Source organism: Passer domesticus, chromosome 3, assembly GCF_036417665.1.
Source record: "Passer domesticus isolate bPasDom1 chromosome 3, bPasDom1.hap1, whole genome shotgun sequence".
Classification (NCBI taxonomy): domain Eukaryota; kingdom Metazoa; phylum Chordata; class Aves; order Passeriformes; family Passeridae; genus Passer; species Passer domesticus.
The window spans coordinates 48,460,457-49,031,825 of NC_087476.1; the positions used below are offsets into that span (position 1 = coordinate 48,460,457).

Consider the following 571,369-nt stretch of genomic DNA (forward strand, 5'->3'; position numbering starts at 1 on the left):
GCCCTGATCTTTATCTTACCCTTTCTCTGCTCTAGAAATCTTAATTCATTGAGATCCATTTAAATGGATCTAAGAATTGATCTCATGCTTTCACAGCAACACAAGAGTGCAAGGTATTGTCATTAGTGACCTTTAACTTGAAATCTGCTGATAGTATTATTCACAAATATTAATCTCAAACAGAAGAACCTGGGTCCAGAGATATATCAGAAGTCTAGCTGAACCAGAAGAGACAAGACTCACAGTGAGCACAAATTTTATGTTATTGTAAGAGAAGAGCCCACAGAGTTACCAAAACACATTCCTTTCTTTGGGCTTACCTCAGCATTCATTACATTTGTTTAAATAGTTGGGTATTTACATGAGAAGAATTAGAGACATGCATAAATTAAGAACTCATCTTAATAATTCCAAAGCACATCAAAGAATATATTTTCTGATGAGTAATTAAATCAACAAAGATTTTCTTGCCAAGTAATACTTAGAATTGTATTTCTTATAATTTAAAATCCTCAGAGTAAGACCAGAAGAGTATCATAGCACTGTTCCAAGTTAAGACAATTATGCATTTGACCAAAGGCCCAAAGGTTTAATCTTTAGCTATGACTAACAGCGAATACTTAATGCATAAATCCCAGGAAGTATGCAGTGGCGTACATACCAGGGGCTTTGTTTTGCAGAGGAAATATCTTTAGGTCAATTTGTGTCTGAAAGTAAATGTAAGCATCTGTGGTTGTCTATAGTGATGAATTTCCAGTTTAACTAAATGTAGGTGTGTAAATTTAGTGTAGATGCATCCATATTGTTGGGGGTATTTGAACCTGATACCTGACACATAAGAACATTCATTATTTCCCTAGTTCTTGTTCACTTCCCCAATAGATTTTCTCATTTGATGACTCTATCTTGTATTCTCCACCTACTTTACCTGACTGAAGATCTTCAGTCTGGTCCACCTTCCTTCATGTGAATGTTCTTCAATACATGTAAACATCCTTATCTCACTCCTACACAAATGCAAAATCTTGGAATTGACTTTTTTTTTGATTGGTTTTCTTTACGATTAGAAAATATTCTGTTGCTAATGGATTCAGCCAATGCTAAATCAAGCTGAATAAAATTGGCGCTGAACATTCTAGTCATGGCAGCCAGAGATTTGAGACTTAGGTCAGGAAGCAGACTGAGAGTAGGAATGAGAGAACAAAGATGGATATTAATTTATGAGGGGACAGCCTGACATCTGTGTCTGGGCTATAATGGCAATGGAAATATCAGAAAGGAAAAAAAATATATTTTTAACCTGTATTTGACATTTATTTCGTAGATGAAGTCCAGAACAGGACAGAAAAATGAGGCAGATCCTAAATAGCCATAATACACTTTTTAAAGAAATGCCATTAAAAATAAATATACGAGCAGACTTGTAAGCAAACAAGCCCAACTCTAAATCTTAATTTTGAGTCCACGGAGTGAATTGAAAAAGTTTCCAATAGAATTGAGGTGGGAGAAATTAGGTTTCTTTTTGATTACATCTGGATACAAATTGGCTTTAAATTAGATTTGTGCTGCAAAACAAACCTTGCACAGGGAACTGATATATGTGTAGTTTTCAAGTTCACATTGAAGGTCCATTTTTTTGGCAGTTGAGTTAGTGATTTAGTACTTAATTACGTGCCAAATTATATGGGGTTTATCTCTATCTTGCTAAAGAAATGAAGCTCAAACCCGTCCAATGTATTTATATATCTAAAGTGAAGAAATTCAGTGGACTTTTTTAAAGTGGGCTGGAGATGAAGAATATGCATTTAAATTACCTGCAAGTAGTGTAGGATGACTAATTAAATATGACTGAAATGTGTATGCATTTTTCATAGTTTTAATAAGTGAAATTTTCTAGTGAAAGAGGATGAGAAATGAGAATATGGCAAGTAATTCTTTACAGTGCTTAGATAATGTAGTTGAGTTTCACTATTCCAACAAAAACAACTGTTTTTCATAATTTAATATTATTTAGAATTTTTTTTTAATGAGCAATGCACATTATCATTTTGATAATGAGAGTTTCATTATCAAAAAAGAAAGGAATTTTAATCTCTTGGTAGAAATTTTAGTTTAAGAATTTCAAAAATATGATGATTTATGAAAAGAAAATTGGCCTGTGTTATGCACTCCACTGGTGGCACATTATAGATGTATGATTACACGTAATATTCTCATATATATGATGGTAATCTCACGTACTTCTCTCTTTTAAAAATAATTTCAATTCTGTAGCTCTTGTAATATCCATATCTTGACCATATGAAGCTTCATTAGCATTAGTGTTAATAGGCTTCGGCACATTTTCTGTGAAATCTTTTCTACACCTCATAAACAGATTGTAGGTCGCTAATAACACTTACACAGTATTTCAAGGAACAAAAACAAAATATCTTTGAAATAAATAGGTCACCACTGCATCTCCATTACCAGTGAAAGTGAAGAAGAATCACACACAAAAGTACCCAGAGAGGAGATGCAAATATTGATTCTGGAGCTGTAGAATGTACCCAGTATTGTTTTACTTTATTTTGAATCAATAAACTCTTATAATTTTATATTACTTCTTTCATATTAAACAAAGAGTTAGTGAAAAAGAAAGGTATGAAGATGAAAAAAATTAATACCATTTCTATATACAGTCTCTTTTCAAAACTACTTTTGGCAAGCTTTTTTCATTAATTGGAATCAATAGTAAAAGTTAAAGATCAGTTAGCGTATATAAAATTTGTAATCATCCAAATATGTTAGCTTTGCATTTGGACAAGTGATATGTGTATCTAAAAACCCAAACAGCCTCCTTCTTCATGAAACTTTTAAAATTATAAATATTTTAGTAGAACCTTATGCATATACTTGTACATGCACACACTCATACACATACACATACATATGTTTTCAGGGTTTTGAGCAGCCTTGAATTCAGCTTTGTTGCTTCATAACATACAAGCAAAGTTCATTATCTTACATATTAGAAGTGTATAGAAAGGGAAAATCTTAACATTTTTCTCCTCTAGAAGAATTCATGAAAGTACTCACCTGTTCTAGTGAATTGGCTAAATGAACTTATTTCATATTCAGAACTATTTTCACAAGGAAAAAGAGGTTGAAATCAATTATAACTTTCTTGAAAATCAAATTAATTAGATTATACAATAATATCATTCATTCATCAATAATAACCAGTGCAATCAAATTTCTTTAAATTATCAATGATCTCAAAAACTTAAGAGAGTGGATTATAATTTTGTGATTATAATGAAAAATTAAAATGACCCTGAGTGTTTATGGAAATATATGCCATGCTCTGAATTCACAGAAGTTCTTTATTGAAGTAACTAAATGTTTTGCCGGATATTAAAAAGTGACTACAATCTGGTTTAAAATCTTTTTACATTTTCATGCATTCCCATTAGGTTCTGTTTTGTCGGGCCAGGGTTTTATGAGCCTTCAAAAGGGAACCTAATACACCCAAGGATAGCTTAGCTATTACCTTTGGAGGCAAAGAATGAGCAGGATGGTTTCTGCGGCAGTGTTTGAAACAAAAAGGTTTAATAAAAGGCAAAATAACAAACAGATAATCCGAGCCAAGAACAGAGGTCTGCTCTTGGTAGCAACACGTTCACAAAAGTCTCGTGGTCCTTTTGTTCTCTTCTTTTCTACATTATGGCCCAGGCGGGACTTTTTGGCTTCTATCCAATTAGGTGACCCCAAGCTTTTAGTGAAGTCTCTGGGGTCCTATAAGGTGGCTTTTCACCTGATCGTTGGGAGAAACTTCTGGGCTTCTTTCCTTTTTTGGGGGACAAAGGCTAGCTTTGCCACTCTGTCATTAGGGGGCATTCTCCTACAGTCCTACACATTCCCGCACAGTAAAGAAGTTGGTTTGATAGTTTTGGATATCAATAATTTGTTCATTACTTACAATACAAACTTTAAAAGACATCTTTAATTTCACTTACAGGCATTAAAAAAAAGCCAACAAAAACCCCAACACCCAAAACCAAACCAAACCAAACCAAACCAAAGAACCCCACCACAAACAAAAACAAAACAAACAAACAAAAAAAACCACAACAAACAAACAAAAAACCAAAAACAAAAACACAAAAAAAAAGCCCCCCTACATTTTGTTCTGTAAGCACATTTGATTTTGCCTATTATGGCTGTGGTTTCTGGCATATTCATGCAACCCAAGAATCCAGATGATAGATTTGTGGAATGTCAGGTTTCCTTGCAAAGTATTCAAAACTGCAACACTGACTGCAGGACAAATGTATGCTATTTAGCAGAAATACATCAGTCATGGAAATGATCATGCTGTAAGTCCTGTTCAATACCTTACAGCCTATTAAACAGAAGAAATTGAAGCAAGTTTGCTTAAGATATCATGACAGATTGTGAACATGAATAATAGTAATGCATTCCTGTAGTCTTAGACTGCCAATATTAACATGAAAAATTATCAATCATTAATCCATCAAAGAATGCTGAATTTCCACATCTCAGTTATTATTGAATTCCTCTATTTGAAGGAATAGGAAATATAATGAAACAGGATTAGTGATTGAGTTTAGTGGAGCATCTTACCAGGTTGCTATACCAAACGGCTTTCTTCATCATGAACAAACCTAAAGATTTAAAAGAGGTATTTCATACTAGATCACAAAGATAATGAAAGATACTAGAAGTCTCAATATAATTTACCTCCAGGAAACTGATTATGATAATGCAACCATAAGTTTTTTTCTTTATTTTTTCTGGTTCTGGAAAAAAATAAATCATCTTTGTCCATCTAAAGTTTTTGAGCTGAAGAACTATTTATTATGAAGTATCATAAATCATATATGGTAAATGAAATAAAGGAAACCACTATTAATTTAGGATCCTTGCTCTAAATCCACTGAAAACTCTCACTGGATTCTTCTCAACACTAACAGGATTTCCAGTCTGGGTCTAGCAAAAGAACTATGTATATATGTGTAATGATGAGCATAGCGAGAGTCCTACTGGCTGTCACCATGTCATACTTTTACTGGGAGAAGCGCTACCTGCCTTTAGCCCTCTTTATGCCTCTCTTTCCATTCATTTTTCAATAGTTCATGTGGTACATTGCATTTAAGAAGTTAAGGCTTTACAAAAACAAAGAAGCAAATAAAATCCCTCAAAGAGGTTTAATTATGAAAACAAAGAGGAAATTAAATTATAACTACAAAATTATTTGAATTAAAAAAGGTAAAAGGCCTGTGATAAAGAGGGTTTAAACACAGTATCTGATTCTCTTCTTTAACTAGATATTTCAAAATAGATCTAAAAATATTTTTCTACATTCTCCTCCTCCCAGGTTCATCTCTGGGAATTTCTTACCTGGAACCTTGCTAAATATTTTCAGCAGGATCCTATTGAAAACATACAAACTAATTTATTTCACAGTGAATATGAGAAAATATGGGGATTTTTTAAGTTTTAATTTGTATTTTCATATTAATGGTAATGTGATCTTCCAGCTTATATTTCTGCTTACTAGCATTCTTTTTTAACAGTAGCATTACAATTGAAGGTTTGATAGGAACAGTTCTTTGTTTGAATAAGAAAATAGTCGGAATTGTTTTCTGTTTCACCAAAACATGTCAAAGAAAACTGACATGTATTTCTTAAAATGCAACAATATAACAATGAAGTGACAAGCAATGTCTTTAAAATGTCTTCAAGGTTGAAAGCATATTAGAGTAATAGCCATTAGTATGTGCCTTGCTAGGAGTTCTGCAGCACAGTATTATATTTGATTACTCAACTAAAAACAGTCATCCATTAACCCCCAGAGAGTTACAGCTCCCTCAGCATGCCTGAGGCCACACCACCTAGTGTGTCCCCATTATTTTAAATGTTATAGGAGGAACACTAGGACGTGCAGAAACACCCTGAGGTCACTCTTTGTCATTCAATAAAAGTTATGGAAGGAAATGTATCCCCTTTCCAATGTTACCCAGTCAGCAGCACAGTAACATGAGGGAGGAGTTCGGTATGAATATTCAAGGACATTAATGGGTTATGCCTCAGTAGGACTAGAAGAAAAGCTACGAGAGGGGAAAAAAAATGTGCTTGTCAGAACAAGGCTAGTGTTTTCATTTCTCTGGAAGTATGAGGGGATTTCACTACTTCCTTCCACTAAAAAATGCAGAATTACAAAAGGAAACATTAATAGGCTGGTAAGAGTATACTCCAGCATAATGCTACACACAGCACAGTCAGAAGCAGGGTTCTGCTGTGGAAGCTACTTCAGAATCAAAAAGAAGGTCACAACCTCGGCTGCAAAATTATTTTTGTGGAGTAGAACAATCCTATCATGACCTATTTTTTAAAAACATATGTAACTCATGGAAATACATATGTGAAACTACCACCTAAAATTTCAATTCTTTCCTATATTTTAAATTTATTTAATTTATTTATCAATGTTCCATTTTTGACTCTCTTTAAATTTTCTGGAAGCGGATATAATTGTGGCCAAAATTCCTGAGTAGAATAAGATCTCCATCCATTGACATAAGTTACAACTGTGGTTCCATCACAACAGTGATGGAATTTGAGAGCTTAAAAATGCTGGATCCTCAGATATGTTGTGATGTTTGATAGAAATCAATGACTCACGGTGATAGATCACCATTTTGTCCAAACTGCATTATGTATTTGTTTTATTTATATTAACAAAACCAAACAAAAAAGGAAATTGCATAAACACACCTCTAGAGAAACTGAACCAGCCATCACAATGATGTTTAAATAGTTGTTGAAACCTATGAGTATAAATTTAATCTTTGTTACAGTTACACCACTTTGTCTATGTAACAGGAAGTACTGAAAGGCTTAATTAATTCTTGATTATAAAACATTTAAGGAGCCTTTGAAAAATTGGCATACAAGTTCAAAACATCATTTTTTTACTGTGGTGACTCACACAGATCTTAATAACCTACCTGATAAAAAAACTAGTCATTTCTCTGCTTAATATTTTTGAGACATTTTTCTTCCCCTGTATTAGGTTCAAATTCAAATAGTAAGCGTTCTTGGGCAAATCAGGGCAGCTGGACATAAAAGCCTGTATGCATGCTGTCTTTCCACTCAACCATGTAATGCAACACTTTGCTATCTCCATTAAAAGACTTACTTTGTACCATATCATGCATTTCATAATATTTCCATCTAAATGCAGATTTTTCTGTTCCATGTGTAGCATCTAGTCAGGTTTTCCATAAAAATACCAGCGGGACAGAACATTGAAATTCATTTTGCATATTAAAGAAATCTCTCCTAGACTCCTTTTATTTGTTTTATCAACTCAAGCAATAAACAAGAAAATTAAGAGTTTCAGCAATGATGGAGAAAACATTTCTGATTTTATCAGATGCGATTTCTTTTTTCCTTGCTTAGACAATTTCCAGACTCTTAGGAGCAGGTAATTTTGAAGTGTTGCACTGATGAATGGCATAAGACCATATATATCTTTTAACCCAAGCGCAGTACATTTGGCATACATTGCCCAATGAGAACTTCACTTTGAGTAGCGCACATATTGAATGCTTTTGTTACCAATATTTACAACACATTTAATATCTGTCCCATAAGAATTAGTTTTCTTTAAAAACATTATTGAAAATGTCATAATATTTTTTGATATCACTCTCTGGTTTGCACAGGTAGAAAAAAAGCACAAAAAAAAAGTGAACAACAGAAATAGAATAGATTAGATAGCAGAGCTGTCATTGCAATTACTATTTTCTAATCCTAAAAAGAGAACCCAGTCAAAACTTTCATTTTCAAGCTGCATAAATACAACTAGGCTAGATTTATGTTGTAATAAGTTGCTTATTAGAAAACTATATATTGCACATTAATCAAAAACTGAAAAATAATGCAATTTTTAAAAAAACAACACTTTAGAGGATGGTTACCATGACCTCCCATGTGAGTGTGCTTATATATAAATATTGCCACCATTTTCAAAAACAAAGAATATATTTGACTTTTACATATTGATTTTCTCTATTACGTAGTATCTTGTAAAAATAAAAATTGTGATTTAGAGTATTTTATTATGGTTTGTGTAAAAAATATGATAATGAATGTCTATGCTTGATTTCTTTATTTTTATTAAGTACTCCTCAACCACTCAACATTTCACCAGATCAACAACACATCACCATCTTTGTGCAGCTGTAGCTCAGACTTGAACAGATATGTATGATGGATTCAGGAAGCCTCCAAGATTTCCTTTTGTTATTTCAGTGCCACTGCTGGGATGCCCCAGAGTGAAGGAAGAAGCTGAACTTTGGTAGTTGCTGACCTCCTCCTTGTAAGACCTTTGTTTTGATTATATCTTAGAACAGAATGGGAAGTACTTTTCCACCATGAACCACCAAAGTACGGAGCACATGGGCAGGTAACCCAGAGTATTTTTAGCCCTGGAGATCTTGTTTATGGAAGGCTGGCTTGGCCCCCTGCTGTCAGCAGCCTTCTGCTTCCTGTCACCAACAAGCAGGACTCCAGAGACTCTTAGCTCACCTGCTGTATCTCACCTGCATCTGCTCCTTCCCCTTCATTTTCTGAATTCTTCCTGGCAAAATTCATAAGATTTTGTTCCTAGTAGGAGAGCTTCTTCTTCTCCAGTTTTTCAGACTGTGCAACCCAAGAGGTGGTATACAGCTAAATAAAAACTTTCAGCATAGACATGGCCAGACTGAATTCCCAGTCATGAAAAAAGCAGTGAAGTTGTTTGATGCTTTTATAGCATTTGGTGTCATTTCCAAGAATGGTATATTTATAAATAAAATTCCATAAATAAAAAATAAGCAGAAATAGCAGTTTTCTGAGATCTTACAGTATTTTGCCAAACTTAAGTGAATTAATCTCACAGTTCACTGGCTGTACAGTATTTATCTCTCTGTAACTGTACTGATATGTGTGGTGTTTTATCTTGGGGAGAATATTATTTACATGCCTTAATCTTCATCTTGGTTTGCTAAAATATTCTTATTCAAATTTGCCATGAATGCAAAGTAATATGCAATTATGTGTAATAGAGGGAAAGAGCAACTTCTGGATCAGAGCATATTTAGGTTGCAAAGCTATCATCTAAAATATCAAAATAAATATTAACTTCATTAACATTAGCAAATACTTCAAGGTTGCTCCAAAAATCATCAGAAAAAAATGAATACAATTAAGACTAGAATTACTGTGCTTTTATTCAAACACAGAAGAGAAAATATCCTCTCTCCATTTTACAAGAGACTTGTGTTGTTGAAATGTTATTGTGGCATCACGGTTGTTTGAAATTTAATTGGTGAGGATATGGAGCGCTGGTGCTGGTAGCAGGAATCCTTGGTGGTCAGAGAACACCATGGTTTCCGACACACAGACAAACTAGAGTTCAGTAAAGGGCCTCCAAACTGGTTGGGACTGGAGTACTTGCTCGCTCAAGAAATGGCTGAAAGATGGGCCTGGCTTAGCCTGGGGACTGATAACTTCAGGAGGTAATGCTGGCAATGACCCCCAGTACCAGAAAGAAGGTGGGCAGGTACCTGAAATGTTCTGGCTGGAATATTTCACAGCCTTCTTTGGTTTATGAACAAAGGTTACCCCTAAGGAGTTAATTCTGTCATGCCATTTCCTCAAACTATTTGTCTCTGAAATTAATGAAGGACTTTTCATCTGGAAAAATTTATTAACGAGGAAAGATGAAGAAAATTAATAAATTCAACACCTGACTGTAAAGGAGCTAATGTTTACATTTGACTCAGTTGCTACAGTTTCTCAGGACAACAGTCTGTCTGCATGACTACAGCTGTATCGAGTAACAGGAGGGCTCATTGACTGTGCTAGAAGTTGGACTATTCGTAGGATGTGCAGCTTCTCCTTTCCTTATTTCCATAGAAAAAGGATTCCACTTTTTTGCTAACAACACTTTCAGGGCAAATGACTTGTGCTGCTCCCCTAGGAAGACCTGCTCACAGTGCAGTGCACACTGCAGCCCTGAGAAGTGCATTGCACTGTGAGCAGGTCTTCTTGACTCCCTCAAGAATAAGACTTGCTCCCCCATACACAGCAGACATTTCAGTCAGACAGGAATTTTCCCAGAGGTGGGAAGGCAGATGATTCACTAAGAATGACCCTAGAGAAGCTAAAGATCTGTGACATAATATATCTCAGGGTATAATGGCTTTCCATTATTACTTTCAATTATTTTTGTTTTAATGGTCAATTATGTGCAATATAAAAATAAATACAGAAAAAGAACAAAGATTTTCTATTAATTCTTTGTCAAATTTCACAAATTAGAAATTAATTAACTTCTGCACACTCCTTGTTGTTTGGGTCTTCCTCATCTCCTTTGCCCCCCACTGTTTTCTCTTAAGAAAAAAAAACCCACAAAACAACAATGAAAAAAACCAGTTGTGATTTTGTTTACATATCATGAAGCTATTTTTCTATGTGTATTCATATACACAGTACATCACTGTCTGTAATGATCACCAATAACTTCTTTTTTTTGTTTCCTGTTTTAATGTCAAAGAAATTCTTTCCTGTACAGAAGACTACAGAATACTCTTCTCTACTGTATACAGTTTTGGCTTTCTTCACTCCTCTCAGAGTTATTTTAAATTTATTAGAGCATTATAACATATTATTTTCAGTTGTAATATCAATGCATACTCCAATTTTTTCTTCAAATAAATCTTTGGACTGTTCTTTAAACTGACAACTACAAAAATGATTGACAATCTTTACTATTCCACAGCCTTCTTTCTTACTTTGACATGAGTCTTAAGTGAGACTGCCACATGCATCAATATGTTCACCATATCATCTTATTCTGGTGCTATCACTTCCTTGTTTATTATTTACATTTTATCAAAGGTCTTGTCACATCTCTTCTGAATTCCCTTTAAAAATGGGGCATTTTGTTCTACTGACTATAGTGGCAATGTGGAATCAAAGTCAATTTACAAATTCAGCATTTACAGTGAGGACAGGATGTCGTTTAAAAAAACCTATCGAAGTAAGTGGAAATCCATTTGATAAAATATTCTGAAAATAATCTGTGATGAAAAGATGTACTCATGCTTACTAAGTAATAAAGTTACTGGTGTTGATTGGATAAAGACTGCATTGCTACTAATTGATTGCATTACTGGACAATGAGATTTTAAACAAATCCAGCATTCCTAAAATGTTTTTTCTTTGCAATCTGATTAATTTTGTCTTATCTTGCAAAAATTTTGTTCATAAGAGAAAGAAAACAAGCTCTGGATTATTTTCAAGCACTGATTCATCCTGTGACACAAAGATTTAGGCTAATTTATGTACTTATTATTAAAAATTATAAAAATCCGTGTTTTATTTATTAAGTAATATATATTTTGAACAAAAATAAGATCCAGGAATAAGCAATTAAAGGCATAGATGCTGTATCATTTTAATTGTTTCAGTACTGATGAAAGCTACCATGAAAGATACTGATATTTTCAGCTTTTTAACAACTGCAATTTTCCTTGTGCTTCTTTCACCCTGATCAGTTATTTTATCAATATTTTGGTAGCATCACTGATAAATAAAGTCATCAAACAGCTAATGACTGAATGACTAATCACCTTCATATGCCTTTCCCTTCCCTGACAATCTCAGGTTGATATTTTTATTTTCACACATACCACCTTTTTTTTAAAAAAAAAAAAAAGGAAAGTGTTCTTTTCCTTTGCTTAAAAGGAAATTTTTATTAACAATTTTATTACTATAGTTTGGGGCATTTGTGTTTTGGATCAAAGGCTTGCCATCTGTTGTTTGGAAGAGATGCATCTGCGTCTTTGTTTCTTCTGCTGAGCAAAGTGGGAAAGAAGAAAAGAAAGAAGAAAGGTCATTTTCAAGAAGAGTTGTTTAAATGGCCCTTGAACAAAATCTCTGACTTTTAAGAATTCCACTGTGTTGGGATCTGCCTTGTTCAAAAGTGCAATTGCTCACACGTATGTCCTGTCTCAGCTACCAAGTGATTTGCACCAGTTAAAGGTTGAACTGCCTGTTCCCAGGCTCTGAGTGAGGTGCTGATCCACAGACAGAGCTGTGGCCCACTTTCTCATTCAGTTCCTGCAGGCACTGAACTTCAATTGCAGCACATTGAGGGGATTTTCACACGAATGCAAGAAAAGTCGGAGCAAGGGCTCAATACAATGGTGACTTAACCATGCAGAGACATATTTTTGTTCTTTTCTCAGCACCAGACTGGACAAAAGCAACATGGCAATCAACATCCTTGCTTCAAAGAGAGAATTTAAGTGTTGCACTGGGGTAGCAAAGGGAATAACTGAGATGCTTAAGAAGGCAGCTGGAGTCTCTTGCATGCACTAAGAGGCTGTAGCAGGTTGGCTCAAGAAAATAGGGTTACTGAGAACAGAATGAGTAGGAAGAGACTGCAGAAGGAAACCCAGAGCATCTGATGTGAAAACAGTGTGACAATATACAGAAATTGAAGCTGGTGTAATTATCATACGTTCAATAATTTTAAAACTCCTTTTAAAAATATGTTGAATGTATTTGCATACAGAGATAAACATAACCATTTCTGGCCCTTGTGTAAATCAGGAAACTGGTGCTGTAACCTCATAATTAATCACAAAAGCCCTTAATATTCTAAGCCATGTAATAGTTCATGGAGATATTAGCAATTTTGTAAGTTTTGTTCATCCACCTTTGTCAAAAATCTAGAAAGTACAAAAATCTAATTCTCTCCCTTCTCCCTTTCTCTTCTCTCTAACATACTCAAGTTACAGTACATGAGGATTTTAAATACTAAAAACTAAGAATTTAAAATTTAGGATGAGTTAATCTGCACTGCTTCATCATGAAACAGGATCTTGTGTAAAATCTCAGACACAAACTGGCTATTTTTTCTTTTTAAAATCACCTTGATATTACTTTGCTCTACTGAACTCCATTCAAAAAAGATGTTTTCAGATATGAGGCTGTAAATTCCCCAAATTTGTTTTAATTTGTTTTTTGTTTTGGTTTCCCCCAGCATGATCTCTGCCTTGTGTGGGTTCACTTTTCTTCATTCAGGCACTATTAGTCTTCATCCAGTAGCGGTTCTTGGCCAATGTTTGACCCCATCTTGCTCTCTCTGGTGAATATACACACATGATGAGAGCTGTGTTGCTGCACTAAACTGACAATAATTCTACCATTTTTACGATCTATTTGTACACTGCATAGTTCCAAAAATAGAAATTATAGTTGTGAAATTATAGTTTGTTGGGAGACAAACTTGACATTTCCTGTCACCTTCTCAAAGCTGCATTTACCCAGAGACATTAGACCATTTTGATACATTCATTATGCAGCCTTGCCATTTCCTTCAGTAATCTCTCATGGTCACTGTCAACATCAAATGTTGCATAGAGGTCAACAAAAATGAGAAATTACGTTTATCCATCACTGTCATTAGTATCTGGAGATCTGGGTTCTGATTTGCATCCAGATTGTGTTGAGGCTTGGACACTTGTGACAGCCTGGTTGTTTCTTCCTCCAGTGATTGCTATAAGAACATCACAGAAAATATCAGTAATGTTGTGCCCCTTGTGCTGGGACTGCTGTTACCAAGACTCAAAGATCAATAGAAGTGACCATGGCTGGCTTCTGATTTCTTTCTATGCATTACCTTCAGCTTGAGAGGCACAGCAGAACTCTGCCCTATGCCTCTCAAAAGAGAGGAGGGACTTCAGTGAGAAGCAGAAATAGGAGCCTGCATCAGAAAATGGCCAGTCATAAAGCTCTACTTCATGACATCTCAGGGATGTAGTAAAATGAAAATCTGTCCACTGGGCAGCAGATCAATACACAAAAAATATGGCTTTGATTTGTGAGCTGTGCCATTAGCCGTAGATATAGCACCAGATAGAATCCAGCTCCTGTGTTATAATAAAAGCTCTATGACAAGAACATTTCTAACAAAGGTCTTCACTTCAGGATATCCTAGAAATTATGGCCAGTAAAAAGATTATGCCAAAATTTTGAATATAGCAACTAGTAGTATTAGGACTAAATGAGCTATTCTATTGCTAAAAAAAGCCTGAAGACACTTGGAAATCTTAAAGCTGAGTTTAAAAATCTTTCTGGAATTTGACTCAGGAAATTGTGCCATCAGTGCAAAGAAATAAGCTTTTCTTCTTCTTAAAAAAAAATAATGGGGATGGAAGAGAAGATACATAAATGTATCAGCTGAAAAATATGCTTAATAAAGCATATTAATATAAAATATAAGCAAAATCTTTAAGTTTTTAAAATGTAGCTGTTCATCAGATGTGTCAAGGAAAAGGCAGTTTAGGAAAATGCTCTGTAACTGTTGAAGTTCATTTGGTTACCTTGAAAAAACAGGAATGTAAAGTCATAACGCTCCCTTCTTGTTTGCATGGTTTATTAACTCTTGGTCAACATGGGGCCATGATGCCCACATGTTAAAGAAAAGCCTTCATAATCTTTCAAGAAAAACATCTTCTAGTTAAGAAATATTACAAAATATTGAAAGCATGTAGCTTCCAGCAGCACCATAGATATTTTTCCATCTAAGACTCAGGTACCTAGTAAGATAATGTATCACATACTTCAACATAATTTTAAGACACACAGCTTTTAGATAGAAATATAGAAATACATCTGGACATCCAAGTTCACTTTAAAGTCCAGAGGACCAGCCAGGTGTCAGGAAATATGATTCGCAGTTATGGCCATGTTGAGACAGACAGCAGAGAGTACAGAAGTTTTTGAGACAGTCAACAGAGCCACAGTGATCTCATGCAGAACACCTTTATAAAGATTGTTACTGTTCAGATACTTGAAGACTGCGGCTGACAAATATTTACTACAAAGAACATTTCAAAACATGCCATTTTCTCCCATGTGAAACTTTACCTTAATTTTACTCAGGTCTGACTCTGTCATGAAATTTAGTCAGGACTTCTTAGATGTTCTGAAAAGAAACCATGTGTTTTTGTCCACAAGACTCCTGAGAAACTAGGTTATTATTTAGATTATTTTAACCAATCTGAGACAAAATTCTGAGATGGCTGTTTTCCCCCCCCCCCTATAATTCTATTGATTTTTTTCAAGAGAAAGGGAGATATAGAAAATAAAGAGAGATTAGAAATATAATTCTTTTTCTTTAAAGAATTGTATTTCTCTAAAGCTGTGATCCAAACTGATAAAAGATGAGTGCCAAATCATCTCACAGATATAAAGGAAATTACTTTTTTGCCATAAGGTGCAATTAGCAGGCAAAGGTATGAATAGAAACAACTAAATTATGGATATTAATATAATCCATTGGAAAGTAAAGTGGACACTCAGAAATTTCCACTATGTGAACTGCTGAACATAACGTTTTTTTCACTATCTAGGGAATTATTTTTCCTACATTCACCTTCAAATGAAATGTTTTCAAGTATAAAAGGACAGAAGAAACACATGATTCCCAGGATTAAGGAATTTGAGACCCCTCTTCTACAATTTTACCCCACAAAATGATGATGACTAGTGAAATTGGCTCTAGACCCATATCATATGCAGATTTACATCACCTATACATCACGTAGAGATTAGCTTGTCATCATGAACCCCAATATTAAATTTCTTTATTGGTGAAAGAGATTTTGCCTCACACTTGGCATAGCTAGATGTACAAGTGTGAATATTCATGGCATCTCTCCTGGAGGTCAGGAACTTATGCTTTAGTTATGTTCAAGAGCATAGCCATGACTTCATTTAAAAATAAAAAAAATTATGCACAGCCATACTTTGCTTCAAACCACATGATTTCATCATTTAGCTCCAAATAGCAAATAGCAGAAAAGTGACTTTTCAAAGATCTTTTCAACTGGCAAAGTTCTCCAATACTCAGTTTTTAACTAATGCATGTTTCTGGTTTTCTGCTATATTTTTAATTTGCAGGATTTTATTTTCAGGGTAAAAAAAAAAATGGATGTTAAACTAAGGGTTAAGCATACTGATGTGAAAATTGAGGCTTAAAAGTACATCTAAACCTTTTTCTGTTTTTCCATTTTACTGGGAAACCTTATGAGAATGCATAATACAAAGTAGGGAAATTTCCATCTCAATGTATGGATTGAAGATATTTAAATAACAATACTACCATTTAGACATTGTCTGAGTGAAAAGAATTTTCAGGCCTTTGAGGTTCATCTTTCACTAGTCAAAATGTAGCTTCTGGCAGTTTGCATGCTGCGTTGCCAGATTAAATGATAATGTTCCTTCAGGTAAGCGCTACATAGGAGAGAAAAATTAAAGCCTTGGAAAGAGATTCTTGTTCCTCCTAGGGTCTTTTTATGGTAGGTTAATGACCAATGAAATGTGCTAGAAAAAAAAAAGTCTCCAAATCATGGAGATGCAGGAAATTAATCTTTTAAAGACATTTCCACAAACTCTTACTCAGCGGCTCTGGAGATAGGAGGATATACCAGGAGAGGGTCACAGCTTAACTCATGTCTCATTTGGGGTGGGCACCATATAGCTATTGCAGTGTGCTAGATTGCAGCAGCCAAGGGCATTAGCCTGTGTGTCTGCAAATTATCTCTTCTACTCAGATCTCTGCTTTTCATGGGTCTGGTCATGGAGGATAGCTGATTACAAAGGTGTCCGCTGCTAGGATTCAAGGAACAGATTCAGCCAGAATTTCTAAGCTTCAAAACCAGTCTTTTTAAAATGTCTTTCTTTTCAAGCTGAATCCGTGACTTTTGTCTTTTGCCATCCATTCAGCAGCAAGTATTCTAGTGAAGAGATGCAGATACAGCCTGGATACATGAACAGGACTCAGGTCTCTTAGAGCACACAACACATCTGTATCCTAATGGGTTCCAATACCCTGTAAGACCAAGTTCTTCTTGTCAGTTTCAAATATCCCACAAGAGCAGGCTGTTCCTGGCAAGTCTGGATACTGTCTGCAACCTATCCATGGTACAAGTAACTGTTTCTGGCACAAAACCCAGCCTGAAAACAGGGAAAAGTCTCCACTTCTCCTTTCTCCAACTCTTGCATCTTGGCATTGGTTATTTTCTTTTGCAGCAGAGGTACTAGGGACATGTATTCCAGGAGTGTAGGGAGCAGAGGGAAAAACCAGAGAAGAAAATTATGGAACAAGGCAAAACAGTTCCAAAACTTCACTGAAAGTGTGTGCCTAAATTCTCTTCATGCAAAATCTAAGAAATAATTGTTCATTACATAATGTGAGTTTTAACAGTGCTTCAGTCACTTTTCATCTCATGGCAGCTGTTCCTGGTGATAATATGGTTAGTGAAAAATATCACTCAGAATTCTAAAGATGTGACACCTTCCATCTATGAAAACTGCACCTAAAGTGTATGTAACAAATATAGGACATTCAATTGATTTGAACTAATACAAACTTCAGGATGAACTTTTGCAGGATGAAGTTCAAAAATAAGGAAACAACGATAAGGAAGCAAAGTGGCTACACTAAGCATGGAAAAGTCAAAACCTTCTTCATTCCCCTGTAACACTTTTTATCACATTTAAATGTTAGGACAAAGTCTATTTTCAGGAGTCACACTGAGATATGCCTATCTCAGCTTGCACAGAGATGAAAGGGAAATCAGAATTTTCCTTTCCTGAGAATGCCTGAGGGCATAAAAAGTTCTAAACTCTCTGCATTTGATCAATGGTATACTACTATCTTCATTTATGTAACAAATACCAAGTGGTGGGCTTGACAAGTTGTGCTTGCTCCAGCTAGTATAGATGGGTTGTATCTCATAACATATTTTAAATAATTAACTACAGAAAACCAGAGACATTATACAACAGTTTAAAAGTAAGAAAACAAAAAGATAAACACATCTTTATTTTGCATACATTTCTATAATAATGTTCAACACCTGCCAGTATGACAACTTCAGATGAATTTAAATGTACATGCATATTTCCTGGTTTAAACTATGTTGTATAAATATTCAAACCAGGCCAGACCAGAAGTAGGCTAAAATTAGTTATTTATCACTCTTTCAAGTCTAATCTGGTTAGACTATCATGCTTTGAAGCTTTATATGTCATGTACACTTGTTATAGGAGAAAGGACATTGAGAAGGAAGACAAAAAATGCTGTCACAATTTTACATATCAACTTTATTTAATGTTTGAAAGAAAGAAAAAGCCATTTCTTTTGTGGGTAATGGGACAGTACCAAGATTGGTTTTCCATTCAAATAAGAAACCGTGTTTTTCTAATGGGAAGCAAAGAAACTGCACACTGCAATGCATAAAATGAAAGTACCTATTAAGCCAAATTAAATTGCCTGCCTGAATGGGTTGATGCTGCTGTTTTTATACAGAAATGAAAGATATATTAGAAATCTCCCAGACAGCAAATACATGAGATTTGAATTTTTTCTTTTCAAAAGAGCAGATATTACCTTCTCCTGTAAATTCATTGCTAAGGCTTCGAATTTGTTCTCAAAGATAGGTGCACAAATGTGCTTGTGGTACTCCTACCAAAAAGTCTAGAAGTTAGATGCTTTATTACATACTATCCAGTGATTTAAAATAACATGATGATGTTCTACAAGACAATATATGGTGCATGATAGTCAGTTTGAAAAGTCTGGGGCTAGACACAAGCACCCATCTTTATGCTTGATGTGGGCAATGGAGTGTTTTTTTCTAATTGCCACTGTACTTATTGTTCTAATAAAAAGCTGATAGCCCTTGAGATGGTGAACATGAATTCAAATATTTCCTATTATTTTAATAATTTCTTACATAACTATGCACAGCAGAAAAGATTATGAGTTATTGCTTACAAAAATAGGTAAAACCAGTATAGAATTTGAGCTTATTTGGCTTCTCTGAGCAGATAGAAGCATTTCAATTTACATTCCTAGTCATTGACAATAATAACTTTGTTTTAGAACCTGTTTTTCTTATCTTGATATTCTCTGTAACTGCTTAAGTAGATCTTTTGAAGGTAGTATTTCTTGTTCTCATCACTATCACCACTTTTCTCTATTAGACTTTGGAAACCCTGCTCCTTTTATTCCCAATCAGATTTCCATACAGTTAATCATCTAAATAAATACATATTGCTATTCATTTTACATCAAAATGGATATTTTAAAATTCTACATCATGTACTGCTATGATCACTTATACTTAGCAGTAGCGTGCTTCTAAATGAAGCATGTCCCCTGTCCACTTAGTCTTTGGTTGACCTGCACTTTGCAGCAAAGATAATTTCTGCATTTCTTTTAAGGTCCTGTGTGGCCATAGCAGCTGAAATGAACAGTGCAATTTCCACAATAGATCTCCTTCACTCTAAGTGGCAGTCCAAAATGTCTAGATGCTGGAGATTGAACAATAAAATTTGTTGTTAATACATACTCCTTGCTGCCTGGAACTCAAAACATACAGTCATTTAAAGAGTTTCAGTATAATGGAAAGTGTCGGTGATTGATTTATGGTACATATCATAATGCATGAAATTTTTGTACTTGTGGTAGAAATGTTACACTTTAAATGCATTTTTTCTATAGAATTATCATTGTGTTTTATAACTCCATTGATAAGCATTAACTGCTCCGAGCTGTTTATATAGCAATTCTGAGATAGCTTTCCTGCTTGCCATACATTATTTTAGTATTTGCTTTTTTGCAGAACTGTTTGCAGATGGCAATTTCATAACAAATAAAACTGCTTTCACATCTAGTTGGGAATTTTTTGTTGAGCTAGTTTGGGTTTTGGGGTTTTGGGTTTTTTTTTTTTTTCTTTTGGGGTTATGTGGGTCCATTGTGCATTGTGTTTAATTTCTTCTTTAAAACTCTTTTCTGTTTGCTTTTTAAAAAATGGAAAGATGAGACAAAAATTCCCTTTATTTTGATTTGATAAAAAATAATGTTATTATTTTTCCCAAAATAAATTATGTTAAATATACTGTTTTCACAATAAACTACAGAATTTAATGGGCTTTTTTGGATTTAGCCTGCACCTGTATGGTTCTGAAATGTGTCAAAGTTTAATGGGCTGATAGTGTATACAGGAATTTGTGTGTGTGTGTGTGTGTGTGTGTGTGTGTGTGTGTGTGTGTGTGTGTGTGTTTACAGCTTGGAAGTTGATTTAATGAAGACCTCTTTTCTTTGTTAGAAACTGGATGTAACCAGTCACATCTCAGAGGTCTCATAATCTCAGAGGTCTTTTTCTATTCCCTTTTTCATTGGGAATAGACCCATTTATTCTGGGATTCTGGGATTCTATGAGTAAAAATGCCACCAAAATCTGCAATTTTTATAAACTAAAAGTGAATTCAATTATCAATAAATTAAACAACATCATTTCACTAAATTTTCTACTTGAAAGCAGTGCTAAGTACCTAAACGCCTTTTGAAAGTACTGCTTACGGAGTTATTTTCCTGGTAATAGCCTAAAAGTGCAAACCAATCACAACTGGTCATCTATGTCTGGTGCATGCATATATCATGTATATAAATTGCATATCTTGGCTATTAATATATATGCACATAAGTGAAGTTGTGTATTCTATATGTAGATACCCACAAGAACACACACTCAGTATAAGAATCATGTTTCTTACATTTGCAGATCAATGAGGTATATCTGAAGTTAAAAAGTAAGAAACATTTTCTATTGTCATAGATCTTCATTTGCCTTTACAGCAAGTGTTTTCTACCTTTCTCTGCATAAATATAGAGGAACTCCATTGGAACAACATAAACAAAGAGTTGAGCTTTGTGACATTTCTTTAGAAATAATCTGAAGTCAAGTTGAGGTATAACTATCATATTGCTCCTAATTTTTTTTGTACTTCTCATACTATATTTTTTATTCCTTCCAGGCAGATGCCACCAGCTTCTGCAGACACACTACTGCTTGGTCTGTTTAATGCAGTGCATCCACATTTACTATTAACTCTGTAGCATCAGTGGAGATATGATTACAGCATATCTAGAAATACCTTGGATAGCTCCAAGCGAAGTACTAGGAATAATAGCTGCAGCTCATCCCCAGAACGAAGACTGCAGTTGTTATTTTATGGAGTTGTTGCTCTGGATCAAAGGTACTGAACAGGATCTAGTGGTTATTGTCTACATCATGCACTGTAGATCACCCTGGCCCCTAAGCCAATGTATCTGTACTGTTTCCTGCTTCAGGTGGGGACCCCACGGTCCCCTACTCTGCATGACTAGACTTGGGTCACATGGGGCTAGAGTGGAGTAGGTATTTCCTTTCAAGATTATATGAAAGTGTATGTAAACTGTTGTTAGTTTGGTTTAGTTTCTTGGACTTCAAAAGGAGCTACAGGCATTACCTTGGCCAGAAATCTGTATCCCTTACTCCTGTTACCTTTAAGGACACACCTGGCTTTTAAAGAGAAGGGAGTCCCGCAATCTTTATCAGAACCAGAAAAATAAATCGCAAAGAAGACAGTGAGCCTCTAGTTCCACCAGCATTTAGCCAAAGTTCCCAGTCTTTAGTCTTTTGTTCCAGCTACTCATTCCTGGTTGTGACAGAAAATACAAAACTTGGCTGAAGGCTCTGAAAGATGTGTTCATCAGCTGTTTTTCACTTTAATGGACTGGTTACAGGAAGAGGTAAATTGACTGACCCAAACAAGCTTTGAATTTCAGATTTCAAGTAAATACTTCTTTCACTATCTTAACGCAGAACTTGCAAGTAGTGCATTAAGCAAAGTTCCACTCATTGGTAAAATCACAAGCTTTACAGCTACTCTTCATTTGACACAAGTGACCTTAAATTATCTCGCCATATTTTCCTTTTGAAAGCTGAGTATGAAAAATAGAAGGATTTATATGTGCATTCTGTTGCTACTTCTTTTTCTCATCATTAAAAAATGAAGTTGTAAATCAAATTGTGCATGGATTTCCCTTTTGCACATTTATCCCCTATGGGTCATTACAATGTGTGGGCACAAAGTGTGGTTGTACTTCAAAGCTATTGTTCCTGGTAGTGAAATTGCAATTTTGTGTCTGAATAGAGCCATATTTAATTAAACATTTATCATTTATCATTGTTTTTCCACCATAAGAATATAAATGAATTGAGAGTGAAAAAAGACTGTTCTTTTAAGTTAAGAATGATAAGGGTTCTTTTGGTATAGTTTCTCAAGAAAAACACACAATGTACCATGCACTAATATTAACATGGTGCTATTTTTATATAAGCCTTGGTTGTTTTGATCCATAAATTTCTCAAAATGAAAGAAATATCAGAAATAACCTTAAAAAGTTAAGAAACACAAACTCGCAACAGTTACTGTATGAAAACAGATCACTGAACCATATGGTTGCTTAAGAAAAAAAGACAAAATAATACGATATTTTCACAAAGTTAGAAATACCACTCACAGAGAAAGACAATGAAATTAACAAATTCCTGTTTTCTCTATAGTGGTTGTCTTATTCTCTGAAGCATGACATTCAATTGCCCTCCTCTTTACATGGATAACTATGAATGTTATTATTAATTATATAATTATCCAGCCATTCTGAAAAATTCATCTGTAGCATTTGCCTTTCCCATTTCATTGTGGCAATATGTATCAAAGGTTGAAGATACACCGGGCAAAGGAAGAAACCCTTGCTTCTGCATATTTTCCATGCCCATTTTCTCTGATGTTTCTCTGGTCTTAAGAAAAGCATGAGAAAAAGAGAGTCTTGCTGGGCAGGATTCAATCCATCTTCAGTAGATTTCTAGCACATATTCTTAATATATCCCCTCCTTGCCTCCTTACGTCACAAAACTATGCCCAGTCTGGATGCTTTGGATGATGCAGGGGATCTATAATTGCTCTGGCAAATGTGTGCTTAAACAATTGAATTCCACGTTTGGTTACCTGAAGAATGTAACATTCAAAAATTAAAAAATATTCTGTTTTTGTTTAGTTATCTAATTTCTATTGGCATAGTCCAAAATAGCGTGGTATACAAAGGAAATATGGATTTTTATCCAGTATATCCAGTATATATTCAGGAACTCACTTATTATGGAGAATTTGCACTAAATTATATGGTACCTATATACTTTATTTGTGTTATTATGAGCTTTCCCCCTCTCTTGTTATCGCACCAGGAAAAAAAATGATTAATAAGAAGCACTTGAAAGGTACTGTGAGAAGGTCATCTGCCCATGAAGGAACAGTGTCAGATAGAGGCATGCAGCAATGGCAGCAGCCTTGCCTCTGTCACAGTTTCACCAATCTCTAACAATATGAGTATCAATAACATTTCTACAAGAGAAAGGACAACAGTAAAACAGGTTGAAGAGGTTTGTCTTGATCATAGTAGCACGGATGAAAAAATAGTATTCCACTTACCTAAAGTGATGTAACTTGAGCTGAAGGTAATTGTCCCCAAGAACCACCTATCCTACTGCAGATACTCCTTTTATACTAAAAAAATTTCTGTATCTCCATACCTGTTCCTCTACCTATTATATGTAAACAAAAATATTAGTAGACTGAGGAGAAACATTTTGGTGTGTAAATTAAAAATGGTATAACACAGTACAGAATTTGATTTGCTACTCAATGTACAATATATAAATCTATACATTGGCCCTCTATTTTTCTTCTGGTGTTGGGAAATTCAGATCCCTGAAATATATGGTTTCTAACACATCCATTTTAATAGACCAATACTTTAAATGAATGTAAAATACCAGATGGGAAAGTCATAAAGGAGCTTGAGAGTGAAAATGTTGAAAGTATAGCCAACTTTTATTTTTGTTGAAATGCAAATGTCTGACAATGATGAAGTAAAAATATTTGCCAAAAAATTTCTATTAATGCTTCAGTTGTTCCTGGTAAGCAGCTGATACTTAATCTTCAGTTGCTTAAGATATCTTGTTTTGCCTTTGATGAGAATTACTTTTCTATATACTCAACAAGTAAGGAAGAAGCAAATTTCTGACAGCATATTAAAAACTGCTATTCAGAAGCTGTACAATATTTTGACCTGTTTTGAATCACAAAGCTAAGCTTTAAGAATGTACTTTTCCAACATCCAAAAAAAGATGAAAAATTCATCCTTACTTAACATAGCAGTAAAAAGAGTACTTACAGCTGAGTATTTTATTCAGTTCACTGAAATAAACAAAAATTACTTTCTAAAAATTCAGCAAATCCTCAAGCACTATGAACACTGATGGCTTTTCATTGTTTGATAAGTTTAATCAAGGAAAAGACATATGAAGCTCTGTGCTGTTTTAATGGAATACACTGCATATGTCAACGTGTAATGAAAAACAAATGACATGACAGAGCTTGCTAATGTGCCACTGCAGGAGGAGGCAGTGCAGTACAGCTGCATTCCAGCAGAGCACTGTTTGAGGCTGTGCAGGCAGCCCTTGCTCAGACACGCAGCTCCTTGACCAGATCACAACCAGTGTCCACCTGACCTTGTTTGTAGGTGGTTTAAACAGTTTGAAACAGCACCAATATGAGCAGCAAAAAGTAGCTTTAAAAGGTATGTTGTTCAGCAAGTGTTCTCCTTGTATTTCTCTCATGTTTTAGAAAAAATTCCTAGTCACAGATGCTCTTTGAGAATAGTTCATTAAACTGATGAAAGAGATGAACTACATTAGCTCATCATACTTCAATAGCTTAATTTAAGGCATTGTAATCACCAGAGAGAAAATAACACATGATATGTACTTGAATATGACCTGTATTCAACAATGCGTGTTTAACACAACCTTCAGAAAGCCTCAGAAACCTTCAGGAGAATCTTCCAGCTCAGCCTCTGCATTTGTATGTCACAAGTTTCTGCAGACAGTTCTGCTTTTTTTTTAGAGTGCAACCTCTTAGCACTCTTATGGGATGAATCTCTGACAGGTGGGTGTAATACATTCATTAGATTATGGATCCTAGTTCTCCCCGGGTACTTTCAAATTCACATGGTGTTCTTAATATTCTTTCATCCAGATGTGAACCCATGTTCAACTTCATTATACCAGCCAGCAGGTTCGTGGGTATTGTTTATTTCACCAGCATAAAAAATAATTTGCATTCTAAAAAATATGTTCCTCATTCACTCATTGGAGATCATGAGGTATGAGTAATAGTAATGTTTAGCAATTCTTCTTTATACAAATTTTACCACAGGAGAAGGAATCTGGCCCCAAGCAGAGACACAGATTTCCATGGAAACAGCAGCCTCAGCAAACACTCTCACTTTTGGACTCACAAGGGTTGAAGAGCACTTTAATCAACCAACTGCTCAAGACATACTTAACTGAAAGGACACAAATAATAGCACATATTTAGGAATAAGAGAGGCTAACTGATTCATTATCTAAAAATCTCAATATATTCAAGAAATTTGAGAAAAATATAAGGACTTTCAGGTTTCAAAGGGATAAAAAACATACAGTGTTTGAGGGAAAAACATTCTAAGAAATTTCTTCTTATTTTGACATCTTTAGTTTTTTTCCACAGACCTGATCTATTAATGACTGGAAATTAATGGAGGAGGAAAAAAATAATGTCCTCTTTATTTCTTAACATTGTTCTACATGTTAAAGGAAAAGTCAAAATTCTCAAAAAAGCAGGGTTAAAAAAAGTGATAAGGTCTGCAAGAGTGCATGTTTTCATCTTTACAAAAACGCTGAGATCTGCTAAATCTCAGATTGCACACAATGCTGGAGATGTTATCAGTAAAACTGCATTTAGCATTTGTTTTAGTCCAGAGGCAGAAGCAGAAATTAAAACATGTCATCAAGGACAGTTAAATTTGCATGAACTAACCATTAAAGCAAAGAATGCATTCAAAGGGATTTATTTTTATGTGCCTTTCAGAAGCATGCCAGTGCACAGCAGTTTTTTTTTTATTAAATTGCCAAAGCCATTCTGAGGATATTTTGCCACAGTTAAATGTATAAATTAAGACTTTAAGACTTAGTTAAGCTGTGCTAGGAAAAAAGACTCAGGAATTTTATATTAGAAAAGTATTTTTGCTTCAGAAATTGGATTGCATCAAAAACTCAATAAGTATCTGTGTTTGTATGACCAAATTTGCTGGCATCTATGGAAACCGCAAATGTGTAATCAAAAAGGTAGTAAAGTCACTTTGTAAGAAAAGTAATCTCTAAATGAGTTTTGAGGCTTTTTCCAGTAAATACTTTTAGAACTTTTTAGCTATGCTAGTACTGTTTGATCTGATAGCACAATCAGCAGGAAACCATGTGACAATATCTGTGAAAGAGATCATTTTCCATATTAATTTCTGAAGGAATTCCAAAGCCTTATTTTGTGTTAGCTAAACATTAAGATATCCATAATATTTTTTAAATATTTCTGGTTACAGAAAGTGATCAAAAAATGCATATTGCATGCAACTTTAGATCCAGCTTTCAATACTGAGCCTACGAAACATTTTGTTAGAATGTTTATATTTTTAGTTCCCAGAGACCTGCTCTCCCTAAACTGACTTCAGCAAACCAAAACTTATAGGCTTACTTATTGTTTATTTAAGCATAACACAGCAGAGTAACTGATTTTGAAAACTGTTCCAGAATTCTCAATGTCATTCACAAAAGCAGCACACTTTGTTCTCTCCTTTGGTACTAAAAAGTATTTGAACGAGGTAGATTTTATCAAGGTAGAAAGAGAATTTGTCAATGAGTTATTGAAGGCGTATTCTTATTTGAAATTACTACATTAAAATATTGGTAGTTACTATAAAAGTAGCTTGTATTACTTAACTGATGTCCAAGGTACTTTCCATCTGGTCTACTTTCCATCTGGTCTTTTCTTCCCCAGCAGATCAAAGTATGGCCAACCCTTCTGACATCTGAGCGGGAGCAGGAGGGCTGTCATCTCCAACTTCACTTCAAGAAGCATTGAAAGTGCCACAGTAGAGGTTGTTTGACAAAAACAACAGATGGATATGAACCTTTCCATACAGAAGGAAAAAGCAGGTAGAGCTAAATCCCTGGTTTTGATGTAAATTTTCCAACTTTGTTTCTCTCCTGACTTTCCCTCCATCTCAGAAAGTCTCAAGAGTTGATTCTGTTGACCCTGAAAATGTCATTTGACTCAGTGGTAAGAGAGGCTTATAAAATGTGATAATTTACTACAGTTTGCACAGCTTGTGCACCTGGCCTGACTCTGGCAAAGCTTGCTACGTTTATATATTCTCTGATTCGGTCTTCTATCATTGAGGTTTTCAGGAAAGCACAAAACTACAAAAGCTATTAATGGAATTTCCTGCAGTTATTTCTTTCTGATTTTGCTAAAATCAAATACATACCTGCAGACACACATGGAAAAATATCATTACCATTTCTCATGCTCTGCATTTATTGGGAACAGAATCTCCACTAATAATAAAAACACACATCAAAAGTGTGTCTGGTCAACAGTAGCATACAAGTTCTCTTGGACAGTGTCCTGTGAACCACAGTATGAACTTCTGCTATGAGATAGAATCAGTAGCACCTTTTAGTAACGGCACTATTTGATAATACTAATTGAACTTTTATTTATTAAATAAAATTAGTCAATGTTGGTGCTCAATAATTTATTAATGGATTAATGCATTTCAAAGGTGAAGAAAATGTCTTTATATTTTAAGAAATTTAATATTTAATTTAACTTTTACATCTAAAATATTAAAAATATTTTACTCTTAAAATATTTAATTTCTTCAAATTAAAACGTAAAATTGTATTATAAATTATTTTACAACATTTTTTATTTTATAAGAATTGGGTTTTCCTTTTCTATCAGTGGACTCTTGAAGGAGTCCAATGTTATTCATTGGTGGCATGGTGAAAGCATAACCAGGCATGTAACTTTATTAATGTAGGAAAGATGATGAAACGAGGGAGATTCTGCACTACATTTCTCTTTAACATATGATGAAACACTGAGTGCAGTTTTCATCACTTTCCAGGGACATCCTCAAAGAAGCTGTCAATGATTACACTACTGTTGATCAAATTAGGTTAACAGCTTTTGACAGCACTTGAAAAATAATAACATTTAATTTAAAAATTGCTTGAAACTTACCTGTGAAACGAGGCATTTTGAATTACATTCTGGGGTTTTTTATGTCTTCTCAAATTAATTTGGTAGAAATGAAAGGAAAAAAAATAGAAGAATGACATTTCAAAAGTTTACATGTGTGCATAAGATTTATGCACTCAGAAATGTATGGAAAATTGTTTCCGAAAAGACAAAAGAAGAAAAGATATATTGTGGACAGATTTTTGGTATTAATTATCTGAGCTATTTTCCTTCACACAGAGGTGAGTTACTCTCAAAGAAGAAAGTTATTTTTTGTTTTCACCCGGCTGGTCAATTATTAGGTAAGGAAGGAACTGGGATGGTAGTTCAGACAGGTATTAGCTGGAAACAGAAGTTTCCTGGAAAATGAAAGAGCAGTACAGAAAGAAAACAGTCAGAGAGACAAAGCAGTAAAGATATAACAGATTAAAAGAGGTATAAAAGGCCAGGCCTGAGAGACAAAAAGAGTGAGATTTTTGCTAGGAGCACATAAGTGATGGCCTGGGGTTTATTGCATCATGGAATTGCTGGAATGAGAACAACCTTGACAGACAAGAAACAGCAGTCAGGGAGAAGTAGAAGACAGTTGCTTCACTGTTTTTCTTTCATTCACTCTCTATTTTCTCAAAATGATTGACTATCTAGCTCCCTTCAGTCAAAACTTGCTTGAGCCTTTGATATGCATTAAAAAAAAAAAGACACAGCTGAAGGCTCTGGCAGTCCTGTGGCCTCAAGAATACATTAACAGTGTTCACAACTTTCATGCTAGAATCATCTAAATGTGCAGAACTGTGTGTGTCTCTGAACATAAATACACCCATATTCATGGAAGATGTAGCAATCAAATGGTGTGGAAGAATATACCTGTCTTCAAATGCAAAATATTTGCGGGTTTCATTATGTTTTGTTTGGTTGGTTGTTTTTTTGAAATTTGTATTTTTTTTTCATTATATCTTTTGAAAAGAGATTTTTTTAAAAATTAAACATATAGTCATAGTGTAATTCAAAATATATGTTTATGGATCCAAGAATAAATGGTCCATATCCAATTTGTACCTCACTCAGATATGACTGAGAAGTCCCATTATGTACTAATCCACTAATCTTTGAACATGTTTTAGAACTCTCATGGTTTTACCCCAAACAGCACCATCACCACATAGCTGCTTGCTTACTTCCTGTCCCAGCAAGGTTAGATGAAGAGAGTTCAAATGGTAGAAGTTATGAGTTTAAGAATTTAAATACAATAAAATAGTAATCATCAACAACAATAACAAATTACAGTGAAAAGAAAAATAAATATTGAAAGAAATACAAACCAAGAAAGACAAGCAATACAAATGAATATTTTCTCAGCAACTGATTCATATCCAGATAATCCCTGAGCAGTGGATTCACCTCCAACCCTCCCCCTCATTTTACAGCTAAGCATGACCTCCTATTGTGTGAAATATCTTGATGTTCAGATGGGGGCAGCTGTCCTGGCTGTGTCCCGTCTCATTTCTTGTTTACACCTAAACTACTCACTGGTGGAGTGGTGTGAGGAGTGAAAAGGCTCTATGTAAGCATTGCTCAGCAATGACAAAAGTATTCCCTTAACTATCAAAATTCTTTCCACCACAAACACAAAACATAGCCCCATGCTATCTATTATAAAGAAAATTTATTCTACCTCAGGCAAAACTAGCAAAATTGCTATTTTGTTTCCCTAAAACTGAGTGCAGACTCAGTTTACCCGGGCAGTGAGTGGCCCAGATTTTATTTTTTTTCTGCCTTTTTAAGAGCAGAAATCATCAAGAAGCTGGACAGAGCTATTTGACCATCCTGCTACCATCCTGCTATGACCATCCTGCTACCATCCTGCTATGACCAAAAAAACCTGAGAAACTTCTAGTTTCCTTTTTTTTTTAATTTTTATTTTAATGCAGCAGCAACATTTTGTGGTTTTGTTCCCTAAGGAAATAAAACTCCAGCAATCACACTATTGCCTTGCACTGCCTGTATACCCTGCTGCCTGCCTGCATCTGGTTTTAAACCTCTTGACAGATTTGACAGAGACATATCAACTGAAACATTGCCTTCTAAAGATTACTTGAGCACTGCTATCTGGGTAGAGCAGTGGATCTGCATCTTCCAGTGAGAGAGACTGCAGTGTGAGGGACCCAGACACCTGGAATGCAAGACCAGGAACGAGTGTTAAAGGTAGGGCTCTGTCCATGGTGCTGATTGAACTCAGTACACCTTGCTGTGAAGCCTGTGTTGAAAGAGAAAAACGAAACAGTAATGCAATCTGGCGTTTGGGCACAATAACATAAGCAGATTTAAAAGAAAATTTAATGACAGGCACTAGAGAGAAAGATAGTCAATTAACTAGAAGTATTTACAGGAGACATATTTTCTTCTTTATTGACATATTTCTCCATTTCCATCTGTGTACAAACAAAAGAAGAACCATGAGGGTTTTTTCCTTTATGTATGCTCACTTATTCTGAATGCATGAAATTCTTCCCAAGAAGAATTTAGAAGAGCATAAGCCACCTTTTTAAGACTGTTTCAAAACAGAATTAACTGCAATCAATTAAGAAATTGGATGGCCCAAAAGCAGACAAGCCCAAATTTTATTTGATCATAAGAAACACAGGAGGAGGGAAGCTGCAATATCTAGGGGCAAAGAAAAAAACAACACAACAAAACCACACAGCAATAAAGAAGAAAAAAAAAAAAAAAAACAAACAAACAAACAGAAAAGCATCACTACCAACAAAAACTTAAAGTATATTTTTTTAGACTCTTCCATATACTACACCATTTGAAGAGATCTTTTGGCTTCTCAGGGAATCTCAGAAAGGTTTTGAATTTCCTTAGACATAAAGAACTTGTCATAAATTTCATTGAAATGCTGTAGAGTCTTGAAAACAAGTATTCATGGTGAATTCATAAAAGTTCAGCCATTCTGTTATTTCTCAGATCTACTTTAAACTTGAAACTTAGAAACTGTACTGAAATATACAATCTTTATTTTTACATTTTTTTTTTACTTTACCTCCTTCCTTCCTTTCTTTCTTTCTTTTTTTTTTTCTTTCTTGGATTTAATTTTCTTTCCTTTTTTTTCCAAAGAAAGGGAAAAACTGACTTTTTGTATATTTTCAATATGAACAAACTATGCAAAGTGTGTCTTTAGAAAAAAGACTCTTTTGTTCAGACATATGTTAATAGATTTTCAAATTTGGTCAGATAATATGCAGTTAGAAATATACAATCTCATATTTTAGTAACTTTAATTAACTTAGAACCAATTCTACAAATGAAGACAAAATCAAAGTCATCTATTAATATCTGAAGATACTTTGACAAGCAATAAAGCAAACAACCACATAATTTTGAGGCTTAGAAAGATTGGTCAGTGAAGGAAAATGAATGATGGCTTTGTATCTGGTGAGGGGTTTTAGATTTTTTTTTTTTTTGAATGTTTTTGTTTTGGCTTTTTTTTTTTCTCCTGTATTGCTTTGTAGGTCAGTCCCCTGGGAGGTCCACTGAGTCGTGTGGAATTCCACATAGCCAAGTTCAGTGGCTTCAGTCTTTTTCATTTCTAGATTTCTAAATATTTTGTTGGTTCTCCATTGACATAAACATGAGCTTGCTGATATTGGACTCACTTCTCTGATTTAGTCACCTCTCATATAAACTTGGTGATACTCTGGAATGCCGCCTAGAGAAGGCTGAAGAGGTATTTAGGAAAAATGCATGTTTCTTTTCTGAGGAATGTCTGTCCTTATGCAGTAGTTATCTGCTACAGTGTCATTTCCTCTGACTCACTGCCACATTATTGATCACATTTTGACATGGGAAGTTTATGACTTGAAACACACACATTTACTCTTTAATTCCAGTTTGCATAACCAAATTTTATAGTAAAAGTGAACCTTTTACATGTGGAAGCTGAGTCTACACTAACAAAATGTGGAAAAGGGCAAATCAAAAAACAGGGTTATGTATAAGTGTGAATATAGTGTAATATATAAGTGTGAACCCTAGAGATAAATAATGGCATTAGTTAGGGGTGACATCCTTAACCAAGGGAGAAAAGGCAGAGTAATTTATCTCTGTCTGTTTTCTCTTTGTTACCACTCTTGTAGGGGCCATAGCTGTCTTTTATACTCTTGTTAAATCCTTTGTGTTTTCATGACATAAAGGAAGACTTTTATATGCTGAACAATTTTTCTTTTTATTCTTTCTTATGCTCTAAAGCCAACTCTAGCCTGTACACCAGGTTGCATTCCTTCAGTAACCAATAATGAGCCTTTTCTGATCTGTATTTATAACTCTAGTGTTAACATAGCCTTATTATGCCTGTTTTTTCAAGGTGTAGGTTGTCACAGTATAATACAAAGTGCATAATAAACAGCTAGGGTGTTTGGAAGGTGTGGGGTGTGAAGAGATACCCAGACCAGAGGTTTTCAACCATGTTTTCATTTCTGCTTTGGCTACTTTTGAACTCCATTTATTCTTACTTTCTTGGCTACAGCATGAACCCGAGAATAACTACAGCAATCTTCTTGATCTGCAAGGCAGGATTGAAGCTTCTTCAGGCTCTGAAGAGGCTAGGAAATACCTGTTCTCTCATATGGATAAGTTATTTTCAGACACATGAAATTTGGGCATTGCCTCTTCTCACAAAACTTTTGAGAAAAACAAATGCCATTGCTGTACTTTATATGATGCAGAAAGAAGACAACAAGGCACATTCCCAAAATGAGTAATACAAGCCCATTATAAATGCAATAGCTTTCAAAATACAGGAAAACAGTCTTCCATTAAGATCCTGAAAAATCTTCCCCTGAAATGTCAACCTAAGGAGACAGTAGAATTTTTTTTAAAGTTTATATAATTGGATGTGAAAATAATACCCTTTTATGTCACAGACTAAATTTTGAATGCTAAAATCATGTTTAGTGGGCTCTCTTTTTTTTTCCCCCTAGATGACAGCTATAAAGTGTGTTGTGGTCCTTTCTTATTTGGAGTTGGTTTATTCCATTACCCCTATCTGAAATAATGGTTCAGTCTGGAATTCCCCTCCTTCCCCTGGTCTGTCCCTCCCCAGCACAAGAGCCCTATCAATCTATTGTCTCCTCCCCTGTTTCCCTGGATACCCCCTGTCAATCCCTCCTCGAGTTCCTGTCCATCACCCACTGGCTCCTTCCTTCCTTCCAGAAAGTTCTTCCCTTGCCAGTGGGTGATTGGATCAGGAATAAGAGTCTCTCCTTCCTATCATCCCTATTTGCTCACCGATGTGTCTGTTATAAGTTTGTTCCCTCCTAGATTTCCCCTTATTGGTTGTTGTGTAATCCCCACCCGAGTGTTCCACCCCTTTTATAAACTGTTGTACCCATTCCTCATGGTCTTCTCTTGGCTGGCTCCCCTAGAGACAAATAAACTTCTGGACTGTGCCCCTGAGAAGAGTCCCTCTTTTCTTCTGTTCACTTCGCCTTCCTGCTGCCCACCGCTGCCTCCTGCCGTGGCGCTCCCCGGACGCCCCTGGCGCATCTGGGAAGTGCCCCCACGCTGTCAGCTGCTGTGCCACAGCTTGGCCGGTGCGCTCTCCTTCTCCTCCCCTGCCTGGGGGAGTAGAGAAGGATTGGACAGCAGTGCGGCAAAAGTGGAATAATGCATCAAACTTACAATTTTAAAATAGGGAATTTAATAACAAGGATGAACATCTACAGACAGGCTTCATTAGGCTTGCTACTAGCAGAAGATAATGACTCACCTGCATATTACACAATGATTCAGGTTCTGAAGCTCAAATTTAATATTTTAAACATTGGTTAATATTATCAGCCACAAGTCTTCTGGGACTTTTAATTGTCTGATTTAAATTAAATGCTTTTTTCCAGCTTTTGTTATCACCCAATTAATTTTCAAAACCAATTAAGATAAAAATCACCCATAACAGTATCATACTTATTATTAAATGTATAGTTTTGTCAATCTCATTTGCCATTTTTGACCTACCCTTAATGGCTCCTGATTAGATGGGGCAGAGACTACAGGAGTTGTGCCTGTGAGCTATTCATGCATTTGGAGAAGCATGTCCTCTTGAATTGGATATTGGTTTTACTAACTGAAGAGGTAAATGAGTAGTTTACAATGAATAATTCATTTGACATGTGTAACCCATTTTTAGGCCAACATGATATCTGCAAGTAGATCTGATTTTCCTGGCAATACTAATTGAATATGTACAAAAAAACTCCTTTTGTGTTCTCAGTTCTCTTGGAGGAAATGCACAGAGGTAAATGTAAAGATATTTACTCTTTGTTCAATTTTTTTTTCTCTTTATTGACTGAAAGATTGCACAAGGATATTTGGTGTATTGCAAATCCCAGTGTTGGAAAAGGTTTTTTGTGAGTGTATAATGCTCTCATGTCAAGTCCTAGTGAGACAGTGTAATTTATATTATTTTCTGGAAATCTGCTTTTTGTAAACTCTTGTAAGATTTCATAGAATTGTAAAATGCATTGGAAGGGACATCAAAGATCATCTAATTCCAACACCCCTGCCATAAGCAGCATATCATGCACTAGGTCAGGTTGCTCAGAACTCCATCCAACCTGCCCTTAAACACTTCCAGGACTGTCTATTCACAGCTTCTTTGTACAACCTGTTTCAATGCCTCACTACTCTCAAAGTACAGAATTTGTTCCTAATATCTAATCTACACCTATCCTCCTTCATTTTAAAGCCATCCCCCCTTGTCCTATCAAGCTCTTCTAAAAATTTCCTCTCCAGATTTCTTGCAGGTCCCTTTTAGATACTGAAGAGCATCTATAATGTCTCCTTTGAACTTTCTTTTCTCCAGGGTGAACTAATCTAACTCTCAGCTTCTCCTCATGGGAGAGGTGCTTCCAATCCTCTGATCATCTTTGTGACCCTCTGGACTCACTCCAGCAAGTCCACACCCTTCTTATTTTAGGGCTGGACACAGTACACTGAGTGGGGTCTCATGAGAGCAAAGTAAATGGGCAGAATGCCCTCCTTCACCCTGCTATCCACACTGCTTTTGATACATGCCTGGACACAGTTGACCTTCTGGGCTGCAAATGCACATGGCTGGGTCATGTCCAGCATGACATTCACTAACATTCCCAAATTCTTCAGCCCAGGACTGCTTTCAATGCATTCTCTGCCAAGCTGATGCTTGTGCTTGGGAGTGTCCTGACCCAGGTGCAGAACCTTGCTCTTAGCTTTGCTGAACTTAAGGTTTACACAGTCCCACCTCTCAAACCTGCCAAGATCCCTCTGGATGACATCCCTTCCCTCCAGCCTGTCAACTGCACCATGCAGCTTGATGTTGTGGACAAACTTGCTGAAAGTTCACTCAAGCCCACTGTCCATGTCACTGACAAAGATTGTAAACAGCGCTGATCCCAAAACTGAGCCCAGAGGAATGATGCTTATCACTGGTCTACAGCTGGCTATTGAGCCATTTACCTCAACCCTGTGAGTGAGACCATCCAGTCAATTCCTTACCAATCAAGTGGCCCCTCTATCAAACCAATGTCTCTGCAGTTTACAGAGAAAGGTGTCGTGTGGAATAGTATCAAATGCTTTGCACAAATCCATACAGATGACACCAGTTACTCTTCCATCATCCACCACTACTGTAAACCCATCACAAATATGTCAGTCACAGTTAGCCCTTAGTAAAGCCATGTTGGCTGTCACCCAATCACTTCCTCATTTTCAATGTATCTTAGCATAATTTCCAGGAGAATGTTCATGATCTTGCCAGGCACAAGGTGGGACTGATTGGCCTGTATTTACTCAGGTCTTTCTGGTTTTCCCTTTTTAAAAATCAGAGTTATATTTCCCTTTTCTAAGTCAGTTGGAACTTCACTGGACTTCCATGACTTCTCAAATATAATGGATAGTGGCTTAAACACTTCCTCCACCATTTCCCTCATGACCCACAAATGCATTTCATCAGTCCCATGGACTTGTACACCTTCAGGATCCTTAGACAGTCTCACACCTGGTCTTCTCCTACAGCAAGTGGGAGTCCCTGCTTTTGGTTCCTGTAATTTGGTCACTATGGCTGAAGCACTTGTTGGTGAAGACCAAAACAAGAAAGCAATAGAATTTTTCAGCCTTCTCCATATCCCAGGCAATCAGGTTTCCCATTTTCTTCCAAAGAAGGCCCACATTTTTCCTAGTCTACCTTTCATCATTAATGTACCTAGAGAAGATTTTCTTCTTGCCCTTGAAATCCCTGGCCAGATTTAATTCTACCAGGGATTTAGCCTTCCTAATGTCATCCCTGGGTGCTTAGAGAATCTCTCAGTGTTTGTCCTTTTGAATTCTTGTAACCAGTGAACCAAAGTGAGGCTGCACATATGGATAAAATGGAACAATTTAAAATGTGAACTAATACCATGTAGAAATAGTCCATATCCTTTCTCCAAGCCTAACTAACTCAATTGTTTTTGTGTATTCCAAGAGCTGTTTTCTGAATGATCAATCACTGCTTTCCTTTATTTATGTCACATTTGTGTATGATACAACATGACATTTAAAAAGAAAGTAAATAAGTCAGATGATCACTTGTTGTCTACATAGTTCATGTAAATACAGCTGAAAAGTTCTGCATTTCAGAAAATGAAACCTTTTCTTCTCAAAGGTCTGAAAGTCAGAATGTAGATAATTTATCATGTTTTTCCATAACTTTTTTTTCTGATAGCTGAGGACCAGATAATTTCTTTCCTCTCACTTACATGTCTTCTTTTTCAGTAGTCACTGGCTAGTTGTAGTTATTTACCTATACCTGAAAATAGAATGTACCTGAATATATGTATTTCAGAAAAGAATTTCTGTAAACCAACAATCAATCCTTAAGAGCAATCAGCAGCAAATCTGCATGTTCATTTTATTATATGTACCAATAATATAAATAAGTCCAAGAACGGAATGTATCCTTTATAAAGCTAGTAGTTTTTCAATAGTGAATCTAGAAACTATATAGAGAACCTTTCTTATTCTTGCTGCAAACATTTTCTATGATAAATGGATAGATTTTTCAAAAATGTTTGTTGTTGACCAAACCATTGACATTCAACAAGGATTTTTATTTGGATAAATGCAAAAAGAAAGCAAGTGGTAAAGCATGAATAAATATTAAACTTGAAGGATGTTGAAAGAAAATAGGAGACATAGAAACAACTGAACCATTGCAAGAACCATTTGACTGTTTATTTCATATTGTTTTCTCCCGTAGAATATTTATTTTTCCCCCTCTAAAATTACCCTCACTGAATCATAGGGTTTTCACCTTATGGCATCAGATGAAAAAAGTTAGCAACTTCCTAACTGGATGTATCTTGACTATGATCCATTTCTTCATTAAACTTAAAAATCTGCAGCCGAGGAGAATTAAGCCTTAAGAACTACAGAGGGCTCATCATTCAAGTAAATGAATGTTCTGCATGAGTGTTGGAAGGAGTAAGAGTGAAAAGAGTGAGCCATCTGTTTTAGAACTGACACAGGATTTAGAAGTCTATACCGCAGGTAGAGATCATAATTCAGACCTGGCACTTACATTTTTCTCTGAATATTATGGGACCTTTCTGAAATTAAACTGAGCCAAAAGCTATACAATCCATGCTGCCCAGAGATTAAATTAGACTAGTTAGGGAATGTGGTGAAATATCCTGGTTTATTTCCAGGAAAACTCCGTTAATTTATTACTCAAGAAAAATATAAATTAGTCATCAAGGCAAGTCCATATCCTCTATCACACCAGCTGTTTATATGCAGAGAGAGAGAGAGAGAGAAATTGATAAAATTCTTCTAGTCTGGAGAATGAGAAAGGAAATCTTACATATCATGATTCTGGAAAGAAGACCCAGAAATGTACATGATAGTAAGATTGTATGGACTTATCCTGAGACAACTTCAGCCAAAGTTTAGGGGCATTAAAAAAACAAATTCTCAATTTACTTGCTGGATGCCCAGTTGCCACTTCTTTTAGATGCTTTGTTCTGAATAAAATGAAATACTGGTATACTTCAGTGGCAAAAAAGAACATGATATTTTAAACCCTGTTGGTCCATATTGTATCTATGTCTCAACTTTCAGAAGAATTTGTACACTTAGACTCATTTATAGAAAGAAGGGGTACAGTAAGAGGTTGTACACAAAATGAAAGCAGTTTGTCCGAAGAAGCTCAATGACCAGACTAAGCTAATATCAATAGAAGTTGCTTTTTATTTCATAGAATTATGGATTCTAATTCAAATTATTAAATTCTAATATTAATCTTCTTTGCAAGGTTGCTAATACATCCTTCTTGACTTCTTACAACTTATTTACTTCCAGTGTAAACTGTAGGCACAAAATATTTCTAGCAGAGTATACAAAATTCCTTTCCACTTAAATGAGCTCAAAGACTGTAACTTTATCTTTTCCATAGATCATCTGTACCACAGGCCAGACCACTGGAAATTAAACTTAAAAGGCATTACACCAAAGTGTAAGAGGACTGTAGTGACACCTCTAAGGCACCCTCAGGAACTAAACTGCTCAGTAAAGACAGGTGAGAGTCATATGCACTTCATACCACTAACATTTATAGGAAATTAAAATTTATATGCAAAATATAATGCTGTGTGCTGAAAACTCAGCTGCCTGACAGAAAAAAAAATCTACTGTGTGGCAGGAAATCTTTATGCCTCATTGCCTCCAACTTCAGAGCAGAAAGTCTTCTATTCCTCTTCCCTTTGCCATCACGCCTACTTTCACTGTATGTGGTGCTTTTTCCACAATATTAAACTATCAAACTGGTCTCTCAGATTGTACTCCTAGTGTGTTTACTGCTATTAGAAAGTATTTTTTCCGCATGATAAGATAAAGATAGTTTACCTTCTCAGCTAATATGACCTTTTTCTGCGAGCTATTTCATCAAGTGCCAGAACAATATTCTGCCAAAATGCTGAAAGTTCAATCTGACTCACAATACTTCTTATTTCAGTCCCACAGCATATTACCTGGAGAATCAGCTGATGTAAATTAGGACCTCTGGCCATTTTTTATTTAATACATTAGCTTATTCCTTTTCAGAAAGACAAGCTACAGATTGGTGTGGGTGTCATCAGAATATTTTAGGACACTGTTTTGCATTTATATCTAAAAAAACATTGCATTTTCATTTGTGTATATGCAAACATTCAGTAAATTAGGGGAAGAAAAATCAAGAGATAACAAATGCATAAGTATTTGGTGAAAGAGCTGGTATTTAATTTACAAGTTCTTATTAAACAAGTAATAATTACTCTATATACATTCATTCATTGACTCCTTATTTTAAACATTATATGATTTTAAAAATCCCTACATGTTTTGCTATAGCTCATAACTCTTTATTTTTAAATTAATAGTTTTTTGCCATTTTTTAATAATAAAAAGATGGGCTATTTAACTTTTGTGTATAAAATTGGACTTGTTCCTAGTAGTTCTGTACTGATCCCTTCTATTCATAATGAAGTCAGTGAGTCTACATGAATAAAAAGGAGAAACATGCAAAAAGTTTGCAAAATTAGACCCTCTATTATTAAAGTAGTGAAATAAAATAGAAAATTCTTTACTGTTAGATTTCCACAGAGGTTACTGTGTCTGCAGTGTGTAAGAGGTTTCAATCTTTTCCATTGAAATTTTTGTCCCCTTTTCTCTGTGTGAAAGGCTGAAGCAAATTTTAAAAGATATTCAGCAGGGAAAACGGTATTCTTTTTTTTAAACAGTTGGATAGACTGAAAGAAATTAGTTTTCTAACAATGTAAACTGTACCCAAAAACAAAGTCATAGCTTGATATTAAGAAATGTAGACACTATGAGAAATTCAGGTACTATTCTTCAGATAAAGGTTATTGTAAATATAAAACTAATTGCCTAAATTACTGGACCAGAAAGTAGAAGCATAAGTCAGTCAAATGAAAGTAAGTTAAATAAATCAATCAAATGAAAAGCAGAACAGGAATTTTATAACATGAGTAACCAAATTTTGAATCACTGCCAATATTAATATCGACAGACTGGTATCAGACTGCTTCATCTCCTTTAACCTTTGTATGCAAACGTGCCTCCAGCAGACAGGGCATGAAATCCTAAAGTCACAAGCTGCAGAACCAACTATGTGTTTTTCTGCTTTATTGTATACTCTTACAGGATAAAAATTTAGTATGAAAGAGCAACAAGTGTAATCAGATATCTTTTACCTGGTAAACAGGTACAGTCTACATATGTTTTTGAATTATGAGATGGGATCTTAGTCATATTATCATACTTAAACAAAAGGGTTCCCTTGCTCTATATTTCTCTGTTCATTATTTGTGAATGTGTTTTTCAATGTCTACACAATTATGTGAGTGGACAGAAAAAAGCCAGAGTTATGAAAATTGTCTTAGCTTTATCTTTATTCCTTTTTTTTGTGTGATGTCTTTCATAGCCTACAAATCCAATACTCCTGAATGCTTTTTTTCTGTTATTTTTTCCATTCACATACAAAAATTAATCATGACTTTCTGGGTTCAGCCTGTCATGGATGAGTCTTTGAGAAAAACTAATGAAGACTTATTGGTGCAAACAGTCAGCAATGGTTTAAAACACTAGTTTTCAGATATTTTCACAGAAAATTATCAGAATTCATGATTCTTCTACGCTTGGGTGGCAAGGACTCTCTTCCAGCTACACTTTCTTATTAGTTATGTGCACTCACACCCTTCTGTTTCACCGTACCTTAATTACTACCATTCCCAAAGCACACTTTCAATAATAGTCAGGGCTTGTGTTAAGAAAAGTAGTGAACAGATTTTATGCCAGTTCCGTGTCCTGAGCTCTGAGCTGTTTTGTAAAAAGGACCCTCAAGATATAAGTCTTCTATTCTGGAAGGTCTTAAACTAGAAGTGAAAGTACATGAGCTGAAATTAAACATTACTGAGATCAGGTACTGACAGTTTTTTCTCCAGAAATACTAGAATGGGAGGTTTTCAGAAATTAGAGCAAAAGAAGCCATGACATTGTCAACTTTACACTATAAATGTAGAGCAATTACTTGGAGATATTACCAATAAAAGGCAAGTAATCCTTCTCAAGACCTTACCCAAACAAAAAAAATTGACCCAAACTCACCTCTGAACTCTGTTTCCTTGATAATAAAGCTCACCATACAATTTACACATACATGAATTATTTGAATCCTGGCAATATTTCTGGGAAGAGGGAAATTGATTTTGTTTAATGTAATAATGACCCCATGTTTACAAAGGGATTTCAAACCCTGCATATTTTACAAGCCGACAGTTTCAAGACATTAAGTCTTGAATTTGAATTCACTGACACCAGTATTTTCCCATTACCTTCTCATTGTGCTGCATATGGTGCATTTTGAGATGAATTACAAAATATCATAATAAGAAAGAGCACTGTGCGTGACTGTTTATAGGAGGAACACAAAAAAAAAACTAGCAACCCCCTCAGGTATTCTTATTAAAGTGGGGGAAGGGCATTGATATAGACAGAATGGAGCTCCATGAACTGGAATTTGACCAAGCTAAAAGGATTAGCAGTCTTGCTTGACCAGAAAGGTACCAAGGGAACTTTAACGAGGAGACACATCTGGCAAACAGGCAGCTTGGAGGCCAAATAATACCATCCTTCATCAGCTCTTAAAATTCCACAGACCTGAAGAGTGTGGCTAGAAGAGTTTCTAGGAGTGATATTTCACTGTGCAGCAATAGAATGACTGGAGTTATGAGGCCAGGGATAAATCACATTGATGGTCTTATTGAAACAGCCGTGCCTGGAAGGGAGGTGTAGTCTCTTCCCCAGACACAAAGAAAGCAAGCTGATGCAAGAAGCAAAAACACTTGTGCTCTGGGGACACTTAAACCTGCCTGTGAATGATTCTCTTTCTCATGAGGGGAACATGCTTTAATTAGGAAAAAAGGAGTTTCGGAGCAGTTGATAGGGAACAAATTTCCTTTAGTATTTGTATTTATCTGCATGGACATGTGTCTTCAGTCAAGAAAATCTGTGTTACATTTGGATTTATAAAAATGATCATAAATACAGTGAAACTATCATTTTAATAAATTTTCCCAATTCCAATAAAATCACAGTTTTTTTGCTCTAAATGTCAGTTATGAATTATGAATTTTGGTTTACTTTTACAAAAGAAAAAAAAGAGGGAACAAAAAAGAAAAATAAATAAAGGGTCAGGATTTAATAAACAAGAGAAAAGGAGCTTAAGCCTCATTTAAGCCTCATGTAAATTTTAGGTTTAAATTCACTATAGACTTATTTTTCTTTTTTTTTTTTGTTTAAATATATCTTAGATTTCTGTGAAAGGTTGCCATATGGAGATAAAAGAGCAGATTAAATAAAAAGAAAAGACAAAACAATAAAACTGTCATTGTTTTCTTGACCTTTCTCAAATGCATTCATCATCGGGTGTATGGTAAATTTAGTCGGAGCTTTGAAACTACTTCTTGTTCTGAGTGGAATGATCTCCAGCATCCACTTACCAATAGCCCTTTCTGGCAAGGTCAGGTAATAAGAGACCTCTCTCTGAACTGAAACTCTAGAGTAACCAGTGACTCAAGACAGGGTTTGTTTGTTCTTTATTTTTCACCTTCTGGCGGAGGTAACAGAGGCTAAGCCAATTTTTGTGCTATTGTGAGCTTTATGTGAAGTTCACGTGATAACATGTAAAAAGAAGCCATGTTGCATTTCTCAGCTGTGTGGCAGGAAAGTCAGAGGAAAAAGCAGAAAGCAAGAAAGAATCTTCCTTTCTGAACAAGTCACCTTTCCTTTAGCTTCATAAATATAGCAGAAGAGTACACAGTTTCTGTGTATTACAAGATGATCTATATAATTAAGCTAAACATGCGCCCATGCCTTTGTGGCGCTCCCTGCAGTTTCTAAACTGAAATATATGCCTCTCTGACTTTTAAGAAAGAACTACACCAGGAAGAATATGTTCTTTCCTGTTGTTTTCCCAGAGCTGACTAATCCCAGTAATCCTTCTTTGATCAAATATTAATTTTGTTCTCAGATATCTTCCAACATTGATTTTATTAGCATTTCTGTTTCATGTAGCTTGTCTTTCAAACAGAAAACATATTTACTTGCTATTGTAAGTATCTATAAGCTGTATCTTTTATTGTATAAAAACTAATGTTAGGGGTGAATTCAGAATAATTAACTGCTTGCTACATACAGAGGAGATTTTGAGGGCAATTAGGTGAAAGAGGTGTTATTTTATTTGCAGAGCTGCAAAACTATGTTTGAGACATCTGATAACAATATCCTTACTTGCAAATGAAGTAGCACAAAACCCATGTAGCCAACATATTTTTTATAATTTTCTGACAGGCTATAGCTACCTTCCAGCCTTTGTCTTTTAATGTTTTGAATAGCTCAATTTCGTGGTGTTTCCTTTTTTCCCATGGGAAAATTATTCTAAAATGTGAAAATTTCAAGGAGGTACATTTTGATATGCAGCTGCTACCTTTGATCTATGCTGAACATTTTTAAGGTTGGAAGTGTAAGCTGCAAATTTTCCCAGGGGTTGCAGGGAAAGGAAGGCTGTTGGTAAGAGCATTTTTGCACTCTGGAATTTTTTCCAAAATTCCGTTCTTAGTTAAACTCACAAAATTCTTCCTGTTGTGTTTCATTCATTGGCACCTTATGAGGTCACTAAAGCACTTTAAACTTATCACACATTGACAAGAACTCTTAAGAACATACCCATTAATTCAAATTACACTCACATACTGCATGCCTGTTGCAATATTTAGTAAGGTAGAAATTCCAAATTTTTCACTCATAATCCTTTTTGCTATTCATAGAGATTTTTCTTATTAGCACTGTCTTGCCTACTTTCTAACTGACCCTTCCAATAGCACTAAGCACTTCAGGGTCTGGCAGTTGCAGGAGATTATTGTCTGGCCTTAATTTATCATTAGCATAGACAATTACACTTAATAGAAGAGCTTCAGGAAATAAATTCCATAGCTCTGTCTGCTACTTGTTTTTAAAGCAGTGAAAAGGAGGTAGAAATACCCCAGAGACAGGGCACTGAACTTGGGATTTAGCACACATTCTGCCCTGCAACAGCACCAAGCTGGCTCACCTATCAGCAAGCTCTGCCTGCCCATGGGTCTGTGTGCTTCCCATGGCAAAGGGGAGCTGAAGATGGAGAGGTGCATTCTCACTGCATAGATAATTTGTAACAATAAAGTAATGGGGCCTGACCTTTCTGATTTTGGGATCAAAAGTGCCTCTTGGCTGGCAATCATTAGAAGAAGCCTTCAGTATGTTATATCCACCTCTCTCTGAATACAAATTCGTAGCTTCCCAAAAAAAATCAATGCAGATGCTTTGATTGTAACATTCTCCACATTTATTTTACCCTTTTATGGAGAGAAAAGAATCACTAGGGATAAATAGTGCTTAATAAATTAACTATGGATCAAAGTGTTCTGACAGATAATTAAATAAATCACAAGTTTATACTTTTGTATTTCAAAGAGTCTGTGATGAGATTTCAGCTAAGGAAACCCTACCTGCATCTTTCATTATTTCCTGTATTTCTAGTTGTCATTCTGGAAGATGAAGGATGGATTGTTCATTTAAGCAAGCTTCTCCCATAGCACTTCCCTACAAGTTATGAGAACTTTTTATAAATCTATCTGCTCCTGCTCTTACACAACTCTGTGATAAATTCCCCTTTGCCTTCAGTTGCACAAGGGAAGATTTTATACTTTTAGTATTTTCAGATTCTTTTTACTTCTTGTAGATGTCACAGAGGTCTGCACTGCAGAATCACTCTTCTTATCAATAAATAGGTTATTTAAAACAAACTTGTGTGCTTTGGAACAGGACTTGCCACAAAGTTATGACTTGAAACACATTTATTCTCTCTACTGCCACAAGTTACAGAATTCTAGAGTAATAAGCTATTTATCTAATTACGTTCAAATGTGAAAGAACACCTTTTCCAGGTAATGATTCACTGATTTTTCTGTGATTTCTTCATAAGGCTTAGAAATGGAGCATCAAATTGGTTCTGGAGTATCAAACTGTCCAAATGGTCTTGATGTAGATGAGCTACAAGTAACTACTCAGTACAAAAGCATCACACTTTTCGCTCTTTGGTTGTGTGATTAGTCCCCATTAATATTGGCAATAATTCATAATAGGAACATATAGAATCATATGACGGAAACAAAAGTCTCTGGAAAACTGGTTTTCCTCCAGTTTTTCTGGTCATTCTTTCCTCTAGTTTATTCTTTCTTAGCTATACCATGTTTATGAAATCAAATGTGGACTCATTTCAAAGATGAAATCTCTTCTATAGTTATTGTATGCTGTGCAGCAGCTGGTCATACTTCCTAATTTGGATATTTAGAATGGGAGGAAAAATTATCACATATTTCCCCCCCCCCATTCCCTACCCTGCCTGAGATGCAGTGTTTAACAACCTGGTTTATCTTGCTGTAAGAATTGAAAATGTCTCTTCAGACAGGATATGACTCACTGTAATGACCTTTGCATAAATACATAATGCAGTAGCTAAAACACAGCCTGCCATTTATTTGTTTTCTTACCTTATCTGACAACTGAATTTGTGACTTCCCAGTTCTTTACCTCCTGTATTTCCTTTTAAAAAACCCAGGGTCTTCTCTGCACTTCTGTCAATGACCAGTGCAAAGAATCAAAGCCTCCCCCGGAAAATAAACGGCCTCCACTGTGCTCTCTGCTGAAATTTTATTAGTACCACTTAATCCCTTAACTTTAGGAATTAAAGCTCATGTTTACAGGTCAGAGGATTTTATAACTAAGAGGACCTTCAGTATTCACTAGCAGGATATTATTGTCAAAAGGATAATGCTGAGGACATCATGTAAATGGCCAGTGCCAGTGAAAGACTGTGGTCAGTAATACTAGCAGAACTGAAATGTTTTTGTCACTGATACAAATAATGATATAATATAAAGAAGTGGGTTTATTATAGAAGTCATTTCATTCACATGTGTCAGGAGGCAAGATAAAGACTCTGTGATAAGGAGGCATATTCCTCTTATGTTGGCGTATGACTCAGTTGCTCTGAAGAATGAGGTTTCCATGACGTGTTCAGTGGTCAGGTACTTGACTGTAGGGTCTAATAGTCATAGTGGGACAATCATCGAATAACAAAGGTTGTGCTTGCAGAACAATGACCCTGGGATTATGTGCACATATTTATCTGATTTGCATTTGAATTGGCAAGAGAAAGCCATGTCAGTCTCTGCAGAGCTAGGGAGATAAAAAGGGACAAACATCTATTTCCATGGCAGCCTGAGTAGTTATACAATGAAATCAGATTCTGGATATATGAACTATCATGTCAGTCAGATCTATCAATAAAGAGCTTATAAGGGATTTAGCAACAAATAAATAAACTTCAAACTCTTGCAAGACTTATTATAACAGTATAGAGGAGGTACACAGAGGAAATCAGACTTTTACACAAAGGTTTCTGAGATCACTGTAGAAGAGGATATAGGTATTGTTTTTCAGGTTTAAAGTTCCTGCAGGAGTCATTTTCCTTAGGAGATTAAGTCTGTAAATTCAAAGAGGCAGAGTCAATGGCCAGTTATTGAAGAACCAGATCAAAATGATTAATAACAGTAAAGTTCTTGGCAATATGTGCAGAAAGCTAAAACACAGCAATACATGTGTTCTTCCTCACGTGCTTCAATTTTGACTAGCTTGACGGGTTTTATTTGATTGAGTTACCACAACACAGAGAGGAAGTTTTAGTAATTTGTTACCCACAGCCACATGGGTGCTGGCCCTATTTTTCATCAGTACATCTTTTAGTACTTAAGGGGTGTATTCTGCACATATAACAGAAAAACCTAATTGTCTGACATTTTGATGTAGTCTCAGAACTAGTATTTTCCAGAGCCCACATTTTGAGACATGATATCAAATCACACAATTTGCTATATCCCGTGGGTTGGAAGATGCAATATCTGGAAGCACCCAGAGGTAACAGATGTTTGCCAGCTGCCTCAATGCCACTGGCAAAATCCTAACAAAATCATTCTTTAATTGAAGAAATGGTGAGATTGAGCACCACCAAACTGTTACATGCAAAGAATGTTTATCTCCATCTGAATTCCCTCTTTGGGCTTTGAGACAGGAATCTCCCTCTATTCCCTTAAACCCTGAGTCAGGTCGCCCTGCAGTATCTCCAGTCAGGCTGCCAAACCTTACACTGCAGACATGGAAAGAGCGAGGTGGTGTGCCAGTGTCAGTAGATTATGAAACCTGATTTTATATGAAGTGTTTTGTCATTGCAATTTCCAGAATGCTGAAGGTTTCTTCCAAGTGTTAAGCACATAATTACTTTCCAGAAACTAATTCAAGCAATAATCTTGTGTTAAGAAGACACTGACTGGTATTTTGCTAATGGCTGTGAGTTGTTGCAAAAGACAAGAAAAGGTGATACCCCTACAACATTACTAAAATGTTTGGACTGGTTAACTTCAGGAAAGCATTGAATGTTAAATAAGGCTGCTGCTTTGTTTTTAGTTTAAAATCATTTAGCTAAGTCCCTGCACTTTAAATCTATGCCATATCCTCCAGAAGTCTCTCAGTCATATCATATAATAACTTGTCAAAATCCAAAAGAATTGCTGGGCTGTCAGCTTTTTTTCATCTTTTCTTAAATGCTTGTATTTTGAAAATTAGTTATTTGTAGTTGTGACAAAGTAGCAAGCCTTAGAGATCTTAAATAATAATAAGATAAATTATGTCATTAAACAACAGAAGTTATGCCTTTTTGCAGTGGTGAACAAAAACAGCTAATAAAAGCTGAATCTCACATTTATGTGAATAAAGCAAGCAGAGGCAAACAAGGAAGAATATCTTGGCTGGGAATCAACAGACCATCTGCAATATGATAATCCAGTTACAAATATTCACCCAAGCTGTTAAAACATATATTACCTTAGCACAGTGGAGAAGCCTTGATTTTTGGATGTCAGCAGTTAGTGAGGTGCTGAACATTGCTGCAGCCAACCTTAGCTTTGCTATCTTGAATTATATAGATTCAAACAGGCCACAGTCTGTCAGTCAGCTCTAATTGGGACCCTATTTCATTGATTTATACAGGCCATGAGTGTTTACTTACTTTGACAGCTTTGGCAAGGTGGATATTAAGAAAGTGAACTGTTGTATGAAATATCCTTTTTTTAGTTAGCTGTTACAAACATGGCAAATGTGGTATAGATATCTCTCCCTGAATAAATATCTAAGCTAAAAACCAGAAAAACTAAAAGAGAAGGAAACATGAAAAGAAGGTGAGCTGCTGAGGTATTAGTAATTATATATACATGGAAGCCTTGGAACACAGAACAATGTGTGTTGAAAGGGGCATTCAACAGATTTGAGTTCTGAGTTTGAGTTTTGAGTTTTGAATTCTTCCAAGGATGGAGATTCTAGAATCTTTCTTGGTATATTTTCCAGTGGTGGACTTCCCATATGTGATGAGTGTTAGCCTGGGGCTTTTCCCCCCTTGCATTGTGTCCTGGCTTGTAAAATAAGCATGTATTCTATTTTGCTATCTGTTAAGAGTTAAACAGTTTTTCTTATCTCTTTCAAGAACAATGACACTGCCAGGAAGACAATGTCCTGCTAATGAGCTATTGAATCACTCACTGTGGCTGGTAAGATTAGTTACATCATCCCATTGGGAGATGCTCCACCCAGAGGGAGGAGCCAAGCATCCCTGCCACCATAAAACAAGCACTTCTGAAACCACAGACAGCCTTCTTCGCTAGATTTCCGAGAAAAATCAAGAACCGAGGCCCAGCTGCTCCTTCGCCACATTTTCGGAAGGGATCTACACCCTTCTGCAGATCGCCGCTCCAAGAGGAGCAGCCACCATTTGGCTGGACTGCTATCAGCACCCTGACTTCTCAGGGTGCCAGGTTTTTCTCACTCTGCCAGTGGTTGTTTTGCTTGTGTTAAATTACATTGTTACTTAGTTTTTTTTTCTTCCAGTAAAAAACTGTTATTCCCGTTTCCCATATCTTTGCCTGAGAGCCTTTTTTTAATTCTAAAGTTGTAATAATTCAGAAGAAGGGGTGTTACCTTCTCCATTTCACAAGAGGCTTTTGCCTTCCTTCACAGACTCCTGTCTTTTCAACCCAAGACACATTGATATGTCTCTCATTGCAGCTTATGACTTTTGCCTCCTTTTCAACTGCTTCTGAGCATCTGGGTCCAACTTATTCACATCATAGGTGTATGAGGTAGCTGAGGAACAATAAGACCTTTCCTTAGCACATACTTTTTCAGGCTGAACAACCCTGATTCTCACCCTGCTATACCTGTCTAGTGCTCTAAACCCAAGTCACTTTTTTCGGCCTTCCACAAGATGTATTTCAGTATAGTATTTTGTGTATGTAAAAACAGGATTTTATGTGTAGCCTATGTAGAATTAAAGTAGTATTGAAACCTAATCACCCCAAGAAATATGTTCAAACTCATTCGGCTTATTTCCAAATAGACACAAATGCAAATACACATATACACATACACATACAGTTTTACAAACAATATAGGAAAGATATTTTTATACTGAAGCTCCCCTTCCCACTAAGTTGCAGTGCCAGGTGCAGCCACTGCTACCAGTCCACCACACTGTTCTCTTGGCAATCAAGAGTACTTTGTGTAAGGATCCATCCAAGGAGATATTTAGGTGAATATTTACTTGTCTTTCTATTTGCTTGCCTTTCTTATGCACAATAACAAAAACCTATTTTTAAAACAATTATTTTCAAGACTAGGTTGGTTTGTCACTGGTAAGAATCTATAGATGTTGGGCAGTGTGCAACTGGGAAACTCTACAAATCAAATTAGTATGCAATTTCTGACACATTTCTTCTGCTAGGTGAAGTTGGTGAAGTGCTTTACTGATGACTTAATAACTAATTTATGAAAAACTTGTCTTGTGTTCAGAATACACTCTGCAAATAGAGTTGGACAGGAAAGCAAAAGATTGCACACATTTATGGCAGTACTGTTGTATTTTCCAGTATGATTATTTATATTTTCCTAATTTCCAATATAACTCCCTTACAGTTTTTACTAAAAATGTTTCTAATGTCATCAATGCTACATTTCTCGTGAATGGTTGGACCAGATGATCTTTCAAAGTCCCTTCCAATCTGATCTGTTCTATGGTTCTATGATACATTCTCAGATATCTGCTTTAATAAAAAGACATGGCATTAGTTTTAACATTAGCTTCTTTAAAGCTTTCTCCGTTACCTCAGTAAAGTTTTTAACAGTAGAAACAGATATTTCTTAAATTGGGGGGAAATTTGTCGTTGTACAATTTAAATGTAGCCCATAGAGAGTCAGAAATTTGATGGGGGTTTGGTTTGTCAGGTTTAGGTTTAGGTTTGGGTTTGGTTTTTAAAATGTAAGGTGCAAAATCTGCATAAGTAAGGGTTTTTTTATTAAATTTAGGGTCTTCAGTGTCTTGAAAAACAAGAATTTGCACTTGCACTAGTTTTTTGTAAATCAAAATCCTTTCAGTTTCCAGTCTGTTTCAATTCAGTTGTTGCTTCCAAAATATCTGTGTTTGTAGCTGGAACTCAAGCTTTTCACTCCAGTCCTTTTTTAAAAGTAAGGTTTCATTGTTTATGTATTCCAGACTCAGTTTCATGGCAAGCAAAAGCAAAAACACATGTTGTCTTAGATTTAGAAACTAAAATATTTTTATTCAGAGATGCCAACATATTTCAGTTTTGGCAAATGTAAATAATATTCTCAAGTGGGTTATTTTTTATTCTGTAGAATGTAGATTCAACATTTGCCTAAAATAGATCAATGTAATATTACTTATTTAATATTTTAGCTTATTCAAACAAATTTTTTGAAAACAAATATTAAAATATTAAAGCAAAACATTTAAATATCTGGAACTGGAATAAGAAATAATAATCAGATGTTTTCATGCAAGCATAGAAATGCTATTTGGAAGGAGTCCCCTGATATTGTTTAGTCCAGATTCTCACTCAAAGCAATACTATCACCAACAACTGTCTGGCTCTTTTGTTTTTGTAGTCCAGGCCAAAAAACCTTCAAGAAAAGACAGGCAACCAGTTCCAGCACTGGAGCAGCCTTCCAGGTATGGTTGAGGCCATAAACAGTGCCTTGATAGGCCTTTTTGGAAATCTCTTTAATTTCTTCTCATCCAACTCATGGTCTGGGACATTCAGCCCTGGACATGGTGTTCCTTATGCAGATCAGCAGTGTAACTGAGTACACTCTACCAAAAACAGACTCCCAGGAGCCATCTGAAGGAGTGGCTCATGCTGCCCGTAGCAACAAGTCTTTTTCAGAAAGCCTGATAATTAAACTCTTGATATCCCAGTCTCTAATAGAAAAACCAACAACTTCTTTGGAAGGTAATGGTAAATTTTAAGGATTTTAAAGTTTCTGTCCACCTATAAATTTCAGTAAGTTATTTTACAGTGGGGGTTTTTGTTCCTTTGTTTGCAGTTTTCTTCATAGGATTTTTATGGTTGTTCTTTGGTTTTTTTTCTTTATGCCACTGAATACCTTATTGGTATAAGAAACCACAGAGAGTTTTCTCCCTTTCATTTTTTACATTTCACTGAAAGTCATATTTGAATAGCTTTTAACATGCTTAATCTAGCCATGGTGACTACTGTGAGTGAAACATATTTCAGTGGTCTGTGGCTGCCAGGAACTGACTTCTTACACCATCAGAAGTGAGAAAAGTCATAACACCTAAACTGAGCAGCACAGCTGAACAGAACAGATTTTCAATATCAAAATCATTTTCTCTGTTGCAGTCCTATGTAGTTGAGCCTTGATCTTTATCATTATTAGTTTTGTGACAGATAAGTTAGATGCTCACACATATCAGTCATAAATGGATCATGAGTGCTTGTGAATGAGAGATGCTTATTTACAGATATGGATAATGAATCCCAAATTTATCCCACCTTGTTAAAGATCTCACTAGTGAGGAACAGAAAAGTGAAATTCCAACTGCATTAATTTCCAGTTCTTGCTCATTGTTCTTATAATGATCACATACACTGGAGAAGCTGCCTATGAGATTTTTTTGTGAAGAATTAGTGCAAAGGTTATTTTACTGGGAATTTTCATGCAGCAAATTCCATTTTAACGTCTTTTGAATTAGTCCATTTTCTTCTTTTTTTCAACTTCTTAAAACTCAAGAATATATAAAATCATAAAGTGTGGAACCTATTATTTCTTAAAAATAAAAATAATTCCAATTAAAAAGCTATACCAATCTCTGTTTAGGTCCTGAATGGTGGCTTAAAAATACATCAAATGAAAGAAGATATACAGTAAAACATTGAATTTTCAGTTTGGGCAAGAAATGCATAATGGCATTGATCTCAGTAAAGGCCCTGAACGCACTTCAGGATTATCCCCAAAATTTAAGTGTCTAAATGAAAGTGCAAATGAGCACTGTGTGTGTAAGGTCCCTGCACAATCTACAGAGATCTAGTCAGAGCTGTCCATGGGGCTTGTTCATCTAATAACAATAAAGATACCTGGGCCAGATTTCAGTTACATAAGCACTGGTTTCTATTACTGTGTAATTTGCTTAAAATTTCTATTACTGCTATTCAGGGCTGTCAGTCATAGCACAGATCCTGTGGAAAATCCACACACTTTGGGAGAGGAAGCTGGAAACCAAGATGTCCCTATGGTGTCTAAGGCACAGGAAAGCTTAGATACTTGTTTTAACAACAGTATTGATCCTTACCAGTGTGTTCCTTCCAACTTGAGCCATTCCATGATGCAGTTGGTTGGTTAAATTCCACTGACTTCATTAACAATGGGTGTAAGTCAAGGTTCTCTGATGTTTAATGTTGCTTGAAATTATGAGTCCCCAGAAAGTTGCAGAAATGCTATAGTGCCTGCTCGTATCTGCCACCTGCATAGCCAAATGTCAATAACAGAAATGGTTAACTCTGTAGAGGAAATGTCCATTTCAAGATCTCTTTTGTTCTATAGAAACCTATAACTATGTGCATGCATTCATATTTCTTAATAAGGAGTTGAATCTCATCCTTGCGCTGTATTGTTGGGGTTTGTTATATTATACCTCTGCTTTAATCCATCATTCATCTTCAGGATGTGCATTAAACCAGTGGAGACAGAGTGGCTATGCAAACAGTACTTTATCTAGGTGAAGTGAATTGCTACATGAAGACATTAGTTAGCATGAAAAATTAGTGAAGAAATACAATTTAAATCATGCTAATACTTTTTTTTTAATTACCCACTTGCTCCTCCCAGTAGATATTACACTTTAAAAAACCCTTAAATTTATTTGCTAATTAAAATCACATATTTTAAGCAAGTCAAATTCTTAAAAGTTTAATGACTTCATTTTTCTCACATTACACATTGTGAGAATCAAGCAGAGGGAGATTTTAGGAGGGAGCCAACTTATGTGCAGCATTTCCAACAGAGGCATTGAGTTTTCTTCTGATACTACTTTTTATATTTTACTAATTGCTTTGGAATGGCTTTGTGTTCAAGGTAAACAACCAATGAGAACTTCTTGTAATCTAAAGCAGTTTCTTTCCTCCTGAAAATAAATTTAAATAGCGAAGTTGTAAAGGATGCAGGGTGGCAGGTTTTAATGATTTTGAGTACTGTCACTTCTTCACACAATAGCATGCCTACCAATTCTGTGCTTCATTCTTTAGTAATAAATGGGAAAGGGTGGGCCTTAGCAGTTCTGTGGTTGCAGATGAAATCTAAGAAAAATAGACAAAATGGAAATATGACAATTATGGAAGCCTATTACAATTTTAATGTGACAATGATCAAACAGAATTTCAATTATCTCTAACCAGCCACTTTTGGCTTACTAGAACACATGTAGAGGCAAAAAAATAATCTGAATATATTTACACTGGTGTAAAAGGAGGTAGAACTGAATGATTTGGGTTTTAGTTCTGCTATGAGATGAATATGTCAGCTGGAGGTCGACTATCAAAAATAAATACAGGTTAGTAATATGAGTATTCAATATTATTGGACAATACTTAAATTAGCTGAACTTTGCACCTAGATATTCTAGGCTTGTGTGGTAATAGAAGTGAAAAAAATCTGGACCTTGTATTTTAATATTGGTTCCAAGTCTACCATACAGACTCCAGCTTTGCAAGCTACAGCTAGCACAGACAGGTAATTTATTGTCATTCCAGCCACCTAGCTTGATTTTTCGTTAGAAGCATGGACCAATAACATTTTTGTCAGCTTTTTGTTTTCTAACATATTGTGCAAAACTGGAAGAGAGTTCACCATATACAGCACATATTAATGCAATTTAATATAAATAGATAAATAATATAAAATACTTTCTTTTCAAGAGATTAACATTCTAAAGACTATGCAAACAAAAGTGTTTATGCAGTTAAAGAACATCATAGCATGTGGTATATTATCTGCAATAACTTTTTCTGGTTTTTTGGGTTGGGAGGCTGGAACCTGAACTCTTGAACCTTTATTAAGGAGTTTTATATAGGGGAAAAAAAATTTGCATGACTAAGAAATCTCTCTTCTCTGGATATAATGACCATTTCCAACCTGCCCAGTGACTCTAAACCTGTCTATATATGCAGTAACAGTAATTTAGTGATTTTACACCTTTCTAAGTCACATAGTTAAAGATTCAGAACATCATGGTAAATAGGATAGAGGTCTTGATCTAAACCCCTCAAAGGGATAGATGCCACAGCATATTGCACCACGGTGACTGACTGGTGTGGCAAGCTTTTGGTACTGAAGGACTGCAGAGGTGGCTTCTGTGAGGAGAGGCTGAGCACTTCCCCATGGCACCCACCGCCAGTTCCACCCAGTTCTAATAATGAGAACATCAGTGATCCTGGAGGCCTCTCTGATATAACATACTTAAGAAAAGGTGTAAAATGCTGTGCAGAAGCCATTAGAGAGCGGAGTGATAAAAGCCTTGTAGATACCAAGGTCAACGAAGAAGGAGATAGAGGAGGCGCCTCAGGTACCAGAGCAGAGATTCCTCTGCAGCTTATGCTGAAGGCCATGGTGAAGTGGGTTGCTGTGCTGCAGCCCACAGAGTACCACAGTGCAGCAGATATCCTCCTGCAGTCCCTGGAGGCCTCCATGCCAGAGCAGGTGGACATGACCTCAAAGAAGCTGCAGCCCACTGACAGCCCTTGCAGGAGCAGACAAAGTATTCTTTTGATTTTCCTCCCTTGTTTTACACCTTGTAATAATACCCATGCTACCTCAAAGGCTATAAAAGCACCCGTAAAACACCTTTATCTTGTTTTTCAACTTCAGGTGTACTTTCCACTAACTTACTCTATTTTCTATTATTAAACTGGTCTTTCAGGAATTAAAGACCCTTCTTTCAAACACCTAAATTTTTCTTTCATCACCTTGGTGATGATGTTTTGCACATATAATCTTTCATCTCTTGTCCTTTATATCACACTACTGAAGCCATATAGTTAATCTGTGAGTCTCAATTTTTTACCAACTTCAGTAGGAGCTGAACATACTCCTCATATTCTACACAGAAATGCGCAATAAAGAATACAGAGAAAATAGTATTAGTAAATTTTTGAAATTTGATCACCACAAAATAAAAACTGAATTGTCAGACATTATTTGAAGAGTTATGCATTATCATGCTATTCTTTATATATCATTCAGACAGTGAGCAAAATGTCATGTAATTTCTAACAGCGAACAAAACCAGCATGCACAGGTAATGTCATTCTCAACATATCTTTGTTTTTTGCGCATTCAAGAGAATTTTGATAAGTAATAGAAAAGTAGTGAACATGTGTATCAATACCCTTATGTGTGTGTATATTAACAGGTGTATGGTATACATTTTTTTTAAATTTTTCATTTAAATAGGTAACAAGGGAGATGACATTTTATGTATGTTACATTAGCAAAACAATAATCAAGGTCAGATATTTTCTCTGGGCTCATTCTTAAAAGAACAATCACTACCTGTTAGTAACTTAAATCTGGCTAACCATGAGGTTTTCTACAGCTCCATCTTCTTACAATTTTTTGCAATGCTTAATGTTAAGATCAATGTTAGTGATAGTAGAACCTGTACTTATTTTTTTGTGCAAAAGCTGTACAAAGAGCACTATTTCCTATTCAGAAATATCACTGAGTTCTTCTAATAGTCTTTTCTACTTATGTTTTCATAATATGCACTTTCTTTCTTCATTTGAATTGTAGTAGCAAAGTGCCTTGTTCTTACTCCTTAGAAGCAAATACAGATATATGTCTAATTGTTACATGCTCTTACCTAAGTGAAGCAGGTTATTATGAAATTACCTGTGTTCCCACTGCGCTATAATATCATTTACAATCTTGCTGATTTCTCAAGACAGAGAGAGCTCATCCAGAAATGATGAAGGAGGCTTATGGTATGATTTCCCATTAGTAATCAAAATTATTTATGTTTACTGTATTATAGCATGACACATATAATAAATATAATCTGTCCAAGAAACATTTTTGGCATGAAAATATTACTTTATGAATGAATCTTTGTTTCAAATGCAAATGTTCAGATGCTAATCAGTATTTTTCTCCATAAAATATGTTAAACACTAATTTTTTCATAAAATGTAATTTTTAAAATATGCATATTTGAGAGCATAAAGCTCTTCTGTGTTTGAGTAATCCCACAGATGAAAAATGAGTTTCACAATGGCCCTTGTTATCAGAGCAATGATTTACAGAATAAGAGTAGCTCACTATATCCCCAAATACTTGATGGAGTTTATGTAGAAGGAATAAAAATGCTTCATATCCTGTCATATACTTACTGTTTTCAGCCTGAGTCACCCAAACGCTGTATTAAAATTACATGCTTTACTAAGAAAATGTCTGATTAAAACATTGCAAAGATTTGAAACAGCAATACTATAAGTTGTTTACATCCAGAAACACAGAATAATGTGATTTCCAATTGAACTCAGAAGACACTAAGAGACGAGATAAATAGCAGTCTATTATGATAATCTTGCATAGAGTAATTTCAAAATGTAATGATGTACAGGTAGTCAGGATCTTGCTTTTCCTTTTCATTTAAAGAAATAACATTAGAAAAACCTCTCAGACAGTCAAGTATTTCAGTGATTAAAAATTAAATTCTAAATGAGTGAATATAATTGCAAAATTTATTTCATTGCAAAAATGTTGGGGTTCCCATTGCAGTGCACAGCTGAAAGTGCTTCAGAGGTACTCAAAGGAATATGCACCTGACAAAATGTGCTCTTCTGAAGTGCTCCACAGGTTGTTCCAGGTTGTTCCACAGGTTGTTCCAGGGATGCTGTATTTCAACAGAACCATCTTAAAATGATGGAAGTGTGATAGGATCACACCCATGTCAACCACTAGGGCAAAACATCATCTGGTGGCAAGCACCATATTTCTTGAACTCTGTGTTTTCCTTGAATGACTTTACCTCAAACAATCATGAAATATTGCTCTTGGTCTATAGTAGCATAGCATATGAGGTCAAGGTGGTTTTCAAGCAAGGACTACATGCCCAAGAATGTAATGGATGCATTAACTTTCACCTTTCCAGTTGTTTTATTTGTTGATTCTGCACAGGTTGACTCTGATCTATCTCTGGGTGTGTTTGAGTTGTTTTAATCTGTTGACACTACTGTCCAGCACAATTAGAATTGGTGGGAGAGTCTATTCTGAAGCCACTTTTAAAAGTAATCAAGTAATTCATCAGATAAACATCTATCCATACATTTCTGCATCTATGACAGTGAACAGTAGTCTTTTAGAAAATTTTATAACATACACAGGTGTCACATGAGGACATGATAAACAAGGACACCAAAATTCCTCAGCTTTTTGTTGTATTTCTTAAGGAAATAATAACTTATGGTTGTGTTTGTTTTGGAGTTACAATTGCATTTGAAAATGTTTCATCCAACAAGAATTTATAAGGTATTAGAAATAGATATTCTTTATGATTTGTAAATGGTCATATTCAGAACAAATGGGTAAAATACTCAGATATTCACTAAGGCTTCCAGTGAAGTTGTGTTGCTCTGTTTCTTTTGTGATATCTACATTAAGTGGTCTATTTTCTAACTATTGGAGAGTTACTTTGCATCCTTTGAATGCTGAAAGTATCTGATGAAAAAGGACAGTAATACAATTTCCACTTTCATGTAAATTTAGCTCTTGTTTTTTCTCACCCTATTAAGTAATCCTTCAAGTGAATGGAATAAAAAACCTAGAAACCTGCAACACAACAAACAAACTGTTTTTTCTTCTCTGAAAGACTGTTCCTAGGAATGACAGACTATGGGAGAAATTATATCTATTGATTTATAGTTTGAGGACTCATCAAGTGACCTTAAAGGCCCCAATCTTGCAAGGGCATTCACACTGTTTAATAAATGTATATAACACCTTTTATGATAAATTTATCTATTATACACACTAGAGACAATTGCAAAGCTACAGAGACTTTAATGAAATATAAATAAATTTGTCTGTGAAAATTTCACACCTTTACATATCTTCATCTTCTTCCTTAACATTTTGAACTAAATATTTAAGTGCTTTGTTTTTCTGCATCTAGATGCCTCTAGCTGAATTTATATTTTGAGGTTCAGTGGAACATACAGAATATGATAGTCTAACATGGAGGAAGAGAAATTTTTTACAGAGTTTGCTTCAGTTGCAATAGTAGCATTTATGTAGGAATTTGTGCTGCAATCATGCTGAAAATATCCCACTATATCTATAATTATGATTTTCAGAACATTTTCTATAAAGCACCTTAGAAAATTTTCCCCCTCTAATCCTACCATGCTTTACCCCATGGACTTTTTTCCCATTCTTTTCTTCAGTAGTCCATAAAATTATGACAGTAGCTCTAATTTTTTTGCAATTAAATTCTTGTTTGCGTCCATTAAAGTTTAATATATTCTAGCAATAAAAAAATAAGGAAAAAACCCCTAATTTTTGTAAAATGTGAAGTGTCATAAAAAAGCCTTCTTCTGGTAGGGGTTCAGGAATGTGTTTTTTACTTCTGCAAACTTAATTCTTATGGTGTGATAGAAAACACTTTCCCACTTTACACATAAAAGGCAAGCAAAAGCACAGTCTTGGAAATGGCAAATCATTCCTTATTTCTAAGAACTACAGGAGTCTGCTTTTAGATATGCAGGCACTATGTGTATCTTGTAAAATCAGTGACTGTGCAAGTCACATATGCAAGTATGACATAGGTTTTTGAGTCAGGGTTTGGTTTCATTTTATGCCTTTTTATATACTGAGTAGACAAAAGGCAATTTATAGAGCAAGAAATTAAATATCAGCAATGCAGTAAGTTGTAGGTTAAAAAATCACTGAATGAGAACATTATCGCAGCACTACCAACAGAGCTGTGTCCAGCAGTCAGAGGATTGCAAATTGAAGTAAAAATGTAAATGCATGTAAAACACACAAGCTCATTTTAACTGAGGTCAGAAGTTGGTTCTGAATGGAGTTACAGAGAAAATGCACTTCAATAACATAATATCTGAAATAGAAATTAATTGTATTACAGAACCAAGAAAGGCAAACCTATTTAGCCTTACAGGCCTGACAATTCCCTTTTGATTTATTCAGAATTGCAGGGCAGTCTGCTTGTTGGTGATAAACACTCATTGCTCATGACAGAAGTACCCATCCAAGAGAATACTTTTGTGCACAACTCTTACACTGCCAAGATGGAAATGATGAATGAAAGTAAAACTTACTTCAAAGCACTGTTATTCTATAGTATTTTGCCTAAAGAAGTTTAGATGAATTCTAAAAGTGCCCATGTGTCATAAAATTAATGACTAGAAGGATAGAGGTGAGGAATTTTTATCTTCTTCAAATACCATTTTTTTAAAGTAATATGGAAAAAATTACAAAGACACACAGCACAAAAATACTAAGAAGTCCTACATATTCTGGATCAGATTCTCTTTGTCAGTAGTGTTGTATGGCAATCACAATTCTGTCTTACAGCTGCCAGGGCTTTGTAATTAAACCAAATGCTTTACAGAAGGAGAGGGCATTCATCTCAGGTTGACTGCATCCACAGCAAGGCTTAGAAAGGACTGGTGCAGCCTCCACGAATCACAGTTTTTATGGCCTGTAGAGACTTGTCATGAAGCCCTTGTAGTTCTTCCACCTTTCTGGCCAAGTTACAAAAGACACAGATGGTACATGTGGCTACTGCTGTCACCCCTTGGGTATTCAGACACTGGGAACACAGGATCTACAGGCTAACTTATGATATGTGGAGTACTGGGATCTAGATGGGGTTGGTTTTGGTTGGCTTTCAGGTTTGTTTGGTTGGTTGGTTGGTTTTTGTATTGTTATACAGGCAGTAATTTTGTCGTTTCCTTGATAGAGATTATATGTAATTTCAACACATTTTCAGTCAGACTGTTTTCTTCCGTTTGGTAGCTTTCAGGTAGCTTTTCTTCACACAAATTTTTTATGGATTCAATTTATAAAATCAAGACTATTCTGAACAGAACATTTCTGAGCAGAATGTTGCATTTCCTATCCTGTTCTAGATGTCTTCAAGCTTTTTCATCTTGTCACGAATTTAATTTCAGTCAAGTGACAGCCTGAAACAAAACTGTATGGTGAAGAAACACATGGTTCTTTGCAGCTCCTTTCTTCTCTTAGACGCTCGTTACACAGAGTCAAGGTGCAGGATTGTCAGCATACTTCTGGTTCTGGTGCTGATAGTTCCTGGAAATTCTCCTGGTTCTATCACTGAAAGCAGAGCCTTTGTCTAACAGTAACTTTAATTGACAAGGCAAAGTTGAAGACAAAATGCCAAAGAATATGGATAAGAAGTAAAAGATACTTCTGCCAGGGAATTTTTGTACGTTTGCTGCATTCTGACTGCAATTGCAATTGTCAGAATTTTCTTTAACATATTTTATGTACAGTCAGGCTGGAGAAAGGAGAAAACTGTGCAGTGTCTGACAGAAATTCTTTCATGAAGCACATGCACCAAGATGAACGCTATCTAATTATCAGCTCACACAAAACTGTTGTTTTCTGTCTCATGCAATTAATGAGGCAGTCTATTAAAAAAGGGGAAAAGCAATTTATGTAGTGCTCAAAATTTTCAAGACTCTGGACTACTATGTTTGAAAGCAAGGTCTGTAGAAGAGGCATACTGATTTCTTTCTGAACAGGTGAACAATAATATTTATAAATGTTGAGTGGTTTGTTTTGTACATTACATGTTTTCTCATTGTGCCAATTATTACTAGAAGAAGTTAAAGTAATATTCCTGAGTCATTTCTGTTCATAACCTTCTCAATGGCATCTTGGTTCAGTGTACTTTTACTCAGCTGATCTATGCACCTTAACACTGCCAGGATTGACCTCACCTTTGTTTAGTTTATAGTTAAACAACTAGTTTATAGGTTGTTAGGCATGTTCACGAGCTGAAACATACTTGCAATACAGGTGAATCTATGTTTTATAGATTCCTTGAATCAAATGCAGCAACTTTAGAAGAATGGATAACCCAATGCAGGAATGAAATCAGAGAGCGCACAAAGCCTCACTGACTTCACTTGTGGCAATAAAGAAGGATAAAGAGTAGTTATAAATTGCCAACCATGGTAAGAGCTTCAGATGTAGAACTCCAAGTGTAACATCTGCCAATTCTTCATTAGATTTGCAATGGGATTTTGTAATATTCAGGCATCTTTTGAAGGGAAAAACAGCAACCATGGACAGAAATGTACTTATGTATTTTCATTTTCCTCTAAGTAGAATTTTATGGGTTTTTTTCTGATTCCAAACATGTTAACATCCCAGATGCTGTTACTATTTTGGTATTTTTTATTTCTTCACCACACAGGCTATACCCTGGTTCTATTCATAAGTTTAAGAAAATTGATTATCTATCTGTTAGGAGATTAATGTTGAGGAAGGCATGGGACACCACTAAAGTTTGGGAACACATTCAAGAGTAGGGAGAAAACTGTTGTCATGAACTTTTGAAGATAAACTAGTGAACTCTTTGTGCACACTGTTCACAACTACGTAGAATCTAAATTGTTTTTTTTATTTTTCCAGCATAGTTAGTGTCACACACTCCAGATCAAAATATAATCTGAATGCCAAGTATTTGTAGGTTTTTTAGTTTATATTGACTATCCCATGCAAAGTGTCTTCAGAACAAGCATCATTCCCACTAACAAGAACTGGAGATTTTTCTTTTAGTATCTTGGAAGATTCAGGCACAGAAGCAACTATGCAAGCTCTAAGATTGAAAAGCTGGAGGTTTTATAGGTTTGAGCAAATAAGAGAGGACACGATAGGGAGAGAATTCATCCTTTACCTAAGACTTTAATCCAGTGGCCACTTGGCAACACTGAATGCTGACACACCTCAGAATGGTAAAATTGGTTATGTTTTTACAGAAACTCATACCTCTGGATAATATCAGTATCGGGACTTTTATAAGGAAGAAGCAGAGATTACAGATGTGTGTGGATAACCTACATATTTGTCATCGGGTGGTAAAGAACATTCAAGAAACCAAAGTTATGCTTAGTTATGTTTATGGTGGTAAGCTATCCATCACCAGCTCTGGAAAGAATAATCAAATAATTCTCTACAGATTTTTACTGTGCTTGAGTTCAACGCATGGGTGAGGTCCCACAGTCACTGGGTTCAGTGGCAAGAATTAACATTCAATGACTTCAGCAGCTGGGTTTTTAATTGGTGTATTAAATAAAATGGAATGGATTTAAATTCAACAAATCTCTTTCTACTCTTGTCTCTTGGGGCAGTACAGTCAGTCCTGCCTAAATTCAGGGAACCATTGATTAGATCAAATCAATGTACATGGGAAAAAGAAGAAAGAAAATGAGCACAAGTATAATCTGGGGAATTGAGAAGTTGATAGTATTTTTAAATCTTATTAAAAAAATTTAAGGCATATGTAAATTCGAGATAACACACCTCCCTTGTACCAATGCCTCAAAGGAATTCACTTCAGTAATTCATATCTAATTCCATAATTATTAAGCTGGATAATGTATTTTCAATATTTAATACCACAAATGCTTAGGTATTTTCAAAATAACCTTTAATTTTCACCATCAAAACTAAAGCCTTGATAAAAATCTCTTTATGTGTTTCCTATTCTGTTTAGTGATAACTGAATCAGGTTTTGTTTTTTCCTTTCAGTGTTTCAGTACTTTTGGACACCTGTCAGCCAACCAAAATTAAAAACAGAGGCTGATTAAATGGCTCTCTATGGTGCTGTTCAGGCAGCTTCATTAGTGTTTCAGCTTACGGCCACTGAGTGAGCCCCGCTGCTGTAACTTCTGACAGTTTGTGGAAGCCGATTTGAAGGCACAGGATGTGGGGTACGCAATTTTGCACAGTTGCAAAGTTTTGATTGCATGAATTATACATGAAGTCCATTGAAGTCGGTGCTCACTGGTGGTAACAGCACTCTGAAGGTGTAAAACAGCTTTTTCTTTAAAACAAGCAAAACCCAACCAACCAAGTACAAGCCACATAAAGGAGGAAAACACAGAACAAGAATAACAAAAAAAATCCCAAACATTCTTTATTTGTCTATCCAATCACTAGATTGTATGAAAAACAGTTGAGAGCTTTCCAGCTCATTTTGCTGGTGCTCAGGTATGTTGAGAACTAAGGTGTCAGGAAGGGGAAAGGGGATGGAGAAATAAACCTTCAAGGCTATGGCTGCAGATTATTGCACACATAAAGGATTTCTCCAGCATGAACACAGCAAGCATCTCTGAAAGCTCTTGATGTCATTTTGCCAAAGATATCTCCTCTTTTCACTAGTTGTCTGCTCTGTCAAATGTAATGCTTTATTAAAGCTTTGGGGCTTTTTTTTTTTTGCGTCCTTTTCCTTCGCTCTGTGTGCCTTTTCAGGAGACAGGAAAACAGTTTTTAAAAGCATAAAGATGAGAGACAGGGCAAAACTAGCTCTAATTTCTAGTATTCTCACTTTACTCAGTAAGAAAACTTACTACTTTCTTGTTATTTTTTCATTTTGTACTAAAAGGAAAATCTTAATTTTAGTGAAGATTTGGTGCTAGTTGTTACAAAAATGCTCTCTGGTGCAGTTCTATATAAATGCCTTTAATCCTTCCTCTCCCACCACTTAACAAATTAATTTATCTATGTCAGAGTGTTCAGCAGTATACCAAAACATGTGTACACCAACACTTACACAGATGCTCCCATTGACTGGAAAAATTTTACCCAGGCAAACTAAGGAAGCGTAGAACCTGTAAGTGTCAATGCAGAAAATAAGCCAAACTGATCAGGCAGTACAAGCTCTTTCAGCTTCACACAGACAGGATGTGTGTTTCCTCTTCCTCTAGCATTGGCCAGAATAAGTAAAGCTGCACATGTCATACCATGGATTGTACTTGCTTCCACTCTAAGTTAAGGCAGTTTCCTCCTTCAAGAATTCTTACTACTCATTCTACATGCCGAACATGCCCTTTCTGTCTGAGGCTAGATGTAGAGCACTGCTCATGACTATTCATTGCAATGTCTTGGCAAGATATTCACAGCCTTAATATGTCAAAAAACAAATGTTCATGGGGTAATACTTGTACCTTGAAGTACTTATGTTAAGAAAAAGACATTGGCAAATTAGTGTAAAAGGCAAACTGCCTAACCTCTCAAACCTTTTTTTCTGGATTCTTAAAAACACAGAGTATTGGCTTTCTCAGCATGTTCAAAATTTCTTTTTGGGTGCCATGTGAGACCAAGTTTCACACCATTTCAGTTAATGGTTCTTCTGTAGTGTAGTCCTTGTACATAATTTCAGTTATGAAACTTCTGAATTAATTCAGCTGTGGATTTTTATGGGGAAGGATATTCATCTCTGTTGCAGTTACTTTCTACAGGTGATTCTGAGAAGCCATGTACTTCTCAGTACATGATGCTGTGCTATTCCACAGTCATCTATACCAGACTTTTGCAGTCACATTATCAGACAGTACTAAACTGATTAATATCAGACACAGGCGCACAATCACATTGCTTAGACAGAATACATGATGTGGACTACCCCTCAGAGTATTTTGTCTCCCTGATTTTGTACATATGCTATATCAGACACACTTGTCAGAAAATCCACAAATATTCTTTGAAGAAAGCTGAAAAATAAATGTAAGCTTGTGTCACTCTGCAATAGAATGTCTCTGCAGCATTTCTGATCCCATGCTAAAAGACCTACATAAATATTTCCATTTACTGTATTATTGAACCATGGGCTGAGCAGACCCATAGGCAGCACCTTGTATACTAAAATGTGCAAAAGTTGTGCCAAGAAAAACTTTCTCCTTAAGAAGAAACAACCTTTCTGCATTTTTTCCCATTAGGAATGGAATTCCATCATTCTTACCCCTGATGTTTTCCCTATCTATTCAACAGTAAACCTATCAACATATTGTTATCCTCTTTTATATCAAAGTTCTGTAGGAAAATCGATGCAACTATAAACAAACTGGCTGTGTCTGAAACAACATTTTTTTTTCCTTAACTACAAGGTATAATTTTGTGCAGATTATGACAAAAACACCAAAGCCAAGCCCTGCTTCTGCAGTGAGTATGCATGTCTGGAGGATAACAGCATGGTTTATCTGATGACAGCCCACTTCACTATGCTTCTGTAAAGTAATTCTGCAATTGTCATTCATAATACTGTAGATTGCTCTATCATGAGTTACAACTAACCTGTTCAATATGACTGCATTTTATAAGCAAGCATATTCCTCCTGGAAATCTGACCAGAATCAGCTGTTCACTTCCTGGGATCATTGATATTGATCTCTCTTTGCTTTCCTTCTCTTTGCTTGCCTCTACTCTTTTACTCTTTATGTAGCCACATTCTACTTTAAACCTTTCAGGGCAAAAAATCTTTATCAAAACTTATCTCTGCTGCAAACACACAGGGAAGCAGAGTACATGATATCCCTCTGGCTCAGGTTTGCACAGCAAGCTTTTGTAGCAGAGGAGCTACGGGGCAGGGGTGCTTCTGTGAGGAGCTGATGAATCTTCCCCCATGTCCAACATAACTAATTCTAACCAGCTCCAAGATAGATCCACTGCAGGACAAGGCCAAGGTCATCAGTGACAGTGGTACTGCCTCTGGAATAAAATATTTAGGAAGTGTATAGGGGAGATGAATCTGGGCTACAGAATTTGCAGCCAGAGAGAAGAAAGGGTACTTACTGCAAGTTTGATTTCAAATATATTTGATATATGAGCATGAAATGTGCAATTCCTCAACCTCTCTGATAGTAAGGATCTGCCCTCCTCAGAAGACCAGGCTGACAAGAGATTTTGACAGCCAATGGCCTGGAGAACTGAGACATGAAGTTTCCTCTGTTTCTTAGAGATGCAAGGCATCCATACCTTTACCTGGATCATGATGACTTGGACCATGCTGACTTGGACCTTGCTGTGCCATCTAAGGCTGCATTGTGAACTTCTGGGTGTTTGGGTTCTTTTGCTATGTCTAGAAACACTCATAAGAATGAGATCACTGACCTAAGACTGCAGGCAGTTAATATTTTCAGTAAAAATGGGTGTAAATATAAAGGATGATGTAAGGATAAGAGAAGGAAGCCAGTAAAAGGGGATGATTCAGAGAATCAAACCAATGTGTTCAATCTATTAATCTTACCAAACAGAAAATCTGTAATTGTTTCATAGGTGACCTTAACTCAGGGAAATAGGAACATCTCTGGTGAGCACAAAGCAAAGACATGACCATTTCATGGAATTATGAAGAGGCAGACACATATTTTTCTGCATATTTTGTTTTGAAGTAGGGATTAAATTATTTTTATTTCAGGTGGGCTTAATGTCCATTTCTAGATGAGAACATTTCTTTTATCTTCTTTGCCTAAATATTTCTAATTATATACATTATATAAATGCAATATTAGAAACATTTCTTTTAGTTTTACTGTGAGGAAATCAATGCTACTTTTCCATTGTCGGGAGTCACAGTCTTAGCACTTGTTATGACTTCCATGGGACTCTATTTAATCATTGGCAGTTCACCAGGACTCCCAAGTCCTTGCCTCAGAGATATTTACCCAGTCAGTCAGTAAGAGTAATTTACCCACACTGTACTCTTTGGTCCATTCCTGGTGGAAGACTGATGAATTTAATAAGGTTCTTGTTAGACTTTGCCTTCAGTCTGTCTACATCTCTGAACAGCAGACCTGCCTTCGAAAATTCAGATTGGTCTTTCAACCTTGGTCTTCTAACTCGACAAAAGAGTGCACTTCTTTACCTCCTCCAGGTCCCTGGTAAAGATGTTAAACAAGACTAACAGGTCCCAGGAAAGAATTCTGATGAATTACACTTGTAACTTTCTGCCAAGGAGATTGCAAACTAGTAAATACTACCCACTGAATCACGCAATCCAGAACATTTTCCACTCATTTGGTAGTAAATTTATCTCTGCTATCATGTCCAAACCTATTGACAAGAACATTAGAGAACACTGTGTTGAAAACCTCACTAAAGTCACTTTTCCTCTGTGTGACTAAGGGAAAATCAACGCTCCCCTTCCTCTCTAGATCTAGTAGTTTTATCCCACAAAGTAACTGTAAGACTGTCAGTCCAGGTTAGTTTTTCAAGTCAGTTTCTTCATGCGTGCCAAAATTGCTTCCAAGAACAGTTGCTCTGTAATTTTCACCACTACTGAAGTGAGGCTGAAAAACTCGTAGTTATTTCAATTTTCCTCAGTCTGCTTGAAGATGGTTAAAGTATTTTTCTCCCACTGCTGTTCTTCCAGTACACTTATGTGCAACACACCTAAACCTATGAATTAGCGTGAATCAAACTCTCTTTAAAAAATCCATTGCTCTAACTTTCACATCAGTTGGTTGGTTCTCTCCTTCTGCAACCTTGCCTCCAAAAAGAGAGGCCCAGGAGACCTTGCTGGTGAAAATCAATGAAGGCATTGAGTACCTCATACTCATCTGGTATTCAATGTCATTATGTCGCTCACCTCCTTCAGCAGTGAGTAAACGTTTTCATTGCTGGTTTACTTATTGTCAGTGCTGTCACAAAAGCTCTTCTTTTTACCCTGGACATTGCTTGCCAATTTCAAGTCTACTCAAACTTTTACTTTTCCATCAGCTTTCCTGCACGACCAGGCAATGTTTCCATGTTCCTCCATTATACCCCATCCTTACTTCTACTTGCTGTACATTTTTTTTTTTTTTTTGCTTGGTTTGGGGATTTTTGTTTTGATTAATCATCAGGATGCCTGTTTATTCATGGTAAGTCCACTTGTTTTCCAGAACGCATCATTCCTGTGCTTGATGGAGGTGTGTTCTGAAAGATCTGACAGTACTCTTAACCTTTTCTGCCCTTCAGAATTGCATCTCACTGGATCTTTTCTACCACTTCTGAATAAGTAAAAGTCTGTTCTAGTCAAGTTCAGGGTCTGTACTCTTCTTGCCTTCCTCACTTCCCTCAGGATTTTGAACTTCCCTGTATCATATATATTATGTTGCCAGAAACAAAAAGAGGATGTCAGAGCAGAGCACTATATGCAGAACTTTCTGTAAAACACTCAGTTTTATTCTTATTTTGGAAAAATGTTCATCCAAGATTAATAGAGTAAAGTAGGTGAAGAATCGAAACCATTAACTTTGGTATAAGGAAATTTTTGTCACTGGGATTCTTTTGCCCAGAGTAGCTAAAGCAAGTATTCAAGGATCATTATATAAGACTAAAGTGTTGAAAAGATGACACAATTGTGAAATCACAGCATGTTCCCTTCTTCATAATGTTCTTTTAATCATTGCTCACATCTTAAATGTGCTTAAATGTCATCTTGTCTGTTAATCTAAAATTTATTAAGAATATTCAGGTCCTCCAATCATCTTTTCTTATGAAGATTATTGAACTTAACCTTAGAGGATGTTCCTCCCTGGGAAGCATGGATCACAGATACATAATAGCATCAACAAATTATATATGAAAGGTGCATATGAGATCATTGGGAATGTCAATATTGACTTTTCTCCAGGCTGTAATGGATGAGTCATACCTGATCTAATGATTTTTCATTGTAATTCTAACCACCACGTAAGTAAGAGTTGGAAAAATTAAAATGCTAGACAGATGTAACCTTTACTGATAAAATATATGTATTATTAACTTCATTACATGCAGTTTTCTGCAAAGGTCTTTAAAAGCTGCTAATAATGTTGAAAGAAGTGATGGATAACAACCCATAACATTTTCTCACTGAATTTTCTCAAAAGGATAGAAAAAAATCCCATAGGATTAATTCAAACTGCTAACTAGTATTATTTCTTTTCTGCCTCAACTGTTTTTCTTTTTCTACATGAGACATCTGTATCTTCTCAGCTGCATAATTTTTAATTTGTTGGATGCATTTTATTGATTAATGGCTATTAATTGGGAGGGGGGGGGTGGGGTGTCTGTATTTTTACAGAATGGTTTCTTTGGATTCTTTCTATCACTGTTACTTCTCCCTCACCAGAAAATCCCTTGAAATAACACATAACAGTCCTCTTTCTATCCATGACCCAGAAATTTGTCATTTTCATCTAGATTGTTTTGGCTACACAGAGCTCTATTAACTCGGATAGGGCTTTACAGAGACCCAGCAATCTAACCATACTCAGTTTCTGAAGTAAGGATTCTTTCAGTTTCTAACTAACCTTAATTCAGTTTTCTTTTGCTGAAAACCAGAATGAAATTATTTTTTCTCTGCCTTTTTCCACAGTTCTTATTGTAAAGTTAGACCACTAACTCAAAACATATATGTACTGTGTGTTTATACATGTACATTTTTTTTTTACCCAATAGCCTTTTATCTCACTTTATTAATTTACTTCAATATTTCATCTAGTTAGTTGCCCAAATTTATTGCTCTTTGGTACAGTCCAAGTTCCTAAGGAGGATAAATTTACGAAAGTTAAAATTATTGTAAGAGATAAAACCACAAGTATATGAGTGAAACAATGATATAGTACAGTCTTTCTGGAAAGCATTAATAAATAACTTCAATTAAATTTTAAATTTTTATTCTCACAAACAAGCAAAAAATTTCCAGCATCCAGGGTAGGCACCTGAATGTTTTCTCAATTTCTAGACTTCTGTTAAAGGCAATGAAACTCTAACATGAAAAGTCTGAAGGACTCTATAGGGCAATTCAGTTGTACCACAATAAATGCAGCCAGATTTGGATATGCTTCTGCCAATGGGAAGCAAATGTCTAACGGCAAACACTTAGAACATTTCCTGCTATTAATTTGACTTAACCTTGAACAATTGACGGGACAGTCTAGCTATTAAAATGGTAGAGATGCCATTACAGTAGACAATTTGTAGTTTAAAACACAGGACACTTAACTGGCATGAATACATGACAGTCTCTTCCAGGTGACCTCAGTGCCTAGAATTTGCCTAGGCAGGTTTAATTAACTAGTATGAGTAGAGCATTAGGGGCTTGTCAGAATACAATCTTTGAATGTATTGGCAAATCCTCTAGTGGTTATAATCCAACCTTAGATGTCTACTCCATGCACAGTTACTTCTAATTTATGTGTCTTTCACCTGAGGAGCTTCAGTTCTCCTTTATGCATAAGTCTGTATAACATTATATGATGTATGTGGACAAGGAATGCCAATTGACCCAGACTTTCTCTTTGAAATCTTATGAAAAATGTGATATGCAGGTACACTCCTCTTCACAGACAGTTATGATCAGATGGTAGGTTGCTTGATCAGGTAATTATGTACTTAAGAGTCCTACATGATTAAAAAGTGTATTCTTAGATCAGCCACATTATGATGATTTATTCTTGGAAACTTCAACAATGGACTGCTTTACTTCCAAACAACTATGAATTTTTTACTTCCCAGACATTTACATCCCAGCTGTTAAATGACAGAATTAGAAATTCATTACTGACCTGTTGTCTTTCATTAGTGAAGTATGGTACCCATATCCTAACAAACTAGTTAGAAAAATCTTGTTTATCTTTTGAATAAATGTCCAGCCTGTCTCTCTCTTCCCCTTTTGCTCTATTGAGAAAATATAAAAAAGTTACAGGTCCACAAGAACAAGCTTTGCTTTCCAATAAACACTGCAATAGAATTTTGATCAGCTCTTCAAACCTTTTGAAACTTAGCAAACAAAGCTTAGTTGCACCCATAAAGTTATTGGCTATGTTCAAGACTCCCAGACTGTAAAAGCTGCACATTATTAATCACCCTGAAATTCAGCAATAAGGAGGTGGTAAACCATTCTTATCATCAGTTATGACCAGTGTTTATGTGCTGTCTAAATATGAGACATAATAACATTACTATGTAAATCAAAAGTCCATAATACTAATGAAAAATCCCAAAACTTATGCATAATAATTAGAAATTCAATTAATAATAGCATGTACCTATTAATATTATTCACATTTATATGTGTAATAATTTAAAAGCTTTAGAGCTTATATATATATTGTAGCTGTAGTGAATGACAAACATTAGGCTAACAAACACAGACATTCAAAAAAGCTATATGGTCTCCAGAGAATTTTGCCATTTTATTTATTTTCTTTATTGTTTGTACTAAAACAAATTCGGAAATAAAATATTTATAAATTGATTTCAATTGCCTCAAGACCAAAGGAACTTTGATTGTTTAACATTTATTTTAACATGCAATAGAAAAAAAAAAACAAGAAGGCAAATACACAAGAATATGGATATCAGATTTTAGTTCTACACATCTACTTCAACTGAATTTAACATGAGAAAATCTTACTCTCAATTAAGCCTAAACACATTTATAATCAATTTTAATTAGTCTTGTTCTTCTAAATATCATCTGCAATTATAAAGTAAACCTACCCATAGAGATTTATTAATAAATTTTTGAACCTCAGTTTCAATGATCTTCATTTAAGTGGACTTCCACCATCTGACATAATTTTCTACCCTGTTCCTTGAGTTTACTTGACAACAAAACTCTGAAGGGAATATTTCGACCATTTCTCTATCTTTTCTCAACTTCTGTTAGAAACACACGTGAACTAGTTGCTCAATCTCTAAATTACATTAGAAGGAGATGGTAGAGGGAGCAAAGGATCGTACAGCCCTTCCATCTACCACTCTCCTTATGTAGAAAAGCTAATTTTTGCAAGTGATTTTTTTTTCCAGATAGTTGTGTCCAATGACATTTCTGGAGCAGCATCCAAGTGAAGGTGGAGGTGCACCTTTAGAGGTGCCATGGTTCAAGTTCTTGTGTAAATACACATTCTGGGCATCGCTGATAATCTTTCCTGCTCTCTTACTACATATCTGTGTTGACTTCCGTATGTCAGAAGGCAGCTGGAGCAGGCCTTGTGTACAAGGGAGGACAATCTGGTAACAAAGAGTGACTCTAGCTCAGTTTCTGTCCTCACCAGTTGGCATCATCTCACAGGGTCTGAACACAGATTGAGTTGCTGCTAAGAGGGTTTACTATCACCTTGCAACACAGTAATGACAGGGCCAAACACACGGCTTGAAACCAAGCTGCTAATTAGGTCTGAGGTCATTCTGGGAAAACAAGCTCAGAAAAAGGGATGAAGACAGGTACACCTAAAGCAAAGAGTACCAGTCCCACTGCTCATGAATGAAGATCAACATTAGTAACTAGAAAGTAGTTGTATTTTCTGCCCCTGTTTGCAACACTTTTAGCCCACCACCCCATCCCATTGTCTACCCATGTCACTGTTCTCTGATCTATATCTCATCACATGGCTACCAAGAAATTACAGATACTCTTTCAAAGGTCTTCCTAGACTCAATGTATAAAAATCCACTGATCTCTCCTGGTCCATAGAGAGATTATTCTAATTTAAAAAGGCAATTTGATTGGTAATGCCTTGGTAAAGGTATGCCAGTTCTTTCCAGATATCTTGTTATCCTCCTTATAAGGAGGATAACAAGATATATAGAATATAGAAGGAGGTCCTCAGTGTCATCAACTTGTGGAATGCAACGTACAACATTTCCTAAAAAAACCAAAAAAAACTCTGACTTCTCCTTATGAGGATATTTCACCTTCTTTCTGAGATAAAATGACAATACCTCACTCCACAAGATGTGACTTTTCCTAAGAGATCCTTGAGAGTTTTGTTCTGGTCACAGATTTGAAATGAGATAAAGAATATAAAGAGCAGGCATTAATGAAAGAGTTCTTAAAAAAAAATAGAACTCATTCATCAGATCTAAAAACAATAAGCTTTCCTCTCTGGGGCAATGAGTGTGGATGATATCATCCAGTAACTATGAACATCTAAAACTTCTTTTACTCTCATATACTTGTAAGTATTTTCTATATGCATTTTTGAGTATAGTTAGGGAAAGGAGGTGATCACTGCTGGACTGGTCTACAGTGCTCTTGTCCTAAACAGTCCCAGTACAGTTAAACACTGAGTGCCTGGCTATGTAGCAGGACAAAGAGATGAAGAGTCTTAATTTGGAGGGCCAAGGAAAGGGGGAGAATAATTAAAAAAAGAAAAAAAGAAAAAGAGGGGAAAGAAAGAAAAAAAGTGGTTCTCCTTCACAGAGTGACCTTGTTTTAATGTTCTCCACACCATTCACCCTCCATAGCTGATCAGCCAATTCAATTTATCATTATAATTAGGCAGCATCTTGCCAGTTCAATCAGGCTCAATTACTTAGGGCTCATTAGTGACTGACATACTATAACAAGTGCATCTTTGAATGAGCAAGGTCAGATAAAGAAAGTACAGTATGCAGCCAGCAAACACATTTATAGACCATGACAATACAGTGCTTTCGATGGTGAATAACTTTGCATTCTCCATTTTTAAGAAGGCATGAAGATAATGAAGCCAAAAGTAACCTTGCTTAGCTTGCATTATTGCAGCTCCTGCAAGTTCCTTTTAACTCCGCAGCTGAACAGTAGTGATAAGAGAAAAATCTTCCAATGGCTCTGGAAAAACTTTGGAGCTGTTCGCAAATTTAAGTTTCAGGTTCTGGAGCTTGTCTGATTCCTCAGAGCAGCATAAGAACTTAAAAAAATGTGCAGTGGAAGAAACTGGACATTGAGTCTCCAGTGCTACAAATCTTGCTGTATTGGTAACAGCAGCAATTGGTTCTGCTTTTAAATTATGGTGGAATTGACTGGCTTCTGCATAAATGAATATTCTAGATTTTAGAATAATGATTAAAGTGTGTTTGAAGATATTATTTCTCTTTATAAATATCTTGAGAAGTAACCTCCAGAGATTAAATATATCTTAAGTTAAATATATATTTTTTGACACACACACATATACACACGTATAAACATATAATATTAAAGGCATGACATTAAAGAGAAAAAGGCACATTCATTAACTACAAATTAGTTTCTTCACACAAGAAAGTGGTAGGCCTCAACTATTTCCCAGTATGAATGGTGGAGAAATACATCCACATTACTTAAAGATGATGTCTCAAATGTTTATAAAATTTTTCTGTCACTTGAATCTCATAGAACAGAGAACATAAATTATGAGTCTATTGGTGTGTCCCAGCTATACATGGTTTTAGGTATGACCAAAGCCCTTACTGCTAACAAAGGTGATTGAATCACACCTGTTGCTGTTCCATAATTCGGCACAAATGTAGATGTGGTTTTACATGGCAAGAGGTTTCTTTTTATCTAACTTGCTTCTTTGCAAAAGTCTATTGTTTGACCATTTGGTCATGCTCGTTCCTTAGTAGACAGTGATAATCCTACAATTTTTTTTCCAATCCAGAGCACATAAATAGAACCCATTTTATTATTGTTTTATCCACTGTCATGATGCTTGTAGATGCAATTCCTTTCCTTTTGCAGAGAAGATAGTAGGCTGAAACCAGATACAAATGATGATCACTATTGTGCCTGTGTTTATTTTTATTTTGAATTATTTTCTTAGAAATTTTTACCTTCACAGGATGATCACAAAAGTACCAAAAAGGATCCACCAGTTTTCTGAGATATCCTTTTACACTCTTTTAAATTCTGGTAAACTTTCTTTCAAATATCACCTATATCTTATGTTACTTTTTTCATATTTTGCAATAGTATATCTAGTTCTCCTCCATTTATAATATTTAAAAGGAATATGAAAAATGCCCCCAGTCTACACAAAAAATCTGTAATATAATATACATAAGAAAAATAAAGTAATGTCTCCAGTGAAGTAATGAGTATGCACCTAAAAGTACAGGATTTGATTATCAAACAGATATATTCTGAGTCATTATTATCTGGTTCTCTTTTATTCTTCTCCACATGTTTGAGTACCTTATACCCAGAGGTATTTAATTTCATAAATTGGTAGTGTGCTATGTGAAGTGTTTCTTTCATTTATTCTTATCTAATCTCTTAGTTATTTATTTATTTTCCTAGGCAACTATTAACTATAATAGCCAAATATTAAAAATAGAAATAACAACTTTCCACTCTTACTTTCCTCCCTACTGGAAGATGAATCAGCTGAATCATTTTGTATGTCTCTGAAAATGTCACTGAGTAAAACTGAATCAAAGATGAGAATTTTGTAAGGGAGTGAAAAGTGGTTCGGATTGTTGTTATTCTCATCTTCTGCAGCAGTGAAGTCTCCAGCCTTGGCTAGAATCTTAAACAATTTCTTTAGATATTCATGAGATAAAGAGACTCAAGGATGATCTCACTCCTCCAGACAGTGTTATTGCATTTGTCCTTTAACAGGTTTTGATCAAAGAAAAAATATGACATATGCATACACATATATGAGACATATACATATGTGCTCTTCTGCATAATATTCTGGACCAATAGGTTGTTTCTGCAATGAATGCTGGAGCAGGCATTACAAATCACGACAGTTTACATTCTCAACACAAAGTTTGCCACCTTCTTGAAAAGAAATGCTGCTATTTACATGAACAGTAGAGAAACCCAACCAAAATATTTAGGAAGTGAAGTATTCCACTACATTTTCTACCACTGGAGAGAGAATAAGAGAGAAATTTGCGGCAAGTGTTAAATGTGTTATTAAAGAAATTAATGGGAAATATTCAGTTCAATAGTACAGATAGAAGTGAACTCAATGGGGATATAAAAAATTATCTTAGAAAAGGGGAATTACAAAGTTTTGGTGGGTATGGAAGCACAGTAACTCTTGACAGCTTTCATGGATCCATGCAAACCATTTTTGTGTAAAACCAGTCATATCCTGAGTTGCACAGAAAAAAAGTGTGACCAGCAGCTCAAGGACGTGATTGTCCCCCTTTACTCCATTCTCATGAGACCCCACCTGGAGTGCTGTGTCCAGCTCTGGGGTACAGCACAAGAAAGACATGGACCTGCTGGACCAAAGGAAGCCCAAAGATGACCAGAGGGCTGTAGCACCTCTCTTACAAAGACAGGATGAGTGACCTGAATTTGTTCTGCCTGGAGAAGAGAGGACTCCTGGGAGAACTTATTTTGGTCTTTCAGTATGTAAAAGGAGTTTGGGGGGGGGGGGGGTGGAAATCAAAAAGAAAAGACTTTACCAAGGCCTGCAGTGACAGGACAAGGGACAATATTTTTAAACTGAAAGAGGATTGCTTTAAACACTGAAACAAGTTTTCAGAGGAGCCATGCATGTCCCATTCCAGGAAGACCAGGTTGGATGGGTATTTGAGGAACCTGATATAATCAAAGCTGTCCCAGCTCATGACAGAGGCATTGGACTAGATGATATGTAAAGCTCCCTTCCAACTCACACCTTTCTATGATTCTAAGATTCCTTGCTCACTGCAACCTCTTCCAAGCAAGGTGCATGAGTTTGGTGGTTATCTGCTGTTTCACTCTGTTACAAAGGGCTCTCTGTGCCATGTTCCATGAACTACTCACTAAAAAGTACTCAGAAACTTGGCAAGGGATGTATCACAGTAAATATTTTTCTCAGATATTCTTGAGTGTCTTTCATGGAAACAGGAAAAACATCACCTGTGGCTAGCAATAAAATTGATAGAATTTAAGGTAAAGTTCTTATAAACAGATATTGCAAATTTTTTACCAATCTATGAATATGTGAATGGAAAAGTGAGATTGCAATAACCCTGGAGCAGAACACAGCAGCATCCGAAAACAAATGAGCTCAATGTATGTTTCAAATTGTGAAAAAGTTGTTAGATTATATATAGAAAGACCAACATTTAAAGTGACAAATATGGCCCCCTTCTTGTCCTTTGCACATTATCACTTTAGGGAAGAAGTTAACTTGCTTTTTTCAAATGTGGTTTACTTGCAGGATTCACAGCTTTCTGAAACTGTGGCAGTGTGATTTACAGGGATTAACATATTCATGTCTCCAAAACCTTCCAAATAATTAAATTTTCCTAATCAAAGGAGGCATCAAGAATTTATGTTTGGAAAGTTTCTGTATGCCCTTTATTGTCTCTAATTGCTCAGGTAAAACAAAGGTCAAATTTATAGGCTCTGAACTGTTGCTATCAATGATTATATTCATCTGGTGTAAATGAGATAGGTATACCTGGAAACGGGGCATTTGATATACCCTGAATTTTATGAAAAGAAAAATAATAGGTGAAAACTGGTGAATTGCTTTATGAAAATAATTCACAATTCTTTAGAAAAAGGATGTTTTGTTCTTGCAACAGCAGTCCTGGTTTGCAAAGTAATAAATAGTTCAGGAAAGTTGTGGGAGGGATGAAATGTATCTGCCATTATTTGCATTGTGTTTTTCTTCCCTATCAAGGCTCACTCTCTGTTATATTTTACATAAGTTCTTACCACACCTGCCTGGGTCTCTTTATTTTATAATTGCTCACCAATGCTATTGATTTCCTTCCCCTGTACACTGCATGCTATGCACATACCAGATAAAATTTGAGATTCTAAATGAAGTGAATTTAGTAGTTTTAGCTCAATCCCTAGCCAACAGCAGAAAAAAACATATGCAACACTGCTCAGTTGACACAATTTCTTTCATCTGTGCTGAGGGAACGCACTGGAACACATCCAACACTGACAGTAAATTGATTTGCACCCTTGAGATGCTGGCTACTCCTGTCAGAATTGAGTTTGTTGACAGATGGCAGGCAGCGTGGAGAAACTTTCAGTGGAATTGCTTATATGTTACCCAGAAATGGCTAAAAAATCAAATAGGGGTATGGTGGTGGAAGAAAAGCTGAATAACTGGATTTATTACACCCTCAGATTTCTTCACTTTCTGATGAAGTTTCTGGTTGTCCAAATGGAATTATATTTCAACACTTTCTTGAGTTATTTATGGTTTTTCTCTTCTACAGTGTGGCTCTAGAACTTTTTCAATTAAGAAATTAAAAAACATGTCTGACATACAGATATTAGATTATGCATTTGTCTGAAAAAGAGCACTGTGTATACCTAAACAATTTAAATTTTTAAAAATTGGAAATATTACTGTAGGAATATTCTTATATCTAACATCTAAACAATAGACACTGAACTTTCTACTTCTGATTTTAAAATTAGGTCGCAGATTTTGTTCAAAATCTTTCAGAGTAACTATATATAATTTATCTTGCCTACTTTCTAATCAGTCTGAAGACCAATGTCCCAAATTTCTTTATTACTTATGACATAGCTACCACGTTTCATGCTCACACACAGAGTCCATATTCAAGAATTAGTCTTAAAGATGTCAAGGCCAAAATATGACAAAACAGTCTCTCCTACCTAATTTTTCCTTTTAAAAATATATAAAATTTATCAGACCATTTCCACATAGTTCTACTGACATCAAATTAAATTCTGAAATCTCTTATTAAGGTTGTTTTAGATTTCAACTAGAGAAACTGCATATTAAAAGCAAGGTGCTAAATGACAAGCAAATGTGAATATTGTGAAGGGCTATGAAATATTCTGCCAACACCTGGGAGAAATAGCATGAATTGTCAGTTGACTTTAATTTACTTATATTGATGGCTAATAGTGATATGAAAAGAAATATCCATACCTCACCTACTTGACCCCAAATAAATTTTGTGGTTTTAAAATGGTTGAACCGAGCTTGACACTTCAAGAGGGGAACAGCTAGCTACCTAAGAAAGTGTGTTGGCAGGAGACAAATAAGGGACAAAGAAATTTAAAAAAAAACAAACCAAGGATAAGAATGAAGGAGCAAAGGAGTAATGAGATATGGCAGCTGTGAGAGAGGCTTGTCCATCCTCTTAGCTGTAATAGTGTTGACAAAAATTCATATATTCAAATAATGGGCTTCTTAGGCAGTAAGTTCTAGGGACAGATGGAACAGAAGGTCAAGGCAGAAACCTTTGAATTAGAGATCATATAATGCATACATATGTATAACATATATATACACAAACATGCATATACACATATATATGCAAACATATTCTGATGAACTAGTGTCAACCCCCTATTTTTTTTGTACTGTAGATGGAAATCATACAGGGAAATAGGTTGGCGAGACCAGCCACTCTGCCTCCTGGGCAGTTCTCCTGACAGCTAGCTGCTTGAAGAGTAGGCTGCCAATCTTTCCAGGACATCTGATTTCCCAGCTGTTCACCTGGTGAGCTGCTGGCCACCCAGGCTCTCCAACTGGCTGCTCCACAAGCTCTCCAGCTGGGGTGTGGGTTACCTGATGTCACAGAAATCAAGCTCTCTTGCTGGAGTCTGCACTGGCTGGGGACTGGAAGAAGATTTGTTTTGGAAACTCTAAAATGTTCCCAGTGTTTTGGCAGCCTGGACAACATCTACATTTCACTGCTGTTAAAAGAGTATCTATCAAAATTTGCAGTGTCACAATGAGAGTGCTAGTTTTATTGTTTCTGCCATGCTGATTTTCCTTTAAAAATTGCTAAATTTTGTTCCAAATCAGGATGAAGAAAAAAAGAAAAGTAGCCTGGGTTTCTTGTCAGAAAGTAATATCATTTCCTTGCAATGTCAGTGGTAAAAAGATATCCTAACTTCAGAGAATGAAGAAAATCATAAGCATATTGAGAAAATGCTTCACTAAGACTGTTCAATTTTTATTCTGAATAGATTTAATTCCAGGGGACATTTTAAAAATTAAAAAAAAAAAAAAAAAAAAAAAAAAAAAAAGAATTTTTAGCAAAACATTAAATCATAGTCTCCTTATGTGAAATTAGCCCTAAAATCACATATCTATAAGAAAGACGTATAAAACTGCCCTTGCATCTTTTAGGCCTTTACTTGGGGATAGTATGAAAGATGTTTTTAAGATGTATCTCTTAGTGTTTCAGGTCATTTGCTGTTTTAGATCAGTGTCGGACTCTGCCTGGGAGTCAGACTGGGCATCTCTCCTGCTGCCAAAACAATTCAGAACCTACTTGGAGGGCATGAGATCACTAAATGCTGAATTAGGTCATACTTCCTCCAGAACTTTAACTTTTGCATAGACGTGTTCCTCAGAGTGATAGTTCATATTGATTTCTGACTGGAAAGGGCACCTGCATATGAAGAAAAACACTACTGAAATTTTTAAGGGTTACTCTACCAACATAAACACAAATTAATGTGCTATTTTCTTACACTTCTTAATTTCTCTTTTCTCGCTGTTCCAGTAGAAACTGAGGGGAAGAAATTTCCATTTCCAAATGATATCAATACCTGGTATTCCAAAACAACAAAAGTGGGTCGGGAACTACTCATGTAGGTCAGTTTGCATATTTAAACATATTCATTGGGACCATTTTTGTTTCATATCATTATCAATTATCTGGACAAAGGGATCAATTGTACTCTAAGTCAGCTTGGAGATGGCACCAAGTTGGTTGGGAGCATTGATCTGCTGAAGAGCAGAAAGGCTCTACAGAAGGATCTGGACAAGCTGGATGGGCTGAGGCTACAATGTTCAGCAAGGCAAAGTGCCAGGTCCCGCACTTGGGTTACAACAACCCCAAGCAGTCCTACAGACTGGGGGAAGAGTGGCTGGAAAACTGCCCAGAGGAAGAGGACCTGGGAGTGCTGGTCAACAGCTGGCTGGGTATATCTGCCCAGGTAGCCAAGAAGGACAATGGCATCCTGACCAGTATCAAAATTCCTGCTGACACTGGGGCCAGGGAATTGATTCTCTCCCAGCACTGGGCTCCACACCTCTAATACTCTGTGCAGTTCTGGGGCCCTCACTACAGGAAAGACACTGAGGTGCTGCAACAAGTCCAGAGAAGGGAAACAGAGCTGGTGAGGGCTTGAGGCACAAGTCTTATAAAGAATTATAGAGGGAGCTGGGGTGGTTTAGTCTGGAGGAAAGGAGGCTGAGGGGAGAACTTCTTGCTCTCTGCAACTACCTGGCAACTGTATGTATGTTCCCTCATCTTTCAGAAGGCACAGAAAGGCAGTCAAGGCTTCCTTGCAAAGAATAACAGATGCCTATCTATGGCTAGGAAACAGAATTCTGCTAAAATATTATTTATCAAAATTGTTATATAATAAATTTTCTTCTTTCTTGCTATTCTATCTGAATCCTTAAAACTGTATGTTTGGGCAGCTCAGATCACAAACATATTCTTGCAAAATCCACAAACATATTCTTGCAAAATTGTGCTTCCTCTTTTAAGACCATGGTATGATATGTTATGATCCTATGTGCCCGAAAATTTATCTACAGAAATTAAACTGAAAATTTCCATATGATATCACAAATCAATACGTATAAAAGTGATAATTAATGAGACATGAAGAAGGGATGGAAATCATCATAATAGCTACAATTGAATTTATCCTTCACTGTGGAAAGGACTTTTCCCACTTATGTTTTGACTTTTGTAGTTGTCTGCCCTCATAAACGAGAGAGGTTTCCCAAAAGAAGACTATGCACTCAGCTTAACTAGTACTGATATAAATGTATTCTGTTTGGGTTTTTTTTTAATTGATACAGTTTACACAAACACTAAGGTCCACAAGCAGGGCATTAAATTCTTGATATTAAAAAAAGACTGCATAGTCAGAAGTTGTGATATGTATTTACAGTTGGTACATTTCAGCAACATCAAGTAAGCATTGATCACAAAACAGGTGGGTCATCCACTCAGATTTTGGAACTCATTGAGAAAAGTGAGCCAAGCTCCAGCAGCTTTGAGATAGGAAACGCAGCTTGATGGGAAGCTTCAATCACCTCAGCACTAGTTTATTAATGGGCTAATAAGGGGAGTATCAGTTTGTACTGTGCTGCATGTTTCAGAATGATAGAAAAGGCACTTGCTTTCGTGGAAGGAAAAAGGCTGTCCTTGCAAATAAAGCACAGTGTTTTCATCCTTCACTACAATGCAGCTCCCTACAGAAAAGGCTGGAGTGCCTTGTGCAAGCACAAACAGATGTTCCATAGCAGCATAGTACAGGTGAGTGAATATCTGAGTGAATATCTATGACAGCTTTCTGTGAAACACAGTTCCCTTAAGGAACTGTATACATACACAGACGTACATGTACATATATATATATATATATATATATGAAAATATTTAAAATTGTTGACTTGATAGCTTGAAAAATGCTGTATACAACTCTTGACTGTGTCATTTTCCTGAATTAAATGTAGTTTGATATCTATAAGGGCAGAAAAGGGTTTGCACTTAGCCAACACAGACACCAATATGTAGAAATGGTGACTTTGGGAGGTGAGTTATTGAGGTAACTGTGAATGGGTAGTTTGGAAAGAGTTCTTCACAAGAAATTGTCTCGGACTTCTTTTCTGATTAAGAATAGCTTTTCTCATTTTCTTCATGAATATATATGCATGCTTCATTTTAATAACATGCCTCTGTGAGTACTGCTCTTTTTTATTTATTACAACTGAGTATTCCAGTCCTGAGTGAAAAAGTAACAGGCAAAGAAACAATTTACTCTGTAACAATTTGCATTTAAATTCATTTACAACAAATACCTTTTGTGTAAGCAAGAGGTTTCTATAACTGCTGACATTCTATTGTACAAAACCACACAGCAAGTAGCTACCTCATGATATCCAAGCTGAATTGTAGGTGGTGGCTATGAATATTCATTAATTCCTCTGCCTATTTGAAATACCATTTTATAGGGTATGCAGTAGCTGCAGTCACAGGAAGCTGATAAGAGCAAGCACTTTGCTGAACTGGGAAACATGATATCAATATTAAAATCAGTGCAATATATGGCACAATATTATATCCCTTTAATTGCACAGTGAGGAAAAAGATTTTTCATTAAAGACAATAAGTGTTTTGAATACTAAGAACACTAAACCAACTTCAGGTATTCCAGCTTAACTTTCCTTTTTTCTCTCACCAATTGCATATTATTTCCTAAATGTTTTTGAAAGTATTACAATTAAAATGGGGTTTTTTAGTATCCAATACTTTTACCAACAGGAGAATTTCCATTTCATTTACTTTTTCTATGGCTTCTCTTGCAACTGACTGTGTATGTGTTTGTATGTGTGTCTATTTTACCTCCTTCTAACAGTACATCGTTTTTAATCACAGAGCACAGAGAGGAAGGGGAAGCTTTGGAATTGATTTTGTGGGAGGAAGAAGTAAACCTGAAGGAACAACCAAGGAACAAATGAAAACATAATGAGACTACAGAAAACATGGCTGTGTTTGGAGGTTCTGGGGGAGAAAAGAGTGGGCTTATGTAGATTGATTCTGTGTGATGGACTGTGGAGGGTTCTGAGGAAAGTAAGAGTGTAAAGGAATGCTGGATGAAAGTCAGAAAGGAAGCATGGAACAGACAAGGACAGAAAACTGAAAGAAAATTTAAAAAAAAGGCTGGGTGAAAGCCAATACAACCTTGATGAATGGGAGGAATTGCATGGGTTTGGCTGTGGGGAGCATTACTCAGAGGTCAAGAATGACTTTGGAAGCAAGAGCTACATTAAAAAATTACCCAGCTTATAAACAAAGGATTTTCACAAAGATTTAAAGCAAGAAAATATACAGTATCTTACTTTGTTCATCTGGCAGTCATTGAACTTTGTCAGAATTAACTAATTAGAGCAAATCTCTGTTAATACAGAGACCTGTCAATCCATATGTTTTTTTCATCTTGTAGTAGGCAAATTCATCATCTTTCAAACTGGTTATATGACATTTTGAAGACACAGAGCACTGTATGAGCAGTGATAGGTTTATGGCAGTATATTCATTATGGTGCTGAAAGATGTCCATAAATGCTCTTAAAGGGTATCCTGTTTATGCCTCTGGTTTTCCTTGAAGGGAGAAAATTTGCAATCAGAGCCTCAGGGATAGAAGCAGGATATTTTCCACAGGCAGCACTCTTCATCTGTGCCTGAGCATGGTGCTAGTATGACAAGTGGGCAACTGTCCCTACTTCTAGGGAGATTCATAAGAGCTTTCTCTTATGGGCTTCACCTCCTTGAGGTCACTCAGCACAAAATCAAGACAGTCTGATCTGGGATCGTGGTAGAACCCTAATTCCTGAGTGACCACCCATCAGGACTTGAAGCCCAGATTAAAGACAAATGAAAGACATGGGTTTTGTTCATGAGGTGCCATGTGACTTTCTGAGTGCATGAGTACTCAGGTCTTTTATCTGGGCTGCATGTCCTAATGAGTGGTGACTCAGGAAATGGGGTTATACTGTGATCCCAGAGGAGAGAGGCTCAGGTGCTCAGAAGGTGGTTTGGGTGTGTGTCACACTATAAAGTCTGTCTAAGTTACCCATTACAGTGTAACCCAGAGGCACAGTTTTTTGAGAGCTGTTTGATCTTTTTACATAGACCAAGTTTTTATTCCCTCAAAAGCCTACACCACTGGGATGAGGCACTTAAGATACTAAGGGCCTGTCTGACAGAAAGCCACACCTGTGAAAATACACCTTAAAACATACATTAAATGATTTTTTTTTTTTTTTGTATTGAAAGATATGTGATCCACAGGTTACTAAGTGTAGTGGTTTTGGCTTGGGTTGGTTAATTTTCTTCACGGTAGTTAGTAGGGGGCTAGTGTAGGATTTGTGCTGAAAGCAGCATTGGTAATACAAGCATGGTTTTGCTATTGCTGATCAGTGTTTACACTGAGTCAAGTTCATTTCTGCTTCACATACCATTCCACCAGTAAGGAAGCTGGGGGTGCTTAAGAAGCTGAGAAAGAGATTCCATACCATACGGCATCATGCTCAGGATGTAAAGCTGGGGGAAGAAGGAAGAGGTGGACCTTTGAAGCCATGCCTTCCCAAGCAGCCATTAAGCTGGATGAAGCCCTGCTCTCCTGGGGATGGCTGAACACCTGCCTGCCCATACAAAGTGGTGAATTAATTTCTCATTTTCTTTTGCTTGCTGGTGTGGCTTTTGCTCTAAGTATTAAACTGTCTCAACCCATGAGTGTTGTCATTATTACTCTTCCAATTCTCTCCTCCATCCTACCCAGAGGTTGAGTGAGCCGTTGTGGGGGAGATTTTTTGTCATCTGGGGTTAGATCTGTCAGATCAAGAGATAAATAAAAATTATTGGGTGTTAGGCCCACATAATTTTATTTATATTGCAGTGTTATCAGAGGATACCAGGTAAGGAAAGAGGTTACACACCTTTTTCTAACTTAGATACTGCTTAACTTTAGCCTCTCCTCCTTTAAAGCAGCACAGCGCTGCCCAAACCGCTGTCTAGAAATAGTCATTACTACGTCAACATGCTCACACAGTCTGAGTGACAGCAGAACTAGTTATTACTGCTCTAGACATTGCTAGACAGAGTTCTTCAGGGGCCCAACTGGACCAGGCTCTTGTCACATATGGAAAAGTATTGAGTATTGAGAAGCTCAATACCTTAAAAACCAGTCACATTCTTTATGTGCCGCTCCAAGAAGAATATGTAAGATCAGTATAAAATCTGAACTATCGCATGTCAAGTGTTCTTCAAGAAACTCTAAATAAAGCTGTATGAGAAGAATGCACATTCGCAGATGCTGAAAAATACTATAGTTTACAGTCCATCTCCTCTTAACCTGCTTATGGTCTCCTAAGACAGGAAATACATATTTAGATGAAAGAAATGTGTTTGTTGCAGGTTTGTAGATGTAAACAGAAATTATACAGTTCTAGTCGCCGTAAGAAGCTATGGTCTCAGCTGATGCACCTGACCAGTGTGTTTCCACTGGGGAAGTTTCTATCAATATAAGGAAGGAATCTTCCAAGTTTGAGAGAGGAAGCATTTGAGACAGCACAAAGATGTTTATCTGAAAACATAACATGAAGGCAAAGGGTATCAGTGTCATTGACACACCAAAGAAATCAGTTTTGAAATTGATAAATAAGCCTACTTATAGATTAGGATTAAATTTTATGTATATTATATGATGTGTTAAGTAGTCCACAGAGGCAGTGAATATAATAAAAGTATTGGACTTTGTGGGTACAGAGAATTAACAAAAAAAGACAGGATAAAAGATACAGTTACATATTACAAAAGATACAATTACATACACACACAGTAACCAAGAATAGATACAATCACATTCACTGCAGAAAAACATCAGCACATTTTCATTTTCACTTTGGTATATTTTACATAGTTACACAGATTAAATACATATATATATACCTGTATGCATATAAAAATACAAAAACCCATAAAATATAATATGTAAGGCACAGCCAGATGTATGTAGAGACATCATTTTTTTCAAAAAATGAATGTCAGTCTTGTACTTGGTGACCTATAAACAGTTACCCTAGATTTTGGCAAAAGCCATGCATGCATATGAGGATAAAACTCAGATGCAATTTCCACAGCACCTCCCAAGCCCATATTTCCTAGAAATTTAATTCTTCTGAGCACTATCATACATTCTAAAAAGATTTTTTCCTTACCCTGTGCATAAAAATCTTCAAACGGTAGTTATTGCCTGAAATGCTTACATTTAATTGGCAATGTTTTTAATGCTACAGTTTTCACAAGGTCCCAATTATATATTCTCACTGCATTTCTATGCTGTTGGGCTGTTCTAATTCCTTACATGCACACTTCATACTACACTGAACACTAAACAGAATTGCACTAGAAAAATCATAGCTTTACATCCATTGATGTGGCTTGTTGGGATTCTTTCCTTGACAGTTTGATTCCTGTGCATTATTTGTTCATGAAAAAAAAAAAAAGTTCCTTACATATGACAGCTGGAGATGCCACTGCAAAATGTTTTTGGTTAGAGAATGGAATGTGAAATGAGCCTGGGGAAATTGCATGGAGAACCAAAACCCTAATTCTTGAAGTTTTGGCTATAAAGGATAAAATGGCCTACTGTACAGGAAATACAATTTTCTAGGACTGTATACCCAGTCGTTTAGGTTTGGTGACTTTTCTTTTTTTTTTAATTATTCACTCTATATTAAACAACATTATCTTAAACTTCTTTTGATGATGTACCCCAAGGAACAAATATTCCAAAGTGAGTATTAAAAATTACAGTCTGTATATGAAATTGTAGCAAGGCATTTTTGTCCTATTTTTACATGACAGCAAGCTACAGATTTTTATGTGAAAATCAGAAGTGAAGCAGGATTGCATGTAGGCATTGGGCCAAAACAGAACTGTGAAAATTTAAACTCTTGTGTAGGCTGCAAGATTACTTTCTTGTCTTGATGGTGTGATTTTCGGACTTGATATTTCTGCTCACTGTTACCACAATCTTTATTTCAAAAGGCAGTAAATTTATTAAGATAGTGTTTTCTCTAACATTCTTATCATTGTAAAAAATTTATTGTATTAATAGAATACCACAGAGAGATATTGATTTGCTGAAAGTTCAGATTTACTTTTGCCCTTTCATGATTTTGTCATGTTTTGTTTTAACATTCTCTTCCCTTCTGTTCTGGGAAATACTTTTTCAGGTCAACTGTCAGTCACATGTAGGTCATCACCAGAAAATAGAAACAAAAATTCAAACACAATGAGCACAATGATTTTGGCTAGAAACCTGAAAAGCTATAAGATTTTCATAGTATTACCTGGGAATAATTTCATCTTGCATTGTCAGATCTCTGCATAAAAATTAGTGTTATGGTGTCTATTTATTTACTTAATATCTAGAATTCCATTTAAGTTAATTATTAAGAAGGGATGTGAGTAAATGCAGTCTTACAATCCTTATTTATCCTCTCTATTACAATGACAAAGTCAGCACCTCTTAGTTCTATGTATAAACATCCTCATTTAACTGAATTTGTAGATAAAGCCCTAAGTCAAAAACTGAGTCACAGATCCAAAAATTAGTGTCTCTTTTGGAGATGCAGCTTAAACAAACAAAACTAGCACAAAACCATTAATTCAGTGCAGCACAAATTTACAATGAGCTCAGTAATTGCTAAAACATTTAATAGAAAAAAAATCACATTCAGTACTACATTATATAAACCAGTTGCATGATTTAGTGTGTGTGAAACAGAAGCAGAAACTGTTAGCAGAAATTCCAGCTAGTAAAGATAACGTGCAGAATTCATCACAGTCTCACATGGATTACCAGCAGGTAGTGCCTATGGCCATGTAGATTTACTTTCTTGTCTGACAGCAAGGAAACATAATCTGGCTTTGAGGTGATCTTTTGACTGCCTCTTACATCTCCAGATCTGAAATTTGACCTGTGCCCCAACCCCATCATCATCTTTTATGAGAGCCAGGATCTCCAGGTTTGCAGAAAAACCTCTTAAAAAAAAAAAAAAAAAGCCTTTTGGTGTTCTTGGACACAGCTGCATTAGGCAGAAAACTGTTTCTTTATTTTATTGCTGATATGTTTAACTGATGCACAGTGGGGCAGGACTCTGTGCAAAGTAAAGACAACATTGTTTCTGCAGCTCAGTAGTGCGTACAAAGGGTTTCAAGGCAAATAGCAGAAACCTGTATTCATTCATTCCTGCACAGCAGAATGTGAGTATTCATGGTAGGTGCTGACATTTTTTTAATATATGATTGAAAAGAGACCCCACAGGCAAAGAATATTCCTAGCTAGCTGAGTACAGAGATCTTAGAGTGATAGGTGTTACAAAAGGTGTTACGAGTGATAAACAGAACAAGCCAGGACTCTTACAGAGAAAATAATTACAAAATGTTCATGAGTAGGTATTTCCTACTATGGTGCCCAGTTGTAGTGTAGACACTTAAGGGTATTCATTGTTTATTGAATATCTTCAGAAAGCAGGAACCTTCACTGACTGGAAGGCTTTTTCTGATTGCCTGAGAGGGCTTATCCTCTTGGCTCTTGCAGTCAATCTGCTTAACTTAGACACTGTGCAATGACATGCCCATGCTTCCAAAAGCATATATTTATTTAGTAGCTATAACAAAAAACCTATGGGACAGTTTTTACCTTTTCTTCACCTTGAGAGGTTTAGATTGATAAACTGTCTAATATAGATAAACAGGCCTAATAGAACAATGCCTGAATGAAAATATAGGGGCTAATTAATAACAAAAGCAAAACATAAGGAGACAGAGACAATATCTTTCAATAAAGTCTTCAGAAAAAAAAAAAATCAGAAACCCTTTTCCTGCAAGAGAAATCAGCTATATCAGATACCTATTTCATGACAGAGTACTCAGAACCTCCCTGTGAAGTCATGAATGGAAGGCATCAACCAGTTAAACCAAGAAAAATAGAATCAATGCAGGCTATGATGATGAATACCTTTAGAAAACTTCACTGTGAAGTTCAATTCAACAAAGACATCCTGTCAAGAGCCTCTGTATTGACAAGGTCTGTTGTGGTGTAAGATTGAGTAAAAATATGTTCAGACATTTTAAAACTTCCCTTTTAAAACTTCCCACTTCTCCTAAAAGAGAATGTCAGTTTCCTTTAGATGCCCTGAGGATGTTGGCTTAGCTTTCATTACATCAAGGAACTTAGCTGAGCAGACCCACACCTACCCCCTTCTGTACCCACTCCGGTATACAAACACCCCACATGGTCACTGAAGATATAAACATTAGGGAAGAGATATGTGCCTCCACCTTAATCTGTAGATGTGGCAGGAGGAGGAGAAAGCAGTGTGCAAACAATTCAGCTGGAATGTGGTTGCTCTCCAGCTCCTGTGGCATGATCTTCAGTTTGCTGTGGGATGGATTTTTGTCAAAGATGGAATTTTTCAGTCATACCTGATGTGACTTATAAGTTATGCCATGGCTCCAGTCCTGCTATCTCTGCAGCTCAGGAGACTTCCCACTGCAATACTACAAAATCAGCAGCTGGTAGTTTTATCTGAGACACAGAGGCATGGTGCTTCTTGGGAACTGAAGTAGTTCACATGAAGTAATAGATGAGAAAATATTTCTTCCTAGAACTGGGAGAGTGAAAGCATTAAGAAACAAATTCAGGTCAATTTCAAAAGCCATTTTGTCTGCTTAGTAAGAAGCTTTACAACACCTAAGATAGTCCAATACTTTTTAGCTCAGAAAAAAAGAGAATTGACTTTGATAAGTATTGTGCTTATAAAACATTATTAGTTGTATGACTCTACAGATGTGATTGAATGACACCCTTGATTCCAAGAAGGCAAGCTCTAGCACACCCACAAAACAGTGTTTGACTCGTCTACAAAACATATCATTTTGCACCTAATCAACTGTAGTATTTCATGCTTACTCTGGTATGAAGCAGCTGGAAGACTTACACCTCAAAATTAAGGGAAAGAGATGAGAATACTCCAATATGAAACAAAACAAGATTATCAAGCTCTTTTTTACCTATGATTAGTGATTCACTGGAGTTTTCGTACTGTCATCCATGATGGATACAGTTAATTTTTGCTGTTTTGTATTTATATTGCAGGTTGTCATTTCTGTCATTAATCATAAACATAATTGTAATAGAGACAGAAATGTCTTTTCCCAGACATTTAATTCTGAAATACAATTATCCAGACTTCCTGCTGTTAATGGCATAGAATTCTAATTACTTCAAAATGAAGCCATTATTCATAAACTTCAGGCTTGTAACACACATGTTTACAGTAGATGGAAAATACTATGGAATTCATCATTGTGGAGCTCCTGTTTGCCACAGGCTTATTTAACTACTGCCTTTGTCCCATCCCATTAAGGAATGATAAAGTACTGAACTCCCTGTTTACTTAGAAAGCTATGAGCAGAAGTCCTTCTTCATAGACAATGGGCATTCAAATTTTCTGCTTTTATTCAAATAAAGTACAGTTGTGCTTTTCTGTTGTAGGAAGTCACTTGAAGTTGGAAATGGCAGTAATTTAATTATCAGTCACTATTTGAGAATCAGATAATTCCAACAGTTGTCAGTGTACAACTAAAAGGAAAAATATATTGGGCAATGCAAACTTAGAGTCATGAGGTTAAAAGAGAAAAATGTTGAATTGAGTAATTTTCCCAAATTTTCAAACATAAATTGTAAGAGAAGTGTGTTTGATACATGGTTTGTTTTCATAAAACAATGCTCAAATTTGGAGAGCATTACCATTACCATTACCATTACCAAATACCATTACTAGCATGTAAAGAGGTAAAGAAGATGAAGAAGGTACAAGAATAGACTGAAAACATGGAAGATGCCTCAAATATAAATTAATTTGTGCTATGAAGTTGGGCCTTAAATGGTTATTCAAGTGGAATGAAAACTTTAAAAAATATATAAAAAAGGAAAGACAGCCATCCTCAAACATATAAAACAATAGAAAACAGAGAAAATACTAAAGACTTCAGCTTTTATGTCACTGGGATAGACAGGTCACCAATGCCCTTGCGGAGGTTTGACAAGACCTGGTAAGAAGAGGGGAACAAAGTAAGACAGGTAGGTACTTCCAGGGAATGGCCGAACCCATTTTAATAAAGTTAACTAAGGCAGGGAGGGAAAAATCACCTTTTAAAAGTGTCTATATAAGTAAGTATTGAAGAAGTTCAGCTGAGTTGACTAGACACTTAGTTTGAGATGCCAAGATAACCCTTATATTCTTTGACAATGTGAACTACAAACCACCCATAGCTACCAATGTACCAGAGCATCTCAGTTAATGACAGACATGTGAGCTGGCTCCCAAAGACCCTAGCAGCTATGAATTATTTCTTCTACTATTCCACAGCAGAAGGCAGTGATCTCAGAAGCCATATTTAGTTCTTAAAATCTGAAAATAAAATGTTGATTTTTGTTAAGTGTACTATGTTTTCAAAATGTCTAATTTTATTTAATCATTGAGTTTGATCTTTTCTCTTGCTTTGTCTGAGTCACATCTGAGATACCATGAATGATAGGCTCATATTAACACTGATTTTACCTTATTTCTCCTTCTATCTTCACATTTTTATCTTGTTTATCATTCTGAAAGACCACTATTTCAACTGAATAGTAACATAAATTATTAAAAGATGTTGACTATTCACACACTGACATAAATGAGGAACAATGGCTAAATAACAAGCAAAAGGCAGTGAAGGTAGATATGATATCTTCATTTCGTACCTTATTTTTGTGCTTCCATTGTATATTCTGCAAAATTTGAAAGGCTGCTAATCAATAAATTGTGAAGGATTTATTGTTCCCCTCCATTTGTGTTTGTTTTTCATTTTCACATCTAACCAGGAGTTTCAGTGCTACACATAATGACAGGCATTCACACAACTTTGCAAAGGAAGCTATGAACTTTATTATATCGGCCCCCACCTTCCCTAAAATTCAGTGCAATTTAATTTGGGGGATTCAGATTTATTATGTTAATGTAAATTTTTATTTTGATTCCCATTACTGACAGCTTGAAAAAGAATGGATTAAGATTAAAATAGAGAAAAAATGTGTCAGCATAATATACTAATGTTGAACCTTACCAAAATAAATAATCCCACAGCTATGCCCTATTATAACAAGGAAGCACCATCTTTTTCCCAAAATTACTGTTATGGGAAAACCTAGCGTATTTAAAAGTAGAGGTTCAAAGCAATTCATAGAATTTGGAGAGCAAAACCTCCTTTTGAATGAGCTCTATCTACAACATTTTTCTGACATATTGCTACGGTAGATTACATGTCCTTTTAAAGCTTTGATTGTAAAATAGACTTCTAAAAACACAGCAACATTTAGAAAGATGACATGTCACTGAGATGTTTGCCCTAAGTGGTTTTATATTAAAGGTTTGAGTAGCTGTGCACAATGCATCAGCTTTAAGGAAGCTTATATAAATGGTACAGATAAAAAAATACAAAATTGAACAGAGAAGAAGTCACTTTAAAAGTTTATGTTTGCATTAAGCGCATATAGCTTGGCATACACTTGGGCTATGTTTGAACTTCAGGATATTTTATCTTAATTATCTATTGGGTTTGGCTGGGATGGAGTTAACTTTCCCATAACAGCCCTTATAGCACTGTGCCTTTTATTTGTAGCTAGAATGGTATTGATAACACACCTGGCAGCCACCCAAGGTCAACCCACCACAATGTAAAAAGCTATTTGGAAAGGTACTTAACTTTTTATTTCCTCACCTACATTTTTCAATAATTCTTTTGTTCACAGCTCAGAATTTAAAGCCAAGTTAGTAGCAGACAGAAACATCTATGGATTTTGGTTTGTTTTTTTTTTTTCTTTTTCTCTAAAGACTTGTATATTCAGAGCTCAGAAATGTAGAATAGTTTTCATTAAAAATATGAAGCAATCACAAGTTGATCATAAATGTATTTGAGTTAGCTTCTTACTTGAATATTTAAATATGTTTATAAGGAGAAAATGAAGCTCAGAGAGGAAACCTTCTCACTTGCTACAACTACCTGAAAGGAGTAGCCAGATGGGAATTGGTCACTTTTCCTAAGTAGCAAGATTGAGGGGAAAATGGCTGCAAGGTGTGCTAGGGAATGTTTAGATTCAATATTTAGAAAAATTTGTTCATGCAAAGAAGTGCCAAGAATTGGAACAGGCTTCCCAGGGAAGTGGTGGAGCCACCATTTCTGAAAATATTTCCAAGAAGCTTCAGTGGGGTATAGTTTAGTGGCAGACTTCACAGTGTTGGGTTAACAGTTGGACTTCAGGATCATAAAGGTCTTTTGCACCCTGAATGATTCCATAATGTTTCTATCATTTACAGCACCTGAAATAAGTAGCATGTCTCCATTGTCCCCATTGTAGGCACTATGTGTTAAAATGTCCACTCATGAAACACAATACCTTGGACATATTTAAAGATGAGTAAATAGTAAATGTGGTATTTAGGTACATAGTTTAGTGATAGACTTGGCAGTTCCAAGTTTATATTTGGATTTAATTATCTTAAAGATTTTTTTCCAACCTAAATGATTTTATGATTCTTCTCTAGTGACCAGCTCAAAAAAATCTCTTCCCTCAAAAGAAATTAATTTTAAAAACACTGTGTTCCATACTATCTCTGGAAGTGCACAGTCAAAGTATTTTTAATCTTTACCTATAGTTTTAGTTAGAAAACAGACTCAGTACTTCAGAGCTGTTTCATAATTGCCAAATAAAATTTCATCCTTTGTAAATGATTTATAGCTTCCACTTAAACCTTTAGGACAGATTTTTGGGTTTATGACAACATTTTGAACCTGATTTGTCATTCATCTGCACAAATTTTAGTAAATCCTAGTAAGATTCCTTCATCTCTGGCAACATTATTATTTAATCCAATGTTACAACACTCTCCAGCTCCAACATATAGAAGTTCTTGCCACAACTGTCAAACCCCCAAAAACAGGTTGCCACAAATTGCTTTCGGAATTATATTTATTACTGTTATAACCAAAATGATGATCTGGAAATGTGATTGATGAATTTCAATTTAAACTTATAATTGAAATAAAACATTTCATACCACCTCACATGGAATGATTTGATTTTCGATTCTTTAAATAATTTTCAAGTTAGTGAATAGCTAGACTAAGAAAAGGAGTGGTAATAATTAATAATAATAATAGTCAATCTATTGCACATTATCACCTAGTGTGGACATAACCAGGGTGTCCAAAAGTCATGCTTAGTTTTGACTGTATTTCAAACCCTTTTGGAGCTTACATGCATAGCACCTATTGTTTTATAAAGACATAGGTAGTCACAGGCATGGCACTGGAACTTGACCCTCTCACTGACTGTGTAAATGACATAACAGCTATGCTACAAATTCATTTCTCAGAGTCTGGCTTTCTATTTTATTGAATATTTCAGCAGCCTCTGCTGAGTGAACTGGAAAATCAGTGGAGATTGATAGCCTCAGAACAAAGCCTGGCACAAGCAAGAGCTGAAAGATGCGCTGGAAGTCTGCTGTGGGGTGAAAGGAAATTTCTTCTTTAGAGAATGTTTTTTCTGAGTGTTTCCCACACAAAATTAGTTCGTGAAATATTTCCTACATCATGAACAATTTTAGGGATACAGCAATTGCATTGCTGGATAAGAACATTTTTACCAAAGGGGTTTCAAAAGATGTTATTGCACTCCACACAGTTGTTTGCTTGACTCTAGATTTTTTTTTCATATGTAGCTTTCATTTAGAATAGTTTTGATACTGTGTGTCATTCTTTCTTGTATTATAAGTAATTGATACCCTTTACAGATATAATTGATTTTATTAGTCATTCTTATTTATTCATTTTCAGTAAACAAATAGCTGAATAGGAAGTTCCCAATGGTTGTGGTTTTGTCGGTTTGGGGTTGGGTTTTTCCTTCAATCTATCTGAAGGTACTTAAGAAGCATCTCAACAAAAATCTTTGGCAGCCTCATGATTAAGTGACTTGAAGAACTGAGCATAGCTTTAATTCTGCTTCTCTTAATATTTGTCAGATTTCTTAAATACAACATAAGAGGAAATTCTTACTAATGCGTTTTATATTCTTGAGCATGGATGTTTCATCTAATTTTCCACATTGCTCCTATCCTCAAATTTCATAGAAAACAACCTCCATTTTCATGAGTTTGTGTATTTTACTGCCTCTTTATAAAGCATTGCTTCTTGAAAAGGATGCAATCTCTGTCTCTATAAGGTCAAAATAATTTTCTCTACTCCATTAGAGTTTTGCCATTTCATCCCAGTTGGGGATCAGACCTCAGATTTGTAAGCTGAATTGAACATTACATTTGTGTTCCCACAAACTGTTTGATCTTTTCCACTCTAAGAAAAACACAAGTTCATTTAAAAGATCCAAACATATAGGATAAGAGACACAAGCAAGTGCCTCCACTTTATTTTTCTCAAGACAAAAATAATTTTGAACTTTTGCAAAAAATTTATGTATAAGCAATGTTATACATGTAGATAGGCACATACATACAGAAACATACATGAACAACTATATGGAAAGTAATTTCAGAAGTATTTATATTCTGCCTAGAATAAAAAGACTTCAGGGAACATTAATGCTCCTAACATGAATATGAAGTTTAGATATTAAAATTCATGAGGACCTGTCAACTGAACTGATGCAAGCTCTATTTGCCAGAAATACATGATGACATTGCAAGCTGGCAAAGATGAAGGCAGCTCAAGAAAGCTCTTCTTGGTGCTATTTCATCCCCCTGAATGTCAAACAAGCTGTCTTTCACCAATCTGGAGCTACATACAGAGTGCAATTCTATGCTGTTTGCTGAAGGTGTTCTCCTGAGCGCAGGGGATGTGGCTCTTTCCCTGTTTCCCAGACACCATACGGCCTAGGTTTTGGAATGACAGTAGACTGCCAACCAAATTCTGTATTTACTCAAACATACGTTGTCTTCTCCTCCAGATGACTTGTAGTGAAATTTAACAGGCATCATCCATATGTTCACATTCATATCCCACACAATGCTTGCACGGAATATCAGCAGGTCCCTTTCAGAAATCTCTAAATGGCTTCCCTAACAAGGGAGGCACTATGAAATACAAAAATTACCTGACAAAGCCATCACCATCCTGCTAACAGGACTTTGTTAGTCAATATAAGGATTCAATGCAAGGAGCTGCTCAAATATGCTCATCATGGCGAGCAATTTAAATTGTGGACAATTTAGAGTTAATAACTTACTGGTGAAGTTTAGGCAAAAGTAGTTTAAAGTCTACATCTTTGTTTCTAAGAAAGTTCTTACAAAAATCAATAAATTGTTGTTCTCTGCTACAGCAAATACTGAGGATAACATGATGCATTATGTGCAAACATCTGGAATATCTGAATTCACAGATGGTAAAGATGCTGGACTAGAAAACCTGGAGTACTTTTAATATAAGTTTCATTAAGTTAAAGTATTACTTCTCTCATCTAGAGACTTTACTGCTTTGTTTTCATGCAGTGAACCATACTGAAATTACTTTTTCAAAGTCCTCAAGTTATTTCAAAAATTTCTGGGTAACATTTTTCACTGAATACTAAGTAGATACTTGAGTGAACCATTCTCTGAACAAGTTATTCCGAGGCAAAATAAGAACCATATATTTTCCCTCTTTTTGTCTCTTCTAAGCATTCAGTTGCAATGATAATTTCAGATACCTCATCTAATTGCATCAGCAGCCTGGGGTAGTTGGTTTTCTTTTCCTTTATAGTCAGTGGTCACAGGTAAATTTTATGGCCAGTGGAATACAATTTTAGAGAACTTCACCAAGCTGAGAAATTCACTGAAACATTTAATACAACTTCATGCCCTCCCAATGCAGGAGAAAATTCTGAATATGAAAGACATATTTTTAAAGGGACATAGTAATGAAAAAACCAAGGAATGAATATCTGATAAGATGAATGGCTGAGGGGGGCTGAGGTCATGAGTCCCCTTTATTGTCATCTGGAAAAATAGTTAGTCATATTAGATAATTTTCAGTGTTTCCAGCTCCCTTTTGCCATGAATCTATATCTCAGAAACATAATGGTCACTGAACTCATCCACATTATATGTGAAAAGTCTAAAATTCCTTTTGAAACTAATTATTTCTGACCTATAAAAAGGAGCAGTGGAAAATGAGTTTTACTAGACAAAGTTAAGTCTCTTATTCCCCAGCATGTCAGTTGTCATTCACATTTATGAAATAAGAGAGGAGCCTGATGTTCTCAGACTATTCTTATTCTTACTGATTCAAACTTCAGCATCTATAACTCTGTTTTTGAAATGCATACATCTCAGTTCACAACCAAAAGAGCATAAGTAAGCAAAATTTTTTCGGAGCAAATCTTCACGTGGCAATGTCTGGCAATGTCAATGACTTTTCATAAGAGAATGGTATTTCAGGTTGTGCTTCAAATGAGGTAGACCGTATTTGTACACAAAAATAATTAACAGCTGAAAGGATCACTTTGGCATTATATAAAAATATATAAATAAATAAACAAATAAATAAGGTCAGTATTGCAAAAAATTGCTTTGGTTTATATTCCGTGGCATTTGCAGATGTAGGGAGGACTGAGATGCCTTGGACAAAGGTGCCATATAAAGACAGTAGTGACACTGAAGTATTTGCAGTTTGTATTGCAGACCACAAAAAAAGACCAGCAAAGACTGATGGAAAGAGCAAGCAGGGAAGACAAATGGGGTGGCACTTCACTACTGCTACTCACACACTGCTTTGTCAGCTCCAGATCATTTGGATAAACACAGATACACCAATGTGATACCACTCCCATGAGAACATTTCGTTTATCTGTTTCCAGTTCCTGTGTTCAAAGCTCTAGTTCTCTGCCATTAGCTATATTTTCTATCTACAAATGTCAAATACCACAAGAGCTGTCCAATTGTATCAGTGATTGTATCAGTGTTCCCCTGTGCATATGTTATGCAATGCAGGTACTCAGCAATTTCAAATATTTTCTTGTAAAATCTGCTGAAGTTAGAATATTTCTCTATTCAAATCTGTCTCATTGCTTACTGCGATAGTCATTTGGCTGTAAACTTCTATTGTCTCAACTACCACATACAGCTTTGTCTGAAAATCAAGCTCTCAACTACCTTTCTTTTTTCTTTTTTCTTTTTTCTTTTTTCTTTTTTCTTTTTTCTTTTTTCTTTTTTCTTTTTTCTTTTTTCTTTTTTTCTTTTTTCTTTTTTCTTTTTTCTTTTTTCTTTTTTCTTTTTTCTTTTTTCTTTTTTCTTTTTTCTTTTTTTTCTTTTTTTTTTCTTTTTTTTTCTTCTAACTCAAGAGAAAGCATAATAGTACAAAATCCAGTAATGTGGTTTTTTTTCTAGCCAAAAAGTGTAGTCTACTTATTATATTTCCCTACAAATAGAGGGGAGAAATAAACAAAGGCTGCTCTGTAGAGCAATTCAATGCAGAAAACGAAACTGAAAGTGGTGGCTCCCCCAACAGTTAGGTGTCTTAACTTACAATATGCAAATATCCATTTATTCCTAGAAAAAACCAATTTGGCTCTTATTCCAGTGCTCTGCATTGGAAAGCAATCAATTAACAAAAGGAGAGAGAAAGTGTGAGAAGTAAAACAGGAAGAGCATAGTCTGAATAATCACAGGTTACTATGCTGTTCTCATATATTTACACTAAAATTATAAAGGCCATATTTGTCTGTAAATTTAGTTATGTATACATACAGGTATATATTTACTTCAGTGATACAAGGTAATATATTCTGTGTTCTCAAAATAAATCCAGGAAAATTTTGGAACATGAGTATTTATCTACATGGCTCTTTCACACAATAGTACCTGAGAGCTACGTGTACATCCCTGGGACCTTGTGTCCAGCTTTTAACTATTTGAAAATTAGGTTTCATAGCTTCATTTAAAATTCTAACAGACAGGGAAACTTTGTCTGGAGCACCAAAACTCATTTTTAGTATTTTACAGATGAATAAAGAAACAGCAGAAGGTGTTCTCTTTCAGGTCAATTTCTTTCAAAGAAGTGTTTCTGCCCCAGTAGTTTTGGTTTTTTTTATAAAATCAACTGACATGGCATCTTGAAAACATGCTAGCTCTGCAAATTATTTAGCTGCTTGATGTTTCACTCTTTAGTGGGGTTTTCAAGCAGAGAACAATAATATCCAGGAGTTCCAAGCAATATGCTTCTCCATCTTCCTTGTGACCTATAAAGTCACCTGGACTTCCTTTCATGAAGGAGTAACCTTTCAATGACATGTTACTGAAACTCATCACTCTGCAGAGAAGTCTTGACTGTCACTTTATTCGTGTGCAACTATCATGGTTTAACCAGAGCTGCAAATAAGCCCCACACAGCTGGTCACTAACTCCCCTCACAGTGGGATGTGGAGAAAACCAGAAAAGTGAGAAAACATGTAGGTTGACAGTTTAACACATAAAGCAAAACCTCACACACAAGAAAAGCATCACAAGACTTTCATTCACCATTTCCCATGGACAGGCAGGTGCTCAACCATGCCCAGGAAAGCAAGGCTCCATCACACATAATGGTGACTCGAGAAAGCAAAAGCCATAATTCTGAACATCCCATTCTTTCTCTTTATTTCCCCAGCTGTACATGCCGAGCACGACACCCTACGGTATGGAAAATCCCTGTGGTCAGCTGGGATCAGCTGTTCTGGCTGTGTCCTCTCCCAGCTCCATGTGCACCCCCACCCCTCTGGCAGATGGAGTAAGGTTAAAGGCAGAAAAGGCCTTGACTCTAAGTACTGCTCAACAATAATGAAAAATCCCTGATGTTTCCAGCACAAATCCAAAACATAGCTCCATACCAGACAGTATGGACAGTATGAAAAAATTAGCTCTACTCCAACCGAAACTAGCACAGCAACTAAGTTTGCCAGCTCTTAGCTGCATTTTTCTATAAATTATGCAGTTTGGAAATGGGCTTCAGAGCATGTGTCCATGCAGTTATATGCAATCCATTACTCTGGCTTTCCAGGATCAGAGAAATGGGTTACTGTGTTCCTGTACTGCAGAAAAAAAAAAAAAAAAAAAAAAAAAAGTTACATCCTTCTGCAAGAGACACAGCTTTTACTCTTAAACAAAGCCAATATTATTACTATTAAATTTAATTTCATTAAGAACATGGCATTTCCCATGGATTTGGCCCAGTTTGGCTTCTGTTATACTAAATGTTGTAGAATTCAAATTATATGAAAATATGCATTCCCTTTGCAAAATTCACCTTGCCATGGGAACTGTGACTCAGAAAGCAAGTCTAGCTGCACATGCCATGACTTGGCTGGCTATGACCCACTTTCTGCTGGGTGACTGGTCTCTGATCCCCCACTACTGAATTCTCCAGTGACCAGGACATGCTAGGATCTTGGAGAGGGGAAGCTTGGCTCTGCAGTATTTGGTGGGTTAAGAACACAATTTCTCAAGATTGATTGCAATGTGGTGGCAGACAGCTCCCATTTATAGACATCTTGGCTTGAGAAACATGCGAACTGTGAGGCTTCCTTGTTGTAAAGCCAGTGTGAAGACACTTAAATAGCAGAGTTTTATACTTTGTGTTTGAATTACTTGGAGGGAAAGTATTTAGAATAATAATTTCTATTTAAATGATGGGAGCCTTAATTTCTCATTATTTTGAATAATTTTCAACTACCCATATGAAAGAGCTCATGTGCTAGATGATGCAGAACATCATAGGTCCTTCAATCCTAGTTGTCTAAATATTTTCTTCACCATGTAAGAAACCTGTGCCATCTGCTTTACATTGTAAAGAACTGATAAATTATATAGATAATAATTTACATGTGACTGTAGATTTCAACATTTGCCAACCCTGGTCTCTTAATTACCATTGTTTGCTTCAGGTTTGTAATAAATAGCTGTTGAATGAATTTTTGGCAAGCATGTTAACCATTTAAATAATTATTGTATCAAGTAATTATTTTTACTGCATCCCTAGAATTCACAGTGCTATTGCTTGTTATTAAAATGTCAATCCTTTCTCTTTTGTCATGAATAATGTCTCTCAGTTAAAATAGATCTATGATTTTCCTACAGAAATCTGATTATATAAAAACAATTATTTATCACATGCTGGTTTAGAAAAGAAAAAGAGAACCCCTGGAAAAGAAAGACATTTTTAAAAGGAAGAACAAAAGAGAAATCACAATTCAAAATTGCTTGAATTTTGGTAGAAATATTCTTCCTTATAAAGCAAAATCTAATGCTGTGTATTTGAATATGGAAGTTCACAGCTTTACTTGTCAGTCTCTTCAAATTACCCATGTTTTTTGTGTAATAACATTCAAGAAAAAATTCTCTCAATTCTCTCACTGTCATAGACACAATCTTAAACTAAATTAAACTGACTTGCTTTACTTTCATGGAAAGCTAATTCAGTACTGAGAGGAATTTTGTAAGTAATTGTGACTAATGTTGCTGTCCCTTTAAGACTCCTGAAAAAAAAAGTAGAAATTCATTATTAGTTTTAGCCAATTTTCACTTCTAACAAAATGTATGCTCAATTTAAATACATTCTCCAACAAATTCCTTACCATTATCTATTCTGAGCATGGATCTGGTAGTTACATTGTTTTCATACAGTAATGTATTGTTATAAAACATATCTGATGGCTAGATTATCCTTTTTGGTCATTAATCAAAAATTAATCCCAGAAGTTTAAACATAATCCTAGATTGAATTGAATTTTGCTAGGAGTAAACAGAATGAATGCTTTCCAAGCAAAAATATGGCCTTCAGAAAAAAAACATTTTTTATCTAATTAAACATTTGACAAAAATTCAGAAACTCCTAGATAATGCTTCTGTCAATAATTTCCCTCTTTGCCTGATTAGGAAATGCTAGAGTCAAGAAGAGGCATATGAAAAAGGAAAGTAAGAGATGGCATATCAAAGATACGAGTATTTGAAAATTCTGTACTGTCTTACAGCTCCCTTACAGTGAAATGGGAAATCACAATTATAGTAACTCTAATGTTCTTAGTAGATCTTAATATGCGTTAGGTGAATGTAGAAAAGAGTGAGGTGTTAGGATGGTACAAAAAGACAGCTCATTTCAGACACAATAAAACAGACACTGGGTGCAGGCAACAAGCAATCCGAAGGTAATATCAGCAGCAATTCACATTAAGGGGAGAGTGATTCCATGGCATTATGACCACAATGAAAGAAGTTGTGTAATTGTGTAAAGAATGGTTATCAACATATTGAGTTTAAGCACAGACAGGAAGCAGTAATGAGGCTAAGAGATGTGCAGAGGTGTTTGCCTCAGTTTATTCTTCTGAGCCTTTGCTTTTTTGTAATGCACCTCTTCATTAGTAATTAGAATCAAAAACTATCACAGAAATTGCAAATAACGGTTCATGTTTTCTTAGGTAAAGAAATATATAATAAAACTTCCAGCATGAAATCTTCAGAAAACTCTAATCCAGTCCAAGAAGGTGAAGGTGAAGAGGTACTGAGAGCTAAAATATCTACCCGTAGCAGAAGTCCTGTTTTCCAGAGCTTTACCATATAACAATAATAATAATAATAACTACAAAAAAGGAGGCCAGCAATGAGATTAGTTAAAAACAAGTTATTTTAAGCAGCAGTCAAATTTTCTAAAGGCCTTTATGAGGGCACCTAAACATAGTCAGAATTTTCTGATGTCCTCAGTAGCATAGATTTTGTGTTATTATCAAAATCCACATAGGATCTCCATTAAAAAAAAAAAGGCTTTTTTTTTGTTCTAGCTGTCTAGAAAGTGGCAAACCTAGTAAGAACTTGCAAATGCAACCTAAAGAGTATCTTTGTTGAATTTTGCAGTACATCAAATATTCTAATAGCAGACACTAGCAATGTCTTGACCTTGCATTATTAAAGTCAAGAATCATTTCACCACTGGATTCATAAGTGTTCACTGTGTTCACAGAGCAGTGAAATGTAGGAGAACTGGCAATTAAATGCAGAGAAACTAATTAAAAATAATCAAATGGGACAAAATTAGAAAGGAGTCAGGCGATACTAGAATAAAACGAGATGCCACACACAAATCCAGTCTGTCATTCTCTTCTGCAGGGAGAGCAAACATCCGGCTATTGCCTTATAATGTATAGTAGGACATAAGTATGCTCAAGGAAATAAAATAGTAAAAGGGAAGTTAGCCATCTGCTCGCTATTAAGCAGGAAAGAACTGGCTTTCAAACAGCATAGAATTATGGAACATCCTCTTGTTTTCTCCTCCTCTCCCTCCTATAAAATTCTTTTATATAAAAACATCACAATGTGAGATACTTTCCTACACAAGCAGCAAGCAAAAAGTGCACGTCACAATGGAAATTATGGATAAAATAAAGAGGAGAAATTTAAATATAAAATATAAAAAAACTTACTAAAATTCTTAGAGTGAGTTTTTGTCTCAGACTAGACACCATGTAAGAATAAGTTATGGCCTGGAGACATCCAGCCAGCACTAAGACAGTCTACGCAATAGTCATAATTGGAATATGGATATATAGAAAGATAGGAGAGAAATGTGAGGCTAATGTTTATTTTCAGAGACTTCAGAGCAAAATCCCCATCAGCATGTATGTCAAAATCTCCTTCAACAAAGAAAATCTCCAAATTGACAAAGTAAATAGTGATTGTTGCTCACACAATCAGTTTACTACAGACTGAGCTACAATCTGGATATTTCTGAAGTTTGGGAGTTCAAAAAATTTTGACTAGGAAAAAAAATTTCTTCTTCCTGGGAAGAAGAGAATAGCAGCTTGTATTTATGCCATAAACATATTCTTTGGAATAGGAAGTGTAAATTTTTTTACATTTTCAAGTATAAAAGATTAAATACAGCCTCCTCTCCTGGTGAACGTTGTTCTTCATTCTGTGTCTAGGAAGTTTTATTGTAAAACTGGGAACAAAATTGCAGGCTGGGAGAAGAGGGGAACTAAACCTGCCAATTGTACTGTTTCCATAGATGCTTTCTACTAATATCTGTAAATAAGACAGGGATCAATTATTTTGAACTTTTTATCATAGCACAAGCATGTACTGCTGGAGCACATTTGCACAGTTTGGGCTTTACCAACCAAAAGCATCAGGGAGGCCAGTGCAAGGACTCCAAAGCTACTTCTCTGAAACAATTTCTAGTGCCATCTTAGCAGGTCTTGTTAGTATATACATAAAGCCATGAACAAAATAAGGGGTTTTTTTTGAGAACTAACAATCAGAACAACAAAGATGCAATAGTCCCACTGTTACAGTCAGGAAAGAGCAGGTTTGTTTATCTTTTGTTTCTCGTTCTCTTTTGGCTTCTTTTTTAATAGTCACTATCCTGTGAGGTTGGGGAAGAGGAAAGAGCAAACACAGAGATGAGGAAGATGGTGGCAGATTAAGCTAAAGTGGCAGGGATGTCTGCGGAGGACTGTTATATGCTGCCAGGATTCATCATCTTTGTAAGATAATGGGATGGGAGCTTGAGGACATATTTCCGTGTACCAGGGGAGGTATGTGTTGTACATTAGGAAGAAGATCTTCACAGACAGGGTCATTGGGCATTGGAATGGGCTGCCCAGGGAGGTGGTTGAGTCACCATCCCTCGAGGTGTTTAGGAAAAGGCTGGAAGTGGCACATAGCGCCATGGTCTAGTCAACATGGTGGTGTTAGGTCACATTTTGGACTCCATGATCTCAAAAGTCTTTTCCAGCCTAATTGTTTCTGTGATTCTGTGCTTCACCGTGTACATTAGATTTCTGTATTCAGATTCACCACCCAGGAAAAGTTCTGCTGTTCTTACTAAAAAACTCTATAAGTAACACTAAATGAAAACTTGACTGCTCTGTAAGCTACACTGGAGACTCGGCTCTGTCTGTGATAATTTCACAATTGACAGAGTTTTAGCACAGACAATTTCCAAACATATTTAGGTATTAGGATATCTAGCACTGCATTTCTTTATTGCTAAATAAATCTGTACAGCTACCATTTTTTGTTAGTGGGAACCCCCACTGGTAAAATATATGGGCACCTCTCTCATGCATGCTAGTTTAAGTAGTTTCTGGGTGCACACTTTCTATATTTCTAATAATGACAGACAGAAACTTGAATTTCAGATCTCAATGGTATGTTCAGTAGAAGTAGCAATTAGGAAAAAGGGAACAGATCTCCTGTGAAATAACTGAGAGACTGTGAACACGGGATCCCTATGGTTTTCTTTTGGCTGTCACTTTTCCAATCTGCACTGCAGTTTAATGAGACCAGGTTTAATTTTCAGACATGAAATCTGAATCAGCTAACTGATAAAGGAGTCTATGTCATATATTTTCAGTGTCCCATTTGGGAAGCCAATCAATCAACTGCCGCTACATTACACACATTACAAAGATATTGAAATCATTCTTTATTCTTATAAACTTATTGCAGCAACATCTAGGGATGCCTCTTGTACTAAACAGCATTTTTTCTGATCTGGGTCTTGATCACATGTTTGTCTCAGGCTTATTTGAGAACTCCACATTTTTCATAAGCCTTCAAAATGAAAATCAATTAATGTGAACAGAAAAGAGAATTATATTCATATCTGTTATGTCATTTAAAACTTATGGTGAGTAAGATTTGCTAGCAAAACAGATGGGAAAATTATGATCTTTTTTATGATACATCTCTTGCTAAAATTTTCAAATTTTTTTTAGGCTGCAGTCAAAGCTCTTCTATTTAAGAAATAAAGTACCCTTCAGAAGTCCTTCTTAATATTTTGTATTGTAGCTGTTTTATGTGTAGCTAAATATGACACAAATGTGATCCTCATGATCTGCAAGAGTAAGAAGAGTTGAATGATTTTTGCTACTCAAAAGATTTTTAGAGTATGTGTCTTTCACAAAATCCTGTAAAGAAAAGGGTTCCATTCAAAACAAAACATTTTTGGTTTTTTTCAAAATGGAACAGAGTTATGTTCTCTGGATTTTTCTTTCTGTGAAATTCTGTGTGCACATGGGCAGGAATGTCCTTAAGATGATCTGCAGGGTGTGTGACGATAGCCTTGGTTGTAAACTGGAACTGCTCCTGTCTCACATCTGTGTGCTGTGATTGGTGTCTGCCAACAGTTCTCCACAAAGTCAATCTTGCAGCCTGTAGAAACTTCTGGGAGGGACCACAGTGGGGTTATCTGGTCCAGCCTCCTCGGAGATGATGATACTGACATGCTGAAACCATGATATGGGAACAGGTAAGGAGATGCATCTTCCTGATATTTTTTTTCCTTCCATTTAAATTCATATATATAATTTCAGAGAAAGTCAGCTTACAAGATGAACAACAGAGGCAGGTTTTTGAACTTCCACAAAGTTTCAGAACACAAATCACCCTTCTCCTGAGCCCTTTGTCTCAATATCTCAACAACTTTCATTATTAATTCTAGAAATTTGTAAGTATGTTTAATTTGCCCTCTAGCACCAAATGGTCTACATTTATAAGATCAGGCTTTCTAACCCTGCAGCATGTGGTGGTCACACACAAGCTGCTTGTGGATAATGGTCTCTGGCCTGCATCAATTCCCTACTGTTGTCCAGGAGAGGCTGCTGCAAGTGCTAATAGAACATGGCAAAAAAGTGCCATAGATCACTCTAATAATTTAACTGTATAAAAGATGATTTTCAGTGGCTAAAAGCATTCCCTGGCACTTTATTTCTTTTACTATTACAGACACAGCCTATGTCAAATATCAGGTTTGCCTGCAGACCATGCTGTTAAATCAATGAGAGCAATACTAAAATCTGACTTACTGAATGAACATTGTGTGCTACACGTATGTAGGCATTAAATACACTTTGGAGGCATTTGCATGCCAAAGGATTTGCTACTCTGTGACTCCTTGACCTGCTCACTTTTTCTTATATTTGGGTCTTGGCAATTATAGATCTAGGGCCTTTTTGCAAAGTCAGGGCTTTGCTGTTTCAATTTTTTCTTCAAACTCAAGAAATTGTATCTTATATGATTTCCCATATCACTCCTCACATTCTTCTAATGATAGCAAAGTTTTCTGCTCAATGTTAGCTTTGATCCATGGTTTAAACTATCACAGGCCAAACCTTTGTTTAGATGTACTTTTCTTTCCCTGCTAGGGAATGAGCTGCTATGAATTTTAGGACAAACACATACAAACATGAAGCCACCCAAGGACTCATTGGGAGTTCAATAGTCACATAGTAACTGTGCATGTTTCTATCACTATAAATTATTCAGGGATGCACATAAGAAGATTACCCTACGAATTATTAAGACTAATTAATTAATTAATTAATAATTTAAATTAAGAAAAAAAAGACATTTGTTTTTGCATAAGATACAAATGCCTTAAGATACTTTAAATAAAGCCAGCAAGGTAAGGGATCAGGTGTGATAGGGAAATGGCCATTAATAGTAATGTGTTTGCATTTCTAACTTCAAGGGAATGTCGCAGTGCTTTTACTTCCATACCAATACTTTTTTTGTTCTCCACAGAACAGGCATGCACAGCTAAAAAGGCAACACATTCAAAGTGAGCCTGAGCTCGAACACTGAACTATAATGCAAGAAATGAAGAAATCACTTACATGGTTCTCCATCACATTACACTGTAGAGGTTTTCACATTACTTTGTAATAGACTCGATTCACCAACAATGTGTTTTACTCTGAAGGAGAATGCCCACAGTTTTACAAACCTCTTCTATTTGAAAGAAAGGGGGTGAAAGATAGCTAACGTACAGCAGCTGCAGTGTCTGTACTAAGCCTTGGCATTTTCATTGCTGCTACCACTAAATCTAAGTCATTGACACTGAATGTAAAGACAACTTCTCCTCAAGAAGTAAGCCTGCAGAAAGCCTTTTGCAAAATTGTTCTCTTGTAGGGAAAATAAAATAAAGAGTAGTTGGAAGAATTACAAGATGTTTGTGCAAGATCCAAACTGATGGGCAAATCTCTAGGAAGCTTTGTAGTTTCTAACTATATAAATGTTAATAAGGAATGTATCTGAAAATCGTTGTTGACCCACTGTGCAGCAGCAAGTCAGCTGGAATGTAACAGAAAACAAACTGGAATCAGTTAGAAATTAGAAATATATTTCATTTTTGCTGTATATGCCCTTCCCCTGCCAAGTGAAAGCAATGGATTCACCCAACGAAAAAAATAGTTACCAGAAGTGTAAAAAGGAAACTTTTACAGATTTTAAGTAGGTGTGCACAGTGGAATTCAAATTGGAATGACAATACTTTGTGTGCTATGTGTGGCACACCAAGAATGAATGCCACAGAAGAGTGATTTTTCAGGCTGGGAGTTGTAATTAATCCTTAGAAGAAATTAAAAGTTCATTATCCCTTCCTCAAACAGCATATAATACAAAGGCATCAGCATTTCATTGTAGCTGGATCGGTTGATTTGGAAACCATAAAATTCTTTTGTATGGAAACACAAAGCAAAATGTTCCCTTTCAATGATTATTTCATAGGAGGTAATAACAAAGACAAACTAGTGCTTTCCCTTACAACACCCTGATTTTAGTCATTCATTACCTTGCCAAACTTCAATTGATTAGGTGTAATTTCCAAGCCATGTATCTTCCAATGTTCTTTTTGTGCTGTTTTTGTTTTTAGTTTTGTTTCGGATGATCTAATGTTGAGCATTTTTTACTGAAAGCAAAGAACTCATTTTGGTTTAAATTTATAATTTAAATGGGTTTACCATTTAAACAAATATTAAAGAAAGATAACCTTATTTTACTAGTATAATGTAGGGAATTTTTCTTTGTATAATCCATCATGATTGTACATTTGTGCACTATATTGTATTCACCCAGAATTTTTAGCCACTCCTGTGCAAAAAGTCCCCAAAGTCTGACATTTTAAGCTAGCTTATGTTTTTCAAAATATTTCATATTGCAATTTCTGAGTAAAATTTCTATCCTTCCTATTTTCTGATGGCAAGAGATAATTGTCACAAAATTTGCTCAACTTGATGTAATTCCTAAATGTTCTGGAGAGTTGTGACTCAGATGCTTCCAAAAGACAATACAAAATATGTGGGCACTTTGTCCTGTGCCACTTCTGCTTAGGCCCCTGCATAGAATCAATACTGATTGATCTTATTGTACTGTCATGAAAACACATTCTTTAATATCTAAGAAAGATCGAGATATTTTGTATTCTGATGAAAGCACAATAGACCATTCAGGTATAAATTAATAACTCTATAGTGGATCTACTTGAATCATTAATAACTTCATGCTACATAAATAAAAAAGTATTGATTTCACTCAATTGATTCAGGTTCTTATTAAAAAAAACAGCATCAGTGTAAAATGCTTTTGTAACATATGTGCACAAGAAAATGTATTAACATTTTGAAATATAAGTGTAAGTTTACCATATTCTAACTTTTGAGTGGTTAACTTTGCAGACTTAACAAACATCATGCTTACTTCTATCTAGACAATGATACACAAGAGTGATTCTCTAGATGTCAAACAGAACGGCCTGAGTAAAGATGAATGGAGCTATTAGTATTGAATTCAGTAGAACTGAGTGTAAAATAAGAACAAATTTATTGGATTCTTCTGCAACTACAAATAAAAAGGATCAGTGAGGCTTGGGAAGAAGACACCACACAGAGTGAGTGGAAATGTCTATTGTATTAGAGACAGATGACAAAAAAACCCTAAACAAATAAGCAAGCAAGTTATTTACTACTTCTGTATGCTGCAGATAAACTTATACCAAAGGTTTTTCCAGACTATACAGCAAGCCATCATTTCCACTTTTTTTATGGATCATCAAGAATTCATTTCTACCTTTAGAGATAAAGGAGAAAGAAAGTTTTCAGAGACAACAACCCTCAAAATAGAAGAAGAAGATCCACCTTTGCAGTCCAGCTCTGTATTTTGGGCTCTTTTAAATCTTTTCAGTGCAGTGGCCAATCTTTTTTGTTGCAGTCTAATAGGTTTTGACAGCTTTATGTATGGAAAACAGGAAATCTACATTGGCATATCTAAGCACTAGGTCTGCATTCTTAAATTTTCAATAGACTTTTTAAGCTTTAAGCTATGATTGATTAATATTCCTGCCTTTTGACATTCAGAGTTAGTCACTTAAAAAGAACGAAAAAAAAAAACACCAGAAGGGCACACACACAAACAAAACCATACAAGCAAACAAAGAAATCCCCTATCCCTTTCTTTTAACCCCTCCTTTTTCTTTCTACTTTTCCTGCAGATGCTATAGTCAACCTGAAATTTGTCAGCCTAAGTCAGTCCTGCAGAGTTGGCACAACCCCACCAGTACTCGGGAGGCTGCCAGATGCAGATTCCATGGGCAATTGCACCTGTAGTTCTTAATTGTCCTTAGAGTTGGTTATGCATCTATAATGTCTTTAAAGAGTTTGCAAGGTGAATTTAACAACTTTAGGTAAGCACCACAGACTTTGCAGTACAAAATTAGCAAAGATGGTGAAGCAGATCACTTTTCTTATTTGTGAGCTGTGACCTGTGGGATCACAAATTCCAAAATTTTTTCAATTCACAAGAAAGTGAAAATCAAATTTCAGATGCTGCTCACTGACAGACTCATGCAAAGAGTAATAATAAGCAGGGTACCTGCAAGTCACAGCTTCTACTCTGCCTGAGTTTCCAGCACATGATTTCACTAAACTGCAGTGATTTTGTTTCCCTTATGTGTAACTGAGTGATCTTTTGTTTGGATGTCACAGATAACTCCTGGAGAAGTTCCTTACTTACAGTTCTACCAGTTTACTCCATGGTGGAAGAATCTCATATATCAGAAGAAATAAAGTACAAACAATAAGTAGGAGCTTTTCTAAAAACAGTTTATGAAAGGGGAAAGAAATGCTGTAAAATGCTTTAAGCTTCCTCTTTTTCCAAAGCTTATTTGGCATCCTCAAGCAAGGGGAGAATATTTCCTTGGTCATTTATGTGACCCAAATTTACAACCATGTTGAAACAGTCATAACTGACAGGTTTTCTAGGGGCAGAGGTGTGGATATAGTATGTGTTGTTGACAGCTGAGTGTCATTGAAGATGAGAAACTGCAACAGCAGAGTAAAAAAAAATTTTTTTACATGTATGAACTGACATATGAATCTTACTTAAAATTTATCTTATATTTGGAGACATCTGATAAAATAAAATTATAGGAGAGGAGAGGAGAGGAGAGGAGAGGAGAGGAGAGGAGAGGAGAGGAGAGGAGAGGAGAGGAGAGGAGAGGAGAGGACAGGACAGGACAGGACAGGACAGGACAGGACAGGAAAAGGAAACTCTCCCAAGACAAGTTTAACCCTTTAGAAAGATGATATAAGTGCACACAGCTCGTGCCTGCTTCTATGCCTGTTTTTAAGTTTGCAATAGTAGTGCTTGAGTATATTTGCAATGTGTTTATACTCATACATTTGCACTTACACATGACAGACAATCAGTGGATCCTGTGTGACAATGTAACTGATTTCTTCTTCTGTTATCTCACTGCAGCACGTTTTGGAGGAAGACACTTAGCTATTAATTTCCCAAACAGTAAATGGACTACCAAATAGCTGCAAAACGTAATGAGTTTAGATATAGAACAACTAGACAATTTCTCAGCCAAACTGACCATAATCCATTCAGAATTTATAGCAAAAGGCTACCAATATTCTGAGTGTTTCCTACACCCTTCCATGGTCCTGTTTGTATTGTGGGAAAAAAGGTTCCTTGATGGACATGCTGTACACTTAACATGTAGCTCTTTTAAAACTTTTAAAAGGGGCCATAAAGTGAGTGGAAAACTCCTGATTTAGGCTTTTAGTTTTTAAGTGCAAATAGTATCACTTGAAATATGTAACAGACATTCTTTTAAAGAGCACCGGAAGAGCAAACCTAAATTAAAATATTGTTGACATAGTTAAGCACTGAGAAACAAGTAGGAAATATTATTATTCTACAAACAAAACAAGCTTTTAAACATCTAATGATCACAATAACCAGGCTAAGGCATAGATAAATTTTAATTCAGAAATACACTGGAATCTTTCTCTGGACTGGTGTCAAGATATTTTTAACTATACTGATTTAATTGGTTTGCTTTTCTTTATTTTTCTTGAAATCATCATGGACTTGTAATCTCTGTAGAATTAAACTACTCTTATGACAGAAAACTTTTTAAATGTTTGTAGAATTTACGGAGATTTTCTACTTAAAGGAAGTTTACTAAACAAGCAAGATTCCTCAGCTTATCAGATTTACACCTAATGAAAATCTTGAAGAAGAAACATCGTATCACCATGTAATTAAAGACAGTATGATAATACATTTGCACAAAGGAGAGTTTGGATGCAAATTAGGTTCAAACATTTTTAATCTTGATGTTATTTAATTATTGACTGCTTATCATCATAAGCTCAAAATGAGCTTTTATGTTTATATTTTTACTGTTGTGTACGGCATTTATGTGAGTGATTAGCACGGTAATGATTTGTGGATCACAGCCCTCAAACATGAAGTCCACTGAGGACTAACAGCACAGAGGGCGACAACTGACTTTATCCTCCATTTTTCCACTAGGACTTAAGATGTAATCACTCCAGAAGTGACAAATGCTACTGAGGCATTCTTTGCTATTATCAAGGTTAGCTGTCTGGCCAACCTTCCTTACTTTGTAAGGAGGATATCTCTCACTCTCTGAGAATTACCTTAAAGCCAACCAGGCACATTATAGGAAATTAGGGGGGTGATGTTTTGCATTACTTAGGGATACAAATGTGTAATAGTGTGTTGAACACTATGAGAAAGATGGTCAATATGACAGTAATTCATTTCTGATTTGGGTTGATGGATTTTTTTCCACATCACTACATTGATTTGGGCTAATAGGGTGATGCTGGTGGAAGCAAGCAGTGGAGTAACACAATTGTCTCCAAACAAACACTCATAGGTAATTACAGGGCAACTGAAGAAACCCACAATCAAAAAACATGTTAAGAGTGAGTTGAACCTGGGAAAGATTATAATCTAGAGTGAGGACCTTTTAAATTAGATATTCCCCGAGAATATAGAGAAAAGGGGGTTATAAACTAAGTGATGCTGAAGACTGAACAAAGATTAGTCTTTGTAGAAAAATTAAGAGATATTTGCTAAATAACTGGGTGGGGGTGGGGATGTATTTGTTTTTTAGCAAAATGTTTTACTTCTATTCTGGTTTGGAAGTAACAAGTTGAATGGTAATAGACATCTCTCTCTCTGCAGAAGTACAATGCCAAGTGGTGAATGCACAGACTCTCATGACCTACTTCAAGAGAATCACTTCATTCTGTGTAGATCCTGCTCATGGCATAAAGTTCAGATAACAATAACCAAAGTTGAGGAAGTTAGAAAATTACTTAGCTGACCCACCAACTTTGACACCAGCCTCAGAAAGATCTCTTTTAGCATGGGCTGGATTTGACCTAACAAGCTAGAGGTGAATGCTATACATCCCGTTACCAATCTCTAGAGATCCAGTACATCTTTTATATCTTTTATTGGAAGTTAATGGCCCTGTAGGACACTGCTAACAGATTTATAAAACCACCAGGAATTCTTTATTTGAGCTTCTAAAGTACTCTACCTTCAACTTCTGGCCTCCTAATTTTGGTTTTCTCACTTTGTGTGACTTTCAAAGGTGGGTCTTAATATGAAAAGGTTCAAGAACATTTCTAGATGAAGCTTTAACCCATTCCGTAGTTTCTGTAACAGTGAATTAAACCCTTCTTTGAAATACCTTTAAGCAGTGGAAAATTTCACAAAACTTCACTGCCACCCCATTTCAACTCCCCCTTTGAAATTCTTTCTCCCACTGTGATAAGTTAGTAATGAGCATTAAATTTTATTTCAGACCACAGGCTTTATATAAGCCTATGGTAAATTAGTCTTTCTCTTTTTACCTCCTTATGGTAACACCATAAGCTTCTGGAAAACAATCTGCATTGTCATGAAATACTACTGTTTACGAAGCTGAAAGGATAACTGATTCTTTTAGGTGAATACTTCTGAATATCTCTTCACTGGTCTGACTCAGACTCCAGTTTCTTTGGCCAATGCAGCAATCTATTGTCCCAGGAAGCCCTTGCAATCTATTGATACTCACCACAAAGTAGCAAACTTGCCTTTCATTTTAGTATAAAGTGTGTTGGGCTTTTATGATGATTTCCAAAATGCTTCTGGCTCCACTTGTGAAGATTATTTACTGTAATAGTGGGTGAAAAGGGAGAAAGTCACTGCATACTAGAGATGCAAGACAGAAAAGATGGGGGAGTATGGAATCAGGGTTTCCCTTTACCTGCCAACAGTTAATATAGATACTTTCTTCTAACCTTTTTGCACTGGCAAAATCCTTGAGCAAAATTATCTGCCCTCAATAAAGACTGAAAACAGAACTAGAATAGCTGAACAGTGAAAAGTGAAGTGGAAAAACCATTCTATTGCATACATCCCACTAAACTCCTCTGCCAATGCCTTCACCTTCCTCTTTGGGAAAAGAGTCCTTCTCTATCATGGCATTATCATTGAAAGAATTAGAAAAGGAAGATGACCTTTCTTTTCACTTCATAGCTTTCTTCGTGCCTGTTTTACAGAGAGGATAAAAGTCAGTGTAATGAATATTCATTCTTCAATGTAGGTGATCACGTTATGATTTGTTTGCTCAGTCACTGCTGTTAATCTACGATAAAGATGCTCATACAGCCCTCACTGCTCCTTTCCCTGATCTGAGAAAGGTACAGCTGCTCCTGCCAGGCAGAGAGCTCCTGTTCACTGAAATTTTCTGCCTTACTCTGTATTTCTAAGGGGTTGATTTTTCCATGGTCCTACTCCCTTCAAGGGAAAGTACTCTGGCAAAAAAAAAAACAAAAAAAAACAACATAATGAGTAGGTTTCATATTTTTTAGGCCCTGACCCTTTCAAAAACTGCCTTTTAGGACTTTCTGGGAGATTTATATACTTGTTTATTTTTCCACAGTGTTTGTAAGCTCTAGTTTTGCAAAATGTTATTATACAATTTTTCTAAGTAAAAGCTGACAGGCTCCTGTGACCTCACTCATGAAAAGGATCTAAATAAAGAAAAATACACTATAAACAGGAATCCAGCATATATATATATATATAATAAAAGAGTAAGGTACTGTTAAAATCCCCTTGGAAGTATTTCCTAGAATTATTTTGTTTTCTGGAACCTCCTAGGATATATCATCATCATCATTATCATCATCATCATCATTATTATTATCATCATCATCATCATTACCATCATCGCAAATCCTCTCATATTATACATTGACTTCACTGTAATATTATCAGTATTAATCCACAATAATAGCCCAGAATACAGCTCCAGACCTTCAAAATAAATAATATCCTAGTTTACACATGAAAACCTATTTCTTAAGATTAAAGTTTGGATAACAGTTTGTATTGCCAAATTTTCACTAAAAATCTACCTTATTATTCAAATAAATTCCAGATGCTCTTTCCAACACTGTTGCTACAACTGTGATACCAACACACCAAATTTTCCCAGTAACAGCTCTGCATGCCAGAATGATGCATTCATTTCTAGGCAAGTAAAATCTTATGGGTGCATATTTACATCAGAATTAAAAGTGTAATGGAGGAGGTAAAATTTAGGACTGCTTTTTCAAATTAGATCTCATTAAAACCAAGATAAATTTTCCCCAATAAAATGTGAATGTGAAGTAGAGATTATATTCCTAAAACGTTATAGAAGTAAAGCTTTTAAGAAAGAGAAAACATTCTATTTGTGTGCATAAGTTCAGGATGTCACTTGGAATTTTTTTCCCAGTGTGCCCCTGTTTTTCCTTACTATTGTGTTTGTAGACAATAAAAAGTGAACATGTGATATTGAGAAATTAGTGACAACTTTTAAAACCTCTTAGTCTGCTTTGGCTTACTCCTCTAAACTGGAGTATAAAACAGAATGACAGTGCCAATAATGACATTTAATGAAAGCAACACTTTTCTTCCTGATTGGTGCCTGAGAGATAATATATGGGTCAAATTGAACAGTAACAGGCGCAAGTTAAATTATTCACGGTATTCACTGAGGAGTGACTAACCTACTATTTATATTCTTTCTGAATATATCATTATGTCTCAGGCTCAATTTGCAAGGTTCTATTTGAAGTCAATGGACTCCAGAGTATACATTTTGTTAATCTAAAAAGTCCGATAAGTCAAATTATTGGGTTATTACGTAGATTGGGGAATAACTGAAGTAGATTTAACTACCACCAGAGTTAAATTGCAAGAAAATATATTTATATGACATATTTGTATTTAACAGATTTACGCAAAACATTTAGACATATCTGCATTCAACAAGTGGTGGAAGGTATGTTGCATTGATGAATTCTCTCCATTGAACATCTAGAAAATGGACAGTAAGGGACCAGATTTGAAAAATAATATATGCTTTACCCATTTCATTATTTTAAATACAATTCCTGGAGAGAAAACAAGCAAACAAAACATACATTTAACTGTTTCTATTTTTATGCCTTTGTAGCCATAGAAATAGGACACGAAGACTGCTGGCATAAAATATTTGGAAAGGTTTCCTCTTTGCAAGTGAACAAAATTAAATATTTAGCCAATCTTGCACTTATTTTTATTAAATAGAGAGTGTTTCCTGAGATAAAAAATGCTAATTTTACAATTTAAATATTTACTTTAAGTATTTTGATATTTGAAAATTATCTAGAAATAGAACATACTGCGATAATAGCTTTGACCTTGCTACCAATTACATTAATATTTAGTTTGGATGCAACAGGAATGTTTTTGTGTGTTGCTGAAGTACAATATGAAGTGTTTGCCACTTCAAAAATCATTCTGAAAATTTGGTATTCAAGATGAAATATACTTCCTAAGGATTCTGCTCTTTGCTTCTCAGTATTCCTCTTTCTGAATAATGTCTATCTAAAAGGAGAACAATATTTTTAATTAAATACACCAAAAGGGCTTAAACTAATTTTAGAACAAAATCTTAGAAGAGGGACATATAATACAGAGATTATTTAAAGATATTGGTTAACTCCTGATGTCTCTTTTACTTAATCTGGAGAAGGGATTAAAGGGATTTTATAAGGAAAATGCAGTATCACAGCCTCTCCTTTAAAATGTGCCTTAAGCTGAGAAAATTGCAAATCTTCAAGCATCCTAACCAGAGCTAAATCTGACACATAACATGAGGGGCATCTTTCCCCACCTCCTGGATCAGTCATTCCCATTTCTGCACTGCTCACTGTAGAGGATCAGACTTAAGCGTGCTTTGTCTCAAACATTCTGAGTATTGCTACAGGAACAGAGATTCAGAGGAAAGGGTCCCATGAATGTGGAGCAGTGCTGTTCTAGCCAACTTCCTGCACTGCCTTGAGACCTGTGCTCAAGACCATCCTGCCTCTCTCAACTCACTCCCTGGAGAAGAGTTGGATGTGCCTGCATGAACAAAACAGCATGAAAAATCTAGTTTGCATAAGAGATGTGCACCAGGTTAATGATAAAAGGAAGCAGACTGGGAGCCCTCTCTCTTTTCACTGGGTCTCTTTCTTCTCTCTTTCTTTTTCTTTGTGTCCCAATCCCAACTCCAGAGCGTCCATGTGGTAGGATCAATGCAGGATCTAAGGACTAGTCTTCCTTTTCTTTGCCTGTGCAAAACACAGCTATCATATTCTACCCCACAATTTTGTTGTGTGAAGATGTGTTGAGGCTTGTGAGCCAGCACCTTTTGAGGAGTTTGTTGTGGGAGCTGAGAACTCAATGAAATGTATTGTAGCATATTAAGGGCTTGGTAGACAACACCTTTTCAGCCTAAATAGTGGGCTGGATGCTGGAGTTATGTTTTGACTGTATCATAACAACACAAGTGTTCTGACACATAGTCAGTGTCCAGCCTGATGAGAATTTATAATGAACATAACAACCCCACTGACTAGTAGTGGCACTCATTACTGCAGCCCATGAGCTCTGGATGCTGAGGGTGAGGCCAAAAAGTGAGTCGAATTTCCAAAGGCACAGGCTAACATCCAGTAGCTCATCTTGTCTTTGGTCTTGTCTGATGTCTCAAAAAAAAAAAAGAATGTGTTGTTAAAACCAAAGTTCTTAGGCAGTGTCAGACAGCATGTTATTTCTAATCATACAACCAGAGAAATAGAGTACTTCATTCAGTGCCAATAATCTTCTAGGAAAATATAATCACATAGCATCAGTGTGGGCTGTGGCATTAGGAAAATACATTGGGGTGTCTTTTAGTGAGAAAGTCCCAAAAAACACATCCTCTTTTGTACAGTCATTTTTACATTTGCTTTATTTTTATCTTGAAAACAAGTTATGCTGCATATTAAGGTATTGGGAAAGACAACATTCTTTAAATAATGCAGTCAATGAACACGTCCTTCTTTGATCTGATTACATCTCTTCTAATCTTATTTAAATACATTAGCTGCTCAGTTATGATGAACTAGAAATGTTCCACCCTCTGGTACTTTTTTCATCTAAATATTAAATTTCTAAATTGTCCCATTCAAGATGCTAATGCATTTTGCATTAATTGTTCTTAAAATTACAGTTGACTTCCTAAATAACAGCTGGTTCTAATCTTGTTGCAAGTAAGAACTGGTTTGCAAGGGAGACGATATAGTCCTTAATCCTTCATTAGCACTGGTCAGTGCTCTCCATGCTGCAGGACAACCAAATGTAGCTGAGCCTTCCCAGGGGGTCCATCTCTCCCTAATTCATGGCCAAACCTTGACTACCTGTCAATAGTTTCTGTAGCTGACAACAGCCACCTCTTCCTTACAAATGTATGGATGATCCTATTTTTTAATTCATATTTAATTCCTGATTAAGATTTCCTGCTATTCCATTTAAACTGGTCACAGATTATCTGTTTCTTACAGTGTAATTCTAAATCTTGTACCATTGGAAATTGTACAATTGGAAATTTTGTCTGAAAACCTACCATAGATATAAACCTCAGCTGGAAGATAATTATCAAAATTGTCTTGACACACTCATCTGTTTTCAGCACAAAAATGGTATATATGAATCACAAGTTACTTACATATATTTTAAGGTCATGGAAGTGCAAAAAGATATTTTTTTCTCATTTTACAGCATATAGCACTATGTGTTCAGGTATTTGGGTAGACCTGCTTTATGTTATTATTATTGAGTGATGAATATTAATATTATCTAGGCATTACTTAAGCGTTCTAGCATTCTTTCAGAAGGCCCTGCATATTGCTTCAGAAGGCTATGCATGTCACATACACACTAAGGGAGAACAAAAGAGGAGGAGAGAGAAAAATAATGCAAGTCCTATTAGGAAAACAAAAATAATTATAATAAAAACATATTGTCTGGTAAAATTAAAAATTAGAAGCTAAAACACAGTAGTACCTGGTTTGAGTGTCTGGAAGATAGTTTTCAGCAGAAATGTTTCATTTCCTATTTCAGCTGCAGTATAGAGCTGTTCTCTTTAGCTCTGTTCTCTATTAAAGATTACAACTAAATTCCCATAAAGGAGGCAGCTCTTTAAAGCTGGACTATTCACTTATTTATACCTATTCTTTTTGCCATTTTTCCTTGTTTGTGCTTCATATTGAAAAAATAGACTCAGGCTAAAAAACACACAAACAGACCAAGAGAATTGGACAGAATGAAATAGTAGGCAGTTTTACTGTGAAGCAGAGAGCAGAAAGATATCATTTTTTCTGCCTCCTCTGTTCCTTTGAAATGGTTCTCCAAAATGGCTTTCCTGAAGTAATTTTTTTCTTTAGAGCTATAACTGTGGGTATTCTGTCAGCTTCCCTTTTCTTTTGTACAGGTTTATAGTTCTCTATAAGCAGAATGCTAAAAGCAAGTACAGTAAAATGTCAGGGCTGCAGTCATTTCATAGATACGGCAAGTTGCCAGGCTATTTACACATAACTCTGAGCATTTGCTAACACGGGAAAATTCATCCTTCCATAGCTTTAAAAACCTGAGTAGTTGAAATATATAGATACAAATGGATGAAAATAATATAATTCAGCAATTATGCTTTATCTAAATTAGATACACTAATGATTTTTTCAGATTATGCTTTTTGGAAGACTTTCTATATGCGTTCATAATATAGCATTAAAATATCATAATTCAGTTGTGCTTTCTCTTCCAGATAACAAATGAAAGATTATCCCTTCACATTAGAATATCCTAAAACAGGAAAACATTATCTGAATTGATGAAAAGGATGTCATGAACCTGCTCTTTACAGAGTATACCCACTGAAAACGTCACTTGTCTGAGACATTAGATAAACATCACATATCTTTCCCCAGCCAGTATGGGAGCACAAGTCTGTCTTGTTCAGAAATAGAGCCCTTCTTAGCCCAGGTGGGTGCCAGCAGTCACAAAGCTCTGACTCATTGTCATGTTTATGTGATAGCTCAACAGTGCTTAAAAATTGGTGATTCATATCATGTGGACAATAATTACTTATACAATAGTCTGCTCAGGTCAAAATGACTAAAGTCATAAGTCTAGATATATTGAGATCTAGATCAGCAAAATTGATTAACTGGAAACTTCATTCAGAAGAAAAATACAGTAGCTCTGTTTCAAGCAAATAACCAGTATTCCAAGCTCATCTGATACCATTATAATAAATGGTTAAAAGCTTAAGTAGTTAACAGTAGTAGTTAAATTTCTCTCCCTGTCTGAACAGGTAGAAAATTAATCCAAGACCCTCTCTCTGAAAATTTCTTGTTCCCTGTACATAAATTCAACGTGGCGATTGCAGGCACAAATATCTCATGAAGTAAAAGTATAGAATAAATGTCTTGAAAATTCTTGAATGAAATGAGAGGTTAAAAGCCATTATAAAAATGATGCTATTATAGTAATGTAATTGTACTTTTCTAATGTCATAGTCACATCATAAACTACAAGATAAGCTGATGTTTCATTATACAAACACTGCACAAAATAGTGTTGAGCCATGATTACCTCAGTTCTACCACAGCACAGACAGAGCTGTGTTTAAGCAATCTTTCTCTCAACACATTTTCTCCTATTTATACTCCCTAGTAATATCCACCTGAGAATGCAGTAATTACTTTAAAGTTTGAGGAATTTTTGAGGGAATATGGTGATATACCAGTGTATACCTGACAACCAGGCTGAAAATATATTCAAGCACTGGCCTGTGTAACTAGAAAGAAGAAAAAAGACAAATGGATTCCCAAATTGCTCCATTTGAGCCATCTTGCACCAGAGCTTGCACAGAAGTGCTATTGCTCTGGTGGGGAGAGGGTCACACAGACAGGCAGCTGGCAGGAGCTGTAGGTATCACAGCCCCAGGCAGAAGGTTTGGCTCCAAGTGCTAAGTGTGGTGCTTGCCCCTCCTCAGTTCACATGTTCAATCTTCCTCCTGCAGCTAAGACTCTCCAGTCAGAGCTTTCCAACCCTGAAGCTTAAATTTAGTTCCCAAGTCATCTTTAGGATTTATATGATTAACAAAAGTGCTGAAGTCTGAGAGTTGCTGCTATAATCAGGTCAATTCCTACTTCCTGATGCTGCTAAATCACAGCAAACATCCCTTTTGCCAAAACTTTTTTGCTGACAGCAAGTGATGTGAAGAAGGAATATGCTTATTTATATTCCACCTTCTCCTCTTACAGGTGCATAATGCACTTAACCATAAGCAGCACTCCATTATTTCTCTGTTAATCTTTCACTGGGAGCTACACAGGGCAGGCCTACAGGCAGCTAGATGCCTCTGAGATGGACAATATTGCCTTGTGCTTGGATGGCAATTTTTTATTCCTCTTGTGTTACATCACCTTTCATGACTGCAGCTAATGCATGTTGACAAAGCATAAGAGTCTGTGTCTATTGCTTGTCTTCATTATCCATTCATTGGCTCAACCTGTCCTCTCAGACAGGCATAACTGCAGGAATACGGCTGCACTGTAACACTGTAATCCTTTCTTGTAGAATTTGCTTCTTGATCAGTAAAGTATATCATTAAATCCATGTACACATTTTCCAGAATAGCTTTGACTTCCTTTTTCTTCAAAATATGTTCTATTTTCTTGTGCAAAATGTACAATAAAAAGTTCAATTATCATTAAACAAATAAAATCAGCAGCATATTACTTTAAGTAAATCAACTCTCTTTAGAAAAATAATCTTTAGAAAAGTTTGTCATTATGTTAAACAATTGTATGTGAGAGACTGTAATGAAAATATGAAAGCTCATCTATGTAAAAAGATTCCTACAATGTTTAAGTTTTCTCAAAACCTGTTAGGCAGTCAAATACATCTCTCAGCACTTGTCAAGAAAACAAATATTATATTTTGCAATTGTAATTTCTATAATAAGAGTGAAAATAAAAAGGAGAAAAGCATATTGACATCTTTGCAATGAATGAGATCCTGTTCTCTCTCTTTTTCCTGGCAATTTGAGAAATTACAATATTTAACTTAGAGACTTGGAAGAAAATTGCTTCTTGCAAGTTCAAAGACTTAACAAGATTCCAACTGTTGACATTTCAATGGTGTTTCCTTAGTTCTACACTTCTAAGAGAATAGAGCATCTAAGAGAAAGAAAAATTCCTGTTTTTCCTTTTACATATTAAATTTTCGGATCAAGGTATGAGCTTAGATACTTTCCAGTATAAGGGGGGGGGGGGGGAAAGATAAATAAAAATTTTAAAATATCATTTCACAACAACAAATATTACTAGCAATACTATTAATCACTCTTTATTTGATTTACTCATGTCTAATTCAAGCTGACGGGAATGGGATACATCTTAACGCCCCATTTGGGAACAGTGATGCTGTCAAGGTTGACACCACCAGAATGTTTTCTTTACCTAACGGAAATCAACATTTATTTTCTTTTTCAAATGGCATTTAGTGCTGACAAATGGAGCCTACACATCATTCTGGAGATGAAAGGTTTGATTTAAAGCCTGTGTGGGGTCTTTTTATCAGGCTTGGTGTGCTTTGCTTGGATCAGGCCCCTGGTCTTTCAGTTACCTCTGGTCAAAGAGAATATGACAGGGGGTTTTCCCTACCAACATTCCCCCTAGGGAGGGAAAGCTGTGTTCTGCCTTTGGCCTGACCTTGACAACTGGTATGCTCTTTTCAGGGACAAAGCAAAAAATGCACAGGACATTTAATATTCCTTAGAAGCCCCCAGTTCCAAGCTGAATAATACATCTCAGATGTGTACATTCAAAAAGAGTTGCCCATATCTCCCTTATTCTGAACAGAGGTTTTTCAGAACAAGGCAAAAAGTATTAGTTGGTTTGCTTGAGGTAGTCTTAAATAAGAACAGGAAAATTAAGTCTACCTTTATTTTTGACTTTTTTGTTGGTACATCTCTCATCTCCCAATGTATTCCATGACATTTCTCATTACCCACAACAAAAATATTTAATGTCAGGTTTTGTTACATTTGTTCTCACTATTGTCCAGTGGTACAAAAAAAAATCTTTTCTTCTTAGTATCTTTTGTATCTCCAAGAAAACTCATGTCAGATATTGAAAATTTCTGTATCTGTACCAAACAAATCATATAAACTTCTTTTGTCCCAAAACATCATAAAAGCTTTGTATCCACTGGATGAAAGCACAGTTAAGAAAATTGAATATAGTTTCATGCAACCAACAGAGAAATTTGCAACCTGGTCCATAGGGACTGATAGTCTCTAAATTGAAGATTTGCAACTAAGTTTCTAAATGGGTAAGATGTGGGGCAGGAAGGGGTCCAGGGTTTAGTTATTGACAAATCTGCTCCACTGTCCCAGAGACACTAACATCACAGAGTGGTTGATGCAGAAGGCACTTCATTGCTGGGAATGCAGTGCAGCACCATGGGGTCTTTTCCCACCTATTTGATGCAATGCAAGAGGGAGAAAAAGTACCTTGTAGTGACAGCATAGGGTGTTCTTTTAGCCTGAAATATCATTAAATACAGTGGCAGCTGGACATGCCACAGAAAAAGCATAATCTGAGCCAGAGCAGGTACAGCTAGAGCTATGTTAATCTCATTTCTTTTTCAGACTGATGAGCTTTCCACTATATATCAACCTTAAAAGATAAAATATTACTATTTAAAATAGAAGCAGTAATAGCATATGCTGTGCACAACAGAAATTTCAGGACTTGCACATGTATAGCCATGAATAAGAAAGAAAAATAGTATATCAGCTGGGATTTTCCATTATTGTATTTTACATCTAAAATAGCCTGAAAATATCATCTGCATGCAATAACACATGAATAAAATAAAATTTAAGATGTTAGCAGCTATATCCTCACCAAAACAAGTAAATCTTATTCTTTTTACATTGTTTGATTAGGACTTTGATCAACCTGGTCTGTTGGAAGGTGTCCCTGCCCACAGCAGGGGGGCCAGAACTAGGTGATTTTTGTGGTCCTTTTCAACAAAAAACAGTCTGTGTGAATCTATGATTCTATGATAATTTTACAGAGCACATTAGTTATGCTTCTTCTCCATTTACAAGAAAATGCTTCTTTTATGATTTATTTCCCTTTGCCTTTTCTTAAACCCTGGGCAATTTTTGACCAACACCAGTGATGATTAACAAATTTTTTTTTCTGACAAGGTAGATAATTCTGAACATCTCATCTGTTTTTCCTTATGTACAGCTAGTGTTGTCGCCCCATGGAGTATTTAGCTGCATGCTATGGCTCCTGTTTTTTGAGTCATTCCTGCTGTCCATGCCCACTACTGAGAAAAGAAATAAGAAGAGAGTAGAAAAACATAGCAATGAATATATGAATTCCTTCTTATGATAATTTCATGGTTTAGTTTTCATGGTCTTCGTTTTCCCATTTAAAAGAGTGGGAGTTACATTGGGGAAACCATTCCTGAATCACAAGTCCCTCCCCTGCCCTCTCTGATGAAAGACAAAAGGCAGAAGTCATAGGTTGAGATAAGAACAATTTACTGGAAAGAGCAACAAGATAAGAAAATGAACAGTAACAGCAAAAATGCCAATAACAAAAACATATAAAGATAGGATGATTTACATCGAAAATGTTCACCAAGCCCAGGACAATGGAAAAACAATGACAGACATGCTCTCAGTCCACTGCCTTTTCCAACTAGAAAATAATGTCTTTTCTTCCAGGAGGTGAGAGAGAGGGAGTCCCTTTCTCTCATCCCTGGCAATGAAGATTGGGGTCTTGGCCACATCAACATGGCTCCAGGCCCTGCCCCCCAACGGTTACTGAAAAAAATTAACCTTGTACTTGGCCAATATGTTTCTATGGACCTACCATACATCTGGACAGCCAATGACTGTCCAGATGTATAGTTCAACTAATTTTTCAGCTGTGGAGGAAAATGAAGGGAATGGAACAAGAGCTACATCAAACTGCTGGGGCATTCAGTGAAGTTTGACAAGCAGAGCCCACAAAAAAATCCCAGCCTTAGTTTATGAGATTATTGCTATTCACTCAACAGGGGCACTCGTTGCAGAGTCACAGCCCTGTGAACAATGTGGTACATTAGAGCTAAATTATGCACCAGCACTCTGATTTATGGCTGAGAACTGTACTAAATTAAGTAGAAATTCTAAATTAAGGAGAAAATCGGAAATTAAAAGGCAAGCCTAATTTATTAGAAAATCATTTGCTAACCACCAGTATTATGGAAATAGATCTAAAAATAAAGCCCCAATGGAAAAATATATAACTAATGTGCAAGATTTTGAAATGCAGGAACTCTTGCAAAGTTTAAGGGCTCCCTAGGGAGATGTGCTTCCCCACCCCCAGATACTGGATAATAACTTAAACTTTTACAACTATGATTTTGATAGAGCTGAATCTTAAGATCTTTGGAAACTAATGTAAAATCCTAATAAATCTTGGAATACTGTGGAAATTCCAGAGTAGTTGAAGTAAGCTAATTTTCTTCTAGTATTTTAAAAGGCTACACAGTGACTCAAGTAATTATAATCCTGTCATCATAGCATCATTTATAGGCAGAAGGATGGAACAATTGGTATGAAGTTTAATTAATTTAAAACTAAAGTAGGATAATAATTTAATTTATATCAATCAGATCTTGTCAAAATAACATAATATAGGGGTTTTTTTTTTAGATTTCTAAAGAGACTGATAAAAACACTAGTTTTAATTTAATATGCTGCAGTAGTAATGGAGCATAGATTAAATAGTAAATGAAATAAAATCAGGTCAGCACATCTGTAAAAATAAATGTAAAGGATAGAAAGTTTATAACTTTTATACAAACATTGATTCTCAGTTCTATTTTTTTTTCTTTTTTAACCATCTGAGAGAAACTATACAATTGTTTGTGGTCAAGTTGGCAAACAGTAATGTTTATGATTGTAAATAATAAAACCAGGCCACTGATATTGAACAACAGAGATTTTATAATAAATTTCTTATTAAGCATAGGGATCAAGAAAAAATGCAGGGTCATATAATTAGGAATAAGATTGTTAGCTCTACTTAAAGGTTTCTGAGAAATTTCAGTGTTTCTCATCAATAGACAAAATTTAAAGAGTAAAATATAAACTACAAATTTAGCACCTGAACACATAATCAGAATCATAAACCAGAGAAATTAAGTTATACAATTTCAATTTCTGACATCATGCCTTGTCTTTTGGTTACCTTCAGATTTGATGTTGATAACTAAAGATGTGTGTTCATAAACTGGAGTTTTAGAGAAAAATCATAGAAAAGCCAGGATACCTGGCAATGAGTAAAGATTATTTTATTTTTCAAATACTAATTTAGCAACTGGGGTTTTTTTTATTTTTTTATATATCTATGCACAGATGGAGGCCAGGAAATAACTTTCTACTTCTTTTCCTGCTTACCATACCTGTTATATAAACATCTCATGTCCACATTTGAAATAACAGAAATTCATATTGGTTACAAGAGATGTTTTTTCTAAAATAGTAAAAACTTTATGAGTGTTGGAAGCATGGCATGAAAAGATTAATATTTTCACAAATTATTTCTTTTTTAATCAGATTTTTTTAATAAAATATATGAAATATTTCAGAGATTAATTTAGGAAACTTCAGTGATCCTGGAGATATTGATGAAATCATGTTCAAGGAGCTTTATGTTTCACCATTAAAATCTATTAAATTGAATTAAATCATATAAAATCTGAGGAAGATGGCTTCGTATTGATCTTTCATTGTCTTGCACTTTCTGTACGGCTTGTGTGACTTAGTAAGCTTCTTGTGCATAAGAAACTTTAACCTATGAAAAAAACTTCACTAGACCTAAGATTCTTTCTTATAGTAAATAGCATTTTCTAAGACCAAGCCCATTTTTCTAGAGAGTAATGGGCAAATGATTTAACCATTTGGAAAAAGTACATTGGACTCATATGATCTACACAGCCTTTCTTCTGTTTTCTGTGGCAAATTCTCGGGTTATTTAACTCTAATTTTTGTAATGGGAATTCATAATAAACTTTCCATTTGCAAGGAGTAGTTATACTTTTCCAGTCCAGTTATTCTAATTTATCTCTCTTTTTTTTTCTTTTATTTCCTGAGACTTTCTCTTGTATTTAGAATTGTTCAAAACATAGTGAAGACAACAAGCTCTCAGAAATGGAAAGCTGCAGAAAACAAGATCACAGCTATTAGATTGTGACATCAATCATGTTTGCTAGTCGAGATAAAAGTAGCCAATAAGAGGCAAAACGCATGCTCCATAAGACAATTCATTTAAATTACAGCAAATTACATGACATAATCATGCATAACATAACCTATAAACAAAATCATGGTGCGGTTGTGTGCAACTCTGGAAATACTATCCAGCCAATCAACACATACAGGTGGCTGGATAGTCAGAGTAAAGATACTGACACTGAGTATGGTCATAGATTAGAGGATCTCTCTGCTTATTGCATGCCCTGATGTCTCCGTGTTTGTTCAGTTTCTTTAAAGGAAAACTCTAAGGGGATCTTTGGGATAGACATACAAGCCCAAAGACTTTTGCACACAGCAGGGATTCTGCTGCCTTCAGAAGGAAAGCTGTGGTGGAGCAGCAGATTGCATAACAGGACTCTTTCAGAAAGGAGTTAACATATAAAGGGCCTTTATACAAGTGGATAACAACATCTTTCTTCTACAGGCTGCATCTTAAATAAAAGGGAGTTTGGGTACTCTTCCAGGCCAAAACAACTGTAAGGGGTTGGGGCAGAAGAAGAGTGCTCATGGGACTGAGGAAAAATGAAGTGCATGAAAAACATACTGAGCAAATGTATGAGGTGAGCTATATACAGGTCACCTACAATAATCTGCAGAGAAGTCCTGAGTAATATAAGGGCAGATTTTCTAAACCAGAGGCATATTTGAACACATTTGTAGAGCTACTCACATTTTGTAGAGATAACAAGACCAGGCAGATCAAGGTGATGTGTAAACTGTGTGTGTTTTCTTTCATTTCCATTTTATCTGTACTTTCATTTGACTGGAGTAGCTCATTCCCCCAAAGTGAAAAATTAACCATACTGTAGTGTTTATGCTACCCACAAAGTCAGGTTAGACAAAAAGTGACCCCTTAGAAGATGGCCTTTCTTGGGCTAATATGTCAAAAAAGAAAATTGTATACACTAGGAATAGAATAACTAGGAACAGACTTGTCATTTTGATATATTTCTTAGAAATAAGAATCACAAAGTTCACTGGGAATTGATAAAAATTGCTAGCAGACCAGAAAATTATTTATTCATATGTATTTGTGTTGGAAACAGGAAAGTTGTTTCTCAGCCTGCTAAATATGATCTTTGCTATCACAGAGGGAAATACAACTTTAAGTTTTTGGGTCTGCAGTTTAACACGTTACAAGAGTAGAAATGAAGCTTAGGTTGGCAGCGCTGCAAATCAGAGTGAAAGTGATATGTTGGATGAGTTTTTATTTTCTGGGGAATAAATCCATATTGGTTCATAGATCTGCAAATACAAATCTGTTCTTCAAGAACAGATCTCTTCCTTTTTAAAGGACAGATCTACAAAAATACCCTAAGCATTAGCAAAGCACTTTAAACTCCAGCATCTAAGTCATCTAAGAAGTTATCAAAATGCCTTTAGCGTTTACTAGTAGTGGATGGGAAAGCTCATTTGAGCAGTGATTCAGCTTTGAACAAGGGGTCAAGCTCAGTCCCAAGATGTGAAATCAATTTGTAATAAATTTCCTAGAGAAATGGGCAATTTACTAAAGGGCACAAAACACCAACTTGTTAAGAAAAGCATTTTAAATATCCAGAGAAGGATCAATCCTGCCCATTCTGTGGGAGATGACATGTAGTACAAGGACGCTAGGAAAAAGAAGAAGAGCAGGGAGCCAATATTTTGAAGTAGTTTGGCTGTTCTGAGTGTAAGGGATGAGGATGTAAAGCTGGAAAAAATGGGCAAGATTATGCATTTGTCAAGGTGTCTGGCATGGTATGTCTTTTTCCTCTGTGAAGGCTGGCTGCCAGTCTGGTCTACAGGTGGTCAATTAAATTAGAGGACAGACTATTTAACAACTCTGTTACTGCTTACATGCTCCTTCCCCACATTTCCTGATGAAGGGATCACATAATCCATGACTTGCAGTAGTGGAATTGTTAATTGTCTAAATACATTACTGTGTAAGATGTCCCCCTCTGTGTCTTCATGAGAGGACCTTAAAACACAATACACTGTTACTGACTTTATAGTGTTTAATTTATGGTCACCAGTCACCTCCCTCTCCAAAATGCAAGGAAAAGGTTTTGAAGGGAGTATGAAGCAATGCTGCTACAGAAACAAAAGGATTGTGTAATATTTGTTTACAATCCTTTTAAAAGCTCCACATTAAACTGAACTTTTCAAAGGAATAAAGATAAGCCTTGACATAAAAATCCAATGTTTTCAGCTGGTCTATTTAACATTTTAGTTATTTGGATTAGGCAGTTTCTAATTTAAGTTTTTAATTTAAGACTACTGTATAGTCCGATGTGTATTTATTAGAAGCAAAATTGCCTCTCAAATAGACTTTATAAAATTTACAAAATTAACTATACAAACCAATATAAATGCACAATCATTCAAAGTCAATGTTCTACGTAGGAGTATTCTGTATTTCCTCTACTGGAAAATGGCCATGCTCTTACTGCATCATTCACTAAAGTTTTGGTTTATATCTTGATTACTATTACACTTAGTTTTCCTTTAAACGTGGGCTATATTTATTTACAGAATGAGAAGGTTTTAATTTTAAATTGTGTTTGCTGAATTCTGGGGCTGAAGGCAACAGACCATCCACTTGTACATCTCTCACCTTTCTTCCTACAAAATTCTATTTCAGAAAAAAGACATAGCAAATTACATCTCATTATTATTTGTTTCAAGAATTGTAATTCAGAATTCAGAAAAGTCTTTAATATTCCCCCTAATAATAATGAAGAGCATTACTCTTTAATCATTGCTTGATGGATTACAATCAGTATGTCTAGAAAAAGTTCATATTTATATCCTAGTAAACTATCAAGAAACAATTATTCAGCTTTTCCATTTTTAATAAATAAATATTTACTTATTTATTTAACAAGAAATGCTTTGAGAACTCAGAAGTTCACAAAAAACCATTCTCAGATGACAAACAGATCAATAGTGCTACACCCTAAATTCTTTGGAGGTATCAGGCAGATGAAAGAAATTAAGCAAAGAGGTAATTAATAGGAATTTTTACTGGTTTGATTGCATTTGATTATCTTATCCTGTGTAGAGAAAATTTAAAGAATTCCCTTCTACATACAGAGAATATAAATATTTTCATATTTCTTGTACTCGTGTATTGAATTTAGTATCACTGCTCCCCTTACGCCTTTTTGTAGAGGCACAGGGCAAGACCTAGCATAAATTCCAGTTATATTTTATTGATTCTTCTCCACACAACAGCTTTGCACAGAGAAATAGAATGAGTCCAATCTAATGTAATGTAATAGACAGTTTATTTCTAAAGTCAAATGGCTTCTTTTATCATTTATGACAAAGAATCAGAAATAAAACCTCTAGCAGTTACTCATATACTGAGATTTTACTAACTGTCTTATTTTGTAGATCTTGGATCATTTACTTCTTATTTAACTTCATTAATTTTACAGTGTTGAGAAAAAAAATCAAAAGACATTTATAGATGTCTATAGCTAAGACTTTGCACTTGATTTTTAAAGATTTTTTTTAACCTGTTGAAATTTTTTTAATTTTTCATTTCTTTTGTGGTATTTTTGGGGAATATGCAATAGATGAGTAGACAGAAATTCAAAAAATAGAGTCAAGAAGCAAGACTGTAATTTGAGTGTATGTCTGAAGTTTGGTCCAAGAGTACTTGACAAGATTCTGTCTCCTGAGACATGTCTTTCTACGTGTTTCAGAGATATTATAAAGAGAACACTGTGAGGAGCAGAAGAAGGTATGTCTTTGCTATAGCACTAGGACATACATAAAACTAATAGAATCATCAATTTGCTGAAAATCCCCTCTTCCTCATTCATTTAATTAATAAACTTCTCTATATCCATGCTCTGCTGTGTATTGTTTAACAGCTTGCATGTATTGACCCTACATTAATCTGTGTTTCGAAATATTGTGTGTGAACAGCTTGCATAAGTCACAGAATGATTGAGGTTTGAGGTTTTCTGGTCCAAGTCTCCCTATCCAGGGATGGTCGGCTTGGCAAGGTTGCACAGGAATATGTTCCATAAGTTTAAACTTAAGTTTTGAGTATCAATATAATTGGAAACTCCGTGGTGCCTCCGGAGAACCTGCTCCAGCACTTGATCGCACTCACAGTAAAGAAGTGGTTTCTTGTGTTCCGGTGACATTTCCTGTTTGGTTTTTGTTGCTGTTGTTATTTGTGACCAATGCCCCATCCTGTCAGCAGCAAGAAGCCACTGGCTTCTACCAAGAAGTGTCTGGCTCCCTCTTCATTCCCTTCCATAGGGATTTATCTACTTCCTCCCAAGCCTTTTCTTCTCCAGGCTGAATGGTCCCAACTGTCTCAGCCTCTCCTCACATGAAATAGGTTCCAGTTCTTTAAGAAGAGGTGAGGCAGAAAGATGACATCTCAATATCAGAGGTAGAAGAGCTGGATGCTGTATTTGTTTATTTGTTTTAAAGATTGATTGAAAAGTCTTTTTCTTTCCAGTGCTATGGATTGGAGAAGCCAAATGAAGCTCAAATTTGCTGTTTGTGCCTGCTGCTCTACTTTCTGTATTCTAACCAACATTTTTCCGCTGCCCATGTTTATGTTCCTAGTAAGTGATTAAATGTTTTCAACAAAATATAAAGAGTGTATTTGTGTGTGCATTTTTTTTAGTAGATCTCAACCACTTTAGCTGCATTTTGGCAAACTTCATTCACTTCATCTTCTTGGCATTTCATTATATTTTGTGTGATCACAAAATCAACTCTCCAGCAACAAAGCAAAACACGACTCTTTGAAATAAATGTTGTCATTAACAAGCCATGCCAGGCGCAGTGACAGATTTGCAGCTGTAATGAATAACATTTCCCGCAAAGTTCTCCTGTCTGACAGAAAAGCTGTGACATTACTGCAGGCAACAGTGCTGGAAACTAAAAGATTGATTGATGCAAGTAGATAATTGAAACCTCAGCACTGTCACATGAATGCCAACCTAACAACCAAGCTACCACTCCACAATAACATTTATCATACAACAGCCTCTCCATGAGTAACACACACACAGAAGAAAACATGGAATATTTCTTCATGACCATGACTTACTGCTAATTTATCCTAACTGACTCATTAATTAAGTCTTGATCTCTAAAACAAAAATCAGTTCATTTACTTCTGGTATCTCAAGTTCCCAAATTTGTCTCAGAGCTGTTGTCAAAAGCCAAGAACACTTGTAGGAATGAGGTGAGCAGCACTCTACCTTTGAGATGGTAAGGATAACATCATTGTCACATCTGAGTTCCCGAAGTTATATGCGATAATCCATATTTACTCTTGCCTAAATAAGTCAGTGACTGTCAGAGATTCTGCAATTTGAAAAGTTATGACTAACTAGTCCTTATGCAAAAATGTTTCATGCAAGGCATCTAAATGATTGGATTATAATTTTATTATTTGTTTGAATGGATTTCAAAACACCCTCAAATTTTGTACCATAACCATAGTTAATTTAGATTCCCAAATCATATTTGAACATTTCTGTAAGGATACTTAGGATAGTTTGCTATTTTTTTCATAATCCCATTTAAACTCACAATAGACATTTGCTTATTTAATATAATTTTTCCTCTTTCACAGCTACAATTAAAGAGTGTTTTTATTATATGGCTTTCTCTCAAGAAAACTTACAAACCAAGTAATATCTAACATATACCATCCTTGGAATAACAGGTGTACAATGGATCTATGTGAAGCCATTGGATCTAGTACAATCACATTGTTTTGCAAAATTAAACAGTAAATTGCAAGTTCAGCTACATTTAATAAGTAACTGATGAAAAATACAAGGGCATTTAGAAAAAGACCACTGAGTATGTGGCATTAGCAAATTATCACATAGTAACAGACCTGATGTGGCAAATGTCAGTGATAGAACTACCAGTTAAAGAGGACAGAAACTATACCTGTAAATCAGAAATAAATTTAAAAGAAACATCATTTCCTTTATATATATATATATTTTCACAGCAAATATTTTAATTAATACTAAGGAAAAAACTAAAATGTCAACCTGTTATTGTTTTATATCAGAAAAGATATGTAATCCCCCTAACAAAATGTGCCCTGAAATAATACTCCAGATAAGTAGTATAGCTTTTACCCTCCTACTGATGTTAAATGTAATATATTTTACCCTTTGCCATGATTCTATAATTTATTTACCACTATTCAACACACATGTCTGACAGGAACAGTCCATGAGATGGGTTAAATTGTCAGCTTCTGCTGAGAATCTGGCCTGTCTCTTTCTGTTTTTGTCTTTTACTGATTGTCTCTCTAGACATATCTTTCCTCATGTTCCCCTTGGGCTCCTTTCGATCTCCTTAAGATTTTTTTTTTCCTCTTCTCTCCATGAGCTTTGTTTCAAGTGTTCCAACAATCTGTTGACTGATTCCCAGAGTTCTTAAGCATTCATCACATTCTAAAAAGCAGCTTTGGTTGACTTCACCAAGGGCAGCACAATTTTGCCTGTGGTTATTCACTTTTCCTTACATTTCCGTTCCATTTCATTTCATTGACAGGAAATTTGATTCCATTTTTTGCTGCTCTGGCCTGGCTTCCTTCATTTCTACAACACTTTGCTGCTGTCTTTATCCATTGTTGTTTTTCTGTCTCTCTTCTCTCCTACTGACAGAGTAACAGAAGAGTACTGAAATAGGAAGCAGTGTTTTGTTTGGGTGGAACCTCTAAAAGAGTGAGATAAATACTGCCTGGGCTTAGGAAAGAGTGAAGAGTCATAGAGAAATTTCTTTCAATGAAATGTCTTACTTCCTAACTTTAAAAGTAGTTAAGACATTGAAATGCTCGATGAAATATCTTCAGTGTCCTTGTTTATTTTTAAGGACTTGCTAATTTTTATGCTTGTTTTGGCTTACTCTTTCATTACAAGCGGGGAGTTACATTGCTATTCTCTTTGACTTTGAATTTAATTTCATTCAGTCTATTTTACTTCATACTCAGCTAAAAACTCCTCTAAATTTTATAATCTGATCAAATTATCTGAAGTCCCTATAAGTCAGAAAACTGTCAGAAATTTGTTATATGAGCAATATATGTAAGTTAATTCAGATTGAACTTAATAAATGGATCAACATACAGTTGCAGGGCTCAGTCTCAGCTGGCTTTGATGCTTCCCTGGACACAGCTCCAGAGTCCCTGTCTGGTCCTGTTCTGCAGCTGCAAATCTGCAGGTGGAGGAGGAGCCACCCTCCTGGAGCCACCAGCTCCCAGTCTTGACCATCGTGGGAGAGTCCATTTTCCAACCTGATAAGCACAGACTATCTCCTTCACCGTGGTTGGGGGTTCAGACTCTGGATGCTGCAGGGTCTCAGAGAAGATTCATCCGCTCTTTCTCCTTGTCTCTGATGTTGCACAGTGTGCTGATGTCCTCCCAGTTTCTTTACCTGGTGGCATAGATCCCTCACCAGCAGTACTCAATCTCACAGATCTGTTGGGAAGGTAAATTAGAAAGCATCATCTGAGGGAAACCAGGAAATGCTACATCTTTTTCTCAGGAGAGGTTAAAAACCTTGCCTTGAACTCTCCTCTCCTCTATAAAGACTAATTAATTGGACTCACAGGATGTGCTGTGGAATATCCTGTCTCTGAGTGTACTTTAATTTCTCCATTTCTATGAAAAAAAGTCTACAAATGGCAACAATACATGAAACTAAGAGTGTGATTAGTAGTTCATATTTTTAAATAGGAGACTGCAAGTACAAGAATAGAATTCAACATGATTGCAATGAGATAATATGCATGCTGTATTTATAAATAACAAATTGAATATAGAGCGAAATAGTCATTAGAAAAGCACAATACATTATGTGTTCCTATAGAAGAGGCAAAGTATGAAAAGGTGACAGTAGGAATCTCTTCTCTTTGCCTTCCTGCGAAGAGGCTGCCTTGACATCAGTCTTTGTATTTTCCTTTCACTTCAAGTGACTACCCAAATCTTCCACCATCTGCTCACGGCCAGCCCTCAAACTGGCAAAAAGCAGACAGCTTTCCTAGAACTAAGCCATAAAATGCCCAATGCCATATGAGACATAAAACTCTGTTTAGAAAAAACATAAAGCTCCTATGTACTAAGCAAAGTAATACAATAAATAGATAGATAAATAGATAAATAAATAAATGAATAAACTACTCTGTGAGAAATTAACTCTTAATACCATTAAAGTAATGAGGCATAAGGTCACAGGAAAGGAAACGAGATTTTAAATTAGTATTTTCACTGTGGTGATGGAACCACTGCTGAGACCCCTAATCCGTTCATGCTGACAGACCCATTATCTGCAATTATTCTTTATTCAAGTGTAAACCACCATTATGCATGGAGCTGTTGCTACTGCAATACAAATTTTTAAAAGCCCTGTACTGTAAGTAGCAGCTGACTTCACCAAACTGCAGGGGCCTAATGTAAAAAAAATATCCTTCCATTTTCAATCATAACTTGTGTTTTATTTTGTCCTTTTGAGTAAATGAAAATAAAATACTTAAAGTCTCTGCTTGAATCTCAAACTTGCACCAAGGCTTAGGTTCAAAGTTTATCTACCTCTACCGTCGGTATCTCCATTCAGGTGTGTATTCATGTGTCTTCTGAAATGTGTGGCCTCATGTGAGGCTCATCGCTGAAAAGCAGGAAACAAAGGTGGGTGTTGTGTTCTGCAGTAGGCACAATGTTTTTGAGAGTTTTCTTTTGAGAAGAGGTGGTCCTGTCAGCTTCCATCGTCCTCAAACCATTATGGGTTGTTCCGCAGAATGAAAGTAGCACTTCTTCAAATTTTCAGTAGTCTTATTCCTTTCCAGTCCTGACCCTAAAAAGATTATCTAAAAATAGAGTGAAATCAAGAGGAATATTTTGCAAACCTAGGAGAGATTGAAGAAACTGGCTTTCAAAGAAATCATTGGCTCAACTATCTAAAGCTATTGCCAAGAACAAGAAAATATATTAAATTACAAATAAAAGGGAAAAAAAAGAGACATTCTTGTTATTTAAAAAAAATTAAATAAATACAAGCCTGCGCTATGGCATTGTTCCCATCAAGATGTCTTCCAACATCTGGTCAAACCATAAAACATGATTTAGCTAGACTGGAAAAACTAATAAGCTTATGTGAGCGTTCTCATTTCTGACTTCATTCCTGGGAAACAAATAAAAATAAGAAAATTAAGTATGTAGACAATATAGAAGTGTAGAATTGTTACCAGGGCTAAATATAGACAGAATTATTGAAAATTAATCAAAGTCATATTTGCTTGAAGGCGTAAAGTACACATAGAGAGAGAAATGTAAATTATGTCAGAAAAAATTCTCATACATAGCTGATACAGTTTTTGATCTCATGATGAGTATTCTGCCCTGTATTAAAATCTGTCACAGCATTACTATTGCATTTCTAAATCTGAGCCCAAATCCTCTAATAACATATTAGATATAGACTTCCTTCCTGATACCAGAGAGGTCCTGTCTGAGCAGAACTAGTTCATATCATGGCCATTGTGCAAAGACATATTGCATCAAAACTAATATATGGGAAGAAGGATTATAAGCAACTCTGGAAAAGTAATAAACTGAAGAAATAACACTCCCTTTTGAAAACTCTAGCTTTATTATATTAATTTCTTAACTATACAATCTGAAGATATAGCCTTTGTCTGATTTTTATTTCATTAAATCTTCTTCAACCCTAAGGATGCCCAAGAGTGAGACCATCTCCTAATCTTAATTTCTTTTGCCCAGTGGTAGAAAAGATCCACTCCAGTCACAGAAAGGCACCAAGGTCCCTCTGTAAGGAAGACAGCAGTCACATGTGCATACAGAGCTTGTCCCTTGGGTAGATTTGGTGGAAAAATTGTGTAGGCTTCATGTAAATGGTGTCTCTAAAGATCTTGACTTACACAGGTTGAGAAGTCTGGTCTGAACAGCTTAGTCATATGCAGGCACATTTTCACCTATGCAGCAGAAACCCCGTCCTAGTGTGCAAAACATTCAATTCTCTCAGTCACTAAGGATTTTCAATGAAATAAGTAAGAGTAATTTAACAAGCAAAGCAACATACTCATTTCTAATTATATACTTAAAAAAAAAAACCCTGGGTTTCTGTGGAACTGCTTCTAAAATTCTCTGTTATGAACTGAAGCTAATCATGGAAGATTTCAACCTTGATTTAAATCTAAGTTTAGCAGAGTTAAAGTAAAGTAAATATATGAGTTTGCTCTGTAAAGTATCATGCAGCCTGAACAGGCTGAATCTACATTTCTCCTGCCAAAAACAGACTGTCAAACTAAGAGAGCAGAAAGAAAAAACAAAAGTAATTGGGTATCTCCCTATTTTTATACTTCTCAGACCTTCTTTTCTTGAATATATGGCCCTGAGCATGACAGAGACATTTGGACTTTAATGTACATCTTAAAATTATTAATGTCACCTAGTTAAACTTCTCCATCACACAAGGGTAATGGACAGTGGAAATAGGCAGGCTGTTCTTATGGCATTCAGTAAGATGGCTTTAAAATATCTACAAACACCATGTTAAGCATGATTTCTGTTTAATTGTAGTAGGTCTGAATCTATCACACCCATCTCCCAAGCACCTTTGCTGCTGAGCACATTGCTTGCAGTCATCTCACTGAAAAAAAAGGAAAGCCATTGCTATAGTAGCCATACTGACACGAGATATCATTTTATAGGGAAATAGCCTATCCAGGAGATGCAGTTTGAATTCTCCAGTTTCATTTTTTCTTACTTTTTCAGGTAATAAAAGCATTTCTGAGTGTGTTAAATGTAAAGCATTCAATAAAGGAATATGAAATACAATTCCTTTGGGTATAATATGATATGATTTCACAATTCATTAAGCAATGCGTAAAAGGTCAAACAAGCATGAAAATTGTAAAGGTAAAATATCAGAAATAGGAACAATGGCCAAATGTAAAAACAGTAAAAAAGATAAAAGATAGGTAATTTATACAATTTATATGAAATCCATTAGATTTACTGAGTAATTTTTACATGCAGTTCTGTGAAAATCCAGAACAATCATTCCGTGAACTCAAAAAATTCCTAGGATTTCTGCATTCTGTGCCTTGCATCTTTCCCTTCCTATACTGAAATGGGCAATACAGAAATATACTTTTACACTGAGGAGGTATATTGTGGAAATACAATATAACATTTCAGAATATTAATTTCTTACAGGATTGTTTCTGGTAAAAGTGCTTTACTCTGGCCCCTGTGGGACCCATGGTTGAGGTTTGGACCCTACAAGGTGTGGCTTCACTCAAGAAGTGTTGGTGGTGATGGCTGAAAGACACTCCAGTGAGAGTGTGATGAAGTCATCAATGTAGTGTTTGTAAGACACAGAATGAAGGATAAACAGAACAAAACTAAAACAATGACAAGTTTGATGACAAATAATTATGTAGCTTTTATATTTATTTTTTTTAGAGTCTTCTCTCTCCCATCATCTCTTTCATTCACTGTCACCACTTGGCTAGTTCCCTATCAATCAAAACCTCTGTATTGGCTTTGCTTTAGTGGTTGTCTTTTTTTTTTCTTGTAGTTTGGTTTGATCTTTCATCCCAAGAAATAGTCATGTTAACCCATGCCATCTGCTGTTAGATTTGTCTCGAATATATTATAGGAAAGAAGAAAACAGAAACTCATATTTCAAGGACTTAATATTTTAGAGATTTTATTCCCACAGTGTAAACTGGGAATATTATGTTCTTAGGGAGCTGATTGCTCAGTATAGTAATTTATTACTTGCACACCTATGATTTATGGTGCCTTCTTATATCCACTGCACTTTTATTACCAGTCATTGTCAGACAACAGCTTTTCCAAAGTGCTTTAAAGAGGCAGGTTGTTTTCTGAAACACAGTCAACTGCAGAAGCTAGACAATCAAACCTGGTCAAGATATTTTCCAATATTACCAATACTGAAGTATATGCAGTTCCAAACCAAGGTAGAGGTGACTGCAGATGATACTTGGATTAAAAAGGGTGTGATTAGTCTGTGACAAGAGGTGAGTGAGCTGAGTGACGCCCTAGGTGATGTTTTGTGCAGAGTTAAAAAAATTTAGTATCTGGCCTTTCCTGTGCAAAGGTTTCATTGCCTTGAAGCACTTGGGCTCTGGATACCTTCAGGAACAGCTCTCCCAGCATCCACTGCTACACTCCCAAATTCTGCTGGGGCTGCCAAACTTCAGCTTTGCCTTCAGCTGTTTTTCACCTCATTCATGTGCCCTGCTGTAGCACAAAGCTCTGGAAGAGCACCAGCATGCTCTAAGCATCCTTCTAATCTCTTCTTGCTCAGCCTATCTACAAGGCTACTTGGAGTTTCAACAGCCTCTGCTGCTGTATCAGGGGAGTGGGCCTAGGGTGAACAATTCTCCCTCTTTCTTGGCAAAGGACGAAACAGCTGAAATTGAACTTTTTTCTACACCAATGGCCCAGGCTGTCTGACAGCAAGAGAAAAGGGGAAGCAACTGTCAGGCAGTAACCTAAAAGAGCTGTTCCTAAATAGCTGAAAAAAGTTCATTTTCCAAACAATGAAAAGCAACATGAAAAATGTTTATTTTTTAGACAGAAAGAGAAAACTATTGCACATCACTGTTATAACCCAGGGGATTCCTCTGATAATAACCTGTCTGATAACATTCATGCATTGTTTGCTCATCCAGCTTACCATAAATACACATTTAACTTATAGAGAGGTGACTAAAAGCTACAAATCTTGTAGAGCAAGAAAAAAAAAGAGTGCATGATTAAGTGAGCTAAATACTGCTTGGCAAGTATTTGACTGACTCATCCTGTAGCTGGGATCCGATAGTTTCTTTGAAGGAAACACAATCAATCAATTTGCTTGGCACCCTGCTCCATTCCTTTTCTCAACTTTTGTCTCAGTTTTTTCAGAAGTTGCAAGACAGTTGCTTAATGCCCAGAACAAAAATGGGAGAAAAGAAAATCTTTACTTTTTTTTTTCATTCTTTTTTTCCCCATAGGGAACAAGGAAGTCCTACAGGTAACCTTTTGAACCAATAGAAGCAGATACATAAAGTTAACTCACAGAGAGAAAATTACTCTCTCCTCTTAGAAAGTATGGAAGTCCTACTACATCTTCTTCAACAGCACACCCTGGAACATCCTCTCTTTTATGAGAGTACTATCTCACAAGCATTTACTTTCTGAAATTCTCCATTAACCTGTCTCTCTCTCCCTTGCTGCAGCTCATGCAGCAATTGCTATCTAATACTGAATAATTTTTCCAGTTACACATTTTCTCATTTGGAGTTATGTTCTGCTATAATCTGTGTTAGTTTCTGCAAGACACTGCTGTACTAAATTGCAGCTGTGACACAGTCCCTTTCTTGCTACATGAAGGTCAAGAACAGACTCATTTGTTTTTTTCTAAATTACTCTACTTAATTGCTCTTCCTTTCCTCATTGATTCTGTGTGGGGTTTCCAATTACATCCTCTTATTATGGATAAATGCAGTGGGTGACAGAGCCCAGCTTTGCAGGTATCCTCTGAATTAGTCGGTCCTCATCAGTCTACCTGGGACATGGTTTTCTGTGGTATCATTCAGATTCATTAGTCCATCTTAATATAAAGAGAAGTCATCCTTACAATTCAGTTTCTTATGTTCTCTAATTCCTTTTCACCTTTTTTTAAACTGTCCTTGGAACAGGAAGAATGGATCGCAGAAAGGCAAATGCGCTATTCCTTAGATGATCATTGAAAACCTAGCGAAACAAAGAGAGCAAAAACATGGATCAAGGTCTCATAAATTTTAAACAAATAGAAACAATTTTAGACAAAATACATTTCACACTTCATAATAGTATAGATTTTTCTAATAAATAGAAACAAATTTAATTTACAGCAAGATCAGGGCTTTTGAGACATTTTGAGTTTTTGAGGCATTTTTTTCAATCATCTCCCTGCAAATTCATTTACTTTTCTGATGAAACAAAACAGGAAGTTGACACTCAGGATTGCAGTTAATAATGGATACTCACTGTAGAGTCTGGGATTAGGAAAAAATCTGCAGTAAAGCTCTCAAGCCATGTGGATGTCAGATTCTCAGCAGCAGTGGTTTTCCCTTCAGATCCTCTTGTTTTGCACCATCTAGCTTACTAATTTAGTCACAGATTTTCTGTGCTGCAGTCTAATAACACAGTTAACCTTAACTGTTAAAAACAGAAGAGCTACATGAACAAAGCTCACTGTATTGTTTCCACCATGCTTTAAAATGTACATATCAGCATCTGATGAAAACTAGAACTAAAATTGTGGAGCTAGAAAGTAAGGAATTGCAGTGCAGTTACACCTTTATGGTCCAGGCAGTTGCTGCTCCTTGTGCAGAGATCTGTAAGAGTTTTATTCGTGAAATAAAATTAGATCTAAAATGTCTAATAGTCTGTGTGAATAGGAAAGTAATTTTATCTAAAGCTTTACAAGTAAAGGAGACCAGAGGACAAAATGGAGCATTTGAACACAGAACTGTGTTGTAAGGAAAGAGCAAATGCTAACAAGCACTTTATATCTTTCATGGACTATCCAGTCCAAAATCAAAACACTTTCAGTGCTTTAATTTTAAAATGCCATATTATTTTCTAGATTGGCATTGCTCATTTACATTTTGCAGAAACACAGGAAGGAAAAATTGAAAACACAGATATACAAGAAAGGTAGTTGGTGGTCTTTTTTCAGCTGAAAAGTGAGTTGAAGTTCCTACAACAATCAACTGTTCAATCATGTGAAACCTCTTTCATGTGGTAAAATCCTTATAAATGCAAATCCTAATCATAAAATCAGACAGTAGGAGCGACTGTCCTGCAGGGAGCTTTAAATACAGCTTTTAATAAATGCTATATCCAAATTGCTAAAACCGTAAGTCATTGTAGTGTCCCCACTGGTCTGACTTAAACAAATGGTCAACATCATGAATATTTCAACAGAGATTTATTTCTAAATCTTGCTCACTTTCTCTCTCCAGAGATTGACAAACAACACAACAAACAATTTTAGTGCAGAAATATTTTTGTGAATAAATAAAGGAGTAAAACTTAAGGATTCATAGCTGCTCTGTAGTAAAGGTGGAATTTCTTAAGGCTAAAGATTAATACAAAAGCCCCAAAGATGAAGTCATACAAGGATTTGAAAAGGAGAGGACTGCCATTTTTACTGCCTGGTACTGAAAGGAACTCTGTTCATGCCTGGTTCAATCTCTAGGTATTCTCTTTTGGTTATTCTGACAACTAACTTATGGACATGTTTTAAAGGCTGTGAAAACTATTTCAAAACTCTCTTACGGGTGAAGTCCCAAAGACTGTTTACATTTTGAAGGGATTCCCTTCATGCTATAAAGGAAATTTCTGTGATAGATTGGCTCAAATGCCTTGAAACAAGAAACTGTCACAAGGTAAACAGTCAAATTATGGAATTGTTATAATATAGAACTAGTATGTATCTTTTAAAAATTTGTTGCACTCATTTTAAAATAAATATATTTAAAGCTATTTCTTTCTCATATGTTTATTTTTCTTTAAACAGCAGTTAAGAAGTGCACCTTAAACTTCATGTTCAAATCTATGAAGTATGTAGACTTTATGGCCTGACGATCAATTGCCCTGATGCCAGCCCCTCTTCTCAGGTCAACAGGTCCCTGGCATTGCCTCTGTTAACCCTTGCCTACCAGGTTTGTGTCATTGTACATTTGTTGGAACTCAGGACACTCCTCTGGGTGCCCTGGGTGACACGGGGCTGGGGAGTCCTGGCAGGAAGCCAAAGACGCTTGGGATTTCGATCTTAATCCATGGAGCAAATTACCAACCTTGTATGAAGAATCACAAGTCACAGAAGTTTAAGTAGAGTAATAATGAATTAATCACTGGGTAAGAAATGGGGTTTTGGGGATTTTACTACAGGGGGTCTAGGAGGCAAGATGGAGGGATCTGGGTGTTGTCCTATTCTTCTTCCTTCTTCTTCCTAGCCTCCATCTTCTTGGTGATGGTGCCACATTCAAATTGGCCTAAAGTAGTAGACAGTCTAACATAGATGATAGGTATTGGAAAGTAATGATAAATAAAGTATATGTAACTCATAGCATAAAATGTAGACAGTAGCCCAGGGGCAGGCAGTGTGCCCTTGACAGACCTGCAGATCAGATCTCTGCAGGTCTGAGACAAAATATTTCAGATAATAGATAATAAACAACCTTGAGAACATGAGCCAAAGAATCCTGACTCTCTCTTTGGCTGGCGGGCTGGGAAAAAGGGACTCTGGGGGTCATCCCAACAGCAGAAAACCTGAGATACATTTTTTGTTTATTATTTGCCTCCTTACTTATTATTCCCTTTACAACTAATTGATTTTCTTTTACTAGAAAACCATAGAGAATCTGCTGAGCTCACCTTCCACATACCCTTACAGGAACCTCAGCAAGTCATCCCCAGGGTAACTTGTGAGTTCTCAGGTGGAGAGCAGCCCAACTGCAGAACCTCCTCCCCCAGGTCTCCTCTTTTCCTTTGGTTAGGCAGAGCTCTGATAAGGAGAAAAACGTCCTTAGATAGTTTTGATATTTGACCCTTGAGACCAGTAATAACCACTGCACCAAAAGACACAGGGCATGATGTCTTAGGCATGCTCACCAATTTTCCTATGTCCTCTTCCTGCTGCTCTCTGATTGCTCTGCCAGCAATTAAAAACTTGGATGTTTGAAGCCACATAAAATGGCTAAGCATATACCACTGAAAGCTCTCACAGTGGGGTCTGGATAGGGAAAGAATTTTCAGTTTATCAGCAAAGAAGACAATAGGATCACTAGTTAAGAACATAATTATTGTTATAATTAAAATATAACAATTTTTTACTTTTAATTTACATTTTTGAATAATTATACTCGATTTTAAAATTAGCTGTTTTGTAACTATGCCTAAGAAGATTAGTGTAGTTATCTAAAGAACCTTTCAGATCCTGTTTTGTTTCAGCTTTTCAACAAGGATAAATTTCAACTGCTTATAAGTGGTGGCACTTGCTCTTTTTGTGAAAGAAGAATTATTATTTCATTAATAAAGGCTAGTATTTTAGGTTCAGACTTATCAGAAATTCTGAAAACAAAGCTCAGTTCTATCACAGCCATTTTTGTTGCACTGGGCAACTCTCTGAGATGGCTTTTAATGAAATCTGTAGATGACACTACAGACTTTTAGGATTCTTCATAGCTGCCAATTTTCAAGGTTAAAGGAACTTCATTTTAACGTTAAGGGGGTTTTACAAAGGCTTAATTTTGACTCAGTGCTTCAATTTAAAACAGCAGTCCTCATTTATCACTAATTACAGATGATTCTGTTAATATTTTATGGCACTTAACAGAAGAATGATGCAGATACTGATTTTTTTTTTTAAGTGTAGTTATATTCATCTGTCACATTGTACTTCGATACTGATTTTGTGAGCAGCACTTTAAAAAATATAGCTTGGCCATTTTCTTTCTTTTCTCTCTTCTTTTGCACAATTGTTTTTGCTCTGTTTGTTTGCTTTTTCTGAAACTCAGCACATGTTTAAAGCTGTTGCCACAAAAGACAGAGGAATTGCAAACTATAATATACTTTGTTAGCACTGTACGTCAAAATAATTGTAACTGCTGTTGAGATTCTATTAAATCTTAAAATCGTTGCATACATTTTATATTATCTTGTCCTGTTTTGCTCTGTTTTATGGGGTTTTTTTCTGTTTGGTCACTTGGTTTGGTGTGGGTTTTTTGTATAAGTTCTTGCTTCTCAAGTTAAAGAATATTTGAGAGAGATCAGGAGCTTTGCAGATTGCCTTTACTTCTTGGGTCAATGTCACAAAGGCTTCAGTTACTGCAGATATCTGGGACTATAAATCTTTGCTGTCCTTGCAGAGTGTTTGTTAACTTTCAAAATAACCTTTCAAAGTCATGATAGGATTATGTTTTAAGCATCCTTCTAAATTCTCATCAAGGTGTTTTATAGTTTCATTAGGGAACCCCGTATTATGTCAATAAGCAGCGCATACATGTTATTAGGGTGTTAGCATTGCTAAGTCTAAAATCCACAAAACCTTTAAACAGTTCATCATTCTCCAGATTTTTTCAGTTAAGTTATAATAGAGAAAGCAACTATTCTCTTTCTTTCTGTTAAGCATTGCCAGAGCCAGTAGACTGACAGAGGTGAGGTTGCTACATCTCCATATCCCCAGGCCAAGACAGTATTGAGGCTGAACATGTATTCCCAAGAGGAACACATACAGAAATATACACAGGGGAAGTCAGCCTCACACAAAATTAAATATTCAGTGCTACCACAAACACAGATATCATCAATGGCTTCATTCCATTCCCCTTTTTGGCCAAAACCAGTGCAAAACAAGTAGTGGGAAGAACCTACTTTGTCTTATCCACGGACACACACATGCAAACAGGTTGTTCCAGCTTCTAGCCCAGATTCATGACCTTAACAGTAGCTGACCACCAGATCCCATGGTCTCTCCAGCATCCTGGACACTCCAGTAGCTATCACACAGACACTCTGCTTTCTACAGTATCTGGGCCAGATACAGAGCTGTTCCAGTATTTGGCTCCCAAACCTCTTACCTAACTCACAGGACAGCCTGTGTGATGCCTGCCAGTGGTCGCACGGTGTGTCTGACACCCATGGCTCCCTGAAGCTGAATCCACAGCATTTACATAAACACACACACACACACACACACACACACACACACACATTCCCTCATCCAGGCAAACTGGTAGAAATGGAGTTCAATGAGAAGCCAGGATGAAGCCAGGACCACTGCAGGCACCAGGCACAGGGCACAGCTGTGCACACAGAGAAGTATATAACTTTGTTGTCTATTTACACCAACAACCCTGTTACATCCTGTTCTCTCTACTTTCCCTATTTTTTTCCTTCTCAGTTAGCTCTGATCCCTCCATTCCTCGCCTTTGTAATCTGCCTAAAATGCCATAATTTTTGTACAATCCCCAAATGCTTTCCGCCAAAATGAGCCTGTATGACCAGTAGTGACACACCCACACACGTCTCTTGCCCACTCTGTTGGTAATCTCAGGACAGCCTGTCCTAGTGGCTCACAATGATGGGTGCCATTCCAGATTCATGGGGTTAATGTTGTCCTGGGATGCCCTGGAAGGCCAAGGCATGTGCATATGTCTCTGACTGGGTTATTAAGCTTGGCACTTTGCTGCTCCTTCCTGTCTGGAGAGACTGGATCAAGTGTCACTCATAGCTTCCAGAAAAGCAAGAAAACAATACATGAAACTGTAGGAAAAGAGCTTCATTTCAGTCCCTGGAAACATGATGGTGCAAATAACTCTGGAAACTACAATATATGAAGAATAAAGAAGTGATCAGGAGTAGCTGACATGGACGTATAAATGGGAAAATTTGCTTAGCATACTTGACAACCTTCTACAATGGTGGGAAGAACTTGGTGGATTAGAAGAGAGCAGTGGTGCTTCTATGTGTTTTAGTAAGACTTCCAAAACTATTTCCCATAACATCCTCACAAACTAATTAATCTAATGAAATCTAGATGGCAGAGTAGGCTAGACTAGACTCGTGTCTCAGTGGTGGACAGTGGGCCCAGCAGGTGGTCATCAGAGGCAAAAGTGGTGTACACAAGTCTGTGACTAATCCTTTGTAAACTCTTCATTAATGATTTGAATTGGACTCAATGACCTTGGAGGTCTTTTCCAACCTTAATGATTCTATGATTTGGATTAAGGGTCATCTCATAATGACAGCAAGCTTTCCTGTGTTACAAAACTAGGAGGTGTGACTGATATGCCACAGACTGCAAAATTGGGCAGACAGGAACCTCATTAAGTTCATGAAAGGAAAATACAAAGTGCCCACCTGAGAAGTAACAATTTTGTGCTCCAGTACATATTTAGAGCTGCCCAGATGGAAAGCAGCTCCACAGAAAAGCACCTTGGCATCCTGGAGGACACCAAGCCAAACATATACCAACAATAAAGTCTGATATCAAAGAAGGCCCAAATGATCATGGGCTGCGTTGGGAAAGTGTTACCAGCAGGTCAAGGGAAGGTGTTCCTTCATTTCTACTGAACACTGGTGGGACAGCACCTGAGGTGCTGAGTCTAGTTCTGGACTTCTCTGTATGAGAAAGACATGGACATGCTAAAGTGAGTCTAGCAAGAGCCACAAAGATGATTAAGGGGCTGGAATATCTCTTGTAGGAGAGGCTGAGAGAGCTGGGACTGATCAAGATGGAGATTCAGAGGGGATTTATCAATCTGTTGCTGGGAGGGAAGGAAGAAGAGGGTGGTCAAACCCTGGAACTGATTTCTCAGAGAGATTAAGGATTCTCTCTCCACCAAGACAGTCAAAACCCAGCTGGAAACAGTCATAGACAATCTAGTTAGCCCAACCAGAGCAGGATTGAACTATGTCTCAAGTTCCTTTCAACCTGAATGATTCTGTGATTATATGGGATGAGTCTTTATTCACAAAATCTAACACTTTTAAATTAAAATGTCCAAGTTGTTAATGAGAAAAGTGCTCCGCTTCTTAAAATTCTATTTTCATTATCCAGGGAGCACACTAGTAATTTTAAATATCATGATATATTCACAATGCAGGCACATTTACAGTACTACTGAGATGTACCAAATTGGTGTATTTTTGACTTTCAGTCACTACAGATTTTTCTTGGAATCTACATTATCTGTGTGGATTTGGAGTTGTATAGTTGTACAACTTTTAGGAAAAGAATATATGGTTGAATTGAAGCAAAAAATAAGAAAAGGTGGCAGAATACTTTGGAGAATTGTAAATTTACCTGACATCTGTCCAGAATCACCAAAGCAGGAAAGAAAAGGAAAGCAGGCACACAAAAGATTTAAAAAGAGAAAATCTTACTTAGCTGCCTCATGCTAGAAACAACCAAAAAATACTCCAAGTTGTTACTCTTGATTAAAAAATCTGAAAGTATTACAGCTTTCATTATATTATTAGCTAATTTCAACTAATTTATAAGGCAACTTTTTTCTTTTGTAATCAGTCTGATTCAGTGTGAACTCTGTGCCATATTCTGCTTGGTGAAGTCAAGATGAATGCATGACCACAATACATTAGTTGAAATGTTTCAGCCTAATGGATGTATAATCCATGAACCAAATATCTTTGAGATATCATGATCTTAGAAGAGTTAGATATTAATGGTACCAAGGGAGCTATTATGATCTAGTTTGCTAAAAAGAGCATTCAGATTAATCAGATTCAGGGCCATTGTACTGTAGAGAGTGACTTATACTTGTGCTAATATGACAGTTGAACTCCCTTCACATAAAGTTGACTTGAAATGCTGTGAGGTGTATTAAAGGAGACTTCAGATATATAAGCACAGTGAGGATGGTTGCATATTTTGCATTTTTTAGTTAAAATCACATTTGACTGGAGGATAAAATCTGAGTATGAGACATTACAATTCAATTACTATTTTATTCCTTTACTTACTGTTTTAAGCCATGGTTTGGCAAGTACTTAATTTTTTTTCAGTGAGGTTACATTTTATAGAAAACACTATAGATTAAAATACCATATAATGCATTTAATAACTGATTTGCAAACAAAGACATGCTTTTTATAAAACTCCTTACATTACATCAACAAGAGACTGATTTCTGCAAAAGGGCTATAAAACCCTGCAATTATAATCAGGTTAAGAATGATGTTCCCATTTAATTACAAATCTTCATTAGAGTCTTCTATGCTAAGTTCTCTTTAATATTAAGATTAAATAATGAGCTCCATAAAAGCTATCCAGTTTGCCTGACCTTTATATAACACTGGGTTAGATACCAGGATACTGTGAAAGTGCCTTTTATGAGTCTGTTAGTTCAATCTGTGTATCAACTGTATTTGAATTCCATTAATGCATCTGCTGCCAGAATGCAATCTAATAAAATAAAGGATGAGCAGAGAATGGTAAGAACCCGATTTTCTCAGTCTTTTGACCTAGAAAACTATCCTAGGGGAAGGCCACTAAGTAAATTAGGGAATTTTCAGACATATGCCTGTGTCTTGTCAGAGATGCTTGAATTTTACACGAAGTATGGAGTTAATGCAGAGAAGTATAATCTATCTATAACAATCCTCTTTAAAATTAAAGACTATTTTTAATCTTCTTAAACTCATTGGTTTAATTTTAAGATTCATAAATTTAAACATTTTATGAAACCAAAAATGTTAATACAGTAATTTGTCTGCTGGGAAAAAAAAAAAAAAAAAAGATAAGTGATTGTTTTATGAGCACTCATAAAATAAGGAGTAAAAAAACCCATTGAGAAAAGTCATGCTGGAGTTGTGGTAATTTTCACAATCATTTCAATGACAAAGATTAGCTTGCAAAAAAAATGTCAAGGTCATAGGCAGGTAAATTCTGGAAACAAAGTTTAAAACAAGTTCACATGAGATCTGCCTGAAAATTGGCAATGTTTCATAACATAGAGATGTAATTAGCATTGAATATCAAACACAATTACAATGTTTTTAAGTTCAAAATATAGTGCAATAACTTAACATAATCTCAAGTTTTTATTTTCAAATGCAACTAGCAGATACTCTGGGGATTAAGATTGTTCCTGGTCATTTTCTCATGATTCTTTGGTCTTGGCTTCTTTCTTCATCAAAAAGAAGCTGTGATTAAGAAGTACACTTAGTAATTCTGGCCAGCAAATAGGAAGTGCAACACAAGACACCGAGCTGCATTTCCCATTAAGTATCATTCAAGTATGCTCAAAACTGCAACAGTTCTGTTTTCCCTGTCCATTTTCAGCAGAATTTAAAATATTTAATTTAAATGTGTTCAGTGTTTTCAACAACAACAACAAGTATGCTTTTTCCCTGACAACTGAAATTATTTTTTTAAAAAAGCATATAAGCTCATTTGATTAACACAGATATTTTAGTCACAGCAGTATAAACTTGACATTAAAAGACTGGGATTCATGAAGTCCTATTGTAGAAAATTTTTTTCTTGTAATTCTTTTATTACAGAAGACTGAAAATGGCCCAAAACACAAGCTGCCAAATGAGGACTTGTAAAAAAGCAGATCTGGCATTAGAAAACATAAAACTATTTTTACCAGACATTTAATATTGGTTCAAAACCACCAAAATATGAATTTTATTTTTTTTTCATTATGACAACCTGTGCCAGACCCTTACCAAGGCACAGAATATTAACTATAACTAAACCTTTTCTTTCAAAGCATATTTGTGGTTGTAAAAGTTTGCAGTGCCTATTGCAATTTCAGCCTGCAGTTCTCATGATTTATGGTAAGATTTTATGTCTTAGTAGAAGAATGATCTGTAAATCTGATCCTGCTGTAAAATTCAGCGGGGAAAAAAAAAAAGATTGTGTAAATAGATCTCTTACTTGTCTGAATAGCAATGCTGTTAATGAGTTAACTTCTGACATCTTTACTTTACTTACCTTTGAGTCAGTCCTATTACAAACAATTAACTCCCATATTCCCTCACTAGCAATTTTTCTTCATTAAAAAATTTCAAATTTTTCTTGTATAATATTATACCTAAGCATGTATAATTTGACCTCTTCTGTTGACAATTGTGAGGTCCCTTTCAGGTCTTTTAATATGTTTATATCACTGAAACCTCTGGACTGATCAAACCAATAAAATACTACTGTGGAATGTATGTCAAGCTGAAAATTCTGAGGGAATTCTGGGACTGGGTGCCATTTTGAAGAATCAGCTGTTCTGAACATCATATTCAGCTTGAGACAAACCTGCCTCTGGAACTTGTTTTCATCTCCATAGATTGAAAAACCAGAGTAGGAACCTATCTTCTAAGCATCTATCATTAGCTGACATGACAACTTGTTCTAAATGATTATTCTCTCCAACACCTCTTCTCTTAAGCCAAGTGACATCTGCAGTCAAGGGGCTGACTCCAATGACTTTCATTTAGCTCTCCCTGAATCCTTCACACCTGTCTGGGTTCTGGTCAGGACAGGGTTAATTTTTGCAGCAACCAGAGAGAAGCATGGCCAGAACCTGGAGATTATGGTGTACCACCTGAGGTCATGTATGAACCTCTCCCCAAAAGGGAGAGGAAGCAGGGAGAGACACCCTCCATTCAGGTGACAGTCTTCAAGCTGCCTCCTTATGACAAGTGAAGATGACAATGAATAAGACCTCCCATGAATCACAATATTAGCATAACATCTTACTAGATGACTGAAAGCACAAAGAGATTCTTGAAACTCCAAAGGGGTCAGCATTCTCTGTGTTTGAATTGATGAAGTAGGTGCCTTGCCGTGACAAAAACATGGGGTGAGCTTTGAGCACAAGCTGAAGTAGATATCTAGATGATCTGGGAAAAGCTAAATGCTATGGTGTTGAAACTCTTTTATGTTTTCAAGATTGCAAATAAGATGCAACAGAGTTGTTATAATTAGTAATCACAGTGGCACCAGAATCAAGTACAAAATCTGAAGAATGACTATTTGTTTTAAAACAACCATGCTTAATCATCCTGTGATCGCTCAAAGAATGATGAGACCTTTTAGAAAATCATTAGCAGTGCTGTCTTGGCCAGCACCTTAATTAGACTTTTTATGAACTTGGGAATTTCAGTAAAGGTGACATTTGCATCAGAGAATTTTCCCTTTTGTTTTTCAATATATGATCATTTAAGAGAATACAGATCATTTATGCTGGCATTAAGAGCTTTTCATTCTTCTCCAGGTTCCAGGTATCATTCATGCAAATTAATTCATACAGCCATTAAAAAGCCTATTAATCTCTTTAATATCCAAGAGCCTACTGACTTAATCATTTTTACCTTTTGTTATGTTAGAAGAACTTGCCAGTTTTCTTGCTATTAACCTACAAATTTCATGATTTCATCAAGTTAAAGCCCATTCTTCCAGAGAGAAAGGCAAGGGTGACACAGGTAAGTTAAATTATTTCCTTCTTAAGCATTGATCTTTACTTTGAGGTCTCCTTAAGTTATGACATTCTTTTTTCCTTCTTGCTGTGAATGACATTTCTGTCACTGCAATTCTAATGTAGGATGGATCTTCATATCCAAAAGTCTTATATAAAAGGAGTTTATTTTTTTTTAAATGTCAGTTAATAGCATAGAATTGAAACAGAATTTCCTTATTCATATGTTTTGCTGAAAATAAAATATTTTTATGACAATGATCAGGATGAAAATATTAAAAAAATCTATTATGCATAGAAAACATCCAGAAAAAAAAAAAAACAGACACAGAAAATATCAAAAAGAAGAATTTCAAAGATCATTGTAATTATAGATTTTTTCTCTGCCTTGGCTTTGTCTACTGCTGCAATACATATGTGGACAGCACAGCTCCAATGAATAGGTTGTCAGGGTCTCTGTAAACAAGATCTGATTTGTTTAATGTTTAAATACAGATTCAGGGATGTTTCTTTAGGTATTGTGTTTTAAAAATATTGTTTCAAGTAAAACATTGCTCTGTCATGGTAGGTGACTGGTTACATCTTCTGAGATATTTTGGAGCCATTCTGATCATGAGTTCCTAATACTGATAAAGTTTTGTTTGGCACAGAGGAAAGCACTACCTGAAATACATGAATAAATGTATAATGGGTAGTACCTATATTAACAAGTGACATACTGCTTCAATATAATATAATATAAGCTTGATGTAACTACTTTTGTTGTCACAGGAAGACTCATTTAAAACACCATCCCCTGCCTTTTTGTAGGTTTTGACAAATGAAGATTGCTTCTCAAAAGTGTTTATATAAAAAGTATACAAAATAAATCTAATATGATGATAAAACCTCCTGCCAGTAGCCTATAATGCAGAATGCCTTTTTAGTCTTTAGGGCTGCTTAACAAGGCTATTCAACCCTTGTGGTTTCCAGCAAGAGGTTCATTCAGTATATCCAGACATACCAGTTTAACACAGAAATTATGAGTGATTCATATAAGTACAGGACATCCCACTCAATTCAAATTTCAGGAAGCATGGGGAGGATAAAGGCAAAGTTTTTAATGAGGTTCACTCTGAAGTCATGAAGTTATGGTATCTAAAACAGATTAAGAACTAATATTTGGGTTTTTATATTCCTTTCACAGTTATGATATTCCCATATGAGTGGAGTGATGGCATTTTTTTCAGTTACATGAGCACCACTAATGGTACAAGGCAGACAGCAGTGGAGCATCAGCCTGCAAAAATAACACCCCAGGTAATTTTGCATAGATTATCTTCTTCTTTTTTTTTTTTTTTTTTTTTTTTTTTTTTTTTTTTTTTTTTTTTTTTTTTTTTTTTTTATGGCTTTGTTTTGTTTGGGGTTTTGGGGGGGCCTTTTTGGAGGACAGGGGCATAAGAGTCTTTCATAACTCCATTATTGCTATTCTTAAAATCTTCCTCCTTGCCTGTATTCCTTACCTACCCTATCCCCTCCCAAGAGGTTTAAACACATCCTCAAACATCTGGCAGCTTGAAGAATGGAGATACAGAAGCATAGCAATTTGCCAAGGGTCAAATATAATACCTGTGGTGGAGCAAAGAATCATATCCAGGTCTCCTTGGAGCCAGATTAATGAGATAAACATTGAACTGGACACTCTCTCTATACATTATCCATTTTCCATAGAGAAGTCTCAAGCAACTTATTTTCAGTGCCAGAATAGTTCTAAAATATAAATATAAAATCATTCAGCACCAGCAGTCTCATTAGGATGCCTAATAATAATTTAAATAAGACAAAATGGATATATGCACATATTGATATGTCTATACATATATATATACACATATATGTATACACACAGAAGAAGAGAAAGAAGATATGTTTATTCAAAGCAAAAAAGTATTAAATAAAAAGAGGTAGCTACTGCTTTAGAGACATTAATGCAAATAACATTTAGCTTCATAATATGAGGCCAAGAAATATTAGGAAATTCCATGTATGTTGATTTAAATCTATATGTAACTTGAACAAGAATGCTTGGGAATTGCTTTGGTTTTTTGTTTTTTTTTGTTGACCAATGAATTCATTTATCCATGTGAGTGAAATACTATAGCATAAAAAAATTAATTTTAATTCTAAAATCAAGAGTATATCATGCTTTCAGCAGGCAATTGTTTTCTCACCTTCCAGCTGCCATCAAAACTTTTATGACATATATGATGTGAATGTGGCAAAGAAAAACATTTTGATTTACATTATTTCCAGTGCTGTTATCCTGTTCAGAATCATAAAAGGGATAGCTCAATGAAAAAAAAAGAAAATAAAAAAGAAAATAAAAAAAAAGCAATAAGTCAGAAAAGACAATAAAGAAATAGAGGTAAAATGGTGAAATTCCGTATGCGGTATAAGTCTTTCATGAAATGCTGACTAAGCCAGTGTTATGTCTGATTAAATAAATGGGTAATATTTTTTAAACTTTCTTGTTCCAAATGACCCTAACACTGTAGTTAGATCAGGACCTAACTGAGCCCTCTATGTTTCTTTAATCAAAGTCTAAAATCTGATTCTGAGTCCCTTGAAACCAATAAAAAGAAGATAGATTATTTCTTTGACCTGTAGATCTCTATCAGGATCTTAATAATAACAGTGATTTCAGCCCACTGTGTTTGATTGTTTACTATTGGTTATTTCTGCATATGTTGACACACACATTCTCATGTTTCATAACCCATTGAAATAGCTGTGCTGAAATACATATCCCTCTGAAAAAATTAGGGGTGAATGTGAACTTTTTGGTTGTCACCATGGCACTAACATTAAGGCCTTAAGACACACAGTGAAACAAAAGGAAAGTCGAACTTTCTCATCAGCTTTTTTCCCTGGAACAATTCAAGAGAGAAAAATGTCACCACAGTTAATAGTGTAAAGCCTCTGAGTGGCCTGAAGCAAAAGCACCTGTCAAAATCACAACCACAAAAAGAAAGGGTCACCAGAAGGACAAATGCTGTAAGTATGTAGTTGAACAGCATTTCTCTGAAAATCAAGTTTGAATATGCTTGATTTCCACTATTATACAAACAAATACAAGTTTCTTTTTTTTTAATAAGAAGCTAAATAATATCACAAAGGATATGAAGTCAGTGGGACTCGAAATGAAAATCACTACACAGTAGGCAAGTTATATTGCTGAATGCCAAGTTGCAGTATTGAATTTGTGACTAAACTTGACTTAAACCCAAGAAAATATGCAAGTGGAATTTTAAATTCTCGTGGAAAAGAATTAGATTGTTTTCCTACATTTAAGTGCCAGACTACCTAATGGATTTACTGTCTTCTATTGTGAAATTAGAAAAACCAAGGAGCATTGAGTGTTTTCAGCAATAAGAAAAAATATAGAACAAAAAGGCACCCCCTTTATAAAAATTACAAATTCTGCTTTGACTGGTGGTGAATAAAGCAATTTACTAAATGGAAAATGTTGGTTTATCATAGCCCTGGAAAAAAAAGACGCAATTTTTGTTTCCATCCCTCAGCCAGAGCTCAGCATTCACTTGAACTGCAAAATAGTCTCATGCAATCCTCCTCTCTTATTGATCAGGATTGGTATGATATATACATCTGTAACTAGAGAGAGATGAACAAGTGAAAAAGGAAGCAATTGTGTCAACTAAGTATTTTTGTTGCTTTTTTTTTCCTTCCAGGAAATTTTTTAAGATCAATTTGGTTGAAGTGGTGGGTCAATCAGAAGCCAGCTGCTATGACAATATCTTTGAAAAACCCACAGGACCTGACTGGGTAAGGACTGGTATGAAATTTCTTTGCATTTGGGTTTCATAGACATGAATTGGACAAATCTTCACAAACAATTACTCCAAACATTCATCTAGCTTTGAGGTATTGAAATATCACCTTCAGTTATTGCTCTTAACTAAATTTTATTTATGGTAAATACTATTTCATGTCAAAGAAATCAATAACTGGACTAGTTCAACACAAGAAGAAAAAATAAAATAAAATGTAAGAAAGTTGTGTGACATCAAGGGTTTACAAACTCTATAGAGAAAGTTTTCAGTAAAGACTAAATCTGCTTTGCAGTGTGAAGCCATTTAACTCAGGGCTCCAAATAACTGAAGAGCAGCTGCCCCTGGGGATCTGGCTACCACACCCACAGCCAGCTCTGCTGCTGTGTCAGTGTGAGGTGCAGCCACTGGAGTAGAGCTGGGCTGGGAGAAGTCTGGCAGCCAGGCTGCTGGGCTTTCCCCTCACTTAGGAGCTGGGATTCAGCCCCAGCCCTGCTGCTGCTCCTTGCCTGAGCTGCACCACAGGCCCCCTGGCACTTGGCCTTTGGATGATTTTCAGGACCCTGAGCCACCAATGCCACTTCCCCAGCCTGACCTGAGGGCACCCTGAACTGGACACCATGAATTGTCTCATGGTCCAGGGTCCTGGGTGGCCCTGGCCAGTGTCTGCCAACCTGCCCTGCTCTCCTGGCCTGATCCCCCAGCTGCGCCCACCACTGACTTGCTGACCTTGTGAGCCAAACCTTCCTGTGGCACTGAGCCTTGTGCCCATGATGCAAACCCAAAGGTTGTCTCAGAATTGGGTTTTTTTGTTCTTAGAGCTTCTGTGCAACCTTAATGATAAAAGGTTTTTTAATGTGATAATATCTGATTACCTTATATTCACAACCTGCAATTTATCTCTTTCATTATTTTTTTTACCTAGCTACTGTACTAAATTATTATTCTTCCCTATAATATTAGATAAAATAATTTCATTCTTGCATCCTAATAATTTCATTATTGCATCATGTAAACTCTGCATACTTTGTTTGAGATAGTCTTGCTACTAGAAATTCTTAAAAGCTTTCTTTTCATAATTAATCTTTTTCTTTCTTGTCAAACTTCCTTCTCGCATAGATGATGCATGGAGTAAATTTCTATGCCCAAATGTTGCCAAGCTGAAATAGCTGACTGTTCTCACAGTCCAGTGCTTTAATCTGAAATTCCATCTGAGAATATATTACTAGGTTATTCGGTAGAAGGCATAAGAAAGTATAAGGATTGATGTATAAGCTCAGTTTTGGTCATTGGAAGTCAACAGAACTGTTCTCAGTCTCCAAATTTAAAAATACACTGAAATTTTGTGTCAGAATCCAATTCATACATATGTATATTTAAATTTAAGCACACAGATGTGTCTTTTCATGATTATTTGGTTGGTGTCTAATACATAGCTGACATCAAACTGGAAGGGGAAGAGCAAGCTGTAAGAAATAAAAATTACTTCTGCCCAAACTTTTTCATCTATATATTTCAATCTTAATGTGGCAGGTTATTTGTATTACAAGCACTTTATGATATTAAAATTAATATATTTAGTTTCACAATTCATTTACCCTCCGTCATACCATGATAAACTTCACCACTACCCAGATTAACAAATCAGTGCTAATAAGAACAGAGATTTCCATCCAGCTCATTGGTCTCAAACTCAACATCTGCAGAAAGTTACCACATCTGATTTATGAGGAAAGTGCCTACCAAAAGGGTGGCAGACATGGGTTGCATGACACCATGTAGTGGTTTAGTGCTGGCTGGATGCCAGTCACCCACCAAAGCCTCTCTATCACTCCCCTCCACAGCTGGACAGGAAAGAACAAATGTAACCAAGTGTTCATGAGTTGAGATTAAGGAGATGTCACTCACCAAATACTTTCACAGGCAAAACAGGCTAGAGTTAGTGATATTGACTAAATTTATTTCTAACAAAATCAGAGCAGGATAATGAGAAGGAAAAAAACCACCTTCCCCCACCCCTCACTCTTTCCCAGCTCTACTTCCTTCCCCAGCAGGGCAGGGAGACAGGGAATGGGTGTTATAGTCAGTTCATCACTCATGGTTTCTTCTGCTGCTCAGGGAGAGGAGTCCTGCTCCAGCATGGGTCTCCTCCATGGGCTGCAGGGGCATCCCTGCATCCCTGTTGTCCTCCATGGGCTGCAGGGGAACAGCCTTCTTCACTATGGTCTGCACCACAGGCTGCAGGGGAATCTCAGATCTGGTGCCTGGAGCACCTTCGCCTCCGCCACTGACCTTGGTGTCTGCAGAGCTATTCCTCTCACTTGTCTCCCCACTCTTCTCCAGCCACAATTATAACTGCATAATAATCTTTTCTTTTCCCTTCTTAAATCTGTTATCCCAGAGTGGTTACCACCATTTCTGAGGGGCCCAGCCCTGGCTAGTGGTACACCCATCTTGGAGCCAGCTGACACTGGCTCTGCTGGATATGAAGAAAGCTTCCAGCAGCTTCTCACAGAAGCCAGTCCCGTAGCCCTCCTGCTACCAAAGCTTGGCCACACAAAATCAATACACATCACTCCTAAATACTCTGTAAATCATAGATGTGCTAATACTGGAAAAAAAGCAGTTGTGAAGATTTAGTGTCTTTAGAAACAATCTGACTAGGCAGCCCCTAGAGAAGAAATGTGAATAACCTAACAAAAAAATGCATTAATTGCAGTGAATGTAAGAGGGATCCTGAATATAAGAGGGATCATCAACCTCTTGTGACCAAATGTACCAGACACTTTTGGCCGTAGTTGTTACCTCCAGAGCCAGGAAGCCTGTGATCTAATAATGGCCAATTATTGCATTTTGTCACATTTGACAATCGCGTTGTTCAGTTACTGGTGCCAGTTCTGATTGTTTTGTCCGGTCTCTGGCTTCAAAACAAGATTATCTCTATTTTCTCTGTATTGCAGAGAAATTAAATACTTCAGTGTAAAGAAGAAAAAAAGAAATGAACACTCTATAGCAATCAGAAATCTCCTTGTTAAAGAAATATTTGTACATTTAAAAGTCTATATGCATCTGGAAGAATCTATGAATAACAGCAGATTCAAAAAAATAAATTAATACAGTTTATCAACACCAAATAGAAGGCTGATGGAAACAATGAGTTTTCTGTTCCAGGTGTAGATATAAAATCTGAAAGAACAGGGTCCAAAAATTAAATATATTGCATAAACTATCGCAGTCTAATAGTCCTCTATCGATATTTGAGATCAAAGTACGTGTCATACATATTTGCATCTGATACCAGGGGAAGTTCAGAAGGAAGACTCCTACCTCCACATAATGACACAATGATAAGTGCATCCAGTGCTATTTCCAGTCTATTCCCACTTCTCTCCTTCCAGTAGGGGTAGAGAAAATATGTTTTTAATTACAGCATATAGACAGTTCCCATGCTTAGAGTGTGCCAGACACGTTCTCCTGGAGTTATGGGTGCAAAAGGCAGTTCAGTTCCTTTCTGTCCAGAGGAGTGAGAGACCTGACCTTTAACACTTATTTTAAAGTTGAACATCACGGATGGATACACAAGGACTAGATCCTCAGGTGGCAGCTCCCTGGTGTCTGTAAATCCTACTGCAATTCTTAATCTAACTGACCCCTTTCCTCTCTTGCCACTATGATCATTGGTTGATTGACAGTGACCAAAAGCAACCCCTTCAGAGCAAAGTGCTTTGTAGCAATTTACCTAAGAGTGTGTACAATCCACAGAAAACCAGGAACAACATAGGCTATTTGTACATTTTCCTCCTCCTAACGCCCATTCTTGCCTTGCACATTCAGTAATTTCCATTCATCCTACTTATTACCAATTTTTGGACGAGACTACTCCTTCCACACATTCCCTTTCAGAGGCTCCCATTATTTCCTTAATTGTGCCATCTAGTCTATTGGGAACTTTCTGAAGTAAATGATGGTCTTCTCTGTATATCCAGCCTTGGCTAAGTGAATGTGTAACACTTCCCTGCACCTGGAAAATTACATTTTCCAAGTAAACTGTCTAGCTGTTATAGTCTGCCTCCAAATTTTGCACCTTGGTTTCTCATCTCATTATAATTTCATTTTCTGTTTGTTATCAACAAACAGAACACGAACATGAATTTGTAACAACAAATTTGTTATTAACAATTCCCTTCTGAATCCAATGCCACTAGGAAGGATAGTATTAAATATGCAAACTATTTTGCCATTAACACTAATTTAAAAGAAAATATCCTGGTATTAAAATTATTGTCTATATATTTGTATCCAGCTTGTTTCCCTTTTTGTGTAAGGCTGTTTTTCAATTATGGAAGTCTTCTTTAAGAAGATCATTTATTATGGAATGATGTTATAACCAACAATACAACAGCACTGATAAAACATATATGATTGCCCTTTTTCAGTTGTCAAGGACTGTTTTATGTCCAGCAGGTCACACTGTCAATGAGCTTGATCCCAATTAGGAACAAGATGTTCTTCAGAGGTTGAATCAGTCTTATCATATAGATTTTTCTTGAATTAATCTTTGTGTTATGGTTTCTAGTTTCTGTTTCAGAACTCAAGGGAACATTTTTTCTTGTAAGGTACTTTTTTTTCTACAACAGCCCGCTGGGTTATCAGCAAGGCACTCTTCTATCGATTCTGACTCCTCCATTCAACTGTTTTCATTACTGAATTTCATCTACTCTCTAATCTTCAGTACATGTTGAGCTACTGCATTTCTAACAGGAAAGAGGGCACATGCAGGGTAGTTCTTGACATGCTTAACCTGGAATGAAATACTCCACATTCCCACTTCTCCTGCCTCAAATCTGCCATTTTTCCCAAAAGAGAAGGCACCCCTGGCCATAAAACTCCCACTCATTTCACCCAGTGAACAGTCTCTCTTTTCACATCATGTCCCTAGATTCATTACCTCTCCAATGTATTAATAAGCCCCTTACCCATACCTTTCCATTAAAAGTACCCCAACGTTTATGACTCCCAATATTAAAATATGAGAGGGGAATTATATATTTTATTTTAAAATTATATTTTAGAAATATATATGTATGTTCCTAGTGTTACTTTGTTCAGGTTCAGCTCCCCAGTAACTCTCTCCTAACCTCCCACTTACTATATTCCCCAAGATCCTGGTGCTTGATGCCAAGGATTGGTGACAGCTGAAGCCAAGCCAAAAGTGTCACATGGCCCTTCTTGCAGAAAACAAGTGTTTCTGGCAGGAATATCAAGTAGACACTTCTTACAATGAATGCAAACAGCTAGGAATTCAGGAGCTGAATAATATAATGTGTCCAAAAAACCCACAAACTGATCTATAATAATTTTAAAATCCTAAAAATTTGAAATAGCCTAAAGGCCTCCAAATGCAATTGTACTTCATCTTGCATTAAAAACTCATATAATCGCGTACTTTAAAACATACTTCTTTGCAAACAATCTGTACTTTTTAGCAAAACTTTAGGTTTAGTTGTTGTTTCTTTGAGGTATTTTGTGTCAGCTCTAGAAGATGTGTATGAGCAATATTACTGGCTACATTTATGTCAGTGTACATTCCTCAGGGATCTTTGTCGATAACAGCTAACACAGTTAGCTCAGTAAATTTTTTCCACACCATAAAATAAGCCTATTCTTTTCTTCCTCTGGTATTTTTGATTAGAAATCTCCATTTCTGTTTAACAGACACTATTAAGTCAGGAAGATTAATTCTCACCCCCCCCCCAAAAAAAAAAAAAAAAAAGCCAACAGATATTTTGTTCAAATCTGTAGGCTTTATAAGTAATTATACCCAGAGTGGATTAGTGACTTGGAAATATAGTGACTCAGCTACCTTTCCTATTTCTTCACTACTCTGTATTGTTGTCACACTCCACTGTGACTGAGTCTCATCAGGCACATTGGGCTTAGCAAGTGATCTTGTCAAGTAAGCTTCGGTCATGCCTAAGGCTCAGAAGCTTGTTGCAGTCAGGCTGGGCTGCTCTGTCAGCACAAATTGGAAGTAAACCTCTCACTTAGGTTTTGAATCTTTTGACCTGACTACCTCGAAATCTTTTGACCTGACTACCTTTTTGGTCAAATGCTGCGCATTCAGAAAGTGTTAGTTTCCCTAGTTTGGCTTTTATCTTACACATATTGCTTTTCCTGTAACACCTCTCCTCAGAGGCACTTGAAAGAGAGAAAACTGTGACCAAGATACAGGTAATTCTTGAATTGTTGAAATAAGAAAACAAAAGGAATAGTACCTCTTTCATTGTGCTGAATTACTTGCAGATCAACTTGAAAACAGAGCTGGTTACTGCAGCATTGACTAGGTATTCCAATAGAGGGATTATGCATTTCTTTTGAAGTGAATGTACAGCTAGGAGCAATTTTGGCAGTAAATAAATGCAAGAACTGCTTGAATAGTTTGAAAAATATTTTTAATTAGGTAAACATACAGGATATTAATGAATCATATTCTCCAGTTGTACTTGTATCCTTTACATCACTCAGTAGTCAGGAGTACCTTCTGGACCACATCCTTCATTTCTGAAATGACAGAAGTTTCATTGCACATGCTGAGGTAAGGGAGGAGTACCAGAACAGAAAGGATTTATTTCTTTCATTTCTGCCTGTTCTCCAGTGGTTTATGCGCCTCAAAGCAAACAGCAAAGAAACCTGATCCTAAATAAAAATCGTTTCCTGAAAATTTCAATTGCATTTCTCTATGCAGAGCTATGACACTGAACAGATATCTCTTGACATTTACTCTTTTGTTTCTTGTGCTTTTATATAAAAAAATTAATTTGAATAAAAATTGGAACCTTCCTTATAATTTAATGCCCTCCTACTACATGTTCCTTGTTGAAATGTTCTTCAAATGTGACAAGTGTATGACAATATAAACAGAAGAACATCTTTTTGACAGATAAGTAAAGATCATTGATAGAAAAAAAAATACTTGGCAATAAGAGTTCTGTGCTGCAATTTTTCTGCTCTAATCCAAGTCTTCACCCCTGAAGACTGAATTAGCACCAAACTTCAAGAGGTAGCACTAACACAAGAAGAAATATAGTAGGCAGTTAAACTCTGAAATTCTTTTTAAAGCTTCCAAATAAAATCGTTGTAAGACAACCTTATTTCTGAATAACACAGAGTAGTTACATAAAGTAAATTATAAATTAATAATCACAAGTGTTCTCAGTGAAAACTCAATTCCCACTGAGTTTCCTGTGAACAGAAAGAACATGACCTACTTTGCTAGTCAAAACAATTTTTACTAGCAAATACTTCCATGGAAGTCATATGGATGCCACAAGTCCAAGTATCTTTCTTGTTAGAATTTGAAAAATTAATAATTTTTTGCCTTTCTTGAAAGTAAAAATACATACATGCTCACATACACATTCATATGTACTTGAATATGTGTGCATTTTAATATATATTATTATCTTAATTACAATTTAGTAACAGGAAAACCTAGACTTCGTCACTTGTGCTTCTCTGTTTTGTGAAAACTGATAGGAAATGGGCTGGCAGAGTATGGGTGAAGACATTCAAGTATAAGATCATTTAATTCACTCCTTACAGACTGTCCCCCTGTGCTTGGAGACTTTGGACTGACTCAGCTGAAACCATGGCAGGTGTCCAAATGATCTGGCATAAATTTTAGTCAACCCTCTCATACATCTGCCCATGCTGTCTCTTCTCCTTGGAAGCCAAAGTAATGATGGGTGTCTTTTCCCTTCACTATCTTCTCTGTTGACCTCAGCATCATGTAGCCCTTGAAGAACTTAGCAGGCAACTTTCTCCCATTCATTCTTTTCTCCATTGTTTAGGTTTGTATGAAGAAAGCCCTGCCCTCTTCCTCTCAGTGACCCCGATGTGTTTTCATGTGCCTGGGTTGTACCCTCAGACTGGGGGCTATAAAGGCATAGAAATTCTCTGAGGCACCAGAAATTAATTCAGGATTTCTGAAAAAGCAACCCCAAAAGGCTGGCAAATATTTTCATGAAAAATTGTCTTAGCTACATAGGAACACAAGCTTCTGTCAAACAGTTAAAATTATTTCACTAACATATAAGATTATATTAAGCTCTGGCAGTTACACTTTTGATTGTGTAAGGAAATATTTATGTTTTTTAAATAAGCAGTTAAGGTTTGTGCTTTTCCAGGAGGCGCGAGCACTTGAATTTGAACACACTGAAAAATCAATTAGTGATTACAAATGCTTTGTAGTCTAGGAAATGTTTATCATTATATTAATGACATTAATTTAATATTTCAATATTTCGGATTGCTTCCTCATGTATTTTTCAGTTTTTGGAATGATTAATATGTGGGAAAACAAGCACACAGGTGGTAACATATTTGCCTGTTACAATGACTGTTCTATCTATCCTATGTGCCAGTCTTTTCAATGTGCTCCCAGGCTCAACTCCAAACAAAGTTATTTATAGCTGTAACAAAAAGGTAACTGGTCTTTCATAACACTGTGCACAGAATCCATGTTAGATGTTGCAATATAGCTCAAATGAGGAAAAAATACAATATTTCATGTGTTTTTGAAATAGCACCAACATATGAATATAATGTAATTCACTGGTGTTTAAGCCTCATGCCTTAGAGATGACCAAGATAAATAGCCAGAACCATGTTAATCTTCAAAAATAACTTGTTCTTCATGTCATGAAAAATCCTTTCGTTCAAGTGATGGAGTTTACCTTGTAAATTAAATCTCTAAAGTAATGGAAGAAATAACCCATGACACTGGTGGGGGAAATTAAATTAGAGTCACTAATAGCAGGTCAGCACAGTACAACCAGAGGTAATAGAAGTGACCACATGAATGATAAGCAGGCATTCCCTAGGCTGTGACATTTGTGTCCCAGTGACTGTGACAAACATTCATCCATGTGGCAAGAAATTCACAAGTCAGGTACTAGCATGTTTACTGTGCAGTCTGACACTGGTGAAGCCAAAGCATGCCAGTCTTTCTCAACAGGATGCTCTGATTTCCTAATGAAGACCATTAAGGCAAGTGAAAATCTTTGACCCCAGTCTCACTGCTAAATCAATCTGCCAGTGCTCCAGATAATCTTTTTACTTTATTTATTTATTTATTCATAAGCACGGAAGATATTTTCTGAACTAATCCAATTCCCATTCCTCCCAACATTGCTAAGTTAATGTAATTCTACCCTGGAGCAGTAAAATAAAAGAAAAAAAAAAATATGGGAAAATATAAAGAACAGATTCTGGTTTGAATTGTAAAAATCCTGTGTATGCTTTCTCTTAAGATTTTACCATCACTGCAATAGCCATTGGCAAAATAGCAGGGTGAGATTTTAAGGTAAAATGGAGTTTTGAATGTCATACAAAGCACCTTTGAAGTTCATAGACTTATTTATTTACTAATACCTGGGCATGATCACTGATCCTCTGATGTAAACCTCACAGTGTAGTAAATAACATATGTCCAGAGAAAATACAGTTTTCTATAAAATACAGAGATAAAGGTTAAAATCATATTCTACCACCTCTTTTCTCTGCATTGAAAAAACTTGTTAATACACAACACTATTATTAGCAAATATGTTCATCAAGAAATAAGGATATAGACAGAAGGAGGGACAGTAATATGACAAATACCAAAGTACTTGGTAAAGTAAGCATGTAAGTAAATAAACTAACCTTATAGCCCATGAGCCTCTGTTCAGAAAACAAGAGGTTGAAATAAATGTTTGTTTACATTATCTACAAGATATATGTGATCTTAACCTCTTAGTCATTATGTTGAAACAAACAACATATTAAAATAGAAATTTCCCCAGAGTTAGTGATTCACAAAGTGAAATAATGAACTTCATATCTCTCGTTTACTCATACTACTTGTTTCCATTTAAGTGGTGATTATGCTTACTCAGACCAGGCTTACTGATGATCATTTGGCAATATTATTACGTGGCTTAAAAATCCAGAGGTACAACAAGGATGAAGTACTGCTAAAAATGCCAGACAGTGTTTTCTGGGGCTGCTGTAGAGTTGAGATTTCCAAACAACATCCTAGTACAAAAGCTCCTCTTGTTCCAAGGCTCAGGCAGTCTTCAGAGGTAGAGTACCAATCTCTCCAGCTCTGCAACACCCTTCCTTACTGCTGAAAACTTCCTCCTGTGGGCACACTGCACCCTCCTGTGTGCACTGACATCTGTCCATTATAAACTGGTGTAAGGTCAGAGACCACTGATGACAACAGGCGTCCTGAAGAAATGACCAGCTGAAGATTCATGAACAAAACAAAAATAAGGTATAGTATGAAGGTCAGACAATACCCCACAATAAATTCCACTAATTAAATCCCACTCAAAGCCCAACTTTTATATATATCATAGACTGGATTTCAGAGCTTACTAACACAGATTCTCTTAACTGATTTTTTTAAGAGTTTTAACAACCAGGTCTAGAATCCATAAACTTCACAAGTAATAATATTCTTTTTCTCAAATAAGTATTCTGACAAAAGTACTGGACTTCTCTTCCAAGAAGACTAAAGGAAAGGTCTACCACAGATCTCCTTAGAACTAGTTCTTCAGGATTAAATTAAAACAAAACTAAACTAAACTGCACATCTGTTTAAAAAAGAAATTTGGTAAGGCAACTTTTCAAACTTTTACTGACCTACTATTACAGATAAGGAAAATTTCTGGGATGACCAACTGCAGGGTAAGGAGACAAACAGTTTCTTCTGGAAAGTTCTGAATGTCAGAAGAGAAACAGCATCAGTAAAAGAGGAAAAGCTGAGGACCCCATGTTTTCTCAATTGTTTTAGGACTGAATTTTCTAAAAGCAATATTAACCCTTTCTGGGTTTTAACCATAAGAATTGTCCTTGTCAGACAGCCCTTTCGTAGGTCTGAGAATTGCTGCTCTGCTGCTTCCCAGCATTTCCAAATTTACTACACACTTCATCTCCTTCATCAGAGAAATTAAGACTGACTCCTTTGTGAGTTAAAAAGAGGAAAATGGACAACATCAGTCCTTCATCCTTTCCCCTGGGAAGCCTGTGCTAGAAAACAGAAGGAACTTTGAACACAGAGAGATTTCTTTACAAAAAAATGACAACAGAATTTTTTTTATTTTTTTTTTTTTTTTACTGGATGCAACATTCAACACTTGAAATTGTCCTGGAGCTGACTCATGTCAGAAGGCTTTGGGACTCTGGGAGCCCATCAAAAACAGGTGTGGTGGTGGCCATTAGCCAGAAAACAGGGACAAGTACCAGCTTGTTTAAACCTTTTGCCTGCCTCAACATGAATCATAGTTATCTGGGAGGACAGACTATGTACTCAGACTCCCACAAACATAGCTGGACAGAAACAATTAAAGGAGACAAATATTTAATCTCATTCATATTTACTTTCTAATGTTAGTTTGATAACAAGTAAAAGCAAGAAGATAAACAAAAGCTCTTCTGAGCTCATGGTTCATTTGGGGTACGGAGTCAAAGCAGACATGGTTCTAGTCCATAGTTAAGTGGAGATTTGCATGGAAGTCCTGTGGCTGAATAACGTATTCTGTAAGAAGAGTGTCCCTTTTTGCCTTCAGTGAGAGACGCTTGGCATACAGAAGTCAAATTACTCCAAAATACCAAGTCCTGTTCATTTTTGGAAAATAAAACTTTGATCCCAAACTGATCTATTTGGAGTTGGTAAAAAAAAAATACATTATAAATATTAAAACTAGTTGAAAATGTCTTTCTCATGTCTCCTTTTCCCTCTACATCCAAATTGAAACCTAAAAATTAAGCAATAATGGAAAAAAATCTGACAACATGTCTAGTTATTTGAGTATACTCTACACTGGCTTGAGATCATAGTAATTTTTAGGGAAACTTAGCTAATGATGTAATTTAAAAGCCAACCTAATTCAGTTCCCTATTCCTACAGTTGTGAGCAAGCAACATGTAAAAGGTGAGTTTTGAGGAAAGGAGCTGTATTTTAGTTCATTAAGGTTTAAATGATACACGGGGAAAAGGACAAAGTGAGTGGGCACTGGGATAACAAAGTCCTCGAAGAGAACTCCCACACTTAAGTAGTGTGGTGTATACAAAGATGATACCCATGGTTTGAACTTTAAGATTTTACAGACAGTTTTGGCTGATCTAACTGTGAGTTGGAGGGCAAAGAAATTATCTGCTTTATTTACCCATCCTCAGGCACAGCCTCCTTTTGGGCTGCCTCTGGATAGTGTGCCTTTGGGATGCTTCCAGGGAATTTAGTCTAATTTTAAAGGATTTTTTGGTGGTTGTTTGCAGACCAGTGATGAATCACATGATGACAAACAGTGTGAAGAGAAGACATGGGAGTGGAAGCACATGAGGTAGGATTCCCCTTTTCATATGGGAATAACCTCAGTTCAGTGTGTTCAGAACTTGAGACCTGGGTGGTGTGCTCTTTGCACAGGTCTGATGGATTTCTGGAATTTCCTCATAGATCCTCATCCCAGAGCAGAAGGTAACAGTGTTGGGGGCTTACACTAGCCTAGAACCAGGCCCATAGCCATATGCATGGCCTTATCAAGGTATGTGTGTATACATTTCTATAGATCTTCACAGTGTGATTCACAAGTTTGTCTGTGTATGTTTATAAATATGTGCCTATTCAAATACATACAGATCACATACAAGATATACACAGATATTAAACATTCTTAAAAGCCTGTTCTTCTGAACTAACAGCTGACTATTTCCAATATTACTTTAATTTGTAACACTTCTCTCACCTTCTGAAGACAATTAAGGAGGAAAAAGTTGCACATTAAGTAGCACCATTATGAATTAATTTCCTGCATTTTTTTCATAGCATAGAGAATTATGTATTAATTTTGTATTCAAGGAATGCTCATTTCAGCCTCCAGTAAGAGTTCCCTAACTAATGCATCATTAGTTAAATACACCATCACAATAAAAAACCAACAAAAAAGGCATTTATTTATGTTGCTTTAAATAATGGCCAAAAAAAATCCAAACTTTATGTTACTTTAAATAATGAGCCCTCAGAGAAGCTGAATTAGCACTATAAATTAAGAAACGTTGCATTATGGTAAGAATATATTCTTTAGGTAATGTCAGTTCACAACAGCAACAGCCAAGGTCAGTAGTTCCATTTCCCAGTTTAATTGCACAAAAAGTGAGAGAGAAAAGAGAAAATCCTTCTCTGGGGCCCACATATACTCCCCCATGTGCCCAGAGGGATAGAATGAAAATCATATATTCTAGCTTCAGTATTAAAAGAATAAATGCCAGCCACCTACCCATGTGTCATTATCAAATTTCATTAGTATACACCTACTTGTGTGCCAAAGCCTTTAATAGAAATATTACATAAGATTACATTGAAAGTCTATCCAGGAATGAGTTTCCTTCTCAGTACAACCAACTGGACAACTGTCCTTCAGCTTGTTTCCTAATGATCTGTGTACAAATTCACCAAGATTAACTTTACAACATAAACCTCCTCTAGTATATTAGAAAATCATCTACAGTTCTTATTGTTTGTGCCACTGGTATACATAAAATGCTGCAGAAATTCAGATATGTTTATCCTATATATTAGTGAGTCTCTAAAATATTATTAAGGATATTTTTACTATTCTTCTTGATACATCACTGTTTTACCTAAAATTTTTGTCATCAAGACTGAAATTTTTGCTCAAATTTCAGACTGCACCATTCTACAGATTGCATAGATAGGAACAGTGAACACTTGCCCTGATTTATAGGGATTTTGATAGATTTTTTTTAACAAAAAAATAATCCAGTTTAGCTAAGAGATTCAATGAGCCTATGAATATTTAATTTGATGCGCACCTGCTCACCCACGCACTGATGTAGACATACAACTCAATAACTAACACTGGCAGCACTAAGCACAGAACAGGACCAGGCTGTAAACGCAGGCTACATCTATGCTAGTGAATTAAAAACGCAAGTGAGTTCCATGCTGTAATTTTCCATACTGTTAAATGAATAGTCCAGTTTTGGACTGAGCCAACCACTAATATCCTTGGGTATGCCCAGGGTATTTCTAGAGTTGGTCAGGCTGGAAACTATCAGGCTAACAAATGTGTTCACTGCAGAAAGGAACAGCCATGTGAATTCAAACTCTGCCATGGCAGCCTCAGAGCCAGAGAACAATCTCTGATTTATTTGTTGTGTAAATGTAACTAGAGGTTTGTACCAATAGAATGAATAAACCTCCTAATAGAGTTGTTCAGGAATTTCCAGTGAAATTATTATGTCATGTTTTTCTCTTGAGAAGGTTCAGATTCATTAAAACTCAGACTTTTTGCAGGAATGATCATATCAATTTCAGCAAAGATAGAACAGCTGATCAAAATTAGAGACAAAAATGACATTAGCAAACAGAAAGGTCAACACTGATAGGATATTTACTTGGCATGTGAGGTAATGGAGTTCAAGTCCCTGTTTTGAATCAGCTAGAAAAAAGGCTTGTGCTTCTTACTCAACCTGCACAAATATTATGAACTAACAGCTAATCTGAAATTAAATATTCATTCATGAGATATTTTTTTCATTCCCTATTTTTAACCTGATGAAATTTAGGTTTCAGTCCATGGGAAAGAGATTTTTAAACCATTTTCCACAAAGTTCTAAGCATAAATTATATCGCCATCTTTACCTATTCTCTTTTTTGACATCCACCAAACTCCAATACAAAAATCTGTAAGTTTTTCTATACATAGCAGGGGCTAAGCTAATTTTGATCCCTGATTTGATTCTGCAATAGGATTTAAATATAGGTCATAATCAGAAGTGATTGACAAGAATGGCAGAATGGCACAAAAAAACCTTCCCCTAAAGGAAATGTAAGCTGTGCCTGGTTTCTTAGGGAGATCAGTCAATAACTTATGCACAAAAAAGGATAAGGTTCTGATCACAGGAGCTACTCAATAGGAGATCACTGGAAAAGTTTATAAGGCATGGATGTGGACACTTTCCTCCAAAAAGACACCATTTCTCTTGTCTTGGGAGTCAGGAAACAGGATGACTTCAACAGTTCAGGCGCAGCCAATACTATCACACTAAGCAGAAACAAAAATAGACAGAAAAATTGAAATTACACACATGATTCAGTGAGGTTGTACAATGATTTGTATTAAAATGTAGTTAAGTTTCCTAAGTTTATGGAAACTGTATAGCAAACTGTTCTGAAAATGTGAAACACACAAGAGTGGTTCTTTTGCAAAATGTTGTTAAAGTGATAGCTTGCTTATTCTGTTCTGTTAGGCTCTGTTTACTACCAGAATCTATAGTAATCTAATTTTTTTTATTAGATATAGGTATTTATATTTATGCTGGCTAAATTTAATTGCACGGTCAGCAGAGTTTGTGCTGTACCCTGGTCCCAAAAAGCTAATGTCTTCAAACTCATTCTGAACTGATGACATCTGTTGATAATCACATCTCTTAGTAATACATGTACAATTGCCTCATGCTGCTGAACAGGAGATTTAGGCAGCTTATTCAGAATAGGTCATAGGTTTACAACATCTCAACCACCTCCAGTTTTCCATCACAAAGATTCAGAAGGTTCCTGCTCCCCTTGCCTGTATATGAGGCCATGAGATGTGAATAAAAACAGTCTTTACGCCTTTGCATGTGCATATGTCTTTATTCTATGTGCAGTTTTTTCCTTTCTTATATTTTTTCTACTTTTTCCTTTTTTCTTTTTTTGGCACAAAAGAAGAAGAAGCTTATATCTGTTCCTTTTGTTCTCACAGTTTCATGCTCTCAAAAAAAAAAAAAAAGAGGACTGAGATTAATGCTTCTGTATTAGATTTAGCGTGCTTTTCAGCCTGTCACTAAACTGATGAAAGGCAGCACAACTACACACTTTTCCCCACTGAGCTCAGATAGGTTTGTTCACTAGAGTTCAAGTCTCCTGCCAACAACTCACTGCAGTTCCAGAGTATTCTCCTTACATATTCAATGTGTATGTGTGGATCAGCCCATGCCCCTTCTTCCAGGCCATAAATTTGGCACTTTTAAAGATTTAATAGCAAGGTTGCTGCAGTGACAGCTCTATTTGTGGTACACCTCCCTTCCCATAGTTGATAGAGGTCTGCTGATCAGTCATAAAGTTCAATTCTCCAACTCCTTATCAATCAGCTTCACTGTGTGACCCACTTCAGGAAAGATTTAAACGAGGTAGTGCAGATTCTTCACAGTGAGTATAATAATTGGAGGGAAGAATAAGTCTTACATTGTTCTAATACATCAATTCTTTCAATGGATTGTTTGGCTTTGATATTAATTCAAAGATGGTACAGAATTTGGAATCTGTGGAAAAGTGGAAAAGTGCAATAAAATTCTTAAATAAATTTTAACTCTTTTTTTTTTCTTTTTTTTTTTTTTTGGTGAATTCTAATGGCTGGCATGGTCTAGGAACAGTACTCCCCAGTTCAGTGCCCCTACCAAGACTCTTCATGTGCTGTTCACTCATTCCCCTGCTTTCCCCTCCTCCTTCCCCTGTAGGCAGGATGGAAAGGAAAATTGGAGGCACAAAAGATGAATGTCATGGGTTGAGATCAGAACAATTTTCTGGAAACAGCAATGAGATAAGAAAATGAGCAATAACAGCAGCAATATTCATGACAGAGGGTGCTAGAGAGGAATAGTCCACACAGAACCCCCCTGGCTCCTTCTGCCACAATCACTCTGGAAGGAACCTCTTCTCCCCCAAGAGTTCCTTTTCCCCACCTCCATCAATGATGTGATAGAACGATGTGATAGTATAGGAAAACCTCCTTGTCCCAGCCTTGCTCCCTCATGGCTTCTGCAAAAATAAACCTTGTCTTGAGCAAAACCAGGACATCTCCCAGCCTTAAATATCCTTTTCATGCCACGAAACAAGCAGCATCTTCTGTCCTTTTCATTTCAAGCCAGCCAATCATGGTTCCCACTTTGAAATTCAAAAATATTAAGTTTCTATCCCAGTCTTGGTTTGTGTCTGCTGTTGCAGAAAACATGAGTGGGAACAGATAGGGAGGTATTCCAGTCTTGTTGAGAAGTGGGTTTCTTTCTCAAGAACAAAAGAAGTTATCTGGTTTAACCAATACAGATTTCCTTTCTCCCTTTATTAGTCCAGGCAGGGCATGTTTAATTTAACTTGCTAGGTGGGGCTGCCTGGGATCTATTCTGAAATAACTTCCTGAATAAATGAATTTCCAGAGCCAGAGACTGGTAAAAAAAGAGAACATTCAGTCTCCTAAAAAGGAGGCAAGGGACAGTGCAAGCACAAGCTGCAAAACTCTCATCTCCTTCATCATAAAGATTGCATTGAACTGTTTGGAAAAGGAAGCAAAGTTGCCTTCCATAGTTTCTACTTTTAGACCTGCCAACCACTGAGCAGTTACAACTGTTAAGGAATACATGGCCATCTATCTTAACAAAGGATATGACAAAACTGTCAGTATTAGGAAAACAACACTCACAAACCAAGCTGTAGACAGAAGAAACACACAGAATTTCAATCAAAACCTACTGCTTTGCAGTTCTACCTTTATTTGCATCTTTCAAAATCCTTATTGTCAAAATCCTTTTAATCAAGAGTATGTCACTCCAGTTTTAAGGGTAGTAAAATTGTATATTTTGTAGTTAAAATTGCTGATAAGAAGAAATCAGAGAAGAAAACTAGAATATTAAGCAAACCAGAGAATAAACCAAAATATTCTTGCATGATGCACTGAATTCAGCTAATTAACCTCTGCATCTTGTCCATTTCACATTCTTGCTTAGCCTGCACTGTAACATTTGCAGCCTTTGGTCAAGCTCCTGTATGCTGTCATGCACTCTTCTCCAAAGCAGTCAAAAGGTTAAAACTTTTTTACAGTTTATTTAGTACCATTAATCAAACAACACAGTTTTAGAAAACTCTAGATTCCTGGGGTTTTTTAATAAATGTCCATTTTGGAAATACAAAGAGGAAGAAATTCAGATCCAGACTGCTTTCAAAGTATGAAACGTAAAATAACAAAAAAGTGGCAAAGGTTAAAACCAGTCCAGATACAAGAGAAAGGGTGTAATTTCAAAAGAAGAATCTAGAGAAAAATTTGAAATCGCATTTGAGGGCAGTTATGTTGTACACTGACCATTTGCTGAACTGCCACAATAATTTGAGTCAGATTCAGGCTCTGCCTCAAAACAGGTCACTCATTTCTCAAGTATTTGAACCAATCATTGTATTCCAGCAGTATGGTTTCTCCAGTGTCCAGGGAGAAATAGAGAACTGACCTTAAACAATGAAGTTTAGAATATGAAAGACTAAAGATCCCAAACACAGTGAGACACCAAGGAGAAATCCTTGCATATCTTTTTCACTAAGTAGGGCATGTTGATGAATCTCTCTTTCTGGGAATATCAGCCCAACAAATCTCATAAATTTAGACTCACCAGTGGTTATTTTAAGTGTATATTTTCAACAGTTCTTATGCAACAAAAGACAGATGACTTGTGTCTCTTGAACATATCGGTGTAAACATTCCCAGCACTGTGGGACTGTGGTACAGAAAGTTATATGACCCATTATTAATGTTAGTTGCATCTTCCTTGCTGACCTGTTCCTCAAAGAGAATTAACACTTCTCCATTCCACTCTTGTTATCTCAAGTCCAAGCCATGTATCAGAAACTTCAAATCTAATTCAAATATAATCTAAATTTGCTTTTTAACATGTGTGAGATAAAAATAAGCAATTTAATGTGAGAATGATGGAACAGCAATTTTTTTATAGGAAGAAACATTTTGTGAAATTTTACCTAATAGTTAGTGTCAATTCATTAATCACAGAATTGATCAGGTTGGACAAACCTCTGAGGCCATGGAGTCAAACCTGTGATTGAACACTACCAAGTCAACCGGACCATGGCATTCAGTGCCATGTCCAGTCTTTCCTTAAGGATCTCCAGGGACCATGACTCCACCATCACCATGGGAAGTCCATTCCAATATCTAATTATCCTTTCTGTGAAGAAATACTTCCTAATGTTCAGTCTCCTGTCCTACTGTTAATTGCCTGGGAGAAGAGGCTTTTTTGAATAGCAGTTCATTAGGAATGACCCATTAACCAATGTTCTCCTCACTGTCATGCATTTTTGTTAATGAACTGTTAAGTCCTACATCAGTTTAGAGATACTGATTGTATTAATAATCAATAGCTGAAAGTCCATCACCTGTGTAGTTCTCCTTGGATACACCCTGACACCAATCTTGTTTCCTACTTCCATGAATTATTTCTGGTAGCAGTCCTCAGATCTCAATCAAGTGACGTGGCTGCTTGAGATGACGAACAAAATTAAAAATAAATGCTTGGAAGAAATTGAGAGTGACCACACTGAAAGGTCTGAGGCTTATGAAAAGGAATGAAAAGTCAAAATAAAGCAGTTGTTCTAGCTACTTTCAAAACAGAAAAATTCTGCACAGGAGACTCAGTTCTTTCTCATAGGGTCACAGAAGAAAAACAAGTTTCTGGAAGAAAAAATACATTCCACAAAACTCAAAGCATCTTTCCATGAACCCAAGAGCAATAGTTTTTCCTAACTACTTACTTATATTTCTTTCACACAGTGGCCCTCATTTCTTTTATTGTCATACTTCACTCTGTTTTGAATCAATCATGTTGTATGTGTTGATGTTGTAAAAACCATTTTCATGTATTTCACCTCCCTTCAATTTCACTGTCTTTGTTATAGAAAAGAAACACACAAAACAAATCTCCCTTGAGCAGGAGTCTTTGACTTGATTTTCAGAGATGCTAAATACTCACAGTTCACATTTCTGAATATCATGTCATTTATTATATTTCATGTCCTTGCACAGTTCAGCAAGGTACTCATTTTCTATTTCTCTCCATCACTTCTATTCCTCTGGGTTTGTTTTATTTTCAGTATTTTTGTACTCTTTCAAAGAACTTTGTAGTATTCTTTTACATTTTCCAGAAAACTTCTGTGACTTTTTTATTACATATTCCATTTTGAACCTGGGAAACATTTCCAGGAGAATGTCTACAAATGGGTAAAATTGATGCAAAAATATGTGTCACTATTATTGGCATATTCTTTGAGCACTGGTTAAGTTCCCTGCTGTCAACCAAGAAGACAATTATTACATGCACCCCTTCACAAAGGCTATAAACTGTACTAGACAAAACAGCCTCAATGGAGAGAATTTTTATTTAGTTGAATTTATTCCAAATAAACACAAACAATGTATTCACTGATTCCAGTATTAATTTTTTAAAAAATCATTTTTTCGGCCACCCTTTACAGCCTGTCCCTCCAAATTGCTTCAATAAGGTGACAGGCAGCACAGAAGTTTGGGAAGGAGTGTATTGGTTTCTATCTGCTGCTTTTAATGTCCTAGTGGCTTTTCCCTGCTCCTTTGTGATCCTTACTGGGTTTCCTACACTCCTCTGTGCATTTTAGTATCAGTCAGTCCATATGCAACAGTCTTTTGGGGGAGTACTTGCCCCAGTTTGGGTCTACCTGAAGACCAAAGTCCCTTCAGACTGGAGTGCCTCCTACCAAGTGTGCACCCTGGGCTGCGTTTTTCCACAGGACTGCCCCATCTATCTCTCTGTGTACTTCTTTGCATTTCTCCCAGTGTAAGTCACCACTCACTTATCTCCTCATATGCTCCTCCCCTTGTGGCTGCTGCCCCTTCTTAGCAGGTTTGAACAGATGCCCCATGTGCTTTCCTGGTTTACTGAATTTACTGAATTTCTGGCACCTGATGGGTTTGGGCATATGGTTGATTTATTTTTAAAATAGATAATATCATTGCCACACTTTGCATTCCTTTTCTAAAATTTTCTGAGATTAAGAAATGCAGAAAGTCTCCAAAAATATTAAAATAATTCCATGGATTAAGCATCAGAGTTTGCTGAAAGGATTATTCTGACCATGCTCTTTTGTTTCCAAACTATACATCATAACATTAATTTGAGGGATGTCCTAGCACTCTTCCTGCCTATGAAGTCTACACTTAGGTCACTCCCATGTATCAAGCTTTTCTGTGATGAAAATATAATTTCTTGGCGTAAATATTTTTTCTTAGTTCTGTGCATGTTGAAGTTTTCACATTTTAAATTTATCACATACAAAAAAATTATAGCACCCCCCGCCCCATCCCGAGCCTCCTCAAATAAAAGTCCTAACTAAAATCAAATAAAATATGCATGGAAAAAAATCAGGCACAGTTGAAATTCCTGTTCCAAACTCTGTCTCTAACAGTCACTATCAGCTGTTTTCATAATGACTTCTCAGATTTAAGCCCAAATCACATCACATGGCACTGACTCTTAGAACAGCAGGTCAGCTATCCATCACTACAGCACCCAGAATCATAAACCCAGGAATGGGCATCAGCTTGTCAAATTCTCACAAAATATGTCCAGCATGTCTCATCAGTCACAAACAGTGAAGGACAAATGCAACAACAGCCACCTGGTCAAAGTGGTTGAGAAGAGGGAGCAATAAAATTAGTTCAGTTTCCTACTTTTCACCTTCTCAGCTAGAAGGTTTTCATGTTTGCAAGATAAGCTCTTTGTATATTGCACTGACTTTCAGAATTAAGGATCAAAGACATCTTCATCTTCAAATACCCTTTAGTATTTTGCTTATAATGTCTTAAAAAGAAAGGAGGGAGGAGGCAAATCAGTGCTTTCTCCTAATCTCTCTAACTGGGTGGAAATCCATACCAACAAAGTCTGTGGACAAATGTTATTTTACATAGTAAAAATACTATTAATCTGTCATCCTTTATCATACTTGGATGATCATTAGCCAAGCAAGCAATCTGTTAACGTTTACAATATTTGATATATCCAAAAAATATACGCAAACTAAGAGGAGGAAAACAACTCTAATCCTCCCCCACTGTCAATGGGGAATAATTTCATTCAAATAAATATGTTTATGAAAATAAAGAAAAAATCTTTCTGCAAACAGCTGGTTAAGTTTGACTTGTTTCTTTAATTCATCCAAATAAACCATTTACACTGGGTGCAGTAATTGTTCTTCTCCCCCTGCTGTTGCTTTGCTAATTGCTAATGTTGGTGTGTGTAAATACCAATTAAATTTGCTCTGTTTTACTCTTTTTAACTGGTGCTTAGATTTTAAGGGGAAAAATGGCTTTTTAAATTTATATAGACAGTGTGTGTCCTTCGTGATTTTCACAGCCTGTTCCAGTTAACAACAAATGAAGATAAATACGAAGCAAAATCTATTTGGTTCTTCTGTAGAACAAATAGCCCCATTTACAAGGTGTTACTGAATACCTGGCATGTTCTCATCCTTTACTTATTTATATTTTGATGATTAAATTCTAACCTTTTAGCCCATTTGGTCACTTGCTTGTGATTTCCTGTGTATCAACCACAGAAAAATGACAACACCAAGGTAAATGTTATCTCACCAATTTACCTCAGTGTTAATTGCCAGTGCTTTGTTGGTGAAGGGTGACAGTAATGACAAAGGAGGTGACAAAGAGAAATGAAATGCAAGTGGAGCTAAAGAAAGTATGAAAATGCCTCCTTGGGTTTTATGTGTTTTACTTGACCCAAGTAAGCATCATTCCTTTAAATCAACATTTCAGACTGCCTTCTCTTGACACTCAGAGGATAATTTAGCAAGCTGGTCTGGTAAGGATGATTGACTACAGATGTAATACTGGGTACACCAAACCAGAGGTGAAGTGAAAGGAATAAAGAGAAGGGGGAAAAACCCCAAACCCCAAACATTATTTCATTAAATTCACATGGATTCAAGAATAGATTACAAATAAAAACTATATGACACATTTTTACTTAGCTATGATTAAATGGTGAAAAACAGAAAGGAAGCTGAAAATTAAGTTTGCTCTGCAGCAATTGTTTCATTAGATTTAGAGTGGTGAAGATCCATCACAGAGTTTTTGTGTTCGACAGTCCCATCAGTGCACCTTATTCCTGATCTATGGGGTTCAGCCTAGAGCAAAGAGTGCCAGGAGCCACACAGAGATTGCAGATTCAGCCAGCTCTGAGATAACCTGCTGCTGAGGGCAACACTGGGAATTGATGGGCAGCAACAGAGTGGAGTAATGAAATTAAAGGAACTTTTTTCACACTGGATTCCTCACAGCTATCTGACCTTTTTTTTTGCTTTTGCTTTTGGGTCAGGGTTTGTTTTCAACCTCCAGTCATTCATTGGGGTTGTAACTCTGCAAACTGTGTCTGTGCAATAGAACAGCGCTCATTGCACTTGCTTAAACCAGAAGATAAGGTGGAGACAGCAAAAAAGATACATTGACTTCTGCTCACAGAAAGAGAAGCAGAACTCTGGTTTCTATCAGGGACTAAGATGAAAAAATCTCAAACATTCAACAACTCTATCGCTGGTTATATAGTTGTGACTAGTTTCTGATAAGCAGAGCATTTACTCTAACATTTACTAGCATTTACTCTACCATTTACTATAATTCACTCTAGTTTCAGTGCACTTCAAATGCAATCCTCTTGGTTCACTTCTTTCTAACATCATAAATCAAGATTTACACCACTAAAGTGTGTAAAACACTAAAGTGTTCATTTTCAAATTGACTACCCCTGCTAAATGTTTCTAGTGGAAATGGAGGTATTTGATAGCATTTTACAGGTACAGATAGTATGATTGTTTTTCTTTTATGTTCAATGAACGCTTTAGAAGGATTTAAAGGATACATTTTAAAGCAGAATCTGAGAGCTCTTCTTCACTGTTTGCATAAAATTTTAAAAAGTTGCTAATATCCAAACAAGGATATAATATCCAAACAAGGATATAATAAAATCTCTACAGCATCACAAGTTATGCAGTAATTTACAACCAAAATACATGCTGGTTTCTCTGGTGGGAATTTCCAAGGCTTTTCCTCAAGGGCTGGGCTATATTATGCTGCAGCTTTTCCTTGTATTTTGTGAACTCCTAGGTTAGCAGCACATAAGATCACAGAATCAGAGAATGGTCAACTTAATCACTGTCTACAACCACCTACATGGAGGTTGGAGATAGGGGCTGCTCAATCTTTTCTCCAATTTGACAAAGTGATTAGACACGAGGAAACAGCCTCAAGATGCACTAGGAGAGGCTTAAATTGATATTAGTAAAAATACTTCACCAAAACTATAGTGAAACATTGAGCCCAGGGAGGTGGTTGTCCCTGGAGAAATTTTAAAAATGTGTGGATGTGGCATTTGGGGACATGGTATAGTGGTAGACTTGGCAGATTAATGGTTGACTCAATGATCTTAAAGGTCTTTTCTAACCAGAAGTATTCTATGATTCTGTGAGTTGCTAACCAAACAATTTTCTTATGAAATTTAATCCCAGTTGGCAGAAAAGGTTCTATTTATTTCTCACTCATCCCTTTAAGCAAATGTGCAGTCCTTTTCTACTTCTTAATAACTTGTAGAAACCATATAAAACAATATATTAAGTAAGAGAAATCAACATCACATCATGTATCCCTGTTTTCCTCTTTCCATTTTCACCATCTTTTTCTCTCACTGATGAGGAAGGTTAGTACTAAACCTTCTGTTAATGGCTGTCAAATCAATCATGGTTTTCACTGCTAGAATTATTCTAGAAAGAAGCAACACACTTTAGAAGAAATCAGAGAAGGGTTGAATGAGATAATGTAAAATCACTTACACAGACACTCTGGAGATGGAACCCGGTTTAATATTTAATATAGTCATTAACCTGAGAGTGGAAGGAAGAGGGTAATGGATGGCCTATTGCTTTTACCTACAGGACAATTTTCTGAAGCAAACTGTCTCCCCTGGGGCAGGGATCACACATGCTGAAAATCTATAAAGAGGGTCACAGATGAAAGGAGACTGAGCAGATTCAAAATTCCCATGGGAGCACGGTGGAAACTGCAGACAGACCAGGTGGTGAAACTTGTCATACTACACACAGCCCTGGGCCATTGCCATCCAAATGCTCAATTAGTTTATTATGGCAACAGACACACCATGCTGGTCAAATAACCAGCGCATCTGCAGAAACTACAGAAAATAATCAATTATTGAAGAAAGCTATCCACAAGTAACATTACTCTTACCCTTTCTTGTTCTTCTGTTTCTTTCTTTTTTCTTCTGCCTAGATGTCCAGCTGTTAGAGATTACCCCAGAGAGCCAGAAATCTATGAACCATATTTAGATATGAGAAACATGGAGAGAAAGGGAGGAGAGGAGGAGCACTGATGAGGAAGAAGGCATTAAGTTTGGTTGATTGGCTGATTTGGTATGGATTTTTGGGGTTTTTTTAAAGAAAAACATTAAAAAAATACATTAAACAATTCCAGGTGACCTTCAAAATACTGTAGACATTTCCTATGTGGAAACAGCACAGCATACAGTATGTTGTTATGCAGTGTAGCATAATATATGTCAATATATATATGTAGGTCATAATAGACAATTTCTGACCTGGAGGAGAGTGAAATTTTTCAGCAACAGGAGTGTAAAATCTTTTTTAAAATGCACAAATAGTGGTTTGGGGTGCTAATATTTTATTTGCTTTTACCACAATATTTTATATTGTACTAAGTCTGTGTAATAGAGCTAGTTTCTTCCCTTAGGGACTTCCTGCTGTAGCAAACAAATGCACAAAAGTCAAGGTCATTCATTGTCTTGAATTCTTATTCATTATTTTTCAATGAATGGATTAGTTTGGTAAGCATTAAAAAAAATTCTCTACAAGAAAAAGTCTAGTTTTCTAAGAATTATCTCTTCTTAAAGAAGTTTATCTTCCACAGAATCAAAGACCAAGGTCCTGTATTTTAAAATCTCATTATTTAAGAAGTCTAATTTTTAAAAATGTATTTCCAGAAATGAGACGAATGTTAATGTAAGTTTTCAGAAGAAGCAGCAAAACAATTTCTGTCTGATATGCCTGAGAATCCAATAAAGGAAAATGCTAAGATGGGTCTATCTACCAGTGCTTTCACATCTGAAATCTACCCTGTAGGCAGCTCTGAGATGTTACTGACTTTGTTCGCAAAGATTCTGGTACAGCCATACATCTACAATTCACTGTTCTTTCAGCTTTTGTGGTTTCCAGACTTCACTGTTTACTGTTTTAGATAATAAGTGCAGCATGTTGAACCACAGCAATAGAAAAACTATAAATCATTAAATAACCTTAAGAAATTATTGTTGAATTCAGACATTTTTCTAATGGTTTAGTGAATCTAAAGTAGAAAATAGCTATATTTCTGTACCTGTAATTTCTGTCCACATATGAAAAATGTTAAAAGAGGCATAGGTCAGACCCAGAAGGAAAGTGGTCTTTACTATGAAAGAATTTTTTATAGTAATAATTAAAGCTGAATTTGATCACTAAAACACACTCTAAGGTCAACTGTGTTATCTAAAATTATGGTAAGCAACGGGGACATTAAGATGAAACTCTTAGTACATGGGGGAGGGATAGAGAGGTTATTTTAAAGCATGAAAATGAAAGTATACTGTTTATGTGTTCTTTTCTTGAAGTTCCACTTGAACATGATAACTGCTCTTAATCCTGATAAAGCAGCAGAATTTTATAGCTTACACTGCTCTCATCGTGTTTGTCAATTCATGGTCAGCTTTGGCATGTGTGAGCACAGGGCATAGTGCCAGGAAGCTGTTGTGGGTTTAGGCTAAAGACAAGAACATAGATGTTTCAAATTAAAAGGTAAAACAGCATGGTTAATATTATGTTTCATTTTAAAACTAAAAGGAGATGCTATACAGACAGACAGGTAGAAAATATTTGTAGGTTTTTTTAAGAATCGTGGATGGCCCAGATCCAGACCCATGAGTGCTGAGGCTGTCTTAAGTCACTGTGACACTACTTTTGATAATCTCTGATTGATCATGGCAATTGGGACAAATATCCATGCACCCCAAGTCTCAGTACTGGGTTTGGTACCATTCAGCATCTTTGTCCATGATCTGGATAGCAGGTCAGTTTGATGAGGATACAAAGCTGGGAGGAGCAGTGATGTGCCAGACAGTCATGCTGCCATCCAGAAGGAGCTCAACAGTCTGAAGAAATGGGTTGACAGAAACCTCAGGCACTTTAGCAAGGAGAAGGAGAAAGTCTTGTACCTGGGGATAAGCAGCCCCAGACATCAATATATGCTGGGGATAACCCTTCTGGAAAGCAACTTGTGGGAAAAGGACCTGAGGACCCTGGCTGAGCAGGCAGAGTGCTCTTGCTGCAAAAAGACACAGTGGGATCCTGGTTTGCATTAGACAAAGTGTTGCCAACAGGTCAAGGGAAGCAATCCTTCCCCTCTGTTCTGTGCTGGTGAGTGCACACCTGGAGTGCAGTGGCCAGTTCTGGGGTCCTTAGCCCAGGAGAGATACAGAGCTCCTGAAGAGAGTCCAGAGAAGGGCCATTAAGATGATGAAAGACCTTCACATAAGAGGAAAGGCTGAAAGAACTGGGACTGCTCAGCCTGGAGAAGAGGTGGCTCAGAGAGGACCTTATCAATACTGGGTGGAGCCAGGGTAATTTCAGTGGTGCCCAGGGACAGAACCAGAGCCAACGGGCACACACTGCAACAAAGGAGGCTCCATCTGAACATGAGGATACACTTTTTATTATGAGGGTGGCTGAGCATTGGCCCTGTCTTCCTATAGATGTTGTGGCCCTTCTTGGGTATATTTAAAAGCCTGGACACAGTCCTGGGCACAGTCCTGGGCAACCAGCAATAAGTGGCCATACTTGAACAGGGGAGTTGGACCAGACAGCCTCCTGAGGTCTCTCTCAACCTCAATCATTCTGCAGTTCTGAGAATAACCACTTTTGCTCAGAAACAGATGCAGGACTTCTGCTTTGATTTCTCTAAAGTCACACTTATGTCCTTCCAATGGTTAACATATTACCCAGTTAGGTAAAATATATGGTGGATTTGGTTCTTTATCAGGAATGCAAATTTTTTTTAAAAAGAGCTGTAGGAAGTGAACATTCTTATTTACCCCCAATATTATCAGCATGGAACAACATGCAGGCTGGCATTGTCCATATGTCAACAAAGGAGCCCAGTCACTTCAGGGAGAAGGACTAGATGCACAAATAATGAAAATCATGTGTGCAGTGAGTCATCTATATCAGTGGACATGACAGCAGTCATTGTTTCAGTGCTCAGTCATCAGCGGCTAGGCTAATAATGTGTTCTGTGAAATAGCCTTTATAATTTTTCCAGTCCAAGGACAATTCAGTATAGGTGTCTTTAAAAATCTTAACTATCATCAGTAGTTCATTTTCCAAGAAATTTATCTGGTTTTCTTACTATATTTTTCAAGGCTAGTAGTCATGGTGGTCAAAATCCAACACCACAAATATATTTCCTTTTCTCTTACAATAAAGTTCATTACATGATATCCATGAAGTTTTCATTATGGGCATTTATTTACGACACTTTCAGAGATGTTGGAATTGATGTCATGAATTGCAGCTCATACTGCATAACTCAAAGAAAAAAAAACAGAAGCAATTAAAAATATAAAGTAAGGATTGTGCTACTAGTAATTCTTTTATTTATAATTAGGACAATATAATCCAACCAATATTTTCCCAAGAGGAAAAATCAAATCATTTAATTAAAATCAACCCTTATTTTATCACAAAAAATTAATAACAATTGAGTATTTTTAATAACAGCACAAGTTCACTTGCATTATTTTTATCGACAGCAACATATATCATTTTCATTCTTACATGCTAGCAAAGAATTAATCTGGTGATCTTATGTTTATATATGAATATTAACAATTTAAATTGCTTGAGTTGCTACAACAATAGGTTTACCATGGATAATTCAAGTAAGTAACTACACACTCTTTTTCCCAAATAAAACTTGACATTTAGATAAAAAATATTTCATCCTTCTTTTGGCCAGTGCTGCTATTAATCTGAGATGTGATGCACTGAATATAGAAAATGAAAGCATTGGTAGAGAGGATGTTAAATTACCTGTAGGAGCAAAAATAACAATTATGAAAAGAGCAGATAAGTTTTCCACTATTACTTGATCTTTATTTTTCCAAGAGGCATTTTTATCTCTATACTGTAAATAAGTATGACATATATAAAAAACATGTCTAAACTAGAGTAAATACTTTTTTTTTTAATGAAGCACATCTAAACCGGTGGTCTAAATAAATTTTTAATAAGCACAAGAAAACCGTAATTAAACTATCCTCATTGGTGCTCAAAAAATAATCTTATGGTGCAATGAAAAGACACAAGGAAAAGGCTGAGCTAGGTAAATTGAATTCACATTTCTTATGTGGTAAGAAAGAGCTCAAGGTTCTGATTATACTTAGTGTTTAATCACCTGTCTAATTCCTTTGAAGCCAAAGGGAGTTGAACATGTGTTCCTGAAGAAAAACATGCATGAAGAATGCATGCACTCAGCTCAGAGCCTGTATGAACACATTCCTGTTCATCTTCTAGAGCACTGTTGGGACAACAGTGTGATGGAGACAGCCTGGAGCAGCTGTCTGCATTCACGAAGTAGACCTAGGATATTTCATGCTTGCCCACTCTATGGGATTTACATACACAGGTGAGGCATTTTAGTGATAATACTAGATCCCCAAGCCCAAGTATAGGCCAGACATGTAACATTTAAGTCCCTATAGTAATCACATTCATCTGAGTTCCTCTGTGTCATGCTGTAATTTGCAACTTCTTTCACTGTAATAACAAGTCCAGTGTACCCCCCTTGTCCATCCCTGATGCTGATGCACCAGCAGGCTCATCCTAGCAATATAAGCAACACAGGGGAAAGATAGAGTCGGAGAAAACAGCAAGATGCTAGCTCCCACACAACTACATCCTCTTGTGCAGATAACCTGGTAATTATCTTATTACCTCATCTCTTAAGTTTGAGCACCAGCCTTGCACCTCATCCCAGGCACACTAAACTGTATTCCCCCACAATGGCACCCTTGTGGGAAATCACATCTCGACCTTTTGTATCTCTACAACTCCAGACTCACAGCTGTAGGAAGCTACAAATGTCCAAGAACAAAAAGGCATTTTTGTCTGTGTTCTGAGACAAAGGGAGACTGATTGCATCAGTCCTACTTCTACATCTAAACTCAATCCTGAATGGAACAGGTATTAGCCTTTGGAAGACATCTATACCAGATATGCGCAGAACCTGCAGAACAACAATTGTATCAGGAAGTCTATTGCTGTGGAGTGTAAAAAACCATCTTCTTTGTGATCTACTTCTCTTGCTCATCTGTCGCCTCCTAAACATCAGCACATCCCTAAAGTAGGGAAGTCAATTGCACCAGAAGGCTGATAAGACACTCTGATCCAGTATTTGCTAGAGAGGTTTGAAAGCATTCTTTGATTCTATTCTGACTCTAAAAAAAAATCAATTACAAGTCTTTTATGCACAGTTAGACCAGTTTTAGAGGGCAAGGGCAAAGGCAAGACATCTGCATATTTCAGAGTTCAGATATATCTTTCCCCATGCTACTCTTGCAATATACTGCATGGATACTGATAAGGTGAGGAAGACTGCCTGCTTTGTTTTGTTGTCCAGAGGGAAAGCTTGCCTCACCTGGGAAGATAATTGCTTTCTCCTGGTATCCACACAGTAAACACTTGTAACCAAAACACACAGAGCACTCTAATGCATGCAAAGGAGTTCGGGATCCAAAAACTGTATCAAACAAAAAGCATTTTTTTTCTTTGCATTTCACCTTCACCTTTCTGCCTCACCCTGAGGGAAACTGATTCTGTTCATAAGGGGAAGGAGGAAAGACATTTCCAAGGTCTTACTAATACCTCTACCATCTGTTTGCCATTCTACTATTACATCATAGCATACAAAATTATTGGACCATGACCAATGTCTGCCTAGAGATTTTTCAGATACCACTTCCCTTCTTATGCCCCTGATGAGTCAAGTGTAGCTGCCCTAACATCCTTCTTCCATTCTTACATCTTTTGTCCATTCTCTTCCATTGTATGAACCTTACTACCTACTCCCACAAAAAGCTGCTGCTAGGTCCACCTTGGTGCTGCAGGGGGAATTTCATTTCTGCGGGTTTTCACAGGTATCGATTTAAGCTAACAGATACACATTATCCGCTGTAAAAGAGAATTACTGTTTTCATTACTAAGAAAACACTTTCCTGTTGTCAAAAGAAAGCAGAAATTATGTCCTTGCATTAAAAGGCTTTTAGGAAGAAAATAGGCATTGAAATAGGCATTGAACTCCTGCTTGCAGTCTATTTCTTATAAGACTTTTTGTTCTTTCAAGTGTGAAAAGGCCAAACTTCCTTCATGCCTACTGAGATTAAATGGAGCCTGTATCTGGAGAACATATTCACATAGGACAGCTTATTTCAACAGGGCAAACTCAATTTAGCCACAACGCTTTTAAAGGCATGGGATGGGCCTCCATTCCTGCAATCATTTAAAATCATACATATTCAGGCCTTCTTGTGGCCTCTTCGGAAAGGGAAGATAAGAAATATGAAAACACAGATTACTCTCACTTAGCCCTTAAAATAGAAAAGAGTTGTGATTACACCAACATAGTAAAGAAGAATCTGACACCTTGTTGTATTTTTTCCTTTATGTTGGAGGTGTTGGAAAACCAGTTCTTCATGTTCAAGGTAAGCAATAATATGTATGACTTGTCCCTAAAATATGTACTTACTTTCAAGTCCAAGGGAAGATAGAGAGGATATAAGGATGGCTTTAGGGATGAGACTTGACCCTAAGAGTGTGTCATATTTCTCCTGTGTCTTCTGTTTCCCCTTGTCTAGGTGCAGTGCTTAAGAGCTGCAATGCATTGTGAGCCCTTCCAAGCTTTCGTTCCGCTGTCTGCAGAATGGGACAGGCATGCTTCTTGGGAGGGAGTGAACAGACTCCAACAAGGATATGTGGTGTTTTCTTTCAGGTTGAGACATGGCAAATATTCCTTGGGTTCCCAACTTTTAGGAGATCTGCCTGTAAGTCAACACAGTCTACTTCAGAAAGGGTCTCAGTGGAAGCCTGCTGGCTTATGAGAGGGACAGGCAGCCTCCCTGGGGGGCCATCCTGAGGAAAGGAAGTCTGGCTGCTCTATGACATGGATGGGGATAGAGGCTTAGCTGTAGATGCACTTAGTGGTTGGTGGTCTGTGGTCTCTTTTCTGACCATCCTGTCTGGACTAGCAAACTGATTTATAACAGATGGAGTCTGGTGAGTGAAAAGCCTACTGATACTTTGAGGTTTCACTTTGCCATTTGCACACTTCCCAATTGGAAGTGTCTGCCATTGAGTAGCTGAGAGTATTCTTCAATGTTTTTCATTTTCTTTCAGTCTTCCTCCCAGATCTAAAGATGATTCTGCTGACCTGACAGTGCAGCCCTAGATAAGGTGTGCCTATGATAAGAAAACAAAAATAAAAACAAGTAAAGCACATAAACACTATCACCACCACAACCCCCCTTGTCCCCCAGCTCTATCCATAGCAATAATTTTGTGGAAGAAAATCTCTGTGTTCTCCCGTACCAGATAATTTTGCACAGCTGAAACACAGCTACAAGTTTGCTCTTAATCATTGTGCTATGAGAGGTGGAAAGAGTGACATCAGGTTAAGGCTATTTATCAGTATCATGACCCTCACATTTATCTCATTCAACTTAGGTGACTTTTATCTCATTGAACTTAGGTGACAAGCTAAACCTAAGTTAGCTGTCCAGGCTGCCTCAAAAATCAGCACTCAGAGAATAACTCCTTTCACTGGATGGTTAATCTCTGGCACCAAACTTGGTATAGACTCTAACCTGTACGTACTTGAAGATAAAGATGAAGAAAGCCCTCAATGTTCTATTCAAAATTTTCTAGCAAAATTCTTATTAGCTGAAAGAGAGTTCTGGAGAATTGTACTACTCTAATACTATACAGAACACTCTGGAGCATTGGATTGGTGTACCAAAACAAGAGTAAAACACACAGTCAAATAAAAGAGCAAGAGATCCTTTAAGCCCATCTCAATTTGAACTGAACTATTAACTTTCATTCCTTCTGGGGTCTGATCTGTATTGTCCCAGTTCTGCCATTTACACCAACATCTCCTGGGATTTTATTACTCATTGACCGTGCTGTATCTGCTGAGACATCGTTTAAGGCTACCAAGAAGTATGTAGCAATATTCCTTACACCCTTGCAGAGCAATGATGAGGTAGCAGTCTCCAAGAGCCAATTCCAATGTAAATATCCAGACAAATGCTCCTCAGCAGTGTAAAATACAGAACGCAGAACACATTCAGATGCATTACAGAAACCGAATGATAAAGTATATTAATAAAAACACTCTGGACTATAAAAATTCTGCCATTTCAACAATGTTTTGTCATTACACCAAAAGGGTTCAATCTGGTTATTAAGAGCTTGAAAAAATACATCCTGTTTAATATAATCTTTTGCTAAACAAGTTAATTAAGGTGAAGAAGTGCAATCTAGCAATTGTATTCTTCATAAACACTATAACAGAATAACTGCTGAACATCTGTAAATCATATTCTTTTCAGCAAATGCACCCACAAAGACTAAAGCTAAGCTTATTCTGACAAATTCCTCATCATGTTGAAGTTCAACAAAAATAAGTGGGAAGGAGATTACAAGCACTCCACTAATTCTATCCAGAATGGATATGAAGACCATTCTGTATAGCAAATCAATCTAAGATGTAAGAACAGAAGGATAATTAACTTCAAATTAATGGCTGGTAAAGAATTAGGTACACAATAATATGTACCTTGTCAGCTATGCAAATTGGCAAAAATGTAGAACCTGGTCTGCTCCATGCCTCATAAATCATTGCAATTATAGACAGTAAGACTAGAAAACAACATTCAAAGGTTGCTTCATTTACCCCCTGCCCAAAGGTGGGATCATTTGTACTGACGTCATTCTTCACAAAAGCTTGTCCTGTCTGTTTAAGAAACACCCAGGAATGTGAAGTTTATAACTTTTCAGCAGTCCGCTCCTATTCTTAACTGTGAGAATATTTCTTTCTCAATGTCTAATCAAAGTCTTACCTGCAATGAAACCATCCTTGTCCCACAAACATCAAGGGAGAGATTATTGCCTTCTGTATCACAGCCATATTTTACATACCTTTCTGTCTTTTTTTCTCTTTTTCTCAAAACCATCTGAGATATTCTTTCTGAATCAGCCATGGTTTACATATTATCTTTTTTCTACCCTCTGATCTTTCTCACTAAATTCTTAACCACAGAGAAGAATTTCTACAATTACTGAATACACTGAACCCACTGCATAGCTAAGTCTGCACTTTGTAAAGGTACAGGCCTTTGAATTGCTAGAAGGTTCTCACACATTTTGAACATAAATACATGGATAAATAAATCTGAGAATCTGGAGTTCAGCTTCTCCTGATAGCAAGTATCTGTGAATCTCATCCTTCTGTTTCTTAAGATTGAAATTCACCGAATAATGCCAACTCTTTCTATGAGAGTGAGCTTATACACAGAAATGTGTGTAAAAGGATATAACTATATTTTTTCCCCAAATAGGATAGAAACAATTTTTGTGCTCATATATTCTGATCTGCTCTGATACTCTTCTTTTCATGAAGGAGTTAGTTTCCTTACTAGAGACCTTAAAATTCTTTCAAGTAACACATCATTGCCTGCTGATTCTGATCAGGGTGAATTTAATCCTGGAAAAACAGACATTTGAATTCTGATACTTGCTATGTGATAGGAATGTATAATCCCTCATAATCTCAGTCTGTCATAGTGTAGTAGCGAGGAAATTAAAAGGAACTGTTAATTATACTTATTCAGTTGTGCAGTGTTAAACCATTGCCTTTGCAGAATAACCTCAACTACTACTTTCCCTCAAAAATGGAATTTATTAATTGATCATCTGAATTCTCTTATTGCTAGACATAACCAACTTTTCTTTATGGACTTTTTTTTTATTTTGTGTTAGATTTTGTTACATCTCTACTAATGAGGTATATCCTTCCTGCTTTAAACAAGTGGTCAAGATAACTACTTTGTTCATTTCATTGATCTCAGAAATACACATTGAGGGTAAAGTCATGCTTTCATTACCAGGCCGCTCTAGATTTTGTTGGGGGTGAGGCAAAGGAAGGTTGCAAGCCTCCCCTGAAATTATTTTTTCACAAACACCATTTTTTGGCAAAGTTTGCCAGGCCCACTCCTTTTGCTTTACCTAGGGGCTATTGTTCATTGTATGTATGTAACTTTTCACTCCAGTTATCACACCATTGTACACATGTTAGGATGCCTTTAATAATTCCTATCAATCTCCCTGTATGGACTTAAATAAACTGCATATATCATCCTAACATCCAGGAGTTAAAGCCAGGGCGAATGCTTTAAATGTAGCACATTTCTCCTGGTCCTTAAGTTAGGTCTGGCTATGTTGATCTTTTAAGAGCACAGCAACATTACCTCAGACCCTGAAAACAGTGAACATTTACTCAGATGTAGTGTTGTGCTTATTCAATTCACAGTTCAGGGTGGGCCTGTGCAATACTAGCTCTGTGTGGAGCATCATTCAGAGATGTAGGTATTCTCTGATATATTTCCCTTTAGCCAGAGGAGTATCCTCCATTCAGTTCCAGATTCTCTTAGTGTACCACTATGCATCTAAACTGTCTTTCTGCAGTTCTGAGGGAATAAGATACCATCACAATCCTTCCTATAGTCAAGCCCTGATTCCCTTGGGAAGTTGGAAGGGTTCCAACAGGGAAAGAAAAGTGCAAAGGTTAGAAGTCATGTATTACATCCCTCTAGGTTTCCCAGACTGAACAGTGAAATTCTGGGACTGCAGGAAAAATTCTCTCATAAGCATAATTTATTCCTGTGTTCTTTTGGGTAGTTGTCTTTTCCATATGATTCTTCATTAAGAATGTTTCTCGCTGAAAACACCTCAGCACTGTTTTTATACCCCAGTGCATTTCTTTGCTATCTTTGCTTGAAACATTCTTCTTATATTCATCTTACCAAGAATAGCCATTGCAGACACACACAAAAAAGAGAAAAACTCATTTTTCCTAAAATCCTGGGCTTCTGCATTTGCACCTTTTTTCTGCTTTTTTTTTTCTTTTCTTTTAATTTCCTTACTTTAGAGACAGAAGGAATCAAAGCAAAAGGCTTGTCTCACCCCAATATGGAGTTCCATGGGTTGGATATCCTTGCTATCTGACCAACAGCTTGACTTAAACTTCAATATTTAGTTCCAAATGTATGTTCTTAACTTGAAGATTACAAATAAGAGAGAGTCATTATCTTCCTAAATCATTCAAAATGGTTTTGAACCTTCCAATTCAGAATTTCAGATAACCCACTGGAGGACTGAAATCAATTTACTTTACTCTTAGAGTAGAATATGCCCCTGTGATAAAATTGGGCTGATAAGGTAACTAGTTCACTTTCTCTGAAGCATCTTGCATTCTGGGAGAAAAAAAAAAATTAAAAAAGGAAAAAAAAGGGTTTTTGTACTGTGGAATTTCCAAATTTCCTCTGAACATACCCAGAAAGACCTTGAAGACAAACAGGCATTTCAGCAGTCACTTTAAAGATGCACTGATATTTAATTTGTCCAATAAAGAGTCAAGTTAAAAATTGAAACCTCCTCAAAGGGATGATCCTCAAAGATAATAGATGAGAAAAGTATGTTAAGACAAGTTGTTATTATTTCTGCCAGCTCAGAATTATTCTCAGCACAGCACTGCTGGCTGTAGTGTCCAATGTACTTTCCAAATAAATTGATTGAATTTCCACCATTTAGTGGATTGGACATGAAGGAAAAAGGGAGAATTGAAGCTTTATTCTACAGCGCATCAAGGGACGTTTTTGTAAATATATTTCAAATCTTCTTTTGGTTGATTCATGGTAAATACAGAATCATATTCTGGGTTCACTGAAGCAAAAGCTCAAAAGAGAAAGTTATACCAAACTTTCTGAAAAGGTGAGAGAACTGACCCAGGCAAGAACAGAAGTGTTTAACCACTGGTACTGACTGTGTAAGCCCATGGCTTACCCATAAGCACTGTGTACCCCATAGCTTATAGGTATAAGCACGAGGGGAGTAGAGGCAAGGGTTAAAACATCTCTTTCAGTGGTTTGTTTCTGCCTCTGCCATTCATGTTGCTTTTATTATCTCACCAAGCCCAAGGGCCAAGAAGGAAAAGGAAAAGGCTCTTAGCTTCTCTAAGACTTTCTTACTACTACAGACTCAAAAACAATCCCAGCTTTTGTTTCCTCCCTTGACAAACCCAAGTTTACCCAGCATCATTATGTCCTGTTCAAATCTTATGAAGAAAGTACTTCAAAGCTTCAGAACAAGCACTAAGACAAGCCTATACTTTAAGGACATAGACTCTAATCCACATTTCTTGGGTCTTCTAAAGGTGGGAGAAAGGGAAGAACTGGTGAAGGGCTGGGATCTTGCAAGACAAGACCTTCTGGGCCAATATCTTAACAATTCAGCCACCTTCCCCAGAGTAGGTATTTTTGCCAAAGAAATGTCCTGAAACATTAGTCTCTGCCTGATACTCTTAAACTGTTTTTGTTTGCTGTGTGAGCTAGTGAAGATTCATGAATGGCACTGGTGACGAAGCATCTTGACACCTCCGTCTCTGGACACATTTCAGAGAAGCCAGCATACATAATCATGCTTTCGCTGCAGATCCTCTGCAGAAAGATTTGTGAACCCACTGGCTCCATCATGTGTTCTCCAGAGAACACTGCAAGGGAGAAAACACTCCTTGGATTGTTCATGTTTCCAAGCTTATAAACGAAAATATTCCAGTTTTGAAACAAACCCTTTGAGTTATGAAAGGATCTGCAATGCCTCTGATGACTACACCTGGCTGACTTTGAATGAATAGTCACACCTGTTCTTCATTATAAGAAAATCAACCAAAGTAAATAGACTATCCTTTGGTTTTGTGTTCTACTGTCAAAGCTGAATTAGAATTTTTTTAAACTTACCAGTATTTTAGAATAATGATGATTTTAGTTACCAGATTGAAACATGGCTGCTACAGTCAGGATCAAGCCTGACTCTGGTTCTTTTTAATTAGCTTGCTATGGTTTTGTGCAAGTCACATAATTTTTGGCTACGATTAATCTGCTTTTGGTACTTCGTCACAGGAGAATCAAGTGTGATAATATATGTGTGCAGGTCATGATAGAGATTTAGAAGATCTTGAAGGAAATCCAAATGTTACAATATGCCCCAATAAACAGACAGTATTATTAAAATGTAATGTACTCTATTAAACATTATTTAATTAATATTTTTTGTATATTTTTATACAAGAGAGATAGAATCACTGACTCTTTTTGTGAGTCAAGTGTTATGTACTTTGCTGAAAGAGAAGGTACAGAAGGTCATAATGGTACTTAGGACTACATTGCTCAGAATGTATACTAGCTGCCATTTCTGCTTGGTGTGACATGGTTAATGTAGCATCCTACAGGCAGCACATTTTTTAACTACTGTGTGAATGCAATTAATTAAACACAGGAGTCACCTGAATAAGTGCATGGTGTCAACAAATGTGTATGCATACATCTGAGTTAGGCCCCCTAGACTCTCTTGTAGTCACAGAAAAAAAAAAAAGCGTCTTTAGGAAGTGGTCCATCCTGATCTGAGACAACCAACCAAACCATACCACATAAAGTACAGTCTAAAACTTCCTTCCCATGTCTCTCCAATAACTTCAAAAGGAGCTGCAATGATTAGTCAAACTGCAAACATTGAGACTGTTGTTATCTAAAGGCAGGTGAAGTGAAATCTGCATCAAAAGTTGGGATATGTATACATAGGAACTCAATTCACAGTTCTACCAGAAAAGTATCAAGTGTTCTTTAATAATTTGCTCTATTTCTTCATTTAAATAAAGGTGATAATGAGATTTATTCATTAGGAAGACTCTTGCAGAACTCAGGTGAGGGAAAATGTTTCATCTCAAGCAATAATAACAAGAAAGGGCCGTTTTCACTTCTCTTCTGAAAATGTCTGTTTTGTTTTCAACTGCATGTCAAAGATTAAATACTCACTTCAGTCACTTCTTATCAGGTTAACTCTTCTCACTGAACATTTCCTGTTTAATCATATTAAATAAACTACCTCTGAAAATATTAAAAATTGTGATGCATATGATATCATCAAAATTACTTACCTTCTTTGAGCCAACCTGTAAATATTGCTTTTTCATAGCATGGGTCCTTTCAGCATAACACAGGCATTCATTACAAATAAAAGTCTGGATCTAAAGGCAATATATAAATGCTAATGGAGGTGTAACATCATTTTTTATCCCCTTCCAACAAAATTGCCCTAAATTTATATTAATTGAGTAACACAATGAAATACAGCATGAATGAGAGAAGGAAAACATACAATTTCTTACATGACATTGACTCAGGCCTACAGGTATCCTGTCATCTGAGTGTGAAAATCAGAGCATGAAGTTTAGAATGTGTACTAATTGGAACACTAACAGAAATGTTCTTCACTGTTCAAATTAAGTACAAGAGAATAAGCATGTGTAATAGAATTTTAATCCAGACACATTTTATACAACTCCCTTAAAAGCCAGTATGCCAGTAAAACATATTTCTGATTCTGATGGTTCCTCTGGCTGTCTCACAGTAAACAGCATTGCTCATTTCAGGTGGTATAAACTGCCACCCAAAATCTAGAACTGTCTGTATGTGATGTGTGTGAGACTTCAGAATCTTGTCAGTTTTGGCCGTGGGAGTGGCTCAGAAGACACATTATACAAGCATTGCATTAAAAAGCAACACTGTCATTCTTATAGCAATCACAAAGGTTTGATTGCTAGTAAACTACATAACCCAGAAATCACTCTGAACTTAAATAGAATACTGGCTACATTTTATCAAAGGGAAGTTGTAGTTACTTGAGGAGATGGATTAGTATATAAGGAAGAAAAGAAATCACGTTGAGCTGAGAGCTGATCCAGCTGGAACTTACACCAAGTAGAAAATTCCAAGCTGAGTGGTAACAAATCTCCAATCATGTGTGGGTTTTGTTTGCTTGAATTGTTTTGTCTTGGTTTTAGTTGGAAAATATCTACATTGGAAATAAAAGCACAATTTTTAACTTAGTTCTTTTTAGGACAGATTTTTGCATTAAGTAATTCTGGTCAAAAATAGAATGTAAGGAAGAAGAAAATTGACATCTGTTAGGCAGTCACCATGTAACTAAGGTACTTCTCTTAAATAAGGAAGACAAAAGTCTCCCATTGTACTCTTTTGGAAGATAACTGAATCTTCTTCAACTCAGATGAGCTGATTGCTTGAGTTTTGGTTACATTCTGGGCTGAGGTGAAGATAACTATGAAAAATAGAAAAATTCTCAGTAATCTGTAGGAAAAGCATTTCTGAGTCAGGTTTTCCAGGGCAACAATGATCCTATCAGGATAAAATAGCAGGATTAAGTTTTAACTGACTCTGCGGTGCACACAAATTTTCCTGGATAAGTCAAAAACCTCTCTCTTTCACATGTCAGGACTACCAGCACACTGGCTCATCTGGGCTAAAAGACCTTAATCCTGATAGATGCTGGGAAATGGGGGCATTGCATTGCAGTGGGGAATGTGTATGGGTGTCCCTTGCAAAATCAGATCATCCCATCAGTACTATTTTCTGTCATAAATTGTTAGTCTTACGGTAATTTCTAACCTTTCCCCAGAATAAGGAGGAGTTAAAGAACTGCAATCTTTTTGCATACTATGGGATCCACAATCTCACACATTTTCAACTATAATATGTGTTTACCACTTCCCTTTGCACCTAAAAAAATCTGGATGGACATTGAATAATTAAATTTTGTGCATTAAATTGAGATTAAGCCTTTTAATGAAGGTTGATTGTTTACAGATCTCACTGTGACTAATTCATTGCCTTTGGTAATTGAGTACAATTCTTCTTTTTGGCATAGAACTAAAAATATATGTTGAGAAACAAGTGAAAAAAATTAATAAGTGAAACAGATTAAAATCATCATTCCTTCTTTACATGTTGTAATAAGCAATTTTTGGGGGGATGTACCAATCTGACTTTATTAGACAGTGAGTCTGTCCCATTTTTTTTTCCACAATTACCTTTTAAAATTTGTTTTTAAAAGTGACTAGATAATAGGGAGACATGAAAATACGTGTGTTGTTATTATTATCATTATTATTATAATTACTGAATATATTTTATCTGTGCTTACACTAGGAATAAAATTAGAAATCCTCCACCAAGGGAAAAATAGGGAAGAATGAACCAGGAAAAGAGCTATATTTTATCCAGGCATACGGACAGTAAACCACCCTCCATTTTCACAATACTCTCCTCTGAGAGCCTGTTGTCATATTTGTGCTCACATGTGCTGGTTTCCATTAGATCTTTCTGGAGACATACAACACTTAAGATCCATACATAAAAGGCCACTAAAGCATAAAGAGCAATAAAGGGCTTACCAGGCAGTTTCAGAATACAAATATCACAACTTATGTATCAGAGAAATTAAAAGGTAAGCATGGTCTAACTACATACACTGGGAGTTCAGAATTTGGTTTTCTGCCTTTTATGAATTTTGTGACTTCTAAATAATAAGACCAGACCAAATGGTTTACCTGGTAATCAGAGTTGTGAAGCGGCTCTAGACAAATCTGCAAAAGTTCTCAGATCTTCCAAAAAGCAGCTCTGAGCCTCAGGGTAAAAGATGTATTAAGAGATAAGACAGTCCCCAAAGGTGTTGGAACCCAGGACGTTCCTCTGACTGCCCTGGAGGACTCGAGACCCTGGCAGGGGTCTCAGAGACCTTGGTACGGAGTCAAAAACACCTGTGCCTTTGATTTCAACCCATGGAAAAAATTACCAGCCTTGTTATGAAGATGTTATGAGAGTTTAAGTAGAAGAATAGTTAGTTTGTCACAGGGTGAAAAGGTAGAATTTGGGGGTTTTTAGAATGAAGGTTCAGGAGGCAAGATGGAGGGATTTGGGTGTGCCCTGTCCCTCCTCCTTCCCCTTCCTAGCCTCCATGTTCTATGTGATGGTGGCACTTTTAGACTGGTTTAGAGTAGAGACAGACTGTCTAACATAGGTGAGAGGTATTGGAAAACTATTGTAAATAAAGTACACATAGTTTTTGGTATAAAATGTTGACACCACCCCAAAGGCAGTCGGTGTGCCATGAACTGACCTGCCACACAGACCTCAGTGGGTCAGAAAATGCATGTTATAGATAAGGAAAAATAAATAACCTTGAAAAGAAGAACCGACACCTCTCGGCTTCTTCTTTGGTCGTGGGGCTGGGGAAAAAGACTCTTTAATACCTCGGGAGCCATTTCAGCAACACAAAACTGGACACAAAGGTGGTGATTACATTTTTCCTATATCTTTTAAGGCAATTTGGACAGATTTCAACATATATACAGTAGAAAGATTGCCCTCGACTTCAGCCTGGACAGGTTGATCCTTTGGAAAGGGAAAAGAACCAGGGAAGCCTCTTCATCTTTGACACCTTTACCACCTTCTTTTACATGCCTTGTCCTTGTCAGGAGACCTTGAACTGATGAAATGTGTTCCCTGTGTGTGCAGCCAGAATCAGACCCCCATGCTTTGGCCCGCTGTGTTGTGGTCCCAGGTAGGCTGGCAGCCCAGCTGGGAAAGCTGGATCAAGAGTCCAGCTGTGTTTTGGAGCTGACCTCAGAGTTCATGTCTGCTCTGGGGGCAGCTGACCGAATAGCAATAGCTATTCAGCTCCTTTATACTCATCCAAAAGGGACCAAGAGATGAGAGGGCCTAGGAAAGGTTTGAAAAAAGTAAGAAAGAAGTTATCTAACATTTAAATCCAGGGTTTTAAGCCCAGAGATGACATGCAATGTAAATGCAGCTGTAACATTTTGAATCCTAAGATTTTGGATTGTTTAGTGCTAGTCCAACTGCAGTAGATTTTGACGCCAATAGTGTTTACACATATGCAAATAGATATTTATTGATGGAGTAATTAGAATTACTACAGCTGTAGAAAAGTAGAGAAAGTACAAAAGCCTTTTTGCAAGCCATCAAAAGGTTACTAATTTTGTCTATCTGGCATAATAAAAAGCAATGTCTGCATCTACAGACTTTATCCAACTTTGCACACGCACTTTAATCTACATCTAATAGCAAAATCCTGAAATAAACTGTTGACAAACCTTTATATCCTTGTAAATGGATACATTAAAATGCCCCCAAGATACTTCAAACCCAAAGACTTAAAGAGGTACCAAATTCACTACTTTGAGTCCATTGTTGCCAAAATACTCACAGAGGGTGGAAAAAACCGTTTTCATTTCATGATGAATTGATAATGTGACTACAAACAACTCACAAACACTGAATTCTCCTTCCAAAATAGATGACTGCCTAAAAATGTGATTAAGTCTAAAGGAGATCTCAGTTTGTTCATAAATATGGTTAAAAAGTAAAGAGCAAAATATAAATACATGGTCAGCAACATATTTTCTAAATGTGTGCCCATTTCATTTGATTTTGTGCTGATTTATTCTTTTTAATGATAAACAAATCATGGTAGAAAGTCAGTAAATTTCACACTTTCTGACAAAAAAATCACGTCTTTCCCTTTTTATGTTGCATTTTACTTCATTCATCATCAATTTAGGAATTTTTCTGTTACAGTCTTTAAAAACTTGACAAAGGAGAGATATCTTGTTTAGGGAAAAGCGAAACACTACACTCAGTTTCTTTTTTGTTTTGTTTAAAATTTCAACAGGTTTCCACTGCATGGAATTTGTTATTTTTGTTAATTTTAATAACAAAAATATTATTAATTAATAGTTTGTTATTATTAATGTGTAATTTGTTATTTTTGCTGTATTTTCATGTGAAACTATTGAGATTTGTAGGCTGATTTCTAAATATTTAATAGTAGTTCTAATGGCATTACTTTCTACAAATGAGAAAAGAATTAAATTGGAATGCCATCTTAAATTACATAAAACCGTGGGTTTATTCATGCTTCTAAAGAAATATAAAATTTTATAGTTCAGATAAGTTCTAGATAATTCATTTGACCAAATTATCTAACAGTCTTGGGATTCCAATAACATAAAAATGTGATTTTTAGGTGTCTAAACATTCACTTGACTGTTTTAATTTCTTTAGGGGAGTTGGAAAATCTCTTAGAGATTATCTGTGCAAATCAAGTTGTTTAAAGGAAAATGGTATTCTATCTCTATAGAGATTCTAAGATTTTTCCAGTTGGCTTATTATTACAATGAAAAGCAGAAGTCCTCTCTTTGTTCAGAGCAAATTTCAAAACCATTAGCATAAAAAGAAGTGAAGATGTTTCTATTTCTAGTGAAATAAAACATTTTAACATCTGAAGTGAATTTAATATTTCGCAATAGTGTTAAAAATCATATTGACATTATAAGACAAAATAGTTTTATCTGGATACACATTTTTAAAAGTCCTCTAATCAGATTGATTAAAAATTTGGGAAAATAGAAGAATTGGTGGCGGTTTTTTATACTAATATATATATTTCAGATTTGTGTGTATGTGAAGAGGTTTTGAGTAGTTCTGTAGCCTTTCAGGAACAAACAGTATCTAAGGTCATCAGAGTCTCAGCCTGAGAAAACTACTAAACTCTTCATGTTTAACTACAACCTGCTCAGCAAACTTGTGCCTACCAGCAAAGAGAAAGTGTCATTTTCAAGGGCATCATGAAGGACAGAATACTGAAGAGCATGTAGAGGAATTCCAACAACTTTAAAGGGACAAGAAATGATCAATCCTTTCCCTTCACACACTTCTTCTCTGCATGCCAGGCACTTCCCTCTGAATGCAAAAGAGCTTAGAGGTGGAACTTCTGGATAGACACCAAGAGTTATAAACCTTGCAGCTAGAAGAGTTTTCAATTAAGCACTTCCTTTGTCTCCAAAACCTGGCCTTTCATTTTTTTTTTAAGAAAAATTCTGAGTTACAGCAAAGAGTTTTGGATTTATTTTTTAGGAGGATGTCTGTTTTCACAAAAAATAAATATTACAAAGAAAAACAGATATAAAAGAAGTAAAATGGCATGCGTTTTTCTGGCCTGAATGACCATAAACAACTACATATTTCAACCATATTCTAAATTATAGGTGAACAATTAAAAACATTAGGAAGTCAGGTGAAGGTTTGAAATTAAATATTGAGTTAAAATCAGAAATAATTGAAGATTTACAGAAAATCGAAAAATAAAAATTATTTTTCCACTGTTATGTAGTTGTCTATTGAACCCACTGAACACTAATCATCACACAAAGTGAAAATTCTTTAACACATAGAAAACATTGTGAAAAATGTCATTCTTTCTGCAATTTTCTTGTCAGTTAAAAAGTTTAAGAAGCCCTAAACTACACTAGACAAAAGTAACAAAACCCACCTTTGGCTAAAATAACCAAACCCCGGTATTAATACAACAGTTACCATAGTCTGGCCTCCCATCCCCAGTGCTTTGGATGTGTGGATTTTTTTCTCTGAATAGAGCTGAAAGACTTTTCTACCCCACAGCAGAAATTCTGCATATAGACCAGTTTCAATACATTTGAAGATTAAAGGTGCCATACTCTGCACAAGACTCCTTGATTTTCTTCTGTATTATTATTTGGAAACACTTTCTCTCCCCAGCATGTTTAGAAAGCCAAGAAATTGAAAGGTGTTTTTCAAGTTCTCTGAGACATGCACATTCACCCCAGACATCACACCTCAGCTGAGATTCTCCATAGGATGTCCCTTTTCATTGTACCACATTCCACAATTTACATCTACACTTTCTTTTCTCCTGGATTCTCTTGAGCTTGATGTTTTTCCTGGATCACCAAAATTGAAGCAAGTTATTAATATTATGCCTGCTTTACGTGTCCATTAATGAATATTGTTTAAAGTATTCCATGTTTAGGCAGCAGCACATCTCCATTTGCCTTACCCAATACTTTGCAATGACCTATCTGGCTCAGAACCCTATAGTAAGTCTCAGGCACTGGGCTTAAGGAGAGATGGGAGTCTGTAATTTAAGCCCTGGCAGCTGGCACCACCTTACATGCAAAATAAAGTACTTTACAGTGATGCATCAAGCAGATCCAAGGGCAGAATCTGGCCCTGTAAAAACAATAATTTTGAAAGCTAGAAGACAACATCTGCAATTGTTTCCTCATCTTAGTCACAGAGAGACATTCTGCTTTCCCAGCACTTTGCGTTTTTATGAAAGCCATAAGCATTAGATAAATCAAACTGCATTCCCCACAAGCACCCCTGGATAAGTTGCTTATTTCCACAGCTTCCAGTCTGATTTGCTGGAGAAGGTCTGCCAGCTCAGCCTGCTCCATAGCTATCCCCGTGAGTCATAACACAGCAGCTCCAGATGGAAGACAGGGCAAACATCTCCCTCCAGAGTTATCACCAACTCAGTTCCCATCAATCAACCAGCAGCTGGGACTGAAGAAACATTCCCTGCTTTGCCTGGATCACTCATGCCAAAGACTCAGCATGTTAGAGCTGTGCTTTCTCTCACATGCAGTCCTTGGGGGTGAAAAATCTTGAAGACTCTCATAGATTTCCTATGTGGCTACTCACCCTACTACCTTCAAGAATCACATCAAACTTAGTGAACAAAACAGATTTTGTCTTAGCACTTTGATTTGGTGTTTTTAATTCAGCGAATGAAGATTCCTGGCTTACAGGTGAGATCTTGTCAGTCTCACCTCCGTCCAAGAGGCAGAGGAGCATTACATGTACTATCCTAAAGGCACAGGAGCAAGTGATTGGCAAGCTAAAGGCACGTCTGGGTTAACATGTGGGAAGCCTGCACACTGAGTAAATGTGACTGCTCATGCCCATTCTGCAGCTGGTAGAAGTAGTAGGAGTTGGCTGGTGAACTGCAGTAATGGTGGGAATCCAGTTTTTGCTCTGCAGTAGCAGACATTGCAAGAGGTGGCTGTGCCTTGAGCCAAGACAAAAATGTAGAGTGAACAGTTGGAGCACTCCAGCAGCAGAGTTTTGGCACAAAACTTCACACAAATGCTGCCTCTTGCCAGGCTGACCCACTGCGCTGTGCTCTCAGCCATCACCTGCGGGCGGGGAGGGCTGCAGAAGCAAATACCTTGGGGGATAAAAAAGAAACAAAACTGTTCGGCAAACAAATTCTTGGGTGAACAGTATCCTCTGATCTGTTACAAGCACAAGCTGCAAACACCAGAGAGTATTTCTTTGATCAGAACTACCTGGGCTGGCCTAGATTTCCAGTGAGTTAATAGCCCCTCATTCCCAAACACGGATGTTTGCTTTTATAAGAGATGATGGGCCTGCCTAAGTGGGAACAGGGACCTGCTCTGCAGGTCTGTCTGCTGTTTTCAGAAAGGACACTCAGTGCCCCAAATTTGCGCCTTCATGCTGTAAGCAGGCCTAAAAGTCTGAAGTCTTCTTTTGTGGCATTAAAAAAAATAACCCAGTATTTTCTGGCCATGCATTCAATAACAAGAGGGAGCTAAAACAGATCTATACCATAAAATTTAGGGTCCATTTTAGGAGCATCTATTTCATAAAAATGTAATCAAAGAAATAGTTTTGAATCTTACCTTTGGCTAACTATGTGAAGATGTTATTTTCCTGTGCTGCCTGGACAAAGTGGGCTGGATAACTTTGCAATATTTTAAATGTATTCATCTATCAAAAATTTGATTCAAATAATATTGGCATTGTGTATCTGAGGCAAAAAGAAATAGTGAAAAAGATAAAAAGAAAATCATACGCTGCAGGACTGAGAAGAGAAAAAAAGTCAGCCCAAGAGGGACAAAAACAGTAAAGAAAGAAATTCAGCTGGGAAATGAAATCGTACTATACACAAATTATATATGGAAAGAGAGAGAGAAGGAAATCTACTTCTGTAGGCTGGCCTTTTGTGAGTATCACTTTTATGCCTAGCTTCTGTATAGGTAGCACACTTTGCTTTTGCAGAAAACCTGTTTTAGGAACAGAAAGCTTGAATCACCTATAGGGAAAAAGAGAAAGGCCATAGGGCTAAATCATGGGAGTCAAAGATTTGAAATATTGAGCTAAAGCTACAAAGCCAAAAAATACAGTGACAAATTCATGAATTTTACATAGTTGCTCCATTCAACATAAGGTATTGTTCACTGTCTCTAGTCCTGGGAGATATTTTATTCACCTGGAAAATTGCCTCCAGTCTGTCCAAAATAGTATTTTAGTTCTAAGATATAGGGATGTCATTAAATAGAGAGCATTTGACATTGCCTTAGGGCTTCCCAATTGAAAAAATGCTCTATCAAATAAGGGAATTTGGCACCATTGTATTTTTACTATCTACTGAAGCTAAATAAAAAATTACACCTTCTTTGCACCTCTTATACTTTTGAGTCTCCAGGGAAATCAGGCAGATCACAAACAAATTAAGTTTCCAAATTGTCAATCAGAAGAATAAGTTTTCAACATTTTAAGTTGGGCAAGTGGATTGCTCCCCAGTTTTAGCCAAAGGAGTGAAATAGCAAAGAAGCCCAGCTGGACTCTGACTCTTTTTTTTTTTTATTTCTCACAGTAGTACTGAACAGAGCCTTTTTAGCCTACTGAAAAGAATCTGTAAGATTTTAGTGCATCCTGTTCCACCCCCATCTCCCTTTTTCCCAAACTCATAATCACTGGAAAATTGTGTGCAACTCAGTGATAAAGCAGGCCTGCCTGTAGTTTAAAACAATGTATCTGTTTCCCTACAGCAGCGTTCTGCTCGCTCTTAAGCTTTCTTCTCTCAACCCACCTATCACAATTCAAAAATGTCATGTTGATGTTTTATAGGCAAACTCCTTCTGGATTCTTCTTAGAAACAGCAGCATCCTTGAATAATTTATACCAGTCTGTTTCTGCTCTACTTTTTTCCTGCATTTCAGTAAGCTTCCATGAAGGAGGGGGAGAAAGAATCAAGTAAGCAACTGCTGGCAAATGTCTGCCTCTACATCCAGTATGTGTCGTCTGTCATCCCCATCCCTCTACCACATCAGGAAAGACAGGAAAGGAAATTCTTCTCTCAGAAATGTTAAAGGTTGAATTCAAGTTCAAGACTAGCAAGGCCTTCCACAGCTACAAGGATCACAGCAGGTAAAGCCAAGCTGAGCAAATACCTGCATGTCAATAGTGTATGTGGCATCATAACTGAAAGATGATTTAGTAAAATTTGGAGTTAGGAGACAGTTTGACCATGCCAGGGTCTCCACACAGAGTTTTAAATTGCCTCACAAACTGTTCTATTACTTAAATTTTTTATACCTTTGATGGAGAAAATTTAAAAACAAAGCAAAATCAAGCCACACACATACAAAACATAATCACACACTCACCACCTCAAAAAAAAAAAAAAAAACCCAAACTAAATGTAACCTGCAAAGACTGCAGGACTGCTGGAGTGTTCCTTTTTAATCTGAAACACTGAGCAAGAGAAAAAGCAGAGGAGGCACCAGGGTGAGGGCCAGGCTGGAAAACCCCTGCTCTGAAGGAATGAGCTTCTTAGTCGCATTTTCTGCAAGCATGAAAACTAGAACTATACTGTTATTTTGTAGCTCCGTATTCATTACAGCAGAACCCAAGTGGATCATGTAAGCTGTCAGATGCTGTGAGGTGTGGGTCTGCCCCAGCTTTGCCCTGTGCCAAAGAGCCTGGAGACAGAAGTGACTGTTCTATAACTACACATATCATTGCTGCACTCACTACAGAGACTGTGCTGAAGGCTTGCTGCTGTTATGCACCACATAAACCTTGGGAAAGCCTTTAGTTAATTTTATTCCAGCACTACTACCTCCTTTACCAACACAAGGAAAGCCAGTCAAAATGCCAAAGGAATTTGTGCCTTTGATAAAATTTGATGGCTCTCTTTGAATTAATTTTTCCTAGCCAAAATAAACAAAGGACACACCTAAATCCTACTAGACTCAGAGGGTGTCACAAGGAGACCCAGCCATTTAGCCTCATTATATTGGAAACACCCAAAGGAGGACCCCAGGTATTTAGTGTCATGTTCTTGACTGCAGTGCTCGTCTGTAGGCAGGAACATTTTATCCCCATAGGCATTCTCACTCTTTGCTTTTCTTTCAGTCCTACCTTCACCCACTTAAGGCAGACAAATTATTTTCAGTAGCTTTCACTGTAAATCAAAAGTCTGTGTCTTGTACAGGCCAGTCCTCACCCATTAACTGCATGCAGTAGCAGCATCTGCAGTAACACAGGGTAAAAACAGCGTTTTGCTGAACACCTGCAGTGTGCTGAGCTCCATGTCACCTGTGATAGGTAAGAAACATTTTGAGCTATCTCTAAAAATGCCACTTAGGAGTCTCTTAAATTTTCCTCTTCCACTTTTGAAACCAAAGCACTGAGCATGAATGACCAGGTGATAAATTCTTCACCTAATCAGTTTCTTAATACAGAGAATATATATCTTAATTGCAGTTATTGAAACTTCTGCTAACCTACTTGATATAGCTTCACTAGCTAGTGCAGGCTAACAGGGAAGCCAAATCATCACAAAATTGCAGAGTCTAACTTGGTGATACATTTTTCTACCTTTCTCAGTAAGGCTGGTAATATGTTCTAATTTTGTGCAACTATTTGGTAATGGTACCAAGTTACTTTGTGATGTGAATCTTTCTCTATTATGTCCACAGAGAATGAAGTTGCCCCTTTGAGTGCAGCAGAGAAATACCATAGAGAAAAGTGTTATTTCCTAATTTCAAAAAGCCTCTTTGAAGTGTCAGAAGGTTTCTAAGCTGCTTTCATAGCCACAGAAATTAGTTCATGTAGATTTTTTAAATGTGTTCACTGTAAATTTTAATTTTAGAAGGACAGAAGTTTAATTCTGCTAATAAAATATAAAAGATAATAAAGTAAGGGGTCAGATGTTTGTAGCCTTAAGAAACAGCACCAGTATTATTTAGATATCAATCGTAAGTCAATGCCAGATCAATATTTGACACTTGCACTATATTTAAATTATATTGCTCTAAAGTACATTAAGAATTCACTGTTGAGAATACAATTATTCCACAGATCAGGCTAACGAAGAACCAATATAATAAACAACTTATAACTGTATGTTTCCTGCAATGATGTTCCAAAACCCATCCTAAATAAAGCTTTTGTAATTTATCATTACAACTCATTATTTAGTTACATGAAGAACTAAAGAAATAAAATATGGTTCTTCTCTAATTCTCTGGATGTTTAATCTCTACCCTTGAGAATCATTTCACATGATAACTGATGGCTGCAGCCACATTTCTTATATTAAGCGTGATTAAGAAAAACAAAATTATTTTAGAGTTTTGGGACCTATAAGAGGATGTGATAGGCACTTATCAGACCTCCAGAAGCCACAAGTATATGAAACCTCTTATCACTGTATGAGGCAGGGATTAGCAAATACCCTTCCTTTATTAGCATAACAACTGATTAGAGGAAATCACACCTACATGGCATAGTCCTGAAATGGAGAGGGTAAGTGTTTTCAGGAGACAGACATGCAGAGATAAATCATGTACCACTGCAGTGCCAGGATGGGGAGAGTTCTTGGATCACCCTGAAGCTGTTTCATCTTACCAGTGACCTTACCCAGGGATCTGTAACATTGCTGGGCTGTACAGGGCTAGAGCTACAAGCTGGATAGGAAATGAGCTTGGCATAGGAGTGCTTCCAACTTTTATCTAATTTGGTCAGTTTGACACTGTGAAACTTTGCCAAACTAAACTAAAATTAGATAGAAATTCTAGACAATAGTAATGGCTTTGGTTAGAAGTTGCTTTTCAGGGTTTGGGGGGAGTGGGAGCAGGGGCAGAAACCCAACAAACTTTAGAAACTTCCAAGTTTAAAGGGTAAAACAAAATATCCATAGAAACCTGAAGATTTAAATTGTTAAATTATTCAAAACCCAATTCATTTATTGCTCCAAATTCTCTGCTTCCTTTTTTATCTCTTATTTATTTTGTCTTGAGAAACTGCTAACTTAGGTCATTATCTACTTCTGCTGATGCAGCAAGTCAATGGCAGTAGGACTGGGTCTTCTGCTACTGCAACCTGAGGTCTCATAAAATCTTGCAGAGATCATGGAAAAGCAGCTGAGCAGGGTATAAGGACTTTCCAAAACAAAGCTTTTCCCTGCACAATTTCTGAGACAAGAACACGGTCTTGGTTGTGTGCGAGCTCCAACACAAACCACTATTATTTCAGAAATCAGATGTTTCATCCACATCAAAAGTCAGAATAATCCCAATCATGAACAGCTGTTTTCACATGCCATAGCCAGATGACAGCAGCTACTGAAGGCAGACAGCTGAAGCTAGTTGTGATATTCTTACACATATCCAGAGTGTGCAAACAAATACTCAAAGTTTTTCACCGGTGTTTGCCTTACAGGACTGTAAGGCAGAAGTTTTCTTAAAGCTTATTGACAGTAGTGAACTTTCCTCTCAGTTTTGGTCTCCAGTGTGTGTGTTTGCCTTTTGAGGCAAACAGCTTAGGAGCCAGACCCTCCTGTAGTCACCATACAGATAGAAAAAGATTTTGCCAGCCTTCTTGTCCACCAGCCATGTTTGCAGATTTATGCTTTACTAACACCTTAGATTAGAGTCACACCCTTTACCACTGCTTTTTCCTCCACCAAATTCTAGTCCATTTTCTAATTCTAGTTGCATAGGAAAATGCCAGATCAATATTAAGACCCTAGTGTCAGGAACCATCCCAATCTCTTGTGCCCCACCATCAATGAATTTCTCTTTCCATCACCCCTTTCCTAAAGAAACAGGCCTGTGTTTCTCTTTCAGGGAAGGCTGCTGTGAAGTTTGTAAAGTAGCAGCTCTCATACCTCATCTTTTCCAAATTTGAGTACATTATTAATCTGACTATAGTAACGTTATTCATTCATAGTTGAGGGTTCCCAAAGATTTGTCTTGAGTCATTGAGTCAGCTCCAAATGCAGTCTGTCAGCTGCAATAGGAATCTATGTTATTACTGTAATCTAATGTCCGTGTGCATGTCAGAAGGACAGTTAAATAAATCAGGGATGACTTCTAGATTTCTAACTTGCTACTGCATACTTGCTAACTTGCTACTGTCTCTCTTTCCATAACTGATCTGGTATCTGGCAGAGATGATAGCATGGATGAGAGCCAGCTTGCTAAGGAGACAATGCTGATGGCAGAAGAGGAGACAGTTATTATCAAAGTGTTGTGGCAAAAGTGCGGCTTCAAGTGACACTCCTGACTTTGGAGGACTCATGCCTATGTTTGGAAGATGAGGTAAAAGAAATGATGAAAGGTACATTTTTCCAACTTTTTATTTTTGGTGTAGATTAATCAAGAGTTAAGGAGTTCTAGAAGAACAAACAAACTCAGGTTCCATTCTTCTGGCTTCTGAGAGGGCTGTGCAACTAAGACGCTGGTGATGATACAGAGCAGACAGCTATTTCTTATAAGAAGCTGCCTCAGACGAAAACAACCCACCAAATCTTTGTGTTCTTTTTTGATATTTTTAAATCTTTGGCAGAGTAATAGAGCACTTTGGAATGTGAGTGGGTTTTGCTCTTTTCAAATGTAAATAAATAGATCATAGCATAAAAACATCCAAGCAAATGTTTTTAAATATCAAGGACAGAAAAAATTAGTGGGAGAAAAAATAATGTTGAAAACCATGAAAATCATCATGACCAACAAAAGAAACTTTAGAAATTTTTTTAAAAGGTAGTTTTAGGAACAATCTTTATAGCTCAACTTTTTCTTTTTCTTTTTTTTTTACTTTAGAAAAAGAACAGAAAAAACCTCTTTATCTCTCAGCGTAACTAAAGAGTCTTTTTACTCAGTGGCAATTCTAATCTTCCTGTAATGATATCAGTAAATAAATGGGGGAAGAAGAAATTAAGATGTTGTATCTGTCTTCTCCATATCTGCTTAATTTTGGAGAATTTATTTGGTTGGAAAGGTACGATTTCTATCACAGTTTTCAATTCTAGTGATGCTGAGATGCAGAAATTGGCTAAAATTAATTTCTGGGCTACTGAATGCTTCAAACATACCTTTTAATTTTCTCTATACCAAACTAAGGCCAGACTGACTCCTTCAGCCTAATATAGCTGTGAAGATGAAAATGCCAAAGTACTTTTCAGTGATTTCCCCAGCTTGCTCATACATGCCATTGATTTTTTTTTTCTTTCACATTAGTCTTTCCTGAAAAGCCTGAGACCAAAAAATAAATTACATGGACCTGCTAATAGTAAGCGTGGATAGAATTAAGTCTTTTTTCATAGACCTCATTTCAGTATTTTGTTCAAGCATAGACAGTTCTTCTGAGCAAACTTTTGCAGAAGTGGCTGAGGCACACACTAGCCCAGATCTTGTTGCAACAGAATGAAAGCCATGCAGTGTTCCATAAAAATATACCAGACACTTATACCCCTTCAAGTACAGTGGAGCAGCTCCTACATGCAGCATTTTTATTTGCTCCAAGATCTATACACTACAAGTAGCTGACCAGTCACAATGGCTGGGGGGCACTCAGTGGATGAGTTGCTACAGCAATTTTTAAAGACATGAAACAGAAGCATGTGGGAGAGAGAGCACAAGGAGCAATCACTTGAATAAGTCATGTGCTCTATTTCTCTGCGCTGATAATTTGTTGAGTCTGAACCACCACAAAATAATGCACTCGACTGGTTCAGTTCCTTGTTTGCTGTAAGTTACAAAAATACGCAAAGAAAATTTCTGCTCAGAGTCAAGTAATTTGGAGAGCAAGTATGGCATACAATGGACATTAAAAGAAAGCAGTATGAGAAACAGAAGGTTCCCTGTTACCCTATCATGTTTAATACCCCTGCGTATGTTGTTGAGTGCAGATTAAGTGAAATGAGTTCTCCAACAGAAGTAAAAAATAAACACCACAGACTCTCTAATACTTACTTCTCAGTTGCATTGTTCCATAACTTTCTGAGGAATGAAGAGTTTAAGAAAAATAGAGGTTCTTTCTTTATGGTTGGACATTTTTAAGTTATCATTTGTAAAACCACATAAAATGATTTAGTTGTCAAAGAATAACTGAATTACATAAATAAAACATTACATAAAAGACATCTCAGTACAATTTATGTGAAGTGAATTTCACAAGAACCAGTCTATTGTAGAAAATTCAACTTATCTCTTCCTGATCCTTTTATTCTATCTAAACATAGAAATTTATGTCAGTTCAAAAAAAATCTATTACTGTTTCTCATAACTGAATCCATTATTTTCCCTCCATGATCCATCAGGTAAAAACAAGTGCAATAGACAGTTCTAGCAGAGCCTTGAACATAAAAGGCCTCAAGAATAGAATGAGATCTGTTAAACCTATCTTGCTGTGCACTATAACTGGAAATGATAACCTTGAGGTTTAATTTAAAACAAGTCATAGAAAAGACTTCTAACTGTAATTGTTATCTGTCACATAAATAAAATTATTATAAAATGGAAATGGGCTTGAAAAGGTACAGTTTTTCTTGTTGCATTGCCTGTAAGCAAATTGAACTCTGTGAAGGTTTATCACTCTTTGCTGCCTTCTTCCTCCAGTCTTTCTTAATAATGGATCCATTCAACTGCAAAAATATTGAAAGAGCTGGAAAACAATTATTAATTTTCCCTATTACTTTTTATTTCTAGAGCTTTACTGATTCTGCTGCATTTATCCATTTTTGTCTCCTTTGTTCCCCTGCTAGCCCAAGAAAAAACAAAAAAATCCAAAACTAGCCCTCATATTAGAGTGGCAGTATCTCCCTTGTATGGCAGCACTTTCCAGACAGGCAAAATGAGGGAATGAGTGCAAGTGTATGGATTAAGCCAGAAAAAGAAACCAATGGATCTCAGACCAGCACCTGTGGTTCCCAAGCTTGGCCTCCACTGGATTGTTCACAGTGGCAAAGGAACTCTACCAGGCACCAGATTTAGTGTAATTAGAGCACGAGAAAAATGAACAGCCTACTTTCCTTCTTTTCTTTGCTTTTCAATTTTCTGTGAAAAGAGAGTGCACTGGTCTCAGGACACATAGCAGTGAGGTGGAAACAGAGCTCAAGCTTGGAAGACAAAGATTCACCACACCTTTTCACCTACAGTATATTTTGGGGAGGCCAGACATGCACAGGCTTCCTTAAAGATGAACACAAAAATTAATTTTCTTGTTGTAGTGCCTATAATGAGACACACCAAAACGAACCTACTTGCTGCTTTTCAGACAGCACTGCAGGTCTCCCACCCTGGGCCAGCACATAGGAGAGGCAGCTGGCAGGCCCAAACTCCATTAAGCAGCTGCAGCTGCGCAAGCACACAAAGAAAAAGTGGAGATAGAGTGGCAGGATGCAACAGGAGGGAAAGGTGCCTGCTAGCAGCAGCCCATTGTGCCAGGCTGCATCACCTGGAGGCCATCACATGCAGGTGCCTGCTCCTCACACAGCTCAGCAGGGTGCAGCTCACCTGCAATTTCTGCTCTTTCAGCCTAAGGTGGCTCCTGAGGCCTCACTTAACAGAAGGAGCTTGAAACAGCTGATTGCAGTTTGTAGCAGGTGGGTTATTACATATCCTCCCCAGCAAATTCCTTCACAGCAGTAACCACAGATAACCCTGCCAAGGGTGCTTCAGAGGAGAAATGAAGTTTTGGGGCACTGATTCATCATCTCAAGGAGCCTCTCTCTTCTTTGACTATAGGAGAAATTAAGGAGATGAAGAAGTCAATTTAGCTGGACAAACAGACTTTCTACTCCATAAATGTTGGTTTCGGAACATATTCAAGTGGGATTTCTTCAGAATTACTGATGTCACTTCAGTAGAGTTCTGCAATATCCTGTTGACTTCCACTCAAGGACAGAGGCCAGCACAGAACAACTTAGATCAAACTGGTGTAATTTGGAATTCTGAAAACTTTCCCAGGTGTCAATTTTTTTTTCCTGGTAACTTTTCTCCTGTAAAATACACACATCTGTGCTGATCTTTCATCAGCAGTTTTGGTTTTTTTGGAGGGGTTTTTTTTTGGTGGTTTGGTTTTTTGTGTTTTTGGGGGGTTTTTTTGTTTGTGTTTTTTTGGTTGTTTGTTTGTTTTTTGGAGGGTTTTTTGTGGTTTTTTTTTTGTTTTTTTTTGGGGGGGGGCTTTTGGTTTCTTTTATTGGGTAAACTCAGCTTTTATTTGTGACATTCTTAATGTCATAAATCTGAAAAATCAGGTTAGAAATACTGCTTGAACAGGAAGATCACAAGTTTAATGCAGAGATCTTTCCACATAACAGCATCCATATTATCAAAGAAACCCACTCTGTGGGGTTGGTTAACTTCATGCTGTAGCAGAGTTAAACACAGCTCCTAGCTAGACAAGAGATGCATGGATTAATGGAAGTTTGATAATCATAAATAACATCTTGTTGACGCCATGAGCCAGAAGCTAGCACAAGCCTCAAAACAAGCACAGACAGAGGACAGCAGGAGATTTTGCCTGGGAATCTCCCAGGTCCTTCCATGCCAACTCTTATCAGATGGGTTTGGCAAAGTCATTCAACCTCTTCTTCTTTCAGAGTGGATGATTACTTTCCAAAATCACATGGATGCTATGACAGCTAATTAATTATAGCTGTATTATGCTTTACAAATTTAATTAGTATAAAGAGGGTTTAGAGAGAGAAACACTGCACAGAAAATTAAGTTGAACACAGACACAGTGCTGGAAAGCCACTGTAGTGAGATAGAAAGAGAAGAAAAATTATAAATAAGGAAAGGGCTTTTGAATAATGAGTACTTAAGAGATGTGTATGAAAGAAATGAGCAGTGTGCTGCCATCCAAAGGCACAGGACGGGGAAAGGATATTAAAAATTAGAAGCAAAGCAAGCAAACAGGATGAATAGATTTGAAATATAAAGTGAAGATAATCATTTGGAAAAGATGTAATAAAAGCCACACAGATCCAGTAATGGATCTTTCTGATATTAGAGGAAAATGGTAGCACACTTGTGTTGACCTCATACAATGTTAACACAATACAGCTCTTAATTCCTGAACTATGTTGTTAAATAATTAACTGATGAATCATAAGTAAATAATTAAAACTTGGTTCTGTAAGCCTCACAGCTAAGAAAATAAAACTGTCACAGTGATACCAGATTTTAGCAGAACTATATTGTAGTTAGGGAAAGGACAAAAAATATTAACGTCTATAGCTAGATATACAGACTGCTAGAAGAAGCACCTGGACTGAATTTCTCCATGAAAGAAAATAAAATGGATCATCTATTACTCAAATCTCCTGTATTAAAGTTGAATCTGAAGAAGGTTACTCTGCAAAATACCTAGACCTGCCCTGTTGGAGAGGGTTTGTGATTTGGGGAAGCAGGATTGAAAAGGCTGTCACTCTAAAACACTGAGACAATCTTGAGTTCACGTTAAATATATTTTCCTCCAATATCCCTAAAATTAAGAACCATAAAATAAATACAGTTCGATGGACAATAATTCATAGATATTTAACAATCTTAGGAATAAACAGCTTCTAATAATAATTCAAAATAATAATTTTGTTTATTCTTGTAAAAGGAGTACAGTAGACAAAATATAAAAAGATCAGCCTGTGCATCTATAAAACCAAATAATTCCTTGTCTCCCATGAATATCTGTTTATTTTCAAAAGCACATGTACTTCAATTCTAAGCAAGGCAATTAATTTGGATTCTGCCAAATCAGAGCCATCACAGTCACAAGATTACTTTTATTATTTTTTACAATGAAAGGACTCTGGGAGCACAGATCCTGCTGTGTAGAGCTATCACATTCCTTCCCGAGAAATTATAGGAATGAAAAGTCTAACAGTAAATAATTATTTCAATAAAGAAATGACAAAAAGCTACAATAGTTACTTAGCTAGACTCATTTCAATTGTTTGTTCTTGCAACATGTCATTTTAAAATAAATAGAAGAGTATTTTTTAGAAACACCCACCCTCCAGCTTCCTGATGCTTTGTTTTGCAAAACACTTGCCAGCAGCAAAAAATTTAAGTCTTTGAAGATCGGGGAGGAGGTGAAGTGTACCAGGATTCTTCAGCACCCTCAAATAACCCCACACCTGGGGTTAGGCTGACTCCACAGCCTCCATTAGCCAAGTTGGCTAGGACATGTCCTTTAGGAGCATCCTGAGGGTTCATGTCCCTTGGCCTGGGCCTAGGCAAAGGAATAGAGCTCGTTGTTGAAGTAGTTCTCCAGCTGGTCGCTGAGGGCCTCAAAGGTGGGCCGCTCCTCGGCCTCCGCGCTCCAGCACTTCTCCATCAGCTTGTAGAGTGGCGCTGGGCACGTCTCTGGCTGAGGAAGTCTGTACCCATTTTCCAGCAGCTGGATCACTTGGTGTCCTGGCATACCTGCAAGCCAAAATGAGTTCATCAGGTTACTCAGGGTGCCATGTGTTCCTCTCTCTTCAGCACAGAATCACCACAGAATGCTTTGGGTTGAAAAGGACCTTAAAGATCACCCACCCTGTTAAAGACTCTGCCATGAACAGAGACACCTTCCACTAGACCAAGTTGCTCAAAGCCCTTCCAGCCTGGCCGTGAACGATTCAAGGGACAGGGCCTCATTTCTTAGTGTTTACCAGCAATTAAAAAATCACCTCCAACATTTCCTCACCACCTCACCCTGACTGTGCCAGCTGCAAGGCATTGCAAATAGGTTTGTCTGCATGTGAGGCTTTCCTTCTACCATTCGGATTTCTTAAAATTTCTCTGACATCTATTTAGCTTCAATAGTTCCTAAACACCTCTAGTCTCAGTGACTACAAAATCTCCTAAGAAAACCTGACCAGCTGCTGAATTTTCCTCACATTTAGAAACTTTTTCCTAAAGACAGCCCTCATTTCTCAAGGGCAGCTGGGCAATGGTCTCCCCCCTGCTCCATCATCGCCAGCTGTGGAGAAGAAACCATTCCCCTATTTTTGCTACACCTTTATATGCTAAGATTATTGTCCGGTTCTCTTCCAATTTTTTATTCTTTAAATTAAATCTTAAATTGTGTTAACTTGTTTTCCCTAGATCTCTGATGGTGTTTCCTCTGCACATTATCCACTGCCACCACAAATCAACATAAACTTCTGACTACTGAGAACAAACTCCTGAAAGTAATACCAAGTAAGCAAATAGTAAAATGACATTTTCTACTTTCAAGATACAGATAAACTATGCCTTTGCAAAGGGGTAATACTGAATGGGTTTTCAGACAATATCCAGAGCCACGGTGTTACATATTTTTTATACTAAAATGATGTATTTATGTGTGTGTGTGTCCATATGCACACAACTACAGTTTATATAAGACTTCAGGTTATTTTGCTTTGCTTTTTTTATTCCAGAACAATTTTGCAGGAGGTGAGGGTGGGAATCAAAAAGCAAAATCAATTTTTCCTTTTACAGAAAATATCAGTTTGGGACCCTGTGAAATGTATTTTATGGCAAACGCACCACCCCTCAGGCCTGTACAGACACAAAATAACTTCTTTTCTGCTTTAGTTCTTCCCTTGTGTTCTACTCACCAGCACAAAATGAGTCACAGTCAATCATCTCACTGATATCTTGTGTTATTAGAGCCACAGTTCCTTAAGCATTTCTCACAGTACTAGAAATAGTAGCTGCTCTCAGACTACTATATCTACTTTTGAAGTTGGTGACATTTTATTTTTTAATTATTTAATTATTGTGATTTATTCCTTTATGAAGACTTTTAACAATCACATATGATGGAGAGGGGTAAAAGCACCCTGATTTATTTTTCAGACACTTTCTTTCTGAAGTGCCTGTGCAGCACTTCACACATAATCTATTCTTCTATGAGATATATTAAAAAAAAATTCAAAAAGGGGAGGTTGGGAAACAAAAAATCCTTCTTTTATTTCTTTCCTTTTTCACATTCCAAGAATTGGCATCTTTGATCTGATGATGGAGGAAAATAGCCAGCTGGCTTAGGTGCCTGTGCAGTGCAGATTGACTCCATCAAGAGGAAGCTTGAATGTGTGCTAAGCACAGCCTTTTCAAAGCTGCCAGGAGGCCCAGGGAAGCCAAAAGGTCTGCCCCATTAAATGGACCTCATCTGACCAACCTTCTTCCTCTTTTTAAAATTTTAACCCTTTAACATGCCCATAGTACAGGCATTCAACCTTCTTTTTTGTATTATTCTGAAATCAAGAAAAAAAATTAGACAACATTCTTTAGATAAAAGTACTTACCATGATAAGGCATCTGCCCATAGGTAATTATTTCAAACAGAAGTATCCCAAAGGACCAGACATCTGATTTAATGCTGAATCTGCTGTAGCGGATTGCCTCTGGGGCTGTCCATTTCACTGGGAGTTTTGTTTCAGTCCTAGCTTCATATATTTTTTCATTTTCTACCTATCATGGGTAAAACAAAACAAGCCTGGTTTCAGATCTGCTTCAGCAAAGCACTTAAGCATCTGACTAAGCTCAGCATGTGCTTAAACTTATATTTTAACCAAACTCTTATTTTTCATGTAAGTACCCATTTTCTGAAGTCTACCATTGGATTCAGCTTTGCAGTTGAAAAGTGTGGAAGCTTCATCAGAGGCTTTTCTAAAGCATTTATGATTTCAAGCAAGCACACAGCATTGGAGTGGCTCCTGATTAATTATGACTTGCTGCTGTGAATTCTGGACCTGGCATGCAAGATTTCAAAAGTCTGTCAGGAGTGGCAGTGTAAGCATCCTGCTGACACTAGAGACCAAATGTCTCCACGTCTGGTCTACAGTAAAGAGAGAAGGCAAGAGCAAGAGCTAATGAATTTCAGAACCTTTCTTCTGTGATTTATTGTGATGTTGAAGGGTCATTGACTTTGATAACAGTGGCTTAAGCAGGTTTTTGGGGAAGAAATAATAAACTCTGACTGATGTGAGCTAATTAAGGTAAAGTGTAGATGAAAAACACAAAAAAAGTGTTGAGTTGCAAATTTGTGGAATCATGTCCTTAGTTTTATCGCACAGACATCTAAATTTTGTGAACATTTCTTCTCTCTTTAATCCCTACACGTAATTTAGTGTACACAAGTCGCACCTAAGCCTCAGTCAAGTTTTTCACACGCAGATCCAGACATACATGCACCAGATTTTGCTTTTTTGATTGTTTAAATACAGAATACAGTATATTTCCCAGCTGCAATGCTCAATAGTTTTGAAAAGACTGGTTGTTATTGATTTCGATCTCTATACTTATACAGTTGGCATCTTGACCATAACACTAATCTTTAGAAACAAGAAACATATCCATAATTCTTCATTAAAAAATAAATACTTTTTATGTTAAAGAACTTGTAATATTAACTTATGCATATTTACAACAATCAAAATTAAATTAAAAGCATTTTCAAAGTCCCTTGTTGCCTTTGTTATTATTCTATACTTCAGTATGTTACCCAATTCTGTTATGAACTTCAATTTCTGCTGTTTGAATGGAAAAACGAAATGAGAAGCAGAAGACTTTTTTCTGTTTTTCCTTCTCAGTGCAAGAACATAAATAAATAATAAAACCCAAAAAAACACAGATTCAGAAATCATGGATTTCACACTGAAATCCATAAAATATGACTAAATAAATCTTTCCAACACTGATCAAATCATTTTCAGAGGTAAGAAATCTCATTTCTAAACCAGACCTCTTCCATAGGGATACTCTGGCCAGTGATCCTTGGCATTCTCTGCCTTCAAGGACTAGAGAAAAAAACAAAACAGTGCAGTGGGAAAGAATTTGCAGCTGCATCAGGCTTAAAGCTCTGAGAGCTCACTTTATGAACTTTGCTGTTAGCTGTGGAGAGGAATAAGGTCCTTTTATGATTACCACCTGTGATCACAAGCACTCTAGAGGCAGAGGGGAAGTGAACAAGGCGAGAGTGTTTGTCCATACATTTTTATGTGCCTTCCCTTACAGGCCCAGGTGTACAATCTTTCCATCATTCCTCTCCATGCTGCAAACACTGTGGATAAAGCTGGTCCAGTGAAGGGTATTGCTTGCCAGGATCCTTCCTGGGTGGCTAGGTGGGAAGTAGACCCTAGGATTCTTCAGATTGGCACAAAGACACAGGACAACTTCTAACCTTGCATGTGATAATGCAGGTAGAAGATACAAGTGAACAGGTTATGGGTCCTTTTCTCCCTGGGCTTGCCTTTGTCTTAATCCATCAGTTCAGGGCTACAATTCATTCTTTACTTGGCCTCTTCCAACTTGTTCTCCAGAGTTAAGAGCAGGGATGATTAACCCTTTCACAACCTACCTTAAAAACTCTTGCAAGTCCGAAGTCTGCCACTTTGTAAACATTGTGCTCACCCACAAGAACATTCCTGGCTGCCAGGTCCCGATGGATATAGTTCTGAGATTCAAGGTATGCCATCCCAGAAGCCACCTGAGCAGCCATGTCTATTTGATGTGTCAGGGAGATTTGAGAGCCTCCATCTTCTGTTTAAAAAGGAGATGACAAGAACATAAGAACAAGAAAATTCTGATTTCAGACATAAATAACTGAAAACCTGCCTGGTTCAAAAAGCCAACACAAATAAACCAAACCATGCAATGTAATAAAGTAACAGCCCAGACAAATGACAGGGATTACTGAATGACATTACTTATTTCCCAATAACTGAGTAACAGTGTTTGTCCCATCTTCTCTAAAAGAGTAGATAATACACGCAGGTGTTAATCTAGGCCAGGAATGAGCTGCTGACACAGTCCAAAAAGAAAATATTTTATCTACTGATAGTAACACAGTATGCACCTTTCTGACATAAATGATTCATAAAACTGTTCCAAACTGTGAGTAAGAGTTAATGTCAGGACCCAGTGGTTGTAGCCAGAGCTTACTAAAGATGGAAAAGCACAGAATTACCCTTGTTCCCTGTTCTCCAATGATTCTGACTAGGAAAAATACCCTCTGCTGTCAAGTATAACTCATTTTCACTTTCCAGTCCACTTGACTGCTTCATGCTGTTATCTCTGTTGTTGCTACTCAAGAGTAGGACTCCTTGAGATGCTTTTCAAGCTGCCTCCTTCTCCAGTAGAACTTTTTGAAGCAATGTGCTTGTCATTCCCACCACACCAAGATAAGCAACTTTCAGAAATTGAGATTTGGAAATCAAAGATCATTGTTCAAACAATGCAGCAGATGAACTTTGAGCTGAGCAACTTTTCTCTACAAATGAAAGAAAGTCTCAGGCCATGAAAAACTGCAGCCAAAAATTGCAAGGCAGGTAATGAAATAATAAAAAATTAATTGGGGTATAACATATTAGAGTACAAATTCAGGGCTTTTGTGGCATTTTGGGGACAACTAACCAACTTTCTCAACACAAAGAATTTAAACCAGGAGGTAATTGATAGTAAACCAAATCAGTATTACATTCAAGGACCACTTCACCCAATCTCAAATGCTGCAGTGCTGAAGCATGGCTTTCTATCTCTGTAGCCTCTAACACCCAAAACCATTTCAACTTTGCTTCAGAACCTTAATATCAAAAAGCTGAATCCTTGCTGCTAGGCTTATTGGCAGTTCTTTGTCATCAGGCTGGTGACTTTTTACTTACTGCCTCTGTGTTAGAGAAATAAAACTTTTGTAGCTGGCAGTTTTCTCTCACTTACTTTTAATTGATTTGCAGTGATAGTGTGTCTTAGCATTGTTTTAAATAGCCTCTTAGCATTTTTTTAAATAGCCTCCTCCATTTCTGGCATTTTATTTGATGGAACTTTGTCATCCCACCTTATGAAGAATGTGAAATGCCATTGTTTACACTAATGTATTCTGCAATCCAGGCCTTGAATTTCCTGCTCATTTGGATGCTCTGATATAATTAGGAAAAAAAAATGCATTTGTCCTGTGTGTGTCATTTTTAAGGCTAAAAATTCCAACACTAAGATTATTTACTTTTATTGTTGACTCAGAATGTCTTTTCCTCTCCTACACATATGTTTCATACTGCTTGGACTTTTCAAAGAGAGGGGTACAAAAATTGAGCTGTGTGAAAATCCACTCAGTCCACAGAATAATACAACACTTTGAAGATTTTCTGTTCTGATAACTGGCAGACATCAACATTTATTATTCATCTTCTTAGACAAATATATAAATCCAAAAATTATGCTCATGGTGTATTTAATCAGAAAATAATTAAATGTTTTCAAGCACCTTGCATTAGTACTTGGGTTTTGGAAGTTAGCCTGTGTCAGTCAGCTTTAAATATTCCCCTTTACATGACTTCATCTGCATTTGTTGTGAACTACCTGCTGGTGAGACCAGACAAGGATGCCAACAAAGTTGAGCACAGGTTTGTCACTGGTCTGCTGATGCTCCAGGACAGCCAGACTTAAGCTTGCTCCAAGAGGCAAAATAAGGCAATGCCACAGGAGAAAGGGGTGACTCATCAGCCTCGAGTTTAATGAGATGCTTCAGTGCAGAATAGGAGTTAGAACTGCTAAACCCCCCTGTTTTATTCTCTACAGATACTCAGGTGTACCATGCTAAAGGACAAGGTTAAGATCCACCTCTAACACTGGAGTGGCACCTCAAAGACCATTTCTTTCATTAGGAATGAATGTTTAGACATTTAGACCAGACTGGGCTGACCTACTGTCTTTAGCCTGTGGGCTGAGGGAGGAGAAGAGGCCACTGTTGCCCTGGCTGCTGCAGTATTTTTTGGATGATCTCTCTGTAAGCTGGTTCTGCACTGCAGTTGTTCTGGAGTGAAAGGGAAAGCTTTAATGAAGAGCCTCAGTGACCAGGAGCTACAACTTGTGCACAAAGACAGAGGATGAAATCACAGGTCTCATTGGGATCTGAGGTGTAAATCATGTATGTCTGTCTCATAAAGATTTCTCCAGGCTGGGCCATTCAGAGCACACAAGTTCAAGCACAACTTCTCTGGACAAAGTATCCCAGTACCTCACCACCCTCACAGTGTAGTATTTCTAAGAATTACCTAATTTAAACCTACCATCTTTCAATTTAAAGCCATCCCCCCTTGTCCTATCACTGCCTGGCCTTTTTAAAAGTCCCTCTCCAGCTCTCCTATAGGCTCCCATTAGGTGCTGGAATGCTGCTCTAAGTTTATATCTAGCTAGCTAGCTATAGCTATAGATATGTCTACATAACTTCCACACTCAAAATCAGGCACTACTGCTGAATTTATAAATTTATAAATAATCCTATGGATTATTCTTTAACTGATCAAGAAAATGTGGTACCTCCATGTCCTTTTTTACTAATATTTTTTTTACATAACCCTCAACCTCATATGAAAAATTTATTAGAGAAAATATTAAAGAAGTCTTGGGGTCTGCACCCTGTTCTAAGCAATCTATCAAAATCGTTCATATAGAAAAGACAGGAAAATATTCTCATTGACAGATATCTGACAATAAAAAAAGAGAAAAATAAATAAGCAGCACTTTCTCCAGTGAGGGCATTGCCTCCACAATAATTCACTGAATTTCAAGACTACATACCTGCCAGAACAAGCCCCAGGCCCATCAGAATTGATAAAAGCACTCATACATTTATGACAATTTCATTCACTTCCAATAACAAAGAAAAGTTTTCAGGTGCATTTTTCTCATACTGGTGGCAGCTCAATAACTCTGCATAGCAGTGCTCATCAAGAACTCTCCCAAAGTACATTTACAGTGTGCACAGGGAATTCCCATGTCCATCATTATTAAGTAGCTGTCATTATGGGGAAATGTGATAGTAACTGTGAATAAAATATTAGGGACTTTTAAAGCTGGAAAAGCATACCATATAGTTCTAGGAGGGGAATAGGAACAAAGAATATCTCTGGACTTTTCTCCACTCTAGTTTGCTTTATTTACCCATCATCCACACAGAGACAGAAGCCTTCTGGAAATATTTTCCTGTTTCCTGCAGAGGTTGAATCTCAAGAAAACTTACCAGGAGCTGTGCACTCCAGTTGATATAGATCACTTCCAGTCACAGAGCTCTATACAAGTTTCAAATCTCCTTCCTTATTAGTCTCACTGACAGAAATTACTTTTCTCTGACCACAATATGTATCAAAACCCTTGGACCTCTGCCCCCACCTCTTAGTCCTGTGCACTTCCCTGTGCATCGGTCATCAGACAAGGAGGGATACCACTAGACTGGGTTTCAACTGGACATTTTTACGGATATCTTGATGGCTGTCTAGAAACCAGCTGACTTTCTACGGCTTCTGATGAAGAGCTGCAGGAGTGAGCACTTAGGCAAGGAGCAGGATGCTGTGCATATGCTGGCAACTGATTCATACACAGGCTGCAGCCCTGATATACTCTGGACATGTTTACTCTGTGCACACTAACAGACCAATTTTCACCTCTGCAATAGCTGTGACTCATCCTGGCTTTTTCAGGAGCTATTTCTCCAGTGCAATAAATGTTTCCATGCACAGCAATCATTCCCTGATGTTCCAGGCTCTTTCAATCATATAAGCTGCAATCTGCACACAAAGGCACCAAAGATGAGAATTTGAAGGAAATTTGTGCCTTGCTACCTCTGGCCAGCAAATGCCTACAAAACTGTGGATGATCTGGCCCAAGGTCATTGCAGATCCACTCTGGGCAGTTCCTGGTAGGGCTGTCTCTGTGTCAGAGATTTCTTTAGCTGTAATTGTGCATGGACAGACCCTCAATTAAAAATGGTTCTGCAGAAAAGATGGGGGAAGGCATGTGTCATGGTAAATGCTGTCTGTGGTATTACACAGGGCTTTGCTTTATGGGCTGTAAACAGAGAAGAAATTCAGCATGACAACCATGGCAAACATTTTGTCTTCAAGAAATCATTACAGCTTTAAAGACATTTAGCATCTCACAGACATCTGCTAAACTGAAAATGGGTAACAACACTAGAATCAAGCATTTCCCAATAACAAGAGTGAACTTAAAAGTGCAATCATTATGCTAGTCTGTTCCAGGCTGTACAATTTTATTTTTAATTATTATTTGCCTTCAAAAGAGCACTTTGAAGTGCTACTGAGATAAAAGCCCTGATGAGATAGGCAAGGGACAAATTTGTAGTGAAAAGCTATCCCTGACTAGTAATAGTTTTCAAAGCTGTTAAGAACATTTTGTGGAAGTGCTTCTATTTCATGTCAAATATGATGACTTATCCTTCTGGATACTTATATTTTTATTCCTTTGTGTGTGTTCCCATCTACTCCTAAAATGGATGAAAAATATGGGTCATTATAAGGCAAGAATCAGACTGTGGATGTGATCCTTTCCTACTTTTCAAATATTTCAGTTGTCAAAAATTCATAAACCTTTCTGCTTTTATCACCCCACACATGGCAAATAATGCAGCTTTTACATTAAACCAGGGTGTTGTACCTCTGTCTTTTATGTTAGTGTATTTACTAAACTGCAGCATCCTTAAAATGAGTTTAGAGTAATTTGCTTACTTTTAAGGTATTCTAGAAGACTTCCATATCTCATCAGCTCAGTAATAATATAAATTGGATCCTCCAAAGTGCAGACAGCATAAAGCTGTATAAGCTTGGGGTGTCTCAAGTTCTTCATTATTTGTGCTTCCCTCAGAAAGTCTTTTGGATCCATTGAACCTGAAACAACAGCATACAACAAAACTGAGGTTATTAAAGGGCTTTCTACCAGCAATCTTAAGGGAGAAACTGATATTGTTTTCTGTCTTTGAAAGTATATTAACATTTCAAATCTTAACAGTTCCCACAGAAAACAGACAGTGCAGCTGAAACAAACATTTAATGAGTGAAGCATGCCAGTTGTGTAGGGACAGAGAACATATGTGTACCAGCCACCAGAAATATAAAGGCTAAAATCAACCACCCCCAGGACTCCCCCAAACAGAAAAAAAAAAGTGAGGCTAGAATATTAAGGGATACATTTTAAACAAACAACTTGTTAATGAAAGGATCAGAAACTGAGGTGAGAGTGTCTAGGTAATGAACATAAAATTTCTGACAGAAAACTAGTTCTGCAATAAAAATTTGTTGCACTATATTTTCAGCTTCACCAATTAAAGCCTGAAAGCACTGAAATCAGTTTAGCATATGCAGAGATGATGTGTGCATTTTATGTATACAAAAACAAATAGCTATTTATAACGATCATGCAATAGCAACCCTATCACAAATACCAATGTATGTGCAGATGTAACATTAATTTTACAATCCCATAAATGCCAAAGTGTCTTAAGAGCAAATGATGCCAACTTTTCAAGCGTTACATAAGATCATAGCATCTCTAGTTCTATTCACATATATATATATAATGAACAAATGCAGAAACTATGTCAAAGAAGCAGTCAGAAATGGCACAGGAAGCTAAAGTCATGGCACATGTGGTTTGACAGGTCACGTGTCCTGAATAAGAGATTGATTGGGAAAACATGAACAAATAAAGAATCAAAGCTTTCTAGATGAATGATCCAGTAGTCATCAGATATTGTCAGATGTTTGAGGAAGTTGGTGAATAATGTCTCCCTCAAAATGCCTGTGCAAGCAAATTTGAAATTATTCACTTACTCAAATGTCTCACAAATCAAAATACTTTAATTAAGAAAATATTACGGTTCAGATTCAGGAGGAAAATGTCTAGTTATCCAAGTTATTCTGCTCTATGCCATGTTTAATAACAAACCCATCTTACTCAGTAAACAGACTAAGTAGTTTGAGAAGCCAAGGCTGCAAGAGTAGGAGTCTTCATGGGGTTTTTCTATATTAGGTAACGTATAAGGTTCATTTGGGAGTTTGATTCTGTTCCAAACATGGATGTTTAAATTAAGCTAAACTCTTGGAGGATATTAAATGGCTCAGCAATAAAATTCCAACAGAAATCTGTTCTACAAAAAAGGACTAGAAAATCAGCCTCTTCACCCAACACCTGCCTTGAATGCTACCTCCTGAAAAATGCTCCAGCCTCTTTCCTAAAACATAGGAATGATGTGTGATTTCTTATCCTCGTATCAATACAAGAGGAATGATTCAGAAATGCCCTTGACATTACTACTTGAGAGAGCAAAGATTACATTACAAGGAACAGGTACTTCTCACTTCTGTTTCCTCATACTTCCCTTGGCAATTCCATATTGCCCACTTTGGTGAGAATTTATAGGATGTCATTAGGAGGAGTGGTCAATGTATTTGGATTTCCATCAATAAATGGCAAGCAGCCAATAATACAGCTCCTCAACAGGTACAAGCTATACTAATTTTCTTTTCTCATTGTCAGAGGAAAGTGGGGGCCTGCACAAAGAGTAAATGACCACACCTGGTCTGGATAAAGCAGAGATTATGACAGGGAGAAAACCCAAAATATCTGTGATGCTTATTCTATATCCTTTTCTTGTTTAGAACAGCACAATCTTTAGCGATTTACTCAAACTTTCCACCAATTCTAGATTAAAGAAATAATTTTAAAGTCTAGGGTTGTCTTTATAGGGTTTGGACTCACTTTGATATTGATTTAAAATTTTGCCCCATTTGCTTACTTGTTTCAAGATACATGCATTATCATGAAAATCAACCTAAAATCTACAGAAAAGCTGCATGGTGTGAAGCATTCTGTCTCCAAAAGCAAATGCATCAGCATGACTAATGATTTAACATCAGTGCCAAAATTTGACAAGTTGATCCTAAAAAGGATGAACTACTTGCTCCCTTAGAGTCTACCAAATCATGGACCCTCTATGGGTCTCTATACAGGATTTCTTCACACCATAGAATTTGACAGTCTGATTTGTTCCTGCCATCAAAGTTTGCCTACAAGGAATTTCTCAGTTTAATCATGCTATAAACTTCTCCCAACAAACTGAAACCAAACAACATGTTTTTTCAGGTATGACAACTTTCAATAAATTAATCAAGAAGGAACTATTCCATTAGCTGAATAGCTGCAAATCTTTTTCTACACTGTAAAAGCAAATAACAGTGACAATAATGATAACAAACCAGAAAAAGATGAATAAGTATTTCCTGCATGTTTTACAGAGCACATGTAACCTTCAGTTTTATTTAGTTTATCTCTTTAAACTGTACAAGTAGCAGACAGCACCCCAATCCCCCACAGGCCTGTAGATCTTATATTGTACTTCATAAGATTGGATGCCAAATGAAAAGAAATTAAAAGTGTCTTTATGAGTGTTCTGCCTAAGATTATGTTTCAGCAACTGAATAAGCAAATTAAAAACTGCCTCTAAAAGCAACCAAACATGCTTGTTACAAATTAGTTGGATAAAGCCTGTCACAATAGTGGCAACATCCCTTTGGGGCAGGAAACACTTGCCAAATGGAGTTTCAAATAACTGAGGGCATTTTAGCTAGCAGTTGAATATGTTTTTCATGACATATACATTTTCACCTGTAAGTGGCAAACACAAGATAAAGAGCAGGTTACTGTAAGTAGAAATTACTTGGTCATAAAACAATTAATTAACATAAGCCTTTATTGAAACAAGTGGATGTTCCTTTTATCTAAGATACCAGTCTGGGAGTGAATTTATCATGACCTGAAGAAAATATGGTCTTGATAATATGTTTTTTGAATGAAAGATGTTCTTCTAAATGTCAAAGGCATTCTTCAGAACAAAATGTTGGAATCTATTTCTTTGACATGTTCTATATTGTGCTGCTTTGCCAGGAATCACTTCTGACTTATGCCTGTTTAAAACAGATATATCAGTTCTGACTAACTTCTCTTTGAAAATATTTTGTTCTAGATCGGAGGAAGCGTCACATTCTAAGATAAACACTGATATTCTGGAAATGAGTTAGAGAGGAAGGTCAATTATTTTCCAGATTCCACTGGCCTAAATGTAAATGGCCCTTAAGTATTTGATAAACCCATCACAAGACCCTTTGTTTGCAACTTTTCAATAAACCTTCCCAAATTGCTTCAAAGTACCTTGGTACTTCAGAGGGACCTAGTCTTCTAAGTAAAGTTTATAGAAAATTAATTTATGTGGAGACTGCATTAAGTATATAACTATGATCTTCTGAAGAAGTTTATGAGTAACAAAGAAATCACACTTAAAAACTAAGTATTTTGCAATACAAGAAACTAAAATAGCCTATTCATATTAACAGATGAATAATATATGTTTCTGAACATTCTGAAGAACCTTTGTCACCATGCGGAAGTAAACTTACAAGTCAGTACAAGGCCACATTCTGAATTAAATGGAATTTAAAAAATCTTTCTTTTTCAGGGAAACAGGGATACTTCCCTGAGTGCAAATCTTTTTGCACTGCATATGTATTAGAAAAATTAGAGAAATTAAAATGTTATGAAAAACTTCACTGACAGTACCAACCCAGACAATATTTTGGAAAAGCCTCATGAAAAAAAATCATGCTTGGACAGTTTCCATGCAGAGAGAAGCTTGGAGATGCTTTAGAATGTGATAATGACAAATGTATGCGTCAACTCCAACAAGCATAAGGAACTTTATCAGATACAATTAATTGGTGATGATAGATGTCTGCTTCACATGCTGACAGCTGGAGAAGCAAGCTAGCCCAGACAATAGGTTCTAGAAAATCCATCACACTCAACATAGGACAAAGTGCAAATCCCTGCTGCAATGATTTTCACTTAAATAGAAAAATCCAGTGTCTCAGTGAGGAAATAAATACAGAAATGTGAAATGACATGTTCAGGGACCTGCATCAAGACTGTGCTGTGCAGAGCCAAAACCAGAAATAGCAACTGCTGGTTTCTAGACTGTTTTCCTATCTACTGATCCCTGCACCTCTTTGAAAACCATGGGTCAGCAGCTCAAAAGTCAGAGATGTTCCTTAAGGCAAAGATGTTCTCATGTTTTGTTTTTTTCATTCACACATTCATGGCTATGGTTATGGCTGATAAAATGTCACAGATGTCTCCAAAACAGACAAGTGAACCAGTGAACAAATAAGAGAATTATCTGAATGAAAGCACCACATTACTACTGCTTTCTGTTTACAGTCACACTGATCAACAGATTGTAAACGGAATAAGGAGAGGTAATGGGCAAGACATTGCCAATTGTATTTGAGAGCAAAGAGTGGAATGATCTCAGGGAATTTCAGTTGTAATAGTGCTGGAGGGACAAGAGGTGGATTTTGTGCAAATTGTTGACTTTGGTTTTGTGATTATGGTGTTTTGCTTTTGATGTGGGGAATTCTTTTTCTGGACACAGGATTTGAGGTGTGGCCTCACCAGCACTGAGCACAGAGGGACAATCACTGCCCTCGTCCCCCTGGTCACACTATTGCTGATACAGGCCAGGATGCCATTGGCATCACTGGTTTTAAGCCTTTTAGTAGCAATACCTAGAGATTAGTTTAAGTCCAGAAAAAAATTGTTTGAGAAATGAGGACACTATATAACAAGAAACTGCATTTAGCCTTTCTAAAAACAACTGGAAATTGGTTTAACCCACCCTGTGTTTACCTCCAGAATGGAAAGAACAATTAATACATTCAAATAGGCTTTTATTTTATTACAAGAAGACATACCAAGGGTTAAAGAGAAGACATCAGGCAAATTCAAATGTGAAATTAGGTGCAGATTCTTACAGTGCCTTCATCTTAGGACTAGAGGACTTCTCATTATTGTGTAGTCAAGAACAAGCTGTGTTTTGATTAAATATAAATGCTAATCTCAGCAGAGGGATGATGTGTAATGGCATATAACAGCAAATTATTCTGACTATATGTGGTCTAGAACAGATGTACACTGCAAAATAATGCTCAACAGAAAAACCCAAAGTAATAGAAATCCTTTCTGGCCTAGAGGTCTATAAATCTATGACATTCTGATTGCATTATACTCTTCTCTATTGTTCACCATATGATTACCCTTGATCAACCTGCTCCTGCTTGGTAATAAGAGCATTGTTCCATTTCACAATTTCTCTGCTGGCAAAGCCTTTTTAGCAGAACCTTTTCCATTTCAGCCCCTTATATCTGCCAGATCACTTTGAGTTTAACACATTCCTCTGTTTTTCTGATGACTTGCTTGTCCAGAGAGTCTACAGTGTAAAACAGCTTAGTGAAAAGTCTGTAGTTTAAAATACACCCCTCCTGCCCCAGTGTAAAGACAAGAAATTTAGGTCTTTGAGCCAACAAACAGGAGAGGCGTATTTTACAGTGTGTTACACTTGAAGCCTGAAACATTGCTTATGTGAATATTGGAAGCTTCAGTGATCAACACAATGTGTTTCTTGATTACTCATTAACTATATTATATATTATATTTTCCATTCATTTATCAACTTTATGTTATGGTGAATGAAATTACCAACCCTACCCTTTGCTGAAATTGTATTAGTACCAAGGTAAACGTTTATTACTCAGATTAGGGTGAGGGTATTGTGGTTTGACTTCAATTAGTGAATTGTTATTCCTCATGAGTAACAATGAGAATAAGCTATGGAAAACCAATGTGCTGATTACTGTAAGGCACTCCAAATGCCTTTCACTATACAGCGAAAAACAATGTATAGAAGATGATAATTCCCTGAAGAAGTGATACTACAAGGTTAATTGCTTACATTTGTGACTGTTTGAACTGTTTTTGTAGAATGAGATAGTTCACAAAGTACAGTGATAAGACATTCAACATTAACTACATAATTTATCAAGATGCCTTTGGGAATCAAAGTCTTCATTCTGAGCAACACTCTGCGCGACTCACGGCTTCCTTATCGCAGTGTTAGGTCAAACTCTCTGCTATCCAAGCACTGCATCCAGGTGGGGCTTCTGTCTGCCCTAACTCAATACAACCCAGCATGCAATCAGTGAAACTACTGCTGTTGACCTTAGCAAGAGTCAGACTAGAGTGGGAAAAAATGAGATAGAAAAAATATTGATTAATCGACCCCTTTTCCCAGGTGAACTATGATACTACAAAAAGAATCACAGTTGAAGGAGTTTCTTCCATTATACTGTGGTAGTCCATACATGATAAGTTTGCAGTGAGTCTTATGTTTATTCCAGTGAAAAAGAGATTTCAAGCTGGTTTCTGTTTGCTGAGTCACTAGGGAGATGTTCACTGAAAAAAGTATTGTCCTTCGTATGAATTATAGAAGGTCTTTAGTCTGAACAGTTTTTATATTTTCAGTTAAGCAGAAAGAAAAAAAAAGGTGTTTATTTTATTTCAGTTTGCATGTCCCAAACTATGAAAGATATCCTGATACAAGAGAGCCTTAAAACATATGCTTAAATCCCTCCCTGTTCAGGAGACCATTCAAGCAGTGCTCAAGCATATTGATGTTTTATTGAATCAAAGGTCTGAATCTGTTCTACTTCCTGAATCAGGCTCATTAGTGCCCAACACAAGCTTTTTCAATTAACCACAGATCATGTTGTTATCTCTTTTTAAAAAACATATATCTCATCCAGGCTGCCTCTCTTATCTATGTGGTTCTTGCCATCTGCTGGCAGATATTTTATGTTGTCAATTGAAAATGCACAAATTACTTGAAGTTAATGAAACATAATTAAGAAAAATGCTAAAACCTGTATTAGTTACAATCTTATATTACATGTAGATAGTGGGTATAAAGGTTGTGTACCAAAAACTTTGAAAAATTTGATTCAGGCAATACTAAGATTAAAGCACTCCTTAAGTAAAAATTTAGCATAGTAAATATTCTATATTACCAAAGAAATCACTGCAGTATAGCACCTAATCACTAGAAAAACCCTACAGATAACAAACTGCTTCTAAATCAATTACTTCACCTACAGATTATTCAATCTACAGTTACTCATTTCCACACAAACAATACTGAAAAAAATAGGTACAACCCTTGTTATGGTTGTCTTTTTATGTGATACAGATGTTGAATTAATTCAGCTCATCTAGAAACAGAAAAATGTATAAAATTCTAATTCAAAATACCAAAGATTATCTAGACCTAGACCTTTACTAATCTTCATGTCTAGGCATATGGATTTTAAGAATGAATTCATATATACAGATAGGCTCTGTTTGCTGCAGCATTTAAAAAGTAAAGGAGCACTCTTGCTAATAGCTCATTAACATTTAAGAATAATTTACATACCTGGTTTTAATGTTTTGATTGCCACGGGGGTGGTATTATTCCACAGTCCTTCCCATACTTCACCAAACTGACCAGACCCTAATTTTTTCACAAATTTCAGAGATCGTCGGTCTATCTCCCACTGATCAACAGTTTTGTAAGACAAATCAAAAGTAGCAGGAGTTTGTGTCTCGTAAAAGAAAATAAATAATACACTTCAACAACATATACAAATAATTGTTAACTATTTCATGTAAAGCTGGAACAGATATAAATAATGTTTCCTTAGAGTATACACATGCAATACAGTGAGCCAAGAACATAAAATACAACCCTCATACTGGGTGCTCTTTGTTAGAAATAAGAAATATGCTAAAGAAAATATCCTCCCATTAAAAGCAAAAATTAGAAATTATCCCTCTAGCATGCTTTTTGAAAAATGACATACTGGTTGCCAGCACCTTGTGGTTTTGTCTTAGTAATTACATATGGACAGCTAGAGTTATGAAGTTGGAGATTTCATTTCCATATATATTTATAAAAAGGTATTAATAAATCATGATTGGGCATATTTCCCCCACCCCCAAACATTTGATGATTTTTTTTCAAGATGGCATGGTACTTTATTATTAATTTGTCAATCTCAAGAACAAAACTGTAACACTACCCAAAACTTTCTGAAAACATGCAGATCGTTAACACTCTGAAATGGTAGAAGCAGATATGGGGTCAACACTTTCTGACAGATATCTAATGAGCTGGCTCACAAAAAATACTTTGCACGGTGCAGCATCCACGCCTTACCTTTAGGCATGGCCGTCCAAGCAACACGCAGAGGCCATCACTGTTCTTGCTGTAATAGTCAACCAACTTATTCAAAGTTTGAAAAGTTTTCCTTCTGGTTAGGAAAAAGCTTCCATCCATCCTTTTGATCCTGTAGTGCTTCACAGATGTGCCATCAAAAACTAAAAATATTTAAATAGATTAATTAAACTGAAGTGGTGCTATATCATTTATACCAAAACCATCATAATGTTCCTAAATATATTTATATATTTATATTTAAAATAAATTATTTTAGTTCCAAATATGACAACTATAAAAAAGCCTTTTTCAAACCAAAACCCATTGTTCACAAGCTTAACATGTCTTGTTTATCAGTCTTCAGCTATTCAGATTTGGAGATTCTCTACCAAAAGAACTGACACAGAAGTATAAAAATATATCTTCTGTGAGGCAGCTCATGTTTCCCATGTTTGAAGACACCAAAGCCAGCCAAAAGCATCTAACTGACAGCAATCTTTGAGTCAGTTTTTAATATTTTCTTTATCCTCCTTTATTTTAGTGTTAACATTCCAAATAGCAGCTGCTGGGCTGACAGGCATTTTAGAGGAAACAGATACACCCTCCACATAACCATGGCTCTCTGAAAAGTACTCACGTCTTCCAAGGGTTTTTTTACATTTTTTGCATGTTTGGAATATGTAAAAATCAGGTGAATAATGCTGTGTTTCAGGTAGTTGATTAATTCCTTTTCAGTGGAATGTTTTTCATTCAAATCTGTTGTGTCTTAATCAACAAGACTATTCCTCACCTCCTGTAAGTTATCTGCTTATAATGACAGCCAAGTGTCCCTCCCTGTCACCATTGGAGCACTCTTTAGATGTGTCAGAAAAATGGGCCACTGCATGCTGGGGCTAGACATGGATCAGCACAAGATCAGAGACAAAAAATGTATATAAATCACACACACACAGAGACACACACAGAGAAACAAAAAGTTTGGAGACCACTAGTTTAGAGATCTTTACAAAGGAATATCAGTAGAAGCAATTGCAGGCTCACAATCATCAGAGAGGGCAGTTCAGAAGAGCTGAAAAGGTGTTTATGTGGGTGTAATTTCCTAGACCCTCTATTATTTAGACATCACTGTCCATGTTCAGTGGGCAGTAGAGAGTTTATACTACATACAGAAGGGTAACTGATTGAGGTCCAAACATGTCCACAGCTGTTAGCTCTAACATGAACAGTGTTCCACAATAAACACAGAAGGTAGATTCTTTATACTGTACCATTGCGTGCATCTTGGCAATAACTATGGTTATAATAACAGAAGAATACATGGTTGGATATTGTATGTAGAAAGAATATAGAATTAGTTGCATGAAGTAAGCAAAGCTGATAGGAAGAATAACTTCTCTCACCATCTAAGTGGTGAAATCAAAGAGGAAATCTCTCCTTCCTTAAGCACTATTGTGGGTGGTCAAATATTTTTGCACTGTACTGTGCGATTGTTATCCAAGACCACCAGAGAGCAGACAGGAGCTTTTCAAAATATTCCACCTCAGGTAGTATTTTTAGGAATCTGAGAATTTACAATTCTGCATGAGGACAGGAATGAGAATATTTGTAATCAAAATCCATATTACATTGCACTTTTCAAATTATATTTCTTTTTGAATTAACACCAATAATTACTACTTTTTAACTGTAAAATTTATGGATGTTTTTGTGATGTGTCATTTGGAAATGGTGCTGAAGCAAAATGAAGGAAAGAGTAATTCAGTAACAATAGACTGAAAATGTAATGACTTTTCCAAAGTTCACAGGAAAATTAATCCAGACAAATTAATTAGTCTTTATGATGCATTGAACAAAAGGCCAGCAGGATTACTGTGTTAATTCAATCTCAGTTATATATCACAAGTAATAGTAGTTTGACTACCTGATTTATTTATTAGCAGTATTATAACTATTATTTGTGAAGTAGCTAACATTAACAATGCAAAAGCTGGTTTGAAGGATGTGCTCTAATTTCTTAAATGAGCCTTTTACAAAGCCTTGTGATTGACAGTATGAAGGTCAGGTGGTGATTTGTATGGAGAAGGTGGAGAAAATTTCTGCACTGATCCTGTCTCTTCTTGTAATAAGTGTATTAAGCTGAGACTAGTGTAGTATTTGACTGGCGGTTGTTTACTTTTATTTTAGGGCTGAGTTTGGCTGTACAAATCCTGCAGCACAAACTTGGAGTTCTGCAGCATGGTGTGGTTCCTCTGCCAAAATTATACAGAGCACATATCACTCAGGAAAGAAATATCCTGAACCCCTTCCAGTCATCTCTACATCCATACAGACTACTACATAACCAGGACAGGATTGTAATTTCAGTCTCACACAGCTTGACAGTAACTTGGTTTGAAGACTGCAGAGGCTTTCTCCTCAACTTGCCCTTTCCAAAAGAATTATAGCTCCCCCTTGGATTTCTACATGGCTTCAGTCTAGCAGGATTATCCTCTCCCAGCTATCCATCTTCACATGATGGATTAAGCAGAAGTAGATTTTGCCACCTGAAGAATGTGAATAAAATAATTTACTGCTGTTTCCTCAAGGCACAAAAATTTATGGTGACATCAGCAGAGTCCACACCTTCACTAAATGAGTCATGGAGACACTAATGTTCCATTACTGCCAAAAACGATGTGTCCCAACACAGCTCCTAGGAATGCCCTCCCCCAGCACCTGCCATGCAGCACTGCCACCAGCACCACTGCTCTGCCTCCATGCCCAGAGTGGATGAGGGAGGAGGGTGACTCATGAGATCACTCTCACCAGCACAGAACGGGTGCAGAGGCAGATCCAAAATCATCCTCTTAGTATGGCCATGATTTCACCAGCTCTGAGTCTGCTGCCTTAAACAACTACCTGTTTTTCCTACGCTGGAACCCAAGAGGAAAACACACAACATTATTTTGGGAGCATGGAAAAAAAAATCCTGAAAAAAACACAAACCATTTACATTGTTATTTAATGCAATAAGTATTTTAGATACCATTATTCAGTAATGGGCTAAGTACAGAGCCCGCTGCCATCATTGGCAATGACACTCAATTAAGCTGAGCACATCTAAATTATGGTTTTTAATTAAAATGAGGCAACATCTAAGATGGCACCAACATGTTTAAAATTTAATGCATTTCACACCAGATGCCGGAGTCATCAACATAAAAATCTGTCGGCAACATGTGCATTTTTAAAATGGGAAAACCTATTTTGAAAATGTCAAACACCCTAAATTTATAGTAACACATGTCAGGGGCCTATCTGGCTTGATGAGCTTTCCATTTCACTATTCACAGATGATAAAAACCTTTCTGAACATGAATTTTTGTTTTTAATTTAAATAATTATTTATTATCCAAATCTTAAAAATTGAAAGTTTTCCCAACAAGACAAGTTGGAGGTAAAAGTAATTTTCATGAAAGATTGAATTTTTTAATTTTTATTTTTTTTACTAAGGAGATTACTTGTCTCCATTAACATTAAATCTCATATATATCATTGTCCATATGAGTATGAAATCAAGCACAAAAGTCATAAAATCAGTTTATGGGTTCTTGGGTAAAAGAAAAAAATTATTCCTCTTCAACTTCTTTTTTACCTAAATGGCATGCGGGATGGAGAATTAAAATATTTTCTTAAAGACCTTCATTCTGAAAGCCAGGTTTTCTCTTCAAGACATCTACTCTGCAATGAAACCAAAACAGCAATAAAAGTTGGACAAAACCAATCAGACCTACAGAAGATGGGACTTTTGAGGTCTAATGTTTCCGAACTGAAAAAACTGGAAACAAAAATTAGGTATTCCAAAATATCCGGTTGTGACCTCTCCCTTGTTAGTGTATCAGCTACCACGGAGATAAAAGTCATCCTTCTGCCTCATAATTCTCCTTCTGCCTTTAGTGTCTCATAATTCCTACTGATGGCACAGACAGGAAAGATTCACTAAAACTCTTTTCTCCACAGAACCTGGTGAACTGACCTACTTTCTTTCCTACTAATGCTACCCACAACACAAACCATTTCATTTTTTGCTTTAGAATGCACTAGCTTACCAAGAAGTAGACAGTAAGAAATGAGATTATGGACCTAAAATATCTAGACCATGCTGTATACTATTGGGTTGGAAGCAAAATACAAACAGATGCCATTCAGCTAAGCTGATTCAGTAAATAGCAAATAATATTTAGCTCTTTGGGATGAAGTAATACGTTAAGGATAAATTATCTTCAACTCTGGGAAGCTGCTAAAGAATACAGCAGCACTGGGAAAGGATGCCACCAATACTGTCTACAGATTGCTTCAGTTTATCCTATTTCTTTGCCTAAAAGAGCACAAACATTTAATAAATCTGAGATGATACATATATTCATGCATACATTTTCAGAGGATAACCCATGTTTGTGTATGAAGGAGAGCCGGCTCCTGCAGCTGGAGCCTTGCCTCTGTGTATATTACTTTATTCAGCGCTGCTCATATCTTCCTTAATCAAACAAACCACCATGAAACAAACCTATACTGTTGGTTTCATATCTTGCTCTTATCATTCATCATCAAATCTCCTCTTAGCAAATAAGCTTATAAATATGTAAAGAAATGTCTACCACAAGCTTTCATAATTGAATCAAAAATACTAGATCAGATGGAATAAATCTTCTATCCAAAACTCATAACAAAAAAACTAAACAGCAGCAGCAAAGAATGCTTTTATACCACTACGAAAGCTGGCCTAATATTTATTTTAATTGTCTTGGATTTTTTTCTAGTTTACCTAAGATACTTCTACTTTCCTGTTAGAGAAGAGGTCAGCATGCAGGATAAATAAATAATATTTTTAATCCTTCTTAAAAGATGAGAGAATAATAAAAAAAAAAATTGCATTTCCACCCCCAGGTGCACAAAAGAAAGATTTTTCATTGATGTTTAGCAGTATTTACATGCCATAATTAAGATAATACATGCTTGTCTTTCCCTCCCTGCATAATACCACCCTGTCACCAGTTTAGCCCAGTCTTTGGATGACATCAGTTCACTGATGAACTTGAAGGAAGCTGAAACATGTGACACAGCAATAAGTTGGCACATGTAGAGAAAGCATTTTGAAAGGTCTGTGGCTGTAATATAGTCCTTGGGTAAAAGTGGGCGCACACAAAGGGGCCAGTTCTGTCACAGCTCAGCAGCAGTCTGATTCCTTGTTAAAGGTAGTTTTCCTTTAAGAACTTCATGGCAAGGACCAACTTCCTTGAGGGCAAACTGAAAACTGTGGAATAACCTCTCCCAGTACTGTAAATATCACATTTATTTCAATAAACATCCCTGTATTTCACATTTCTTTGTCTTGGCAATAAAAAGCATTCCTCACATTACCACAAGACACTGCAGGTACATACACTTTAGTTATAATTGGGAAAGTGAAACCAAGAATATGTTTCTTCACAACCTTAAGCTGTGATTCTGTGTATGTTCAGAAGGTGAGTGACACATAATCATGCAGGCAAAAGAGGAGTCAATATGAAAGAATCTGGTTATGGACAAGGTGCCTCTTATTTCACTTACATAATTCTGTGTGTGAATACTCATGTTTTTTTCACAAACATCAAAAACATTTCCTGGCTCTGGAATTAGTATAGGTAGAATATATTAGGAAGTTTGGGTGTATAGCCCTGTTGTCTCAAGTACAACACTATACTCATGACTCGCAGTTGTGTGACAAGTTTGATGGGAAATATTCACAGAAAACAACCAATGAAAAATCACGTTTACTATCTAAAATGACAAATATGTCAGCATGAAAAAACATTATGTACTTAAATGTGAATAAAATTATTAATGAATAAGTGTCCTAATTTGATAATAATTCAGATTCAAATAAAGGACTTAAATAAATTTCAAAATTATCATCAATCTAATTTTTTGCTGAGGTTTACAGTGAAATTTTCAGTGAAATATCACTGATTCTAAAGTACAGCTTTAAACACCTTCCTACAATTTTATTCCTGAAAACAAATAAATACAGACCTAAGTGTGAGCTCTAACAGAAATCTCTTCTTTAATTGCAGATATCTGTCAACATGCTTTTATTTATTTTTTTTTTTGTGTAGTCAGAATTGTAGTGTACAATTTTAATGTAATTGTTTATGCTTTGGTCATGAAAATATATTAAGGCAGCTAGAACACTGGAAGTACTAAACATAAAAAAGTTACTTTCTGTTCTGAGTATATTGATAAACAAAGTTCATAAAATATAAACTCAAATTACTTTTGCCAAGTTTTCTTTATATACGTCCTGGGGAAAAAAATCCCCATATTATTATGAACTTAATTTCATTTTCATACCTGCCGTTTATTGAAGAGGAAAAAGCCCAGACCACCTGAAAAAATTTTAAAATATTGCTTCAGATGAAAAACTAGAGTATACCTGAGAGTGAGTATTCGCCTTTTAGACTTTCACTTTCTCGGATTAGGAAGGCTCCTTCTTTGTTTTCAGGGTACAACAGTTGTCTCTCGGCATCTGCTCGTTTGATTGGGCCAAAGAACCATCTGAACAAATAAAAACCATTAATTTTACCACTCAGTGAAACATACCAGGAAGACAGTTCAGCTTTTATAAACATGCTGCATATTTACTAAGAGATAATCTGTGCTATGTTAATTAAATGTCAATAGTATGGGGGGAAAAAAGCCAACAAGAACTACAGAACAAATTTATTGCTAGAAAACATCGCTTACACATTTGAGTGAAAGCTGGATTTTTATTGCTGATGAAAAGTCTTACTGCTTTCAAGGCACCAAACATTCAGAAGTGACAGACTGATCTTGTCCCAGAAAAAAAATCACCAAAAGAAAATTTGTCAAGGCTACAAGGGCAGAAATTGATGCCAAATCCATTGATGCCACTTGAACTAGGTAGAGGTGCAGGTATGTGCTAACAACCCAACATCTTAAAAGACGAAAATCTCTCAAACTACAGAAGAGTTCTCAGATTCCAAGGTGTAAATCACCCTGCTTCCCCATTCCACTGCCACGTCAATACCTCAAATGAGTTACCGGCAATTCTTCAGCTTTGCTGCTTTTTGACAAACAAAACCAGTGCATCCCTCAAGCCATTACAAAAATCTCAGTACCAGTGTTCTGTGAAAACCTACTCCAATCTATGGCTTTTAAAACATTTTTCCTCACTTAGCCCTGTAGTTTGCAAAGGCTTGTTCAAGCAATAATTTTAATTTGCTCCTCTGAAGAGAAGATTTAGCTCTATTGCTGCTTTGTGCTGAGTTTAAATTAAAGAGAAATAAGACAGAGATGAGTCAGCATTTTCAGCTGGGGTGGTGTTCATCTTCCTTGCAGAAAACATGCAAAGCTATTTCCAAGATTAGCTCCACCTCTTATTTGAAGCAAATGATGATAAATAGGTACCAGAAAGATGCCATAAGCTCATAGGAGAATTCCTTTTAAATTAATCATAGCTAAAACTATTATACAAACTTCAAGTATAAATCAATGCACCACAAGTAAGTCGCCTACTTGATTTGTAAATTACTAGTGAAAGTACAGATGGAGTCATCAACAAACTATTTTAGTATCTGCAAGGCTTGTAGTCATCAAGAGGAATGGAGGAAATAAATGAGAATACTGGGTGATGCCTTAGCTGATCAAGCACGAGGACTGATAAATGGGTTTGTATTAACAAAGAGGAAATAAAAAGAGGCAAATACAGACAGCACTAACCCACACTGAATATGCTTTATTACCAAAAGAAAATTAAAGACAGATTTTTCCAGACCATATTCCTGTTTGCTGAGCTGAAGATGATTTGGATGAAATAGGTCTTGATACATATTTGGCAAGCAAGTAATCTCACCAGAAAACTGTAATGTGTTAGAAGTAATTTTAATTAGTGAAATGTGTTCATTAATTCAACTAATTAATTAAATTAATTAATTCATTAGACTGCAGAAAACTAAGTAATCAATAAATGTTCAAATCCTTAACGAAGTTTCTTGTCAAAGGAAGGAGAGTACAAGTTCAACTGTATTCAAGTTGCAAAGAAAATCTGTCTGCCCTAAAATCTAAATTAGAATCTTTCTGAAATTTCTAAATATATCTGTTCTGAGAATAACACCTGAAATCTAACAAACTATACAAGCAAAAAAAAAAATTCATATTTTTCCCCTTGAAGTACTAGCTATCATTCAATCATGTTCAAAGTGACTAATCTTCATTAGAGTGTATCAGAAGAGTTGTTTAATTTTTTGTCTCCTTTCTTCTTGGGTAACAAGAAGTATAGTACCATTTCAAAAGAATTTAATTTTGTACCAAACCCAAAAGAGCTTCCAGTGCATTGTTAGCAAGACTGGATTTTATAGCCATAGTTACAATATAGTTTTTATGTGACTCAACTACACTGTTAGAAGCGCAAACTTCTAAAGCTGAATACTGGAGCAGTAATACAATCTATGCAACTAAAGGAAACTGTTGGCTTATTTTGAATATATTAATTAATATACTATTACTCTGTGTATGTAAAACCATGTCAACAATATAAACCATGATTTGGGAAAATAATATGCAAATAAGTGCATCACATTTAGCACAAGTATCTGCTTCTTTGATTTCAAAACATTTCAACTAATATGCTTATTTTTATTAGGCTGGAAAAACTTCACTTAAATCAATATGAAATTACCATTAAAGATTATATAGAGGATATATAATATGTAGGTTCTGACTCCACATAAGCCTAGCAGTTAAAAAGATCCTAACTTGCAAAATGATATCATTAGAGCAACAGTATTAGAGGAGGTAAGTGTGACTGAAGCAATTATTATGGAGGGTGAAAAGTGGATACATATTGTGTATTACCTCATGTGCCTGACTTCATATGATCTGATTAAAATGTTTCAGAAAAATACAGGGAAAATTACTTTTAATAGCACTTGAATATTTGATTCTTAGTTCAAAGCCATTCAGTTTGCAATAATAATTATACAGTACCAAAAGTAATACTGAATGTGAAAAAAACAATCTCTTAACTTCAAAGCAAATAATTTAATTTGTTTTTCCTTTTTTTTTTAACTAAAGCACATCTGAATTTAAAGTACTATTTTCTGTGTAATGGAGGTTTAAATTCCTGTTATAAAGCGTGAAGAGCTTATTTCGATTTCTAGCAATTGAACTTCTGCTTCAAAAGGCATAACATTTTACTTCATCCAAAAGTGTGTATCTTAGAGGGAAAAGTGCTCTAAAAAGTAATAATGAATCAAAGTAATTGCTCGCCACAAGGTATTGCTCTGCAGGATAGGAAGGTCAGACCAAAACAACATCCAATCCTCAGTAAATCTATTCATGTTTTACAGCTCAAAGACAGATGAAACTTTTAAAAGAGAGCACTTGGAAAACAAGAACTAAAAATGAAGCACTATCCACTGAGCTAGTAAAGTAACTTTGACTTCAGTGCAGTGTGTCTGTTGGCAGCAGACAGTCCAGGAGAAGTTTGAATTAGCAATTCTTACAGTCTCAGCCTGAACTTCAGCTCACAGCCAGGCCACTTTGGGTCATGACTATTGGTAGGTTGGATCAGTAGATTACCAGGTATGGCACAAATGAGTGCATTCAGAATTGGGCACAATTTTCCACTTCTAGCAGGAGCTGTCTGGCTAGCACAGCAATAGTGCTCTTCTGTCAGCAAGACCCAGGAACATGCTTTCTTGGCCAACACTGCATCCAACACCCCAACTGCTTTTTAAGTGTAGGATGCCAGATCTGGTTTTGGGGGATTGCTTCTAGCAGCTTCCTCTGAATTCCTTGCTTATACCATAATTCATTGCTATTGGGAATATGTTCATTAAAAATTCCAGGGTACTTCTAGGTCATTTAGACCTTTGGAGCCACAAAACATGACCTTTGCATAGGTCCACAACAAACACAGTCCTCACTTGTTGCAGATGATGTTCAATACTGGAATACCAGTGAGATTTGTTATGGTTATTGAAAGCGTAGTAATCACCTCTGTTTTGGCCATCAGTTCCACTAGCACTTTTATCATCACCATATCACATCATGGATCATAGCAGGTTTTGTCATGGCATGTTCCCTGACTGTGACAGTATCACTGCTGAGACCTCTAAAGACGTTCTTCCAGCAAAGAAAATCTTCATCTAGCTGAATGCTGGTGGTTATACCTGAAGACCAGTTTTTTTAAGAAACAGAGATCACATCACCTTACACTCATTCCTGCCTACCTATTCAGCCCAGTTTGAGTTAAGATGGAGTCATGAGCTCAAGGGAAGTTGGTAGTGCTACCTGGCTCCACCACTGCCTTTCCTGAGAAGCTGTCTGTCCTCCACAGTGCAATGCACTGCTGATGTCCATCCAAATGTCAAAGTCCCATTTACCTGGCTTTGCTTTCTGTCTCCCTGTGCTTTGCCACATAAAAATCTGCTAAAATAAAAGTAGTCACTCCTACTTCTACACTTCTTATAGCAGGAAGATATGGCCAGAAGAGAGGAAAAGTAATATGGTCCAAGAGTTAAAGCAAAGAAAAATGTGGAGGCAAAATTCTCCAATGCTATATCACTGGCAAGATTTCCAGTGCCTAGTAACATGCCTAAAAAAGGATAAAAGCCCCAGTGGAAAAAACAAAACCCACAAATATTCCCATAACAAAGAGTATGCAAATTAGTTTTCTTCCATCTCATTAATGCAAAATCCCCCTCTGATCAAATCTGTGCAATGCACTTCCTTATCTGAGATAGACTGAAGATTTTACAGAAGATCTCAACTAATCTGGGAACTATGGGCTTTTTCTGTCCTGTAATTGACTCTATCCAACACTCAGAACTAATCTCCTCCCAGAAAAACAATTCTCAGCCATGCTCCAGATGAAAATGCTCTCAGGGGAAATATTTTTTGGCAGCCTGCCATTCCTTGGACACCCCTTTCACAGGCCTCACACTTCCCTACATTCAACCTGTCTTCTTGGTCTCTTCTGAATCCCTAACATGCTAAATCCTGACTCTAACACAAGGTGTGTGCTGAGCCTTAGCCAAAGCACTCATGGGCCAGACAAAATATTTCTTTGGACATGTCACTCCTTGGACAGATCCTTCACAATTGTATTCCAACAGAAACTCTAAATTTATGATTAAGGACTCTGTGAGCATCCCCCTTTGGGATGTGGGTAAGATGGTCATGACCAAGCTAAACACTGAGACTGAAATAACAGCTGCAATCTTTAACTTTCTTGGAAATCCCAGCAGATCCCTCAATGCTCTTTTGTTATTCCCACTGAAAACCAGCAGAGAAAATGATGCAAAAGTTTTTCACCCATTTCCTTTAAGGCTCACCAGTTTCCCACTTTTATCCTCTACCATTATTTAGATTTAGTATGCACAGGAGAAAAGTCAGAATTAACTCTACAATGTCATATCTGAAGTCACTGAATTTCCTTAAGTAAGCAGTTGTAGCTGGGATATGGGGAGATTATTTCAGTTTTTCATTCAAGTTGCAGGACGCTGGAGGTAAGATAAGGCTAAAAGCAGAGGTCTGTGACATGCTCCTAATTTTCTTAATGTTCAGTTAAAAGCAAAAGCCCTGAGGGCTGAATCAACAGTAAGGTAAAACCACATATAGAAGCTGTGATCATTACAACAGGAATTAAGAGGGAGGAAAGGGCAAAAAATGCTGAAAAATAGTAAGGAGAAACAACAGAATGAATAACAGCAGATAAGTCACATAATATTCATTTTCAGAAATTACTGAAGATGTTAAAATGAACTACACAATCCTATCCTGGATCAGCACTTTGTGGCATAAGGGTATCTTGCTTCTCGCTTTTCATAAGTGCTTACAACTGGGACTTACTTTCTCATGTTGCAGTAAGTCTCTTGAGGCTGTTAAATGTCAACAGCTGAGAGGGTTTGTTGAGATTCCTGTAGTTCTCAACCAGAAGTCTCCATTAGGGAACAAATGGTGCTGACAAAAAGGTTATCTGGCCCTCCAGATTAACTCAAGTGTGTTAACTGTGTCTGTAGTACTAGGCTGAAGACAATAGGTTTCTTTGATTGAGAAAAGCAAAGAATTATTGCATTTAGAGCAAAATTCTTGGGTGAAGACAAAAAAAAAAAAAAAAAACAACCTAGATACTCTCTATACTGAAACCACATATATCCCAGTTTCTTCTACAATGAAGAAAGCTTGTGTAAGAGCTAAAACAAATACAAAAAAGCTCCAACAGCATATGAAGTTTGCATTTTAAATTCCTCAGAATCTACTGTCATAGAAAGCTCTAACTGCACACTGAAGTACTTCAAAGTTAGGAGATGATAATATTAATATTGCTTTCATGGCATCCACTCAGCCATTTTCAGAAGATCCACTGTGATACCATCTTTAATTACATGGTCATATCCAGTGCTCCCTACAGTGTTAATATGAATGCTCCTCACAGAATAGTTACCCTCTATTTTGTTTTGTCATTGCATAGATAGAGTTCATTTACTGTTTTAAACAATTTACATTGTTTAGCATCTGCTCTCCATGCCAGTTACAAAATTACATGAATGGCTTCTTTCCTAGCAGCCTCTGTTACAGTGTTCATTACTGTAATATCCAAATGCTCTACAAATATGCATTAAATTCTTTTTGTGGCTCTTTTCCTTGTAATATACTTTCTGCGGTGGTGAAACAGCCCAGAAAGGGACTAAGGCAATATGAAAATTTTGTGAGTATTTTCTACTAATTTTGGATGTCCAACTTGAAAAGTCCAGGGCCTGCCTTTCAGGACTTTAACATTTGCAGTATGTAGTGGTTTATTTGGACAGCAATAGGCACTAACTTCTGTGTCACAGAAGACAAGGAGACATCACGGAAAGCTGAAGAGAGATCCTCCAGGGTCTTATTCAACTACTTTCATCATATGACCACCCTGTGACCACTGCCCTTACTCAGCACATGGAAACCTGAACAGGCTTGTGTGCACCACTCTTCTCTGCTGTCATCCATGCAGGACAAAGAAGGCTGCTGAACCAGCTTTTAATCCATGCCATGTTTGCACTCTGCTGTGAGTAAAGAATAGTGCAGAAACAGGGGCAGAAGTTTACCAAGGGAGCCACCAGCAAGTCCTCTCTACGCTGACAGGAAGGCTCTAAGCACTTTTGGGTTTTCCCAAAATATCAAAAATAGAGAACGCAGCTGTCAAATTTTAATAATATGTTCAGTTACTACTATAAAATATAATTTTATTTTCAAAGCTGTGGTTATTTTGAAGCAAAGTTTTCTTAGATAACAAAAAAGCACATACTTTTAATGCACCAATCTTCCCTACTAAATATCAAGCCCTTTCTCCAACGTACACGAACAAAAAATTTCTTGTATTGTTCTGAGCCACATTTTTTGTTTCCAGACAGAGGAAGAGGCACCCTGTGCCTCATCAGTGCCTGGTATAAATCCTGGGATCAATCCTGGAAAATTCACACCCAATCAGGTAAAGCCAGGAAAAGTTAAAAGCAAATAAACAAGCTCTTCTGATAGAAAATATTAGGTTGTTTTAATTCTAAGACTAATGAAGTAATAGCATTGATTCAAGAGCTGATTTTTCTAAAAATTAGGAAATATCACTGCATAGATGAAAGCCTTCCAGACGTAACATACCTAAAAAAAAATGTGCTTTACAAATGATGAGGTGTATGAATGAAGGATAGAGTGGGAGATGAGCGCTGGCTGATTCAATTTTTCCCTGTATAGTCTACAATGAACCTGATGACAGTTTCCAGGGGAAAAAAACAACCAAACAAAACAAAACAAAAAATCAACAAAAAACTCACACAAAACAAAAACAACAGCAAAACAAAAAAAACCCTAAAACATATGAGATAGAACCAACCAAATCCAGAAAAATCTTTAGTCTGGTAAACCATAAAGATGAACACTTGCCAGCAAGATTCCTTTCAAGACCATTTTCAAAAACACAGACCTTTCCATAAATGGGCTAAGAATCTAAACAGCTGAAATTCAGGGATCTCTCTAGGGCTTGCAGACTTTAATTGGGCAGAATCCAGAAAACCTAAGATTGGTTTTCAGGCAGAGCTCTTCCTCATTACTTTTCTACAGACATGCCTGGGATAATTTTTAATTCTGTCATTTACTACCAGATACTGAAGGGTACATGGGAGGACAAAATTTAAGAGGAAGGAATCTAAAGCTAATGGTAAAGGAAGTCATAGGACATTAAGGGAGGAAGGAAGAAAACTGGACAGTAAAAACTCAAAGCTGAGAGGACCAAAGAATTAGCAAGTGGATGGATAGAGGGAAGAAAGTCAGAGTTAGCAGACAATAATGAGAAAAGAAAGACATAGCTGAGGACTGCATTCAGTGCCCAAGGGCTGTAGCCTGCTGCTGAGCTGCTGCACTGCTCAATAAATGCTGGTTTTCATCTTACCCTGTTCCCACAGGGAGCCTGGCCTTTGGCAGACATTTCAGTCCTACTTGGGAAAACAATTTTACAGAATATCCCTTAAACAATTTCACAGACTAACTCTCTACTGTGAGGATTGCTCTACACAGATTTTTTCTCTGTCACTTTCTTAGTTCATCACACCACTCATTTTTGTACTTGCCAAAATAATGATTTGACATTAGTTTTCATCAGATATTTATTGTCTAGGAGTCATTGCTTTAAACCTCATTCACCAAAGTACCATCAGCAAAAAGTGAGTCAGGAGAGGTTGTGCAAAAACATTTCTATAACAACACCCTTCTCTGTCTACATAAGTAAATCATCTGAGATCTTAACACATTGCAGAGAGTACCTGACTTAGAGTTGAATGAAAAAAAATTTAAACTGTTTATATACAGTGATACAGCACAATTCTGATTACTTATTTACCACAATAAGAATCTAATTCCCTCCAAGTGAAACCAGAAATTCAGGTTTTCAGGAACAGTTATGTCAGGCATCACATTTAGCCTTTGGCAACTACAATGAATTTGCTTCATATGGAAAGAACTGAGTCATGCATATTGCTCAGAACCCTGTTGCTGAATAACTTGTCACAAACTAAAATGAAGACTATCTTGTGTGCATTGTGTGTGGGACTTGGAGCTTCTGAGTCTTTTCACAGTGGATGGAATAAGTTTGTTTTCTTTCCACAGAGGAAAACACAGAACATGTGAATAGACATATATAAAATAGTTGTATAAAAAAAGGGCTCATTTCTGCACCATGTAAGCAGCAGAGATCTATCAAAGCAACTGAGCAACACTAGTTTATGTTTTTAAAAGTCTGTCTGTATGTTTGAAAGTGACTGTCTGTCGTAACACGCACTAAGTTTTGCTGTATTTTCCACACTTTGAGATCAACATTGCGATTTTTCTTTGAATAACCATTACAGTGTGAAATACAGTTTTGGAAAATAACAGATCCCATTTTGCTCTTGGCTTTTGGATAACATTTTCATAGTGTTCTTGTCAGCAGATATAGCTGACTGGTTGGTGTTTTTCCAGAAACACTAAATTTATGTTAGACTTGAGAGATTTTTATTGGTGACATGGCAGAATATAAGAGGCAATATGAGAAGAGGCATAGAAGCAAAAAGGAAAAGAGAATTAAATTATACTTCTCCATCTATTTTCTAAACAAAATATTATAGTTGAATTTGAGAAAGTACTCCATTTGAATATTTTTAAAATGTAAATTTTTTTTGTTCTATTTTCAAACAGAAGTTCCAACAAAATATAACAAATTTTTTTCCTTTTAATTCTGTTCAGAAGTGATTAGGTTATCTGAACACAAGACAAAACCAAGCAATATTCTTTACATTATTTCAGGGTATACTTTGATTTCATACAAAGCTAAAATGAAGGATTCTTGAGGAACCTCTCTGCTTCTTTCTTCCAGGAGAAAGGAGACATTTTTCCTTTCTCTCGTCCTATACTTATTTGATAATGAATATGTGCACTAGAACACAAGTGATATGTTCATCCACATAAAAGGGGACCTTTAGCTAAAACAAGGCAATTTAAACCTATGTTTCTAATATATTATAGTCACTATCTTGCTGGAATTTACAATGTGCATAGATGCTTAAATACTGTAATATGGAAGGCATAGGACTTTAATAAACAGAGGTAATATTTTGGGGACAGAATGTCTCTGAGCCTACCACCAAAATTAGGCATTACTTTTGCTATCATTTCTTTGTAGCAAGATGGGAATTTGCAGGTTATTGCCAGAAAAAAAGTCTTTATACTTCTAGACTGAAGGAGGAGATTCACCACATTTTCATTGTGTAGTGTATGGTTGTGTTCAAAGGGGTCCCAAGGTGAGGTGAGAGATGAGAATCTTGACTCCATGTTTCAGAAGGCTGACTTATTATATTATGATATTATATTATATTAAAATGTTACACTAAAACTATACTGAAAAGAATAGAGAGAAAGGATCCATCAGAAGGCTGTAAAGGAAAGGAATGATAATAAAATCTTGTGACTGTTCACAGCCTCGACACAGGTGGCTGTCATTGGTCATCAAGTAAAAACAATTTCACATGCTGGGTAAACAATTTCCAAATCACATTCCAAAGCAGCAAGACATGGAGAAGCTGAAGCTTTCCAGCTTCTCAGGAGAAAAGATCCTAGCAAATGGATTTTTCATAAAATATGTCCGTGACAGTAGTGTCTTTAAAAACAGATGGTTTCAATTTACTAATCACTGACAACTGGATTGTAATACTGAACACTAGCTTACTCCACACAATCCCAATGGCTGCAAACATAAAACTCTCACCTACCCTGCCAGACTGACCTTATGTGTATCTGAGACACAAAAGGAGCCCCAGGCTTCACTAACAAATCACTGGGGCAGAGATGAAGAAACAGCAGGAGATTACTTTCTCATGTGAAGAGGGCAACAGATATGTCAAAACGGACTCTGAGCCTCTAAAGTCTGTTTTGGTCCAAGAAATATCTTTGTTTTCTGTTACGCCACTGTTTTCAGCGTAACAAATAAAGAGCTGTGCCCCAAATAAAGGACTCTAAATAGAGCACCCTAAATAAAGGGCCTGTCAGGGCTTCACCGGCTTTTACAGTAAAGTAACTGTGTGGGATTGTTTAGAAGAGGGAAAATTCAATAGCAAGCAAATTGGTTTAAGCCCATCACAATGGCAGGCATTTCCTCTTCCAGTCTAAAGCAAATTTACTATCTTGCAAACATAAATACTAAGATTACTTGTGCATTAGTCTAAAAATCTGTGGCACATTTTGTGTAAACCTTTCCGACAAGGACATGGTGGGCCATGACCGTACTGTCACCTGTTGTAAGGGATTACAAATAATACTACACTCATTTTTCAGTAGCTGATAATGGCAGCTGATCACGCTGCAAACATGGAAATTGATTTGCTCTGAGTCTGCTGCAGGATGACAAACCATTGCACCTTTGGTCACTCTTGCACTCAGTAATGACTGGAAGTGACTGTTTCTCCTGCAGGAATAGTTTTATGAGGCCAAGGGCATGAGCTATGTAATTTAGCATAGCTCACCCAATACTGGGTTCACTGCACAACAGGAAACAAATCACAATCTGATAGCATTAATTTTTGGAAATATCCACAAATTCCTCTCATTTTGTGAGTCCCTGTTTAGATATTGTGTAATTACTTTTAACATTTGTACTCATTCTCCACTATATTAGTCATCTGCATGCTGTATTATTTAATCTGCTCTGAAGTTCTTCTATATGAGAAAACAAATAGTAGGTGAAAGTGATATCATATTGCTTTTTGTGATGTTTTAGTTACACAAGTCCCATTTCAGAGATTAAGTTCAATTGTACACGTTTATTCTCTGTTGTAGTTTTGCACCTGAATAAGAGTTCCATTGCACTTAAAGCTTGCTCTGAAACGACTTGCATTTGGAGTCAATGAAAGGCTACCACTGTCTTTAACACCCATTACTTTAGGATTTGGAGTGTGAAATACAGCCATATAATCACCTCTTTCAAAAAAAAATAAAGAAACCCAAACTTAAAATACATTCTTGAGATCCTATTTCTGTTGCATAGAGTCTTTCAAATTAAAAAGTAAAATCTAACATAAATGTTAGTAGTACTTGTACACATTTGTACTTTTACACTGATATAATATACTGTAAAAGTAGCAATAACTCTGCTGTTCATAACCAAGGAACAAAGTGGAAATCTTGAGGTAGCCTTAATGTTAACAGTACAGAGAACACAAATAATATGAATTGATTTAACACCATGGGAAACTCAAATAGACAAGAAAATTTTCAATCATACATGCACTTAAACCATTACAGCTTCCAAAAGCACTCAATTGATTTTCTTGAGAAAATCTTTCCAGAGAAATTATTTTCTTTTCTCACAGAGAAACTCAGTACAGAAATAATACAGAAACCCTGAGAAACAAATAGCCCGCATGCCTGCCCAAGACACTGGTGGCAGAGCAGATATCTTCATCTGTATTGTGTAGAGCTCTCTCTTGGACATTCAGTTGGGTTCACACTTCGGACTATTGCCAGAAGTCTGGTAGACTTGTGTCCTCAGCCAGGTCAGCTTTCAGGGGAGGACAGCCAAGACACTCTGTCCCCAGAGGGACTTATAAAGAAACTGTGCAGTCTGGCATCCTCAAGTGACTCTAAGTCAAAGGACAGGTTTTTTCATGGGGGGACAAATTACTTAAATAAAAGGTCTCCCACCTTTCAAACTATCCTTTTCAGGGTGACAGATGTGAAGGGTGACACAATACAGATACCTTTGACTTCCACAAGTAAAGCTGGAGCACATCGAACTCCATATCAGTGTGTGTATTATCAGACCAAGACCCTCACACAGATTTCTTTTGCAAGATATTGCCACACCATGTAAGAGTTATGTCAGCATCACAGGAAGTTTCTGGGTGATTTTTCAAGTACTTTAGCTCTGCAATAACAAGATCTCATTTTCTCTTTTCTTTCCTTGCACATATTCAGAAAACTAATCATTATCTTATTATAATCAAGTTATTATTCTGGAATAACATCCTGAACCCCCAGGTTTACATCCTTACCAGTTGCATAGTCCGAGTTTGCCTGTCATTTCCTGGTAGCTCATCAGCTGGTGTGACTGACTTTATGTCTGCTTATTGTCTTTGTTAACATTAACTTGCCAGTTTTGCTGTCTGTTTGTCTCCCTCCTCTTCCTTGTTGGCAAGGTCCTCAGATAATCCTAAAAAGAAATGTTCCCACACTCCACATACCCTTCTCTGTCAGTGCAACTGAGCAGCTCCTCTTCATCACCACCACCTCGTGTGCCTCTTAGGTTTGTCTGAATGTTCTTGTGTATGGCTCCCTTCACTACACACCCTTAGAGGAGCAAAGCTCCTTCCATGTTCCTTTACAGAGACTGAAAAGATCAGTAATTTCAAAAGGAAAACTGGGTTAGTGAGTTCTCAACATTTCTGAAATTCATGGTATATATTCATTCCCACATGTGAGTCTTAGATTTCTTTTTTTTCTCTTCTTTTGCAGTTTTTTTCTCTTCTTTTGCAGAGGTTTAAGAAGCTGTGCTGCAAAAGTTTTTATGGTATAAATACAGGGAAAAAATGTTAATTAAGCAAGGAATATATCTAATTTAGTGAGAAAAAGCTAAGGAAAAATTCTTACTGACATTACTGCAGATAAATTTATAAGGTTAATTATTACAGAGTACACTGTAATACAGAAGTAGTAGAATGTCAGTTACTGAAATCCTTTATGGAGCTATCACTTATCACTTAAATCACTGATTTGTTTCACCAGTTTTTATTGATCAACATTAGTGTACCAGCATGAAAAAAAAAGTATGTATTTCTATATGGTTTAAATGATAGAGAAAACTGCAAAGATGTAAATTTCCGTTCTAATTTCTTATAACACTCATGGCTTTCTTTACACAGATATGAGTTGAAAACCTGAATGTCAACATTTAAGAAAATTCTGATGAAGGACAAACTTCTTATGTAAAGAAGTTTAATTACTTATTTTTAAAGATTTAACACAAGAAGGGTTTTCAAATATATCCTATATAGTATTGTTTAAACATAACTGAAAATTTATTTTTCTTCTTACACAGAGTAGTAAATATGTAATAATATTTTGTCCTTTTTAAACAATATTATTCAATAAATTATATTCTTTCTCTACTATGCATACCTTCTTGAAAAAGAACAAAACATTTTACTACAGAAAAGCATCTGAGTCTGATGAATCATATTTTCTCCACTAATCTATTTTTAAATTAAAGTGCAGGTAAATTTTGTGTCATCTAAACTATGCTGCTGGAAGGTCACTCAGTATCAAGATCTTTGAAATGTCTGCTATAATCTCATGTTAAAACACAATGTCTTTAGGATAATAGCAGGACATATTCTGGGTTTGACACTGCATCTTTGGTAGGGAGCAAAATAATTAATGGATAAATCTGTGAGGCTAAAGTCATTGATGACTGCAGCACTGGGTTGACTTAGAGGCATTAGTGTGGATGGGGGAGATAGGTGAGATCTGTAAAGGACCAGTCCCTGAATGTCACAGGGACCTGTGCAGCGCTACCATTTCCTTTTGTGCCTATTTTCAGCATGCCTTTTTTTGTGTCACTCATGACTAAGCAATCAGCAATCTAGGAAAAAAAAAAAGCCAAACACTTGTTTAGAAATATAAAATGTTCCGCAGAGATGAGAGGGTTTTTTGTGAGGTTGTTTTTTGTCCTAATGGCTTGGTGGTTGCCCACCAACAGAAATACAGAGCTGTGCAGTGTCAACACCTATGGTTTTGCTAAGCAGACTTGACAATAGGTCTGTAATTAGATGTGGCAGTGATGTACCCTTGACTTTGCTTATACAACACTTCCAGCCTGCGGTGAAGTACAAAGGTAAGAGACCAAAGAAAGTAGATGGGCTTGTGCACTTTTCAGAAAATCCTTTCTGAAAGCAATGGGGCTAGAGAGAGCCATTGGTTTAACCTTGTAGGGTATCTCTTATGTTTTTATGTCTTAATCTCTCCAGTACAGATGGAATCTTACACAAAGAAAGTCTTCTATAACCAACAGTGCTTTTCACATGTGACAAAATAATTCTTCACAGAGATACCTGACCTAGTTTGTTTAAAATGAGCCCAGCTTTGGGATTTCTTAGCCTGGCTGAACTGTTGGTTGCCATTTCTCAGTTCTAAACCTGCTCAGAGATCACTCAGCTCTGCACAGCTCTGTTTTGTCCTGGGCAGAGAGCCATCAAAGACAGCTTTTGAAGAAACACTGTACAATACCTGGAAAATGTTTTTGCCAACAACATTACTCAAACACAACTAGTCTATGCTAGCATGCACAATGTTTATTCCTACTGAGTCAGAAAAAAATCCCCACCAAACAGGACTATCAAGTTGTTATGACCAGTATGTGGCCATTTTTTTTCCTTTTTTCTCTAAGATGCACTGTAAAGGCCACCAAACCTTAGGGAAAGCTAACTAGCTGTGTTTACAGGATGTGTTTTAGGGACATTTTTTTTGGTGTCCACATGATTCATTGTCATATTCTTCATAATAGGGTAATGAAAACTAGTAGCTAGTGATTATAGTATATAATACACTAATTTTGAATAAAGACAGGGTAGAATAAAACTTCCTAAGTTCTCAGAATTTGAATAGACACATATATTTAGGAAACCACATTGCCAGAAAACGGGTGACCTTAATTAGACAAGTTTTCATGAACTGAACTGCTCATGTACAATGCCATAACTCTTTCCACTTTTCTGAGCAGAGACACATTTTCTGAACATGGATATGCACATGGATGTATAAATAGTACTGGCACATGAAAAAAATGTGTCATTTTACAGTTTAGTAAACCGTTTACCTCTGTGTTCAATATAGTCTTTGAATATTTAAGAAATAAGCAGATTTTAAGTCAATGTTTGATATGTGCTTGAAGACAAGACTGGAATGCTTAACTACCATTAAAGAAGTTAAATTATTGATTTAATGGTCATTTTGCAGTACTCCATTCTTTAAATTCAAAAAAGGCACTCCCAGGTCAAAAAACATCAAAACCATGATCTAGCTTAGCAATACACACCTCATCTCACAGGGCTGTATTGCAAGATCTTAAAAACATCAGTCATATAAACTTTCTCTATATTGCATGTACACATGTATGCACACACACAAGAAACCCCCATGGATAAAGTACATCTATTGAAAGAAAAGATGGAATTTCACATATAGGCTTTTCAATGTTTCATACTAAAGGCATATTTTGGTGATAGACACCTTTTCAACAAAAAAAAAAAAAAATTAAGAATTAATTTTGTACTTGGCAGGTTCCAAGAATGTGCAAACAAACTACTAGAACTTTGTGCAGTCATTTAGGAATGAACAATTTTTACAAGTTCATTTCAGTACAAGGGTCAGTGGTAATTCTGGTGGTGTCCTCAGGAGTTTGTACTGTGACAGAATAAGGAACTGCAAGAGCAAGAGAGAGGGAGCACACAGAAGCTGCAGTGGATTACATTCAGTTTTCTGAGGTATTCAGTAGAATCCAAGGTTTCACTTTTAAAAAATTCTCTAGACATTTTGACTGTAAATACCACTTTGAAAAAATGACCCACATGAACCAACGAAACCCCAAAAGCCTGACTTCACAGGAAGTCTAAAAATGGTCAGCCCAGTGAAAGCTTTATTGTTCTCATACAGTAACTGAAATTCAGTCAATGTATGAAATAGTTAAAGCTGAGGCAGGTAACAGAAGGTGAAGCAACTATGGAGATTGACAAAAATAACCTACTAGACACTTCTGCTTTCAGACAGTTGTTTATAAAGCTCACTGTGGAATTGGCTGGTGAGGTTTAATTGATTAGGTCTGGGGCTCAGTTTCCACCAGCTGGGAAATACCTACATAACATATAAGAGATAAATATTTTTGAAACTGAAAAAAGTTAAAAGTAATTGCAATGATCTTTTTCGACCCAATCTACTAGGAATTTGCACAAATTTGCTTCTCTCAGCACAGCAGTCTTGTGTCAATAATGCTGGCATGAACACATGGAATGAATGATGGCCAATGGCACCCTGGCCTGTATCAGCAATGATGTGGCCAGCTGGACCAGCTCTGTACTCAGCACTGGTAAGTCCTGTGTTCAGTTTTGGACTGTCTCATTACAAGAAGGACACTGAGATCCTGAAGCATGTCCAGAGAAGGGTAGTGGAGCTGGGGAAGGGTCTGGAGCACTAGGAGGAGGAGCAGCTGAGGGAGCTGGGGTTGTTTAGTCTAAAGAAAAAAGGGCTCAGGAGTGATCTCATTGCTCTCTGTAACTACCTGGGAGGAGGTTGTTGTGAGGTGGGAGTCAGTCTCCTCCAGATAAATGACAAGAAGAGAGGAAAAGTTGTGCCAAGGAAAGGGATTGGTTATTTTAAAAAATTTCTTCATGAAAAGGATTGTCAAGCACGGGAACAAGCTTCCTGGAGAACTGGTGGAATCACTATCCCAGAAAGTGCTCAAAAGGCATGTGGATGTGGCTCTTGGGGCCAGTGGCAAACACAGTGGTGCTGGGTTAACGGTTGGACTCTTAGAGGTCTTTTTCAACCTCAGTGATTCTATGATTTTATGATTGTAAACTGTCTTTCAATAAACAGACAACAGGTCCATCATGATGGCAGGTGAGAGCCCCCTCCAAGAACAATCTGTCTTTCCTCTATCAAAACCAGAATTCATGTCACTCCAAAAGTGAGGTGTTTTCTTTTATTTTGGCTTTATTAACTGTAGAGCTGGGCTGTATTTCTCATCCAGAACAATTTGCACTATGTCACTTTCTTGTTTAGTTTAAACAACTGGCAGTAATAAAACACGAGCAGGTGAATATGTTACTATGGTTCCTGTTTGTAGTGCAGAATAACAGACACAGAACAAGAGCACTGAGACAGGAAGGTCACACTCTTTGCCAAGAAGATCTCTATTTTAATTCAGATTTTGGTATTTGTCAAGTTGTTCTTTCTGAACATCCTTTGTTGGATGTGCAAATTAAATTATGTGATTCTATCTCCAATAACATTTTCTGCTTTCCAAGTGTTATATGTCTAAACACAGAAAGAAGATAATTCCAAATTCATGGGATGCAGCAGATACAGCCTCATTCAAACTATCTTAGAAATGAAAAATCTGTCTGGCTCATGGTTTTGACTGCTACCTGTGACACAGAAAGAAGAAAAGCACCAAGTGCTCTCACAGTTTCTAATTTATCATTAGCATAGTTTGTGTCTGCTTTTGGTCAGACATAATATAAAAGAATGTTTTCATGGTACCAGATTTATCTCCTCATGAAGAGAAAGTTCACTATGTGACTATGGTTTGCCAGATTAATGCTTCCACTCCCCAGCTGCCTTGTAGCCCCTACCCCAGGTGAGGCCAGGAGAATACACCTGTCTCCAGAGACACTAAACACAATTCCTTCATGATCTCTTCACCTTACAGGTTGTTTTTGGTATAAGAAGTACAGCAGGTGCTAAAAGAGCTCAGCAATGAGAAGATGCTTTACTGGTAAATACAAAAATGAAAGGCCTTTTTTCCTCAGTCTGTCCAAAACAGACTTCATTGTAGCAGGTGTGCACTTCTTGGATGTATTTCATCTTGTACAGCACATGTTTGGACTGAAATGATGCAGCAGACAGAAGTCAAGCCATGGATTTACCTTTTTTTCCCCTATTCACACAGATTGTTACTAATTTCATCCAAGTCATCCGCCTAGAAAGAGATCACTTAAGCCAAAGGAAGGAAGAAAAATGACATTTTTTTCTTAGTAAGAAATCACGCACAAATAAGAAGTGTTTGACTTTTGATATAATTTAGTTCTATTATATAATATAAATATACTAGCAAAATATAAAAAATGTCCCCTTCAATTGTAGCATACAACTTCTACCAACAACCTTTGGTCAAAAGAGAACAACTGAGTAAAGAAATCTCATTCTTTCTTAGTTCTGATAGCCAAGGATACATGAAAATTGCCTTTGTTCTGAATAGTGTTTATTTTTTGTTTTTCCCAGATGAGATATTGCAAATCCTTTCTGCCCTTTCCCCCAGGCATTGATCCGCCTTATCAGCTCTACCTCAGCCATATCGGACAGTCAGAGACACCCGGGAAGAAAAAGGAAGTTATCTAAAGAAGTTTCTTACTTTCCTTCTTGCTTTACTTCATTCTCTTTCTTACCAAGGAAAAGTAAAAAAAAAAAAAAAAAAAAAACCAAAAAAAACCATGCCTTTCTCCCTGATAAAAATTCACACACAGCAAGCAGACAAACTGGTCTGCCGCAGCACTTGTTGAGAACAAGCAATGACCCAGCATTATTCTCTGCCAGAACTGACAACACAGTGCCAGATGGACTATCTGATCTCTAACTGTCTCTATAAGAAAGACCATGTCAATATGTTGATAAAAGAGGGCAAGATAGATTTGCTTGTTAATACCCTTGAAGGTCACAGACAAAACTGAAATGATAAGCAAAAGAAATTTGACTACTCTGCACGCAGCTCTCAAGCATTTATTGGCTAAACTTACTGAGTGGCCCTGTCATCTCTCACTGTAGAACCTTTCATGCCCCTCTATTCCTTTGTTTGAGTGACTTTACAGAGTAACCATGCATGCATATGAATGCAATTTTTAAAATATTTTCTACACAAGCATGTTGAAATCAGCTGCTAAAGAATGTGATCAGTCTGGTTTTCTTTCCAAGCTTCCTAGGAGTCATACCATGAATTAAGTCTGTTTCTCAGAACAGAATAGCCAGTGTTTCTTTATCTAATGAGATGGAGATGCAATTCGGAAATAAAATTCCTGTTGTCTCCGCAGATACACAGAAGCTGGCTGGTGCTACAAAATGTGATTCAATTAAAGAATGTTGATCAACTATGCCTGGCAAATATTGCAAGCATAAAACCACACTGCAAATATATGGTAAATGAGCATTTTGGCAGGTAAACACAAGATTGTGAGTCTTCCATTCTTTGTCAGTTCTGTGCTGGGACCATAAAGGACCCTGCCATACAGGATGCAATGATGCATTAGAGACTTTGCATATTTCCACAAATGTCTATAACATGGCCATGAAAAATTCGCCAATACCAAAGGGAATTAAAATCAAAATAGAGAGATGAGAGAAGATATACTCAGGTTGGGGTAGAGAGAATTATTTAATCTTTACATTTTAATAAAAGAGATACTAGAACAACCTTTTTTCTAATTGCAATCCTTAGGGAAAACAAAGGGTGGCTCTTTAAACCATCATTATTTTTGTTCTTACTGTTTCGCTAGGATAACTGAGGTGTAAACTACAGAGGGTGGGTGAAAGGGAATTCTTGGGAGACATTGTAGCAAGGGATCATCCAATTTGATAAAAAGCAATAAAAATCCTCATTTTGACAATGAATAGCTCTACTGGAAATGCCTAACAAAGCAAAGAAGTATAGCTTTATTTTGGCCATGTTTGAGTTGGGATGACTCTTCAAATGTCCTGCAGAGGTCCCTTCTAACCTCAGTTTGTCTATTGTTATATGTGTGTGGGCTGACAGGCTTGTACACATGTGAAGATCACTAAAGACAAGTGACTTAGAAAGAAATCTGAGAAAAGACAACATGTTTAAGCCACATTAATCTTGCTGTGAAATAAAAAGCCCATTTTGAAGAAATTACTTCATCTGAGAGCTGGAAAAACTCTCCATTGTTTCCTCTCCAGTGTTCTAACAATCTGTAGAGAAAAAATTTTTCTTGTAACTGAGTCTTTAGTATAAAGGGAGAAAGGTATATAAAGAAAAAGTAAAAAAATAATAAAATTGATTCAGTAACAAGTAAAAAAACAGAGGTACACAACAATGCACTTTGGCAAACTTAACTCTGTATTTGAAGCTCTAGATAGAGAAAAATAAGGACATTAGGAGCTGAGATGTTTTATAACTGAGAAAAATTACTTTCAAAGTATTAACAGCATGAAGAAATCTAGTGACTTCTAAGAAAACTAGCTCTTGAAAGAGAGCAAAGGCCAACCTGAGCTAAATTACAGCCTAACACCATTTATCTAGTGATTCAGAAAATGCCTTCCCTGCAGATTAATTTCTCCAGTTGGAAGAATTTTTTTGAACACGACCATTGAAAATGGTCTGCCTGAATACAGAAATAGAAACAGCTGGACAAACTCTGGAAATTAAGGTCTTCAGGTTAGAGATTAATCTTAGAGTTGCCCTAAAATGCCTCTAGCAAAAATCCTACAGCTGATAAAAGACTGGTATAATCATATCTGAGCCAATTTTCCTAGCCTGTGGCAGTACAGTGGGCAGATCAGGTTGAAGATGATGTTTCAGGTTCAAATGAGATTTAACAGAAAGGCTGCATCACCATCCCTCTAAAGTCAACATTCATTCTGAGACTAATAATGAATGTCGCTTATGGCATTTTTTTACAAAGTGATAATTTTTTTTCCAAAATATACCTCCGGAACTGCAGTCAGACCTATTTCAGCAAATGTTGACTCTGACTTCAACAGACAGAAGTAATTGTGTAGCCCAGTCTGATTCAGACCTTACTCATCATTACTAAGGAGAAAAGTAACTGATTCTGTGTGATTCTTGATCTATTTCAGAATATTTAATAAGATCTGGCACGCTTTGAAGGGGCAGAAGAAAATGGGATGGATAATTAAACTCTGTGAAAATTTAATAACTTCATGTCTACTCTGTTGTTACATCTGCTTTTGCCCTTTGCAGTACTCGCTGCAGTTAATTTTGTCCTGAGAGCAGAGATTTGCCTCCAGAGAAAATGCACATAGTCTAGAAGGAATCATTTGAAACTTATCTGCTAGGGACTCGCCCATCATTTGGAAGAAGATGAAAAGGTGTAAAGGTAGCTTGCTTTGACTGATTAACTGGTAACTTTGCAACTGGTTAAGCTGAACACTTACTCAGGGCAGGGGTCATGTACTTCTACTCTCTGGGTATCGTCTGATACACATTTACTCTTATACAAATAAAATTAATGAACCATCACAGCAGTAACCAACTTGATCTTCCCAGGTGATTTTTAAACAACTGATTAGTGTATATCACAGAAGGAAATTATTTAAAACAAAATAAAACCCCTCCACACTCTGCCATCAGTAATTTTATCTTCTTGTGCCTACGGTGTCTTTTCCTTGCCCATGCCAACTAGTGCTACCACCTCTAGGACCACCAGAGGTTGAGTGTGGGAGGGTAATACCCAGCAAGAGAAAAGGCCATGACCTCCTGTCTCAAACCCATTTAACATAACAGAGAAGAGTTTCATTTCACACAGGGTGGGTTACTCACGGCTCAGCTTCGATGCTCTGGTCAGCAGCTATGTAGTTGGCAGGGATGTAGCCCGTGAGCTTGCGGCCAGGACACACTGACCCCTCTGGCAGGAGAAGCTTGGCATACCACCATCCCTCATGGGATGCATTCAGCACTTCCAACTTATCCCCAGCTCGGAAGCTCAAGTCATCCTCAGTGCGAGCATCATAATCGAACAGTGCCACAAATTTGCAAATGTTTGCTAGCTCCTGGCCAGGCAGTGGAGGTAAAGGTTTCTCTTTTATCTTACTCTCTAAGTCCTTCTGTCCTGCTTGGAGATCAGGTTTTATCACAGCAAGGTTGGCAAAGACCTGGCCTCCTTTGTCTTCCTGCTCACCATTTCTCCCAAATAAGCAGGGAAGGTAAGGCTTCAAACAGGCACAGTGCTTCCGAAAGAAGTTTCCCATCTTGATACTTTGTTGCTTCCTCTGCTTCTGCTTTTCTTTTGCTTTTCCTGTTTGCAACACCCTTAGACCAATTTTTGCACCATCCACATATTAGCTCTTTGTAGACTTCTTCTCCCCCTTCTCCTTTGACATAAAATGAAACGACTCTTGGCACGGCTGAAAGCTCCTCTCTGGGTCCCACGGAGAGCTCATTACAGACGGCTCCCAGTTAGGGAGTGAAACCTAAGCACTCAAGTGCCAGCACACGTATGGAGGGAATTTTTCACTTCCTCTTCAGAAAAAGGAAAGCAACACAACAGCTGTGCTGGGCTGAGCTCTGAGAACACCGACAAAGTGTGAGCCTCTTCTGTTACAGCACAACAATAAAGCCAGAACATGTAAATAAGGGAGGCTTTTCAATTCCTTCTGCTCGGGATGGGTGTTTTCTTATCTCGGATGTGGTCTGGTCATATGATCAGTGGTGAATGTCTGTCTTGGCAATGATTAACCAAACTGACCTGCCTGCTTCCTCAGCAATCTGACGTGGACAGCTTGAATGAATATTTCTTTTTGCTTCCCGGTTTGCACTGGTTTCAGTTCGCAGTGGGAAGCCTTTGCTCGCCTGAGACAGGCAGACGCCCTCACCAGGAGTGCACCTGTGGCTCCTGCCCTCACTCACACCCAGGCGCATTCCCTGCCAAGTACCCGCCCCTCAAACAAACTCTATGGCTTTTTTTTCTTTTTTTCTTTTTTTTTTTTTAGCTGGGTTGGGCACTTTTTACAAGGAAAACCAAATAAATACGGCTTAGAGTAATAAAGCAGTATATTTCAAGGCATTCCTTATTCTGCATTTTAAGGAAACCAAGGCACAAGCCAAAAAGCATTTCTCTAGGTGACTGGTTGATTAAATCAACCCTATATAAAAATAATGGCTGTCAGCTTGTAAACAATGACACTGCATTAACCAGTATATTCCCATTTCTAAAGTATCTCTAATCCAGCATACAGACCAAGCCTGGGTGTCTGGATACCGTGTGGCTGTGGCAAAGCAGGCTGAAGGGTTGGCCGTCCTACCACAGTGGTGCAACCCAAGCTTTGTAACTCCTGGAAATCACCACAGCCAGGGGGACACAGAATGATTGGAACAGGAACAGGAAGCACTGAAAATACAGTGATAGCCTGTTTGCACACAGTGGTGGCATTTCAGTAAGAGACAAACTCTTACGGATCAGAGTCTATTTATTGAGATCAATCAAAACTCACACATGGACTTACAACTTCCTGGTGATTAAAAAACCAAAGTCCTATATTTTTCTTTTCTTTTCTTTCCTTTTTTTTTTGGTCAGGAAGCTGACTTCTGTGGTTTTTATTTTACTAGAAAGAAAACACCTAAATAATAGAAATCAAAGTCACTTGCTTTCATCATGTCTCTCATTCATTTGAGTGAAGAGACCAGTAGCAGAGGCAGTAGGCTACTGACAAACTAAAGACTGTGGGCCGACTAAAAGATATCTCCATTGAAAGTGATAATGTTAGTATCAGGTGCATGTCCACAGAAGAGGAATGGGGAACTGCTTAGACACACTTCTGTAATGCTGCAGAAGAAATTAAATAAAGGAGGAAATACCATACACATAAGTCACCACTAAACCTCATCATCTTTAGGGTCTGATAGAAAAAAGTTATGCTGATTTGGCAGATTATGATAATCTTATTTCATTTCTGAAGCACCACTGGAGATGATTTTTGTCAGCAATTATTAACTGCATAATAGTAAGAACACAGATATCCAAGAGATATTTGCTTTTCCTTGGTGTAAATAACACTATCTAAAGGAAAGAAAAGCCTATATTGATAGAGAAGCTATCCTTATTAATCTTGTTTAAAGAATTAATTACATTTACTGAAATCAAAGAATATTAGAAACTACTACTAAGTAATCTCACAATTTTCAGTATAGCATATTTGATTGACTTTTCCTGAAATGGTTTTGTTCTGGGAACTTGGGCATTAATTTGACAAAGCTTTGCAAACTAATTTACTGCCCAGAACGGTTTCATCATGACAACAAAGCCATTTGCATCATACAGAATCAAGCTGTACAATGCACAACCATTTTCAGGACCAAGTCCCACCTTTACACTCAGGAACCAATATCCAAACACATTAGAAATCACACTGCATTCACTGAGACCACTCAGATAAGTATTTATAACTGTAGCTACAGCAGGGCTTAAGCCTACAAATAGTTGTGTATATGACTACCTTATCTCAAAGAGCTCCAGACATTAAATTAATCTTCTCCCTCAATATGTGTCCCTGCTTGGCTTTAGCAAAACAGAAAGACTTTTTCTGGAAGTGATCAATAACCATAAATCAGATTCTTGTCATCCTGATCCTCAGGACCAGTTCTATATATTAACCAAGTAGACTTTAACAAATAGCCATTAAAATCATTAATCAGATTTAAAAGACTTCTCAAAAAGAGAGAAGATTGGAGTTGCTGAGAACCACTGAGCAGATTTCCCATCCCATGTGGGACGGGACAGTAAGTGAGCTGTGGTGGCCACACTGCAGCAACTTCTGAAAGGGTCTTTGTTCCCATCCTGGTGACTTTATTGAGGATTCACTGCCTTTTTGAAAACTAAGAAGTTCTCTTAATGGTTAAGAGACTATATAATTTTATCACAGGCAAGAAAAGAAAATTAGCATGTAATAAAAATGTTCTTGCTGGTTTTACAGAAAAAAAAATAAAATCTGATAAATCCTATAATCCTGATTTTCATATTCACAGTTTGGAACAAATGAGGGTAATCATATATATTCAGGGCTTTTCAATATAAACTGCTGTCCAAGTCCTCTGCATTTGTATTACATATAATTTAATAGAATAATCTTTGCATTACCTATTCCTTGGCTAAACTTATTTCTTTTGCCTTGCTTCCTACTATATTCTCCCTTTTTTTGCAAAATTAGTCCAAAGAGTTCTGCATTGCTCTTTGGCCTTCTGTATCTTTGTTTAATTTGTTTAGAAGTCTGAATACCAGAGCAGAAATTGTTCAAAAAAATAAGCCACTGGAGGTAGAGTGACTGTAAAAGACTTAATCAGAGATATTGAATGATTTTATTGGCAAAAGTGCTTTAAGAAGAATGCAAGGGTCTCACCTCCTTCATGCAGCCAGCACTAGCTAGCAAAAAAGATAAATTTATTATAACCAGAATGGCACATTTACAGCATGAATACTGAAATTTAGTATTTTGGTCCCTATATTACAAAAAACTGTCAAACTCTAATATTGTAAGTAATTTCTTAAAATATGCAACACCTTGAAACAAAGATTGATATTTTAAAAGCTGTGTCTGACAGGACTATACAAACTCAGACTTTAAAAAATAGAGCGAATCTATTCAATCAAGCAGTACTTCCCCCCGTCATGCTAGGTAATTTCCCACTGCTTTTAATGTATATTTCCTTGTTCCATAAAGAAAAGAGTGTACACTGATGCTATAGGTTTGAGGATGACAGATATCTGAAGTTACTTTTTATATTCCATATATTGCCTATAAAGTCCATTATAAGTAGGACTCTTGCAAGGAGCCTTGCATCTGCTTAAACAATTAATTTGAAGTTCTCTAAATCCATTAAATCAAATTCTAATTAACTTAGAGTCAATATCCCTTAGGCCTTATTCTACAAAACAATCCCGTTTAAATGCAGTGGTGAAACATATTTTTCTTAGTTGACTGAATGGACAGAAGAATAATGTGCTAACATTACATCCTTTAGTAAACTCAGTACAAAATTAATGTGCAACACTGACATTAATTGAAGTGATCTTAGAATCAGGTCCTGCTCTGCATGAATTAATGTATCAGACTTAATATACAAATTAAGTTGTATAAGTACAGATAAGATTTGAATCCACAATATTTCAAAAGCCTTGTTTTGACAGTTCTATTTTTCCTACATGCCTTCAAAAATTATTTTGTATGAGTTTGCATTACAGATATTTCCTACAATTATTGGTTTTTATGTGCTCTATATGGAACTATTGACATGAATACATAAAATTTAGGAGTTTCAGAAAAAATGAACCCTCCTTCAAATCACAAATATGCTGGTTCATATTTCAGAGACAAGGAGTGAACATCACTGAGACTCAGTCTTCAGTACTGAGGATACATGGTGTTTGAAACCATTCCCCTATGCCATGCAGAGAAGAATTGTGGTCTGAACAGTTCTGCTGGAGAAAAAGGAATATTCCAAGGAAATGTCTGTGAACAGTTTTTTAATGAAATATGAGTCAGTTGAAATTGGAAATTGAAAAAGACAGTGGTTTTCCTTAATGAGATCATGACAGAAACAAACATTTTCATTCATAATTGCGTTGAATTCTGCAAAAGGAAATAAAAAACTCCATGTAAGGAAATGAGAAATTAAGGTATAAAATACAAGAATTGTAATTAAATAATCTATGATGCCTGTAGCAACACTTTCCATAATCTTTTTCAAAACAGAAGCTATACTGCTGCATTTAATGTATGCTAGTTTAAATATTCAACATTATTACCTTGCTTAGAAAAACTTCATAATACATTACGATAAAGCAAGTCAAACCTTTCAGCAAAGCAAAATATTCAAATAATGTGATCTTTAAAGAAGTTAGCAGAAAACCAAAAGCATATTGCTTTAAATCTGTTCTTGGGGAATAATTTAAATGACTAACTATTTTAAAGTTGTGTCGTTTTTTTAAGGTAACAAACTGAAATAAAGCACAGTGATTTTTTTTATTACAGCTGTCTTTTCAGCCATATTTCTTTCCATTTGCAAATTAAAATGGAACACATTACTACCACTTTGTTGCTTTTTTATATTCCTTTTAATCAGCACTTCCATTTTGTTTCTCTAATTTGCAAATCGCCTTTTTTCAGAGAAAATAAATTATGTGCGTAATTTTACTCTTGACAAAATTGTTTACTCTTATTGATTAATCACTTTCCTGGTTTTGTCTATTATCTTAAACCATAAATCCAGGAAGACATTGAGTTACATTTGATTCTGCATTTTCCAACTTGAAATGTTTTTGCATTTGTAATGAGAAAACTCTGGCTATTTATTTCCAAAAGGCTGATCCAGTAATCCATCTCTACCCTAGAAAAACATTAAAAGTATACTTTCAAGTGCTTTGGTGATGAGGGTTGCTTATTTATTAGCCGAATTTGGGGCTGAAACACACTGCATCTGACAACAAATTAACAGAGAGGAATAAGGTTCTGTCAGGGATTGACAGAATAGAGACTTCCTCTATTTGTTCAAACAAACTGATCTCACTTTGCTCAAATTTAATGTGAGTTTTGCCATTATCTGCAATGGCACCAGACCTCAACCATTATTTTTCATTTCATTGTACATTATTCTAAATTATATACAGCCCACAGTGTTAAAAATTGTAACTTAATTTGCTTTCTATGAAGCAGCTTTTCTGACTAAAACAGAGCTGTGGCTCTCTAAGGCATGAAAAACACATCTAATCAAATTTATCTCTGTGTGGGAAAAAATATGGCAAGTGGATGACAAAGAATTATCAGCCAACATGACTTTGCCATTCTTTTAAGAAAATGTATTCCAAAGCTGACCCTGCTATGAATAGTTTTCTAATTTAGAATGTGTATTTATTTATGAAGATTTTAGGATGGGTCAAGATCGTTTCTCACATAACTCTATCAAAGTCTGCATATTAAAACATAGATGACTTGTGAGCATGATTTACCACTTATATCTGAAGTTGGAATCACATCAAAAGAAGTAGAGAAGTCCAAAGAGAGATGGATATAAAGGAACAGTGCATCAAAGTACTGTACTCATTGTTTCACCTGTAAGTGAAAATGCTCGGGGTTCTTTTTCCAAAACTAAAACCAGCACTCTCTCCTGAGCTTCACTGTACCTCAAAAAGGCAGCACCTCACAGAGAGCTGAAAGTTACTATTAGAATATATTGATGCACCATATAAAGGATCACATCTTATTAATTACATTAGATTACTGAAATATGACATGCAAAACCAGTAGAAAAACTTGCTGTTAATTTTAGAATAGAATAGAACAGAACAGTTCCACTGGAGGTGACTTGTAATGATCATCTGCCTGACCACTTCAGGACTGGCCAAAAAGTTAAAGCATGTTTTAAAGGACAATGCCCAAACATTTCTTAAACACTGACAGGCTACTGGATCTCAGGGACAAGAGATCAAAATCTCTCATCCATCTTACTTTTATTCTTCCTGCTAGATCGTATTTAAACAAAACTCATTTCCATGAACTGTGCATACATTAGGATTTTATATATCTAAAATCTTTCTGTTGGAAAAAGACTGGCTCTGTAATCATGTTCTATGACTATATGAATCCTGTGCATGGTCCACCCACCCTCCTGACTCAGTGTTCCTCTCTCTTCTATGTTTTCTAGATAGTTTTCTACTTCCTGTTCTCTTTCTGCTGTACTTGGCTTTCACAGTAAGATGCTGTATAAAGAACATTACCCAAAAGACACTCATTATAAGCCAGAGGAAAAGGAATTGAAAGTGCCCCACAGCAAACTCAGGACGTGTACTTATATATTTTCCCTATGAAAAGAAAAGGATAGGCAGAAAGAAAGCTATAAAGCTGGAATATACTTCAAAATTATGTTAGGAAGTAGCAAACAGGTATGTGTTAAATTCTGGAAACAAAAACCTTAAACACCATAGTTTAGCCATGGCCAAGGGCAAGACTGATTTAAAAAACATTATCTTATCTCTGGCTTCAGATACATGGGTACAATGTGAGGGTCAACAAATATCAATATTTAGATTACTAATTTCTATATTTGATCCAGCATAAAAGGTCTTAAAATCATGTTTATCTTACTGATAAGAAGTGACAAGATACTCACTGGTTTAACTGTGTTTCAGCATCAGTCTAACCTATTTCTGTGTGTTCGAAATCCAAAGTTTCACAAACTGATACAACTTGTCTTGCAAAGATGTATTTTCTTACTGTTCTTCCTTTTCTTTTGTTTCAGTATTCTTCTCTCTCTAGAGATGTAGGAAATTTCTGTATAGTTTCCTGCCTCCTCTTTTCTTTCTGCATGTCTTTCACAGATGTACAACAAGATGATGTACAAAGAACATTACCCAACATGCAAGACCTGATCTTTATAAACACAGGGAAAGGGGATAGGAAGCCAGCAGCTTTGGTGATACTCACTTTCAGTAAGGACTTCTGATGAAGAATTCTATCACCTTCTTTCTCTGAAATTTTTTTCCCAAATTCATATTTCTTTGTGTTTGCTTCCACAGCTTTAAACTTTATCATAATTGCCTCTCTCCCTGTCAAGAACATAAAGGCAGCTAAATGCAGACATAGTTTGCCTAAAAACAGAAGAGGTTTCTCTGACCTGCTTCACAGACATACATAGAAACAGAGCATAGATGTTTCAACAGTTATATCAGCATGATGGACTTTTCTTGATGCTTAGTATACATTCCTCTACATCACCTCCTTCTTATCAAAATGCAGCACACGTTTTTTTTATCCTTCCATCAGACCACTACTAGACATCTTCTAGAAGCAGAAACAGAACAGTAAATATAAAATGTAATTTATATTCAAAATAATCTCTTGTATTTTAGATTTATAAGCATTAATATTAGTTTTTTGTTATTGCAGCTCCAAGAAATATCACTCTCATTATAATCAGCAATGCACACATACAGAAGAAAATATGTATTGAATAGAAGATCAAATGCTCCTTAAGAAAGAGGGTTTATAGTTAAAGAAGGAAAAAATTCTCTCTACTTATCATAGCAATAGGATAAAATCTGGTCTTGAAAATCCTAACATGGTAAGGATTGTAATTAATTAAGTAACTTTTATGTTAGTTTGAAAGCACAGATTTGTGTTACATTAACAGAAATGTGTTACATTACAGTGGGTTAAATTTTTCTGTACTCAGTTGTAGTAACTAGTTGTAGTAACCAAAACTAGAACAAAGTGTCCAGTTTTTGTTTCTGTATTCCAGAAAATTTGATAGTGACCAATTTGATAATGGACTGATGAATGAACATCATCCAGACTGAGAATCAAAGACAAGCAGGCTCAAAACCCTTCAGCCTTTAAGGAAGGAACTTAAACAATTAAACAAAAAGAGTCAGTGGAAAAACATGGTAGCAGACTTCAAATAGATGGAAGTCTGGTGCATGTGGTTCTCCCATCTGTTAGGAATAGGACACAACACAAGAAAAAAAAAGATGCATTAGAGCAACAGAGACTTTGTTTTGAAATGAAAGGAGGGAGAAAACTCTGTGTTCTGCATGTAAGAACTATTAAACACTGGAAGAAATTGCCTCAGTGGCTCTTTCAAAGGGGTACTTTTAAAGAAGTAGACAGTTGACTTCTAAGGATGTTTGTAGCCGGATTGATCCTGTCCCAGGGCAGAACATGGCTGTTGTTAGGTCTTTTCTAGTTCTGTTATCTTCATGTCTGCAGTGTTATAGTTGTGGCATTTCCCACTGGCTGTTCGATAGCTCTGTTCTTTTGTGCAGACTGAGTATTGGAATATATTAGACTTTTTTATGCAATAATCAGCAAATGTCAGGCTTGAAATGCACACCTGTAACCTACTTGGACTACTCAGAAATCTTCAAAATGTCTGAATTAGACATATTCTTGGTTTACTCATGAAGAAGTTGAAGCCATAAGCAATTTGTGTTATCTGTCCATGACTGCATCACAAATTAATGGAAAATGAGGACTGAAAACTGAGTAATCTTCTGGATTTTATACTTCACATTGTAAACATAAGAGTAGGCCCAAAAGAACAAGAAAAAAAAATCCCAAACACAGAAAAAATAAACAGTGTCCCATAGATCATAGAAACTGCACTGTTCTCTCACTATTAAATACAAAAAGGTGTGTTTTGGAAGCATATCTTCCCCAAAAGCCCATATTTCTAGTGCAATTTCTTTTGACTAAATGTAACATTCACCCAGGTCAAAAAGAAAAATCTTTCAAAGTACCTTTAAACAACTGTGCAGAGTTTTAAAATATACACTCACTAAGGGCCCAGCAATCAGTCTTGGTTATTAATCATTCTGACAAAAAAATTGATTTTCATTTCCTTCTTTCATGTTGCATGGGAACAGCCTGAGGTAGATTACAAGATCTAAGAGAGATGATAAGGACAGTAAGAAGGCTTTTGAGAGACTCTGAGCACCTAGTGGATTACTGTCTGTTTAACCTTTTGATGAACTACTGAGTTTAGTTTTGGGAGCCTTGTCTGTTTAGCATCCTGATTTTCATTTCTATGCTGCTGAGATAGAATGTAGGGAATATAGCACTGAGGTGCCAGATGTAATCAGATGTCCTAATCCCAGCAGGACACTATAAATTTTATGTGTGTAATTCCACTAGAAAGTTGATGTGTCCATATTTTGTACCATATAAAAATGCTGCTAAATATCCCAATAAACAGTAAAACTTGAGAAGTCACTGGAATTTAATGGAATATTAAATCCTGATCAATACTTAAGTATATTCACCAAGCTTCTCTACCTAGTAACAAGGCATCCTGTGTGCCACAGAGGGATGCCTAGAAGATTATATAGTATTTTGTTCGACTTTTAAAAGTCTACTAAAGAAATAGTTAGTGCTAGAGACAATTTTTCAAAGAAAATATATTCTTGACAGATTTCACTGTCTTGCAGAGACAAAGGTTATCCTTAAAATAAATTAGTGTTGATAGACCTATGTCTCCCAAAGTATCACTCTGTAAAAAGTCATAGCCCTACTTCTGTATATCCTGAATTTATTCCTGTGATGGTTCCTAAACAAATGTTTCATTCTTAGTGTCTTAAACTCAAAATCAAGGAACCAAATCCAACAGTCCTGTTTAAATGCACGAAGAATCCCACTGATACATCATATGTTGCTTCAGGGTGGGGATGCTGGGCTGTGAGGCATTCTTATACCTGTGCACTGAACAATTACATGGGTAAAAAGCTAAATCAGGTACAAACCTGATGCTCATATTTTAGCAGGGTGCTAAAATTAAATATACTTTTAAAAAAACCAAACCCCAACACTTTTTGGGTTGACTAATGTTACTCCAAAAGTATTTTCATGTTTTTTGAAAACCAACAGGGAAAAATCTAGAATGTTCTGACCTTACTTCTGCATAAGAAGGTGTTCCTTGTCTAAAATGAAAACAATCCATATTTATTCAAATTCTTATTTTCACCTATCACTATTAGCCTACTCTTCTGTAACAATATGAGAGCCCCTCCTTTTTTTTAAACTGAAAAAACCCTCATAGCCCTCGCCAAAATAGACAAACTACAACTGCATAGCTGGGACAAAGTCGACTTGCACAGTCCTAGGACAACACACACGAAGTTTAAGGGAAGTGAAGTAGACTAAGGAGCACACGGTTCCCAGAAAACTCCGAGGGATGCTCCAATGCATTGTACTGCTGCCCCCTTAAGGACAAAGAACGCGAGGAGCTGCGCTGCTTGTCTTGCTCAGGGGCCTACAACTTCTGTCCTCCAGCAGGATTTTGACACAGTTCTCATGCCTTTATGTACATTACCACACTCAGTTGTGTCCCGTTTCCTCTCCAGGCCATGTTAGTGCGCTCTCGTGCTTTAAAGCTACATGATGTTAGGAGCCTGTTCTGCATGGAAAGCAGGTATGATGCAGCACAATGGAAACCAGAATGCTCCTTTTCCATAATTCTAAAAGGCTTTGACATATCAATTCTCCCACTTCACACGTTTCCTGCAGGTTGCTAAGGGTGCTGAGGGTGTGCAGAAGCCACTGCCTTCTCCTGCTGGCTCCATGGGGGTCTGTGCATCAGGGTCTGAGGGCTGGAGAGGGAATGTCCCTCCAAGCAGCCGCAGATGAAGGTTTGCTGGTCTTCAGGTGTGCCACACCACAAGCAATTTTATCTCTTTACAGAGTGACCAGTTATTAATTTCTCCTACTACGACAGGATTTGTGATGTTTCTCAATTTGCCAATTACCACATATTTACACAATAAAAGAAATTATTGTGATGCATAACTTAACCATGGGGCAACCTGAAAGAAATTCAGTTAGGACCTGACAGCCCAACAGTTCAACTTCAGTTATGTGGACACCTCTGGGCATCTCATGGTGCCATTGAACGTGAAGGATACGGCTGAAAGAGTGCTGTAAACACAGTAAGGTGCTTCAGTTTTTGCAGAGGATTTTCATCAAAGGCAGCTCCTTTCTGAGAAAGGCCCTAGAATGGGATGTCAGTATATTTAAAGAATTCATCTGAAAGGAAGAAACTGAGAGACAAAACACTTTTAAGACAAAAGAAAAAGAAATAAAATGTCGTGTATATATGCTGAAAGTAGACGGCCTAGACTATTACCATGTTTGTGCCACAAATACTGAAGATAAAGTGTTATTCTCTCACTTATCTTCTCTTTCCCCAGAACTGAAAACCAATTCTCTTCATTAGTATTCTCTCTATTTCTTGTTGTCAAACTTCTGATTTAATCTTCAGCTTCAGGTATCTGAAGTTTAACTTGCTGAATCCCTCCATGGGTGAATATTGTTCCCTACACAAAATGGTTTAAGATAAGTATGATTAGTACTATTGTGTTGTAAATTTTATGATTGCTTATCATTGCTATCAATATAATTGTCCAGCATTCACAAAATCTGGATGTTCAAGATTACATTCAGCTGACTGTGAATACAGTGATCAGAGGTTGGACTAGGTGATCTTTTAACCCAAAATATCCTATTATTCTATCAATGAATACATAATTTTCAGTATCTATTCAGATGTTTCAATACTTCAGTGTGTTAAGTTGGTTTTTTTGGTGAGTTTTTTGTATAAAATGCTTTATTGGCATACAAAGAAAATGCCATAACCTAAACACTATTTCGGAAGCTACCTGAATCCTTTTCAGAGGAAAAAAAAAAAAAGTAATTGGAATAAGATAGCTGTACTGATATAATCTGCAAGGCAGACAAATTTTATATAAGAATAGCATGAAACACTAACTGTGGGTGACCTTTTGGACCCTCTGATGTCAATCAAAATTGTGGCCATCAACTTCAGTAGGACAGGAACTTGCTCTGTGTTTTCTGAAGTGAGCAGCTTTAGGAAGGTAAATTGTCTTGTGCTTTCAGTTCCCAGCTGCTGCATCATCTGGATAGTTATTACCCCTATTGCGTGTGAGGTCCTGGATGTACTTTTTTGGTATGTTCGGGTTTCACACATGTTAATTTTTTTTAATGTATTTAGGCATATATGTATTTCTTTAACATATGTCTAAAACACATGTATGTATCATTATTTATACATAATTTATGGCGAGTATACATATATAATGTATGGTGTGGGTATATATTATATAGTATACATATATATACATATATAGACATATATTAGAAAGTATATTGATGTCTGTGGGAAATTCTGAGAACGCTTGAGGGAAGCTGCTGTACAATGGGCTTTGGTAAAATATATGTGTAATCCATTTCTATCTTGTTCTGACACCTTAAATGCTCATCCTGCCCTACTACTAGAATTTTTGAACTTTATTCCTAGTTTCTATATATTTTACTGTCTAGTTCATTTCTCAATCTGATACTGAATTTCTCAGTGGAATTTTTAAATGGATGTGAGAGGCCATGCTATTAAATTTCTCTCATCTGTGTCGACCTCAACATAGCTAACTGAATCTTAATATATAAGTACATTGTAGCTCTTAATATATAAGAAAATTGTATCTATTTACTACTTTAATGTATCTTCAAACATGTTTTTCTCTGTAATACCAAAGTATCATTAAGTGATCCTCCAAAACTCAAACCAAAATTTGATATAATCAAAATTTCTGGTGCACACTACTATGGTTATAAACTCCAGCCTATCCACCTACAAAGCACAGCACTTACAGCTGTGCAAAGGTAGACAACACTGGAAAAGATGACTTGTATTAAATGTTTTTTAACAATTGCTCTCAATTCAATTACCTTTTATACTATTTTATTTATAGCCATATAGAATCACAGAATTTCTAGGTTGGAAGGGACCTTTAAGATCATTGAGTCCAACCCATGTTCTAACACCTCAACTAGGTCATGGCACCAAGTGCCACATCCAGTCTTTTTTTAAACACATTCAGGGATGGTGACTCCACCACCTCCCTGGGTAGATGATTCCAGTATTTGACCACTCTTTCATACAAGAATTTAAATTCATACAAGAATTTTAAAAGAAAATATATGTATTTCTAATATATTCAACTAGAATTTTTCATGTTTTGTGAATCAAAACAAAGTTTTCATGGTGTCATTGGTCTACTGAGACAAAAGAATTGAAGAATAAGGAGGTCCTTCAAACAAGGCTGTCAAGCCCTGTTGTTTTAGCATCCTGAGTCCAGCCTTAGCTATATTCAAGTTCAACCACTGAGAACAAGCCTACCTCAATACAACCCTCATCTGCTCGCTTTTCTCCACATACAGTACTTTCTTTCAGACAGCACTTTCTTTCTAATTGCTCTACAGCATTATTTATTCAACAGATACCTATCAAAAGCTAATTTGTTTATGTATTCTGGACACAGACTGTACTCTTCTTAACATTATTCTTTTTTTTTGTTGTTGTTGTTGGTTGCCAACATTGTCAGTAAATGAAAATGTAGCTATGGAATTACCTATGGCATTTTGGTTTTTCCACAGCCAAAAGCACAACATAGTGTTGTTTACTGTATACAGTACACCCCGCAGGGACTTTGATACATAGGATCATAAAATGGCTTGCCTTGGAAGTGACCTTTAAGATCATCTGGTTCCAGCCCTCCTGCCATGAACAGGGACACCTTCCAGTAGACCAGGCTCCTTGGGGCCCCATCCAACCTAACTTTTAACTATTCATGGGATGGGGCATCCATGACTTCTTTGGGCAACCTGTTCCTGTGCCCCACCACCCTTATAGGAAAGAATTTCTTCCCTTCATCTAATAAAAACCTACCCTCAGTTTAAAGCCCTGTCCCTCTCCAGCTTTCGTGTAAGTTCCCTTAGATACTGGAAGGCTGCTGTAAAGTCTCTCTGAAGTCTTCTCTTCTCCAGGCTGAACAACCTCAGCCTGTCTTCATAAGAGAGGTGCTCCAGTCCTCTGATCATCTTTGTGACCCTCCTCAGGACTCACTCCAGCAGGTTGCACATCTTTCTTATGTTGGGGGTCCCAGAGCTGGACATAACAGGAGTGGAGTAGAGGGGAAAATCCCCTCCCTCACCCTGTTCCCCACATTTTTTTTTTATGCATCCCAGGACACAGTTGGCATTCTGGGCTGGAAGTGCACACTACCGAGTCATGCTGAGCTTCTCCTCTGCCAGGTCCTCGTCCTCAAGGCTGCACTCTGTCCATTCACTGCCCAGCCTGCACTTGTGCTTAGGATTGTCCTGACCCAGGTGCTGTATCTTGCACTTGGTTGAACTTCACGAGGTTCAGACAGTCCCACCTCTCAAGCCTGTCAAGGTCCCTCTGGATGACATCCCTTCCCTTCCCTCCAGCGAGTCGACTGCACCACACAGTTTGGTGCCATCACAAACCTGCTGAGGGTTCGTAACGACTTAGTAGAGTTTTTCTACTTTTATATATGCTAATCGTCCCCGGTAGGGCCCTTGCGGTGTGGCAACGGCTGTCCTGTCACTAACCAAGGCCTGCTCCCTGCTCATCAGATCCCAGCACACACGCCCCGAACACTGCCGGTCTACCAGGGGAGCAGGAGCCCTCTGCTCCCATGCCGGCTCCCATGCGCACAAAGCCGCGGCGGGAAGCGTGTTTTTCGAATTCGAGCGCTTGGGCACGCCTCCGGCCATCCTCCCTGCGTCCGCCCCTCCATCCCCGGCTCGCCGAGGGCTGTGCCGCAGGTGAGGGCGGCCCCGCCGGGGCGGGGCGGAGCGGGCCCAGGGTGTCCCCGGGCCCCGCTCCGCTCTGCCCGGCTCGGCTCCGCAGGAAGCGCCGCCCGCGCTCCTTCCTCCTCCCGCCTCTTTCTCCTCCTCGTCCTCCGCCCGCCTGCGGCGGCGGCGGCGGCTCGGCGATGCAGCAGCACTTTTCCCTGGCCGAGTGCGACGTGGTGGGCTTCGACCTGGACCACACGCTCTGCCGGTACCACCTCCCGCAGAGCGCACGGGTGAGTGCGGGCGGCGCGGCGCGGCCGAGGGAGCCGCGGCAGGGGCCCCGCTCCCGCCGCATGCCCCGCCGAAGGCAAAGCGCCGGGGCGCGGGGCGAGACCCCTCCGGCGGGGGCAGCGAGCCCGGGGCCGGCTGTCTCAGACATCCGCGGAAGATAAGAGAATCGCAAGTGCATCCCTCGCCAGGCGCTTCCTCAGCAGGCCTCTGTGCCCGAGCGGAGGGGAGAGCCATGTCGCGTTCCTTGAAAATGCTTCTTCTTTCCTGGCCGTAGCGGCGATGAGGAAAAGGTAGAGCCCGCCCGCTAAATCCGGAGATGCTGCAGAGTGAGGAGCCCGCAGCGCTTTGGACCATTGCGAACTTTCTGGTGCTTGTAATAAAACGCCGAGTTCAGAGGCAGGCGGCACCTCTGACTTAGCCCTGTGGTCTCTTTCGAAGAGAAATTGCTGCCTGTGCTGTGCGTTCCCGCCCTTGTCACTTTCGTTTTTGAACTCGCTGGTAATCTTGCATTGACTCGTCCTTCTCTGTTGATGTCACGACTCTGTTCCGGAGCTGTCTTGTGTCGCGGATGCTCATGGTGTCGCACTCTCCCCCTTTCTTTGTCTCCATTCACTTACAGTACATTTTGCACTGCACAGGACTCCCACGCTAATTGCAAGATAATTTCAGGATTTGGTATAGAAACAAATGTTTATGAGCTGTCTCATTTATTAATAGACATCCTGTGCTGAAAAAGTGCATTGCTTCCCTTAGCTATGTGTGAACTTAAGTGGAGAGGCATCTTGCTTCTGAAAGAGGATTCAACAGTAGCAATAAAATGTATGAGCTCTTAAATTTCTAGGTGGAAACTGTGTAACGCTAGGCTTACCTTCCGTATTCTTGCCATACACAAACATGTTCTTACTGACACAAATTCTGTCTGTTGAAGGCAAACATTAGACAATTGATAACTATAAGAGTTTTTTTTAAATGCTAACCAACCAATGAACAAAGTAGAGAAAAAAATCCCAAAACTTTTACTAAATTTGGTACACTCTTCATCTTCTCACAGGAGACAGAGGCATACTGACACATGCTTGTTGCATGCCTCCTTATCTCTTGGAAATAGGAAATACTTTAAAAGGTTGACAGGCCCAGCTGAAGATGTAGTTAGTTCTTACTATTCCAACATTTTCTTTCATAATTTTTCTTTCTCAGACGTTATTCATAGTTAATTCCAAGAGCATCTGTTGTAATTAAAGAAAAAAGGTCAGGGAACAGCTTTAATGAAAGAACCACAAGAAAAAGAGAGCAATTACTATTTTTGGGTAGTCTTTAAGGACATGGCAGCATCTCCGTAGAGCTTCTTGTAAAACTTTACCAGCACAGTACATTAATGCATTGCTGAGTGTCATGCTAGGCAATTTGAACTTAGAAATAATTGTTTATTCAGTAGTTGCCTATTTTCTTCAAAATTAATTCTTTCAAATGCTTTTAAAATGCCCCTAAGGATGAATGTTTACTGGTTTAGAAGCTGCTTGTTGAATCTCAGTAACATTTAAACATTTAAACACAACATTTAAAATTGAAAAACAAAAAGGATAATTGGGGAGGGGGAAATAGTGACTACCCTTTAAGTACTTACCATCTTGATTTCCCAACAGTCTTGAAGAACAGGGACTGTAAAGTAGAATGTTGTAATCTGGGTTGCATTGCACCAGAACTCTTGTATGTGTTCCAGTCGTGACTGAAATAACCTCAGGCACTATTTCCCAGTGGAGGCAGTGGGACAGGGCCCCTAGCTCCGTGGCTGGATTTTGCTTAGGAGGCATTAACACTTGCATCTTGCCACTTTTCAAGAAAGCAGTGTCTTTGATCTCACTTAACTGATATAATGAATGCAATTTTTTTTCATTTGTAGCTAATATATGATAGTTTTGCCCAGTACCTGGTAACAGAGAAGGGATATAATGAAGACTTGCTGACTCTAGCTCCAGACAGCTTAGACTTCTGGTGAGTACATTTAAAATAATGTCATTCCTTTACACTGTAACTTTTTTACAAAGCTCAGAAAACAGCTTCATTTATTAGGCAGTTGATGTTATGATTGTCAAGCCCAATAGATAAATCCAAAATTACAGTTTCTTGTTCTAAGAAGTATTTGTCATGAGATACTTCTAACATGGTATTTCGAAGAGGGAACTTAGCATCCAAGCTTGCTGTGTCTGTGCGTCTAGCTGTTTGGACACAAGCCTTTTAGTCTCACTTTCTTATTTTATGTATCATCTTTGTCTTCTACATTCTATTCAACAGTAACCATCAGATTTTAGTCATTGTTACGTCAATAGATGTCGTTTTGTTTGTGTAAGGCAGATTAATCCCAACAGCCTTCTGAGAAGCCACGGAAAGGTGACATGCCAACAAGTAGTCCTTGGGTGGCAAATCAGGCACAAAAGTGTGATAAAAAAGACTGAAACCCAAGTTCCTGCTCTGAACTCAGTCGTCTCTGAGCAGGAACTTAACTTGAATCTTGATCTTTTAACTTTATGAAGTTATTATCTAGGCTGTGGGGGTGGAGACTTGAAGGCCAAATAATCATTAGATGTAGATACACACGGATTTTTTTTTAAAGAATGTGTGTATTCTTGTGTAATGGTTTTTTACAATTCAGTATTTGACTGGACAATTTCCAATGAGATTGATTTCAACTTCCATGAGACAAGCAATGTATCTATTTATCATATTTTGAGGCCTATGATGCAAGAAATCCTTTTGTCAGCTCTAAATATCTTGGGTTTGGTCTCTTATTGAAACAGGAGGTTCATTAACATGGACCTGCAAGTCCACAGTGCTGGTAGCAAGTGTGTCATTACTTCTTGCGCAGGAGTCATTCCTGAAATGTTGGCGTCTGCTTGCCAGTCTGCAAGACAGACTCTACTTTTTTTTTTCCTGATAGCTCTCTGAAGGAGCTTGGAGGTGCTAAGGAAAGTCAAATCTCATTAATATATCACAGCGTATATTCTTTCCTTTGGGGGCCTCATAGAGGATGAAGGTGCCATTGCTTCCTCAGTCTTGTTTATTAATTTGTATTCTAACCGCTGAATTCTGAATTAATTTTTCAAAGAACCTAAGCAAATCTGGAAGATAAAGATTTATTAGGGAGAATTAGAAACTCTTGCCAAGTGTCTCCAATGCTGTCAGCTCTTCCCCTTGTTTGTGCTGGCTAACATGGCAATGCTTCTTGCTTCTGCTTCATGTGTTCTTAGCTTATTGAGTTGCCTGATTTAGAGTGAGGTTCTACCCCTCTTTTCTGTAATAGGTGGTGTAATCAATCAAGTAATAACTAGAGGAGTTACCACCAAAAAAAAAAAAACATTAATAGAAGTGACTTAAATATCATATTTCTTAGTTTTATATGTTTAGACCTTAAACCACCAACCAATCTATATCAAGTCCCTAAATTTACTGGACATGGAACTGGGTTTTTTTAGTAGGATATTGCTATGTAAGGAAAATCCAGTCCTCGTTGTAATAATACACACTTTCGTATAGAGAGAATTGTTCGAGCATGGATGTATTGGAAGGGTTGTGACTTGTTTGGTTTTCTGTAGCATCATAGCTACAGAAGCACCATAACTTCTGTAGCTGCATATCACTGACAGATAAGAAGACAGTCTTCTGAAAGCATTAATTTTTTGTTTCTTCCTTAAAATTAATTTATTCTTAGTTGCAAAGGCTTGGTGTTGGACATTGAAGAAGGAAACTTCCTGAAACTTGCAGAAGATGGAACAGTTTTAAGGTAATATTTTTAAATATATGTTGTATTGTTAAATACACTAACATTTTATCTCCTTTCTAAATGCGGTCTCTCAATTTTATAAATATTTAGAACACTTATTTCAGCATGCATTCATTTATTAGATGTAAATGATTAAATACTCTTTGGTATTGTGGTGCTTAGTTTCTTTTAATGTTACATATGGAATCTTTTGGCAATGTTTTAGTGTTAGCCGGTAGCAAATATCTCATTTTTAATAATGAGTCTGAGACTATGAGGACATGTTGATCTCAAAAGTTAATTAATTTTTTTGGTGGCTACCAATGTACTGTTTGTCCAGTTCTGCCAAAATCCTGGGTAAGGTTTTTCTTGGGATTGAGAGTAACCTGGCTTGGGAGGCAGTACTAATGACTAATACTAATGACTGGAATGACTACTTTCTTTGTGCTGTAGACATTCAAAATGCTGCAAGTTTACAACTTACAATTTAAACAGCCTGAGATAAATTATCCACAGAAGCTGATACATTCACTTTCAGAATTCTGGGGGGGTTTCCACTTAAAAGCTATTTTGCTTTCAGTCGTCACTTTCAGTAAATCCTTAGTGTTTCTTTCTTGCCTTCTTCTTTTTAATTTTTTTTTAATATAGAAGACTGCTATTTGGAATCAAAAATCTGAAAAGTAAATATATCTAAAATATATCAATCCTAGTTCCATTTCTCCCTAATTTTTTTTGCTGAATGAAAATCTGTGTAATTTAGAATGCAAGACAGACTCTACTTTTTTTTTTCCTGATAGCTCTCTGAAGGAGCTTGGAGGTGCTAAGGAAAGTCAAATCTCATTAATAGAAGAAAGAAATACTTCTGAGTCATTGCTGTGTATCTTAAAATTAATTTAATAGCATGAATTTTGGAGTACTAAATGCAGAAATCAAGATAACAAGGTATACCTCATTAAAGGGAAGAGTGGTACAGGGTTACCTCTCTTGGCATTGCCTGCATTTGCTTCAAAATGGGACCCAATTTCATGGTCCAAGTAGTTAATTTTTAATGCCTAAAAAGGCTTGTGTGTACTTACGTATTAAAAAGCTGCTTGCAGGGCTCAAACTAGCACTTTTCCATAGTTCTACCCTGCATTCTGTGATGTTGCAGGCTTCAGAATGATGTATAGGCTTTCTGCACTGTGCCTTATTGTGCAGTGTATATTGATAGCTCAAGTATAGCGAGTGTCCTGACACAATTGAAAACATTCGAGCAATACAGAGTGATTGTGTTAGCAGGTGAGGCACAGTAGCTGTGCCCCCAGCCAACCAGACCTTTGTGTAGTAAGGCCTTTATCAACAACTGGAATGTGTATGATAAAAGCTTAGTAGGTCCTGGGAAATTTCTAAGCTGTAAAGAGAGTCAGTTTTGATCAGCTTGCATGCACTGTAATTCATTTGCAGTGTGTTACTTTGCACAAGTTGTAATTTGGATGTTTCAACTCTCTTCTGTTTTGTTTTGGTTTTTTATTTATAAACAATGCATCGAACAGGGCAAGCCATGGTACAAAGAGCATGACAGTCGAAGAGATCCTGGAAATATATGGAAGGAAGGAGTGGAAGCATTTTAATACAGTCAGTGGAATGGTTTCACGCACAGGTAGCTATACTTTAGCATGTCCTCTTCTTTGAAATTGTTCTGGTCCCGTCAGTGCCTCGTACTCTTAGTTCTTAACACAGATTTGTAAAAATACTTGAACTGGGAATTACTGGAACGGGTAAATATATTGGGGAAGACTTGGTTTTTATGTTTTTTAACTTCTAGTACTAGAATTCACCTTAAATTTATTTCATGGTATTTATTTTATGGTAAGACAAATGAGCTGATGTTATAGGCATGTTTTGGTTGTAGTGATGGGCACAGTGTCTCTTGATGAAGTAGACTGATAGAACCAGTGTCATGATTTAACCCAAGTCAGCAACAGAGGATCTCACAGCTGCTTATTCACTCCTGCCCTGCCCAGGTCCACTGGGCAGGAGAATCAGAAAGAAGGGTAAATCTCATGGGTTGAGAGCAATTTATAATTGAAACTAAATGTTATATTAATAAATATACTAATAATTATTGTAATGATAAGGAGACAGAACATCAGAACCCAAGAGGAGCAAGTGATGTACAATACAATTGCTCAATACCTGCTTACTGTTATCCTATCTCATTTAGGACAAATCTTAAATTTTTCTTCATTGTTGACTTGTTGCCACCAGTCCCATTACTGGAGGCCTAGGTGCAGGTGCAAAGAACAAAGCAAGTCTAGAAACAAAACTTCTCCCCTTGCATTTGGAGTTCCTGTGTTTAAGATAGGAGTCACTTTGAAGGAGCTGTGGCTAGGTTTGTATTCATGCTCTGTGTTTCCTCTCTGTTTGAGTTTGATCGTGGCAGCTGAGAGTAACACAGGAAGTGATCATTTAAGTGATCATTTTGTTATGTAATGGAGATACTTTCCTTGAGATTTTGCTGACTGCAAATGCAATACTTATTCTAAACTGCAGGTAATCTTTTGCAAAACGAAGGAGGAGAGAGGTTTCCTGAGGTCATAGAGGAAAAGTGCTTTTCTTTTTCACTGAAACATGCACTTGGTCTCTGTTGTGAATGCTAATCCCCATTTTGCTGACTTGTTCTTGAATATACCTAAGAGACAGCACAGACAAGATCATGAAAAAAAAAATCACTGGTGAAGTAATTTCTCTTCTTGAGGAGACTTAGCTGAGCATGACCATAGTCTAAGAGGACATTTGCACCCTCTTGTAATTATGTGAGCACACTTCCCCTCGGGCCAATGTGCTGTCCACAGCATGTATGTGCAAAGTACATGAGTGTGTCAGACCTGTCCAAGTGTCGGTGAACTTCTTAAACACTTTACTTGTGTTTTCATTGCTAAGGAAATAGATATTTTGGAAGAGTTGAAAGATACTGTCCTGAATTAAAACTCATGGTTCTCCCCCTTTTCTTTCACCCGGGCTTTTAGAATTTTAAAATGTCTTATTGAAATCTCACTGCCTTCATATAGGTAAACAACTTTTATTTGCCAGTTATGACAGTCAGATGTTAGCCTTTGTTAACAGAGATTGGGAAACAGATAATACTTATAACCAGTAAAATCCAAATAGGAGCTTATATTATTACCTAAATGTAATTTTATTTGTGATTATAGCATACAATACAGGGGTGTTTAAAGTATATTTTTTAAATTATTTTTTCCAGCTAAATACTATTTGTATGATAATTATTTTGACCTGCCAGGAGCTCTTTTGTGTGCAAGGGTTGTGGACAGCTTAGATCAGGTAAGAACTGAATTGTTTGAAAATTATGTATTGCATTATCTTTTTCTTCCACCACCACATCTCTTACGTGCATTATTAAATGCATACAAATTGGGTAGTGAACAGCATCAAGGTCTTTTTCTGATTCCAATATGGCTATTCCATATTGGACTTACTGTATTAAAGTTGTCTCTGACGATAATTGTCAGCTACATGTCATGTTCAAACTAAAAGTTCTTCCACCAGAGGGCACAAATAAATAGGATACTAATGGAAATGTGCTGTTACCTCAAGTTTACCCTGTGGTATGCACAATGTAGTTCTTAAGGTCTCCTTCAATTATGCTTGATTCTACTTGAAATAAATATAGTATGTTTCCTGAATTACACGATTTGCTAATTTGCAAGTTGTTAAAGAGTGAATGAAGCTTCATTTCATCCTTTTTTAAGCTTGTTTTTGTCTTAAATATGTTGATCTTTGTCACAGATATAAATACATCTCTGGCATAGTATATTTTATTTTTTTTTCCTCTGATAAACAGTAAATTAAATTCTTAACGTGGAAAATACAATTGCTTGAACCTTTTTTAGTGCTTTTTAGGTAACTAGAATGTCCTAAATTCTGCTTTTGAAATTTGGTGGTAGTTGTTTTGTTGTGTAAAAGAAGATTTGAGTGTTTAACTTGCATGCAGCTGTAGGTAGGAGAGAGTTCTTCTCATAGAGTAATGGTGTTGGTGTCAAAAGAGTACTGAGATAGTCTTCTGGCCAGAGGTACCAAAGCGCTGCAGGTCTGAAAATTGTCAAGACTTAACCTTGTCTGCAGAGTGAAAATCCAAGCTGTGAGATGAGTGTCTGGGGTCTCATTGCATATTAGGTGGCTTACTGCTTTAGCCTTCGCTCCAAAATAGCTTGCTGAGTAGATTGCTGCCTAAGTCCAAGTGCTGCATGAAGAGTTAGCTAAAACTAGCTTATCAGGGAAGCATGCAGGACAGGTGCTCGGTAAGACTCTTAATTTTCTGCCTGATTAATCTCCTTCCCCTAAGCTGTTCACAGATTGGAAACCTGTTGCAGTTGTGACACCTATATTGTGTTTATATTTAATTTAGACTCAGCACAAATCACCCACTTATTAAGAGAGCAAGCACATCATAGCATGTGTGTAGTAAGTTTCTCATCCAGTTACGAGTTCTCAGGCTGGAGCGCTGACCCCGGATCAGTGCCATGTTCAGCCAGAGGGAATTAAACCCCTGCTGTTTCTCCAGAGAGCCATGAGAAGTGGGTTATGCAACCTCTTTATCTCCTAGCAGTTCTCAAGTATTTTATTGGATGTCAGCCCTGTTTCAACAGGAGGGCTACAGTAATTTCCTGGAAGGTTAGCATCAGCCACTTGAGAAAGATGCAAGGCAGGAGGTGGTCAGCCTCTTCAGCCCAGAATTCATGCCTGCAAAATGCTGCATTCTAAGGATTAGAAATCATCACATTTTCTTCTTCCACATTTCTCAAAGAAAATAGAGCCTTCTGTGTCCCGTTCTGTGAGCCTGCTTAAAAAGTGCTATTTTTTCTTACCATTTCCAGACAACATTATAGATTCAGGAAAGCTTTCTACTGGAAGCAGATGCAAGAATTACTATGTTTGGATTCAAAATGGGTTTGGATGTGAGTTGGATGCCGGACTACCCTTCACTGTTAAAAATGTATCTGTTTTTGCTGTGTCCAGAGCTAGAACTCTTACTGTTTTCAGACAAAGCATAGAAGCTTCTTAGTGTTTTTGATCTTCACACTGATGAGCTACACAAAACAGTGCTTTGTCTTGATGGTTCAACTAATAAAATCACACTTTGTAATCACACCAAACTCATGGTGGACTGGATGGCCGTGCATACAGTTTTCTCTCTGCTTTTTGGAATTGGTCAGTTTTTCCTTTATATCTTGTATGCAATGGCTGAAGATCTGCAAGAAATTAGTTTAAGTTATTTTAGTCTCCTCTGAGTTCAAATGTTTTGAAGGAAGTATACCCACTTTTAAACTAGTATCCATCTGCCTTCAAAACAGCACTCTGTTTGGATTCAGTTCACTGATTTTTTTTATTTTTTTTTAAGAGAAACAAGCAAAAACCCCAAAACTCCAGACTAATGGCTAAGTCAGCCACATGGAGTGTGAGGGGAGAAGACAGTTGAATCTATCTGTCTTGAGAAGCGTGCTAGCTTAGACTACTTGCATTGCCCCTAGAGAGATGGTCTCCAGTATCTTCTATACATAGCTTTGAATAATCACCCTTGGTTAGTATCCTTGGCTAGCTGAAGCTGACATATGAAACCTTTTCTCTTTATTAGTTCTTATATGTATTTCTGTAGCAGTTTGCTATAGGAATGGATTAAAAAAAAAACACTGAAAGCCACAGCACCATATCTTTCCTGCCCTTAACTTGTAGAGCTGATGGAGATAAGCAAACTATGCCTGTCAGTTATGCACAAAAGACCTTGTTTGTGTGGCTTGCTGATTGTGAAAGTGAAGGCAGACTGTTCTCTGGAAGCCTCCATGACAGGTTTGGACTGAAATAGCAGTTTGCTTCAGTATATATAAGCTACATGGTTTTTGTTTTTGTTTGGCACTGATAAGAGTTTGGGTTTGGAGTTTTTTTTCAGTTTCTGAATATTTCCCTCTTTACAAAATGCTTTATGCTTACCAAATGGCTCATTATTCAGGTATCAGTGCAGGTTTTAATGCAGAGAGGGCAGCAGTGCCCTGAAACTGCTAACAGTTGCCCTGAAATTTATCCTGATGTGGAAGGCCTATGACAGCATTACAGAAATACTTTCCATGACACATAAACTCAAAGACTATACCACTTGCTTTACTGCTGCCAAATTACTGTGTAACTGAGCACCTCTTACAGGATCTGTAGCTAATCCTCTGCTCTGTAATACTGCCTAGCTGTGTAATTGCATCTGTTTCATTCATCACTATTAAAACTTGTGGTGTTTGAGAGTGCTGTAGGGCTCAGCTGGTTAGGGTTTTCCTCTCCCATGTGAGAGGCTGAAGGGGAAGCTGAGGTCAGCTGGAGCTCTGCTGTGCCTGGGAAGCTTTTTAGGAATGGCAAAAGACTGTTCACAATCATAGTTACCTTCCCTTGTCCTTCTACTAGAGCTGGGGTTTGGCAGTCTTCAGAGCACAATGCCATGAAATACTGCTCAGCCAGGCTTCTGGATGAGTATTTTATACCATGTTTGGGGTAGGGTTCTTGGCAGAAGGGCATTTCCTCTAATTATAGCAAAGGGATTTGCCAGTTCTTAAGGTGGAAGGTGATAATGTCAACATGCTAGTTAAGTTCAATATCTGCAGCCCTGGACTCTTCTTTTTCCCAAACGTCAGTGGGATGGGATGCTCATTCTGTAAGTTGCTGTTATAGCTGATGCCCCTTTTGGCTGTAATGTTTAAAGAGTTCCTCACAAATATTCAGCATTTCTCCTTTTCCCTTCCTCCTCCCATCGTAACCATCTAAGAGAGTCATAACTTGTCTGCAGTTACCCGCAGTTAATCTGGGTACTACTGAATCCTGATGTCCTGAATCCTACTGTCTTAAGGCTGTCTTATTCCATATAATGTTGTTAATTCATAGCATTTCTGTCACTGTTTCAATATGAAAGCTTGTAATAGCTGATACTTGATATAATGACTAGGTTCCTTTTGACACTTACAGCATGATGGTCAGAAAAAATATGACTTCTGGAAGGACATGGTGGCTGCTATCCAACATAATTATAAAATATCAGCTTTTAAAGGTAAGTGGGTTCACTGAAGACTCACTAGAACAGCTGAAAATATTACATGTGCTTGCCAGAGCAAATATGTTTTGCAAGTACACTGTAGGCTACTCAGCACAGCTTTTACTTTTCAAGTTTATGAATAGTTTTATAGTAAACACATTTTTTTCCTGTAATAAAACATCTTTATCATAATTATTTCAGTTTCATTTCACTGCTTTGATATCTTTAATAACATTTCTGATGTGCTATTTCACTCAATATTTCAATTTTTATTGCTATTTCAACTCCTTTTAGAAGGACAAATGGTTTCTTACCATGATTGATATGGTGATGTGGACATCCTTGAACTATGTTTTGAATCTATTCCTTATGATCTTGTAATGATATATAAAATCCAAAATTAAATGGGGAAAGAAATTCAAGTACAAATATTTGATGGTTTTCTTTAGGACTCTTTTATTAGAGTCCTAAAGATTTGATTTGAACTCTTTGGGTTTTGTGTGTGTGTGCGCGCGCTTACACTGCTCCAGTGGACAGGTTAGATTAGAATTCCTCATGTAGTATTGACACAATAGAGAGGTTTTGAACTTCCTAACGTTTGCAGAGGACCATTTTTAACAACAGTGTTTCTCCACCCAAAACCAGCATTGTAATAGTATAATATAAATTAGAGTTGGAAAACATCTTGTATACTGTTCAGCAAGAAACTGTTTTCCTTCCTTCACAGACATAACTTCAGAGTTACTCTCAGGCATATGAAATAATAAGTTGATAATAAAGGCTAACCATTATTTGTGCATGCAGTTAGTTGAAATTATTTTTAACAATATTTCTTGTAAAATGTTTATATACAGCTCAGTTCTGAGTTCTGCACTACTATTAGAATTACCTTGGTTGATGCAACATTCACTAAACACAAGATGTAGTTTAGACTTTCTTAAAACACTTTTTTTCACCTCAGCTGTCCCACTCCTTTCAAATGTAATTGACAAAATTGTTTCAGAGAGATTCCAAGCAAAAATGGAAATTGATACCAGGATGCAAATGGTAAAAAAACAGCAAGATATTCCCAAACTGCTTTGTTTGTTGTTGTTACTGTGTTTCCATTGAAGCTTAGAGTGTGATTGGTAGTTCTGAATTTCCCTGGGAACTCATTTGTACACAAAAAAAATATATCCTTTCTTTTCTGCTGATACAAAATCAACACTAATCAACTGTAATAATTTTTTTTAGAATTTTTGTTAATTCTTTTCTTCAAACTGTGACAGCTCTTTTTTTTTAAAAAAGGTATGGTCATGCAACAAAAAGCATAATTTTTAAAAGTGTTCTTTGGAAATTAATGAGATCCAAAAAAAGCCTAAACTTTGAAGTCAATTGCTTAGTTTTATTTATATGTGTCTGCTTGTGTGTACAGATATGTGTTGGACATATCTGTTTATACCTATCAATCAGGTACCTGCTTCTATATGTAAATCTGGAATCTGCAAACAAAATTTGCAATATGACTTCATCCTTTCTAGCGTCTGTCAGAGGCACATGCATGCATAAGAGTGTTAAAAATACAGGAAAGTGTAGTAAGTGATAGGAACAAGTTTTCTTGGATAAAGCTCAGTAATATCAGAAGTGAAAATACAGATTATATGCACTACTCAAATATTGTAATACAAGAAAGTGATGTGCTCTGTCATGCGTCACTTTGAAAGGCTTCACAGTGGCTTTATTTTCCATTTAGTAACATAGTCCAGTAGCTAAAGCACTGAACAGGGAGTCAGAAGAACCAGAGATATTTTCTTCCTGTGTCACTTACATGTGATATTCCCATGGAGCATCTCTTTTTGCTTCAGATCCCTCTGTGATACAAGAACAAGGGTACTAATCTTCTATCACTGCTGACAAAGTGATTTTTTTTTTTCTCAATTTTACATGTTACATAACTTCCTGAGGAAACTCTCAAACCTGGATCCCAACATCTACATACCAGGAAGCCGCAGTGTCTGTCATAACCCAGAGTCTGGCCTGAAAACCACAGCCTTTTGACTTAACTCCATGTCTTGTAGAGGGTTTAACCCTTCAGAGAAAAGCAGTGCTCATTAAGAGTTAGTCAAGGTAAAATTTCAAAGGCAAACTTATTAAGTGGTCAGTTGAGGGGACGCAAAGTTCCCAACTCGAAACGCCGTCCTAGCGGTGCCATTGTCAGTGGCGGAGCAGAACGACTGACCGCTTTATTTTTTAAAATCCATTGAGTGTTTGCAGTTCACTTTGATTTGTTGTCAGTATGCCCTTGTGTCTCTATGTCCCTTCTCTTTTTCACAGGATTTTTTTTGATCATAATCAGGTGTCTGATGGATTTTGCTTTTCATTGTCTTAGCTATGGTAATTGCCTTAGATAATTGCCCTATGATATTTTTCTTGGATGGCTCTTTCAGATAGGCATGATTGTCCTGACTCAGCTTGATGAGGAGTATTAACCCACTCTTCTCCTTGTAAAGAAATGAAGAACTGAGGCTTGCAAAAGAAAGGGGGTTCCCAAATAGTCTTGTGTTATTTTAGACATTCTGTTGTGAAAAACAACTCAAAGAAAAAGAAAGGAAAATCTATGAAATAATTCTATCAGAAAAGCATGGTGTCAGATAGTAATGAGCACAGATATTTGTAATGTGATCATTTCTTACCTAGTAATACCTGCAAGCGGGCTCTCTGCAATTGCTATCCCAGCTAAGCATTACATTTCTTGAGAATCCATTTTATTCTCAATACTTTATTCTTACTACTGGAATAGTTTGTGACTGTAAGGTGATTAACATTATCTTGACTGTGTTTGATTTAGTGGATGTTTTATAGATAGTACTAAAGAGCAATTTTAAAGAAAACATCATGGGGCAATGTATTTTACACTGTCTAGCTATGTGGATGTATTATGGAATCAAAGTGTGCTCTTGAGAGGATTAGTAAGAGCTTGAAGTACTGTATAATTATTTCCTTGTGAAAAATTTCAGATTTGATGAATTTTTTTTACAGAAAATTGATGACTTTTTTAAGGAAGTGTTGCCAAATATAGCTTCTTAAAGCAGAATTTTGTAACATTTCTTATCATGAAGGCTACTTTCTCTCCAGAAGACTTATCTTTCCCTGTAATTTTCCTAACACTTCTGGAAACTGTAGCATCTATGGCTGTATAGTTTAAATTTGTAGTATTTTCAATCAGTTTATAAGATTGTATTTAATTTTGAAAGTTAAAAAATCATGGCTAATATGGCAGTAGACTTCATAAATTCCCCATAACAAGGCTTGTTAGGATACATGTTTTTGATCACAAGTTTATGGTCTTGGCAGAAGATAATGAATCCAGATGTCTGTGATGTGTATGTTTTCTCTTTACTATGCAACTTCATATGTAAGAAACAAAAATCAAAGATGCTTTTCTGTCCAAAATAGCAGTAGTGAGATATCTTTATTTGTCTTAATTGTGAAAACTGCACCAAAAAAGCAAGTGAAAAGTAAATTTGTTACATTTCTTTGCTGTGTTTTCCAAGTAAATACAGAAGGGATTGTTTGAGTGCTTCTTGTTTTTGATCACTTAAGACTTCAGAAATTTCAGTATTTCTTTGGAAGTCATTTTGTACAATAACAGGCTCTCAAGTTTTCATTTGAATCTCATGTTGGATTTTCTTTCCTTTAATATCCAAGATGCAGAAGAAACAGTGGTTTTGGAAGGGCTTTATCTTTAGATAGATTGCTGATCTTCTTGTGGAGAAAATATTAAAAAACAAACTTAAAAATCTTACAGACCTTCTCAAGGTCCCCTCTAAACTGAAAATCCAAAGCTAAAATCAAAGTATAAGTTGTGTTTTTGCCACAATTTTCTGTATCATCTCTAGCTTTTCAGTTTTAAGAGTTGCTTTCTTAGTGACTTAATATCTGAGACTTAATATGAAAAGACTTAAAAAGCGAAGCATGAGATTCCACGCTGTAGACTTATTTGAAGTCCCACTTTGAGGAACAAAGACAAAGCACAAAACCTGATTTAAAGTGGATGGATGGATGGATGGATGGATGGATGGATGGATGGATGGATGGATGGATGGATGGATAATAAGGGTTAGTGAACTGTGCTTTTAAGAATGCTGCCTGGGCCCAGTTTCTTCTAAGTTAATTGGAATCACAGGTCAGTGTGGTCCTGAGCTGCTGAGCACCAAGCATCTCCAACAATTTCAAGCATGTGCTTTTGCATAGATTTCATATGTGAACTAGTTAACCAGAAACCGACTATTTTCCAGCTCCCATATCCAGTCCCTCTGTTTCTGAAACAAAAGTTCCACGTCGGTACAGTGGATGGGCAGCAGGATGTGCTGTGTTTGAATACTGGGAAGTGCTGTTGAACTAATGTTCATTTATTGTTTTACTGAATTATAGCCTAAACCACAGGTTTCCTTATCCAGCAGCACTTAAAAGGAGGAAGAAAAAAAATTCTTCAAGTTACTTTCATGGTGGGTCTTTACAGTTTCCAAAACATATAGTTTTGCTAATGATGGATCAACCATCAAACAAAAGGTATCCTAGCTTTTTTTATTAATTCCGGTGTATTATCAAGTATTAAGGATATTACTGATTTCAAATGTACACAAAATAACAAGTTTCAAGTTCTGCTTTCATGAAGAAATGATAATATCACAAAAATTTTAAAGATAACTACATGCTTCCTGTGCAAGTGATTAAAAGCTTTTGTTTAAAAAAACAGCTAACTATAGTAGATTTAAGGGTTCATAAGGTTTTGATGTATATGGTACTTTTAAAGCACATGAATGGCAGCTGTCACTGGAAGAAATGTGTGATCAAACTGTTAAGGTTTCATAACTCGTAAACTAACTTGTCATAGTAGCATAACAAGTTGATGAAATGACAACTTTTTGTGAGACATGTTTGTATGGTAAATATGGTTGTGTCAGCTGACTAATTATTGCCATCATCTGATAAATTTGCCAAATACATAAAATATATTCCCCACACTATTGTGTTTTAAAGGAATGAACTGTTCAGGAAAAATCAGGACAAGGATTAGCTCCAGTTTTGGGGTGGTAAAGCTGTTCTGTTTTTTTAAGTGTCTGCATGCTTGTGAGGATATGTTTTTAAGGTTTGAATTTGGTCGATGTTATTTTATGGTACTCTGAATGTTACGGAATGTTAGGAGATTTAAAAATATTGAACTAGTTTGTTGCATCAATGTGCTTTAAAGAAACTGAGTGGATTTTTAGGCTTCAAATCTGGTTGCTTTTTCATATTGTGAAACTTTAGATCTTCAGTAACATGTAATAATCTGTAAATCCACCTTTCTCCAAGGTAGTTAGTAATTAATAAGAGGAGCAGAACTAAATGAAAACTGTGTTTATGACATGCACTCTATTAGAGTTGTCATTCTTGTCTCCTGTTGGATAGCTTAAAGATGAAGCTGGAGGTAGAATGTTCCTGAAGTGTATTGTCTAGCTTTTGAGGTGACTGTGGTGTATTTGAGACCATTTCCTTGGAATAAAATGCCTTCATTTAATTCAAGTACAGTGAAGTATGATCTAGCATCCTTTATTGTGTTATGAGGTGTGATAGTTAGACATTCTGATTTTCCTCTTAAAAGAAAAAAAAAGGAAAAAAGGACAGACACTGGTGCATTATATTATTTCATAAAATTTTTATGTTGCATTCAGTCAGACAATTAATCATCATTCGAAACAATTATTTTATGACAATTCTCTAAAAACATACAATATTATTCTACTATGTTTGAACCACTCTCTTCCACTTTCTCACTCCTTCCACCATTCCTCTTGCAACATTGAAGTTGCATGACAAATCAGAGCAGTACCTGGTTAACATGGTCTGAAGGAGAGTGTGTCAGGACAGGGTAAGTGGGATATTAGATGTGAGCAAACAGGAAACCTGAGAAAGAAGAGTGAACATAGTCAGAGGAGTAGAGACCATTAGATTCTGAATTGGGCAGTTGGAGCCATACTTGGTCATTCTCCATGAGATCGATGACAGCACTGCCAGAAGCCTGGTCAAGGTATCCTTTCTTGTACTCATCATAGGTGTACATAAGTGGGGAACCATTTTTGTAGAGTGCAACCCAAACATTTGTTCCTTTTGCGTGTACATGGTAGGAGAAATAGTACAGTCCAGGGGTCCTGCAGGTGAAGATTCCTGTTCTGGGGTCATAGTGTTGCTGCCTATTGTACAAGATTTTATCAAATTTGATGGGGACAGTTGCTGCAGGGTAGGCTTTTGAGAGGATGACACTGAAAGCAGACACTGGCATCCCTGTCAGAGCTTGGTTTACTCCACCTGCTTTAACATAGCCTTCGGGCATCTGTGGGATTACAGCTTGGCCAGGGGGACCAGGAGGACCTGGGGGGCCGGGCAAGCCAGGCTCACCACTGCTGCCTTTAGGACCGGGGGGTCCAGGTGGTCCCATGGGTCCACTTAAGCCTTTCGTGGAAATGCCTGCTGGGCCTGGCAGTCCTGGTGCTCCTGGCTCACCCTTCGCACCAGGGGCTCCTGGCAGGCCAGGGGGGCCAATGGGACCTCTGATCCCAGGTATTCCTGAAGGCCCTCTGGGGCCTGGCTCACCGTTGGTCCCTGGCACTCCCTTGGCTCCTTGTGGACCCATTGGACCGGGCAGCCCAGGTAGCCCAGCAGGGCCTGTGTCACCTTTTGGACCTGGGAGACCTGGGTGTCCCTTAGGACCAGCAAGACCCTGCTCACCTGGGTATCCCGGTTTTCCCTCTAATCCTGGTAGGCCTCGTTCCCCCTTGGCCCCTGGGAATCCCGGGTGGCCTGCAGGGCCCATGTCACCTTTGGGCCCAGGTAGGCCGTTCTCACCAGGCAAACCTTTGAGTCCGTGAGGGCCCATGTTCCCAGGTGGCCCAATCGGCCCTGGTTCTCCTGGCACACCAGCTGGACCTTGGTCTCCTTTAGGTCCTGGAAGGCCAGGAGGACCTTCAGGCCCTCTGTGTCCCTTCATCCCTGGCAATCCTGGCTTTCCAAAACCTGGGAGTCCTGGGGATCCGGGCAACCCTGCAGGTCCAGGATGTCCCTTGGCTCCAGGGATACCTGCTGCTCCTGGTGGTCCCATTGGCCCAGGCTTGCCAATGCCAACTTCTCCAGGTTCACCTGGGAGACCCTGGGGACCTGGGAGACCAACTGCTCCGGGTGCACCTGGAAAACCTCGGTCACCTTTCAGACCTGGCTGACCTGGCAGGCCGTTTTCACCAGGCTTCCCTATCCCAGCAGGACCAGGGGGGCCCCGGGGTCCCTGTGGGCCTGGAAGACCCCTGCCACCTGGGCGGCCTGGAATTCCGAATCCGTTTTCTCCCTTTTGTCCATTTATACCTGGGATCCCTGGCTCTCCCTTTTCACCAGGGGGTCCCCTTGGCCCCTGAGCTCCTGGAGGGCCTTGAGGTCCTGGCTTGCCAGGGACAGTGAGTCCTGCAGGGCCGGGAGTGCCGGGGGGCCCTTGTGGTCCTCTTGCTCCTGGGAGTCCAGCAGGTCCAGGTTCTCCTTTCTCACCATTTAGTCCTCTTGCTCCTGGCTTTCCTGGTAGACCTGGCACTCCTGGCTTTCCGACTGCAGAGAACCCAGGTGGTCCTGGGGGACCAGGGGGGCCTTGGGGACCTGGACTTCCAAACCCTGGCTTTCCTGCAGGACCTGGTTGTCCTCTTGGTCCAGCGGGGCCTGGGGGACCGGGGGGTCCTTGTTCCCCCCTTACCTGCACACCTGTGAGAGAGAGGAAACCAGATCAACCAAGGCATCTACAACATATTTGCAGGCAATGTAGCATGGGGGTAAAATATATGAAGGGTTAATTTAACTTCAACTTCATGGAAGTCAAGTTTCAGCTGCTGTGTTTGTCATTGAGAACCTGACATTCAGAGTAAAAGTGTTCCACAGCCCTTACAAGCAACAAATGCAAATTTGTTGGAAATGTGAGATATAAGGCCTCTAGAATTTTTTTTTCTGTTTCAATACATTCAGGGTCATCAAAGAGTTTAAAAAGTGCTGTGCAAGTAGATGCAGACTATTAAATAAGGAAACAACAACCTAGACAGGTGATCAGACTTGCTGAATGAAATCACAGGTAGCTGTCTGTGCAGGTGCAGCAGCTTTTTGGAAATAATTTAAGTAGTGAGAATTTAGTTCTTCCCTGCCCTCTACTTCCAAAAGTGGCCCATGGCACTAGTTCTTGTGTAAAGATATTAATGTTATATTTTCAGATATTGTCTGAAAGACTTTGTCTGTCATAAAAATTACACACTATGGCAAGGTCACAACTGATAATTCATTTTATTGCTGTCAGAATTCTGGCATTGTTATGGAGTATTTTAGTACTACTTAATTTTCTTAGTTACCAAAACAGCAGGTGGAGCCACTTAACCAAATGTCACAAATAGAGGAATAAGCAAACAAGCTCACTGCTTTATTTGTGTGTGCTTTGGAGGAGCCTTCAGCTTTATGTTGAAATTAGCATGCTGATTTGTTGGACATTACATACAAGTTTAACATAGATACTGTGAGACTACAGCAGTTTGCAACAAGTGGCAGCAGTATAGAACAAAATGACATATCTGTGATGGATGTTCATTTAAGAAGTAATTTTAGAAATAAAAATTGAAGGATACAAAAAGAGCCTGAGTTCTGGTTTGTTTTTTTTTTTTAATATAATGGCAACATATTCTATTGAATGCTTATTTAGCAAATATTATAAATCTATCAACAATTGCATCAGCTACAATTTTTCCTTTCAGTCTCTGAAAAGACCAGTATATGTGTATATATATATATATACACATGAAAGTTTATACCATGACTATTTGGCTGTCTTTTAGATAATAAACTGCATTTTCCAATATGTGACTAGTCCTGTTGAACAAAAGTGAGGTGAAGGAGGAAACTATTTTGTGTATTGGTTTGTTTTTGTTGTTTTTTAAATAATAGAGGTTATGAAAATGAAATACATTTGATTTTGGTTTGTTATTGGATCTGCAAGATTACCTTCTTCCTGTATTGACAGGGAAATTGTTCTTATCTAGAAAATGCAGAGAATGCATTTTCTTTTCTGCTGATGCATAAAATGAGCACAAATGCATATCAGCTTATTTTGCATATCTTCCTATCTCATCCTTCTTAAGGCTGTGAAAAGGAAGATAGCTGTTAAAATCCTACACATAGAAAACAAGCATGGCCTGTGATTTATTTGTGATATATTGATGTATTTTTTGGTGGCAAATTGCATCAGACTTTAGCTCAGAGTGTATCTCCTTATTACTTTTACCATATTTTAGATGCAAATATCAGTCCTAGGTTCACAGAGTGGTGGGTCCTGCCGATTTTGCCTAAGATGTTAAAGGCATTGTCCACACTTAAGTTGTTATAGAGATTTTCTGGGAGCGTATTGTTCCAAAGTTGTGCTGCTTTTAGATTGTAATTGTAATTTTAATTGTGCAGTCTAAAAGCAGTTGTTATTCCTCTGAGGAAAGGACTGCTAAATCTATTAATGAAGTAGAATTTATACCAAGAACATTGAAGTACTGATTGGCTACCCTTTTACATGTCTTAGTACATACCTTGATGCAAAATTAGCTTACATTCTCTAGTACAATCAAACCTCATATATGTATTGAATTAAATATGTAGACTTCAACATAACCTGCAGAAATGGCTTATTTAAACATTGTTGAATAGTGAGACGTCATTCAATTATTGTTTTCAACTTGGGCTTTTCAAATATTTGAAGCCATACTAAAAAATTATGTTCTGGAGAGCTGTCAAGACCATGATTTTTTAAACAATTTCACCAAACTAGATGAAGCTTTAATAGGCTTTAGTTGCCAACAGAAATTGTGTGGTCTCTTTTATGTTGTCCTGACTCACTAGTTTGGGTTTAGACTGAAATTTCAGTTCTAGGCTGCTTTTTGACAAAACTATACAAAGTAAAAAGATAATTTATTGGTAGTTATATCTGTAGAAGTCAATGTTTTGTGATCAAATTGGACAAGTAAGCTATGATGAAAAACTTACCAGTGCTACTTCAGATACTTGCAAATGGAACAACTCACTAGACAAAAGCTGGATTTATTTGGTTCTGTAGGCTCCTGTTTTATTCTTCTGAGATCATCTCAGATTAGAAGTGATGATCTGTAGCAGTCTTCCCCCTTTAAATTATTCTAAAAACTCTCTATAGGATGCTTGTTTTCCAGACTCAGGAATAACAGTCCTTCTGCAATACTTGCTCACCAAATCAAAATTTGTCAAGCACTTTTGAATGACTGGACTTGCGTGTCTGTAAAAATGTAGGCTGTTCCTGCTATTGAGGTCTAGTCTTCTGTTACATTTCCTAAATTGAGAGCATTTTAAGCTTCTCAGGTTTTGATATAATCATTCACATTCTAAATATGAATTTTCACTCACATTAGATTCTGTGTTTGTATATAAAGTGAAAACTTAGTTCAGGACAATTCATTTCCCCCTTTCACACCATTTTCTGTCTACCCTGATTCTTTCTTACTTTGTTGCTGGTTTCCCTCTTCCCAAATGTTTTCTACAGAGGAGTAAAGAAGAACCACTATTAGGAGAAGTGGGTGAATTATGGTAGAGAATAGCCAAGTAAATATTATCCTTCAGTTAAAAATAGTTATAAATATGTAAATTATTCTGAGTAAACTCACGGAAAAACACAAGAAAAGTTAATGAGGAAGAAGGAAGGAAATGCAGCATTAAACTCATTAAAATTCTAGTTGTATGTGCATGTACCTAAATTTGATCTGGGAGTGCTAGAGTGCCAGAAAGTCCTTGTGCTGAAGACAAGGGATGAAACTATGACAATATTTTGGTACAGCCCGGGAGAGTATTTTGGGAGTTAGGTTCCCAGCCATGCTGCTCTCACTTGTTTCTCACTGCAGGGATTCCTGGAGCATGTGGGTTGGAGCTGATTGGTATGGGGCCAGTGCTGGTATGAGACCAGAATTTCTTTGGACTCCATGTGCTGCTCATGATCAGACAGTCCCTAGGATCTGTCTGCAGAGCTATTCTGAATCAAAACCCCCTGAATGAAGGTAATGTGGATGTGATGCCCTGAGCAGCAATTCTGCTCTCCAGATTTGCCCATGTCCTTTTCTGGAGAAAAGCTTATTTGCTAATGATGTTGTCTGAGCCCCTCATCCAGTTTCCTCATTTCCACCCAAGTGTGATTACTACAACTAAAAGTGGATGGGATGCAGCAAAAAAAAAAAAAAAATAAAGCTATTTTGAATAGCCTGATGATGGCTGAAAGAAAATAATGCTATTCTCAGGGGGTAAGGTATTTACAAGGAAGATTCACTACTCTTAATTTTAGTGATAACAATTTTGAATAGTCATTATGGATCAGAAGCTTTGAGTTCCAAGTTTTTTTAAGAAGATGTTGGCCTAAGCATGGAAAAATAGAACAGAACTCAAATATTTTCAAACATTAGGGATAGTCGCCTGTTCGACTTAAAGGGACAGAGAGGATAACCAGAAATAAGATGAAACAATGTAGCATTACAGTTACGTATTGCCTATCCAAGCTGCCATAAGACTGATTTATGCAATGAAGAGGGTTTTTTTAAAATATATTCAAGCTAAAATTATTATATTAGTATTTACTTATGCTGACAATTAAAACATAAATCACTCATGAAAAACTATATAGAAGTTTATGACCCATTTGTACAACTATATGTAAGTTTGTTTCATATTTCTAGGCTTTAAGAGAGTCTTCATTTGCCCATGTGTATCATATATATGTTTAAATTCACACCTAAGGTCTGTCTTGGATACAGATAACATGACAATGTAAAAATTCTTCCTGAATGTAGGTTTTAGGTGACAGGTCTGTTGCTAGAAACTCCAGTGCTGAATCAAGAAGTTAATAATTAGCATGTTGTACATCATTATGCACACTATCATGCTGTGTTACTCCCACTATTGAAGCAGAGATCTGGAGCTTTGTTTCTGCTCTGTATGCCTTTGGTGCTTATTGTGTACAACATTTGTCTGACAGGTGTGCATCTTTGTCGCTAGGAGGCAATACCAGAGCCACTGTAAATTCTTTCTGCAGTAATAAAATTATTTCAATAAACCTAAATTGTTAGTGAAATTTGAATATCAGTAGTATAAGCAGAGAGTGCTTGTTCATGTATTGAACCTCTAGAAATAATTGTGTTAGTTTATTATGAAAAAAGAGTAAACTTACCTTGACTCTTTACATTGTATGGTAGAAAATGTGGCCCCTTGATGCTGGATTGTTTCTGATATCGCTCAGAATAATATCCATCACCACCATGGACAATGTTCAGACAAAACAGCAGCAGTAAAGATACTTGTAAATGCATGTTTCCAAATTTGTTCTGTGTTAGAAAAGGTAGAGAAAGTTTGTTGTAAGGAAAAGCTGTTTAGCTCTGGTTTTGGAGCATGAATAGATGAGTTTCTTAAATTAATGGTATTAAAAGTAACAATATTTTGTGCTTACTTCTATCTGCTTTCACTAGTTTTGAAAAATGCTCTAAGAAAAAGGAAATCAGCATTGCTATCACTCTGAAGGATGGAGCTGTTGCATAGATAGATTAGAGGCAATAGTCTCACTCTTAGGAAAAGAATAATTTTGATTGGATGGCAGCCTATTCAAGACAACAGTATTCAGAAAGAGTGACTATTTTAACTAGACCTCCAAAGTAAGTTCAGGAGCTCCATATACCAAAACTCCTGAAAAGAAGAAAAGTTATCAGTGAAAATACATAAACACTTCCAAGATCTTATTACTTCTGTCTAATGCTGTGGCAAATGAAGGATGAAGTCCTGGTTCCTTCAGCATCAGTGGCAAAAGTCTCATCAAGGTTGAAAACTTACAAAGAGGCAGTGAGGATGCTGTCACTGGCCCTTAAATATCAACCCTCTTCCCTCCCCAGACAGAAAACAGGCATCCTGAAGAAGTTACCTTCAAAAGCAAAGAGAATAAAATGAAATAGTGACATACCATTGTGGAGCTCCAAGGCGGAGTAGCAGAGGAGTGAATCCTCCTCTACTGAGGAGGAGTTCTGCCACTGGAGAGTGAGCAGAAGCTGATGATTTCAAGTGCCACCCTTGAGTATTTATCTGGTCTTCCCCTTCGTTGGGTGACTGCTGGACATAAGCTCCTCCCCCAAAATCTGTAAGCAGTAATTACCTGTATGTGTGTAAGTGTGTTTTTTAGGGGTGGGGGAGAGCTATTTTGAGCAGTCATCCTAGATTCTCTTAAGGGCTTTTTTGGTTAGTTTTTTTTTTTCCTCATTATTTTATTTGATTTCTTATTATTTATGAGGTTGTATTGCTCATTACTTGTTTTTCCTAAAATTTTATGGCCCCTCTGTTTTAAGAATTGATACTGGTAACACTGGGAAAAAATCATGGACTAGTAAGTAAGGTTAGTAATTCCAAGTGTTCGTTTAAATTTCTCTGTGTTTTAAGGAAAGACCTATATACTTTGAACTTTGGTGAGCTGTTACTTTCAGGAATAACCCCACTAAAGTTTGTCGATACCATTTATGTGAGTAACTAAAGACTACTTATGTGAGAAATTGTTCGCTGTGATACAAGTGAAGAACTTCAACTCAATTAAGGTGGTAATAAGGGTGTTGTCAGAAAACTTGATTAGTTTTAGGTAGTTATTTTAGGAGATTATCTTCATGTTATATCTCTAGGCTTCTGTTTTCATGTTTGAGGTATACTGCTACATATATAATGCAAGTAATGTTTCTGTATTATGAAATCTTACGAAAATTATGAAATGTGAGTTCACCTTACAAAATGAGAACTTCATTGTGTCCAGTTGTAACAAATGTACTGAAATCCACCCTGCTTTATTTTGCAAATGTTAACACAGGGTGATGTTTTGGGGTTTCAGTTTAGTAAACTTAAACTGGTGCTGATTTTAGTGTTGGTGCATAAAACCTGGTTATAGTTTTAGCTCTTAAGAGATTTTGTTAAACTGGTCTTGTTTAATGGACAGTACCCACAGACTGCAACTTCTTTTGTTTTTTAATAAATCTTACAATGATTCAGCATCACTTTATTGAAGTTGAGTCCTAAATAGGCAGTAACTCTCAGTTTTTGAATTGTTTGTGACTCTGAATCATCTTTTAAAACTGAAGGTTAAAGTAAGAGGCAAGAAACAGCTTTTCTGATTAAGGATGAAACTGTAGAATTAAATATGTGGTACACTTTGCTTTAAGAAAAAATACCTGCATATAAATTACATGTATTGAAACTCTTTTGCCAATTGCAGATTTCTTTGATATTTATATATGTACTCAATTTTGTGGGAGTTATAGGTATACTAATAAATAATGTATACTACTGTCAATTCTCATGCATGGTAGGTACAGAAGGAACACCTGTTACTGTTCCAACCAAAAGACTGAGCTGGTGGCCCTGAACCCTGTGGCTGTCCTCTGGAATGACAGGTTAACGTGGGCTGAATTTTACCTGCTCCATGTCTTTGTTTAATTCCACACTCTTCAGCTTTTTTGGCTTTTATGTGTTATGGCAAACATCCTAGAACACAAGTTACTGTACTGAAAGGGACCAATGGACCATCAAGTCTGTTCTGCTTCCAATTGTGCTAATACCTTTGCTTAGTAGACGACTGGATTAATGTTTTAACTTACACTAATAAGTGCAATAATTTATTCAATGTATTGTTGAACAGTTCTTCTATTCTTCTTCCTAGCCATCCTCTGAACAACACTGTTCTTGTACTATTTCTGTAAATAACCCTTTTTGCTGCAGGGGTCTTCAGACTAAAGCCTGCTTTCTCCATTAAGTTTGCATGCCTGACGTGGTCAGTGATTTTCAGAGAGTTTGCATATCTGAGATGGCATTTCTACTCCCCACATATGCATTCAGTTTCTTTTAGTCTTTCAGAGAAAGAAACTCTGTCCTCAGGTTTTTGTGTAACTTCTCAAGGTTCTTTATTTTAAAAATTAGTCTCTATAAACTCAAATGAGAATCCAGTCATCCACTTTTGACAGAGGTAGCAAATATTTGGGCATAAAGTTTATTTCCTCCTTGAAAAAACACAGCTCCAGCCCCTTTTTTAGTTTGTATAAATCCAAAAATAGCTTTTGATTTTTTAAAGCATTTAAATATACAGCCTTCAGTGGGAAGTGTGGTTGTTGCTAATTTGATAATATTTGGTTAAGAACAGCAGGCGACAGTTTAATGCACACACAGTTTTGTGCTAATTTCTTGCCTAATTCATAAATACCCCCAAAGCAGGCACACTTATGTTACAAAAGCACCAGTAATTCACACTGATATTTGCCCAGCAGCCTCGCTTCCTGCCTCTTAGCTCCCTCTGGGCAGGAAGGTGTATAATCTCTATGTGTGTCTGCATAAATAGGGATGATTGTGGGGTCAAAAGGTATATACAGGTATATACAGGCAAACCCGTTGTCCTTGTGATTAACCTGAGCTCCACCCTATTGTGATATCTTACTCCACTTCTTTGGCTTGAGGTTTTGTTTTTTGTGAGTGTAGGAAGTTCAGGTAGAGTTGGAGTTCACAGGTTTTGTATGTTTTCCCTGTTGCTGTGGCTATTTCATATTGGCAGAGCACTAATATGCATTTAGTGCTAAGAGTGCATATGAAAGGTATGCTGTGGTCTGTATTTGCCCTTGCAAAAATAAGTGCAGCAGACACACTTGGGTATCTCTATTTACAGTAACAGCACATGGTAGACTAGAAAGGTTATTTGCAAAGCTGTTCTCAAAATACAAACTTTCAGATGCTTTTGTTTTATAGTAACACGTTTAGAAAGTTGTTTTTGTTTACAAACGAAGGTGTGTTCACTCCCTCCTCCCCACAAATGTAATAGTCAGGAATAAAATTTGATCCATTCTTCTACTTCAGAACTTTGTTTTTAGTAGTGTGCTGGCTGCATCTTCCCATTTAAAGGTAGTCATGTTATAAAGATGCAATAGCTGAATTCCTAAGCTTACCTGCAATAATGACTCCAAATAGTTTCTATGGACCACATGAATGGTACTGAAATCAAAGCCTCCAGTGCCATTTGCAGCAGTCTGCAGTGTTTCATGAGATTTGCTGACTGGGTGTTCCAATTGTTGTTGAATATTGCTGGAAAGGTGCACTTACTCATGCTTTGCAAAACTCCTTTTTGCTTTGGTCTCTTACTCCCACAGAGTGAGTGGAAACGTGTAGCATGGAAGTGACACCATGATTTGGGAAATGGGAACTGACTTTCCTCACAACCCTGCAAGTTACTCACAAAGTGACTTGAGTGAGTCCTACAATAAGCAACTCCTTACAAGGAAGAGGCATTGAACATCTTAATTAAACATAAGTTGTAATAAAACAATAAACCACTCCATGTCATGTACCCTTCAGTAAAAAAAAAAAAAAAAAAGCTGAGAAGCAAAACTCCAGAATAGCTTGTGCTAGGTCCATGCAGTAGCTGGGAACTGGCCAGTTATGGTCTTGATGCTGAGGATACTCAGTGTGAATATATTTATTGTTTTGACTTGGAGTATGTGATCTTAATTTTTGCACCATTTAAGCACAAACCATGAGCTTAGTTTCAAATAACAGAGTTCTCTGAAAGTAATAGCTCACATCTTTAACTTGAGATATGCCTTATTTTTAATAATTGGCCTTTAGTCTTAATCCTGATTTTTTTTTCTTAAAATTGCTGTTATGGATTATAATTACTGTTTATGGTTAAAAATGGTACTTAAGGAACCTGGTCTGTGGAGGGGTGTTTACTCCCTTTATTTGGATTAGTAATCTCAGTTGTGAAGAAAGAGTCAAGAATGTGCTGGTGGGAGATTTTTCCTTTAATTTAAAAAGTAGAGTGAAAAATGGGGAGTAATTTGTTATTGACGATATAAAATCAAAACACTGTCAGCAACAGGACACAGTGCTTTTGCTGCTTCTGGCTCAGGTCCAATTTTCTTACCTGTTTGAAGTAACCTTGAAGAATGTCCTTGTCTGTGACTAGTTTTCTTCTATTAAAATGCTTGTACCCAAAACACGTGGTAGTTTTGGAAAGGACTCTAACAGCAAAGTACTCTAACAGTGAAGGACTCTAACAGTTTCTAGCACTATCTCTGGTGAATAAATTTTCCAGTCTCTAATTTTAAGTTTTCAAAGAAAGGTGTTTAAGAGTTTCCACGAGAAGTTTGAAAGCCTGCCATGAAATTAAAGGAATAATTGGATTTTCTAGTTTGTGGTATGCTTTATGGCACTTTGGAAACTCCTAAATCATGTCAGCTCCATGGTTTAAAGCTGTTCTCTATCCCTTTCTGTCACAGAGTGGTGAGAAGTGTTCTTATCCTCCCACAACAGCAGCCAGGTAAGCCTTCAATGGGAGTGCAGAGCAACAAAGTGTTCCACTGAACCTGACAGGCCAAGCTAATACAGAGGGGTTTCAGCTTTTTGTTACCCACAGTCGAATGGACACAAAGGAATAGGAAAAGGGAAAATTTGTTACCTTCATAGCTGTGGGAAATCTGGGTGGTTGTTTGTTTGTTTTGTTGCTGTTTGTTTTGTTTTGCATTTATTGTAACATTCTATTTACAAGGAGGGTATTTTCTAATCCAAGCTAGCTACTTGGACTACACAGGACTAGAAAACATCTTGGTGAAGGAAATATTTATGTTTCTAATTGAAAAATAAATAAGATTTATTTTCAGTTTTAGAATGCATGTTGTCTTTTTTAATTAAGAGGCTTGTCAAGGTAATGTGTAGGGCTGTGCAGCCCTATCTATATCCGTATTTTGAGATACAATAAAGAATTCTCTTTAAGCAAACAAAGCAAAACAAATTCTGTTACTCCTACAGTCCTGTTGTACTCTTTTTATAGACTTTAAGACCTTATACTCTTTTAACACTTGTAATTGTGGTTGAGTAAATTTCTTCCTTTCAAGTAGTAATGGAAAGATGGTCTGTATTTTTTCTGGCACTGCAAAACTGACTGCTGACCAGTTTGTTCTGTTCAGCTCAAGTGACTGTTGATCACAAGAGCTCTATTTAGTATAGCAATATATTTAAATAGATGACACCCAGTTAAATATTTATAGTTGTATTCTGACTGAGTTAACTTGCAAAGACACTGAATAACCATGTTGAAACCTCAAGAGAAGATGTGTTCTGTATAGCTTATAGAGAAAGCTTTGAGACGGACATTAATTTTTGATGGAACAGTCCTCTGAGACAAATAGTATTATTGATTATTGCTTTCTAACAGCACTACATTGTTTATCACCATGTTCACTAGGCTTGTATAAAGATAAGACAATCTTCAACCATCTTAGAGAATTTCTGGTAACTGAGTAAAAGATACCAAACAGAAGTACTGATGTTAGAAAACATATTTTCCTTGGGTATCCTGTTGGCCTGACATTATTCCTCCCTCATTTTTATTTCTCCATCCTTTGCTTCTGAAAGTAAAAACAATATTGTTTAAATGAATGAATTAATTAGAAACTCCTATCAGATGCATGGGTTTAATTGAAAACCAATCAGTTTCAAGATACTGAAAACACAAAACTGGATTTATATATTAAATATTCATCCTTTCTTTCACAAATGCTTTTCTAATTAAGTAGTGTAAATGTTTAATTATATTTGGTTTTGTATTTTCACTAGTTCTGTTTAAAATTGCAAACATGCAGCTGATGACAGGACTTGCATGGAGAGGAAGAGCAGAAATATTTTGTTAACTTGTTGCACAGTTCAGGAAAATAAAATTTCCAGGATCCTGGTCACTGAATAGCCTGAGTAAATGCAAAGATTTTGCTCTGGATTTTGACAAGGGAGTTCCACAAAACTCTTTCTAGAGCTACTTAAACATAACCAGATAAAGAGGTTTCCAGTTCATTCTAGCTGAAGATGCTAATTTTCAGCCTTCTGGTTGATGTTGATTACACACCCAGTTGTGTCAATATAATGGTTTATGGAACTTTTCTTCAAGAATTTGATTTGGATTAAAATCAGTCAGACTTTCTTGGGAGTGATGGAGGATGGAGGCTTGTTTTCTGTAGGTCCATGTCATTTCACAGTGTGTTTAAAATTATTTTTAAACATGTTAAATAGATCATTAGCCTTCAAAAACTGCTGCAGGTCTTCTTTCTATTTTAGTAAGTACCTGATGTTCTTGTTTAAAAAGAACATTCACATAGAAATGTAAATTTGCTAAGTAGTCATACTTTCCCAGTAAGGACTATTTTTATTCATTTTTTTAATTCATGCTCTATTTTTTTACTGATTTTTATTAGATTACTTAATATCTTTCTCTACCTGTGTGCTTGATGGACTCAAAGTTTCTGTCAGAGTGCCCTGAACCACAGTGAATAAAGTAGAAACCATAGAAAAAAAGAATGGGAACCGCTTCTGCTATCCCAAAGGTGAAAAAGTTCATGCAGCTTCCTTTGGTATCCCATAATTAGGGAAATCTTCCAAATACTTAGTCAAAAATAGGTTTAACTGAGCTACTTTTTCAAGTGTACCCACTGGAGCATGTAGTTAGCCTGCTGAATAGTCTTATTCATGGACTATACTACCTGCTGTGGTTTGGACAATTGGCACAGAGTTGTTTTTAAACTTCCATGTTTAAAAACAGGTGCCAATGGGGGAAATCCAGACTTTTACAACCAGAATAAATAAAAAGTTGTCTGAGTTAATTTTAAAAATAAGGGATTTGTTTGTTTTGTTAAGTCCGGCATTTTAAATATTGCTGGTTTCTTTTAATTTATTTAAATTGAAACTTTGAAAAATTCTTTTGGTGGGTGCATGTGCATATGGCGGGTGTAAATCCTGTGAGGAGTAGTTGAGGAAGCTGAACTTGTTTAGCCTGGAGAAAAGAGCCTCAGGGTGGACCTTATTTCTCCCTACAACTATATGAAAAGCAGTTAGAGTTCCAGTGTCTTTTCCTAAGTAGAGAGTGATACAACAAGAGAAAATGGCCTCATGTTGCACCAGAAGTGGGTTAGATTGGATATTATGACAAATTTCTTTACCAAAAGGGTTGTCAAGCATTGGAATAGGCTTCTCAGGGAAGGAGTGGAGTCACCATTCCTGGAGGTATTAAAAGACCTATAGATGTGGTGCTTAGGGACATGGTTGCACTCACTCATGGTGCTGAGTTAATGGTTAGACTTGATGATCCTAAAGTCTTGTGAAATCTAAATGATTCTATGATTCTATAAATTTTTATACTCTCTCACTTATGCAAAATAAGCTTGAGTCCATGAAGCCTTAGTGTTCCTGATATTAGTAATAGACTAGTTTTCATTTCAATTAGCTAAAATTGAATTTTTACAAGCATTATATTGTCACATAGGAGAGTCACAATTGCTTGCTTTTAATAAAGCACTAATGCAGTGCCAGCTGTTATTGTTACAGAAAACCAGGGCTACAAAGTTTTATAGGTGACATTTGCCGTATTACCTAACTCAAATGACGAGTTTCGATGTCTCCTGTACGACATCTTCCTCCATAGGAGGAAAATCACATGAATATGAGGGATGATCTCTTTTTATGAACTTTACTAGTAGGCTTTTGCATTCAAAGCTTTGAAGACCAAAAGAGAATTATATAAAGAGATTCATATAGCAGAATATAGTGAAAATAGATACTTTCCAAACTACTGATAAAAAACCATATAGAGATACCAGGAACAATAGGGACTCCTAAACTCATGACAGACAGCCTGACCAAATTTCATATTGTTTCCAATTTCCCTGCTGATACTGTACTAAATGGTGTAAAAACAAAATTGAAAATTGGACTCCTGCGGGAGGTGATGTGAAATGACTTATGCACCCATTGACAGTGATCTCCACAGATCACAGATACTCCACCAGTGTAATTCTGCTACATGTGAAAATAAAAGTGGAGATAGGAAATGGGGTAAGGAGGGAAAGATTCATTTGTCCATGTCACATAGTCCAAATTGTGATGTGGACTCTGAATTATATTATTATCTCATGCAAAATCTTTCTTTTAAAAGTCTTATAGAACTTCTGGATTTGTCCTCCAAAAAGCTGTGGATTCCAGTTTGAGAGCTACTGTAAATATTTGTCTGCAGTCAGGAAAAGTATAATATGGTGATTAGGGGGAGGACTTTCTAACAGTAGAAAATAAGGGTTGCTCTAAATTAGTTTTCATCCAAAAATAAGTGTGGAATCTGGGAAGCTGTGGCTAAAATAAATGCTGTTACTGATATGATATCGATGCTAGTGTCATCACATCATTTAACATTAAATCTGGTACATTCAATACAATGGTTCTATTGCCATTGCATGGCTTATGCAATTAGTATCTGGTTATCCCTTTCTGCACTAGAAACAAGGCAATGTTCTATCTTTATGTCTGCATATTTGCAATCTCTGTCTACATGCTAGCTTTCCCTTTTTTTTAAAGATACCTCACATTTCTCCAGCAATAGACTTCAGTATTAGATTTAGATGTAGTAGATTCAAAAAGAAGCCTTATATGCAGAAGATCCATGTGCAAATTCAGAAGAAGTTACAAGAATGAGATTTAGAATTTTATTTTTGATTGAAACTCTTTCATTTACCAGCTTGAAATATTTTTAAATAAAGCTGAGAATCTTGAAACATTCTCTTTATTTCAGGACATAAACATAACACTATTTGTCTGTTGAAATATTAGTTCACCAAGAATGCATGTTAGTTCATTCAGAGAGAGCTTATTGTTTCAGAAAATAGACCTCCTGTGTCTATAGACCTGTGGTGGGATGTATTTGCTTACTTAAATGTTAGTAAGTAAAAGCAAAATTAAAATACTACAATATTTTTCTTCTGTTTCCTTTTTATACCTGTCTAAATCCAGATCTTTTCTGGTATGTCCTGTGTACATAAATTGTATTTAAAAATTGGCTTTCATAGTTGGATTCCACCTTTGGCTGTGTTGATGACCACAGGATGTTTACATGAACTATGGCAGACTTTTCCTTCTGAGCCTCTCCTGCAGTTCTGTATCCCCGAGGCACTCAAGTTGTTTAGAACAGGGGGTTTTGTTTGTGCACCAATAGCTTGCAGGTACTTGGAGGGAAGATATATTTAGGCTAGTCACATAGGCAGTGCCAACACTGTTGGAAAACTGAGCTGGCAAGAGGATGAGCAGAATTTATTTGATTTGTGAAATAATCTCTGGTCAATGTTACAAACTATTTCATACTGATATAGGATAATTTTACTACCTTTACCAGTTTCTGGAGATACAAAATGCTAAATAAAAATAAGATAAACTTTTGCATTTAAAAAGCAAGGTCTGTTTTACAAACTGAATTGGAATAATGGACACAGTTTTGTCACATTATTTCTAAAACTGATTTGGAATGTTTAAACTTTTATTGGATAATCTTTTAGAAGGAGAGAAAAACCTCAGTATAAAAATTTGATTAGGAGATGTTGTAGTGATGCTACCTGTGAATCTCACAGGGCTAAATTATCTCTTGGGAACAGAGGATCTTGTTCTTCTGACAAGGAAAAATCAAAAATAGTCATAGATGTAAAGGACCTGCTTCTGTTGAGACTTGGCAGATTCAAAAATAAAGAGCAAATTAAAATTCCAGTATTTTTAAACCATTTTTATATGGAATGATAATGCAGGATGCGCTACCATCCAGCTGTTCTGAGGGAAAACTGCCTCATGGCATTTGTTCAAACTTCTGACATAACCCTCTCTCCAAAGTTGTTAAAATGCTCCTTACAATCCTTCATTCCTAAGTTACCTGAAGGACAAATATGACACCTCAGATGCAGTTGATTTTTTGTGTCTAGTAGTTGGGAGAAGTTGGCTTGCATACAACTACAAAAAAGTGATGATCAGCAAGACTACATTTTGTGTTTGGAGTTATTTTATGGCCTACATCTAAAATGTCTACTTGAAATAAAACATGATTTTTCCAAGGTTTACTAATGTTCAGGAAAGGACTTTAGGCTGTCCAAGTCTCAACCATCAGCTTATAATCAAGGTCTGATGGCTTCTAATTACATTTCAGGTGGCTGCACAGTGGCCTGTGAAGTAAAATATTCTGGTTTTGGCACTGGTTTATGCAAATGTGGATCAGGCCTCTATGTTTTTTCAAGGATATATGCCCTAAGTCTGTATTTAACGGAAAATGAATTTATAAACAGTCTAACAACAGGTTCTGGGTTTCTGCAGTTAAGCTCATGGCCCATTAAAGCTTAATCAGCTCCCTATACCCTTCAGCACAGCATTTTTCCTTGACTTCTGCATTTATGCCACATGCCTGGAAGGCACATAGGAAGCATCTCAAGTTTCTGTTCTTGTGCTAGGAGGACAAAGTAGATGTGATTATATTCCGTCACTACCTCTTCCAAAAGAAACACAGTCTGTTTCTTTTGGAGAGTGCTCCATTAAGCAGCTAAGTAGGTGTGAGATCTTGACACTGAAGGTGTAGGTATTTAGCTGCCAAACTCTAACAAGCCTTTATTGTGCCAATGCAATCAGAAATTTGTAATAATTGCATAAAATTTTGTGGTAGTGGCAGATTGGATATTTTGCATGTTATATCACTATGTCCCAAATTCCAAACCTATGGAAGGAATTCATGCCTTGGAGCTGCTTTGCAAGATGTATGTACAGGACTAGGGTAGAAACTTTTTTTCCTGACTTTTTATTAAAGGATGAACAAACAGTTTTAAACAAATATTTTTGAAAAAAACAGCATGAGGTATAAGAAGTTGCAGTTATTGCGTGAACAAGATACTGAGTTGGACTGCTGAAAATTTGGTGGTGTTTTATCTGAAAACCTGATCCTGATGAAACCTCACAGTTCACACTAAAGATGAATTGTATATATTTCCTGTTATAACATCAGTTATTTATTTTAATGCTTAAACTCTTCTCTCAATGCTTTTACAATTCAGGGCATCAAGGCTGGGGTTTTTTTAAGGAAAACCATTTTCACAATCTTTGCTTTTTATTTTTAAAGATCTAGTATTTTATATTGTTATTAAAAGCTGTTTGATCTACGAAAACTGGTATTGAAAGTTGTAAACTATCATTCAATTGCCATGAATTAAAATGAAATCTTCCCAAGAAAAAAAAGGCAAGAATGCAAATGTTTCATATGTCCTTTGTAGTACTGTAATTTAAAGCATGTTCATGGCTTGTTATCTCTGTTGTCTTGTTGAGAGACTTGTTGTCTCTGTCCTTACTAGTAACTGTATCCCTCTGAGATCCTCTTGCCAAACAGATGCTAGGAGTAAAAAACTAGTGCTTTGGAAAAGTTGAAACTCATAACTAAACTAGCTTCAGGCTTGTCATTTCCTCCCAAAGGCATTTTTTCCTTCTTCATTCCAGATATTTATTAAGTTTTCATTTGGAGAACCTTTTAAAGATGAGTGTTGCAATGTTCCTGGCTCTTTTGGAAGAACAGTGGATTTTTAATTTTTTTAAAGTATGAGAAACAATGGCAAAGTCTATAAGAACTGTATTTTTAAATTCTGTTTTCCCAAGGTCTGTCATTTGTTTTTCTTAGTCTAGAACAGAATGTTTGCTCTGAATTTCAGTTATTGTCATTTTAAATGACAAAAAAATTAGAAAAGCCTTCTGCATTCTCTGTGGTTTGGAGCTGATTGGACTGTCTGTTATTGTGACCCTCCTGTGTATATCAGAATAAACTATAGAGGACTATGTTTAAGAACACCAGTATATCTTTTGGGTTGCATCCCATGGGGATACTTTCTGAAACTGGTTGGTCATTACAACATGGAACTACAGAGAGAAGATTAGGTGTTTAAAACGCTGCATATGAGTGTGCATTTGATTATTTTTAGGACTCTTCTAGGGTTTTTTCTCCTGCACTTTATTTCATTATGGGTATTGTGATTAGGCAGGGATTAAGGATTGTCATGATTACACAGACCTCCAGCTTTTCTTAGTGTCCTCATGACAGGAACCTTGCATGCCAAAGGCATATATATAGTGGAAAACATAACACTGACAGGGATTTGAGTAACTGTGGCTATTGTAGAGTCTCACAGCAGTAAAACTGATTCCTGGAAAACCACTGCCTTGTTAGCACCACACATTCTGGCATAAGTTTTGAAGGTGTTTGAAGTACTCACAATATTACCTCTGTTTAGGCAGTGCAGCCCATGTGCCAGACAGCCTCATCCTAGGTGAGGCATCCTCTGAATACCACTTTTATAGAGGCAGCTAACTGCTGGAGATAAGAATTCATTTTCTCCGGTGACTGACTGATGTGTTCTGACATTCAGTATACTGTCAGAAATCCATTCTTAAGTATCTGATTGTGCCATTATTTATGTACTTATTATATCTATTATTATTCAGTACTGAATGCTCTTCAGTAATGCCTGCATCTCTCTGCATCAGGCTCTTAGTGTCTGATGATGTTGAATGGCATCCACTGCCTGTAGGCAGAATAACCCAGAAGGACTAAATCAGGCCAGGTGCTGTCCACATTTTAGTCAAACCTTCCTAAAATGCAGTTTTAAGTACCTTCATTGATGGAGGATGGTAAAATTGTATAGCTGACTGCATTTCTATTATAGCTGCTATTTAGAACAGTTAGACAGTAGAAGATAGGGTGATTATTTTTATTTCTTTGGACTTCAGCACAATGTTGGGTTGTAGGTTTGTAGTTTGGGGCAGGGGGATAATAAAATAATACATTTTAAGAATAGCCCTCTATCCCTTTACTGCTATTGCTGCTATTTTTTTTCTCAGCCTGTCACCTCTTGAAAGTTGCTTTCCAAAGTTTGTAAAATGGCAAACCATAAGGAAACAACAAAGGAAATCTGTGTTGCTTTCAGGCTATTCTCTTTCCTCTTTCCAATACCACATCAGGATGTGGTTTTACTCCCTTTAGAGCTGCAGGACTTCTTCTCCTGAAGACTCTCTAGGCTGGTGGAAGTGGGTGTAAAGGGAGAAGACATTTAGCTTGTAACTAGAAATGCGAAAAACATGCAACCAATATGTATGGAACTGAAGGCTTATCTCATTTTTTTGTGATTTTTTTTCTGTGCATTTCTTTCCAATTTCCCTTTCTTTAGCTTTTCTTTGCTCTCTGCTTTTTCTTTGCTCTCTGCTTCTCAGTGTTTTTGATGCTTCCTCTTACTATTGTACTCTACCATTCACCATGGTGTGGGTGGGGTAATAAGCTCATGCATTATGAAGCAGGGGTTCCATGGAGCCAAGCAGCATAAGTAGGGTGAAAGGTAAGGCCAAAACAGAAAAGGAAATGCATTTTTGAAGCTGGCTAGTACAGAGTCTTTAGGTAGCAAGAAACTGCTGCATTGTATAAAATGTTCTTGCTGCAACTTGTCCAATCAATGTTGACATAGAATCACTGCTTTTAAATGGAAAAATTCAGCTAGAACATAATTAAGGTCATATTTTATTTCTCTTCAAAAACACTATATACAAAACTCTGTATTTAGTATTAGACCACCAAAAATTATAGTCTGTCCATTGAGTCACTTTAAAATATTTTCCTCTAAAAATGCAACTTGAGACAAAAAGTCAGCAATCCTAAAACTTCAGACAGAATCACTGTCTACTCTTGGTGAAGGCTTTGGATTTTCTTACTTTGTTTACAATTTCATGCTGTCCTAGATCAGAATTTTCAATGTGTCTCATTGCAAATACCATATTTTTTATTCAATAGAACTGAGGATCATCTGAGTTTGAGTCCTAGCCTGCACATGCTAAATAAAAATCAGCTTTAAATTTCCCACTCATTTTACATGTATAGATGCAAAATGAAAAACCTGCTTCTTGGCTCTTAGCTCCAAGAAGCTGCAGAGGAACTCTGGTGATGAAATCCTGCTGTAGTGACAGCCCAAGAATGCTGTCCACTCCATCAGGTCAGGGCACTTCTCTTTTGTTTGTGTCTGTGAGCTTGAAAGAAGCTTTTTCCTGCAGGAAACAAGTATGGATATTTTTATGATATGCCTCTTGTTTCAAGTTCCTTCTTGTATTTGCTCAATACTTGTTTTCTTCAAATTCATTTAAACTCTTTGGGACTGAAGAGTCTTCTTGCTATCTGAGAAATCACTATCAGGTTTCCCAGTAATTCTCTGGAGTCTTGACATGTGTCTACAGCTTATTCTCCCTTGAGAAAAATGTAATTTTAAATATTTTCAGTGTCTAAATCCAAACTGGGTCATTACAATAATTCATTCCTACTGTCATACCACAAGCCAAAGAAGCTTGCCCGGTAGCTTCTGCTTCTACCCAAAGCATTTTGTCAAGGACATAACATTCTATCCTAGCCTTTATGTAGCTGTGGGTTACTCCAGTTACTTTACAAACTGCTCTCGATCCTGTTTCACACCACAGAGAAGAACTCCCTTTGTTGTCACATCTTTCAGTTATTTATCAGGTGTTTCTTTTCCATCTCTTTTTTTCTTTGTTTTCCTTTTTTTCCTTGTTTTGTTTTGTTTTGTTTTGTTTTCCCTCTGCATTGAAGTGTTGTACAATACCATTTTAGCATGCAAGGAGCTATATTAACTTGTTTTGATTTGGAAGAATCTAAGCATCAGAAACTGTCATAGATAGCTACTATAGACACAATCTCTTCTACACATCCAAAAGAACTGTCTTAGTTTCGTATTTTGAGAACACCTTTCTCAGTTCAGTGGTTTTATTTTCTTATCTTTTTCTCTTGATCAATTTCTTGTCCTGTCATCTTCCTGCTTGTTTGGATATGTTATATATTCTGTCTTTTGGATTCAGCACATATGTTCCTATGAAAAAATTCATGCATATGTATTCATAAACTGTATTATATGCACACTGAATGGATAACAGACTTAAATAAAGTTTAAAAATACGTCTTTTCAATAAGACATCTTTTGTATATATGGAGATGAAAAATTATTAAGTATCACCTAATTTTCAGAATTTAATTCCAACACAATTTTCAGGCCATATATAAAAATCATACATTTTCATTACAAAATACAAATTAGTTTTTGAAAAGTAATGTAAAAATTAATCCAGATAAAATTATGAAATTGCATTAAAAATGTCTAACCATTTTTTTTCTAATCTCTGATTGCAACTAGTTCCTGACTTAAAAATTCAACTTTTATACTAATTGACATCCAAGAGATATCTGTCAGAATTGGGTATGCTATAGAAAAGCTTTGTAAAAATTCTGTTTAATATCTTTGTCTGCAAATTCAAAAGAAAGAGAAGCATTGTTTCCTTATCAGAGGAGGAACATTCCTTGAGCTGTTCTCTAAGACTTTACCCTTAGGTGCATGAAAATCTTTACTTTTCCAAGTGTCTTTAATTTCCTATTTTCCAAAGTAGTTTTAAACAATGTAATTCTATTTTGAGAAATATTAATTGATGCTTTCATATATAGAGCTCAATTAACTAGTATGTTGTGCATCAGAACAGCATTCATCTCCTTTGGAAATGATGGGGAGCAGAATGACAGACTGTACTGTTCACCAGAGCACATGTCTGGACTGGTCCCCTGCATCTGTGAGTAGAGTCTGTTGGAACCTAACTTCATCTGTATTGACAAAAGTCCTGCCTTTGTCAAAGGTTTTCTGTTGGGGTAGTCTGCTAAATTAGCCTGCAGTGTATCTTTCAAGCCAGAAAATTACTTTAAACAGGAAAGGCTAAAGTAGAAATAAGGCTGTGACTGCAAATATGAATCAACAAAGGAATCTGGCTGGCCCAAAGCCTACATGACCTACGTGAAGCCCTTCAGAATGTTTCTGTTGACTGAACTTGCATCTGGCAAGTCCTGCTGAGAGACACCAAAGCAGCTCCATTTTTTGTTGACCAGAAGAGTGGGTATAAACTTGCCTTTCTGTGACTTGCCAAAGGTACACAAGTAAATTTGAGATGCCAATTTCTATTTGTGTCTGTGGTAGCAGGTTGTACTTTTCCTCTGACTGTCATTTATAAACTCTTCACAAGTACTGCATTCCATCTTCCATTGCTGATGTCTAGCTGACCCCGTGAAGATTTGTTGTACTTGTATTTGGGTTCTTGAGAGATGGTTTTTTCTCTAGAAGCTGCAGCTTTACAGAAAGGTGCTCCTCATTATATTTTATGCCTCTGGCCAGCTACACAAAGCAAATTCTGCTTTTTTCTGTTTGAACCTCTGAACACATTGGACGTGTTTATACAGCTGGTACCAGACTTTTGCAATCCTGCAGAAGCCAAGTGGATGTGAAACAGGCCTTACTGGAAGCTGTGTGACCATCTAGAGTGGTACAGCACAATAAATGTGTTAGCAAGGGGACATCCATGCTAATGCAGCTCTGTGTGCAGCCAAACCAGGATATAAGCAGAGCCTGGTTGCACCTGCCTGCATAGATAGCATTGCTGTGTCCAAGAGATTGTGTAGAACTGCCAGTTCTGGTCACCTAAAAATAAATTATCAAATTACCGCAAAAAAAATAGTTGTACTGTTGCAAAATACATGAGAGTGGAAAAAAGAACATGGCTGGAAAAGGAAAAGCTTTTTTTTTTAACACCAGACTATTTCCATCAAAATGCCAGAACACACAAAACTAGGATTTGGCAGGAGCCTTTTCCACACAGCAGTTCTCTGTTGGATGCTATGGGGAAAGTGGCTTTGGAGCTGGATGAGTAAGGAGGCTGGAAATTCTATTGTGTGTGCTTATGATTTTGAACAGAACTTCTTCCTTCTGAACTGCAAAATATGGCAGTTGGTATGTGGCAAATTGTTGGGTTTGTAACAAATATGCATAACCAATTATGGAGTATTCTATGAAGCAGTGGATCTGGAAAGAGCAGCTTTGGTGTCTGTTACAGTGCGTTCCTAGAACTTCACTTGGTGATTGAGCGATTTTAAAGAAAGTGAAAGATAAATCCTTCCACACCCATTGGAAAAGCAGATATTTTCCGTTTAGCAGAGAACATCTGTTGTAGTTAAACTTATATATTAAATACTTATTTTTTGGGAAATCAGAGCAACTGCTGTTTTTACACAGTAAAGACTGAAGAGATGAGGAGTGCTTCAGTATTAAAGATCCTCTTCTATACAGAACATAAATGCTTCTGTTGTGTTGAGATTTTACCTTAACCTTATATCTCAAGATAACATATGAAATTACCACATCCATAATCTCTGATTCATATAAATTTAGAGAAAGAAAGAAAGAGAACAAAGACATAACAACAACAACAAAAGACTACACAGCCTCATTCCCACAAAGAGCTCCAGAGCTGGTCTTTCATCATTTTAAACAAATGTAGTTTGTATTAGTATTCTGGAAATGTAGGTGTATCAAAAGACCTGCTTTAAACAGCAGACAATGTGAAAAGCTAAATATTTGTGTAAGTGACATTAGGTAGCATTACTCTTTATCTCCTAAAAAGGCTAATACATATAATAGTGTAAGAGCCACCTTCTTTAGCTCAAAAGCTGACTCATGCTTTTAGTTACTGATTCAGCTGAAGAGGTTCTGCTTACAGCACACAAACAGCCCCATAGAATTGCACAGACTGCTCACATGATTCAAAAAGTTATTATCTTTTGGTTAGTGTGATGGTGCTTTTTTCCCTCCATGATGAAGAAGATCAAGAGTCACAGAAGACAGTTTAACTGATCTTTGAGAAATGTTCGGTGGTCTACTGATAGAAGCATTGTTTTGGAGCTGATTTATGGCAGGAGGAACCTCCAAACATGAGTTAGGAGAAGCAGTGGCATCTACCAGAGATATTTTAGAAGATTAATTTTGGGACTTAAAAGTGAATTTGATGAGAATTCCTTTAAAAAATAAATCCAAGCTAATGGTTTCTGAGGACTTTTAAAACTTTTTCTAGCTATTGCAGTTAGATAAATAAGTGTAGTTATACATCAAAAAATGTGGAGGATCAGAAAACACTATGAGTGTCTTGTTTGAGGACCAGTCACAGCTTTGATACTTGCGACATTGACTACAACTTGGTGCTTTATACTAGCCTGACTTACTTCATTGGATTTGCCCAAAGTAGGTATTGATGAAAAAAGGAAAAAGGAAAAAAGTGTCCAAATTTGGTAGTGCTGCTACAGCTAAATACCTACTTCAATATATTGTTTTTCAATCAATCTATGCACAGCTTTTACCCAGTCATAGATTAGTTAAATCTACCAAAATTAGCCTAAGGGAAATCTAAAGTAGTGGTTTACAGTGGTGCTAATGCAGTATGAGAAGTGAACTGTTGTACCTTGGAAGGGCAACAGGAGCAGTTATATGCAAGATTCAGTTGCTTTCATGTGAGATAAAATTGATAAGGTTGATGAAGTGAACTGTTGAGAAATGTTATTGTATTCCTCTGTAACTAAATTCCCTCTGTCCCTCATAAATGGAAACTAATCTCAATTATGTTTTAAAATTTGGGGTTCTTCTTAAAAATCACTTCTTATGCCAAAATACTTTTGTTGGAAAAATTTTAATATGTTTTTTCCTGAAAACCTTTTATTTCCCAAATCTTACTTTGAAAGACTAATTTGAATTTTGTGGCTAAATTTCATATGTTCCTCATTTTCTTTTACTAAAAACAAATTAAAAGTTGCACATATGTATGTGCATATGTGAATTTATAGTGAGAAAGGGAGAGGAGGGCAACCTTCAACCTGGAAAAGGTGACAGACAACTAAGAAATATTTTCCCATCACTGATTTAGCCATTCCAACTTACGGTCCACTAGTAAATTTCTCTTTCCAAACTGGCTTTTGCTAGTTAAACACAAAATGTTTGCTTTGGCTGCAAGACCTCTAGGCAGGCATGGTATGAGAGGTAGACAGTGCCAAGTTAGTTGAAAAGTCTGTTAAAACATTTGGAAGTGGCCAAGGAGGAACAATACTACTTATTTATTTGAACTATTCGAAGTATTAAAATATGAAACTGCTTTCTGTGTAGTAGAGAAAGCGTACTGTTTTCTACCTGTGAATGCAATACAACATTGGCAGACGTCAATTATTTGTAGACTTAAAAAAAATCATTATCTTCTTATCCTACCTGGAGATCTATTTTGTTTATTTAGCAGTTTGGAAAAATTAAAATTCATATTAATGCTGAGGATAAAGAAAATGTTGACATTATTAACAGTAGTTTGAATTTAGTCTGGCTTTTCTGCAGCTGGAATGTAGTTGTTTTTCTTCTGTTTGCATGAGAATTGAGTCCATAAATAATTGCAGCTCAGCTGATCTGCAAATAGCTTTTCATTTATAATCATAATGCATAAATTGATATCTTTATCATTGTAATGTGAGTTTTAACCTAAAAGGTAAAAAACTATATAATGAAATAGAGAAAAATAAGATTTTCACAAGGCACCTCATAAAAAGAAACAGAGCATTGTGTCAAAAACCAAGTAAAACAGTTGCACTATATTTATCCTTTATCCATCATTGTCACCATTATATACCTTTCATCTCTTGTTAATCTCTTTTCCTTGTGGTTTCCCTAATTTTGTCCAGATTATCATTTTTATTATCAGCAGCGTAGTTCATTACAGCCTTTTTTTTAAATCTACATTTGTTTTTCTCATTTTCCATGTGTAAGGATATTTATATATACTATTGCATAATTGCATATGTAATTATTGCATTGTCTGTTTATGCTTCCTTAATTGAAAAATGGAAACAAGGCATATCTTTTGTAATCAATATAGAATGAAGGAAGCACCTAAATAGAATGAAAATATCACCTTGTTGGAATTGTGTGTTGAGCACTTTCATGCTGTTGTTACAAATATCAGAAGTTTGCTGTTTGCTCCGACTTTGCATTGGTTTTAATTGTCAAAGGTTTATGTGCAAAGGACAACAGATATTATATTTTGATGAAAGCAGAAGCATTAACTCTTTTCCAGAATTGGAAGAGCAGTGTGTTTGTAAGAGATAATAACTGATATGAAATTTTGTTTTAAGTTGGTTCTGCCTAACAGTACAATTTCTCTATGTGACCTTTTGAACACCTTATGTCCAAGTGATTGTCCCTATTTCAGCTGGACAAAAGTGTGTAGTGAACCAAGATCTCCATGGCTGAAAAGAGGTTTTGTTTATGGCAGCACACCCCAGCCATCATATCAAGGCAGCTTCAGCACTGTCAAGTAGCATTCATATATTCATATTCATATTCATAATAAAAAATATTCCTTATATTTTTTGTGTTATTCTTTCTCATTATAGTAAGAGAAATGAACAGAGATATGTTCATACTAGGTCAGCACAGGGGACTAACACATCAGAGTTTCTCTTCCTGCCTCCGGACTCCTCTCTTAAAGAAAAAAGTGTTTGTAAAGAGTAAAAATAACTGAGTGCTAAAGATATTCTAATATTTCTATTTAAAACCAAAGGTGTATCTGAGTTCCCACAGATACAACATTACAGTTACCTTTAATAACTCAGCCTACAATTTCATGTGTAAGTGTTCAGTCCAGCACATGGGACAAGAGATACTGCAAATAGAAGATTTACCCTTTGCTTACTGGAATACCAGATTCTTGCCCTTTTTTTTCCCAGTGACCATTTTTGTGAGCAGTACTAGCCTAGCTAGGAAAAGGGGGGGTCACAGTTGAAATTGTAGCAGTGTCATTTGTTTCACAAAAAATTTTGTTTGATAAGAAAAGAACAGAAGTCAAAGGAGATAATATCTTCAGCATATGCAGCATTTTCTAGTTACTTTCCATATTTTAAAAGTGTTCCATCCCTTTTTCTTTGTAATGTAATGCTGCTTCCTAATTTAATAACTTTCCAGATAATATTTGGCCTAAGAAATGACTGGAATACACCAAAGAAATCTGTAACACTGAGACATTTTTGCAAAAGTTAACCTTAACATCTAAAATGCCAAGAGAAGAACTTTCTTCCAATTTTGACATCTGTCTCTTATTTTTAAGCAATGGCATTAAATAATTTCCCAGATGTTACACTGCATTTTTATCAAGTCCATGTTTTTATACCTCCTAAATTGTATCCCCTGCATTTCTGCAAGATATGTGCTTCTTTATTACTCAGTGAGCCTAAATTTTTTCCTCCTCACAAAGTGTTAGAATCATTGCAATGGTTTATGTGTCTTTCCAGGTACTTGGAGGTTAATCTTTTATGTGTAATATGTGGTACTGTAGTCTGTTAATTTAAAGTAATTTGGAGGCAGAAGGAGAAGCCACATGTGGATAAAGCCCAAATCACAGCACTGGTTGTCATCCCCCTATTTCTGTGCTTTAATTCTGCAACACACCATGTAATGAATTATCTTGCATCAAAACAGAAAGATGTGTATGTGCACTTAGTAGTCTGTGGTAAATGTGGAATTAGGAGTGTTATCTTTATGGGCAAAGCCAGAGTTTCACAGCTGAGCTCATCTACTTGGCTGCTTGCCACCAAAAGGTCAAGTTCTCTGCCCAAGTTCAGTCCTTTAGTCCCCCTCATTTCCTTCCACCTTGTGTGGCAGTTGTCAGGTTCTTCTGGCATCTGCTTTAGCTAAGGTAGGTAAAACTAATCCAACCTTTTTACTGGTTTAGTTTTCTTCCATTCTAGAAAATTGAAAGAGCATTTTAGGGACGTTCCATCAGCATTAGGTTGAAAGAGTAAGCAGACGAGGAACGGGTCCATAAATCACTTTGAATGCTCCACAGTCCATATTTTTAATTCAGGTATTTGACTCTAGACATGAGTACAATTTTTTTTTTTTTAAACCTGCACCTTGTGTATGAAACAGAGACATTTGTTGCCTCATGTGGTTAAAGGTAAACTGAAGTCCTGAAAATGAGCTGTGTTGCAATTTATCTTCTATGACTTTAAAAGGTTGATTATATCAGTGCAGTCTAGATATTTGAAAAGTTTGGATTACTTAGCAGTTTGAGACATCTTGAGTGAAAATGTGATGTTCTGCAGGAAATCAAACTGATCTGGTTCAGATTCATAAAGGCTAGTTAATTTCAAACTGTTTCTTACTGGAAAACAAGAATGAAGAGTTGTGTGTGTTGTAGGAAGAAGTCAAACATTTTTCATGTCTTTGATGTTGCACATTGGGACACTTTTTCTACCAGAAGAGCAAACCAGCTTAATTAACTTCAGCACTGTGTCTTTTCCTTTGCAGCTTTTTGAAAGGAATCTGATACTTGGGTAACTGAAATGCTAATATACTAAAAAGGATGTAATAGTCTTATTTCAGTTACACGGATTATTTTTAGAAAACCTTGACCTAATGGCTTATTGTTTTCATCTGTTCCATGAAATGGGGTCTGACTGTAATTGACTGCCCATTTTGAGAGTAGAATAAGCTGTCAATCTCTATTCATCCAGACCCCAAATTACAAGCACCTGCCAATTCCTGTGTATTATATTTGCATGTATACTGCCATCTGCAGAGTGGCCTAAGAGAAGATTACAGTGTCCTTAATGCCACCCATCTGAGTGGCCATCCTAAAAAATAAACAGACAATGCAACTCAAGGTAATGCCTTAAGCACATTGACTTCAGGCACTGCCTGCTGCACTTCCTAATAAACACCAGGCTAGCATCTAAAATACAAATTAATCACTTTATGCTCATTTTGATTCTGACTGCTTTAGGGTTGATCATGGATTTCAGTTTTGCCCTCCCTGGCCTATTCTGTTATTAAAAGAATCCACTGTGTAGAGTCTTTTTTCTTTCACCTGTTTTGCTGCATTATGGGGGTGACAACTTCTATTATTCAAAGAATCCATATATCCTTTGATGCTGGGGCAGGAAACTGTGACCAGTGGTACTTGTGAATTACTACCTCCTCAGAATTACTACCTAATTTTATAGCCTGAGTCTTAAAAGATTATGTCCTAATGTATCGCTTAGTACAGGTTTAAAGGTTGTCTTTGCAAAAGGCAGACATTCTTAGTTTGGGGTCTAGATGTTTTCTGTTTTCCCCAGCATTGTCATTGTGGTTTGTTTCCTCCTTGATGTAACAAGGAAAAGGCTGGAGATCTGCAATTTCCCACATGCTTACAGAAAGTCACCAAGTTTGAAGTGAGGCTGTAAAAAAATTACACTAGATAGCAAGCTCTGTAATGAAAAATGTTGTCATGTAAAAAAGATGTCCAAAGCCAAAAAAATATTTGACAAAATGATGTTAATGTGGTGATTCATAAACATAACTCCATATAAGGTTAGTTTTACTATGTCAATCCTTTCCATAAATATATTAGAAAGCTTTATTCATTATATTCTCATATAATAGCTTGAAGTAAATTGAGAGCATAGCTCTAAGTTGTAGTGCACTGTAAATGAGTCAGGTCATGGTAGAATAGAAATATAAATGAAATCTGAAGTTCTGACTCATTTATGCACTCCTACACTTTGGAGGTCCTTTAGACTGCCAATGAAAGATATGCTACATCTTTAAAAATTGTATTCAGTAACTATTTATTATGGGAAAATAATGCTCAATCAGCGTTGTGTTTGGGAGAAACAATATTGTCTAGTTCATTCCTCTCTCACTCTATCTTATATTATTATGGATATTCTCCTGTGATTTTTGTCAAAGTAATTTAGGGCACAACTATCAAAATGCACAATTTCTTCTTCCAAGCTTCTTTTAAGTGGCAGAATTACCAATTTTCATGGTAAGCCATGCTAATCTCTTACCAACCACAAAGGTTGAACCTTGGATTTTAGGGATTCCTGGTACATCTGTTTTAACATGTTACATCTTTGTAACAACTGCTTAAGTCTTCTGCACAAATAAACTTTTTTGTAACACATTTAAAAATACGTTTGCCTGCTTTATATGCAAAAATGTGTTTAAAAGTAAGTGCTTTTAAATTCTTAATGCTATGTGAAGACAAAACCAAATTAGGCAGAAATGAAGGACATTTTTTTGGGGTGCTGTCCAGCTTTCTTTGATTTTAGTACTGCTCCTGTTGGTATGGCTGTGAGGATAAGTGTGGAGGTAGGGCTCATGGTCAGTGTGCAGATCTTTGCAAGTGATGATTACCTGCAGCAGACCTTTGGATCCTCTACCTCATAATTGAGGAGTTTCTAAGAACATGCCCCAGCATGTGGCATGTGGCATGACCTGGTTGAACAGACCTCCTGCAAGAAGTTGTGAGCAGTTACAGAATTAGTATTATTAATATGTCTGCAGATGTCTGGAAAAAATACTATTAATTGGCTTTTTTGAAGCACAAATCCTAATACTCAGTCTTGAGCCGTGAGTCAGCCCAACTAAGTTTCGGGGCATGCCTAGCTTCAGAATTGTTGATCACTTTCTAAAAGTGTCTTTGGTAGTTTTATTTTGTTATACATAAGTGAAAACACAAAAAGTAGTGAGCACATTGAGCAATATTGAGTAATTCAGTCTCATGGCTACAAGACCAGTTTGGTGAAAGGTGGGGTTTGGTGTTTGTAGAGTTCAGGTACAGTGTGGGGTTGGAAGAAGTGGGTCAGGAAAATAATAATTTTGTGTGGGAACATGGATGCCACAAGCTCTGTGGGAGAGAATTTGATGGTGACACCTCAGGGGAGATGCAGACTTAACATTAGAACATATTTTACTCAGTTAGTCAAGTACTGGAATAAGCTTCCTCGAAAGATGGTCAGTGTCCCCAGTGTCCCAGACCTGTCAGTTTTTAAGAGGCATATGGACAATGCCCTTAATAACATGCTTTTAACTTTTGTTCAAATCTGAAGTGATCAAGCAGTGGACTAGATGATCATTGTAAGTCCCAGCTGAACTAGTCTAGTCTAGTAGATTCTGGTCTATTCCAAAGAATTGGAAAGTAACTGAATGTAGAGCGGGAAAAGCAAGAGGGTTTGAGAGAGCATTTGGAGAGTGGAGCTTTCGAAGGCAAAGCGTTGGCGCTCTGGGATTAGGAAGGTTAGATTTGTGAGGAACTAGAACAAAAGATATTAAGCCAGAGGCTTTAGGGAGAGAAGTCGGGGGGAGGAAGACTGGAAAGATGGGAGGCTCTTCAGCAAAATGGACCAAGCCAACATCAGATTCTGGTACCGGAGGCAGTTTTCCTCTCCCAGACATATGCATAGGTTTGAAATATCTTTGCCCTGACTTTTTGCCTTCATAAAGCCCTATATTTTAAATTCCAGGGACTTTTTAAATTGAAACAAAACTCAAACAGCTTTGTGATTCTGATTTTCCTTAGATTGCAAAATTAACAAACAAACCCAGCATTGGTATTCTGTCCTCACTCCTCCTATATAGAAAATCTACGGAGCATAATTGAGAGCTATAGTTGTGACTTTATGCTTTTACAGATGTGTTTTGGGCATGTTGATTGATGCGTGCCCTGGTGTGTATGTTCCTGTATGAGAATAAGATACATCTGAGAACTTCTGATAATGAAAGTTGTAGTACAACTGGGTCAAATGCATTTAAGTAAATACACTACAGATACAACACAGTAAAAAAAAATCATCTGCAAGGAGCTTAGGTGTGAAGTACATTGGTTAATACTGAGCAAGCCAATTCTTCTGAGTTATCACCATGCATTATTTAATTTAATGTATGAAGAAGGTGTTTGGCAAAGATAAGCCCATACCTGCAGTTAAAAATACAAGCTATAAGATAACGCACAAAAGAAGTTGTATTGGTGGCTTCTTATGCCAAATCTGGGCCTTTCTCTATTAATGTATAACACAGTAACTCTATGATAAGAGGGCTTTTACTTTATTAAAGTGAATACTTTGAAAATATTTCAGTTTAGTCTAGCTGTGTCCATAGATTGCAGCGATAATAGTTGGCATGGTAAGGGTCATCTGGAATATTCATTGAAAGTTAATTTTTGCCCCTTCAAAGGACAGTTTTCAAATCTTAAAATTTAAGTAAATTAAGACAAACACCACAAGTGGCTGCTGAGAGCAGTTCAAAGTACTATTATGGAGTAAAATTTATTCATTAAAAATTACTGTGTAGACTGTGAAAAATACCTGAAGCATTCTCTCCCCCTAAAAAGAGAAAAAAAACCCAACTTTTGTATAAGCTATCTATTCAAATCTTGTTCAAAGGAAAAAAAAAAAGTTAGAGACAGATTTTAATGTAGCCTCAGTTGCAAAGCTGTGGTAAACTTCTTCCCCCAAATAAAGATGATAATTTTTGTAACCCTGTTCTTACACTTTTTCATGCAGATACATTTACAGTGTATTTAAACAAGAACAGCAAGCATCAAGCACATGAAAGAAAATTAAGTATTTGTTTTCAGTCTTAAATTTCACTGCTTTTTTGCAACTCACACTTTTGTAAAGCTCAAGTGGTTTTGCCTGCTTCTGCTCTAAGTGTTACAAGGCTACTTTGGCATATTTTAAACAGAAGTCTTTTGAACACAAGGAAATGTTCATTGTTAGTAATTTGTTAAATGATCAGGCTAGTAAAAATGTAGCATATGATTAATCTGGGAGCCAAGTAGTATTTTTTTCAATTGGTTTAACAAGTAGGACAAAACCCCTTTTCAAAATACATTGCCTTGGAAGTGTGAGTGAATTACAGCAGAAATAGTTTTCTGATTGTGTGCATTGCATGGAGGAATATTTAAAGCATTGGAAGGCTCAGCTAAATCATTCTGCAGTTCAAGCACTGACTATAACTAAGTGGCATACTTAGTGCTATTTTAACCTTTTGTATCATTTTCCTAGACTTGAATGGAACGTCTTTTTCCAACTTGCAATAGTATTTATTTCTCAATTATTCAATGTTGGCTAGTATAATTATAAAATATAAGCAAAAATCAGCATATTTTATGAAGCATCTATAATCAGCATTTTTCTTTTTATAGAAAACACTATGTTTGAAGGGAGAGTTGCAATTGCTATGTATTTTAATAATTCATTTAATTTCTTTTTGGTGTCCAGCTACAGGAATTGGTGTTTGTCCTACCTTTTAGTTGAATGAAAGCTGTCCCTCGATAGAGGGAGTGTCTGCTTGCCAGCTGCCACCGAAAATCCCTGCTTTCTTAACTCAGATGTGCTCCTCTTGCAGCAGGCGTGATTTGCAGGAGTGCTTAGTAGGCAATTCAAAAGAGTTAGAAGGAAGCTGTCCTCTCATTCAAAAACCCTTTTTTGGTGACTTTTGGACTTTCTAACTTATTGAAAAGCTGAGCTGAATCATATACTGGCTACTGACTGATGGGTCTGCCTTCTGATTCGCTTCCAGGAGAGAGTAATTTTTTGTTTCCCAGCAGAAAATGACTGTATATGAGAGGTGGAAGGGGATTGGGATTCTCACTTATTTAACCTCCATGTTCTCATTTACCTGTGTTAAAGAGGAGCATGAAATTCATTTGACATGTCTCTCTAACAGGTTGGGCTTTTTTTGAGAATAGAGAACAAATTCCTTTATGTTCTGTAACCAATAAAAATTCCTTTTTATGAAAAAAGTTACAGCATTTTCCTGAGTTTTTCAGTCTATTCATATTCTTGTAGCAAAACTCAGATTTCAGAAAGGGGAAATAAGCATCCTGGAAGATCTTACAAAAATGCCTTCATGTCTGTCATCCATTTCTCTGCTTCTATTAATGTGAAGGTCAAATAGCAATACCTGTGATTTTTTTTCCAAATTGAGGAATGAGGGTAAGTCTGAAGTGTTAGTGTTTCCTGGAATCCAAAAGAGTAATCTCAAATCAAGATATTTTCCTCCTTTTCATTACCACTTCTGAATCTATTAGTTCCGGTATTGAATTTGGATGATTTGAAAATTCCATCTTCTGAACACTGTTTTCATGGCTGTGATAGTCCTGTAGCTGACTTTCAAAGATGACTATGCTGTGCTTTTTTGAGTTTGTATAAGATCTGTTATGCTGATACTTTACTTCATTTAGCCTAAACAGTTCTTTGTTATCAAAGGCAAAAACCTTGCCTTTGGAGTAAACTCACTCAATCTATAGCCTTTGGGAGGAAACAAACAGAGAAAAGTATAAACCTTGAAGATGACAGTGTAGGATGTTAATTGTCATCATATCCCTTGGTTGAGGCCGATTCATCTTTTTTACAGTCATGGTTTCATTTAAATATTTCTCTGATGTGAGACAAGCAACTATGACATGATGTGTGGCATTGTTTTGTTGTTTCAAAATGCAATGTCAGAAAAGTTACATACATCTATTAATGTATATAGACAACTAGTTGTCATGTTCCCAGCACCTTAGCTTCAGAGATACTTCAAACCATTTTTCAAAACTTTCAAAAATTCAAAATTTCACTTCATGTTTTAGGTATCAAAATTTTAGTCAGCTCCATGGCCTTGGATTTTATCTATAAAACCGATATGGGAAACACTTTTTGCTGTTGATTCTTTTGGGCAAGTAGCCAAAATCATGGGAGTAGTTTGTCTGCACTTTTTGATCCTCCTGCTACAGGGAATGAATTCTTTGAGAGCTACTAATCTGCCTGATTTAGTTCAGTTTGAGTCTGTCCACTCTAAGGATGAGCCAGTTTCTGAGATAACATTAACTTCATTCAAATTACAAGTCAGTTACGACTCTAAACCTAAAACTCACATTTTACTGAAAATTCAAATTTAGTGACATAAAGAAGAGTAAGTGGGAATGCCCGTGTTAGGGCACTGCTGCTCTGGGGGCAGTGATCCCTTTCATTTCTATGGAATTTTTGACAGTTCAGGAAAGACAAGTTTTTCCTAAACTGCAGAACTTCTCCACATTTAGAGGCACAGGGTTTTCACAAGGCAAACTTCTTTCCAGGTGATCCTTCATTTTTTGCTATACCTTTTATCTCATTGTTCAAGGACTGAGGGCTTGACATGCAGAAGGGCAGAACAAAAGTTCATAGTACCATTAAATGGGGTTTCTCTTTATTAATAGGTTTGGAAAACAGTAAAAATATCGGGGAAAGGGGCAGCCAGAATTAGTGGATATATCTGTCTACCTCAGTGAACTGGGGATTTTTGTAGGATGGGAATAGCAAAATGCCAGTATCTCTTAGGAATCTGATGAATGTTCGTAAATGTTTGTAAAACTCTTGGATGGCGTTAATGGGTGGTAGTGCTGACAGTCATAAGAAAGCCAATATTGATAGATTTGTGTGCAGAGTATAAATGAGCATGTAAAAAAAAAACATAGGGAATAAGGTAGTGAACGTGACATATTAAGAGGAAGGAATATAAGATAATTTTTTCAGAACTTCATCCTCTGGTGTTTGCTTTATTTAAAGGATGCATGCCTTTATTTTTATGATAAGTCTTATCATGAAAGTGACATTTCCTGTCAAGTATTTATTTGGCATGTATCTGAACTTCCTTAATGCATGCCTTTAAATTCCCAGCTTAGGACTGCAGTATCTGCAGTCCAGAGTGGTAAGTGTTGCAGGAGTATTGCAAAAGACAGAAATTAGGAATTAATAAACTATGAATTTCTGTGTATAAGGTTCTGAATTCAGTTTAGGTCAATTCTGAATTGTTTTGAGTTGAATGCACTTTTACTTGGCCTTTCACACAGCATTGCTGGGTAGTTAATCTGGCTTGTATAAGAACAAGATAAACCATCATTCCTTTGCAGTAAATCATTGCTTTTCCCCCCTTCCCTTTCATGTTTTCCTGGTCCCACTGTCTTTGGGACAGTTTCTATGTCTGTTTCTTAGAAATTTTCACCCTACTTCAATGCAAGATTTGTAATCTTGGGAGACTTTCCTCTCCAGTATACCAAGGGAGCTGAGAACTGAGAAGCTCATTGCTTTCGGCTGTGGCTGCTTCTCCACTGGGAGCAAACTTGCAGATGAAGCTCACTTCATGCCTCAAGGATACTTGCATTGAGTTTATAGGCAAGAATAGTGAATTATGTAATCCTACTGGCACAGCAGCACTATGTGAGAATAGAAAATGCATAGGAAGAATGGAATCTTTGAAGAGTTATATTACCTAAATGCATAATGCAAATTTCAGAAGCATTTTAGATTGTTGCTGAAGTGCAAAACCAGAGCACTTCAACACCAGGAGACAGCTTGTGCTGTTACATAAATTTTATGGATTTATATTATAAAAGGAAGTCTTATTAATATGATTTTTAGGTACCAGTGGTTGTTGTTCCTCTTGCTTAAGAAGTTTTGTTTCAAGTTTGCTTTATTAATTATATTTTGCATCATGCCTATTTATACCACCACATGACCAACTCTAGAATATTTTTCACAAATGAATGCCCTTGAGATATGTAATTTTGTCTTTCACCCTTACTATCATCTGTATTTATTTTAGCTATAGTAATTATTTCAAGTAGATGGTATTTCATTCAAATGGTCAAATATTTTTCAGTAGACTAACTTCAATAGAAATTGGTCTTTCTTAGAAATTACCCACGTGTCTTCTGGATCTCCTTCTATTAAAGAGAGAAAAATCTGTATGTCTAAAACGATCAAATAATTACATCTTTGCCCTGTGTTTTATTCAGTAAGTCATTTTAGACTATCTTTAATAGTTAGTACGAGAAAATAATATTTAAAACTTCTTACTGTTTACAGCAAGATTTAGTTCTTTATCTGTTTTGCAGTAACATTATCCAAAAGTTAACATTTATTTCTAACATCTCAAAAAGCCATGAGGCCAAAATGATACTGATTTTATAAATTTCTGAATCATGATACAAATATTCTTGGTATCATCTTTGTTTCAGTGAAGAAAGAACCTTTATTTTTGCACAGAAATTGAAATGACATCTCAATAAAGATTATTTAATGTTCTGTTCTGTGGGAAAGAAAACTGGGTGTTTCTTCAAAAGTGGAAAAACTTGTGGTCTCTCTAAAGCTCTGGTTGCAATTTTGTCCTCAACTTCACTTTCCTGTACTTAACTGACACTTCTTTCATCTATATGCTTGAAGACTGCAATTCCATTCATCCATCAGATATGGTCCTCCCTTATGTGTGTTCTTATTTCCTTTGCATACAACCACCTCCCTTCAAACAAGCACCAGGCTATAAATGCATAATAAATTATAGCTTGAAAAAATATTTTAGGTCCTTAGACAATCCTGGAACTTAAAATGGTTAGCTTGATCCCAGGCTCTGGCTTGGCCTATGCAGGCTTTTAATTCTTTGTGCCATAGAAAAATGCAAATTAATCCTGAAAAAATAAACAGATCTAGGGGCTGGGTATAGTCCTGTGGTTAGGAAGGAAAGAATATACAATACATACCCAAAAAGAGCAAAATAAAAGAAATACTCTTGGGTTGGTGCAAGCACTGCTTTTCATCATTTCCAGTTACGTGATGATAAAAGCTACACATAGTAAAGTTTGCAAAGAGGGAATGATGCTGCAAAATGTTTCTGACCATCTGCTTTGCTTAGGGAAAAGCATCTGGATAAGGAAGTATCAGACTGGAACTTGTAAGTTTGATAAGCTTTTAATATAGGTTCAGACGAATGTACAAAAGCTGGAAGAGCAAGATTATTATCTGAGAAGAAGAATCTGTGCATTTCTTGATCAGGCTGCTGAGCATTTCACAGCCATGGCAATAAACAGTTCTAGCCCAAGGATCCCAGTGCCTGTTACCAGACAGAGTCCCATAAAGCCCTTGGCAGGTTTGGAAAATAAATGCACTGGCATTCATAAAAAATCTAGAAATTTCAGTGAGACTCTCCATAGAAATACAGATAGATAAGCAGGAGGAAAGAAAGGCACACAAAGCTTGAAACTGACTTTGTCAGTGGTAAAGAGATTTAAAGGTAGGGCTTAAAGCATTTGAGTAATTACCACATGATATTGAAGCATTGTAAAACTAATTAGAAAATATAGGCAGATAGACAGGAATGAGATAGTAATGGCATGTATAGTTCAGTCTATATTTTCTTATATTTTTTTATTAAAAATATGCAAACTATATTTTTTTCCTGAATGTGTATGAAATGTGAACACACTGACACTTGCAATGATTTTCTGCTTTCCTAGAAAATGTACAACTTTTCTTCGAAAATTAGTCTTAAAATATTCACTTGGCATGTTACAACCAGGGTTTGACACATCATTTAACCTGAGAGTAGCTCAGTTGCTTGGAGCTAATAATACCAAGATTGTGCATTTGATCCCTGCGTGGGCCATTCACGTACAAGTTGGACTTGGTGATCCTTGTGGGCCCCTTCCAGCTCAGGATATTCTGACACCAGTTCACATCGGCTCTATTTTAAAAGAATTTGTCTATCAAGGATACACTTAGTAGGTAATACAGCTAATGACAAACAGGGATCCAGCAGTGAAGACTGACTGTCTAAGTATTTGTTTCTCTGTTTTGGATAAGATTGCCCCTAACAATCAGATCTTTATGTCTTCAAAATGAAAAATTACTCTGTAACTTCGCATGAAGGAACATAACAAATTCATTCCAAAATCAGTTATTACCTCTTCAATCTGTGCCATGTTCACATGATACATTTTTGTTATTCTTATTTAATATGCAGTGTGGAAAAGCACTCTAGTTGCAAAATAGTCAATTGATGTTTATTGATCTCTGACAGGACACTTTTTGCACACTGATTTTTCAGGGAACCTTTGCCTGCTATTCTGCCTTGCTATGAAATCTTTGCTCTTCTCTGTCATCATAAGTAGATATCACATTTCTGTACATTTCTGGCTTTAGATCATCATTTCACTATTATACTGATCCTTGGCACCTTTTGAGATTGGCAAAGGAATCTTGGATGACATTATTTGAGGTCTTTTCTCCTATCTTTAAATGTTTAGCCTGACTTTCTAAGAAAACCCATACGGAGTCCATGCAAGCACAAAAGGGTAGCTTTGTGCATGTCACAGGGTAAACTGAAGACCTTTGGGAAATTTCTAAGGAGTTTTACAATCTCAATTGTAATTAAGTTCCTTTAAAAATTTTGTTGTGAGAATGGAGGGATCAATAATGCATGAGAGCAAAGCTTCAGGCTGCAGTTAGGGCAGGTTGGCCTTGTCCCTGCATCATCCGTATAGCTCTGACTGCTTAAGAGTTACTGCATCTCAGCGCAGGGCAAGCAAGATCTGTGATAAAGATAGAAATCTTTATGGCCAGGTTTAATAGTCTGTAGAACAATACAGCTAAAATAATTAACTTTAAGATATACATATCCTGTGAATAGTTTAATTGATAATCCTGGGTTTGTTGGGCTTTTTTTCCTTGGTTGCGACAGCACAGAGAAATCAAGAGATGTCTCGATTTCTACCTGTATTTTTGCTTTTGTGGAAAGCTTATTTGGATAAGCATGATTTCGGATAATCCACTTTTCATTTTTCCATTTCCATTATAAATTCAAGATTGTGTATATTTGCTTCAAAGGACTTTTCAAAGATGTATGAAAGAACAGGTGATTTATCAAGTGTAATGTATTACCGATACCTTTTTATAAATTCTCTGCTTTTTCTTTGGTGAAGTAATGTAGGTTGGGAATTAAAGACTAACAAATACCTTTTTATATATACATTTATTTTATAGTTCCAGTATTTTTATCATTAAATGTTCATTTCAGCATGTTTTTCCCCAGATCTGTGCTACAAGAAGATACATTTATAAGAGAAGAATAGATTCAGTCCTCAGATATTTGATACTACTAAAACTGTGACAGGCATATGGCAAAATGACAAAGTGAGATTTCAGTTCCTAGGGGAAGAAATAAAAGCTGATTATTCACAGTCATTGACTCTTTACTTACACTGTGATGATTTGAACTGAACATGCTACAAAACTATCAGGTATCTGTGTAAATAAATGTTTTTCTATGAAACTCTTCAAACTGTCTTTCAAACTTGCATAAGAACATCAGAAATTAAATAGCTATGTCTCAAAACAAACTTTAAACCTCCTATTTTATATGAATTGCAAAAAGTTACTGAAATGAAATCAAGTTGTAATGCTTATTTTAATATATTATTTTACTAATTATTTACTTTGTTTAGGAATCTGTATATACCAGAAAAGGTCAAGGAAAAAAGAAGTGAAAAAAGCTCTTTAATAAAAAGTCCACGTGCTTGATCTGACCAAATGAAAAATTATATGAATCATTTATATTGTACAAATCACTTTTCCTTTGTTTCTTTCTTAAAAAATAAATAAATAGATAGATCAATAAACAAAATCAACAACCAAATATTTTATATTAATAAATTAACACACCCCCATAAAAAGGAATGTTAACTTTGAATTCAGACATTTGGTTCTGTTACTGTCATCAGAATTGACAAATCTGTCACTTCCTTTTGAAAACTGTATAAATATACTAGGGTACACTGGAAAAAATATTTTAATAGCTTGGAAGGTGTTTTTTTCATGCTGTTAAAATATAAAATAAAGGTTCTCAGGGAATTTCAGCCCATTTCCACGTTATAGTTAGGAATTTAGCTTTTGAGGTCTTTTTTCAAGCCAAAATAAAGCTAGCAAAATTCTTCTGGCACACCTCTTCTTCTCAGGCCCTGCATCATATAATTGTTTCACAAAACCGTCCAGGTCACTTAAAAACTCTTCAGGTTTCTGGCCTTCAGTAGCTCTTCTGGAAGGCACTCCCACAGCCTCACTGTTCTCATGTTCAAGAAAGTTTCCAGCCTAAATTTGTTCGTGGCAAGTTTCTAACCTGCTGCTTTTGAGGGTTTTAAGATGAAGCTGTCCTTCTCCCTTGTGGGGGGGGGTGGTGTCAAATGAAGCATGTGACTATTCATATAGACTATTTGACTATTTTATTTGACTATTCTTGCTCTTGCATTTTTTTCTTGCAAGACAAGCTGTGTTCTCAAAGACTCTTGCAGAATATGGACAGCCAGATATTGATTCAGATGAGATTCCACTAGTATTTTTACAAAGAGTTAATACTCTTTGCTGCTTCAATTGAATTTATCTTGTGTAGTATGTCTGAAGAAGTTATTTGTGTTCTATCGAGACCTGGGTCAGAAAAGAAAATTGCATGTTTTTCTCTTACCTGATTTCTGGCCGATGAACTACTGAAAAGTAGTTTTTCAACAGTCTTTGGGAAATTTTTTTTTTTGTTTATAATTAGGCACCTAAGGAAGGCTTCCAAATATACCTTGTGAATGACTGTAGAAAGGTGGAAGAATCTCCAGACAATCTCCATTCATCCCATTTAGACATGGGTCTAAAGTAGATAACATAAAATATGAGTGGATTTGTTCACATCTTTCTATTATACAAAGAACTGGGAAGTTAGAATGTTTTTAGATAGCTTGGATGAGTTGAATACCATCTCAGCTGGGGGGCACTGTACTTTGTACTTCCATCCCATGTTTAATATGCCGTTCCATTTTTTTCCTTTTTATGGTGTTCTTCTCCCTGTCAATGCTTCTCTTCTTTATTCCCCCCCCCCCCAAACTTTTTGTGTTTATTTCTGTTTTAGGGGTGAAATCACAAAAGTAAAATAAGAAATAAAACTAATATCAAGACTGCTTCTGGAGAAGCTCTACTGGAGTAATCTCTTTTAGCCCAGAGATTTCCCTTGCAGCATGGTTCATTGGCATTCCCTCTGCAACAGTCACTTTAATCATCACCTTCACAGTCTTTTTCTAACCTTTTTTTTTTCCAGTTTATCAAGTAATCTCCATTGTGACACCTTACCAAATGTTCTGCTGAAGTTCAGATAAAATCTAATCTCTCTGTGCAGTTCTTTTGTCTGAAAAATCAGGTATCCTATCAAAGGAAAAAATCAGGCTAGTCTGACATGACCTACCTTTTCTAAAGCCATGTTACATTTTATTCTATTGTCCACTTACCTTCAAGCCTTTAATTATTTTTTCCTTCAAATTTCATCATATGATTAATATGGAGCCTGAGGTGTGAAAGGATAAGAAATTTTGAGTAATTTTTTATTCTCCAGTGTTGGCGCAGGTGCTATTATGACTTCAGCGTATTTTTTAGCCCTGCCTAAGTAACATCTTCATTAAAAATCTTTCTGTTGGGTCTGGTATTAATTACATGGCCACTTTTCAGAATTCAGAGATAAAAGGGAGGTTGAGAGTAGGCTCAAGTGCATTAAGCTGTTTAAATTTTGCTTGTTCCTTGACTATGATTATGGACATATACTTACATCACACATTGACTTCACTGAAGACTTCCATTTAACTTGGGAATCACATTGATTTCTACTGTGGTATTGCAACTACTTTGCTAGAGCTACTTTTATTCCCTGGTAGGTGAAAAAGTTGTTGGCATTTTCTTGACCTTTTTTTTCTTCAAGGAGCAATTAATTTTGCTATTTTAAGTTATTTCTTTGTATCAAGTCACTTCAGGCTTTCTGCTTTTTCAAATACTGTTGTCCTTCACCAGTGGGTTTTTTTACCTTTTTTCCTTTTTTTCTGAGGGGACTAATATTTTCAAATAAATTTCAAGGGAGCTCTTGAAAAGTTGGTTTAAAGTATGTCCTCTCTGCCAAGTAGTTATTTTCCCAGTAAAATAAATAGCTATTCACTTTTAATAGTAAAAATACGTTTATACTACTTGCACAATTTTAAGAGAGCTTCTGGTTAGTCAAGCTTGTTTCCAGTGACTGTATCATTTCTTAAGTGGGAAGAAAAAGGCCTTCATCTTAGTGACAGGACAACTTTTACAAAAAACTTTGACTAGGATTTGAAATGACTGTTTAAAGTCATTAAAAAGTAATAGACTTAAAGACATTTTGCAAAGGAAATGTAAGATAATACTGCAGTGGCACCACATTACTCAGTAGCAGTCACAGAATTACTGTGCTCTCGGTTCTCCAGATGGATGTGGAAAGGAAAAAAGAGCAAATGCCTGTAAAAACATGCCCAACAGTTGTGGATGTGCTTCTCCCATTACATGGGGCCTTTGGCTGTCTACATTTAGAAGTGCTTTGAAATGCCATCGTGTTGAGCCAATTGCTTTACAGGAAAGGAGAATTGCAACTGATTAATGCCATTTTGGACTCAAGCTCTTTCATTTGTTTCTCGTAACTGAGTGGACCATGATCCAAACAACTTAATTCAATAAATAAGGTAATACAGTACAGTTACAAAGACCATCCCAACTGAATATTTTCTTATGAAATTAAAATACCTTACCATCTGTTGGGTGTATATTTTTACTTCTGTATCAACTGGAGAGAAAGATAATTATTTACCTAGTTTGTTCAAATGTTTAGTCAATGAGGTTTTGGAAAGTTACTAATGAAGTAGAGAAGCCCACATTCTCTTTTGCAAGTGTTAAAGGAGGCTATTATGTGCCCCATTGGGAATATGTTGCACTATTTGGTGTCTGCAAAAGGTTCTTCATGCCAATCAGACATCACCAGTTTCTTAATCCAGGTTATGGAATGAAGCAGAAACAGCTGTTGTTACCTGCTGCGGTATCCTGATGTTTAGGACTGGGACCAGCCAGTTACTCTGGGTTGTTTGTTTTTTTTTAATTCAGTTTAACCTGATCTTAAAGAGATTTTAATTTTATCTAAAAGATAATGATTTGGAGAATTTGCAGTAAAAGACATAGTAAAACGTTTAATGAGAAAAGTCAGTGCAAGTAAAAAGAGTAAGCCCACATAATTTTGCTTAGCATTAATGTTGGTTCAAGGGTTACTTTTATCCCCGTGGCCTCTGACACTGTCTGTATTCAAGCTAAGACATCTCATTTAAGACATCTCATTTTCCCCAGATGATGGATGTTTGCAAAAGACAGTTGGAGATTTGGGGCATGTCCTTTTTATCTGCATAGTCAATGTTCATCTTTCATGAAAGAGAGGAGGAAGATGATAGAAAAGTAGGTAATTTATTTTCAGACAGTCTTATGCCTCTAGTCCTTTGGTGTTCATCAATCCTATTAATTCTAATCATTGCTGTTTGTCCTGTTTTAGAGATCTTCATGTTTAATTAGCCCAGCTGAGCAAATCACATCCTTCCAGCCAGACTGGCTTTCATGCAAGTGAACTCTGGACATTGACAATTAGGCGTTTGTTGTCTAGATTACTTTTTTGGAGCAAAGGAAAGAAACAGGCATTTGTTGAGTGTGACTCACATGGTCTATTTTAGACATCTGTGTACACTCAAGTGGGAAGAGCAACATGCTAAAGACACTCGTTTGTCTCCATCGACTATAAAAAAGGCCTTTCCATCCTGCACAGATTTAGGGGTTGTCACCCTTAGGTGGGGTGATTCTCATCCTTGAGGACTGTCCTTTTACTAGGCTAGGTTTTTTACCCAACCAGTGATTCATGATGAAGTCCTGTCCTCGTCTTGCAGAGCTGGGAAATTTCCATGTCCCAGAGAAAAACTTCTCATTCTCCCTCTTTGCTTACCCAGCAATTACAGTGTAGCCATACATTATGTAGCTGGGACTGTGTGTGTAACTCAGGAGAGAGCTCCTGCTTAGGAACAATCTTGGAAGGGCCCCCTCAGTGCTGGCATTAACTGTTTTGGGAGGTTTTGGCTCTTTTTCATGGCACTGGGGTAAAGGCAGTGAAAATCTGCCCTGCAAGACCTCGGCCTCAGACAGGAATTCCCAGCACTGCTGTTCTCCGTGATCTCCTAGTTTCAGGACTTTGCCAGCATTCCACTTGCACCTGCAAATGTTCCCACAGCCAAGGGAAAGAAATTGAGGTAATCTGTATGGAAACTCAAACAAAGCAAAGCTTTCACAGAAACAGTGTTTGCAGTTAGTAGAGCATTGCAGCTACTCCAAAACTGGTGCAATGGTGGACAACTGTAGAAGGGAGGGAGCATTTAGAAACATCCTTAGTGTCTGAGTATGAACATCTTCAAACACTTTCATTTAAGCTGAACCTGAATGTGTGTGCTCACATTCAGTGATGAACTGATGTTAGCTTAAGGCTCCTATGGTCTCATGCAGAACATCACATTAAATAAAGCATTGGTGTAGGTTGCTGATAAGATTTCTCCTCAAAAATATCATCAAGGTTAACTTTGTCCCAGCAGACTTTCTTTGAGGTTCCTATCACTTCAGCTTTTTAAAGCATCAGGTGTTTGATCTGCATTTAGCTTAAAACCAGCATGAAATCATAATATCAGCATAAGGAGTTTATTGTAGTGAGCTTTGGGAAATGTGGGAAGAAAAAAACAAAAAGTGATTATGTCCACACCTGACCTGCTGCAAAATTTTATGATATTGGATGACCTGCCAGAGGACAGATCTGATATTATTGTCTGTGGAGCTTAGGTTTTATGCCACGACACTTCTGTGAATTTACCTGCTTATTCCAAAGAGCATAAAGAGATAGTGATAATAAACTGCCTAGTGAAGCTATTAGGATGACAAAGGTGCTTGTATTGCAACTGCAGTAGTATTTTCTTCCTCAAAGTAAAGCTAAATAAACTTTTTGTGTGCCTAGCAGGAATAATAAAAAGGGGGCATTCTCATTGTAATTAAAATTAAAAGAAAAAAATTATTTTAATAAAACAAGAGTGTTAGTGCTTGATTTATTCATTTTATATCAATATTTCCTAGTAGAAAAAGAATCAAGGAAAAGTAGACATAGAGTCTTTACTGCTCCTTTGTGATTCAAACAATAGTCCAGTTTCTTGCAGATGTAGTTTTCATTAATTAAAAAATCTGGTAATATTCTCAATATCCTAGCTATTCATCTGTGTTACAGAGCACACTAGGGTTTTGGTTTTGAAAGCTAAAATATAGCAAGCTGTTAATGGAATTTATATTTGTGCTCCCAAGAGGTTAAAATGAAGTCTTGAGGGTAGCCACAATCCCTGGCGAGAATTCTCTTTCTTATTAAAGCTAACCTGGACAGGACTTGCTTTCAAGCCACACTGAAACTGTGTAGAGAAAAGGAGACAGCACACATTCTTCTTGTCCCCCTGCCAGCCTAGCATAGCACTGCATCTTAGTCATTAGCAAGGGAGGGAAAGAAACCAGTACTTCCCAGTTCTGGAAAAGAAAACCACTGAAGAAAAAATACTCTTACTAGATTCCACAAACTAATAATGAAAGAGCACTGCTGAAATCCTTGAAGCCTCCTGTGCCTTTGCACCAAGTGATTGCCTTACAGAGCTCTGAGCAAAACCAAACAGGAAAGATCTTAGACCTCTTGCACTGCCAAATAGTTTGTGGTCTCCGGGAGCTTGAGAGTTGAACTGTGAGACCTGTGTGGTATGTGAGAGGGCTGGAAAGAATTGTTTCAAGTGGGGAGGCAGTGACAGCGCTGCTGGATCTCAGTAGCCTGCTGAGGTGCCAGACAGCCTCTTCCTTGGAGCTTAAATAAGATGAGTGGAGTGATCCTGCTTCTAGGTCAGGTGAAGTACAAACTCCCTAATTACACTGCTTACCGAAAGGAAGGGAAGACACTCTGTGAAGTTTGCAAAATCAGAGTTATATTTTCTACTTTCAAATATACTCTCCAATCTTTAAAAGTTCACTGAGATAGTTTTCCTTTTTTCATCCTGTACTTTAGAAGCAGGAAAATATTTTTTGTCTAGGCATTAGAAATCCTCCTAATGCTGCCCAAAGGTGGCCTGGAGCAATAAAGCATTTTCTGATTTTTTTTTTCTTTTATAAACTTTTAACTTACTTAAATAGAACTGGAGGGTATGTGAAGTGCTGTCATTTAGGCAGATTTTGCTTGCTGCTTGCACCCAGATATTTGTTTTTTGTAGTAATTGTGATCAAATCCTTGGGATGCCTTTCTCCCATGGGGTCATAACATGTTTGGAGTGAAAGAAATATGTGCTGGTTTGCTGCAACAGTACCAATCAGACCAGTTTTAAAAATAAAAAAAACAACCCTGTTACAAATTCTGCTTTTGGGTGTTCTTGCTGTTCCTTGGCCAGCAACTCTACTCATTCAAGAGGCTGTTCTTTTCCCCCTTCTCCCTCTGCTTCCTTGGCTTAGTCCTATGACTTTCTCCTCTCCTCTCCTCCTCCCTCTTTTCTGAAATTCATTGTTCTTAGATTGAAAGTGGACACCGAAACCACCACAAACTGTTTTCTTTGGTTTGAAACAGCCCTTCCTGTGCATTCTGTGTATACAGAACGATTTGCTAGGGGTTCGGATCAGCCACTGTTCACTGGGGAGAACAGGAAGGACTAAGACCTGTGCATGCTGAAAAATTCTTTATGAGAAGAAATTGCACTAGTCATAATGTAAAGACTACTCCTGACCTTAGAGATCCCTCAGGAGCAGGGCACCAGCTGTGAAGAAAGTCCCTTGGGATCTCACTGTATCGTGGCTGGCAATGTCTTCTGACCAAACTGGACGCAGTGTAATGATATAAAAGAAATTTTATCCCTGATAAATTTCAGACTGTATTAACAATGCATGCATACATTGCCACTTGATCAGTCCTTAAGAGCAGCTGAGAAGTCTCAGTTCCCATTTAAGACTCAGCAACAAGGTCACTTCTGAGTGAGATCTAGTTTTTTCACATGTGAATCATCAGAAAGACAACTGATTTGGGGTTTTTTTTCCTTTGAGCTCTGCTCAATTTAGTCCCTAATGAAGGACAAGAGAATGTGGTTTTTCCAAGGAACTCGGTTCATTTCATGGTGGATTTTACTTTGATCATATCTATTGTTCTTTTTTTTTAGTCTTTTAGAGGGATCTGTCACAACTGAGTGTGATTTGTGCTGTGAAGGAGGAGTGTGAGTCAGTTTTTTAAAAAACAATACCAAAATAATCTTTATTAGGCAAATACATCAAGAATGTTAGTTTTTCCTCCTGTAGTCAGTAACAGAAGATTTTTCAGCTTTGTGAATAAAACCGTACAACTGCCTAAATGATGCACATCCTCACTTTCTCTGCTGTTTGGGGCTCCTTGTCATGCATTTCATCACAAGTTGAAGGGCTTTGCATTGAAGGGCACATTCCAGCCACTCCAGGTAATCTTAGGACTGAATTCTTTTCTGTCCTTCTAAATGATGAAACACAGTAGCCAGGAGGTTGCAATAAAGCATTCACTCCTCTGTGAAACTTGCTCCCTCTGGCGTTTCAGCAGAGCCAGTGCTTTGTGACTTTTAAATCCAGTTATAATTCAATTACATTATAGTAATGAGGGCATCTGTAATCTGTAAAATTATTATAAAAACTTACTGTATCTTACTTTTAAAAAAAAGCAAAAAGAACCCCACAAACAAACAAAAAACAAACAACAAAAAAATTTTGTTCAGTCAGTGTTTTCATAGAAACACCCAGGTGTCATTGCAGTGAGTACAAAAAGCCACACACACACATTTTCATCTTGAATGCCATCTTCCCTATATATAACCCTTTCATTTTTCTGTAGTATTTCATTGCATTCCATAGTTTTCTGGATTTAAAGTAAAATAATTTGTCTGATTTTGGAAGCTTTATGTAGAAAGCACTTTTTACTTGTTTTTTAATATAATGTAAAGCTATGTGTAGCTGTCAAGCTAGAAAAAAAATAGCATCTAAGCATGCTTCTGATTAAAATCATTCCCAGTTCTGCTGTATTAGAACTTGGACATATTCTTAAAACTCAAATAAGATTGACTGGATAAAATATGAGGCACATATCATGTAGGCAAGATTTGTGCATAGCAATTGAAGTGTTTCCTGCATGCCTAAGATTGTAAGTCATTCAGACAAGCTTCTTACTGCACTGTGGGGAAATGCTGCCACCTGTTTGGTTTAGTTCTCTGCACTTAATAAGCCAGAATGCTTTCTTCAGTCTAGGACTCCTGCAGTCTTCTTTATATCCATTTTGTTTGGCTCGAGCAAAGGATATTTTGAACAAGCTGGAAAGGAAGAGTTTAAGCTTCCCAGGTGAGCACTGTGAAAGGTGTTTTTAGACTGGCATGTTGCAGGGCATGTTGCTGAGCTTGCAAGTGGCATAAAAAGTTACTGCCTGTCAGGTGAGATGGAGTGACTGATTGTATATGTGTACATTAAACCTGTCCCCACAGTGAAATAAAGCACTCGCCTCAATGAGGGAGTAAAGAAAGCAGGTACAGGTTCTTGTCTGCCAGATGCTTAGATTTGCTTATTTGATCTCTTGTAATCATCTGCAACAGAAATTAAAATGAGAGCAGGAGCAGGAGTAGGAGCAAAATCAGCTTGTCTCTTTTGAGTGAAGAAAGTACTATTAGCTAATGCTCTGTTTCTTATGTTGAGAGTAAGATCGTTGTAAACCCTTATGCCACTGAAGTCAGTGTGAATTTTGTCATGGGACTATGAACAAATCCTTAAGAGGCATACTTCTATCAAGCTATAAAATATCTTACTGTAGTGCACAGTCAGCTATGTTCAAATAACAACCAAGGATTTTTATTACCCCAGTGTTTCTGGTGAGCTAATCATGAAAGAGCATGAGATTTAATAAAAACTCCAAGAAAACTCATATTATAAACTCTCTATATTTTTTCTTTTCATAACAGCTGTACTCATACTTTCCAGTAATGCATTTCTGTAGATGATTTTATATGTAGAAAAAGCCATAAATAATTCAAATGCCTAATAATTAAACAAGCATATAAGACTTTATAGTCCTTTCTCTAAAGAATCTTGAAGTCTTTATGTACAAGTTAAAGTTCCTTCAAATATAGTTTATACTGTTTTATTCTATCCACTAGCCTATAAACTTAGAACTATAATGGTAATAATGGCATTTGCCATGTAAGTGTGTTTATCTTTCTCTACAAATACATCTTGGATGCATGTGTGTAATATATGCAAATTGGATTTTGTTTTATAGCAATTTTTAGTAATGAACACAGGAACAAATTCTTGAGAGAGTATATCAGGAATATAGCTGTTATGCTATTGTCAGAGTTATGTCTTTGATACTCAAATGGTTTCTAATGTTTGAAAATTTGCACTTAAAAAGGAAAAAGAAAATATTACTTCTACTTGTCTTTCTTTTTGTTTATCTTGAGTCCTTATACAGCAGAGAAATTCCTTTTAAAATGCAGCTGTGATGTAGCCACTATTGTTGATATAATTTAACATTGGTCCTGATATGAGTGTTTTAATGAAAAAAAACATACTTTGTATCTTATATCACTATAAACTGTCTAAAACCAGCATTCATTCAAGAGACATTTCCATACTCACTTAATTTCTTCCAGCAGAAAGGTAGTAATAAAAGAAAGCACATAAAACAAATGGTATTAAGATAATAATCTCACATTAATGTTCAGATGTCAGTCCAAAAAAATAAATGAATGAGGATGTTGTCTGATTTTTGTAGAATGTAAGGTGCTGAATACAAACATGGTGTGCATATGTCATTGGCTTTGGCAGGAATGGTAATTTAAAGACTAAAGGAGAAGAGGGTCTCCTTATATGTCTGTGTGCTTGGAACTTAATAACCAGTCTCACAAACTGGGAAACAAAAGAGCTGTTTGTGTGTCATCTGGTTTCTTCATAAATATTCAGGGAAGACTTTTGTTGCTCTGTGGAAACTGCCTCTACAAACATTTTAAATACACAAATACAAATTGTTCATGCAATCTTTGCTTTCATAAATACTCCATCCTGTTTGGCTAAGCCCCATGTAAGGGGAATTTGAATGACAGGACTTCCTTCCTTGCAGTCTAGCAAGGGTTCGAGTGGTGAACAGGCACTTGCTTTTTGCTTTTCCTCATCAAACTGTTTAATTAAGGTTCTAGTGAGAGAGCAAGAAAATTACAGTAGGGCTGTTGGTGGTGGAGGTGCATGGAAACCCTCCTGCTCCACAGCCTGCCCACCCAGGAGAGCAGCATGCCCAGGAGTGCCCATGCTGAGCAGAGTGGGTTCCCAGCCACCCTCTGCCAGCTCTGCCAGCCCGCAAGAAACCTGAAACACTGAGTCCTGGGAAGTCTGCATTAACAGAAACAGCAGCAACATTTTAGGATATATGTGTAAATACACTATAAATGTAAGAGAGACTCTGTAGTCACTTAAATATTTTGAGGGAGCTATGGAACTACGTGATCTTTAAGGTTCCTTCCAACCTAAACCATTCTATGATTCTATTATTTTATATCAAATACATACATTGCCAATAATTTCCAGAATTTCCTGCTAGTAGCTGCAGAGATCCATACAAAAATGGCCTCAGAAAGCCAAGAGTTCTCATCTGTTTTATGTGTTGTTTGGATAATGTTAAAGCAGGTGAAGAATGAAACCAGAGATGGGAATACAGAGTCACAGAGCACCCAGAAAAATTTTCTTCATAACTTTTAAATAGATTTCTGTGGACTCTCAACTCCAAAATTCTTGCCCCCAGCTTGACCAGCAATGACTTTTTCAGTGCTTTTGGTATAATTTTAACTAATATTTTCTTTTCCATTCTCCATAAAAGAGTGATGAACTCAGCACACAGTCTCTGCAGAAAATAATTTCATTTAGTTGTGCCATTTTTTAAGCATTTTTAATGGAGGCCACACATCTTGTTAAATTTCTGGGAAGCAGCTTTTTTCCTTTGTTCTCAAGCTGATGGCTTGGCCATAAAATAATGTAGTCTTTGTGTTCATGAAGATTGCATTAGGGAGTGCTCCTCTCAACCTTCCTGTGGCAAATGAGCTGGTACAAATGGGAAAGAGATGGTCTGCAATGAAAGTATTGTGAAGTCAGCTGTCTTATCTCTATTCTTTGGGTACGTTTCAGACTTCTTGTTCAGGTTAGCAAAAACTGTGATTAACAGAGCTGTGCTGTTGCTCTTTTCTAAATTCATTCCTCTTACTGCCTACTAGTAAATTTTTCTGATGTGACTATAAGTGTCATTATCCATATCACATTGATAAATGTGAACACTAGCATCACTCATTAAAGCAATGGATGGAGGTGGGGACACATTCATTGGTAATATGTAAACACAGTACTTCAAGAACTGTAGAAAATAACTTGTGTTTAGGACACCACAGCCAAAAAGGTGGGTTAGGTGTTTTAACAGATGGCTTTCTAGCCTCTTTAAAAAGACCTGCACTGACAGAGATTATGCAACTTCCTTGGCAGTTTTTCCAGTGTGTCAGTACCAGTCAAATCAGAAACCTTCTTATCATTTCTAATATTTTTTACAGAAGTGTAAGTTTATTGCTTCTTGACTCGTTGACCTGTGTCTCAGAGGACAGATTATTCCTTTTTTTTTTTTTTTTTGCCCCAAGCATGAGCTTTCTGCATGCTTGAAGACTGTTATTATTTCCCTCTTAGATTTATGTTTAAGCCGTCAAATCGCCCGGTGTTTTCCATGAAGCCTTTCCCCCGACACCCACGCCCTGACCTGTCACCCTTGCTGTTTGAGGACCGCTGCCATTTGTGGCTGTGGAACTCCACATTTCAATTCTGTTCCATCTTTTAAAAGTTTTGTCTAGAAATTTAAGAAGGTTTCACTAACTAGAGAAAAATAATAGCTGGGACTTGTGCTCCCGACAGCCGTGGTGTCTAAACCAGGACACGGTTCTGGGTAGCAGGGCGGCTGCGGTGCTGCGAGGTGTCCGCGGTGCCGGTGCCGGTGCCGGTGCCGGTGCGGGTGCCGGTGCGGGTGCGGGTGCGGGTGCGGGTGCCGGTGCGGGTGCCGGTGCGGGTGCGGGTGCGGGTGCGGGTGCGGGTGCGGGCCGGTCCCGCGGGGCTCCCGGGCCCCCCTCGCTAGATGGCACCACCGGACCGACGGACCGGCAGGGAGGGAGCGCCGGGAAAGATTAGCTCCTGCTCCGGGAAGCTGCTCTGTCTCTCCGCTGCCGTGTGGCCGGAGTATTGAGATGGAGAACAAATACGCACACGTGGGGGCCTTGCTTCCTCCAGCTGTGCCGGCTTCTTAGAGATCCATGAACGCCTTTACACTGCGTTTCACTGTGCAGTCTGAATGCACCCTGACTCCTTATCATTTAAACTCTTTGAGTCTTATCCCGATGGCCCTTCTTGGTACATCTTCCTGTTAATAGTTCTTTAATACACAGGGACTAAAAATATTCTTCTGCAGCCAGATCTGTGCAGCTCTGTAGGCAAGAACCATGGTATGTGTGTGTGATTTGAGAGCTGTATTAACAGGATAGTTGGGGTGAGATCCCAGGCAAGAAGAGTAAGGCTTTCATTTTATGTATTAAAATGTGATGGTAAGCATAACAGCATGTGGTACATCACCTGCAGTACGAGTAGTACTTGTTGAACACTACTTTTAAGTTGTAAAAATAATGAGATCACAGAAAGCATGTCACTGGTAACTTTGTGTATACACAGGGTAGTCAACGTGAAAGGAGAATAGCCTGTCGCAAATCTCCCCTGGTCACACTCTTCTGTAACGTCTTATTTTTTTATTGTATTTTCTGATACAATTTTAAATGCCTCACTTTACACAGAGTTCTTCTCCCTTCCCCATTCTTGTGGTACTTGTTGCTTGAAGTTTCCCACTGCCAGTCAGAAGTGTACATGTGGCATCTGTATAGGAATGTTATGTAGGAAGTAAAATGAGTCTGCTTACAGCTCTTGGTCCATCTGTACCCATTTGGAAAGTTTGCAGCTGTAGACATGGAGGTTGGAATTAACACCATTTGTTCTTGTCAGTGCAGTGTCTTGGGAGACAGAAAAGGATTATTTCTTCTTTTAAGAAAAAATATCGTTTTTCTTTAATATACATATGTATGTATCTCTGCGTGTTAATATCTACATGTGCAAATATAAGAGGTGGATGATGATGCTGCTTCCAGAAAAAACATTTCTGAGAACTTAAACTTTTTTCTTACTGTAAGAAGTACCTCAAAGTAGCTGGTCCATTCAAAGCTTCAAAAAGAGTTTCATCTCTCCTCCAGAGCTCTTTTGAGATCTCAGAAGCTGGGATGTCTTCTTGGTAGAGCAGGACAGCTGAGTAGGATTTTAATTTATCAGCAGCTGTAGTCTGTGTCATTGTAAGATATTTATCTACTGTATTTTATTTCTTTATTATGCACTTAATTTCCACACCAAGCATAAAAGCGCATTTTACACAAGCTTCATCAGATTCATAACTGAATGTTTTACCTCCTGCCATATTAGACTGCAGCAGCATCCTGAACAGATCCCATTTCCCACCTACTTAGCTGCATTCAGTTGAACAGAACAATTTCCTCCTTCCATCCTAAATTGTTTTGCAATTTTTTTAGGATGTATTTTAAAGGTATGTATATTACTGAATATTACCCCCTTCTTCCCCCTGTGTAGCAGGGGGTAGATGTATTTTAAAGGGGATGTATTTTAAAGGTATGTGAATTGACAACAGGTAGAGTTTAACAGGCATCTAGTTAAGTGTGCAAAATTTGTTGGGAAAATTGGTGTTGAGTGCAAATAGTTGTAATGTATGTAGAAGAAAAATCTCAAATATACTACTATGGCAAGTTTGTATGATAAATATGTGTATAAGGATCAGTAACTTCAGCAGTCTAAGTATAGGTGAAGATGGAGATTTCCAGAATTTTTGTGGTAATTTCCCATTGATAGGTTGTCTTCTTGTAAGTATTAATACCATGGCAATACTTGTATAACAAATGATCATATAAATCTTTAACAGGAGGAAAAAGTGTGGGTTGTGTTGCCTTGAGCAATCACTATGCCACCTTTCAGTCTTCTACTTCAAAGCATAAATAAGTGTGCTGCATAAATCCTATTAGAAGACATTCTTGACAATGGAACAAAGCAGATTTTTCCAACTACAGATTATTCACTTTAATTTTTCGCACAGTGCACTAGGGAGGATCTGGAGAATCAGACTAATGTAACTGAATGTTTGTCCAGCAAAGAATATTTACCTCTGCACAAGTTTAGTGTTCAGCCTGTGGGTTGTGAGAGTGTCATCAGAAATTGATTGTTTCATACAGTTTGATAAATCTGGTCTGTTATGCTGCTAACTAGCATGGTAATGTAAAGCAAGGAAGTGAATTCTTTTGAGAAATAAATAATTTCCTCTAAAATATAGCAACAGATCCTGTCCTACCTCCAAAGTACATCCTGCCTGCTTTGTAGTGCTCTGGGAAAATATTGCTAGAAATAAATATAAATATATATTGATATAAATATTAACATAAAAGCAGAATGAAAAGAAAAAACAAGGGAAGAAAGAAATACTCTCTCCAAGACTTGTGTGTATAAAACTATGGAAGGTCATTCAAACTACTTACATCAAGACAGCTTCCTTATAAGTGTCATGTGTCAGCAGTCACAGTGAAGTCAGGCTGCAGACTTTGCCACATACCTGTGCTTCTCATAACTTCTTTTATTTGTGTTCTTACCCTTTTCTAAAGGACGGGATTTGCGAGCTTGGGATGAGATGGGGCAAGGATTGCAGAGTGGAGCTTACTCTGACTGTGGGACCAGTTAAATCAGACATTTGGGAGCACCAGTAAGAACAGAAAACACATGAAAATAGCCTGGATTTCTCTTTCAGTGTCCATGGACCTTAGTAAAAAGTAGGAATAACACTACATGCAAAAGCCATGCCGGCATCTGGCTGTGGCATTGCATTCCTAGGAGTCTTGATTGTTCTGCATCCAGGACACTGCCAGTGTGGTGAGAGATGAGGTAGAGCTAGCAAGCAGGAGGGTGAAGATTAGGGGCCGATTGAATGGGGTTCTTCTTGATAGGAGATGGTGGGGGGTATCAGGAAATTGTACTTTTAAAGCTTGCTTGAAAAGTTTTTGGGGAAAAGTTGTTGGCAAGCTATGTTTCCAAGAAATTATACAGCCTCACCTTGAAGCTGACTTTGGTTAGGGCCAGCCCTTAAACCTTGCACAGCCTTGAGGTTCTGGGCTGTCCATCAGAGGTCTTTGGTTCTACCCCCTGCTACACAGGGGGAAGAAGGGGGTAATATTCAGCTAAGAAATGTCAGAGCAGTAATAGCTTCTAATTTAGACTTTAGGACTTCCTTTTAAATAGCTAAAGGTCCTGTGCTATCCTGACAGCCTTTGTCATGGGAACCTCATGTCAGAAAGGAGGGAGAGTGGTGGTCCCTGCATTATAATATTAAGCCAGAAGAAACAACATCTCTTAGCTTCCTTAGGAAAATTCCTAGTCAATTGGACCCCTTTTTCATTGGAGACCTATCTTTAGCTACCAAAGCATTTTAAATCTTGCAGTAAATTTCTCATAGGCCACAGGAGTAGAAAATAAGTAGAAGAGGAAATGACCCATGAAATATTTGCAGAGGTGATGTTTTGTGTGTTCTGCTAAAATGTTTCCTTCAGTGTATTAAGTGTTTATATAGCACTGCAGCCACTATTAATCCAAGTAGTCATGTTTTTCCTAGCCCACCACGGACCCTTACCTTATGGTCACCCCCTTGAACTTAATCAAAGTGAGCACAGAGTTGTCATCACTGGAAAAATAGTTTATTATTTTAGAAAATGTGATCTCTTTCTGCCTGAGCAGAGCTGGATGTTGCTAAAAATATTGAGAATGTTAATGTTACATGGGCGGTAAACATCTTCTTTAACAGATACACAGGCAAAAGAGGCAAATGAAGAACCAGTTGATCCTGTAGTTCAACTGGTAATATGTGATTAGTTCAAAACTCAAGTGCCACATGCAGAGGGCTTACACTGTGATGATGAAAATCCTGACTTTTCTGAGAATACAGGAGGAAAAGTTTTTTCTTTAATTTGATTGGACATCCTAATATATATTCCCTTTTTAAAAGTGTGCACTATTAATAGAATGCAACCTGTCCTTAGTAATGGTTTGGTTTTCATTTCTCCTCATATTTCCTACCTCCTCTCTTCTGTCTGATTTTCAGGTTGTTTTTTTTACCCTTTTCTGTCCCATTTCTGTTTCATTTGTGTATGCAGGAGCAGCTTGAAAGATACTGGTGTGTAAGCAGCTACTCATATATCTGGCACATAAGTTAATTCTTAGCTACAACAAGCAGAGGTTCATTGGGTTGCAAAGTTCAGCTTCATGAGAGACAAACTCACTGAGGTGTTATTCTGAATTTCTGGTCTCCACTGGCCAATTTACCCATGCTCCTTTTTTTCCACCTCTTTTGTCACAGAAATGATGCATCACTCTTTTTTTTTCAGGTGAGAATGAGAGATTTGGTACCATAATATTAAAACCACCTTTGTCTCCAAACTTAGTGTCCTCTTTTCGTGTCTGCTCCTAATAAATGAAGAAGTGTAAATAGCTGGTGTTCTTCCTGCCTGAACTGGACCAGGATGTTTAACCCTTTGGCCTTTTAAGAAAGGGCACGGTTTTTCTAAAGAATTTCTCAGTCTTTCTAAAGAGAAATTGCAGAAAACATAAAAGCTCAAAATATTTGATCTGTCATTCTTCATTTTTGCTCTTATGACATTTGTCTCTTCCTAACCTCCTATCTTCCAGGACCGTCATCCTTTTACTGTTTTTAAAAGTTTTTATGTCCTGGGGGAAGGAGGGGGTGATTTATCTCTTCCTGCTGCTCCCTGTTCCTGATATCTGCCTCATCCCAGGCCTCCAGAATGTAACCATATTTTGTCCAGTCATTCCTGTGTCACCCTTCATTATCTTTTCTTATGTTGCTTTGTGTAAACATTTCCTTCCCTCTGTCTCTCATTTTGCTTCTGCTGCTCCTACTAGAACACACACTTCAGCTTCAATGAAAGGCAGTAAAAGAACTTGCCAGAAGTCATTTTAACCATCACTCCCTTTCTCCTCTACTTGCTTTCATTAGATGAAAATTAAGTTCTTTTGCAGAATCTTCCATGATGAAGTTACTTTTTTGTGTTTCTGTTGAATGTTCATGATAGGTGTTGTATTAGTTTATTTAGACAGGAGAAGAAGACAGCAACAGTGGTCAAAGAAGTGTCTCTGTTCACTTTAAATACATTAAGTGCTGTAAGGTCACAGTGGATAGGAACATACAATGAATATAGTTGACTGTATTATTGCTGATTGTAACATTTATTGCAGCTCTACTCTGTTAAACCAAATTAATAACTGTTACCTGCAAGTCAGCATTAAGACAAAAATTAGGGAAGAACTAGAAGTTCTTTCTCATGGCAGAGATGTAGAGAATTTGGCTATGGTATTAACAGCTAAGCTATCATACTGCCTTTGAATTTAAAAGAGAGAAAAGTCACATTTCCAAATACTACTTTTATTGTAAGAGATTGTTGGTTGTTAAAGCCACTAAATACAAGCTACAAATTGGTAGTGTAAAGTTTATTTTTCTTGGCTGAATTCTAGGGATTTTTTTTTTAGCCTCATACTTCTCTGCTTAGCTAAACTGTATAAATAGCAGAAGAATTCTTTTTAATTTAATCAAGTAGGTGCCCCTTAGAAACAGTGACAATACTGAGAAGTACACTGTTCCTGTGTTTTAGTTCTGGACTAAGGCCTTGCCAGAAAGGTGCCTCTTGAACATTTGCCCACTTTATAATACAAATAGCAGATAAGGGATGAAAACGGCAGTATCCTGGCAGTGCAGATTTACTGACACTGAATCCAAAGGAGTCCAGGGCCAGGTGGGTGTGAACTGACCCTGCCAGGGAGAAGCAGTGTAATGCAGAGCACAGGTGAAATCCAGAATTATTTTTTTCACAAATACAGGTATTATATTAGAACATCAAACTGCATACTTCAATAAAGTAATTTTGTGACTGTAGTAGAGGAGGGTCATTGGCTTAAGGACTGGATTATTATCTGTGCTGGAAGACCCTACAAGCATTGTGCAGCCTCTCTCTGAGTATGCTCTGGGGGTTCTGCATTTCCAGCTACATAATTCTCATCACACTTGCTATCACAGCTCTCACACAGTTAAACTGCAAGTCAGATAAACTTATTAAAATTGTTAAATTACAATGTCAGATAAATGTCAGATTAAAAGTCAGAATAAATGTCAAATTAAAACATCAGATAAGAAAAAATTAGCTCCAAACTGGACATGAAAGGAACCTCTGGTTAATATAAATAGAGGAAATGATATTGCTTTGAAAATACACCAGGATGTTGATCTGATAAGAGGCTCTGGCAGGACCTTCATATATGGTGGTTCTAGACAATTCATTTTGATTGCTTCTATTTCCATTTTCAGCTTAAAAAGTTGGGGTTTTTTTTCTGAAAGTATACTTGGTAGACTGCAAAAGCAATAATTGTTTTTGAAAGTATATTTGGAAGATTATTACAAATCTCTTCAGAGGCTAGTTGCTAATTTTCTGTTCCAGGCTGTATTTTAGAGATTTGAGATAAACTTCAAGTTGTTTAGTAACAAGAATGGAAGCTGAAAAAATTGCATTTGTTCCATGGTGACATATACATAATACGTTCCAAGGCTGTGTATAAAATGTTTAGATATTCACTTTCCTGCTCTACACAGTTGGATTAAATTTTCTCATAAAATCACAGGAGGTAAATATGTTAATTGTTATGTTGAATGTCATGGGCTTCTTGTTTTGATTTTTGTTATTAAATACTTATTTGTATTTTGTGTAAGTGTTCACACTGCCAAAGAGCCAGAGGTTACTAATGAAGGCTTTGGCATGCTTGAAGGTAACAGAAAACAACAGAGAATTTGAGGTGAAAGTTGGAACACTTGTTTTGTTAATGTTTTGCTTTCACTGATTTATGAGTATGTATTAATATATATGTCCATATAGCTGTATGTTAAGTGATATTTGTAAAACAGAGAGAAAAAAGTAGAGCTTTTATTTTAGGCAGTGTACAGATAACAAACCATCAGTTGTAGATCTGGCAGTGACCACAAGTTCCCCACTTTGATACAATGAATTTGTGGACCAACAAGTTTGCTTATATTTCCATTTTTTAAGAGTATTTTCCAATTTGGATGTCCCATAAGCATTATCAGGGAGATTTTACAGGCTAGAGAAATTTCTTATTTCTACAGAACAGTGTTATTCTGGTGAACTACTTCTTTGTTTTTCAAGAATCGAGCTGTGTGACAGTTGCATAATCACTCATTTTTGCTTTCCTCTGTTGTCTCTGATAAAATTATTTATTTTCTGATTTCTCACTGGTGCTTTGTTTAATAGAGTTTTCTTCTTATTTTTGTTGTTTGTTTACTTTAGAAAAACATAGTAAAACCTATGCCGTAATGAGAAAATGGCTTCATTGGTCATTAAGAAATCATTGCATTTGATTTTGAAGGCTTGACACGATGCTATTTCTCCATCACATGTTAAAGCTTCCACAATTCTTTCTGCCAGCAAGGTGCCTGTGGCTCTGCTATACTCGTCAAAATTGGCTCCTGCCCTGGGTTAATGAGCAAGTTTTTTGCCTTTTATTTTATTTGGCTTTCAATCAAATCTTGCAAGCTTTGGTGATTAAACTCATTTACAGGTATGAGTTTGTATTCCACCAAACTGTCTTCACCAGACACAATAGTATGTTAGGAATTAAGGCAAACTCTGCTTTCCTGGGCCATGCTGGCCTAATTACAGTAGAGTATGCTTTAATGAGGATTCTTCTGAGCTGCCTCTGCCTGATATGGCAAACAGCCCAGAGGAAAATTTCAGATCCCAGTGTCAAGAACTGATTCATTGCTTGTCTGCAATTAACAGCTGGGCTTCAGGGTCGAGATAGAAAGCTAGAATAAGACTCTCTTTCAGCTCATGTATTGAACCCAGAGTTGTTGACCTTTTCCAATGCATATGTAGCTCAAAGGCTCAAATATAATAGATTTGTCACATAGAAGATACTGCACAGATTATGGACAAATCAGACTGTTTTGATTAAATTAACTCAAAGGCTTTAAATTGCACATAAAATAATGGTCACAGACAGTGGAAGGGATTTCATAAGGACAGAAAAACAAAGAGCATCCAGGAGTAAAACGGATCTTTTCATCTGAGAGTGATAAGAGTGATAGGTCACTGGTTATATAAATTAACTTTGCCATCTTTATTTTAATTGTTTGTACCTGTAAGAGCTAATGCTAGGCCTGCTTTGTTTTGTGTCCCCCTTCCTTCTCATCTAATGTTGTGCGCTTTCCAAAACACAAAAAGAAAAATTATCATAGCATAGCATATGAAATATTATTGCTAGTTATAATATGGAGGAAAAAAATGCAGATTCTGCTCCTAGAAACTCTGTTGCTCATCCCAAACAATATTCATGCCTCAGGAAAGAAGGAGGGAAAATACAACAGGAAACCTCTTTCATAAATCTGCTTTGTTTAATCAAAAATATCATTGTTCTTGGCTAGCTCTCAAGGCAAATGTCATGGCATCCCATAATGCCGGCTGCAGGAACAGGCTTGTATCCCTGGTAGACACTGTTACACAGCCTGACCTAAATACAGCAAAGAACTGGAAGAGTAGCCTGGTTGTGAGTTGAAAGATTTTGTTTGAGAGACTCTTCTCAGATATACCAGTCTACTTTTTTGGAAGAAATCTGCCAGTTCGTAGTACAGAATAATACATTTTTGCCTCCTGTCTAATTCCAGGGATAACAGCCAATTTGAATCTTCTTTTGGAAGACTTTTGTTCCCTGCCATCTGTAGATGTTTGAATGTGTAGCGTATGGAACAATGTTTAGCACCCAGCATCTTTCATTCTTTCTTTGATACTACTGTTTCAAGCATGCATGTTCTCTTCCATTAAATAGCTAAAGTTCAAGTGGTTTAAATCTTATTTTTTCAAACTAGAGAACAGCATTACTCACATACCAGAAGGCTAAGTAATGTCTGGGATTTATTAAATCATTCAGCAAAGTTGACCACAGACAGTTGCATATAGAACAAGTGCTGGAAGAAAAATAATCTATGATGATGTTCATTATAATATAACACACACAGACTGAGAGCCAAATATTTGGTATCATTTCTGTCTCTACAATTATTATATTTCTTTTTAAACCTTTAACTAGCTTGACAGTTTTGGTTATAGAGGGTTTGAGCACAGAGGAAATATGTAGAGAAATTTAATGTTAATTTGACGTCTTGGTAAAGCAGCTATGGCTATAACAAGATGAATATTTATTGGTGACTTTAATGAATAGGTAACTTGCACTGCCAAGTTGGTGTTGTTGCACACGTTTAAAAATCTTACATTCCAAGTGTATTTGCAAAATTCTATTGCTGTTTTATTTGGCAAAAAGAACATCATTGAAGCTGAAATTGGAACAGGGCAGTTTTTTTTCATCTGTTCCTAGCATTCCAAATACTTACAAGTCTTTGCCAGTTGATCAACCTTTCATAGATAAAGTGCTACTTGAGAAAAATGCAAGAATAATAAGATGGATGTTACTGATCAGTCAATGCTAACGTAAAGTGTCAGAAATAAGCGAACAGGTGTTCTTTGGAATTTTAGGCCCTTACTACTTTCTAAACATTTAGCTCATTTTACAATCACAAACTGAGTATCCAAAAATTGAGCAAAGGCAAAAAGAAATAATTATTTCCTGCATGGAACTATAATTTGATTTATTTTTTTTTGCTATTAACTGTTATGAGCAAAAGAACATCAAATAAAATCATTATGAAAATTCCACAATAAAAAAGCCATGCAAACTTATTTCAGTGAATCCTCTTGGTTTGACTGGGGGTTTTGGTTTCTATTATGTTACAGCCCAGAGAAATTTTTAAACTTTGCTTTGCCTTATTTTAATTGTGTTGTTTGCACATAAAAGGATATTTGTTGTGTGGATTAAGTGGTTTGTGAGCAAGACTGGATAATATAATTATGTTTTTATTTTTTTAGAAGACTGTGGGATGTATTTCCCAGAAGTGAAAAATCATCCAGACAAATATTTACAAAAATGTCCCGAGTCTGTAAAAAAGTGGCTGAAGCAACTAAAGAATGCTGGGAAGATTCTGCTGTTAATTACCAGTTCTCACAGTGACTACTGCAGGCTTCTGTGTGAACATGTTCTTGGGTAAGTGCATAGTCCATTTCAAATTATATCTGCTCAACAGCAACTGGAGATAAGCCTGAGTTATTGGGAAGCTAATTTGAGTTTTGTTTATGTATGGTGAATTATTCGGTTCCAAGTTTTCCGCTGGACCCCTCTCTGGTAGAGTGTTCCAGGGTAGTTGAGACAAAGAAGTCCATCTGTGAGCCTGTGAGCTGTGTCTGACCCACAGCACACTTATAACCTGCATCCTTTTGGAGGCATCGTGATGGGCCTGAAGATGCCAGGGAATTATCTTTTTTTCAGGTCAATATCCTATACACCATCTAATCCCTAATTTTATTGTAAATTTTTGCTAGACTGTCTAATTTAAGCCACTTCTTTCTTGCTTCTCCAGCAGTGAATGCAACTAGTAGTACTATTGCATTTCCTTGCAGTAAATTTGCAGGAGAATCTTACAAATACTTTTTCCCATTGGTGGTTTTCAAAAGATGCATGTGCTTCACCACAGCAGAAAAGATAAAACAGGCAGTTCATTGCACTTGGCAACTGGCTAAGATTGTAGTTGCTGATCACAACAGCTGTTTTTAGCATAATGTTAAGAACATGGCTGGTCAAGTCAAATTCAGTGAAATTCAGCAGAACTATTGCTTACCTAGAAAAAGAAATTAATCAGTGATGCAAATAGTGAGACTGTTTATTTATTATTAATCAAAGAAATAAAGTAGTTCAATGTCAGCCTACCTTGGCTATCAGGGTATGCCAGGGAACAGCAGAATGAATACAGCAACACTGTAAGAAAACCACAAGTAAGGTAAAAGACAGAGCTGCCTTCCAAAACCAGTCCTGCCACTATCACTTCTCTTTTGTACTCTCTAGGCTAAATGCTAAAATGAAGCATCAACTGTGCCAGTTCTCACTGCTTTGCATGAGCATCATACTTGCTTGTTTGAGGGACAAATCTACCTCCTGACAAAAAGCAATTCTCCTTTATGAGCAAGATGCCTGTGAATTAATTCTTTTCTGTAAATCTGTCCAGTTATTTCCTAAATTAAAATTTGGTACAAAAGTAAATTCTTGGCCACATATAGTGATTTTGGCTTTCTGTTCCTTGGTGAATAGTGTTCAGCTGTTGAAGGTAGCTGAAAGACAGTAAGCAAGATACCAGAAATTATCAGTTGCCTTTCAAAACACCAAAAAAGATACCCTGCTAGAAGAATACTGTGTCGCTCTCTCTTTCCACAAAAGTGTAGGATGTTCTATGATATTTATTACAATCTTATTTTCCAGTGATTCATGCAGTGTGGCTTCCAAATAGCTTTTGGAGAGCTGAATACTCCACTGTCTATTAGACTTTAGTGAAGTGGGGTTATTTTCCTGAAAATCTGAACTTTTTAGTAGTTTTGTTTGTTCCATGCCTCTTATATCAGATATAAAGACTCTTTGTACCTGTGCTGCTTTTTGCTGTACTGGAATATAGTTTCGGTTCACACCTATTATCTCTGCCCTTAACTTTATTTGACCAGGATAACTGGTTTTTATTCTTGACATCAACACTGCATTTTATTCTTGATATCAACACTTATGAATGGCACCTACATAATCCTTTATTAATTTCTGTTCCCACTCCTTTCAGTTAATCAATATGATACTGAAAAGCCCAAAATTGTATAGTATGAAATAAAAAAAACCCATAATGATAAATATGAAAAACAGAGATGCATGTACAATTTTAGCCTCTTACTCCTAATATCCTTACCTTGTAACTGTTTACTTTTTTAGTAAACAGTTTAACTTTTAGCCCTTTATTAAAGAAGCTCCTTTTTGGTGAAGAAATTACTGTCTTCATAAAACCTGTGCTGGGAAATTCATGTTTACCATTTCATGAGCAAAATATCCCAGTTGTGCTCATCTGACAAAATTGTCCTTAACTTGAACACGTTTTGGTCGGGAGAGGAAATATAAGAAAAAACTTAATTTTGAAATAAAATGACAGCTGTTTCCCAGCCAGAGCACAGACATACTACTGGGATCAGTATATAAAACATGTAAACCTTAAAGAGCAAGTGCCACTTCATTCACACAGCAGCATTATAGTGTGACTTTTCAATCTTACATACCACGAGGATGCTGTCCAGTAACTGAACATTTAAGTGTTGGCAGGAGCCCACCTAAAGATGAGTCAGTCATCACATAGTCACTGAAGCCAAGAGTATTTCACTTTTTCAGGAATGTTAGCCGCCTAAAAGTGGGGAACTTTTTGAAGCTTGTCATTTTGTTTTCCCTCTGTGGTTAGTGGAGAGAAACCACTGGGCATTATACTTGGCAAATCCTTCTGCATTGTAGAATTATGTCTGAAATAAGTGGGATGAAATACCTTTCAAGAATGTGGATGTTTCTCCACTGGCTCTGTCTGTGGCGTCAACCACTATCTGAGTTCAGAGTGCAGTTTTTAGAAGGAGAAAGTTATGATACATGTATAAGATACATCCTGCCCATTGTGCTAGCTACTTACTGTAACCACAGGCCACTCTACCAATCACAGGCAACAAGTGGAACAGATTTGCTGTATATGTGTAGTGTTACATAATAATGTAACACAAATTCCCTCATAAAAACAGTAGCTTTGTACATGAGATTGAATATATTGTTTCAAAAAAGGCCACAGATAACACATCTCCTCACGCAAAGCAGTTTTTCAACAATCAGTGAAAAGTTACCAATTCTTCTGAAAAGTCTGTTTGTTCTGTTTCAATTTTTTTTTAAACAAAGCACTTGCCACTTTTCTCACAACTCAGAGAATCACAGAGTCATTTAGGTTGGAAAAGACCTTGAATCCAAGCATTAACCAAGCACCTCTGTGTTCTCCACCAAGCCGTATCACCAAGTGCCATATCCACACATTATTTGAACACTTTCAGGGATGGTGACTCTACCACTACCCTGGACAGACTTTTCCAATACCTGACCACCCTTTCTGTGAAGAAATTTTTTGTAATATCAAATCTAAACCTGCTCTGGTACAACTTGAGGCCATTTCCTCTCATCCTCTCACTTGTTAATTGTTCTTTGTTGTGCTCCTAAAATGCTTGCTTTTTTTGCAAATTCAAGCTTAATTTACCTGTAGATAGATTATTTACACCAGCTGCTAATTTGAAAAAATTACCTCTGTTGATACTTTTCACCCAAGGACAGAATAACCCAGCAAACCCTCTTTGCTCAGCATCTGGAATTTTCCACATGGAAGCAAATTTTAAAAACACATCATTGTAATATTTGATACTGGTTCTTTTTAAAAGGCAAAGGTTTACATATGGTCACAAGTGGAGAAAAAATAGACAAAGCTAAAATTTCATTAGAGAAAGGAAATTTAAAGGACTTTTTATTTTAAGGCTGGAATGTAATTTTGAGCACAGCCCAAAAGCTGTCTCTCATAGAGAGAGCATTCAGTTTTTGATAAGATATCTCAGTCCCATAGAAGATCATGAATTATTTGAAAGTGATATAGTTAACTGGTTTACTTCCAGCAAACTTCCTCTACTGCTGATAGCATTTCAGTGCCTGTGTCCATCCTGGACTTGCCATCTGTGATTCCTGTGTTCCGTGCAAGAGTATCCATCTCGTTTTGGATGTTGTAGGCAATGAAGTCACCTAAGCAATGAAATATGTCTGATAAAATAAAGTGCATCACAGATGAGGAATGTTTTCTTACATACCTTGCTGAGACATTCAAGCCCATTTAAACTGATGGGATTTCCACAGTTCAGATAATAATCTGTATATATGGATCAAATGATCTTCGAAAATTCTGAATTTAGTTATGGCATTCAGCTGGCAGATGAAGAAGCTGGTGGCTGTTTATTTGTGGCCACATGTCCAGCCTCCCTGTAACCAGCAGGGATGTAGTGAGAGCCAGCAGAGTCTGAAGAGGGAATTCAGCTATCAAAATGATGCTTCAGTTTTGGAATATGTGAGATTACACTCTAGTTTCCATTGGCTGTAAATTAGATCTCAGTTGTCTGCCAAGGGCATCTTAGGCCTGTGCATGCCTTCTGTATGGATACCTGCAATATAAGCACCTGTGTTTAAGTGTCTTCAGTTACTTCCTACCCCATCACTTCAGATATTCTTCTTTGAAAAGAAAATCCCTCATTTACAAATTTTTGTCCGTGTCTGTATATATGTTGCCATCTTGGATTAAAAAAAATGTCATCTGTTCTCCTGAGATGAAGGAACATCTTTTTACAAATAATGAGTGTTCCCAAAGATAACTCACTGTGGGTTTGACTCTCTTTTGACAGCCTCAGGAAAAGAAGAATAATTGTGACATTGAAAAAGCATTGAAAAAAAAAGTGATAGAAGCAAGTGCCTTAAAGAAATACTCTGATATTTTCTTAAGTCTTTTAGAGTATTTCATGACATCTTAAGTAATTTGTTAGTTTAATTAATCACATTTACTTTACTTTCTAGGAATGATTTTGAACAGTATTTTGACATTTTGATCACAAATGCTTTGAAACCTGGTTTCTTCTCTCATACACCAAATCAAAGACCTTTCCGAACTCTTGGTAAGTTGCAGCTGTAAATCCCTTCTCATCTGCTTACTTCTATGGAAAAAAAAAAGTAAAGAAAATTAAGGCAACTGAACACTGGCAGGGGTGTGGGAAGTGGACTAAAATTCTGTTAAGACTGAGAAGCACAGAGAAATTTAAAATTACAGTGTTGAGGACAATTAAAAGGCGGAGCTGTGATAGTAATTAAAATTACATTAGGGCTCAGATATTTCATCATTAATGAAAAAGAATCTTTATTGTTTTCACAGGGTCATGTACAGGAAACAAAATTTAGTACTGGGAAAAAACAAAGCAGAAATGTTTAAAGAATTTAAAGGAAATTAGGAGAACTGTACAAATAAAATTGTAAAGCTGAAGGAAAGAATTTATGATGGAAATCTAACAGCATTAAGTGTGTTTCCTTTGGCTAAATAATGAGAAAGCAGGTGAAAAGGAAGCGCCCCTGTACTCACTTAATTTAATTAAAACAATCTGAAACACTTGGCAATGTTGTCAATTAGGTAATTAAGGTTGTAACACAGGAGGTTTATAAGAGCAGTGTTCATTGAACTACAAATAACACTAAAACATTGCTGAATACAGTTAGTTTTTCCGTATTTTGGTAAATACCTTTATGATTAAGTTACCTGAAAATTAATCTTATAGCCAAAATGACTTAAGTCAGCATACACTAAACCACAGTTCATCATTTATTCATGACAGGAGAGTCACGGTTCCAGCCCACAAGAAACTTTGCTTGTGGAACTTCTACAGTAAAACTGAAACAAGCAGCAGAAATACAAATTGAAACTATATTTTAATGTTTCACATATTTATGTAGGAAAATAAGAAGTATCTTAGGTGTGATTTTTAAAGGATTAGTTCAAATAGTTGCCAAGTTGACAATTTGAGAAAAAAGTAGTCTCAGAAGGGAAGTTGGAACTATTTGTATGAAAGGAGAAAGGGGAGTAAAATCATAAAGGATGAAAAAGGCTTAGTTCTGCAACCATTTGATTTAGTTTTGTATAAGGCAAATGGAAATTAAAATGTAATTCACTTTGGATTTCTTTTAAACAATCTGATTAGCCTGACTTCCTGAGGAAATCCTGCTGTGTCCCTCTGTCAGTAATCCAGCCAGCAGCTTTTGGACCTGTTGGACAGTTTCAGTAAATTTAATAGACAGCCAAAAAGCTCCAGGATACTTTGATGAGGTGGGGGGGTTTTTGTGCAAAAAAAGGGGCAGAATAGAGGGAGAAGACCAAGTACTCTCTCCATTGATAATATGTAGCATTAGCATAATCACCACAATGTAGTGTAAGGACCAGTTTTCCTGAAGATGTTTTCTTTCTCTGCTTTCAAACAGGAACAGCATTATCTGGAGTCCTCTTATTGACTTAGTGGTTTTCATTCAGTTTATATCCTGACAACACAAAGGAGCTCAAATGTCAGTCAATCACTCATTATGCTAATACCTTATTAATGCAAAATAAAATGTAGTTTCTGTTCTGGACACTTCACCATCTAAATAGATAAAGGACACAAACATAACTGAAGTAATAATCAGATAAATAATTTGTTGAAACTTCTAACCTGGGAGTGTATTTTTTTTCTTAATATGTTTGTGTTCCAGTGGCAGTAACTGGTTTCTTTTGAAAGACCAACCACAACGTTCAAAGCAAAGACTTATACACATAGGACAGGTTTTTAGAGATATGTTTAAAAGTACTGTAGAGCTTGTTTAAGAGTATATGAAGTTTACATCATAAAATTAGGAGCACTTATATGAGCAAATTCTGAAAATAATAATACATTTCTATAATGTTTATTTTGCTGCCCTACCTCTGTGTTCCTCACAGCAACTGAAACAGTATACAGTGAAGCTTCTAACACATTGATGAGGATCTGTTTTCCAGTTTTCAGAATTTTTTAAGGCTTTCTTTCATATCAGAACCACTGAAAATTCAAAATTTCAGTTTCTAGTTCCTTTCTTCCTTTCTACAGACTTCAGGCAGAAGAATTTGGCCACTGTGCTGCAGATCAGGGGGACAAAATTTTCATATTTTTCCTTTGAAAAATTAAAAATCTGTAGGTGGACATCATAGTAAATATTTTCTTAAAGCACAGACACTAAACTTTTGCTAGGGTAATTTAGGGAAAAAAAACCCTTGTTCTAGGAAGAAGTGTGTTGTAGGAAATGAACTGAAGTAACTGCTTATCATTGTTACCCATTTCTCCAGGTCTGAGTCTCAGCCATGTTCTTCCAACATTAGGTCTGAGCTGCAATAAATTCCTAATGATACCATATATCATAGTGTTGTGAATGGACTTAAGCATAAGGCACAAAATATGGAATGTGTTCTTAATTTCAAATATCCCAAGTGTTGCATTGTGTACTGGAGCTAAATGTTATTCCTCTATAACAAGAATTATGCAACAGATTTACTGAAGGACAGGTTCTGAAGTTTACTAAAGAGAAGGATAAGTTCTTTTCAGTGAATAAGTTCAAAAGGCAATTGTATTCAGTAGGCATTTGAAGGAGAACGAGAAACAGGACAAGATGACAAAGGAGGCATTGTCTGGAAATCTGATATTGGGTAACAGCTCTGAAAAAGTGTTTTTTTCAGCAGACAAGTAATTTTAGAGCTAACCCATTTGGAAACCATGAAAAATTATTTTAATTGATCAATTAAAATTGCATCACTATTTTATTTTCGTTTCAAGATGTGCATCATTTAAAGCAACTAAAACACTGTTTGAAAGCCTAAAAGATTTGTGTGACTGGGGCACTGAAAAGCGCAATGATTATTTATTTAATTTTGCATCATTTTCTTTCAAAGTGCCATTCTGTTAAGTGAAGGAGCAGTGTATATGTTTCTTTACAGATTTTAGGACAGCTACATTTATTTTGATCTGACAAAACTGGTTTTATGCTTAGGGTAACTTATGTAGCAAAGGATATATTTTGTAAAAACAGTGCTTCACATAAAAATACCCCCAGACTTTGCTACCATAATATGAATACTCCATAACTTACTTGTTATTCATGAGGTTGTGTTTTCTTTTACATAGGAAAAATTCTTCTCATGGTTCTTGAAAGTACTAATAATATCTTGAGCTACAAGAGCTAAGGATCAGGTTGAAAATGTCTGCGTAAATCCTATGTTGACAAGAAAGGATTTTCTTTGCTTTCAACAGCTACATCCAGCTTAAAATAATTTCTCATTCCACAAAGGGCTTGAAGGAATATAAATAGAAAAGACAGTTGTGAATTATATGATAATCTGCAATACATGAAGATTTCTGTAACATTTGACAACAGAGCTTTCCCTTTATCACATCACTTTTTAATGCATATCAAATTACTAACCTGACTGCCAGGCCTGATCATTGCCAGATATATCTTATACAATGCAAAATTATAATTGAAATGCTAAAGATAACCCTTAATTTCCTGGAAGCCTTCTCTAAGTCTGTATTCACTGGGAAGTCTGCTTGGTCTTAAAGAAGGCTTATATATCTTTTATTTTCAGCTCAGGCACAGCTGTGTTTTCTGATCTGGTTTGTTTTTGTTTTGTTTTGGTTTTTGTTTCCATAGATTGGAAATGCACTGCTGACTGTTCAGTGTCTGCATTTAAAACACACACTTAAAAACGTATGTGTAGCCTCATGTGTATGTGTATGTATCTGTACAGGCTGGAAACAATCCTACAGATGTAGTGCCAGTGAATACCACTTTCAAAGCCTGCTTTCAGTTACACTTCCAGGCTGTCTTCCTTCTTCCTGAACTTGAATTTCTGTCCATCTTAAGGTTCCTCTGCTGCAGAATGTAGCTTCCCATTTAAGAAACACCCAGTCCTCTAATTTTTTATGGTTTTCTGCTAACTGCCATTGTAACAGTTCTATACAGAAGCTTCTTCTCCACCCTTCTGAAAATACAAGAAAATTCTGTAAGCTGAAAGGACCAATTAGAAAAGAAAATGTGAAGACAGGATGTAAAACACCATGTGTCTGGAATGAAGACTATCTTTGGTTATTAGGGACTGCAAGACTTCAGAAGGTGGTGATCCCATGTCTGCTACTTGAGTTTTCTTTTGCCATTTTTTGTGAACAACTGGGTTTGTCTACACCAGAGATGGGCTGGGGGATCCAGCTGGTGGGGTCACAGGAAGAGGGAAGTAGAGTAAGAGAAGAGCAGCACATGGAAGCATAGAGAGGAAAGGGATTTCACACTGATGGAATTTTCTGAATGTCAGATCTTTGCTTTTTGACTTCTATTGTCACCTCAAGGAGGACCTTTGCAATAAGGCTAGTGTGTCAATCCTAGCTTAAAATGATGTACCCGTGTCCTGGGCTGAATAGGCTCTCAGCTGGCCACATCCTCCAGACACAGCAGGGGATGCAGCACTGTCCTCCCACAGGTCTCAGAGCTCAGGAAGCCTTTTACAGGGAACCCCACAAAGGGCCTTGCATCTCTCAGGAGGCACAAGCAGAATAACAACAGTACCAGTAAAGGGCACCTGTGTAATTTTCCTTCCCCTGCCTCAGGGTATTCCTTTACCTAATGCAGCTGTGCTTGTTGCCATTCTTCTGGAGATGATGCCTCTTCATATCAGTCTGTGTGGATATGTTCTGTAACATGAGGCCACATAATAATGCAGTTTTACTGGGAGCTTGTGGCAGAGTGGCATGTAAAGGGTGCACTGGCTGCACACTGCATTATTCAAGAGCTATCAAGTCTATACCCATTTCCCCTATCTCCTCTACAAGAAGATGCCTTTATATTGTCATAACATTCCATAGTGCCATATGGCCCTTAAAAGCCATGCTACTCTTTTTAAGGGAAATGCTGTTTAGCAATTCTTTAAATTGTATTGTCACTGTTGTTCATGTGATTTCCAGCTTTTTAGGAAAGACAAAGGATTAAAACTAACAAGTAATGGCATTTTGTACTCCAGTTTTCTAAACTCGATCTTTTTGTATCTCACAGTACATAACATTAAGAATCTCTTACTGCAATAATATCAGAAACAGATTCTGTAATAAGCTGACAGTAGGAGGTCCATGGTTGAAAAGGATAAAGCATCTTGTTCTATACCCAAGCCACCACTGAGAAATAATTCCCTACTCTAATCTCAGCCAGGGATTTTCATTTGATCCATGATTTCTGAGAAAAAGGAGTTTCTTTTTAAGCAACTGGTTAGTATAGCTGATTATGTAGACAGATCTTCATATTCAGTGATAGAACCTGACTGGTTTTAATTTTTATAATGAGAAACCAAAAGGATTATGGAAACACCTTATAAAGATTCTTCCTTCAGGTGACACACTCTTTGGCAACGTGATCAGTGTCTGACTCCACTTTCTGAAAAGCAGACTCGGACAAGCCCATAGGGCTGACAGTGGGAGACACATACAAAGAAATTTCATCTCATATACCAGGTTTGTTACCATACAGATATTCATAATCCACTGGAGTAGCTCAGAGATTGTTTAAAAAAATCCACAATGTCAGGCTTCTTGGATGACTGTTTCACCTCCTATCCTTTGTTTAAATGATCTTAGTCTAAAACTATTCCACTTTGTGTACTGCCTTTGCAAAGATATCAACCAATCCACAGATTTTTTTTTCTGACAGTGTAAACAGCTGTCTCAGAGACTACTGGTTTCCTGATATTTATGTCCTGTAGACAAACATTTTAAAAATCAACAGATGTTACCTTGTAAGCAAAGGGATTTACCAATTTATCTTTTTAAGATTTGCTATATAGTACCTGTATGTAGTTTAAAATCAACACTTTGGGAATCATTTGAGAACAGAGGTGATAATTTCTTATCATGTCCTCAATGTTTGTAATTAAGCCATGGGATACATAAGATGGGAGTCATTTAACTGTCCTGATGGATTAACAAATTCTTTTCTAACAGTTAAATTTTATTTAATTTTTGATAAACATAATCTTAGTAGATGGTAACAGTTTGGATTTTGGGTTTTATGTGTTCAGTACTAAGTTCTGTGTGAAAGCATTTAAAACAGGTGCAAAAAGCAGAATAAAGTTGGGCCAGCACATGCTCACATCCTTTTGCAGAGCAGGTTGCTAAAGTAATTCTTTCTTTCTGATAGTTTCCAAAGTCCTCGGCTACCATATTTGATGGTCTTTGCCTCATAAAAACAAATGCTTTGTACAATTTTGTTCCATTACAGAAATAATGAATTAGAACTTGAGGACACACAATTGATCACTAACTGGCAGTGTATCATGTATAAACCTTTTGTGGAATGCAAGAGACACTGCAGTTTACACTGATATTGTGTGTATGCACTTCTGCAGTGACATGGTTAAACTGGTGTAAGTTCTTCAAGTTGTGACTCTGTAGTAATTAGACCATGTGGGAGCCAAGGAATGACTTTCCTTTACAGTTCATTCCTCTTGGCAATCTGAGCTGCAAAGCCATTCCTTTTCTTAGGAAAAGGAGTGGAATGAGTGTGTTTTGTTCTGTTTTTTGGGGTTGGTTTTTGAATGGGCTTTACTGGTACTTGCTTCAGAAGTGCTGGAAGGCCAGATTGTCATCACATTGTTTATACAAATTTATTTACACAAATGGTGGGTTTCACTCAGGCATTTTACAGCACATCAGAAGCTGGAGGCTGAGCAGCAAAGCTCTATTTCTGTTTTTATCAGAAGGGCACTGTGTTGGCCTGACTACAGCAATTGACTGTAAACCTGGAGCACGGGCCAAGGGCTGGGATTTCAGCTAATGCCTGAAACTGACCATCGGAGGTATCTGGTTATCAGCTGAACTGGCCAATGAAAATTTAGTTTGGTGCTCCTTCTTGAGCTCCTTTGGCTCAACCATATTAGCCAGAAGAGCTACCAGGACACAGGCTGATTCTTTAACATTTACTCTGTTTGCCTAAGCACTGAGGGTTATGCAATCTCATGGTATGTGTGGGCAGGAATTTCCACCCATCCTTTACTGCAAACCTCTATCAATACTGCAGTTTCAACCACATTTCAGTCTGGCCTAGCATTCTACAAGATATTACACCCTCAGCAGGCTGGAGAGGAAAAGATGGGCCTATCACTGCCAACGCAGGGAAAGGCTGCAGTACAAACTTCCCCTTGATTATCCCCAGATATCTGAGTATCTATCCATGAGAGCCCAGCTACAAATGACCCAGCTATGGAAAATCACCCATGAGACCCCACATCCTAAGAGACTTTCAGTGAATGCAACAGCACGAGAAAACTTTATAGGAAGGTAGTCCATATTATTTCCATTGCTGTTCATAAATAACTCTTCTTTCTATTTAATTTTTTTTTTAAAGAAAAAATTCAACAGTGTTTGAAGTAAGGCATCTCTTTGTTGCTGAGTATTGAGATGTGTTCTCCAATGCCCATCCTTCTTTAAAAGAAAAAAACTTACAGTAAATATGTCAGGCCAAGGTCCTTATATGTTTGCATAGTGTTCAAAGTACTTCAGAGGATAAAAGGAACAATAAGTTATTCATCCAAAAATCAAAACAGTGAAAAACTGCAACTTGCTTCTGCATAAAGACAGCAGGGGTTGCTTCAGCTGATTACCTTTGATATTAAATAGCGTGTTTGGCACAGAGCTGATAAGACTATTAGAGAAAGCTAGTTCAAAGAAAGTTTAAACTGCTGATTTCAAAAGCATGGTATCTACAATATTCCTTTTGTTAAAACTGGAAAACATGTTTAGCATATTTGCCAAGTACTCCAAAACAGAATTATTTGTGTATAGAGAGCATATTTTCATTTTTAAAAGGTGTTACAGTAACTACTACAGTAACACTGCTACAAAATCCTAGCTATTGATTACATCATGTTATATTCAAGGCCTTGAAGGATAAAGCTCAAAACCCTTTTCTTTAATCTGTTGTGTAAGGATGTGATAAGTCACTTTCTGTCTTCTAGGAGCCCACAGGCAGACCAGATAAACAAATGTTAGAAAAACAAAAGCACTGGCTTTTTTGTTTGAGCTAAAGAACCAAGATATTGTGTGACCTCCCCTGAATTGTATCTCTGGCAGATATGCATGTTCACCTAAGATATCTAATGTCCTAATCCAGAAGCAATGAAGAACTGTAAACTGAGTTTGAATAAAGACTCATCAGTCTTGATTGTTAAAATCCTTTTAGCTCTTTTTAAAGATTTAGCATAATGGGAAAATTGACATTATCTCAATTAATTCTGCTAGATTTAATTTTTACGGTTCATTAATATTCCTTTGTAATTTCATGGAATTGGACCCATGAATTTTATGTGTTCTATATTTAAATTAATCATATTATTCTAGATTTATCCAGCAATTATTCAAATTATTGAAAGTGATAAGCTCAATTAGTTGTTTATTTTAGAAGACAGCTGCATACCAGTGGTTCAGGCCATGTTTGTGTTTCATTTTAATGAAAGAAACTTCCTTCATAGAGAAGCATGCCAAATGCCTTGAAACACACGCACCATGCAATTGGGAGGTCATTAAAAGTCAACATCTACAGAAAATCCTCAGTCACAGTTCTGTGATCACCTTCTGGTGTTGTTTCTTTATCATCTTTTGTTTCAGGCCGCTAGCAGAGAGTAGAACTGTGGTACAGTCTGATCTGGATTATACCAGACCAATAAGGCAGGGAAACCGCCACACTTAGTAAGCCAAATTAATCTAAAAAAATGCAGCTTTTTTTACAGCAGAATGAGCTAAGGGCCTGTCAACCCAACCCTCTCCAGCCAGTGGGTACCCACAGAACATAAATTGCCATAACCTAAGTCTGTGTTTTCAAAACCAAAGCCAAAATGCCTAAATGACCACTTTGTATTCCAGACAAAACTGTGTTCGGCAAACACATTATCTGGCTTGAGGGAATTCTTCTCCAAAACAAGAAAATGTTATTAAGAGGAGATGATTTCCCTTCATATTTCTCTTTCCCTTCATATTCTCTAAGAAAAACAGAGAAGCTGTAGAAGCAAAGCAGTGAGCACTCAACTTAGACTACATTTATAGTGTGATAATAATATGTGATGCATAAAAATGTTTGGGATTCATGGAAGATTTTACACTGAAAGTGGAGACCCAGTTCTGTATGGAAGATAAAAGCAAATGTATATTTCCATACATGAGCAAGGCTTGCCAAGCCTACTCTTATTAGCCCTGAGATGAGCTCAGCCGGTTAGAGCATGGTGCTAATAACACCAATGGGTTTGCTGCAGCAGTAGTAGCAGCCATTCTGAAATAACACCTTGAATTCTCATGTTTATGTTTCCATAGAAATGCTAAAGAATGTCCAGCAAGTTTTTAGATAGATTATTTGATTCAACACCCACAATTCTAGACCAGAAGGGTGGGATTATGGTTATGAATGTTTTTTCACCTTCATTCTGTTTCCCAGCACATACAAGAGTGTCCATGTCTGGGGGGAAGAACTAAATTGAAATTTCAAAAGCCTGAAAGAAACACTACGGAGGCAAGCCATGCACAACTCAGCAGCTGTTCTGGCATTAAGAGAACACATATTTCCATTCTATTTGTTTTGTACAATTTTATTATTAGATGGTTAAACAGATACATTTTATGTTGTCCATGGAATAATAAATGTCCCACTGGAAAGCTTATAAATTTATTTAGATTATTACCAGACTCTACTCCTGTTTCTAAGTAGGATGTTACACTCTTGGTAGCTTATTCAAAATCTGGCTTTTTTACTTGCTACATCTGTATCTCTGTAGAGAAATGGATCATTTTAAGAAACTTTTTTTTTTATATGGAGTTGTAAGCCTCTCACTGTCGTGGTTTCACCCCAGCCAGCAGCCAAGCCGCTCACTCACTGCCCCACCAGCAGGAATCAGAAGGTAAAAGGCAGAAAACTTATGGGTTGAGATAAAGACAGTTTAATAAGTTAAGCAGTTCAATAAGTTAACTTTCGAAAGTTAAAGCAAAAGCTGCACACTCAAGCAAAACAAAATAATTCATAGCTTCCCATGGGCAGGCAGGTGTTCAGCCATCCCCAGGACAGCAGCACCCCATCAGACGTAACTGTGACTTGAGAAGGCAAACTCCATCACTCTGTGTCTCTTTTCCTTCTTCCTCCCCTCACTTTATTTACTTGGCATGATGTCAAATGGTCAGGAATATCCCTTTGGTCAGCTGGGGTCACCTGTCCCAGCTGTGTCTCGTCCCAAACTCCTGTGGCACCTCCATCTTTCCTTGCCAGCATGGAAGTACTAAAAGCAGAAAAGTGTTAGACTCTGTGTAAGCTCAGCAATAACAAAAATATTTTTATCTTCATTACTGTGCTCAGCACAAATCCAAAACAAAGCCCCCTACCGACCACTTGGAAGAAAATTAACCCTCCCCCAGCAACAAGACAACCACCACGCTCCCTGGAACAAAAATTGACTCAGAATTAGGTTGTAAAAATCAGATGTCTGTTTTGAAACAATGAAGTACCAGGAATAGATACAGAAACCAGTGTGTAGAAACTGCTCTGTCTGTCTATCATCCATCCTCAGCCACCTCCCACTGCTGGCAGTGAAGGGCCAGCAGTCCTGGTCCATGGAGGCTTTGCAGTGCCTGCACTGCACACAAAACATTGGCCACTGACCCAGAGCTGTGTTTCCTGTTGCAGAGCCTTCACACTGTGTTTCTGTGCCTGGGTCTGAATCCCAGCTGAGGTGTGCTCATTGCTAATCACAGAACTGCAGTGCTGAGCAAGAGCCGCAAGGAAGCCAAAGGTCTTGCAGAAGTGGCACAGACCCTATGGAAGATGGAGTGCCTGAGGGATGAATCAGTAGTACAGATTTGTAAACTTTACTGGTCCACTAACACTTAGTGCAAACCTATGAGAAATAGCTTCACATTCTAGTTCTTAAAATGATGTCTAAATCCAAACAGAATTCCTGGAAGAAAGAAAAATCACCTGTGAAATAGGGGACTTACCAGTATGACTTTTCAGGACAAAAAACATTCTTTGACATATATGACATGTGCATAAACAATTCACTATAGAAGTAAGGGGTTTTTTTTCTCCATGTAATTGTTTTCATCTGTAGAATTCAAAAGAAGTAGATGAGCAGACAGAGAACCTCATAAAGAGTTACCTTGTGATTTGATTCGGAACCAATTTGGAAATTTAAATCAAGGCAGTTTGTAGTAAAGCAAAAATAAAATTGTGTATGGTACATTCCTGGCAAAGCAAGAGCTGGTAACTGATGCAGAAAGCTTCCCTTCAGCATAGTTTCCATGAATCTGAATGTGCTGGTTTTGATTAAAGAGCTTTAGAGTTCTCTTGTGTGTTCTCCAAAATGTCAAGCTTTTATTAAAGTTAGTCTGTAGAACTGGTTTTTGCAGAAAGCACATTTTGCTTTTTTGATCTGCTATTGGAAGCAAGTCGTAAAAAGAGCCCTAGAAATTAGCTGAGAGCATGTGGAGGAATCATAATCAGAGCCTGGGTTGAGATCTGCTTCAGTTTGATATGACAGTTGATCTCTGCCTCAATTTCCCAGTCTCTAAATACTGCAGATTACCCAATGCTTATGAAGCAGCCAGGACAACTGCAAAGGGGTAAGTGGCAGAGGAGACCTACAACGAACAGCAGATGTGGATTACACATGAGGTAGATATCAAGTGTGTAGAGCATCACCTTGTTCAGGAGCAACTCTGCCTCTCCCACTAAGTACAGTGAAATAATAGGTCAGAAAATATAAAAATTGACATTTCTTGGTTGGTAAGCAGTCGTGGAACACTGCATTGTTTAGGTGAGCCTAAGTCTTCCATAGCTGATGTTCCAAAAGGAATTAGTTCTTGCAAACTGAAAGTTCAAAAACACAGGTGATGTACCATCTTCTTCCTCACTGTCTTTGTTCTTCAATCTGTCTTTATTATTCACATACTTCAATATGTATGCTGCATGTTTTGCTAGGTAGAGTTAGGAACCCCAGGACTTTTTCTCTTCATTAGCAAACGTGTTCATTCTAACTTGATTCTTATTTGCTATGAAACCACTTCATATATTATTACTGTCCACAGACTGGGTGCCTCTGTGATACTGCCAGACTAAGGCTGAATGCTCCAAGATTATTATTTCTTCTGGAATAATAGTAGCAAGAGATTTTTATCTGTGAAATTCCTGCATAGAGAGATCTGGCACAGTGCCCTTGGTTCTGAGAAACAAGATAAAGCACACTTTCATATAAACACGCAAGTGGTTTTGCAAACCATACAAAATGCACAGATAAGGATTGGGAAAGGTAATCATAGATTGGAAGGGGACCTTGAGGATCATCTAGTTCCAACCCCCCTGCTGTGGACATGGACACCTTCACATAGACCACGTTGCTCCAAGTCCCATCCAAGATGGCCTTGAACACCTCCAGGAAAGGGGCATTCACAACTTCCCTGGGCAACCTATTCAGTGCACCACCACCCTCACTGTAAAAAATTTTTTCTAATATCTAATCTAAAGCTACTCTCAATTTAAATCCATTTCCCATTGTCCTGTGGCTACATGTCTTTGTAAATATTCTTGCCCATCTTTCCTGTAAGTTCCCTTCAAGGCTGCAGTTAGGTCACCCCATAGCCTTCTCTTCTCCAGGCTGAGCAATCAGAGTTCTCTCAGCCTTTCCTCATAGAAGAGGTGCTCCATCCCCCTGATCGACTTTGTAGCCTTCCTCTGGACGCCCTCCAATAGGTCTGGTTTTTTCCTGTGCTGAAGATCTCAGAGCTGGATGCTGTACTCCAAGTGAGGTCTCAGGAGAGAAGGATGTTGGGGGGACGCTGTCAAAGGCCTTACATGAGTCCAGATAAATGACATTTGTAGCTTTTCCCTTATCCACTGTTGTCGTTACTCCATTACAGAGTCACTAGGTTGGTGAGACAGGATTTTCCCTTGGTGAAGCCATGCTGGCTAGCTGGACTTACCTCCCTGTCCTCCATGTGCCTTAGGAAGTGTCAGAGGAATCACTTCTCTTTTACTTCTTCAGAAGACTCATTACTACAAATCTTTTCATGTTAGTCTTCCCTTCAAAGGGTAACTAAATATACTTGGCCAGAAAGGAATAGTTTCCAGTTTTGCTTGTCATCTCCAGACCAGTTGCATTGTTCTGAGATTTACAGGGAGCGTTTCACACGTAAGAACTCTTCCTGTTTGCTAGAACATTCATTTCCTAATATTTTTCATTTTGTTGATTAAATATGAAGTTGTACTGTCAACAGATCCTACTGGAACAAAGTTTCATGTTGATTTTCATTATGGTGTCACCTGACACCTGGCTCCTTAGCAGACCTCAAACAGCTTCTTAAATCTCTGCCAGTTTTTTCTCAGCCTGTTGTATTCTTTGTACCTCTTTCGAATTCATCCATGAATGTGATCCACAAGGCCATGAAATTGTCCCCAGACCTCAAGAGTGAACTTGTTGTCACATCTCTGTCTTCCATCACATACTAACACCTTCTCCTTCTCTTCTTTTGTAATGTCTTTATCTAGAAGGGATAGTAATAATAGAAGATGCAGTAGAGACTAATAAAATCATTCTCGTTCCAAAAAAATTGCAAAATCACCATTAGGGTTCATTGATGATACGTGAACAGAGATATGACTCCAAGGGGAGAGTCTAAAGTGAGTGTTAGGTCCCAAACTCTTTCAGTGCCTCTTGAACAATTTCTTAAGCAAAGGTAAACAATATATAAGACAGAAAATCTATCAGGAAAAAAGTGTAATTGCTGCTGAACAAAACCACACAGTGTTATTGTGGGTATGTTTAATACTCTTTCGTATCTATGATTTTAAACTATTAGTGGCAATTGCTATATTTTCTGGGAGAAAATGGCCCTTAACTATTTAATGCTATTATATTCTAATATTATATATTCTGATGAAATATATAATGCTATTATATTCATTAGAGTAGAATAGCATTATATATTTCATGTTTTTTTCTTTGACTGTTACTTGAGGTGCCAAGTATTATAAGTAACCTAAAAAACTACTCACTATTTTTAATACATATCTGAAGCAATGCTGAGGTAGTGTCTTCCCTGACAGCCATATTCAAATGGGTTTAATATCAGTACAATTTTTACATGAGCAATGAAATGTTTCTCTGCTACCATGAGATAAAAAGAATTCTTGGGTCAACAGAAGCCAGAACCCCTCTCTCAGATGTTAGCTTTTACTTCCAGAGGGGAAAAAAAAGGATTACTCTAAGGCATCCTGTTCTCATAAGAAATACTGGGTTTGGGTGGGGTTCTTCTTTTTAGTTACTAAAGCTGAGCAAGGCTTTATTATCCACAGTCTGCATCTATACTTGTACAGTTACTAACAGGCAGAGAGCTGCGTGGGTTTATTTGTTTATTTATTTTTAATTCCCAAATTTATCTTTCTGCATTTAGAATCAAATCTTAAGTTAGTCCTTAAAGGTTGATATTAAAACTGTCCCCCCTTCAGAGACAGTCAATATTTGGAGCTGGAACTTCAGACAGAATAAATCAATAAAATTAAAGTAGGGATTTGAGACAGTGTAATAAGAGAGGGAAAAAGAATGGTACTACTTATAAATGATAAATCAACCTAGTTGTATAAATAGTTTTCATATAAAATTTAATGAAAAAGTCTATTGTGTATTCCAGGTAAATCAGTATGTGCAAAATTATGCATGCTCATGTCTCCTATGCAATCATTATTCCCTTTGAAATAACATATTTTAGGGAATTGAAAAAATGAAAAGCTAAGGACCCTTGCAGCAGAGTCCCTATATTGCTTTATGGGGATACATTTTTTCAGGATCATTGTCTATTCCAGTTTTCATATATATTTTATACTTGAAGTATTAAGATATAGGGGAAAAAGGTCTTAGTTTTTCTGTAACTGAGGATTAAAGAACTTTTGTTCTTTTTTTGGTCCTTGGTGTTTGTTATTTTGTTAAGTCTAAGGGCAAGGTAAGTGATGGCAGGGAGTTTTTCCCCAGTTTTTCCCCAGTTCAGTGTCAGTTTTCAGTGGGGAAAAGTATGGTCGAAGAGCAAATTTCAATATGCTTTATTTCAGGAGGTATTACTAGAGAGACTTAAAAAGTTCTGATAAACTGGAAGACTACAGACTACACAGTGCAAAGAAGATGCTTTGTGTTTCTCACTTTGTTTTTAATTGAGAAATTGAGACATTTTTCTGAAGTGACAGGTTAGGTCAGAACTGTCTGGTGGCCCTCATCTCATCTTCTCTGTTTCCCTCCATGTTCTGCTTCCACCTCATGTACTCCCTGGTAAGACCAGCTATGGACAAGTGCTTGAACTGACCTGTATATTCCTGGAATGTTTATATCAGGGGTTTTTTCCCAATTACCTACCTTTCCTAACTTACTTTAATTGGAACTGCTTTCTGGAAAAAGCTGTCTCTCTCCATAATTACATAGGGATCTCTAGGAAGACTATAGTACTAATTTTAACATGACTATTTTTTCTGAATATTGGAAGTTCCTCATTTATAAGACTCTGGATCTAAAACTAATGAGATTCAGAATAAAACTGCTCTAGAGGGAATTTAGTTCTTTTCATTCCATTTTGTACCTTTCCAAGATCCCAATTTAAAAAAACAAAAAAGAACAAGAAAACCCTTGCAAAATACATGCAATGGAGAAGTGAAATTATGTATTTATGTCCATGTTACCCTTGCAGAGTGTTTTCTTTTTTATAATCGCAATTAAATAAAATTACAGAAAAGTCTTGCCAAATTTGCACATGAACTACAATTAAAAATGAACTTGTAGGAGAGTCATTTTCCAAAAAGTGATTTTTCTTTCCTGAGAAAAAAAATGGCCTTGCTTGTATTTCATTATATCAGTGTTTCAAACAGAAAGTCTTTGTTAGCCACACTGTTTCTAGGAAGGCAGAAAGTTAATGCTTTGACAGTTTTGAAAACAAATTACTGTTATTTTCAGTTCTTGTAACACAGCAATCAAAACCTTCTAGAGAAACTTATTTGCTGATTCTTCTCTAAAGAAACTACTGACTTTCTTATAAACAAGTAAAACTTCACAGGAACTGAATTGCTGACGTCTCTAAAGGAACTACTGATTTTCTAGTAAACAAGTAAAGCTTCAATCTTATCTCTGCATAGCCTGTTACTTGGCACAATTTAAGCAGTAAGGCAAATTTTTAATAAAAGTGTAAAAGGTTTTGGTAAAACTAAAAAAATTTTTTTTTTAAAATTTCTGTTCAGAAGATTCTGTGGTTTTTATATATGCCCAGGGCAATTTGAGAATTGGTTGAGACTAAATAACAAATATAAAATACGCATAGAAATACTCAAAGTACAAATATTTTGTACTTTGGTTTTACCAGGCCATGAAAAATAGTGGAAAGGCAGAAGTCCTTCCTGAGAAAAGTAATTGTTGATAATGTGATAAACAGTACTTATGAATTATTATGAAATAGTTTCTTTTTTTCCACAGGGTGGTATCTGTATTTTTTCCTCAGCTTTATCTGTGGTGTTCTTTCAGAGCATTGCCAGTTTTTGGTAGTACTGTTATTTAGTCTTCCATATGACCGAACACACTCATTTTGGGATTGCTAAGCACAAGAAAGATGTATCACTGCCTATGTAAATTTTTAAATCATGTTCCAGTTTTTAAAACTGAATTTTTACTTTGATTAATTCAGCCTCCATCTCACCAACTACAAGCCACCCCAAAAAAGGCAGAATGATGCACAGAAAGGGAGGTGATCTTCAGGCTTTTTCTGGGGTGTGGTGGGGGAAACAAAAAAACCCCACAACAAAACGAATTGGACAGCCAAGAACGGAGATGGCTGAAATCACCAGTCACTTTGGGAAGCCTTAACTTTTCTTTCAGCACATCAAGATAAGGGAATATTTTGTTCTTTATCATTTCCCTGCAGTCAGACAGGGGGCTGGCAAGTGTTGGTGCACAGGCAGATGGATTTCACAGCTGCTTCCAGGGCACAGAAGTGATTCAGGGATGGTAAAACATACCCTAATACCTGAGTGAATTGTGGAAACCACACAGCAAAGTTGATTGGTCTATACATAGGAGTTTTGGGTGATACACTAAGGGTACCCACAGGGTATGAAGTTTTACCTTCAGTAATCTTGTAAGTGCTTGCTTTCTTCATGGAAAACATGCCCACAGGGAAACTCTACAGCTTATGTCATTCCATCTTGTTATACCTTTACAACTAGAAAAATTCACCTGTGCAGGTCCCTTTGTCTTGTCCTTGTAAAATGATGCACTTTTCTGCTCTGATTTCTCTTTTGGAAAGGAGTTTGTCTTTCTTAAGTGAGCTCAAAATGCTATCCAGAATCAGACTGTGTTTGCGAGTCTGGAACATAACCCATTTTTTATATTAATGTCCTCATGGTCTGAAATGGCATTATTTTAAATTGCAGAGAGGGGTATCAGTGTGATAGTTGTGGACCATAGAATGGATTTGTTTTAGAGTAACCTCCATGTTGGTAACCAGAGCTTCAGTGTGCTGAACACATGAGCTCATCTGCATGAGGTGCCTGCAGGCAGAGAGAGCCCACCAGAGCTGCCCATGGGCAAGAAGAGGCAGGAGCAGCTACAGGCACGAGCAGCTACATAATTGTCACATGGTTTTTGTACTACTGTACAGCTCAAAGGGAATAAAATAACCCTAATAGACAGTCTATCTAGGTCTGTGTGGAAAGAGGTTAAAGGCTGTCCAGAGAAAGGCAGAAGGAGGGGCTGTAGTGGAGCTGTATGTACGTTGTAGTTAAACCAGCACACTTTCAGTTGGCAGGACCTCTGGGCACCTGGAATTGCTTTCTTGCCCTGGTGTCTGCCCAGTCAAGTTGATGTGAGCTGTCCTCGGGCTCTTTGGTGAGTCACTGGCGGGTCCTGGCCCCAGTGTGCAGCCAGCACTCACTGCAGGGCATGCAGCCGGAGGAGCAGCACAGGTTGGTTCCTCAGGGGTGACGAACTGAAGAAAATTTACCTGGGTGTAGGCGTGGCTCAGTGTAGGTGAGTAAGTTTTGAAGCATAAAGTTGCCCTCATCTTAACTTCTCTCTTAACGTCCTGCTTCCCAACCAAGGGCCCAGTCCCATGGCCTGAGGTCTAACAGTGTAAACAGCAGCCAGGCTGGGGATAGATCCCCAGGTTCAGACCCTATCCATCTCAGCAGGTATAACCCGTAAGAGGACACAGAGCAGATGGCACTAAGCAAGCTGTGCAAAGTCTTTCCCAAAAAGTGAGTCTTTGCCAAAGTAAATTACCCTCAGTTGTCATTTAAATGAGAATAAGCTTCACTGATTACTTTTTGCATAATCATTCAGAATGAAACCAGATGTTCCTCAGGCCATGCTTTAAAGCTGCAATGCACATTTAGAGGTAGGCAAAAAAATTCTCACAAGAAAAAGGATATTGAGTCTTGTTAGTGAATTGGTTTATCTGAAAAAAACTTACCTTTTGTTGGTGATGAGAGTATATTTCTGAATCAGAAACCATTTCTCAGCTTTAGACAAAGCTATATGGAAATTGCCATCCCAGCAATGTTAATATTGCCCCAGCATGAGTTAAGCTTTCGTTTGTTTTTAAAAAGGAACAGTAACTTCCCTTCAGGAAGACTGCTCTGAATCACAGTTAGGTTTGGGTAAGTGTTTTAATAGAATGATTTTCTGGGTTTAATTATTTTAATTTTACTTGCTTGGTACATTTACATTTCTTGACCTGGCACATTTTCAGTCTACAGCCGGCAGTCTGGTCTGCAGTGTTGTATGAGGCTTCAGAAGGAAGCAAATCACTCTATCTAAGTCATCAGAAAAATTCTTTTTGGTTATCCAATCTGTTTGAAATTGTCAGGACATCTCCTTTTCCTCCTAGCTTATAAGACCTAAAGCATCCCCCCTATGTAAGTTTCTTCCTGCTGGAAGAATATTTATAGCATTTCTGACCTTTGAATGAACTTCTAAGAATCAATAACAGCAAACTGGAAAGCAGGGCAGCATCAGTTTTCCTCTTGACTGAGTGTAGCCAGTGTTCAGCTTGAATTATCTAATATTTATTAGGAACTACCATAATCACATTTATGCAGCATTTTTGCAGGAAACTTGCAGATTTCTTCAGCGCTGTCATGTAGATACCATCTGAAGGATACAAGACCAGAGCCATTGGTGTCATTGATGGGTTTTTAAGTTGTTGTGTATCAATTTTTTACTTGGCAGAACTTCTACAAAAAGCCTTGAGAAGTAGTGCTGAAGAATAATTTTCTTAACTGTATTTTGCCACTGGACAAATGTAAGCAAATTAGAAACTGTTCTCGTTAATGACTTGTCATAGCTGAAACACCATCCATTTCCTTCCACTCCGGATTAGAGTGATAAAATTGACAGTCACCCCTCGACGTGTGAGCACAAGCAGCCATATGAGATGGTTCAAGACAAGATTTGTCCATTCAGAGTTGTTATCCCTATGACCCTACAACTCAAATAATTTAAAGGACCTTTCCTAATTCCTCAAATTTATGAAGTTCCTTCCAAAATTGAAGTGTTCCCATAATGAACTAGACATTGCAGTGCTATTTGCTGCCTCCTTCTAAATAGGAAATTAATTTCCCTTTATTTCATTGCCTAAAATCAAAGTTTTTTGATTAATTAAATCCTTCTCCAGAGCTGGCACCCTAGAAAATTCTTGTTGCACCGTCTTTTGCTTACCACAGTTCCTGGCCAGCTAGTTCAGATTGTGGAGCATTAGAAGCCTAAATTCTAAATGCCTTAAGTGAGATGAATCCCATTGCTAGGGGAGACAGTAATAGCTCTCACAGAGAGAGAGGTCTTCTACCTTGTAATTAGAGTGAATTGTTGCAGCCAGGACTTCCCCTCATGCCATTCCATAGAGGTGGCAAGCAGGGTTTTGCTCTTTCCTGGAGCCTTCTGAAACTGCTGAAATACATAGGGCTTCTGTTTGCAAATGCAATGTCATTATTTAAAAAATACCTCATAAAAGCTTAATTTAGTCAATTTTTCTGATTGACTAAATGGAGAGACAATGACAACTATACAAATCTTCAAAAATTTCAAAAAACTTTATAGCATCTCAAAAGAGTTGTTTTCATAGATTTCTTTTTCTATGTCCATGTCAGTTGAAGATTGTGTCTACTTGTTCAGCCAACCATCAAAATATGTCTAAAAATACAAGGAATATAAAATAAATTTACTGTTACGGCAACTTCTGTTTGTTCAGAAGCTGTTTGATCAAAGGTTTTAATAGTCAGGAAATTAAGGGGTTTTTTTAACGGATGCCATCGTATTTATTGTTATTGTAATTAGTGTTACATTCCTGAAGGAGAACAAAGGAAAACATTTCCACACAAGTTCTACATGAATTGTTAATGTCTACTTTGAATTTCCTTGTTTTTTCCTAGTTTATGAAACAGCCTTAATATAGAATAATTTTGTCTCCATTTCTTCAAATTTGTGGAGTCATAATACTAAAGAACGGTTTCATTCCTCTCTCCACATACCCATTTCCCTCTTTTTGCTTCTTTTTAAATTTCTTTCTAAGATAATGTATTGTGCCATGTACCTCTTCAGTTCTCTTAAAACATAAAGCTGTCTTAGCATTTCACTGTTCTCCAAAATTTGCATTTCAGCTTTCAGCAGTCTCTAACCACATAGAAGTTGCTCTTTTCCTCTTATTCCTAACACATTTTAAGTACTTTGAAAAATTCTGTAAAGCAAGAGAAAAACTGAATTTTGGATGTTACACCTAAGTCAGATCTAAGTTCTATATTGGTTTCTGACTCTTCAGTCTCTAGCATAAAATTAAGACATGGTTGAGACTAAATAATAAAATCAACCTTTTGTTTCACCAGTTCAATAGACAAAAGACATTCATATTAATACTTCTGATGAAATTGTTGTTTCTCGGTTCATTGAGACTGCTATTTTGGCTCCAGCAAGAAGCTAAATTCATCTGGCAATAGCACTTGGTTTTGAAAAAGCAACAAGGTTATGTGGACACTGAGACAGATCCATGCTTTGAAACTAGCCAGAGACAAAGCTTATGGCAGAGCTGGGTAATGACCAGGGAGTTTCAGTTTCTACTGAATTTTCTAATTTGCTGACACTGCCAAAGTGGGTGCATGTCTATTTGAATTATACCACCATCAGCAGCACTGGGGCTGTTGTCCACTCATCATTTGTCCACTCATCATTTCTTCAAAACAGTATGATAACTGGAACTGCTCATTGTTTGTGCTGATCCAAGGCTGGTGAATGCCCTTAAGAGCTACTTCCATCTGTTTTGTTGAGTTTTTGTCAGTGCTTAAAAACTGTGGGTTGTTTTTATGCATCATGGTTTCACCTTCATCTGTAAGTCCATGAATTTAAGTCCTTAGGTCTTCTTCTGTAGCCAATGCACACAAGGCTCAGCTGCTTCTTTTCTCACAAGTGTCTGCCTGCCTCCAGCTGCCAAACACCTTGACTGAATCCACAGTCAGTACCAGAACTTGAGCCAGACACTGGAGCTGGTTTAATGTCAAAATGGACCAGCTGTGCACAGGCAGCTTCTCACACATCTCACGAGTACAGGAGGATGGGCTGGTCTCACTAACAGCATGCAATTTGGCTTGGTGATTTCAGAAAATGACGAGGAGCAGGAGGCTCTGCTGTCACTGGACAAGCCTGGTTGGTATTCCCAAGGTAATGCTATCCAGCTTTATGACCTACTGAAGAAGATGACTGGCAAGTTGGATCCCAAGGTATGTTACAAGTGAGATTCAGTCTTTCTGAAAAAACCCTGTTTCAGTCAAGAATTCACCAAACTTCCATTAAAGTTGTTGATGTGATTGGTCACAAACTTCTGTTTACACTTGCTGCTGTCTAACAGCCTGTAGCCCAGAGCTGGAAATAGCATATTTGTCTTATTGGTAGAATATGTAAACTTTCTAGATGTAAACTTTCTGTATGCAGGGTAAACATTTCAGCAGCTTTGGGAAGAATCTGGTTGAAATCAGGAAATGTCCCTGAGGAAATAGATCATATAGATTAAAAGATGGCATCACTGAAAACTAGGAGTATGTTAAGTACAGGTCTGGATAGGTGAAAATGCCACAAAAGATGGTGTAACGGCATTTTTCATAGTGAATAAATTTCTCCCTGGACACAGAAGAGTTTTGAGTCACCAAGAAAAATGTTCTGTCTTGTTTCCAGTGTAGTCTAGAGCTTGTTCCAGTTTAGTGTATTTTTTTGGTAGTCTTTCTCCTGCTTCCCGTCAGGCTGTTTCTGTCAGCCAAAAAACTCACACACACTTCCTTTTGCTGGTCCCTGTTAGGCATCCCTCTCCAATGGCCCTGGAGGGTGAGAGCAAGGAGGTGTGTGGGGCCAGACTTTCCCTTATGAAGCTGGTTGAAGATAAAGCCCTAAACTTGACATTAATAGGATCTCTGCATGTCTTGACCAAGTGTAAACATGGAGGAATTTTTATTAGGTCATTTTAAGGCTCTTTTTTTCTCTCTGAAATACAGTTTGCTTTTGTTTTCCTCATGTACAATGAACTTCTAATTTGCTTCTTCCCTCACAGGTTGTTTATTTTGGTGACAGTATGCACTCAGATATTTTTCCAGCTCATCACTATAGCAACTGGGAAACTGTCTTCATCTTAGAGGAGCTTCTAGGGGACAAAGGTATAGTGCCTGCAAAAGCTGAATCCGAGCCCTTGGAGAAGAAAGGGAAATATGAGGTAAGGGTTCCTGCAGATGTTTTCTGGAACAGAATAAAGTAAATTACAAAAAAGCCTCTTGTCACCTGCACTAAGGATGAACCTGCTTGTCTTACCAGGGCACTGGCAGCATCAGATGTGTCCTCCTTGTCTTACCAGGAGGATGCTGTTCTGTCCCAGCTCAGCAATGTGTGGGTGACACAGCATCTCTACCTAGAGCTAAACCAGGGATCTCAGAAAAGGAGCTGTGTGTGCTCTCCCTTAGCAAGAACCTTTTTAGTAACAGGATCCCTCCATCCCACAGGGAAAAATTTCAAGCCCAGTTATCACAAGTCCAGTGGCTGAACTCTGCTGAGTTCATGGCATTTCCTTGTGTGTTGTGACCAACTGTAAACACAGAGGAATTTTTATTACATTGTTTTGAAGGTTGCTTTCGCTCTATGTGAAATATGGTTTGCTTGTGCTTTCCTTATATACAAATAACTTTTAATTTGCTGCTCCCCTCACAGGTTGTTTTGGTGACAGCTGTGCTCAGATAAGAGGGATGGCTTCAAAATCTGGCCCAGTGCAGACTTACTGATAGTTACCTCAGATAAATAATATAATTTTCAGGTTGATCACAGTTGGAAAGCAGGGCCTTAGCCCTGCTGTTACCATTTAATTCTCCCTCAGAAGGTGGAAAGTTACTGTGATTTATCCTTTCCTCTGCTGCCGAAGAGCAGAGTGGATTGGAAGCAGCACTGAGATGGGTGATGAGGCAGCACTGTACCTCCAGCATGTCCCATGTAGGTAGGAACTACAGTGAGGCTTCACTCTCCATTTGGAGTGTCTCTTCATTTCATATGCTACTAAATAAATAGGTAATTTTCTTCTAATTGCAAAGAAATACAAATGCTTATCACACTTTTCTTTGTAATACACTAAACTTTATTTTTCTTTTAAGATAATTACTCTTCGTGATTAAAAGTTAACTTACCAATAGAAAAGATTTGGGGGTGCATTTATACTTGGTATGTTTTTAATCCAAGTGTTATAAAAGCTCCTGTTTTTAATGGAGAAAAGGGTCTCTTCAATGGACTAAAACAATATAGATGTGATATCTGTATCTTATTTTTTTAATAGAGATATCTCATATTTTCCCCCACTATCCTGATTTCTAAACTAAGGTCAGACAAGGATATTTCAGTCACTGAAATGAGGAAATGTAATCATTAATGTTTAGGCTTTTTCCTGGCTTGTAAAAAAAAAAAAAAAAAATTCAGTATCCTATCCAGAGAATGTGTTTCTCAGTAGGAAGGGAAGGTCAGGGAGGAAGAGCTAGTAGTACATACAGGTTAATACCATTTTATTTAAATAATTAATGCTTTGAAAACAACTCAAATCCTCCATAAATTTGTTCATTTTCTGACTGGAGATTCTGCTGCATTGCTGCACAAAACCTAAGGTTTGGGGGATTTGTTCAACATGGTTTCTTAAGCATGTTCAATATATGCTTTTGAAGCACACATTTTTAAACAGAGAGGCAGAAGGTGGTTCTTTTCATGGAAGTCCAAAGAGTAATGGGTTGATTTGTTTCCGAGCCCAGGACGATGATTTGGTTTTCCCTTGTTGCTACACCTCTGCTCGACTGCTCACAAGATCCATCGTCTCTATCGCAGCAGTTGTCAGGCAGCAAATTGAGACTTTTAGACAGGTGCTTGACATTTCACTGAAGCTGTAGCATTCTTGACAAGCGATTGCAGTATCTCAAGGAGACACCACCCCTACCACACACAACCCCTGTTCCGTTTACATCCGCCAGCAGTGACAGCGAGCAAGCAAGGGAGAAATGAATTGTGTTGATTAAAGGAACCTGAACCAGGGGGGCCGTGGCAGGTCAGTGGTGTTATTTCATTACCATGCTGCTCACTGGAGTCTGAACAACAGGTCACATCCATATCTCTGCAGTTGACTGGGCACCACTAACTTAACAGGACTAGTTCAAAGGGACTCCCTTTACAAACCTATGAGAGTTTTATTTTCATTCCCCCAAGCAACTTCTCCCATTAACCCTTTGGTTAAGAAGGGAGAAAAGCCAATTCAAAGGATTTTACAAAGTCAGGTGTTTCTGGAAAATTAGTCACAAACAGATTAGATTTCATCTGGTTAATCAGCCTAAGCATTCATTGGCAATAAAATACAGTACTACTGTAGACATTCCATGCCATGTGCAGTGTGCAGAGAGGGACTGAAAATTTAATACATGATGCAATTCTCAATTCTATCACTCTTTATTAAATACTATTAAAGTAAGAAAGTATTACTTTAATTGGCAATTGCATCTTTCAGAAAGAAATTACAAAAATCTGGTTTTAGTTATTTGACTGGTGTTTCATCACTAACAGTGTGAGGAGAAGAAAACAACCACCTCACACACCAAGTGGGAGACTTGTAATTTCCATTTTCATTTGCAGTTTTTGTCTTTTCCCTTCAGTTAAATGCGTGATATAAGCCAGATACACATAACTGTGAAATTATGGTACCAACTGCAGTTCTTTTAAGTACATGAGTCATAACCAAATAAGCAAGAGAATAGCAAACTAAAAACTATTTATGCAGTTACTTGGCTCCTAAGTAAATTGCAGCATGCAGGGTGAATAAAAATACAAGGCATTGTGTTGAAATAAGATTTCCCTCCTTCCTAGAATTGGGGGTTTGTTTGTTTGGCTGGAGGCTTTGCTTTTGCATTCTGTTCTTTAAATGTGTGATCAGTTCCATCAATGAAAACTCAAAAGGAAAGCTGGAATTTGTCCCAGGATTTTGAGGAAGATTATTACAGAGGAGCTGCCAGTGTGTAAATGAATGGCTTATATGAATGAATGGAGCAGAAATCAAAGAATTAATTGGTGGATATAGATGATAATTTTGTAGTTAGAAGGGAAAACCTAATTTTTACAATATTGCCTAGTGACTGGTTTGTTGTAGAAGTCAGGGCTGTTACCCCCTGTATTTCCATTAACTCCCTTGGTGTGACCATAGACAAGGTGATTTCCTTTATTCCTTTTGGCTCTGTTTGTCTCTTTATTCCTGTTTATCTTTGGCACAAATCTAACAGTAGTTCCAGGAACAACCTGATGTGCTGTTGTGAAGCCTGGTGAGTTAAGCAATATTCCTAGGGCAACACCCTGAAGTGCAGCACATTTTATTTTAAATTTGCTTATAGTAATCCCTGTTGTAGTTTAGGTGCAATATTCATGTGTGAAATGTTTCATATTTGCATGATGTGTAGGAGGGCAGGTTCTGTGCAACAGAATTCAGGCCAGTGGCTGGCTTGTCCATTGGTGTGGTTCAGGAACATCCCATTGTCATGGCCAGCACAGCTGTGCTGACAGAAACATCTCAAGCACTGTTATACCAGAAAAATTGTATTTTGAGCATTGCTTTTTTTTCTGGCATCAAGAGTCAGTGGTGTGTAACTACCTCGGGACAAAGCATAAAATCATCAGTACCATCATTCATATTGGATGCAGTAGAGTATTCCTCTGGCTCTGTACTTGCTATGGCATAGATGGCAATTCTGCATCTAAATAAAGCCCTTAAAAATACTATCAGCTTGATCTTCCGCTCCTGTCTTCTTTACATCTTTCTTTCTTTCTTTCTTTTATCCCTGTACTAAATGTAGAAAATTTCAGAGCTTGGCTCCCTGCTAATTACTATTTTTAAAAGGTCATTTATAAGCTGACAAATCAGTGTTACCCAAGGGTCCTATTAACAGTAACTGATTCTGTCTGTTTTATTAACAGCAGAGATGGTAGCAAGTACTCCAGGTGTTTTGACTTTGTGGAAGGAAGGCCCTGGAACTTGGGAATTTCTGGTACCATCCCTATTTATCTGAAGTGTAGATGTTTTTCCCAGTCCTTGTACCCTCAACTGACACAATCAACATCTGACCTGCTGCTGTCTGACCAATATGCCAGAGAGCAAACCCATATGCCTGGGGGATTTGCATGAGAAAGAGGGATTGCCCTGCACTTTCCAGGGTCTGCTGTCCTGCTGTGAGAGCAAATTCTGTGTCTGGGGACTGAAGGATTGGCTGATGCACCTTCCAGAGCTCCTCAGCCCTGCTGCTGGGAATGTGCCTCCAGGCATGTGAGCAGGCACAGTGAGAGGAGGCTTTTGCCTCATTTCACAGACATACAGATTCATGGTGTGTGGCCTGTCCTTCATTGCAGGCTACAATGTGTGCTGCAGGTGAGATAAGGACATCTTCAGAGCATCAGTTAGGGATGGTAGGGGCAGCAATGTCTGATGTTCCTAGGGATGTGTTCAAAGTTTTGACTGCTCTTTCCAAATCTTAAATCAAGATTTAGCCTACCAGACCGGCCCTGTCATGTGTAGATAAGCCCAGCAGCAAAATGATGGAAGCTCTACACCAAGTGACTTGATGGCAAATCTCATATCTAACTGGGCTTGATTTCACTAAGGGCTTGGGTTGTAAATCCAAAATTTAACTCCCTCCTCCTTAATAAGGAAGAAAATCCCACTCTAGAATCAAATTTCTGTAAAAATTAGTTCATTTCCTCAGGTTACATTTTTAATTGTCTACTGAACAACCATTCACTTCAGAAAGCAGAACCCTCACATCTTTTCTCTTGTCAATAAACAGGACCCTGTCTTTTGCACAAATGCTTTTGTGGGCCAGTAGTGGAGTTGTTGTTTTGATTAATCACCTGAACAGCTGTAACAGCCTTAAGAGTTTTCTGCATGTGTCATCCAGCCGGCAAACAGATTTTAATTCATCAGAGCATCTAAACTTAATTATAACTGATGTAAAGTCCTGGGATTGGCATGGAAAGATAAGATTTACTGGGGGGAAGAAAGAAAGTAACATGCTGTCCCTTTGTGTAAGGCATTAAAAAAAAAATTTAAAAAAATTAAAAAAACCACCAAAACCCAAAAAAAACCAAAACAAAACAAAACCCCCCCCAAAAAAAACAAAACAAAAAAACCCCACAAAAGCCCAGGTCTTCAGTTAAATGCTTATTTTGAAACAAAAGATAGGAGTTTTTTCCAATTTTTTTGCTTCAGAAGACAGAAATTAATATCCACATGTGTTGAAATCAGTACTTCCCCCCTCATCTATACTCAGAGGAAAAACTGTAGCACAGGCTCAGGGAGAGAGTGGCTCTGTGTTTACTGGTGTGGTCTGTTCAGCTGCCTCAACCACTTCCTTGTGATCAAAAGATACAGACCTCTGTCATAAACACAAACAATTCCATCAGATTCTCAAAACTGTTAAGAGAGAGGTTAAATGGAGAATAAAGTACGAAAATTCACAAACCTGGAGGCACAAACTGCAGTACTTGTTCTGTGCTCTGCAGGTCTGAGCGTTACTTTGCACACAAATTACTTTAACAGATTTTCTATAGTGTAGTTTTGTTTCCCATTTTTTCATCTTTCTGTAGCTGTGTCCTGGCATTTTTTTCTGATTGCTCGTGGCAGTTTATAGCAGGTTTCAAGATGAACTTGTAAAAAGTCAGTTTTCCCAATGCTGCTTTAATGGTTTCTTTAAAAAGGATGTTGTTGTCTGAAAATACACATTAAAAAAATTAGTATTTCAAAATTTTCTAGGCAACCAAATGTCTCTCCATGGATTCTGTGGCTCTGTTTTCACTCATTCCTCAGCTCAGAAACAGATAACACAGGTGGCATGATGCATTCTTTGCAGTTACTCCACCCAGCATGAGGCAGCTCCTTGTCCCCCAGGAGGAGATCCCAGCTGTAACACAGCCTCTCCAGCAGAGAAGGACAGCAAGCAATTCACACTATCATAAACAGAAAAACAGGGAAAATAGTAGGGGTTTTCTTAAAAGGTTTAAAAAATATTTACAATTAACGTTTTATGTCCTAGGGAATCCATAAATTGTATAAACAGGAACTTGGGCACTTTTGGGAAGAAGATTGTTATTGTATTGTTATTGTCTTTATATTTTAAAGTTACATTGCTCCTGAGATACAATATAGGCTTCCCAGAGAATCAGAAAAACACTAGAGTTCCCTAAACTAATGCTTGTGGATAAACAGAGATTTTTTTTTTTTTAAGCTTACATATTTATTTATTTTTCTTTCAGGGAGATCAGCTCAAAGTTCCTTACTTCGTATCTAAACAGTGGGGCTCTTTCTTCATGGACAGATTGCCAGGCCTGGAAAATGCAGAGGAGACCTTAGTTCACACGTGGTCCTGTAAATGTATTAGCACTTACAGCACTATTGCAATCCCTAGTCTGGAAGCAATAGCAGGTAAGGAAGATGTTTGGGCTTTTTTCTAATGAACATGCAGCATTCATAGTAAGTTTGCAGCGCTGTATATTTTTTGAGATTACATGTATCTAGAATACATTCAAAATACTCTGTTCATATGATGCAACACTTAACACTAGTAGCCATTGATTACTTTGATGTTTGTGCTTTTAATGGTTGCCTGATACACCAGGGGTTTTGTTTGTGCCTGCAAATAGGAGGTGTTTAATTGATTCACTATTGGGGTGCAACATTTACTGGACTGTAGATTAGTTCCTGAATTTGGTCCCTACTTCCCCACTGTGATGTGCTGTTTCTACTTTCAGTGGTGAGATACATTCGAAACAAACAACATGCAAAGTTACTTGGGACTGTTATACTTACTCACTGATCTGGCTTGTTACACTTCCCCTATCAGTTTACAATAACTTTGCAGCTACAGAACATACCTGGGATTACAAAATGACGATGAGGACCCCCCATGTGCTCCATCTATCATTTTGCATTACGGAACTGTGTAGATACCCATACCCAAAGGAATAAATGAATTATTAAATGAATGAAGAACACAGCAAGCATTTACTTTATTAACCCCTGCATTCAGCATCTGTTGCCTGCTTCGTGCATAAGACCAAGGAATAAAAGGTTTGTTGCAAGAGAGCATTTCAGGCTTGCCTAGCGGTGACTTCTGCAGCAGGACATGTGATAGACCTTTTCTTGGCAAACATATTTTACACGTGTACTTACATTGTATGGATATCTCAAAACAGAACAATCACATAATGCCACAATTTATTTTTGCCTCTGATATTTGTCATTTTACAATCTATTTCAGCCTAAAGACACAAAGCACAAACATACCAAGAGAAAATGCCAACAGAGAGATAATTGCCATAAAACTCCCATCTAATACCCTTTCCAGAGTCGTGCTGTGGCTTGCTTTGGAAGTGTTGACCAAGAGAAAATGGTCAGCCACAGTCTGAAACTCGCCTCCCAGCCAGATTCCCACCAACCACAGCTCAGTTTAAAAGACAAGCAAGGCCTCTCAACCTCACAAGTATGACAAGCTTTCCAGCTACAGATGACAGGGTGCAAACCCATAATGCATATCTGGGCAATTAGGGAGTAGGATACCTGCCTGCCATCAGCACTGGAGCTCCTGCAAAGCCTGATTCTCCATGAGGAGGGACACCATGTGCTGTCCCTCACTGCACTGAACCACTGCTGGGGCAGGGAGTCATGTCTGTAAAAGTTAAATCCCAGTGCTAAAGGACAGGGGAGAAATAATGTTTTAAACTTGCAGCTGTGTGCCGGACAGCAGACTCAAAGTTGAAGGTATGAGAACATCTCTGCTTTCTTACAGAGAGCAGTACTTCTTGTTTGTCTATGTGAAAGAGCAGATGTTCATTATTATGGATGTTAAGGAATTCCTGACTCCTCTTGAATACCTTGTCTGACTCCTGTCACAGCAAGCTGTTGAGAACCCCTGCTTTGCCAAGCCCTGAAGTTTTTGGCTGCTGCTGTAAGTCATGTCTTAGCTACAGCTATTTGCTAGAAGAGATTGAAATGGGTTATGCAAGTTTGATGCTCTCCAGCTTTTCCTTTCCCATTCATCTGCTTCAATTACCAGCAGAGAACTTCCCAGTGCCAAGCTGCAAAAACTCAGGCCTTTCCTCAAGATGCCCTGAGCCCAAGCGTGCAGCCAGGCTGCCACCATGCTGACCACATGAGCCCAGCTCCCAGCCAGCGATGTGTGAGCTCAGCTCCGGCTGGCTCAGCCTTGGCAGCACCTCGCTCAGCCTGACCCAGCCAAACAAGCTGCCACCTCGCTGGGGTGGACTGCAGCCTCTTGGGAGCTGGGGGTTGACAAGGGCTTCTCTATCAACAATGTTTACCTGGCTTTTGTACACCTCCCTGAGCAGTAGTAAGTGCCACGTACAAGTCAGGATGTTTGTGGTCTGCAGAAATATTTGGTGAAATGTGGCAGATGGCTGCAGTGCTGGCTTTAAGATTGATTCTTGTCATTTGGCTGCAGTGAGTGTCTGTGCATAAAGAACAGCTTGGTTTGCTTCTCAAGACATATTGAAAAAGATTATTCCAAAGACTATTCAATGTAACTTAATGCTAGTAACTCACTTACTCAATACCAGTTCAAAGATGCATTAGCTTCAATCTCGCCTCTGGCGAGGAGGGTGTTACTGGTATTACAGACTGTTGCACCACTGTTCATCATCTAAACTCTCCGCAGATTCCCTGAAGAGAAACTGGCATTTTCTTTGTGCATGACAGAGTATATTTCATTTATTGTTAAAATTCCCCAAAAGAGACCTTCTACAATTCCTTCTCTGCACTTCTATGGGTTTGGATTGGAAATCAGATACATGTTATATTGACAGTACATGGTTAATAAAATAGTGGAAGCCAATGTCCCTGCTTCTATTTTACATGCCTGACTCACAAATCCATCTGTTTCTCCACTTTTCTGCTGTTGAGTCTCTCCTCATTTACAGCTCCCTTACAGATTTTTAAAGCACAATGATATCATAAGAGAGAATTTCCAAACTGGGATCCATTACCGTGGGAATGTTGTTTTAGGGCTCCCGCATGGAAATTAAAGGTGTAGGGGTCTCTCTGAAAAATGACATTCTGCATAAACCACAGTTTCCAGCACATCCTTCTCCACTTCAGAAGGTTAGGTGTGAGCCAAGTAGAGGAGGATTACTCTTATCTTTCCTGCCTGAATAATCTGAACTTCACCTTCAAGGACAGCAACCTCTGACCACGTGACCACATTTTCAGATCCCCATGTTAATAATTGTATTTCCTGCATCATACAGGTATTCCAACAGTAATTTCAACAATTTCAAAAATACCATTTCTGACAGATATTTGATTAAGAGTTCTTCATTGAAAAATATGATACACATATTTCAAGCTAATGCTTTGCCTTTCAATCTCACTATATTTGGTATTTTTATAAAAGCCACACTTCAAAAAATTCCATGAGGAGTTTTAGAGCTATGGAGGGGATTTTTGTAAGGGTTTTTTTGTTTCCTTCATTGTAAAGAAAAGGTTAAGAAAGTGGGCTCTAAAATGTAATAAGAAGAACATACAAAACTTTTTTTCTAATTTCATAATTCTTAACCTAATGTTGTAAATTTGTCTCATAACCTCTGACTGGTGAAGTTTGTCATAGGATTAAAAACTACTGCAAGCAAGAAAAGGACATTGAGCGATTTTGCAGCTCAAGAGAATTTCATTTCGGAGAGGAATTAGTGCAAATATAAATGTTTTATGGAGACAGAGTTCATTTCACACTTTGGAGATTTGATAACCAAGCTTGTGTCATGCATGAGTATAATGCATTTTTTTTAATCTTGCATGCAATATGAAATCGTATCAGGGTTTGCCCATATGGGTGCATAAGTTTTTCTTCATGCCTTATTGTTATTTCAGTTAGCTAGAGCTAGAGACAAAATCTCCATTATAATTAACCAAAGCTGTCTCTTTAAAGATGCCTACAGATCCCTGCCACTTTCTGCGGGAGTTTGAATCGTCAGCCTGCTTGCTGTATAAATATAATGATAAAATTGCCAGTGAACCATGACAAAGAAGTTCATGTTTCTGCTTAGAGCTGCAAATTATCTGCACAATGGGAAGCTCAAGGCAGTCGTGGCTGGGGCTCCAGAACTGGCAATGTGCAGGTCGCAGATACACGGGTCTGCCCAGCAGAGATCAACTACAAATTGCAAACTTCACACACCATCTTCCACATGTATTTTAAAGGTGAATGCCCTGGAGGAATCAACTGATATCATGGAAGACATGAATTTCCCTAATCTTGTGATACACTAATCACTGATCAGCCATATACTACACTAATCAGCCATATACTGATTTCTGTATCCTGAGCAGCAACATTTGTAATTGTTGCTGAAGTGAAACAAAAAAAACCCTCATGTTTTTGCACCTTAGTTCTATGTTTTTTGTTGACATTACATCACCTAAAGTAAAATCCAACTCATTTGATAATTAAATTAGTCCTTCCTGTAACTAGACTGAAAACTGCTCTTATTCAAATGATACAATAATATATAATTCCCTTAAACACATAGAACTATCTATATTGTGCATTGCTAGTTAGCAGTAACCTTTCATATTTAATGCTTTATCTTACAACTGTGCTTTTGCTTGCCAACTTCAGTGTGAGATTGTATCTATACAATAGCATCTAAACACTAAGTTTATCAAAATGCTTTGAGAATTTAAACTGCTTTGGGAATTTGCTGTTACAAATAATAGTTGGTGCTACAAGGCCAAAGAGATAATTTTTATACGTAAAGTTTTTATGCAAAAAAAAGGTACTCTTACACCGGGTGGAAAATTGGTGTAAATATACAGCAGTAACATTTCTGAGGTTTTCTGGCCCTGAGGTTTCATACAAGGAAAAAAAACCCAGATAATAAAGATAACTGAATAGAGAGAAGATATGTGTTCTGAGTGTATAAACCGTATCTTGATCTATATGTCAGTTGAAAAGCATCAGATAATGTAAATCTGATTCATCTGTTCCAGGAAACTAGTTTCAGTGTTCTCCTTTTAGAAGAAAAAAGAAAAAACATGCCCAACTTAACCAACAAATATAAGGCATCTATTTTTTCATCTGAAAAATACAGCTGAAACTAAAAATAAACAGCCTTTTAGCCATTATAAAATTATTGTTCAATAAATCAGGACTAGTTTATAAGTCTTCAGGACCTAGTTACTTTCAAAATGGTCTGAGACCTCATCTTTACCACAGTGTTTGACCACTTGATAGTGATTTTCAGTGTAGAAAAGACAGTATGAGTGTATTACAGTTTGGTCAGGCTTTCCTTCCTCCTCCAGAAAGGTGTATTGACTTGTGCCCCTGAAGACCGTGTCAAATCATGCAGAACCCAAAAGATTACTTCCTAGCCAATAGCTGACAGAAATGTTCCTGCCGTCGTTATTCTGCTCTATGAGATGTCAAAGTACAGCCACCTCATAAAGATTAAAGGGAGAACTCATGAGCAACTCATTAAGAAAGGGGAAACCACTCAGTCATTTCTGCTTTAAAGTTATCCTTCAACTCAGGCAGTATAATTTCATTTGCAGGCTGTAACTAAAGGTATAATTGGGTTTTGACCAGATCACAGGCTTATGGGGTGGGTTTAGATTGACACTTTATAAACTCTGGTTGGAATACAAAGTGTTGATAATTTTTGAGTGTGAAAACTAAGTAAATAAGTAAATCACCAAGTATTGAAAATACTTGTCTGACCAGGTTGAAATTGTACATAACCTGCAACCTCACATGTCAAAAAAAACATTGCTGGAAGAACATTTGTGTGCTCTGGACTGGTGTATAACATATTCCCTCTAGATTAAGATGGTCACACATGCACAAAAAGCTATGTAGCCTTGTCTTCATGTGTGTCTGTGGATTTTTATTTTAAGGTAAACAATGTCTGTCACCCCTCCAGATAAAAAATCAGGGAACAGGAAAGAAAGCATTTGTTTAACGAGAGAGGGGAACATGATGAGATTAACCCATCTCATGAGTTTGGAGAGGAAGGTTGATCTTGGTGAGTTTACCTAGAAATGAAAGTAAAGGGGTGTATCATCTCTACATTTGTCTTAATGTAGCTCCTTCACAGTCTCAAAATGCATCTCTTTTTTGTTTGTTTTTTTTTTTTTTTTTTTAATCAACCAGAAATGCCTGCCAGCTCAAACAACTGTTTGTTTCCAGGCTAACTTGTTGAACCTACCTCAGAACCCCCTCCTCCTGCTCTAAGATCCAGAATGAGTCATTCATACACAGAAATTAATTAACAGATCCCTGAAAGACTAGCACACACTGGTAGGATCTTGGCATTTTGTCAACTTTTTTTATTTTAGCTTAAGTCTTCACCTAGATATTTCAAATTATTATAGTCCAATATTTTCTTCTGATCAGTTCCATATCAAGCAAAGAACCACACGGGGCTATTTTCTTACAAGACTCTCAAAAACCACTGTTTAAACTAAAACAAAAATGAGAAACATTTCTCTCACATGGAAATAATGAGTTTTCTCATGAAAACCCAAAACAGCAAAGGAATTTCTAAGGCTTTCCTTCACTGCAGACCCTTATCAGGCTCAGCTGCGAGTTAGTGCACGCCTTGTGCACAGCTGTTTTGCTCAGGAAGGGGTCAGCAGTCCCTTGGCCATAGGGTAGACCCAGAGTAATGTGACTTGTTATTCCCAAGATAATTACAGTAAAATTGCACACCACAAGCAATCACAGCAGCCATAATGGGACAGTCATTCCATTTCCCCAGGCACTCATCCATCTGCAAAACTGTACTGAAGCTGCTGCTGCACATATCCCTGCAGTCTGCCACTTGAGTTTTCTCCAATGGCACTGTCTTCTGTGTTAGATACCACAGAAAAGTAACCAGTGACAAACCTCAGTGGCACTGAAACTCTGGCTCAGGCCAAGCTCGGGCCACAGATGTCTGCTGGCAGTGCCACAGGCATGATCTCCAACCAATACACCTGTGTTGGCAGAAGCTCTTATGTAAGTGCCAGTAAAGCAGCAAACCTGCACTTTGACTGAGAGTAGTTTTAATCTTTATTCCTGCATGGCCAGGGGTAAACTGCACTGGCTATATCCAAACTCAGAAACTTTCTCCTGTGGAGCAAACCTATATTGAGGAGTCCCCCCTCTCCCTTACAACACCTCCCAGATACTCTCCTCCTCTTCATCTTCTGAGTTATGGAGTATGCAGACAGCAGCACTGACAATCATGTAATTGACGGAAGAAATGCTTTTCTCCTGCTGACTTCACTCTTTTGGGAGCATTGCTTTAGTACAGCAAACATCTGACCTCCAAGGAAAACCAACCTTAGAAGTTTTTCTAAAAATAACTGCTATCAGAGAAACCTATTTGTGGCCTTGGGATTTTTTTCTTTTTGCCTCTAGTATGCTCTCACATCCTGAGCTTCTAGTGCAAGTGCTGCTTTGACTGTTACAAAATATAGATGGGTCAGGAGATAAAAGACATTTAGCATTTAAGAAAAAGCAACACCTGTTACAGGTTACCCACAGACTGGCAAGCCAGGTCACTCAAAGGCACAGCCAAACTGGTGAGCTCCCCCATAGCAATTGTACTTACTCCACTGCTAAATAGTTATTAGAGGTTGTTATCATTAAGAAATTAATATTTTCTTTCAGCAGTGACTTTGAAATACAATGAAAAATTCATGATAAAGCTTCTAAGCCAGCATTAATTATGGAAAGTCCTGTAAAAGGAAAAGAATTTATACTAGCTGATGGTTTGTCCTCTGCCCCTATAATTGCCTCACCCGAATGGTGAGATGTAAGACAGAGCTGTGATGGTGTTTTCTGAAATTTTGCACAATTAAGCAGTGTCAAAATATTTTTCAAACTTGGGTATCACTAACAAGGTTTTAGTTCTCTTCCTCGTGTCTTTTCCTTGGTGACAATCAGAAGGATATATTTGGATTCACTTAAGAACACAACCCTGCTGTTTACTAGGAGGCTTCTGCAGCATCTGGCGCCAGCCCTGCTCACTGGCAGGGAGCAGACCTCAGGGTGGGAGGGGGAGTTCTGCTTTCTGTAGAGCTTCTCACTCATCCCAGGGATGCTGCTATGGTGTCATGATGAAAAAATGTTGGCTTGGCTTTTGTTGGTCAATACTGAAAAATGATTCCTGACATTTCTGATGTGTATTTGGGGAGAAATCTGTTTCAGTCTTGGACTGTGTTTTTAATTGAAAAACCATGATATCCACCTAAAGTCCTTAGTTAAGATTTTATTTGTTTAATCTATTGGTTTGTTCAAGGAAATGTTAAAAAATTAGAGTAGTAAGTTTATCAAGCAGGCCTATGTCTGGATTAAATTAAAATTGTCTTCCATTCAGTTACTCAAATACTTTCCTGATCACTCATTGAAAATATTACATTTTCCCTTCTTCTTGTGGTTTCTCTTTCTTGCTTGTGGGTGGAACTCCAAGTCTTCCTGTGATAAAAGCTTGTGGCATTGATTTAGCAGGCCTATACTAAGTGCACAGCACATGAGACAGTGAGATGTTGTAGCTGTGACATAAATCCATCCATAGCTCCTAAGTATACGAATGGATATGGGTAAACTTAAGTATCAGGACACAATGTAGTACTGGATCTGGATAACTGGAACACAGTAACTGACAGTAGCTACTGTTCAGATACCATTATTGTAATTTTGCTCACACCAGGGATGCTGGACGCCTGTAGGGGAGGCAGGGCAAGGCAGGAGCTCTTCTGAGCTCAGGTGAAGCCACGTAACCTGTGAGGGCTGCCCAAGCCATTGGGAAATGCTGGCACCACTGAGTGGTCACCATCAAGGAAAGCAGTCTTCATCACTCACTTGCACTCAGGCTGATGTGGGAGCAAAGAAAGGAGTGGGACAGGAACTCAGGGGGATACATCTGATAACTGGCATTTCTGTAGATCTAGGGTCTTCTGTATTCCTCTGGAACCCTCTTGGTATCCTTCATGTCTGATTTCTAGGAGTCTTTGGCTCTTAAATGGAATATCTTCTTTGCCTTGGGTTAAAAAAAAAAAAAAAAAAATTAGTCTGGGTGGAATTACCTAAGAATGATAGAAAAATTCTGGGACTGTGGTTCTCAAGAAATTGGGTAGAGTCAGCTAGTTCCTTCTTCCAGTCTCAGGCTGTTTTGTTTGTTCAAGCCTATTTAGGGCTTTTTGTGATAGTGGCAATATTGGATGAGTTTTGTGCTGAATTCATTATCAGTGCAGGTTAGGACTCATTAGAGCCTTGTTGTCAAACTGCTCCCTTGTTGTCATATCTACCCCCTGCCTAATTCATGACTCCCCATCAGGGTTAGGTGCCAAGATGCAAAGGTCTACCACCACAGCAGCAGCTGTGAGCATGCACAACAGCAAATGCTGAATAATTTACTGGGAAAAAACATAAGAAAAACAACAACTTGGAAATAAGCAGCTATTTTTTCCCAAGATTGGCTTTTTTTTATCGAATACTGTATGGTTTTGGTTTTTTCCATGCTTTTGTAAAATGCATATGGATATTTTCCATATGCATTTTACAAAAATAAAAGTTCATCTTCCAAAGTCAGCTTGCTGAGACAAAAGCAACATTTAAATTGATAAACCGGGGTATGAATATATAAAAATGTGATTATTCTCTTTTTGAACATTTTGCATTGTATATAGAATGGTTTGGGTGTTTAAGCTGATTCTTGTAGTTTACCAAGAAATACTAATGACATTACCATTTTGATCCTGCTGATTCTTTTCCTCAGCAATTATCAACTCCGTAGCAAGTCTGCCCCATTTGTGCTGCTCTTTGATTAAACTACTCTTGGGAAACTCCAGACTGCTAGATTATTAAGCTAGTAAAAGCTTTTTTATGAAAGTAACTGTATGACATTTGATTTTTATAGCTTGTAAAGATATTTGGAAATATTTGCTTTCTTTTTCCATTTAGTTTGTCATTTTTGAAACCTTTGTGTTAAACGGAGTGTCATAAATAGACTCAGCAGCCAGTAAATCCACTGGGCCTTCTGCATACTAGGAAAACATCTGCCTGTTCTGCCATGCTCACAATGAGCTCCAGAGATTTTCCTGACTCAGACAAAATGAGAAAATTAACTTCTTTGACAAGCTAAAATCACCCACTTAAATAATTCTCTTCCAATTATCTTTCCTCCTATTCTTACTTTATTCCAGCCTCTATCTGATTTTTCAGCTTAATCTAAGTACTCATTTGTTGCTGTATTATGTTTAATATGAGTTTGAAGCTGCAGACCTGGATGCTGTCCTGGTGCCTGCCTGCGAATCACTTGTGAGACAGAACTGGATTTCCTGTTGTTTTTGCCGAAACTACTAAAATTGTGGGTTTCTGTTTCATAGAAGCTGTTGAGTGGAGGGGGGGCCGGGGATTGCAGCATGTAGTGACAGGGTGTCACTTCTCCAAATTTACTCCAAATTAAATTTTAAAAATTGCAATTCATAAGTTATTGTACAGATAAGCCTAGTAATCGCTTTTATGCATTACTTTGGTTCTGTACAGACAACCTGGAAAGGAGCTAACGCTGTTTGAGGGGAAGTTGTTTTTTTCTTTTCATTTATTGGAAAGGGAATTTTCTTGAACTAAGTTTTATTTATATGTTTTTTAATTTGGTTTCTTGAACTTTGAGTACGAGGTGAGCACAGGAAGTATCAGTTTTCTGGCTGTGAGGGTGGGTGGGACACTGCTGGCAGCAGAGGCTTTTGAAAAGTTACAGAAAAGAAAGCTTTAACTGTTCAGAGCTATTTTAATGCATTCAGTGTTCTTTACAAACTGGAAGTGATGAGTACATCAAGTTACAAGTGCAGATTTCTAAGAATGCTTGATACAAAATGATGTTGTTAACACTGGACTGCAAGAAGGTCTAAGAGTGGGTGCCTTTTGGGAATCCTGCTTCAATAGCCATGAAAAACAGAAAAAGGAACTGATTCTTTGTTTTGAACATAACCCTCTTGTGAGTAGATTGCTGAGATAAAAGAGAAGGATGACTACTTGAAGAATGAACTTAAAGGTGTATTGGGAGAAAACCTGCATCTAGGCTCAATGAAGATTTTTGATTAGTATTTAAGCATTCGTTAAATAATTTTCTCTGACTAAGATTATTTCAGCAATCAAGGAGCTGAATATCCTTTACTACAGTTGAATAAACTCTGAAAGTCAATCCTTTGAACAGCTGAAGATGTCAAATAAATGTGTAATCATGCAATCAGATTGAATTCTGATGCCGGTGAGCAAACAGCTCAAGGTTTTAAGAAGAACTGCTATTCACCACAAGCTTGTTTTTATGTGATACAGGCTGTGTTGCTAATCAGATGTGGTGTATTTCTGTCTTGCAGATTTACCACTGGATTATAGATTTACACGATTTTCCTCAAATAGTTCAACTGCTGGGTACTACCCGAGCCCTCCAAGAGCACTGCTGCCAAATGAGGACTCAGCGATGATGAAATAGGTTGCTGGCTTTTTCCTTAGATAACCCTGTGGCCCTTACTTAAACTGCTATCAATTGCTAATTGCTGAAAATGCTGTGTGATGCTTCATAAAATAGAGTGATGGATTAAAGCAGACTCCTGTGTAGATTTGTGTTTCACTTGTTTCTCTGGTGAAGCTGGAACAGGTGAGTGATGCATCCTTCTTTCTAAATCTTCTGACCACCACTACCTTTCACAAAGTGCTGTTGGCTTTTTCCGTGCACTGCCCACAGCCTTCAGGAGAAATGTAATAGGAAAAGCTCATCCCAAGTTACATTCTACATTTTTGAGGTACTCTTCCTCAGCCATATTTCAATTAACAGTTGCCTTGGACAACCCAGGTTATCACCATAAACCAATGCTTTGCAAGCTCTGAGGAATTTATTCTCCCACTGTGACTGTTTTTGGAGGCAAAGAATCACAAAGAGAAAGATCATCATACTCAAAGAGAGATTTGAATGGGATTTAGGCAACTAAATACAGACTGATAGTTTGGAAAGCCTTTATGATACTTTATTCCTGAAAATGCCTGACCAGTCTTAAGCCATAAAGTTCCCTACATGCCTTTTCCTCCTTTAGTCTGCAATACCTCAAGCATCAGAGCTGTTGTGCAGAAGGAGGGAAACCTGCATACGTTTCCCTTCTCTGAAGGAGTGGATTCAAGCCCACATTCTCCACCTCCCTGGGAAAACCTCCCAAGAGTAGGAAAGGTATAGCAACCAGCCATCTTTGCTAATTACAGCCTTGGCCAAAAGGGGAGCAGGACTTGGCCAGAAGGAAGGCATGAACTGAAAATATGTGATTTTTACCTGCTTATTTAACAAACAGGAATCCTCTTCTCTGTGGATTTAGGTTCAAAGGCCTGTTCTCCAGCACTTACGACAGGAAGAGCTCAGTAACTAACACAGGCTAGCAGATACAAAAAGATGTCAAATACTTGTTTAATCAGAAGTTTTGCCACACTAGGATGGCAGATTTTTGGATAAACTTCTCTCAAAATTTAAAGAACAATAAACAGAAACTTAATTTTCTTGTTTCCAAGGAAAAGAACTCACTTTGTTAGTTAAAAGTCTAGATGATTACCAGAATGGATTTAGCTTGTGTCACCACAGCTCACTCTGTATCTTTGTGGCTTCACCCGCTAAAATATTCTATATCAGAATCAGACACAAACACCATTCCACCTCATTTCGGAGATACCGAAGTCTGCATACTTTTTTCTGCCTTTACATAAAAGTTATTTTTACTTTCTTGTGGACCACTATACTTGCAAGTAATAAACAACATTTCCAAATAGCATCAAGCATCAGTTTGTTGAAAGGTTAACATAAAACAAATGAGGATAAAATTGAGAAAAACTTCAAGACAAGGTGAATGAGGAATTAAAATGAAAGTGCCATTCGCCTCATAAAATGCAGGCTAGAAATATTTTACTTAAGATGATAACAGTTAGCATTAGTTGAGTTTATTTGGAAATAAATTATCATCAATGTCGTCAGCAGCAAATCTGGCTCATGACAGTGCTATGATTTGTATTAAGGAGAGAGACACCCAAATTAAAATTTCAGATTCCTGATTGCAGCATCTTTGAAATTCTAGTCTGAATCAAGGAATCTTCTGCAAATAATTTCTAACTAATTTATGGTGCAAACCTATATTATGTACCATCATATTTCTGTTGTTATGAATTTGGAACTGATTTTTTTAGGTTAGGGATTTTTTCTTGATTTGTTTTAAAGAAAACTAATTGAATTGTTATGGAAAATCAGACTGAAAATCTTTTGAGTCCTTTGGTCCTAGTGTCTCAGTGGAGAAGAAGTATTTTTTTAATGGAAAAGTGGCAGATTCTCAGGACAGCCTGAACACAGAGCTCACCAGAAGAAATACAAATGCCCGTCTTTGACAAAGGCTGTCACCAGCCACTTGCACTTGCTGCCAGAAGGACCTCACAGTAGCAGAGAAGGAAGAGGAAAACAGAAGGCTGCTGTAAGCACAACTCTGTGTGCCACTGTAGTCTGTGGTTGCGGGAAGACTTGGGAAAAATAACTGGTGTGCTTGCCCAAAAAGTAGAGCTCCTTTTACTTAAAGACCCTTCTATTCAAGAATCTGTGAAAATTATACAGGTCTTATTACAAAGCAGAGATTGGCAGTGGAGGAATGAGGAGGCAGGTGGTGCTGTGGCCAGAGGAGAGCTGTTGGAAATGGCACGAAGAATCAGGGAGAGGAAATGCACATGGCAGAAAGTTGGTAGAGAGTTGTCCATATTTAATATGACACTGTAAAGACACCATCTTTGCTTTTTCCTTATTTCTGTCTCTCTTCTTTGTTTTTTTTAACCCCTGGAAATCTCTGAAATTTCTTGGATTCTCTTGTGAGAAGCCATTGACAGAGAGTGCTGAAGTGCCTGCAAAACTATCTTGACTCTCATCAGGGAGACATAAAGTTGTGAGGTTTCCTTGAAATCCCTGTGTCTGGTTAGACAGCCATGAAAGCCACAGTTTTGCTTAAAACCAGAGATGAATGCCAAGTCTCCTTTGGTGTCTGTTTTGGTATAAAGCACATATGTCTGGATTTTAAAATAAAGAGAATTTATTTCGGAAAAAAAAAAGGTTTTCTGAATTTACTTTATAGCTGAGCAGCAAAATGAGAAAGGGGAGATAAGCTTGTCTCAAATCAGTGCAAGGAGAGATTTTGATACAGCCTTGAACAAAACAAAATTTGACCTCAGCATAAGACATATAAAACAACCAAAAACTTTAATAAATTAATACCTTTAATACTGATAAGGAAGTAATCTTTGATGCACAGAAGAGCTCAGTCCAGGTCTCCTGACTAGAGCTGCTTCATGGGAACTGAAAGCTTCTTCATCCCCAGTGAGAAGTTAAATGAACAAAGAAAGGAAGATTATCTGTGGCAACCACTGGACACAGGATTTGCCCCTTCCTGGGCTGATGGGGCTCGCCAGCTCACCTGAGTCCCAGATCTGTGGCAGTGCAGTAGCAATTCTTAAGGGAATTCCCAGGAAAATTTGTCTGATGACAGGCACCAGGAATCAGCATGCCCAAATCTAGATTAAGTCTTTCCTCCTGTGGCCAAGTATGCATTAAATCATGCCAAGGTAAACAACAGCAGAGTGTAGGAATATGTTAATTAGCAGAGATGCCACCAGCAGGAAGGTGACATCTGAACTTCCCTTTTGCCACCACAGGGAACAAAAACACAGTAAACATAAAACACACTTTCGTACACAAACGTGATGTTTTCCAGTGCAGTTTCCCAGAAAGTCAGGGTTTAGAAATAAAGCCACTTCTGTGCAAGAAGATAGAAGAATCACACACTTCACCACAGGGATCTGACGGGAAGATGTCGCTTTGGACTTCCCTGGGAAAGGGAGCATGGCATGGGGCAGCCTTCTGCTCCTCAGAGTCATGGAAGGAGCAAGACAGGTTTTACAGTACATTTAAGCAACTGGCTTTTAAAACAAAAACTGCCTCTTTCTGTACATATGCCTGGAGGCAAATAGCATTTCAGCTGACTCATGGCATTGGGTTTAGGGGGGAAAGCACACGGCTGAGCTACAGGAACCTTACCTCTGTGGAGAGTGCCAGCTGTAATGGTATAATGGCTAAAATGGTGTAGCCACAGACATCTATTGTTAACAATTGGCCAGAAACCAGCCCTTTCAGCAAGCACATAGCTGATCCAGAACCCCCAGGGGAAAGGCTAAATCCCATTATAAATCCAGTTGCCTGTAATTTTGTTTTCTGCAATTCTAAGTGGAACATCAAGCCCCCTTGATGAGTCACAGGAAAGAAAAAAAAATTAAAAGAGGTTTTCTTTTGAATGTTTTTTGTTGCAAGAAACAAATCCTGTTTTTTGGTAAGCATTATAAATAGGAATGTTTAACTGGAAAACGGAGCCTGGATTAGAGCCAAAATGGAATCCAGGAAGTTAAGCAGACTCTGTGATTTCCAGCCCTAAAAGCCTGCTAGCATCTTTACAGGGCAAACTGGGGATTCCTGCCTACAGGACTAGTGCTGTGGCCAGCATGGCTGATCATTTTTCTGAATATGGGACAAAGGTGTGAGGTAAATCTTTCCAGTATGAAGTGGGTACCCACGGCCATTCTGTGGCAGCCATGGCAAGACCACAGAGGTTTTACAGCTGGCCAGATGTCACAGTTCACAGAAGGGCAAACATCTGAAGCAGCACATTTAACTTCTGTCCCGCTGCACCTAAACTGATTTAATCAGAACTGTGCTAAAAATCCCTCATGCCTCCTACTCCCGCTGCCACAGTGCACACGTGGCTCTCTCACACACGGCCATAACGACTTTCAAGTGCTTGCACAGGGGTGAGAAACCATCATAGCCACTTGAAAATTATGTGATGCCTTCCAGCCCCTTCTGCAAATTAGAGGTTGCAAGACACAAAATGGTAGCAGCACAAACGGAGCAGCAGCTCCAACAGCCCAGCCTTAAACACTCCATTTGATTCCCCCTTAAAAGGAACTTACATTCCTTTTAAGAGGGAAGAAAATCATAAACCACCTTACACTTTATACAGGGAAAAAAAAATAGCTGTTCTTGTTCGAAGTTTATGTGTGATATTTTCGGGTGTATTTTAGGAAGTAAGCCCATTAACTTTCAGTAGACCTTGTTCTGTCACAACACTAAATGAACTCTAAAAATTGGGACTCTGTGTGCCTAATAAATTTATATTGAACTATTAATTTCTAAAGCCTCCACAATCTCTTAGGAATAAAAGTACAGGTGAATATAGCAATTATTTTCTTGTCTTGTCTCAAAATAATTCCTGAGAGTTTCAGTTTTCTTTCTTTATCATCCCCTGTAACCTCAGCCCACAATGAAAAATTAAATGTGCACTCCTGGGGTGCTAAGCAGCCTGTAAATTTTATTAAGCCAGCCAAAAAAGATGCTACTGTAAATTTTGTGAAAAGAAAGAATATGTTACTAAATTAAGAGATAAAATATTCATTATCTTTTTCTGACAGAGGCCTCAAAAATACCTACTTGAGGGCTGCTGTTGAAGCAGCTGCAGCAATATTGGAGACAGCAGTGTTGAAGAGAGCAGCAGCGAACTTCTTCTATCCCTGTTTTCTCCCTCAAAGCTGCCCAGAAAATGTATACACTTGAACAGTCATCAATTAAAGGATGCCATGACATGAGAACTCAGAGACTGAGGGAATGAGGGAATTATCTGCATTTTATAGAAGTTGTGCAGTTTTAGGTCAATTAAGTAAACTAAGCACTCTTAGGCAGTAAGCAGGGGAATCTCCAGACCAGTAGTAGACAGGTGATGGAAAATGGAGTATAGATAAAGGCCAAGGACAAAAAGGCTGAGGGTCAGCACGAACTGACAATAATAGTTCAACCGGGCTAGAGGGTATCAGGGAAAGGAGTTCACATATATCTCAGAAAATAATAATTACCAAAATATATCTACTGTGTGGGATTTTCCTCTTTCCTCTTACCTTTTCCCTGTTACTGTGAAGGACTTGGAGATACCTGGTATATTACCGATATTAATCCATACACAAAATGGGGGGGGGGGGGGAAGTAACCTGAATATAATCATATTTTCATGATTTTAAACATGAATTTAAGAAAATAGACTTAATGTCACCCTTGAGTCTTGGCTGCAGCAAATAGAACACAGTAAATCAGAGGGAGAAGATTACAAAGAGAAATGGAGAATCAGCGACAAGTTTGAATACAATCTCTGAGACAAACCTTTTCATGCACATCTCTACTGTAAGGAAGAGGAGAGGGACATGGGACTATGAAACTAGAACTGCGGTGGGGATAAGTAAGCAGCTTGTAAAAATTTTCATGAATTCCAGCAGTTGTTTAGTTGTCTGCTTGGCTTTCCGCATACCAAGTGACTCCATAAAATTGGTAGATTCTAGCCTTAAAAATGCATTTCACTGAAAACGGCATTGTACAAGTGCTGTGACATATTTGGCATCCAGAGAGGGAGGTTGTGGCAGTCAGCTGTAAGGGACCACTGATGAAGTCTGGCTTTGGAAGGTTCCTCTTGAAATGAGTATTAACAGTCTGTGCTCCCAGGGGATGATGCTTGGTTTGTAACATCAAAGAAGTTTGGAGGGAAAGAAGTTCACACTCATCATACACATTGAGAAAGGTCACACATTTGAAAACATAAAGTAATGACCAATTCAAATAAATAAGAAACCACAAGCTGCTGGAGAGTTGCCCCTCTGCAACCTGTTTTGGTCATCAGTAGAGAAAACAAGGGATATGTGCTAAAGAGCAAGCAGACCAGTTAGGCGGATGGACAGCTGCTAGAAGAAGAAAAACCCTGTTGACATCTACAGCAATGTAAAAGCAGTAATATGGATTCTGCGGTTAAAAGGCACAGAACAGATGATGGAAATAGTTTTTTATTGGATCAAGGCATTTCTTGGCATTTCCCATTTAAGTGCCTATGTACCTTCTTTATGGTTACTGTCTTCCTGACACGGCTCAGGACTATGAATCTGTCTCCACTCACCAATGTTTTACCTCTGCAGCTGATGCTGCAGCTTCCCATTCCTTAAGAAATCTGCAGGATTTTTTTTCATCAGACTTCCTCTCTGTTGGCCTCAGGCTAAACCAGGCTGAACACATGGTGAGTTCAAGAAAGAGGGAAAGAAAGGAAATGTAAAGCAGAGAAAGATGTCCCATTTACATACAAAGAAGAGCTGTTTAGGAAATATCTAGTGTTTTCCCCTTCCAGCTACCCTACTGATAGTTTGGCTGCCACGAAGTAGAAGAATAAAAGGCTGCATCTGTGGGAAAGAAAGAAGTGTTTCCAATCTGTAGATGTAGAAGCAGATGAAGGATTTTCCTGGGAGAGAAATTGCTTTGTGCCACACTGAATGTGCCCCAACCAGACAGGTCTCCTGATGAGCTTGGACTAGATTTCCAAATTTCAAAAATTTGATGGAAATAAGCACTAAGAATCAGATTTTTTCTGATTCTTAAGGCTGATTTCAGGCAACTTCTTTTCATCCTAGTTTTGGAGCTGTGACTATTTCTGTCCATTGCCTGCAGTGAGCCAGAACCCCAAATGTCCAAGTAGTAAATTGAAAGAATCACGCAACAGCCTCATAAACTTGAAGGATGTAGCAGGAACAACCAAGTTGGGACACTGTCTGGTCCACACCCTGGTTGGAAAATAGGAGATAGCCAACATTCTCCCATATAAGGGGTAAGATTGAAAAATTATAACTGCCTTCATGTGGCTCTAATAAAGTCCAAGGAGAAGAGTTGGGCAGAGCATCTCAGATCAAGAAGGGCAGAGTGAGCAAGTATCCAGCTTTGCAGTTCTGTAGGTCAGCTACAAGAAGAGACTGGCTTGGTGCTCTTTTCCTACAGGTTTCAGCTCACAGCACTAAGATCAGAAATCATCACAGCTGGACACAAAAGGCAAAGAAAACACAAGGGTTATGGTCATAACCAAATCAATTGTTTTGAAGAATTACTGAAAGAATCTGGAGAATTTTTTTGTTTCTCTCTCTTTTCATTAGAAGAGTTTTGTCACCTAATGACAACTGTAGAAGTTTTTCTTACATGGAAACCAAACAGATCATCAGCACAGGGGTCTTTAGTGAGGGGCGGGTACCTAAAACAATAAAAAAACCCGAACCAAAACAAACAAAATCAATCAAACAAGAAAAAGAAGACAAAAAAAAAAAAACCTAAGCACACAGAGGAAAATTCAAAGGAGAAAAAAATGCTATTGCATAGACTGGGCAGTAAGAAAGAAAAGGATGGCCAAAGCTGCATATGTGAAACAGGTAGAATGACATGCAACTTCCTTCTTTAGGCTAACATCTTCAGTCAGCAAGGAAGAGAAACAAATTCCAAACATCCCAACTCCAAAAAGTGAGAATCAAGAGTATGAAGCACCAGCAGACACTTGGTATCTGCCCCAGAATGAGCCCTACATCACTTGCTCCATGTGGTCCTGCTACCTTCCTTTCTTGCTGTCCTACTGAGGCAACAGGGTTTGTTCCCTCTCCACATCCTCCTGATCCAGCTTGCCAATGCAGCAGGAAAATAAAGGGTGTTTCCTGCAAGGCAGACAACTTCTGGGCTTTCTTGCAAGGAAGAAAGCTTCTTCTCAAAGAAGAAAGGATAGATGCTACCAAGAGGTGGCTGCTCACAGTGTGTCTCATGCCACAGACTTTTGCAAGACATGCACTGTACTTAGGTGCACAGTGATTTCTGTGAGTATGACCTAAAAAATTTGCCATTGTTGGAAAAGAGCATATTTCCCACATATGTTTGGCTCAGTCACGCAGACACCAGACATTGCATGTAGCGTGGCTTGCCATAAAGACCAAGGAAAAATAATGAGCATGTGACGTCGGAGTAGAACAGTGTCTGACCTGAACAGTTTTCAATTTCCATGAAACATACTCTGCACAACTGGCCAAGTCAATGGTCTTAGCTCCAGTAGGTAAATTTAGCTCCTTTCCCAAATCCATTCTGGAGCAATGCCACCCAAAGGATCAGGTTGCTGTATGTTTCAGTGTCACATGATGCAATTTAGGGAAATGACAGCTACAAAACTATTAACCTCAGTGGGACTTGTCCAATAAAATAAAATTAAACTTAAAAAATAATGGAAAAAAAAGGAACAAATAAACTAGGGGTTTGATACTTGAAAGGAGAAAGGGAGTGAGAGATTTCAGGGACAGAAGCACCAGAGAAATGGAAAATATATGACGGTATGTTACTGAGTCAGTCATTTAAACCTACTTTATGGTTGGTGGCAAGAACAGATAGCCTAGGGACATGATTCATCACATCCTAACGAAGACATCTAAAACAGGTCAGATGAATTCTGCTGTAAAAGAATTTATTTTTCTCTGCAATGTTATAAACAGAGTCTAACGTGACTAGATCAGAGGTAGTTACCAGCCAAGTATAGAACAAAAGTGCATGACATGTTCAGAGGTTAGATGGATCCCACCCAAAGCTGCTGCTCCAAATTGACATTGTTTCATTGTTTAATTGTTTTCTTCTTGCTGTCAGCGCTGAATTTACTGGCATGCAGCAAGGCCAGCAAACCACTGAGAGAAACTCAACCTCAGCAAAAGGAGCTATACCCATGGCTAAAGAAGTGAAGGGCAGAAGAAGATCAAAGACGATCTGTAATCTTGCCTGTGCAAGTAGCATTTTGAACATAATCACATGAAACAGGACCTTGACAGGTCATCTGGTCCACCCCTTGCTCTGAGGCAATATTCTTCAGACTTTCTAGATCTGAACTGTTCTTGTCAAATATATGTCCAACTTGCACTTAAAGAGCCTCCAGGGGGAGAGGCGCTGTTCACTTCTCCTTACAAATACTTTTTTTTTTTAATCCTAGCTAGCCTAAATTTCTCTTACTGCATTTTACATGTTGTTTTCAGAGGATGAGGATAAGAGATTATTATCTTGTTTTTAGCAGCTTTTACATAGCTGAAGGCAATATTCCTCCAACTTCTATTCCTGAGGCTAATTTTTTCTGTCTTTCACTGTACTAAAGTGGGGCCATTTTCATTTCAAACTTACCGGTGGCAATGCTGAAATTAATCTAGTGTGGACAGATCTTGCCTCTCTTAGATACTGCTGAATCATCCTATAAATGTTAATTTATCTGTTTAGCCTGACAAGCACTCTGAGTTACTGGGAAGTAGAACAAGCCCTGCTTTATGCAAGAGGACATGAGGCAGAGGGGATTTGTGGCTCTCCACCCTGTTGGTATCTCCACCACGTTCTAGCTGCACACCAGAGCAAGATCCAAGCAGCACATCCAGTCTCATCCCTCGTGAAGCAGGAAGCCAAGAGCCCATGCTGTAAGGGAGCCATGGTGTGCTTTGCCTGGGCATATGTGATCACACGGCAGCACAGGGCAGCTTTTCTACAATACAGAGGGATCCATGCACAGATCAAGGGCAGGATTTCAAAAGCGTTTCAGACATTATGATTTTCAGAATTGTAAGGACTAATTCTATTTAACTTAGAGTCAGGTATTGAATATATTTACATAGCTAATGACGCAGACATGTGAAAAGTACTTAAACACCTTCCTCCTGATCGCTTTAGGCACCCTGGTAATTTTAGAAATTCCAGTAGGATCAGCCTATCCACATCTGGTCTGAATGTGAGGTCTGCACTTCTTCACATGTTCATTTGTATCACAACCTCCGTATTTTACAACTCTACTATCAATTCAGTGGATCCTAACACCATTCAAATAGGTGTTCAGAAAGATATCTTCTAATGATTAATCCAGTGTTTGCGTGACTGAAACTGAAGCACTTCATGCTTTTAGGCATGTCATTACTGGTAAAAAAAGCAAGGCTTCATTCCAGGTTCTGGCATTGCTTTTGGAGTTTGCAGCAACAACATGTGGATCCCTACTTTTTAGGGCTGAGATTGTCAATAGATATTGCTGAGAAATACAACAGGAATGGAAGGGTGAAGGGAAATGTACAGTTTCTGGTTTTGTCTAGCTTCCACATGTTTATTAGTCCTGATAGAACAGCAGGAAATCACACTTTAAACCACAATGAATCTGTTTAAAACTATCCTCAGAAAAAACAGATTTTGCATTTTAGAACAGGAAACTGAGCACTTATGAGCCTGCTGACTGATTCAGTAACATCAGTAAACACATTACTAAAATGAGGAATACCCTTTGTGAGACATAAGCTTCAGGTAACTAGAGACTATCTGATCTATCACATGGAAATATTTTTATTTTCATTACATAGTCGATAAAATATGCTCAGCTTTCAAAACCCAACAAGCATTCAGAATTCTTCACGTCGAACTTTGTCTTGGCTACAGTGACTGAGAAGGAAAAAGGAATGTTCCAAAGGATCATTTATTTTATCCTCTTTCATATTACTTTCTGAAATATCTTCAATTGTGTGGCTACAAAAAACGTCGGGATGGTTGACTTGAACAGTCACGGCATGTCACTTTTTTTTTTCTTTCCTTTTTTACATGGGAAACATTTATATAAGTAGCCACACCATACTTAAAAGAGCAGATTGACAAATCGGCTTTTTGTTTCTTTGCTGGCTTGAGGGGACTTTTGGGTGGGAGGTCTTATTCCTGTCATGCGGTGACAGCACCAGGGACGGACAATGAATATGAGAATGGGACACCCGGGATGCTGTCACCTCCACAGCCACCCCGCCCGATCCGTGGTACCGCTGCCGTACTCCTGAGCTCCAGGGAATCCTCTGCCAGCCCTCTGGTGTTGGAACCAAAACATTCTCTGCGGAGAAACGAGTCCTCCCGCTAAAAGGGAGAATTAGGACATTTCCGTGAAGTTCGAGGCGGGGAGGAACGGGCGGGGGAGGAAAGCCGTGTGCGCCAGGGATAAACAAACACGGGGGCACGCACGGAGCGAGCGGAGCGCCCGGGCCGGGCCGGGGGAGCTGCGGGGCGGGTTCCAGCGCGCCGGGCCGCCATGGCGTGAGGAGGAGGAGGAGGAGGACGGGGAGAGGTACGGAAGGAGGGCGGGGAAGCGGGAGGTGGAGCGGGAGGGGGGAGTCACTTTCTTCCTGCGTTGAAAAACGCACCCCTCACCCCCCTCCCCGCTCCGTCCCCCGGGGCTCCGGAGGAGAAACTTTCTGGCAGGCGGTCGGCGCCGGGCAGGGGCCGCGGGCGGTGAGTGCCCGTGCGGAGCGGGCAGCGCTCCCGCGCCTCCATCCCATCCCATCCCATCCCATCCCGGCGCCTCCATCCCATCCCGGCGCTCCGCCGCGGCTCCCGGGGCGCCGGCGGCGGGGCGGGCGCGCAGCGGGGCGGGGCGGGCGCGCCGCTGGCCGGCGGGCTCGGGAAGGGCCGGTCAGTGCGAGCGCTGCCTCCGGCACACACACGGTGCCCAGGCCGTGCGGGAGCGGCTCCAGGTGCTGGCGGGGCCGGGCAGCGGGAGCGGGGCCGGGACGTCCCGCGGGGAGCAGCCCCGGGCACGCACGGGCTTTTCCCGGCCGTTCCCGGCGGAACGGAGCTGCTGTCGGGGCCCCGCGAGTCCCAGGGAGCTGGGGGCGTGCGGGGGACGTGGCGCCTGCTGCGCGAAGCTTCACCTGCGGGCGCCGCGGGTAACAGCTCTGCTCCTCCGCAGCACCGGCACCGCGGGAGCCTCCGAGCCTTTTGCTACCGAGTTCAGCCTCCCAAACATGCGTGTGTGAAAGGTAAGCAGTAGCATCCTTGTCTTGCACCTAGGCAAGCTGACAGACAGGAACAGAGCGACTTGCCCGATGCAACTTCCTGCCACTTCTTTTTTTTTTTTTTTTTATTGGGAAAGTTTTTGAGTGACCTGGGACCAGAACTGTCAACTCGGGAAGCTCCTTCTTCTCAGCCCCAGGCAGCGAATTGCAATTCCTATAGCTAGTATTGCATGAAAGCAGTGCATCATCACTTGGTGTCTCATGCCAGCTCTTAAAATTCACTTTGGTATGAATGAAAGTAACCACCCTCTCTGTTCTTCTGTCGCTCTCTCTTGAAGCAATATAAAGCTGTGACATTTTCCTGTGTCTTCAAGTTGGAGCGGCTTGGGTTTTAGCTATAAGCAATGGCAACATAAAAAGTAGTCACAACTGTGAATAAAATTCAAGAAATATTGCTCAACCCTGGAGATTTTTTGGTCACGCTAAGAAGATCAACTGCAATTTAAATTACACTAAAATTTTAATGTAGTCTAAACAAAGACAAAGAAAATCTCAGCCTAAATATTGCCACATTATGTTTATCATGCCAACTATTATTATAACTCACTGCAGTATTTCAAAAAAAGGAACAATTCAGCTGAAGGGCAGCAGTGGGAGTCAATAATTCAGATGCTGTTTATTACTCTGAAAGACTCTAGCTGGGTACCCTTGGGCAAGTCACTCCACCTCTCCATGGTTCTGTTTTCTTCCTCATAAAACAGATAAATGTGCTTGCTTGCTTCACAGGGGTGTTGAGAAGTTTAATTAATTAATTAGTTTCATAACTACTTGTAGATCCTTGGGTACATCGTTCTGCAGAAGTGCTAAGTATTATTTCAACTAAGAGTTCCCTTACTGTGTCTCATCACTTATATGTGTTTTTTTAAGTGACCTGAATAAGTTAGTTTTTAGGGGAAGTCAACAAAGTAGGAGTTTTGGATTGGGATTGTCTTGACTCTGTAAACTTCACTGAGATGTGAAACCAAAATATACTAACCACAATGTATTTTAATGGGACAGAGGTACTGGCCTTTAAAAAAAAAAGCCATTTTCTTGTTATTCAAAGTAAGAGCTTGCCTTTGTTGCTTTGTTTGAAGTATTGTGATGTTTTGCATGATTTTGAATTGCCATGAGAAACACCTGAGTCCTCTTAAGATAATAGGAGAGAAAGATATGAGAATAGTTTTTAAACACATCTGTATTCTCTACTGTGAACACTGACCTCAGAAGACACTTGGTGCTGATTTTCCACTACATATTGATATACAGTCTCCTTTATAGCCTGTTTTTTGGTTATAGAGAATGTTGCAAGAAAGAAATGCATAAACTGAACCATTGATTACCTATGGTAAAAGTTGATAGATGTTGGTTGCCTAGGCAAACTCAGTTTTTATTGCAGTGTATGTTAGTTGTTGTAACTAGGTATTGAATAAATATCTGCACTACAATGATGAGGAAAATGCATTTTATTACCTGGCCAAATGTTAGATGTGATTTTCATAGGTTGCATAGAGTTATAAGAAAACGGGAGTAGCTGAAAGCAGGTTTTAGAGTGACATCTTGGGTTTGGTACTTTTTAAAGGCTCATGAGGTCTGTATGTACCATTTCTTTTCCTCAAGGACAATGACAGTACATAAGCTTTTTTAAAAACCGAATTCAAATAAAACCTAGATCAGAGGTGGTAAAAAGTGGTTCATATCACCAGGCAGCTGTTGGGTTGTGAATGAACATAGGAAGTTTATATCTTAGTAGAGAAATGATCACATCCATCAGTACCCAGCAGTCTGAGCAGTGAAAACTAGGGTTAAATGAGGGGGTAAATGTCCATAAAACTGAAGTGTCCCTTCTCTCAGAAGTGATTGCATTTAACTAAAATTCAGTCACATTCTTAGTTTGTATATGGAAACTTGCACATCTGGCACCCACAGCATACTATAGCAATGAGCAGAAATAAATCTAGTTACTATTACTATTGTTCCTGGATATTTTGGAAGAAATAAAGCCCTTTTTGTGGGGGGGTGTGGTGCTGAAGGAATTTAAAAAAATAAAGGAAAAACCATATTTTGTAACCATTGTTTTCTTGCTTAGATTTTGTAAGCCAAGTGTGTGGTGAGTGAAAGAGGTTATGACTTTTTCTTAGCAAATTGTATTTAGTTGGTAAATATGATATCTCAGCAGCAAGTTTGTCCTGGCTGTTCTCACCTTCTTTGCTGTCTCCATTCAGCTGAGGTAGATCAATGAGCGTAGTTACAGCACTGTGTTCTCCTGAAGCTGTTAAACCATGGTGCCAGTTCATGTTCAAGACTATAGCCACATACTTAATATAGTTCAGTAATAAATAGTTTAGCGTAAATAATTCTGCATTTGACTCCCTTTGAGGCAGTTTTTTTCTGTTTATATGGGTAAACTTTGTACTGATGTCTCTTAGCCCAGCAGGGATAGGGTGAGGTGCAACAGGGCTGCATTAGTAAACCCCCAAACCCTTGTGCACTGCACTTTGAGCAGATTCAGCTATGTGCTCAGGATGAGAACTGGGCATAAAAGCCTGCTAGGAAAAGGGAAATTTAGCAAATGCCACCGGAGATCTCTCTCATGAATGCTTTGTCAGTAAAAGTTTAGCAGAAGTGAAGTGTTGGTAACGGAGAGCTGACTGAAGGGGTCAGGTCATTTTGGGAATCACACAAAGGACAGAGCACTGGAAATGTTTTCTCACATCAGGTGCTGGTATGACACTTTCATTCATTCTTGGGACATGGTCAAGTATGGAAGCACGGGTACAATGTGACTATTATGTTCACAGTCTTGAAATTACCTTTGTTTGGTCTTTCTTTCTGTTTTTTCCCCTTGTTAAGACTCAGATTATACAGGAGGAATCAGCAGTACCATTGTTTAGAGTGGGCAAAGGATTGTAGGTGATTTGACTTTGGTAGGTGTTGTATCTCAGTACAGGAGAAATGTAATTTTAACATACAAGCTCTCTTACCATGGTTGTCCTGGTTTATGCTTTTATTTTGTGAAGTTTTTTATCAGAAATATTAAAAATGCTGAACATTTTATATAAACCTGCTATGCCTTCTAATCAAGTGGCTGATAGAGTTATTAAAGTATTTTGAAAAATTGTTCACAAGCATTTTTGTGGCTATTGTGTTCCTTTTAATCATATCCTTGCAATCATGGTTCATCACGTTTTTTACCAAAATTATCTGTCCAGTTTCAGTTCTGCTATGAGAGCCATGCCTGCACAACTTACAGTCAGAAATGAGATCATAAGATTCCAAATTTCAAAATTAACCCATAATTTAATAGTTGTGTTGACACCTGCTCACAGATTGCTCATGCACACTGTGAGTAGCTACATTTCCAAGGAATCATGTAGCTGTTTAACTCCATCTGCAGTTGAGACTTCAGTCCTTGAAAATGTAATGACCACGTTTTTCAAGGCTTTTGTTAAGGGTATTCTGGGGAACATGGGAGGACAATAGTAGCCCTGAAGGAACTACAGAGCAATACGTTTTATTGTCTATCCCAGTTTGTACCCTGAAAAAAGCCGTTGCATCTGGGTATGTGCGTATTACATCTAGAGAGAGAGAGAGAGGAGCTATATGCTCTGTCTCTCTGTGGAGAAACCCTAGATAATGAGATAACAGCAGAATTGTATCAATAATAATGAACACACTCATCTGTAGAGAGATGCAGCTGCCAGGTAGGGTGGTACAATTTAGGTTTAGGACCACAATAACATTTATAGTGTAACAAATGAACCAGTGTGAATACACATTTGAGGTCTGCATACTCACACACTAAGGTTATCTGTAGATAATATAAAAGCAAGTGTTGGTTTAAATTGCTTAGATTATAAACTCCTTAGGTTCAGAAACTGACTAGCATCAGCATCTTCGGACTTTGCTGGTGCTTCTCTATGCTGCCACAATAATTTAAGATATATGATTGCCATGGTTTTATCCCAGCTGGCAACTCAGCCCAACACAGCCACTTGTTCCCTCCCTTCCTGCCCAGTGGGATGAGGAAGATAATTGGAAGAATTAAAGTGAGAACACTCGTGGATTGAGATACAGTCTGTTAAATAGATAAAAGCCACACAAAACAGAGAATTCCATGGGTAGGCAGGTGTTCAGACATCCCCAGGAAAGCACATCCCCAGGCTCTGTCACAAGGAATGGTTGCTTGGAAAGACAAATGCCGCTACTGAATGCACCTCTCTTTCTTCTTTTTTGCCAGTATTGTATGCTAAACATGACATCATAAATTATGGAATATCCCTCTTGTCAGTTGGGATCAGCTGTCCTGACTGTCCCCTCCCAACTCCTTGTGCATGCTTAGCCCCCTTGCTGGTGGGGTGGGGGGAGAGGCAGAAAAGTTCTTGACTCTATAAATGTTGCTCAGCAGTAACTAAAACATCCCTAAATTATCAACACTGTTTCCAGCACAAATCCAAAACATAGTCCCATAGCAGCTACTATGAAGAAAATTAACTCTACCCTGGCCAAAACCATCACAAGGAAAATAATAATAAAATATTAATATAGTTTTGTGTGCAACACTGAGTCATAAACAGGATATGGAAGCGTAGTTAAAATGAGTTTTGATCCCATAGCAACTGAAGGATATGATGCATTTTAGAATTCCTGTCTATTAATATGAAGTTCTGTGGAAATGCTTTACAAAAAAAAAGATATTTAATATCTTCACCTACCCAAGTTTGTAGATATAGATACAGAGAATGAGAACTGTTTTTGTAACACTCCAGCAGAATCACATCATTTGTTTACAACATCTTGTAGACAATCAAATGAAGGATGATTAAAACAATAAGCAGGGAATATTAAAACTCTTAATTATACATGGTCAAGAACAACAAATAAGGGGACTTAAAACATTTACAAGTATTTGGAAGAGTAAAGGGCAAGGCCAGCAAATTGGAAAGAGGATAGAAGTTAAAGTCTGAAATTAAAACACTTGTTTTGGTATCAGAAGTTTCTGGTGTTGTAATCAGCTTCCTCAGAAGTGAGGGAAGATGGATGGCATGCAATTCCCTGGGGCGGGTTAGGCACCAGGAGGAATTCTGGCAGCAGTAAATTGCCTTTCCCCTTTTGCATGTAGGATTATTTTTTCCTGTCCTTTATTTGTGCCATGTGAAGTTTTTCCAATTCCTCCTGTGCTCCATGACTGTACCACTGGATCCACACAGAGCCTCCAGCCTGCCCCAGCCATTCTGTTCCCTTGCTCCCTTCTTGTGGTGGGTGGTTGTGCCTCAGGGCTGTGGGCTGCTCTCAGAGGAAACCCTAAACATCATTCCTGGTACCTGACCCCAAAGGGTTCACAGCCTCACTGACCCCGAGTGGGCCTCTTTGCAAGGGCCAGGAAGATGAGTTACTTCTCAGTTGTTGCCAAAGGAATATTGTTTCACCACCCAGTTTGTGCAGGAGCCTTTGTTCTGTGTTTCTGCAGTGCCTGTTACTGTCATAGTCCTAAACCCCAGAGGTGCCCTGCATGCTATAATAGTGTAACACGTGGATGAGTGGCTTGCTTGGCTTCTGGGACATTAACGGAGCAAAGGTAGGGAGCATATCCTCTAGGCCTAGATGAAAATTCTCAAACTGCCTTCCTATAGTGTTAACATCTGTGAAAACACTTCTAAAGTAAAAAACAAAACCTAATTTTAATTAATGGTCTTTTGAAATCATGTCAGCACAGGATACAGTGCTGGTGTTCTAGAAGGACTCTTTCTCTGGTAGCTTATTATAGTTTTAAACCTTCAGTGGTAAAAGTGATTGGGTTTTCATTCACTGAGTGTGGATGCCTTAACAGGCATGTCTGTACTGGTTGGGAATGATCATCTGCAGGATTCTAGATGTCAAAATTACTTCTTTACTCATTCTACAGAGTGAGATATGGAATAAAAAGGACTAGGAATAGACTACTATTATTTTTGGTTAGTGCAACCAAAAAATTACTGAGAAAGGATTTCTTACAGGAGGATAAATTGTAAAATAGAAGGAACTTCTAAATTCCCAGATTATGGTTTGGACATGCAGACTATTTAAATCATGTTTTCACTTGAGGAAGAGAGAAGGTTATGCATTCAGTGTGTGTGTGTGTGTGTGTGTGTGCCCTGTTAATTTATATATACAGTGATAAAATAGACAAATAAGCTTTTAACTGGAAGGAATTAACATATGAAACTTCCATCACAGATGTCTTGCAGATCCTACTGTGAACTTATAAAAATATTTTGCAGTTGCTGTCTTACCTGTAACCTGGTGGAGAATGAATGCAACCCTCCATTCTCCTGGAATTATGGTCTGACACAGCTGTGTACTGCTCTACACAGAGCCATTTAATTTTGTGTTAGATCAAAGGACAGACACAAGTTTAAATCTTGACTGCTGACAAGATGGCATATACTGATAATCCCTATAGGAACTGGCTGTTTCTGCTTGCCATTGGGATTTTCGTAGCACAGCTGTTAGTCAGACATAAAAGCTGATACAAACTTCTTTCAAGGTATTTCCAATCATTTCAGAACAAGTGCAATACTAACACCTGGGTACCTGAGCTGTACTTTATTTATGGCAGATGTAATTCTGAATTATGTTTGGGATTTCAGTATTTAAGTTATGAAATACCTTTGAAATTATATAATTGTAGCATGTTTTTCATAGTGAAAAAAACAGAGGAAGAAATGAAGTAATGTCCCCTGGTGGTTAAGGTTGTAATAGGTGTTTTTCAAGGTTTAAGCAGCGATTTTTACACCTTTCCAGTATTTTATTGGAGAGCCATATAGTCACTGGTTTTAGCTCACCAGTCAAAAGATGGGTGAAGGACTCCTGACTGCTCCTGTCTCTTGGGACGTGGGAGTTTCCCACCCTGGTGTCCTGCCCCATACCTTTGAAAGGGTCTTGAGAGTACTGCTTGTTGATGTAGAAGCTATCCAGCATGGAAATTCAGTCAATAAATTGATTGTGATTATTACAGCACAAAGATAAGTTTATAGTTTTATTGGTTCTGCCCCACCATGCCCCTAATTATGCTGTATTGGATATGGTTCTCTGGAACCAAATGCCAATATATATATGGGAATTAGTCTCCATTGACCCTTTCACCTCTCTGTTTTCATGGACTTAACCTGCATTTTTTGTACCAGAATGTCATTGGATTCAGTTAGAAGACTAAATTGCTCTCCCATTCTTAAATATGTTTGCAAAATATTTAGATTGGTGGTGAAACTGACTTTGTTGAACAAAGCAGCTCTTCAGTTGATGTAACTGGCATGGTTTTAGAATGCTACCAAAAATTCCAGCTGATGTATTCCATGTTACAGATTCTGCTCCTCTCATCAGCAACAAAGTTAATTGCAATGTGTGTTTAAAGATATTTCAGATATCTGGACAAAGTGCAAAAAAAAGATCCTACTGAAGTTTGCTTTTCTCTGCTGTGATCTCACCTACCGCTTCTCATGTTACATTCTGGCAATTGCCAGCATTGGGGCAAAGATTTGCACATGCTTCTCCATTTAATGGAACAACACATCTCATTCCAATGTTATCTATTCATTTCACAGTTTTGGTAGGACAGCATCTGTTTCTGGTGGTTGACCATTTCTTGTTGAAATACCTATGACTTTCTTACCTGTTTTAGCACTGGGTTCTAAAATTGCTTATTTTAGTTTTAATACCAGTTCTTGTGATGCAATTTGTGACAAAACTGTAGTGACACTGTTGTTCAAAATGAAACTACTTGTTATAATATTACAAGCATTGAAAAAAAATGAGTAAAAAAAGTTCATTTTCACTGTCAATAATTTATGAAGTGCAAAGATATTATGAAATTTAAGTCCATGCTGACTCAGAGGTCATTTTCTAATGTAAAAGTTTGCACACTGAACCTGAAGGTTTGATTTTCATCAGTATGGTGGAACAGATTTTCCTTTAAATATTTGAACATATTTCTTAGGCAAACATTTGTTTCTCAGGTATCTCAGGTAACGATAATGAGAACTGTAGCCTTTGTGGAAAATAGTAGCTTCCCAAAAGAAGACAAAGAGTCTGATGTGTTCATGTCCCAGTCCTGGCTCTGGGAAGATCTTTTATTCAGAAACCTGAATAATCTGTGGTGTTGTAATGCCTCCGTTTCATGGAAGTTTTAGTCACCTGAAATCCCACCTTTTTTGTTCCTGACTGTAAATGTTGACAAGGTGCCCATGTCAGAGATGGGTCATGGCTAGCATGGAAGATGCCAGCACAGACACCTGCAAATTCTGCTTTTTAAGAAGTCAGGGTGTCTCTTTAGAACTGATACTACAAAAAACCACCTGTTCTTTACCTGTTTTTAATTTTTAATCACCCACATGAAGGTCAGGTTTCTTCAAGGACAGCTGTGCAAGCCGGTGATCCTAACAGTGCCATCATTTCCTCTCCCTCCTCCTCTGCCCCTCTCGCACTTCTCTTCTCTCACTGATGAAGCAAAGTCTCTGTCTCTTTTCTTTTAAATTGTTTATTTGGTAAAGTCATCTGTATAAACTAATGTTTAGTTTAGTTAGTGGTTTCAGTTTCACAATGCCTTTTTTTTTACCCTGCAGCTCAACATCGACCAGTTGATGCAGATGGGGAGAACTAAAATTGTTAAGATTTAATCTGTGTTGGGTGGTTTTTTCTGGAATAATTGATTTTTTTTACTGTTTGTTTCTGCTGGCAGTGGAGTGGAAATCAAGCAAAATGCTCTTTCAATCTAGATCTAAATGACAACATTTTCAAAGCACACTGTATAATAGCATTTTCTTCCATGGGCAGGCATTCTTCATTCTCCTTTTAATTTTTAATACTTAATCAGATCATGGTTTCCTAACTGAATAAAACCCCCTCATTTTCAGAAAAGGTTGAGTTGCTTGGTAAAGTTTTTCTTGGAAGATGTGACTGGTAATGATGCAGTGTAATATGAGAGTAAGAAATTCCTTTAGCTTTAAAAAATGGTATTGTGAGTGCACATTAAATGATCAGAAGGCCCAGACTCCAATTCTTTCAAGCCCTGTATATCAGGCAAACTTGTAACAAGTTCACTCACAACTGGTAAACTGGAGCTTATGTGGACATTACCTGCACAGATCCAGCTTCACCTAAGCTATGCTGATAATCAAGGCTCAGAGGTTTGCATGGCAAGGAAGGTGCACTCCCTTCCAGCCGCCTCCTGCCATCCTTCAGTCACACCAGGCTGAGCCCTGCAAGGTCACAGGACAGGGCTCTCTGTCCTTAGTGAGTCGTGGCTGCTGAGAGTTATTGTCTTCATATCATAGTAAGGCTGCCAGTATAATTTAACCAAGAATAAATTATTTGGTACTCCTGCTTTTGCCACTACCTGTTGCCTTTCTTCCAGATCGTGACTCTGAATAAATATACATTAGGTTGGTTTTCCAGTTATTCTGTTGTTAGCCTGTACAATGTAGCACAATGGTTCCTCCTCATGTAAAGGTTAAAAAAAAGGGTTTGCTTTCTCAGTGAAATGTGCACATGAATAAAGGGTGAAAATGTGGGAGGTTATTGAATACTTAAGAGTACAGACTATGACTTTTTGGCAACACTGGATGTGTTTGATGATGGTGTAATGCTGGGAAATGTGTGTTCAGATTTGCTAAGGAGTTCTGGGAAACTTTACTGTATATTCCCTAATGGTTGGTCACAAATAACTTAATTTAGGGAACACTTAAAACCATCCTGAAATTTATATATGTTCTTAATTTTCACTAATGTGCAGGGCACTTACAGAAATCAAAGCAAAGGAAAGAATGCATGAAGTCCTTACTACTAGCTGGGATTTTTTTTCTGCTTGTGTGAATCAGGAAGTTTTTTTCAATAAATGCAGAAAAAGCTACTGGCATTTTTGGCTTTTTTTGAGATATTGTTTAGGTTCTTTCTTCTTCCCACAGTTCTAAAGGATCACAGAGGCTTTAAAAATAATTGTAGTGGGTTTTTTTTATTATTATGACAAAGCAGTTTTTTCATCAATTAAAAAAATTACATCATGTTTCAACCACAATATATTGCTTTGGCTGGTTTTTGCCTCCTTCCTCTCAAAATATACTATTGTATAGTTTCCTTCAGCATAGAGAAGAATGCAAATAGATTTTAATAGGTCTGGATAAACTGTGGTGCACGTGTCTTTTTGTATGTGTGTATGTGGTGAGAGACTATGTAGATATGGTAAAAGTGTTACGAAATAAACTAGTCTGTGATAATGTGTCCTGTAACAACTGGTTTACATCCAAAACAGGACAAAATGTACTTGCAAAATGCATTAAAATACTATGAAAATATCATCTTCCCTTACACTCTGTTTAAGCAATTATGCTGCTCACTGTAATAGATAAATTTAAGCAGTTACAGGGTACAATATTATTTGTAGGTACAAATTCACAAGAAATTTTGTATTTTCTTGGCCAAAGATATTTGCTCACAAATTAATTTCAGGATGTGAGCACAAAAATCTAGAGGGTCTGGGCACCCAGTAGTCATGAAGGGTCCTTGTCTGTCGAAGTTTTCTCATATTAAAGACTGTTGAAACAGAATATGGGTCTCTAAATAAGGTTTTAGCAGCCTCAGTTCCTATTAGAAAATTTTGGCTATGGAATAGGGACCTGTGGGGAGAAGTAAAAGGTTGCTTTGTACTTTAACTTCCTACAGGTTTTATGACTGAATCCTATGAAACTGGTTTTCCATGGGAGAAAAAAAAAAGTATCTGTTTTTAGGTTTTCTTTCCTTCTATTTCTCCTTTTAATAATTGAAAACTACTGTTCAATATTTACATAAAACTGTCTCACTTGAGCCTGCTTTCCATAACCTTTTCCCTCTTAAGAATTCTAGGAATTTGCTGGCTTTCCTCAGGGGGATCTTGGCCATGTTTTATCTGTGACTTTAGGCCAGATAGTTGGTAATTTCTACAAAGTAACTTACTATGTTTAAATTGCATTTGCCTCTGCATAGATTTCCCATTTAAGCACATTTCAAGAAGTAATGTATATAGAAGAATATGCATTTTAATACAATGTTCAGCCTTCTTGGTAACTAGCAGTAAATCTCCACATGTAAAATGGAAAGCCCCTTGGAAAAAAATACTAATAATGCAAACCCTTAAATGCCCGGAAGGCAAAGTAATTCAGCTGCTTTTCTAAGACTCTGCCACTTACTGTTTCCCTTTTTGACTCCTGACTTGCTCTTTTTTTCTTTTTTTAAAATGAGGACGTGTCAGAACCGGAGGCCTTGAGCCCTGTATAAAGTGACCCCGGCGCAAACCTCCAGCATTCCTCATCTTTCCCTCTCTCCAGCTGCTAACATCAGCCAAGGCAGCACGCAGGCTTGGCTGCCGCCAGCTTCCTGGCTCTCCCCCTTCCTTCTCTCTTCCCGCCCTCCTCCCCTTGCCAGTGCAGTCAGCGCTGCTTCGTATTAGGCACCGTTGCAATCATTTGAAATCTCGAATACAAGAGCTGTTGTTGTGTCCCTTCAGCTGGTATCAGCTACTAGCGGGCAAGGTGTGGGAAGGAAGGGGCTTTCTTCAAAGTGTACAGCTGTTTCTCATGAGTGAATTGCTCAGTAGATGTTTCGTCTGAAGTATTCAAATAGAAATTATTTGAAAGTCACCTGGAGAATACATGGGGTTCTTTAGATGGAATCATATTTCTCAGAGAGGCTCCTGAAGGATAGTGTCTCCCAGATTCATTTTCTAACTCATTCTTTCATGTCCATCTACCACAGGACATTTCAAAGATGGTTTGGCTGCCACTGAGACCTGGAGATCTGATGCCACAATGAGGACTCACACACGGGGAGCCCCAAGTGTGTTTTTCATACACGCGGTTTGCTTTGCCTTTGCCTGCGGCGCCAGGGAGGACCAAGACACGATGGTTCCTTTTGTCAATGCCAACTATGACAGCTACCCCATGCTCTACTTCTCCAAGGGGGATGTGGAGACTCTGCGGCTCCAGGCCAGCACCACGCACCAGCACATCGCGGCTCGTCTGATTGAAGCAGTGCAAACCATGCTGTCGAGTCCCCTGGAGTACCTTCCTCCCTGGGACCCAAAGGAGTTCAGCGCTCGCTGGAATGAAATTTATGGCAACAACCTCGGGGCCCTGGCAATGTTCTGTGTGCTCTTCCCTGAAAACATGGAGGCCATCAATATGGCCAAGGATTACATGGAGAGGATGGCAGCTCAGCCTAGTTGGTAGATTTTTGTCTTTTTTTTTTTAATTGTTCTTACTGTATAAACTCTTTACAGGTGGAGGAGTGAGTGGATAAGTGAATTGCTTAAATTATGTACTAATATTCATTTTAACAATAACTAACTTGCTGAATGCAATTACCCTCATCTGGACCAGCAGTGACACACAGCTTTTCACCTTCACTGGATTTACCTTCTTGAAAGTTGATGCTGAAAGGAGCATGATCCTTTGTGCACCACCCTGTTTGCTGTAGGAAAAAAAAAAGTAATCTAAATCAGAAGGAAGAGTTTCACATCTGTTTTGTGGCAAGAAATGCTAAAAGTGTTACTTTTTAATTTCCCCCAGATTAATGCTTATCTTTTGGGTAACTAATTCTTCCTTAGGAATAATTTAGGAAAGGGGGATCTATGAAAAAGGTATAATTAGATGTAGGTGAAAATGAGCTCCTGAGCTTCTGCAGTCTACTCTAACATCTATCTGAGCTTTAGCTCAGGCTGGCAGCTTCACTTGGCTGCATGGTTCTTGAGCCTCTCCTTAAGACATACTAGGACATGATAGTTGTCCATCTGATTGCTGGAACTGCCTGAGTAACTGGTATTTTGATGACCACCTCCTGGATTAACTTCTTCTGTATGTGAGTTGTCATCCCTAGAAGTTACTCTGTCTTCTCTGTGCCACACATTTTCTCTGGGAACAGAAGATAATGTTTTCACTTGTAGACATGATTCTAGAGACCCCAAGGTCTCCTCTTTTTCAAATCCACCTGCAATTTGTCTCCTCTTTTTGCTCAAGCAGATGCATCTCCCCTACCTCCCTGCAGCAGCTGCCACTTGGTGCACCTTGCAGACTGTGGTCCAGGATTGCTGTCATTGTGAATAGGTCAGAGGAAGGGAATATGGGCTTTGCCAGCACAGTGGCATCTGCCCGGGACAGCGAGATGAAGCTGGATGGGGCACTGCTCCCTTCTGTCATAGCTGCTCCTCTACAGCTCTGTGGTGACAGCAGCTCAGCAGAAGTGTGAGTCAAGATTGAAGTCAGCACAGGAAGAGAAGCATTAGCTGTTCAAGCTGTATTCATTGCTCAAACTACTATTCCTTACCTTATATTAACCAACTAGTAGTGTCCTATAAATGTTATTCTTCCATGGGCCATCACTGGAATTATTGTGGATTTGAGCTAGCATAATTTGGGGTCTGTATCCTCCTCATGGGCATGATTGAAAAGCCATGATAGTGTTCAGATTCCCCTGCACTAAGGATTAAAATGGTGAATGCCACAGAAATACGTGAGCTAAAGCAAAAGTGATGGGAGACAGAAGGGACACACTGACCATATATTGCCTGCATGTCACAGAAGACAGGACATGTGGGATTTAGGAAGGAAAATATTGTCTCAACAGTGATAGTAATTTCCGAAATCTTCCACTGAAGCATAGCAATACAAAGCTTCAGTCTTAGCTCTGGAGACGGTTTCTCTTGGCACACTGACAGAGGGATATAGCTTGCAGAGGTGAATCCAAGGATATATGACCATCTCCAATAAGAGACAGACTGCTCCAAAGTCAACACCTTCCTCCTTAGTTTCATTGTTCATACTCTTTCTTAACTTGTTTTGGGAAGGCTATAGTTACATGGCCATCTGTTTCAATGAAATAAGAAAGAGGGGGAAGCATTATTTTGAGTAGGAGGACTTGTTTGTGTCTGTTTTTCTCAGTTTCCTACATCTTAGTCTCTGTCTCAACCTTATTTAAGTTCCGTACGTCCTGTGATTCCTGCCCTGGATTAATTGTGGTTGTTCTGTCCCTTGTTATAATGCTCTCCTTTGTCCCAGCTGACCAGATACCAATCAGAACCAAGCAGATATCCCATTTCCACTTGGCTTTGATGTTATTTACTTGCCTCCAACTACTGTTTTTTCTCAAGCAAGTATCTTGGTGAAAGAGATACCACGCTTTTCCTGTCTTTCCATTCTGGTTTAGACATCCCATTCAGAAATCGATCAAGGTTTAGTCAGGGTTCTTTACTTGGCAACAAAAGTGGCTGCAATATGCTTAGTAGTTGTGGAAGTGCAGGAAGAAATTTTAAACATAGGCAAAGCTGCCCTTTGTACAACCTCCAGCTGGCCAGCTCCTCAAATGCTGTGGCAGGAGCATGGATCTGGTTTCCATTTTTGTTTCCCCCCTGAGAACTTGTGTCTGAATGCTGTCAGCATGGAGTTTATACTGTAGCCCCATCAGTAGTGGCAGTAATACAGATCTTTCTCTCTTGTCCAACAGTGGTTTTCAGAAAAGTAGGAATGTGACATCTCTGAGGCATGTACTGCACTGTCTGGCTTTGCTCAAATAGGCTGGACTCAGAGGCTGAAGAACTGGGCAGACAGATTATGTAAGTCTGTTTTTCCTAAGAAACTCAATTTAAAAGTACTAGAAAATGTACTGCACATACGTCTCCACTTAGGATAAGACTAGGAGAATAAACATGATAAATAGGAGTTATGGCTCTAATGAGTGTTGTGAGCTGTTCTGGCAGTGTCAGAGTAGTTGAATTTTTTGTCCAGTCTATCTAGGCATGTTTACTTTTCCTCAGACTTTGGGAAAATACCGTTCTGGATGATATATTATGATTATTGTCCTTATTAAATAATTTGAGGGCGTATGTCTTCTGATCAGGAGGGTAAAAAGAAGGAGGAGTCTTGATATTGCCTGACTTTGGAGCCTTGCATGTTAGGAGAGTCCTCTGCCATAATTTTTTATTTCATCAGGAAAGAGCGCTTTTCCAAAGAGGTATCTGTAAGGTGAGTAAAATGGGCCTCTCCTTAGACCTCGTCAGTAATGTAGGTGCCAAGACTGACATGTAAATTTTCTAGAAAAATATATTTTTTATCACTGACAGATTCATCACCATGTTGGAAAGTTAAATCTGGCATTTGCAGCTTAATTCTTTCAGCAGTATAATCTGGATTTCTTTTGACTTCTGCTGTCATGGCATTTAATTCTAAAATAGCTTTAGAATTAAAAAAAAAAAAATTCATCTTAATGAGTTTTCTCTAGTTTTTGTGGCAATGTTGAGTAAAATTTAAGCCTTACCAGAAAACAAAAGTGTATGTTTTTAGCATATGCAGTAGTTGAATAAAAGAAATATGATTTAAGATGTCACTGGTTATTTGTTTCAGAGCACTAGGAGATTAAGGAGACTGACATTTTAAATTTCTTCTTTACATTAGTGGAATCCTCAATAGTCCAAATATCCCAAGATACAATTATGAGAAAGTCTACTGGTAATTGATATATACATGGAAGGGGCATGTAATTAAGAACTCTGGTCCTTTCTCATCTATTAAAGTAGTCATTTTATGTCACATAATAAAGTACACCCATAACTGAGGTCCCATTTGTGTCAACTAACAGAGGCTGAGCCGTTTGTCATAACAACCCATGTGGATAGGCATGCTGCTCATTAGCAGAGCATCCCTAATGGCTACATCCTGGAGTAGGTTTACATTTTAAAATAAACAGAGGGGCACTGGGTAACAGCTAACTATAACAATCACCCAAAATAATCTGGGAACTACACTGTTGCGGAGACTAGCAACAGCAAACAAATGTGCATTAATATTTTAGTTGTAATAGATGAGCATTAATGGTTTTGCTTGTAAAAATTAAAAGCTGGTATTAAATAGACCCCTTTGGTTTTCCATGGATTGGATATCTAGATACTGTCTAAAATCTTATGGGAAGTTTGTCCTTGTATTTGAACCGTATTACCTTTTTTCAGAGGGAACTGAGGATATTGATGTGTTTTCTGGCATTTTATCTCTGACTGGCCCCTAGAGCACTCCCCACCAGAAGGGCGTTTTGGCCAAGGAGATCTGTGCTCGTGATTCTTTCCATATGCCGCTGGCTCGTCCCGTTCCCGTTCTGAGCGGAATGATGTAATCAGAGTCACACATTGTGCAGAAATAACAGTTCAGTCTGACTCTCTGGATTGGACAAAGCAGCGAAAAACTCTCTTCTTTCCTAAGTCCACCTTACAAACAAATGGCTTGGGAGTTCACAAATTCTGCATGCTTCTTGTAGCAAGAGAGATGTTCTGATTTGCAATGGCCAGAAAGAGATTTCTGTGGGTTTGTTTTTGGGGTTTTTTTGCAGATAGTTGATGCCCCATTTTAAAGACAAGTATGTTACCAATGTGCAGTAAGGTGTGGGATTTAACAACGGCTCTGTGGGTTTCACAGAGCAGATAATTACTGTCAAGCACATGCAGACATTCCAAGGAAGTAGCAGCAACTAAGGAGAAGCTAACAGAAGGCTTTGGAATAACAAGTCTGTGACCTTTCTACTACTTTCTTATGAACTAGCAATCATGTAGCCTTCTGTTAGTCACTGCTTATTAAAAAGTATTGGAGCATCCTATAGGACCCTTGCTGTTAATATCCAGATAGTGCTAGATGTTGAATAATGAAGATTACAAGGTAAAAATAGATATGTGTAAATAATTAAATCTGTGGATAATCATTTAACTAAAATAAATTCGTATATGCCAAGTTGAAATAAAACAAGTCTCTGTGCTGACACCAGAAATTTATAACATCTGTTAGACTCCTAAGAATCAACTAGCAATCACATTCAAAGAAAACTTAGGGGGCCTTTGTAAGACTGTGGAATAAAAGTTAGTATATAAGAAGTTTGGAAGATGCTGATATGCTGTCTCCTATGGAGAGGAAGAAAAAGAAGGGTGGGAGGATGGATTTGATATCTGGAATATATGTTATGTTAGTGAGTGAAATATCAAACCCTTATGCTGTTTTTATCTTCTACATATGTAGTGTTTAAAAATAGAAATTGTGCATGTCTATGAAACTAAATGGCTAGCTGGATTTTGGAGAGCTTCTTTAATATCTAAATTGATATAGAAGGTAAATTGGTGCTGACGTTCTGTGGTAGCTACTGGGAGCTCACTTTGTGGCATAACTGGTATAAAAAATTGCTAAAACAAGAGCTGGAGGTAATCTCCTAAAAATATAATTAAATTTCTGTGTCTGCTTAATATGACACTGAGAACAACTGAAACAGAGTCAGTTCTAGATTATTAATGTGTCAACAAAGAAGCATCATAAAAGCAAGCACTGTGTGAGAAGGACTCTCTTGTGATCAAAGCCAAAAATGAGAGAAGATATGAAAGAAGCTTTAGAAGCATCAGAATGATGATCACAGACCTATGAGGAAACACAGGGAAAGAGGTTTAAAAAGTCAATTAAGATTTTTAAGGAACTAAAGTTTACTTTCCTCCCCATAGCACCTAAGCAGTTCAACTCTATTTTAATAGTAAGCTCTTAAAATGTCTCTCTATATATTGCCCTTTTTTCCCATACTGACACGAATGTAGCCTTTTACATTTAACCACTCCTTTGCCTTTCTTCCTGTCAACTGAGCTGCAATGAACACAAGCATGTGAGATTGGCTGCTGCTGAAACATGACTGGTAAAGAGAGAGGGGCAAACCTGTTTTACCTTAGACACCAGAAACATAAATTGTCCGTTTTTCAAGTATGTTTTTTAACTTCTTTTTTTTTTTTTTTTTTTTGGTTGGGCAGATAATGGGGCTTTTGCTTTGGCAGGCAACCAGAAAAATGTGGGAAGAGTAAAAGCTGAGAAGTTGAGTTTTTTTCAAAGAGTCTTCTTTTTTTCCTCCCCAAAATGACAAATGTAGAGGATTGCTCCATTTATTAAGAAAATATTCCACTTGATCAAAAAAATACTTTGTTTTGGAGACTTTGTAAGAAAAATATTTAAGATTTGGTCTGGTTTATAAAATAAATGTTGGTGGTCTCACTCCCCTTGAAAGGTGTTCTCCCTCTTGACAGGTATGCTTTATCTTAGCATTCTTGCCTAGTGGGGGGATTAAAGCTGTATCTTCTTCCCTCAGAAGTGGGTCAGGACAAAAGCAAGAGTGCCAAGGCATTTCCCTTGGCATTGGGAAGACTGTACAACTGCACAAGCAGTCAAGAGGTCACTTGGCCCCATTGTGTGCCTCGTTTGCATCCACACTTGACATTTTGTGTGCATTAAACTTAACCGTGCTCACAGCTGGCTACCATATCTGAGGCAGATGGCATCAAAATGCACTACAGCACTGTCTTAGAACTAATTTTCACCTCTAAGCTATTAGAAGAGAGTCCATGCACCTAGTGAGACTGAGAATTTCAGTACTGAAGAGTGAGTACTGGCATCCTTCCTTCAATCTCCTCCTCCAGAAGTTATTCTGCAATGGTTTGTCATGGGAAAGTTTTGAGCATTAAAAATCAGGATGTGGATTACTTGTGTAATGTATGTGCCAGGATGTGCTTAATTCTTCATTTTGCATGCACTCATACCATGTTAGTGGTTGACCTAGAGGCCAAAAATCAGATCTCACACTGCTTGGAAGGGTATTCTATATCTCAGATTAAAGAGGGTTATTTTCCTATTTATTTCAATTTATTTTTAAGAACTGAATACACAATGAAGGAAAGATGAGTCTAAACATCCCACAGGTCATGATCAAGGAACTCAAGCAGCAGAGTTTGATTTAAATCCTGCCTTGAACTGGCCAGATAGTGTTTTTTCCTTCTTGGCTTGTATTTCTGAGAGAAAAGCTAATAGAATCGTAGAAACAGAATTGTTTGTGTTGGAAGGGACATTAGAGATCCTCCAGTTCCAAAACCTCTGCTCTGGGCAGGGACAACTTGGACAAGACAAGGTTGCTGAAAGCCTCATCCAGCCGAGCCTTGAACACTTCCAGGTCTGAGGTATCCACAACTTCTCTGGGCAACCCGTGCCAGTGCCTCACCACCCTCACAGTCAAGAGCTCCTTCACAACTCTTAATCTCCTTTTTTAGTTTAAAACCTTTTCCCCATGTCTTATCATTATCTGCCCATGCAAAAACTCTCTTTTTCATATGTCCCCCTTTTGGTACTAGAAGGTTACTGTAATGTCTCCCTGGAGATTTCCAGGCTGAACAACTCAATCTCTCTCAGCCTGTCTGCACAGGAGAGGTGCTCCAGCCATATGGCATCATTCTGGCTTCCTCTACACTCACTGCAGCAGGTCCATGTCCTTCTTTTGTTGAGGAGGCCAGAGCAGTTTGCAGCACTCCAGGTCTCCAGGTGGGGTCTCACCAGGGCAGAGTGGAGAAGCAGAATCCCCTCCCTCGCCCTGCTGGCCACGCTGCTTTTGATGAGCCCAGAACAATTGGCTTCCTGGGCTGCAGGTGCTCATCACTGGGTCATGTCCAGCTTTTCATCCCCCTGAACCCCAAAATCCACCTCTGTAGGGATGTTCTCAGGGAATTCTTCCCCCAGTCTGTACTCATGTCTTGGACTGCTCCAACCCAGGAGACGCTGCTTTCAGTAAGGAAGTAGTTATTTGGTAGTGAATAGTGAGAAATTAAAGAAACACATTTCTACACATCTCTAGAGAGGAGGCAGTAGTAGCATCAGGAATGTTGTCAAGAAATTGAGAGGTTGTAGTGATCTTAGCTTTGTTGGTAGTACTTTCCATCCAAAATTTTATGCAAATGGTATACTTATTTAGGGCTTGGAATTACATTGAATGAAGGTGCTGCGTATACATAGAACAAGTGCAGTGCATGCATGATGGTTCTTGGTGGCATCAATTGATCAGTGGAAAACAGGGTCTTAATCCCCTTCTTCATATTCATTGTTCATTGTAGAAGGTGGCAAATCTAAAACAGATAAACCACATTGCACCATGCTAAAATTCTCAACACATGTGAGAAAACCATACTACTTATCCGTAATTCCAGCCTTATCCATGATCTCTTTATTTCTCCAGTTTCTTCATGAAGGATTTATATCAAACTCTAAATGTAACAAAAATATTTTATAGGATACAGATGAACACAAATTTAAAGAACACCCCAGGCATGTATTTATCCTGTGCCATTCACAGGATTTGTCCAGACAGCAGATTTTTGTGCAGAACAATGCGTATGGCTTTGGATGTTTATGGCCTTTGATCATGAGGTAGCAAACCTGTTCAGCACTTTTTCCTCTTTCATAATCTTACCTACAGATACAGGTATATAAGTGCAAAAAAGTACTTGTAGGGGTGCCTTTATCTTTTAGAATTTAAAATATATTTTAGAATTTTTAAACAGTTTCTTTTACTGAAAGTGCATGTGTCTGCAATTAAGTAGTTTTTCCATATAAAAGAACCCATTATTTTTTTATTTACTTTGGATTTGTTGTTTGTTTTTGTAACATCTGATGCCTTTAAAGTCTGACAAGGCTAATGCAGCCCTGAGGTAGAGGTTACTTGCTGTCGTTAATTGTGAAGCTGAAGTTCATACTATCTGGTGTTCAGTTTTAGCCTTGAGTGGCTTAGAAAATAGGTTATTGTACAGGGCAAAGTGTGGGCTTGTTTTTACCTATCTTTGTATAAATAAATACCACTTTTCTTAGTAGTTAATAGTTAGCCCTGAAACACTTTTTTCACTTATGTTCAGTGAACACCTGTGGCTCTGTGCTTTCCCCCAGTTTATCAGCCAGGCTGTTTACCATGTCTGACACTGGGAGATGCATTTGAAAAATGTGAACATCATTTAAATACAAAACCATGTAATGCTTGCTACTTGATCATTCTTCTTGTGAATCATATTCCATGTTTGATGTACATTACTGGGTTCCCTTGAAACTAAGTTAAGGGGGTAGCACTGATTTATAGCAACTAAATAGTTGTTTCTTTAGAAGAGCTTCACCTTAAGAACAGAAGTTAACTGTGGGTTTGTGTGTTCAGAAGTTAGGATCTTTAAATCATGATCTTTAATTTTCTCTAGTGCTTGCATGAATCATCTCTGTGAAATTCTATACAAGACTTAACTGTACAGAAGTGTAATTTGAGGGAAGTTATGACAAAATTGCTTGTCTAACCCAAGCTGGGTAACTGTGTCACTATGATAAGGGTGTCTAACATAAGGGGTTTTACACAAAAAGGCTGTGAGGTTTGTTTTGATTTTGGGGTTTGTTTGGGTTTTTTTTCTCTCCTGAAGAGATCAGGAGCCTAAATGCAATTATAACTTCTCCATTTATCACCTCCCATGTAGAAGACTGCTTTCTATTTTGTCAGAAGCAGTGTCACAGAGACTATTCTGTGCTTTTACACTGTAGAATTTGATGTGGTATTCTATTAGAAACTAAACATAAAGTTAACATACACCTTAACAGTGAAAGTTACAATAAATCAGTTCCACTGGCAAATCCCATTTTAAATTTAGTCAGGTAAAGATCAGATTTAAGCAGAATATGTTTAAAGAGAATCTAATTAGGAGCTTGTGTGTTGTTAAAAGGATACTGGACTTTGAATTAAATATTTTAAATTAGCTCAAATTCTTTCATTGTACTTTTTTTCCACCCTAATGTATAATTTAGCCTCAAACTCTTTGTAATTGTTCCAAGCAGATGCCTTTAAAGTGAAATTTCCTGTACCTATTTGAACTCTGATTTCTGAATATGCAAGGGTTTAATGAAACTAAAAATACTTTGGAAATTAGAATTCGTGATATAGCTGATCAAAGGAATTTTTCTGTATCAAAGGATTCCTGAAGGAATCATGGTGCCAGAGTGTTTCATATAATTAGCATAGAATGTAACTTTAGTTTTATGTGTAGGATCCACAACATTTTAATAGCTTTTCAATTATAAGGAAAGATGAAGAAGCAGAAATAGATAATTAATTGAGTTTGACAAATAACCAGATAACTCTGATGTATTTAATTTAAATCTGTGAGGCAAATATTTCATTTTTAAAAAGGAAAAAAAGTGTTTAACTTCACTGCAAGCAGAATACAAAATCAAAGCTGAGAGAAGGTGAACAGTTAAAACTATTGGAAATTCATCTGATCAAAAAGCATACAGATAGTTTCCTTACATGGCAGTGTGAATGTGCCAAACTTGAGTTCTTCCAATGATTTAAATATGCTGAAATAAAAATTAAAGGTTTTGGTTTTTTTTAACATGCACATGATATCTTTTACCACCATTGCAGTGCCTGAGGCTGATGCTCGTAATTTCTACATGTTTTATTAATGCATTTGGAATGCCAATAAATGCTTCTGTAGCAGAATTTTTTTGGTTTTATCTTACTCTTCAGGGATTATTTTTCTCATCTGTTCACACTGCTGCTTACACAAATGATGAAATCATATTTGTAGAGTCATAAAGTAGTTGAAACTGGAATGTGTGTGCTTTCAGGAGCACAGCACCATTTCTGCTGATTGCAGTAGGACACTCATCTCAACAATTTTAATTCAGTTCTTTAATAAAAAATAGATTGCAAAAAAAGTGAAAGAGGAGAACAAGTATGAAAGCAACTGATGATTCTTCAGTTTATAAAAGTTTACTTTCACTATGCATTCCTTCACATTTTATTTTCTGTAGAACCATGGCCTGGAAGTACTATAAGTACTGCAAAGCTGAAATCATTGATACACAATGTATGCTTGATTTAAGAGGAATATTTGCTCCATCCCACCTATATTATGAATTTTCTTAGTTAAAATGTACCATTTTGCTAAGTTCAATGTAATCATTAGACACAACCCAGCAGTTCCTATAAAATAATTTTTGAGTAATGACAGCATTTTACTTCTTTTCTCTCTTATCATAAAAACACCCAGTGTTTATTAAGAATGTTAATTCAAGCTGTAGTAAAACTAAGTTTTCTCTTCTCTACTTCTGTTCTTGAATGCATTTAGGACATGAAAAAACAGTGAGTTGTTTTATTATACTTGCTGTAAAGACAGCTTTAGTCTCATAGGCACCATTTATCATCCACTAAATCCTTTGGAAAAGAAAAAAAATTTTACAGGAGGTTGGAGGAGTATAAACCATGGCATATTACTTTATCACAAAAATTATATGAATCTTACTTCAGATTAATACATTCTTTTTCCTGTACAATAAGTATTCTGCCTATTTTTTTCCTAGCAAAACCCAGAATATTTCAAACATGTTTCTAATAGTTAGCAACTTAATCTTTCTAATAAAGTTTTTGGGCTTTGAAGATTAATGTTGTCCATACTTAGGATGGGAAAATATTAGAGACTTGATAAGTAGCTTGCTACTGTGTTAAAATTCAACACGAATCATCTAAATTTGGAGACTTTAAGTCATATACATATCACAGTACAGCAATGGGGAAAACTAGCTAGGTGAAACTCAATTAATTGCTGTCTTTGTTTATTGACAGGCTGGTAAAGGATGCCCCCTGGGATGAAGTCCCTCTTGCTCACTCCTTGGTTGGTTTTGCCACTGCTTATGACTTCTTGTACAGCTACCTTAGCAAGATTCAACAGGAGAGATTTCTTGAAGTAATTGCCAATGCCTCGGGATACATGTACGAAACATCATACAGACGTGGATGGGGCTTCCAGTACCTTCACAACCACCAGCCTACCAACTGTGTGGCCCTGCTGGCTGGAAGCCTGGTTCTGATGAATCAAGGTATGCGCTAAGCCATGGGAATGTTTTTTCTAAAGTGTATCAATTCAAATCAGCCACTTATGCAGGAAAGTTCAGGATTTGATAAAAATGCTTCTTAGTGTACAGCAGTACTGGGTTTGCTCTTTTGCTGCTTAGTAAAATTTAATTTACTGAATAGAACAAAAGTCTGTGGGCAGATGTACAAGTCATGATGTGTGAGTGTAGAAGTTCAGTTTTCTAAGTGATTCTGAAATTCTTACCTCACAGTTTAAAAGAGTTGAAAATCCCCTTGTGTACAGTTTGTCCAGTCCTGATTCATGGACAGTGTCTTTCAGAGTAGATCATCAATGTAGAATGATGCCTGGTCTCCTTACACAAAGCACTGTGAAAGTCAGGAGTCAGAAACACCCAGTGCTCTGACCTGGGAGCCAGACAACAGGATAACCTGGAATTTCATCCAAGACTTCTGTCCTGTCACCTGGAAGATCTGCAAAAGTGTAACTTTATCCACCCAAGTGCCACAGCTTAGGACCTTTCTTCCCAAAAGCCTTTTCTATGGAGATACCCAAGGCTGTACGTGTTTCCTCTGAACTCTACTATTGGGCCTCACAACCAACATTTGTGCCTGGTTTCCTCCTCTTCTTTGCTTCGGGGACACAAAACCATCCTTCCCATTTCCAAGGTGAATACCCTGGCCAGTAGCTTTTGCTTGAGGGGCTATCCCTGTCCTGCTGGAGAACGCTAGTCACAGAGTGAGAGACAGAAAGCAGGTGAGCAATCCTGACTTTAAACCCCAGAGGTACTTCAGCTGAGAGATGGAAGTCATGGAGTTAGCTCCTGATTTTATAAGAATGAATCCATATTTCATCAGGTGATTATTTTATAAGTGCTGGAAGTATTTTGAAAACATGATTCCAAATGGAATTACTTATGCACTACAAGTCAAGAAAAATCTAGTTTCTGGATGCTTATGATGTTGCCAAGCTACTCAGCCCTGCCAAACAGAGGCATATCTGCACATCACTGGAGCTTTCAAGTGCCCAAAGAAATGTGACAAAAAACTGTGGCACCTACTGTGTTTGGAGGGTCATTTTTTACTAAGTGCCTGTCAAAACAAACACTCTGACTGAAGCGTAAATGTTGAAAAGCATCAAGAGCATGTGTGGAAGTTATTCCCTGTCCTCCCGTCTTGCCTTCCACAAATTGAAGACTCAAGCCATGTTTATTCAGTGGGTTTGCTAAATTTCATATAATTCCATCCTTTCCTAAGCCTTTCTTGGTGCAGAAAGCTGGCAGTTTGCAAGATTCTGCTTTTCATTGAGATATAGACCATAACTATGCCTTGTGAAAAACAATGAAAACACCACAAAGCTGGGCAATATTTTTTTCACTAACGTGATGGTGTTTGGGGGTAAGAGGAAGGAAAAAAGCAAGAAACTAATGAATTCTTGAGCAATTTGAAAATAGTAATATTTCAAATTAAAATAGGTCCAAACATACTGTATATTTTAAAATTAAAATGCTGTTGTTTTGATGTAGAGAAACTTTATTTTTTTTAATAGCAACTTAAATGAGGTTGTTCTGTTAGTCTAAAATGAAAAAACGAAATGCAATTCCAATATGAAAGAAAATAATCTGAAGGAGAAAAAAAAGGAGGGAGAAAAGGAATGAACATATTATGCTTCTGTGTCAGATACATAGCAATTGCAAATAATGTATCCCAGTGTAGACCTTTCTCACAGAGGGTTTAAATTCCAACTGATAAGTTTAAACACAATTCAGCTATTGAAGCTTGTAGAGACTAAACAGCCAATTTAAAAGAATGTAAATGTTGCCAAAGGAATGAAAAATGCAACTAATTGAAGTTAATTCTAGGCACGTGCATATGGCAAAGCCTTTGCACTTAGACAGTCAGATGTTCAAAATAGAAACTTGAGTAAGGCCTTGATAGGTATAGATAGCTGGCTTAGATACTGCTAAATTGAGGTAAGATTTGTTCTGGTTTGTCATGTAGCCTGACAGGGTGTTGATTCTTTTACTTTTTTAATTTCAATGTATTATTATTCCTTTAGTGTGCTACAAGTGTAGTGTTATAGCATAGATATACCTGAAGTAAAGAGAACATTAATGAGTTACAATGGTAAAGGCACTGTGCTGAACCAAAGCAAATCACATTCTTGCAGCAGTCAAAAAACTGGCTTCCCTTCTATGTCACAAGGGAAAACAGGAGTGGAAACATTCAGGATTTTATTCTGACAGACCACTGTGCTGCCAGCTCCATAAAGAGTAATGAAAGAGTGTCTTAGTAGCTGGGAGTGAAGTGGAAGTAGTACCACTGCCACTGTTGCTCAGGCCTTCCCCACCACAGTTTTCTCTTCAGTCAGGCATTTAAAGTACTGTGATAGACTCAGGTTGTCTGTTTTGCTTAGACACTGCTATTTTTTAATTTTTTTTTGGTCTCTGTTAACTGAGCAGGATTTGGCAGCCTTGACTAGTAGGATGCCTGAATTACTCATCACTCTGCTGAGCATAAATACAGTGTTGGTGGCAATGGGATGAAACACTCTGAGTAACAGGACTGAATGTAGCTCCTACTCCCTTAGCACATGTGCTTCATTCAGCAGGCACTGCTTCACCACGTAGTGAGGTGTAACATGTGCCAGCTGGGCTTTGCTATAGGATGGAATTAAGTCTGGTTCAATCTGTGTCCAGACACTTTGACCTGGGAGAACACTAAGCTGCCATGTAGAAGAACAAGGCAGTTGATGTCTGTTTAGTCCTACCTGTCTTGCTACTCAATCCAAAAAGCCTTTCCTCTCCTGGGTTCCATATGCTGACTTCTGCAATACATCAGTGCAGTGCTAAGGCCCTCATGCTTGTGCTTAGTGAAAGCAGACTGGCACTGAGAAGGTTTCTCATGACCTCTTCCCAGGTCTTGATTGATGTAGAGCAGACCAAAACAGTAAAATCTTTGAGATGCTTTCCTTTAGAAAAACTGAAGCTGCTCAGGGCTTGTATATGTGGAGGCTGAGAATTTATCTGCTTGGAAGATGAATTTTATTCTGGAATTGAGGAATCTACTTTTGGAATTGCCCATGTAAAACTCTTCCAAAATAGCTTTTATTTGGATAAACCTTTAGGCTGTACAACAAACTGAAAGTGTAAGTGGAACAGAGCAGCTCTTAAAATAGAGCATGAGTTAGCTTATCATCATATCAGTTAATTGCAGCTCAAATGTGAACTTTTTTACGTTTTTAGTCTCTGTGGATCTCCTTACCATGCTGGTGATCCTGCCAGTCAAATGACTGATCAGAATTGTTGCATTATTGGAGCCCTCTAGTGGGGTCATTGGTTTGTTTTCATACAGCTTTAATTTGAAATGCAGTAAATAGTCTTGGTTTGGCTTTTCCCTTTTTTGCATGTCCTGAATGCGTTAAGCAAATTTTCTTTTTAAGTTGTAAAGCATAGCCCCATACTATTAGCAAAAAAAGGTGTTTGACAGATTTTCCCATGCTCATGTGACCTTGCTTTGCTGTGCTTAAATACAGTATTTTATTTTTCACCTCAGAAGTACAGGGATGCCACACCAATAGCTTGTATTATAGACCCCTGGACTTCAGATTCCTTGCTGTGAAGAACCCCACTGTGGGAGTACAGACAGCACCATCTGTGAACTGTTGTGTTGTAATTAGTTTTGCCATTGTCATTTTCTTTCAGGCTACCTTCAGGAAGCATACTTGTGGACCAAGCAAGTGTTGGCAATCATGGAGAAGTCAGTAGTCCTGCTGCAGGAGGTCACAGATGGCTCCCTCTATGAAGGGGTGGCTTATGGCAGCTACACAACCAGATCACTGTTTCAGTACATGTTTCTTGTCCAAAGGCATTTTGACATCAATCACTTCAGCCACCCCTGGCTCAAGCAGCACTTTGCATTTATGTACAGGACTGTCCTGCCAGGTAGGTCCTTTGGGTGAATGAAGATGAATATCTTTATTTTTGAAGCAGCAATACATTTCATACTTCAAATAGGCCATTCTAAAATAGCACTCTTCTTGGATTTTTTTCAAAGTAACCATTTCCTTGGATTTTACCTTCAACAGTTATCAAAACAGTAACACCCTTGTTTATTACTGCTCATTAGTGAGGGACACTTTCCACTAGCACAGGTTGCTCAAAGCCCCATCCAACCTATCCTTGGACACTGCCAGGAGTGGAGCACCGACAGCTTCACAACCTGTTCACATGCCTCACTATCCCCACAGGAGAGAACCTCTTCCTCATACCTGAACCAGCTCTACCCTCTTTCAGTTTAAAGCCGTTACCCCTTGTGTTGCTTATTTGCAGGACACATCATTAGGAACTTACATTGCTCAAATTCCAGGTAAAAAAAAACTTAGATAACTCTCTTGGAACCCCAGATCTACCCATGTATTTAAGGGGGGCTGAATGAAGCTTTGGTATGCCAGCACAGGCACATAAGGAATTGTGCTGTCTCCGTGTGAGACCTCAGGCATCCTTTGGGAAGAGGTTCCTGAGACCAAAATGAACTCACACCGATGGTTGAACGTGAAGCTGATTATTTTGCTCTTTGGAGGCACCTCAGGTTTATTCCTTTGCAGAGTATAGATTCACCTAAAAACATGAAAGCTGTAAAGGGAAAGTAACCTTTGCCAGACTTGAGTGAGGAGTGGAAGTGGATTGAATCTTACATTTTGTGTAGTCCTTTGGCTGTCCATAGCCCAAAGCCAAAGAAGAAAGGTGAATATTCAAGTTAGCTGCAGCAGAAGGAAACCACTCCTGTGTAACCTATTTACGGCTCATTTACAAGCAGGTCTATAAACATTATAAACATCTGAAAAGGCTGCTTGTGTTTGCACCGCTTGGCTTCACCGGCATGCTCTTCAAAAGCATCTTTGTGTGCTTATTTGTTCTTTCTCCTTCTCACTTTTCCCCTAGGGTTCCAGAGAACTGTAGCCATCGCAGATTCCAACTATAACTGGTTCTACGGGCCGGAGAGCCAGCTGGTGTTTCTCGACAAGTTTGTCATGCGCAACGGCAGCGGGAACTGGTTGGCAGAGCAGATCAGAAGGAACCGGGTGGTGGAGGGCCCGGGCACACCATCCAAAGGGCAGAGGTGGTGCACTCTCCACACTGAATTTCTCTGGTATGAAAGGGAATGAGTGGGCTCAAAAGGAACCTGGCAGCTGTTTGCTGTTAGGGATAATTCGTTATCTTTAGATGTGCACCGTAGAGGCCAGGCTCAGGCTGTGCATGTGCCACCCACATCATGAGGCACAGAAGAACTTCTTCATTTAGCACAGGTTGTCACAGGGAGCACCCTGGCCTTGTCCTACTTCTGTTTTTATGGTTTCTTTCCACTCTCTATTACTTTCATAAAATACAGGCCATTCCAAAGGAACTGAAAATTTGCCTGTATGTAGTCTTTCTTTAATTTGGTATATTCTAATGGGGTTTAATCCTGTTGTGTTCTTTTATGATTAATTAGGTGAATATTTAAAGCATAGTTTTCATTCAAAAATTCTGTAAAATAGTATAAATTTTCTTTTAAAAGCTAAATAATCCAAGCAGTAAGGCTACTGTTAACAGGATTTGCACACTAATTAGCAAGTTATGCTTGGGGAAAATGCCATGCTAGATGGATATTTTCCCATGTAATTTACAGTTATGCTAACTTCTCTCTCAATCTTCTTAAAGTAAGAAATTAAAAGACTCAAGAAGCTTTAGATCCACATATGAATTTCCTTAGTTTGTGGAGGTAACAAGTATATCTTCAAGGTGGCTCTGTCTCTCTTGCAAGGAAAATCTTATTCAATGTCTGTTGGTTTGCATTTACAATGTGCACATTACAGTCCATCTTTGCTGGGCTCCAAGCAGCCTTCATCTTGTTACCTGCAAAATACAGGATCTTTCCTCTACAAACTCATCCCATCACTGTTTTCTCCTGTGTATCCATGGAAATTCTGGGAAACTCCTGGTTATTTGTAAGAATAAATCTGATTCTGGAACCATCTAACAGAAATGTTAGTGGGCTTAATATGGTTTTGTTTATTTTGGTTGCTTAAAAACAATGAAAGAAAGTTAAGTTTTGGGTTGGATTTTTGTTGTTTTAGCTCCCATAGATAATATTGTAGTAATTTTAACCTTTTCTGGAACGAAGGCTCCTTTTTTAACAGATTGTCTTATGTCTTACAATTCATACAAGAAAAACCATGAAAATTTTTCTTCAGCCTAGTTTGGAAAAAAGAAACTAACATACATTAACTGATACAAATAATAAACATTTATCCTTCAGAATGCCTTTTCATTAATTTTCAATGTATTGCCTATTCTGTTTGAAGATTACAGACTTCTGTAATCATAATTTTGGGGAAACAGATGCTACTCTTCCTTAAGTAGTCAGTAGATAGGCACAAATGCTGATGTCTAGGCAGTGGCTGGTCTAATCTGCGTTTTTTAAAGATCTATGTTACAGTCAGTAGTTTTATGACTATCTAGGACAAAACACGACTAGTTTGAAATTAGTGGTACTCTAAATTTCGAACTGCAGAAAGACTGCTTGTTTAAATGCAGAGCAGATGCTTTCAGCTATTGTTCTGTAAAAAGTGCACAACAATTTTGTATAGGGATTAGTATGATGAATAATTACAACTATATGATTAGGAAGCATAACTGTGGGCTTTATATTGTTGGCTTGCTCTTTGATGTAAATAGGGAATGGGTTTTTGAGTTTTATACAAATGCTGATAGTGGAATCAGTCAAGTGATTTTTAACCCCATGTTTCCCTTTTTTTTTGCAGGTATGATGCAAGTTTGCGCTCCGTACCTCCACCAGACTATGGGGTTCCTAAGCTGCATTATTTTGAAGACTGGGGAGTGGTGACTTACGGAAGTGCTTTGCCAGCTGAAATCAACAGGCCTTTCCTTTCCTTCAAGTCAGGAAAGCTGGGAGGACGTGCAATATATGATATCGTTCATAAGAACAAGTACAAAGAGTGGATCAAGGGGTGGAGGAACTTTAATGCTGGCCACGAACACCCAGACCAGAACTCCTTCACTTTCGCTCCCAATGGCGTTCCTTTCATAACAGAAGCTCTGTATGGGCCAAAATATACTTTTTTTAATAATGTGTTGATGTTTTCCCCTGCTGTGTCTAAGAGCTGCTTCTCCCCATGGGAAGGGCAAATTACAGAAGACTGTTCCTCAAAGTGGCTTAAATATAAACATGATTTGGCTGGCGACTGTCAGGGACGAGTGGTTGCTGCCACGGAGAGAAGCGGGGTGGTTTTTATCAGGGGAGAAGGAGTGGGTGCATACAATCCTAAACTGAAGCTGAGAAAATTGCAACGAAACCTTATACTTCTCCATCCCCAGCTTCTCTTGCTAGTGGACCAAATCCACCTAGAAGATGACAGCCCTCTGGAGGCAGCAACCAGTTTCTTCCACAATGTGGATGTGCCTTTTGAAGAAACAGTTGTTGATGATGTCCATGGGGCCTTCATTAGGCACCGTGATGGGATATATAAAATGTACTGGATGGATGACACTGGCCACAGTGAGAAAGCCACCATTGCCTCAAGGATGTATCCCCGGGGCTACCCCTACAATGGAACAAACTACGTGAATGTAACGACCCTGCTGCGGCACCCCGTCACGAGGGCCATCTACCTTTTCATTGGGCCCTCTGTGGACGTGCAGAGCTTCACCGTGCGTGGAGATTCCCCGCAGCTGGATGTTTTTGTCACCACTGGTGAGCACGCCTATGCCGTGTACCTGTGGCCTGTTGAGGATGGCTCCCGCTCTGCCTTTGCACAGGTTATTGCAGACCGCCAGAAAATTGTCTTTGACCGAGCCTCTGCCATTAGGAGCTCCACAGTGCCAGAAGTGAAGGACTACGTAGGGATCGTGGAGAGGAACCTGCAACATTTTAAGCCTGTTTTCCAGCAGCTTGAGAAGCAGATCCTGTCTCGTGTACGCAACACGGCCAGCTTTAGGAAGACTGCTGAGCGCCTGCTGAGGTTTTCAGATAAGAGACAGACAGAGGAGGCCATTGACAGGATATTTGCAATCTCACAGAGGCAGCAGCAGCAGCAGCATGGCAGAGCAAAGAAAAACAGAAAGGTAGCCAAAGGCTACAAATTTGTTGATGCCGTTCCTGACATTTTTGCACAGATTGAGGTAAATGAAAGAAAAGTGCGACAAAAGGCACAGACTCAAGCACAAAAAGAGTTGCCTGTAGACGAAGATGAGGAAATGAAAGATCTCCTGGACTTTGCAGATATCACTTATGTGAAACACAAAACTGGAGTGTCAATCAAAGGCCGATCAGGGCTGGCACAGATGGTGGCGACTGCTCGAAGTGCCCCATCAATATCAGCTTCTTATACTCGCCTCTTTCTAATTCTCAACATTGCTATTTTTTTTGTCATGCTAGCAATGCAGCTCACGTATTTCCAGAAGGCCAAGAGATTGCATGGCCAAAGATGTCTGTATGCAATACTTTTAGTAGACAGCTGTATATTATTGTGGCTGTATTCTTCCTGTTCTCAGTCACAATGTTAGCAGAAGACCTCTACTAGTTGACCAGTTTATGGTCATATATGTCTATGCAAAAACATTAACCCTAATAGGGCCAAAGTTTATATCTTCTCTTTTTTTCTTCTTTATTTTTTTTTTTAAACATTCCAAAAACATCTCGGGAAGGATTGTTTTCAGACCAGAAGGGATTAAAGAATAGGGCAAGCAATTAATATCTCAGAAAAATCAGTACTTAATAAGTACTCCTCCTTTTTGTTTTGAGTTGGGCCTCATGTCTGAGGGAATGTTATGCTTTGTTCATCAGAGTTCAGTAATGTAAAGTTGTAATTAATTTTTTGGTGAGAAGAGTCCTCATGATAGGTTTGTTTCTAAGGGCTTTTTTTATACAGAATTTGATTTGCATGTAGTGAGTTTTCATTTCAGGCTGCTAGGGGTGTCTCTGGACATTCTCCTAAGACAAGGACATTCAAACATACGCATACAAGGCAGATCTTAGCAGCAGACTTCATTTCTCTCTGCCAAACCAAAGAATGGCTCAATAGGGACACCCCTGTATCATTATTGCAGACCCTTACATTGTCCTGTCTTTTCCATCCTTTACAATCTGGCACAGTGGGGAAATGACAATCATGTCAGTGCTTGCCAAGTGAGGCACATCACTAGTAGGTAGTAGTAGAAGGCAAATATGGGTTTAACCCAAAGTAGAACAGAATGCAATTCTCAGGAAAATAAAACCATTTATATTTTAGCCAAGTGTAGGCTGTAGAATGCTGAATTCTGTAGGGTCTGTTCTCCATTTTACAAGGCAGGGTTTCAAGAAAGTTTTCTATAGTTTGAAGCACGTCTTAGTAGGGAAATAATGTCCTAGATCACTGCTCTTCCATATTTAATTTTAAAAATACAAAGAACCAAAGCAATCCTGTGGTAACCTCAGCAACTGACAGTACGGAAAAGTATGTATTAAGAAACTATTTAATGTCTTTTTTCTTTTCAAATGGCTAGAAAGAGGACAGTTAACATTTTGTGAACAGCCTGTTCTCTATAAAGCAGCAGCAAGGGTTCTGCAAGCTCTTGGTGGCCCCAGGTCAATTATTTGGGGATTAGTGGTAAATGGAATCATGTGGTTTATGACAAAAATAAGTTTGACATCTCCACATATATTCCCCTCTGTTCATTAAACTAATTTCAAAAGCTCATAGCTATTTGAGAGGAATTGGGGGCATACCTGTATGTCTTTACAGAAAAACAATTCTTCAGTACATTTGCTAAATAAAAGCATTATAATTATCTTTATGGAAAAGTTGTTTTTCTTTTATTTAAATATTTTTCCTGATAATTACAGTAATTATGTTCATGAGTGCTTGGTTCAAGCCACAAACCTTTCATTCCTCATCTTTACACCATTTAGATGTATGTTATCTACATTATTCCTGTTAAGCTTTCTGCAAGTCTGTGTTTTGAAATGCGATGAGCTTTCCTTGTCTAAACATCTTCAGTGAATAGGTCAGAATATTTTCACTAGGCTCCAGCTCCTGAATCAGTTCAGAGCACTTTATTCACATAAAGAAGCCCTACTGCAGTCTCTAATGCCTGGCTTTATTCAATGAAATTGGCTACATTTTATCTGAGCAAAGATTTAGGTACCCAATTAATTTCTGATCCATGCAGAGTCTCTGGATTGTGAGAGTCTTCAGACAGCAACTCGGCGCACTGAAGACCTTGGAACATCTTCAAGACATACTTTCCCCTTTTTCCTAATTGCAAAGGACGTGTGAGGTGGATAATTGTCTATTTCAACTCACTCACTTTGTTTCTTAAGGCAAAGGGAGCTGGGCCTGGGGAGTATCACCCATACAGCTCCAGGTTGGTAGTGGTGCCTGCTGAAGGCAACTAAACTGTGACAGGCTGTGAATAACTGGAAATCTCTTTATTTCTGCCTTTGCACTGTGATGACATAAACACATGCAAAAATAGCTGTTGGCTTATGTTCAATTTTACAGACACTGTTAGTTTTCCAATATTAGGTGATACTATTATTTGTCATGAAACACCAAAAAAATCAAGATTTTATTTAATGTCTATGCACATTTCCCCTGTGTCAATTTGCTACGGCTTTGAACAACCAGAAAGCCACCCTGTAGTCTAGAAGACTAGGAACTCTCTGCTGTGTAGTGTGGCTCTAAGTTCTAGCATGGGATTTGTGTAGCTGTCAAATGAAACTGCAGAGATTAGCAATTAAGGTATGGTTTGTACGTTAGCTCTCATTTATGCTACACTTCTCTGCACTGTTCCAGCAGTGCCAAGGGAAAGAGGTGGCTGCAAGAGCTGCCCATGCTCACAGCCAGGTCTTAAAACAGCTTTTAAAGCAGACCAGTATTCAAATGAACTGTGTGTGTGCTGTCATACTGTAAAGGAAATGAAATGCAGCAGCCTGATCCTCCTCAGTGAGAGATCAGACCCATTTCAGCATAAAGTGTGCATCCAGGAGTTTTGCAGCCTGTGCTTGGTTTGCATCTGTTACGGATTTATGTGTATATGACTGCCATTACTTGCTGCTCTGAACACCACTTGCACAGATGTGACTTTGATTCAGATTGGGCAACTAACGAAGCAAATTAAGCCTTAATTGTGCTGACTGTCTTTTAGATATGAAAAGAATCCTTAGTTATTCTTTTCCAGGCCAGAGCCTTTAAAAAGGCCCTCTCTAGTGGTTCTGTTTCCACTCTTTTTTTCCATTCTTGTCTCTTACATTCCTTGCCAAGGACTGTAACTCATTTTGATTTTAAACAAATGGAAGAACAGATTGTTCTATGCCATCAATAATGTGGCATGGGCAGTCAGGTGTTAGCTAGAAGTGTCTTCTGTGTTGCAGAAAAGAAACAGTTCAAGGCCTCAGGTGGCAGGACCCAGAAAAATCCAAGCTGCCCTTCTTTCACTAGTAAGTGCAGTGAGGAAGAACAGGTAAATGGGATCAGCCCTACAGCCCTACTGGCTTGTGGGAGGGCTGGAGAAAGAGGGTGTTCCTCCACACTTGCTTATGCAGGAGGGAATGCTCTCCTCACCATTGCATCCTTTGTCTGAGCTGCAGAACACAGGCCTAGGTGGGCTCTGTGTCGATGGTAGAAGCATTTAGCACTGGGTTCGTCTAGTCCGGGTATACTAAAGAGCTTCTGAAATGCCACTGTATGGCACCCACCAGCAAAGTTATTTTGTGCTCCTTGTTTTAAATGGAGTAAGAAAACGTAGGTGTTTCTGGCACATGCCTCTGCTCCCAATCTTATTCTGCTTCTTCTTCATTTCTGAAAATGTTCATTTTCTGCATCTCTGGCCCCAAGAAAAAGTGGCTATCCAAGAACTCAATGTATGTTGATGGGTTCCTGTGTTTATCTGAGACCCTGCTGACTTCACTCAATTTCTCTTCAATAGCTGCTCTTCAATCATGTGTGCTTCATTTCAGGACTGCAGTTAATTTAGTCTAAAGTTAATTCACTGTATTCTGAACAAAGTGAATCACAATTCAGCCCACAGGTAGTGGTGTATGTGTTTGAGGTTGGAAGTGGAATCTGGTTCTTAGATTCTTTAAGTGATTTTTTTGTGTCCAGCCAAAAAATGTCTATCTATGTTATATACATCATTGTGACTCAAGGAAGCAAAGGGGAAAGAGCGCATTACTTCATTTCTTAAAACTTGTAAGATGAAAGCTTATTCTGAAGAATTATGTGTCTGAAATTCTGTTGGTTTATGTATTTTCCACTGATGAAAAGCGTTTTCTTAGTGTTTGAAACCATATAGAATTCGGAAAATAGCTGTATTTCTGCACTGGGACATTACATTTTCACATTTACTTGGTCTTCAAAAGGCTCAGTTGGGATCATAAATACTTTTGTCTAACTTCAATCCCTTTGCTCTGGCTAGTCTGTTAAAATCAGTAGAGTAACTTCAGGCTGGTAAGTCAGACTGAGCTAATGAAGCCAAGATGTCACTTTCTGTCCTCTCTTGGCAGCTGACTCCAGCAGCTCTCTGCAGCAGAAGGCCTATGCAATCCAGTGCTGGATATGTCTGTACTCTCATCAGAATAGAGACTGTTTTCCAAATGAGTTCAACCTTGAAACAATGTCAAAGCACTTCAAATAAGAGCCCTGGACCCTCTCAAGTGAGAAACAAAACTATTCCATGCTTCAGATAGGCAGGAGACTGGACCAAACTACATAATATATGAGTGCATTCCTTCAGTGAAATGCATGCATAGCATTTTCCCCAGATGCTACCTTTCCTGCCAGGTTCTTCAGGCTGATAAAGCATTCATAATGTTTATTATGATTTTCCAGAAATTTAGGACACAGAGAAGAATTGCTAGCTGGAATGAATTATTGTATAAGACATTTGTGACTTTTTCCCCCTTTGACTTGTGTTCAAAACCATCAATGATTTTACTGGTTTCCTAACTGACCCTGGGACAATCAAGAGGAAAACTGTCCCACTCCAACCCCCAGGACTCTGTTACTGTGAATAATCCATAACAAATATGTATGAGTTTATGACTGTCCCCAAAATGCTGACATACATTTTTTCACCAAACATTCCATACTCACTCTAGCTTTGTACCTACCTCCAGTTGGAAGGCATTCTTCAAGGAAGTGGAACGCTGCTAAAATCACGAGTATAAAACCTCTGCTTTCCCACTTTGTTAATGTAACATAGGAAGCAACGAATGCCAGGAAAGTTGGGCACATTAGAATGTACTACAGGAAATGCTAGTGAAGAAAACTTGAGGAGGATTGGGGCGTGGAAATTTTACTACACTGCCATGCTGCTGTGAGAGTAAGCTAGGTGAATTTGCCCTGTGGCAAGAGGGACTAGGTGATCAGCATATGCATTTCTTTCTATCCCTAAAGAACAGGACTAACCTTGGGAGGAGGAGTTGAACTCTTTGGGACATGCTAAGGAAGGCCAAGTTTCTCCATGACCAAGAAAGATGCTACACCATTTATAGTTGACCTTTCCTATTAATTGTGATCTAGAACTTTATTCACTTCTCTCATGCTTGTCCTTTTTTTATATGACATAACACTTACTTTGATCAAGTAAATCCTATTCTTTCACTTACTATGTTTGTCATGGAGTTTCCTCTGGTGGACCCAACTGCAGGCTGGTAGCAATGGGGAAATGGGCAGAGGACCAGAGTCCCTGGAAGGCAATTGAAGAACCCCACCTTAATGGAAGCTAGAGGAATAGAAGATGATCAATAATGCTATAAAATATAGCTGCAAATGCCAGGCAAACAAAATGACAATGATGATGGAGTATTTGAACATTACAGAATAAATGAGGGCAGACTGAGAGACTTGGAAAGTTACTGCTAACATAAAATATAGACAACTGGGAATGTTTTCTCCTTATGTCTCATATATCATTCTTTCCTTTTGAATCATATCTTCCCATTAAAAAAATGGAAAGTGCACACACAAGAGCAGCTGAGTGTAATAGAGTTCAGCCTTTAATACAAGCCAGTCATGGTTACCAGAGAGCCTGACACAGCTTGTACAGTAGTGGTGAGCTGAAATAGCTTGGGTATTCTGTAGCTAAGGATTGGATTGATTAGAAAAAATATATGAGCAAGGGATGTTGAGGATCAGAAGCCAGAATCCTTTCATTTCTTTGACAGCTTTGAAAAGGATAGGGTCTCAATTCTTGGGCTGCATTACTGTTAGAAAAGATTCTATGAGCAACAAAATTTTAGCAGCAAAGGAACCTGAAATGGGAAACTGGAGACAGCAGATTACTACCGTGAACTAAAGAACTAGTTAATTTGTTCAAGTTTGAAAAGAGAAAGAAGGATTAATTGAATGGAAAAATACAGAGCATGTTTTGTAGCACATGATCGGCCACCATTAAGATACACATACGCACACACAGAGTAGAATAGATCAAATCTTAGGACAAGGGGGAATGTCCTTAAGATGAAAGAAGGCAGATTTAGATTAGATATCAGAAAGAAATTCTTTACTGTGGGGGTGGTGAGGCTCTGGGTCAGGTAATCCAGAGAGGTCTGCCCCATCCCTGGAAGTCTTCAAGACCAGACTGGATGGGTCCCTGAGTGAGAGGTCTAGTGGAAGATTCCCAGCACACGGCAGGAGGGTTGGAACCAGGTGATATTTCAAGTCCCTTCCAACTGAGACCATTCAATGATTCTGTGACTCTGTGAATGCTCAGCTATGCAGCAATTCCAAGGCAGCAAGGTGTGATGGTATAACCTGAAGAAAGCAATGACACACAGAATACAAAACATCTATAATAAGACGCAGAAATATTTTAGGTTTAATGCACTTAAATTTCCAAAGTAATTTTATGGTGTTTCATTTTCTATAGTAATGAAAAAGACTGAACTTTTCTGTCCTAGAACTGACTAGTTAACTACCCAGGGTTATTTGCCTGATTAGTCTTAACTATAATCTGCCTCAACAAGGTGACTTAATTTCATCATAAAACATGAAAACTTCTACCTTTCTAATCCTATACTTCTATCATATATTTTCATATAAATTCAGCAAATATTTGTCACTTAATCTGCAGACAGCATTAAAGAATCATACAGATTTGTTCCTGGCTAATATAGACAGCAGATTGAACAGTAAAACCCTCATGCAGCTGGCTGCTGTGGGACATTTGGACAGGGTCACAGGAACTTCCCCATACAGAAATAAGACATGTAGTGAACCCACAATGTTAAAAGAGCAGCAGTAAATAATGACAAGGGACAATTAGTGCCATGGCTTATGTGACTTTTGTGACTCTGTACCAGACCTTACCCATCAGAGCCTCCTTCAGAGCCATGCTTGGTTTTCCAGACCTGTTCCCTTCCTGCCTGCTAAAATCCATTTTCAGCCAAAAACTGCTAATAAATGTAATGCCTTAAAATAGCAGTATAATGTACACAAATGCTTGTAGGCTGTGCAGGCCCAGGCACAGTGCTACTTCTCAGGCTGCTGTTCTACTAAGTATTAGTACTATTAATGATTTATGTGGTGCCACTGAGCTGTGTGACACTTCCTAAACTTGTAAGAAGGCTGGTTTAACCATAAAGTCAGAATAACTTCCACAGTTTCACAAAGTGAGGCAATGGGCCTCTGGGGGAGGTCAGTCCACCTGGAGGGTAGGTGCAGAGCTGCTTGTGGACAGGACCTCCAACATTCTAAGCATTAATTTCACCTGGAATGAGACAAAAAGCATTAAAAGAATTTTCCTAGAATAAAAAGACTTATTTTCCATGTGTCTTTCTGAACTGGAGAAATGCAGCTTACATCTCTTTCAGCTGAAGAAGCAAGTCCAGTTTTTATAAACAGAAAACCAGTGCAGAGGTGCTCTTTTCCATTGCAATCACAAATGTACAAAATACTACAGTATTAACATGAAAAGGGAATTGAGCCTTTTAAGACTAATGGAAGGAATTTAGGACAGGACAGGCCTGGGATGTAACAGCTGGAAGGAGCATGACTTGTAGGAAAACAAAACCAAACCAGTCTTTGGATATTCTGAACAAGCAGAAAAAGTTCCAGAAAAAAAAAAATTAAGAAGTAACCTACTGTAAGGATTTACTAACATAACTAAAACAAGATCTGTACAATAGGTACTGGTAAAGCCCTTCAGTGTGTTTACTGATGCTGCATTTATGACCAGTACTATGCATTTTATTGAGCCACAGAATTAGTTCAGACTACAGCTTTTTCCACCTAGAAAATGTTTGAGAATCATTCACCTGCAAATGAAAAGATTCATGTTAAAATGGTAAGGAGAAAATAAAATATTAAACAAGTCCACTTGTTTTCAGCTGCCCTCTTCATTTTAATAAAGAATATTTCAAAGCAGAAAGATGTTTCAAGTAAAAAAAATTAGCATTTTGTTCTAAAAAACTCCATCTTTAAAATTCTCACATTGTTCCCATCCCCCTTGGAAGACATGAAATTTAATGCAAATCAATGTAAAAACAACCATTAAATTGGAATTCTGGGTCCTTTAACAGAAAGCTGTTTTTCTGAATACTTTCCATATAATGCTTTGCAGCTGTTGTGGCCAGACAAGTGTTAATTTAGAGGGCAAGAAAGAGCTGCCCTGGGAGAAGAGAGCTCTGAGTGAACGGGGGTTCTGTGACTCCTGGGCCCCACAGCTCCTCACACCCTTGGGCTGCTCCCCAGCTCCCAGAGCTGCCACCAGCTGGGCTCACCCTGGCCACTCCTGCACCCCACTTGGCGGCCAGCACAGCTGCTCCCCCACTTCCCAACTAGGGTGGTCTCTCTTCCCTCGCCCACCACTCCGTGAATATTTACTGGAAACATGTTTTCTTGGAGGAGGGTTAATCCTTTTTCATGCAGAGCTCCCCTCCCTTTTCGCAAGAAACTGGTTCCTGAAATCGTATTTCATTACGGATAAATAAAACATTGCTAAAATTAGGCTCAGAAAGAGAAGTAGCAGGGTTTCTTGGCTCTATGCTTTTCTCCTGTGTGGTCATAATCTGTTCCAGAGAGCTGCCTCTGGTCCTTTGCCTCCCTTGTTAAACCAGTTCAGTGTAGTTCTTGGAGGCAGCCCATGTCCCTCTCTTTGTCAGGATGTGTCCTTGCAGCAATTTCACATTGCATCTGTTTCTTCTACCATGCTGACAGAGAATCACAGAATCATCAAAAAAGATTGGGCTGGAAGGGTCCTTAAAGATCATCCAATTCTAACCCTCCTGCAATGGGCAGGGACCATTTCCACAAGACTGCTTAAAACCTCATCCAACCTGTCCTGGAACACCTCCATGGATGGGGCATCTGAATTCTAGTTTCACAGCTTTCTAACCTCTAACTGCCTCTAAGTAAAAATCAAGGTAACCATACTGGCCAATAATGCAAAGTTATTATTGATATTTAAAAATTAATCACTGGTTTAAAGAACTGGTGAGATACCTTCTTAGGCTGCCTGATCAGAAAGCAAAATAGTATGTCTAATTCAGTATAGAGGAAATGGTGTTCAAAGTGAAACCAAATCCTACCTTCATATAAACAGTGATAGACTCTGAGCTTGCTGAGGTTATCTCTCAAGGACTGAAGGGCTTCTTATTATAATGCATATCTTGTTAAAGTATCAATTCATGGATGATAAAAAAATTCTAGAAATTATTTCAAGGAAAGAGAAGACAAAGTAGTCAGTAGACAAGTCAGTATTCTCTTTGAAGCAAACTGTGATTCAGTTGCATCTTCGATGCACTGGAAATCTGGTATAATTCTTATTTCCTCTCATGTGGAAAATGATACCTGAATCCTAGAGAACAGTTCAGATGGCAACACGGATAAAGAAAGTATGCAAAGGTATACATCAGATAAGGAATGACTATATTAGGGTTTCCCCAGCCTGGGAAAGCGAGGGTATGGTGAAGGTGTACAAAACCATGAGATGATAGATATGCCAAGGATCCATTCTTTTTTCTCTTTTCGTTCCGATCCTGGCGACATCAAATGTCATTCATTAGAATGAAGGTTAAGCACACTTGCTGTACAATATTTCGGACATCAGAAAGTCTGCATGGGTTAAAACAAAAGGCATTCGATACAAAGGAAATCCCTGAAATCACACAGGGTGCGAGGGCATTGCCAAACTTCCTTTCCCTGTCTCTGTGCTCCCCACTCAGCTCTTGGCTGTACCCGAGATGTGGCCAGACTAATCTTCAGTCTGATAAATTCTTCCTGGTTTTACATCCTTTTTTGATTACTATGTCATTGCATTTCAGGGGGTCCTCCAGGCCAAGGCAAGCATTTCATTTAGCAGCACATTCTCCTCTGCAGCAGCAGCAGCAGCAGCTCAGAACTAAGCACGGTGCATCTGCTGTGAGCCCAGCAGCCACCTGAACCAGTGCTGCCTGCTCTGGAGCCTCTGTGTCAGCCTCTCAGCTGCCCAAAGAGCTGAAATGGGAACTGTGAATTTTCAAATTCCTGACCTCCAAAGTACCTTTTTTTTTTTTAATTGGAGTTTATCAGGCCTTGTCCAGCAAGACCCAAAGCCTCAGCAGTTTAAAGATTAAACAAACAACAATGTCCAGCTGCCCTTCCCCTTGGCAAAGACAAACAAATCCATGATTTAATGTACTCTAAAGTAAAAAAAAAAAAAGTGAGAGTTATATAATTTCCAACATAACTTCTTTAAAAAATAGACAGATTTATTATCTTGAAAAATTGACATGATTATTGTTGAATTTTTTTCCATAAGAGAACAAGCCATATTGTACAGCTAAAAATAAGGCAGGATAAAAATCTGTATATGGTTCTGAGTGGTTTTCTCACATGTTATTCACACTTTGAATCTGGTGCCTCACTGACAAGATGTTTTAAGAAGTTTTAAGCCATTGCTAGTTACAATGCACGTGTGGACAAACACAAACTATTTTTACAGGAACAAATATATACGAAATCGTCTTGCTGTTGATAACTGGAGCGGTTTTCCAGTGTGGTCTCTGCTTGACTGTGAACTGAGTATTATTTCCTCTATGAAGGGCTGCTTCTGTACCTCACTGCATCACCACCAAGAGAAACTGAAAGCTCTGCAAGCCTCTCTAAACTGTGGGAACTGCAGGAGACTTGTCTCTATTTTTTCCTTTTCTGACAGACATTTTGCTCTTCTCAAAGTAAGGAGAGGCAGAAAAATGGATAAGTTACAGAAAGCAGTGGATTTCTACATCCGCCACCAGACCACTCTGAGTTTCAGCATTGTGTCCCTGCTGACAGCTGCCAGTGAGCGCGTCTTCTCATCTGTGGTGTTCAAGTGTCCCTGCAACTCTGAGAACATGTTGTATGGTTATTCCTTCCTCTTGGCACCTGCCTTCGTCCTCTTGCTGCTCGGCTACATGGTGAATACCAGAACATGGCTCCTGCTTACAGGCACGTGCTCTCTGGAGAAGCATCCCCAATGCTTTTCCTGGGAAACCTGGGCCAGCTTCCTCCAGCTGTTGGTGCCGATGACAGCCAAGGCCTCGGTGGCCCCACTCACCTGGATAGCGGTGGCCCTGCTTGGAGCCAACTTCTACGAGTGTGCAGCCAGCGGGAGCAACATGACAGCACAGCTCTTCTGTAAAAATAAAGGAAATTACAGCCAAGAGCAGCTGTACAAAATGCCCTGTGATGAGGAGTTATCAGCAGAGATGTCAAGTGAATGCCTCAGCTTTCATGCACAGTCACAGGTAAAGCCTTGCTGCTCTTCTCACACTATGGGCTTCAGCCCTGGCTTTTCAATACATAGAGGTGCCTTCTGGGGACTGTAAATAGTCCTTCTTTCTTATGTTATATAATATCAGGTACCAAAAGCACACAGCTAGCCAATATTCATTGGCCAAAAACAGCAACAGAAAAGCAATAGGAGTATTTTTACAATACTTTCTGGTTTTGCACGTTTGCATGGTAATGGTTTTACACTGTCATTTACAAAACCTCATGAACAGGAAACCAGCCTAGAGAACATGACTCTCCACAGTAAGTTTTCTTCTCAATTAACTTAGACATGGTGTGAGTTCTTCTCCTTCTCCACTTTTATGTCTCAGAATACCTCAAACTTCTGCAGATAGGCATTAGTTGAGGGGAAGCTGAGATCACTGACAGAGGGAAAGCTGATGTCTCCTTGCAATGGTTGCAAGGAGACATTAGGAAAGAAAAACAAATAAGAACAGCTTGTTTGACTATAAATCTCAATGTTTTAACCTCTTAATAATTTCACACTTATATTCTAGAAGAAAAGTTAAAATATATATCTCCCTTGATAAAGTTTCTTGTGCTGAAAGTAAATTGCATGATCAAAACAGTAACATTTATGGATTGCCTTTTGTTTGGTTCATTGGCAGCACTGCAGTTTTGTTTCTACATTTGTGTGGATTTTGCCTTAACTCCGGTAGGAAAATCACGTTTTGCAACTATTTCTCAGGAAAACATTGAGTTGGTTAAGACAGTAAGGGTAAGAAGGGAGCAAAACCAAGGAAGCCTGACTGTTACTGACATTGCAGTGGAATCTAAAAGAAACATCCAGTCAAACAAAAATAGGAAAAGTGTGAGTGCATTTTTATTACTGACCACTAGTTTTATTATCCAATCTACTTTCAACAAGATTAAGAACCAAAAAGCAAACAAATATCTTTTTGTTTAGTACTCAATACTTTTTCATTTGAAGGAAAAGTCATCCTGAGGTAAAAGAGCATGTTGCTCTTTTAGGCTTTACAGAAGCCTAGAGCTTCTGTCTAAGTACGCCTGGATAGAGGAGACACCTGCAATTACTAGGACACTTGGTTTTGATGGAACCTCTGAGACTTGTCTAAGGGTGTTAAAATCAGGTATAAAACAAGAATGAATTCCCATATGCAATAGCCAAATCTGTGTCCTGCCTACAAGACATACAGGACACAACCTTTCCTCTGTGTTGTGCAAAAACCAGCTGTTTTTGCAGACTCAGACATCAGGGAGAGTAACAACATTCCATGAGAACATAGCCAGCAGGAGCTCTGATTTGCAGCACAAAGCACACAGAGTGATTCTCTGTACCATAAATGTGACCACAACTGCAGAAACTGATGGTGGGTATCTTGCCTTAAAACATAACAAAGCTGGATATAACTGAGTAAATAACTTCTGACCATCTTCTCTTTTTTTGGTATTCATCCTTAATCTGACAAGATCAGCTAAGGGGTGCAGAAGGTCTCTATGTCTGTCTGAATTGCATGCGTGGGATCCCCTACTTTGCCAGCAAGCAGTTACATGCACTCCAGGGTGCCTATGCTTACAGTTTTCTTATTTTTTCAGTGTATGTTCTATACTCCCACATATGACCATGCAAAACCACCATTAACCTATATATCTCTTTTTTCAAGCTGATAGGATGGTTCCTGATAGGCAGCATCATTACTGTGGCACTGATTTCAACATGTGTCACCTACTGCTGCTCCCCGGTCAGCTATCTTCAGTTCAACTTCTGGAAAATTTACTCAAGAATAGAACATGAACTCTTTGAGACCAAAGCCAAAGAGCATGCAACCAAGCTAGCAGAAAGAAATACAAATTGCTTTTTTGAAGCCACTGACCCAGCACCATTTCATACTCCCAGGAATGAAGACTGGCAGAAGGTTTCAATCTTGTATACCTTTAATTCACAAGAGCAGTATTACAGCATCTTACACAAGTATGTGAATACCAACAGAGGCAAGAGCACAAAATTCAGGGAAGAAGGTCAGCATCTCACTGTTTTAGAATTTGTGGATGAAGACCAGGCAAGCGTTTCAGGGTTGTAATGAAACAAATCCTTTGCAATGCTGGCAGCCTTTTTAGCCCTGCTGACATGAAAAGAGTCTTTTTCTCTGGTCTTACTGAAATCTATGCAAACTGAAAGTGAAAGCTGATAGCTGTAATCCTCAGTAGTTTTGCTTTCAAAAACATTTTCATCCTTTTGCTTAAGTACATTTAAAAGGGAGTTTTCTTATGTTGTTGTCCATTAAGAAGAGTTGTATGTAAAATAATCAGCATCCACAAAGATGTCAGCACATATTATGTCAAATAATTATCAATACTTTAAAAGCACTTGGCAGGTGGAGTAATAATACCAAACCTTGTAGTGTAAGAGACGAAGACAGGAATGGAAGATTTGATCAGAAATTCAGCTTAGTTTATTAGCTCTCTCTTTAAAATGAAGCTTTCAGTGAAGCTTAGAGCAAGCTATAGATTAAAAAGTTTATTTTGTGTTGAGGGATTAGGCTTATGCATAGCATGGCGGTGTAGGTGAAGCTTATATAATAACAAGCATTAAAAGCACATTCATACATTTAAGGACATTAAACATCTGCAATCCATATTAGCAAGTAGTAATATTCTTATCAAAGAACATCTTATTATAAGAAATAAAGATACAAGTTTTGAATGAAGAATAATAAAGTCCACTTTTCTTCTGAAAAGCTGTCGTTTAAGGGAGCATTTTAGATCTGTAAGTCAGATTTTTGGTCTAGGCCATCCATTTACTTCTCCCAGAAATTCTCTCTTTTTACCCAATAAATTCAGAAGTTATTCAGACAGACAGACAGACAGACAGGAATCCCAAGAAGATATTTGTTACCTTCATTCTGAAAGGAAGGAAGAAGGGGAGAGCCTATTTTATCTAGCTGAATGTAACAAGTTTGAGGCTTCTTTCTCACTATAAACTAAAAATACAACACATGAAGACAAAACCAAATTTAATTCTGCATGTAGAAAAGAATTTATAAAAAATATTCATCACAGTCTCTTAATTGTTCAGTGCTCTTTTCCTTCTGAGAAACTGGATGATTATGGAGTAACAGTGCAGGCTGGGGGCTGACCTCTTAGAGAGCATCTCTGTCGAGAAGGACCTGTGTGTCTGGGTGGATGGCAAGCTGACTATGAGCCAGCAGTGCTCTGGTAGCCAGGAGGGTCACTGGTGACCTGTGGTGCACCGGGAAGAGTGTGGCCAGCAGGTCAAGGGAGGTGCTCCTCCTCCTCTACTCTGCCCTGGTGAGGTCACATCTCAAGGGCTGTGTCCAGCTCTGGGCTCCTCACTCCAAGAAAGACAAGGAGCTACTGGAGAGGACCCAGCAGAAGGACCACAAGGTGATTTGGGTCTGGAGCATCTCTCTTATGAGGGGACACTGCAGGAGCTGGGCCTGTTTAGTCCAGAAAAGAGAGGATTGAGAGAGGATCTCATTAACACCTCTCAAACGTGGTTGCAAGAGGAGGGTGCCAGACTCTTTCCAGTTGTGCCCAGCAACAGGAGGAGCAATGGGCACAATCTAAACCACAAGTTTCACCTCAACATAAGAAGAACTTTACATTGAGGGAGGCAGAGCATTGACACAGGCTGCCCAGGGAGGTCATGGAGACAATCCAGACCCACCTGGATGTGTTCCTGTGTCACCTGCTCTAGGTGACCCTGCCTTGTCAGTCGGGTTGGACTAGATGACCTTCAGGGGTCCCTTCCAACCCGAACAGGTCTGTAATTCTGCAAGAAAACAAGGACAGTATAGGTTATTCACTTTAAAGATAATAATTTTTAAAAAGAGAATATTTGGTTAGTGTTGCTGGAAAAAGTAAAAATGGCCATTGCCAATAAACAGCCTTTATTGTGGTCAGCCACATGTACATCTCAACCAGCAAAAACCCCACTTAGAGCTCTTGTACAGGCAGTGAAATCAGACAAATTCCACAACACATTTCAGCTCTAATTAAAAACAAAACAAAACAAAAAAACCCCAACCCCCCCCCCAAAAAAAAAAAAAACAAACCAGTAATCATATTTTTTTTTCTAAAGGCAGGGAAACTTGTTACTGGTTATAACATATTGTTACACCTACATGTTGCCACTTCTTACTGGTAGCAGCTAACAGCAGTTGGGCTGAGACCAAGGCTGGGTAACAAACAATTTAGCTTTTGTTCCCTACAAAATTGCTCACTTAAAGCTCCATTCTGTTATGCCACCACTGTACCACACCATTAAGACAAACAAATGGGAGAGAGATTATAATGAGGACTGTTCAGATCTGGTGAGAATAAACCCAAGATAAGAGATGCCCTCACTTAGCATGATGAAGATGTAAACAGACTGAGTGAAAAATAGAAAAAGAAGGTACAAAACACAGAGATAAAATCAGAGTTAACTTGGGGCTACACACTTAGATGTTGGTTTCAGTTTAAAACACGTGTTTTGGTGAGAAGACGGTAAGCTGCTTTGTGGGTAGGGTGCTGTGCTAGGACCTGGGGATTTGTCCAACCCTTACCCAGACATCTTGCATTACATCAAACAACTTTAAACCTTTCCTATAACTTGGGTTTCTCTGAGGCTGCTCCTTCTCTACCTCCCAGTCATGTGGAGTAACAAGCCCACTGCCAAGAGGAAGACATTCAACAGCTGGTGGTGAAGGCCAGGTAAGAACAGAAAACATGACCACCAAACCAGTTCTGTGGCAATCTCAGAATTTTAATTCAAGTTTCCTTAGGCGGGTACAGATCCACAATGGCTATACATTAAACACGTCATGCTTTGTTCAGTTTGGCCACAAGATCAGTGCTCTTGGAGAGAAGGCTGACATGAAAAGGCCCATAGCTTGGTGAGACACAAGCGCTGCTGCAGCTGTCAGAGGGCTACAGCCTGGTGTGTGCACAACACTGAGCAGGAGTGCCAGCAAAACTGCATGTGGGGCCTGAAGAGCTGGAAAGAACACCACCAGCGGCAGTGAAGACCCATCCCTCCCTGGTTTCAAAGACAGCAGGATGTCCAGCATGGAGGACAATGAATGGCAAAGCATTACACATCAAAACATGCACCTGTGAGCGAGACACTGCATACAGCAATGACAGCAGAGGAATCCTTTATGGATAACCACACACAGCCAGGGAAATAAAGCACCTCTAGCAGCCATGCTTTGAAACATTACTGACAAAACGGGAAAAGGGCATCAGCTTTACCTGAAAACAGTTGCTATACAGAATAACAACTAGCACACACTAAATACTGAGATAAAACTTCCATTAAGCTCAAGAGGCTGGGTATGTGAGAAGAAAGGGCAGATAATTTTGATCTTTTTTACTGATATCCATGTCACAACAATTAACATTGTTGGGACAATGTTAATTGTTGTGCCCTGCCCCTCCTCTTTGCTGCCCAGGTCTCTTCACCTTGTAACCAGCTGACTGGTGCAGCTGACTCAGTAAAGCCGTTTTTACCCTGTCTTCTTCTGAAACAAAAGGCACAAAATATCCCCCAGAAAGGCTCTCTCCCAATATTCTTTTCATTTGTTCCTTCTGTGCTTTCTGTCTTCAGGCTTCCTTAAAAATGTAATTCCTATTTCTGTCACAGCATCACCCTTCAGTCTGTCCTGGAGGAAGGAAACTTCTGCTGCCAAGTGAACCTGGAAAGAATCAGGTCTGATCAGTTAAGCAAAGAAATGCCCAGTTTTCCACCCTCCTGCAGTACAATGAGCTTTTTCTCTCTCTCTTACCACAAGAGGACCCCCTTTCTCAGGTTTTATAGGAAACAGATATCTAAATTGCTTTAAAATTGCTTTCCCAACTAAGCTAACACAAAGGCAGTTTATAGACGCTGGAATTTATATAGCACATTACCCTTCTCCCCAGTGCTTTGTTTTCTTCTGAGACCCTAAATTGCATTCTTGATGATTTTGTGGTCACAGAATTTCCTAGTCATGTACTAAGACCTATGATATAATACTTTTGTTACTTAGTCGTGTATCAGATGCTGTAATTCTGAGACTGATGTATGTACATAACACTGCAGGGTTGAGTTTTTTGTCTCTTGAAATATAAGATCTCTGCTGAGTCAGATATTGACAAAAAACCATAAAGCAATCCAAAAGTAATCTCCCTGAAGAAGCTCTACAGGTCAGAAATTTTCAAATTATGCCTTTTATTTACTTCTTTGCAAAACCTTACGTTTAAGAACAAAATTTGGATTGCTGTCTGATACCCTTCTGATGCTTTGGTTTTAACATGATACGCCTCCACACTTTGTTCTCTCTTTCAGCAGGTACCATGGTAACCTGAGAATATTATTTATCTTGATGTATTTGGAAATAATCAGGGATGACTATTACTGGCTACAGCTGTGCAGGGAAGTGTGATAGGCTCCAGGAGCAGCGGAGAAACCCAACATGCCCCTCTGTCCCTCCACTTTAAGTGTTACCTGTCTTCCTGATCCCACCTGGCTTTTGCACCCAAGTCAGCCACTGAACAGACTGAACAGCCAGGCAGGGACAGTGTGCTTCTCTACTTCAGGATCCAGGATCAGCCTTTTTTATCTATTTTTATCTTTTTATCAGTCCTCTTTTATCTATCCTTGTCTTATATTTTATCTAAATATAGATATTTAATCCAAGAGGTTAAACAATACTGTATTTCCTACTTTTATCTGAACAAGTGATTTTATTTTCCTGTGCTTCTGAGAATTAACAAAGAATAGAGAAAACAGGTGTGCACTTCCTTACCATTTCCAAGGCACCTCGAATCACCCCACAGAGGAGGTTACAATAGCAAAGTGATGCTCGTTCCGCTGGCAGCTCCTCCACAAAGTCCACTAGTGGGTTTTTGTCCAGGATTAAGGAGAATTCATTCCCTGTGGCACTATTACAGCTCACACTAGGGGTGACCCCAAGGTACATCTTGAAAGCAACCTTCAAAAGAATGAAACTCTGCTGCTTAAATGTGTTGCGTGCAAACAAGAGGTGAAACTTTAAAAAGAAGCATCCTGTAGACCAATTTTACCCCAGGAAATAAGGGGAAAGAGCCAGACAGGATAGAAATCAAAGTACATTTGTCTCTTCTGTGATCAGCTTGAGCCAGCAATGCAAATCTAGAGCTGTGTGATGCTCCAGGAAAACACAGCAGAGAGCTGTACTTCTTTGAAGTTCCTACATTTACAACCCCACACAAAGTGGTTTTACTGTTATCACTCCTCTGCTTTCAGTCATGTCATACTCCCTTGGGACCATTAGCATCTATATTAGGTCATTCACTACCTCACCAGCAACTTCTGTAATCACAGCTCAAGATCTCCCGCAACTCTGATCTCCCCATCTGCAGTCTCTTCAAAAAACAAAACAGCCCACCAAGAACAAGACCTCCAAGACTGCAAGCAGCTGTTTACACGGAGCACCGCCTGCTTCCTTTCCTGGACGGGTGAATTGTACTGTGAATGTGCCCCATCTGTGCTCCGCAGCCGTGACATCACGGGTTATCTCGGCCGGGCGTGGGAGGCGGCAGAGAGGCGGGCTGCGCCTCCTCGGGAGCGCTCTGCCCCGCTGCAGAGAAGCTGCCGCGACTGCCGCCTCCCTAGTGAGTACCAGAGATGGATGCATTCCAAACAATCCTGAAGTTCTTTATGAACAGGAAAACCGCTATCGGTTACAGTTTTATGGCGCTGCTGACGATGGGAGGTGAACGTGTGTTTTCTCTTGTTGCTTTCAGATGCCCTTGCAGCAATGAAAACTTCAGGTACGGTTTGGTATTTCTCTTCTCGCCAGCTCTTGTTCTGCTGGTTATCGGATACTTCTTGAACAGCAAGACCTGGAAACTCTTTACAGGCTGCTGGGTGAATCCCAGGAAAATATTCCCCAGAGGGAATATCTGCCATTTCTTTTACGTCTTTGGACAAATCACTTTAAATGCTCTGGTAGCCCCAGTGATGTGGCTTTCCGTGGCTTTGCTCAACGGGACTTTTTACGAATGTGCCATGAGTGGCTTGAAAAATCCTGCCTACTTACAAGCAGTGTGCCACAGCAAATCGGAGAGCTGTTTTGAAGAGCTACACAAAGTAGCCTGTGACAAAAGCTCCCTGCCCTTTTCAGAGAGTGATGAACTGAAAAGAACACTTCAAGCACAGTCCCAGGTAAGAAAAATTATAAAGAAAGACCATTATCCAGGTTGTACTGCTGCTGGGATTTATCTGTGGCAGATCCTGATGTCAGAAGTTTTGTTAAAACTGTTTGCTTCATGTAAACCATGTTTTGGCAGACTTGCAAAATACAGTCAATCCATCTTTTGGTTCAGTTTGAGCTGCTTCATATTTCTTAGGGGTCCCCACTGGTGGAAGGGTCAATAAGACCAGAAAACCTAATGCTTTCTTCCTGAATGGAGATTGCTTTAAGGAGGGGGGAAAAAAGCCCAGCTGGATTATTTAGGAGGCTGATGTCACCCCATTAAAGGTGTCGGTCCTATTAAAAAATTCATGCCACACAGTCACATTTCAAATCATTGTGATAATTGTAGGGAATTTTTATGTCACTAATAGTAGAAAAATAGTGGAAAATAAGGTTTGTAAAATATCTTTTGACTGCTTACATAATATGTTTCTATTTGTGTTCCTCATTTTCATGATGACAAATGTAAACGTGTTTTTGTCCTGCTTGGAGGAAGTGAGAAACAATAAAGCAAGCAGATCATGCAAAGCTGAGATCTTACTACGTTCTACAGTATTTGTGCAGTACAGTTTTGCTCTCTGCAATGTAATGCAAATAAATTCAGAGGCAAAAAATCAAAACGGTGGAGAGAATTTTAAAAAAGCTACAGAAAAAGGGAAAACAATCTGTGGAGCCAGCAACTCTTTGTCAGGAATTGTATCCATCTGGAACAATTTCCTTTCCAAGAGCTGGTTTTATTTTTAAGTCCTCGTGCAAATAGGACAGAGACTGCCTGCAGACAAAGCAATTTGTTTGTTAGTTTTAGAAGGCAACAACAGATAGTGCTTAAGACTTTAAGCTTTATGTATAGGAAATACTGAAAGATCAGGGATTCAGTATTAGCATGAGAATATATGAGTTCATTTTCCAAGCTGCAAGAAAGTGAAAAACTGCTAAAAAGAGTGATTTTTCAAATACCCATAAAAATCACTAGTCAGCACAAAGTGATTGGGAAACATAAAGGAAAGCTCTAACTATTCTTCCATACTAGTTCCTAAGAATAGCTGTTTGTCAAGCTTCTCTGTTTCACAGACTTTCCTGAAGAAACTTTCTACATTCCATCAGCTAAACACAGATTTTTATTGGTGGTTATTTTTCTCAACATCAGTGCAAAGGTTCACATGAGAAAGGATGCAGCTCTCCATATCATCACCATTAGAGCATGGGAATTCAGTTCCAATGCATACAAGCCTCTGAGCCCTAGAATAATTGTCCCACACTGGAACTTTTTCCAGGGTTTGAAAACAAGTTTAATTTTTATTTTTTTAACACATTGCAGTGGATTAGATAAGTAAAACCATTGGCTAGGCCAGTGGCACAAGGCAGGAAAAATTGTGTTCACACTGCTGCTCTCCTTAGAGAAGAACATCCCACAATAACCATTTCAAGCACATTTTTCCATTCTTGCCCCTTGCTGAGCAAGTAATTATGGAAGTAGCTCTTTCTTTTAAAATGCTCTTGACAAAACTTTGTCCAAATCTGAAGCTGCTACAGAAAAAAGAAATTGAGTGATGCTGGTTAATTATGTGGTTGTTTTGTTGGAGGTTTTTTCTTATTAAAAAGAAGTCAGAAAATAAAACACCTAACAGTGGTCACAGTTTAAAAGGCTGATTGATTTGGGACTAAAGTTACTTGCCCTTTTTGGTTTTGTAGTTCTTCATGATTCAAAATTAGTAATTCTTGTTGGGTAGTTCTATGTAATGCTTTTAGCACTTAGAAAACACTTTACCATTTACCAAAGAGACACCAAGAGGAGCAGTACTGAGAAGCCTCTGTGCTGATGGACTTAATCTTTCTCTTCAGTCCTGTCTTGGTTTGAAAAGACAGGTGTCTGCTAGGGAAGGCAGGAGCCTTCCTTGAAATGTTAAATGTACACCCCCTCCCTCCAAATTATTATAATTTTGAAATTAAGGGGCTCTCAGGCAAAGATATGGGAATAGGAATAACAGTTCTTTATTAGGAAAATTAAAAATACAAATGCAATAGTACAAGAAAAGAAAAGAAACCACTGACAGAGTCAGAATGCAACTTGACACCCTGTGAGTGAGGGTGCTGGTACCAGTCTCGTTAAATGGTGGCTGCAGTAATGGAGTGACAGATGTGGTTCTGCTGAAGCAGTGATCCTGTAGATAGATGGGTGTAAGTTTTCTCTGAAGGTCTGGTAGCAGTGTAAATGGGCCTGGTCTTCCCCTGGGAATCCAGTGGAGAAGACAGTTGCTCCTCTGGGAATCCAGTGGAAAAGGCTGACTGTGATGTTCCTAATCTCAGATTATATCCAGGCAGGAATGTTTGGCTCCTCCCCCTGGGCAGAGCTTCTCACAATGGCATGATATAATTTTTATCAGTCATGCAGTGAGACTCACTAGCCCATGAACAGCAGATATCTCCAGGGAGGGGAGGATTGGTTGTGGAAGAGCTAAAGAAAAACTGCCCAATTAACAGAAGATAACTGCCCCACCTTTAACAGATGGGAATAGAATACACACGCCCATTTCCAACGTAAGACATGTCCCCATGTGGATGTCCCATTAACATCACGGCCAGCACCAAATGCAAACAAAGTGACCACACTTTGTCAGACATTTGTAATTCAAGTAGCATTTTCACTTGGGTCTTTTTAACCTGAAACTGATTTCTTTTGCCTTCCCAGATTTTAGGCTGGTGTGTGATAGTTACCACAGCTCTCCTCTCCCTGCTAACCACTTGCTGTGCCAGCTGCCAGTCAAAAGTCAGCCACCTCCAGCTGATGTTCTGGAGAGTGTATGAGGGGACGGAGAAGGAGCAACTGGAGCAGATTTTCCAACTGTATGCCACCAAGCTGAGCGAGCGAAACCTGAAGTGCTTTTTTGAAAACAAGGAACCAGAACCCATTTCCCTGCCAGCTTTCCAGGCATGGGAAGATGCTTCCCAGCTGTACTCTTTCAGCAACAGCAAACAGCATTATAGCACGATTCACAGGCTAGTTGAAGAAGGCCAGAAAGGAACCAGTGAGGAAAGAGAGACATTGCTGGACCTTGCGGACAGAAGGGAAGTACCATAGACCAAGTATAATTTCAGCATTTTTTATATCTTGTTAATATGGCATACTTCTAGCTGGTTTTGTCTCTGTATTCTTTTCACAATGGCCTCTTTCTTATTCATCATGTTTTCCCCCTGCTAGTTACTTGCTCCAAAAGGATGGAATGAAATTATTTCTCTACACAAGTGAAAAGGCTGAAGTTCTCCACAGCACCCAGACTTCACATCACTGGCTCAGCATCAAGAGTTGACATCACAAAGAAAGGAAAAATGGCTTCTACAAGAGGGTTTTAACAACATGCTATGCAAAATGTGCTATAGTGTGCTTGTAAATCTAGAGACTATCAACAAGTAAAGTAGTTTAAAGTGTGTGAATATAATAACAAGATATGTGTGGCTTTCTGACAGCGCACAGAAAGTAAAGGTTTTCTGTCCAGGTCATTTCCAGGCCAATTGCAGGTGCAGACTTGTTTTGAGGCACCAGTGATCCCTCAAGGCTTCTCTGTCTTTGGATATTTTGTCTTTGTAGAACATCTCCCTATTATCTGCTCCCACTCTAGACTTTCTCTTTGTATGGATATAAAGTTCTAGTTTTGAGCAAGTTTCAGGCACTGGGTGCAGCCTGTAGTGCTATGTAATATTGTTGTTTCTGGGCCTGCAGCCAATGTTCAACAGAAGGTCTGGAAGGAAATTCCACTTTTTAAGACAAGAAAATATTTTTCCAGAAGACTGACTTTCATTTTTTTGAATACCCTAGGAAATTTTAGTGTCTGGAGCGAGAAGAACCAGCAGGTGAGGCAACTGCATAGTCAGTGCCTCTGACAAACACATTTCACCCCAGAGCCCTGTGCTTATGTCACTCACTTGGAATTCATCACATGACTCTCAGGGTGTTCAGAGTATTCGCAAATGCTTTATAAAGGGAGAACAAAGTTACTTTCCCTGGGGTGGCTGGGCAGGCTTTTTTGTAGCATTTTATTGCCAGTCTCTCCGAGTCTGCAAAGAATCATAGTTTTGCTGTGCTTGAGTCATGCTCTTCTCAACAAACCAGGATATCCTGCCCAGCTGTTCTCATACTCATTGGGTTTCTTCAGCGGGTAAAAGCATCTATATACAGACCATTACTCTTTATGAAATAAAACAGAAGTGTTACTTCAACTCTCTGCTTAGAATTTTGTCCTTATGTTTTCAAGAACTTGTGACCTTTGAGACAACGTTTTAAAGTTCTTTCATCCCAGATGACCCACTAAGCAGCACACTTAAAACATGTTATATGCTTGAATGAGCCTGCTGTAGCTGAAAGCACAGATGCAATACTGCCAAAATGAAAGTCACAACAGCAGATGTGTGACACTGTGCCTGGCACATACACCAACCATTTTCTCCCCAGGAGCTTCTCCTGGTATAGCACTTACCTATTTGCAGTCTATACGACCCCTCCTACTTGTCTTGGTTTTATCCTTCCTTTTGAGAACTGCCCCAGCATCTTCTGTCCAGCCCCAATTCTCCTCCTCCCTGCACACACGGGGAGAAAACACACACTACCCCTTGGGCCAAATTTCCCTTTCCAAAACTGTCTCTCCACCTCTTTCCTCAGAAAATCAAAGCAAGCAGGGATGTAATGGGGAGGACAGCAGGTAGGTTAATGAGTTGGTCAAAGAAATATGGGAAACAAGTGGGTTGAGGTAAAGAGGTGTGATGTAATAGCTGGGACACAGAGGCAGAAGCATAGCTGGTAGAGTGAAGGGTAGGAGAACAGAGTGATCCCACTTAGAGCTTTTGGTATCCTCTTTTCCCTCAGAAGAAAGCTTAGGACTCTGCACCTGAGTAGCCCAAGCCATCTGAAATGGCAGCACTTCCCAGCCCTACCTTCTGCTTTATTGTGGAGGGGCAAATCCAAGATGAATTTCCCTCTCCCCCTCCTTGCCTGCTTCATGTTTGCAGGTAGCTTATGTTGAGAGTGTCTCCAGCCCCAAGAGCAGCTGCTGAACATTTTGTGCTGCAATGTGTGCCTGGTAGGAGCCAATCTCTCCCTGATCCCCATTCTCAGGGCTGTGTGACTCTTTTATCAAAACACCTGCGACTCAATGCAATTTCTGTGTGGATCCTAGAATACTTCTGTGAAAACAGACTGAAATAACAGCCAGTTTGACCCTATCTTTCCAACTGGCATATGGGTTTGAAAAATTTAACTTAGTCCTTCAAGGGGATATTGCAAAAGCTGCTTTCCATCAGCATTGTTTCTGAATCCAGCAGCTACCATGGCAGCTCAGAAAGAGACAAGACTATTGTCAACACTGTCCAAAACAAACTGGAGGGAGAGAAAAACACCCAACAAATAAAACCAAACAGCAAGATCAACACTTTCTGCTGGAAAATTTAGATTTTGCATTAATTTTGATACCTGTCAAAATAGGAGTATACAAGAAAATAGGAAAATTCTCTTTAATCCTCTGTGCTCTGTCCCTCAGTTTGGTCTTTAAATTCTCTTAGCTCTTCTTCCACTACACATCTGCTGCTCCATCAAACTTGAAGTCTTTGTTATAAGAATAAAGACTTTTTAACCATGCTAAGCCCTCATATGCTCTCAATTTAGTTTCAGCTGTACTTTGCATTATGGTATGATGAATCTGTCCAAATTCTATTGTTAAAAATTCCTATGTAAAAGAGAACTTGCAAGGAAACTATGCAAAAGAAGTAGCTGGTTTGAAACGGAGCGCCAAATTGCAAAGATATAGAGTGAAAATTGTGAAAATGTCTTGGCAGGAACAATAATTTAAATGCATAGATAAGCAAATAAATGAATATAAAAGACTTTTTTCTTAAAACCAAGCTATAACTGAACAGCAACTACTTTAAAACCACCATTTACAGCTTCTCAGAGGATAAAAAAAGGTCTTCTCAGTCGTTGTGACTCCAAAAGACTAGAAGGTAAAATGAATGAGGTGGTTTAAAACTTGCATCCCATAAATCTGTCTCGTTTTTATTGATGAAATGGAAGAAGAATGTCTGTTTAGACACGTACATAGGCTTGCCAGCAAAATTATGCCCATTTAAAGTAAAACCTCACTTTTGAAAATGTTATTTGCAACTCTATGACATTATACACTGCTTAATGAGAAAATAAATCTGAACAGTTTGAATTAAAAATGTATCTCTGCCCTTTTTAAAAAACTCAGTCAGAATTCCATCTCTCTCAAGCAGCAAGAATAAAAATCATTAACATTTTGATGGTGCTCAAACACAGCCTAGAATTACTGGAATATTTAGGAAGCCACTAACTTTTCAGTCCCTCTACATACTACTGGGGACTTTTCACTTCCAAACTTTTTATGCATGTCATGACACCAAGTACGGACTGTTAAAGAAATTGAAACTATGATTTCAGACAGCATAATAGCAAGATTAATGAAGGACCAGAATTCATCTGCTTAAAAGGGGAAAGGCAGCCAAAATAATATTTCTGCTAGCATACTTTTTATTCTTAGTATTTTTCCTGTCAGTGTTTGGAAAGAGGAAGATATAGTAAAGGTTTTGCCATCTGTTGCCGATTCCAAACTTCTCTTCTGACCTTTCCTTTACTCTCCACAGTGCAGCACTTCAATGTCCTGTTTACTGTCTACCACAGTAGGCTGTATTACTTAGCACAGCAACCTGCTTATGCATTTCCTTCTCCCTGCTGAGATCTAAAAACCAACATTTACCAGCTTCATAAATTCTGCCAGCTCTGTCAGACCTTCAAACTGGCCATATGTCAATATCCAGGGACCTTGTGTGGCAGCACCTTCCATGACACAGGAAAGGACTTTTCCTGTCCTACAGCTCTGGACAGGGGGTGACATGGTTGGATTACCCCATCCTTTGTTATTGCCCCCCAGGGAGCTCTCTTCAAAGACCTCCAGAGATGTTAGTTTCCTGTGCTCACAGGGTACTGAGTGTCCACGATAAAGCCCATCTCTGCAGCCACTGCTTTTCAGGAACAGATTTATCCTTAGGCACTGTTTAATCCAGCCTGTGAGCCAGCACCAGTTTGCTGTGGACCAGAGGGTGTGGTCAGGCTGCTTCCATCGCCGGCACAGACAAACATCTCCTCGTGTTAGTGAAGGTAATATAAACATTAGATCTAAAACCAGAAGCTGTTTTTTGCAACTCATTAGATCAGATCAATTATGTCAAGGTCTTTGAAGATAAATTGAACTAAAAATTTGTTTTTGCAGGATTATAGAGAAAAATTATCAACCTCATTTCAAAAGTAATCCTCAGTTAGATTCAAATTCTGAATCCCATCTTGGACATTACTTCTTCAGCTGGGCTTTGTTGTTAATATCATTCCTCAGTTGGTTTCCATTTCTTCCCCCAATTTGCCAGAAAGCCTACTTTCACATGTCCTGTTTCATGTCTTTTCTAACTCAATCCCAACTGTAACCCTGCCAAGTCACAGGATCAACATGAGAAGACAGAGAACACCATGGGAACTCAGTGTAGAAGGGCTCACTTTGGCTCCTCATCAAAACTTGTTGGCCCTTCTCCAGGCCAGTATAAATTAGCCCAGGCTTTGCAATCTGAACCAGTGGTGGAAGATTTAAGCTCCCAATTACTGCTTTAGGTGCACCTTTCCTCCAGTATTTATTTCTTAACCTGGGAAGCTGGCTTTGTAGTTCTCTTTTTTTCTTTTTTTCTTTTGCTTCATCTCTTTCCATTTCCACAGGGAACACCCACAGCCTGATCTTACAGACTTCTTTGTTTTCCAAAGAACTGAAGGATAATAGCTATGTTAACAGGAGGTTTGGCTTTAACTACTTGAATTGCCGAACTGTCTTAATTACTTTAACTTTGAACTGGTTTTACTCATCCTCAAACAGATTTGTACTTCTGAAGACAATGCAGTTAAACATTTAAGCACTTTCTCCTGGCTGGGAACACTCTTGCTGAAGAGTTAAGGAGATCATGTAAACAGCTTTGTGATTCTGAGCTAAAAACTGTAGTAGAGTATTTGCAGCTCCTTACTGGGTCACTTTAGACATGTTTTGTTGGCATGTGTCTCAGACAAATGTGCTTGAAGATTATTTAAAAATTGTTTTGCCAAAGAAATGTGAAAATGCTGTACATATCACATTTTGCCTCAGAAATGTTCTACTCCTACTACAGAACTCCTTTTAGTTTGCTAAAAATAGTCTTTCAAGGGACAGTGTGTGCTTTAATGTTTGTCCCAGTCTTTCCAAGTAATTTTTTACTTCTCTTAATCAGTCTCTTTGGAAGTACAAGCTGCAGAGAAATAGTGCCTTTTTCCATTGTTAATTTCTCACTGCACTTTGCTGTTGAATACCATGTACTTAAGAATGAAGGTTCAACTGTAATAATGCATTTGTAAAGAAAGGAACTATGAGGAATAAGACCCAGAAAACCAGGTATCTGACATATATGTGAAAATAAAGTACTAATACCACCTGAAGAAGAATGCAAAAGTGAACAAAAATTCGATTTTGCAGCCTGCTATAATTTTCTTAAATGAGGCAGTGTATTTTAAAACAGTGATTGAAATGCTGCTTGTCTCATCCATTTCATTCAGCTGCCTTCACCATTTCCAATGGATCATCTGTCCTAGCTCAGCTTCTTACCCGGAGGAATTTTGTTATGTATTCTTATTTAAATTTCTCTTTGAAATTCCCTAGAATTCTAACTTGCCAATGGGGGCAAAAGTACATTTTTAGAAACCTGTGTCTTTGTTGTCCAACAGAAGTGTGAGCAGCTGCTCAATGAAAGGGAAATTTCCATCAAAGTAGGAGAAAGTACCTGCTCTGATTTTATCTTTTTGATTTTATTATTAGATTTGTGGGCAGTCAGGAAAATGTTCCTCTCATTTTCCTTTCTTACAGTTCTTCTTTGCTACCACTGAGATTTTTCATTTTGCACAAAATCCTGCAGCTTGTTCTTAATATTACCATTTAAAAGTAAAAATATATCTAAGATAGTTATGGCAATGATGAGAAAAGTCAAATGGCAGAAGTAAAAATATAAAAGTTTAACATCTGTATGAGACAGTTAAGACTTATTCTCCTAGGAAGAGATAAAAGGAAGGGAATATATGATTCTAAGATCACTCAATCTGATGATGCTTTAGAAAATACAAATCTTATTTACCTGTGCAATCATGTGTGCCGTTTCAGAGTAACTACGGCACTTTTTCACAGCTGAACGAGCCAAAAAGTCATCAATCAGTCTTATGCCGATGCTGTATCCCCTGAGGAGGAAACAAGGAAAGGCAGCATTTAAAATGGGGAACTTCTTTCCACCTGCCATCTCCCTAATGCGTCTCTTGCGCTTCCTCAGCAAAACAGCTGCATGATCCTAATTGAGGGACTTCAGTAACAACACATTTTGCTGGTCTACATTCTTCTTTCTACTACATTTTACAGCACAGTGGGACTGCTGTTCATGCAGTCATTTAAGGAATCATACTTCTTTAAGCATGATACTCCTGGCAAGGATGATATGAATTGTCTACACAGTTTTTCTTTACATTGTCTATACGTATGGACACCAACCCTGGGCACCCTCATTGCAGCATTCAGCTGCCATAGGAAATGCAATCACACCTGATCTCTTTCACTTTCTCCTCTTACCTCTTCACCTCATTCTTCACTCTTCCTTCACAATTATCTGTTTGTCTTTTTTCCTAATGTTATTTCTCTTCATCTAACTAGTTGATGAAAAAAAATTCAGAAGTTGTTAGTTAACACATGCTACCAATAGGTAAGGCTTTATAAAGGGAAGGCCTTGTAACATGGCTCCAGCCTGGTACTTAGGCTAAGTAGAAGGGAACTATGGGAGACTCAGCTGGAATAAGGATAGAGAAACATCAGAGATGAGACATGAGAGATGTGAGACATGCTGTGTGACTGCCACGTGTCCACATGATGTCCACATGTGTAGGGTTGTTACTTGACTTGGGCTTGTTGTGCCTTAAAACTGTGTAAACCAGTAACAGGCTAACTGCTTAAAAAGGCTGGGGTTTTGGCAATAGGGAGCAATCCTTGCTACCTGCCTGGGGATCCTGCGTCATTCATTACCAGAATTTTGGTACACTGCCACCTCCATTTTGTATTTAAAATACTACAATTAAAAAAAAAAAAAAACCACAAAAAACAAAACAAAACAAAACAAACAAACAAAAAACCCAATGACAACAACAACAACAACCACACACAAAAAAAAAAAAAACCAAAAAAAAAAAAAACCAAAAAAAAAAGAACCAACCACCAAACAAAAAGGGATGGAAGATAATGGAATTTTATAAAACAAATATTCATTCCTAGCTCTGACACATTAACAAAGGCCAATAACTTCTTAGTGTGCAAAACAGCTGTGACTCCAAACATTTTCTGAAAAATGGAAGGACATCGACACAAACATCTTGTAAGAATGGGTACTCAGGCTACAAATGTTTTTAGGAAATTCTTCATTCCCAGTTATGTGGATATTGGCAGTGTCTGCTTGTTTGTCAGAGGCCCTACACCCTCAGTGAAGCAGCCTGAACTCAGTGGATTTTTTTACTGGTTTGTGTACAACATCTTTGGCTAGAGAACAGTGAGCTGATGACGAGACCAAAATTGGGTTTGGCAGCGTGAAGATTAAAATTGCAGTATGTCATGTGTCTAGAAACAATTAAATATTTATCTATTGCCTAAGTATCAGTATCAATAACATTGGCAAATGTGTCATCAACATTTAGCAAGGTGTATTAGTGACACAGAAGACTACTTAGATACATTTCAACTTTTATGCCCTAGATTTGCAAAGTCAAATTAATAACAGACTGGTAAGCAGCTACTTGGCAACTGTACAGTGAAAAACACCCTTCTCACTACAGACTATATATGTACACAGAGAGAGAGAGATAAGCACACTGTCCCCACCTGTCACAGGTCTGCTGAGATGTGAGGTTTCTTTGTGAAGCTGGGCTGTTTCATAATCACAGAAGTAAACACATTGTTTTAATGAAACCTGACATTATATGATCAAGTCTTCCTCAAAACAAAAAGATTTCATAGAAACAACAACTGCAATAATGAAAACATAAGGAGGAAAATCTGTCTTCACATCTTCCAAAACTGCTCTCTAGTAATTTCTATCATGGCATCATTGAAGAAGCGTGTGCATATTTCAAAGGTATGATTTTCACCAGAGCTGAATGAAAGACGAATATTAAAAAGTATCTGAGGGATGTTATCCCTTATAAGTTTGTGAATAAATTACTTTTCTTTTTCCCAAACAATGATTTTTTTTCTTAATTTATTCTCATGGATAGTTATTGGACTACAGCTAGTTTGCAAACTTTCAGGTTAATAGTAAAGTGGTCAGGGTATTCTGTCCTCTGTGATTTTTGTAAATCCATTTTGCATGTCCACTTTGCCCAGAAATATAAGCCTTATTGTTCTGACAATGGCCTTACTATATGTTCTTGTTGACCAGCTAAAAAGTTGTTTCTCGCTGATTTTCCATTATATTGTTATTTTTATGGTAAATGTAATGCCTAGGAATCTCAGTCAGCATGACGGGGTTTGTAAACATTGAATCTTCATTTTCTAAGGTTATCCATGTAAAAATCCACCTTCACTGACCTTTTGTGCTATCTCACTCATTGCTGTAAGGTTCTTTAAAGGTGAGAGGATCATTTGCCCCTAACCCAGTAAGGGATACAGGATATGAAATTTAGAAGATTATATTAACAATGAGCATAACTAAAGGATCAGGAAGGAACAAGTGTAAGCTATGAAAACAATCCTGACACTCTTCCTCAGCACATTAAAAAGCTAATTGTTGATTTTAATTCACAAATTAGTGTTGTTTCTGTTGACAGAATATTGAACCTTTTCCTTGTCTTCTCAGTAACCATAGACAGACTGCTGGAAGTTGTGAGATAACAAACAAAAAGCTGAAAGGTAATATATATGTAAACAAGTATCATTATGGATAAAACTGAACATTTAAAGCAGTACTTACATTCTATCTAAACAGGCATTGACATCTTCATCTTTTTCATACTCCTTGCACAGCTGGGCTACCAAAGCCCCATATGTGAGTACAAAAAGTTCTCTGCTCTGTCAGAAAATAAAAAAATCAAAAATTAAGTGACCTAAAATCCAACTCTTCCACATTTTTAAGCTGCTGCTCATTAAAAGCAAGTAAAAAAAATTTAAATCAATAAAGACATTTTTGTCCATGGATACATAATCACTGAAATCCTCATTTCAAGCATGACAGAATCTATATTCATCCTCACTTGAGTTTGCAAGGGATTTTGGTTGTCAGAAGTACCGTTTCTTGGCACACTCAGGTTTACTATCATCACTAATTCTTGCATCTTGATTGTATGCTGGATTGACAAATTCTGTCAAGTGCCATCCAAGAATAATAACAAACAGCAGCAGGGAAAGAGGCAATGAGCTATTAATCCTTCTGCAGTAGCACAACAGTTCACAAAGGTAGGGTTGATCTGATTCAAATCATTAGCTGCTTTCTCTAAAAAAGTAAAAAGTAGATAAAAATTTAGCTCAGAATAATGAAAAAATACTATAATTCTGTACAAGGGTAAAGAATAACAGCAAGATGAAAGGGACTGCAAGGATTGCAGCCCCCAAGGAACATGGAGAGCAACTGAAGATGTCAAAGATGTATCTCTGCACAGGTCCTGCCACATGCAGGGGTCTTCAGGTCCTCAGATGTGCAACAGTTTGGAGGAGAGTTTCCTTCTCTCCCTGCCCTGTCAGATCACATGCATGCACTGCACAACTGTCTGTATTTAGCAGGAGTAGCAGCTGTCCTTTAAGTGAGAGGGTAGGTTGACTCTTACTAAACTTCTTCGACAGGAATTAATTAAAGGAAGTGCTACAGCCCTGTGACATGGTCAGACCAGAGCTGCTTTTTGTCTCTAGCCTGTGGAAAAATAAGAGTGAATACCAATAAAAACAACAGAACAAATCACACTAGCAAACTAAGAACAGCTGGGTGGAAAGATTTCGTCCTGCTTCCTTTGCATCCAAAGTTTGGAGTTTAATCAGTGTTGCTGTTTTACTAAGTCATTGTTCAAAATCTTAAGCAGAACCATTTTCCAAACTCACATCAGTGATAACTCTTGTTTAAAATAATGTGCTCTTGGCCGAATTCTCAGTAACAAGTTTTCAATGGAGTAAATGGATGTCACACAGGTCCTTTGTTATTATTGTTCAGCAAAAAGTCTCTGTTGCAACAAGAAAATTACCTCAGAGAAACTTAAGCATAATATATCAATGTAGTCAAATTTATCAGCCACACTTGCAATCCATTGGAATACTTTTTGACCATAAACTTAGGTATATTAACTGTAATTTTATTACACTCTCTTATTTGTTTTTCAGTGAAGACCTCTGTCCTCTTTTCAGAAATTGATACGACATTGTCTTAAAGTCTTCTGGAATTTTTCCACTGCCCAGTTCCTGTCAAAAATCACCATTCACCATAGAGAAAGCCCTAAGGCTCCTGAAGAATGGTTTGTGTGGAATGGAACCATTCAAGCACAGAACAGAGATCTCCTTCTCCCTGTGTTTCATTGAATGACTATCTAACCACAGAGCTACATAAACTTCCCTGGCATTTATATCTTAGACCATAAACACTTGAAGCACGTAGACTTCTGTTTTGGAACAGATTGCAGTCTCAGAACCTTTGTGCCCCTCTTTCCCAAGCCTGTACAGAATCCCAGCACTAGAAATAGGAGCGATAAATGCTGCTCGCAGCTCTGCTCTTGTATCATCAATCTTATCCCTATGCTTTCAGTACTTTCAGATTGTTCAGAAACAGGAGTGTATAAAATGCATCAATAAAATAATAGGCTATTACTCCATGCACAATTGGAATAACACATTACAAAAATGTCTTACTATTTTGTGGTTCTCCTGCTTTCTTCCTGGTGATCGAGACATGTTGCTTGTGTAACTCCTGATGTATTGAATTGTCAGTTTATATGTTTTCTTCCTCAAGCAGTACAGTCTTCTCTCAATCTTTCTCTTCTCTTTTCTCCTCTCTGCTCTTCTGTCTTTTGCACGAGATGTGTTTGCTGCAGTCTGTAATGCTGCTGATGCTCCTCCTATTCTCTGAGTGCACTGAGCCCTTTGGGAGGAATTTGACTGAACAGATCTGCCACTGTCCACAACATAAATAATCACTCTGTCCATAGGAATGGTTTGTAATCAAATACACAGCGAGCACATGGGAAGTCAAACAGAACAGGTCTTACATTTTTAGGGACAGTAAATTAAATTTGTTGTTTCTATCAGACTTTGGTGTTTGGAGAACTAAGAAAACCTTCATCTCTGAAGAACAAAAACACAATTGCAAGGTACTGCTGTACAAGGGAAATAAAAATTGATTGTTTTCAATCTAAAGAAGCTATAGTAGTCTGCCAACTCTGACTGCTGTAATCTGGTGAGTGTAGTCTGCCTAAGTTGGGGAAGTATGGCTTTTAAGGCACTGCTACCACCATGTTTGTGTAAACCTGCCAGGGCAGATTGAGAGAACTCGGCTTCCCAGAGGAATAAATTCTGTACCTGTACAGCTGCCAGCTTGTGCAAATGGCACTTTCACTAACCATGTTCCTAAGGGGTTTATATAATTATAATTCTATCATTCTTAACTTGTTATAGCCCATATTTCTTAATATCCTTGCAATGACCATCCAGGCTTAGTTAATCTATTTTGCCCTGTGGTAAATTTTGCCTATGAGGTGAACTTTGATGATGGCCACTGGTGAATTTAGAAATTAATCAGGTAGTTGTCATTCCTTATAGGATTTACCTGAACATACATTCCAACTGAGTCCTCTCAGGAAAGGAAGTAAAAATATATGGCCCTCTCCTTAATAACAGTCATGTTGTTATTAAATTTCTGTTAACTAATAGATCCAGAGCTAGAATAAAATTACAGACATTTACTACAACAGATACACAGAAGGCATTCAGTTGTGATTCATTTGGGATAAGGAAGATTAATTTATTTCAAAAAATGGTAGTTTAAAGTATGACACAATTCAACCAGGGAAAATAAAGATTTTCAGCTTTTTCTGCGTAAAGTTCAGTCATCCTGACTGCTTTTATTTCACACAGAATGAGCTTGTATTGACAATTTTACAATGTAATTGCCTCTTCCATTTTTTTTTTATTTTTCAGGTGCTCTTCTGACCCTGTAAAACCTTATTCCATTTTATAAGTGAAACAATTGTAGGCACTTCTCACATCTAAATTGTAATAAATTTTAAAAGCCAGACATTACAATTCTCTAGATAGTTACTTGCATTTCTAAACTGAGTCTGAGATGGGTTTGTTTCTCTGACTGTCTCCAACTAGTGACAGGCACCAAATATGTCTCATATTGCAAGAGTAACCCCATATTCCACAAGAAAGAGTATTGCATTACATTAAAAAAAAACAACCTGTAAGATTATAATTAGTATAATTCAACTTTAGTGAACCCACTACAAAGCACTTAAGACTACTCATAAATGAGCAAAATTCTATTTATCTGGTTCAGAATATATATGGATTAATTACTTCAGCCTGCATTATTAATACGATAATCATGTGGGAACCCTGTGTACCAGACAGTGCAATGGCAAGGACACATCAACATCCTTTGAAAAATACAGACTTGCCCACATGCATCCAAGTAAATTCACACATATATTGCTATTTATTGAGTACAAGGTACTGCATTTTGAAAGGTTTGCACATTATTGGGAAAACAAAGCTGAAATGGTGGATCCAAATAAACTGGGAATTCAATGGCTCCAGCGAGGGAAACAAGTCCTTAGTGGACTGTCTTGCAGCCCTGTGAAAAGAGTAAAGGTAGGCACACATCTGGCATCTGTTTTAATCCTGAACATATACTTCTTAGAAATAATCCAAGGCAGTTGGAATAGTGAGAAAGTTAAAATCACCCTCCACCTCCCTTTCTGTCCTGTTTTTCACATGTGAAATTTAGCCTTCAGCCTCAAGGTCAGTCTTCACAGTGCTTGAGCATTAGACTACAGCAGTTCTCTCAATTCCCATCAAACTAAAAAACAAAAACCAAAGCTCAAAAGCACACATAAAAGCATGCAACAGCACTCTGTCTCCTGCAATGGACTGGCTATTATGGGAAAGCTGATACCTGCAGAGGAAAGTACATGATAAGTGCAACATAAAAATAAAGAATAAATTAGATATTGCCTAATTAGAAAGCCAAAAAAAAAAAAACCAAAAAAACCCCCAACAACAAGTGAAAACTTCTTTAAGCCAAAACGAGAATGCATTAACCACAAAAGGCAAGTGTACAAATTAGTAAAATGCAGGGTCAAGCTTTGTTTGCTCTCCATTTTTCAGATGGACAGACCTTATATTAAATTTTCTCTGACAGAAATGGAATTCTTTCAAATCACAAGATCATGGGTGTTGATGGTTTGAATCTATGTGAAAAAAAATTGAACACAGGTTTCTCATATATCACACGAGTGCTTTTACTAGAAGTCCAGTGTGGCTGCTGCTCTCACCATATTTCCAAATAAAGCAATGCCATTGCTGTCACTTTTCTGCAGTGCTCTGCCTGGGAAGCATTCTCAGTTTGACCCGCTGAAACTTCCTTGGTTAGGTTGTTTCTCAAGAGAGTGTTTTGAGATTTGAGCGCCTCCTTTCTGCTCTCTGCAGGAACTTAAAATCTCATAAATTTGCCTATAAAGTACAGCTGAATTCTGAAGTTAAATATGTAAGTTTTTTTAAAAAATCATTAACAGATTTCTATCCTTCCTTTAACATAAAGCTTATTATTTTTTTCATCAGTGCTTGTCCTGGTTATGGGGACAGGAACTTCTCCAAAGGCCAAAGAGAGCATGAAAATGATGTGGCAGCCTGTATCCAGACTGTGACCTGGCAGCTCACAGGACATGGGCAGTGCTCCCCTCTACTCCCACAGGAAACCTGTCATGCACGTACCTTCATACCATGCTTTTAACACACACAGGTGGGCTTGACATCCATGAAAAATAGAATTCAAAATGTTGAAATGCTAGAGGAGCCACAGAACATCGGCCTTTTGACTGCTAGCTCAGTGATGAAAACACGTGTGCAGGACCAGAGAGAACAGGATTCAGTCTCCTCCTCCAAACTTCAGATGGAAAATAGAAGATCACCTCCCTCTTCCTCCCTAACTTTGCCTGGCCATTAGATTACAAAATCCTGATCTTTTTTTTTTGATCCAATAAATATCAAAATCCTCTCTGTGGCAAAACTAAGCGCAACTGGTAGAACTATGGCAGGAATGTTGGAGAACACAGCTTCTTTGCAGCACAGTCACATCTCCTCACTAATAATTGAGTTTTGGAATAAAGGGATGAGTGAGTTTTTACTAGATCAGGTGGAGAAGGCAGCTGAAATCTCTCTATTCTGCCATGGTTGCTTTACTTCAATAAAAAGGAGAATAAAAATGGTTTGCTGTGTATGGGAAGGTAAAATCTGTATTCCAATAACCATGTCTTGAAAGAAATGACAAATTATTCTCACTCCTTAAAAAAAATATAAAAATCTCTCCTTCTCGTAAGTGAGGTTACTGGAAGTGAGTTCAAGCTGACAGAGCCCTGCAATATGAAAAGCAAAACCATGACTAAGGTTTGTTCATGGATCCTATTTGCCTCAGATGTCAGCTATAAGCATCTTTCTGCCTCACAGGCCAGCCAGCTGTCACCTCAGGTAGTGGTATTTTGGATTACATCCAGTCCTAACTCTTCCTTGGAATTGGATAAAGAGCCTAAATGTCTACCTCAGGACCCTGGGTTCCTCTGCAGAGGCAAGTACTTAAAGGTTTGATATGTCACCCAAGCTCTTAATTGGATCCAATCCCGTAATTTGTTCCATAATAGGATGACCCAGCAGGATCATTTACAGCAGGCAATGAAAGCAAATGCCAAGGAATGAAAATGCAGAAGTACAAAGTTGTTGTATTGATTGTATAAATTGCCTCATTCAACAGCCTTAGGCTGATTATTAATATTTCAGTGTTGGATACCACTTCAGTTTCACATCTAATGTGTTTCTTGAGTACACAAGTAATGCTTGGGATAGCCTTCCTCCCTTACAAACAAAATAAGACACAGGTTCCAAAAGAAATCGCAGAAGGAATCAGAGATTTTAAAATGAACTGAGGCATAACAGAAGACTCTTATAAAATAATTTTGTGATAGTCTGATAGGTTTATTTCACTGTTATTTTTTCCAAATATAATGTCACTAGTACAAAAAAACAAAAAAAGTTACTGAAAACCCTGTGATACTGAAAGAAAATGAAGGTTTAAAATGGCATTAATCAGACAGGTCTGGGATTTCGTTGTGCTATTACTCTATCCAAACAACTAAGAATGTAATAAGTTCCAGAAAAGCTGTGCCAAAGTGGTGCTGGAAGTTTCAGCATGCTTCTGTACTGCTTTTAATTTTGTGTAACAGCATCACATTGTTTGAGAGCCAGTTACCAGCAAGGACCTCTATCCCAGATGGTGACTGGGGATGAGACAAGCAGGTGTCCACCCTAACAGCGCACTGGAGGAACAGGGTCCTGCCTAATGAGCAGGCAAGGCATGTGTAACATACCATCCCTGTGTGCAACAGCTGAGAGAGTGTCTCTGCCATCCAAGCAGACACCATGGGTGCTAAAACTGCTGTTTGAGATTAAATTTATTATTAGCAACCCTCTCTGCAAGGGGAGAGAAGAGGCTGTGCAGACACTACAGTATCACACAACCAAGTCCACCCATGCTGGACATAGACATCTGTAATGGGAAGGCAAATTTCCCTATGACTTTCTAGCTAACTTTTATTTTTTTTCTTCTCTTGGTAAGAACATTTATATGAGAGACTGTCAGACTTTTCAGCACTTAAACACAAGTATTTGCATATTCAGATCAACCTAGGTTATGCAATGCATAGAACTACTGGATAGTGTGACCACAGAAAAAGTGTGATCCAGAGAAAATCATCAAGAGTGAAATGTTTTCAGATTTTCACATCCCTGCTTAAGGCTTGATTGTGAGAGATGCTCAGAGCTCATCTATCCCAATATCCAGAAACCAGCTGTGGAAACGTTTAACATACAAATTTTTATCTCTGTCCATAGAATAGGACTGACTTTACTTACAGAAAATCTTAAAACTTGTAATCACAAGCACACTATATACCAGCTGGTTCGACATTTTGTGAATAGCAGATTATATATAACTTACTAAAAAAACCCATAAAAACCCAAAAAATAAACAACAACCCTCCCCCCACCAAAAAAAAAAAAAAACCCCAACAAAACTAAAACAAACAAAAAACTGCAACCAACTTTCCAAAGGAAACATTCAGCACTGTCAGGAAAAGAGACACGCCGGCTTCTTGCCATCTACAGGTGAAATACTAAAATCCTCATGATCCAGCAGCTAAGCTCTTCTCAGACTCCAGTGCTTGGACAATGAATTGCCCCAGAATGGTCATCAAATGCAGACAGCACTGTGATTCCAAACATTGTGAAACTTATGTAATATTTTATAAGTTTATTTTAAAGTGGAAGCTTTTTTTTTTTATTATTGATCCATTTGCCAAGGATTTGTTTGGGTGATCTTTTATGAAGACTAGCTGGAAGGCTCCTTTTCTCCTGAGTTTCATGCCATGTTTCTGCTAATTACAGTTGATTAGCAAACAGCTTGGCAATTAACCCTAACAGGTTAGTCATCAGTTTGATAGCACTGTCTGTCATCCAAAAGGTAGGAGGAATTTATTGTTAATTTCAGGCAATTAGCAATGGGCTGGCAGGGCTCACAACAGCCTAAAAGCTCAATTTTCCTGAACAGCTGAGATAAATTACTGGATCAATTAAAACACATCAGGGGATGTCTGCAAGCATACTTAAAGCTAGCAAACCAGTTGCTGAAATGTAGTGGGAGGAGAAATACTAGTAGGGGGTTTTGGGGGTTGTTTGGTGGTATTCAGTTTGAGCTTTGGTGTTTATTCTGCTCTGCCATTGACACTGGTTAAATATAACTAAAAGCTAGTACTGACTTAAATCAAAAGAATCTGGTAACGAATAGGATCTAAAATGACTTTCCTTCCAAAGTGGTTAACTTTTCTAAAAGGCAAAGAGGTCATTATCGCTAATGCAATAATTGCAATATTGACAATTGGTGGGCAGCAGCTGTTCTCTTTTTTCACATTCAGCTGTCCCTGTCATGTTGGACAGAACCTTATCTATGGGCTGGCTTTCCTAGGAGTGCCTGCACTGATCCTTCTGATTGTTGGCTATGCTCTGAACAACCAGACTTGGAGGCTGGTAATGGGCAAAAGCTCTCATTTTGAGAGGGAGACTTCATCCAACTGGCTGCTGAAATGCAAACTGCTCTGCTTGGTCCTGTGCAGCATCACAGGGAGGGCACTGGTTGCTCCAGTCACATGGCTTGCAGTCACCCTGATAAATGGCTCCTATTATATCTGTGCTGTGAGCGAGTACGTCCCTGTGCATTACTATGGAGCTGCTCCTAATGTTACCGCTAGTGAGCGCAGCAGGATATTGGCTGCATTTCCCTGCAGGCAGCTGGTTCCTGCAGAGCTGACCCGGGCGAGAGATGAAGTGATTCTCCTCCTCCGATACCAGTCACAAGTGAGTAACTCCTATTGCCTGTAAATTTGATGGTAAGAGGTGAAGCTAATTCAGCAGGCATAAAACAGGATCAGTGTCCACTGCCTTGAGTGCTAAATCTCTGTGTGTTTTGAAGGCTGTTCTTTTCTTTTAGGTATATAAATTACTGTATGTGCTTGTCCCATTTGTTACCTACTGCCTGAGGACATATTCTTCCTTATGTAGAATCCTGAAAAATAATACCAAGTACGACAAATGGAAGTTCAAGAGCCAGGGAGGGTATGAAGTTTCTTGATTAAAGCAGAAGAAATGTGACTAAGAGGCCCTGGCTGTGATAGCTTCATGTGAACCCATGTAAAATCTTGAGGTTTAGATCAGACTCAATTCTAAAAGTTTGCATACTGGGTAAATAATAGGAGAAGCATTAAGTTGTCACTTCAGAGAAAAACTTTTAAAACAGGCTATAGGTTAATACAGTCTAGGACCCGCATGGCCTATCTTATAACATTAATAGCTGAGAAAGCAATGTTCTTAAATCTGCACAACAGAACTTTCCTGAACTCGAAAGGAACAAGTGATTTTACTACATGGCTGCCTCCAGTAGGCATAGACTGGGTTTGGTGGTAACAGAAGCTTTCCAGGCTTGTTAATGCTATTATTTAGGAAAAGCAAGTAAACATAATCTTATGGACTTTCTGGTGCTCAAAAGTTATCATTGTGAGTATTTTTAGCTCTAACAGTTTGTTTTTGGTTTTTTGTTTTTCTTTTGATAAGGTGGCTGGCTGGCTTTTGATTGCTGTGGTAGTCATCACCGTGTTCCTTTCTTACTGCCTGGCAAGCTGTTTCTCCCCACTCAGCTTTCTACACTACAGATACTGGAACAGCTATGTCCACAATGAGCAGGAGCTCTTTGACGAGGCAACAGAGCAGCACTCCAGGCTCTATGCCATGCAGAATGTAAGGAAGTTCTTTGGCTTTGTCCCAGGAAGTGAGAGTGTAAAGGAAATTCGTATCCCATCTCTCAGGGAGTGGCGGGCCATTTCTGGACTGGCCTTTCTGAAACGAGTAGATAAGGAGCACTATGATTACAGCCTCCTCCATGACTGGGCACTCAAGGAACGTGCAAGTGGAAAGTATCTGAGGATTGATGAAGACCCTGGGATCATAACACAACTCTGAAGATCCAAGACCCCACAATACTTTACAGAGAAGCAGGAACCTGTCCAGCTCCTGTGTATCAGACCTCAGCTGTGCTGGAATTTTCCAGTACAGTATTGCATTGATGTATAAATTACGTGAGCAAGTGCATCTTGTTAATGTAGTCCTTCAGCGCCTGCTTACAGATGCCTTTACTGATGGCACTTTGACTCCTGTGGGTTGTGGTGATCTATGCCTGGATTAGGGTGGGCTATTTCAAGCTTCAACTCTCTGCTTTCTAATGCTTGTTCTGAAAGGATAAGTATGTACTGAGAAAGTTATTTAAAAATGCTTTTTAAATTTTTTTTCTTTCTATTAAAAGGGTCTTTTCAGAGGTAGACCTTGATTGGATCCTATTAATTCGTCCATTCTGTATGGAGCAAGGGCAGCTATCCAGCTTTTCCTTAGTGACACCTAGCAGAAATTACTTATTTCTCCTCTTCTGCTATTCTTTTTTTTTGGTATTATATAAGTAATCTACACTGAGCTAACTACTAGTTAAGTCTGGGGCTACAGCAGCATGCAGGAAACATATGGGGAAATTTTATCATCAAAGGCTGAGTTTAGATACAGTGATGAAAGAACTTTCAATTCTGATAAGGAGAGAAAATCCCCACTGAGGCACATGGTGGAGGTGTGTAACACATAGCAGCTGTATGAACAAACACTTGACATATGGCAAACTGAGTTGGAATGTATTCTGGCTGAAAGAAATAGCAAGGTTAGTCTTCTATTTGGAAATACCTTGGAGTTTTTGAAGTATCTGTGTGCTTTCCTACTGTACAAATAGCAAATGAAGATGGGAAAAATCTCAGTCTGTACAGCAGTTTTTACTTTGTCTCTGTGAACTTGTAATTTATACATACACTGGGCCCATGAAAATTGCTGTGATTAAAAACTACCGAATTTTGTGAAAGAAGGCTTAATGATGTTTTTGTGTTATGTCAGTTTGGTGTGATGTGATATTACTCATCTCCTCTCTAACCCTCTGTGCAGATCCTTCTAACTCTAAGTGCAAGGGAAATGCATGCCATCATTTTTTTAATGCTTCCTGTATTGTCTTGCCAAGTACACGTGGGCTCCAAAGCCATATGCTACACTATAGGATGCTATCTGCTACTAATAAATGACCCCAGGGGCTTGAAGTGGAAAAATCTAATTATTTAGTGCATTTTACTACAAAATGCAGGAGTCAGAACTGTTCTGTCCCTCCCCTCCTCATCTGGATAGGAGAGAAAGGATATAAGGAAAGGCTCATGGGTTGAGATAAGGACAAGGACAGATCACTCAGCAATTACTGTCAAGGGCAAAACAGACTCCACTTGGAAAAATTATTACCAATGAAATCAGAGAGGAATAATGATAACTAAACCTAAATCTTAAAGTACCTTTCCCCACCACCTTCTTTCTTCCTGGGCTCAATTCCACTCACAAGTTTTCTACCTCTTCCTCTCCAGTGGTACAGAGAATGTGAGTGAATGGGGGTTGCAGTCAGTTCACCACATATCATCTCTGCTGCTCCTTCCTCCTTGGAGGGAGGGCTCCTCACACTCTCCCCCTGCTCCTGCATGGGGTACTTCCTCCCAGGAGACAGTCATCCACCAACTTCTCCAGTGTGGGTCCTTTACAGAGGCTGCAGTTCTTCATGAACTGCTCAAGTGTAGGTCCCTTACATGGGCTGCAGCCCTTCAGGAAGCACCTTTTTTTCCAGGGTAGGTTCCCTGCAGGGTCACAAATATTGCCAGCAAACCTGTTGCAGTGCAGGCTCCTCTCTCCACAGGTCTTGCCAAGAGTCTGCTCCAGCACAGGCCCCCGATGCGGTCACGGTCTCCTACAGGCACCCACCTGCTCTGGTGTGGGCTCCTCCAGGGACTGCAGGTGGATCTGTTTCACCAGGGATGTCCCTGAGCTGCAGGGGCACAGCTGCCTCACCATAGTCTGCACCATGGGCTGCAGGGGAACCTCTGCTCCAAAGCCTGTGCCACCTGCTTCCCTCCTTCCTCACGGAGCTTGGTGTCTGCAGAGCTGTTCTGCTTACTCCTCTCTCTGGCTGCCATTTCTGCTGCTCAGGGTCTTTTTCCTCATTTCTTAAACCTGTTATCCCAGAGGTGCTGCCACCATGGCTGATGGTGCTCAGCAGCAGGTCCATCTTGGAGCAGGCTGGCATCAGCTCTGTAGGACACTGGGAAGCTTCTGGCAGCTTCTCACAGAAACATCCCTGTAATGCCCCTGCTACCAAAATCTGGCTATGCAAACCCAATAAAAGGTAATAGGGCTGCATTGTGTAGGTGAACTCCTTAGGAAACAAAGTACCTCTGGTAGTAAACACAACTTCTGATTTAATTTTAAAAAATATTTGTTCTTTTTTATTTAAGGTGGAACGCTGTAACCTGGAACACATGCAGCTGAGTTGTGTATCTGAAGGTTTGACAGAAAACCTCTATGCTGATGTCTGGATCCAAATGACAAAAACCTGCTGTCTTTACTCCATGTGAATTCTTTCCACTTCTGTTGTTTTACAGTACTACTATAAAATGATGCAATATTTGCAATTAAGAGTAATCTGTAAAATTCTTTTTATAAAGAGTAATCTGCAAAATTCTTTTTGTATCTTGTTCACCTGATTTTTAAATTAGGCTTCATGGTTTCTGATTTTGTCCTGATTACTATTTGCCCTGTATTTTTCATAGTAATATAGTAATTTGAAATACTATCTGTCACTGTGAAGTCAGCCTGCCAACATACTAACAGACTATCACCTTGTTAGCATGTATATTAATCCACAGTACTACAGCTGTAGTTTTGAGGTATTTCCCTTTACTCATTGCCTCTTTGATACATGTAAGATTGGTAGAGAAGGCACTGCTTTCAAATTAATTCATTATTACAGACAAATCTATGAGTTGGTACAGTTAAATAGTCAAACTGTGCTGAAATGAGTAATCTTACCCAATAATCCACTTAGAATTCCAGTTTGCTCACTTGAAAATTATTTTCTTTATGCCCATGATAACTTTTCTGGAAACCTTGGGCTCATAAAATGTATCTGTGGGAAAACTGCCAGCCATGGGGCCAGGAACGGAATGCACCTTACAACCACTCTGTGTACCACGTACCCATCAGGGTGGGCTGTTGTTTAACCCTCGACAGTCTTAAATCCATCCTGGCAGGTACCCCCAAAGCATGCCAATGCCAAATGCCGCCAATGTGATGGGACTCCAGAAACGACGGCGAACGTTTCCTGGGAAATTTGCAGGCGCTGTTTAACTTCAAGCTGCAAATCACCGGCTGCATCTAGTAAACTTCCAATTTCTGGCAGAAATGGCATTCAGCTGCCTTCACGGTACCCTTACGCAGTCCCTAGAGCATGGGGTTTGAATCCCCTTTACTCATCCCTGTAAATTTTCAAGGGAAGAACGTCCAAGCGTGACCCATACCATCACTAGTCTGTGCAACACAGGGACTGCGGACCTCGGCTCTGCCGGGGATGCCAGCAGGATCCCTCCCGCACGCCAGGTGCGCTCCGTCCTGCCCGGAGCTGGCCGAGCAGCGGCCGCCGCGGCTGGGAGGGCGGCCGGGGACCAGCCAGACCGGCCTCACACCACGGCAGCCGCACCGCCTCCCTCTCTCTCTGCGTCCCTCCCTCCAGCCCAGCCCAGAGGCGGCATTCCCGCCTACCGCGAGCGCGGGGCATGCTAGGAAGGGCCGGGACGGGGCCGGGACAACGCAGGCGCGGGCGGGGGTGGCGGCGGCGTCGCGGTGCGGGTGGCCCATGGCCGTGGGCGGCGGGCCACGATGACCGACTACAGCGAGGAGCAGCGCAACGAGCTGGAGGCGCTGGAGTCCATCTACCCGGACTCGTTCACGGGTGCGGGCCGCGCCGGGGCCGCGGCGGCGGGCGGCGTGCGGGGCGAGGAGCGGGAGGAGGAGCGGGAGCGGGAGGCCGCGGCGGGGCTGCCGCGGGTCCCGCGGGGGCTCCGAGCCGCGCGGCTCGGCTGCGTGCTCGGGGTGCTGGTTCGCTTTCCCTGGCCGGGAAGGGCAAAGCGCTTGATGGCCCCTGTGGCCCGGTCCGTGGGCGCTGCCCCTGCCGCGGCTGGCGCCGTGGCACAGCAGCCAGCCCGGCGTGGGCAAGCCGGTCCCCTGCGCTGGAAGGATGCTCTTCGGAGAGCATCCTTTCAAAAGATGCAGCCCTGGGAACTGGTTTGTGTGCCGACCGGCATTCCTTAGCAAGCTTGTCGCGGACGTGAGGCATGGGATGTTTTGGGGTGCTTAAAGGTGCTGTTTTCTCCGTAAATGTATTGCCAGTACCTGCCTTACAGGGTTGCAGGTGAAAAAAAGGCAAGCTTTAGTTCCCTGGTGCAGCATGTTATGCTGCTGAAACTTTCATATTGTGGATACATTGGTTCTTCATTTTTTCAGGATTTTCAATTTACCATCAAACAAGAGTATCCAAATGCTGCCTAATCCAACATGATTTTTTTGGCATTCTGTATCCAAAGAATATTAACAGTGGAAAAATCGGGGCATTTTCTGTTTCCTTCCTGCACAGTGTCTACTCTGCCTAGAGTTCCACAGTGTCTTACTTGGCAGTAACTTCACCACACAAACATTTGCCCAGTACAATTGCCTATTGCTTCAATCTGAAAATCTTTTCAGGTCTTCAGTTTTATGTTAAAGATTACTTAAAGGTATATGACTTGATCTCTGGTAGCTGGGGATGGTGGATATCTGATATTGATATAGAAGTCATATTCTTCCATACAGCCTTTACTGTGATGCTTACTCAGAGTTATTGTTCACTCATTTAATGCTTTTATGCCCAAGAGAGGAGAGGGGAATAAAGATCCTAGTAGCACATTAGCAATTAGGCAAAACTCAGTTGATACTTTGAGGGCATGTGCACTAATTTGGGCATAGGTTATAACAGAGATGCAGAGCACCTCTTATGTTAGTATGTGGTCTGCAACCCACAATTGTGCAATGAGGTTTTAGCCTGTGAAACGCAGGTCACAGCTCTTGCTGTGTTGTGTTGTCTGTCTTCTGGCTGCCTGATTCACACACTTTCATTCTAGTATGTTGCTTGGTTAGTAGCATTTCTTGCATTAAACTGTTTTAAATATAGGTGGAAACATATTGTAAAAATAGATCACGGTCAAGAGTGCACTGGATGCTCATCAGGCACATTTAGTGCAGTAAAGCAAATTAGCTTTGATTGCTTTCTTCATGCAGTCAGTGCACTACCAGAAGTTGTTTGATTTGATTTGCACTTTGTGGAACACTGAAACTTCCAGAAGAGAAAGTTTTCCAAAAGTGAAACCCTTTGGTATTGTTTGATGATGTATGCTCTCATTCAAAGAGACTCCAGGCATCACATTGTATGGAAAATAGCTGTTAATTGAAAAGTATTATTTTAATAAGTTAAAAAGGCCCTTAACACTCTATTAAGATCTTAGTTTCTTTATAAGTCTTTAAGAAGCTCAGTTTCACTGATGTGAAGAAGTAATTGATTTAAGGACTCTCCCTGACTCTTGCTTTTTTCCTTTGAACAGTATTGTCAGAAAAGCCAACAACTTTCACAATCACTGTGACATCTGAAGCTGGAGAAAATGATGAAAGTAAGTTGATCATGTCTTACTCAGAAACTTCTCCTGTATATGTTTAAATCTAATTCTGTCACCAACAGCTACGTATACCTCCACTTAGATCCTTGTAAGAGCCTGGTACAGCAAATATTCCTTTGCAAATATAGTTCAAGGATTTGGGTGATCCTTGTTCAGTTTGAAGAAACGTTGTGCTGTCACTGTAGGACTTCTTTCTTCTGAATCTCAAAGGCTTTGTAGTGTAACTTCAAAAAGTATGTGTTGTCACCATCCTTCCAGTGGCTTACAGACATGTTGTGAGGGGATTTGTTTTCTGGCAACTCTGTGTGTGCCAGCTACGTGGGAGAGTTGAGTCTGTGTGCTGTGAATGGGCAGCACTTAAGGAACAGCTCCAGAGCAGAAGGCTGTGGGTCCCAGGTCCTTGTGTATTTTTTGCGTGGGCATATTGTAAGCAAGCCTTACTCCAAGCGTGTTTGACAGCTGCTGTTCTGAATACTATAACAGAAGGGGTAAATTGGTGCTGCCTTACTTAGTTTGAAAGGAGTAAGCCCTGCTTAGAGCAGGTGTCTGTGTTGCACAGACTGCTGTGCTGCTGAGAACTAAGGGAAAGCTTCTCTGGTATTCTGGGAGGATGTGTAAAAGGAACTTGATTCTCTTTTGCCTTGTTTCCATATTACCCTCGCTCTGGGCAGCTTCAGATTGAATGCATGTTTTCTTAGGCAGTTCTCTGCTTAATAACTTCCACTGGACATAACGTGTTTGTCCACAGTGTGGAGCCCTGGAACCCAACACAGAGGTTGATACTTCAACCAGGCACACGGAATCTGAGGTGTTAATATCCTGAGATTTTCTCTAGTTCTGTCACTACGACTCTTGCTGGTTTCCAGCTTTAAGTAGAATCTGAGGGAGATTACTGCTCTAGTACCTGTCATACCACAGAAGGTTTTTCAGACTTCCTAAAGACCTTTCAGACATGAGTAGGTTTTAATAGTTGTTGGAAGTGTAAACTTTATCATCTTAATTTTTTTTAACTCCTGGGTTATGTTTAAATCTGTTCATATTGTTTTAACATCAGTGTAAGAAGACTGTTCCTTATAGGCAAGAATATTTTATATTCTGTAATCTTGAGGCTGTCGATGCAGTAGGAAAACATACCATTAAAGTTATACAGAGTTATGATCATGTGTTTCTTTATCTTGTAGCTGTCCAAACAACCCTTAAATTTACCTATAGAGAAAAATACCCTGATGAAACTCCACTATATGAAATTGTCTCACAGGAGAATCTTGATGATAATGATGTCCTGGACATAATAAAACTGCTAGAGCAGCAGGTAAGGGAAACAGAATATCTTGGAATAGCTTGATACCGCTTGACACATTGGCTGGAATTTCTCTCTCATATCAGTTGTTTTCAGAGGTATCTGCTACTCATTTGAAACTTGTTCCATGCTATAGGGACTTACTTTGTGGGTTGAGTTTGGTGAATCACATCATTGGGGTAAGATATAGGGCTAATTCAGTGTGGGCAGTAATGTAGAATAATGAAATGGAAGTGCATTAGGGCTTCCCCTCTTCCGCTTCTACCTTAAGGTGGATTTGTTTCACTGTGTGTGTGTGTGTGTATATATATATATATATATGTGTGTGTGTAATATTTGTGAAAATAAGCCACCTCAGTTTCATTTGGAAATATTAAAAAATGCCACATTGATTCCTGATTATTTTTGGTAACATAAATGTTTGTGGATCTCATCAACCTTTGGGATCAGTGAGAGTGCATTGTGATGGAAAGAAGGAAGCACTTCTTTGGTTTCAGGAATTTCTGTCAAGTTCTCATTGCATTAAAATTGCTGTAATATGTTTAATGGGCTTTTATTCATTTTCAGTTTACTTCATGTAAACTTCCTTTCATCAGCTGATGTTTTCTGATTTTCCTGGGAAACTGTCTCACTTCAAAGGAGTATGTAATAGAAATAAGGAATAAACTGTTCCAGGAGAAGAAAGGTTCTGAGTGACATGTCTCTTATGATTTATGATAGTCAAATATTAAAGTTGTGTTTCTACTGTAGGTTTTGTTTTATTCATGAAAAAGCCTTTCAGAGGATATCTATAATGTGTTAATAACCCAATCACAGGCATTCATCTTTATGTTTTGCTGCACACCCATTTGGGAATAACTGACTGGATTAACTGGGCGATTGAATTTGAATTTTACAGCAAGCTTTTGAGACTGGTGCAGAATGTGTCAACTGTGCCCTCTGCATTTGCACGACATCCTGCTTTCTATAAACATATTAATGCATTCAGGTTCTTCTGTTTGAAGTTGCCTTCTTTGTGTTGTAGGCAGAAGAAAATTTAGGAATGGTAATGATCTTCACTCTAGTCTCAGCAGTACAGGAGAAATTAAATGAAATAGTGGATCAAATAAAAACACGAAGAGAAGAGGAGAAGAAACAGAAAGAAAGAGAAGCAGAGGAAGAAGAGAAGGTATGTAAAATATTGTCTTAAAGGAAAAAGACTTTCATCTTCTTTAAAATGCATTGGTTTGATGCTGGAGCAGTTCTCAGTTACAGTGAGAAAGGAACAGCTGTCCTAAAGGTGATTTAATTGAAACATAAGAAGATTGTTTAATGAACTTAAGTGATCTTTTTCTTGCTTTTTTCTTCAGCAGTCTTTTTAGAGTCTAACTGCAGTTAGATTCTAAAAAGTTCACAGTCCCTTCTAGCATTACTTCCTAAGGGATTTTTCCCAAATGAAATCAGATTTGCTGTAGACAGTTTTTTGCTGGAAGAAGGGGAAGCAAGAGGGAATGGGGAGCAAAAAAGACTAGAATATGTCATGCTACACACAGGCTCCATGGTTTGAGGAAGGCTGTCTTCCTTGGAAGACTGAGTGGATAGGGTGGAAGCAGTGGGACCAGTCTTCAAGACTGGTTTGCCCTTCTGTAGAATAGTTTTCACTATTCATGGATTGTACTATGTCCAGCTAATAAGTCTTAACTCACTTTCTGAGAAGTAGCTGGAGCATGATGGGACTTGGAAGGTTCTGTATTTTTGAAGACTGGCAAAGAAATTTCTGAGAAAAAATAATCTTTTTTTTCTGTTTCTGCAATATAAAAGGATTAATGTATTTTAATGGACAATAATTCATTGTAGGTTGCACTTAAGGGTTGATAAAAAGTGCTGCCTACTTACAAATAAACTATATTAGTGGGGAGTTGTGAACTGTTGCACTCTAGGTCCAAAAGGAGTATGCAGGGTTCTTCCATGAGAGTTTTCACCTCAGTGTAGTTCTCTGAGGAGAGACTCCCATGACAAAAACCACAAGAATGTGTTCTTTATATACTCTTAGGATTAGGAGAATTTCTCAGAAATTTCACAGCAAGCAGTGTTTCTGGAGTGTTGTAATTTAAATAATTAAAAGAATGCTTATCTTCACCTGTAGCTTTGCAAGTTGTGTTTACAGCCTTGTTTTCTATTCTTCCAGCAACGTTTTCATGGCACTCCTGTTACCATTGAGAATTTCCTTAATTGGAAAGCTAAGTTTGATGCAGAACTTCTAGAAATAAAAAGGAAAAAGATGAAAGAAGAAGAACAAGCAGGCAAAAATAAGCTAAGTGGTATGTTTTAATACTGGTTGTGAAATTTCTGCAATGCTACCAGCCTATAATGACAAGTCTAAAAGTAATTTTTACACAGATGATAGGTCTTAGCATCCTGCTCCATCGTCTGTGTGGCTTAGCTTTGAACTGGTTCTTCTGTGATGCTGCATCTACTTTTGACCTGATTATCTGAAAAAAAATAACCAGTGTGGTCATGCTGTATCACTGTTCTGTTTTCTCCTCACTTTTGGCTAGTTTTGGTGCAGTTTGACAGAGATGGAAATTTTAATGGTATTAAGTTTCATAAAAAGCTGTACAGGACAGGGGACACACTTTATTCCTCTCTGAAGGGTATGCATTTGGGAATCTGCAAAGATGAGATAACAGAAATCAGGCTTCTGGTTTTTCTGTTCTTTAAAGTATTGTTAGTATGTGGTGTCTGTTTTCCTCTATACAAATGTAGCTTTTAAAAGCTTCCCTTTAGAAAACCAAAACCAATCATATTCTTGAATGTCATTAGTGTGATTCCAGTATTACCATGGATACCAGGCAGTCTTGTTTGTGGAAGCTTGCATGAGCAATGTAGATGGGAGACAGATGATTTATGTGAAAAGAGTCCTGAGTTTTTCTTTCAGTCCCTCCCACTCAGAAAGGCTTCACTCTTCTATGTTGTTGCCTTCAAAGCTGTGTGTATATGTGTGTGTGTAGGAGCTGGTGATGTGTGTAGATCCAAGTTGCTTTTTGAATAGGAGAATGTATGAAAAAGGGTGGAGGAGTCACTTGATTTCCTTCCTAGTTCCCACAGAGGATTTCTTATGGAATACAAGATGAAGAATAAAGCAATAAGGACTGAATACAGGCTGTGGGATGTAAATTTTTGCTGCCCCCCATTATTAAAGTCTTAATAACATTACAGTGACCCATTTCACTTGTGGTGTGGATGATTCCTGGATGAATTAAAAAAAAAAAAAACAAAACAAAACAAAAAAAAAACCCACAAACAAACAAACAAAAAAAAACCAGAATGGGGAGTTTACAGAAATGAGCAGTTAAAAACACAAAAGACTGCTAGAATTGGTTGATTTGAACAGACTAAAATACACATGCTGACTAAATGTTGCTTTGGGTTGAGAGTTGTTTGAGAACTGTACTTGCTTATATATTGGTTTTTATTTTATTTCTAGGTAAACAGCTGTTTGAAATGGATCACAACCTTGACACCTCTGATATCCAGTTCTTGGAGGAAGGTAGGTTTCTATTTGATTCCACCACTGAAAGTCAGTGGCTTAAAAAGGTCAAAATTCCTAAGTAAAATCTGTGTTGTATTTCTGACTTAATATCTTATATCAGAATTCCTTTTACATTGGAAGAACTTTCTGAGATGTACTGCTTTGCAGAGTGAACAGAATTTTAATTTTTCCCAAAACAAAAACCTTTCCAAGATGATCAAGTGTATTTATTTGCAGCCTTGTGCTTGAGGTGATCTTACTTACATTGCTTATATTTAAATTATTGGACTGGGAGCAAAGCAAAACAAAACAAAAAGAAAAGAAAAACAAAATAAAAAACCTCAACTTAGCCCCGATTTTTTTTTTCTAATAGCCAGCCTTCCCTGGCTTCAAGTATAGGCCTTGAACTTTTGTCACCTTTTCTCTGAATCTCAACACCAATAGTAAACATCTTGCAGGTCAAAATAAATGTTCCTTGCTTCTGTGCAGCCCAGTTCTTTTTCATGGTTTTGGCAGATGAGCCTCTTACCTTACCTAAAATACTGATCTGGCGCCAGCTGAAAATTCTGTAAGCCTGTGCCAGAAAAATATTAAATTTGGAAAACCAGTTGTACTGTTTTTTAGTGTTCTAGCTTAGAATTACCTGAGTTCTTAGGTAAGACAGTTCTTTAATGCAGCTGCATTATCCACTGGTATCACAAAACACAGGCAGAAGAGGATCAAGATTCTTCTTTGCAAGTAACAAAAGAGAGTTTATGAATGTCAGTGAGTGTAAACTTGAAATGTTAGTTATGGGGGAGTTTAGTTTCTTTAACAGGGAATAATTTAATCTTGTCTTCCTACAAAATACCTGAAGTAAAGATGGTTTGTTGATGGCACATTTGGCTGCCTCAAGGGAGGAACAGACCTCTGCCCGGGCTCTGTGCCCAGATGATTTGGGATTAATGTATTAATTTGTAATCCTATTGCTACTGGTGATTAAAACTCCTTATTGCTGCTTGCATTCTGTCATAGATGCAACAGGTTACTAAGTCTGTTTTAATATTACAGTAGCATGTACTACTTATTTTCAGAGGATAGTGGCATTATCTTGTATAGGTGCCTTCAAGTCCATTGAAATAATAGAAACTTTATTTGGTGACCAGAAGATGTCACTGTTGATACATAAAAATAAAATAGCAGTCCTCGAGTTTTATCTTTTGGTCAGCAGCATCTCTTTCAGAAGAAAATGTGAAAGTAGCCAAAGCTTCATCATGCTTTTAAAATTTAAATCTGAAAGCAAATACATGCATGTCAGTATATGGTGTGTAAGGAATTTTTTATGAACCCTGTGCATTTATCTCACCAGGATGGTAGTAATTATTCCAGCTGTGAGGTCCTGAGCTCCTGCTTTGGCTATCCTGGGGAGAAAGAATATCTGCTTCTGACAAATGTGAATGTTAATTTCATGTTCCCAATGAATTCTGAAGTTCTGTGTGACATATCTCTTGGCTGGGTTTTGATACAAAGAAAACTTCAACTGTAAAAAGATAAAATGTGGGATTTACTTTTCCATGTCTATTTGATGTATAAAAGCCAAGTAAGCTAGCAGCTACCTACACTGAAGAACTAATACGAAAAAGTCTTGTAGGTTTTGTTGTTGTTGTTAATGTTTTCCTTGTTGCATGAAATTAAAGTATCTTTCTGTTCCTTGCAGCTGGAAACAATGTGGAGGTTGATGAATCTTTATTCCAAGAAATGGATGATTTAGAGTTGGAGGATGAAGAGGATGACCCTGACTACAACCCTGTTAATTTAGATAGTGATTAGACTTATTTGAACTGATTCTGTCATCAGTATGGACATATGTAAGGGGAGAGGGGCAGGCAGGAAAGCCACAGCATCTGTGGTTTTAGTAATGTGTATTGCTTTTCTTTTTTCATAATTTTTTCCAAAGAAAAAAACAATTTATTTTAAATCCAGGAGAAGTCTTCTGATGACTTTCACTATAAATAAATTTACTTTTAATACTTCAAATGAAAAATTTGAGAAATACTGATCTGTCTGAAAACACTTTTCTATTTTCTCTAATTTTTTTTTCTCCCTACATCTTTAATTGTCCTTTGAAGAGATGTGGCAACATGCAAGATGGAAAGATGTTACAGCAAGCACTAAACACACCTGCATCTGAATGCTGAGCAGCTTTTCTGCTGTCTTCCACCTGGGATAAACATGGGCAGCTTTGGTGAATAAAAGGGATCACATACTATGCAGTTATTTATTTTGTTGTTCCTCCTGTGGAATCTTTTAATAATTCAAGTCAGTTCTGGTGCCCCAATTTTTCAGCTGTAGATAGACAGCACTAGTCACCTTTGTTGTACAGCCTTATTAAAGTCTAGTGGAAACCATTTCCATACAATTAGAATGAATTTTTTTGCCATAGTAATGAATAATATTTTCACAATGGTGATTTCAGGTCAGTAGGGAAGAAAAAGTCAGAATGTGAAGCCTCTTAAAGTTTGGTTGGTTTATTCAGAGATCGTTTGGGTTTTTTTTTGAATGTGTGCCTCAATGAATTTTTGTGAAAAATCAAAACCCACCTTAGGAAAATTAGTTTGCTTTTGGCAGCAGACTGTATTGAAACACTATGAGTGGAGTGCACATTACAGCAGCAGGGTTTACAGAGTGCTCTGTAGGTTTGAATGTAACTGGTGTAGTTTTAGAAGCATTGTCTTGGCAGCCTGTGAAGGTTAGCACAGAATGCAGTAAAGCTACACATCAACTTGGGGATGTTGCCCATCCTTCAGAGTTGTTTCTGGAGCTAACAGCTGTTGGACTCCTCACTTACCACCTCCAAAAAGCCCAAACACTGCAAAAACTGCAGTGTTTAAACATGCTGTGTTTGAAACTGCAGCGCTAGAAGGACGATGGTGTCAAAAGACAGCTTTCCAAACAGAGACAGGCACCTCAATGATTAAACACTGTGTGCTGAATTTTAAATACTGTTAGTAGACTGCCTTAACTGTGCCAGCTTCAATCTTTGAAGAGGGTTGCACTAAAGTATCACATTGCTTAGAGGAATAATAAATTTATGAATTTTGGTATTTGAAAATTCCATAGTCAGGATGAGAAGTTTAATTATGGAATTCATTTAATGGTTATAAGATTCTCTGCTCATATCGCTCAAGAACATCTGTTTAGGATGACCTCCTTTAATATGGTTTTATTTTTTTCATTCAAGGTAAATGAATTTCTAGTAGATAGAAATAAGTGTTCAAGTACCCTGTAAATACTTTTATAAATTAACCATGTGCCTTTGTTCCTACAGTCGTCCCTTTGATCTTTTTAATTTTGGCTACTAAGAACTCTAGATAAGCATCTAGGTCTCAGTGATAATGTTTTATGTTTCCAAGCAATAAGCAGGATCTGTGCTTCAGATCAGAGTTACCAGATACATTAAAAAAATTGTGAGCTAATGTGATATCAAATCTTGCCTTTTCCAAAGAGACAGTTGGATTGAAAGCTTCATAGTTACTACATCCAGCTTCCTGTGTAATTGCTAGGATGCTCTTCAGCACTGAACTTATTTCTGGTATGTCTCAATTCAGCTGCATAAAACCCCATTTAATCCTAAGGCTGCTTTGCATTTCCAGCTATGTATGTTTAAAACTGCTCTTTTTTCATAAAATAATTGAATTTGAGCTCTCTAAATTTGGACCAAATCCAAGAATCCTGCATAGTCTGTGCAAATGTGATAATCAGAAAATTTTCCAAGTAGATCACTGATAAGTCATCTACCTATGAAAGTTTCTCATTACTTATATTTCTAGAATAATGAAGTTTTCTAGTCTGTTTTCAAACTAACATATTTATTGGTTTTCATGCAGAGAATGTATAGCTTAAAAAAATGTTAAAATTATGTAAAACAAGTTAAAATGTGAAAATGTGTTTTTGCTGTTACATTTCAAAGCAGAGGAAATAATAAGGGTTGAAGTGACAAAGAAATTGCATAAAGACTGTTCCTCCAGGTCCTTGGAAGAAGTTGTAGCGACTCAGTCTGAACTGCAGATTTGTTTAGCTTTGTTAGCAATTAACATCTGTGAAATAAAAAGGGAATTTGACTGAGAATAAGCTTGGCTCTGTGTGTGTATGTTAGTTTGCTAAAGTGAACAGAGAAGGGTTTTTTTGCTGGGATATTTAAATTTGCTTATCTACTTTGGATTAAATTGAAAACTAACTCGTACTAGCTGACTAAAACCCCATTTATAAACTTTTGACAGAATTACAGTAATTTAAATTCCTGGTGCTGACAACCTTTCTTGTATATTGTTTCTGACTGCCTCAGTCCAAAGCATGCACTGTGCATGGAGGCAATAGTGAGTTGCAATACTGCACCTTGACCAGAGCTAATTTAGTTTTGAACAGGCTGGATGTTTTGAGTAGTTGCTGCCAGAGCTCTTAAAATTCAGAGGATGGTGCCTCTGGGGGTAAAATCTCAAGCATGCTGCAAAGCCTAGGAATTTGCATGCAAATTATGACTGCAGTATTGGCATCTCTCCGTCCTTCCATTTGACACCTGCATCACAGATCAGGGCTGATACACAGGAGCTGATAGTCCCCCAGTTCCCAGGAACTCTCTTCCCTAGTCTGAGTCCCTCTAATGTTCTAAGTATTTAAACCTTTCACAGCTTAAAGGCTTCTACATACCTACTGAATGAATGCATTTTCATAACTATTTTTAAAAATTCTATGAGTATTTCAGAAAAATCAGTGATTTATGGATTGTAATATCTGTACATGTTCACATGTTTCACTGCTTCCAAAAATGACAAATTCTTATTGCCAGAGGACATGAAACATGAGAGAAAGCAGTTAAGGCTCTTACACCAGTATTTAGGTGTCAGCATAGAAGGCAGTCTAAATGAAAGGGATGAATCTGAACTCCAATTACAATAGGTGGATGCATGATAGAGCTGGTAAAGCAAAAACACCCTGTGCTACCTCTGTAACACACTCCCCCATCCCTCCCAGCCCTCAGCTCCCCTCCCGGAGGGGCAGAGCTCTTACATTCAACCAGAGCAGCACGTTCTAGGTACACTAAAGTGCCTCAAACACCAGAGACATTTATTTCAACAGACAGCTCCAGTCTCTTAAATAGCATTAACCCTGCACAACAGAGGCACTAGTCAAAAGGCAGTGTCCTTTTGGGATATACATTATAAAACACAGAAAAAATAGAAATTAAAAAAAGGATGAAGATAGAATAAACACTTTTAAAAAATATATTAATTTTATTCATTCATGGTACAAAAGGAATATTTTCTTCCTCTCCCCCAAAAATTGTCTTGCATAGCACCTAAAGCAAGCACACACACTATATTTTGGACACCACTTTTGTCAGACCTCTTAGCCAATGCCAACACTGATCCACTTCCTAAGCACATGTATTCAAGTGATACATCTAGAGAAGCCAGCTAATGGAAAAGAAGTTCACTAGTAAATTAATCCCTGGTGCAACAGACTGAACCCTGAAGAAACAGAGGACTGGCCACTGTGGCAACATAAACACATTTAGAGGCAAACCATGACCAGGAACTCCAATGAAGTAGCTCCACAGAATCTTTCTCCACTGCTCATTAACAATAGTGTATAATTTGCTACAAGACAGTAGATGTTGCTAATTCTAAGCAACTAAGAAAATAACACATTTTCTAGTGAGATAAGGACCGAAATACTTTAGAGTTACATTTGTATCAAGATGCCAGAGTTTTGACTGAACACAAAAACTACAGGTTTACTCCAGTGTTGTGCATTCCCAGAGCTCCCAAGCATTTATGGAGACACAGTTTAAGTTTAAAAATTGTTGGGTTAGGGTCACAGTCCAGAAGTTTAATGCTTTGCACCCGGCCAGTTCCAGAAGCAGGTTACAAAGGTATCCTTTAAGGAATCTTCTCTGATGTTAAGACCTGAGAAGCACGGCAACGAGCCTAAAAATAGGTGGGGAGAGAGGAAAAGAAAATACTTTAATGAACAAAAGCAGCACTTTAAAGAGCTTCTTCCAAATTAGCATTTAGTAATCTTAATGAGTGTTAGGGTTTACATTCCATCTTACTGAAATGGGAGCTTCCAAGACAACACTCTAAACAACTGATATTAAATATAAATAAAATTTTTGAAAATAAGAAAAAAGTGGCAAACCAAAACCAAATGAACACCACCACCATCACCAAATCCCAAACAACACCTTTATTACACCACGTCCTGAAGTTTAAGGCTTTTTCCCACTAGGAGGAGAGGATGGTTATGTTTCACTGATATTTCTGACATGTTCAGGGCCAGGAAACACTTAAGACAATACCTCATTTCAACATACCCATTAAATATAGCTGAGCAAGTGATTCAGTTGCCAGTTATTTCACAGTTTAAATAGAAGTGTGTCCTGAAGCTTGAACGTGCTGAACAATGCTGATATGACACCCCAGAATTGGAACATAGGTCCTCAGAATCAATTTGTTAGTGTAGGAAAGAAAAAGCTTTAGAAACAAAAACCACATTTGACAATCTGCTGAAAACTTCTAAGGTCTTAAAAAAGGTAAAATGCCCCAAAGTCAAACATATGGATAGGATTTATAAAAATTTCAACAGCTCAAGCCTCTGAATGTAATTTTGCACTGTGTTTGTAAGTAACTTACATGCTCACAGTTAGTTATTTAGGAGAAAACATTGTAAGAAAAAGGAAAATTTTAAAAAGCCTAATTTACATCTGCAAACAGCTGAAAGCTTCATACAAGACCTAGAAGTTGTAAGCCGGATCCATTTATATGCAAAATGTTATTGGTTTTGATATCCTGGGATTATATAAGCAGAAAGCAGGAGAGAAAAAGATCAAGGAAAGTGAAAAGATGCAAAAAAATCCCTCATGCAACCATATATGCATATGCATTCAAAGAACTGATGCAGATGGTCTTAAATTTTCACAAACAGAAACTGTTTTCTGAGATACTTACAGCTTTCTCTTCCAAAGAGAGCACCCCATCTACAGCCACTATCTGATATTGCTTTTCTTTTAGGCTACCCACAAATTTCCGAAGTAGTCTGAGACCAGTTCCATCACTGTTTTGTTTCAGGAGTTTCTGCATTTGTTGGGAAGAACATCCTGGGTCAAACAGTAGCAAACATAAGCTTTTGTTCTTCTTCTCTTCTATTCCAACAACAGTACGACTGTGGCCTAGTATCAAAACAAGAGTTTCAGTAGTTTAGAAACACATAAATCCCATTTACTACCCTGTAACTTATGACTGATTTTCAGATCAAGGAAGGCATTACTCAAAATTTAAGATAGTTATGAGATTACATGTCAAAAAGTTGAGATCCCAATCACATTCAGCTCTTCCATCCAATAAAAATACAAACTGTAATGTTGCTCTTACTAAATAGGAAAACTACAGGAAATAAAACCAAGCCTTCAATTCAATGAAGGACTAAAAAATGCTGCTCTGAACTGCAGTATCTATAAAGAGAGATAGAGAATAGTAAGAAACCAGCATATTGTGACACTGACCTTGATGTTGCAAGTAGATAGGTGGTTTGGAAGTACACACCACCTTTGCACCACCTTCATTATCTGTAGAATAGTAATGCAAAATCCACTCAAACAAGCGAGGATGTGTACCCATAGGGCCAGTGGGTTTGTGAAAGTCAATGATTTGGCACCTACAAAACATTGAGAATGAAAACAACAAACTTTCAAGCAGGTTGCTACTTTTCACCTCTAGGGTCCCTGTCTCCTGCACCCAGTGGTCCTTACAACTTTCTTATTTTTCAATACAGGAGTAGGGGACACATAATTACAAAGCAATGAAACATATACTGTCACAAACTGGAAAATGTATTAGATAAGAAAGAATGCTCTACTTTGTTCAGTCTAACAAGAACTTGTGAAACTTGCAAAAATTAATGCTACTTTTTTAGTATGTTATACATGTACATTATAGAATCCAATTAAAAGCCACAGAAAATAGCTGAAATTTAGATTCTTCCTGAGAAGAAGCTTTCAGAGAAATTAAGTTCTTAATCAATGCTTTAATTTATGCATACGTGGCATAATTCAGCATCAATCTCAATGATCGAAGCAGTTACTCAGTTTATGTACCTCCTACAAGTAGTTACATGTACCTGTAAGTAGTTCTATAGCTTCATGCTGCATTAAATCTGACTTGTTTATATATGGTTCAATTTAGTCACTAAGGTGGCTTTGTCATCACACAGTTGGGAATTCTAACCTTTAAAGGTACAGCACTTAAATCAGCAGTTAATAATAACAACCACAACAAAAAGCAATATTTACTTTATCCTGAGACTGGTTAACAGTGAATAAATTTCACATGCTCCTATCCATGCTTTGGAACCATGTAATCTGTTGTTGAAGTGAGATGCCCCATGAGGATCAAAACCTTCTTTCCAGGCATCTTCAATCATGGACTGAATCTTTGGGATACTAGGAATTAGTGTAGTATCTGGAACAGAAAAGCTTTTGAATTGTTGTTACAGTGACTGGAATAGTCTATTAATTAAAACTATTCAGCTTCTTTTATAACAGGCATTTGATGTTACAAAGATGCACCAAAAAAACTAAAGGTAAAACTTCAACCACATCATTTCTTGCCCATATTCACCTCTGACTCTTCCACAGCAAGTTCTAGTGGTGTAACCACCATTTAATAGGTATCATTGACCTTGTGAGACTTGCTGTGTAAATGAAAAGGCCAAACATCAGTCAGCAGGTTGTCATCCAAGGTACGTGGAACAAGCAGCATTTTGTTTAATACCTCTCAGGCAGTCGTTGTAGAAGCTGTTTTGCAACAGTGAGGAAAGGAGCATTTGGAAATTCCTGTAACCACAACCCCAGCCTCTGTCACCCAAAGATGAGTGGAAGTGATCTACTCCTGCTGAAAGCCACACACGCCTCACATCTTTGTTCTCACTCTGATAGTACTTGCACAATGCTTCAATGACTCCTAAAGAAGACAAAATGTGAAGTTTATCTGTAACATGAACTGTAAAAGGTGTATCTGTAAAATGTTACCAGAAGATTCCTTCCCCAACTTGGAACTGATACAGATTAATACAATTTATTTTAAAACTTCATTATATTTAGAGCCCAAATCACAAAAGCAGTGGAAATTGCCCCTAGTTAATTTCAGTGGTCTTTACTTTGATGAATTTATGTGCTATGAAGCTTTCAAAACTAAATCTATTATTTTCACTGTTGCTACACAGTAGTTATTTAAATTAAACAGCTTGGACTAAATTATGAACTGTGATAGTCAAAGGAACTATTACAATGATATAGAAAAAATATGTCACCAATAAAGCATTCCTATGCCCATGCCACCTCCAGCACATCATCTTAAAAACATGGCGATACTTATGCATACTATGTAAACCTTTTATTCCCCCCAACTTATTTTTCCTGGGGAAACTAAGAGGGGAAAAAAACCAACAACAACAACAAAAAAAAAGGAATGGCAGAAATGTCACAGAGCTTGAGAATTATTGTAAATATTTTGAAATAATGCTCTTGCATGATATTCCAAGTTCTCCTTTGTTACATGAAAAAATATGTTTGGGAATACTCTCTCCAATTCATATATTTAAACCCTCAAAGCCCTTTCACAGCCATGCTGCTGTGAAGAGAATTATTCCATAATCACCACAAATTATTTTCTAACAACCACTCTGAAATCTATATCATTACCAAGAATGAAAACTTTAAATGTGTTATTTCCACGCAATCCGTTTCACAGAAGACATTTTATTTTACCTGTCAAGAACCAAGTGGATATTTTGTAAGAACCACTAGCAATAGGCTCAAAGACCATTGAATTGTGGTCTTGGAAAGACAAGGGAGCCTTTTGAAAGGGACACAGAGACCCATCTGCCCTGTGTTTCTGCACCAACTATAAAACATTTAAGAGAAGATGTATCAAGTAGATGTCTACTCTTCCCAGTCCTCTCTTGGGCTTTGTAATCAGGTGAACACTGTGCCTTACCTGCAACCAGCTTACACAATATAACAATTAACAGAAATACAAGACAAAAAGCTGCTGCAAATTTGAACAGCTACACCGGATTAGGAACCAATGAATACTAAGCAATAATCAAGCACAGGAGCCAAGGGCAATCAGCTTGTGACATGTGCATCTTCTGATACATACAATACATCTATTGGTGCCCTTAACCAGACAACTGGGTTCCAAGTTCCACAGAAAAAAAAAAAAAAAACAAAAGAAAAAAAAAGAAAAACAGCCTGCAAGTTAGAACACAGATCAAAAATATACCAAGATATGATTTAATTTCCTTATTTAGGACTTTACAACTGTAACAATTTAGATTGATGTAGAAAATTATGCTTAGAACTAGGACACAGCCAATATTAAACAATTAATTATATAAAGAATTATATATAAAGATTGGTTTGGTCAATACAATCGAAGCTCTAGAAAGTACAGTTTTAGTTGTATAATTTCAGCATCTTTACCTGATGTCTTAGTTCTGCCATCATCTATACCAGAAGCCAAACTTTCCATCATGTCAGCTTTTCTCTTATGATATTCAAAGGGCTGCATCCTTCCTCTATCAACTTCTCTTTCCATATTCTTTAGAAATTGCTGCTTGAAGCCACCAGAATTATCCAAGCCATACTGTCTCTGTTAGGGATGGAATGTGCATGATTTAAATCACATTTTTTAAAATTCATCTTTTGTCCATGCAGTTTCTCAAAATCACTATTAGTAACTTTGAAAAACTGTGAGACATAAAAACTTCAAAATTATAATTATTTTAGAGCTGAAGACCAAGCTTCATTCCTGAACATGAATATGGGACTAGGAAAGCCACACCTGGAAGAGCAGACACATCCCTCTGCTCCCTCTTGGCAGAGCCATCAGCACAGAGGCAGTCTGGCAAGAGGTAGTGTGAGTGGGAAGTGAGTTACCAGGGCTGTGAGATGGGAGACAGAGGGAAGCGGGACCTGGAGCAGGTGATGGTATTCCAGTAAAGGACAGCCAGGATGCTCAGAGCCTTTGGCACTCTGGCAAGGAATATGCTCCAGGCTGCACTGCAAAGCAGAGCACAAGAGCTGGCAGGAGCACAGGCAACAGGTGTGGAGGGAGAGCAGAACAGCATGCACAGGGAGCAGCCAGCCCCATCCTGAGCCAGCACCACTCAAAGCTGTAAAGCCAAGTAGCTCAAGGCTGTCACGTCCAGCACTCTGCCAGGATCAGCATTGCCAAGACACCGAATTTGCTTCCAACCCATGCCTGCACCATTATCTCAACACAGACTGTGTGGCTTGCACAGTCTGACCTGGTAAGGCCATTCCAGGACATTACAATTCCAAGATACTCAGCTTCTAAAGACACAACTGGTTTTAAGTTTACCATTTAGAAACAAGACTGTACCTGCAGCTTTTGAAATTCTTCTCTCTCTCGCTTCTCTTCTTCTGATCTCTGCCGTTCATCTTCTTCAGTCTGGAGTTGCTGAGCCAGTTCTAGATCTCTAATGTTCCCACCTATCCCAGGACAACATTTCAAAGTGAGGGGACTTGGTCAGGAGGGTAGTAATGCTTTGAGTTTAATTTTCAGAGATTCCTTTCTAAGCAGACATACGTAAACACAATTGGGCATTAATTTTAGGAGATGCACCCCGCATTATTTTGAGCTATTAGCAATGAACGCTGAACAGGACTGACTGCATTCAGTCCACCAAGACTCAGTCTCTTGACTCGGACAAAGTTCATGCAGTTACTGAAGCAATTACTTGGCAAATAATGCATCTACCTGCAGCACTGAGAAGACAGTTTTTGTTTACTGTGTTTCACTTCACTGTTAGCAAGAAGTCTCAGTTCCTTTAATACCACTTATTAGCATCTAGGACCATTGCTAGCAGTCTCACAAGGAAGTGACAAAAATTTACAATCCGAGAACTGAATAGGGAATTCGCTAAGATTCTCTTAGCTGTGTTATAAAATAAAGTTAATTTAGATTTTTTACTTTAACACTATGATTAATGAATCAAAAAAGTATTTGCAGAAATGAATTGAGAAAAAAAATAAAGTTTTCATAAGCTATAAACTCTCAACTCATCACAGTGGAACGTGCCACTGTAAACTCCATTTATGTAAACCTTCTATAGAGCTAGAAAAACAAATATATATTACTGTTGTCTTTTAAACATGTCTTGCTCTAAGTTCTTCCTTTGGCTAGCATGCATTCATTTACTTAGCAAGCATGCATAGACAAAGATTTCCTTATTAGCCTGGTAATTAAGTAGAGCACTTGGGCAAGTGATAGGACCTTAGCTACGTTAACTTCATTATACATGTGTCCAAATTCCCTTTAAATACAGATTTATTTTTTTCATTTCAAGTGAGATTCTACACTACAACATGCAAGTATCTGCAAATGCTTTCAAGTATGATTAAGCCTGTACCCTTTCACGTACCTTCTGAAAAGTTATGCTCCTCTAAGTGTAAATCCACGTGTTCTTCAAGAATCTGAATGTTTGTACAGGTGAGACTACACATAGGACATTCATACAGCTGTTCACCATTCCCTGTGTCTGAAAAAGAAATTCAGTTTCTTGATTAATGCAATTCCTGTGGTTCTTTGCTAGAATCAGCCCCTGATATACAATCTAAAACAAATACACAGTAATGAAGTTTGTGTTGCCACTGAAATTCCCCAGTGAAAGGCAGCAAATTCTAAACAACTGTTGCTCTCTTCACCACTTAAGAATTTGTAACTAAATACATGAAAAATTTAAGACATTATTTTCCTTCTTTCAATTAAGTTTTTCCCCATTTAACTTACAAATCACAATTTGCTATGATAATATTTGTACCAAGAAATGTTTAGTCTGAAATATCAAACCATTAATGTGTTCTGCTAACAGAAAAATTTAATGTTCATGTAATAACACAGCAGCTGTTGGCCTGAAAGAATAAAAAGTGCTGTTATTCTTATTTTGTTGGTCTTCCCACTTCTCCTCAAATACTGTTGTTCTTGCAGTTTCAGGATTATTATCAAGGGTACCACATAGTATTGGTAAAGTTCAAAAGGATTTCTGGAGATCATCTCGTCCCTGGTAGAATGGTGACATTAAATAGGTTAAGTTATACACAGCTTTTCCCAGCCATTTTTTGAATAATTCCAAGTATAGACTCCTCACAAATTTCCCAGAGGAACATGTTCTAGTGCTTAACCACTTTCACAGTAAAAATAAGTGTTCTTGCATTCAAATAGCATTCCACATATTATTGTGCCCACTGCCTGTTGTCACTGGGAACCACAGACAAATGCTTGACTCCATCTTTACTGCAAGTTCCTAGGATTTATCTCCACCTTCCTCAGTTCACAAAACACAAGAACTGGTATCCTGTGTTAGCAGTTTCTGGAAAGCATTTGTCCCAGCTAAATGTTTATGACAGGTTGGAAGAAAACTTGGTGGTACAATCATCTAAATTCACCACAAGCATTTAACGTAACACTGCAAAACACAGTCTTCTGAAACCTGTTAAATACATAAAAACCCCAAAATACTTTAATACAACTATTTTTAAAGCAGAAACTGACATGCAGGCAAATAAATTATTCAAGCTCTGCATTACCTGCACACATGGAAATGTTCAATGCTACGACCTGCGAGTGGGGTGGGTGGGTTCTTGGGGGGAGGGAGGGGGTTTGTTACGAAAAACATTTGTTACGAAAAACATTTTAATGACAGATTATGCAGCGTGGTTGGCTGTACCGGCACATTTTGCACCCGAACCATCATTTATCTAGTCAGTGCATGTAGCTGGTTACATCCCAAATGCCAGTCTTCTAAGGCTATTACCCACCAGCAGAGATGCCACCTTTAAGTTTCTGAAATAACGACCAGCATTCGGCCAGTTAGCCAAAACAAAATCCTGATCACGCCCAGAATAACCTACAGTACCTAAACCCATAACTGCTTCCTTTGTCCCAGTTTATCCCCGGCCGGTTCCCGCTGCCCCCCGATCCCCGCGGTCCCTCGCGGCGCCGCTCACCCGTGCCCGGGGCGCCCAGCAGGTGCCCGTGCCGCGCCCGGACGTGCTCCTCCAGCTCCCGCCCCGCCGCCTCCCCGCACAACGGGCACTCGGGCGGCGCCCCGGGGCTGCGGGAGCCGGGCGGGCCCGGCTCCGGGTGGGCCGTCTCCATGTGCCGCCGGAGCTCGTCGCAGCCCGCGGCGGCGGCGCAGAGCGGGCAGCGCGGCTGGCGGCGGCACAGGGACGGGCGGCGCGAGTGCCGCCCGGCCGCCGCCTCGCAGGGCAGGGCCCGGCCGCACACGTCGCACAGCACCATGGCAGCGGCGGCGGCACGGCGGACACGGGCGCGGGACCCCCTCAGCTCCTTCCTTCCTTCCTTCCCGCCCGCCGCGCGCGCGCTTCCCGCTGGGAAGGGCCGTGCCCCGGCCCGGGGCGGGCGCGTGCCGCGCAGAGGCTGCTGGGAGCGGCGGGCCCCGCCCCCCCCGACCAGTGCGGCGCGCGGCGGGGCGGCGTCCGCCATCTTGGCTCGGTGTGTGCTGGCGGCGCGGAGCGCTCCGGAGCGGCGAGCTCGCGTTTGCACGGCGCCGGGCGCCGGGCGTGTCCGCCGCCATGGGTGAGGAGGGAAAGGCGCTGAGAGCCGGCGGGTGGGGGCAGCAGGGGCTGCACCGCTTGTGGGACGGGGTGCCCGGTGCAGGCCGGTCTGCCGCTGGCTCCGGCGGGGCACTGCCCGCATGGCAGCTCGGTCGGGCTGGGACGGCGTGGCGCTTCCTCAGGCAGGAGGGCTCTGCCATCCTCCCCTTTCCCTGCCTTGCTGCTGGTGGAGGGGGCTTTCCACCGCTTCTGCCGGGGCCGGGAGCGAAGAGCCGTTCGTCGCTGTGCAGCCCTCAGGCTGGCCGGGTGTCCGGCCCCTCGGGCTGACAGCTCGGGCGGCCCCGGCGGTCTCGCACCGCCCGGCCCGTGCGGGCTGCGCCGGTGCAGAGGGGGCGGGGGGACAGCGAGCCGCCGTGTGTGGTGAGCCTTAGGTACCTACACAAGAAGGAGGAACAAAAAAAAAAAAAAAAGAAAGTAGTGTGATAGGTGTTAGGGTATGCACAACAAGTGGGTGCAGTGCAGGATGTGGTGGGTGGAAGGATTTAATGTTAAAACGGGTGTAGTTTTGTAGCACAGAAGTGCGGGTTTGCTTGGATGTAGATGCAGAAGGTGTGAAAAACCAGGGACTGCCAGTCTTCTTGCCCTTGTGATGTCTATATCCAAAGCCTTGTGGGGGATGGAAGCTATAAATTTGTCAGTTTTTCTCTTTTAAAACAGTTCTGATGAGACCTTCCGTCCAGTTGACCTTCTGTAACATTTCAGAGAGGTGGTGGCTGGGTTACTTTGAACGTGCATTTCTCTCGTTCAGTCCATTTTCTTGGCCTGACAGTTTCATTGGCACAACTAAATTAGCAAAGCATGAACGATTAAGAAAGGGATGGTGTTCTAAGACTAGATAATCCACTGGTATTGTTGGGGAAATAAAGTTACGTGATTGTTGCTAGAAATTTGCCTTAGACAGTGCACACTTAGCCTTGTGCAGAGATGTCAGTAGTTTACTTAAGTTCTTGTGGAGCAGATACTTGGGTGAAACAGGCTGCCAAGTCCTTGTGGTGGTGCCTTGATGTCAGCCTAAGTTTGCAGTCTGTTTTCCTCTCATAACTTATGTTTATTGCTTAGTGGTCCTTGGTACTGCTGAAAAAAGTTAAAAAAAAAAAAACAAAACAAAAAAACCCAACCCAAACAAAAAACCCAAAGCAAATTGTCTCAGCGTGGAAGTTGCCAGAGAATTTTACATAGCTCAGGAGCTGTAGTTTACATGTTTTCTCCTTGTAGCAGAATTCCAGAAGAATGATCGTTTGTGTAGAGTCTTGTTTTTAACTGTTTGTCAGATGAAGGCTTCAGTTCTAGCATTAAAAAAAGGCACCGTGCTATTAACAACCTTTTCCACTCTGTTTGATCATTCTGGTGACAGAATCTTGAACTATCACTTTTATCTTTCCACAGCTGATATACCTGAACTGACAGTCAGATTCTAATCTTGTAAATCCATGACAAGAACTGGTAATTAGAGTGAGACAATAATTTTGTTAGTTTCAAATGAAAAAGAGTATGCCTGTCTGCGTGCCACTGACCCTTAAATTATTTTCCTGCACACAGTTTAGAAGGAAAAGTGTAGCCCTTAGATTTTGTTATGTTTGTGAGATAGTGAAAATAAAGAAACAATGCCATAAGGTATTAAATGAAGCAGTAATTACTGCAGGTTTTCTTCTAAAGTTTGTGTTTATTTGTAATATATTTAATGTCATCTTTATGAGAGGAGGAAATTTTTTTGCTTGCTTGCTGATAGAATCAAAATTTAGCAGCATAATGTCTTTTTAGTAGCTTTTTGTTTCTCAGTTTGCTTGTAAGATGCATAGTTTCTTTTTACAGTAGCTTATGCCCTTTAATACTGCATCTGATTTTTGAGATGAACTGTAGTTTAATCTGTAGTTTGGAAATGCCTATCTAGGCATAGGTTTTCTGTGATTTCTGCATTTAAGATTTTTGTTGATGAGCTCGATTTTGCAAACATGCAGGAATAGGTAGCGGCTGCTGTAGATATTTTCATCTTGCAAGAGATGGCAGGTGTGGCCTTTTGGAGTAATTCTGTATTTTTTCAATAGACAACATGGCAAGCCCAGCTAAAGATAACTTCAGAATGAAAAGCTACAAGAATAATGCACTTAATCCCCAAGAAATGCGCAGGAGAAGAGAGGAGGAAGGAATCCAGCTTCGGAAACAGAAAAGAGAAGAGCAGGTAAGCATCTTGGGGAGCTGTTCACTGTTCAGTGCCTGTGGAGCTATATTCTGGGGCCTGAAAGGACTTGAGCAGACTCATCCTCTGGAGTGGAATCTAGGAATTCCAGGAATGCCAGGTTGAACGTCTGTTTTCTTTGCATTTGTGGGAAGCACCAGGCACCTCTCAACAGGATCATAAAAAGGTGAACAGAAGCCCTTTGAAGTTACTAGGGCACACAGAGGAGAGAGCTGTGACTTTTAACATCAATCCATAGTCTAGGTTTGTACATGTGAGACTATACCAAAAGAACACTCATATTTCCAGTTAGAATTTGAAACCTTGCATTCTCTGCTAGAGCTGGGATCACATTTGGTGTGTGAAGGGAGAGGATTATTTTCATCTTTGATACCATGCTTCAAATTGCTGAAGAGCTCTTCTACACCAACTTAATGAAGTGGCTATCAGTTAGGGTCTCTGAACTGTTATACAAAGATTTGCAGTTGTTCTCATTGAATTTTTAATGATCAGAGTACGTGGAACATTGTATTATGTAGTAGTTTGTCATAGTTCCTCTTCACAGAATGTGTGGTAGTTTCTTGCCAGGAGGGTAAGGAAGGTAGTTTGTTTTTCTGTTTGGTTTAAAGTGGATGACTTTGTCTCCCACAACCTGGAGAGTGTCCCAGGCTCTGATCTACACTCTGCTATGAGGTGGAATGCTTACCCTTCTACTGGGAAAGTGGTGCATGGAAAAAGAATTTCAATTATTTGGGCCAGAGGGGTAAGAGTCAGAAGTGGTGAGGTACTGGAGCACTTATCTCTGAAAGGGTAATGCATTGCAGTTCCTGCTGAAAGTTTTGTTTACATCTTTTGTAGTAAATGCTCCCTAGATAAATTATGAAAATAATGGGTGTTTCCTCTCCCATGCTGTTTTAACCATGAGACTACTGTTATGGTCTGCTTGATCTTAGTTTGTTGGACTGGTGTTTTTCAGCTCTTCCTGACCTGAGAATGAGTTTATGCAGGGAGATGAGACTGCTTGTGCTCCAGGACAAATTGTGACTGGCAGAAAGACCAAGCAAGTTTATACTTTTCAACCAAGAACTTCTGTGTCCTTGTTGAGCATTGAGAAAGAATGGCTGGTCCTCCAAAAGTGGAATATTGCTTCTTGTTCCTTTGTGGGTTTAAATGGAATTAAACCTCATTTGCATTCAGTGTTCTGTAGTTGTTTTGTTTCCAGAATTACACCCAACCTATAAGTGCATCAAACAGGGGAGAGAATGCCTTGGTTTAGGTTCCTGTTGAAATAGAGCTGGATATAAACATGGAGTTGTTCTGCAGTTTTGGATGTGTAGAGCAGCAGAAACCTAGGTCTGTAGACACCTAGAGGGACAAAACTGTCAGGATTTATAGGTGGTTTCATTATTATGCTTAGAGGTGAAATCTTAGTCAATGGACTGAGAGCCTCTCATTTCCTTCTGAAGGTACGAATGTAAATATTCTTAGAATTGTTGGTTACACTAGTTGTAAGTGTAGTATTGGAATAAAGACAAAAATTTATGTTTGGTTTCTAGAAGAGAACAGGTCAGTGTGAACGTTTTGCTTATATTCCAGAAAATGAAGAGTTTATTAAATACTTCTAACACTATTAAATATTGAATACTACAGTGCTGGTATGTATTCTGAGCATAGGCAGTGTGAAGTGTAAGGCAGTTTTTGGACATAGAGAATATTTAATGTTGCATGGTTTGGAAGTTCACCTTGAAGCTATACTATTTTTTTCCCTTCTATATGAAAACTGTGTTTCTAGTTTAATCTTTCCTCAGCTGGGTATAAAATACAGATGCTGCTTAGTAGTCTTGTATAGAAAGGAGGAATGCAGTGTGCTGAAACACAAACATTGCCTCTATGTTGGTGATTTTAGCCTATAAGCTAAGAAGGGGGAAAGTAGCTTGTAGAATACTATTTTTTGTTTAAAATGCATGCTAATTATAAGGGATAAAAGACTAAAAGCAAAAATGTCTGTATCCTCTTTTTCTTGTGGAAGAAATTAAGGATCTTTATAACTAGTAAGAATCTAGTTCTGAATGTCTATCTGAAGTGTTGCTGTGCAGTTTCTCAAGATACAGATATGATAGTTTTTCTCCTTTATGTTACCCAAACTTTTGTATAGAATTCCCCTTGCATGGGTGGAGGTGAGTAGGTAAAATTCTTTGATTGGTATTGGTGAAAGCATTTCTTCAAGTGTATGTCATCAGTACCCACACTTTGGTTACTCCTAATGTCTCCCAAAAATTTCCCCTTTGTTCAGCTGTTTAAACGCCGAAACGTGTCTCTCCCGGGAAATGAAGAATCCATGGTAGAAAGCCCAATTCAGGATCCTGATGTCAGCTCAACTGTTCCTATTCCAGAGGTAAATACTTCAGAATGTGTTTAGAATGTTATCTATTAGTGTGCATAGTACTACACTATAAGAAATCTTCCTTGCATTTTAGGAAGAAGTTATTACTGTAGATATGGTACAGATGATTTTTTCAGATGATCCTGATCAGCAACTCACAGCAACTCAGAAATTCAGAAAATTGCTTTCTAAAGGTAGGTAAACATTACCTGGTTTTTTTTAGTTGCTTCCCTCTGTGTTATTGTGAATTATACTGAGAGTCAGTTAACATTTAGTTATGTTTTATTTTGAAAGAGATCTTGCAGAAATTTGTAGCTCTGTTTATAAAGAAACTGTGCGAAATCTCTTCTGACCTAATGGCTAAATACAGAAATCTTCATTATTTAGATGTTAAGTCTTTCAAAGTGGAAAACAAGGATGTTTTTGATTGAGGTGTCCAGGGCAGTAACTAACTGCACACTAACAGAGTAATTGTTGCAGTGATTCAGCTTCTCATTCCTATTCTCTCCTCAAAGGAAAAAAAAATTACATGTCTGTCAGAGAAGAGTTGTAACTTGTTTTTGTTGGGGCTGTAAAACATGCAATCTTAAGGTGGTGCTGGTATGTTTATAGCATGATAGGTAAGGGTATGCTTGGTCTTTTAAAATAGCATCCAGTAACCATAATTGCTCTTCCACCAGCTTGAGCTGTTGGTGGAAGGAAGAGTGTTCTGTGATGAATTACTAACATGCAAATAGATAATGGTATGTGTTACTGTTATTATATGTAACAGGGTGTTTACTACATTGTACCACTTCATAGAGAAGATCCTGCAAGTGAAAAGTTTGTAACTCCTTTTGAAAAGGATTGAATGAAATTATGATAGGATCTACAAGTCATATTCATGGTTTTGTCATACTGAAAAAGTAATTTATTTGGTTTTTTTAACACAAATATGTTTGTTTTGATTCCCTAGAGCCTAATCCACCTATAGATGAAGTCATTCAAAAACCGGGAGTAGTACAGAGATTTGTGAAATTTCTAGAGAGGAGTGAAAATTACACTCTACAAGTGAGTTCAGCTTGTACTGATTTGGGGTTTTGAATGGGATTAGAAACCTTCCAAAAGAGCTTTGGAAGGCACATGTTGTTTTGTTTGGTGGGGGTTTTGAGTAACCAAATATAATTATTTTTCACCACTGAAGCCATATGTTTTCATTATTGCTGTTAAAAGTGTGACTTGACTTTGTGAATTTCATAGTAGTCTTTAGGGTCATGTATTCAGCTGCACAAAAGCTTGGGTGTTGAAAACAAAAGGTGTTCAAGAGGATTTGCAGAGTGGTGTATTAAGATCATCAGCAATGATGTGTGAGCAGGATCTGTCTTGTTAAGCGTTGAATGTATTGTAGTACTTTTCAGCTGAAATCTTAAGAAAAAAATTCAGGAAACTGACAGGCTTGTTTGAAATCCTTTTAGAAAATATCTAATTAATGGTCGGAGTAACTAGTTCTGTCTACTCCTCCATGGGAATAGCACTTAGGCCTTGTGGACATTTGTTCTAGAAGAATTAACTTAATATTGAGTAAACAAAAGTTATCTCTATTAGTTAATACAGTGACTCAAAATCTTTCTTAGTTCTGCAAGCCAAAACCTAAAAATAATGTAGTTACTGAAAGTTCTTACTAAATAGAGATTTTGTCAAGACCAGGTTTTTTATTGTGTAGAGTACTCTAATAATAATTGCATGTCAGTGGAAAGGAAAAAAAGTTGGAAAATTAACCTCTGAAACTCTTATGTCAAACTTCATGTCATGATGTTAAGTTTCACTGCTGAGTGGTTTAACGTGGCTATGTTTGTGTTCCTCAACAGTTTGAAGCAGCTTGGGCTTTGACAAACATAGCATCTGGAACTTTCTTACACACCAAAGTTGTAATTGAAACTGGAGCTGTTCCCATTTTTATTAAGTTGCTTAGCTCAGAACATGAAGATGTACAGGAGCAGGTAACTGTCTTCTTGAGGGGTTTTATAACTACTTAAAATTCAGTCATGAATGTCTCTTTTGTGGTGTGTTGGCTTACAGAGGCTTTGACCCCGTTTACCTACTAGCTACTTGATCTGCCTCCAGGAAGACAAAAATTTACTGCCACTATTTTTTCCCATCATGGATTTTTTTTTCTATTCTGTAATATTTGCTGTAAAAAGTATAGAGTATCTGTAAAAGTAGATTTGCAAGTACATATAAATTCATTTGGATGCTTTGCTTTTTAAGGCAGTGTGGGCTCTTGGGAACATTGCTGGTGATAATGCAGAATGCAGAGACTTTGTTTTGAACTGTGGAATATTGCCACCTCTCTTAGAGTAAGTATTGTAAACTAACACTATAATATATTGTATGTGTATAGATAAATGAAAACTTCAGCTTAGAATTTACTTGAAAAGAGTATAAGTTTTTGACAGTTTTTGTCTACATTGAGAATCATAACAATATAATAAGAAGCAATTTAATGTTTTGGATTACATGAGCTTCATGTATATTTTTAATTAGTTCATGACTGGAAGCTTTTCAGTGTTTGCAAAAGCAGAGAAGTGTAACATCACAGGTATGAAATTTCTGTATTGTGCCAACTCTGTTGTCTAATTTCTGAATGTATGGGGTGCGAGACAATTTGATTCCCACTTGTATGATTCCATCTGCCTAGGCAATAGGCCATTTTCTCCACTTTCTTTCAGTAGCTCCAAGCTCTAGTCTTCCAATGTATCTATTTGCTTGCTGAGGTGAGCTGACAGAGTAGTTGTTACATGAGCTGTGTTCCATTAGGAGATTTCTCTTCACTAGGAATATCATTCCAGCATTTACTATGTGCTTACCATACTATTTTCATCACAGGGAAAAATTTGCACGAGACAAATGTTACTCAGTTTATTACCACTTAAGGTAATAAAACAAAACATTTGTAAAATAGCTTAAAATAGCAGAGGATAATATGATTACCTTCAGCAAGGGCTTAAATAATTAACATTTTAGACATTTTGTTATGAATCTGAAAGTAAACCTGATTTTTCAGGTGTTGAATCTTTCATGTTCTATTTGGCAAAAGCAGAAGTAATGTGTTAATTTTTTTACAAGAACTTCCAGGTTTTAGCTTTTTATGGAAGTATTATTATCAATTGGATTTTCTGAATGAAAACATCAAAGTTCATTCCATGCAGGATTGCATCTCCTAGCCCCTTCTAAAGACCCTCAGAAAGGTTTAGTTGAATGATGTTTCACATAAGCAATTGTTTACTTTATATGCATGTACACGATTTGGGAACGAGACATGCCAAAATTATGCAAAATAATCTCAGATTCAGTTGATTTTAAGAAAATAGTTGCAGCATGTAAGATATGAAGATAAATAAATTTAAACTAGTAATCAGTGATATAATTTCTCTTCCTTATGTGATGTTCTTTTGGTAACAATAGCCAGAATATTACCTAAATTTTAATAAGAAATTACTTTTTCTTCTTATTGTTGTCTCTGACAGATTATTAACTAATTCAAATCGTCTTACAACAACTAGAAATGCAGTCTGGGCACTCTCAAATCTTTGCAGAGGAAAGAACCCACCTCCAGACTTCAGTAAGGTATAATAAAGTAGTAATTTTGAGAAATCAGAAAGCTAAAGAATGTTTGTAATATTTTATAATAAACAGAATCTTTGAATCTGAATATAGACATACTTTTTATGTTTCTAATGTCATCACACAGTCTTGCCCATCTGTTTTATCTCTGAAAAATCATCTATTTTGGCACCCATCAGCAATAAAATCATATCTCTTAAAAACTTGAGACTATAGTCTGGTGCAGAGTCATACACTGGTGTGAAGTGATGGACAAATTATACATTCAGCACTAAACCATATGGGACTGTATTTTCTCCAGAACTGTTGTAGAGAATGTGAGTTATAGTTGAAGCTTCCCCAGTCTTTTTTTTTTTGTTCTGATTGTGAGTGCATGCTGCATGAATAAAACTTTGAGTTTCCTGCTCTGTCAGATGCAGTTAAATCAGACTATGATGACAGAGAGAGCCTCTATGCTTTCCCTTTTTTTTTTTCTTCTGCCTAGTATGTGGCTGTAAAGACTATAGAGACTAGTAGGAGTTTCACCTTATTTTCAGTATGAAATTAATTTCTGGTAAGGTTAATAACTTTAGAAAATATTAATACTGGATATTCTGGTAGAAGAGACTGAGTTTAAATGATCACTAAAGTTAATCTGGGGAGAGTTTTACCTCATAAGATAGTAATTACTAATGAATAGTTATTGCTACTTATTAATTCTTGAAGAAATATTAACAAAAAGGGGGGATTTCTGATGTCAGTTAATTGATCACTTCACAATGACTCTGCCTAACCTATATCCTTTACTAGTGTTTTGTTCTGGTACTGATAAAACAAGATTTTTTGCTGCTTGAATACAAAACCTCACAGGAAAAGCATGCCCTATAGGCAGCTGCTAATAAGTGCTCTGCTTTTTGCCCTTTGCAATAGCAGCATTTGGACACATAATAGAGACTGAATTTGCATAACCCATGTCAGGTAAAGAATTAAGTTCTACAGAGATTATGGAATTCCCAGGCTGTACAGCAGACACCTGTCAGGTTCCACATGGGGCTAGGATGATCTAGTTCATTTGGCTCTGCACAGAAGTTACAGAGATTAAGGTACGGCAGTGATGAGAACTGAAATGAGATCTTGCTTGTTTCACCAGTTCAGTGAATGCTGGGTGCTATGTGAGTTACTCTAAGTTGGTTATTACAAATAACTGCTGGTACTCCTACAAAGCCAGCAAAAAAAAAAACAAAACAAAAAAAAAAAAAAAAAAACCAAACCCAACTTTTATTACTTAGTGATTCTGTTCCCTGAATGATTAAAAAAGCATCAGCAATTCCTGTAAAAGAAGATGGCTTTTTATTTAAGCTGAACAATTATGTACTTAATACAGTATCTCTCAATAAATAGGCTGTGAATCAGAATTTATCCAATTTGCTGGTTTGAATTGGATATCTGGTTTAGCCAGACAGTGTTCCATCTGGGTCCTCATCATTAATGACCTTGTGTACCTGAGCAGTAAATTGTTTTGCACATCTCTGACTTTGCAGAGTGTTCTCTGAAACTTGAAAAGTATGGAACACCTAATTTTATGCAATATTTTTCTTTAACCTAGGTTGCTCCTTGCTTAAATGTTTTATCAAGACTGTTGTTTAGCAGTGACCCGGATGTGTTAGCAGATGCTTGCTGGGCCCTCTCTTACCTTTCAGATGGTCCCAATGATAAAATTCAAGCTGTTATTGATTCTGGAGTGTGTCGAAGATTGGTAGAGCTGCTTATGTAAGTCTTCTTCTCACCAAATAAATGTCTTATAGTACTGTTAATGTTAAAATAGAGCCGTGTTTTCTCACCTGATGTCTTAATTTATTTTTGTGAAAAGTGATTAACATTAATTCAATCTGAAATCTTTTAAGCTGCTTGCTAGCTTGCTTGGCTCCTGCAATTATTCCTGACATTGACAGTGAAAAAAGTTTTCTCCAAAGTATTCCCTTATATTCCTTAAAATTTAATGTAGGAATTCATATACATGAAGGAATATAAAGGCAAAGCCTGAAGACCAATGTTGAACTGTAAATTAGTTTATCTTTTTTTTTTAATTTTAATTTCACTGTTGTACATTCCATTCTAGGATATATAATTGCTTTACAGACAATTCTTGGACTCAATGAAGTCCAGAGGCTGGCTAGAGCAATTTTTAAACTGTTCCAATATATTTGGGTTATGGTTCATTATTTTCCTGGAAAAGGAGAGTAAATCCCTGTGTTCACATGGGACTGCAGAGTAGGTCTGGGATAATAGTTCCCAGCACAGACAGCTCAGCACACTTCCCTGGGAAAAGCTTGTTTTAATAGCTGTCAGCAGAGGGAAGATTGCTTTCTCTTCCATAGAAGCTCTAGGACAACTGTAGTTTCCTTCCCTCACACATCAGGCAGCTGAATATGGAATTCATGTGCTAGCTTCTAGGATTATTGACTCACAAAAAGGGTGATTTTGCTTACAAAACATACTAAACTTTACTGTACACCTCATAACACCCCCTCTGTTTCTGTGGCTATTGAATGACACGTGTTCCAGTATTGTATTTAATACTACTTGAGCTGGGTGAAATGGATCTGCTGAGCAGATTGCCCTAAGTTGTGCTGTTTCATAGAGGTGCATTTCAGTTGTGGGCTTGTAGTAAACAAATTTGACTAAACAGGGAAAGTGTAATAAGTAATACAGTGTTTTTGATAACTAAATACTTAGCACCTGATGTAAACCCTTGTTTGCTGAAAATGCAAAATTATTCTTTTAACACTTGGTAATATCAAGCAATATTTGTCTCCAGGCATAATGATTACAAGGTGGTATCCCCTGCATTAAGAGCAGTTGGAAATATTGTTACTGGGGATGATATCCAAACACAGGTAAGACTAGTTGATTTAAGAAAAAATATTTGGCAAGACAGAATTTTGTGAAAACATTGACAAAATACATGTTCAGTTTAGGTATGTGCATATGTCACTGAAAGAGGCTTTCTACAAATCTGTGTTCTTGATTTGATAGTTTAGGCTCCTATTTTAAGCATCAGATTAATGCAAGAATAAACATTTTTACAGCATTGTGTGTAGTGGATTACTTCATTTCTGTCTGATACTTTGACTGTTGCTTTTCTTGGTTTTGTTTTTTTTTATTATGGTTCCACTTTTTCAAGTCTTAAAGGCAGTCAAGGTTTTCACTTCTAAGCTATGCTTATACTTGATTTGTCCATGAATTTTTGTGTGATAGTCTTACTGATGTAATTTATTCTAAAGATCGATTTTATTAATTTTAGGCAATGGCATTGATTTTGAAGTAATGCAGGAAATAGGAAGACTGGTCCTACTTTAAAAATAATTCTCTCTAAAAGGCTGACAGTACTAGTATAAAAAGAGCATAAGGAAAAATGTTATTTGTATAATTTGTGAGCTCTAGAATAAAGGATTTTGCTAAGGAATTAAATGAAACACCTTATCTCTTAAAAAATTAACAAATAACTATACAAATTAGATGTGCATTTGTCAATCATTTTTACTTACTCATATTTTAGCCCTAAGCAGCCTTACTTAGTTTTGCTATTGTCAATCTTTTGGGCTGAACTTAATTGAAGGCAGATTCTTTCAAATTGCTGGATTGTCTGATCACACACTACAGCATTGAACACTTAAATTTTGCAGGATATGACACTTTGTATAATAGAAATGTGTTGGAAGATCTTTTGAAGTCCTCTGTAAAATGCTTTTATATTTATATATATATGTGTATATTGCGCAAGGCTATATATAGTACAACCCAGTTTTCAATTTTTAAATTATTTTAGGTGATTCTAAACTGCTCTGCATTACCATGTCTCTTGCACTTGCTTAGTAGTCCCAAGGAATCTATCAGAAAAGAAGCATGCTGGACTGTTTCTAATATAACTGCAGGAAACAGAGCTCAGATTCAGGTAAAGCCTGGGAATTTGTTATTTGGTTGGTTTTATTTTCATTTTACTACTTTACTTGATTTTCCTTGACAAGATGTAAGTGGATTACACTGACTCTGTATTATTTGTTTTAGTCCTGTCTGTAATTTTACCTAACCTAAATGGTTTCTTCTAAACTTTGAGATATTATTTTAAATAGAAATAGCTCTCACAATTTGTATTACAAATTTGTCCAGTGAAAGGTGAATTAGTTTGTAAATGGTGAATATTTTGCTTGGATAAAAGCCCGACATGATGTCATCAACACTGAGTTGTATTCTTGTGGAAACTATTGCATCCTGTGTTTTTTCAGGTGACTGGAGCTATCTGAAAGAATGTTCTGATCAGTAAAAATGAGAATTCTGAATCAGAACATGTATTCCAAAATGATTTTTCCCCTTCTGCTTCAGAGAAGAAAATGTTACTTCCTGATGTAACTTAAAACATGTAATGAAATCTCCAATTACAGGCAAAGTCTCTCAATGGAGACCACAGGATCTCAATAAAATGGAAAATTTTGTTCCGAGGCTTGATCTTCAGTTCAAAAACTCAGGATGTGTAGTATGATTTTTAAATGGGCCAATCCAGTAAGCTGGGCTCTGCCCACCAGAAACAGAGAAATAAAAACCCCAAGGTTTTCTGATGGCCACTGCAGTGCAATATTGGAATAGTTCTGAATTTCACTTCAGCATTTATAGTTTGTATGATATCATCTAAACAAAATATTATTTGCTTTAATATCAGCAGGCATCACTAATTCTTGTAGTTAAGGTATTAGTGTTCTGATATCTTTATTAATGGTTGTCAAATGTTATTATTTCATCTCTTAGGCTGTCATAGATGCAAATATTTTTCCAATATTGATTGAAATTCTCCAAAAAGCTGAATTTCGCACCAGAAAAGAGGCAGCATGGGCCATAACTAATGCAACGTCAGGAGGAACCCCTGAACAGATCAGGTAAGTTTGTGTGTGTTACTATTTTTTCTGCTTAAGGATCTTCTGTAGGGCACATGAATTTCTGCATTTGAATCTTGACAGTCAGAGCAACAAAATCCTAAACATAGCCTCATTTCCTTGAATCTCCAACTTGAAAATGTAGAAATTCAGAAAAATCAAAGTACATGCAACAAACATAATAAATAATTAGTACTTTTTTCAGGGGTGTTGCACCAGGCTTATCTTCTACAGCTGATACTGCATTGTCAAATAGAATTGGAACAACTGATGAACAGTTTCAGTGTTTGAAAATGGAAAACTGGCGGGGTTCTTTAGAAAACTTGTGCAGTGGGATTGTATATTTGGGGATAGACTGCAGGGATTCTAGTAGTTTCTTCATGTATTTTAACTTTGCTATCAGTATTATTTTAAAGCAGATACCTAAACTTGCTCAGAACTGAGTTTGATTAAATTGTTACTATCAGTAGCTATTTGTATGCTGCAAAGATAGAATTGCTAGAATAAAATACTCTCTGGTTTCTCTGAATACTGTAGAATAATGAACATTTTGAATCAGTAGCTGATAATTTGATTTAAAAGTTACTGTATTATTTGAAAGCCAGAACTGACAGTGATGTGATAGCTTTTCCAGCATATTTGGGAGGTCTGTTGCAAAAAGTATGTTCTTAGTTATTTATAATGTAACTAATCCTTATTTTCTTATAACCACTAAGTGTTGTCAGGGGGATAACTGGGATAACAAAGGAAAGTGTCTTGGTTTTTTTAATTTTTAAAATTGCTTGTATACCGTAATATTTCAAAATCTAGCATTCTGAAAATAAATTTTAATTCAGGATCTTCAAATAGTAGATTTGCATATAATACCATAACAATGGCTCCTCATAAAAAAATGCATTTATATTATTGGTGTTGTGAAGTTTTAGTCCTCCTAACATCCTCAGGGTACTACTGCCTGTTTAAAACTATACTGCAGTTGCAGGATAGTTTTAAACCACTGACTTAAACTGCATTTAGGCAAACATTGCTGTTGTTATTTTACTCACATGCTAGAAGCAAGGACACAGGTTATGACTTGTGAAAGTTCATACACAATTTTTCTCAAAATCGTGAAAAGGAGTGGGATACTCAGAATCCCAGTATTTTGTCTTTGTATTTAGAGTTACATCCTTCTCTTTATAGTAGGTGATGCTAAAATCTTGACGGACTGCTAGTATGGACTGTGTTAGCACAGAACAGTGCTCAGTGTTCTTACATGTATCTAATGTGTTTGCTTGATATTTTTACCACTAGAAAATTTCAACTGCCTGAGAAAAGAACTTCCTGATAGAATTTTTTCTTTTATATTCAATTAAACCCACCTGAAGATTATAGGTAAAAAGAAGTTAAAAAGACTACAGATTTCACACTCCAGTTAGGAATACACACATTAATTTTGTTTTATTAGGATAAGTTGTAATATTTATTTCATTTTAGCCTAAGTTTCTGTTTGTATTGTTGCATGTTTTAGAAATTCTGTTGTTTCAGCCACTTTTTTAGCAAAGTATTAATAGCAGTGGACTGGTATGTCAGAGTAAATGTGCTGGGTTATCAGTTCTTTTCCCCTTCTTCTATTTTGTTTCTGTTATAAAGGTATTTGGTAGCACTAGGTTGTACCAAGCCTCTTTGTGACCTCCTGACTGTGATGGATTCAAAAATAGTACAGGTGGCTTTAAATGGACTTGAAAATATTCTGCGTCTTGGAGAACAAGAGTCAAAGCAAAATGGAATCGGCATTAATCCTTATTGTGCTCTCATAGAGGAAGCCTATGGTAAGAACACACTTCTTGTGAAACCACATACCTGAACTTCCTTATTCTAGGCTGTAAAAACAAAAGCACTGAGTCATTTTGAAATTTGCAGTAAGTTTTAATACAAGTATTACTCCAAGCAGAAGTAGTCACAAAGTATCACAAAGTAAGTTATATAACATTTAGGGGAAAGTGTTAAATGCAGAAAACTCTCGGTGTTTGTCTGTGGTCAGTTTAAATGTCCCTCTAGAGAAGCATTCTCAAAAGGGTTTAAAACAGATGTCCCAGTGTACTGGAACCATGCTTTGCATAAATTTATCAGCCATTCCTAAATACAGTTTTTAATACTGTAATACATAGTCCTGTCTGCTACAGTTTCATTACCAACAGACATGTAATATCAGGGGTTTTTTGATTGATCCTAAAGTTGGATCACTTTTTAATATAGTAAATATCAGTAACAGCAAAATCAATTTCAGGTCATAAAACCAAATGTTTTTTCTTTTGCAAGTATTTTGTTTAGTCTCTTATAAAAGTTCTTGAATTAAACCTCTATATAAAAGCATTGTAATTTGTGGAATTTCATTACTGGATTCTTTTACAATTGGGTTACAATGAAACTGGCATTCTTTTTGGAGAATTGCCTTTTTTGTAGCTCTGACAAAACAAAATTGTCAGACATTTGTATTTCAGAAACTGCTAGTAACTAATAGAACTGTAGTTCTAATTGACCACATTGTATCTGATTAGATGGTACTAACTTTACTGTAAAGCAGTCTTTACATCTGAATTGCCTGTTACAGAGTTTACTTTTTAAAATCAAGTGCATGCTTGAAGAACTTAGCAATTAAATGCATAAGAGGAGTAAGTACTGAAGGCTTTAATGGAATTTATTGTATTACAGATTTTTTTGTCCATTCATAATTTTAAGTATTGACTCTCTAGGTTCTCTTCTTTGCTTTAGCACTTAAGCATAGGCTGCTGAAGCTGTAGAGTATAAGGAAGGAAAGTAGCTCATTATATCACTATCACTGCTTTGGCCTCTACAGTCACTAGAAGTATTCATTTGAGCTCTTTCTAATCCAACCTAAGTGGAAACTACATTACCTTAAAAAGCTAAGCAGGAATTTTATATTAACCTGACTGCCTAGCACTTAACCTCTGCTTCTTTGACTGAATTACATCCTCTACTTGCAAAATGATAAGCTTTCTAAAAGTTACTATCTTTAAATCTTACAATTAAATTCAAAAAAGATACCAGACTGTGCCCACTGATGGCTCCATGAGTGAGACAGAATTTAGAGTTGGGGAAGACTGAAGAGTAGAAGAACAGAAATTGGGATATTAGTTTAATTGAAATGCTTCTAGCTTAGTATTAAAATGAGTTTGGAGACCAGAAAATGAAGACTAGAAATACATGGGTTAAGAAATTAAGAAACAGTGATATCAAATTAATTGAGGTGACTTGGAATTGCATCTTTTTGCCTTAAGAAGTACTGTTGTACTAAAACCTGTTTCCATTTGAATTCATCATTCATTTAAGCAACTATATTTTTGAAAATTTTCTGTTTTGAATTTAGGACTGGATAAAATTGAATTTCTTCAGAGGCATGAAAACCAAGAGATCTACCAAAAGGCTTTTGAACTCATAGAACATTATTTTGGTGTCGAAGAAGAGGACTCTAGTATTGCACCTCAGGTGGATGAAAGTCAGCAGCAGTTTGTGTTTCAACAGCAGGAGGCTCCAATGGAGGGGTTTCAGCTCTAAACTACTGAAGTGAATATAAGCATAAAATTTAAACACTTGTATGGTTTGGGTTTGTTTTTTTTCTCTGAGGTCTTTTCTTTACGGCCAAAGTTAGAGGAAAAGCTGAATATGTTTTACAGAAATAGATGAAGAAACAGCTCATGCACTTTTATATATTGTGTTAGAGACAACTGTTCTCTGTTTTGTATTTGTGTTCTTCATTATCTCTTATGTACAGAAAAAAACTGTGAGTAATCATGTCTAAAAGCATTAAATGTGATTTAACAAGAACTGTTTAGCTAAGACTTGGTAGGATTTTAGGTAGTAGTTCTGAATTTTCATGTAGTCTCAAACTTCATATCAGCAATACAGTTACTGACAGTTGAATTTTTGGCAGTAGGCTTGACTTGCCCAGTTTCTATCAAATCTACCTCTTGTATTGAAGCAGAAACATTGCTTCAGAACTAAGGCATGAAATAAAGATGAGCTTGTAAGAAGCTGAATTGGAATGTGAAAAATATTTATTTAAATTGTGAAACTTTTATGCATTACTTACTTTACAACACACTGTTGGAATTTATTTATAAAATGTATTTAAAGACATAATAGATATACATATATAATGCTAATTACCTAATATAATATTGAATATATGAAAAAGTTCTTTCTGAATTATGTGGGAAGAGGACTATTTCAGAGGTTTTCAAATTGGAATCAGCAGAGACCTTGCTGATCATTAGATGTTGTCTCTGTAATGAAAGCTGCTAAATGGCATTACAAGTCAGCCACAACTGCAGTACTTTGCTGTGGAAGCAGCCGCTGCAGTTACCACAAGAAAGCTGCAGTTAGGACTGACAGAAGGGTGATGTGCACCAGTCACCAAGCTAATGTTTTACAGCTGTCTTCTGTCAAGATGTGGTAACACCAGTTTAGTTTGAGAAACATTGCAATGTTTGCCTTTTAGTACAATAGCTTCTTAAAAGTTTAGACAGTAGGTGTTGTTTTTTGACCAAGTGTGCTACTGCCACTTGAATTGTTCCTTAGGTTAATGAATTTGGTTTGCTTTTGGTAAGACAATAGAAATACTGCAATGAAAAATGAATAGTGAATCACACCAGTTGAAGGAAAAGTTTGTTGTACTGTAAATAGCATTAAGTATGTGGAAACCAAAACTAACTAGAAGTTACTGTCATCTAAATATTTAGGCTCTACAAGATACAGTGTTTGCTGTTAAACACTAAAAGATACAGAATTCTATTATTTACGTTGACAGTTTTGAGTACAGAAAAATGTGTGCTCTGCTTTGACTTGCATATAGGTAGTGTTTCTGGTGTATTAATAGTATATCTCATTTGGAGAAATTAATACTTTGGGTTAACTCTGAAGTATTGCTATTTTTATTACCTGTAATTAATGCATTAACATCAAATTCCTGGGATAAGTGAAATCTGTGACATATGAGAGCATTTCATGCTTCATAAAAGGCTGCAATTCAAACTCCAAATGATTTACCCATGGCACTGTGCTTGTCACTAAAGAATATTTTAATGCACTGAAAAATACAGGTTAAAGGTGGTATCATTGACAGTACCATTTTATATTTAGAATTTTTTTTACATGCAAGTTAAGATTCTGAGATGTTTCACTTTGATGTTACAGCAATATATTCTATATTGTAATTGAATGTGGGACTTGAAGTGGATTTTCTAAAATTAATGGTCAGTTTTGACTAAGATATAATTGGGACGGAAGCAACCTCCCTTTGAAGTCTTTTTAGTGGAAGATAGAAGTGTAAGAAGTGTATATAGGAGTGCTGTTACTTTATGAACTCTGAATAATGAGATATTTTAGCAAATGACACTTTAAACCTAGATTTGTACAGCATACAACAGTTTTGAATAGTGTGATAATATTGAGTACAGCTGCCAAATTTTCATATAATGTTAGGTGATTGTACTTATGCCCTTTTTACTCTCATAGTTTTAGGTTTTCATACACCAACCCTCTTCTTTCCCATGATCTGCCCACTCCCCATCTATCAAAGAACAGGGTAACAATCATGGAAATCTACCAAGGTTACTAGCAAATGCTGAATTTCAGTGTTCTAGTGTAAGAAAATTATTCAGGTAACAGGGTATTCCTTTGTTTCTAACAACCTTGTTTTGATAACAACCAGCTGTGCCTGCTTTTTATTTGGAGAACCCTGTAAAACTACATTTATAAGCCTCTCTTACTTAAACCAAATCTGAACTATGAAAATCTTAATTGAAAGACTTGAAAATTAAGAAAAGAGGGGAGATTTAAAGTATTATATTTGTTTTGAAGAATGTCTTCAGTTGTGTGGATATATTATTCTATCTTGTGGACGGTTAGTGACTGCACTTTACACATTTAGGCAAACTATATTTCATGCCTCTGATAAATTTAAATGGAACAATTTGAAAGGGAACTAAAATCGATGGACTTAGGATGATGAAAATCTTTACTTAAACTCAACATTTGGTTTACCCTGATATTGTTAAAAAATAATAATGAAATTTGTTTAAAGGATGGTCTCTCCTATTTTATCACTGGGCTTATATCATGCTTTGTTAGAAGCACATAAATGAACAAAATAAAGCCAGAGATTATGACTTGAAGTCAGCTCTGGTACTTGTTTGCAGGTAGGGGCATGATTATGATGATACCTAAACAGATGAAACTAGTATGGAGAGAGAAACAAACTGTGATATGAAAATCTCTTGAAGTTTGGCATTTTATATGCAATCTGAAGTGCCCCATCGGTTACAAAGTCTGTTTAAAAATACACGTGTTTGGGTTTAATTAAAAGGGTACCATTTGTTCTGCTTAAATGTGAATACTAACTAGCTAATCTATGCAACTATGCAGAGCAGAAATTTTTTTTATTAGTTCCCTACTCTTGTTACACTGAATCATATCTAATTTTTTCATCATTGCACTTTTGTCTGAGGATTGGTTCGTACAGCTTTTTAATTTTCTAGTGTTTGCTTTACATGCTGTTCCTAGCAGCAATCAGAAAATAGTAATAATGTTGGCACAGAAATGTTTGCTGTAGAACAAGTTTGCAACTGGAAACTATTTATTGTTGGGCCTGTCTTTAAAAAAATAGTAAAGATGCACTATTGTCTCTTCTCCATGGTTAATTCTCAGTAGGCTTAAATTTGTTAAATTGTACATCTGAGGATTTTTGTAATAGGTCTGCAGATTGATACATGGACTTAAACTGTGACCTCAAGATTTCACTGAAATCTAGAATGAGAAATTCTAGTTACTTATGGCACAATGTCTTACATATATAATGCGGGAAACCTAAATTACCTATATGAACTTCAGATAGTAATAGTGCATCTTTAAATCCAGGCCAAAGGCCCATTACTGTAACAGAACACATATAAGTAGTATGCAATATTATGGAATGTTAAATCTCAAAATACCATACAGAAACCAATAAAACCTATTTTACAGATGTTTACTGTATTTATTTAGTGATTTAATAAGTGTTTCTTCTTAAAGCTAAAAAATGCAAATACCATTCTGAATACAGCATTGATGCCAGTGAGTTCCAAGTGGCAATTTGCGCACTGAAAAACTATGCACTGTCACCAGACAGAAAATTTCTTGGGTGTAAATATTTTGTGGTTATCTAATCAAAGGTACCTGACATGCTTAGGAAACTACCTCATCCCCTTTAAAACTAATTACTGCTTTTAATCATATGCAAAACATTCTAAATAGTTTCAATTATATGGAACAAGTATCCTGAATATCTTCCTAATGAAAGAGCCATTGCCTTTTCTTTTTGTGATGCTGTATCTGCCCTTGCTGGCTCTAGGGTGTGCATCTACATTTGTCCATTTAGGGGTGACACTCACTACTTGCTCTCAGCAGCAGTTAATTTTGCTCTTCCAAGGACACTGAGCATTGCAGATGGAATTACTTGGTCTTCGCCTCCGCAGCCAGCGCAGCCTCCTCCCGCCACTTGGCCTTCTTTGCCAAGTTCAGGCTTGTTAAGGACTCATGACGTGCAGCAGCCTGAGGAAGTAGCAACGTAGGAATAAGGATGCACCTAGGGAAGTCTACCCAGCCTTGGGAATGGGCAACAGCCACTTAGGGTGGTGGGGGTGACAGAGACTAGATTAGCTAAAGCTTGGGCAGCTCTGAGCTGTGCTCTTGGTTTAGATTTGTGTGCTTTTCACAGAATTCCATTATTGTAAAGTGTGCTACACGGTCATACCTCACCTTCTTAGCTGAAGCAATCACCGCAAAACAGGCAATAATTGAGAGCCCAATCATGATATAACAGGCTTTCACTCGAGCTTTGTTTCTTGCCTTGTCTATCATCTCTGGCCTGCAATTAAAGTAGTTGAATTGAGTCATTAAAAAAGGCAAAGTATCTTTTCAAAGCATTGCAGACATAACATCACAATTTAAAAATAAATACAGAATTAGCTTCTGAAACAAGCATCTTCAGCTTGCTGTGGTTAATTATGTATCAGCCATTTTCTGATCCTAATTCATTTCCCATGGCAAAGCAACATTTAGTGGATTTAGACTGTTTTGGGGTTTTTTAACCTGAGAAAAAATTGCTCAGGCAATAATTGTTTGCATTTCAATGCTTGGGGTAAATACACCAGAAATCATACCTTGAACTCTAAACAGTGAAAATTGAGTGGGGTTATCTGTATAAAACAGATGGAGATTATATGTGGTGTCAGATGGATGGAGTAAAAGCAAGTTCCCTTTATTCAAAGTTAACTTTAGAAATCAATTACTGCTGTATCTAACCTGTTCAGATGGTGTTCTGTAAGCTAAGAACTTACATCCTTGGATTGTTAATTAAAGCAGAGTTTGTTCTACTATGAGTTAAAGGTTTTAGTTCTTTATTAAAGCAGCAGCCTGACAGAAAGTGGGCAGCTGATGTCAGCCACCTCACTATTTCAGGAACACACACCTAAACAAGAACAATCTACAGGATTGTTTCTGCTGGTCATCAAAGGCAAAAATAGTGAAAAACTGCTGTCCTCTGTTTGGCAGTAGCCAGTGCAAAGGAGACATTTTACAGCCCAGAAATTTGCTTTGGTACAGCTCCCATTTCCACCCTCCTCTCTTCTGAGCCAGCAGCATGGCCCTGGGAACCAGCAGTAGAGGAAATCATGAAAATTGTCCCAAAATGTTCAGCTAAGTTTTTCCAAGTCAAACATTATACTTGGGAGTACAGTTTTTAAGATATTCATAATAATACTGGCTGTGCACCATTTTCCTTTCATAATTCATCATGGGAATGTTTTATATATTTACTTATATGGATATATAGATAGATTTGTAAGATATAAATAAATGTTTTATACATATGTATAAACCCACAACTATATGTGTAAAAAGAATACTTGCATAAAGAATTGGTTCTATGTTCTAAGTTAACATGGTGTAATGCTCTCTTTCCTTCAAAAAATCTTTAGATTTACTTTAAAGTGACACGATGGGATGGGGCAGAGCTGGGGATTTGACAGTGCCCATGAAAGCCTGCACCAAGGCTGAGGGCTGCAGTGCTTCTCTAAGGTTTGGTGTGGTGGAAGAGGACAGGTCCCGTGAGTGGCAGTGCTGTACCAGCCCTTCCTTGCCAGCGCACACAGGAGGAGCACGTTGGGCACATTCTGTTTCTTGCAGGTGACTAACAATGCCTGCAGTTCTAAGGAACTGCTTCTGGTTTGTACAATGATAAAAATCATCTTCAAAACAAACTGCACATCAGACTGGCACGTAGGATCGTTAATCCAGTAATCCATTTGTGGCAACAAAAGCAAAACCGTAAATGTTATTAGTCTGATGTATTAGCCTAATTGTATTTCACAGTGCACTAATTGAAACTCCTCTGAGGCAGATTTTCACTTTCTCCCTGCTCTCTGCATCTGCTTTAAGGAAAACAGACCTTACAATGTTCTTCACTAATTGCATATTAGGTCTTTGCTATTCAGTCTTTAATCAAGACTCCAGGCAAGCCTCTGCTGAAGTGAGCGACAGCTGGGGCTTTAAAAAAAACCCCAAAGAAACCACAACAATCTTGAATAAAGCCTACAGATTTGTTTCATAGTACAAACAAACTTCAGCTCTTAGGTTGTGTTCACAGGTAGCAACACTTTGCAATTCTTCTTTTGACAAGAGTTAAAACAGTGGCACAGTTCAGGCTCAATGTCTAACAATCGACTACTTTTAGTATATTACTATTTACAGTATAGTATAGTATAGTATAGTATAGTATAGTATAGTATAGTATAGTATAGTATAGTATAGATAGTATAGTCCTACAGTTCTAAAAATACTTTTCTTACCCAGAAAGCACAGTGGTGACACTCTCCTGCCAAGCCAGAAAGGAGTGATTTTTGTGCATGTGTCTGTATGACTGGCAAATGCCATATCTTTATAAACATCTCCTGACAACTTGAAATAGCATTTACAGCTCCTGAGACATGTCTGAACCTTCCTCTAGAGGAAGATGGTGAAACTAACAGCACAAGATAGGCTAAACTGTCCAGAAAGCCACTGTCCAGCTCAGCAAACTCCAGTGAAACCGTCAGGAACCAGCAAGAATAGGCAGAGGATGTACCTGTTGCTTTACACAGCTCTGCACACTCTTTATTCTCAATGTATCACCCCAGGCAGGGACATACTTTGATGATAAAAAGTAGCATCCTGGAGAGATGTCTAACACTCTATCTAGCATCCTAAGAAAAGGGAGCCTTAAACATTAGAGGGGTTTCAGGTGTTTAGTGCCTGACTCCCTTAGGGGTTGCTAACTTTCAGCAAGTCAGAGAACTGTAGAGTCTGTGGGGTTTGCGAGGGAAGAGACCTTCAAAGATCATCTAGTCCAGTGGGTCAGCAAGAATAGGAGACTAAGGCTATATCAATTGCTCAATTTTCCTTGATGAGGGCTTCTTCTTCTCTCATTACCTCCTTCCCTATTTTTCCTCAAATTCTATAATAAAAAATAATTTATTGTATGTACTCATTCAGTGACAGCTCCCTTAGAACAGTTTATGCGAGCTATAAACAAAAAATATTGTTTACTAACAACATCCTTCTCTGATTGCACGTTAGGACTAAGCAAAACAAAAAAGCTAGTACATAAATGTAACCAAGGCTGTCTACTCAGATGCATCTGTTCTTAATCCCGGGCTCTAGGGACTCCAGCAAGGAACATTTTCTCATCTTAACCTCTAACCAGGACAGGAAATTCTCTTGCCCTCTAATTTGTTTCCAAGTCTCAGTGTTGTAAAACCGATCGTTTTAAGCTCTGTGGAAAAGCTTTAAATTTTCCACAGAATCAGGATCGCACCACTGCTTTCCCTTCAGTTCCATGTTACCCTTGGACAAGGCCAGTGCACTTACGGGATCCTCAGAGGAATCTCTTCTTCTGTCTTGAAACGTCCAGTCCAGAGGAGGATTCTTTTGTCAAACTTCGAAGGTTTGTAACTTGCAGCCACCCTGTGAGCCTGCTCAGCTTAAAGAGTGAGAAAAAAAAACCCAAACACTTTGTAAACCGAGCACTAAGAGAGAATTATGACTGATAGCAAGGTGTAGAAGGGGGAAACCCTATCCATTTTGGTTGTTGGAAGAGTAATTTAGGGATTAGATTTCCAGGTTTCGGCTACACAGAGTCACCTCCGCGCCGTCTCTGGAATATCCCCGCACGCAGCGAGTGTTTCTGCGGGTCTGGTTCGACCGCCCCGCCGCCCGCGGCTGTGGTACCCAGGCGAGCAGGAGAACGCTCGGGACCACCCGAGCTGCGATGCCACCGCGGCCGCCCCACCGGGCAGCCCGGTGCCCCTCCAATCCGTCCCGGTCCCGACCCTCCCGCCCGGCATCTCCCCGTCAGCCCCGGGACGCCTCCGCTTCCCCGCGGCGCGGCGGGCAGCCCCTTACCGCGGGCGGTGCCCGGGCTCCGGGCGGCATCCCCGGCGGCCGCGGCTCCCCGCGGCGCGGGCGGGCGGAGCGGCGCGGCGGACAGCAGGCGGCCCGGGCGGAGGAGCGCCGGCAGCATGGCCGGGACGGCGAGGAGCGGCGGGACCCTCTGCCTCGGTCGGCCCCTCTGCCTCGGCCGGACTCTCTGCCGCAGCGGGAGCGACCCCGCCCCGCCCCACCCCGCGCACCCTTCCAGCCGCGCCCGGAGGAGAGGCGGGACCATCGCCGGCACCCAGCGGGATCGGTTCTCCCCAAAAGGCACGCTGTTCACCTACCGCACTCAGGGATCGCAACTCGAGTGAAGAAAGGTCGCTGTCCGAGACAAAACTCAGCTAAGGAAACAGCTCAGCTACATGTTAGGAGGCGCACCTGCTGGAGCCAGTCCTGAGTAGGGCCACAAAAACAACCAGAGACCAGGAGCACCTCTCCCGTGAAGACGGGCTGGGAGAGCTTCAGCCTGAAGAAGAGAAGGTTCCAGGGAGGCCTTAGAGCACCTTCCGGTGTCTAAAGGGGACCCACAAGAAAGATGGAGAAGGGTTTTTTACAAGGGCATGTAGAGATTCCTATATTCCCATTACAAGGAGTAATGGCTTTAAACTGAATCAGGATGGATTTAGATTAGGAAGAAATTATTTCCTGTGAGGTTGGTGAGACACTGGCACAGGTTGCTCAGAGAAGTTGTGGTTGCCCCATCCCTAGAGGGTTGGGTGGGGCTTTGAGCAACCTGGTCTCGTGGAAGGTGTTTCTACCCATGGCGACTAGATGATCTTTAAGGTCCCTTCCAACCCAAACCATTTTATGATTCTATGTAGAGTATAAGTTCTGTGACACACAAACCTGCCCACATCTGTGTTTCTGTCAATTTGTTACTTTCAGAATGCTCAAATATACTGATTGTCATCATAGGCTTTTCCATCTACTTCAGCTAAAAAAAAAAAAGTTTTTTTGTTGTTTTTCTTTTCACATCCTGGACAGAGCTTAATTTAAAAACCAAATTAAAAAAAAAAAAACAAAACAAAACAACAACAACAAAAAAATCCCCAAAATCAAACAAAGAAACAAACTGAAAAAAACCATTCAGAGAAACCAGCACAGAATAGAAATTTACTAAGTAACAGCCTGTGTCAGTGTGATATTCATGACAGTTTAAGACTGTCTCAACAGAGCTGTGTCTGAGGCACCAAGCAGTGGAAGATTTTACATGCATCAGCCAAAGCCAGAATGGCTACAGATGAACAGAGGAAGTCCCACTCCCCAGGGACAGATCACTCTCTGGCAACAACTTAAGTCCTGTGCTCAGTGTGACAGCACAGAAGGGGGGTTTTGAACTATTTGTAGCCAAAACCTCCAGCTATTTTTTGTTCAGGAGCAGAGCACATAACAAAAAGGAGGAGATGCACCTCTTTACAAGCACACACACTCCTTGAGCAGCTGTGCCCTCTTTCAGAACGCTGTCAAGGAGATGCAGACACATCAACAGAAACGACCTAGAGGATGACACTTTACCTTTGCTCAAAGAGAGTGGCACAGTGTCAAGCAGTGCTCCTTGTCCCTGAAGACACAGCTGGGAAGGGTACGAAGAGTCAGCACGTCTGGGCTGGGCTCAGTGTCATTCATTATGAGGAGATTCCAGACACAGCTATCACTTGCCCTCCTGATGGTCACCCACACATTTAGAGTCACTGTAGTTCCAATGGCCATCAGCACAGCTGCTGAGAGCAAGCCTGGAGCTCACGTACTTTCCAGCACTAGCCAAATAACTGCCCTAAAGATTGTGGGCAGCTGAAAGGCATCTACACAGCCAGAGCTACTGAAATCTTGAGGGAATTATGCTCTGGACAAAAGGATGTCAAACAATTCATGATGGCCTTCACGGTCTTCATTCTCCCTGAAGATACTCTGTATGATAGCGGCTTCAGAATGCAGCATTTAGCATTATTAACAGTAGATGATATAAGCCCTAGAAAGGTTAAATAATGTTTACATCCAGAGCAGCCTCCTGCTGACCTTAACAAACTGCATTTTCCCATTTGATTTCTCTGTGAACAGCACTGTATTTGGAGACATTTGTTCTTCCTATTGCTCTCAGAGATAGAAAACGTGCCTGTGGGATGTTAGTGTTTTGAGAAGTGGTTTCAGGATCTTTCCAAAGTAAGCAAAAGCAGAAAGTGCTCTGGGCCAGAAAAAAGAGCTGGTTCCTTTGGCCTCACATGGCCTGACCTATGGGCCACGGCTCTGGGAGCACCAGGGTAAGACTTTGCTCTGACTCTGGAAGGTGATTCCTGTTCTGTGCTCTGGGGGTGAAAATCTGCTTCAGGCTTTTTTAATGTCCCTGTGACTGACAAGAGGAATAGCTAGATTGCTGGAATACTTACTGCCCTAGGCAGGAGAATAGGCACAAATGCTACTTTAGCATAATAAATTCCTATTTTAAGCTTTTTTATATCCTCTGTGTAGGGTAGCACAATCCCTTTACGTTTTACCTACATATGATCACTTGCTTCTCACAGACAAGGCATTTAAAACCATGTAACACATCTTGGTATAAGGTCTCTTTTTTGCTGTCAAGTCAAGCTCCCAAACCTGTTGCATCCTCTCTGCTCCACCATGGACTGTGCTTTGCACAGATGACCTGAGTAGCTGGAGAATTAGATGGAGCATGTAGGGCTCCTTTGAAATTCTGCCATATGTGATGTCTTTCCTTAGAGATACCTCAGCAGAGACCTTCACACTGCTGTCACCAGGCCCTGCTCATTCAGACATTCTCCTCATTGTCCTGCAGGATGAATCCCCTGCCACATACAGCTTTCAGTCTAAAGGGTGTTTCTAAGCAGGCTGAGGTCCATAGTGGAAACAACCTTACAGGTGCATGTATTGCTGTTCAAGGCCAAACAGAAGCTCATGGGATGAGGTAATGAAATTAAGTAAGCAAACTCAATTTTAAACATCAATATGGCTTTAATCATTCCCTTTCATATAGCTTCAAGGCATGCTGCACTCAACACTTTTGAAAACAATAAATACATGTACAATATTACAGCCAAATTAACTTTTCTAACCAGCTGATTGCTGACAGTTGCGCAATGTAAGCTTTGCTTCTCTCTTTCAGGGCAAGAATTCTTGCTGCATTGGCTGTCACATTGTAGGAACTTTAACCTTATCATCTATAACCTCATACACAGAAAAGTATTTGCAACAACTGAAGTATAAATAGCATTTAACATACAAATATATACACATAAACCTTCATTCCTACAATCAGCAACAGAACATATATATTTACACAAATCCATATGTGAATTGCACTCTTGCCTTTCAAATGAATTTAAAATACCTTAATAGATGCACAATATCAAGGATTTTAGTATTATTTTACAGTAACATGGCACAGAACTTACATAGCAAAGTTTCTATGTTCTGGGCTTTATGAATATGGAAAAGTATTTTCCTGTTCCTGTATTGACAATGTAGTTCTGCTGTTTAAGCTCTGTCTGAAAAAGCTCTGACCATTATCTTGACAGAAAAATTCTTCCTTCTCTGAATGTGCCCTTTGCCTCTCATACAGAAGGCACAGCACAGCTGTGCTCATGGATCTGCAGAGCAGACACTCATTCAGTGCAGATCACTCCAGGTCATCCTTGTGCTATTTCTGTGTATCCTAATGGTGCATTGTCATGTTCTTATTGAAAATCACATTTTAAAAAATATATATCAACCCCCTTAAATTTTGCCAGGATGCTCTCATGCTGATACTGGTCATTACATTATTTATTTATGCTAATGAGAGGAATCAATTAGTGGTTTTAAGTTTTGACATTGCACATTGACTTTACACTCTCAAATAAAAGGACACCCGAGGCTCGCTCTCCTTGTGCATCAGAGGAGGTGCATGAGGTGAATCAGTGTGTCTCTTCTGAGTATGGGGAAAAAAGGCAGATGAACATATGCATAACTATAGAGTTCCAGAATAATTCTCTAATTTCTTTATAGCTCTGTCTCTAGTTCATCACCATGCTGGTAAACACAAGAAAATTTAAATATTACTACAGCACTGATCTGGAATAAGTTGTGCAATTTTGGGGAGGGAAAAAAAAAATCCTTTATATCAGATGAAAAGAGTTACTTTTGGAAGTTCAGAAGAATGGAAAGCCTATCTTAAAAGTGGCGACTAAAGGACTGGACTTGTTTATCTTGGCAAACAAAGGCTGGGACAAGGTTCTCTTTGATCTGTAAAATGGGGCCAAGATGAGAAGAAGAGCTCCTTAAACAATTGAGCATCAAAGAGGCAAAAGAAGTGGGGAAACTCATGTGGTCCCACTTACATGACTGTGAGAAATAATTTTGTGATGCTTCTGCCTCACTTGAGGAAGGGAGGTTGCAGAATAGGTTCCCACAGGTCTATTATGTGGGCTGGATGGGGAAGGAAGGGAACTGCTGAAGGGGACTGCACATCAGCAAGTTTGCATGAGCAAGGGATGGACTCTGTGAGTCAGGAAAGCCTTTCAGATCTGGTAATGGATAACTGCCTAAGTACAGGAAAAGGTGTTTCATGTGGTCTGCCCTCCTTGGAGATAGCAAAAGGAAAGAGATCTGAAAGACAAATGGCTCCCTAAAATGGCTTTTAAACTTCTGGTACTTCAACATGGGGCAGTCATATGCTGGAGACTCTTTTCCTGACCACAGTCCTTCCAGCATTTTTAGGAAGAACTTTTCCTTTTATTAGTGACTGCCCAGGCACTTGGAAATGGCAGTTTCCATTCACAGAGTCATTCTCAGTTTTACAGGAGTCAGTGATAGTGGCTCGGAAGCTGGAAGATTTTGAATCTAAAGAAACCTGACTAACAGCAACGCTGCCTGCACTCTTAGAGGAGTAAGTGTAAACCATTTTGAGAAAGGCAGATTTTGTGTTTGTTTCTTGCTTGTAAATGATAATATAGCATTTTGGTAGAAAAGTGCAGCAGAGGATTCCATAATTGGATATTAAAACAACGATGATTTCCACTGCTGGCAAGTATTTGCCAAATGTAGTTGCATAGACAGGGATAAACACAATCCATGCTATAAAGTAAATTAGCATGCCAAAAGTGATGAATTTAGCTTCGTTGTAATTCTCTGGCAACTTCCTACCTTTAAAGGCAAATATGAAGCAAATAAATGCTAGGGCAGCGATGTAGCCCAACATAATCCCAAAAGCTACAATAGACCCCTCATTGCATTCCAGAATTATTGCTCTTGGGATTGAGAAATTTTGATTTACAAAAGGTGTCCTAAATATTAGCCAGAAGGTGCAAATGATAACTTGAATTCCAGTGCATGTGACCACAGTGGGAATAGGTTTATACATGCATTTCAGGAAATTTTGAAGCTTGGGATCAAAGCTGAAGGCTAGTAAAATTTTTAGTGACTTTATTAAAATACATGAAATGCAGAGTGTAAAACTTATGCCAAAGAGGGCTTGCCTAGTTTTACATTTGAATTCTGTGGGTATATCTATGAAGAAGACAGTGCTTAAAAAAATTAAGAAGTGGCTGAAGAGAATAATATAGCAGACAGTCAGACCACCAGACGCCTTTACTACTGGTGTGTCCAAGTTTTTGGTAAATATTACACAAATGGACAAGACCAGCACAACCCCAAAAGCAGAGAGGAGGAGGAGGAAGATGGCAAACCAGTCAGTCCAGGCAAGGAAATAGATTGTCTTCCTGTAGCACATGCTGCTGTTGATGGGAGCCCAGTAGGTTTTGTTGTTACATCGGTAGCAGTAATCCATATCTGGAAGCAGCAAAAAGGGAAGGTATCTCAGAACCTCGAAGTCAATAAACTGCAAAGCGGATTATAGGGACTTGAGATACAGGAGCAAGGTGGGAAAGGATGGCAGAGGGAAAAGATGGACCTGACTGATGCTGACTCGGGCTGTCGCTGTCCAGGGGGAGGAGCTGCAGGGCTGCGGTGGCTGCGGTGGCAGTGGCACAACGAGCTAAGGACAAATGCCTGGAGCTCCCGGCCAGCTGGGGAGCCCCAAGCCTTTGCAGCCAGGGGCAAGGAGGGAAAACGGCCAGGTTTCTAAAAGTGTCTTGCTTAGCACTGACTAGTGAAATCTGATCAGAGAAACTTCAATTGAAACCTGAACAATGACTCTAGAGGAATCAATTCTCTTGCAAAAATTTGACTTACTTTTCTTTTATTTGTCTACTTTAACAAGAAAACACCCTAATATTCTCTTTACAGATAGCTTTTAAAATACAACAGCAAGAACAAACATTGCTTTCAATAATTATTTGAAAGGTACTTTTGCTTTGCAATTCCTATTTTCTGATATGGAGAAATTTCACAATTAATTGAATTAGAAGATAAAATTTACTTTTCTTCTGCTCCCAGGACATTAAAAGTCCATGCTACCTTAATTTTCTTAATTCCATCTCTCTTCTCCATATTTAGTTTTCCCCTTTAAAGGATTTTGCTCAAACCAGTGGTAAAGTATACATTAGATTTGACACAAGAATATACTGCTGTACAGTTATATCAAATAACACAGCTCTCTGTGGTAAGACACAAAATGTGCTGCTAAGCAAAATATATAACCCTTGAACTCCATAGATTCATAGCTTTCAACCTTTTGGGTTGGAAGGGACTCTCAAAGACCATCTAGTTCTAATTTCTGCACCAGGGGCAGGGTCACCTTTCACTACACCAGGTTGCTCTGAGCTCTGTCCAACCTGGCCTTGAAAACATCTAAGAATGGGACAACCACAGCAACTTCTCTGGACAACCAGTGCCTCACCACCCTCCAAGCCAAGAAATTGCTCCTGGCTGGGCTGAATGTACTAAGGAAAGACAGGGAGGAAAGGCTCTATTTAATCAGAGTAAATCTCACTGATAAATCAGCCAGAATTTCCATCCTAGCAAAGGGTAATGCTAGTCAGCTAGCCAACCTAATTGCTTTAAACTTGGCCTTTTAAAAAGCATTTATTGGAAGTTTTACAGGAAATTGATCATGATCATAAGCAAATATTTAAATCCCATTCCAAAATTTAACCCAAGGTTCTCAAGGCACATTATATCCAAGCAAAACAATTGCATTGATATCTAAGTAAACCTTTATTTGGATACAAATTTTTTACCTGTTTGGTTGCTGTAATGGTTTTCTGGGCAGTAAACACACTCATAGCAGCAAGTGTGTGGACTTTCTGTAACCTTTTTCACCTGGCCAGGACTGCAGGGCTGGGAGCACGTTGACTGAACCTTCTGCAGTGTGCAGAGGGGGAAAAAAAAAAGAGATCATCATCTTAGGTACAGCTAATTACAAGGGAGCATTAATACAAACCTCCAGGATTTTTGCAATTTGTATTTTTTTGTTATGATACGTATTTTAAGGAAATCTAAAAATGATGTTGAAAAACAGACATTGTGGGGTCCATATTTCTTGTATTTTCTCCACACAGTCAATGAGTAATAGAATGGGGCATTATTTTACCTGATAATTTTATTTTTGGGCCTGAATGCTAATTCCTGGATTTGTGTGAACATTTGAAATCTAGATCAAAGTCTCTCATTCAGCTTTGAACTTGCATTTAGACTACAGAGGATCATCTTCAAAGAATGCACAGAAGCATCTGAAGGGGAATTTGAGTGAACTGCTTCACAAATGAGATCCTGATACTCTGCTCAGCTGCTAAAGAGGGACACCTGGGCCTGAAGGAGATGCTTTGGAGGGTGCTCTGTACTGTACTGCAGCTCTGACACTCCTGACCCTTGCCAGCTTGTCCCTGAGCCATGAAGCCCCACTCCTGGGTGTGTGATCAGGGCCTTCTTTTGAGGTTTCACTTCAGATCCTCCTTTTGAAGACAATTTTTTGTTAAATGATCTGTCCTGAGGAACTCTGCAATCTCCTCTCCTTCCAAGACTGTTCACAAGGAGGTGGAGACATTTCCTTGCACCACAAAGAGGGACAAGGTTTGAGGTTTCCTTCTCTACTCAGCTAAGTTCACATGTGGAGACCAGAATTCAGCCCACCTAGTAAGCAGCCTCTCCCTGTCCCATTAGTGGGGAATGCCTCGCAGCACGGAGCTGTGCCATGAACTCAGACATCCACCCATGCACAGAGGACAGATTGTCCAGCTGGAACTGGCCAGGGCCACACACTAGTCCTGTCTGCACCAGTGCTGGGGCTCCAGGTGGCACCACCTACTCAAGTTGCTGACCCCAGCTCTGACAGGGGCAAATAAACAACAAAACTTTTTTTTTTTTTTTTTAAACAATTAAGCCAACACATCTGAATATTCATGTTAAAAAAAAAAAACAACCAAAGATGTACATAAGTGAGGGCTTTTTTATGAATCATCATTTTTTATTTTAAAATCCCTTTGTAAGATTCTGGAATAGCATCCTTAGGACAGACATAACCCTCTAGAGGAATTCTGGAGAAATAAATAAATTTTGTATTGCTGTGCCTGCTCATAGGCTAACATGCATCTCAGGGTGCATGAAAAGGGTTGAATAAACTCAGAAAGGATTCTTTGCTCTAAGAGAACATTAAATCACACAAGAGATTTCTAGCTGGCACATGTTCCAGTAGCAAGTGCTGCAGGGAGAAAAAAACAGTCTTAAAATAAATTTCACACACTATGTCAACAAATTAAAAGTTACCTTTAAAGCCAGAAAATCTTTTTTTTTCTCTTCATCCTCAAAGATAAAGCCACCTTTCTCTGCATCGTATTCTGCCATAGTGGTGATTTCCATGTGGCCATCAATTTCTTTCCAAAGAAGGACATCATAATTGGTGCTCATATCCCCACTGGAGTCAAATTTGACTTCCTTATCATCATCAATGACTACAACTCTTTTAACTTCTTCTAGGAGCTGCACATAAGTGTAAGGAATGATAACATACACCTGTATCATGTGTGATAAACTGAGTAGTTCAACATATGTATGATAGTATCATGTTAAAAAGAAATGCTTTTAGGACAAAGAGAAATATTAAAATTCAAATTAATTTTGTTTAAAGAATTACATTATACAGACAATCATGTTGGCCTTAAAAATCTATCATTAAAAAGAATAATAATTTCATAAAATCATAATCATAGTATTTTTTTCCAGTTTTGAAAATTTTGGTGTGATATTCAGAGCAAATATTTTTGCTTGCAAAAACTAAGAGTCTTTTGGCACGCCCCTCCTTGTAAAGACCAGTGGTGAGCAGTGCTCCTGTTTGTTACTTAACTGTCAGCAGAGACAATCTGGGCAACATTTGCTTCCGGAGTAAATTCTCCCAGCATATCTGGGAGTATCCAGCACTGTTCCCAGCTGTGACTCAGACTGAAATTTTGTATGGCAAGGTGAGACTCAGAACTGTTAATAATCAATGAACAATATATATGCTTTGTCAAGGCAACTGCCCAGCTCCATACTGCAATCCATTCTGTACAAGAGGGGAAAACTTCTGCCTCCCTCATCACAATAAAATGAAACAGGTCTGTGTCAATCCAGAAAAGGACAGGTTAAGACACATTATACATTCTCACTCCCAGTTCATGGGGAGATACAGAAATACTCTCATTAGAAACCATGGCTCTTAATTGAAGAAAAAGCTTTATTATTTTGCAGGCCTAATGATTTTTTTGGCAACAGTAATTAACTGACAAGAAAAAAATTCAATGTTTGATGAAAGGCTGAGTTCAACTGCATTTGAAAATCATGCTGTTACATGGGTCCATTTGTGATATTCACAGCATTTAACAAACTGCCACATATGCTACCTCAATAGGCTTTGTCAAATTTACGTAACACCTCTAGTAACACATATGCATCTAGTGTATATAATAGGCCAACTTGCCGTGTATAATGTAATTTTTTTGGCATTTATATAGTTTATGAAGAGCTGGTGTGTTTCTAACCAATTTGATTGGTGCATTTTATTTGGTTGCTGCATAGTTGTGTGGAAACTGAATAGGGTTTTTTCATTGCATATACTCAGACTAGTAATTTAATTTTTCTGTTCTCCACTTTTTCATTTTGTCTAAAAATATGAGAACACCAGAGCTTTTTGAATACATCTTGAGCCTCAGACAGAAGGGGCTAATATTTAACAAACTTGGAGCAACTGATTTTTGGTATTTTTTGCAAAGTCTGTAACAACAATCACTCTATTGTTTCCCTGTATATGGATATGGATTATTTGGGTCCTAAGAGTTTTCTGTACATATATATGTACCCTTCCTAGAGGGTTGAATTTTCATGTCGAAGAAACGTGTTATGAAAACATCATGGGGGAAATAATTATCTCTCAGTTCTCTTTATGAGTGCTTAACAACATAAAAGGAGTTAATTTGGATGTCTTGGCATTTAGTCCATTTATTATGTAAATGCAGCTCCATAAAAACTGCATTCCTACTAAACAGTCCTGAATTTGTCCCATTAGTGTTTACTAATTCATGTAATTAGTCTGATTGTTACTGGGTTATTGGTTGGTTGTTTTTCATTTCAAATCCCATATCTTGGTTTGACCTGCCCTGACCTAGGATAAGAGGTCAAAGCAAATCAGAGTGTTTCAGAGGTTGTTTGACTTTTAAGTGAATATTTGTTTAATCTTCTGAGTAAAAGTGTGTAAAAGTGAGTAGTCCTGAGCAGGTTCTTGGGTAAAAGGTCAGGTCAGGTTTAGTTGTCTGATTTTTCCTCTTTTCCCACCCAGTAGTGTGATAACAAGTACCTCACCCATCTTAAACATTATGTCTTTATATATAAGTCAAGATCAGACAGAGGTACAATGTATTGCATTTTCAGTTTCAAGTAGAGACTCATTATGGAGGATAATACTTGAATTAAGATAAAACAGATACAGTGGTGAGAGAAAGAGGGAGAGGAAAATTGAAACTCTTCAGTGAATGCTCCTCTCCTGCAGTATCCCCATCTCTCAAGAGCACTTACAATATGTATCACAGTGGTTTGCAGCAATGGCACCAACCACTAATAGTCAAATAGCTGATAAGAAGTAATTTAGTAAAAGGACCAAGCTTTTATCTCCACGAATTTGGTGGCAAAAGTGCAATGAAAGTTAGGCAGAGAGACTGAGACCTGTAAGAATTAGCATCATACCTCCCAGGGAGTGAAGGCAGATGGATCCTTGCAGTCTCTGTCTTTGCATTGCCCTTTAATGGCGTGAGCTATAGCATAGACTGCAAGCATAGTACTATGGATAAATCCTGGTTCAACATTAGCATTCAAAAAATCATCTCTCCAGAGCTGAGGTTTACTCCCATCATTTTCCAATAGATCATCCTGGGACTGGTTTGCAATGCACGTTTGAAAATCATGATATTCCAGGTGTGCGCAGACTGACAAAAGCATAATGTATTCATGTAAAAACTTGTTGTTTTCTGTGGGCTTTTTATGAAGGTTTCTCAAAAACTCTTGGAATGAGGAGATGTCTCCATTTTTAAATCCAAATCCCACAACTGTTCCCAGCTGTCTGATATTGGGAATTGTACTGATCTTGACTGCAGCGGACCAGTTATCACTTGCAATCCAGATTTTATTAACATTCATTTCAATTGCCTTCTTGAATAGTTTGAGCACATGAAACTGTCTCATAAAGACCACAATAACATTTACTCTTTTTTCCTTGACAATCTTCTCAATTGCTTGATCAACTTTGGTGTGAAAGGTGCTGTCAGAGAGATAGGCTGGCAGCATCTCCTTAAAAGCTATGCAAACGTTGTTTGCCATGGCCTGGACCCCAAAGCTCTCCAGAGCGAACCGCCCATTGTCATCGTCAGTGGCTATTACTCCAATCCAGTTCCACCCAGATTCACAGATCAAGCGAGTCATTGCCCTTGTCTGGTGAAAATCACTGGGGATAGTCCTGAAGAAAGAAGGAAACCTGATTTTGTCACTGAGGATTTCAGCTGATGATGCAGGACTGACCTAGGAAGAGTGAACAATTCAGTCATGGATGCGTTCTCCTCCAAAGGATGCCAAGAGATCCAAAGCTGCCATGATTGCTCTTTCTTCCCACCTGACCCAAGCTCCCTCCTCCTGTGAATGGGCATCCACAAGCTGCAGCTAAAGGGACAGGTCTCTCTCCCTGCCTTTGGATGCAGACTCGTGCCCAGGACCAGTTACACTTTTTCCCCTCCACATAATTCAGTGAAGGCTGCGAGCAAATCAAAATGGATATGACAGTAATGATGGTATAAAGATTTTGGTTTACTCTTTTCAGATACCATCAATATGCTCTTCAAAACAATATTTAAAATACTGGATATTTTTTGAGTCTCTATTCAAATTGCTAGTACTCTTATATTTTGTAGTATTTTCCTATTACTGAGTGCTTTAGTATGGTTCATACACACACACACACACACACATAGATATATTTTCTCACCAGTATTTAATTATTATATCTCAAAGTGATCATTAAATCAGTCAGAAGAACCTCACAGACAAATACAAACAGTAACCAATAATACAAAATCTTATTATTTTTTCATACAAAAGATTTATTATCTTTTTCTTGTGAATGTAGTTGGAAAAACATAAAAAGAACATTACTATTTAAATCTCTCCAGTTTTAATCCTTCCTTATTTTTTTGTTGGAACATTTTTCCCCCTATATTTCTTGACAGTTCTTAAAAAATAAATTTAAACTTTCCAAAAGAAGAGTCACCCATCTGGAGGGGATACCAAAATCTTACTGTGTCAGAACACCACAGATGCTATTGATAAGAAAAAACTGTTGGATCCCATTTTCTATCTATGCTCTACTGCATATTTTTTTAGTCACTTGCCTTTTGATTATGTTCAAGTGTGGCACTTTAGTTTTCATACTCACTACAGTTCCTGTGGTGACGTTGGAGGTCAGAATTACTTCCTACCATTGCAGAGGAGAAGATTCAGTTAGAAGTTATCTTTAGTTCAGATTTTATGTCTTTTCAATTTATTTGGTTAATTTATATCTATTACCAAAACTAAAGTGCAAGGATTGTGTGGAAGTGGGTCTGTTTCTTCCTTCTTAGTCCTGGATCCCAATTCTTTTACAAAGGTAAAAGTAGGAAGGTTAGCATGGCCTAAGCACAAATGTGGGACTGTACGAGTCCTAGAGAAGTCAGAAATAGAAAAGGATGTTTTGGGAAGGACTAGTGTGGATCTAAACTATTGTATTCTTTCACTTCTACAATTGCTTGAAGAGTACTAGGAGAAAATCTTTGGTTTAGAGCAATCTTCCTCACTTCCCTGTCCATAGTTTTAACTGATTTCAACATTTAATTTCTTTTGGGCTGGAGAGAATTCCTCAATTTCTGGTCAGATCAGACCTGATCTGGTCTTTTTTTTTTTTTTTTTAGCTTGAGATTGAGTATTGTCATAGTCAGGCAAAGTGTACATGGCAGCTGTAACTTTGCTGCCTGAACAAAGTCCTGAGTGTTGTCCAAGGTACATTGGAGTAACCAGGACTGATCAAAAGCACTGCCAGGCTGACAAGAACCCAGCATGACCCTGAAAAAAACACTTGGATAAATGTCCCTTGAGTATAGAAAATATCCCTTACTGTCTTTGCTTGGCTAATTGAACCAAGGCCTCCACTTGAAGCTGAAGTCCACCCATCCTGATGTCCTTGGGATAAACCAAATCCTGCCCTGTAGTAAATATGTGGCTTTTGCAATTCCTGTGATCAGAGCCTTAATTCTTAGCATGGTAAATCTGAACCTCTGTCCACAATAAAATAGCTGTCTCAAACCTACCTGTGGGATTAACTGCAAAGCCAAGAGCCTTGACACTGCCATCGACACCTCTGAGTAGCTGGCTCCAATGACTGCCTTGACCCTTGGGATGTAGTCTGAGTAGTTACACTTGAACTCCACAGCATCCTCAGAAGAATTGAATTTAGACAGAAATCTCAGAGCAGACGCCATGGCTTTTGTAACTTCTGCACACGTGTCGTAGATCTCATAGCCCAGGGTAACTCCAGATAACAGCGTTGAGTTGTTGATGGTTTCAATGGCGTGTATCATTGCAAGTGTCTGAAGAAAAACCTGAATTTCAAATCTGTCAGAGAAACATAGGCGGTATTTTTTAGAAAAACTTTTTTGGAAGCAAGGGTGAAGCAAAATCTGTTTTTAGCATATCCCCTAGAATTTTACAACTGCTGAAAAGAACTGATGAGTAGTAAGTTTTATGTGATTTGCTTGGGTTTAGTGCACAAAAGACTAAAAACCTCTTTTTCTCATTTAACAGGAGACTAAGTAAAATAAACAGAAAACTGAAAATATACTTGAATAAAAGTGGTTTTCTGGAAAAGAAGAAGGTACTAAAAATTTAATGTTCATGATACATGAAAATTTGCAAGTGATATCTTCAGGAAGCATCTGTCAAAGTCAGTGAAGATATTCTAGTTTACTATACCTGCCCACTAAGTTTTTAAAAAATGTATTTATTTTCACCAAAAGCATGAAGCAAAGAAAATTAAGTACTAAATGTTTCAGAATAGAAGAAAATATTTCAGAGGTCAAGGTTTCTAGCAGTTGCATTGGTGTTTCTAAAATACTCTTCAGACCTGATGAAGTTGGCCCAGATATTTCCCCTCATCTCCAGTGAATGTTATAATAGGCGATTAACCGAAACTGAACCAGCACAAAATGTCTACAATACAACCAACACTTCTCTCAGGCAAGCTTCTTGAAAGATTACAAATCTTGTGATCTAAATTAAATTTCAGAGGGACTTGAGATAATTTATGTTTCCATAGAAAAATAATGGAAGACAGACAAAATTATCACCTTAATCAACGTTTTGACATAAATCCAAATTTATATCTACCTGCATGCCTAGCTGATTATTAGATTCAGATGTGAGATTAAGTTGTAAAACTCAAATAAAATTTGTCGATTGGCACCTATATTTCAATTTTTAAAAACGGATGCTTGGAATTCCTGGTCTTAGGAAATGTTTATTATGTACTTAAAATAAAATTCTTCACCAGGTTTCCTTTTATGCATTCCAGAAAAATTGACGTTTCAAGCACAGTAGGATTTGGCGCCAACAGAAAAAATATTCTGATGTAAAGAAAGCATGCATGACAAGGTGTTTATATGTAGGCTATTCTGTAACATAAAGACACAATTATAGTTCCAAGTGTAATAATGATGGTAATTTAAAAAATAACTACAGTGTCACCATCAAGATACTATCATAGATTATAACTGAGCTGCCCAAGAGATGGTAGGCAGACTTTACTATGGGCTTGGGGAAAATAGAATAGTCTGCCTGTGTCCAGACCATGTAGGTACAGCTTCATAACAAATAATGAATAAATGCCCAGCTGCGTCCTTCAGACCTACAGCAAATTAGCTATATGGGATATATATGTGGAAATCAGATGATAACACAAATATCCAAGGCTATTTTATTATCTGTGAAGATTGAAATAGGGTCAAATGCTCATTCCCTTCCTCAGTAAACTGCAGTATTTTGTATTGTAACTTGGCCATATTTTGTCATCCTGCGTTAATTTACATGAAATTTATGTGATATCCAAATAATTTTTTAAGTCTAAGCAAAGCAAAAGAACTAGAATTTGTTGACCTTAACATAAGAGTTACACATCGAGTGTCAGTGCTCTCTTCTTTGCTGTATTACTCACCCAGCACAATTCTGAATTACTGGCTTGATGGGATCTTCTTCTGGATGCAGCATTTCACTGTGAACTGCAAACAAGCCTCCAATAATGATGTCCCCCGGAGAACTGGCACCCACAAAGTCATCAGCATTCTGGCAGGAGAAAGCGACATCGGTGCTGACCACGAAGCAAGGGATCAAAAAGAGAGCAAATGCCATGTGCCTGCTTTGCTCCCTCACTCCCAGCTTGGAGTCAATCAAGCTGCAGCACCAGCAAGGGCTCCTGTGTCATCTGTAAAGAGCAGCAAGGGACAAAGGCTGCACTCGAAAGCTGGTCACACCTCATAAGGTGCTTGTATTTGCCTCACTGGAAAAGGCTTTTTTATTGAAGGTACTAAAGCAGTGCTGTCACATAAAATGCGAAGGTGTGGCGGTGTGAGAGTGGAGAGGGAGGGAGAAAGCTAAATGAGTTTAAAAGGAAATGCTGGACATTAAATCTCTGATGTTGTGGTCAAAGTTTCTGATACCTTATCTGAAACACGTGGCAAATATTTTGGTATAAATTTGGGCTTGTTTTGAATTCCTTCCAGCTGAGTGCCGTGTGCAAAGAAGTAATTGTATAATATGGTAGTAATGACACTGCTGTGACCATGTTTTAAGAGGCTGGTCTAAAAATGTTAAAATACAAAAGATCCCCGTGTCACAGTGTGCTTTATATCAGACTCTGGTTCAAAAATCCCAGCCCCAAACTACTAAAAGACCGCTTGTCTCTCAAACCCTTATAGGTTTTAAAATCCTCGTATAAAAATTATTTGGATAAGTTAATATTCGTGGGTCTGAGGTACATTTCCAAGGGACTTCAGTGGGCTGTGGATCAGATTCCATATTTACAAACCAGGCCAAGTCTGCTGCTGATTAATGTGATAAACACAGAACAGTGGGAATCAATAACATTAGTCCTAGTTTTTGCTTTCCTCCCTGTCTGACTGAGGACACAGCGCACGAACAGCAGCTCCTGTGCTGTGGGAGGAATGGGAAGTGGCTGTTCTCACCACCACTGTTCCCCTTAGATTCAGAAGGAATCAGATGCTGTGCCAGAAGGGAGCTCAGGGCAGGGAAAAAATAAGCAGAAGCCGGACTCTCAGCTTTCATAAACCCCAATATTAAAGATCAAAGTGAACCTCCTTAGGACAGAAACGTGACTTATGCGAATAAGCCAATTCGTGAGAGGCACACAGATCTGATCTCTGATCTGATCTCTGTTTGTGACATTGGTTTATTTCCTGTTTTCTTTTAATAGCTTCTTCAGATTGTGCTTCTTTGGCAGTATGCCAAAACACTCCCAAAAGAATGGGTTCAGTCATAGCATATATTGTCTGTGGTTGTACAAAATCTAGGTTTACACAGAAAATTTCAACCAAGGTTTATTTACTGGCAAAGAAAATTAGAAATGGGTTGTCTGTTATGCATTCTTTTTGATAAGCATAATGCATACTGTATAAATTATTCAAATTACTATATTTTGCTTGTTTTCTCAATAGTCTCTTTGTAGTAAAATATCCATTTATAACCAAGATGCTTCTTGTAAATGCAAATGCAATAGACAAAATACTTGCAAGTGCAAATGTTAATCCCTAGTTAAGTTAACATTTAGGCTCTTTATTTTAATATAACAGTTTGTGTTTCTTTCATCTGCCTTCTTTCTTTCCATGTGGCATTCTCACTGCTAGGTCAGTGCAGATAGTAAAAAGCTGTCTGTCTTTTCTTTAATATATCTGACCACATTTATTTATGGGCAGATGTTGATACCTGTTTACTCTGCTTCTGCACCGACTCGCAAAAATTCCAGCTATTCCAAAGGTTTTCCTCTTGACTTATAAGTGTATTAACTGTAGTCAGATGCTGGCCCTGAAATATGAGACATTCACCTGCAAATATTCATGTACTTGCTCCTTTCCAGCCACATAATGCAACCTAAAGCCTGGTTCCATATACTGTAGTGTTTCCTTTACCTTGCATATATTTCTGTATATAAGACTTGTGTATACTTAGATGTAACTAAAGCATAAGACTGAAGCTAGCCATTTCCTTAAGCAAGTCACAAGAAATATTAGTATAAAAAGTAGCTTTTAAGGGCTTAACACTAAGTATTATAATAAGGACTCAATGGAAAAACAGTACTGATAATTTTAAACTTCAAATTTGTTTTGGTTTATGATTAGAAGCAGAAAAGGAACATTACTCTGGCCAGTCTCTAAAAACATATTAATTTCTATAGAAGAGGATTTTATCTACAAATAGAAAATCCTTACTTGATCACTGTGGAAAGTGGAAGTTGACAAAATAAACATCACATATAATTGATGCATAATTTCATGTTATTTATAAAAACACCATAAAGAGAGGTGTGCTTTCAAGTCAACTTCACGGATTTTATGTCACAGTGTTATTTTCAAAGGAAAGAGGGTTTATTATTTTTGTTTATTTTCAAGACCTGTATCTCACAATTACTACTAGTGATGAGAAGTATGAAATAATTTTATTAATATACCTCAGCCTAATCTAGTATTGCAGAATTTACTTGAACGGTTTGCAGATATCCTTTTTCTTCGGCACTTGGATGCAATAGAAATAATTGTATAGTACAAAGTGTTCCCTTTTTCAAACATAGTGACATATCATGGACACAACACCAGACTTTCTCAGTTGCCAGCATAGGAGTATTCCTGGCAGGTAGATTCAAGCATAAGGGTCAGGGGAATTTGGTGAAGTACCATCATCTCTCAAAAGCTGCCTCTAATGGTCTGTGCAAAGATGGAAAACAGGACAGAACAATCCCAAAGCTACTGTGAGAACCATAGGTCTCTAATTCTAAGAGGCTTTAGAGGTTCTTGTGGGAGACAAAGAGATGCTGTCAGTATCTCTGTGTGCCCCACAGTCACCTGTTGCCATGACAAAGTGGTTACTTCCACCTAGACTTTGAGAAAGACCAGAACTAGTGGGGTTTGGAGGATGGCCCTTGCAAGCTCTCAGCACTAATCCTTCTGGTCACCTCTTGTAAATTCATGCCTACTAAATTTTTAGTAAAGTGTTGAAAAAACCCACCATTAAAAATGTACCAGAGAAGCTGGGTATGACTTGAGTGTGAGACCAACAGGGTGTAACCTCGCAGCAGTGGACACCTGGAGATGGATCACCTGCTCCTCCTGTCTTTGCAGCCTCTAGACCTGGACAGACACGTCCCTCTGCTTTTATGCAGAAGGAAGTTTTGCAACTCTCAGTTGCTCTGTCCAGCAAAGAGAGACTACACTGTACACGAAACAAGGACTAACATTTTGGCTGAACTTCTTTGTCCTAGCCATTGTTTCTCATGCAGATGATAATGGCTTAGATTCCAACAGGAATATCTTTTCTCTGAAGCCCATCCGGTCAGGTACTGTTAAAGGAGAAAGACATTTTTAATGAGTTTATATTTTAAACTGGTTTTAATTGTGCTGTTTCCAAACATCCAACAAATAGCAAAACACTCTGCAAGACATGCACAATAGCTAAGGGAACAAAGAAAAAATTTGGATATTCTCACTGTTATTCAAATGAGTAGGGTAGCCCCCCCTCACTCAGACAGGACTTGCACAATGGCAATTGTTCTTTTTGAAGAAGCCGGCAATATTCAAATAAAATCCCGTCATTTGCATTAAGAAGATTAAATATTGGTTAGGATTGCCAGCTTTCCTGATCAATAGAACCATAGTGTTTAACACGGTGATTTTGATTTACTAAATTTCTTTTAAGGAAGTTTAAACAATGGTGGGGATGGAAAAAGGAAGGAGGTATTTAATGATTTAATTTCAAATACCTTTTAAAAATTCTCTACTTTATTGGGACCTATCTAGACTAATATTAAATATGAAAATTAAAGAACGTGAAGATAAATACCCATTATTTTGATTTGTGGTCTGTTATAAAAAACAAAGATAAAAATTAAAAATACATGAACAGTGAAATGGAATTTGGATGGAAGCCAACAGCTCACATTAATTCCTGAGAAACAAACTAACTCAATTTTCAAGTTCATTGAGTTTGTCCTCTAGAGGGTGTCAGCTGAGCTGCATGGTGGGAAGGACAAATCCTGTTTTTCTTTATCAGGTCACAATATCGTAATGTGTCCCCTGATGTTCCTTGAAAGTTGAATTTCCCCTGATGCAAATGACCTTGTTGGAGTACTTCTGGTGGAAAACTGAGATGCTGGGGCATAGAAGTGCCTTCAACCTCCTCCCTGGACTGCCAGAGACATCCTGGGCAGTCTCACAGCAATTTATTTTACAGAAAGTGTTTTAGTAATTAGTCCATGTTGTACACATTCAGTGCACCTCTGCTGTTTATGCTACAAAAAGGATATAAGAAATTAAAACAGAGTTGTGAAAGGGCCTACATTTGAACTAATGCCTACTTTTTTGTTTTAGTTCAGATCAGATATGTTTGTTTCACTTAGCTTTTCTCTGATATTTTAATATACTTAGATTAAATTTCAAGTCAAACACAATTTTAATGAGAAAAATTCAAGCAGATTTTAATTTTCTGATGTTGACAGGATGTATTTTTAGCCATTCCAAAATTTACTTGTAAAGTACCTGTTTTTTGGGGTTTTTTTTAATAATCCAGTAAGCCTAATCCTATCCCACCCAGCCAAGACAGTCAGCTACATAGGTTGGATGCAGGGCAATTTTTCATAAAAGCCAGAATGAAAAGCATGACCCAGCTTATTGAGATGACATTTTCAGAATTTTTCACGTTTTATGTCTCTCCTTTGTTCCATCTCCTCCTCTTTTAATTGAAAAACGAAAGAGAAAAAATGTCATTAATCTGTTGACAACACAAATATTTGGTCCCAGCCTGTAGTGAAAGGGTCACCCAGAGGGAAAGCAAACCTCTAACTTAGGTATTTGGGCTTTCTCCTGAGAGGCTGGAGGCCAGGGGTCCTTCTGCCAGTGACTGCTCTCAATCCTAGAGTGACATCTTTCCTACATAAAAGGAGGGGACTCAAATCTTTCTTCTTCCAGTGTCCTGTACTTACTAGAATGTCATCGAAAATCTGTTTGAGAAAGCCCTTCTTGCCAGAGCAATAAGAACCCTCCTAAGAGACTCAGCATATTCAGAAATGCCTGGGGTTGTATTGCCAAGTATACCTAGCATGTTTTGGAAAGGTCTATCAGCAAGAAAGTTGGGCTGGAGATCACGTCACAGAGAAATGCCAATGGAAAGTAAGTATGACGTTTGTGCCAAGCAACTCTCAGTGTTATTAATAAGAAACACAGTTCAAAATAAAATTTGGTTTATAGGAATTAAAAAATGTAAGTGATTACACTTTTTAGACATCTCCAAGGGTATTGATTGTGGAGGATCTGAGAGTGTTGGTTTTGAATACAGGCTGTTAAAGGGACAGGTAATCACATAAATCCAGATAGCCATCTTGGTGACCTTGTGCTTATTCTCATTAAATCACTTTTGCAAAGAGCACTTAGTGATTTTTTTAACTCTTGCACTGCTTGTCCCACATAAGTTCCTTTAAAAATATTTGCATTTTTCTTAAGTCATTTTGGAGATAAAACAGTACTGCTAATATTAAGCAGTAATTGAATAAGAGAAATGAAAATAGGTTTTGGAAGCAGGGACTGAAAGTCAGGTGGACCTTGATTTTAAGGGAGTACCTTAGTTACTAAAATGTGTCATGAAAATACTCACCCAAATGTTCGAGTCTATTCAAATATCAGCAGACATCTATTCAAATATCAGCAAAAATAAGAGAGAATTCACTTGCTTTCGTCCCTCAGCATACTTTAACAAGAACACATTTGGAAAGCATGGATTTAAAACTTTTCAGATAGAGAAGAAAATCAAATCCATGTTCCCCAAATGTGCTGGCTGACAGGATCTAGAATGGCACACCAGGAAAAGAGCAGGTCTTCAATTTCCCATTTCAAAAACATTTATCTTGTCACTGTCTTGAAACCATGTATATTTTCCCTGAATACTTAGTTATCTGACACAGAGAAAGATAGTTTGGGATTGGACTGGAGAATTACCAGATGTCCCTTCCAGCATCCTCTATTGTGTAGTTCTGTGGTAATGCCACACTCAATAGTGCCTGGGAATAGGTGCCCATAGATGCCAAATTGTAGAAGATGCAAATGGCACTTGAGGCTCCTCTCAGGACAAGCTACTGTCGGCAGTCCTGAGCTCAGCCAGCAGGTCTTGGGAAACTCTGTTTCTGAGAACCTAAATCTCCTTATGTTTGTACAGGAGATAAGATGTTAAGAGCTCCTTACCCGGCTGTGAGGCGAGGAGCAAGATTCCTGAGGGAGGTTTTATGCCTTAGCTAGCTCAGTTCAGGTTTGATGCTTATTGATTCAAGGTTGTCATTGTCACCCTTATTCTGGACTTTTTAATTTACTTTGGTTAAGATCTTTTGAGATCTTAAAAGATTTCAGTTCACCTTACAAGATTTAACTAATTGTGTTATAAAAGTAAACATACACCTGCAAAGAGAGTACAGGCAGAACAGGTGACACTCATAAAAATTCCTTTCAGATAAGGGAAAGAACCCAAAATAGTAAATCCATGAATCACTCTGGAGGCTGACTTCAACCTTCAGATTGAAAGACTGAAGAAAAAAGAAAAAAAGTTTCACACATTAACACCACTGGGAACGTTTACTACTAAAAAGTTCACAGTTATAATATTGTAGAGTAACATAACATTCTACACACTTCCTACAGAATATGGTGCACTATTGTTTAGGGACAGCTTACATATTCAAAAATACTGCATTGCTGATTTGACTAACAAGAAAATAGCAAAGAAAATGTTGCTGTAATTTCTGTTCAAAGACAAGAAATTGTCTTTGAAGAAATACCTCAAGGATGGATAAACCCATTAATCTGCACTTACTCTCTCAAGCATTCTGCTTATACACATTTTTTTAGAAATACAATATGAAATGGTTACCAGCATACAAATTAATTTGATCTTAAGTTTGATACTGAAACTCTTTGCAATCACCCAGCCTTTAAAGCTGAGGGTGTTAGAACAACTATCATGACCTCTTTTAATTGGAAGAAGAAACAAGTTATGTCAGCAGCTATCCAAAAGACAGTAAAAATTTACTAGGATAAACCAAAGACAGAGCAAAATTACATTAGCTATGTCAATTTTTCTTTTACTTGTTGCCAGAGATTTGTTGGTATTTTCTCCAGTAGATTTTCAGGTATTCAATTTTCTGCAGTTTTTGGGTACTTCCATCATGACCTACATAGATGAAATGGTTATTGTCACACTGCCAGACAGAAATTTCATTATTTCATAGAAAAGTAAGGAAGTTTCATCTGAAAAAAAAGAAAGAAAAATCAGCATTTTCCTAGAGCGATACTTAAATATTTCTATGTTTAAAACACAGAAATCTTTACCAGTCTTTTCTGTCAGATGAGGCCACTCCAAAATCTGAAAGGATAAATATAAAACCTTGTCCTACATGTTGTTCTAAGGACTCCCCTTCTTTCAACAGAAAAAGGAGTTTAAGGAGTTTGAGGCCAATTCATATAGTGTTTTTTCCATCTGTTTTTTGGTTTGTTTTTTTCTTGTTTGTTTGTTGGTTGTTCTGGTTTGATTTTAAATTAGAATGGTTTCCTTCTTTTCACATATCAATTCCTTTATGTAAATTTCCATCACCCACTGTGAGAGCTCTGTTTTAATGTCACTTCTAGTGATAAGAAAAATCATATTTGAGTGGCATCTAATAGCTAAAATTTTGTTAAGATTTTTGTTAAAATCTTTCCTCTACCTCTAATACACTGAAATGCAGAATCCTCTGACATTCATTTGTCTAAGCAGTTTAATAAATGCAGCAGATTCTTAAGATATTTAAAATTGTTTGAGTTGAAAAGGACCGTTAAAGATCATCTAGTTCCAAATCTCCTGCCATGGGCAGGGACTCTTTGCACTAGACCAGACTGGTGAAAGCCCCATCCATCCTGGCCTTGAACACTTTCAGATTTGGGGCATCCATGACTTCCCTGGGCAACCTGTTCCAGTGCCTCACCCTCATTGTAAAAATATCTTCCTTATATACAGTGTAAATCCACCCTCTCCCACTTTTCAGTCATATCCTCCTGTCCTGCCACTACAGGACTTGCTTAAAAATATTTCTTCATCTTTCTTGTAAGCCACTTTTATGTACTGAAAGACTGCAAATATTTTCTTATTGTTCCTGAGACAATATCTTGGTTAAAAAAGGTGATGTCATTATTTCCACACAAATGCATTCACAAATCATCAACAAGGCACAATCAAAACCTGATGATGATAATGATGATGATGATGATGATGATGATGATGATTATGATGATGATGGTAGTTCCCATTAGAGTCTGTGGATATATCTGTAAGTTAATGAAAAGTGATTAGTGATATCATGATTACAAGAAGTGAGGCAGTAAAACAGGTCTCTGCAGAGGTGCCACATCTAGTCCTATCTCATTAATGAGAAATTAGGAAACAGAGAACTAAATTATTTTCTGCATTACACCAGAGTAATTGACAGCCTAACACTGCAGAGGTGCTTAAGCTACACTCATCTGTACCCCCCCAGGACTGAAACATGATAGATTTCCAGATAAGGTGTGAGACTATCATGTTCAGAAATGCCCCAATATGCCTTCCAATTCAAAGATCACAATAATAGGTCACAATGTGATCTATTAACTCCCAAGGTCTTTGAAGACAAAAGTTTTAATATGCATTGCATTATTAGGAAAGTAGCATATGCATTGCATTATTAGGAAAGAACTGTTAAGGGAAACATGAAAGAAAAGAAATGGAAAGTGAATTTTAGGGTGAGAATTGTTTAATCCCATATATCCAACACAAATATTTTGAAAAACCCCCATAGTCACCAGAGTTTCTCATCAGGAATTTAATTCCCATGACAGCTTTCTCTTTCTCCAAAGGTCTAACACTTATTCAGTCTGGTTTATTTATGTTATTTCCTATTCCTAAACTAAGCATTTCCAAGTGCCTTGTTTTTAATGAAGTGTAGCAGTAGTATTTGATTGGAATTTTGATAAATGTGCAGATATATCCATGTGTATTTTCTGCAAGCTTATATGCAAATAAATGAAAAAAATTAAAATGTAGCTAGATAAAGACCAAGGGTTGGTTTCTGTTGCCATGTGTTATCATTCTTCACCCCAAAATAGAGTGTATTATGATAGCTACAAAGTTGCTCTGTGGAATTCCCCTAGCTGCTGAAATAATGTGATGTGGTATAGTGGCCATGGTGGTATTCAGTCAAAGGCTGGAGTTTGTAGTCCTGGAGGTCTTTTTCAACCTTATCGATTCTATAATTCTATGAAAATGATTCTATAATTCAAACAGGGGTAACAGAACTGGAGAAGGGTAAATCCAACATGCTAAAAGCATGGAATAAACCTGAAGCACCCTTTACTGCCATCACAGTAACCCAGGAATCACTTCACGATGCCCTTAACTCGAGTTAGTTCAAATTGTAGTGGGATGTACTGCTAAACCCTGCACAAAAGCTCTCTGCCCTTAATCACAGAATCCATCTGTTGATAAGAGACACAGCAAAGACCTTTCTGGTGTTTTCAAAACATGCAGCAGGTGGAACAGGTGGCGTTGAAGGTGTTCTGGGTAAAGGACTAGCTCAGGCTGGCTGGAGCTGAGGAGATACTCAGTCTCCTTCAGCTTGGTGTGTTAAATGCAGCAGGAAACAGGCATTGTGGCTCATTTAATGTCAGTGATTTAGAAAGAACCCTGACCACCAGGAACCTGGTTACTGAGCACATCCAGTATCCCTTTATCAAAAAATCCTTATCAATTTAGATCCTCTGCATCATGCAAGGTTTCATACTGTGCCCTCCCCAGGGCATGCTTGGCTTTGTGTCCACTATCCCAGCTACCCCAAGGATCTTGCCCTTGGCCAGGATCTGGCCCTTGGCCAGGATTTATGCTCAGAAGTGCTGAAAACAGTATGACCACTTTGTGGTTGAAGTTAGATCTTTGCATTAAACAACACAACTCCTCTTATGCAGATATTTGAGTTAATTTTCCTCCAGACCAGATTCCAGAATCTGTTACCAGCAAGAAGTCGTGATTTTTCTCAGAGCACAATACTTCTCTGACTGTGTACGTGTGACAATGTGAACTTTTATTGAGTGTTTGCTTAGCAAATAAGGACCTAATCAAGAGCCCATTGAAGTCAGTGGGAAAGATACCATTACCTCTGGATCAGGCATTGAATTGCTCTCACATTGTGATTAAATATAATGTATATATTAAATGCTTTTTAAAATATTGTCCAAATATATAACAAAGGGAAAAAATAATTTTTTCTTCTGTCACAAATTTTAAAATAATTGGCTATAACTTTTTCATTACTGGGAAACACCATTTCATCAGTGAGAAACGGGACAGCAACAGCAAACACTTGGTTCCTGACCTTAGAAAACGCTTGCCTGGAGTAAGTCAGAGGCTAGCAGTGCACGAGTGTCTCTCTTGCCAGGAAACAGCCTCACCTTCTCATCATTCAAAGCCTTGCTCCTGCATCTCAAAACACAGCATATGTTAGAAATGGGAATATGCAAAGGGGCAAGCAATGGTTTTGTTTCCAGATTAATCGAGAGCCTGAGCAACTTCCAGGGCAAGGCACTGCTTGTCCCTGTGGCTTTGTGTAGTGTGGCTAACTGATCTCAAGAAAAAAAATTATTCTAAAGTAAAAACCAGAATTATTCAGAGTAACAGAACACTAGATTCAGATACAGAGCATTTTGTAGATTCCTAGTGCAGCACACTTCTGTTATGCATAGCTGGAAAAAATTGATAATATTCCTTAAAAATAGAAGGCAAGGCAATAAGGAAAGGAAAATGGAAGAGGTTTGTTCTACATGATGGAATTGCAAAGTTGCATAATAACTATGTGAGATTATTTGTTCAAAGATAGCTGCATCAATCTAAAAAGCACATTTTGCACATCACCCGTGAATAGGTCTGTGGTTCCACAGGCAGTTCAGCAGATTGTATTACTGCAAAAGTTAGGAAATCTTTCTCTCCTCCATTCTTATACATCCTTTATCCTGACCATCCTCCTTTCTTTTCCTGCAGTCCCAGTGGTACCATCCCACCCACATTCTGGCTCTGATCACATTTCTGGGCTCATTTAACAATTTGAAATATGAGACAGCCTTTCATTGTTGTCTCGTGGCCTTTTTTCCTGTTACTTCAGTAAATTAAACTGACACAGACGTGTCTACAAGTGCTGAATGCTAGCAGAAGGAGTGTGTGGCTAGGAACAGGGTGGACAGAGAGACACAGAGGGGAACAAAACTTGTTTAGAGAAGTGGTGAGCTGTCTGTGAATGTAGCAGTTTAGTGAGATGCACCCAGCTGGTGGTAGAAGCTTCGGGACTCAGCTTTGCATAGAGAGAATGGTCCCTTGACTTTAGTGGTTTGCTTCTGTTAGCACCTATTTAGAAGTTGTTTGCAGATAGGCTAGTTATACAAGAAGTGCTGCTAATAGACCTGTTTGGAGTACCTGCAGAAACTCTCAAAATCACTTCTTTAAGGGTGAACATATCCTCTAAGCCCAGCTCTATTCTTGGATCATTAATAGTGGAACACAAATTGTTTGAATAGCTGCTGAGTGAAAAACTCTGCTGGCCTCCTTAATATTTTTTTTTCCCCTGAACGTACCCACCAAAGCACAGTGCAAATACATGAATGGTGAAGTGGCTGTTCAGTCTGTAAGCTTGTAGGAGCATGTACTTATATGAATACAAACATTTTCTCCCAATTTGGCACAGGAAAAAAGAATACATACTGAAAAATGGCATTTCAAAATCAAGATAAGTAACCTGAGACAACTGTTTAACATTACCTGAAGAGAGATGTAAGCACTGAGATTTTTTTTGCTTACATGTAGCCACATAAGTTCAGAACTATACAGTTTACCTCAACTACCTACAGAGCATATAGTCTCCTGGGGTTTGTAGAGGAGATATGTGAACTGTGAAAGGGGTGTAATATATGGTTTATTTATTTTGAAGTTTGTTCTTTGGGAAGAAAAATAGAAGGGCTCACTTCAATACAAAACAGAATGGGTTTTCATTTAAACATCATAGGAAGAGGTAGTGAGTAAAATACCCAAACATAAAGAGACAGAGACAGGTCTGGCTTTATCAGCTGGACACAGACCAGGAAATACCTTATTAAACATCACCATCTACTGGATGCCAGCAATTGTTCTTTACAAAGGAAACTGTAAGCTTCTATACTGAATTAACTTGTCAGGCAAGCTGATGCTTTCACAGACCTGGCCCTGCTTGTAAAGTTATTGGCAGGACAAGGCTTGTGGGTCTTTTCCATACCTAGTTGGGAAAAGATTTTCAGAACTATGGAAACTCAGAAAGTTCAGGGTAATATATAAAAAGCTGTGAAATGGCTAATAAGGCAGAATGAGAACCTACAAGAAGAAGGTGGGAATAGTCAGGCATAGGGGAAATAGCATCCTCTGGGTAATCAATTTATTTTATTGTGGTATTTTTGTGTAGATACACACACAAAAACTCATGTTCCCAGTGCAGTTGAATGGTTCTCCTCCTGGATAGTTCATGCTGATTACAGTTCCACAGTTTTGAATATTAACTTTTTGCTCTGCTGGCTCCACAGATCAAGTTCAACCATATTTGTGTGATTTTACAGCCTCAGGACTGGCAGTTCACAGAGCTTGCTGAGGTCAAAAGGCACCAGTGGAAGTTGCACTCCCCTGCTGTAGCTGCTGAGCTGGACTAGCTGGGCAATGAAAGATTCTCTTCCCACTGAGAGCAGAAGTCTCCAGTCCCACACTGAAGTATGCCACTTCCATTGTCTGGTGCCCTCCCTCCACTTCCATATCTTTCTCCACCTTCTTCTACAAGCACCAGAGAGGCCACAGCACAAAGTGACAGCAGTCGGTGATACAAGTATCCTCCTCTGTGGTAGAAGAGAGACACAATGGAAAAGTGCTTTGAGGGCACCCCTCTTTCTTTCCATTTGTTTTCTCTAAGGTTTCACCTAGTTACATGCACAAAACTGGTGACTCAAGACACCAGAAAGAAGCAAATTCTTTAGAGAAATCACTTAGCAAAAATTGCTGACTTATAAGAACCTCGAGAAGGGCTCAGGAAAAAAAAAACTGCAAAGACAAAAAAAATTTTGCCTTATCACTGAGTGATGTTCTCAAGCCATCAGTATAGTTAATTTATCAAAAGGAATTATTCAATAATTATTGGAAAAAATAAACCTAAGATTTTGGAAGATGTTTCAATTTGTTTCAAATTTGACCCTTTAATTAATAGAGATTCTTAACTAAAGAAATTTTTGTGATAAATGGATATATGCTTTCAAAAGGTGTTGCCAGCGACAGCGTCAAATGCAGGAGCTCTTAGCTTAGTGCATCAATTTTTAACTTTTTTTAAATTATCGAGGTGAAAATACTCTCAAAAAGTAAACACTGAGATGTGGAAAGGACCAAAATAAATGGGAAAGTTATCTTGTTTGAATTGGTGGTGATTAAAACTGTTTCTTGCACAGAGTCACAGAAAACCAGAAATGGAGTTCTAGGAAGAGCTGAATAAATTCATGCTATGTCAAAGCAGAGAGAATGACAAACACTGACAATGATGACAAATTAATTTATTATATCCTCTTGGAATACTGGTAGGTGCCATACTTTACTTTTATCGTACTATCAGCATATTTGGAAAGAAATAGGTGTTAGAGTCTACAAAAGAGTCCTGGCATCAACACTGTATCAGGGCTCCTGTGTAGTTCATTTGTCTGGGGAGGATATGAGGTGAAACAGTTTCCAACACTTAAGTAAACATCATGCAGGATTACAGGAACAGATCAATAACAAATTGTATTTCTATTGCTGCATTTATCTTCCAAACATTTTGCAGTTCAAAACAGAGAACCCCTCAGGCAGATTGTTGTTAACGGCAAGTCACACTGATATGAATAAAGTTGAAAAATGTTTTGTTTTCATGTGCTGTGTTGGCAACAAGGAAAAGAAACACTGCAGCAAGATGAAATGGTGCAATACCTGAGTGCTGATATAAAAGATATTTCACATGCAAGTTATAGAAACAAACATTTATTTTGTCCTACAGAGCACATATATCTGATCATTTACTCCAGACAATGCAACACGCTGTTGAATTTTGGTAGGATTACATCATTACAAAATTCACCTGAAACTAAGCAAGGCTTCCTAGGCTCTCAGTACAGACCTAGAAGGGAAACAGATTCATAAGATGATCTGTTTCACTGGGTAATGTGCCTGGTACGAATTAGCTCTGGGAGACACATTTTCTTCTCCACATTTTCTTCTCTAAAGGGAGACTGAGGTGAACAGATTAGACTAAGAAAACTAACTCTGAGACAAAGTTAAGCAAGAGGGGTTGCATGCTTCAAGTACAAATTACTGAACCAGTTTGGGTTGGAAGGAACCTTTGAAACTCACGTAGATCAATCCTCCTGCAATGTGCAGGGACATCTCCAACTACATCAGGCTGCTCAGAGCCCCATCCCATCCAGCCTTACTTTGAATGCTTCCAGGAATCCAGGAATAGGACTGATGCATGCACACACCTTGGCATTCATCTTTGTGCATATGTATATATGTATATATATATACATATATATATATAGGTCTGAGTGTGTGCGCAATTTTTGAAAAGGAAAATTATAAAAAAACAAATATACATGGATATATGTTTTAACACTTCTACTTCATAATCAGATTTTATTCGGTAATAAGCAATATGGTTAGGACCGTGATTCTCAACAGACATAACCCAGAACAATATTAAAAATGTTTAGGCACAAGCAATGCTGTAATGTCCTTGGTACTTGTGGTTTCAGCTAGCCCAGTTCTATACCTGCCCCATCCTTTCTGTCTGCCAAAGGCTGAAATCATACATTCAGGTGGACTGCTCACTCCAGCAAGAGGGAGCTTAAATCTGGGGAAGGATTGTCCACCTGCCATATCTTTTGGTGTCTGTCCTTTGCCACAGCAGGATAACAAATGCTTGCTGCAGGATGGAAACTAGAAGGTCCCTAGGCTGGACCCCTTACTCAGTTATTACTGTGTTGATGAAGATAGATAGAATTCATTAGTGTCACTGAGAATATTCTGCCACTGTAAGTATCCTGCCCTTTAAGGACAAATAGCTCCATAATTCCAAAATATCCATGTTCAATGTTACACTGGATTTTGATCACAAAATATTTAACACAGCAATAAGCAGCTGAGAGGTTTTATTATACCATGGAAATACTGGTCATGGTGGACCAAATTGTGAGCACCTGTGCCAGTGCTCAGGCCAGCCAAAAGTCAGAGGGTCAAATGAGATTTTACTGCAACCTCAAACAAAGCCATTGGATCCAGATGCTGTAAGAATTGACTCAGGCACATGTGGTCAAAGCCATATATAGCATCACTTAATGAAGTAAGGAGGGAACATGTAAACAGGGAAGAAATGTTGACTGGAGTAACTGGTTATGAAAGAAATATATTTTATACAGTGGAGGGAACAGGTGTAAGCAGAACAGGAGAAACTTTAGGCTAAATGTCATTTTTGACTCTGGAACCCTCTCATAGGTCTGCCTTGGGTCTGAAGTCCATCATTTATTCTTATGATGAGGTTTTGGGCCTTTCAGCAGATATGGGCACACCTGGGGTTTTGTTAAATATGGATTTGAGAGATGATAGCTGGTCTGACAATGCATCTCTGCAGGAGTAGAAGTGGTCATATTCTGCTGCTTTGTAGTGCTGGTGGTATCAATGACTTGAGGTGCAACAGAAGACTGGAAGAGACTAGAAGGAAAACAGCTGTTCATGAGCTTTGTGTTTGTGACACTACTTGATGGCTCAAAGAACATTTTACAATTCATCCAACATAACATTTCAAGGCTGCTTGCTACCCCAAGTCATACTACAATTTCCCAGTCCTTATCTGGAAGAGCACAACACCGAATATTTTGTTTTTGTGAGAATTTATTAAAACAGTAGATGTTGCAGTGATCAGACTAGATTTCCATCCTACTGACAGTTTTGTTTTCTAGAAAAAGCAAGGACCACTTTCTGTGATTCTCT

General features: G+C 37.6%; 12 protein-coding genes and 3 long non-coding RNA genes across 27 annotated transcripts; 8 read left to right on the forward strand and 7 right to left on the reverse strand.

Moving 5' to 3' along the window:
- Nucleotides 1–153,556: 153,556 nt before the first annotated feature.
- Nucleotides 153,557–258,001, forward strand: LOC135296537 (uncharacterized). 3 transcript variants are annotated; one of them, XR_010358621.1, is made up of 6 exons: nt 153,557–153,961; nt 155,141–155,253; nt 157,683–157,776; nt 170,106–170,170; nt 218,039–218,134; nt 257,912–258,001. It is a non-coding gene; the product is annotated as an uncharacterized LOC135296537 (long non-coding RNA). The 3 variants fall into 3 exon arrangements; XR_010358620.1 differs by lacking the exon at nt 257,912–258,001 and adding an exon at nt 219,516–220,108; XR_010358619.1 differs by lacking the exons at nt 170,106–170,170; nt 257,912–258,001 and adding an exon at nt 219,516–220,108.
- FRK (fyn related Src family tyrosine kinase) lies at nt 215,125–264,227 on the reverse strand. 2 transcript variants are annotated; one of them, XM_064412979.1, is made up of 8 exons: nt 263,236–264,227; nt 241,303–241,424; nt 234,852–235,012; nt 234,069–234,189; nt 226,444–226,602; nt 221,276–221,461; nt 219,226–219,387; nt 215,125–217,372 (listed from the first exon to the last, which is right to left on the reverse strand). In XM_064412979.1, the coding sequence occupies exons 1-8, from the start codon at nt 263,661–263,663 to the stop codon at nt 217,179–217,181; spliced, it is 1,533 nt and encodes a 510-aa protein (XP_064269049.1). In that variant the 5' UTR covers nt 263,664–264,227; the 3' UTR covers nt 215,125–217,178. The 2 variants fall into 2 exon arrangements, with proteins under 2 accessions (XP_064269049.1, XP_064269048.1); XM_064412978.1 differs by having other exon boundaries at nt 234,069–234,237; nt 263,236–264,206.
- A 2,000-nt stretch (nt 264,228–266,227) lies between these two features.
- Nucleotides 266,228–278,457, reverse strand: LOC135296539 (uncharacterized). Its single transcript, XR_010358622.1, has 4 exons — nt 277,696–278,457; nt 270,888–275,266; nt 270,574–270,772; nt 266,228–268,037 (listed from the first exon to the last, which is right to left on the reverse strand). It is a non-coding gene; the product is annotated as an uncharacterized LOC135296539 (long non-coding RNA).
- A 103-nt stretch (nt 278,458–278,560) lies between these two features.
- On the forward strand, nt 278,561–404,084 carry NT5DC1 (5'-nucleotidase domain containing 1). 2 transcript variants are annotated; one of them, XM_064412981.1, is made up of 12 exons: nt 278,561–278,860; nt 280,759–280,850; nt 282,565–282,636; nt 284,148–284,254; nt 285,860–285,939; nt 289,618–289,699; nt 359,210–359,384; nt 363,831–363,928; nt 385,537–385,655; nt 386,477–386,635; nt 392,725–392,893; nt 403,844–404,084. In XM_064412981.1, exons 1-12 carry the CDS (start codon nt 278,768–278,770, stop codon nt 403,957–403,959), a joined length of 1,362 nt encoding a protein of 453 aa, XP_064269051.1. In that variant the 5' UTR covers nt 278,561–278,767; the 3' UTR covers nt 403,960–404,084. The 2 variants fall into 2 exon arrangements, with proteins under 2 accessions (XP_064269051.1, XP_064269052.1); XM_064412982.1 differs by lacking the exons at nt 278,561–278,860; nt 280,759–280,850; nt 282,565–282,636; ... (1 more) ...; nt 285,860–285,939; nt 289,618–289,699 and adding an exon at nt 296,018–296,464.
- On the reverse strand, nt 347,941–349,068 carry LOC135298067 (uncharacterized). The gene is made up of 2 exons (XR_010360038.1): nt 348,952–349,068; nt 347,941–348,165 (listed from the first exon to the last, which is right to left on the reverse strand). It is a non-coding gene; the product is annotated as an uncharacterized LOC135298067 (long non-coding RNA).
- Nucleotides 404,085–415,495: 11,411 nt separating the features above from the next.
- DSE (dermatan sulfate epimerase) lies at nt 415,496–449,750 on the forward strand. 6 transcript variants are annotated; one of them, XM_064412983.1, is made up of 7 exons: nt 415,496–415,513; nt 416,135–416,204; nt 427,983–428,451; nt 439,695–439,948; nt 443,645–443,884; nt 444,884–445,091; nt 446,746–449,749. In XM_064412983.1, the coding sequence occupies exons 3-7, from the start codon at nt 428,036–428,038 to the stop codon at nt 448,505–448,507; spliced, it is 2,880 nt and encodes a 959-aa protein (XP_064269053.1). In that variant the 5' UTR covers nt 415,496–415,513; nt 416,135–416,204; nt 427,983–428,035; the 3' UTR covers nt 448,508–449,749. The 6 variants fall into 6 exon arrangements, with proteins under 6 accessions (XP_064269053.1, XP_064269056.1, XP_064269055.1 ...); XM_064412986.1 differs by lacking the exon at nt 415,496–415,513 and adding an exon at nt 415,604–415,677; XM_064412985.1 differs by lacking the exon at nt 415,496–415,513 and having other exon boundaries at nt 415,961–416,204.
- Nucleotides 449,751–453,827: 4,077 nt separating this feature from the next.
- Nucleotides 453,828–462,910, forward strand: LOC135296541 (calcium homeostasis modulator protein 6-like). 2 transcript variants are annotated; one of them, XM_064412991.1, is made up of 3 exons: nt 453,828–454,632; nt 458,906–459,689; nt 461,361–462,910. In XM_064412991.1, the coding sequence occupies exons 2-3, from the start codon at nt 459,000–459,002 to the stop codon at nt 461,775–461,777; spliced, it is 1,107 nt and encodes a 368-aa protein (XP_064269061.1). In that variant the 5' UTR covers nt 453,828–454,632; nt 458,906–458,999; the 3' UTR covers nt 461,778–462,910. The 2 variants fall into 2 exon arrangements, with proteins under 2 accessions (XP_064269061.1, XP_064269060.1); XM_064412990.1 differs by lacking the exon at nt 453,828–454,632 and having other exon boundaries at nt 458,547–459,689.
- A 1,533-nt stretch (nt 462,911–464,443) lies between these two features.
- TRAPPC3L (trafficking protein particle complex subunit 3L) lies at nt 464,444–482,878 on the reverse strand. 2 transcript variants are annotated; one of them, XM_064412994.1, is made up of 5 exons: nt 481,895–482,878; nt 479,979–480,076; nt 477,117–477,216; nt 466,488–466,673; nt 464,444–465,395 (listed from the first exon to the last, which is right to left on the reverse strand). In XM_064412994.1, exons 1-5 carry the CDS (start codon nt 482,186–482,188, stop codon nt 465,276–465,278), a joined length of 798 nt encoding a protein of 265 aa, XP_064269064.1. In that variant the 5' UTR covers nt 482,189–482,878; the 3' UTR covers nt 464,444–465,275. The 2 variants fall into 2 exon arrangements, 1 of the variants encoding a protein (XP_064269064.1); XR_010358623.1 differs by lacking the exons at nt 464,444–465,395; nt 477,117–477,216; nt 479,979–480,076; nt 481,895–482,878 and adding an exon at nt 467,019–467,157 and having other exon boundaries at nt 466,538–466,673.
- CALHM5 (calcium homeostasis modulator family member 5) lies at nt 467,303–472,133 on the forward strand. The gene is made up of 2 exons (XM_064412993.1): nt 467,303–467,887; nt 470,608–472,133. The coding sequence occupies exons 1-2, from the start codon at nt 467,348–467,350 to the stop codon at nt 470,995–470,997; spliced, it is 930 nt and encodes a 309-aa protein (XP_064269063.1). The 5' UTR covers nt 467,303–467,347; the 3' UTR covers nt 470,998–472,133.
- Nucleotides 482,879–487,909: 5,031 nt separating the features above from the next.
- On the forward strand, nt 487,910–490,576 carry CALHM4 (calcium homeostasis modulator family member 4). The gene is made up of 2 exons (XM_064412992.1): nt 487,910–488,662; nt 489,416–490,576. The coding sequence occupies exons 1-2, from the start codon at nt 488,105–488,107 to the stop codon at nt 489,818–489,820; spliced, it is 963 nt and encodes a 320-aa protein (XP_064269062.1). The 5' UTR covers nt 487,910–488,104; the 3' UTR covers nt 489,821–490,576.
- A 2,973-nt stretch (nt 490,577–493,549) lies between these two features.
- Nucleotides 493,550–504,380, forward strand: RWDD1 (RWD domain containing 1). The gene is made up of 7 exons (XM_064412999.1): nt 493,550–493,706; nt 495,388–495,453; nt 496,641–496,771; nt 497,784–497,927; nt 498,927–499,059; nt 500,226–500,288; nt 501,967–504,380. Exons 1-7 carry the CDS (start codon nt 493,634–493,636, stop codon nt 502,077–502,079), a joined length of 723 nt encoding a protein of 240 aa, XP_064269069.1. The 5' UTR covers nt 493,550–493,633; the 3' UTR covers nt 502,080–504,380.
- A 1,137-nt stretch (nt 504,381–505,517) lies between these two features.
- Nucleotides 505,518–514,696, reverse strand: ZUP1 (zinc finger containing ubiquitin peptidase 1). Of its 2 annotated transcripts, XM_064412995.1 has the most exons (10): nt 514,339–514,696; nt 512,754–512,870; nt 511,712–511,821; nt 510,790–510,958; nt 509,078–509,266; nt 508,597–508,765; nt 507,811–507,962; nt 507,257–507,477; nt 506,623–506,747; nt 505,518–506,236 (listed from the first exon to the last, which is right to left on the reverse strand). In XM_064412995.1, the coding sequence occupies exons 1-9, from the start codon at nt 514,631–514,633 to the stop codon at nt 506,649–506,651; spliced, it is 1,521 nt and encodes a 506-aa protein (XP_064269065.1). In that variant the 5' UTR covers nt 514,634–514,696; the 3' UTR covers nt 505,518–506,236; nt 506,623–506,648. The 2 variants fall into 2 exon arrangements, with proteins under 2 accessions (XP_064269065.1, XP_064269066.1); XM_064412996.1 differs by lacking the exon at nt 506,623–506,747 and having other exon boundaries at nt 514,339–514,693.
- Nucleotides 514,697–514,797: 101 nt separating this feature from the next.
- On the forward strand, nt 514,798–531,630 carry KPNA5 (karyopherin subunit alpha 5). The gene is made up of 14 exons (XM_064412997.1): nt 514,798–514,930; nt 517,014–517,147; nt 519,438–519,539; nt 519,622–519,721; nt 520,483–520,577; nt 521,375–521,506; nt 521,775–521,863; nt 523,034–523,133; nt 524,716–524,879; nt 525,928–526,006; nt 526,939–527,064; nt 527,913–528,040; nt 529,670–529,848; nt 531,408–531,630. The coding sequence occupies exons 1-14, from the start codon at nt 514,927–514,929 to the stop codon at nt 531,593–531,595; spliced, it is 1,620 nt and encodes a 539-aa protein (XP_064269067.1). The 5' UTR covers nt 514,798–514,926; the 3' UTR covers nt 531,596–531,630.
- Nucleotides 531,631–534,560: 2,930 nt separating this feature from the next.
- FAM162B (family with sequence similarity 162 member B) lies at nt 534,561–539,685 on the reverse strand. Its single transcript, XM_064412998.1, has 4 exons — nt 539,516–539,685; nt 538,982–539,093; nt 535,835–535,943; nt 534,561–535,627 (listed from the first exon to the last, which is right to left on the reverse strand). The coding sequence occupies exons 1-4, from the start codon at nt 539,631–539,633 to the stop codon at nt 535,529–535,531; spliced, it is 438 nt and encodes a 145-aa protein (XP_064269068.1). The 5' UTR covers nt 539,634–539,685; the 3' UTR covers nt 534,561–535,528.
- Nucleotides 539,686–542,529: 2,844 nt separating this feature from the next.
- Nucleotides 542,530–555,601, reverse strand: GPRC6A (G protein-coupled receptor class C group 6 member A). Its single transcript, XM_064415839.1, has 6 exons — nt 555,189–555,601; nt 553,291–553,594; nt 550,649–551,476; nt 548,201–548,413; nt 546,676–546,799; nt 542,530–545,326 (listed from the first exon to the last, which is right to left on the reverse strand). Exons 1-6 carry the CDS (start codon nt 555,380–555,382, stop codon nt 544,206–544,208), a joined length of 2,784 nt encoding a protein of 927 aa, XP_064271909.1. The 5' UTR covers nt 555,383–555,601; the 3' UTR covers nt 542,530–544,205.
- Between the last annotated feature and the right edge of the window lie 15,768 nt (nt 555,602–571,369).

Coding starts and splice junctions, on each gene's coding strand:
- FRK (XM_064412978.1), bottom strand. CDS start 263,663: ATGGGAAACTTCTTTCGGAAGCACTGTGCCTGTTTGAAGCCTTACCTT. Junction 235,013..241,302: donor AGGCGAATACTCACTCTCAG/GTATACTCTAGT, acceptor AAATATTTTTAG/TTTTTGATGGCACATCTGTG. Junction 221,462..226,443: donor TCTTCTAGAATACCTTAAAA/GTAAGCAAATTA, acceptor CTTTTTAAACAG/AAGATGGAGGCTCTCAAATC.
- NT5DC1 (XM_064412981.1), top strand. CDS start 278,768: ATGCAGCAGCACTTTTCCCTGGCCGAGTGCGACGTGGTGGGCTTCGAC. Junction 284,255..285,859: donor TGGAATGGTTTCACGCACAG/GTAGCTATACTT, acceptor TATTTTTTCCAG/CTAAATACTATTTGTATGAT. Junction 363,929..385,536: donor AAGACCTTTCCGAACTCTTG/GTAAGTTGCAGC, acceptor TGGTGATTTCAG/AAAATGACGAGGAGCAGGAG.
- DSE (XM_064412983.1), top strand. CDS start 428,036: ATGAGGACTCACACACGGGGAGCCCCAAGTGTGTTTTTCATACACGCG. Junction 439,949..443,644: donor CCTGGTTCTGATGAATCAAG/GTATGCGCTAAG, acceptor ATTTTCTTTCAG/GCTACCTTCAGGAAGCATAC. Junction 443,885..444,883: donor GTACAGGACTGTCCTGCCAG/GTAGGTCCTTTG, acceptor CTTTTCCCCTAG/GGTTCCAGAGAACTGTAGCC.
- LOC135296541 (XM_064412990.1), top strand. CDS start 458,871: ATGCACGTGTGGACAAACACAAACTATTTTTACAGGAACAAATATATA. Junction 459,690..461,360: donor GCTTTCATGCACAGTCACAG/GTAAAGCCTTGC, acceptor TCTTTTTTCAAG/CTGATAGGATGGTTCCTGAT.
- CALHM5 (XM_064412993.1), top strand. CDS start 467,348: ATGGATGCATTCCAAACAATCCTGAAGTTCTTTATGAACAGGAAAACC. Junction 467,888..470,607: donor CACTTCAAGCACAGTCCCAG/GTAAGAAAAATT, acceptor TTGCCTTCCCAG/ATTTTAGGCTGGTGTGTGAT.
- TRAPPC3L (XM_064412994.1), bottom strand. CDS start 482,188: ATGGACAGAGTGATTATTTATGTTGTGGACAGTGGCAGATCTGTTCAG. Junction 466,674..477,116: donor CGGCACACATGATTGCACAG/GTAAATAAGATT, acceptor ATTCTTTTGAAG/GTTGCTTTCAAGATGTACCT. Junction 465,396..466,487: donor TTCGAGGTGCCTTGGAAATG/GTAAGGAAGTGC, acceptor GATTCTTTCCAG/GTTCACTTGGCAGCAGAAGT.
- CALHM4 (XM_064412992.1), top strand. CDS start 488,105: ATGACTTTCCTTCCAAAGTGGTTAACTTTTCTAAAAGGCAAAGAGGTC. Junction 488,663..489,415: donor TCCTCCGATACCAGTCACAA/GTGAGTAACTCC, acceptor TCTTTTGATAAG/GTGGCTGGCTGGCTTTTGAT.
- RWDD1 (XM_064412999.1), top strand. CDS start 493,634: ATGACCGACTACAGCGAGGAGCAGCGCAACGAGCTGGAGGCGCTGGAG. Junction 493,707..495,387: donor CTACCCGGACTCGTTCACGG/GTGCGGGCCGCG, acceptor TCCTTTGAACAG/TATTGTCAGAAAAGCCAACA. Junction 497,928..498,926: donor AAGCAGAGGAAGAAGAGAAG/GTATGTAAAATA, acceptor CTATTCTTCCAG/CAACGTTTTCATGGCACTCC.
- ZUP1 (XM_064412995.1), bottom strand. CDS start 514,633: ATGGTGCTGTGCGACGTGTGCGGCCGGGCCCTGCCCTGCGAGGCGGCG. Junction 509,267..510,789: donor TGGCAGAACTAAGACATCAG/GTAAAGATGCTG, acceptor TGTCTTCTTTAG/GAGTCATTGAAGCATTGTGC. Junction 508,766..509,077: donor CTACAACGACTGCCTGAGAG/GTATTAAACAAA, acceptor TTTCTGTTCCAG/ATACTACACTAATTCCTAGT.
- KPNA5 (XM_064412997.1), top strand. Junction 521,507..521,774: donor ATGAAGATGTACAGGAGCAG/GTAACTGTCTTC, acceptor TTGCTTTTTAAG/GCAGTGTGGGCTCTTGGGAA. Junction 521,864..523,033: donor ATATTGCCACCTCTCTTAGA/GTAAGTATTGTA, acceptor TGTCTCTGACAG/ATTATTAACTAATTCAAATC.
- FAM162B (XM_064412998.1), bottom strand. CDS start 539,633: ATGCTGCCGGCGCTCCTCCGCCCGGGCCGCCTGCTGTCCGCCGCGCCG. Junction 535,944..538,981: donor GAGATTCCTCTGAGGATCCC/GTAAGTGCACTG, acceptor CTTTAATTGCAG/GCCAGAGATGATAGACAAGG. Junction 535,628..535,834: donor TGATTGCTTCAGCTAAGAAG/GTGAGGTATGAC, acceptor CTACTTCCTCAG/GCTGCTGCACGTCATGAGTC.
- GPRC6A (XM_064415839.1), bottom strand. CDS start 555,382: ATGGCATTTGCTCTCTTTTTGATCCCTTGCTTCGTGGTCAGCACCGAT. Junction 551,477..553,290: donor CTTTGCAGTTAATCCCACAG/GTAGGTTTGAGA, acceptor CACTCTTCCTAG/GTCAGTCCTGCATCATCAGC. Junction 545,327..546,675: donor CCATTACAGCAACCAAACAG/GTAAAAAATTTG, acceptor TGCTGCTTCCAG/ATATGGATTACTGCTACCGA.